Source organism: Strix uralensis, chromosome 16, assembly GCF_047716275.1.
Source record: "Strix uralensis isolate ZFMK-TIS-50842 chromosome 16, bStrUra1, whole genome shotgun sequence".
Lineage (NCBI taxonomy): Eukaryota > Metazoa > Chordata > Aves > Strigiformes > Strigidae > Strix > Strix uralensis.
Window position 1 is genome coordinate 13924026 of NC_133987.1, and position 459526 is coordinate 14383551.

Below are 459526 nucleotides of genomic sequence, written 5' to 3' on the forward strand. Positions count from 1 at the left end.
ATGACATGGAAAGTGAGGTCTAGGGGAGACATACTAGGGGAACTGGAGCCCTGGATGAGCCACAGAGATTGATGTCACCCTCACCATTTTATAAAGAAAAGTGCTCAGATTGGCAATAAGAAGATGACTAGCTCTTTGAACAGTTTTATGGCAGAACCTTCTCATAACAAGACTTGCTGTAATTACGTAGTAAATAGCCATAGATGGTAACAGAGGCTGAAAGGCCGAATCATTTCTCGATGTAATAAATGTTTATTAAACAGACATCACCAGGGACCTGTGGTAAATTACAGCTTTTTCCCTCTCATTCCCAGTAGCTACTTAGAAACCCAAAGGACTGGGCAAACTAGGCATGGTCTATATGCACTGTCATCAAGGAGCTAAAGGCAAATAGAGCTCAACAGTAGCCTACCTGATTTATGCACCTTCTCTTAGTTTATTTTGTTGTCTGTTATTTCCTATAGCAGAGGATCCAATCTGATAACTCTGAACTAAACTCTACTCTTGGGTATTTCGCATGTAAATACAAAATAACTCCATGGTGTTCAATGGTACCAACAGTGGTTTATTTCATTACCTGATGTGGCAGGAATGTAACCTGACTGCTACCACTCCAGATATACTTTGTTTCTAATCTGGAAGTAGGTAGCAGATAGAGGTATCTAGTTTAACACTAACTTGGGCAGCCCTGCAGCAATCACTTGCCCAAGGATGCTCCAACAGCAGTCACCTCTAGTGGGAGTCTTCCGTGTGAGGGCTAGAACAGGCCAGAGAGCTGACAAGCTGTGAGAGTTCAAGGAGGAGATCATTCAGGGAAATTCTATAGCTCATGTTATGACAAAGGTCAGACTAGGTTGATTGTCCAAGTCTGATGGCTATCCTCAGGCCAATACAATCAACTGTACCTTGGCATATTCTTTTTCCAAAAAAATGACATTCTTCTGTAAGCCTGTATGGAATAATCTTCCTTATAATTTATTCAGTCATGCTTTTATAAGTGATTCTGAATTATTAGCATTGCTTTCCACTTCATGCCTTTACTTCTTGCATCATGACCTGTGCCAACTTCACTGTCCAGGCCCCTACTAAGATTAAACTGTCTTTAAAGAAGCAAGTTCTCTACCACCCCACCCACCACCATGCTTTGGGAGGCTTTGGGCTGTCTGCTGCAAAATAGCATCTAACACTTAATTGTTTCCCTAGATAAAGCTTTGTGAAGAAACAAATACTTAATACCACTCTACGCACAAAAGCAAATGAAGAGTGCCGTGCTCAGGTCTAGCAGTCAGAGCCTAATCACAAGTATGCTCCTTCTCAGACAGTGGTTGTCAAGGGTGGAACTTGGGTGTTAGTTCACTTGAGAACTATTGCACAGTAAAGCTCATAATGGGCTTCAGCATCTCGCTGCAGCAGAGCCTTATTATTCTTATATGGCATCCCTTGCTTGGATTGGCATAACTAGGTTATGCCTTCCAATCAAACTATTGCACATCTTCATTGTTTCAAAATCATCTTGATCCACAGAGAGATTATTTCAACAATTCAGAACTGAATAAATAGAAAGAAGTGACAAGCCAGAAGTGTTCTCTAATGGCACCTCTTCAGTCACAATGGGGACACAACTGGTACCTTCAGCTATTAAACTATATCTAATTAAGAAAAATGCAAATAAAAAGTAGGAAACCAAATGAAGATTCATGTCGACTAAAAAAATGATAATGTCTATAAATTTTCTCAAAAAGGATAATTCTGCTACAAGGTACACAGGAATGGAAAATATTTCCCCAACTAACATGCTATTTTGTAGAACAGAGTACAGATACACATCTTTACATCACTGGGTTCATCCACTGACAGCCTACCAGGCTGGATATTGGGTATCTGCTTAGATTTAGCAGTTCAGTCCTTCCTAAACCCAGTGCCTATAACTGTAGAACAACTACACCTGAACACATGAGACAGTGCTTCTGATCTAGAAACAGCACCTTATAGACTCCAACCTGTGAAGTGGTGAGTGAACAGGCTAAGCACTAGCAACTTCATTTCCATGACTAGTTCCAAAGAAGGTCAGGTCTTCCTTTCAGCATAATCCCAAAACAAATATCAAACAGGCTACTTCATAAAGAAGAACAGTGAATGGAACTCCACAGAACTGATACTAATGTTGTAAGTTTAAAAAAAAAAAAAAAAAACAAAAACCCACAGTTGCTATTTGTTCCCTTTTCTAAACTTCCCTCAGAAAATAGGTCTTAGAGCTGTGCTTCATGTATTGAGCAATATGGTTGCTCAGCAATAGTTTAATGTGGAAACCTGTACAAACTTTTGAACTGTGATTATGATGATACATTAGCGTTTTCAATCGCTAGTTGAGTTTATGGTCCTTGCACATGTCACATAATATATGGCTTGTCTTACACATACAAAGAATACATTAAAACTGCAAACACTTGCCCATGGGACAGACTTCTTTATGGCTTAATATGCTTATGGTTGTAATAAAATTTATTTTAGGAGGAAGAGTCATAAAACAAAATTCAGAAAGTAGAATAATGGGATAATTATGCTCTAAAACCAAATGTGCTTTCTTTATGTCACCATTTCATAAAGTCAAAACAATTTATTATAGCAGTGCCTCAACAGCACCACTATAGTTAATGGTCAGTTGCTGCTTTCATTATAAACTCTGCTTTTCAAGACCTTCCTATAATTCAGCAATTCTAGCTTGTATTAAACTAGAACTTGGCATATCAACAAGTTATCAGCACAGATGCAGTTCTAAGCTGGCTAAAATGACTAAAATCCATTTTTAAGATCAGCACACATTCTTGGTGGGGGGGATAAAAGAAGGTTTACTTTCAGGAACACAAGTGAATAATGAGACAATATTGGCTACAGAAAAGTGTTTTTTTTTCACAGCCTTTTGCAAGCTTTTCTCAGTGTCTCAGGCATTGCAGGGATAAGGAACAGAACAGATCCTTAGGCTGGCTAAAGTAAAGCCCATGGGCCAGAATCCCTGTTATTTATGTCCTAGGAAAAATAAAGTACCATGTGTTTTACAGCTTACACAACAAAGTCATGCCCTGAATTTCTTGTACATCCAAAATTTTTATTCACAAGTTCAGGAGATGAGGGAAAGAGGATCAAGAGCAATTTTTTAAGTAAAAGAGGAAACACATGAAGGAGATTAAAAGCACCAATAGGATTTCAGCTCTACATCACTAACAGTATTCTGGGCAATTCTACGTCATATAAATTAAAAACAGTCGAGGTTTTCCAAGAGAAAATTAGAAGGGGCATTCTGTAACACACTGTTGGCATGCAAATGAGACAGCAGTAACACACGCATTCAGGCTGAACATTTGATAAATTCTAAGTTTGAGATGAGTTGAGAAACAGATACTGTCATTTCTCATTCCTCCAACTGTTCCTTGCTCCTCTGGGATGCCTCCCTCGGCACCCTCACTCTCCCTTCCCTCTTCTCTTGCTTGGGCAGAAGTAGCCCAGTCCTGGGCCAGCTGCAGCTGATCAACAATGGGATGGCAAAATCCGAGTTGCTTTACACTGCTTAAAAGCCCCATGCTGGCTCTGTTTGCTGCAAGGAAGATGCTGCTGGTAATTTCAGCAGTGCTGTGTTCTGACAGTCATCAAAGGCCAGTCACCAACTGAGCTGTGCATCTGAGAGGAAGAAGAGATCCTGCAGTCAGGGAGAGAACTGATTTCCCGGGATTCAGCAGCAAAGCAAAGCTTTGAGTCAAGAAGAAAGAGATTAAGATTCAGTTTTAGCAAAACAATTTGGAAGTCTATTCCATGCATTATCTATAATCTTGTGCACTCTCCTTTTGTGTCTGGCTATTAAAATTGAATTGGCATTCAGCATCTCCAGTATTAATCAGAAATCAGTAATACTAGCCAACTAGAGACATTCTACAGAGAAGAAAGGTCCAGGTCATCTGGAAAAATCAACACTTCCTTCCCCAGGCAGTGGCAAGACTGCAGGGAAGCCCACATGGTCTAAACTTCCATATTCATTCTGAAGCTTTCCAATTTACCACTTCCTCACATCAAATATAGATTAGTTTCTTTAATTGCCCTATATGAATTCATAGCTGAAATGTTTGACCTGCCCAGAACTAATTGTCTGTCAAGAAGATATTTTGCAGCCAAGAAGATAGCTTAATTGGATATTTAATTTAACTGCAGGCTTTGTTTCTTCATATTTCGAGTCTTATTCCTTAACGTCTGCTAAATTACGTTTTCTGAACACATCCTCAGATTTTCTGCATTTAAGTGAATGTTCTGTTGTTTTTTTGAAAATAAACATGTTTTATTATTAGCTTCTAGATTCCTGCCATGATTTTCCCATATTCAGAAAAAACCCACAAAACATGACAGGCAGGTCCCTTCAGGAAATAAAACACAGATTAACTCCGCTGTCTACAACTGGTTAGCATTATAATCTAGAAATATTCTCCTTTACAAATAAATGAAAATGCCCCTGGTACTGAAGCAAAGCACATCTCCTGGATCATAGCACAGATCTGCAGAGGTCTAGCAAGTGCAGCCTACCTTCAGCTGACAGAAGAGGATACTGCCAAAATAATTTGCTACTTATATGACACCAGACTTCCTCTGACAAGAAAGTACATTAATAGCCACAAACTTTTCTCTAGAGTTTAGTGGGTGCATCAGCTCTGCCACCTCCCCACCACAGCCACCTACAGAGCTAATGCTCTACAAGACCAGGACCAGTGTATACCTTCACACACAGGCAAGCCCTACAAGAAGTCAAGCCCAAGCAAAAACAGAGGAAGTTGGTATTTCATACTTTCTCTCTCCCTTCCCCCAGAGCTTCCACCAGGAAAAGAAAAAAAGGTAGTTTCAGATCCCAATCTCCTTTACCCTTTACTCCTATCAAGGTCAAACATTGCAGTTTACTGGCAGATTTTTAGCCCAGCAGAGTCCACACAACATACTACCATCGTAAATTGCCAAACTCAAGTTCAATGGCCCGTGTTATAATCAAAGGAGGAACCTCTCCGAAATGTCCTTGTTTTCACTGATCCTTGTTCTCACCAGAGCCTTAGCATTCTCCTGATGAAGTTTTTAGTATTTTTGTGTAATGATCGGCATATATGAGAAGAAAGAACATATACACAAAATTTATATCCCATAGCATATGGCAAATTGGATAAAGAGCATAGTAAACTGAATAAATTACATAGACAGGGATGGTTCTGATTTTATTATCAACCTTGTCTCTGGGCATCTGTTCTCTTTGAAGCTGCATGACTTTCGCTGATTATGGCCTCCCTCCTTCTGATTAGCACAGTGTATGTGATCTCCATTGTGTAACTGATTAGACATTTGCTAATAATTTTTCAACATCACTTACACAGACACTATTGATTTTCAAATGCATCTAATTACATGACACTCAGAACTTGTTTGTAAAAAGCTTTTTATTTGCATGAGACAAGATCAAAATACCGGTGTTCAAAGTCCAATGAGAAGCAGAAAATCCACTTCCATAGGTCTTACATGCACTTATAAGTACATAATGCTTCTAGTCTCCCAAGTAAAACCAATCAGCACACATAGATTCTCTGAATAACACCCTAGCATCAGATATTGGACCTAGGTTTATAGTCAAAGCAACACAGGTTCTGCCTAGAAAGATCTACCTGAAATCCATCTGGGATTTGAAAGTAGTTTGCTGCACTTTGTCTTTATTCCTTATTGTGACTAGTGACAGGATAACCTTCAGGACTATTTTATAATTTGCTTTTAAACAAGAACTAGTTCATATTTTCCTTTTACTTCATTTCATGACAGAACTTGGCCATGATGAACAAGTTCATTGCAATATAATTTCTAATCTCTTCATCAGGACTTGGAACATGGATTTCTGAGAACAGAAATCAGTGCAGAAACAAATCTGCTCTACAGAGCAGGATGCACAGGATGAACTGAATGTTCAGTTTAAGGATGAAGGCAACTTTAGTTTAGCAGTAAAGCTATGTTGTATGATGCTTCACCAAAAAGCATGCACTGCACATAATGCAGCACTCAAAATGCCCATGCGGTTGGAACAGGAGCAATAATGGTCCTATCAGTTCAAAAGAATCTGACTGAGGGAACCACAGTCTTTTGACTAAGTTATGATAAAAATGAGTAACAAGTACCTACTGAAATCAAGACAGAGAACACTATATAGAGTAGATGGTGAATGACACTATATATATATTTATTTATATATATATACATAAAAGGAGAGCTGAGATGTTGCCTTTCAAAATAGTTAATGAATAATTAATGGTGTCCTTGATGAAATGAATTTGCTTATTTTCATAATTTTCATACTGTCAAACCCTTTGCACCTACACCAAAAAAAGGGACAGGAGGAGAGAAAGAAAATGGCAGTTTGTTTGAAAGCCTGCTTCATTAATATTCAAGATCATCCATTTTAAAGCAGCCATTTGCAAATCAAACAGTGTGTGCCATTTTGCATATCAATGATATTTTAATATGAACGACATCAAATTTCAATTACAAGCACATGAAGCCAAAATCAGCTCTCAAACAGAAATAGGGATAGATGAACAAAAATGCTCTAAATTCTTAGTGTAGGACTTCATAGAACTTTAAATTATTCTCTTTGCTCAGAGTAAATTATTCCTTTGCCCCACAGGATAACATGAAGAATGTATTTTCCCTAGGTGGACCCGATTCTCTTCTACTTTACACTACTTTCATATCAAATGAAAGGAATCAAACCAATAGAAAATTAGCGCAGCAGCCTGTCAAATGTCCTCGCTCATGTTCCCCCACACACCCTTTGCAGCTTTTATCCTACATATTTTATCAGCAAGATGAGATCCCTTGAAAATATTTATAACACCTATTTTTGTAAAATTCTAACATTAAATATTGGATACAAATGCACAGATAATATCTCCTCATAGGTACACATGCAGGAATAAGTATCCCCAATTCTGATGGATATTAACTTTTGCCTTTCTTTTCATGTACAGACTTAAATATGCAGGTAGAATAAAAATATCATTTTCACTCTTGGGGGCTATTCATTATGCAGAAATATTGATGTTGATGTTCCTTATGACTTTAAATAAAAGCAGCTTTGTTTACATCCAGCTCTGCACAGAACCAAAGAACAGAGACTGTCTCCTCAGTAGCTCTTTACTTGTGCCTTCAGTGCAAGACAGTAGTAGTAGTAAAGGAAAACCCTCAGTGACAGCATCAATCCTTTCACCTCCACTGGGGAGCAAATTCCCCCCAGTAGCTATGATATGACTTGGTGGTCAGGTTGCTCTCTTCTCTGTCCTCTTCTGCTAATCTACACTTTTGTCCTAGATTGGCCCCTCTAAGGAAACACCTACACCAAAAGCCACTCCAAAGTAGACACCTCAGGTTCTCTGTAGGGCATATTAGGTTGATGTCATTGCAATAGTTATGATCTAGTTGCTTTCCCAAGCTCTAGAAAAGCTGATATCAGGCTGTTATTACATGATTTCAGCAGACAGGCTCCTGAGCATATACTGTCTCAACCTGGCCACAGAAATACCCATCACAAATACTGTTTTGCAGAAACATGGTCAATTAGGTAACAAAGAATCACCATAATAAGCATAAGTACAAACTTAATGGTAGCTATTCATTTATTTTAACATAGTTCCAGCATTCACAGTATTTGTTAGTGGACCAGTAAAGATAGAGAAGCATTCTTAGATATGGGAGTAAGACTACAGGTCTCCCTTTAAATTCAAGTAAGAAAAAAATCCCAATGTTTTGCATGTTGTAAACAGAAGTGCACTTTCCCTCCCAGCAAGGTTCTGCCAGAGTTTGGCAGGAGTTCCAAGTGCAGCTAAGTCAATTACTCTTCTCCCAAACCAGAAAAAATTTATTTAAAATAATTGCAAGCTATCAGAAAGTCATCTAGATTTCAACTACATAAAAAAATCTCTGGGGCTCAAGCATGTCCTCTGAAGACATTAAGCCAGAGCTGCTTAATTCACAGCTCCTGGATTCAGGCTGACTGCCAGTGTTGAAAGTGCTGCCAAGGCACCACAGACAGCAGCAAAAAAACCAAACCAAAACACTGCATTATAGTGAAAACAGGACAGGTTGCAATCTACCTGGTGAAATAAGGAACCTTCTTTCTATTGTAGGTTCTGTCCAAAATGTTGAACATGGCAGCAGCAGTATTAGAATTGCAAATAATTAATGTGTTGCAGTGACGGGTAAACCTGCTCATTATTAGTTGATTTTTCATCCAAACTATGCCATTACTGAAGTAAATTGAAATCAGAATGTGCAGAGGACCTTACCCATTCTAGTAGTAAACCAGAGTTGGGAAGAAGCTTGGTTTCCAGTTTCAGTCACTTTTTCCCTGGTCAGGACTGCCTTAATACATGCACAGAAGGAAGCTAGACAGAGCAATCCCTTACTCCAGTGCATTACACACCAGTTTATGAATGGAGGCTTCTGGAGACTGACTCAGTTTATGTACTTGGGGATCCACATAGCACATTCACAAACAGCACCAGGTAGGACAAGGCTGCAGTCAAATGAATCTGAAGAATCAGGAGTTCTGGATAAAGCACTCATTTTAGTGCCTAAAATGTTTACAAAGACAGTAGCCTAAAATATAAGCTGTGTTGATAAAGGGCAAAAGGAATCTCAGTGGTCTTTGTGGCACAAAGGTGAATCTGGGATGTGTGTGCATACGTGTACATACCAGCAGCTACTGAAAGGTTTGATGTGACCAAGAGGGGTTGTAATAGTAATCTAATGCACAAAAGGATTGACTCACACAGCATTTACAGACTGGAAGCAGCAGGCCAGAGAAATGCTAGGAGGTAGATCAAAGGGCTATCAGAAAGAAAGAAAATAAAAAAAGATGCATTATAAAAGACCTTCTAGCCCAAACTCTTCATTGCTGGTAGAAGAGAGAAGTATGTCTGGATGTCACAACAAAGGACTCTGCTGCAGACACTCAGTGAAGCCATCCACAGAGGCCAGTGAACTGGAGCAAATTGATGAGTTGGAGGAGCAAAAGGGCAAAACAGCAAAGATCTGAGCTACAGAGCCCAGGCACCCAGCAGGGAATGCTAAGGGATCAAAAATGCAATTAAATGTCTGCAGACAGGAATGGAAATATTGACCAGAAAAGTTACAGAGCTTCAAATGCAGAGACAGTTAACTCCACAGAGAGGGGGAGAAGCATTAAGGTCAACCTAGGCAGGATTTCAATCAAGAGGAGCAAGATAACACCTGGTTGGAGGCTAAGAGGGCATGAAAATTAATCTCTGAATGCTGCAGAGCTAGCCTACTGAAAGAGGAAAAGTCTCATTTAACTTGGACAAGTATAGCACAGCAAACTAGGAGGTACTGTAGACATACCATATCAGTAAAGTTGCCTAACCCTGGCTAAGAATTTTTATTAGATCAACAACTGATTGCTATTTACTACTTCAGATGAAGACAAAAATATTAAGAGAACAGTAAAGACAGGGGTTTTTTTTTTATTCACCCCAGCAAGCACTGTTGACCCTGGAGAGCACATGGCTATCACTTACATGTGTGAATCTGGTGTGGGTTAGCTCCCATTGCATCCAGAAAGGAACAGCCAACCCATTTCTGTTACTCTTAGCAGAACTTGTGTTTCATTGAAACATCTCTTCCAGAAAGGCTATTTAGTCCTGTTTCAGCAATACAAGTAACAAAATATATTAGTGCCCTAGGCTTTTTATTCTATGGTGCCTCATTCATTGATACAAATGTGTTTTCCTTTCTTCCTAATGTGAATTTGCATGACTCTGGTTTCAGCTCCCTTTCTATACTCAGTTACAAACACTTACTGTGTATCTCTGCATTGATTTCCAGCGCTCTTTAACATTCAGGATTTTATCCCCAGGAATGCCTTCTAATCAGCAACTTTTCAATCTTCTTTTTCATATACTAAGTGGATTGAATTTATACATTTTTCACTTGAAGGAACATTCTGAAACCTCCAAAGCATTTTTATAGAACTTTTCCATACCCTCTAATTTTGCAACCTCTATTTTAAAAGTCTCCAGGACTATCTGCAACAGAGAGATGTTTGCCTCTAGTTTCCTTAAAGCCCTGCTCATTACTGCCCAGGGTCCCATTTGTTCCTGTTGCTCTGGGGTACTACACTTCTCTTGATTGTCCAGTATATTCCCCTCCCAAGAGTCCCTACTGGATTTTTTTCCTCCAAGGTACACATTTCATTCAACATCTATCACAGCTCATGTACAAACTTAGACCACACTGGATGTGACCAAAATCCTGCTTTGCTTAGCACTCCCTTAACTCGCATGTCATATCCAAACAGTAGGAGGAAGCTTTTCTGTTACTTTGCAATCACTGAATAAAACAACAATCATCAGGTCTAAGAACATGCCCACAGAACTCTAGAACAAGCCTATTGGCATCTACCTTTGAGATTAGTCACTTTGTCTATTCCTAATTCATATGCTTAAGAATCAAAACACTGGACTTCTAAATCAAGTGTCTTTAAAGAGTTTAGGGCAGTTAAATTAATGCAATTATATCCAAACCTGTAATCTCAGGAGAAAGCTCCAGGTTTGCCTAGGGTTATTTTCTACAAAGCTGTGTAGATGGACTTTAATTAAATTCTTCTACTTATAGAACTGATATTTCCCAAGAGCTTCTAGCATTTATGCACCCATGTTAAAAGTTATGCAAATTCCAAAAATTCTGCTTACAACTGTTCTTTTCCTAGAAACATAAAACTCATTGCTTTTACCACCCACCACTCAAGGACTCTCCCCTTCTGCTCCTATTTTCCCTTTCATGTCTTCCCTTTCATAATTTTTAACAGTTTAACTTCTCATTTACATTTATTATCTTTTATTTCCTACTTCTTTCACCAGTCTGTTGATTTACAGTTGCTGGTTTCACTTCACCATTGAATGAGGAAGGTCTTCTGATTAATGCCATCATCCATCTTGACTAACAAATTACATTTTCATTGCACAATGAACTTCTCTTTGGGAAGTTCCAATTCTAAGTTTTTCTTAGCATTTCTAGAGTCTTAGAATTCAAAATATTCTTTAAAAATTTGCTCTTATTTTTCCCCTCAGTCTGTGGATGATTTGCACTTTTGAATCACTAGTCTTAGATCTTGAAGCAGAATGCAGTGTCAGACGTACTGTGCCCATCATAATTACAGTACATGTGGTGATATTTTTCACAAATGATCTTACGGGAACAAACTGTTATTTTTGTGTGCCTTTATGCCAAGTTCCCTTAGCTAGGAGTCTTACCAAATGAGACAGACTGCATAAGCAACTGATATCAGCCAGCTACCACTTCCTCCCCTTTGGCCCTTCAAGCACAGAATAGAACTCAAGGTGAGAAAGATGTGTGGGGATGGTGGGATGGCAAGACAACAGCAGTACTGCTGCCTCCAGCTTCTCCTTTGTGTAAAATACACCTTGTAATTTAGAAAGCATGACCTGCTCACATGCCACAGGTCCAACAAATGAAGGAAATCAGCTAGAGAAAACACTTGGGTCTTCAAATACAGCTGCATTTACTGAACTTTCACATCATACAAGTGGAGGTCAAAGGAGACTGTTCTGAATTACTAGGTGAAAGATTCTGAAATTACAATCGGCAAACAGCAGCATAAATGTAGTTAATACCTGAGTCATATAGAAATGAGCACCCCTTTACAGATATTAGTTTGAAATCTGGATAAAGTTTACATCAATGCTGCAAGGTGCATTTAAGTAAGTAGTAGTTCTTGTAGAACACACAGGTTTCCAATCCAGTCTTTTTCAGTGGTGCTGACTTTGCAGACCTGATTTACCCATCAGCCACGCTTTATTCTTATTGATTATTACTTTGTCATTTGGGCTAGTCATGTCTCAGTCACATCACTAATCAGTTTAACAGAGATGTGAAATAACTCATTATACTAAAGCCTCAGTATACAATTAGACTTCCTTGTGAAGACAACTAAGTGTCCCAAGAAGGGACTTCATGGACTCACAGTCTGGTAGGAGCTGCGGACATCAGAGCACTTGGACCTGGTGTGCGACCTTGGCCACATGCCCTACCATAGGGTATATGGGAAGAAGTGATTGAACCCTTCTTAATCATCACCCTGGAAAATCCTGCAACCATGCAACAGGCCTGAAGATGCTTAGTCTTCATGTACTTTCATAAAATAAGATGAATCAATACTAGATTAGACTGTTTACACAGGGCAGTCAAAAACATTTCAAGTCATATGGGAACGCTCAATAAAACTGCCTGTGACCCATATTACAAAGCTCCTAGTTATTGCACAAATTCATCTAAATCCCCACAAATGTGTTTATCTGCAGAGTCTTCACTAGTACCTTGTTTCAGTCTATGCAATTTTAATTTTGGATATGTGCATTTTCTAAGGTGTCTGTTAAGAAAAGTGTTCAGGACAGCAATTAGCTTTGAAAGCATGTTCAATTATACAGGGAAGGTGTCCTTGCTGTCTGTCCACCTTTGTAAAGAATTAAGTACCCAGTGGTAAAAGGACAGTTCTAATGCCATGAAGAGAAAAATACAATTTTTATATATGGGAGGGAATTAAGAAAATTCACTACTTTAGGTCACCAACTGTATTTCAGGGATAAGACCTAAAACTCTGTCTCCCTCTGCAATTTCAGTATTAATGCATCAAAACTGTCAATCAAATTGTCTTGATACTCTCTTTATATCTTAAGTGTACATCTATTTATAAATAAAATGAATTATAACACGCATAAAACTTAAGAGATGCAGGTCATTACATGGGAGTATAATTAAATCTGACTCCTACAAGCTTCATAGAAGCCATGATAAAAATCTTCTTGACTTGGATTAAAAATAAATTGCTGAGTAAATTAGATTTCCTGGTGTTTTATCTAATTAATCCACCTCAACTCAAATTGGTTGGCTTTTTAATTACCAGCTAATCTCATCCTATGATGAGGGTTTTTTCTGCTCATACCTTTTCTTCTAGGTATACTATGGTTTTGGTGCGGGCTGGGGGTGTGTGGTATTGTCAGTTTTGTTGGTTGGTTGGGGGTTTTGGGTTTTTTTGTTGTTTGTTTTTTTTTTTTTTAAAAAAAAGCAGTCTATCTTATTTACTTGCATGAGCATATTGCTGGAAACCAGAACTTGGGTGATGCAGATTAAGGCGAACCTAATTTGTGTTGCATTCTTCATCAACTTTTACATCACAGTTTTGCACAACCATACAAAAGGCAAACAAATGCCATTGCTCTGAGAAATATATTAAAACTCCCTAGGTTAAACTTTCACATTAGCATATCTCTCTATTTCCTCAAAACAGTGCTAGAGGATGATAGTCTAAAGGCAGCTCTTGAATCATTTTAAAAACCAGAAAGTGATCTGTTTCTCCTTCTCCTCCCTTGCCATGTTGAAAAAGCAGACTTGAAAGCAAGCTCAGTTTTCAGGATTTGACTAGTCCAAGAGGGAAAAATAAATTCAAGTGAGCAGAACATAAGTAAACATGAGTTCACTGGGGAATCTCAAAAACTCAGGTAGGTTTTACACTAATTTTAAGTTTGCTTGAAGCCTGTGGGAATTTCAGACAAATTCAGATAATACTGCCTGCAGCCTACAACACTGACTCTTCTCTTTACACTTTTTTCATTTTTACAGGACAATGTCAAACTCACAGAAAGTACTCTCCTGCACCACAGCTGTTTCATTTTTCTAAGTCTTTGTTTGTTCTAAAACCTGTTGATGTCTGCCTCCAGGAAGTAAAGGCTCCTACCTTTTCCATTTTGCATAGAAATACCTTGCATAATCCCAGAGGGAACTAAAGCCTCCAGGTAATCCCTTGAGTGACAGTTTTTATCTTGCTGCCCACTCACTCATCCAGCTTTAAAAACAAACAAACAAACCACAACAAAAATACCCAAAACAACCCCGAAACCAACAATCAAAGAACATCCAACCAAAAAACCAGAAACACATTTATTCTTTCACCCAGACACATAAAACTCAAGAAAATACACATAAATAAAAAAGACTGTACACTTATTTACTCATATTTGTACACTTTTACCTTGGGAGCTTTGGCAGTGTTATTGAATTAGGTATCTCTACCTGTGGGTTGAGTAGGCCAGTCTCCTTTCTCCTGGTCACTGCCAGTCAACACCCCTCCTCCTACCAACCAACAGCCAACCTCCAAAACACTGCAGAAAACCCCCTTGGCTCACCTTTGTCCTACTCAGGCAGGTGCTTTTATAAAACAGCTGTTTGTCATAGATTTTTCTCATAAAAACAGACCTGCCTGTGTAGTGGATGCTTAATTTGCCTGTTTCCTCAAAGACTTTCTATTTGTCCTTACAAGGCCTTCTACTCACGATTAATCTTCCCCTGCCTTTTAATCTGCTCAGAATTAGTTATAATTCAGATAAATCCTCCTTTTCCTTTCACCCCTTCCCAGCCAAACAATAGGTACTAAATCTGCTGCCACTGGACACTGCAAGAGTCAAAAAAGTATAAATGACTTCAAGAGATTAGATGAGTCCATAGGGCTCATCATGGATGATACGAATCACGACATTTGGTCTGCAGCTCCCAGCTAGGGAGTCACCAAACCATCAGCTCCTGCGAAAGGGACTGGGGAACAGACACTCTATACTTTCTTATATTTCCCCAACCTTAATATCTATCCACTGTTGAAGACACAATATCTGTCTAGAGGCACCTCTTATCTGATCATACAGATAAATTGAGGCATGTGTGTCCATCAATTCCTATTACTCCCTCTCTAGACAACAGATGTTTTAATCCTGCATTTGGTTTGATAAGGCAAAGAATATGCACCATGCCAGAGAAATGGTGATAGGGCCGAGCTTTGTTTCTCATGTTTTCAGAAGTTCAGAGGAAGCAGCTCACTTCACCTTTCATAGAATTGCAGAAGTCTGCATTGCTTAAAATTTGATTATTCTAGATTTATTAGACATACAGGCCTTGTAGGAAGTCAGCAGTGTGACACCGCCAAGGAGAAAATACATTTCTTAAAGAGACTGAACACATGATATCCCCAAAAGACAAACTTTGCAGTATATTAAGAGTTTATTCTGTCACACTGAAAGTGCACTTTCTTTAGTTCTGCAATGACTACTGGAACGCATTGCCCTCTTCCTTTAAACTCTGCCCTGAAGGTAACCGTATGAAATACCTCCCAGATTTTCTGATCTACAGTGCTAGCTAAACCCCTCCCTGCTTAAACTATTACTTTATAACAGTAGCTAGATCAGACTACATTTCTTATTCCTTATCCCTGGTATACAATAGCAGCACAGAAGTCTTCCAGGTTAGCTATTGACCAATTTTGTTACAATTTTTATTAAGAACCCTATGCATTTTATTAGGATAAATTTACAGAACATAACAGTTTGGTATTACACAAATAATTCTAAAGGCAAACCCAGCATTTTTCACTTACTTCTAAACATTTAAGCCAGAGATTTAAAAGAGTAAAGTGACCAAAATTTAATCTTAAAAAAAATATAAAGCCAGCTCTTTCAAAAAGCCAAAGTTTTTTGAATGTGATCTATACCATCTACCTCTAAACCCTCAAATACAGCTCAGATTCCAAAATTTCAGTCTGTTGTTTTGATGTCTTGCCAATAGAAGTCACAATACTTTTTTGGGTTATGTATGAACAAAGAGGGAGTGCTAAGCTAATACTGTTAGCAGCCTTCATTCATTTTTTAAGTGTCTCGCTCTCGCAAGGAAATTGTATTTTACCACCAGAAACATCATTCACAATGCTTTCCTCTAAATCAACTGCCACCTTGTTTGTTTTACAATGCTTCCACCAAAGGCCAAAACAAATATAACTTCAAAATTGAAATTTAAATAGTATAGAGCATTTTCTTGGTCATCCAAGAATGTTTCCCAAAACAAATTCCTCAGTATTTACACAGCCATGTTTCATGCAAATAGAGTTTATATGGCCCTTATAGTCTATAGCCATATGTGCCAAAGTCGGTCAAACACAGATTCATATTTCTTAAGTTTTGCTAACAACACAACCGTAAATCACAGTTTCTGCAAAGGAAATTTATTAAACAGTTTATGCTTCTCTCAAGGAGTTCTCTGTACAACCACCTCTGGCCTACTTGGCTGCAGATGGAGAAGCAGAGCATATTAACTGCTATTAGTAGAGCATATTTATTGGGTAACCCAAACATTACACACTAAGAACCCACACATACTTTTTCTTTTAAAAGAAAAAAAAAATTAATCTGGATTTACACAAAACAAAGGAATCCTAGGATCAATGGGAAAACAAGGCCATTGCTTGATGTATTTAAGCCTTATTGCATTACATCATTCGATAGTTGAACACCAGCACCTTACAAAGTGACACTACACAGAACAGCAGAGCTGTCTCCTGGCTACATTGCAGATCCTGCTCCTCTAAATCGGCTGCAAGGTACCACATAAACCCTGAGCATTTCACACATCTTGTTGACCGCCTGTCTCAATCCAGACTGCAGTCCGAGATGGGGATTTTCCACTCTTCACAGGGGCAACGGGGATATTAAGATTTGAAGTCCTCTAGTCTCCATCCAGGAGAGTCAGGAGGCAGCACAAGAGGGCTGAGCATTCTTTATACTAGAGATCTCACGGCAAGAGACAAACACACGGTTTTTGAAGTTTAGCAAAACAAGAAGACAACATGGTTTAAGACAACCTCAAGATTTCCAGTAGCAAGAAAAATTGAGAAGGAGGCATCATTTGTCACAGTCTGGAGGCTGGAAAACTTCACTGCAGGTACATTTATCTGGCAGTATCTCTGATATCTTACAAGTCACCTCTTGAAGGGCCTAGAGTTATTTTATATACATAAGCACTCATCAGTAAGATCTGACATTAAAATTAAAATGTTGTGTAAGTGTAAACAACATCTCATCAGAGGTTCAAAAACCAGATGGGGTAGCTGTTAGCTCAACTACTAGATAAAAAGGCAAGGGTAGCTTAAATAGGGAGAGACTGACACGGCAAAACCATGTTAACTACATTCCTACTTTAGGAGGCAGTTTGACAGGATTATGTAAAACAATCAAGTTTTCCTGAGTAACCTTCCCTGCAGGTTACAGCCATATGCTCCATCTAATCTCTCTATCTTTTCCAGGCATTAACATTTATATGTCAATCTTCACAGATCCATGAGGTGACAGCAAGACAGACACAGACATTTCATGTATTTTCATAAATTTGTTATAGGGAAAGATTAACCCAATGATCTACAGTCACCAAAGTCTAACAATGTACAGTCTGCATCAGTGGCTGTGATTTAGATGCATGGTATTCCTGTTTGAGTAAAACCTTTACAAAGCCTTAGGAATGATTTATTCTGCTCATCGGCCTATGCTCCACATTTGAGGTGTGCCAGAGCAGTTTAAAAGAGAACCGGAGGTTATGCTAGTAAATACTAATTTATAACGGCTAATTACATCCTGACCTATAATACTTTTATAACCACAGGTGAATATATACAGTGATAATAAACAGTGTTATAGCAGCATAGATGCACACCCTACCATGGCTGTTTGTGGTGGACTAATCCGTCACACTGCATGCTGGATAACCCCTGTTTTGCCCATCACTGGCTCCCAAGCTATCTAGTTACTTAACCAACCCTTCAGCTTGCTTGCTGAAGCCTTTGGAGCCCTCCTTCACTGCACTGCAGATCACTCCTCCATACTGCAGACTGAAGGATTGCACAGTGGGGTAAACACAACAACATCAGCACTCTGCTGCTTCTCCTAGTCCATCTTTCCAAACAACCACTAACTCCTTGAAGACATGGTGCCTGTGCCTCTACAATACCAAGATAACTGGGCTTTCTCCAGTTCAGCAGTAAAATGTTTTCAGCGTGTGTCTCATTTTATGGAATTACTTTAAAGAAAACATCCAAAAAGCTTTTTCTGTGGCCACTTGGAAATGAGTCAACATCCCCAAGCAGTGCCAGAGACAGACACCAGTGATGCTGGGCTGTACATGACAGAATCACACCTTATGCTGCTGGTAAGGCTTTAGGTAGAAAGCTGCATCCAAGCTGGGGGGCACTACACCTCAACATGCAGGTCTATTAGAGAGCCCAGAAAGTAAATAGCACCTAACTCAATAATTAAAATAATCACCAGTTTAGAAAGTTATCTACAAGGAAGACTGAATATACTGTCACTGTTTAACATAAGTGGGGGAGAACAGACAGAAGAAATAACCTCTTTCCCATCTCACCTTAAGTACTTCTCTGCTGAGACTCATGAGGTGTGTTTGTAAATGCAGCCAATTGTCATCACTGTTCCCTCAAAGAGCAAGCTCAATTACAACTTAAAAAAAAAAAAATCAAAATATTTGGTTTTATTTCATGCCCCTTGTAAAGCCTTTATCTTCAGCATGTTGTTCAAGACCAGACAATCTTCTGGTACAACTATATCTTCCCATGTGACAGCAAGTGTGGGAGAAATCTTAGGTTGGAAGACGAAGTCAAGTAATTCTTCCAGCCTCTCCCTTAAACAACTCATCACAACCACCCATCACAGCTAGAGTTGTACATTGAATGATTGATACTGTATGTATTAGTGTATATTGTAAAATGTTATACTTGATGAAGACAAATTTAAATAGTTTTCTTTCAAATCTAGCAGGCTAAGGTTCCCCTTTTTAGATATTGTGTACAGTGTGACAGCTCTTAAAAATCTATTTAGATGACCCTGATTTTTAAATAGCCACTGAGCTGAAATTCCAATAGTGCTAAACTCTGCATTTATGGTCCAATGACTTTTTAATGTTTCCAAGTCCCTCTTCCACATAGTTTATAGAGAAATGTTTGTAACCAAAATTTCACCTTTTTACAGCTGTACCTATTTTTTCCGGACTAGATCAAAACATTTTCTATTAACTGTTTGTGACTTACAAAAAAGTAAGATGAATGAATTCAAACAGTTCTCATATATATTGACAAAACATATCACAAGGTTTTTCATTTTCACTGGTTCAGCATTTGCTGGCAAAAAAGCCCCCTTTTTTGTCTGAAATTTTTAATACTGCTATGCTTAGTAGAGCCAGTGGAAAAAGAATCTAGGATGCATTAAAAAAAAAACTAAATCCTTTTCTCCAAACTCATCCTAAATTTTATCATTCTTGCATTCACCTGGGTGTCGTTAGCCACAAGTGACTCCTATCTGACAAGTCAATGGGTTCCTTAGCCCAGCAAATTCTAGATCTTGCTGTAGATTCACAAAATTGCTATAGCCCTCAGGACACTAGAATGACAGCCCACCACCTACAATTAGCCTGTCATTTGATATTCTCTGCTCAGGTGAATTCAGTTAAAGGTTGAATTAAAACTTCTTCAGATCAGGACTAAGAATTACCATCAGAGTTGCACAAAAAAAAATTCCTGTTCCCTATCTATACACAGCATGTCTTGCACTAGCCAAATTCAATGCTATGAATAACCTACTTTCATAAGCATTCATACAGCACTATAATAAAAGTAAACACTCTGAAAAATGTTGAGGTATATTTATTATTTTTCTAATCTTCAATGTAACCTGACTACTAGCAGGGTTACAACAGCACAACTTTGAAGCAAAAAAAAAAAAAACCAACAGTTATCAGTAGTTGTGTTAATCAGAAAAATACCTACTATTGTTTTGATCTCAGTGTGCAACTTCAGTGCAGTCCCAATGCAAATGAAAGCTACCAGTGCTTGCACTGGATTGACACAAAAGAAATTCTCATGTGTTTCATTCAAGCAAAGTGAACATATTACCTAATCACACCTCTCCATATGCACTCATAGTCTCATAAAACCTGCTGGGTTCATTCTGTCCTGCCAGCTGACTTGAATGTACACCGAAGTGCCACTGCCCTGAAAAAAAAGCATAGTAACTTTCACAGAAGGCCGACAGCTGCCTCAAGCAACACAGAAGACTATATTATTTGTTTTCTTTTAAGATAAATTGGCTCTTTATGTGTATTCCACCACCCAAGAGAGTGATTTTGTGGTTTTCAAGGGTAAAAAGTGTCTGCAGTGTTTGGTACTTAGTGAGTCTGCACTTTAAAACATCTCCTAAGCATTAAAGAGGCCACTTTGCGAAGATATTCAGAAACATATCACAGATTAAAAATATATATATATCCTTGACTTCCCTGTCTCAGTTTTCCTACCAGTAAACTAGAATTAACTTGCATTAGGAGATAGGAAATAATTAATATGAGAAGACTTTTCAAATCACTACTAAAGCCTCAGGAAAATATAAATCCCTAACTCATAATTCACACCTCCAGCACAAACAGACATTAATTCTTATTTTGCTGATGGAGAAAAATAAGTCAGGGAAGTTGGGAGAAACCTCTTCTGATTTACATACTAGAATATTAGGCACCTATATTTATATATAGATAACCACATGAGTCATCAGATATTCCGAAATTAACACCATGCCCAAAGTATTTGGTATTGACAACAAGGCAGGCTTTTCTGTTTACTTAGGCAATTCCATCTTCATTTCCTGAGTTCCACTTCTGTGTTACTATCACCATTTTGCAAACAGTAATCTAGAGATGTCAAATTTTTTTTACTCTGAGGCAAACCATTTCTGACTTTGTATAATTATTTATGCAGGACCCTGCTCTACCATCATTAAGAATGTTGAATAACCCTTTCAGACATGAATGGCCATAGCGAGTCTAAAGCAATTTAGGGTGTTTCCAGGCTGTGCCAGGGAATGCAACATGCTCTCTATGCATATTCCTTACTGTGTTTTCACAAGGTAGGAGTCAAACAGCCTGCCTAGGCTAACAAATATAGAGGTAGCTAGTTTCCCAGTTCACCCACTCTTAAATAGCAAAGAAAAAGTTCTAACCTTAAAAAAAAAAACCAAGAGAAGATAAGAAAGGGAGGTACAGAGGCATCATGTCTAGCCAGAAGCAAGAAAAAAAAGACAGCTTGGGAAATCAGAATAAATGTTTTCTAGGATTTAAATAAAAAGAAATTAGATCAAACCTTTGACAAAATTAAGTCTGTGAACCACTTCAAGATGAAAACTGGAATTTTGAAGGACAAACTGCAATAGATCAGGACTAAAGAGCTGTTTAAGTAAAAGGTCTGTTGTGCCCTGTTGGTAGCTCAGCCAGTACTGCCAGCCACAGGACAGGTTTGCTGAGTGCCAGTCAGTGAACCCTTGTGGTTTGCTGTGCGCCTTGGGAGGGCAGGGGCAGCAGGCTGAACCGCACACCTAACCCATCCCAAGACCCAGCTGAAACTAAGCATGGCAGATTTACAACTGCACAGACTGCTCCACTTATTACTCAAGGCTTGCCATAAATATTTGCATGACTTGACATCTGAGAGAAAGCATACAATAACCCTGTATAGCAATTATACCATGCTGAAATGTCAAACCAGGGCCTATTAATTTAATAATAACCTACTTTTTGCTCATAATTACCTCTTCCCTGTTCTCTTGCCTTATCCCCGACTTGGAGAAGCATAGGCTGCAAGCCATTAAAACTTTTCTTATGTCAACTGTAAGTAACAGCAATAAAGTGTGGTAGACTATGCAATTATTACAAAGCAGCTTCTGAAAAAATAAGACTGTATATAGTGAATAATCTTAATTGCTCCTTGAAGATAGAAAAGTTGAACGACAAGGTATGTGGAGTACACTTGAATATTCAGCAGACTGTCACTCTGTAACATACCCTTTTCAAAACTATCTCTTTCCAGTGTTCTGACAGCTGTTGAACTTCCAGTAGAGTTTTCTGGTGTGTGTCTTTTGATTTCTTTATAAACAGAACAGGAAGATGGCAAAAGTCTCCATTATTTAGAAAAGGGTCAAGAAACACCCCAGAAAACTAAAGAGCATGAAGTTTAACATCTGTTGCACAATAAATCTTGGAAACTGTCTTGAGATGTGCAGGAAGAACACCTGGGCATACACAGTTGATTAACAACAGGCTTGTTGGCATTTCTGGGAATAAACTACTGTTTTAATGCATTTCCCTGAAGTATTTAAACTTTCAGCAAGCAGCATACTGTTCTCAGAGATGCACTGGTTTTGTGTAGTGATAGAATCACAATAAAACTTTTAGTGTACAGGAAGAACATACAGGAAGAACAGAGGTTTGTCTTTTGTGTCTGATCATTTTGAGTGCTGCACCATGAAACATCTTTTCAGAAATTGGAGCCAAGTAGTTAGGTAACACCTGCCCTTCAAAAAGATAGACTCAGGCCACCAACAGCTCCTTCTTAGCAAGGAGATGGTTTCACAAAAATTACTGAGTTGGTGACTTAGCTCTGTCAGTATATACAGCAGTCCACACAGCATGCTTGGAAACTAGATGTAGAGGCTCAGACCAAAAGAAAGAGTCAAGAATTATATTTTGCTGGGCGTCAATGTGCCAAAGAAAGAACACTAGAATGCACAAAAGCCATGAAAAAACAGCAGTCTCTCCCCTGTTTTCACTGAGTAACCTAATTTTGTTCCAGGGCAGTAACTCTTAATCCACTAAGAACTCAAGTCAACTCAGACACACATAAGCAACCATCTCCAGAATTTCTCAAGCTCTTCCCATGACTTTACCTAGGTATGCAAACACTTGTTCCAGTGTTGTAAGCCCAGCAGTTTGTGGGGTATGAGATCCCAGCTTCACCAATTCCTGTGACAAAACTCCCAAACATCATCCATGGATACAAATGTTGCTGTCTGTATGCCTGTTGTGACACATGGTGAGATCAAACCTCACAGTCCTGCTTCTGAAATCTGAATTCTCAACTTATACACATGGGAAGCCTCTGCCAAAACATTTAACTACATGTTTCAATCCTATCCCTTAAACACATGTCTAGCAATAAAATTAGTATATGTTTCTGTATAACGCATTCCTATTTAAAAGGAAGGTTTCATTCACAGTTTTCAGTTATTGAAATTAAGACCAAGCTGTGACAAATCCCCCCAAAAAGCTCATATAATGTAGAGAAGGCAGGATAAGAGAACAACAGACATGGGTTACTTGTGTGTAGGAAGAATGTAGGTGTTCCCATGTCAGGAATCAAGAGAGAATTCAGGGTATAGAATAAAGGGCCTGAAGGCAGGATGTGCATTCACATGCAGCCAGTGTTCCTCCAGGCTCCTTGGTCACTATTCATGCGAAGGTTATTAGCGAGTCCTGGTCTCACACCTCAGGATACAGCAACCAGTCCAGGGAAAGATGTCTTTGACAGCACCTACAAATGCTTTCTTTTGCTCTAGAACTGCAGTACTTGATGGGTTTTGTCCACAGACCACCTTGCAACAGCAGAGCTGTGATTGTCACATACTGGACAACACATAAAAGGTCACACATGTATGCACATGTATAAACCCAAGCATATGTGTGTAGTTACACCTATTTAACTTTTAGTCAACCTCTCATCTATTACCGTATTAAAACCTAAAATACTGCAAGAACTAGCTATTTCTCATTTTCTCTGCTAGCTAAACTTTAAATCCTGTGCTTGTATCCAAGATTGATTACCAGAACTTTGTCTTGCAGCACTTCAGAAAAATAAAATACTCCAGATGAAGTCTTGAGGAAAATTCTGCTGCTGGGCTTCAAATTAAAAAGACAACAGTGATGTGTCCAAAGCCAAAGTATAACTCATCTTACAAGAACAAAAGGTCTTATGGAGAATATGCTATAGATTTCCATAGCCTTGGGAAGAGAAAAGAAAGTTGAAGGGAAATATTTGTAACAAAGAGTTTTAAAATTAAATACTTTGCTTACATATATATGACAGTATAGATGTGGTATAAGAACAAAGTGAAGACAAAAGTAGGTAAACAGAACACATTGGCCATGACAAGAAAAACAAATATAATGGCTTAGCAACATAACCAGTGAAGTGTCTCTTCTTGTCCTTCCAGTCCTTAAAATAATCAGAGAACGCATGAAAACTCCTTCCATGCTGCAGGAATAATGGGTTATGGGAATTGTAACACTTGGTCAGATTTGAAGGCCATGTCCCAGGAATACAAGAGGTTACAGTCGCTCACAGGATCCAATTCAAAACAAACCAGTGGCTCTGTAACCCTAAAATGGAAAGCAAGGCTGGATTCTCCGTGCAGAACCACCGGTCGTGGCTCCATTTGTCACATCCCTTTAGACCTGGCCAGCAGTCAGTTACAATATCCTGAAGGGAAGGATCTCCTTCCTACACTAACATCTTCCTTTTTGCAGTGAAAGAAAGCCTTGCCTTGGCCAGAGGCCCCAAGTCTGTCTCTTGTCTTTAACCAAGAGACCAAAAGAAGACACTCATATCCATACACAGCTTTTACACTTTTGCAAAGCTCCCTGAAGGTTTCACCTCCACTTTTGTGAAGTTTACCATCATTGTGATCCAACAAGCACAAATTTCACATGACAGTCCTGGAAGATAAAGAGGGTGCTAGAATAGTCACCATATATGTGCTATAGATAAAACCTCTGTGTTGTTGACCTAGAAAAGCTTGAGGTGGATAGAGGCTTCAGCTGCATGATTCGTAAGATTTAGTATTAAAAGTAAGGCTCAGATTTCATTACATGTGAAATTCTTCACTACCAGAAGTGGATAATCTGCTTTAATAGGCAGAGGAATTGCAGAACTAAGGTTTTTTTCGTTAGTTTTGTTTATTTGTTTAGCAGCTCAGATAACATATAGCTTCCGAAAAATGTTTCTTGGTTTGCACTGACCCATGGAAAAAAACATCCCATAAATGTGGGATTAAGGCATTTTAAAGTTAACACAGGCACCTTGACTCATTTTTAACATGAGGGTTCAAACTGTTTCTCCCAGAAAAATATCTGAAGCATCTAGTCCAATACTTCTTGCATCTGCTCAACTGAACATGCTGGCATATGCTTATATCTTGCAGATCCCAGTTGGTCCAGCAGTTTGCCCCTCCTATTACTACTGCATAAGCATAACCACTAAAACAAGATTAACACTTAAAGTCTGTAGCAAGTAAATCTTTCATTGTTTTTGGGGTTGGGTTTTTTGTGGCTGGTTTTTTTTTTGGGGGGGGGTGGGGGGGTGGGGTGTTTGTTTTTTGGTTTTTTTGTTGGTTTGTTTTTTTTTTTTTACAGATGGTTTAGATTTAGCAGGACTACTCCCATTTTTCATTGTGAGTTCAGCCCTGTCACACAACACATTGTATTTTATTGTTGATTTATGTTTTAAAAGAAAGTTTCTGGTCCTATCCAGAGAGGAGAAGAAAACAGCTCTAGAAAGTAGATATTACATTTTTAAAAGGCTGTAATAGAAGGAGTAAATGATCACAAAAGGGCTTGTTTGACAATCACTGTCTTCTCTTTTGCATCTCTCTCCCCTCTTAAACACCTTGTTCACCTGAGTTTAAAGAGATCACTGCTGCTGAGAGAACACCCATGAATTACTGCAGAGACACAACCTTTATACAGAACCGCATGAACTGAATTAAGCTTCCAAATGGGACTGTGCTGGGTGCAGTACTAACAACGCAGCAATCTCTGCTGGGGACAGAAAGCTCTCAGTCTTTGGCTGTATTGCATTCTAGGCCCAACTATTCAGTTCTGTCTTGCATATTCCCTCCCAATTTTCTTCCTCCCCATCAAACCTGAGGCAGGCACATCTGCTGTGTCTCTGGAGTCACTGCCAGACCCATACACTGCAGGGATGAAATGCAGATTAGAGAAGTTCAGTTTCTTTAAGGCGAGTGAGACCAGTCAGGTTCTGCTAGATCATGTTTGCCTGCAACAGTGACCTCAGTCTCAGCAAGGCTGTACACCTTCTACAGTGACAGCAATATATTCAGTCAGACCTAGCACCCTGAGGAACTGCACAGCAGAAAGGCATGGTGTGAGGAGGAGGGAGAAGAACAGGCCTCAGTGTATAGTACGTGTATAGTCAGTGTACATGCAGCTTTATGAATCCTAGAATCCCAGGTTGGAAGGGACCCCAAGGATCATCTGGTCCAACCTTTCTTGGCAAAAGCACAGTTTAGACAAGGTGGCCCAGCACCCTGTCCAGCCGAATCTTAACGGCCTCCAATGTTGGGGAATCCACAACTTCCTTGGGGAGATTATTCCAGTGGTTAATTGTGAAAAATTTTCCTCTTCTGTCCAATCGGAATCTCCTCAGGAATAACTTGTAGGGAGTCTCCATCTTCTTTGTAGTCACCCATTAAATACTGGAACATGGTGACAAGGTCTCCCCTAAACCTTCTCTTCTCAAGGCTGAACAGACCCAGTTCTCTCAGCCTTTCCTCACATGGCAGGCTTCCCAGTCCCTTGATCATCTTTGTGGCCCTCCTCTGGACCCTCTCCAGCCTGGCCACAGTTTTCTTGCATAGCGGCGACCAAAACTGAACACGATGTTCCAGGTGTGGCCTGACAAGTGCTGAGCAGAGTGGGATAATGACTTCTTTATCTCTGCTGGTGATGTCATTGTTGATCCAGCCCAGCATCCTGTTGGCTTTCTTTGCTGCTGCAGCACCCTGGTCACTCCTATCGAGCTCCTTGTCCACCAGGACCCCCGGTCCCTTTCCACAGATCCCAGCCTGTGCTGCACTCCCAGATGATGTTTTCCCAGGTGTAAGACCTTACACTTGTCCTTGTTGACCTTCATAAGGTTCTTGTTAGTCCCATCTTCCAGCCCAGCCAGGTCTTCCTGCAGGGTGGCTCTCCCTTCTGAAGTGTCCACTTCCCCACTCAGTTTGGTATCATCAGCAAACTTCATCAGGGTACACCTGATCCCATCACCCAGATCACTTATGAAGATACTAAACAGTGTTGAGCCCAATATTGAGTCCTGGGGGACTCCCCTTGTGGCAGGTTGCCAGTTTGAAAAGGAGATATTTCCCACCGCCCTCTGGGTGCAGCCTGTCAGCCAGTTCCCCAGCCACCACACAGACCACTTGTCTAGACCGTAACACAAAAATTAAATCCTATCCTCACTGATAAGGATACCTGGCAATGTTGTATCATTACAGGAGTACTTCATTATTAGTATGAAATTACACAGGGCAAAACTCTTAATCAGCATTAAGGACACAAATGCCACATAACTTATCTTTGAATTATGCACACCTAAAATCACTCAACATCAACTGTGCCTTCGTCATGAAAAGCGGCAAAGCAGAAGAATTATTCGGTGTGCATTCAGAATGAGCAACCTGAGCCCAGGTGAATCAAAGATCTTAATCCTGAAACTCTCCTGTCTGAGATTTACCATCAAGCCCCCCATGCTTAAATGGCTTGACCAGTCCCCTTGCAGTAGCTGTCCCACTAGTATTATACAGAATTTTTAACATCTCTGCAGAAGGGTAATAATGCATTTGTGTTCATACTCTGCGATATTTCATTTGTCATAAAAATCAATAGAAATTTTCAGAAAGGGCATTTTGTGCTCTGTATGTGCTAATGTGACATTCACTGGGCCAAATTCATGAAGCAACAACTGTCTTCCTGGAGTTCAGATTCAACAAGAGAGCCCAGGGTTTGGTTTTTTTTCCCCTTACCATCTGCAACAGGGGAAATTCCACCCTTGATGATATGCAGAAGACAACAAAAAAGTTATGACAGTTCCACTTTACACTTGCCATCTCTGTTTCAGTTTGCCATTCTCAACCTCTTCCTGAATAAGATAGACAAGTGTGTCTCCTGTGATTCACTCCCCATCACTCCCTCCTTGTAGACTAGCACTCCATCTCTTATTTCCTAGTGGGAGTTTCACACACACAGGCTGATCCACAAACATGTTGTCTACAACCCGTTCATTCAATTTGCATGTTGAAAACTATCCTGGCCAAAACCTCAGCCACCTACACTTCACAGCACATCGGGAGTTATCAGGGGTCCCATCCATTGATGGGCTCTAGGAACAGGACAAGCACCTTCAATTTGGTGGATATGAACAATTAAGAAAATAAGCTTATCACAAACCTGATTGCCCCAGATCCTCAGGAAAAACAAGCTGGCTTCCCACAGAGCTGATGGCTGTACTCTACCCTGCAGGCCAAAAACTCAGGTATATCAGCAGGACATATCTTCTGCTAAACCCCCAGGGTTAGCCTTGAACACCACTTCCTTCCACTGGGACTTAGAGATCAATTGGGTGAAGGTAGGTTAGAGCTCTGGCCTTCTGCCAGTGGGCTTTGGCAAGAGAAAAAGCTTAGCTACAGAAGACATGCAGGCTTCCAAGATGAACAGCAAGAACACTGTCAGAGATACGGAAACAAACAGCTTTCAAAAGGCTCAAGGATGTAGTTCAGTCACAAGCTAGTGATCACTAGCAGGGCTGTGCTAAGGATTGTTCAATACCAACACATGAAAAAAAAAAATCGCAGGCAATTCCTGAGCCAACACCTAAAAAAAGCCCTTTTTAACAGCTCCATTCCACACCATTCTGCCCCTTTTGTGGGGATCTGGCCTGTTCCCCTGCTGCTCAGCCTCACAGCCCCTCACTGAGGGCTGCCTACTCCCAGCTAGGTCTCTGGCTGGGCATCTAGTTGTGACCCAGACTCTCCGCCCTCCACCCAGGACCACTAGTAGTCCTCTGCCTGACCAGTATAGTTCAGGGTCCAAAAGCACGAAGAGGGTGGCCAGCTTTTCCACAGCCAGTCCTAGACAGCTCTGTCTACAGCCCCTGTTAGGTTCGGAAGCAGAAGCTGGCAATCACCCCAGGCAATCCCTTTCACTTCCACTGCCATCTAGTGCAGTTTAACAGAAAATAAAAATCCACAAGAGCAGCAAACACACTAACAGCAACGTGTTCTGCAAGTTATCCCAGCACTGCTTTCCATCTCCAAATGAACTTAGTCTTTTCCTAACACTCTCCTTCATACACCCTGGAATCCATGCACACTGTCTTAGAGGATAAGTTACTTAAAGTACAGATGGGCCTGAACTGAAACTAGGGTCAGAGAGCACCTGTCTGTCAAGGAACAATCCAAAAACCTAATCTAGGTCTCCATGGACCAGGGTTTTTGGTTTGCCATCAGGAACAGTCTCTTTCATACAGTCTCTCCTCCCACAGCCAGACCAGTGCTGAACCACCAATAATACCAGTTCCTCCACAGCCAAAGACAGGGCCAGGTCAAAGGAAGGCAAATGTAGCAAGTGTGGGAATACAACAGAAGATTGTCGAGGACGATTGTAAACATGCTCAAGGGACTTGCAGCTAGAGTGTTGAAAAACACATATATCATACTAATTGTTGTTTAGCTTTGTGTGCTTGACAGGTAGAACACCTCCGTTCAGATAACATAGGCCTGTGATAGACTCAGAGGCACCTGATTGAACATCCTTGAGATTCCTGCCCTGCTGTGAGAAACAAACAACAGTGGAAAACTACACCTGCAAAAATCCCTGATACATACAGGTGAAAGCAGGAGGATCAAGATCTTTTCTTTCTTCTCCTTCTGGCTAGCAACGACCAAGCTCCACAGTGCCTGCATCCCCGCTTGCACGCCTCTGCCTGGGTGCTGCTGTGGAGATCCCCCAGGTCGCAAGGTAACAAGAATGAATTTACTCTTTGCATTTCATCCGTGGTTTGTGGTTGTTCCTGCGTCCTGCCTGTGCCAGCTCACACAGCAAGGGAGAGGAAACACCCACTTAACTGTTGGCCATAGAAAGTCACTGCTGCAGATAGATGCAGTGAATGAGCCTTCTGTCAGTGTCAGGTATTGCTGATGTGTTGATGGATTTTTAATATCCCACAAGGAAAACACAAAACTAATATGACTCCAATCTAGAAACCATGGTTTAAGCAACAAGAACAGCTTGTTCCATTCTGCCAAAAGGCAGATGTGCTTGTGTAACACTAACTAGTGCCTCTGTGTACAAGGATTTGATCTCATACATTATTGTTAAAGAAGCATAAAGGGCTTTGGTTTACTGTTGAAAACCTTTTAGAGTCTGGATATATAATTCATCTAAACAGTATCTGCTCCATCAGACATGAATTCTGGACAGGTTAACGCCAGCCTGTCACACTTTTCAATGAGCAGCATTCTTATCTTGCCCATGTAACTCAAATAATGTACATAAAAAGCTAGGAGGAAAAACCCTGAGAGATGGAAGAATTTTAAAGTGAAATAGAATTAAAATGCATTTACACTCAGGAAAGCAAGTCAAAAAAAATATGTCACACTACTCCACAGCAAGGCTGTACAAGCAAATTGATTTTTTGGTTACTGGCAGAACAAAAATAAAAGTGTTTACTTACAGCAACATAGTGTTATTTTACCCTTATTTAAATAAAGGTAGAGCATTTTGAAATTAAGTCTTTGCAAGTGAAGAATCTAAATATTATACTTTTAACTTCCGTTTTTTCCTTCCTGACCCCAGCAAAAAGTTAAGCAGCTTCAGCTGACCAAAATTTTTTTTATCAATAATAGTGGCATGAATACCTTCCCTTCATTAAGCCTCAGCAGATCCAACCACTCTGCACATTCATAAGGGTCTGTTTATCTGTTACAATTTTTCCCCTCACCTGAGCATCTTAAAGTTAACACTGCCTGAAAGCTCCCCATTCATAAAGACTTGGCAATGTCTCCTGATACTGAAAGCTTGGGATCAATATTGGACAATCAGTGTTACAAGCCTACTGTGATACTGAAGAGTTAGGCAGTACTTATTTGCACATACATATGTGTAATGTTTAGGAAAGAAATGGGAAGATTGTGCCATTGTTCTTCCCCTACCTCCACAATAAAATAAAAAAAATGGCTTAGGAAAACAGGTGAAGGTTACATAGATTGCAAGAGAAGACTTACGAACAATTCACAGCTGCAGTAGTTCATGTATAAATGCAAGCATCTAGTATATTCATTTTACAGTGTCCATGTATGCATATTAAGAACAAAGTGCATCCATACTTTTCAGGACTCCAAAAGATAACTAAGGCTTAGAAATACATTTTTCTTAAATGTCTTGATTTGATGTAAAAAATTCTATTGCCAGCTGTAAAAAAGGAAATTTAATAATAAAGTTTAGATGTCAAAGCTAAGCTGTTAGTTTAAAACATGACATTTTTAAAATTACTAACATCAAGCAGACATTATTTAATTTTAACATCAATTTAGAGGTTTTTTCTTTCATGACTTCATAAGTGTACTGCAGAACAGCTATTTCACATAGAACCCACTCCGCATCCTTCCTAGGCTGCTATAAATAAAACATTCAAAAAAATCTCTACTCTAGTGATTCTCTCTTTTTGATCACAATTCACCTGCAGCGTTATTAAAAAAAAAAATCTATTACACATTGAAATGTAAGTTGAGCTCGTGTTCAATCAGCACTCCCACGTCACAGGAACAAATTCTATTTTCAATAACATTAATTACTTTTCTTAACAATCCTCCTCTTCTGCATTCACAGCTCCCATTTTAAGTCCCTGCATGAACTTCTGCTAGGGTAACCCTTAACTGTTTGAGGCCGATTAACACAATAAAACTATTTCAGATAGATTGGTTATTATTTACTGAGGGATCAGATCATTGCTGGCACTCAATAAATGCCTGCTGTTTAGGAAGCAGGCTAATTATTTGGTATGTTTTCAGTAAAACCTGTTAATAGAGCATGTCCATACAGTGGTTTGGGACTCTTATTCCTCAGTAAGATGCTCAGACCTGTTGGTGGGGGTGATGCTGCATTGCATCTGACATCATATCTAATACTGCAGTAACAAATTTCACATTGTAACTAATTACTGGCAGTGAGAAAACACCTAGCCCTACTTCAATGAATAAAAGCATTGCTACTAATTTCAGTGCAGTCTGGGTTTTATGTCTCCTCTAGTATTAAGATAACCTTTCATGTGAATTTCTAGAATTCAGGGCTTCAATAGGCAATCAGTAACTGAAGCAGTTGGTGCTAGGGCGCTTGCATTGACACTTTATAAAATACAAGGCTTTTTTAACTTTGTACTAGACTTAGTCTGGTCCCCTATGTTATATGTTTCTACCATGTGTGTTTTGAAGATGTCCTGCAGATATCTTCAAAGGCCACCTGCATCAGCAGTTGGAGTGCACCTACAGTGGAGCTTCTTGATTTATTCTGGAGATATCTGAACTATCACATGCACTAAAGTCATTCCCCCAAAACCAACATGTAGTAAACATGGATGACTGGAAGATTCAAGTCAGGGTAATAGCACAGTTTTGAAGTGAAATGCTAACAGAATCAGACATTCATTGTCTTTTATAGCTTTTCTTTAAATCTCCACCATTTCATTAGCACAGTGCCTGAAACTGTAAGAAAATTTACACAGGAATCAGATTTCTAGGCCAACTATTGCTTAAGTAAAAAGACAGCCCCAGGAATCTACAGAAGCCATCATCACCTTATACCAGTGCTCTCATTGTCAGGAAATAATGCCATGCTTGATTTCAGCAGCCAGGAGGTTTTTTCACCAATGGGTACCTGAAATCATGCCTGTCTTTCACCTGATAATCCCACCTGTTGGGACTGACACCATAATTATTACTTAATCAAGAAGATCTTATCACTCTCTGGCTTTACACACTGGATAGTTACTAAAGACTGTCCTGTAAGTCTCATAAAAGAGTTGAATGGGAATGGTAAATAGTTCATCTGTACTTTCTGAAGTCCCCCATAAAAATTAGGATGCAATGCCATAAGGACCATTTATATACTAAGAGAAGAGTTTGTCATCTAAATGCACTAAAGATGAGAAAAGAGGACATTAATGATTATTTTACAAATGTAGAATTGTTTTTCTAGCTTTTAGAATAAAGAAGACTCATAGATCTGAGGATTGAGCTAACCTAGGCTATTTATTTAATTGGAAGGACATCTTTTCCATATCGAACCTGTGCACAGAAACTACTTGGACATCACCACATACCAACATTTTTCAGGAAAATTAGCCTACCATCTACGGAAAACTACCTGTGTGAAACATGACTCCACCCCAACCCCCTACCCCCATGGCAAGCAACTAAAAAGATAACTAAGGAGAATTACAAGCCATCAGCACAGCTTTCTTTTCTCTTGACATAATCCCATGTCCAGAGACAATCGATACATTTTGCTTAGTTTCTTTTATACCATCCCATAGGCAGCAGGTCACCAACAGCCAGACCAAGGATTATGGTTGTACAGTGAGGAGGGGGTCTGTTGTACTCTATTATCCACATCTGCCATATTACTACTTTTGCTTTTATTATTGGCAAATTTAAGCAAGTGTCTTACTCCATTTTGTGGCCAATATAATTTCTAGCTGAAGATAGCAAAAGGCTGCAGTGTTTAATGAGAAAAAGTTGATATTAGGTATTGATGTACACTTCTGACTCTGTAATTCAGTAGACTTTGCAAATGTAGTATTCTCATTTCCATACCTATTCTTCATCATGTGTTCAAGTATGATTATACAGACTGCTTAATATTTCTGAATTAAGTAAAATGAGCCTCTTGTGGCTAGAGATGTTTATTATTCTAAGTATTTTAGGTTGTTAGGCTAATTTTATTTAAATTACTATCCACCACCTGACACCCTTAATATTTTTCATTGATATGCCTTCAGGGTTTTACTTTACCCTAAAGCCAACTTTGCTGAAGCAGTATATAAATTTCCTTTCAATTTACCTATAATTTTACCATTACTAATTCTTCACAGCTGTTCAGATATAGCACAGCTCTAATAATACTCAGTGATATGGAGACACTTTTCATTACCTATTCCATCTGAGTTAAAACCAAGTTGTCAGGAAGAGTACACAGCTCGCAGTTGCACACTCTGCTTCCCGTGGAGCTTGCTGCTCAACCACCCTCCACCAAGAGTGGTGCTGAGCACAGGCCAGACCTTGACACACGCACATTCAGCAGAGCCAGGCTGGCTGATACCAGAGGAGTGCACAGCCCTCCAGAGAGCAATGACTTCCTAATGTTCTAGAAACACTCATACTTTGGCTATTAAGTAAGTTTATTAGTGGTTTCTTTCCCAATCTTGTCATTCTTACACCTACCTAAGTAGTTGTAAAGTGGTTCATGCTGCCTCCTCAATCAGGCAATTGCATTCAGAAGAGACAAATCTTAACATTTGCAGCCTGAATTTTCCAGTAAGTTTTGTCATTTATAAGATAAAATACACTTTAAATCACAAGGCTTTATGTTTGCCATCAAGCTTGAAGTGTTCTCAAGCTCCCTGCAATACAGTTGACTCTTTTCTCCCTGAAAGCAATCAACTTATTTGTCAGGGACACCTCAGCGCCCAGTAGGTCTCATGTTGCAACCACGTCCAGAACATTTACTGCACTGCTCATTCCCACACATGACAGTTCAAGTGATACCCCGTGTGCTCCATCGAGACTTAGAGCCAGCTAACTACTTCAGGTAGCAGTGGGAGCTTAGACTGCATCACCCCAGGAAAGCTGCAGGGAGGTAGCATTCAACAGCAACCATACTACTGGAGAAGGGGACAGAGACAAGCCCAAGAGCCACACCACTGCGAGGAGACATGCAACACTTTGTTCCAGCCTTGCTACCATTAACACACAACTGGTATAACTAACTCCTCAGCACAATGCTTGGTTTTCACCACTGGCGATAACAAAGACCAACACTTTGTATATCAGCCAACTAGTCCATTCAATGCTTTGCTAGCACCCCCCTGCACAACAGAATTCAACTCCTTTAACTTCTCTGCCACACACTTTACAGTGTTTGTGGTAATAAACATTTGTCACTGAAGAGGTGACTGGGGAAATCACACAATATTAGCAAAGCAAGCTTTTTAGTGCAGAACAAGAAAAGCATCATGTCTAATTACAAGTTTTACAATAACTGTATGATACCGTAATTGGGAGGGATTTGAAGTGCCTTCAGCAAGCTCCATTTAAAGAAAAATAGAGATAGTGAAAAGTAATATTCATTATATTTAGCCATTAGTAAATATTCTCAGCTAATAGAGTAATGGGAAAAAAACAATTCCTAGAAGAAACATTTCTGGTTTTCCTATAATTACTGGAAATCAAAACTTATTTGGTAGGATGAAAATTAATTATTTGCCTGCACAGACAAACTTTACAGCTCTGCAGGTTTTTGGGTCTGGTGGTTTGTTTTTTATCTCCCCACCAATTAATCAAACATTGCTTCAAGAACTGAACTCATTTTTTCATTTCTTTCCTCCACTCCTATTCACTCCTCAGATTAACAAGACACTATTCCAGAATTAAAGTATTATTCTCCTGTTGCTGTGTAACTCTTAACATTTATTACAAGGACTACACATGAATTCGTAAAGCTGCACACTTTCAAAGGTATCATTTATTGCTTGTAACTGTTTGAAATTTGGAATAGAAGTATCTGACTGAGCCTCATAGTTTGCTTTTAGAGCACATCCAACCCAGCAGCACACTACCAAAGTCACTTAGAGAAGACCTGATGAATAAAATCTTATCCTGTCAAGGGTATTCAAAGCCACTACAAAAATCGATAGGAATATAAACTGATTTAACATGACACAAACCAATGTACATGCAAAGTTGTGAGCACGTGTAAGATGTTGGTGCTCCACCAGTTCCAGTTCATTGCTGAGATTCCAGCAAACCTGTACTTTATCCTCTGACCTAATGCTGGTTGTGCATCAACATCAAAAAAGTACAAAAAGCCAACAGACAGAAGGCACCAGTTGCCAACAGAGTGTGTGCACAACTCTGTTTTAGCCCTTACTGCTGTTTTCACTCAAAAGAAAAAAGCACATGGCAAAATTAATTCTCTCAAGCTCTTTTGATTTGGAGTTGTTTTTAAAACTGGCATGTCTAGTCTGTGTATTAGACTGCAAGATAAACTAGCTACAGGATCTTGTGATAACATCATGTACAACAAACACACTGTCATCATAAGCCTGAGGACTTCTTTATCTCTAATATGATTTGTATATTTTGTCCTTGTCCTTGCAAGTCAAATTACCTTCTTTGCAACTCTTATCACTGGAAGGTCATCACGTATTATCAGCCACCATTCAGAGAATGCCAGTAGGCCGATAAAGCGCTCAGTGAAGCCTTCCATCCATCCATGCATCTAAGGATTGGGGTGGGGGGCCTGTAAAAGGAATTATGCCATTTGAAAACATAATTTAATGTCAAACTGGCTCATATGCCACAGTATCTCAAACTTGTAGCTCAAATGTGTGCTGTACCATGACTACAGCCTTATATATAATCACGGTTTTCATCAGGTAGCCAAGAACACATTCATTCCATCATGCAAATTTTAATCAAGCATGTCACTGGAAAATCAAATCTGGCTAAAAACAATTTGAAGCAGATACCTCATGGGATTTTTCAAAGGCTCCAATGAGTCAGATGCACACCTTCAAACAGGATTCAGTTTAATTTGGGAAACACTAGCCTCCCTTCCTAGCTCCAAATGCATGCCTGCACTCAAGAGATCCCTGGTGACGGTCTCCGTGCTGCCATTCCTTTACAGCAGCTCCTTCTAAATGAAGTGCTTGGAGGCTTAGCCAGAGGTTGGAAAACTAGAGTTCAGGCTCCACTGTTTCCTTTACAGTAGAGATAAGCTAAACCCTAGGAATAAACTTGAAAGTGTTAAGTGTGCTAGGAAAACATGTACCCAAATAATTATAATATGTCAGTAATAAGGATTAAACATGTTAATAAAATTACTTGCAGAGGGTTCAGTCAATTGCTGGTATCTTTCATGTTAATTAATACTTGGCATTGTATAAATACTAAGACTGTATTTTACTCTATTATATTCATATAGGACAGCTTCCAGAGCATTTTTAGGTAGCTGCTAATGAGAAATAATGGTTGTCTGAGCAAAGCATTGGACTAAGTTGAACTACAAGGCTTGGTTCCAGGATTTAAAAGTTGCCCACAATTCCAAAGAGGATGACTTTCATTCCAACACTTTGATTCAGACCCACACCTAGTGCAGATAGGCAAGCTTCTCCAGATCTGGAGCTCTGCCATACACATCCATCTTTATCTATTTGCAGGACAATATCCTGTACTTGGGATTAGCCCCAGAAACTTATCAGTTCTGTGTGTATGCATATATAAATCTCCTCGGTGCACTTCCCCCACTCAGCAGAAAAAAAAAAAAAAAAACAGGCTCAATTCATTTTTCAAGATCTAAATACAAATTGGTGTCTTATCTGCAGACCAAATGCTGAAATGAGTTTGTCTGCCATCTTCATCTCTCAATGACCACCACAGTAGCCCTCCTTTTGGCACATGTTCTTTCCAGAAGGGACAACTGGGGCCTATTTAGCTTCAGTCTGGCTGCATGGAATAATTCATTTGGACAGTCAATAATGCTACTCTCCAAAATGCCAGCCAAACACTATCAGAGACAGGCTAAAAGGCCTTCAACCCAGACTAAAACACTGGCTTCTTCACAACTGTGAAGTTCAGATATTCATTTAAATAGCAATTAGGCACCCTGCAGTAGCGCTTATGGTGACTGCAGAATTATCTGACCTGTCAGATGGGAACAGTCGTCCCTGTTGACTCTGTATCTTCAGAGCTCTGTATCACTTGGGAAAATGGCCTGCTTCTGTACCTAGGAATCATCCAGTTCCCATTTAGGATTTCATCTGATCTTTTCCCAGTTACATTGCAGATCATCTACTCACTTTACCAAACTGAAACTAACTGCCAGCGCACTGCCAAACTCACACATTACAACAAAACTCCTTCCCCTTAGAGATAAGTATTTGCTGTAGCAATAGGATTTCTGAAAGAAACATGATGCTCGAGCCAATTATTTCTCTTTTTCCACTGAAAATGAAACTGTAACACTTAGGTCAGGTTGTCCTTAGCGGCCAGTCAAGGTGCTCTGGCTTTATTTCTGCAAACGCTAAAACAATCCTTCATGCTGCAAGAAAATAATCATTCCTTGGTAAAGGAGAAAAAACCCACAACTTTTCTATATCGTCCCTAGGTCATCAGGATTTTTTCTGGTCCTGCTGAGCTCAGAGGATGACAGTACTAGGCAGGTTATCATCACACTGTCAGAGATTCTTCAGGCTGCCAGCTGCTGCTACTTCAGCCTATTTTTCAATAACCACAGCTCACCCTGCTGCCTGCCAATGTCTTCCATTGCTGGAACACAGTCATTGCTGACTGGAAGGATTGCTTCAAGGAGGAGAAAGGCATTGCTAGATGTTTTCTTTTTCCTTCCCACTCCCTCAAAGAGGAAGTGCCATTTAGTGACAGGCCCCTGTCATCCAGGAATGACTGGCAGGTTGCTTGCATTCCTCTCAAGAACAAATTCTGTAAATATGTGCTTAAAACTTGTAAGAGCTCACAAGTCAAAAAAAGCTTAACAGTAGTTCTTCAAGTACAAGGACGACTTAAGGTTAACTGCTTCCTTAATGTGCAATAGTAAAATAGATTTACATAAATAAAGTACTTTGATTTTAAGTAGCACTCTTTCCCTAAAATAGTTCCACAGCAGAGGAGATGTGACCTTGTTCAAGCACCCTTTGAACTGAGAACATAGGAAATCTTTCAGATGCAAGTTTCCTAGATTCAGCTGACTAAAGGAACTTTCTCCCTACAGCAGGGAAGAAGATCAAACACACCTGTTACAGGGTTTTGCTCAATAATTAATAAGTTTGGTGAGCAAGCATGGAAAGCTTGGCTGGAACTAGATTGTGCTGTTACAGCCCACCCTGCAGAAGGGCCAGCATAAACCACAGCCAGGCTTTTATATCACAGAATCACACAGAATCATCTAGGTTGGAAAAGACCTTGAAAATCATCTAGTCCAACCGTTAACCTAGCACTGATAGTTCCCAACTACACCATATCCCTAAGCACTATGTCAACCCTACTCTTAAACCCCGCGAGGGATGGGGACTCCACCACCTCCCTGGGCAGCCCATTCCAACACCCAACAACCTGTTCTGTAAAGAAATGCTTCCTCATATCTAGTCTAAACCTTCCCTGGCACAACTTGAGGCCATTACCTCTTGTCCTATCACTTGTTACTTGGTTAAAGAGACTCATCTCCAGCTCTCTGCAACCTCCTTTCAGGTAGTTGTAGAGGGCGACGAGGTCTCCCCTCAGCCTCCTCTTCTCCAGACTAAACAACCCCAGTTCCCTCACCCGCTCCTCATACGACATGTGCTCCAGACCCTTCACCAGCTTCGTTGCCCTTCTCTGGACACGCTCGAGTCATTCAATGTCCTTTTTGTAGTGAGGGACCCAAAACTGAACACAGTCATTGAGGTTCAGCCTCACCAGTGCCAAGTACAGGGGTAAGATCCCTTCCCTGTCCCTGCTGGCCACGCTATTTCTGATGCAAGCCAGGATACCATTGGCCTTCTTGGCCACCTGGGCACACTGCTGGCTCATGTTCAGCTGGCTGTCAATCAACACCCCCAGGTCCCTCTCTGACTGGCAGCTCTCCAGCCACTCCTCCCCAAGCCTGTAGCACTGCTGGGGGTTGTTGTGGCCCAAGTGCAGCACCCGGCATTTGGCCTTATTGAAACTCCTACAGCTGGCCTCAGCCCATCGCTCCAGCCTGCCCAGGTCTCTCTGCAGAGCCTCCCTACCCTCGAGCACATCAACACTCCCACCCAACTTGGTGTCATCTGCAAACTTACTGAGGGTGCACTCGATCCCCTCGTCCAGATCATCAATGAAGATGTTAAACAGGAGTGGCCCCAAAACTGAGCCCTGGGGACACCACTCATGACCGGACACCAACTGGATTTAACTCCATTCACCACCACTCTTTGGGCCCAGCCATCCAGCCAGTTTTTTTACCCAGCAAAGCGTGTGCTCATCCAAGCCTCAAGCAGCCAGTTTCACCAGGAGAATGCTGGGGGAAACAGTGGACCTTGGTCTTCCTCCTTGTTTGTCTCATTCTCTTCCTCCTTCTCTTCTTCATTCAAAGGTTCCAGGGCCCCAAATCTATTGTGAAGGGACACCATGGAGGGTGAGGGAGGTCAGGAGAGGATTTTCCTGCCTCCCTGAGCAGGGACCTGCTTCCAGCCTCCCCCATCTCTTAGGTCCCCTCCTTCTGCCTGGTAGCAAGAGGATGAGGGATTACCTGCCTCGTTTGGAGCCTCCATTTGCTCCTGTTGCTTTAGGGGTGCCAGAGTGTCACTCCACCAATCAATTTCCCTTTCACACTCCCTAATACTTCTTAATCTCTCCACCTCTTGTTTGAGTTCCACCACCAGGCTGAGCAGGTCATCCAGCTGATCGCACACAGGCGTTATCACTGCTGCCCTCCGGCAGGACTGACAGGCTCAGGCACTCCCTGCAGCCCGGGACCTGGATGTTTGCGTGGCAGCTCCGTCTGGGTCACCACGTTCTTTCTGGTGGTGCTTTTGACGCGAGTGGAGACCATGGTTCAGTCTACGCGTGGAGGACGATAAAATGAAACTAGCTCAGATAAATTCTCGACCCCCAGAGAGGGACTGCGCCCTGCCCGCTGGCCCTGCCTGCGCGAACTGCCGCGCTTCACGCTCTGAGGCGCCACACCCTGTGTGCCCGCGCTCCCCGGGGGCTGCTCTTGTACGTGAGGGGCGTGGGGCGTCGTCACTCCAGTCTCCGCCCACTCTGACTCAGCGCCATCCTCGTTAGCAGCCCCTCACTCTTCCCGCTCAGGCGCCTTGAGGCTCTCCCTCTTCCCTGAGCTTCAGCCTGCACGTCTTGCGGTTTTACCGCGGGTTTTTGATGCTTTCAGGGGGGTCCCCTGCCGCTATCCTCCTCTTTGGAGCCCCTCTCCTCAGCAACTCAGTTTTATATATATACACCACACTCAGTTTTACACATACCAGGCTTTTAGAATATACTAGTCAGGCTTTTTCTCTTTGACGGCTTTCCTACTGCCTTCTCAGGCAACAAAGTGTCACAGCATGAAATGCCATCTTTTCCAACTCCTATCCTGCCTGATTATGTGTGAGTTCTCATTTGAGACTTTGCTTAGATTTCACTAGAAATCCAAAACAAAGGTACACAGAGCCCATTTTGTGTGGCACCCTGGCATAGCCATTGCAGGGACTCTGAGTACAGGTGTTTGCTCTCTGTCAACATTTTTAAAAGAAGGAAGGAAAAAACACCACAGACTTGCAGCAAGCAGGACAGCCCATCTTAGACAAAATCCGTAAGAGAAGACCCTGATCTAGAAAACTGCATCCTTGCAAGTGTTTCTTACTCCCCTAAATAGCCCCATTGAACTCAGTGAGAGCAAAGTGATATATCAGGTGTCTGCAGTCTGTCAGGATGCCACAGATTAGTTAGGGTACACAGGTATCCCCAAATAACTTGAATATTCCCAGCATTAAAAGCACAGTTTTAGGAGTGGGATAAGGAAAATATCACTCAGTGGGCCTATTTGGTCACCAAATGCTTTAACTGGTATGTACGCTGTACAAAGGGTTGGAAGCCACATCTTCACAAGGAGAGCAGCAGGCACCTCCTGGCCATCTTGTGGGGAGCAGCAGTCCCCACACTGTGGAGAGGACAGAAACCTGAGGAGAACGTGCTTTTCTGAAGCAAAAATATTCATATACCATAAAGCTTGGTGGTTCTTCCAACTGCACCTGATAGTATAGCAAGACATATTAAATCTCCCTACAAACCTTGATTTGCTATTATGGAGGTTGGACCTTAAGCAGAAAAAAAAATCAGGTTATTATTCTGATATTACAATCTTCCTCACACACATGCTCTCCTCTGCTCTCAGACAGAAGGCCCCCTTAGTACTGAGCCACCGGGATCACTAGTACCTCAGCCCAGCCATTTCGTCCCTCACGATCTGCCTGCTCCAGCCCCGAGGTGACACCAGCCGCCATCTTGTGTGCCCACAGCCACACCAAGGGATGAACATGGAACACCCATTCACAGGGGTGTTGGCTGTTGTTAGCAGCTCTGAGTGCCCTTATGAACCTGGGGAGGACCAACTGTACCCACACAGGGCCCTGGATCTCCAGAGCCCTGGAGACAGGCAGCCCAGCCACCCCAGGCATGGCACCCACTGGAGCCCCACCCCACTGGGTGCAGCTCCCCTCACCCAGCCCAGCCGCTGCCAGTTCACACATAAAACATGAAATCTTAAAGGTGTCTGGTTTGGAAGTGGTGGATAGTTTGCCTGTAGCACCATTTCAAATCATCTGGGGGAAAAAAAAAAAAAATCCCTAATTTGTACAGAAATGAACATAAGAGGATGTCTCTAGTCCTTCTGGACTTTTCCAGTGCCCTGCAATAGTCTGAGTTCTGGTTAACAGATCTGTGCCAGTACCTGGTATGACTAACACTGACTACTCCAAAGGACAGGATAAGAATAGAGAACACATACGTGAACCTTTAATAAAAGACAGGGGAAGAATTATATTCGAGAAGATTAATCCACAGACAAAAGTCTAGCAAGTAACTTTAAGCACTTAAATTCCTTTCTTGTTTCTTTGAGGATCACTCTCATCCAAAGCACACAAGCACAGGTGAAATTTAAGAGTGTGCTGAAGAACTTTTTAAAATTGGACCCTAAAGAACTTTACTGGAAACACCTGGCTGTGGGGAGCTGTCAGGTAAAAGTTTTCTCTGTGTTAGTGAGATTATGAAGTGGATGGCAGTCAATCCTATTTGGACCCCAGGAAAAGTACCCCTAGAAGTACCAAAGTTTGATGTCACTCATTACTATAAGCATACAAGTGCCCAACAGATGTGGGGCAGGAAAGCCGCAAGCAAAGCAGCTGCATGGGAAGCAGGCTTATGCAGAGACCCACAGCAGGCTTCCTCCAGGAGAGGAGCAGGACAGTCATATACTAGTATTACAGCCCTACAGAAACTTCATGGGTAGTTGAGTCTCACCAGCTCAGACCTTTCAACATTCTGAATAACAAAGTCTTGCCATCTCACTCCTGCAAAAGCTCTCCAGCAGGATTAGGGAGGGGAGAGTCAATGGCTTTCCATGCCTGTCAAGTCAATGCTCCTTCTTGAACTGATGCACACTGATGCTATACCCAAGAGAGATATACTACTCTTCAATAGGAAGCAAACTGCATTCTCCAGTAGGATAAATTTCCAGACTAAAGAATGTGTCTAATTTTAATTTGCTACACACATATAATTGACTTTATATTGAAATTGCTGTCATTTAATGTTTATCATACTCATATCTGACAAGCAACCCGAGGAGTAGAAATTAGTCTTCTCAGGTTGGATTTATTTATATCTTTTCTGCTTACTACAAACAAAAGAGAAAAATCTGTGGCCCCCTTCCCGGGATGCACATTGAGTCATCCTGTGATGACTGTTTCACGTGTGACATACCAGGAAATCACATGTTTGTACAACACACTTACTCAATGCTAGCTGCAGAGATTATATATTATTGCTGCAGCTGATACTTTAAAAAGGAATACCAAGATGCAGGTTTTTTTGTTTCACTTCCAAATTCTTCCATTCTTTGGCTCTTCACCACAGCTCACTACACTTACCTACCGCTCTTCAGCTTTCTGTTCTACACACATTAACACCTAGTCATCAAAAGTCTGTACAGCATCAATCTGTGCTCCGGCATGGTCACACTCAAATATTGTACAATTCTTCCTACTGCTTCAAGAAAGATCAGATGTGTTTTGATACTTCAGTTCTCCTTGTATCAGCAAGGCTTTACTCTCCTTTCTTGAAAGCACCCAACACTAAAGATACTGCTTGGCTCACAGCCACATCATCTCATATTGCAATCCTGAAAGGTAACATATGCACACTAAGGATTACAGAAAGCAACAACAGAGAGAACAGTTGCTCCAGATCACAAGTGACACACAGGAGATGATCTTTCTTTTAGATCACAGTGGGTCAAGATGAAACACTAACTTTCTTTCTCCCCTTTTAGAAGTTACATTTTAAGTCTTGTGTGCTGCCTGAGATTCATCCATAATTATATCCTACTAAAATTCCACTATACTATCAAGCAGCCCTACTTTTCTTTTCTGTTTTTGGGGTGTGTATTGTTGCTGTGCCTATTGAACAACTTTTCTGTTTTGAGACCAAAAGAACTGGCAGGAAGCAGAAGGCAGGACTTCTGAGAGGTGTTGCTATAAACCCTTGACTTACTGCATAGGAATTGTGAATATCAATTCTTTACAAAGGTCTAGGGAGTACCAGGTTATACATACTGCAGGAAACATATACAGTTTTGGGAATGGCAATATGGCTCAGCACAAATTGAGAGGCGCTTGGTAGTACTTCCTGCTGGAGGGCATATGTCATCACCACATGGCAACTCATGAAAGTGTGAAATAGGATCGTTATGATCTCCTGCCCCCCATTCTGAAATAATGATAATGAAAACAATCTATTCCTCACTCCTCTCAGGAACAGCAAGACTTGAAAAGAACAAGAATATTAAAACAAAAAATACTGGGGAAGAAAAGTGATTTTTCAAAGATAACACCAAAACAGTCTACAAGCTCAAGCGTTTAGCTTGCAAGTGCATCTTCATTTTAGTAATAATTAGATCCCCAGTCAAAAGAAGCAGTATTCAAGAGTAGCACTCATTTACAGCAGTTGCAGCACACTGAAAAATAGCACCTGAAGAGCTCAGGCTGACCAGTAAGTCAGAGCTGAGCAAAGGAAGCCTCTGAACACCATTTGCAACTAGCAAGCTTTCCGTTTTACAAAGCCCAGGAGTTTTGCTACAGTCTCTTCCTTGCTTTCCAACTCATCACCATACAGACACAGCAGACTCCTGCAACAGGTCAAATAAGAAATGCAAGACTGCTGTTCTGTTAAGCTTTTGCACAAAGTGCTAAGCCTCATTCTTTCAGGGGGAAAGCGATTCACTATCCATAAAAGAAAGCACCCAATACCAGTGAACTGTAGGAACAATGCTGTCCCCAAAAGTGACAAAGTACCTGATGGGAGAAGTTCCCTCATTGTGCTGGAGAAGGGCTTGTCTCCTCTGCAAACTCAGCTTGCATTGCAACCTTCCAGGGTAAAGCCGTTCTTCAGGAGACCCAGATGGAAAACCCCTCATCTCACAAGATTTAAATCTTTTGGCTGTAAGGTTTTGTTGGTTTACAGCTTTAGGTTTCAGAAGGGGAGTTAAGCATGGCCTTCTCCTATGACAGGGAAAAATTCTCAGCTCCTGTTTCTGCAGGGATATCGGTCATAGCCAGATCCCTCTGCTGCTACAGGCCCCAGCCATGCTTGTAGCTCCTGCATTGCATCAATCCATCCCCACCCAGGTTCCCCTCTCACAAGCCAACCCCAAACCCAGGCTTTATGTGTTTGTGGGCTGGGCCTTTTATACCAGCCCACCGACACAATTCAGCTCACTAATGAGCAGGGCTTTCCCCTCAAGCCCCTTGCTCTGGGCTCTACCCTGGCTGGGGAGCTGCTGAAACATGAACAGTCCAGTAAAGCTGCTGCTGCTAGAATACACCTAAGCAGTAAAGCTATGTACACCATGTTATTTAAAAAGTGGGGAAGAGGAGAGTACAGATGTTCATCAATAATCAGGGAAATATTTCTGAAGCAGGGAAGGTGTATTGTTTCTCTTTGCGTGTATGCTGCTGACCCACCCAGGAGGCATTTACTGGAGCATATGAATTTGGGCTCATTTTTATTCTGCAGAGGGGAAAGAGCACATCCTGTAAGGGATCTTTCTGCTTTCAGGGGTTTACAGGACCCTAGTGATGCTGCAAAAGAAATACTGCAGAGCAGGCAGAGGCCCTCTCCCCCTTTGCAAGACTGACACCGGCCGTTAGATAGACCTGACAACACCACGTGCACTGAACACATCATGTCAAGATTTCTCAGGAGGCTACTAGCACCCACACTGTAAGCAGTAGCCTGTCTGGTACTTTACACATTATGAGTTGCTATAAATCTATGTGGCTATTTATCTCTTGCCCTGGTTAAAATATCCTCATGGCTCCAACAGTTTGGACTGTTCAGACATCTGGCTTTGGCTAGTCCTACCCCCAACTCCCAAATACTGCACCGGATCATTGTTATCAGCAGTTGCAGAACATGTTATTGTCATCAGCTGAGGGGATGATCAGAGCCACCTGACTGCAGTGTATTGTAGAGACATCTGAGCTCCCTAAAATGAGTTCCCCTTAGTGCTAGTAGCTTTTTAAGCAGGGTGCTGTGAAGCTACCATCCCTCATTGATTTATTCAGGTTTTCCTGTGCTGAGTTCAACACTGCAGCAGCTAATTCACAGCACAGATCACTGTGTCTTCTAGCTTTATGTTTAAAACACCTTCTTGAGATGCTGAGATCCCCTCCACCCAGTCTAGCAGGGAGGAGTGACTAGAATGTGAATGATTTTCTACTCTCCAAATGAGTGCTTCAAGTGGCAAAGGTCAAACCTGGATGTGAAGGAGTGGAAAATATTTCAGGGAAAAAGTGAGAATGGCCTTATTTATGTCCTAGCCTGGAAAAGGAAGGAAGAAATTTCCAAGCTCCAAACCACTTTAGGGATCTGGAAAATTCCTTCCTGCTCAAACCTAATTTTCCTTACTAATAGATATCCCCTGAGGAGGGTGAAAGACGAGGCAGCAAATTTCTGCAGGGTGAGAAGCTTGTTTCTCTCAATGGCAAAGACATAGATGATGGACCCTGCCAGGAATGCCAGGGGTGTCACATATCCACCTGAATTTCTCAGATTAGACAGCTAGTCTGCATAAATGTGAGTTTTCAAGAAAAGGCTTGGCTCACTGCAGAACATTCTGGGTGCTCTGGCTGGAGCCATTTGAATATACAAGTCTCCTTTCCAGGAGAATCACCTGGCAATTTCAGATTTCTTTCTGTTACAACATGAAACAAAAAAACCATAAAAATCCAGTAAACTAAAATTTCCAGAAATTTTTTAGCCAAAAACAAGCCTGTTTTTATTAAATTAAAAATTCTTGTTCAGTTTTTTAGTTTTTATCATTATAGTATGAAATATACCATGTAAGATATAATGAAAAAATTATTTAAGAGCAAAAATTGACTCCATCAGTATGTTTCTTTATTTACAGTCTTTTAAAATGTCTTTTTATTGAAATCAACACTTCCTCATTAATTTAATCCATCACAATTTTTTTAAGATTCTCATTCCCCGTGTTAACCAGAGTATTTAGCTTCTGTAGAAAAAAATGTGATTACATGCCATAAAGTCACAGAGTATTTTCATCTGGAATATAAATGGACGTAACCTTTCCAAACAGAATATATTAACATATGGTGGAGAATCCATTGGTTATTCTGAGACCTCTTTCTTTCAGTCTTTAATCACTAGAGCTATCATTTTAGAATCGGTTTTACAAATGGCAAAAGGACCAATAGCTCTCTTGAGAATGTGGGGTTTTTTTTCTCAATCCAGGCAAGGTTTTGCAAATGTGCTATATTCTAGTAATGATTTTTTAAGCAGAAATGTTGTCCCATTCCCCCAAATGATAAACAAACCTGATTCTTCAGAATTCCATTAAGCTTCTTGCAAATGAAATAATCCTCATCTGAGAAGTACAAATATGCAGATGGATTCACCCTATTATATCTTATTCTTTCAAACAGAAGGAAATTAGAAGAAACCAGAAACTGGCAAATATCCCCAGGCAAGATTTGCAAGACCCTGAAGAAAATGGAGGAGCACATCTGTTGCTCTTCTCCTCTTGTAATATGGAGAACAAAACTGATACAACACACCTAAAAAGGGGTCATGTAAGGAGAAAGGAAAGGAAGCTGTCAAATGCTCAGGAGAGCTGTATCATGTTTTTTAAAAGACCAACTCTCTCTGCTCTATTTTAAATCAATGATTATATCTCCTGCTCAGCACTGAGGTTTCATCTTCCACATTACCGTCATTATTATGGGGAGATTGCACAACAATCTGAACAATAAGGTCATGACCAGTGAATGCAGATCATTGTCCAGCCTTATCTAATGCTGTATCTTGAGCATATGGAAAAGAACTCGGTTGTGTAAGAGTGCATCCATGTCTGTAGTCAGGACATACTGAATGTTCTGTTTTCAGAGTTGCAAATCACCCAATATGTAATCAATGCAACTTGTCTGCCCCAGTTTATCTTGCATAATATAATAAGCATTAACTACCATTGGTTATTTTTATGAACTTCCATTCTTTAACTTGATTTGACACTGTACTAGCTCTCTGTTTCCTTCCCAGGAACAGCACACGCCACGGAGGAAGTTTGATTTGGAACAGAAATCTATGTGTTTATATAGATCAAGGCAGAGGTATTATTTCCTATATAAAAATTAATGACTGCAATAATCACAGACAGCATTCACTACCAGAAAGAACATAGGCTCATTGACCTAGCAATAAGCTCAGGCAGAGCTTTATGGATGGAGTTTTTTGCTAATTAGTTTGATGGAGAAAAGAAATGTTTCACAGCACAATGAGGAATAAAAGCTAAATATATTTGTACCCTCATTTTTTATCTTCTCTGCCACTTCCTTTCTGTATCTATTCAGCTGATATTTAAGTGACTGAAGACTGTAAGAAAGAGGAAGCCTTCTAGTTGTGTAGACCATCTTTTCTTTATTGAAAAGCTAAGCTTTTTCAGTATTTTGCAGTTTTTGCTGTAGATCTGTCTACATAGCTAAAGTGCAACAGAAACATACCTGAAGACTGAAGCTATGTTTACACACAAGTCTACATCTGAGCCTGGACCTACACAACCAGCATTTTGCTGGGGCATAGCCTCAGTCGTCTGGAGAGATCATGCTTGCAGCCTGGTAATAGGTGTTTGGCTACCTGGTGCCCTTCTGGCAATGGGTGCAGGAAAAGCAACAGCTCATTTATGAAGTCAGTCATCTATTCTACGTATTCAAGACACAGCCGGGAGACCTGGTACCAGGTTTCAAGGACCAGAAGCAGAGATTTTCATTTTATAATTAGTATTATGTTCTTACTGTAACTCCTACTGCATGATTTTCAAAGCTTAGATTCCCCCCACTCCCGCTTTGAGAAGTGGCTCTGGCAGGATTAGGAGGCAGACAACCTGACTTGCCGTCAAAGTGTCTGTGAGTATTGCTGGAACATCCTACCTCAGCATCCCAATCCCTCAAAGGGCCTTTATGATGACTTCCACCTTGCTTTGTGAGCTGTCAGTCAGGAAAGTTGAAACAGCCAGCTCTCCTACTGTAACACATGGCAAAACTTCCCTGATGTGAGCAAACAGGACAAAGTATTGTAAGAAGTCAGCATAAAGAGCACTGTAAGACCACAGTTCTGGGCTCATAGGACCAAAGTGTCAAGAGTTTTATGTAGGTATCTGAAAATGCAAATAGGTGTTTATTAGATATTTTAAAGTACATAATTCTGTAATTTTTTCTAAAACCCTGTGAAATAATGGCCTTGCTTGCCTAAATCCTTTAAGAAATTCCATCTCTTAAACACTGAAATATCTCTAAACATTGGCCTTCAGTGCTCCAGGAAACTGAGTTACAGAGAAAGATAGCAGCCTGCTCATATTTTAAGGAAGATTAGGAAAATGTCAGTGTGGGACAGCAGAGCATCCAGCTAAAGTGATGATCACCACTGAACTAACCTAGAAGCCCATTACTTTCTTATAATGAGAAGAAAAGAAAAAGTGAGCAAATAAGGGTAAGCTAGGTGTCTAATTCAGCTACCAGTAAGGACAAATGCCTGCATTCAAGATTAAGTAATTAAATTTATTGAATATTCATGTTTAATAAAGTACAGGATAAATTTCTTGTGTTTTTATTTAGGATTTTGTGATGTACATGCAAATCAGATTCAGTACTGATGACATTAATCACCCCATCTTCCGCCAAGACCTATGGGTATCTGTTGTTGTTTCACATAGTTACTAGCAGGGGTATGTCTCTGTTTCTTGCTGTTTCTCCCTTCTGCAGTGCTGCAGTTCTGTGCAAAGGGAGATGAGAGATTTGTTTTGTCTTTTCCACAATACCCAAACGGGTCCATACACATGGGTCTCAGCCCAGGATCTGAATTTCCATGAACTGAAGTGCTGACTCGTAGAGCTGGAAGATACACACAGACAAATGAAAGTTAATTCCCAAAGCACCAATGTCTCTTTTTGGTCATCTTCTACCCTGGAGCTCATCGGAAATAAAAAGCATTGAAAGCAAAATTGTCACTTCACAAAGTCCATCAATACTATAAAACTTGAAATTCATGGTCTTATTTCCTGTCCTTCAGCCAGTGCTCACTGCTCAGAACTGCCACAGCATCATTTACTCCATTCTCACACCTGGGCCACAGAGAGGCAATAAAAAATTTACTGAGGAGAGAAGTAAAAATATGAAAACAATCACAGATAAGATTTGTACAACTATAAACATGAAAAGCAACATGTTAATACATTTTATAAAAACTTATTTGCTTTGTGAAGTTCTGACTTTATGGTATATAACCAATTCCACATCTGCTCACCGTGACTTGAGATATCACTGCTGGACTGAGCTTTGTACGAGCACACATAGCTGCATGAATCCCTATTAATACAAGCTTACAATCCTTACAGAGCTTGTTCCAGAGCTGACACTTACTAGTTAAAGTTGGTCTTTCCTTCCGTTACACCAGAAAGAATGACAAGAGTCCCTTGTACACGTACTCTGCAATCGCACCAAACCTCCCCAAGGATAATAGAACATACAGCTGGAGTGCAGAATAGAAGGGAAACACCATTTCTGATTTTAAATGCATAAGCACATTTGCATCCAATTTCCATGCTTATTAAAACAAAATAATTTTTCTCTCTGCACATAAAGGGCCTTGCTCCTCTAGTGACAGAGAGGGCTGTTTCAGATGGGTTGGGAATCACAGGTGCTGGTTAAACTGTGTCAGGCCTGTCTGCATAGCAGAAAACAAACAACCCAGTCCCCAAGCCTGCACCTGTGTACTGAATGAACTCTTGAGTTCATGTGCGAAGAGAAATCACCCATGTCTGTCACACATCACATGTATTGAGGAAAGGGGAGAGGAGAGCCTGGGCAGCATCCCATCCCCTCCTTCTGGAAGGAGCAAGCCCTGGTACAGAATGGAGCACATGAATGTGCTTCCTAATGACTGCTCTAGAAAACAATTTAATGCAGCAAGCACTAGAGACCATAGAAACAAAATAGTTCTTTTTCATGTGTTTTACTTAAGCCCCTATTAGTTTCCTCTGTGCCTGAGAGTAGGAAGGCTTGGACTGGGAATTTGTTGATGGCTTACCACAACCCTATGCTTTAAAAAAAAAAAAGCAGCTAGATTCAGTGTGATGAGACATGTGAAGAAACTAGAGTCTTTGTGATAGGGGTTTAATTATTCTAGTATTGACAAAAATGAGAATTAAAGGAGGAATCAACCTGCTGACTTCCACAGGCAGTAAAAAACGGGTTTATCTTTCACTGTTTGAGCTCTCAGATATGATAAATTCAATAATGGTCTGGTGGGTGTTTAGTGCTTTATGATAATATATCATTGGGCTTAAAGTAATCATGGTCTTAGGCTATGTAGTTAACAAGTAAGACTTCAGAGACCATCATGTTGCTAAGCTCAAATATTTCCAGAAAAATGGAGGGAGAGGAGGAGGGAGAACAAGGAAGAAGTTATATTTAGAGCAAACAGAGTAAATAATGCAATCATGTTGATCCCAGTAATAACAGTTAAAAGTGATAATGGAAGTTACTGGAGTAAAGCAACAACATATCAAATATAGACAGAAAGCAATTACAAAAGGTATAATAGAAAATTGAAAGGACAAGCTAGCTGATGTAAAAAGCTCACAAAAGCTCTGTAAAACATTCAAGGGGAAGAAGTTGCACTTGCTAATAATAATCCATGAAGACTCGGGGAATGCTAATTAGCATAGAGATGCTTTTCATTTGTACAAGGATGCATGGGCCTGTTCCAGGTTTAAATAAATGACTGAATGACAGAGACTAAACTCATCGGTGTTCTCTTAAAAGTAAAAAAAACCCCAACATTACAGAGCTCTGGCATCAGTCAATAATGCACCAGAAATAGATTTATTGGCTTTTCAGAGACTTTCAGAGATTTTCTAAAGCCACCAATCTATCTGCAAGAAAAACATGACTTACCATACATAACATGAACCCACCACTGGGTGTGATTTGAGCCAGAGCTCTTGTGCTCAGCTCAGGAAACTTGCTATCTTTCAGGCCTTTTCTACACCACTCATTTTATTGCATCTACCTTTGCAAGAAGCCCAATTTAAATTACCTTCAGTCTGGAAAACAGAAATACGGATACTGCATAAAGCAGGGAATACTGAATAGGAGTAAAATTAGACCCCAATCATGTCAGGGTTCAATTCTACATTCAGCCTCAGCTTTTCTGGACAAGTCAGTTACTTCAATGTCTAGTACAGTTTTTAAAGCCATCTTACCTTCAAAGGCCTCAGTGCTTAGTCCATGTTTCCTCAGCACAGGGCTGAGAAGGGTACTGCTAATTCTACAGTTGCGCTTTCAATATCTGAAGAACAAAATTCACACAAGGAAGAACAGCAGCAGGAGTCAAGTTGTGGTCTCAGATGGGTGATGCTGAAGGCCCACAGCGTTGCCTTCTTATTTGCACAGTACGGACATATTTGGTGACAGAAAGCGAAATATCTAATAACACCATAACATCGAACAGTCTACCAGAGGATGGCATGTTTGCTGTCGGCCTTGAATGAATTAGTTTTCTTTCTTTCTTTGGTGAGTTAGAGAAGTTAGCAAGGATCATAGCTATTCTGCTGTGTAACCTGGTAGGAGCTGGGGAGAGTCAGTGTATCAGCACATAAAGCAGTAGCATCCATTTCAGAGATTTCCTCCTGAAATTCTATCCTGCGTAGGAAGGGAAACAGTGAGCTGGCTGGCATGTTGGGCATTTCACCCCCTGTTCGGCCCCAAAGAGATCTACAGACCCAATCTCACACTACATTAGCATTTTTCCCCTACATGTTCTTAATTAAGAAAAACAAATGAATGCTTAGCCCCAAGAATCTGATTCATGCCACTGTGTATCTTACACTAAATAGTACAACTCAGCAAGTACTGAAATTTAGATTTTAAAAATAAACACAACAAAGACTATTAACTATGAAGAAACCTGTGCTTCTCCACCCCTGCTGAGAATGCTCATTTCTCTGTTTTAAGTATTTGTTTTCTTGCTTTTAAGCACATTTGTTTCTTAAGTTGCTGTATCTTTATTTAACATCATTGTTGCTTATGCATCGGAAACACTTGTCCTTGGATTCCGACAGCCATCCAATAAAGCTGATGCTTTAGAAACTAAGCTGAACCATCTATAAAGAAATTGTAAAATTGAGTATTAATGATCCATTCCATTCTTAAACAATAGAATTCTGTGCATCACTGATGAGCCAACCAAATATATGTAATATTCATTGTTGCTTTTGATAGAAAAATCCTGTAACATGCAATGCCATCTTTATCTGGAGGGCCTTCCTCTCATTTCCAACAGATTTTACCCATTTGCCCATATTTAGCTCACCAAGCAAATGAATTAATCATTCTTTCACTACTGTGCTTGCAAAAAAGAAGAGTAAACACTGAGCCTTGAAAGTTTTCTGGTAGGAGTCAACATCTAAATGTTAGTCCCATTCTGCATTTATTCTCTGTATTAACATAAATTAGTTAAAGATGCAACAAGCAGCTTTAACTGACATTTTCAATAGGAAATACTGAAAAGGCCAGTCCAACTGGTACTGAAGTCTTGGTTTTAAGAGCACAAAATCAATTGCGAGTCTTAGATATGCAGAACAAACAATACCTAAATATTCAGCTGGGAAGAGTACAAATGGAAATCCTAAACCAAATCCACCATTTCTGCACTGAAAAGCACTGCAAGGCAGTCATGCTGCACAAAGGAAATCCTCTGGAGCTACATGCTCTATCATCCCAAGTTGGAGCTGTCACCGCCCCAGGTCTGTGAAGACTTTGGGGCTACCAGGTACCTGAGCAACAGGAGGCAGGAGTTTGCCCATGCAGACCACCATGTTCCTACAAATATTCCCTCCCGCTGCCCTGGTCAGACTGATCATGGCTAGTGTGCACAGACCTCGGTCTGTCCTCGCTTGGTGCATTTGGCTCTGGGGATTTGCTGATTTTTCTGCTTGGGTTTGTTTATCTGATGATTGGTTTCTAAATATAATTGGAGATACTGATTTCTTGGCATTTAGTTCTGCTTTAGAAAATTATCTCATGCATTAGTTTTCCCCGTGTTGTCAAAGAGCACCATGACTTCTCTGCCAAGTGAGAACCTGCAAGCTATAGTTCTTGTTAGGAATAAACACTTCAAAAGCAGAATAAACCTCAAAACACGGGGCTGGAAGCAAGTAGGCCACCAGTGTGCTGCAGAAGGCAAAGAAAAGAAAATTTTGAGACATAGGGCAAATCCTAGTTTTAGAAGCAAGCATTAAATTAGCAAGCATTAACAGTTTTTTTTTTTCTTTTTATTAATGGCATTTCCAATGTTTAAGGTCAATCATCAGCAAGTCCCACAGTTCAGAGGTCAGAACATCTGGTACTCCCTCAAGGCACATGGACATGTGCATTTCTTCCTCATATATTCTCTCAGAGCAGCAATACCTTTCTTGACATTCACCAGTTTAAAATAAAGATGTATTGAAAATGTACAATTTATTATAAGTCTTACAACAGTGTTTTTACCCCATATATTTCATCACAGCAATATAAAATTCAAGGTCATTAAGTAGAGAGCATGATAGTTTATTAGAGCTTCATTTCAAACTCTATACATACATGCTTTTTCAACATTCTTCATTTTTCTTATGATCTTGATAAATTTCCCTCAGAGATTAGAATGATCACCAAATGAAATTTTAATTATTCAGGCCCAAACTAATGCAAAATACCAACAAAAATAGCATAAAACCTTTAGCCAGTTTCTAAGAATGGTAGGGTTTGTAAGCTTACGTATTTAAATGTAAAGGGACTTGTATTTCAAGTACTGTAAAAGAGAAACATTGCCACTTACTGGCAGTACCAATGTCTCTGCAATATTTGTAGGCATTTATGTGCATCTTTCTAAAGCTCTATTAACCTTTATGCTATTTGTCAATAAAAAGCCCCATTAACATTTAAACTGTGTATGTCCAACTGTCTACTTCAAACAAGAATCAAAAGATGGCCTGTAAGAAACAGTTATTTATTACAGACTACATTATTGGGACTGTACATGTTGGAGATTTCAAAAAGCTCACATTTCTTAAAGTAAAAAAAAAAGGTTAAAAAAAGTAAAAAAAAAATTCAATCATCAATTGGCAAAAAGGCTGCACATGGCCTGAGCAGGAGATGTGACAGCCACATGGGCGAACGGGTGTCACCAACAACACAGCGCAGCTCTAGAAAGAGTAGTACAACCAGCTGGAGCCACTTAAGGAATACTGGAGGACTAAAGAAATCACACTGTATATGAAACTGAAATTTAAACACTGCTTTTGTAGTGGGATCATCAGAACTTACCTGACTTTAACAACTAGCCTTACCTGACATTAACAATTTGTCTTCATCGGGCAAAAACTTGATTTTAATCAAAGATAACATAATCATTGGATGAGAACTGAAGTCACAGCTGTGCAGATGACTGACTATTCAATCAAGCTGTTGAACTGGAGTGCCAAAGACATAATTTACCAGTTCATATACGTTCCCCAAAACTTTGTTTCAAGGACCACTGATTTAGTAAAATCCCTATGTGCTGCTTTTGTAAAGTGGGTATTTCAAAAGGTAAGGAAAAATGATCCCAAAATCTAGAGACTGAAAGTGAAGTCAAGTAGTCAATTACCACTGCTTTTACAAATCATTAATGAAGACAGCATGACCTGTTCCACTGAAGAGAAAAAAAAAATAAAAATCATTAATTGTCTTCAAGTATGGGAGATGCACTCACAGTGACAAGAGGCATTCATTTCATCACTTTACAACAAGGAAATCTATAGACTCCATAGAAAATTTACAACCAAAATGGAGCTAGAGTGACAAACAGTGCTCATATAGCAACAACAAAAACATAAAGTCCGCAAATTCAACAAAAATATATTTTAGTGGCTTTGCTTCCTCAGGCTCCAGTTTGACAGAGCACCACTTCACGCAATCATCCTTCCATCTCACGTCCGTCTTGTCTTCTGTTTTTTTGTTTGTCTCTTTGCATCCTCTGAGCCACCTGTATCAGAACCTGTCTGTCCAAGACCACGTACTCCCTGCAGTCGAGTTGTCAGCTGCAGCAATAAGGGAATAAGCTGGGCAAAAATAAAGGGGAAGCAGCTTGTGGTTACAATGGTACGTAAGGTCTGAATGGTAACGTTCCTTAGACCCATGCATCCCCAAACAAACAGAATCTATTGTGTAAATGGCACATCTACAAAGATATCAGAAAATGGCAGGAAATCTTGGGAAGGAATCAAACCAAACTTCAAACTAAAATAACTGTCAGTAACTTTTTCTCCTGCAGTCATCTAGCCAAGAACAGCCGTTTGAGTCTTCAGTCTAGAGAATGACCACTATTTTGGAGGCACTCTCAGTGACGCTGTAGAATCCTGTGTTGTGTGCTGTCTTAACCATGTTTGAGAGGAAATTAAACTGCACAGACAAATTTCTTTTCTCTTACCAGCAAAACAGAAATCCAGTCATATCAGAGAAGACTAGAAGAGCATGGCTTGTTAATGGGGTTATATAGTCGGTAGTTATATTCCTCTTGAGAGCTTTTCACTAGGGAGGGTGTAAAGCTAAAGAGACCAGACTCAATGACTTGCAAGATTTTTTGCAGTCTGATTGTTCCTGAAGCCAATAAAACCATTATTTTCATTCCTATTGTCACTGAGTCTGGTTATCTGAATTTGAATGATGCTGTATTGGTTGTTTTCCCAGAGCCATCAAATGAGAAGACAAAATTCAGAAGCAGCACAGGAACTCACCTTCACAGTAAGTTTTTTTAAAGGAAGGTAATTGTCAAAAAACTTGGCTACGTTGTGGTTTTTCTTAAAATGTGTTACATAAGGTGACTGCTGACTGCATCTCTGTCTGGATAACCACCTCAACAAACCCTCACTTAATACAGTACAAAGTATTCATTGATAGGACAATAATATTTGGATAAGACAAAAAACCCCGTGACCCACCTTATCGTGGTTGTAACCAGCCAACAACAGAAGCAGCGTCAGTGGCAATGCGATGTAAGATCCTTGAGCAATATCTTGTTCAGGCAGCTTTCTCTGAAAACAGTGGGGACCATGGATTTATTTTTTTTTTCAACAGTCATTTTGACTAGGAAATCCCTCAGCTTTAAGCAATGTCAGCAATAGGATCAGGTGGCACATCTAGTCCTTCCCATCTCAATTCCTTCTAAGTGCTGCTCTAAGATTTACTTTATGTTCAACTTCAAAGCAGCCCCCTTGATCAGATTCATTAATCTGTTACCTTCTTCCAGGGGTTTGCTGGTTTTTAAATCTAATTCACTGATGGTCAGTCTCCACTTTACAGTAACCTGGTTCTTTGATTCACCTGTTACATGCTGTCCAAATCTCTATGAGCTCAATGATAATACTACAGCAACCATACTAGCACAAAATCTTTCAGGCACCTCTGCATCCTTCATTTATAACTGCCATTTCATCTTTCTCTCATGTTTCGCTGGCATCTGAACATGCAGTGATGCAGAAAAGAAACAGATCATTTAAGTATTACAGAACAAACACTTCACTAAATTGACTGCACTGTTCAGAAGTGCAAAAATACACTTCACTCTCTCAAGGCAGTTTTCCCCTGATGCTAGTTTGAAACCCCTCTGCTTTACCATCTTACCTCAGCTCCAATAACCGAAGCTCTCTTTTTGGCCTGGTGATACTTCCTTCATACACACAGAAGTTTTTAAAGGAATTCTGACAACAATCCTCTCTTTCTCCTTCAGACTCCAGTTACTGCAACCTTTCAGTTAGTGTCACGGCCCCAACCCCTTCCTGAACTCCTTATCTGCCTCCCATAACATACCAGGTCATTACATACCTGCCTGATGCCTTAAATGTGGCCAAATCCAAATTCACCATCACTTTAATGCCTCTCATAAAGCTCTATTTACATTAATAGAAAACTTGGCCAAGACCACAAAATACACACAGGCAATACTACCAGACATCACTCTCAAGGTGAACACTTGAGCATTTAAGTATTTTGTACTTACAGTGGGACTGAAGATCAGTGTAATGTGCTTATGATATCCAATAGCAGTGAACGAAACTTGAGGCAGGGTGTAGTCATACTGTGATTTAGACAACGTAGAATCCAGGAGCACCACATAATTCTGTGGGTGAAAAATACACTCAGTCTACAGCATCAGTAGCAGTCTGAGACAGAATCAGATTTAAAGGCAAAAGTCAGTTTAACAAGCTTCAAATCTGAGACACTGGTCACTCTAGCATGAATACAGTACTGCAGGCACACCAGAAATAACACTTCAGTGTCCTTAAGGAAAAAAAAAAAAAGTGATCTAAACTAATTATTCAGCAATATTCTTACCTCTCCATCTCGGAGCAGCGGTGGAAAATGGAAAAATAGGGATAGGCCTAAATTGACTGTATGAATTGGGTTGTCAAGATTTTCACTTTTATAGAGCTTCACCTGTGAGGGAAAGAAGAAAGCACAAACCAAGTATTTCTGAGCCTGCACCACAATAGGTAATTTCAGACATCCCGCATATTAAGGGATAAAAGCACTTCAAAATTCATCATGTGTTTTATAAACAGAAAGTTGTCAAGTAAGAACACCTGGAATTGTTCTAATCTGCAACGTGAAAAATCACAGAAACATTCTTTTTACAGAACTTGAAATTAGGAACAACTGATGTCTGACATTTTCACATATCTAGTGTATTAGAAGTAGTCTGTGCTGTGCATCAACCAGAACTGAGTAATTCTTTTAAATAATCCCAGCAGTTTCACAGTAATTTCCAGCTGAGGGTTATTTCTATTTCTCCGATAGGTTCATTTTGCTTGATTTCAATTCCTGTACACTTCCTTAACAAGCTAGACATCCTCAAGCTATGGAATAGGCCTGAAGTCCTCAGCAAATAGTTTGCTCAGAAACCAGCGTAACTAAAAGGGTTGTATCACAGTCAAATAAGGCCGGGAGGGGCAGCGGCACCTCCTTACACGAGGCTGCCTGTACACACGAATGTTTATCAGTCACTGCACCTCCTCCAGAGGACACAGTAAGCAGTGATGATTTTTGTGGACCACCCTGAAGCAGCCTTCTAGCATCTATACCATTGTTTGTAAACCTCTGGATCAGATATTTGTGAAGACTTGGCTCTCCTTGCAGACACGCCCCAACTAAATTCTCATTGATTCTGCCCAGTGCTACCATGGTTGCAGCTCAAATCACAGCTCATCAAGCATTTCTAGCTGTTTCATCAAGCCCCTGCAACCAGAAGGGACAAGACTGAGGTCACAAAGCTGCTTATTTGTGTCTGTATCAAATCTTAGCACATCTTTCAAAGACAAAAATTTCTGCCTTGGAAGCAAAGGTGATGATACGCACCCATCGACAGCTACGTGCATTACATGCAATGCAAGACCCAGCCTAATACGAAACAGGTACAGGCTTTGATAACTTCCATATAATCAAAATTTGACATCAGTTCCTATTTGTTTAGGCTGAACTGCAAGGATCTAAATTTCTCCAGAAAGATGGGAAGCTTGCTCAGGTGCTCTTCAGTAAGGTGATACATTTCCCCTTCACACCTGCTCTGAGCGTTGGAATCTTTGGATGTCTCCCAGAAAAACCAACAGCTTAGCAATGAGATCTCGGCAGGTGAGATGCATAACAGACTAGTCTGAAAGAAATCCAGGCACTGCATTTATATTTGTAGGTCACATTTCAAGAAGCTTTTAAAGCTGAGAAATGGTACTATAACTCCTACCACACTAACACCTCTTGCAGATACTTCCAGCATTTGCGTGCTAAGCCAAAAGGATCACGGGTGTTTAGCAAGTTCTCAGATCACAATGCAGTCTTTTGAATTTTGAAAATTTCAGCTTTACTATTCGTCTCATACTCTCTCTTCTAACTGTACTTTCAAATTCATGTGTCCTATGGTATCGTTGCATTCACATGGTATCTTCTTCCTAGCAGACATCCATGTCAAAAATTCCACGTATTTCAGGAATTAATGCAGTTCTCTGGTACAGAGGACTCATTTCACCTGTGGTGTCTTGTCCTCCCTACAGACAGGGCATCCCTTATCAGGGAAGCAGACCCAAAAACATAAAGGCCAACCAGAGAAAGTATTTTAAACATACTCCCATGAAAAATGAAAACATTAAAGCAAAGCAGTCAGGAACACTGGAATCTTAATTCCATCTGGAATTCAAATTCACCTTCACTAAAGTATTAGTCATAATTTGAATTAAATGCGTGCTCTGGCTATGGAACAATTTCCAGTGACCCTGCAAAAAAAGCACTGGGAAACCAATGGCAAATACACTTGACAAAGATGAAAGGCTTGAACTTACACATAATGTGGAGAGATATTCAGAAGATGTAATTACATTTCCACTTAAATCAAATTGATTAATTTGCCGGAACGCTATAATATTAATGTCATCAATGTCTCTGTTCCCAACCTGCAATGTAAGACACAGTCATGTTTTTACTAACAGAGGAACAGTTAACAGAGGACAGTTAGCACAACATGAATATTGCTCAAAATTTTAAACAAAACCTGAATTTTGTTCTATACTAACCACATGGAAGCTTGAAGGCTTTCCGATTGCAAGTACTCTTCCTCCAGAATGCACAGGTTGCAATTACAGACTTGTGCATTAACAGCATAAGGCTGATGGCATTAAGTTAAACTAAAAATGGAAGAAGTATCAAAAGCACGCATTATTTTGGAAGAGGCTGAGTTATACACAGGACTGCCTCATATCTGAACACTGGTCTCGGTATTTTGCATCTGTGCTGAAATACACATATTCCTATGCCAGCAGGTTTATACAGCTGATTAATGAGGAATGTGCTCATACCATAATATAACCTACTTCGAAAATACATAACTATATTCTTCAAAATTTTTAAAATAGAAAACATTTGTGTTTCTAAATCTGAACTCTGAAGAGAGTAAGGAAAGACATTTACTCAAACAATAACTACAGTAGCAGACAGGTTACAGTTAGGCCAGGTGCCATACCAACAGTCTGGTGCCACTGAGGCTGTACTTTTTTCCTGCAGGTGTCTTTCGAATGCTTCTCTCTCCTGGAGAAAATGGCAGGCTGGCCAGGATACTATTAGTAAAAGCTACTGCATACAGCTGTCATTTGCAGCATATAACCTTCATATGATTTTCTGAAATTTGGGTTGTCATCCTCTTCCCGTTCCCAACCAGCAAGCACTCTTAGCAAAACGATGCTAAGGACTTGAAAGATTTCTGCCCTTCTGTTTTGCTGCAAAGGAGAGCACCCTGGTCTGGCGGGTGTCTGAGCTCAAACAGTGACCATCTCCCACTGAAAGTTCTGGACAACTAACAAAGGCTAATTAACCTTTGCTGGATGTCAAGAGATAAATGTGAGGCAGCTAATCTGAATCTGTAAGGATGGAGGAATATTTAACAAGATTTCATCAGTTTTCAATTCAAGGTTATTATTACATTTTATAAAGATTTGCTAGTTTGAATGACAATGTCACCTACATCGAGACTGCAGGATTTGGACCAAATACAGCATAACAAAAATCTATCAGTCAACAACTAAATATAAAGATAGGATAATATGACAATCTATGACATCCTCAAGTCGCTACTGCTTTGTTCCACATCATAAAGAAATGCTGAAAGGTATTCTATACATTTATGCTCTCCTTTCTTGATGTATAGCTCTTGTGATTGTGAAAGAATCCTTTTCACTTGTTTACTGTTTGGGCTTTATCTTACTTCAATTTTAAGCTATGGTGCTGACACATAATATGGGGCCTGTATTTAGGGAGCTAACTTGCTGAAAGCCAGTTGTCTAACAGAATGTATTGAACTACATTGCTGCTGATAGAACAGACATAATGCCTAGACAGATGCATTTCATATTTAAGTGATACTACAAAAAAAAAAAAAAATTACCTCAATTGCCCGATGCTGTGGTAAAGCTCTTTCAATGTGATCATTGCCTTCAGCTTTGAGTTGGACATGATACACACAACCAGGCTAAAAGCAACATTCAGATGATAAATCCCACCACTGAATAATACATACTTTAATTTTAGAAAACAGTAAGAGAATTTTTTAACATTCCATTTAAGATACACCACCCAAATCAATCTAACTCTATTCAGTTAAAATTTTCCTTATCCCAAACAGAAAATTTAACTCAATAACACTATTAGGGCTGTCTACTGCCAGCAAATACAAAAGGGCTATCACAGAACTTTCACTAGTTTATTATAGTATTAAAAGAAATCATCTGCTGTGTTTTAGCTAGAAAGAAAATACATTAAACAGGATTAAAACCTGATCAAATAACTGCTTTCTACTTCAGCAAATTGCTTATCCCATACATAGTGGTCCCATATATTCAGCTCCCATGGTTCCTGCAGAACAGCTCACTTCACATACACGCTGTACAACCAACATCATACATGTACCCCATTTCCTGCTAAAAACAGGCTGTCACAGCATTTTCACAAGAGAAACTAAATGCTTCCCCAGATTCTTTTGCCTAAGAAAATTTCCTGTGTAACACCTGAACACTGCTCAACATCTGTTGGACACATTCAGTGCACTGACCAGGGGCTCGTGTCACGTCACGTGAACTGTTCCGTGTTTGTGGAAGCCCATCACAGCAGGCTGGCAGCAAGTTCCACAGACTTACGCTAAAAGTTTTTTCCCCCCTTTACTAGAATGAATGTTCACTACATGACAGTGTTTCCTAACACAGAGAGACTTAATGGAATCTGAACTAGAAATGTGATGGGAAAACAGAAACTGGTAGCTAATTAATAAAACACATTTTATTGCCCCATTCTCATGCTAACATAAACGACAGAGAGCATTCTAATTCTTACCAGAAGGCCACGTAACCTGAATTTGCCCTCTTCATCAGTTATCGTGTCTTCTCCATAGATGCTACAATCCTTCTGCCCCACAGCTTCTACGGAGACTCCTTGCTCAGGCTCTCCATTTAAAGAAGAAACTGTGCCGTAACAGCTAGAGGTATAAAGAGAAGCAATTGCTACAGATGTGCAGATACTCTTTCAATACATATATTAAAGACGTTTTATTGTTATAACTGATGGAAAAAGGACTTAATATATTTAGCATAACATGGAGAAGAAAAGGGGAATTTATAATATACTTGTAAAACTGTTCAAAGCATTAGAATTAGCTGCAGTTCAGAGCACAACTTCAGAAATTCAAGTTCCCTGACCTCCATGAACAGCAACACTTATCCCTGAGGGCAAGGAAAGAAAGCATCTTCAAGTCAGATACCTGAATTGGTCTATCATCCCCAGAATAGTCCTCTCCTCTCCCACTGGACACAGCACAAGCCAATTCCAGTACCACTGACACAATGCTTTCATAGCAGTGTTTCTCCTTACAGTCCTGCCATCTGGGCTTAGCTATATATCCACATGCATGAGAGAAGGCTAAAAACAGTACTTATACACAGCACAATAAAGTTAAACTGTGCCCTCAAAAGTACCCTCCAAACCTTCAGAACAGAGGGGTATCAGGAGAAAACACACATTTTGCTTAACGCATCCTGATACAGAGTATAGCATTTTGCATGGCATTTCAGCTCTACTGACCTGTAAGCTGTTCTATAACCAGTTATCCGAATTTTAAGATTTTGTCCTTCCTGCACTTCAATCATTTGTGAGGATGGTTCAAAGCGAAACTCTTTCATCATGGGTTTAAAATAATACTGCCCTGGGCTCTGCAAAGAGGCATAAAACAAGCTGTTTACTGATAGTGACACAAAAATTCACCAACTCCAAACAATTGTTTCTGCATGAGCTCCCTAAAGAGCTAAAGTTCTCTGTCCCAACTGTAGGTTAAACTGGTCAGAAAACATGAGCACTGAAAAACAGGGAGCACAGTGGACAATAAACCAAGGGAACTCCACCAGGTGATAAAGCCTGAAGAGGGAAAGGAAACTATAGCCCTATAACCTTACCACAAGACCTCAAGGACAGGAAAGTGACCCAGAGAGAAGGATGTCTGCAAGGAAACTATTCAGGCATGTCTACACACATGTACAGATCAATAATCTAATTAGATTTCTTCCCTCTACTCTCAAATAATCATCAACAAATTGGCTTGTTTCATGTTTACAGACTGCAAATTAGTAACTGAGATCAATCAACACAATCTACTACTACCTGTTGGGGAGAAGTCTCTTGCCAGGTTAGATTTAAAATCTTAGCAAGTGAAAGATGTGAAATGCTGTCCACTCTGAGTGACCTACCTCTCTCATTGTGGGTTACGATTTCAAAGAGACTATACATCCCCCTGCCACTGAAGAGAGCCAATAGCACCCCTATTTTGGAGGATAGAGTAACACAGCATCGCATGTCCAGCCACATTCAGAAGAATCAATTTCAACTTACCAGATTGGAAAAAGTCAGCATGCCATTTTCCTGTGTAAGGAGGTTGGACCGAAACACTCCTCCACTGAGAGACAAGAGAACTCCAGCAAGAGCCTGGTCATCCTCTGATTTGATCTATTTTTGAAAAAGCAATAGTTTTAAGTGTAAGCGAGGGTTGCTTTACAAAGAACAGTTCAATTCAGAAGCCCCTTGCATAGTGCACAGATGCACTGGCTCTGAGCACTTGGCTGTAAGCAGAAGAAAACTAGTCACATCCGCAGTGTATCCCCTCCTGCGAGACTGCAGGGCTACAGAGGTTTGTGCTCTCAACACCTGGGCAGTCACAGCCGCACACAGCGCATGCCACCTGAACAGGCATCCTCTATCACTTCACAGGACATGCTGGGGGCCAGAACAAAGCATCCCAAAGACAAGAACCAGGCACTAGTTGGACCAGACTGCATATGAAAAAAAATCACCTTGAGGGATAAAACTCATTAAGAGAAGGTGGTCCAAACTCTACAAAAGCAAATAAAGCCGGTCTTTTGGACTGCAGGCTCTAACTTTCACTCTATAAACCTTGCAAAGTATCTTCTGCATGGGAAGTCAAGATCTAGAACTAAGGTCATCCACTGAGATGTTTTCCTATGACAAAATTATCCCCAAATCTCACACCCATTTGTGTTTGGGTGGGAGATGTGGGTTAACTCTTCTGCCTGTCTAGCTCTAACTGCACACACTATTCATTCAGAACCCAAAGTGTTTATAACATTACCTCAAATGTCACTCCAGCAAGAGCAAAAGCTTTGAAGTCCCCAACTGTTCCTTCCACTGCAGTCAAAACAAACCCTTCTTTCTGAGCAGTAACGGTATATTCCAAGTCACTGTGGAGTGGCCCAACACTTCAACAGAAAAGGAAAGAACAACTCATTTTTTAAGAAGTATTTGGATATCACATACACGTTGTCAAGTCACCATTGCACTTCAACTAAAGAATTCAAAAGATCCAAAAAAAAATCTGCTCATTACCTGTAAGCACCTTTGTCATCAGTGAAAACTGTGATGAGTGGGGAAGTTGCTCCCTTTTCACCAATGACAATCTCAACACCTTCCAATTCAGGATGAATTCGTCCTTCCAGAAATAAGCCTGCTTTTCCATGAATCTCTATCAGCTTTCCAGGACAACTCTCTTGGTCATTGCAAAGGGGATTTAAGATAAAGAAGAAAGTCAAAAATACATTCATCATTCTGTCTTACAGCAAGAGTTTAACTACTTCCAAAAAGTGATCAGTTGATGTTCTTTTACCTTAGAATACGAGATCAACCCACACAATTGTACGGCCTCTCAACACATCTTAAAACATCTGAACATTCCCAAAATCAGTAACTAAGTTTGAAAGCTATAAGCACATCTGCAGAACAAACATCCTGGATTTGCTAAGTGCTTTGAGGATTCATCAAGTTACATATACTGCAGTCACATGGAGAAGATGCCAAGAATACTCCCTTCTAGCTGATATTATACTGAACTTTGACACAATTTTTTGATATCAAATTCAGGTCAGCATGTGTAATGTTTAATGACATAAGGAAAATTTTATTTTCACCCCCTCCAATGTATTTAGAATGTGCAAAGAGGCACATAAGAAGTGGTACCTAATATTTTATAGTTATTTCCAAAAAAGTACATTCACTTAGGAACCTGAGGGCAAGAGGGGCACTGACTTAACAAGTAACATCAACTGACTGATGATAACCCTGAAAATTCTGAAGTTTGTTTTTTGTGAATGTTTTTATTGCTGTAATTTACTACAAAAAAAACTTAATAAAACCCTGAATTTGGTAACAAATTCAATACACAAGCATTGCTTTTGCACAACTATTTTTCTAGACAAGAGTAATATGAGCAATTCTAAGAATCTGGTGTAATATCCAGAAATCTAGCCCTTCCTCTTGTGCTAGGTGGTCTTTCAGCACTTGGAAGCATATTCTTCTGATAAAAACTGTATTTGCACCCTCTACCAAACACCCATGCTTCCAAAATCTAGAGTGAAATTGGCCCAAAGAAATAGTTGCAACTGAAACTTTCCTAACATTACCTTTGAAGAGCTATTCGTACATTCATCTATAAGGATACATTTCTGCCTTAAAAATCTACTCCATTCAAACTAGATTTTATTTATATTTACCTCCACTAACAACTGTTTCCACATAAGGTGGGTAGAAAAGCAGCTCTTTTGATGACGGTGTCACAGTAATTTTCTCTCCAGACCTGTAAAACACAAATAAGACACAATTAGAAGGAAATAGAATTAGCAGCTCTCATATAGAACAGAGTACTGCATATTGACCCAGGAATCCATCTAAATACCCCAAGGAAAAAGTATTAATAACCTAGTTTCCATTTAGCTGACAGTCAACAAGAACAGCTCTTTCCTCTGTGGAATACATCACTATTCTGTTTGGTGGAAACACCAGACAACAGTACAAAGAATACACCTTGTCCGCTGGAACTTGGTATTACCTTGCCCAGTATGAAAATTCATATAAGAATGGTCCATGGAGTTCCTCCACCATTTCTTGCACTGGTGGCTTTGTTCCTTCCTCCTCTTGACCCTTCTTTTCTCTCTCCTGTCGGCGGGTCTCAATTTCTGCAAGCTGCTGCTCCCTACGTAGCTCCTGTACAGATTTCAGGGGCCCTAAAACTAAGGCAGGTTCACTGTCAATGGATGACCTGAAAGCATGGAGGAGAAAACAAAATCTTCATCTGGAGGGATAAGAGCTTGTTATAGCTGTTAATTATTGCCTTTATACCATACCATACAAGTCCCAGGGTATTTTTTTTAAATCCATTCCTTTTTAATTCTGCTATTTATTCCAAGCATAAGTAAAACTTTTAACCTCCGCATCAATCAGTTATTACTAGAAAGGCCCGTTCCTAGGGACTATGGGTAACCTACCTGGCCTAGCAGGAAAGGACCTACTTGCAATTCTTACAAATTCTGCTCCATCATGCTATAACCATTCAAGAAGTTACGGCCCTGTTGCCTCCTGCTCCCCTTTGCCGTGCCTCAACATCCCACTGCAGTGCCAGTGTCACATGCCTACATCTCAACAACTTTGCAGAGTCCAGCATCTTAGCTAGGTTTTGGTAAGTAGAGTCTTGATTTTGAATCAAGTACCAGACACCAACTCTGCTGCAGGGAAAATAACCTCCCACGGAAGCACTGACAAGCCAGCAGGAGTGGTAAATTCTTAAGTCAAAGGACCAGTTTGCAAGAGTACCTTTAACAAAGCCCTAAACTAAAAGAGAAAGCCTGGAATTCCAAACCTGAAAATAAGCTTAATACAGAAATGATGAGTTTTACAAAATAAACAAAAAGACAGGTAAGCTTACTTTTTTTTTCAGTACTAGGAACTTTCCCTCAGAACCTACCTCTCAGGAATAGAGTATACAAGGAGAAAATAACTCCTATCACAAATAAATACTTCCAATAGCTGACAATTCCCAGGAAAGGCTCCGAGTTCTAACCTCTCTGCCCTATACATTTGAACTATCCAGCTACCTTGTCACTGTCCACTGAACAGATTGCTAGAGAAGTTTAACCAAGTTCTTTAAATCTCCACAGAACAATGCATCTCGTTTCAATTTCCCTGATCTTACACCCTCACTTTCCTAGCAATGTCTTCTGGTCTCCAACCATCCTTTGTACCTTATCTTCTGTCTCTTCTACAATAGCCTGAGAATATTGCAAAATTCTGTGAGGAATGAACTGAAATCATCACGATTACTTTTCCTACAACCACTTTAGATTATAGTTTTGTCTCCTGCTTCAGTCTTCACCTATATTCTGTCTTTTTTAAGAGAAACAGATACTATTGCTCTATCACACTAAGTTTCATCAAGGTGTTAAATTCTTTCGCTTCAGTCCAGAGACAATGCAAAAATGTATCCAAAATTTTTTTTTTGTCTGAAACATATTAGAAATCTGTAGACACAGAGTCTCATGATATTCATAATAAATTACTACAGTCTCATTTTTCAAACATAACATGCCATCATCAAAAATTATTAAGAGTCAGCTTTATCTTTGGTTGGGGTTGTTTGGGGTTTTTTTGGTTAACTTTCAGTTAACAGGTCACTACCATGGATCTGGTACACAAACACAGACTTGTAGAAACAACTGACTTGCTTTTAAATTCAGAGCTGTTCCTTTTACGTTGATGGCATTTCACAAATTGGACTTTGGTTCAGAAGCTTCAGGCAGGCTTGAACAGAGATAGTCTATGGCAACTGAGCTGCCTTCAAAGCACTTGCCAATAGTCTCAAAAAACCCAACCAGCCTAGAAGGTCAGTATAATATTCACCTCCTCACTAAGTTGTTTTTAAAATCCTAATGGCTCTCTCCTGTCTCAATGTTTCTTTTCCAGCTGCTGTAGTTGGCCAGTAGTTGCAGTTACAGGTTCATTAAACTCAGAGAACTCGAGGCAATGCTCCGCAGGTAATTTGTTCTCTGAAAAGATGTTTTCTACACTCAAAAAAGTTTGAGAACCCATAGTCTAGAACAAGAAGACATCAGCAGAGCATTAATAAAGCACTCATCATTATCAGACACTTCCAGACAGATCTGGCACCTCATACAATTAAAGCTGTTCACAAATCAGTGCTCCCTAGCGAGCTGTCTGTTCAGCTAAACATAAATTGGCGCATTAGTGTGCAATCACTCTGCATGGTTTTCCTTTTATAACCCTCTTCACACCAGTAACAATGCTCTAAAGCAGCAGATTCTCATTCTGAGGAAACAAAAAACAAAGAAATAGATGCCAGTGCTAAAGAGCTCAGACCTAACCTAAAACAGTAGCCTCTGAATTCTGAAATTTCAGTTCATTAAAGTGTATAAAAACTCAGAAAATTATTCCTTTTTACCTTGACACGCAAGCAGAAAGGGGCTATATTGAAATGAAGTGCCAATGTTCAAAATGAGGGTTGCAAATTATTTATCTGTCTACAAAGAACTCAAAGCACATCTTAGCATAAAAACCTCTTGCAGTCTAGAGCTGGATGCCATCCCCTTATAAAGCAGCCACTGGAGTATTAAAACCAGAGTAAAACTTTATGAGAGAGATGTCTTTTTCTTCCGTTTTTTACAGCCCCAAGATCTCTTTGTTCTTACTTAATGGTAATAGTCACATCCATCAGTTTATCTGTTACAATTGTGCCAAGGACATGGTGTCGAACTGCAGTGAGCGTCAGTATACTAGGAGAGGACCTGTAAATCAAAGTAACAAAGAGATGAATTCAAGGTCCCCCTCCCGAAGAAAACAACCAAATCTTATTTAGCAGAGTTTGTGCTCCCATCCCTAAGTCTGATGTGCTTTTTAAAAAACAATACGCAAATTACACAGCAAAGCTGTAGTACTGAGATGACAGCATGTTGGAAAGAGAGCATTTTCCAGCTCTGAACCCTGAACCACTGCATGACACTGGCCAAATCAGTTCCTTCCTTTGTGCCTCCTGCTTTCTCTCAAGCTAAAGCTGATTTGATTGATTTCACACGTACAATCCCTTTACACACAGCAGGACGCTCAAAAGTTTGTCATATTAAATATAGTTCCCCAAGATGCCCCAAGTCTCATGGTGCTTTGCTGCCAAGAGTTTCTGCTTCATTCCATTCACTCACTTTGTGCTGGCTCTCATGTTTAGTGTATCTCTCTTTGAAGTACTCTTAATTCACTAACACAGCAGAAAAGAATCAGATTTAAATGCTGAATTTGTTTTCTGCCGTGATCATGAATTAGAAGTAGCCTGGGAGCAGAAATCCTCTTTGTAGATGGAAAGAGCCATGAAGCAGACTGCCAGACCATAACCTATAAATAACATGGCTGACTTAGGAAGATCAGCAGTGCTGACTTGTGATTAGGGTGAATATTTAGTCAGCTTGCAAAAACTGGGGTGAGCAGAATCTAATCACCACAGAGTCACAGCACTAGGGACGTACAACGGCGCTATACGCCTCTTAGTGAAATTACTGTCCTATCTTTTACATGTCACTGCTCACAAGTGATCAACAGTTTCCACTGAAATATCTCTGCTTTGTTACAAAGCAAAACGAGCATCGAACAGACAGAAGGCTGACAAAAATATCCATTTAAAGTAGCAAAAGCATCTTTAAAGCCTATCATTAGTTGACTGTTTTTTAAGACTAGAAAGGGCAAAAGAACACATCAGACACACTTTGCTAAAGCTTCCCTCTATTGGTTGGAGACAGTTACAGCAACACATCCTGAATTGCTGAAAGCAAGCAGCTGCAGCAGAAAGCAGCTTTATCAAAGCATACTGATAGGCATAAGATCACAGATTTTGCTCTTACGTGTCATAAGTGTAATACTCATGTTCAAACTGGTGGCAGGAACGTGGGGTCACTTCATATACACCTGTAAACATTAATTCAGAGAATGATTTGCTGATAAAATTTCAACCTTACTGAGTTGGCTGAAGTCAAGATCACATGAGACCTGAGGTACAAATTTGACTATATATCTACGGCCTTTCACATAGACACTTGTAAATTAATTCACCTCTCTTCAGTCATAGATCACTACTGGGAGCTGTGCAGAGTTTCTAATGCACACTGATACAAAACACAATTAGGCATCACTACAGATGTCTATATTTACATAATTACAAACACAGCAAACCAAACAAGCCCAGAAGTAACCTATTATGGCCCCATAGCTGATACCCTTTGACTGATTATAGGACCACTGTATTATTGTATTGTGAATGAGACCACTGGCTCCAAGGATGAAATGTGCAAAGCTGAAAACTGAACCAAAACCAAATACATGTGTTAACTGTTTTGCTAAGGGGCCATAACAGAGAAGTAGCTCTGAAAGCATTAAAAAGAGGAGAAAAAACAAAAATCTAATTTTAAAACATTCTTTTTTTTGTTATAGATAAGCCTGTGGTACTTTTAACAGTTATCCCTTAAGAATCTTGTACTGAAATGAACCTTCTATTTGTCAGTCACATTATAATCAAAGATCAAAGACCTTCACTGAGTCCAAAACAAAAAAAGATATTTTACTTCTGGAATCTGTATTTCAGTAAAGACTAAATAGTAGGAGAATTCTAAAAACTCAGAACAGAGCACTTATCTACAGATGTAAATAAAACAATGCCTCTCAGAAACCACAACAAATTTTTTTTTTTTTAAATTCCCAGCAGTATTAGTTGACCAGTTCTTATTCATTTTTTAAGCTAACATTTTAGAGCTGTTACCTGGCTTTGAAAGACAGAATCTGTTAACTCCTTTGGAGAGGTTATAAACACCAACATTCTCTGGTCCATTTCCATCCTGATAAAATTCCTGTAAAGCCGCAACACAATTCACTATTAGTAACTACCAAACAACAAAATAAAAACAGTATTTGCCTAAAGATACATTAATGCTTCTCTTTTATAGCAGCTAACACCACAAGACCATTTTACCAAATCTAAGAGACAAATCTCAAACATCAATGTTCCTGTACTGTATGACTCCCTAGAGACACAAGAAAGTTTTGATTCCAAGCACAATCCAACCTACCTACACAAGTTGATCAAAAAAATACAAGAACGTTTGTTACCTACGTACCAGTGTAATTGCATGAGAAAGAGAACACCTCAGCATATATCCAGTCTGCCTGAATTCTACTCCTGAAACATCTTCCTCCATGACTTCCAACTCCAAAGACTTATTCTTCCAGCACCAATCTTCATGTATAATGCTTACTAGAATACACACCACAGAAAGCATTTTACTAATGTAAAACTGTGTGAATAAGGGCAGGTTTTGTGGTACAAAAAGCTTGTATCACCCTAACTTCCCTGCACAATAATCTTCAAAGCTAGATATACAACAATGTCTGTAGTAACAGACCCGGCTCACAGCACTGCAGCATCACCAGGAATCCAGCCCATCTCGTAGCAGAAAGCTATTATAAAAAGGAATAATGAAGACTGATCACCCTGGAAAGTTCTGCAGTGTGCACTACCATTGTGATAGTCAAAGAAGCCTAGAGGATATCAGAACCTAACTCGAATTTCACCCAGCAGAAAGGTTCTGACTTGTGTATAAAAGAGCAATCTGTGTATACTCCTTCTACACCTTTCCCTGGAAAACAATGTATTTTCATAGTAGGGCAAGGCAGGCTGGCCAAAATGCGTATGGCTCTTAGGAGAGTTACTCTGGAAGCAGAACTAGGGTGTGCCCCTGTTCTTAGGCTTTGCACAAGTCAGTTGATGATAAAGTCCTCTGTCCTCACACCAGCCATGTAGACCCTAAAACTTAGGGGACCAGTAACCTGTTAAGCTGACGAAAAGGGTTAAATTTACAAGATTAAGAAAACTCAGTGCACTGTATATAGTATTTTCCGAGATTCTCACAAGTTGCAGAACTAGTTCCATGTTGGGCATACTGTAAACGGTATCCGTAATAACAGAAACATACAGATTCAGTCACAAATTTAGCTACTAAGGCAACACTTGAAGCAGTTCCCCACAATCCTACCTTTGTATTTGCCAGGTAGCACATTTTCAAATGTGAAGGCCACTGAGTCCATGCTTCCAGAGAGCTGCAGGTTGCGTTTTTCACCCTGGCGGCTCACAGACTGTAATGTCACCACCAGATCACCACAAGCATCTGTGCAGAAAAGACAGCAGAAAATGAGACTGCATTCTGGCTTGCCAGCTTTGCCTCCAAAACCCCCACTCCAACCAAGCTTCATGTGTACCAACATTAAAACAATTACTCTCTTCCAGTAGAGAACGTTTCTAATTAAAACTCTTTATTTCTTAAGTACAGGTTTACCAATGCTTTTATGCATTCTTCAGGAAGCTTGAGACTGTTAATTGTATTCTTTTATCTAATGGCAACCAAATCCCTGCATCGACCTCACTCTGCAGAGACTACAGGGCCCAGTAAACACCTGAGAGACAGAATACAAAGTGCAGAGAGGATCCAGAGAGGAAAAATGAAGGGGTAAAAATTACAAAAGTTAAGCTCCAATCATCATTTGCTGAAATCAATAGGTAAAAGAAAAATACCAGCAGAACCTTAAGACTAAAGAGAACAGAGATTGCAAGCTTCTGTCAACAGCTTGAGCCTCTATCCTACAGGTTTTTACAGGTTTTTTGTTTTTTTTTTTTTTAAAATGCCTTATTCACCTCCAGCACTTCCCTGATGGATATACAGTACCCCTAGTGTCAGCCAGGAGCATTTCCCTCTGGAACTTACCTACCTTCTGAGGAAGGCAAACAGGTCAGAATTCCTTCCTGAGGAAGGAATACTTGCTTATTCCTAGCAAGTATTAAAACCAGGTACATCACTTACTCCAGACTTTATTAAGGTACCTTATTAAGCTGTAAGGTCTCCCGAAAAAAAGAGCTGCTTTGTCTACGTGCTGAAGTTAAACTTACTTGTCTGCTGATGGGGCTAACCACAGCAAGCATCTTGATGTAAACAGTACTCATTCACACATGCAGTGCTGAAGTTCTCTGTTCCCATTTCCACCTCACTTTCAAAACTGGCTTACCTAAACAGGTGATCTTCCCCGAGACGGATGCCAAAAACTGAGAGAAGGTCACATCCATTACTGGTCTGTCTGTAACAGTAACAGGGAACATTTTGGGTTTCAAAGCCAACCCTGCTCTGGTCTCAGCCTCTGGAATAATTACCTGTAGAATATATGACATCAAGACATCACCAGCTTTTAGATACCAGTCCAAATACACCCAACTCTGCTGAGTTCAATCCACTTATCAGAAATTAGAAAGTGGAAATTTACTGTAAACCCCAGGCAAAGTAAAACCAGCCTCCCAAACATGCTTTTCAAAATTGTGTATTAAAAATCCTCCAAAGAACTGCAATAAAACTGAGCTAAAATACTCCAAACAGCTCAGTTTCAAAAATCTGAGTGAATTTCACTTCAGGATGTAGTGCTGCTTCTACATCAGGCTATTTAGTTATCTATGAGGACAGTTAGAGGCCTTATAACCATGCACTTCCTTATCTTCCAGCCTACACTATCTCCCACAATGCAGAAATCATGGTGGTTCTGCTACAGGTTCTGCTGTGACCCATAATCTCAGGAACCATTTAGGCACCAAGAAAGGTACGCATTACACGTCTTACTCACAGGATAATATATTATGGTAAGAAGTGACCTAAGGGACATCACAACTAAGAGGAGAGAGAAATAGGAACTTTCAACCCCAACAGCCTGATCTGCTTTTAACATCTTATTCAGGGGAAAAAAAAAAAAACAAACCAGAAATAACTGTAATTGTTTACATAGTGCAAACAGGAGAAAAGGACCAGGAAAATCTAAATTCAATTGCTCAAATTTTAGAAATTAAATGTTTAAAATCTTCTAAAACCTCATGACAGTCCTACAGTGGAAAATGGAAACTCATTCTTACCTGAACATTGTATGTACCCGGTTTTGCCTTAAAACAAAATGCTCCGTGAGAGTCAGTTTCTGTTGTAATCAGGGATGCTTTGTCCTTGTCTTGAGGCATCATGGTTACCTTGTATTTACTAATCTGTTTGACTGTGTCGGGGAAACGAGTTACTGAGATCCGTCCACACACACTGAATCTGTTAAATAAAAGCCAGTCATCACAATAAATATCTTGATTTGACAAAGCTCATTAAAAAATATTTGTGTTAAAACTTCCTTAGAAAGTAAACCTCACTATGTTGAGGTAATAACATGTGAATTGGAATGGATTTCTCCTGAAAGAGTGTTCATATCGAAGAGGTACTATAAGCACACACAGCGGAGCAAGTACAAACTCCTGTTCGATTAATGGGATCTTTTCTTTTACAATGAAATCACCATGATGTTATGTAATGTTTTTATTTGAAAGCAACTTGCTTCACTCTTCCCTGCCACCAACCCAATCACTTCAAGCTTTTTGCTTTTTTTATGGCTAGGCAAGCAATTGACTTTTAAATAGTTTCAAATGTTTTGTGTCAAAGACCTCAAGTATGGCAGGTAATTCACTGGAACACAACCCCAGTACACCCATGTTTGTGAAAACACAAGACAAGATGACAAATTACAAGCTGTTAAGTTTTACTTTTCATCTTCAACAGCACAACATATTTAGTGACTGAAAAAACTGTAACTGATCATTTAACAGCACACAGGGTTTTTTTCTAATGAGCTAGCTAAGCCTGTATGAGCTACTTGCCATGTGCTTCAGTAAATTCCTAGTTTTCACTTCTCTGGAAGGCTGCCACTATTTCCTCCTCAGGAGAAGCTCCTGGACACAGAACCATGTCCCTTTTGTCTTCCTCAGCTCACACAGTATCTCCCACCACTGCACAGCCTTACACTCCCAAAATCATCCTGCCATCACCATCATACAGGCTTATGCCCAACAGTCAAAGAATCACAAACAAGAAAAAGATAATTCATATAAGACAACTATGACCTTGAGAGTGAGCAATAAAATGTAGAGGTTTGGTACAACACTGCACCAGACAGCTACATAACTCCACTCCAGCACAGAAGGAGAGTATCTGAAGTGCAGCATCTGTGCAGAAAGGACCTCTGTTGCTTTCTTGGTTCACATATGTGGTAAAATTGCTCAATGTACCCATGTCTTAGCATCTTCATTTGCAAGGAAGAGGTCATTAAGAGAGTGCTCTAAACCTTAACTAGTATTGAGCAAAATACTGTGGACAAAACATTATCCTGCACTCATGCTGTCCTATTTACCTTGAATTTCTCTTAGCTTCTGACCACAGTACACCAGTCATGGGAAAGGACAACCTGTTTTCAAGACCCTGTCCACGTATCAAATTACATTTTCATCAGTGACACCAGTACCTACCCTGTTGCAATGATGTTTGCCAGCTGAGGTGTATTTGGAGCAATCTTCACAGTAATAGTATCAAAGAACAGATGCTCTTTCCTAGCATGAATTGTGTATGTACCTGTTGTTATGTTCTCAAGGCGGAAAGAGCCATCAGCTTTTGTTTTTACTGTAACAAATAATGAGAATTAAAAAACAGAGCATGTGTTGACTCTCTATCCTTTTGCGTCAAAAGAGCCAGAGGGTGTGCACTGCTTTAGGCTATTTTAAATTTACATTGCACAACAAAGAAACAGTATTATGCTTTCTTACTAGACCAACCTTCATTTCTGTATTTCAAAGCACAATTTGGCTTATGGTTGAAAGAAAATAAGAAAGTTTCAACAGCAAAACAAATGAACACCTAATACTCCCATCTAAGCCAGAAAATGAAAAATTAATCAACAGCTGAAAACCACTTTAATATTTCAAATTAATTGCAACAAAAGTAGCATATTATCCTGAAGGGTTAATTCCATTGCAGACACTAGTCCTGTACGTGAGCTTAATAAAGGCTTTCCTGTAGTAACAAAGACCAAGACCACTGCATACCTTTAATCTGATTGTTCAGAGTCACAGTGGCATCAGCAACACCTTCTCCTTCAGGACCGTTCAACACCCTGCCTGTGACAGAGAAACCCATCACATGGAAAACAGGCTGAAATGGGAAAAAAGTTAAAATTAATCTTTACTCAGTAAAAGCAAACACACAGCTATAGCAGTCAACACTGATTGTTTTACCCCTGCACGCATACAAACGAAATTTATTTCCAGCTTTAGGAAAAAAATGTACCAGGATAATCACAATGAAAGTACATATCAATCTCCAGGCATACTGCTCCCCTAAGTACAGGAACAGATTCTCAATTTATCTGCATGAGTACAGTTCAGAAGGCCCAAATCACAGATCATAATGCCATTACACAAGGCACTCTGTAAAATATACAAACCTACAGACCCTTCTCCAGAGATCTGACAATCTGAATGAGAAAATTTAAGCAACTTGAAAGATTATTGCCTGTTTGCAACATTCACATGAAAGTGAACATAGTAGACATCTCTCCCCCATTTTGTTTCCTCCTAGTAAAAGGAACTGAAGTGTAGAAATACAGCATGATGCTAGATACTGTCTTCTACCTGCTGTGCAAGAAGGTATGTGTAATAAATGACTTCAAACTTCTTACAAGGAAGTTCTTCCATAATACATCTGCTTTCTGCTAAAATCAGTTATACTTTCACAGGAATGAATGGCATAAAAAGACTATTTCCTCTGAATGCATTACCTCAATCTGTAAACTGTCATGCTCTACAAGGAAGTCCAATCTAGATGGTGCAACATCAAAGGTAATTCTCTCTCCCCTGTAGAATGGTATCTGAAAGAAGAAACATCGCTTTGACTCCTAAGAAGCTATGATGACAGAATTGTTTTCCTTTACCATTTCCCGTGTCCTTATCACCATCAGACACCCCTATGAATGGTCAAATGGGCTGCAAACTTCCTGGTAAAAGTAACTCAGAGGGATGGAGACAAGAATAAAGGCAGTATTTCAAGACTGATGAAAACCATATGAGATTATCTGAAGAGACAGAAAAGTAACCCTCTACTCAGAATATAGCAAATGGATATGCAAGAGCTTACAAATAGGAGACTATATGATTGCTAGAATGGTTAAAGGAATGAAAGAATTTGAATCCCACTTCTAGAGCGTGCAGCCTGAGAGTGCAGGACTATCACTCTATGTGGTGCACAGACAATCATGCTCCCACACTATCCAGACATAATAAAGAGAATGGGCAAAAAAGAAAGCAGAGGACTTAAAGAACAAGAGGTGGCTGTAGCCAACTGAAACTTTCAGTCTGCCAGCAGCCTCTAGGTGTTGCTCTGGCCAATGTATTCAGGTAATTCAGAGCCTGATTTGCAAGTCCTTCCTCAGAAACCACACCAGAGCCCACCACAGCAACTTACTTCACTGTCATATACTTTAGGTTGGAGGTTCCTATTCCAATTATTTCATCCAATTCAAAATATTTCAACTATTTCTGTTTTAACAGCTACAGGATAACAACCCAATGGATAGACAAGCAATGAACTTTCCAGCTACTTACCACAGTGTATGCCCCGCTTGGCAGAGAAAGAAAGCTGAAAGATCCATCTTCTTTTGATACAACATTGCACAAATAAGATAGAGACTCATCTCTTGACTGGAACCCATCCACAGGAGAAATATTGCAGCCCACAACATCCTGTGTCAGTAAATGCAATACAACTTTTTTCTTGTGGCAAAACAGAAAAAATAATTTCAGGGGGGATACAGAAAGGTTCAAAATACTATACTGTGAGCGAAGGATGGGAAATACAAAACCATTTGAGAGGCAAAGTCTGACAGCATGGCTTAAAACTCATGTACAGGTAGAAGAGATAAAAGCAGCCAATAATCAACTTTATGGCAACAAGGACAAAAAACTGGGAAATTCAACATTCCCCCCCGTACCCCAAACTGCACCACGTGCCCTAACATTAACTGACTTCAGTTCTGTGGACAAGGTTAACATTACAGAGCAGAGCTCTACTCAACAAATCACAGTACATGACAAAATGTTTCACGCTCATTTCATAACACACCGTAAAGGTGGCAACAGAAGCTGTTGAACTTTGTCTTCACATCAAGAGGACAAAGAGCAATTAAGACCTCATGCTGAAGACAAATTATAGCTACTGTACAGTGAATGTCAGGATTTGCCTGGCAACATATCGTGTCTTGTGCCAGAAGCTGGTCTTTCATTACGGAGAAGTGTCATCCTCCCGAGGGAACACATTTACTAACCAACATTTAACATGCAAAAAGGTGTAACTGGAAAAACATTGTCTTAAAACTGTAGTACTTAACCTTGCTGACCCACAGGGAATATACAGATCAATAACATGCTGTGAGCCTTATTGTATTTTGCATTTGTTGCCTGCTTCAGTTCAGGTCTTTGTTTTCTATGCCCCTGAACAGCCTGATTGTTGAGGAACCTGGCTGTTTGAAAACAATAATGAAGAGTTCAAAAGAGTTGAGATTCAAAGAATTTTCTAATTTGTGTCCAAAAAATATGTAGACCTTAAACCTCAATTTTGCCAACATTCAAACAGATGGCTACTGTGTTACATATCTGAGTTATTCCATGGAGGTCATGTGAAAACTCAGCATGTATGCAAATGTTGTATTACAAGGGCCTTGTTGAAAAAAAAAAAAAAAAAAAAACAAAAAAAGTACAGCTTGAGGAGTCATACAGTTTAAGGTTTCTTTAAGCCAAGCTCAATAAAGGACAGAGATGAGCATCAGGGCAGTATGAATCTAGAAGCTATTTAGCTGCTACTTATTTATGTCCATACTTGTATTGAAAAGGTACTGATATGCCATTACCTCTTTAGTGACTGAAGAAGAGAAAAGGAGAAACATGACCCCTTTCATTGGTTCTCCATCACTCCTTACTGACCCAGAAACATTGTAGCCTGCAACAATCAGAGGGCTAGCAGCATAAGCGTTAGAAGTTGTCACTCGTACCACTGTGTTTGACTGAAATACATAAACACATACATGTTCATCAAAAGTAGGTATTAGATCTCATTTACAGCACCTAAATAACAATCAGAAGCTCTATATTCAACAACAGAAGCAGAGGCCAGAGCAGCAGTACTCAAAGAGGGTCCACAGGCTATTCAAAACACAAAGACACTAAAGCAAAGATACTTTGCAAAACAGTATTTTCCTGTTTTACTGATTTAGGAATTGCTCAGAATCTCAGAGCTCCTCAGAAAGCAAGAAGTCTGAGAGGGAAGGACTAGAGCATCTGCTACAATACTCAAGCTTCTGCAAAATGTATAGGATTAGAAGACCAAAAGCAAGAGCTCATTTGCCAGTCCTTCCCTGGCTGGCTCCACTATCTTCATACTGGGCCTGTGCAAGGCAGTTTCTTCACTACCTAAATGAAATTTATGAAAACTCCATTAACCTTGTCCACTCATAAAAACCCTTCCTCACACTAGCTGATCAAGACAAGGTCTAGCAGATCCACCCTCACTAAACAGGTAAACCAGAACTTTTGTAGGCTCTAACCTCTTTTAACATCCAGGTAGGATGAGATGCAAAGATTTCGTATTCACCAGGAAGCACTTTAAAGAAAGCAAACCTGTAAGGCAAGAAAGGGGTTATGTCTCTTCAGAAATAGTCACAAACATTTGTTTACAGAAGAACAATTAAGACTATGCACATTAGAAAAAATATTTCAGAACTACTATAATCCCAGCTGATATGGCAGAATTGAAAGAATCTTGTGTAAATGAACAGAGGAATTAAGTATGCACCACCCATACTCACTTTCCTCCAGGTTGTGTAATAGTTGCTTGTATGTTTATGTCACTGCCAGCATTCCTCAGTACAACCTGGACTCCAGCAGGACCTAATGTCTGACCTTTGCTGAGAACCTGTCAAAATTAAAATAAACCAGAGTATAAATGGACAAAAATAACTTGCAGAGCTGATGTAGAATGTTTTTATGAAGGTAGAATTAGCATAAGATAGAATAAATAAAGGTAAAAGAGTCTAACCTTTCCATTCACAGAAAATCCTGTGAACACAAAGTTAATATCACCTCCCTTTGTGCAAATGTCATTAATGCCATCCACATGGATGTCTACACTGGTTGGTTCTGGAGGGGAAGAACAATAAAACAGCATAGTAGTTAGCAAGAGAGCAATCATGAAGCAGTTCTACTTTAGCTTTACAAAACTCTCATAGAAATGCATTAACTTAAACACACAAGTGTTGCTCTGGAAGTCTTGCCTCAGCAAAGTTAAAGCACCCACAAATCCTGATGCTGAAATCCTCTTTCCCCTTCCCATTGCAGCCATTTCTGTTAAAAACCCACATTCCTTCAAATCAGCTCATGGGTTACTTTGCCAGGGTCTACCTTACAGCTTTATTTTCCTCTGGTACAGTAAGTACATTTTAGTTATTAAACACATACAGTAGGGCTTATCTCTTTTGAAAAGCACTTGATTTTTCCTGCCAACTGCAAGTTAGAGATAGTTAAGTCCCACATTGCTGATACACTGCCCTATTGTAAGAAGACATATGAGCACTTACCAAAACTCCACCCTAGGGGAGGCTCAATTTTAAGAATGAAATCCCCCTAAAAATAAAAAAATAACTGTCTTCACTGATCTAAATTCAATTTAGCTAAAGGATGAAAAAAAGTCAGAACACAAGCATCATGCTGCAGAGTAACACAAGACTCAAGTGTCCCATTCTTTTTTCCCCTTACCTAAGATACTCTGGTTCAAAGAAGCAGCAATATCTACCCAGGCAGGCTGGGATGCTGGGCTCACATCCAGCCAGCTAAGAGCAAAAATTAAGTATCATCATGTTTACACCGCTTCCAAACCAAACCTGGCTCATGTTCAAGCAGCTCAGTGTTAGAAAGCATTCAAATCTATCTCTACCTGCCCCAACAGATGTGCTCTAAATCAGCCTTTAGTATTTCCCCTAGGAGGTCCTACTCAACCATTCTGCCCAAACACAGGATAACAAAATTTCGATCCTATTAAAAGATCTACACCGAAAGGGTATCAATCTACACAGAGATCAAATCAGTGGGCACCACATACATTTTGTCACATACGTTCCAAAGTTCATCCATGCAAAGGCTTAAAGACCTAAAAATGAAATCACTGAGATCAGAAAGCATCTTACATTCTTAGATTGGGAAGGGAAGGATTTATTTGGCGGCTGGGCTAAATGACCTTCAAAGGTTCCTTCCAACCCAAACCATTCTATGATTTTATTTCTGATCCCTAAGTTAACCAGCTCTTTAAAAGAGCAAAACTCTTAAGACCATCTGGGGCAGTTTGTATTTAATTTAAACATCTTCCCAGTCTAAACAGACATCAAACTTCCAACATGTTCTGAGCTTCCTGTATCATTATTTTTATAAGACATTTTTAATATCTGCAATTAATTATTCATTTTCAATTTAATCGTAACAAAACATATTATCATACAGATTTATTTTCATTTCTATAGGTAGACAACTGAAAGCTTTATCTCTACTCTGTTGGAGCCCGTACTTTCTGTGCAGTGTTTGTATAGCTGCTAGCACATGGTTGTTGGCAGTAACTTGGGCTCCCAATGCTGCAGTCATTCAGACAAATAGCACGAATGCAACACCACAGCTTAAGTTACTTTTCTCATCATCATACATAGCACTGAGAAATAAAATAGTTGCATTACAAAAACAGTTGAAAGCTTGGTCCAAAACAAACTAAATTATGTCCTAATTAAATGTTTCATGGGTGGGCGTTGTTCTGGCGTTTAATCTGCCGGCAGATCAGACCCAGTGTTTCAGTTCCTTACCTTATCATAGAGGGGAATCATGAAATACCCATTGTTTGGAGCACAATCTGTCTGGTATTTCAGAGTACCATGTTTTGTATATAACTTAATCTAAAAGAAACAAACACAAAATTACTTTAAAGCACGTGAGCAAAGCTGGAATAAGGCATTCTCTAACCAAGTGCTTTTACACAGCAGCACCCGCGTGTCCCCAGGGGGTAACAGGGAAAAGGTTTATTTCAAGAAGACGACAACCTGTCAGGCAAAGCCGGCAGAGTTCGGCCCTGCGCTCGGAAGAAAACGCTTAAAGAAGCGCCCCACGTCAACCGAACCCAGGCCGCAACCACAGTCAACTCAAACAGCGGCCCGGGCACAAGGGCCTAAGTCAGAGCCCGGGCCGAGCCTTAACCGCCGGGCAGAGAAGCGGGGGCCGCCGGGCGCCCTGCTGCAGCCCCGGCCGGCTGAGGAGAGGGGCGGCGGCGCCCACCTCGATCAGGGAGTAGTTGATCTCCACATCGGACTTGACGAAGCCGCCGCAGCCCACGACGATGTCCTCGGAGCCCCGCGCCAGGGCGCAGCAGAGCGCGCAGAGCAGCGCCGCGGCCCAGGCCCGCATCCCGCCGCCGCCTCCCTGACTCAGCGCCGCCCGCCGCGCCGCCGGAAGAGACGGGCCGGGCCGGGCCGGCGGGTGCTGCCCCCTGCCGGCCCGGCGGGCTGCGTGCCCGCTCCCCGCCGCAGGCTGTCCCGCCCCCTCCGCACCGCGGCCCGCCCGCTGCCTCCCCGGTCCCCCCGGGGGTTGCCCCAAGTGCCCTCGTGCCGCTCCCGGGTGACGCGCCGCCCCGCTGCCGCCCGCCGGGGCTGAGGCGAGGGGGCCCCTGGCCCCTGCCCCATCCCGCTGCCGGGGGGGCTCCGCCTCAGCGCGCGCCCGCTGCCGGGCTGCGCGAACCCAGACGTGTCCCCGAGTTGCTCCCGGCCGGACTTTGCCCGCCGCCCCCGGTCGGGACGGGACGGGGCGCTCCGGGGCTCCCGCCAGTCGTTACCCCCCACGCCCGGCCGGGACGGGGCTCTCGGCCGCAGCCCGGTGAGGAAGCGCCTGGCCCGCCGGCGCTGAGACGCGCCCCGGGGCAGCGAGCGGAGGGTCCGGGGCTGCAGGCGGCCGCCCCGGCGGCGCCCGAGCCGCGACGCCCCGCCCGCCACCTCCCGGGGCAGGTCGGCGGGCGCCATGGTGGCGGGCGGTGGGCTGTGCGGCTCCCGGGAGGGCTCCGCCGGGCTCTGGGTGAGTGAGCGAGCGAGCGCCGCGGCACCGACCCGCTGCCGGGCCGCCCCTTCGGAGGCCCGGTCAGAGCGGGGCCGGGAGCGAGCAGCCCGCGGGGGGAACGAGCTGTGGTGGCGCCCGGCCCCGCCGCGGGGTGCGCGGGCTCCTCCTGCGTGGGGCCGGGGGAGCCGCTCCGCGGGGCGACACCGACCCACGGACCCTCCTGCCGCCGAGCAGGTGCCGGCGCGGTGCTTGAGTCAGGCGGGTGACACGCTGTAAAGTGAAGTTGTTTCCAGGAGAGGTGCCTGCTGTGATGGACTTTGCCTCCCAGACACAAGTTTTCACCCAAATGGAGGACAGTCATGTCTTTATCCAGTTACAGTAAATTGGATGGGAGGGGCGTGGGGGGGTGCAGGCCGGCTGCACTGCTGGCAGGGCGCTGGAATTAGTCCCTTTAGCGTCTTGAGAAACTATCTGCTGGATGACCCGCTACGGAAATACCTTTAAAAGGGTTTTAATGAGTTGATCAGTCCAGCTCACAGGGCTTTCCATCTCCAAGGCTGATAAACTCCCATAATTGTGAGCAGTTATCTGCTTCCTCTTTTCATCAAGTGATTCCTTTCCCCTAGCCTTGCTTTGCATCGTATCTTCCACATAAAGGACTTGAACCACCTCCACAAGCTGCTGAAGAAAACATACCCTCGCCTGTTCATTTACAGTTTGCTACTATGTTAGCGGATGAGATCTAAGTGTTTGTTCAGTCAGAAAATTACAACCAGATTATAAATACAGCTGAGGAAATGCAGTCGTGATGTAGTTCATGCACTAGGATACTTCTTTCCTCCTAACCTCCATTTTACAGGTTATTCCCTACTGACTATTCTGATCGTTCCCAAATGCCAATAATCTTTTTTATTCCCAAATTACTTTTTCTCATTCCATATTCAATAACTTAATTTTCCTCTTTTATTTTTCTCTCTAGTTGTGATAGATGATGCCTTCCTTTGGCATCTTTTACTTTTCCAACCTTTTTTTCTCCTTCTCTACTTCCATTTCCTCCAAAATGCTACTGCTGAGTCCTCCCTCCCTCACCTGTGACACCTTACTATTCTTCAGCAGCCCCTCTGTTGCCAACTGTTTTTTACATTTGAAACCATAAATCAAATTCCTCTAACATTAGAGTAGATCTCACCTGTTGCATTAGCTGGTGAAATTCTGCATACATTAGCTTTACTGTTTCACTTCTGTGTTGATTCTGTGACAGGACTGGAACCAGACGTGGTATACAAACACCCCAAGATTTACCTGGTGCTTTGAGAGTACAGTTATTGCCTGGATACCTTGTGCCTATCTTTGGATCTGTTTTCCTTTCTACTACTTGTATCTTCGACACAAAAACAAAGGCTATATCAGGATGTCCCACGTCTTCAAAGCCAAAATGGTAAGAGTGGAGGATGGGGTTTGATCCTAACATCACAGAACTTAATTTTTCTAAATCATTAACTCTTTTCTGATGATCCATTTCTGTGTTTGCTTTGACGTTTACTGACTGAGGTAAAGTAGGTCAGTATAAATCAAGTAAAGTTTTAGGAAAAACTGTCATAAGATCTTCTCCCCTGTACTTCTGTTTGGTTCCCCACTACTTCCCGTAACACACTCTGTCCCAAATCTGTGCTTCCACCTCTCCAGTGTTGCCACCCAGGCTGCTTGGAGCATTCAGCTCGGTAGATTGTTCCATCATCATTTCAGTCCATTCCAACATGTGTTTGCTGTCTCTGCCCCAGGTCCTTGGATGCATCCTGGTAATGCTCTGTTTTTCTAATGTCTTCTTTGTACTGTGGGAGGTAAGCCAAGGAATCCCACGGGCTCTGGCATTCTTCATCGGCCCTGCTGTGGTGGGAATCACAATGGTAATTCTTCCTTTGTTTTGGCTGCATGTGGCTCAGCTTAGGCCTCCAGGGGCAGATCTTGTATTTCCCATGTTTCTCAGTATCTTTGAGCACAAAGAGAGCTGATGGGGAGTACAAGGCTGGAGACTCATTTTGTGAGTTTCTGCTGCGTGATGCAGGAGGGGCTTGGAGTTGGGGCAGACCACTGGGTCTACAGCTACCGTATAGAGCCCTGTGGGCAGAGTACAGCTCGCAAGAGCCGAGGTAGCAGTAGGTTAGAAAGAGGTCTCACAACAAGAAGACAAGACCTAGTTTTTCATAACCACAGTATGCAATTTACTATGGTTTAGAATGAAATGGGACTTCTGTTCAATCTAAATGCTTATCCTCCTCTTCTGTCATTGCATCTTCATAGCCTAGATCCTCCCAGCCTGATGGTCCACTTGTAGTTTCATTACTTGCCCTTTCTGGAGAGGCATTCTTGACTGCAAAATTGCATATAATGCTCTGCAGTTTTAGCCTTTTAGGAACAATACTGCAGCTCTGAACATCTTGAAATATTTGGTCAGGCAACTAACTGATTTTTCTCTATTGTATCCATTAATTTGATAATAATGTTTGGCATTCCATTACCAGCTATTTATTTGGACAAAAATTTATACTTCCTCACAGATCCTTGCCATGTTCCTTACCCAAGTGGAAAGAATGATGGGCATCCAGTCTTCAGGTGTCCTGTTGATTTACTGGCTGCTCTCATTCATGACTGCAGTTGTGATGTTTAGTTCCAAAGTCCAACATGCCCTGGAAAGAGTAAGTGAAATCACATATCTTTAATGTGCAGGGGATGAAGTCTCTAAACAACAGGGCTCTTTTTGCCTCATTGATTGGGAGGTGGAGAAGCAAATTCCTCTCTTAAGATATGTGCTGCGAAAAATGATTGATGACACTTTGTCATCTCCATCAATGTTATGCCTTTTAATGTAGACATAGTGTGGTTTTCTGAGAGCTCAGCAAACTTCATATATGAATAAAAGCAAAATGAACATAAACGCTGTCACTAAAAAATGGCCTTAGGCCAGAGTTTGTATCAGCATAAATATGTTGATAAACATTTTTATAATTTGAGTATTTGTGGTGAACGTTTATTTGTGGAGGAGTGCTGGCTGGGTTTACACATCTGAGACTTACTGTCAGTGGCCGTTTTCCCCAGGTGAACAGTTGTACCTTTCCATCACAACAAGGAATAAACAAAAGTTTGTGCTACCTGTGTGTTTAAGTAATAGGGGAATAATAAGCAGCCACTAAACAAAACAGTTGGGAACTTACCTGTTCCTGCTGTGTTGAATGATACTCAGGCACCAGACCTCTTGTAGAAATGACACTTTGCCACTTCTTGCTACCAAAATACGCTTCCAAAAATACTCAGACTTTTTCCTTGGTTTTTCTCATTCACAAAATTAATAAGAGCACCCCACATGGAGCCCCTTAGACACACCATTTATAATAAAAGCGGGCAGGTTTTTTATTATATCAACAACTTATCCCACTAGGTGAGCAAGGAACTTCTATCCCTCAGAGCACCCAAAGTTCCCTGAATAATGATGCAATGTGGACGTCTGACTTCATGAGACTGCTATGAAGCCTCATGATAAAACTGTCACTATAAATAATAAATGTGTCCATTACTTAGTATTTTCTGATATTCCATTTTGGGGACTTATCTATTTAAGTAGCTCTACATAACTACAGTTTAAATAAATGCACCTCATGTTTTGAACCAAAACTCAGAGCTTATGGCTGGTAGAACATGAGAAGCTATGTTTCTCCACCGATTTCATGTTAAGGTTCTTACCTCATTCTCAACAGTATTCTGTTTCTTAGGGCTTCCTGGAAGACCATTTCCACCACATTACAACTTATCTTTATGCTAGCCTGGTGCTAGGAGAACTTGTGTTATTTTGCTTGGTTGATCACCCTCCCTTCTTCTCTAAAGCTATCAACAATCCTGTAAGTATAACATAGATTTTCATAATGCATTGCTTCATTGCTCAAACAAGAATTTAAATTTATGGGTATACACAGGAATATGAGTATCTGGGAGATGTAAGATGCACCATTCTGTATAAAGGATGACAGTTTTAAAAGGTAATCAGCAGAATTTGGAATAAGAGTACTCTGTCACTTTATGTATGTTTTAAAAAACTAAAAAACTCTTCTATCCATACTCATGATTATTTTAATTGAAACCAGTAGATAGGGCTTATATTGCTTCCCCTGCTCTTCTGTGCAGCGGTACTCTGTTTGAGGTACGAGTATGGCAGAGCTTTGTGCTTCAGAAAATAATTGTCTTCGGGTATGAAGAATGATACTCTTTATTCCTCCATCTGAGACATTATTCAAAGTCTAAGTCTCCAAAGTCTCCCAATCCCATTGATCCTCCACAATATGGTTACACTGTTAGTGTCAATGGGTGTGCGTAACTTTTTGAGTTGTTTTCCTGGGGAAGCACAGAAGAGGATTATATTCATCTGACACATGCCCATTTCTATGTATAAATATCACCCATGTTTTTTCCTCCCATCAGAATGAGTGTCCAGAAGCCAGCAGCTCTTTTCTTTCCAAAATCACATACTGGTGGTTCTCTGGGTAAGAAAACACAGAAAAAACATGTTTTTGCTAGAATATCAGAAAAAAGCAACAGCATAAGAGAGGGTGTAGATGACAGCCAGTAGGAAATACTCAGCGCCCAAGTTAGCTTATATGGTGGGGATTTAAATTCTTTCTCTGGGGACTCGAAGTATTCTTACAAGATCAAATTATAAAAATTTAATTTACTTTGAGAAAAGTAGTTCAAAACACAAATTTGTGATTCTAGATTATTCTCTTCCCCCTTTCAAGTCCCTTCCAATTCCCTTCCAGTGCCCTCCCAATCTTGAAATAGACCTCGACAATCTCAAAAGGTCACCGTACACCAACCACAGCCCTGTCTGCCGGCCAGACCTTCCTGTGACAAATGCTGGGCAACGGGAAAATAGCGAATGAAGACATTGGCCCAGCCTGCTGCTTAGCATTCAGAAGAAAAATTGTTACATACCTCAGGCCTAATGTCCACTATGATAAAGCCTCATCTGTGTTTCACTGCCACAAAGTTAAACTGAACTTTGTCCCCCACTGCCCAAGACCCACCTCTCAGTATGGACTAGAAATTAGAGCTTACTTGAAAATCCTCATTATATTGACAGAAGATAGCATAGGGATTTGAAGCAAAACTGCTGTTCCTGAATATTCATATTCATTCTGGGAAAGGACAGTCCCGAGTAGTGTAAGTTCATTCCTGTGTGCTCACTGTGGTGCACTAACTTAAAGTCCATCTGTTTCAAATATGTTATGTGCACAACCAATCCTTCCATGCTTACCTTACAGCAGTTCGTGTGTTCTCCAGGCTCATCCGGAAAGGCTACCAGCAGTCCTTGGGGGTGGATGACTTGTGGCCAGTGAGGAAAGAGGACTCCTCTGAAGAAATTGTTGCCTGGGCTGAGAGAGAGTGGAAGAAGTGTCACAGCAGAACCCAGCAGTGAGTACTTGATCAAGAGAGCATGTTATGGGCTCAGCTGGGCAGTTTCTCCCTTGCCTCTAGATCATAGAAGCAAATACACTCACAGGTGCTGGTGTGCCATCTCAGAACAGGCTGTGATCCCCTGCATTCCCCACAGAGTGCTAGACATGCTTCAGCACATATTCAGGCTCTGAATGTAAGCTCTGCTAGGTGCATCCTACCTGGACAAGAGAATAGTTGGAAGATTCAATCCCACTGAATTATTTGTCCATTAGACAACAAGAAGAAAAGGATAGTGTGTATAAAATGGTCCAAGTAACACTCTGCTATGAAAACTTGAGGGTTTTTACTCTTCAGTGGGTGAGCACTGAGTGAGTGAGTTCCTTTGTGCAAAATCTGATTTTAAGTGTTGAAATCTGATGAACATCCTTCCATTCCTGGAAGCATGAAACTAAGTTTTTTGTGAGAGGGATCATTTTTTGATGAGCATTTATACTGGATATGGCATGAGACCCAGTGTGAGATACTTAATGATTTTCTGAAAGCACGAGATTCCCAAGCTTTCTCCAATCGTGGCTAGCTTTCTCATTGTTTCTTTCTTTAGAAAAAGGGAGTCTGCTATATTTAAAAAAGGTCAGAAGAGTGAAACTGGCATAGCAGAAGCTGAAGAGACAGAGGTTCTACTGCAATCAGAGCGCAGTCAGAGTGGGCCCTTACTGAGAGCATTCTGGAGTATGTTTGGAACCTATTTCCTTCTCAGCACCGTCTGCTTAGTTATCTGTGATGTCTTCTTGTTCTCCATCCCAAAGTTACTGAGGTATGTTCATTTTTATATCATATGTCTATCACACATGCAAGACTGTGTGCGTGAGCTCACACAGAGATGTGTATGCCAGCACCCACAGAGGTGGGCACGCAAAGGCTTATCTTTTGAAATCTCCTATTGCTGATGAAAAGAGATGGATTATTGTTTGTGCTAAGCCCACAGTCAACTCAGCGGGAAAAAAATCTAAACCCCTGTCTAGAGCTGGGCACACTTTCTCCACTGCTGTATTCCAACAACAGAAAGGACAGGCTGCACTAAGCCTTTGACAGCTTTATGAGGACAAGAGTGAGTTATTTGATGGTTCTACATATGCCATCTTTTGCACAGGCTGTCAGCCACTCGCTTAGTCTTAAGGCTCCTATTATTTATAAATTATATAAGTAATTATTTCTAAATTGTATAACTAATTATAAAGTGCACAGCTGTACATCCTACACATCTTAAATAGTTTCTTTAGTCAGCTGACATAATGCTTTATGGATTGTGTTGGTACAACACAAACCTGCATTACAGTGTATTTTCAAGGGCAAAAATCACTTCTTAGTCATTAAGAGAAGATCTGGAAATGTCAATTACTTCCTTAGATTATGGCTCCCAATTTGCATATTTCTGACAAATTCATGAAATTTTGGAGCCATCCTTAACACTGAAAGTGAGATCTCCCCTGAGAAAATGCTCAGATCAGAGATTGCTTCAAAACCAATTGTCAATGTCAAAAATCAGGATATTATAAGATATAGGATACTTAGCAGTTTTTCCAACTCTTCTACTATTTTACTGATAAATACCAGCCAGAGAGAATACAGGAAAATCCCTGGTGTCTCTGCATTTTTGTGGGTCTGCTATTTATCATAGAATGGTTTGGGTTGGAAGGGACCTTAAAGATCATCCAGTCCCAACCCCCCTGCCATGGGCAGGGACACCTTCCACTAGCCCAGGTTGCTCAAAGCCCCGTCCAACCTGGCCTTGAACACTGCCAGGGAGGGGGCAGCCACAGCTTCTCTCGGCAACCTGTGCCAGTGTCCCACCACCCTCACAGTAAAGAATTTCTTCCTTAGATCTAATCTAAATCTACCCTCTTTCAGTTTAAAACCGTTACCCCTCGTCCTATCCCTACACTCCCTGATCAAAAGTCCCTCCCCAGCTTTCCTGTAGCCCCCTTTAAGTACTGGGAGGCTGCTCTAAGGTCTCCCCAGAGCCTTCGCTTCTCCAGGCTGAACACCCCCAACTCTCTCAGCCTGTCCTCACAGGGGAGGTGCTCTAGGCCCCTGATCATCTTTGTGGCCTCCTCTGGACCCACTCGAGCAGGTCCATGTCCTTCTTATGTTGGGGGCCCCAGAGCTGGACACAGCACTGCAGGGGGGGTCTCACGAGACCAGAGCAGAGGGGGAGAATCCCCTCCCTCGCCCTGCTGGCCACACTTCTCTTGATGCAGCCCAGGACACAGTTGGCTTTCTGGGCTGTGAGCACACATTGCTGGCTCAGAGTCAGTTTTCCATCCACTAACACCCCCAAGTCCTCCTCCGCAGGGATGCTCTCAATCCACTCCTTGCCCAGCCTGTATTTGTGCATGAGTTCTACATGGAATCAATCAGTTCTACATGGATTCATCAACATACTGCTCCTGTCTTGCAGCCTTTTCCTGGAGTTCATTGAGGATCAAGAAGCACCTAGCTGGCATGGTTATTTCTATGCCTTCACTATGTTCCTTTTGGCTTGTCTCCAGACTCTGTTTGAACAACGATATATGTACATGTGTCTTGTTCTGGGGTTGAGACTGAAAACTGCAGTAACAGGGCTTGTGTACAGGAAGGTGAGTCTGTAGCTTCTTTTCCAGCTTCATTTTTTTCTAGCCCTACATTAGTAGCTATGACATTGTTGGTACAGTAATGGTACAATACATTCTTAATATCAGTGGGGCTGTTACTACAAACTACTTTTAGGATGTAATTTTGTGCAATATTAATCTCTGAACAGTACGTGGGAGGTATTTTACTATTTGTTTTTCAGATCTTACCTCTGAAGGAAAAGCCAAGAAAAGGAAAAAGCAACATAAACTTGTTTATGCTATACATTATGGTTAGGGAAAGGAGTACATTCTTCATCTTAAAGTGAAGTCACATATCCCAGGCAACAGCATCTTTTCAGTATCTAGGATTTGACATTTTTCTCCATCTCTTTTTCTTTCTTTCTTTATAAGGAGAAGAAATTTGTTTGATTTTTTGGACCAAAGCTGTTGTTTGACACCACCTTTGTTCTCTACCCTGTCTAGATCCTAGTTATGTCAAATGCATCAAGGAAAGCAGCAACAGTAGGTGAAATTGTTAATCTGATATCTGTTGATGTCCAAAAGCTAATGGATCTGATTATCTATTTTAATGGGACCTGGCTTGCTCCTATTCGGATTATCATCTGCTTTGTCTTCTTGTGGCAGGTAAAGTATGATGACAGTACTTACCAACCCCTTTCTATTCTACGTATCAAGGGAAAAGAAGTTTTCAAAATTCTGGTTAGAGCTTTGCTGGTTTGAATAACCTGAAATTGACATATATTTTTTAGTTCTGTAGCATGGTGGATTCAATTTTATTTTTAAAAGATATTTTTATTGGTATAGAATCCTTACCTGATCCTTCACTTCATCTTCTCACCTGTGTACTCAGCATCCAGCCTCTTTTAGGGAAAAGACTGTGAGTATGATTATTCTGAGCTGACTGATAAACTTCTGCCTCAGATTTTCCTCTGTCACCTCTCTTTTCAAGCAAAATGTGGTGGCCCAGTGCAGGCTGAGAGTCCAGTTCCAGCTCCTTAACATAATTACAGAACATAAAGGGAAAGGGTCTGAAATACTTGACATCATCCTGAAGCCTGATTGCCACAAGATCAGTGAAACAGTTTGAAGCAAAGTTATATGATATTGAAAAAGACTATTGGATACATTTAATTTCACAGGTATCAAGGATTTTATCAAGGAGAGAGAAAAACCTGAATTAGAAATAAAGGGTGATAATCTAAAAGATCCTTTTCCCCCCTTAATTCAGTGTATGGTATTTGTCGGTAGGATAAAGCCCTATTTCTTAGTCCCTGTTTTTGGCAGCACACCAAATGGAAGTATGAGCACTGTAAAGACAGTTGATTCTCAAGAGCTTTCCGGAGGCCTTTGAGACCTTCCTTTGCTTACCAGGATGGACTGTGGCTTTTGCCTGGCACACGGGATACTATGACCTTGGAAAATTGGTAGCTATGGTGTAGACCATGGATGATCATCATCCTTTTTTCTAGCGATGTTGACAAGCTGAATGTGGTTGCATAATTAACACTTTATTTGCTAGTGTTTATAGACCATTTGTGTAGAGAATACTTTTATCTGTCTGTGTATACCAGCACTCACCTCTCTAGCAAATGTAAGCCGTCTGTAGAGAGAAATAACTAAACCATGAGGAAAAAAGCTCTCTATTTTGAGATGCAAATCATTACGAGCCCTGGTATCCAAGAGCTGTCCCAAGAGTACGTGGCACAGTATAATGCTACCATTTCATCTCACTAGTTGACATAAATTCAGACAAGCTGGGTTATTTATGCTGCAAGAATAGTTTGTTGAGGGTTTGGGTTTGTTTTTTAAACAAAATCTGGTTTTGTTTTGGGTCACTTACTTATGCCAGCCACAAGATGTCCTCCTTAACCCATCCAAGGACAGCTGGGCAGAAACAGAAATGACTTGGAATTGCCAGCGTGCTTCTGGATCGCTTTCAGCACTAATCTAGTTCCTAAAAGGGAAGCAAATAAATTCAGCAGAGTGTGATGGCAGGAGTTACCCTGCCTGCAGAGTTAACAATCCACAGTACTTAAGGAGCACAATTACCAGTAAAGGCAAAGGCAAGATTAAAGCCGCTAGGGGTGTTAGGCCTAAGTTCAAGTAAGAGGGAAGGTGAGCGAAGAGGAATGGAAAACAGTCATTTCTAGTAATCACCAGAAGTTCTTCCTCTTTCCTTTTCACTCCTGGCAGCTTCTTGGGCCATCAGCCTTGACTTCGATTGCTGTATTCCTTTTTCTTTTGCCTCTGAATTTCATGATCACCAAGAAGCGGAGTCAGTTTCAGGTACATTTTGCTTCATAAAAATGAAGTGGTTTACTGAGTTGAATTATACTAGGATACTGCTTTTAAATCTAAGCTAAGGGCTGCCATGCTCTTCCAGGAAAGGATCACATGGAACCCAAGGCTACTGATTATTACAGTAGGCATGCATGCTAGGGGAAAAAAAAAAAAAAGTAGTAACTAACATTAGAAAAAGAAGAAAAAGAAGAAAAAAAAGAAAAACTAAGCAAAAAGTAACTAACATTAAACATTCAAGTGATGGCTTAACATTTATTATTCATGCTGACCATGACTGTCTGAAGTAACATAGAAGAATTGAAAGCCTGCAAAGTTTCTTGAAGTTTAGAGTAAGATCTTGCATGTCCCGTCTTTTACCTTGTTTGCCCACATCTTCTGTGGGGTTTATGTATTGCCAGCAAAATATTTCCCAGCCTAGAAGATTCATAAGCAAAACAGTATACACAACTCAACTGCAGGGAAATTTATTCAGGATTCATAGGCAAAGATAAGGTGTTTTTTCAGAATAATTGCACTGTTAAACATTCAACCTATTAAATGATAAAACTCAAACATTTATTACAGGAGACCCAGATGAAACATAAAGATGAGCGGGCCAAACTCACCAATGCCATTCTCAGTGACATTAAAGTAATCAAACTGTATGGCTGGGAGAAAACATTCATGGAGAAAGTGTTTGGTATCCGGAAGCAAGAACTTCAAGCCCTAAAAAGATCTCAGATTCTCTTTGCAGCATCTCTAGCTTCTTTCCATTCATCAACTTTCCTGGTGAGTGGTTCACCTTCCTACATAAAACATGTGCTATTACTTCCATTTCTCTTTGTACTCCTGTCTGGACAGATTTTTCCTGTGGGACAGCTATCTGCCTGGAGGAGATGGTGGTCTCACAGGAGTTGCTGAGCCCTGGTGGAATCAGCCACACAGACATTTACACTGTCCTAAGAGTTCAGTGGACAAGTCATCTGGTCTGGCAATGTGCTCCAGGCAGACAGCCTGCTTTGCAAGAACTACCTGGAGACCTCCAAGCTAGACAGAGTTCATGGCAGTCAGTATCTGCACAAGCCGCTTTTGCACTTGCTGTTGCAGCTCAGCCATGTGTGTTTTCAATGGGAAATGGCTGTGCTTTCACCTTGCTGTGGTTGTAGCACCAAGACTTCCTTAAAGCAGAACAAACGTCAAGTGATCAGACTTGGTTTTGTCACCAACATGCAAGACCTTTGCCTATGATATTTGCAGGATTTGTGTGGGTGATAGCCTGGACTTAACTAAGTGGGTTCCAGAGTCTTTAGGAAGGGGCCTGTCAATCCTTGAACCATTCTTTTCCCTGTCTGAAGCAAATGGTTTGCTTTTCTTTTGCTCCCTTTCAGATTGCCTTTGTCATGTTTGCTGTCTACACCCTGGTGGATAACACACATGTCCTGGATGCTCAGAAGGCCTTTGTATCTTTAACACTGATCAACATTCTCAACACTGCGCACTCCTTCCTGCCATTCTCCATAAATGCTGCTGTCCAGGTTAATTGCAGGCTACGTTCCTCTTTCTTTGGCCATAAGTGGTTTTTTATATATCACCATTAACAGGTAAAGGTAGGGATTTCTTAGGGCTTTGAATGTCAGGGCTAGCTATTCAATTGCTCTGTGAAACAGTGAAGTGCAAGGACTTGCAGCTGAAGGTACTTTGTAGCATTGTTTTTCAGAAAGGCTCCACATATTGACAAAATAGCCACCAAGTCTTTTGGCACCAATCACAAGCACCATTAGATTTCAGAGGTGCTTCCAGTTCTGTTTTTAATCACAGAAATCAGAACAGATGGAGCAAAATCTCCACGGGAGATCAGGGGAAACCCTGCTAGCCCAGGCCATAGAAAAAAGCAAGTCATTGTCCAGTAAGTAATTGGGAAATTCATTTCCCTCTTGCACCCCAAGTAAACTGCCACAGCTCTTCATGTACAGAAACAATCACTGGAAAGATTGCAGGATGAACTGGAGAAAAAAGCACCAATTTCACTGTGTAACAGAAAACAAAACACAGGGAAGAATATGGTTTTTTGCTAAGCCAAGTGGAAAGAAAGGTAATTAACATAAGAAAGAGCTGCATTTGTCCATCTAAGCCTACAGCATCTGCAACACAGCACCTAGTCAACATTTTAAGTGGGTCTTCTAGTTGAGTCTTCACTTTGAGTTTTACCACCCTTCTATTCTAAATCTTATGCTTTTGTGTGCTTCTTCATTTCAGGCCAAAGTTTCTTTAAACCGCTTAGCAGCTTTTCTGAATCTGGAAGAACTGAATCCTGAGAGCTCAAGCAGAAACACTTCTGACTGTGGTGAGCTTTTGTGTCAGCGTTGTTGTCTTATAAGAGGAATAGCTTCCATTGTTCAGCTTCCATTCTTAGGGTGCCTACCATAGTCGAGAGAAAAATGTTTGTCCCTTACTGTCACTTTATCTTTCATGCCTATTTATTTCTAACAATGAAATCTAATCTGGTAATTAACCCCTTTTCATACTTAAGGTTCATTTTATGTAACAAAAAAACCACACTGAAACATAAAGTCATATAAATAGGGATGTTTCTGTACCTACCTTTGAATTTACAAGTGTTCCATTTCTCCTCATATTTTAGTACAGGCAAGTATCACCATAAGAAATGGGACTTTTTGCTGGAGCAAAGAAACTTCTCCTTGTCTTAGAAGGTACAGACTTACCCTTAGTCATCTCAATTCTGTAGGTTGAGGGGATGCTGAATGAACTAATTCCTCAGGGCCTAAATGAAACCAGTGTGGAATATCTAGAGGCTTCTGATTTTGCTTCATAGTTAATGTTGAATTCTGAAAATAACAAAGTCAGACAAAATGTAATCTTGCTTTTATGCTTGGGAATACATAAATGGGGAAGGTGCCTATATCTGGATGTTGCCTTAATATATGGGGACTGCTTTCTTTACACAATTTTCTTGTTCAAATATGAAATTACAGTAATTTAAGTCAAAAAAGTAGAATTGGTGGTATACAGATATAATATATGACATCACTACATGCTTATTTCAAAAGGCATTGCAGTTTGAGAGAAGAAACAGTGTTGAAAAGTTCTGATGTTGGCAGGAATGTTTTATATGCAGTGCTTTGGACTAGCCTGTCTCCAGAGTGGGCATCTGGGTTTGAAACTCAGATCGGGATGTGGATGAAGACTTTCTGGTTGGAGGTGTCTTTGCAGGGACGGGTCCTGTTCTGCTGCAAAAAGTCAGTATGACGGGAAGGGTAACCCTGTGCAACTGAGGCTTCAGTATGAAATCAGTGGGTTCAGTTGGTACATTTTTATTGCTGCAAGACAACAGCAATAATTTTGGTCATTTTCTTTTCAGAAAAGTGTATCTAAAAGGTGATAAGAGACTAATCTTTTCTCTATAGCATAAATCTTATGGTGCCTCAAGGCTCCTTGCTTGCTGTAGTTGGCCAGGTGGGTGCTGGAAAGTCCTCCTTGCTGTCAGCATTACTTGGTGAGCTGGAGAAGACAGATGGCTGCGTGACCATGAAGGTAAATTTTCCCCTGAGCATTTGCTTCTAATTAGGCTGTCTTCAGGAACAGTAAGGTACTAACCAAGGCATCAGGTATTTGATGAAAACCCATTTACTGCTGAATTTTAACAAAAGCTGTATGTAGCAGCCCGCATTTAATTATCTGAAGGTGCTTAAGAGCTCTCAGATAAGCCTGGCCTTAGGAATGGGAACTGGAACAGGACTTCAAAGATCCAGTTCCATTTCCCACTCTGACAGTGAGCTGAAGTGGCATCCTGGTAAATTGCAATGTGTACTTGTACCTCTGTTTCCTCCTCTATAAGATAATGAGAGTGCAGACTCATATTTTGCAAAGTCCTCTGAGACCCATCAATGGTGATGATCATTCCAGATTTCTATAAATCTAATTGGGAGAGTTTTTTTTCAAAGACGGGTTCCCACAGTGTCAAGGTGAGCTTATGAAGAAGATTGTTAACATTCTTCCACTTCCATTTTCATAGGACACTGCAGCTTATGTCCCCCAGCAACCTTGGATACAAAATGCTTCAGTGGAAGATAATATTCTCTTTGGGAAAGAGATAGATGAAACATGGTTCAACAGAGTGATAGATGCTTGTGCACTGCAACCTGATTTGGAGAGCTTCCCTGCAGGGCAGAAGAGTGAAATAGGAGAGAAGGTACTGGCTTGGGTTCATATTTTGGCCAACTTTTCCATGAGTAGCTACAGCTTTGGGTGACCTGCTTAAAACACCTACAAAAGAACTAAACTTGCAGGAGGCAGGTGCTTAGTAATTTCTGAGAAGTCAGGACATGATTTAATGGGGTCTGAAGCCCACCTCTTGACCTAACCAGAGATATGAGAGATGCTTAAGACAAAAATCAACAAATCCAGGTCATTTTTATGTCCTCTTCTGCATGAGACTGGAGTTGCTCAAGAGAATCTGCCTCTGCATCTCAAGAGCCCTGTTTGGAGCGAGGGAGAGGTACTGATTTAAAAATAAGGAAGTCGTAAAACCTTAGTGTAAAATGGAGCCAACAGTTGGCAAATATACTGTAGCTTTGGAATAAACAGTGTCAATGCATTTTTACAGGGAATAAATATATCTGGAGGGCAGAAGCAAAGAGTGAACCTTGCTCGTGCCGTGTACCAAAATGCTTCAATTTACCTACTTGATGACCCCCTTTCAGCTGTTGATGCCCATGTTGGACAGCACATTTTTGAACATGTTCTTGGACCCAACGGCTTACTGAAGGACAAGGTGTGTTATAAATCCTGAACTGTAAAAGACTGCAAAATGTATCTAATTATCAGGGCCCCTGAAATGTTTCCATTAATGTGGGTTACTCACTTTATCAAAGGCTCCCAAATTACTTTTTGCTAGTCACAGCAGGTACTACTGTTAGCAACAGTGGAAGTGGAATGGGTAACCTCTGCAGTCCACACAGCAGATGGAAGTCCTGCAGTGAATCTCACCTAGGAGGAGGAAGACTGAAAAGTTAAGCTCTCCTGAAAGACTGTCTTTATCCTCATGCAAACCACATGCCTAGTTCCAGCCTTCTACAGCAAGTTTATAGTTCTTTGGTCTTCCATTGACATTATCCTTCTTCCTTTTTGAGATTTACTGTCTGATCTCTTCCAGCTCATTGTATCTTATCAAAATGTTTAATCCCATCACTTTTGAATAGTTCAGTGATGCCTTTACAGTTCTAATCACCCAGATGTTCATAATTTAAACTTCAGTCTTAAAATCCATCTTAAACACCTCTCTTCCATTCTTTTTTGCATTGGTTGTGTTTTGGTTTTCCTTGGTATTTCTCTGCTCTCAAGCAATCTGGATAATAAATGTGGTTACATGAGATGGGATGCTAGGACAGCCTCTGTTTCACGGTATAAACTACCTACAAATACTTGATTCAATTTCACATTGTAGAAAGAAAATAGGTAATTTTTTTCATTAGAAAGTCCAATTAAAACAGCCATGTCTGATTACAAATACCTTTCTCTTCATGTGGAGGTTGTAAGTATCAGAATGTAATTATTGTATTGAAACAGAAAGACTGGTGAAGAAAGAATGTATTGGACTTAAGCAGTACTCAGAGGGCTTGATTGTATATTAGAAATATAGAACATGCCAATATATTATCTAGGGAAAAACTACTTTTCTTATGTCCTTTCCTACATGTAATTATCCATGCAAATATGCTCAGAAATTGAAATGAAAAGGAGCTGCACTCTAACTCCACTCAGGTTGATGAAGTTTTCAGGCACAAATTTAATTCTGAAGTATTGATATCAGTGACAATAAATATGACATGCTCTCCAATTAACATCATTCTACTTAAGAGCTTCAGCTTGAGGGCAACCAACAACATGGAACTCAGTGAGCCAAGCAAAAGGTCCTCCTACATACAGGGTGCTAGCCTGGGACTTCAGGCTTCAGTTCCCATCCTCACTCTTTTATGGTGTGCGTGACACAAAGCAAGTTGATTCACCCCTCTGCTCTCGAGTTCTGCACTTTCAAAATGGGCACAAAGCTGTGCTGCAAAGATAAACTTCAGCAAAAAGACAGTCAGAAGTGATGGGAATAAATAACAAAAATATCTCCAAGTTAGTAATAATCATAGCTCACACTGAGTACATGTCTTTCTTCAGAAGACAGCTGACTGCAACTGCTCGAGTGAGCAGGGAAACACCAGAACAACTGTAACTATTCCCTCTTTATTCAACCAGACTCGTGTGCTGGTGACTCACACAATCAACATTTTGCCTCAAGTGGACAACATTGTCTTTCTGGTGGATGGAATGATCTCAGAAGTTGGTTCCTACCAAGAACTTCTACAGAGAAATGGGGCCTTTGCAGAATTTCTTCGTTCACACTTTACTCCAGAAGAGAAGGCAGGTGCTAGTTTTCCAGGTAACCCAAATGAGTTGGAATCATTCTTCCTAGGTCTATCAGTCAATTGTTTCCTTAATATTATACTTAACGTTGAAGAACTGGTAGGGGAAGGGGGTCTGCTGCTGTTCACAGTTGGGAAGAGGGAAAAGAGAATAAAACTGGAAAAGCCAGTCTTACATTTATTTTATTATGGACTTCTAAAGCTGACATCCAATCACAGTAAGCTGTCGCTTTGTATGGGGAAAAATTATGCTTGTCAAATTAGCTGACTCATCACCTCAAAATCAGTTCTTGAATAAACAGTTCCATCTTAGTAGACAACAATCAGGCAGTAAACAGAATTACCAACTATATGTGCTATTCTTCAAGCCTCACCTTGATATTTCTACCCTTAGAAACAACTCTTTGTAATTAATCTTTCCTCCTTATTATCAGTTTCTCAAAGGCTATACAGGACAAAATGGGATTCTAAAGCATTTAGGAAAAAAATGCATTTATTTGACAGCTATAGAAGACACCAAAGACACCATCACTTCTAGAAATGGTCCATCACAGGAGAAGCTCTTTAGGTAAGCTTAAAGTCTCAGACACTGAAGAACTTGCTCCAAAAACCCATATAAGCCTACATGAAGGTTCTTACTGAGTACAATACAGGTTTGGGATTGATCTGTAAATTAATAAGAGTAAACAAGCAAACCTTAAGAACAGGTAAGAAACTGCTCTTGAATATGGAGGTTGACTAACATTTTTCTCCTTATTTCACAAGGAGACAGAATTTGTTCCAGACCACATGTACAAGGCTTGCTGTTCTCTTCCCAGTGGGGCTGTAAGGTCTGACTCATTTCAATCCAGCCACAGCTAATGAATGCTGAAAGCTTCTGTTTGTTAATAGCCTGACAGAGCCCAGTCCCTGGGGTAAATATGGACAATGGTTGGGGTCACTCTGGAGGACCCTGAAAACTGCAGCCCTCAAAATAGGCATGAATATAGGGATGGATGGGTAAGGAGATCCAGCTTTAAAATACTCACTGCCTTGGCTAAAAATTGAAAATATTTTTGTTTTCTTTAAGAAGTGACAATTCAGTCAAATCATCTGCTAGGGGAAGGGAGACTATTCCTGTAAGTCAAGACTGTACCACTGCTGTAGCCACCGAAGGAAGATTTACCAAGGGAGAGAAAACTCAGCGTGGCAGGGTAAGCACAGCACCTTCTTCTAAAGGCAAAGACACATACCATGGGTTTATTACTGACCCACTCACGGCAGGCAGGTCAGCTCACTGCCGAAGTTCAACCAGGGCAGCTCCAGGGAAGTCAGCTGAGCAGTACAAGTTTGCCCTACAGATTGAGACAAAGTCATTTCAGCATTATTTTATGTAGCACCTTCTATGCAAACTGTATCTCCCTGGATCCCTGATCTAAGCACTGGTTCCAAAATAGGAATAATGCACGTACATTGCAGAGAGCACATTATGGAAATGAGAGGGGGAAAAAAAATTGTAACCACTTGAGGAGAGAGATCCCAGTTCAAGAGTTGACCTGAAGGTGGAGAGTGCAATGAGGCAATCAGGGTGAGGTAGTGGTAAGGGACAGAAGAGGATAGATTACAAGGAACTTGTAATCTTGAGTCTGTCCACAAACTCTTGAGGCTAGTGGGAAGGGGCAACAAGGCACATCACTGTTCTCATCTTGCCCAAGGGAAACACCTCAAAAGCCTGAGGCAAGGAGGGTACTGTGAAAGGAAAGAAGCAGGTGTGGGATTCCAGCTACGAGGAGTCAGGCACAGATGAGGTGTATATTCAGGGAACATGGTAGCAGCAATAAAACATGGGGAGGAAACGAACTGCTGAAGCTACACACTGGTAACTGAAGATGGGAGTAGGAAGTTGGACACCCCAAAGGAGGCAGCTGTTCCCCTAGAGAAGCACAGTATTAGCCAGACTGGGATCTCACCTCTGCTGATCAGCAGTTACTCACACGAGCAGTCAGTGGGATACATGATAGTTCTCAGTCACACCAAGAACAAATGAAAACCACTGCGTGGCATAAGCCTTACCTGTATTCCACCAGTAACACGAGCCTATTGCAGTAACATTCATCAGTTGATAATAATCACTCGTTAACACCATGGATTTATTTAAGCATGGCTTCATTATTCATCCCTGAGGAAAACAAAAAAAGAATTAACGTGGTTCCTATGGCCCATGATAGATAACCAAGTAGATACACTATAATAAATCATTCCTTGTTTCAGACCTGGTTTTCCTTGCTAACAAGCTTGATCCTCCCAACCTCTCCTATTTCTCCCCAACTGTTTTGCTCTAGGTTAATACTTCGATTTACGCAGCCTACCTGAAGGCGACAGGCTTACCACTGTGTGTGTACATCATCCTGTCGTTCACATGTCAGCAAGCTGTGTCATTTTCTCGTGGTTACTGGCTCAGCATATGGACAGATGACCCTGTCCACAACAGGACACAACAGCACACAGAGCTGAGAGTTGGAGTCTTTGGTGCACTAGGAGTTGTTCAAGGTTCATTTAACTTGCTCACCTAATTCTCTGTATTTCCATCTTCCTTTCCCATGTCCAGGATGTTTTCTCAGAATATAAACAAGTGCATACCCATGGGCTTTTAGCCTCCTGGGCTTTTGGCACCAGCCCTAAAGGTTTGGCATGGGATCTAAAACTACAGGCTCTGACGCACAGAGGATTTCTAAGGGATCTGAACAATATTTCCAGTGTTACTGCCTGAAATTCTACTTCATGGTATGCTAGAAGAGTTCTCCTGAGCCTTTCAGCAGACCATGATGAACAGCATCTTCCTCTATATTTCCTGCTGGAACTAAATAACCTGAGCCCTTAAACATTCAGCAATGGAAGAACTAGAACATCCTTATTTTTCTATCCTGCCCCCTTGTATCCAACATCATCTGCCTATTTTTCTTCCTCTTATCCCTTTCCATTCCTCCAATATAAATGAATTGTATCCAAGTGCAAGTGGTGGCTCTTCTCCATGCTGAATTAAATCTTGGTTGAGGTCTTTTGAGAGAAAAAAAGGAACTTATGGAATTCTACATTTCTTTAAATCTTACTCTTTTAAAATGGCCACAATTCTTTTGGTCACCCTTTAAAAAAATAAACCACTTGTTTTAGGACAGAAATCAAATCTGGAAAAATCTCAGCCCAAGTGACAAAAGATTGAGAAACACTGGAACAAGCTGAAAAGAGTGGGAAGGGTTGGGTACCCTTTTGTGCCGACAGTGAATCTGGAGGCAGGAAACCCAAGACTTTGAGTAATTCAAAGTCATTCCAGTCAAGCTCATTTTGTGAAGAATAAAGGATTTGTCCTGTGTGTTTAAGTTGCTGAATCTGTGGCCCCCGTCAAGCTTGCTTAGAAGGTCTTCCACCCCTCTGTAACTACCCTACAGAAAGGGTAGTTTACCCTGCAGCTCTGAGGTTTGGCTTAATTGCTACCGAAGAGAAAGTCAGCTCCTTTCAACTAGTATAGCAATCACAGTACTAAGTAAAAATCATAATCTTGCAAAGTAGAACTCCAAGATGAGTTTGTTCAGACCTAGTAAAAATTATTATTTTTTATATTACAGCCCTTGGCAGATTTGCCTCCACAGCAGCAGTCCTTCTTGGTGGTGTGTTAGCATCGCACAAGCTGTTTCTGCAGTTGCTGAGGAACGTTGCTAGATCCCCAATGGTCTTCTTCGAGCAAACACCCATTGGAAACTTACTGAACCGCTTCTCCAGAGAAATGGATGCTATTGATTCCGTCATCCCTGACAAGCTGAAGTCCTTGCTGGGGTTCTTGTTCAACTTGCTGGAGATTTACCTTGTGATTATAGTGGCTACACCAAGAGCAGCAATGGCCATAGTGCCCTTGACTGTTCTTTATGCTGCATTCCAGGTAGGAGCTCACAGAGATACACAGACAGGAGAGGCTGAAGCAGCATGGCCGTGTCCCTGCAGAAAGCCTCCTTCCATTTCTTAAGAACAGAGTCATGCAGAAACTAGTTTCATCACCTCGAATTGCATCTGAACAAGAGTAATGTCAGTGGCTCTTCCCACATCACCTCAGCCTTCCAAAGCATCCCAGAGACCTCACAGAGGCTTGTGCTTTTCTGATGTCCAGATCAAGTCCCACCTAGAGCTATATTCTTTCTCTCCATTACTTAAATGAAATATTAAGACCAAAGGCATTTTTTCTTTCCTCCAGAATTCCTTCACTGCTTTTTAATATATCCACATATGCCATGCAGCTCTCCCATTGGGGTCTGAGACCTCAAATACTTTGCCAGCTAAGACTGAACATGAGGGAAGGGCAAATAAGGGCGCAAGTGTGCCTCTGTTCTACGTCAAGCAAAGGGCTGGTCTACAGGAGAAAGTAAATGCAAGTTTAGAGGCTTTGTGAGTTCAGAGTACCCTGGCTTCTTTGCATTAACTAACCATGGGGTTATTCTTAATGAAGACAGGACATAACACAGGCAGAAATGCTACCTCACCTTTTAAGGACATCTCCTACCTGCACATGAGGTTTTCTAACACCAGGAGAGTACGTACTATTGCAGTTGTTGAGCCCTGCCCACATTTTCTGTGGGGCACCTCCATGGAAGCATAAACCACCAAATCACTTCCCCTTCCATTTCCCTTTGTACCAGCACTTCTACGTCATCACCTCCTGCCAGCTGAGACGCACAGAGGCTGCCAGCAGATCACCCATCTACTCCCACATTTCAGAAACCTTCCAAGGGAGCAGTGTGATCCGTGCTTACAAGGACCAGGAGAGGTTTATTTTGAAGAGCAATTTTTTAGTGGATGAGAATCAGCGAATATGCTTCCCTGGAGCAGTTGCTGACAGGTACAAATCTGCAGTGTAAAGAAAATGATCCTGTATTCCCGTGGCCTTGGTGAGTGAAGCTGTAAGCTCTTGGGGCTTGGGTGGAGGTACACAGAAGATGATACAGTAGCACACAGTGTTTTGGGGTGGGGTAGTCTCCTTCATTATCACTCCCACTGTGCCCCTCTCTGGCAATATGCCCCTCACACAACCCATATGCTCCCATGGCAGCACACACACACTGACACACTGCTAGAGGTATCAGTTGGTGCCCAAAACGCAGGAAGCTGCAGTACCTGCCTGGTGAGGCCCATCCTCACGGGACAGAGTGCATGAGGCCTGTGGTGTAGGCAGAACCCATCAGACAATAGAGCCATCAGCCACAAGTGAGGAAGACCAGGAGTATGTAACTCATCCAAGAAACTGCGTGTGGCTGCTCTCATCCAACAGCCCTTGGAGAAAATCCTAGCAGAGACCACAAGCCAACCAGCTTGGACAGACTGGCACCATTCATGAGCTCCAAGGTGGCTAGATAAGAGCAACCAGGGCACAAGAGCTTTGTTGAGCATCCTATACCCCAGCAGCTCCACAAGTGTTTTGCAAAAGCAATCACGGATTCTCTTGGGAGAAAGGAAGAGGGCACCTAGCAACAGCCCTGTCCTCTCCATCTCTTGCAGGTGGCTTGCTACAAACCTGGAGTTTCTAGGCAATGGCATCGTGCTGTTTGCAGCACTATTTGCAGCAATGGGCAGAACACATCTTAGTCCCGGAACTGCTGGCTTCTCCATTTCATGTGCTCTTCAGGTAACTCAGCACTGAAGTAATACCATGCTTGCCTTTCATCAAAAGCAACTTGCATTTTAATTTCTGCTACCATTTTAATTTCTAAGAAATCACAAACTATTTCTGTGGTTTCTAGATGCTTCCTCCTACCAAACCCTCCTGTCATTGCTGAAACCCAGAGCATCTGGAGCACACAGCCCCTTAGAGAATGAACCTCAAACACATGTACCAGCCATCATTTTCCTCCTGCATCTGAACTCATACTTAGGTCACAGCATGCTCTGAGCAACTGAAGCAAGGTCTTACCTGCTTGTAGACTAGTTACACAATAGCCTAAGAAAAGCTACACTATCTTTTAGCATGTAAGTCAGCAGCATTTCATTCTCTATAAACTTGCTGAGAAGAAGCTGGGGGGGGGGGGGGGGGGGCAGAGCTGGCTAGGCTCTTTAAACACAGCTTTATGAACCTTCACAAGGATCCATGGTTATTTTTTAGCCTTTTAAGGGATGATTTCTGAAGTAATTAGATGATGAGGAGGTCTTTATAAATAAACACTAAGACAAAGTACCAAGTACCTCACAAGCATAGGTCAAGACTTATTTTATCTGTCCTAATGCTCTGTTTCTTTCTGCTAGATAACTGGTGTTCTGAACTGGATGGTGCGCTCCTGGACGGAAATAGAGAACAATATTGTTTCTGTGGAGAGAGTGAGAGAATACTTGAGGACTCCTAAGGAGGTAGCTAACCAGCTATTGACCTTACTAGCAGAAGTGAACATCTCTGCGAACTAAATCAGTAACTTTTCTATTCCACCTGGACAAAACCCCTCGTTTTTCCCTTCTAAAACACCAGTTATGTTTCCTTTAAAAAAACTGCAGCATTTGTTTTTTTATCCAGCTGACTAGACTTGTTTTATAACCTCTGATCATCATTATTTTCTTAAGACAGTTAAGCATTAGATTGTCATTAAAATAGCTTCACTTGGTAACACTCATGGAATGAGCCGTATTTTCTGCCCATATTTGGAGTATGTATTTATTGCACGCATTCAGATGCAACTCTCTGATAACTGATGCCACTAGAAGTCAATCATTTTTGTTCTGTAATCATTAAAATTATTTCTCCATATACTGCCCAGAGATCCTACTAAAGGAGACTTTCAGTCCTGTTTACAGGGACATATAAATCTTTTTTTATTGAACCACTTATAATGTCAGAACTCTGACATGCAAACAAATGTTTATCCCCATTTTCAGTTAAGACGATTAGCATCTTTGCATAAAGTAAAAAGTAAGGATTTGCAATATGAATGTGAGAGGCCTTTTTATCTTTTGAAACAGTAAATAGATTGGGGGAATTTGGCACAGATGTCTTCATAAGCTTTCCCTTTCAGTATGGCCACTTGATTTGGTAGTTTAAATCAGCTTTATACATTGTTGTTTGTTTTCATCTATTCAGGCACCCTGGACTCTGAATGGCAAACTTCAAGGTCACGTTTGGCTCACTGACGGAAGAATTGAATTTAGAAACTATAGTTTGCGATACAGGCCAAATTTGGAGTTAGCACTGAAGCAGGTCAACCTAACCATCAATGGGCAAGAGAAGGTAAGCAGAGCCACTCGTTTCAGAAGAGCTGCAGAGTGTGAGCAGTGCTTTGCAGTGATCAGACCTGGGCAGATACAGTCCCTGCCCTACGCCAAGGTACAGCAACTTGTACACGTGAAAGGTGCAGTAAGGTATAAGCCCATCTATCACCCTGCACACCTATTCTAGTACAAAGCAGTGTTTCCAGGATTGCTGCATACACTAGACATTCTTCTGAATGACATTTCATTTCACAGAAGGTTAGCAGAGTTACAGCAAAAGAATTTCACTTTTTAAATCTAGTGCCACATCAAGGCCCTGTTCTAGCTGCCAAGTCTTTTAGTTATTCTTCCCATCAAAGACTTTCAAGATTCCTTTTCATATGAAACAACTACGAATTATAAATTATTTGCTTTAAGAATGTATTCCTAGACTATGCAAATCTTGAACAGCCCTGAAGATTTGATCCATGCAAAGCTGTCTCTCTTTAAAAGGCCAAGAGGAGCTACATGATAGGTCTTTCTGACTGTAGAAAACTGTCAACATCAAAACCAAAAGCTTTCCATTGCCCTTTACAGATCGGCATAACTGGAAGAACAGGAGCTGGGAAATCTACTCTTGCTGTGGGATTGCTGCGATTGGTGGAAGCTGCGGAAGGAGCAATCCTAATTGATGGACTAAATATTGCTCAGCTAGGTCTCCATGACCTTAGAACCAAGATAACTGTCATTCCCCAGGTATGAAATTAATTTCCAAAATGCTTTAGCAGTGTTGTAAGTCTTTACACCTAGGAAGAATTTATAGATTCTGTGAGAGGCAGGACATTCAGAAATTTCAAAGTTGGAAATAACCTCTACGCCATGCTAGTCTCCCTTCAATAGGACATTAGCCCAGCAGGGAAAAACCAGAGAGCTCGTTTTTATAATTAATTTCAGGAGTTGTTTGTACTGTCTCTGTGCTCAGGATCCAGTTTTGTTTTCTGGCTCTCTAAGAATGAATCTCGACCCATTAAACCAATACAGTGATGCAGACATCTGGACAGCTCTGGAACTGACTCAGCTCAAGAACTTTGTTGCAGATTTGCCAGATCAGCTGGAATATAAGTGCACTGACCAAGGGGAAAACTTAAGGTACCTCATCTGCCGAAACACAGTGGCAGGACAGTGCCAGCCTGTGGGCTAGGAGAACAGAGAGCTAGCGGGACAAGGAGTCTAATAAATTAAAAAAAAAAAAAAAATTAAAAAATGCAAATTGCTGCATTATTGTCCTGTTTAGCAGCATGAAATCAAATCATAAGACACCAAGTGGAAGACCTTTGAGACTTAATCATTGTGGTGGCTTGTGTTTGTGCAGCACTTAAAACACTGGAATCCTGTTCCAAATGCAGGTCTCCAGGGTGCTATAGTAATACAGTCCCTTCACTTCCTTAGGTTATTTCATGCTGTTAATTGGCAGTGCCAACAGCCTCGATCACCCTTTCAGGGAAAGGGAACAATCACCTTTTCATTGCTATTTTCTAATTAATCACGTATTCTGACCCCAGGAAAAAGTGACTGCTGCTCTGTTTACCATCCCTCTTTCTCACTTGCAGCACTGGTCAGAAACAGCTGGTTTGTCTGGCCAGAGCACTTCTCCAGAAAGCCAAAATCCTCATTCTAGATGAGGCCACAGCAGCAGTAGATTTTGAAACTGATCTTCAGATTCAATCCACCCTGAGGACCCACTTCAAAGGCAGCACAGTGTTAACAATAGCTCACCGGATAAACACCATCATGGACTGTGACAGGTAATCTCTTCAGCCACTTTCCTGAGGAGGAAGACAGACACAGGCAACCTGTGTGAACTAGATGAACCACACAGTGTCAGTGAACAGCAATTTCATTTCAGTCCTTTTCTTGTTTAACCCTCAAAGCTTTGCTATAGAGATCGTAACGAGCTATCTTAAACGAGCCAAGCACCAATAGGTTAATCAAAGATCATTTAGTCCCACATGATGCATTTCATGCTGTGTCATACCCCTTTTTCCCCCCACTGATAGCAAAACCATGGCTACAGCTCTTTGCATCATCTCAAAATCGTGAAGCTAAAATACAGGTTCACAAATCTTACTCCAATCTCAGTTGCCAAAAAATTCTCCTCCCACAAACTCAGTACTTGAATAGTCACTCAACAGAAACTTACTTCTATCCCACAGCTGTTTCCCAGCTGAAAAGCTGCTGGGAAGCTTGGTTGAATAACATGCACTAAAATTATTTCTAAAATAAGTAGAAATAACTAAGTTTATTACAGCTGCTGCTATATCCCCAAGCTTACATTTCTGTTTTAATGTTCACAGGATTTTAGTCTTGGAAAATGGTCAGATAGCTGAATTTGATACTGTGGAACACTTAATAGCTCAGAAGGGACTGTTCTACAGACTGATGGAAGAATCGGGCCTTGCGTGACTCATTCATGGAGTATACATACCATAACCCCACCACTATTGGGAATAATTGATCTCATAATGGAGTTATCTTTGTTTCACTCTAAAATGCCTGACACGCAACCAAATCTTGTTTGAGCTGTAACCGCAGTGAGCAGATGAAAAGGGATGACTTGGGATACATGTTTTTTCTGTAGGAAACTTCGCAATTCCATTTTCATTATGTTTCCAGATACCAAAATCTCACTTTTCCACTGAAAATGAGCCAGCCAGAACTTAAATGCCTTGTTGCTTTTATGGTATAAAAGCAAACAGGCCAAAAGAAAGAGACCACAACATTTCTGATTTATAATGGAGCCCAAATATACTGCCATACTTAAAGATTATACAGATCATTTTTAAAAGCCAGCAAGATTTTATGGGCAGCAAGCAAGAATTTAAGTGGTAGTAAGCAAACTTAACTATTTACAGCTTGTCTTAAGTTCCAGGCAGAAAAAATTTAGCATTTAGCCAATGCCTTAGGGACTGCTCACCTGCACGCTGTTCTGACACAGATGTGGACTCCAAGGCAGCAGATGGATCTAGTCACCCCAAGTGCCCAGACACTGGGGGAGCAGGGAAGAGGAGGTGGGATGCCACTAAGCCCAAGAGCATACAGCTGCCTGGGGGCTGCCTGTGGTCGCAGCCGGGGATCAGACCCACTCCATCTCTTTCCGTGTCAGCTTTGGAGGGCCCTGAGTGAACCACGCTGTGCAGAGCTGACAGGCTGCTCGGAGGAAGAGAGCGAGCCAGCTTAGGCACAGGCTTGCTGATGCAGGAGAGTCACTTGGCTGGGATTGGGCAGCAGAGCATCGTTCCTTCTGCTTGAAGGCTTGGAGCAGCCCGGCTGCCAAATGCCAGCTGGTCACAGCAGAGCGTGTCCAAACACCGATGCCAACATTTCCGAATTGAATTTGGCAACAAGGAGTTCGTGTGGTGGGAATTGTCCTCCTCTGATCCCTGCAGCGTGGTAGCCTGGAGATGGGGGAAGCAGCAAGGACTTACCTGTCGACCTGGTGGTTCATTTCTGGTTTTCTTCTTGAGTGCAAGTTTACCTCCTGCACGTGCCACCCCGGTGCCGCAGAGCCCCTGACGTGGTCATCTTTCAGGTGTTACTTTAACAAAGTAAAACAGCAGCTGAAAGCAAAGCCTTGCTGGGCTTCCTGCAGTGCCGCGGTCAGAGCGGTTCCCACGTCTCTCCTCAGGAATCACAAGACAACGTGACAAACAAATCACACAGTGAGATACTGCTGTTTACTGTGACTTTTATTAAAGCACTTCATTTTCTAGAAAGCTGAAATAAAAATAGAATCAAGTACTGAAATGGAGCTCTTGAGTAAGCTAAAGTAAATATAGTATAAAAAGGAATAATGGGGGAGGAGATGGGAGAGTTCAAACTGGTGAGAGTCAACCCAGACCAGCAAAACCCAGCAGTTTCTTCTCCAACAGCCTTTCCACCCATGTTAAGAGCAGTTAACAGCTTCTGCTGGACAAGTGCCTAAGATAGCGAAGTCCAATGTCTGCTGCCATACTGGTGCTTACCAGGAAAGAGGCAATTATTTCTTCTCTACTTTCTCCAAACCTTACTCAAGGGCAGAGACAAAAAAAAAAAAAATCAAACGACAGATACAAGTTATGAGCACTCTAAAGGTTTATCAGTGGATCTCAAAACCAGGAGCATTTAGAACTAATGAGATGTAAGTTAGGTATTTTTTCTTTTTAACTGAGGTCAAAGAAAAACAGAAGTGCCCATGTTGCTGGGTAATTCTGAAACATCTTTTAGCATACCATAATCTCTGCTATAAACATCTTTTAAATGCTCACTTTCCGTTCCTAACTTGGTAATGAAGAGAGAAGGCAACAGAAGGAGAAAATAATCAAAACATACTTTCACACTGGCAATCTTTGAAAGGGCACAGTTTTGCTGTCGGCTTGCACAAAGTAAGAGCAAGCAAAAATACCATCAGCTTTCACATGTCAAGCTGTGCTGAAAGGGCATAAGGGATTCCCAGAACTACATGTGACAAAACCCCTGTGTTTCAGATGAGCCAGAGTCCCCAGCTTCAGGTCCAAGTGGTACAGTAAGTGATAAATTGGGAGCTCAAGTCTCAAAAAAGGTAATAGTCATCCCTTAAGTAGCATCGCAGAAAGTTACCTGGAAGTTGGTCAAAGCAAAATACATAAAGGGGTTAATGCCTGGAGATACCGTCTTCTCTTGAGAATCTGGTTTAAGGAACAAAAAGCTGTGTATAAAATGACAGGCCTGCTGGGTCTTTGCAAAGGTACTTCTTCCTAGATTAAACTATTATGCAGTTAGCACAGGAGGTAACTACAGCAGGCTCATAAATTGCCCTGAAAACATTTTACATATTGAGAAATAAAAGTCTGTCCAACACCTCCAGTAATCTGAATGTCTAGAACTAATGGAGTGCCTGGATTTGCCCTGTCTATGCTCTTGCAGCATTAACTTTTAATAGCTATTGTGCAGCAGAAGTGCAGCATACACAGAGCAGCTGTGTTTGGCTCAGCAGCAGCTACCCACTCAAAGTCCAAATAAAATCCACTAATCTAAAGAGGGTTTATTGACATCCCAGTGGCTTTCCAACCCTGTTTTTTCTCTTTGGAGCAAAGCAAGTGTTTCACACTAGGTCCAGCAGGGAAACAAGTTTTTACCTAGACCACAGCAAGAACACGATGTCCCTGCGTTTCGTGGAGAGCTCGTATCTCCAACCCCCCTCTGGCCGGCCCGCAGAGCTGTGCTCCTGCCTGAGGGACTGTGGCTGGATGGCCAGGCCAGGCCACCGCATGGAGGCAGAACCCAGAGCAGGGGGTTGGGAGCCAACGAGCACGGCTGCCACAGCCCCGGGGAGACAGCCCAGCCCAGCCAGAGCACCTAGCCACCCTGTGCACCCATGGCAGCAGTTCACCCTCCCAAAGCCACCCGCTCCGCATGGAACACCTGCTCAAACAGTTGAGCCAGTATAGGGCTCCCATGCAATCGTGTGTAATGAGGTCAAGAGCTTAATTAGTACTTTCACTGTTCCAATTGACTGTTCAATCTGGACATCAAGAGTTAGAGCTTTCAATTCCAAGTTAATTTACTTCTTTCCTTTTCCCTCCTCATTTAAGGCTATCTCAACCAAAGTGAAAGCACAGCCTATGTAGGAGAGAAAAACTACCTAAAAAACCCAAAAGATTCTTTTCCCATGATTCCAAGTCTAAGGTAATACCAAAATTGCTAAAGCTAGAAAATAAGAATGAAGGTGGTGTGCATTGATTTACACCAAGTTCATCCCAAATACATTGTTTGTAAGTTGCACTCCTACTTCCCTGGATGGTTGCAAGATGCACAGGAATGCCAAAATGTTAAAGGCATCAGTGACCCAGAGCACGACCACTTCTGTGCTACACCGCAGCTGCACCACTAAAGGGTCTCTTCAGAGATGGCTCAAGACTGGGAACAGTTTTACGGAAGTAGCTGTATTCACACACATGAAGAGCTAGAGTGTTATTTGCAGGTCTCCTGAAAATCCTGAGCTGTTTTATCAGCAGAATCAGCTCTTCCAGATGCAAGGTATCTTCCATGTTGCAGCAAATAATGTCAGCCAGGATATACATGCACTGAAATCCAATACAGTAAATTCAACGGTTTTCTTTTACTCTTCTATAAATATCAACATGTTTATAATTTATAATAAATATGTTAATATTTATTATCATCAAGAACACCACCACTAACTTCACAGGGGCTGCAGTGGCACACATATTACCGCTGGAAGACGGAAGATACAGCACACCAGGATCAGAACTGGTTTCACAGATGCTTAATGTTTTAATGAACAGATTGGAACAAAATGGTTCTGAGAGAAAGAGAAGAGCTTTGCTTTGAAAGATAACGTTTTTTTTGAAGACTGGAAAAAAAGGTCCAAGAGCGCAGAAAGAACTGGAGAGAGGTACAAGCTTGCTTTAGATGACAGCAAGGATGCGAAGTCTGGCCACTTACTTTCGGCCTGACAGGTATTTGGCAAGTTTTTCACAAAATACACATAAATAGCCAGCAATGCAGCTAAACAAGGTTTCCATTTTTTCTACTGATCTAAGTGAAATTAATTGTGCCATCTTTATCAAAAAAAGAAGAAAAAAAAAGAGCAAAGCCATGGAGCTAGGCTTCCACATGCTCCGTAGGAGGCAAGAACCTACCCACCTACAGAAGCACCACACTACCAGCTGTGAAGGTCCTTGCTGGTGGGCAGACAGTTCTTTCTTCACCAGGAGGGGACCCAGAGGATGAGAACGGGATGAACTCAGGCCATGCCACTGCAGCACACCTCAAGGAAACCCTGCTCTGCAGCACCTGGATGAAGGTGCCTGAGGACTAAGCCGCTTGCAGCAGGCCACACTCCCAGTACAGTCCCCACCTTCTGTCCCACACGCTGTCTTTCAGAGCTGGCATTAGCGTTGCTGCATAAAGGAAAATACATGACATCAAGGCATTCAAAGAAAATACATCTGCTAGATGACTCTGAGCTCAGCTACCAGAGTTCAGTGCCACACCCCTGAATTTACTAGTGCTCCCCCCACCAGCTGCAGGGAGGCTCATCACCCCCAGCTGCACAACCACTGCTCCCTGCCAGATGGCACCAGACTCTGGAGCTCACCAGCCATCAGTCCAGATTTCACTTGCCCAGAAGTGCTGAAAGTGTCCCAAGTACTAAATAAGCATTAGGTCCAAACAAAACACACAGAAATGAAAACAGATTATCTGAAAACAGATCTGCTGGTTTTAATGCCAGATTCTAACACCTTACCTTGCAGCAAGTTGTATCATTTTCTGCAGCTGGTCCCAGTAACACCGCAGGCAGGGATCAGTAGAGAGCCCTCTTTCCTAGCTCCAACAGGACCTCACAGCTGTACTGCTCCTACCTCAGGGTACCTCAGAGTACCTATAGACACTGCTCTTACACATAGCTTCTGTGGGAAGACAGCTCTGTGTGTTCAGCTAGCTCCACGTGCAGCAAAGGTTAGTTCAGACTGATCCTCATCACACATAACACAATTTTGTTCAAATTACATCCAGACAAGATGTTCACCGTTTTCATGATGAGACATTTGGAGTCAGGATCATGAATCAATACAGCAACAGCATAAAGCACTGACAGGTATTTAGGGCAAACAGAGAAGCCTATATGCTCCAGAGCAGGGGCAGAAGGGTTTGTGCTAGCAAGTGTATAAATACATCAAACTGGGAGAACACAGTGATGCATATTAACAACCACATCACTGAAAAACAGCAAGACTGAAGGGCACACAAAGAGCAGCCTTCTGACCCCTTGCTGCACTATTTAGAAGGCTACCCTGAAAAATACAACATTTTGGACACACAGTTCCCCAAATGATCACAAACAGCCCATGAATAGGACAGAGAACATCCAGTGACACTTCCAGTGTACCCAGTTCGAGAATGCAAATGCAGTTTAAGTTGTTCCTACACAGCCAACTCCACTGCAAACATTTTACACAGCACAAGCATAATTCTGCAAGTTCTGTATTTCAAACAAACCCTGCTCTTAAGTGCTGTTCCATTGTTTTCAAAGGACTTATGAATATGTGAAGGCTTGTAAATCTGTTCATCAGTGTCCAACAGAAAGCATCATTTCCTCAAATCTGAAAGCAGTTTCCACCAAAGTAAGAACTCGAGCAATACAACTTCCTTTGAATTCAATCTCCAACCTGCAGAGTACTTGCAGAGTCTCCATCTCAGCAACAAGCTACACTAAACCCACAAGATTTTTCAAAGGTATTTGAAATCCTGTCTGAATTTGTTCACTGGATGTTCTCCGCAGCTCTGCCTGGAGGAAGGTGTTGGTGATAACCAGTTTGCACAGGCAAGGAGGGAGCACAGGGAGCTTTGCTGTCTGGTCGTCCAATGCCAGTGGCCCCTCTCCCCTTTCCTTCCCAAGGCTCTCCGAAGAGGGGGTGGAAGGGGAAGGATCATCAAGTGTTCCTGGAGGATGACTGTCCCCAGGCAGGACAGCTCTCACAGTGGTGTTCACAGCTCCTCCTCTGGGTCTCCTCTGCAGATAGATCCGTCTCCATTTTAATGCAGTTGAGTAAAATACCACCAGCCACGCACCTTACCTGACAAGCTCATTTCTCTGTTCCTTACTAACCATTTGCTCCAATCTTTCCACCTTCTGGCAACACAATGCTGCACAAGCATTAGGTGATTTGAAAAACCAAAACCCACTGCTCCTCCCCAAACTCCCAAAACAGCCCTTGCTCGTTCCACTTCCATGGAGGAAACTAACACCAAGCTGCCCAGGAAATGTGGCAGACATAGGCCACGGACACCACGGGTATGACAAAGGTCCACAGCACTGCTGAATCCTGCTCTGCTGATCCATTGTTATTACCTGGTCTGCTCAACAACTGCAGTCCTCAAGTTACAAGAGAGACCATGAGATGTGATCCAGCCCTACCACAGCACACCATTATTTGCACTCAAGGTAATTTCTATTTTCAAGGCAAAACCTGAACTGACAAAGCTGACCCTTTGTCAAATGCAAAGCAAGAAACGACATGTCATGTTATCTTTCAAACAATTTTTTTACTCGAAGTTCTTTGCAAATATTTGTATAGTCGTTACAAAAAATCCCAAAGAAAATTTCAGTCTATTCAATTTCAGAGAGTTGTAATTTACAAAAAAATAAATAGTTTTACTCTAAAGACCATTGTCTAGTATTAAGGTCAGCAATATCATTAACAGAAGTCCACGTTCTCAGAGTGCTGAGGATTTGGGTCTGTCTGACTTAGTTTGCCTTCTTCCAGCATTTTCCTTTAAAATAAGACTAATCAGAACATGAGAAAAGTAACTTCCTTCTTCCCACAGAAAACTGAACATTCAACATAGATCTCCATTGCTAATTGAATTGTTAGACCCCTCTGACACACAACTTTAAAAACAGTAAAACGTTTTTTTTTTTTTTTTTTAAACAACTGTAACAGAACAGTTTCCCACAAAATTTTTGAGTCAACAGCAGCAGCATGAAGGGCATGTTTCTTTGATATAAGGCGAATGGTCCTTGATGTGGCAGAGCTTCTATTAAAGCACAGAACTGCCAAAGCCAAGGGTATTACAGTCAACGTCACGCCGAGCCTGCAGCCTCCACTCAGGCAAATCCTCACTTCTCAGCCTGGTCCCCACAGGCATAAACCAGGATTCACCACCCAAGTCAGAATTCCTGAGTGAACTGGGTGTAAGACCAGGTACTGCGTACTGCAACACACCAGATGCTGCACGAATGTGGGTTTGGAGTGATTGTCATTCTAGACATGCTTAAATACTGCTTTGAAGTTGACTGTGCTCTTTCACATCAGCACTACTGACATATTATAGTGAACTTGCTGCTATACACTGTAAACACATGAAACCTTTAGGACAATGCATAAAAGCATTAATCATGTACAGTAAATGCCATAATGAGAAAGTCTGGCACACATGTTGTTTCACAAGAAGAAAAAAAAAGTCTTTGGACTATAGTACTATATGCCACAAAATGTTCCAAGTGCATCCCACAATAGATGGCTCATCAAATGAGAAATCAGCAAACAAGCAAATAACTAGCATTTGCAAAAATGTTTTAAACAAAAAAGGGGGACTTCAGAACATAAGAGCAGATGAAAAGAAAAAGCTTTTCTGAACTTCTCTGATGAATCAGTCTGCCTTATATTTGAGCATATAATGACAGATTTTAGTCAAAAATTAGAAGTCTCTGAAGTATTCTGCACAGTGTATGTGCTTCTCCTAAAGCTGGCTAAAATCAATACTAAGGAGAATAAAAAAAGAAAAAAATTGCATTTTTATGTTACTTCCATCGCCATACTCTGTCTGACTTCACTAGGTCTGAAGTGGAACTGTACGGTTCACACCAGCTCGGGGGAAGTTACAGTTCTCTGAATGTATCACCTCCCTCTTCCGCACAGGAACTACCCAAGTTCAAATGTTACACCAAGCCTGAATCTTTGGCCATGCTATAGAAAATGCCTTTTTCCTGAAGTAGATGGTCTGGGCTACCACACTCCACTACTTCTCCTCTGTCCAGGACTAAAACTCTGTAAAACAAGGGGAAAAAAAAAAAAAGCAGTCACAAGAAGATCCAGAAAGCCAATGAACACAGATGCACACATACAGTCAGAAAGTGACTGTAGCGTAGCCACTACATGCAAGCAAAGACAGCACAGGCCGTATGAATGGGCAGAGGTTCTCAACTCTGTCCTTCCTGACCCCATTGCAGATGGTGTGTCTGCTCTATTTTTATGCAGCATATGTTTACCCAGTCATTTGCAGGCAGCCATGAGACTTTTGACTGTGCTCTGAGCCAGCCAGAAACTAGATGGCAGCACTTCTTGTCAAGGTGAGTGAGGGCCCCGAAGACCTTGCAAGATCTGGGATAACCTTCCCATAACACTGCACCACATCAACTGCTGTTACACCGCTTCTGCTGACAAAATACAAATGCAGACATAGCGTATGCAAAACAAAACATGCAACTGGAATTAGAAAGTTCAGAAAGCGAGTTTCTACAGTCGGTAAAGTCAGCTCACATTTAAAACACTGCCTTCAGCTACCTCCACTAATTGGGCAAGCACTGCAGAGATGCTCACTAAGCCCTTAGCAGGTGCTACTGCACCATGTTACCCGCTGCCCTGATGGAACGGGATGTCCATCTGGTGCCAGTACTGCTGGTGCTGGGCCTGGCACAGGCAATGCTCCTGTCTCTTATCTTTCACTACTGGCAGCACAAAGAGAGGTCTATAAAAGTACACAAAAATCTTATCACTGGTCACTTTACTCTCTGCCATTCTGTGATAAAAAGGACAAGAGAGTTTAAAAGTGGAATTATGAAACCACAACTCTGCCCTCAACCGCGCCTTAGCAAGGCAGCTGAGAATGAGGGAGACTGTATGAACTATAACCAAAAGTGATGGAAAGAGATATGTCAAATAAACTTCAGAGAAGTGCAGGACCTGCCCCTTTGATTCCTTATGCTGTCCGTGCCTAGTTTAGGGTATGAGCTCCCTAAAGCTCTGATGCCTCCTCCAGCTGTGCCTAAATTAGGGCAAGACCCAGGAACAGACTCCTATCCTCACTTCCCTCCCCTTCCGAGTTTGCCTGGGCAGGAATGGCACAACAGCAGGGCAAGAGAGGGACCAGAGGAGCTTCCCAGGCCAAGCACAGCCACCACAAGCCGTAACACATGTACCCTCCACCCAGCAAAACAGGGATTCCAGCATGGAGAGGCGGCTAGAAATGCACAGGTAAACATTAGGCTCACATAAAGATGCTCACTGAAGTAGAGCACAATGCAGGTCACATGGACCATTCTTCAAAAGTGGTATTACTTTACCTTGTGTAGTCCATGATTGTGTTCAGACGATGTGCTATAGTTAATACAGTACACTCTTCAAATTGAGACTTTATTGTTGACTGTATAAGCTTATCTGTTTCAAGATCAACAGCAGCTGTGGCTTCATCTAGAACCAGGATTTTGGACTTCCTGAGCAGAGCTCGTGCCAGGCACACCAACTGGCGCTGTCCCACACTAGGCAGATGGGATGGGAGGGTGGGAAAACAAGTCAGAACAAGTTTGCAGTATTCATTTTTAAGCCTAGCAATTCCTTGGTCTAAAGTATAGTTGCCAAGAATCCACCAAAATAGATAAGGTCAGTCTTGCTACTTCACTGCAGAGTATTTAACAGCATCTGAAACTACATCCCCCTCACAATGAAGTCCTGGCAATGTAATAATAATAATACACTGCAAATGGTTTCAGCATAACTGCATCAGGCTGGTTCACTGAACCCACGCAGTGTTGAGGGCTGGACTTTAAATGATGCCTACAGCCTGAACATATATCCCTGTTACGGTGCAAAAAGTAAGTTAACAGCTTCCTTAGAAAAACTCCATCTGTTGGGCAAGAGCCATAGGAGGTTCAGAGCATCCACTACAAACAGCAGGCTGCTGCCACTAAAATCCTGTCCAGGACTGCCCAAGCTGTCAAACGTCACAGCATTCAGAGTATTTCTTAAATTAAGTTCCCAAACTGAAGAGTTTAAAACATGTTGAATAAAACCTAATTGGTTGATTGCCTGGTCATGGATGAAGAATTCCCCAACACCCTCTCCAAATTCTCATACATGGCCAGGGCGGGGGGAGCCCCACGCTGGACTGCTATTGCTAGGGTCTAGCTCCATACCGCCCCAGGTGAGCTGTAAGGCTGCAGATGGGAGGGCACACACACCTCCCTCTCACTTCTCATTTAGTTCTTAAGGCAATTTTCAAAAGCATGGTTCTTTGACCTACCTGAGGTTCTCTCCACCTTCAGCGCACTCATGATTAAGTTTATCAGGAAGGGACGATACAAAGTTTTTCAGGTGAGCCAGTTCCAAAGACCTCCAAATGTCTTCATCGGAGTGTTGGTCAAAAGGATCAAGATTCATACGCAGAGAGCCAGAAAACAATATTGGATCCTAGTCATAGAAAGAGGTGATTCACCATGTACACAGAACAAGGCAAGTGCTCCAAAAGTATTTCTTAGATAGTGAAAGAAAAACAACATGTCCAGGTGCAGCTGCAAGCAAGCTATACTGAATTTAGGACCAAGGCCTCACTTTTTCCAATAACAGCAAGTTATTCTCCCTCACTCTTATTCCTCTTGGGGGCCTGACCTCTGTCCTCTGCAGACTCTGGCACTCCAGACCTTTTCATGAGTCAGTAACTCATGACTCCAGAAGAGAAGGAAAAACATACAGACACAAAAAAACCCCCACAATACACCAACAGCCAACTTTCTCTTTACTGGGCTACTAAGCTAAAGAACAGGCACTCCCTGCCCAACGTTCTGTCAGCAGGGACTATTAGGTCAACTTTCCACTTCTTAGGGAATTACACCATCTGTAAATATTTCAAGCCTTCAGCTGCAGTATTAATGAAATGAATGCATTTTTTCCTGGGCATGGAGACACACTACTTTAGAAATATTTTTGACCTAGTCATGTCAGACTGATGCAAAGTGATCAAAAGGAGAAAGCAAACTTTCCAAAAGTTTCCAAATTTCCAAAAGAAGTGGTGCAGAAAACCTCTTACAGTGTGCTCACTTGGTTTTGCCAGCACGCTGCAACGGTGACTTCTATAAACACAATTTATGGTCTTACTTGGAATCAGAACAGACAGGCAATAAAGGCTACACAGAAAGCACAGTATGACTTGAGACTAAGTCCAGTGCTTGCAAAGCCATAGCTCCAAACATTTTGGATTATCAAACCCACAGTTGCTGGGCTAGGCTGGGATGGTTATGTACAGGTTTCTGTGAGTGAACAGTACTGCATACCTCGCTCACAAGATCCTGCCAAAGTACAAAGGCCCAAAGAGTGCATATCAAGTCTGAAATAACAACGCAAAATCCAGTCCCTCACAGCTGGACTATGCAGTAACTTCATTCCGTTTCTAAGAAGAATGAAACCAAAATCAAAGTGGAAACTGATCTCTAGAACAACTCCCATGAGGGCTTTCCACAAGTGGAAATACTCAAGACTTTATATCCCCTCTACTGGCCAAAAGAGGAGAACCTGATCAGGTGTTCAGCTGGGGTCAGACCCAGATCAGTGTGGGGTGCTGACAAACCCCATGAGTCCAAAGGCCAAGGCTTTGCTTCCACACCACAACTCAACCATAGCCAAGCTCCTACTTATTACCCAGCACAAGCAAATCAAAGTCAAGTCTAGGAAAAAAGCTTGGTTTCAAGTCCGTGAAAGAGCATGCTGAAGTGACTCAATTTCACAGCTACAGATCAGAAAAGGAATAAATATATTCTCCCCAGCACATTACAGAAACAGCACTGTTACAAGATGAGTTCTGGTAATGGCAGGATTTTGCACCTACCTGAGGGATGATGGTGATCTTGAACCGCAAGTCATGGAGCCCTATCTTTGCAATATTAATTCCATCAATAATAATTTCTCCTTCAGCTGCTTCATTAATCCGAAACAAACCTAAAGTAAGCGAGGATTTTCCAGCTCCTGTTCTTCCAACTATTCCAATCTGTTGGGAAGAAATACAGGAACAACTTACTCTGGGGAAGAGTTAAAGCACTTCCAAGCATCCACCTGAAATTGGCACATTTTCAGAAGGCTGTTGTATTTGCCGGGCTATCAACACCCCAAAACAGTATAACAAATTGAGGTTGATCAAAGGGGAAGAAACATCACTGGATATGAACAAAAACCAGTTGAAATTTGCAATCCAATCACAGAAGTTTTCAATTTTTCTAGAAAGGCAGATAGAATTGGGTAGAGCAGGCCAAAGTTTCCCTAATCCTTTGTTTGGTTCATGCTTCACAGTTATAATTGCTGACTTGATATTTATCTTGTTTCAATTTATAGCAAAAATATACCAAAAGCACTCACTTTTATACTGTAAGTTTTGCTTCCCAGTTAGACTGAATTTTTCACCAATTTCTTTCTTTTTTTAAAATAAATATAAAAGATTGCTACTTTGGTTGGTTGATATCTCTTCCCATCTGCCCTTTCTAACCACTCTTGAGGTAATATTCTGCCCATATTTGTAGGTCGAAAGCGTGCACTCGGGGAAAAAAGCAAATCCCTAGTTGGATACCACAAATAGGGAATAAGAATGGTTTGAGTTGGAAGGGACCTTAAAGATCATCCAGTCCCAACCCCCCCTGCCATGGGCAGGGACACCTTCCACTAGCCCAGGTTGCTCAAAGCCCCGTCCAACCTGGCCTTGAACACTGCCAGGGAGGGGGCAGCCACAGCTTCTCTCGGCAACCTGTGCCAGTGTCTCACCACCCTCACAGTAAAGAATTTCTTCCTTATATCTAACCTAAATCTACCCTCTTTCAGTTTAAAACCATTACCCCTTGTCCTACCCCTACACTCCCTGATCAAAAGTACCTCCCCAGCTTTTCTGTAGCCCCCTTTAAGTACTGGAAGGCTGCTCTAAGGTCTCCATGGAGCCTTCTCCAGGCTGAACACCCCCAACTCTCTCAGCCTGTCCTCATAAGGGAGGTGCTCCAGCCCCCTGATCATCTTTGTAGCTGGAAGTCAGATAGTAGATCTGTCTTGCAGCTACTTTTTATTGTGGCGTGCAAGATCACACTATTATCAGACATCAGAGAGTCCACACAGGACTGGGGCGGGATGTGTGTGAGCACATGTGCAACGAAGCAGTAGCAGACACACACGCACACATCACCATCAGTTTGGCCAGATCCAGACAATATACTCTGAAGTTCCATTTTTTCCTGCAGTCTCACCTTGTCACTAGATCACGGCTTCCCCTCTCTACTTAGTAGCTGATTTTCTTGAGACTATAATTACCTTAATCTCTCTGCAACCTGTACTGCTCTTTGCTTACAGCAAACAAATTAGCAGAATTTCCTGGGAAGGGGAAATAAGTCAGCACAAACTTCACTGTCTTATGAAACCAGACCAAAAGATACTTCACAAGCCCACACAACAGTGTACCTTTATCCCATGACACTGGACACACCTTTAAAAGGGTAAGAGCCCGCTACATCTGCCAGTTACAGTAAGACTGATTCTACAGAAGCTCTTCTAGTTCTTAAGGACCCAAGACACACTACAGAACAGGGTTAGACCTCTCTTTGGCTTATGCATTCAGACTCAAACAGTAACTTAACTTATACTCTATATAAAGTATAAACTTATACTCTACTATAAATTCAGATTCGTTACCTTCTCACCCCCATTTATAGTAACATTTATGTTTTTCAGAACCAAATCCAAATCTTCCCGGTAACGTAAACCATAGCCTCGAAACTCAACCTTCCCTTCTGTGGGCCAGGTACTCGCTGGGGCAGTTTGTTCAATACTCCATTCAGCCTGAAAGAACCACACAAACATATCTGTTCAGTTCCTCCTTCAACTGGACGTGGGCTCAGAGGACTTGAGGAAAGCAATTAAGAAAAATCCTTGTTAGTGTGTAATTTGCAAAAGGAACTGTGATGATGATGGGAAGAAAGGGAAAGAGCTGTCCCAAGGCAGACGAAATGGTATACATGGAGCCAAGGGCTTTTCTATCACAAGTCTCATTTGCTGGATAAACTCTCCTCTTACCAACAGCAGAATCACACAGGAGCACATATTCCAATAATCTGCTTGGACACCCCACCACAGTAAGGAAACCATCAGGGAAGCCAGACATGCAACTAGAAGCAGTTCAACTGAGTCATAAGCACTAAAAGATTAACAAGCTGGTAAACAGCTGCTGCCTCAGCCTCCCACAAAGATGGGAGAGAACACACCCTACTGCATTCACTGCCAGTGCCAAACAAAAAGGCTTTAAACTGTATAAACACTGGTCTGCTACCAGAACCTGAGAAAAAATTCTAGGAAGGGTCCTCATAAGGTCTGGCTGCAAAAGTAGTGATTCAAGTCAGGTTCAAGGGACAGACACAGCAAAGAGAAACCATGGGGAACTTTGTTCTGTAGCCAAGAGGGGCACAACTGCAGATGAAATGAGTTGTTAGGTGATCTGAACCAAAACAAAAAAAGTTTTACTCTTTACTCCCCACACTGAGAGCAAAATGAGAAACACAAACAAAAAAAATAGTGTTTAAGCACTTAAGAGAACTAAACACTTGTACAGCTCCACTGCTTAGCCCAGGGCAGAACAGCACATTTCTTAAATAACACTGTATAAATATCAGTGGATACACCTCAAAAGCACCCACAGGAACTACCTGCTAAGATATAGCCTGTCCCTAGAGGGAGGCCACTGACGGCACTAAGCTCTATCCCATCCCTGGGCTCAGAGGACATGCCCAGCTGCACGCTCCAACACATTCAGCCAGGCTGTGGGTGAGACCTCAGAACAGGGCACTGACTTCTACAGGTGTGGGGGACAACTCAAACGCACCTCCTTCTCCATTTCAGCATATTCTTTGACTCTTTCAACAGCAACAATGTTGGTTTCCAGCTCGGATGACATGCGAACTAGCCAGTTCAAGTATGCTGTAATCTGCAAGAAGAAAAGAAGTCTAGAAGCAGTTTACACTAAATATGTTACCTGCAATAAATAAAAAACATGAAACCACCAAAGCACTGCAAGTTCATGGAATGCATAAACACAGACAAGATCTTGGCTAACCAGCGCTGGACAAGAGAAAAGTCCAGATGCCTTTAATATGCAGGGGATGAGTTGTCTTAGCAACATGCCCTCACACAGGCAAGGCACAGGAGGAATTTCCCAGCAAATTTCCAGATGTTATTTTTATTTATTTTTCTCTTCCTATGTTCCTTAGTTTTCCCTCCAAAGCCATAGCAAGGTTCTGACTTTCTGATACAGTCTTACAATTCAGAGCTGTTGTTTTTAAAAAAAAAAAAAGGTAAAATTACCTGCAGCGAGTAGGACACTGAGAGGCCAACCAGTCCTGCGCTTAGTTTGTTGCGTGCAATCACTGCAAACAATGCTGCAAAAAGGACAATACAGTTCCCCACGTACTCCAGACGGACAGCCAGCCACCTGCAAGACAGAAAAACGTAATGCATCTTTCCGGCAATTCACCCACAGAGAGTTAGGAATGTGGCCAACCAATGCTCCATCACGCATCTTGTTTTCGAAAAGATTAGTAATCTGGCTTCTGTGTACTGCCAGCAACACAGGAACTGCAAGATATTTGAGGTTCTGCTCCAGCAGCATGCGAACCTAGAGGCATCCAAAATTAACAGACCTTTCAGGTGCATAAATTCCTTTCTTAGTTCAGAAAGCAGTTGTGGTTAACATTGGGATCAATGAATCAAAAAAGTTACCCAGAAGTAAAGCAGGAACTCTTAGAAAGAAAAGAAATTCAGAAGGCATCTTAATTCCATCACAGAAGTTTAAGCAAAACACCTGTGAAACAGATCTATTCACACAGGCTTCCCTCCCACGGACAAGTATGCCGAGAGCTGTGATTGATAAGGAGCACAGGCAGCAGAACCGTGTCCTCCCAATACAACTGCCTTTCAATATTTCAACCCCACTCTTACCTGTTTGCAACAATGCTTGGATAATAAGCTTTCTGATTTTCATCCACTTTCACATCGTTCTGCTTTATGAAACGTTTCTGCTCCTCAAAGGCTCGAATGACGCTGACTCCCAGGAGGGTCTCATTGAAGTGAGAATATACAGGAGAGCGACTGACAGACTCAAGACGTTTGAGCTGGCGAGAAGTGGCCACATAAAATCTCTGCAAATCAGAGTATGAGAATTATGGTAACATACAGACTGCTTCTGAAAAGACAAAGGGAATCACAAGAGAGCTCCCGACAATCTGGGCTGTTAGTTACAGAGATTCAACTTACACATGGGAATACATGCCTTCTCCAATACTTTTAGGCCTAAAAAGACCATCACATACACTCCGCTGTCTTTAAACAAGCACCAATCAAACCATCTCATGTGATAAGCCATTTTCTCCTCTTTCTCTTCTCTGCAAGCTTAGTTCAACCATATAAAACACACACATCACTGCCTTTAAGGTTTACTAATGGAGCCTGACAGGATTCACTAATTCAAGAGTCAAAGACAAAACCCAGCTTCTTCTCTCTGATCTGTACTGGCTCTACTAGATTTCTAAGAGTAAAGCAAGAGTGAAGCAAGCACACCCCACCTACACAAGACAGAGTGAAAGGCTGCCATCATTTCTCTTGCTCTGTAAACAATACTCTGACAAAACAAGCATATCAGCAATGCACACATACCCCTCTAAAGGCTACTCTACTGTTTGGAAGCAAGTTTTAGAAAAGTCCATACGTTTTCCATATGTGGTCTCTGAGCAACAAGCTATACAAAATGTGCCTCAATCTACTGGCATTTTTATAAAGTCTGCTTAGGTATAAAAGGATTACCTTCTGCACAGAGGCTATTCTACACTTGACAACAGAAGAAAATGCTCTGCTAACGTCAGCTAATCAATAAACCGTGCAAAGCACAGCCAGCCATGACTCAAGTCAAACACATTAAAATCTATCCCAGTGCAGAGTCAGAAAATAACTGTCTTAAGTTACAGAGGGTAAGTGACTGCTGGTCCCAGTGCCCCCCAGTAAAACCTCCTACCTGCACAAACAAGTAGACAAGTCCCAGAGGTGGAATAATGACAGCAGCTATAGGTGTGGCCAGCAGAATGATGATACAAGCCCCAATCACATTAAATGTTGAGCCCATGAACATCTTGATGATTGGTGGAATGGTGGAGTCAATGGTATCTATCTCCTTAGAGAAACGGTTCACCAAATTTCCACTGGGTGTACGTTCAAAGAAACTCATTGGAGACCTGAGGACGTTGTGCAGCAGGTTAAGGTGCAGGTGTCGTGAAGCAAATATTCCCCCTATTGACACAACCATCGAGTAGCCAAACACAGCAATACCTAGAAAAGAAGACTTGTTTTTAACTGTTTCCACCTCACACTCTAAACAGACTTCTTCATTTTGTCATCACTTAGCATTAGCACATCTCTAGTACAATAATCCTGAGACCTGGGGTTCACTACAGGCAGACTCAGCAAAGTAATTAAAAAAAAAAAAAAATCAGTGAAAACACCACACCTCTCTCATGGAACAAGTTGTTTCTCCATTACAAAGTTTTGTGTAATATTTGAGCATTTTCCCTGAGTAAAGACCACTGAATTTTAAGGTGGCATTTAGCTGTTATGGAAGGATTTTTATGGCAATTCTGAAGTGGGGTACTTGGGGTGTCAGGTTTCATGGGAAACAAACTCTGACCACAGAGGACACATAAAAAGGCGCTGAGCTGGCCTCCCTGTGGTGCCTTGGTTGGACCCTCAAACAGCCAGAGGAAACACCAGCCTACAGAGCTCAGCCAGGCTGTGGCTGCAAGGGAGGCAGCGTAGCCATGGCCTCCTGTGACAAACAGTCCCTGCAAACCAGGCTAGCACAGCTCGGTTCATTTACAGGCCAAGGAGCCATTTCCTGGGTCAGACATTTTGTCACCAACTGCTGGCTCACCAGCCCCCACAAACCACTTTCATTCTTGTTTTGTACAAACAAAAGAAAACCTTATTCACTAACTAAATAATTGTATAGGTTGGTTTGCTTGCCTTTTTTTTTAATTCACTCAAGTTTTTCATCTTTCTACAAAGGAAAAAAAAAGCCACCCCACACTCAAATCCTTAGGAAACTGCTGCTGCAGTTCTGGGGATACAAGGTCACCAAGAGCATTAGAAACATTCTGAAGCAGCTAATCTTAAAATAGGTAAGACCAAGCAAACCTTGAGAAATTCCCAGTGCTCCATATACTCCCAGTCTGACATTTGTGTACTGCTGTGTCCCATTGATAACAGGATCATCTGTCCATAAACTTAGCCAGTAGTTGGAAGACAGGGAGGCTATATGATTACACATAAAGAGGAAAATGCTCAAGAAAGAGATAAAGAGTCCAATTGCTTTCATGTACTCCCAGTACACTGTTGCCTTTACCTAAAGAGAGAAGAAGGGGGGGGGGGGGAAAAAAATATTCATTTTGCAGATAAAAGTTTCAAAACCAGCAATTCCCCCTTCTTCAACCCCTATTTAAAGTCAATATCCCTGCATCAGGCCATAAAAACACAACAGTTGCACTCTAGAGAGACACTGCTTGGGAACACAAGCTGCAAAGTGTTCTATGGAGATGTGCCAAACCAGATATCCCTCCAGGGCAGTCACACACCATCTTTCCCCTGTCTTCTATGGAAAGGGAAGGGTAGGGAGAGCACTGCCTGAAATAACACAGAGCATCAGTGGCTGAGCCAGAAACTTCACTGAGGAGTTCCAGCTTTTGACTCTTTTTACCACAAGATTATATAGCCTTTAATGAAATCCTTGCTCCACATAGCTTGTATCCTATGATCTATCTTTAACCAGAGGATTCAAGCAACACTGCTAGGAGGTGTAACTGCCATTTTCCCAGGAACCTCACCCTCTGGTTTCTCAGAAAGCCCTGGGTATCCTGGGATTAGATGCTTGTGTCTACAGTGGAAACTTGGCTTAAATTCATCTGAGTCAATTCCAGCTCCTTACGCTGAAGGGCAGATTTCATTAGGTCACCTAATTTGTCACAACCTCTCTCCAAGAAATAGCTGCAAGGTTTTCAAGTCTTCTTTTAAACTTTGATGTGGTCAGGCCCATCATCTTAAAAACAGAAGTTTAGGTGTCAGCACTCTTTCTGCATGCAAAACTGGGGCTCAGCTTTGGGAGCAGAGAGAACAGCAACACTTCCACGAAGTACTACACAACAATCAGCAAGTCCAAGAATCCACTCAGACCTCTCTCACCCCAGTTAGATGGCCTTTGGAAGGTATTTTCTTCTGAACCCTGTGGATTTTTCTGAAATTGAAAAAGAGTGCAGGAAGTGGGAACAGGAGACCTTACCCTCCCAGTCTTCGCTGTGTCAGCCTCCGTCAGCTTCCAGGAATTCTTTTCAGCAAGCGGCTTCTGCAGCTCTGCTGTGCTGCTCTGGTGCTGTGTCTTCCCAGTGTCTCTGCTGTATGTTGAAGAGTTACTGAGTTGCCTGTTTGAAGACATTTATTTTTCAGTCTTGATACAGGCCAGGTGTTTATTTCATAAATAGACTTCAACAGTCCACAGCTCCAAGTCAGTGGTTACATTACTCTGGTGATAATCAATCTCCTAACCAGTCAGGCCAGTGGTTACTACTGCTTCTCTCCTCCCCTTACAGTGCGCTTCTAATCCTCCCTGATGGCATCAGTTCTCAAGTATCCATCGTCAGATACAAGTAACAGGCTAGCCAGTCAAAGAAGTCTTAGTTGAGCAATCAAACTCCAGAAAGAAAAATGCTTGGTGATCATCAACATCAGCATTTACAAACCCTATCATACAGTGCAGCTGCCAGAGTGCAAAAGGGTACCCACACTGGCATCAAAATGGGCAACTGCACTCCCAGACACTGATTAGCTTCCAGAAATACAGTATCTCTAGAGCACAAGAATAAGGCACAGTGAGATTGATTTGGGGAAGGTGTAATTAGAGGGATTGCCTTTGGGCTCTCTCAAGCATAATAGCAGCTGTACTAGGTCAGACTAAAGGTCCACTTAGCACTTCACCCCACCTGAGAGCAGTCAAACAGAAGCCATGGGAAAGCATATGAAAGCTGGACTAGCCAATACATACTCACCCTTTCATGGGAGCCAAACACCAAATTACTGTTTGTCCACGACTGAGTAACAGGGCAGAAGGGGGAGGGGGGGCGGGGTAGGAGAAAAAACACACCTATGCATCAACTTTCCAGGGGCTTCATTCACAAGGGCTCCATTTTCTATTGGCTTTCCTTCCTTTCCAGATGGACTGTTTGTATCTGGGGATGGGTGTGAAAAAGTAAACATGAAAATGGTAAGCAAAAAGTTATCAAGGTTCCTTTTTAATCCTAAATGCCAGGAGCAGTCCTAATGTGCAAACAAAGCAGGGAACACAAGTAAGTGCATATACTGACAGATAACCAACAGGTGAACAACCAGTCTCACCCGCAACAGGACTAGCTGCCAAGACAGTAAACATTTATTTTTCTATTTTTCTACCAAATGTAGGTCAGTAATAATAATGTAATATAATTACAAGGACATATTTAATGTTAAAGCATGCAATACCAAGTGACACCATGACTCACTCTGTGGGGGAAAAAAAACCCTACAATCCAACCACTCCTTTTCAAACCACATCTTTTACACAGTTAGCTATAAATTATTTTCATTATATACTGTAATGAGAAGGCATTCTAGTAAATGATGGAGTGAAGCTGTAAGAAGAGAAAGCATGTGCTATTAACTTTGAGCCTTCCTGCAAAATTAAGCAGGAAGCAACATGCAAACGACTGGTGTTTTTAAGCAACCTCAGGAATCACTTTAATTTAAGCAAGAGATCTTTCTACTAATGTCACTCAAAAAAAAAAGTTTTGTTATCCCACTTGTAACAAGATTCAGCCAACACTAAAAAATTGTCTAAAATGCTTCACAAAACCTGTCAGCTTGAAATATTTCTTGGAGTAATTTAATTCAGTGTAATACAGTGCCATGAGTAAAACATCTAGGTTCAAGTTGTACCATCATTTTCCTAATACAAACCAGATGACTGACTCCTAAAAAACTGTCAATTAGATGGAACTCTATTCTCAAGTATGAAAGTTAATTCAGAATTAGTATCAAAAAATAATTTTGCATTTTAAAAGGTTTGTGCAAACAAAAAAGCCCACCTGCATCTATTCAAAAGATATGTGGGAAAATTTGGGTAGATCTAGAGTCTGAAGTTTTCATGTTTTTATACTAAAACAAGACATAGGCATAAAACAGTTCATCAGTACATCAAGCGTAGACTGCTTGAACATAAAGCTGTTCCCTCCTGTGTCTGCAAACTGAACATTGGTTCATTACTCCAAAAACCCAAAGCTAAACTCTTCAGTGTGGTCTAGAAACAGAAAAAAGCAGAAAATGTGGAAGAGTGAAGAGTTCAATGATTTAGTTCTTATATTTATACGAAAGAGAGCAAACCAATATGGGACTGCTGGTTATTTTAAGCACTTGACAGCATTTCTTTTGAAAGGCTCCCATACGAAAACCAGCAAGCATTCCAGCATCGTAGTGCTTTAGAGCATCACTGAAGTTCTAAACCCACACAAACAAAACTGCAAATAAACCATCCTGCCCTAACAGCTCTTAAAGTTGATTTTGTGTTGTAGGCTACAAAGATTTCCTTCTTATACCGCATCTACCTCCTGAGAAGGAAAAATGCTCAAGATCGCCATAGCAAATCTGGCATGTGCACATAGAGTATAAGCTCACTAATGAAGACTCTTGAAAAATGTGTCCAGAAATGATAGAAGGGAACAGCCGCAAGTGCTGAATACACATATGAGAGCAAAGAGGACCTTCAGGGCTGAATCCTGAACAATGCCTCTCTAGGTACACTCAGAACACTCCGAAGTCCAGCATGCATCTTTAAAGTTTATTTAAAACTTCCTCATGGAAGTGTTTCAGATTAAAAGTTGCTGCTGATGAGTTATTTACAAGCCGACACAGCAACTGTTGCAGTCACACAAACAAGGACCATGCAAACCAAGCAGACACCTTCTATTGGGCAGACAAAATTCTTCTAGTAATGACTCAGTCTCTTGTAAATGAACTGCAGCTACTCATATAACTCCAACACAAGCAGTAATATAAAGCCACATGGCAAAAAACCAATTACCTGTTTCCAGAGGTTGAATCACTCCTTCTAATGAAGTATCTGAGTCTAAAAGTATATATAATTAACTTTTTCCAGAACACACTCAACCATTTTCAATCTTTACAAACACATCCAAGTATCACAACCTAAACCACAAAAGCATAAATGCCCAAGACAGGATCAAATTCGCTGAAATGGACTTCTTTTTAATCCCAAGCCTCATACACAGTAAAAAAAGACAACCTTGAGGAAAAAGAAAAAAATCCAAGTCAGATGGCTACAAGTGAATGACCAAGAAACTTTGTTTCCTTCAAGATAGCACTAATGAAGACATAATAAAAAAATTTAAAGTGGCCTCCTATTGACAATGACAGAAGAACCTCCCTATGTACACAGAACTACCATACATATTTTCCCCAGGGTTGGGGAAGAGACTTCATTCAAGAATCTTAAGAGACTCCCAGACCTTAACATTAAAGATGCAAAGCATCGTGTTCTCAGAATGGCAACTTTCGTCCACATGGCTACGTCTCTGCTCCCCCAGCTCTGCTCTTCTGCCTTACTTTAGTCATGCAACTGCAGCGAGAGGAGATGACCTGTGGTAGCACTGTGTAGTCCACAGTCATCATCGTGCATAGACAGATTACTAAGAAATAGTGAGATACTTCACTCTTCCAAGCATCTTGATACTTTAACAGCACTCATCTTGAACCAATATTTGCTTCTGCCATTTGGGGCAGAGGCTGCAAGTAGCTTTTACTTCAGGAGAGAAAAAGGGAAGAGTTGAATTTTCCTAAAAGTAAAATTAATTTAAGAGAAAATCAGATTATTTCCTGACACGGACAGGTATTTGCTGAATTACCACTCAGTCCACTAGAACAACATTTGAAAAAGAGCCAACACATCTCAATATGAAACTTTTGCCTTCCAAGGAGTCAGAAAGGAAAGAAGCACCCAGCCTACAGGCATCATAGAAGCTATCTTAACCATCCAACGTTGCCAAGAAGCTTAACGCAGCCTCACGTTAGAAAGAAGCAGTCACCAAATACAGGTCTTCTGGGCTTTACGGGCAGACAGTGTTGATTGTGAAGGCACAGCATTTTACCCTGTAGATATGAAACCCCAGCCCATAACGCAGAATTAATTTTTATTATGAAATACACACTACTACCTAGTGTATAATACAGAGTTATTCAGCAAGGAAGCCATCTGCCTTTCAAATTCAGCACTTTAAAAATAAATCTAACTTTATTTTTTTGCTGCTGCAATTGGGAACCAATTTCTACAGAGGACAAGCAAGGCCCTGCAACTTACTCCTGTACCATATTGTAACAGGACAACAGCTGGAATTTGGGGAATTAAGTCCATAAAATTTAAGAAAAAACATTCAAATTGAATAGCTACAAGTGACAGATCAAGACACTTCCTTTCAAGATATGTAGATTGTTCAACTAAACCCTACAGTCCAGACCCTTACCAGCTCTCAGAGTATTTTTACTGCCCTTTCCCTCCAAACCAAAACTGAGTAAGTCTGTTGTGCTGACAATTCTCATAAAAATGAGCTGAGTAGCCACTGAAAGGTCTTTCAGCTTTTTATCTGACTGCAAAGTCACAGATCCAAATACTAGGGAAACAGCCATCTGAAGCACAGCCCACACAATGTAAAGCAGATTTAGAATTACTAATTGTGCTGTACATCTCTATCTTTCAGGCACTGCAGTCAAGGCCAAAGATGAACCAGACAGTTAAAAAAGCATTTCAACCTTACAGTGCAGTTGCACTTCTGTGGAGCCAATTTCACTCCCCACAAACACTAAAAATAGCTCCAGGATTTTCAAGGACAAACCAAAGTTTATGCTGAAGTCATCTGCAAAATACAGCAAAACCCCAACTTGTTACAACAAAAATTAACATCTGCTGCATTAGTTTATATGTGAAGGAAATATAAGGACGTAATCCTGAAGTAATTATTTGCTATCTCTACAGCAAAAGGTATTGTAGCAACAGCTACAAGTCCAGGCGGGGGGAGACACAGGACAACACCAAAAAAGAAATACGTTTACAGGAGTCAAGGGCAGATCTGTGACTCCAGAGCAATCTGTACAGGCAGGAGTAGTACTGGCACCAGCAAATCAGCCACACTACATGCCAGAGAATGGAAAGACTGCTAAAAGCAAGAGGGATTTGGATGCTTTTTATACAACCTGATAGGTTATTTTACATGTAGTTCCAGTTACTTTGGAGAAGATAATACACAGTAGACACAGTAAGGCATCCATTTCATGTACCCACAGCTGAAAGCAGCAGCACTGCACATTGTGCTCCCTGTGGCTAAGCAGCTTCTGCTGCCACCTTTGTTGCTGCCTTCTGCATCAAGTAGGATGCTGGAGAAGGGGGAGCTCACATCTCCCCTCTGAGCCATCCCGCAGACTCACATGGGGGTAGCTTTCTTGAGTGGGTAGTTTTCCCATACAGAGAACACCACGAAGCTGAGGATGGGAGAGGCAGCAGTACAGCACACAGACAGCAGGAATCCCAATGGGAGAGGACTGGGAAGCAATGAGGAGCAGACTCACAACCAAACCTCAGAGGCTGGGTAGGAGGAGAGGCTTTACTACCCTTGCAGAAGCAGGACGTATTGCAGCCAGAAAGCACCAATCCACAGTTTTCTGTTTTGCTCCAGATTAAGTGTTTTCAGGCTGCCAACATGTGGCTTCAGACATAAGGGAGCCTCCCTTTTAAAGTGGGCATGCACATCCTCTCCAGCTAGCTCAGGCTGACTCCCATCACAGATTACTCTGTGTTTATCCAAGAACCTGTGATTTTTAATAATATTTAGTGATCTTTTACACATCTGATAAATATTAATATTATCCCTGTGAATCAGACAAATAATGCCCCTATTTTTCACCTTTTACCATTGGCAGAAGATCACTCGACCAAAACAGAAATGTCTGCTGCAAATAGGCCAGCGCTATGATAGAACAATCTTCTCCAAATCACCAGGGTCATACTGAAGTTAAAAGTGCCTTTTATTAGACAACTGCAGAGAAGCACGGCAAAAGATAAAACACTGTCTCACTTTCCAAAAGAAGATTCAGTATTTAAACAGAAAAGTAAAGTAACTTAGTTTAAGGTAAAGGACTTCAAAACCTACCATGCACTTGGAAATGGGAAGAGACAAAGGCTAAAAGAATAAGTCTATTAAAGGAGGCAAATCTTTGTACAAGTCAACTTGTTAACTTCCTAGGGAAGCACAGAGAAAGTTAATTTGTCTCCGGAAGTCTTGCACACTGAAGAAGACTGCAACAAGTCTGACTGTGCCCAAAGTAGCTATAGAAGCACCTACAGAAAATACACAGAAGTTAGCCTGATTCTGCTTCCATAAAATCTCTTCCCACAGTGCTTTTCACAGTGGGAAACCCCACTCACAGAACACTCTACAGTGTCCACCCAAACCAGCATCCCAGTCTGTAGAATGACAACTGAGACATATCAAGAGACCCTTCCAAGAGAAGAGGCAGCCTACAGCAGGGCATCCTGACCTTGAGCCTCAGCTCGACACATCACCCCCCAGACCAACTCCCCATCAGGGATGGCTGGATGCATGAGAGGGAGCCAGGAGAAGATGCCACCTTGTACATCCAGGAAACAAACTCTGCTGTTCGCAGCCTCCAGGCTGGCAACACAGACTGTCCTTGAATAGTAGAGGGCAGCTTCAGAGAACAAGGCTCACAGTCCTCACACAAGGAACTTTTAGATGAATATGAGGAGCCTTGCCAAAGGCAACCATTCAACACCTCTTTAACACTTCACAGCTTCATCAGTACAGCTAAAGAAGGCAAAACAGAAATGGTACCACAGACAGGCATGTGAGTAGACTCAAAATGTCTTGTTTTCACTCTAGGGAATGGGTGGGAATCAAGGGTTTTCCAAAGGAAGATGAAGGGAAAAAAAGTGGGCTTAATCCCTTCCTTGTTCTGGAGAGCCTGCTCTGCAGCACTCACCAGCACCATTTGCTACCTAACAGGCCTCAAGCATGCACCAACAACTTAAACCCAGTAAGCACAGTGCAAGCACTCCTCATACTTTTTGGCATGACCATATGGAAGCGTGTCAGGAAACCACCACAGGCAAGCTGCTGAAGAAAACAGGCTGGAGACAAGAGGTTAAGTTCCCTTGTTAAAATTCAATAGTGCAACAGCCTGCAGGTAATAAAAAAAAAAATAAAAAAAATCTATAGTTCTCTATCAGTGCAGTTCTACAGCTGCTTTGTAAAGCAGAAGGAGGAGTCAGGGACATCACCTAGAAAAAGGAGCTGCTTCTTCCTCCTCCCCAACCCCAGAGGAATTCACAGCATAAAGATGATGCATCCTAATAAAGCACAGGAAGGGTGTATAAACCCCCGCTGGCCTTTACTTGATCTCACAACCATCTGAATTTTGCTCTAAGAGGAATTTTACCACAGATCTGCTCCACATTTTCCTAAATTTTAAGAAAGAAGGTGCATTTAATCTCACAACCTTCAATGCCCTCAAGAAATAAGCACCTCTACCTATAGGTATATCACAAGAACTAGTAATTTCTTTTAACTTTCCTTGCACTACTAACATTACTCCCTTAGCATGGCACACATAAGCTTATCTCAAGAGATTTTATTTGTAAGCTTACCACTGTTCTCCATGCTCTGTTCAGCATTAGCATATGTACGAAGAAATTCAGCAAAAGCCCCATCTTGCTTCAGCAGCTCTTGGTAGGAGCCCATCTCAGAAATTTCTCCGTCAGACATTACCAGAATTGTATCCATTTGAGGCAGATAGTTGATTGCATGGGTTACCAAAACCCGTGTCTAGATAACAAAAAAAAAAGTTTTTCCAACATCTCAAATTAGTACATACAATGGTTGAACTACTGCTCTTGTTGCTTGAATTCTGTGTATAATACAGTAATAACTGTGGACAGGCATGCAGGATTTTTAAGAAAAAATACTGTCCTTGTCTTGATTTTTTCATCAAAGAATTCTGATTTACAGAAACAAGAGCACATTTCAATACAGAAACTCAGTGTTTTACAGAAGTCCTCTAAAAATCTCAGAAGGATCCCTTCATTTTTTTAGATGTTTGAAACAAAAGTCTGAATATGCAACTTGACAAACTTGCAATCATTTGAACTCAGCAAAGAAAAACAAATCATTCTCTAGAGACAAGTATCTTATTATGACATACTTTATTTTTCAGGATTCCTTTTGGTCCAATAACTTTCTCAAAAATATGTTTCCCAACATGAGCATCAACAGCTGATAAAGGATCATCAAATAAATAGACATCTGCATTACAGTAAACCGCCCGAGCAAGACTGACTCGCTGTTTCTGTCCTCCAGACAAATTCACACCCTGGGGAAACAAGAAAATATGATCCTTTATTTACAGCTGAAAAGACATGTCTCGCTACAGTTTGTAGAAGACATGTCATACGTGGTTTATGCAAATTAAAGAAATTTAAGTATTGTATGAACAGATCTCCATGATGAGTAATTTCACTACCACAATAGCATAAGCAATCACAGTCAAAATCCTCTTGGAAGGAAGCACATCTATTAAGTTCTCAGTGAGGCACTACTCAAAAAAAAGCAATTGTAAAGCAATTAACCCAGACCGACCTACCTCACTCTGTACATTCAGAGGCTACTCTTCTTCTCGGTTGTATTTCTGCAGTGCTGCCTCTGATTTAATAAACTCTGTTCACACTCTAAAATTTGGTTGGCCTGCTGACCAGTAAGGAAGATAAAGCTGCACCCTTTACTGAATCTGGGGCTGTCAGTTGGCAGCTATACCCCACCTATAACTAGTCAGCAGGCAAAGCACATATCCCTACATATCCCTGTCTTCTGGAGAACATCAGCTTAGTAGAACACCAAGCTGGTTACATACCATACCCTGCCAGCCACGTGGTTAGGGGACACCCGGTGCTGCTCCCATAGCAGAGCACCACAACATCTACGCAAGTTTCTAAATCCCACACCACACATACTTTTGTAACCAAGGGCCAGTTTTGGGGTTTGGTTTTGGGGGCTTGGGGGAGGGGGTGTGTGGTTTGCTTGTTTTAAATAAAGCTGAAGTGTTCAGAAGATTCTTCTCTTGTTTCCATACATTTTTCTGCACTATGATCATGGCAACTTAGAGACAATTAAAAACTGTCATTGCAAGATGCTTTTGCATTTGTAATTGAGGACAGGTTTCCTCCCCTTTGAGGCTTAAAGACAAGGAAAACATGCTGTTCACATTTGCCTCTTATTCTAGAAGATTTCTACTCTGAATGTTTTGAATTCAATACAACTTTATCTTAAAGTAGAATAGAAGTCATACGGCCTTAACTACAATACTACTGTTACAGTAGAGTGGATATTTAAATACCTTTTCTCCTATTTCTGTTTTGTCTCCTGTAGGAAGAATCTCTATATCAGGCAGCAGCGCACAAGCCTCAATCACACGCTTATACCGGCTCTCATTCATCTCCCTTCCAAAGATAACATTATCTTCCAGAGTTGCATTTTGGACCCAGGCTTGCTGAGGAACGTAGGCTACTGAGCCCTGCAAGAAAAATAAAGTTCCTTATTCAGTACTTTAGACTAAAAGACTGCACACAAAGTCAAAGCACAGCAGGGCTTTGTGAGGCAGGCAGTGCTAATCACCTCACAAATTGCCTATGGTCATTTCAAAACTGCACAAAGTAATTCTTGGACTACCATCTCCTCCAAAATGTTATTTTTATAATCCTCTCTACAAGTGAATGTAACAAAGTGTGTTGGTGGAAAATTAAGGACTTCAAACAAAATATGATTGTCTAACGTAAACTTGGAGGGAACATTTGTTTAGAGAGTATGTTTGCACAATTACTGAATGTCAAAAGTCATTAGTTCTTTCATACAGTTATAAATTATGTTCTGCATCAAACAATTTAATCTGGAATGCAAGTGTTTAACAAATGCATCCCTGCCAAGAGATTTCTGCAGGAAGTAGGGGAAGCAGTTTTTATATAAAAGTCACTTCAAAGGAAGAGACTGAGCTACTGCAAAGTATTTTGCTTTGAAGATTAGTTCTGCCTTCTCTTTCTGCACAAATAATCAGTGATTCAGATATCATCTACTTTATTTTCCCAGAATTCTGGAGATGAACAAATGTGCATTCTTTTAAATGCAACATATTTGTTTTGCTCTTAAAATAATTCTCTTTCCATACATTATAGCAGCAGCAAAATCCAAAACAAGGAATTTTTACTTATTTACTTACTTACAAGTCATTTCTTCTCTGTGAGGTCTGTGCAATTCTGATGTCTAAGAAAGTACAAACTACAACAGCAGCTTTTCCCGTGTTTGTGTACCTAGGTGTACCTTTTCTCCTTGTAACCGTCTGATGTCTAAGAAGGTACGAACCAATACTGCTCTTCCTCAGGCTGAGTATGTATAATAGGGTCTCCCCATCTCATACCTGGCTGCCAACAAGACTCACCAGAATACTTCTCTTTGAGACCTCCATCATTGTGTCTATTCAGCTAAATCTGAAACCAACAAATTTAGGAGTTGTTGGGTGGAGGCTTAATTACAGAGCGAAGGCTAAGGCATATATATGGCTTGCCAGGAAATCAGGCTAAAAAACACATTAATTTGAAAGGCTGTCTCTTCCCCTCTTCACACCATTTGGAAATCCAGAATCCCTCTGGCAATATCCACAAATATCCGAACAATTCTTCAGACACATCACACCTTGACAACCACGTAGCCTTCCTTTTTGTCCATTTCCCCCAGTAATGCAGACAGCAGTGAAGACTTTCCACAGCCAACTTGACCAACAACAGCTACCAAGGAGCCTTCAGGAACAGTGAAATTAATGCTGAAATAAAGTGTACATAATTCAGCTTGCTTGCTGGCACATCCCAGTAGTTAAAACATTCTGCTGAACAGCCCATATAAAGCCAGATGCAATGTGAACACTCACAGCAAATGCTGACATAGCACTGAAACTTTAACTGTTTAAAAATGCAAACCTCTCATTCAGAAAGCACCCAGCTATACTTAGCACATAGCATCTTAATATCCAATTAGTCAAAAGGGGAAGAAAGAAAAAAAAAAAAGCACTGTGACACAACCTGTCCCAACATCTCTCTCAAATGTTCTGTGAACACATATAAATACCAATGGATACTTCCCAAACCACATCCTTGTCCCAAAGAATATCCAGTGTAAGGCCCAAGAAAGAGCAGCCAAGATTAAGGAAGGGGACAGGGCACAGGGAAGACAGCTTGTAGCTGCATCATCCCAGTTACTTTGTTAGTCATACCATATTCAAGGCTCTTCACGGGTTTTCTCCAGCATGGGAATCAAGGATGGCTACAGTTCAGTGAGAATGGTATTTTAAAAGGAAGACTCTGAGAACATAGCGCAAACATGAGGGACTAGGGATAACTACGAGGGGCTGATCTGGCTGCATCCTCTAGATGGAGCTCAGTCCATCTGCAGCGCAGAGCAAGAGCCTGAAGTTTCTGAGGCTTTCTCTCCTCCCATTATAACTCTTGTTACTCCCCTTTATGCATTCCATACATACAACGTACTTTGTAAATTCCTCTAGTTCATGAAACCACAGTTTAAAAAGAAGATACAGAACAGGATTTCATTTGTCCTCCTGTTCCTTTAAAGCAACAAACTCTTCTGCATATAGATTTTATAACTCAAATACAGATCATTTATCATGCAGCAAGATTATGGAACAGAACAAAGGCTACTAATTCTTACCTGTTCAGTGAAGGAGGATCATTTTTGGACCAGCTAAACGTTGCATTCTTTACAACAATGCATCCTTCAGCTGACAAATAGAAAATTCATATTTATAGAAGTGCCAATACAAGCAGCTAAATTGTATGCTCTGGATTATGCCACAGAAGTCAATCTAAGCACACACAGGAAGAGGTATAAAGCTACTTTTCCAGCAGAACAACCACCCAATGCTTACCAAAAGCTAGTGTTCTGTTTTTACTGAGTTTATCAAGACAGCAAAGGTTCTCAGGTTACACTTATTCAGTGGAGGTACATGAATGTCAACTATACAGAGATCCCGACTTACTCAGCTGCATCTTCCTTTATCCAGCAACTGCACTGCAGCACTGCAAAGTTAATTCAGGAAACTAGCAGCCTCAATCTGACTCGTGCTTCAGTGGAAGCATCAGCTAAACTGTCTCTTCTATGTGTGAAGCCAAGTTACTAGAAAAATGATAGGGCAAAATAAATCAAACTACCAAATAAAATAACTTTGACTAAAAATACAGTTCAGTGAAATGTCACATGGTACTGGCATCTGTAGATTTTTAGTGACAACTCAAAATATACCACTCCTAATTCAACTATGCAATAAATACTTTGCCTAGGTAAATATTTACATTAGTATGCAAGTACAACCCATTATGGACTCAAAAAAAACCCCAAAAAACCCCCCAAAAGTGCCACACAAAACCCTACACATGCATGGTTATCAGCTGAGAAAGGGGCAGAGATTCCCAAAATGAAGATAGAGAGAAAAAAAAAATACAGTAGATGACTGCTTATTGGAAAGTCAAGTGACTAAAATGATACAGAACTCAGCTAACCACCATGAGAGGGAGTGATGAGGATTTCACTATCTTTCTAAAAAGGAAGTAAGAAAAATCATTTAGACATGATTGATGGAGTTAAAGCCAAGGTTTTTTTTGCAAGAAAAAGGGCATTAGTTTTTCAGTAAATCTGTCTTCATGCTTCTGTATCTCCTACACAGCTCTATATAACCGGACCAGCAACACTAGATAGAGTGGGAGTGACGCTGGGAATAACACTCTTTGCACAGAACAGAAGGTAGAGGCATTTGCCAGAACTGAGATTTATCCTTTCTCCTTCAAGAGTGCTGAAGTGTTACATGATTGTTCTCCAAAATGTTGGGGTTTGGCACAGCATTGATTCTGTTAACTGCCCACAAATTTCAAATGGCTACACTTAATACATTCTAACAAGTAGTTTTTGAAGTGACCGTCTGTGTTTGGATGCAACCATTCTGTAGTTTGGACACAGGAGTTGGGTAGAGGATAGATTACCTGAGAAGGTGGTAGAAACTTTATATAATTTTCATTTTACAAACTTCCTTCTCTGCTTTCTAGCTAAAATTTATCAGTGAAATCCACCAAAATGCATCAAATTTGTTACAGAAAGCGAAAGAAACACTGTGAAGCCACCCAAAACTTGCACATGCTGATTTTCAACAGGAAAAGAAACTCACCCTCTGTGATGGGACCCCTGATTATGCTGTCTGGATCTAACTCTTCATGAGACAGGAACACCCTAAGGCGCTTCAAGGAGACACTGGCCTGCATGGGAAAGGATGCAAAACTATCTTATACTTTGCTCATTACATTTAAGAGCTTGTTGATTTGCACCACATATACACTACATTGTTATTATGCACTCCTAATCCCTCCTTAAATCCATTGCAGTTTCTTGGATAGTCATCAAACTCGCAATTCCTGAATCACAAGAAATATAATTGATTTCAGGAACACCCATCCACCATAAGTGGGATTGATAATTTTGCTTGCACAGCACTTAACACACAGGAAATGCATAACTCCCTTTTTGAGGTGACTGAATTTCACCAGTGAACATTCTCTAAATACAGGAATGTAATCTTTCAGCCCAGTGGTTACTTCTGCACAGAAACACCTGTTAATGACTGGAGTCTTACTTCTACTATGCTGCTGATAACCATAGGAAGCATGTTCAATGGAAACCTGAGGATGTTGAATAATGCTAGGGAAACAAATGCCTTCTGAGCATCCAATACATTCTTCTTGTCTATTGTGACGTACACAGCAAACGTGGACAAGGCAACCTGAAACAAAGTGTAATGGCTACAGTTAGGATGACTTTTTCTAAAGCCACTAACCTAGGAGTCACACAGTCTGACAACTGGAATCAAAGGTCTACAAATCAAAGAGACTAATGTTCTGGTAACTTCCTTGTTCATTGTAACACTTTTTGTAAAACAAACATTTGATTTAAATCAATTGTAAAAAGAAGTCAATGACTCCTCTTAGAGAGGTGTCAAGTGCTCACTTTCTTCACATGGCAAGGGTGAAACCACAAATGTCCCAGGCTATTTGTGGTCACACTGCAGAAGGGGAGCAACGACCAGTCTTTCTTGCTGCTCTCTCTCAGTTTTAGGGCACTCCCCGTGGTACCCTGGTACCAATAACATATATAGACAGAGAAGTCAGAAACACCCTAATGCTAACCCATTTTTTATTTTGTAGAGACTACCCCAACCCTAGATTGCCAAGTACAGCCTACTGTACAGATTTCCAAGTACAGCCCATGGGCAGATTGTTTTCCAAGAAACTTGAAATGCTACGGCATTACACAGATGAAGCCTTATAGTGCCTAAACAGTTCACAACAGTTCAGCTTAAGATCTATGCTGAACAAGAAAATGACATTGAACCATTTTTATCATCAATCATAAGGTATAAAAATATCTTTTAAAAAAATCCATATATCTCTTTACATTTTTTTAAAATGTGTTGATTAAATTATAGTAAAATTAAAATAAACTAAGTAAAACCAAATGTTCACTTTCAGATCTTCCCCTCACAGTGTTTTCTTCCGTGGTACCAACACTCATACCTCAGTATATCACAAGATCCAGCAACTCTTCCCCACAGATTGCCACTTAAAACAAGAAATCAAGGTAGGCTAACCTTTAGCATTCCCCCTCCCACAAAACTTGAAACAATTAGCCCAAATGCCTAAGGATCAGTCTCATCTAAGCACAGCATCGAACAAAGACATTAGTATTTCTGTTAAAAATCTGACTGCTGTGAAGACATGCATTGTTCTTCATACAGCGGCTGACTCAGCTGTGCCTGGTACAGTAGCTTGTTTGTACAATCCCTGGTCTGGACAACCATATCCCAGGGAGAAAGCCATCCCACAGAGATCAAAAACAAGACAGGGTCCAAAGAATAACCTCAAAGCAGCACGTCTGCACTCTTGTGTTACCAGCAATTAGTCTGAAATACAGCCTTATCAGCACACACAGCAGTAGGGGAGGTACTGCAAAATGAATAGTTTCCTGACACCATTATTAAACAATGTTTTAAAGAGCCCTGGCCATGGAAACAGGAGGAGTAGAGGAAATAAAGAGTTTTGCATGCCAGAAGTGCTTTCAAGTAGGCACTTACAATAATTCTTTAATCAGAAGAACGTATTTGAAAGAACAAAAATCTGAGAAGCAAGATGTTAAACTGCAGCCTTGCACTTCGAGCAGTACCGTCTCTGCCCCAGTGGCAAACCCCCTACGGGGTAGAACCACTGGCACACATTTACAGTGTGCACTGAAACAGAGCAACTCATCAGGCAAATTTGTCTTCTCAGACTGCACATAACAGCATTAAGAAGTCTACCTGCAGAGTTTTATTTAGAAACTTCATGTAATAATGTATTTATATTAAAACCATCTTAGACTTCTTTTAGAAAAGCATTCACTTAAGAATGCAGCTGATGTTTCCTACCCAGGGCACTGCTTCTTCTGCCTTTCATCATGCCCAAAACATAATGTAAACATTACAAATGTTTGTGGGGAAGGAATCTGAGACTGGAAAGTACACTTAAACACCTTCAACTGGAACAGCACATATTTTATCCTAATGTAGTCATGGCTTTTATTTGCTTCTGCAGACAAAAGCAATGGTCCCTTATTCTAATAGGGTCTGAAGCAATTTTTATGTGATCTCACCCTTCTCTCCCTTTTATTAGTTTAAATGTAAGCTAACCACAAACACAGTGAGGATGTTTCACATATCAAGAATATTTTTTTTTTTTTAAATAAGAACTTGAAGCAATCCCAGGGTACACAATGGCTTTACCTCTCCACACTGTTCTTAAACAGATGCTGGGAGAACACAGGCCAGCAGTACGCCTGGTGCACAGTGTCCCATTCAATCAAGTACTCTCATCTAAGGACTTGCTGCTCTCAAAGATGCTGAAATAAGGTAAGTTCTACTCTTGTCAGCCACAGCTATCACCTGGAGGGTACTATACACATTAGTAATATCTTCTAAATCTGACAGTACATTTAATCTTCGGTTCCTTAAGTACACCACCAAAAGTAGAGGGGGATGCAGAGGAGGTTTTTGTTTTTAAGTCCTTCAGCCATTAACTTCTAGAATATATCCAACTTGTATGTTACTAAGTTTCAAAGAAAAGAGTAGTGCCTTTTCATAGAGAAGTGGAGACATAAGTGTTCAATTTCCCACTGCTGTGGACAATTTCCCACCACTGTGGAGGGCATTCTGACTCTTCCATTCATTAAAAAAACAAAACAAGTTCTCAAGCATTGCCTTGGAAAGTGTGATCCCAAAAAGGAGAGCAAACTTCTAGATTTGTTTCACTTACCAAAAAAGGAGCACAAACCCAAGTGAAGGTTGCCATTGCAGCAAGATAAGCAGATTTTTTTAGGACTTTGAGTTCTTTCTGTCTGATGTCTAATACCTTCTCTCTGAAGGCTAATTCCCAAGCATAAAGTTTCAGAACTTTAATCCCATTGAGAATTTCATTCATCAGCTTAATTCTGTTGTCTTTGCTCTTCATTTGAGCCACCTAAAAACAACATTGCAAAAAGTAATTAGCAGAGCACAATACTTGGCAGAGCCACAAAGTTTTGAGCTTTGTATTTTGCAATGGCAAAATTTACCTCATTATCATCAAAAGCTTACTAGCTTCCCAAGCAGGAAATCTGAGATGCTATCTGAACAAACAAATATGCAGAACTAACAAGATGTTTTAAACCAATTGAAAGAATGCTTCATGCAACTAAAAATCCAAACCAAGATCAAAACAATTGTGTCACTGGTTTAAGTGGGATCAACTCCGCATCAGGGAGCCCTGGGACTCAGGTTCCTCCTAGGTACAATACACAGTTAAAAAATAAGCCATTATAACCAAGCTTCAGTGATGTGCAGTTTGCATCTAACCTTAAACCAAACTTGGTTTTACTTCATTTTCAGCGCTATCAATGGCTTTGTGATGGTGCACTAAGGCAAAAAGCTTTCATTCAGCCATGAGAAGAAAGTCCGTTCTTCAGAAGTATCCATCTTCATGAAGTATTTCAATGAGGGCAGTGCAAAGCTGAAAGATATTCTGACTCAGCAGTAGGCAGAGTCAGTAGACTGCAGCAGTACAGTTGCCACCAGTGGCAGTGTGGCTGTGACAGGCTAGATATCCCTACTTCTCCCATGTAGGAGCCAAATGCTGTGTTGTATTTTGATGACTACCTAGAGCTAAAAGGTTTCATTTAAATAAATCAATTTCCTCTGACATATGGTAAATTCAGTTAGCAGTGAAGTCTGTACCAGAAAGCACATGGTGGGACTGTTGGAAGTAGTTTCTGCAATAGAAAACATGACAGTTTAAGTCTACTTACGTGCAGTCTCTGTAACAAACTGATCCCCTCTAAAAATCAACTAGGCATCAAGAACAGTCAACAACTAAGACTTCTCCCACCTCATCCCTCCGGGGGGGGGGGGGGGGGGGGGGGGGGGAAGACACCAAAAAACACCAAACCAAGAACAAACCACACACACCTCCCCAACACTGCAGCCACCATCTGGGAAATGTATTTCACTCATTAAGGTTCATCAGGCAGACAGTAGTTTATGTTTGCACTTCAGTTCTTAGACATCAAGTTAAAAACTAAACTAATCCCAATCCAATCACTGGGTATTTCTAGAAGCTGGCTAACCTGTTACCTTGGTCCTAACTACTGCAAAATTTTTAGATCGTTATGTACAGATATGCTGTAAGGCTGAAAAATACATGAGTTTGCTTATTCTGCATATACAACATCTGTGACCTTTCTTTCCCTTTTCTTTAAGGGTTAAATAGAGGAAGGGAACAAAAATTTAAAAGGCCAAACCTCAGGAACAGGTCAAAGAACAAAACATGTTTCTTAAAAGCACTCTGTCACACATATAAAGGTTCTAACCTGGTAGGTTTTTGTCTTCATTGCCATCACAGCATTTATCGGAACCAGAAGGATCATGACAGCCACACCTGCCAGCACTGAAGGACCTAAATTCTGAAAAGAACTCAATTGTAAACATTCATTCAAACTAATTTTTTTAGATCTTGTGTCAAGCCACTGCATATGCTGCAGAAAAGCATTCCAAAATAGCTTTTCAACGTCATCTTCCATTTTCAAGAACAGCTTGGGGGAAGAAGAGGGGGATCAAATACGGGCTTGGGTTGATGTTTATGTGCTTTGATTTTTGAAACAAATATACATATATAGCCCCCATATAGAGAGGTATATATAGATAGAGTTCAGTATCTCTCTCTATACACATATACAGAGATATTCTAATGTTTTCCAGCTTTTGCTGGTTTGTCTGTTCTTCTGAAGTAGAGACCCATGCAGGGAGTGACTTCTTGGGGAATATTTCTGATTCTTGGGGAATTTTTCTGTCAAGCTTTCTCACTGACAGGGAGAATGGGGAAGAGTCAGCCTGGTGACTGTCTGGACTAGATCTCTCATGCAGTGACTCTCAGAGTGCAGAACCAAGACCGCTTTTCTTTAGATCAAGTGACAAGTGAGATACTATAGGTGCTGCAGTCCCCCAAAAGGTAGTAGCTCCCATCTGCATCCTCCCCCATGCACTCAGATGTGCAAATTAAGAACCTCCTGCCTTCCTTCTTGACAGCAGTGACAAAAGCAGCTCTGAACGGCTTCTAAACAAGCAGCATTTTCTCCCCACTGCTGTAAACCCTCCAGTGGTCTGAACAAAAGCCGTCTGTAGTCATGACCACAGGAATCAAAGTCAAAACAGGAAACAACACACAATACTCACCTGCCACAGTAAGTACAGTGCTAATATCACCTGGAGAGGTGCAGACCAAATCATGTTGATATAGGTAGCCAAGTCCATGAATCTCTGAGCATCCACAGACATTAGATTCACAATCTCACCCACAGTAGAAGTCTTTCTAGCAGAATTTGTGATAACAAGTGCCTAGATGCAGATTAAAAATAAAAAACAATTATGGCAACATGAAGGAAAACTTACTCATTTGCATTTTCTCCACAGAATTCAATTACTTTGCAGAGTTTAATCTTCAAAATTACAAGCAACCCTTTTCCTGCTTCATATTCTGTTTACCCTGCACAAAATGCAAGTTGTATAGTTTGAAGCAAGCAGCTGGGTTTAAACTAATAGAGAATTCAAGACAACAAGCAGTCTTTGGGGTTAGGGTTGGTTGGTTGGTGGTTTTATTGTTTGCAGGGAGATATTGTTTGATTGTTTTGTTTTTTAGTGTAAGAAGCAGAATCTTCACTTTCTGTCACACATTTTTCCAACACAGAGCAATCAGTCCATAGCTTTCTACAATCACAGAATCATTCAGGTTGGAAAAGACCCTTGGGATCATGGAGTCCAACCATCAGCCCTACTCTACAAAGTTCTCCCCTACACCATATCCACCAGCATCTCATCCAAACGACCCTTAAACACATCCAGGGATGGTGACTCCACCACCTCCCTGGGCAGCCATTTCCACTCTCTGACCACTCTTTCTGTGAAAAATTTTTTCCTAATGTCCAGTCTAAACCTCCCCTGTTGCAGTCTAAAGCCATTCCCTCTTGTTCTATCGCTAATTACCTGTGAGAAGAGACCAGCACCAACCTCTCTACAATGTCCTCTCAGGTAGTTGTAGAGAGTGATGAGGTCTCCCCTCAGCCTTCTCCTCCTCAAACTAAACAGTCCCAGCTCCTTCAATCGCTCCTCACAGGATTTATTCTCCAGGCCCTTCACCAGCTTCGTTGCCCTCCTCTGCACTGGCTCCAGCACCTCGATATCCCTCTCGTATTGAGGTGCCCAAAACTGGACACAATACTCAACGTGTGGCCTCACCAGTGCAGAGCACAGGGGGACTATCACCTCCCTACTTCTGCTGGTCACACTATTTCTAATACAAGCCAGGATGTCCTTGGCTTTCTTGGCCACCTGGGCACACTGCCAGCTCATGTTCAGCTGCTTGTGAATCAGAACCCCCAGATTCTTTTCTTCCAGACAGCTCCAGCCACACCTCCCCAAGCCTGTAGCCATGCAGGGGGTTGTTGTGGCCCAAGTGCAGGACCTGGCACTTGGCCTTGTTGAAACTCATCCCGTTAACATTGGCCACCGATCCAATCTATCCAAGTCTCTCTGCAGTGCCTCCCTATCTTCATGCAGATCGACATTCCTGCTCAACTTGGTGTCATCTGCAAATTTACTGATGATACACTCTATGTCCTTATCAAGATCATCAATAAGGATGTTAAACAGAAATGGTCCCAACACCGAGCCCTGAGGAACACCACTTGTGACCGGCCTCCAGCTGGATTTAACTCCATTGACCACCACTCTCTGGGACCATCCATCCATCCAGTGCTTGATCCAGCAGACCGTTCCCTCATCCAGGTCATGAGCAGCCAGATTTTCCATGAGAATTCTATGGGGAACTGTGTCGAATGCTTTTCAAAAATCCAGGTAGACAATATCCACAGCTTTTCCCTCGTCCAATAGTCGGGTCATCTTGTCATAGAAGGAGATCAGGTTTGTCAGGCAGGACCTGCCTTTCATAAATCCACGCTGACTAGGCCTGTTTCCCCGGTTGTCCATTATATGACTTTTAATGGCACTCAAGATGACCTGCTCCATGACCTTCCCTGGCACTGAGGTCAGACTGACAGGTCTATAGTTTCCTGGATTGTCCTTTCTGCCTTTCTTGTAGATGGGTGTCACATTTGCCACCCTCCAGTCCAATGGGACCTCCCCAGTTAGCCATGACTTCAGGTAAGTCATGGAAAGCAACTTGGTGAGCACATCTGCCAACTCTTTCAGCACCCTTGGGTGTAACCCATCTGGTCCCTCAGACTTGTGTGCATCTAAGTGGTGTAGCAGGTCTCTGACCACTTCCTCTTTAATTGTGCTGACCTCATTCTGCTCCCCCTCCCCATCTCCCAGCTCATGAGGCTGGGGAACAGGGAACAGCCGGTTCCACTGCTAAAGACTGAGGCAAAGTAGGCGTTGAGCACCTCAGCCTTTTCCTCATCCTTTGTTACCATGTTTCCCTCTGCATCCAATAAAGGAGGGAGATTTTCCCTAGTCCTCCTTCTGTTGTTAATGAATTCATAGAAACATCTTTTATTATCAATGTTTTACCTGATTCAAAGATGAGGTGGCACTGCTGCCAAGTCCCAAATGAAGCTGTAAATGTAAATGCATCTTAATTTCTGCATAAACTGAAGTAATTTCACACCCCTAGTCTAAATCAGACAAGGTTTCTGGTTTGGCAGTGGCACGAAGAAGGTGCCTGAACTTTAACTAGTAAATTAGAAAATTGCTCTACCTTAAAAGGCTTTTATTTCTAAATTAGATATTCTCTTATTTCTATTAAAAGTTAGAAATCAGCCTACCAGAGTCTCCTAACTATGTTAATTATTCAGACTTAAGCAATGCATTTGCACAGTCACTGAAAGGTATTGTCATATATTTAAAGAAACACCTACCTTTCGATAAATTACACCAACAATAGCTGTTTTGAGCCTCATTCCAGTTACAAAGCAAATATGAAAATACTGGTGAAGAATCAGCGTCTGAAGACAGGCACAAACAAACAGCAGTCCTGTATAAAAATAGCCTTGCCAGTTTGGGGCAGCTTTGTTATTTACAAAGTTGATTAGCAATCTGTGGAGAGAGGAATTAGTTCTCTTAATATATGCAAATCAAAATGTCAGGGTTACAACCTTAGGTTATTCCAAACATTATATGGGTCACGCAAGAACCCAAAGTACCAAACTTAGATAAAACACTTAAGCAAACTTCTTAGAAACTGGAGATCATTTTATACTAGCACAAGTCACTCCCTCCTCCTAACAAAGTACTACTACAATACATGTATCACACACCTTACATGTACAGCATTCTCTTGGAGCTACACTAAAGTGTCTCATATTCCTTCCAGCTAAAATACAACTGCTTACAGTTGCTTTACTTCTCACCTTAAAGCAATACAACTCTTCCTACCCCCTCAACTCTCTGTTGCTTCACATACTGTGACTTGTAGTCCCACAATCATTACAGTTTAGAATTAAATAAACTCTTCTGCTACTGTTGATTATGTTCCTGTCTGGCCTTCCTAGTGTTGGAAATGAATATAAAAAGTCAAACATTTAACCCATGATGTTATAATTTGAAAACCAATGGACCAAAATCATCTGTGTGCATGGTCTCTAACTTACATGACAACTCTTTCCCATTGAACCAGCCGAAGGCAAAGCAGCTTGGTGAGTGGAATACCAGTGTGTTTCAAATTCTGTTCGCATACTTTTAATAGAATAATAAAGTATATAGGTCTTACTTCAGAATTTCTGGGCCTGCAAACATCAAGAGATCATGTGCAGCTTTAAACAGGAAGCTCATGAGAAAATATGGTCCAAAGGTTTTGTATAACACCTTGAATAAAGATGCTTCAGAACTCTTCTGAGATGGTTTTATAATCAAAGCTTCAGCTTCTTCTGTCACATCACCACTTGAGCTGCTTGATTTTTGCTGCTTTTTGGGCGAGTATAACATGTTTAATGGTTGCCTGAAATAAGAATAGGTATAAAATGTAGCCTTTATTCAAGCATAAAGCCAACTAGAATAACTCACAATATACAAATGAGATGTTTATGAGCTGTTTATTGACCTTCTTAATAGTTTAAGTGGGTTTTCCTGTCAATCAAACACCTTTTTAATCATAAAACCATAGCCAAATGAACTGGCCATTCAGAAATGGCCTTCTCTGTAGGGATAGGTAACATCCCTGTTGAATCTTTCCTATAGGTGTGCCCTGGGGAATGAGGAACAGGGCCCTAACCTGGTTAAATTTAAAGAGCAAAGGACATCATTATTCTAGAACCCAGTAAGCTAAACTTTTGTCACAATCAAGGCCTCACTGTACCACCAGAGTTAAAAGACTGCAGTCAGATTTAAGCCAAGTCATCCCCAATGGACTGAACACGTTCATTTCATAATACATCTACCTTACGAGAAACTACATACTTTCAAACTTCTGAGGACAAGCTCTATGTAAAAATACACTGTGTAAGCAAGCAAGCAATTTTCCTTCAATGAAAAGGTACTTCTGTTTGCTGCAGTAAAGGATGATGAAAGTAGGATGGTAATTGTAGGCATGCAGTCAGTCTAATTTTAGTCATCTGGCTTAGATGTCTAGGCTTCCTATACAGTCAAAGGAAAGAAATAAGCTTCTCACTTTTACACCCTGAACTGCCCTCCTGAAGCTTCACTAACTATATAGGGAGCCCAAGCTCCTGAATTACGTGACTGAAGTTTGACTGTGTGAAAACATTCCCTCCCCAGGGAAAAACCACACATCAAAATTAACAATAATCAGCTCTGGATCATGAAAGACTAAGGGAAACTTGATGCAGCTCTTCAGAAAGAAGACACACAACACCCTACTTAGTTCCTGTTCTGTATGCTCTTAAGGACAAATACAGAGCTGCCACTTGGGCCTTACAAAAGCAGGCTTGATAACAGATGATAAATACCTCTAAGTAGAGGCTGAGTAACTTGAGCTTTTGTACTTCCACATCTTGGAAGAACTGCCAGCCAGGATAACTGAACTTACCTCTTGGTCTTTGCCCACTCTTTTGCCCAGTTTCTAGCCAAACCTGGCACTATCTCCTCCGATTTGTCTTCTTTATTTAATGACCACAAATCCTTGGCTTCCAAAGGTCTCCGATAACCCTGAACCATCAACCTGTATTAGAAAGAATCAGCACTATATATTTAAGAACACTAGAGATATGTATATGTGTGGATATATATATGCTCCATGAAACAGTGGTCCTTACATCCAGGCCCAAAACCGAGCCAGCTCTTCAAAAAAAAAAATGCATGCAAGAGGAGTACCTGTAGCAACACAGGTCCAGACGCTAAAACATACATCCTTCTGTCTCTACTGTGAGAATTAGACACCAAAACATCTAAGGATCCAGGATATGCCACTGAATTCAAATTTCAGGGAAAATAAAAGAAAGGATGAAGTGATCTCATCTGAAAGTCAGCCAGGCGATTAATATTCCCATGCCTACCCAGTTTCAAAATCTTTATTAGCCTTTAATTTTACAAAGGAGATTCCTTTCATCTAGCTTTCTGTTGGAACTCTGGCCAAGTACCAACCACAACTACACACCAATATTATTTTACATGTTTCTGTGTTTTAACTCACAAGAACATGTGTTGTGATCAAATCATACAGCATAATTAAACCAAAGTTAAAGAAAAAAAAAGAACCTGTTGGACAAAAAGAGCTGTTTTGAATACCTTAGTTTCTAAATACAGCAGATAACTTCTACCTTCTTATATTTCCCAGATAAATTTTTCTACTAAATTCTTTCAGCAAGCATATGAAATATATACTGGCAAAATTTCAAATTACAAACACCCTACAAAGGAAGTAAAAAAGATTAATCAAATTTGAAAAAAAAAAATTAATTTAGTCTATCTACAAAACAACCAACCAAAAGAACCAAAATTATTATTGCATAATTATTGTTAATTTAACTCTGAAAGCAGGATCCTAAAATGCCATCTAACTTTAACTGGTGCTTTATGCATCATCTTGATCTTACCCAGTGATCCACCAGAATGTGATTCTGGAGAGGAAAGATGCACTGAACTCTGGACACGGATTCTAAAGGACAGAAGAAGAAATCAATCCATACACGAAGTGACTGATACAGGGCCAAAAGAAACAAACCAAGCAGAAAAGATGCTTTAAAATTCCTTTATAGTATATTTTCCACATTACTAAACTTGTAATTTATGCTCTTGAGAGCTTGTTCAGAAAACACAAGCACAATTTCAGGGCTGTCAGCAGGCTAGATCACTGGGAAAAAGGAATAGTAGTGCTTGGTATCAACAACTCAACAAGTAGTTGAGGGAATTTTATAAGACAGTGCAGGACAGACAGTCTCTCAAGATGTTATGATCAGTGCCTACCTAGTATCAATGCAAGGTATGCTACCATATGAGAACATAAATATGTTAATTGGGCAGAGTTAGGTACAAATTTAGAATTCAGTTCTACTGTTCTAGCAGTTAAGTGACATGACTCCATCAAAACAGATGCACAAATGAAAAAAAAAAGATTATAAGCTCCATAAAAGCATCCCAAACCAGCCCCTAAAATCCCTGCATCTCATTCATCAATAAGCATGGGGCATGGGAAACTTAAGTATCCATAAAGAACGCAGCTAGCTCATGTTCTATCCAGTGCAATGGCTAGGCTCTTCAGGTCAACATCCTCTCCCAATCTGGTTGGATTAAAAACAGAAGAAAGGAAGTCTGGAAGAATTTCAAATGCACTAAAGGTGATTTACTTGCAGAATTCCAGTGCTAATTTCTCTCTTCCCTCTTTCATTGTTCTGAACAGCATCTGAAGAATGCTAAAACCAACCACTCCTTTGGCACACAAACCACTAGGTTTTTATCATTAACTGTAATTGGAGCCACTCAGGTATTTCCGTCTACAAAAGTCACCAAACATCATTAAAGTACTGCAATTAAAACAGCCAGAGACAAGTGTTTCCAAGATCTGCATTTTTCAGCTCATGTTTGTGTAACCTGGCTTCTCCACTAAACTATATTGAAGTGTGTTGTAATCAAGCTACATGAAACACTGCTGCATTTCCTCTTCTTCACAGTACAACTTTTTTTGCAACTTTGTAGGGAACAGTATGTATGAGACTGACTTTTTTTTGAAAGGGTTCCACATTTCCAAAGTATTTAAACACTTGCAACAAAATTATTGCAAGCAAAGCCAACACCATGGTATAATGAATACAAGTTCTTAAACTCAGAGAAGTTAAAAAAAAAGGGGGGGTGGTGGTAGTGGTACTTTCAGCCTTCAGCCATACCAGCATTCCTACTTCAGCAAATACAGAGAATACTTCCAGTTTCAACAAACTTACAAAATATTCTGAACTTTATATAAAATGCTTTATTACTATTTTCCTTAATACTTTTTTTAACCAGCTTGCAGGTAGGAAGTCTACATCTACATTCAAGAGCCCACTAGATTTTGTGCTTCCAAAAAGTGGACCTCATTTGCATAAAGGAAAAGTTTAAAACTTTAAAACATACTAGATTACTGTTAAAATAATAGTATTTTTGATAAAATTAATAGTTATCACACAAAGAACTATTAATCCTACTGACATTCATGCCAGGTAGAATGAAGACAAGTTGTAGCAAGTTTGGACTTATGCAATGTACACAAAGCAAAAACAAGAGACAAACCACATTGTTTCCCATCTGTATACATCAGTATCTACATCTTGGAAATTTACTGTAGTTTTTTGGCTTAAGTAAACGTATAGTAAGATTTTACTCAAGACTTACAAATATTTCTGGTTTGGAAATGCTTTGCAGAAAGGAAAGCAGAATTTAAGACTGACAAACATGACTTGCTTTGTTCTTTTCCCCATGATAACATCCAACAAAGACACCACTCATGAAAAAAGGTTACAATCTCAAGTCTGCCCTATTTCTTACAGACACCCCTAGAAATACTCAGAACACAAAAGCAAACCACTGTGATCTCAAAGCACCTTGTAATTATTGTAACCATGATCAAAGTAGAAAAGGTTTCCATAAATCCACAGTATCCTGTCAAGCACTTTTCATCCCTGAATGAGATGAAAAGAACCCAAAGATGAAGAGGATCCAAAGACTCAGCAGTATACTCGTCCCTTCAGGCATATACCCGCAGACTGTCTGCCAGTGGTAATGCCACTGGCACTCTGGATACCAACGGAGGAGGTAACTATAGAATTCAGTAAGTGCAACTAGTTATGGACCTTCACCACAATTATAAAGGCAACATATATTTCCCCCCTCACACACTTCATACTATCCTTCGTCAGTCAGTGCCACCTAACACCCATCAAACCAGAATTACACCTTTTCATAAAAAAATACAGAACAGAGGTTTCTAAACTTGGCACATTCAAACTCCAGACAGTGACAGGTGTCTCTCCACTGTGACTCAGAAGGTCTAGCCCACGGCTAAGCAAGCAGTATAATGATCCAGCATCTCTTGGGTCACTTCAGATCCATGCCATATAGCTAGCACATGTAATTAAGAACACATGCGAAAAAGATCATGTATAGATAAAATTAAATTTCTATATCCAGACCACCCTCTAACGTTAACTGCTCTTGCAATTGAGCTGGTTAAATTTTTGCTTGACACAAAAGGTAAATATGGAAATTAAATGCATCTATTCAAATTCACAAGTTTTCCAGGTGTAGATTCTTCCCCACCTTCAACAGCAAGGGAATACACATCCTTATGAGTTACCGTGTACTGAACGGTATCAGATGACTGGAAGGACAGTATTTCAAATCACTATTTCCCACTGATTGCCAGAAGCACTACTGAATACAAATACATATGACCTAACCTTCAGGAATGACTGAAACAGTGTTTTTGCTCTTTTCTTAACTACAGCCTGCCCTGTTTTGCATGTTATGGGCTTCATCTTCTGCATCATCAACTGAAGAGCAGAAAGAACACTCTATTGCAAACAAGTCAGCAAGATTTGAATCATTTGGCATCTGGGAAAGTATGGCCCTGTAACTCATTGTACAGAATATTGTACATACGATACCCAGCACTCAGGATAGACTGAACACTTACAGGATCATTTACTGTTTCGGAAAACAAAGGTGGTCGTTCTGGAAAACAGCACAGGATGAGCTGTACAAATAACAGGACGAAGTAGATGCAGAAGGTGGCATAACGAAATGCATCCACTTCAGCATCCTACAAAGGAAGGTAATATTCCAATTAGAAGGCTTAAGGAATTTCTTTAAAACAACACATTACTATTAAACATAAACCAACTCCTTACTGTAAATTCTGCAAACTACATAAATGTTACACTACCCACCTTCATGCAAATTAAAGTCAATGTCTATTTTGGTAAAGGGAAGGTAAAGAGTGGGGGGAGGAGAGGAAAGATACCATTTATTTTTAATCAATCACTGCCACAAACACACAAGCAAGAACTTCTTCTGTAGAGAAGCTCTCTTTAAGACACAGTTTGTACCAACACACCCCATTTGGAAGTCAAGGTATTCTTTACAGAGGCAAGGCATTTATGGACTGGGCAGCAAGGAGTTTTCAAAGCAAAGTTATTAATTAGTATGCACACAGAAAATAAGAATTAGAGGAGCAGAATTTAGATAAGTTTGTTGCATTGTGCTCAAATTCCAGAGGTTCTCCCATTTTTTAGACTGGGACTGATACATAATAAAGCATAATCCACAGAAATCAAAGCACAGGGATGGACAGACACACCCCACAAGTAAAATCCCACTCCCAACAGCTAAAGACAAAAGTTGACTGAAAGTTCTCAAAATTCACAACATGGCTTAAAGTTTTCAAGAAATAAAAAGTGATATGTCATTTTCAGGCAGCTCCACAATTAATCTGATATTTGTAGGTGGTTAGGGCTTGGCGGTCGGAAGATGTCGCGCTGTATGGAAATATAGGACCCCTCTCCAGATAGCCAATAGCGTTTAGCTTATGATGTAAGCAGACGGAAGAAACCCAAGCTATATAATGCTGTGCTACCCACCAATAAACGCCATTCGCCATCCACCACATTGGTGTCTGTGAGCTGATGGCCCGAGCGGCCTGGGGTTGGTCGCCATGCCGTTCCTGAACCAGGTCGCCACGCCTGCGAAGGCAACAGATATTTGTGGTGGCCTTACTGTAAAGCAAACTGACAAAAATATTTCACTTGTACACTTTCATTTTGCATCAGCAGATGAGACCACATTACCATCAAATCACGTGCTTCAGGAAATCCACTGTATAATCAACAGGAAGATGACGTATACTCCCAGAACAGTTTCATATCAAAGATTACACACTTTTATTGTACTCAAGCAGACACATCCCCTTTCTGGAACAGCTAGCAGAATTTTCTTGGCAACTGTTGCTAGTTAAGATCACTATGAATTTCACCAGCATTTCAAAACAAGAGCCATTAAGTCTTGCTTGTTTTGCTTTCATAACCCAAGGAATGAAGGTACACTGAATGGATCATTAACTGACTTGACTGGCATAATTAGCAAGCAACTACTCTATTACTGCAGCATTTGGGTTTATTTTCAACTGAATGAGGCTAGCAATCACTTACCGTATTTAAGGCATGTATTATTTTGGATCTAAAAACCACTATGGCGCATAACAATGAGATGAGCCAGAAAATCGTCATTACACCTGAAGACTGGACTCCTTTTATTCTTTCATATTGTATTAAAAATGTGGCAAGCAACTGTGGACAAATAAAATAAAAATATATTCACAAGCTTTAAGTTTTACAACATGTTATACACATATACAAGTGTGCTTACTTAACATTTCAAATCCAGTATCTCCCAGACATTCTAACACCCAGAGATTTTAAGTGTAATTCAAAAATATGTTTAAATAGGAAATTTTCTGGAGTGGTAAGATAAGTAGCAGACAAAAAAGAGAAAAGGAATACGTATTACACAGAAGTAAACAACCACATACACAAAAGCACTGTCAAAAGCTGCCAGTCTTTATTTCTTTACTTTTTTGGTTCTACGTCACAAATCAACACAGAATTATAGTGACACTATATCCTTTCCAAGTATTTCCTGACTAATTCTTTTTAAAATAAAAAGATTTCTTTCTATACAAGCCACAACACCAAACACCACTGACCAAATATTACTCTATTTCTGTATTTTGTGTGTTTTCAGAGTCCTTTAGGAAGCTGGCACAATTTAGTAATCTCCCTTGACTGCTGCAACATGGATTTTCAATCAGCCTGACAAAAGCTTGACAACTGCATTATTAAATGACCACAAACTATTTAACAGCTCTTGCATCTGTCAGTATGTTTTCAGGGCTGTTGAGTTATTTTGGTTTCGTTTTTTTGTTGTTGCTTCCTGTTCCCCCCTTGAATATCATGTTTAATGACTACCATTCCAAGTCTGTGATAAATGTGAGACAACTGACAATAAATGAATAGCAAGGCATTTTACTTGAAATGCAGACTGCAGAGATACTGGTGTGAGAGCAGACAATACTTGCACGCCTAGCTAGAAAGGGTTAGCTGGGGACACCTATGTGCCTCATGTGGCATTTAAGACTTTTCACCGTGCCATCAAATGTAACAAAGAAAACACATGCTAAAGAATGTTACATGCAAGAGAGTTTGTAGTAAGATACTTAATAATGCAATGCCTTTCACCGTCTTTTATCAAGTTCAGGTGATTTGTATTACCTAGGCTTAATCAGTTCTCTCAACTTGATTCCTTCACTCCATACCTGCCAAGCTATTAAATAAGTAGTAGCTCAAGCCTACCAAAATAAGGCAAGACAGCTAGCACTGACTTGTGTGCTTATATGCAATGCACTGAGCACAGCCTGGTTGGGGTTTTTTTCTGATTTTTTTATTAAAAGAAAGCAGACATTTCAGAGTCAATATTTCAGAGTTCAGCTGCAGATTAAGTCTGTAAGGATTGTAGCTTAAAGAATTACAACACTGTGAATAATACTAAGATGCATGTTATTGCTTAAGGCTTTGCATGAATGGAGGCCATAACAGAAGAACTTACCATTGTTATACCCAATACTGTAGGCCTAACAAGAAAAAATGGAGCTTGAAAAATATTTTGACTTCTTTCCCAGAAAGAGTAGAAAAGGTCTGCCCAGCAGACTATCCACAGTATTAAACCCAAAGCCTGCAATACAAAAGTTTATTTCATACATCAGTTCACACACATTAGGCAGCACAATATATACATGAACATCAGATGTTATGTATTAGTACAAGGAGTCGTCATAATCAGATCATCTCTTTTTGGGCAATTCTATAACACGCACAAAAGAAGAGTGATTTGACTTTACCTATTGGATCCCCACTAGAAGAAAAAAGTTTACTAGTTTTTAGTACCATATAATTCAGTGGATTATGAAGCAGAAAGCTGGTGAATCTCACTCCTGAATAACAGATGGCAGAGACAAAAACTCTCCAATACACCATGCTATTACAGACCTTCTTAAAACTTTTCACTTATTCTACAGGGAAAAAAAATAAAACAAACACATTAAGTAGCTATTTCACAACAGAAGTGGAATAGAACACCTGCAGCAGCTCTAGAAATCTATGCTGTGTAACTTAAGAAGCTGACAGGATAATAAATTATTTTTATTATTGAAATGAAGGCCTTGAGATTGAGTTGCCTTAAAATAGTCTTCTCCAACTGGTCTTACAAAGGATTTGCATGCTTTTTTGCTATGTCAGAGTAAATTTCAGAAAGTGTAATGGCAAAAGGGCAACAGAAACACATAAGGCTTGGGAATCAAACGCAAGCAGAACAATTAAGTTACAGCTGAAATGTGCACACAGGCCAAGATTGATGCTCAACAAAAACAGTGTGCTAAAACATAGCTGAAAATAGATTCAAACTTCCAGATAAGCTTAATAAATTCTCATTTTAAAAAGTCACATACCGTTTTGGCTTTGTTAAGGTTTGACATTTGTATGTATCCCCTGTCATGACAACGAAGGTATAGGAAGTACACTGGGAAGCAAACCCACAGGTAAATGCAAGGAATCCAGACCAGGACTGTGTTCTGAAAGCACTGGGTGAAGTCTGGATTTTCTGTGTGCCATGTCAGATTCCAATCCTGGGGAGAGAAAATAGATCGAGTTAAAAAAAAAACAAACACAGAACTTCAGTATTTAAAAAAGGAATAGCCACTATATATCTGCCTTATTCTGTATCTCTTCTTGTGTATTTATTTATACTTGTATTAAACTGGCTCCATTCTGTGATGTATCTAATTTTATTGCACTTTTTGTAGCTCAGAAGTTTTAAACCTTCACAAGGTGACATTAGTGTCACTTTTGTTAGTTATATACAGCTACCATAACACATAACTCAAATGCAATACCGGAATCTTTAACAGTACTTATCAGGATCTTTAAGAGTATTAATCAAGGATTTTCACATCATCATTGCAGAAAACGCTAGCTATCTCCCGTTATAACCACTGTGCGTGTATGTATAAATACTCAGATACACCACATTCCCAAATTTCAGTGTGGAAACATTATCTGGCACACAGTAAAAGTCAACAGCACAAGGTAACATCACAACTCTATTTGTAAAGTACTCTCATAGGTCCCAAGCTGTCTGCAGCCAACCCAGTTGAGACTTTCTGGTAATTCAAAACAACGGGGCATAGAACTAAGTAAAAGGCTCGCCCTTGCAGCTTGTTTCCTACTCCACAACAGGAAAACGTAAATCGATACAAGTCAATGTCTTCTACTTCTCTCAACACAATTCTTAAAAACAAGATAAACCACCATACAATCAAACCAAAACTGACACAGTAATAAAACTGTGATCACCATTTCCATTACTGGTACAAAGACTATTTAAAATGACAGGCTATTTAGTAAAATGAACTTTCATACCATATTTATGATTGGCTTGAGTTAGGGAAATCTCTTGCTGGAAATTTTACCTTAAAGTTACTGACTTTGCTGTAAAATTATCACAAGGGACACTTCCTCTCAAGTGCTGTAGATTTCTGACTCTTCAACAGAATGATGCAATACAGAGATATCGCTGCTGTAAAAGGACTGCATTATTCAACAGCAGAAGCATAGCTCACAGGCTTCTGTTTAAAAGCCATAGAACCAAGAGTAGCAGTCCCATGCCCAAAGGCTTAACTGCAGTGTCATTTTCAGTTGCAAAGCATTTTTTCAGACGGTTGCACAGCTTACAACTTCACAGAATACCAGTACCACTACTGCAACATAATGGCAGTCAGTAATCCTTCTCCTCTGTAAGTGCTATTATCCACATTTTATAGATGAGGAAACAGAACCAAAAGGAGCTGTAGTGCTTCCCCTCTATTCCAACATGAAAGCTGGAAACAGACCCCATCACTCAGAATCACCACACTTTGATCCTTATTTGTCCCCATCTTCCACTGATTAAACAGTTTCAAATACAATTACAAAGAGAGGAAAACAGATCTAAAGAGAAATGGAAGACACAACTTGCAAAAATTTCAAACTGAGAGTAACCAGACATGAGTTTATCATAGAGCAGGTTTCCCCTTAAATCTGACCATTCCGTATCAAGGTGTTTTGTTGTTTTTTTAAAAAAACAAACATTTTGACAATGTAGTAACAAAAATATTTTCCTTCCCCACTTCTCTCTCAGTTTCTGTCAGAATCCAGGACTTCTTTCTGGGTTAGATACAACAGACAGTATAGTATGCACAGGACACACAGCTGTTATTTTTCTCCTCTAATTCCACAGCATTCTAAAAATTCTTCTCGTTTCATATAACTTTTAATTTGTCATAAAAAAAAAAATCTCTGAACTTAATACAGCCAATTCAAGGAAATTAACTCTGGTAGAGAATCATAATGCCCAATTGTGTTTTAGTGTTTCTGCACAGGGGTCACGTAAGTTGTTCGTGACACAGCAGCGGCTGTGAGACACTGTGGGCAAACCACGTGCTTATTAAGTTCCCTGACTGCATAACATCATCAGAAATTTCAGCTGAGTCATCCTTACATTTAGCCACCACACAAACATTTTGGGCTTTCTAAGTCCCAGCTGCTCTGCTCCAGCACAACAGCCAAGGAAAAGTCTCATGACTCTGCAGAACAGTTTACAATTCACAAATTAAGGCAGTTAATATGATTATACAAGTAAACTGCCAGAATGTAATCAGCTTTACAACAAACAAACAAGAGCACTGACATCATTTTATTGAGTAATTTTTTGGTTATCTAGACACTGCTTAAGAAAGTCACTATCTCCTTTTCCAGTGTTTCTAAATGGTTGCTGTAAAATGAATCAGGCAGTTACCAGAAAGGTCAGAGCTGGTAATGCACGTCACTGCCACATGGCTAAATAAAAAAGTGCTGTATGCATGACTGCTATACATATTGGCTGGAGGATATTCTAAAAACTTGCGATCTTTCATTTGACTTCCATATTTGCAAGTTATCTGGAGGTGTTTCTGCATGAAAGGCAAGAGGGTACGATGCAATGGCACTTCATGGTTAAGAACAGTCAGGACAAATGGGCAGTTTGGGGTAAGATTACTGCTAGAATTGAACTGCTACAGCAACATCAGTGTATCTTCTTTCACAGTTTTCCAGGATTTGATCCACAAGATGTCAAATAGGAGTTTGCTTAGCTTAAATACACTATTCTTCTCTGTACAAGAGAAATGGCTACACACAGGTGAGGTGCAGAAGCCCCTTCCATTTTATACGCATTTCAGGTGACTAAAGGAAAGCATGCATGAAGAGGGAGACAGAATGATACTGTTCCCTGCTGATTCCCTAGGTGCAATTCTCTCAGGCTACATCTACACAAGGCAGTAGCGCAGACAGGAATAGAGCTGTAGACCCAATCCCTGCTGCTGAGCACTCAACGTCCTCTCATGACGCCTTTCACTCAGGTTCACACCAGACGAGCTGCAGGCTCCCTGCAGGCTGACCAGAATGTCCATCACCCACTGGAGCACGTTTCCCAGTTAACACCTGTCCAAAAGGCACTCGGGCCACTCTTGAGTGAACCAACAAGCAGGACAGGGGACTGTCAGGAGGGCACATCAGACGTGCACTCCCAGTCTGAACTGAGATGTTAATACCCTCAGTCGGCAAAGTCAAGAGGAACTCAATCCATGGCAAAAGAAAGGCATAAGCCAAAGTTCTGCATGGAGGATGCTGTAGCTTTATAAGGTTCAATTGTGGCTGGAAGACACGTTACTCATCATGAAACCAACATGTATTCATACTCAAATCACAGTGTTCAGTTACACAAATCTGGACTAGTTCTGCCAGTTTAAAGTACATGCTTCTCCTTCGCTTTATGTAAACCCAGTTTCAGAGTTTTATCTTTTTCCAGCACACACCAAAATTCTTTAGGAAACATTCACTGAAGCAGACCTTAGTATTTAACCGTCGTTAATTAGCAAATTAATGCCATTTTTTCTGACTGAAGTTTTAGAAACAATATTTTAGCAAGTTCTATTAAAGCACTAAGTTGTCCCATTTTCACATCTCAAAGATTAATAATAATTTTCACTCTGACTGATCAGCTAACCCTTCTACTTTGCAAGAGCACATCAAATGACAGAGATGCACATATCCATTGAAAGCCTACACAAACTAGCAGCCTCCTGCTGTGAAGGAGGAGGAAGAAATAAGGGGTTCGGTCTATAGCTAGTGGATTGTATAAACTACGACTGCAGGAACCCACAGAAGAGTCAGTGTGATGTTCCTTTCTTAGTAGATGTCGGGAGAAAAGAGATCTGCTGTTGGCTTAGTTTTAGTCTAGTCCAGAAGAACCACATCTCAGATGTTTAGCAGCTTCAAGTTGGGGTTTTTTTTCCTTTTAAAAGCCCTGGACTATTTTAAAGTTTCCCAGAATAGCAAATGGGTATTTTTAAATTGATCTGACCTACTTCTCAGTTTTCATTTCCATCACTAACACTGTGGCTGAAAAAAATCCCAGTCCACAGTTTTTGTGCCCAATAGCATGTTCTTCCTTATGTCACAAAAAGGCTTCCTATCACATTTGAAGTGAAACCCTGTATCTCCAAGAAGCACACAAAAAATGCTTGGCCTTCCCCAGAATCACGTGGATCTATTCACAGGTAAGCCACTTATTTAACAGTGCATAAAACCCTAGGAAAATGAACAACTATATTAATTCCTCTCCACAATTTCAGGAACAGGCAAGATAAAAACATTGGCAGTAGGACTGTAAGACAAAGTTGCAACACAAAAGATCAGTTATTTTGCCTCTGCTGAGGGAAGGAAGACTACAGGGAAGCTGTATGCCTCCAGTGTGCCTAATTTGAGGAATAACAGTGTTTGACATGGGACTGGACCTTGTGGCTGGCTGCCCCTCTCCTGGCAGCCAGGAAAGGCTGTTAAGTGAGCAGCCAGCGGCTGCCTGTTCTCACAACAATAATCCTACTTGACCCACAGCACATTTTAAAATTCTGACTGGCAGAAATGGAGAGACCAAAATTGCTCAGTTTCTTGCCTGCTGTGTGCAAGTGTGCTAGAGATGCAAGCTGCCAACCACACTGTTAAATCCACCTGCATGAACCAGCTGTGACTGAATAATTACTTAAACATTACACCACACACTTATGTAAAAAAATTAAATTACAAAACCACACTGGAATCTTAGTATCATGGTCGACACTTACTCCTTCAAATGGACTTTGACACTGACATCAGTGCATAGCCCCTATTTTGATATTACCCACAGAAGAACCACCTCCTTTGTAATACCAAGATACTGTTTCTCAATCCTATTTTCCTAACAATAAGAGACATTTTTTGTTTAACGCAATGCTTACATTTAGTAGAATGCAAGTAATCAGGCTCTCGCAGGCACTAACACCGTAACTGCAGCTGACAACTTTCATTATAAAAGTATCACCACTTTTTCACTGAAATAGAAGTCTCACAATCTGGCAGCTCTAGATATCATATTAAAAAATTCCCCAGTCTAGCACCTGTAAATTCGTGAGCTGCCTCAACCATTCTCCCTCAGACACCATGAGGCCATCAGTCTTTAGCCTACACTATCTAGGACAGCAAGTTTCCTGCCTGCCTCTCCCCAGATAGTAGATCTGGCTGAGCCTCGAGCCTCAGAAGAGCTACTAACATGAGTGGACAACGTGGGGTGGGGGGTGCAGAAAAGGACCTCTCCCTCTAAGGCTCCTTTAAAAGAACTCTTGACCTTGCTTTAAAAATCCCTGATACCACCATTCTCCATCAAAACCAATAATAAAACCAGTGACACAGCTGACCACACTGAGAATTAAGGAAAACAATGAACTACAAAGTGATCGAGATTTTGCAATAGGTTAGAAGGTCTGTTTTCAAGTGATGAACTTAAAGAGCTCTCTAAAGTTATTCAGCTTGCCAAGTAAGATTTATTCAACTTAGCTTTAGAAATTTTGAAGAAAGACTGAAATAATTTTCTCAAAACACTATAAATACAGTATCTTTAGTCTGTCATTCACATTTTGGAGTCAGATCATGAAACATGCTGAAGCTCACCATTTCTCTAAGAGAGTATTTAGAACAGAGCCTACAAGCACAATCATACACAATCTTCACCAGCCTAACATCTGCCCTGTTGTGCTTACTGTTCAGGCTAAATCACAAGAGGTGACAGGTTGATAAAACAAGCAACAGATATTCCTACAAGAAAAATACTCCTGAACTCCCACAAAAAGCAGCAGAAACACCCACACCTGCAGCTCTCCTGTCTGCTCAGCAATATATACAGAAACAAGCAGCAGACAGTAACAGCATCCCTAGCAGTGGCAGACAAGTCACTAAATGAGGTATATGACACTACAAGCAACCACCACAAACTTCCTATTTACATATTGATAAGTCCTTTAAAAATACTATGCATATTACATTGAAGTTATTTTAGAAAAAGTAGTACTTGCATTACAGGATCCAATGGCTCTGTAATCAGTTCCAGATGAAGTAGCAGAATATACAAGGACAAATGTACCTTTTCACCTGACATTTCCTCTAGCTTTTTTTCTTAATAAACAGGAAGTTACCCAAAATGCACAGATCTCTCCTGTGACGCAATGGAGTTGTCATTTTTGCAGTTGAAGTTCACACAGAATGTACAAGTAAAATCGTACCTTTGCTGTGATGTGCACAGTGAGCTGATGCTGCATTTAAATAAAGCTTTCAATACACTGCCAATTCCTTTGAAGACTTATACTAACTACATGAAATTAATGGTTTACTGGTTTATTGTGTTACCTAAGGGCATAGTCTGCAAATAGGAAGTAGAAAAAAAATTTAAATACTCGTACAGATTTTACAATAGTATCTTTCCAACAGCTACTTCCTATACTTAGCGGAAGACAGCCAGGAGTGATTTTTTATTTTTAGAACACCCAAAACCTGGATTCTACTAAAAAGTAAAAGCCACACAACCAAATAGTTGGGCTCATTCCCAGATCTTCACAGACTCTAAAAAGTACTTCTGCAAAGAGAAATGACAGAATTATACTCCTGCACAGAACTATACCACTTACCACAAGCAGTGGAACAAATGAACATAGACTATGCCAGACTGCTGATTTGGGAAGTGACTTCAGGACTTCCCTTCATGGTCACATCTGAGGATAGGTGCTCGTATCCCCACAAAGTTCTCAGACATTGTTTCAGGCCAACAGCCCAGTTAGATAAATAAGTTTCTGCCTTTTTATTCTTCTACTGCCACAAAGGTGAAATAAGAAATGTTAATGGTAATTACCACATTGGGATGTAAGAATTAGATTCAGATCTCAAACTCTCATGGAGATCACATTCACCCACAGAAAAAACATAGTTTGGGGTTTTTTGTTACTACAGGAGAACTAAACCTACCATGCAATTGAGGATCTTCTCCTCTTACTTGATACTTGAGTCTTGAGTGGGGGTGTTCACCAAACTGAGAACACAAAACATTTCTCCTCATAAAACCACAAACGGAACAAAACTACTGCTATTAAATCTGAAGTTCATTGGTTAAACGCTAGTAGTAGTAGTAGTCAGGGAAGCAAAGAATAATAGTTTAGCAAAAGTTTGAAAAAAAAAACAGGTCTCCAGTTAAGATTTCGACATATAAGTCATGTCTGAATAAAAAGCCTTACATCATTCACAAGCAAGTCCTCTAGCCCAGCCTCCCAAAACACCACACTCAGACAGAGACCTCAGATGGAGGGAGAAACCATGCCCCTTCTTCCTTTGTTTCAAAGTAATTCTGAAATCTAAGCTTTATTCTTATAGTCTCTTAACGTTCTCACAAGACAAGATTGTTAGAGCAGGAGGCAGAAACATTAAAAAAAAATAATCACATAATAAACGGGGGTTCTAAAATTTTTAAATCATTTATAGAATGATGATTTATGGGGAAAAGTATCAGTGTTTCTAGTCACAGGGAAATACCCTTAATTTTTCATAGTATTTCTATTAGAAACTGTTTAGCAAGACTAAACTCTCAACAGTAATTATTTACATAATGCAGATTTGATTTTTTAACACAGCCAAGAAAAAGCCTCTACCTTCCAATACCTGGTCCTGAACTTAAAATCAGGTGTCTGCACCTTCTTGTCCAAATCCCAAACCTGGGTATTTCCTAATGTTTACAAAGAGTTGAAATCCTCTGTCACAGACAGCACCGCATCAGCTGAAACTGTATAAAATGACAAGAAAAAAGCATGTTTTGCCTGTTTCACTTTAGCCTAAAATAAGAAGCTGGTGCTAACAAGTTGCCAGAGAAAGGAGTATCTGCAGCTGTGGAATTTACAAGGGCTGATCTTTGTAATCCAAGAAGCTAAAAGCCACTGAATTATGGCTTTTTTTTTGTGTGTCAGATTATATCAGCACTCACAAAATTAAAATGTTTAGTCCCTTTCTACAACGGCAGCATTTCCATACCCTGCCATGTCTGCAAGTACCATGAAACAACAGTTGGCCACGTGACAACAAAATATTTACCATTCAGTTTCAGAATCAAAAGGATGGTTTTTACCCTTCTGTAAAGTTTTTTTACCAAAAATCACTGTTACTTAAAAGGATACAGGAAAAAGATTCCTGCTCTCATTTCCTTTCTGCACCAAAACCAGGACTTTTGCTTAATAATGCAACAGCCTGTACATTGAGTTCAAATCACTGAGAAGTTTGAACACACCTGGGTAATAATCTTACAAAGGGACTAAGGTAACAGCTTAAGTTGGGATAAACTGTATCCGAAGCTACCACAGATGCAAACAGTAATGCGTGGAATTCTGACTCTATTAAAAGTAAGCAAAAGGTCAGTACTCGGCAGTAGGCTTTTTAGAGATGTGACCCAGAATGACTTCAGTGCAACCCGGGTTAACCTCCACTTAATCCCAGTATAGCACAGTGTTTCAATGTAAACTGCATTGTAATTGCCTAGAACAGCACCAGTTATTCAGGCATTTTGCTGGGTTTTTTTCCTCAATTTTTCTGAGCAACCTTGAACTGACAGCTATAGAATGACAGGTCATCTCTTAAGAAAATCCCCATCAACAACTGAATATCAGGCTTCATTTTCCTGTATTTCCCCTAAACTGATCTATTCTGAATCAAGACAGATAAGTTTAATTTCTAATATAAATTTAATTTCTATGCAAATATAGACCCTTGTTCGCGTAACCAATGAAAATGTTTTACAGGTTTAAACAAGAGAAAGCAGACAAATAAGCCTCTGACTTTCATCACTAAAAAGCCCAAGAAAAACCAAGCCAAGTCATGAGAATCATGCAATCAGCTGTTAATTATAATAAAGACACCGTCTTGTGTAAAGGTTTTTCTGTTTAACACTGCTGCTGCTGTTCCTCCTCTGTTCCAAATGCTCTCCATATATGACCTTCCCATGTCAAGCGAATGTAGCTTTCTGCTCTGTAGACTCTTTTAAACTCTGGTCACAAATGCATTCATAAACGTGATACCTGTACAACTGAAGGAAGAGTCTATAAACTCGTAACTTTTATCAAGCTCACTCAGCACCACTCTCACCTCAAACTCCCTCTCTAGCTCTGCCACAAACACACTGAAAAAGCACTAAAAACATACTTTACAGTGCAAAAAGCTGCAGGGTTCCAACATAAGTGCTAATTTACTGCTTATCTAATGCATGAAAGCATAAGCCACAGAACTTCAGAACATGAAATTACTCCTTACATAAAAAAATCTAGTTTTCTTTCAGAAGTTTATTTCAGGAAAACTACCTGTCCCCCAGTGTGCTCATACACAATATAAGCATTGCAGCTGTTTACATCACACAGTATCACTTCACAAATGTCAGCTAATCATTACAGTGAATTAAAGAATATTAATTTTTTTTTCTTAATAAAATCCTATCAAGCCACATTATAGTCATACAAGATCCTAACACATCTTCAACCAGCTGAAAGAGGCTGGTGGATCTCCCCTAGCTACAACATCAACCCACATAATGTCTTTGGACAAACACTCAAGAAAATACATTTATTAAGGCAGACAAAACATGCCTGAAAGCCTCAGAACTCTACACAAGAGCAAGGGAAGCAGGGCCCAATCCCACCAAGCTGGTCCCTGGATTTTGTGTGTAAGGCTCTGCCTCCCCTTTTCTCATCCATTCTGCTTACCTCCTGTAGTTTGGTTCTATATGAAGAAGTGCTAAACCTAGAACAGTGGATGCAATTTCTTTATTGACAGACAAGAGGCTCCACAGAAGCTTTCTGCACCAACAGGAAAGAAATAGGCCTGGGTTTACACAGGCAGACATAGCTTGAATCATTGCAGGACTCTAGCTTTCAAAACAAAACAGAGGAGATGAAAACTTGCTTTTCTCCTAGAAGTGAACACAGTTATTTGCATTCAATCCTTCCTCAACAACCAAAAGTCCAACCAGAAAAATGTGAAAAAAAATTTCCACTAAGTTTCCACTGAGATAAAGAAGAATTAGAATTAACTTCTATCTAAATTAATTTTTAAAAGCACAGTGTCTTTGACTGTGAAGGATATGATGGGAGCTTACATATAGAAGCCATTTCTTTCACATTCCCGTAAGCATAAGCAAGAACCTCAAAAGTTTCAGATTCTATTTGACTTACAAGCATCTTCTCATGAATGAATAACTCAGACTTCCTGTAAGACCTGGCAGAGCACTTGGGGAAGGACTGTAAAGAACTGCTTAGTGTGAACTCACTTTTTCTTTCGTATCTCCTTTTACATAGAAGCCCTATTGGGGGTTAGCCTTGAAAACTCAAAGTGTCACAAAACTGTTAACCTCCTCGTTTAACAATTTCCAATGTAAGACTTCTCTAAATATGATACTGCATAGTCTACAAGCTCTGAAAAACTTAAACTACCCCAAAATTTTATTGAAAAGAAAGTCAGCGGACTATTTCAAAATGTAACTGCATTGAGATCACCAATCTCATGCATATATCCAGACAGCTAGGTCTGCAGGCCAAAGTGTACGCTAAGTCCTTCAGCTGCCCAGACACTTCTCCTGCTTACCTAGAATGAGTTCTTCACCCCACCTTTTTTTTTTTTTTTTGGTGCTCTGGTATTGAAGCAATGTAGACTGCACTCATACACTAGTGATACTCTAGGAAAAGCTATCTCAGCATGTCAGGTCACAAAAGAGTTTTCCCATTTAAACAGGCCCTTAAAGTCACTGAACTGAAAGGCAAGTAGTGCAAAATGTCACACCTAGCCCACTTGGTTCTTTTAAAGCTTTTATTGTCATCAACAGCTATTCATAAATAGTAACTTTATCTTACACAGCTGTACCTTTCTTTATATTATGGATGGGATACTCATTCTGAGATACTCAGTAATGCTAGAGAAAACAAGGATGAAAAAAAGTACCCTTCCAAAAAGGGAGTTTGGTTCAAAGAAAGCAAGAAACAGTTAAGTTCTGTAACCAGATTTGATTGCAGTGAAGTTAATATGCTGAGTGGGGGCACAGAGGGAAGGGGAGCGGAAAAGGACTGATGAAGATGATAGCAAACTTGCTTGGGCTGATGACCTTTCAAAGTATTAAACAAAACCAATCTGTTTAATTCTCAGACAAGAACTTTCAACAATAACATTCCTTGGGTGTGCAAACAAGAAAAATCCTGGCAGCAAAGCTTAAGAAGATTAGCATACAGTCTTTAAGGGTCCATTAGGTCCTTTCAACCTGCAAAGTCTCCCCCACTATTTAAAACTGAGTTGCCCCAACTCAGCATCACCCTTGACAGAAAACCCATCTCTTCTCTGAAGCCGAGTTTGCCACTGCTAGGAAATCCCACTGCTCCACTAGCAAGGCTTCAGCACCAAACAAAACAGCTGGTGCAGCCACGTTGTTCACCACAAGAATGCAGTAACATGTGCCACCGGGTATCTAGCTATCACCCAGCCCTGGGAAGCGGAAGAGTGCAGTCCACAAGACAGGAAGGACAGTCTCACACACACAGGTGATACCCAGCAGCTCAGTGAAACACTGCATATACATAGGCATTTTCTGAAAATCCATTACAACTTCAGCTTCAAATAGTAGCAACAATGAAAATAGCAGAAAATAAAGCACCAGAGCCCACAAGCACCAGAACTAGCATTACTACCCTCTCCACTACTGGGAACAATGCAACAACAAAGCGGATACAGTGTTGTTCATGAGGACAAGTTTAGCAAGGAAGATTTTTCCAGACACATCTTACACCAACTGGAATGCACAATTATTCTTTTGCAGGATTAGAAGAATCCAGAAATCAAACAACCACACCCACAGGATCTTTAGCTGGAAGAAACGAAAGGCAAAGCCCAGTGATTTGGAGAAGGATGACAAAGCACAAAAACATCTATATTTTTGGGAACCAATGCAACTAGTGAAAAAATTGTATGGAGCAGTTATGACACACCACAAATATCAGAAATGGCTGTAGTATATACAAGAATTGTGTTTTCATAAAAGAATCTGCCATCGGAAGTCCTACATAAACTAGTTGTTTCCAGCACCCTAAGTGTAGTTCTTCCTCCTTCCTGATGTTTTGATTTCACAGTTCAAAGAACTGGTAGCTCCTTTTTGCAAAACTACTACTCTCTCAAGTCAGTTTTTCCATAAACTGAATTCTGAAACATGTACTCTCTAAAGCTCTTCAAATAAAATGTCTCAATCTAGGAGAGAGAAAAAATATGTTTGATGACAACTCATTATTTAGCCAGTTCTGAGAAACCTGAAAATTAGCTGAGAAGAGATACAAGCATAATCAATGTAAAAGCAGGCTAACAGAGTCACTTTTGATAGCTGGAAAAGCTAAATATCTTTAAGTCTTAATGATTTTAAAAATATCTACTGAGTAATAACGGTTCTTGAGGCAAATAGTACAACGGCATTTGTTGAGAGATCCGATTTTTAATTTTTTTTACTAGTAAGGCAGTTCATTAGCTCAATAGTATTTGGCAAATATCTGATGAATACATGAGAAGTTCTTTGAACCGTCTAAGAAAACGCACCTTTTCCTCTTACCCCTACAATGCATCCAGTAGCTCTCAGCCCACTTTTTAAGCTTCCAGCTCCCTCTCCTCTCCTCCCTTCCTCCACACAAGCTCCTTCTCCATCCAGCCTGTTTCCTCCTTAGGAGGATTTTCACTACGCTCCTGCCCTCCCAGGGGCCTCGCTGCTGCCAGCACCTGCGTGCCTCTGCAGAGGAACCCCGTGTCTCAGCTGAGCAAGACCCACACAGCAGCGTTTCCACATCACTCACCTTTGCATAGCTGGTTTTCAGTTCACCCACGGCGGGCTGCGCTTGCCGCTCTTCATTAGGGAAGAGCGAAAACATCGCTATGTAAACATGCGCTACAGCTGCTAGCCTGCAGAAAGTGTATCTCTGGCCTCCTTCACAGGAGAGCTCACCACTCTTCAGCACGACGGCAACAATCAATCACCGTTATTGTTATTAGCGCACAGCCCTGAGTAACGCAGACGAGCGGCCAAACGCGGCAGGCAGAGGCGGCTCCGCTCGCTCGGGAACCCGTTCCCGGTCTCCCCGGCGAGCACTCACCCACCGGGGCCGCCCTGCCCAGAGCCCCGCACAGGAGCCCCGCCAGCTCCCGCGCCCGGGGACGTCGCCCCCAGCCGAGCCCCCGGCCACGGCCCTGCCCCTCCGCCCAGCCCGCACGCCCGGCACCCGGCCAGCGCCGCCGTCCCCCGCGCTCTGCCCGCCGGCACGGCAGGCTCCCGCTCCCCCGCCGCCGGGCGCGGCCCCCCCCGGCCAACGACCATCCCCGCGTCCCAGCCGGCTCCCCGCCATCCCTCCGCGCCGCCGCCGAACCGGGGCCCTGCCGCTCACCCAGAAGGGCTCGGAGCCGTCCGCGCTGCAGAAGCTCTCGATCCCCATGGGGCGCGGCGAGGAGACCGCGGGCTCCCGCGGCAGCGCTGCGCTTCCCCCTCCGCACCTCTCCGTGCCCGGGCGGCGGCGGGCGGAGGCGGGCCGGCAGCGCCAGCACGGCGCCCCGATTGGCTCCGCGGTCACGGGGATGCCGAGCCCCGGCGGCACCGCCCCGCCTCGGCGGGGGGCGGGGGCAGGCGGCGCCGCGCACCCCAGACCGCCGCGGCGGCGGCGTCCCCCGGGACGCCCGGCGGCTCAGCACACGCGGGGAGGCCCGCGCCCCCGCCTGGGGCCCAGGAGGCTGCGAACTCGGCCAGAGCCTCGGTTCAGCCCAGAAATCCCCCGCGCCCCGTCATCGGAACCGGGGCGCCAGCACCGCGCCCCCCCCCGGCTCGCCTCCTGCCCGTGTGGGCCGCCCCCAGCTCCTGCCGGGTCCCGCACCGCCGGCCACGGAGCACAGCTGCCCGCCGGCGTGGCGCAGAGCATCCCGCTCCCCGTGACACTGCGCCGGCCCCGGGCGCGGGGACCCCGCGCAGCCCACGCGGAGAGGCACGGCAGCGCCCTGCCAGCACCTGGGCCCCGCGGGACAGAGCCACGGCCCCGTCCCCGGGGAAGGCCACGGCGAAAGCCTAGGCTCGCCTTCAAATCTTTCACTTTTCAACGTGAACCAGTTAAACTGGTTTCGAAGCCCTGAGCTAGTTCCAGGTGAGCGGCATGGACTGAACCAAAATAGCTTCATCCACCACCAAGTCTGCACCAAAATACGGGCTAGCTGAACTGACTGTGCAGCCCCTGTGGGTGCCTCTGGTTGTGTCTCACAGTGCACTCTTCACATCCGATTTAAAATGCATCTGGGAAACCCACAGACAGCATCAATGCTCAGCTGACTACCCAACCTACCAGAACAGACCAGCTGGAGAACGGATGGTGCATATGTAGGAATGGCAGCACACGCCCCAGGGAAGAGCAGGGTGGTTACATACAGTAACATCTGAAAGCTAGAAGCACACCAGTTACATAAAGAACCTCAATTTAAAATGTTCTTTCGCATCCAGAGCAATTATGGGAACAGACAAAGTTGTTAGAAGACAGACATGTCTCATTTGTCTGATGTATAACTAAAAAGCAAGCATCACACGTACCAAAAACGCATCATAGGTTGCTTCTTTGCTCACCTGCATGCCTTCGCTGCAGTTTCAGAGCTGTGCTGGTGGCCGGCCATGGCCAGACTGCCCATCCAACCGCCGCATTTCTGGTCTGTCCACTGGCTCTCACTCCCGGGGTGTCAGGTGGAGGAGCAGCAGCAGAGTTCAGCTCACGCCGAGGTCACGTATGCCTCGATGAACTGAGCAGAATCATCACAAAAAGATCAAACTAAACAAATCGGGTGTCGGAAGCCATACAAGTTTGTGTCAGATAACCCATAGCTTAGTTCATACCATGTTAAAATCTGTATAGTATTGCAAGAGAACAGCTAAATGTTGAAGTTTGATTCCCCTTATTTTTATTTAAGAACATTTCTGTCCTGTTTTGTGCACTCTCTACATTCATCTTAAAATCATATTAAATACCTTTGTGGGTTGTTTTTTGATGTCTCAATGCTCACTATGACTCCCGTTGAAAAAGCTACATCACAGTCTCCAACATCTGTTATCCTACTGCCCCTCAGCTCTAAGGAATACTTTTTTCCTCCTGGCTGCTCTGCAGCGCATATAAACAATAATAGCTCTGACAATTGATACAAGCTATCCTATAGTTAAGTTGGAAGATCTTTTCTTTTTTAGTAGCATTATTAATAAAATAGTAAACCAGGAAAAATGCTAAATAGATAATACAACCTCTAAGAGCTGTCACTTTTACACATATTCTGTGGGCAATAATAGAGTATAAACTTACAGTTGAAATGATACAGCAGACAGTTATTTCGAATATAGAGATCATATGCAGGGATTGTTCCAAACAAGAAGACAGTAAATAAGTCTGAAGTGAGGAGGGTCAAGAAAAATAAATTTTTACCCACACGTGTTTTTCTCCAGATACTATTGTATGCTAAAAGACTAACAAAACTTAAGTTACACTTTCAGGATTCAAACTTTCCAATTACTTCAATATAATGATTTTTCATACTGTCCCTATACCAACAGTCATGCATCAGATTAATGATGTTTCTCATTATAAATAGATCCAAATAAAGATACTTGGATCTGCACCTCAAATCAGTTCCCTTTCAGTTAATTGTGTCTCCTTCCCTTAGAAACTCTAAGCAACAGCAACAACAAAGATGTAAACGAAAAGTGCAGTCAAAATGCAGACTAAGTAATTACTGTGAGGGGAAGCAGAAGAGTTCAGAGGCAAAATGTAACAGACCCAAAATATTTGGAGGAGAAAAAACAGAACCGACACAAGCCCAACCCTACAGAGATACAGAACCAAGACCTCAGAGTATCAGAAAGTCACCGAACGTGGATTTCACAAACCATCGTCAGAACAGCATCTTTCAAAACAAAGATTAATACATAAAATAGAAAATGCAATCTTATTTTGTAAGGCATTTCCTTGCCATCAGGGGGGAAAAAAAACCTTCAAAATACACTGCACAAAATTCTGGTTTGATCTCCGAACTTTGCTCTGTAGGATACAAATTAAAGCTGGATAGAAAATAGAGGGTGGAAAACAGCAACAATTTATCAATGCGAAATTGGGTGTAATAGAACAGTGACGCACAACAGCATGAAGAAAATTGGAAGGATACAGAGAAAAAAATGTTTGGACTGCAAAAACGCCCTGTATGTTCAAGGTAAGAGGTTGCCCATCACCAGAGGTGCACCAGGGATCTGGGCAGCAGCCTGGGGATAGACAGAGGCACACGCTGCTGCTGACTCCCCAAAGGTTACTGCTACCTTACAGGAACAGATCAACTTCACCATTACTTCTAAAGCCTCCTTTTTTCCTGAATTTTATTTATTGCCCCCTGCCAGAGGTTCTTTGGAAGCTCATAATAAGAGTACTTGCTTTGAGAGGAAATGTAAAAAACCAAAAAAATCCCAACAAAAAAAACCCCACCCTACCCTTCAAGGCCGTAAGCGGTTTACTGCTTAAGACTCACATTTTCTTTCAAGCCCAAGCAGGCTGCTCCATCTAGACCATGACAAATCCAGTTTGTTCATCCACACCAGCTGAATTTCCTTTGGGAAATAACTTAATACATTCACAAAACAAACAGTGCCGACTCATCCCAGCAATGTGAAGCACACACACATGCCTCCCGACACACCAGGGATCCTCAGAGACTTGCAAAACACCCAGTATACGGTTACATTTTGGCAAGCCCTGTTAATTAACAGCTCATCTTTGGCGAGTCCTTTTAATTAAGCGTTCATCTTTCGGGGACTCAGTACAAAACTCCGCTGCACGTTTCCTTTTCTGATATTTTTTTTCCCTTCAAACAAAGTACATTGACAGCCTTACAGAGGGGAAACCGCCGTCCGTGCCCCCGCCCCAGCCGGCAGGACTGGCCGGCGGGCAGGCACCGGCAGGGTACCGGGCGGGAACTCCACACACAGCACGTAGGCGCCGCTAATGATTTGATCCCGGCTTGACCCCGCCAGCGGACACCCTGGCAGCACCGGGCTCAGCTCCCGCGCGGGGGGACCCCGCTCCCGCCCGGCCCCTCAGCCGCGGCGCGCGCGGCCCCCGGCAGCGCCCCCGCCCGGGCCGCTCGCCCCGCCCGCGCTGCCCGATTGGCAGGGCCCGCTCCCGCCTCCCAGCCCCGCGCCTGCGCAGTGGCCGCCTGCCGCCGCCGGGCCGCCCCATCCTGGGCCTTGGCGCGGCGCTGGGGCCATGGCGACGGTGGCGGAGCTGAAAGCAGGTGGTGGGGGTGGCGGGGGGCTCGGGGGGCGGCGGGGGCACCTCGGGCCGCCGAAACGGCGGGCACCGGGCTCTCCTCATACACCCGGGGGCCGGGCGGGTCTCGCATCGCCCCGGGCGGTCATGGGCCGCCGGCGCCTCACCCCGCCCGGGGGGGAGCTGCAGGAGAGGGTCGCTAAGCCTCCACACAAGCACTCTGCCCCTCTCACTGATCTCGGACTGGTTTTCACTCGTTAAAAACATCTTGGTCCAGTAACAGCCCACTTCTGAAATTGCTAGAACATATGTTTACCACTGAAAATAATGCGTGACTTCTTGGAAGGCTGAATTTTATCTGTAACGCTCCAGCTGTTGTTACCTACTGGCACATGCGCAGTGCGGGTATCTTATCTTTATTCACTGAGAATATGCCGAAATTATGTTTATTTTGTGGATGACAAATGCTGCTTGAATACGCTTGGCTGTATATTAACAGATTCTTTTATGGTAATAGTTTTAAAGGACACGCTGGAAAAAAGAGGTGCTCTTGGACAAATAAAAGCAAGGATCAGAGCTGAAGTGTTTAATGCACTGGATGACCAAAGTGAACCACGGCCACCACTGTCTCATGAAAATCTCTTAATCAACGAACTAATTCGTGAATACCTGGAATATAACAAATATAAATACGCAGCATCTGTTTTAACAGCAGGTATTGGGGCTGAATTTTTGTTGTTACTGGATTAACATTTACTGTTTGAGTAATTCCACTGCTACTATGAAATTAATAAGTAGGACTAAGCTGCACAATCCTATGTTCACTTGGAAAAAAAAGATGTGAACACTCTCTTCACAGGTTTACCTGCAGCATTAAGCCAAATCATACCATTAGTTTGCAAGAAAACTTACCCTTTGCTCCTTATCCTTAAGGTAAATGCTTTGACAAAGCAGTTGATGCAAGAGCAAGAAAACTTGCTAGCAGCCTGCAAAATCAAAATACCTTTCTTGAAATATCTGCTTTTGTTTTGGAAAATGGCTAACCATATTTTTAAAGCATTTATCACTTTTTTTTTTTTCTCACTGGCATTTGGATAAAATAAAATAATATAAATCCTACAAATGAAAAAAATTTCTTTGAGGAATAAATAATACATACATAAAGTAGTTGATAGTCTGAATTACAGCAATTCTGGCAATTCATGCCTATAGACTGTATCAGAAATGTGGTTAGATGTCCTCAGTTTAAATGAGAAGAATATGGAGAAGGTCCATATTTTTTTTAACAACTGCAGTTCAGTGTTACTGTTACTGGCTGTGCTAAAATACCAGTATTTCAGAGCTGTTTAGACTTCAACATTAAATAGCAGCCGTAATTTATATGGTACTGCACTTATTTTTGCAGCTATTGCTAACTTGTATTTGAAATTTGAAGCTCTGTAGGTGTGCTTAGATACAGTAATTACATTTGCTATTTATTAATTTGATATATTTCACTATTAAAATTACAGACGCAAAGATTCATCTGAAGAAGAGGGAATGGAGACAGTCTGTATAGTAGTTAATGTATGGAATCTGTTTGATAACAGTACTTCTTTAGAGAAAGAGTTGTTTGCCTGATTAATTTATCTTTCTATTGTAAGACTAGTATTTTTCTTAGATTCCTTTAGAGCGAAGATAAAAATTGTAATATGCTATTGTAAGTATGAAGTATTGATGTTTAAGTGAGTTCCCTGGAATTACAATATACTGGTAGGTATTAATAGTTTAAAAGGGAGGTGTGTGCTCTCATTTTCTTTCAAAGTCTTCTGAGCAGTCTTTAAAAGTTAATTGGTGATGTTTTCCTTAACAGTCTTAGAATTTTGGGGAAATCTCTTTTTCCAGAATCTGGCCAGCCTGAAGTGCCCTTGGATAGACAGTTTCTTGCCAAAGAGCTGAACATAGTCGAAGACGCAAATGGAAAGTCAGTGTAAGGAGTGATTTTGGAATGCACAGTATATTCTGTTCTGCATATATTTTTCTCTTTAATGTTATTATAAATCACATATAAATGTTCTCACCAATTGAAATGTGGCTGGATCACAGGGCTGCTCTGACATGCTGGATTCAAACTCACAGTGTCAAACATGGGGCCATTTTCAGACATACTCAAAACTAAAATTTAATTCTGTCAACTCTAGCATTCTCCACGTAGTGTATTTGCACACCAAAACACAAGTCTCTTTGGTAACTACAGTCTTCTCTACAGTCAGAAGCAGAAAACGGATATGCTCTTTGCATATCAGTGAGTTGCTTTGTAGAGCAATAAAAAGATTATTGTACTCTGAGATTAGATATAAATCCACAATGCTCCAATACAATTAATGAGCTAGGGTACTGAAGCAGGTTTAAACACGTTCAGTGTTCTCTGTAGCTTGTACTGTCAGAATCTGTCAGGTGCTTAAGAAGAATCAAGTTTAGGATTTGCAGCCCAGCGAAGTCTGATCCTTCGTCCTGCATGAGTAAGAATGTGGATCTGTGTTCCTGTGCTAAGTATGCTCTGGTTCCTCACCTCCAGGGGATCTGGAGCTTAGCTGAGAGTGTCTCATAGCGCAAGCTTTTGAGGAGAGTGTTGGTGTTCAGGGGGGGCTTAGGTCTGTGCTTATTTATATGATGACACTCGGCATAACATATTTTAAATAATTAAAGACATTTGTGCATATTCTAGAAGTAAACATTAACGTCTCAGAAGTTCTGAGGAAAGGGTGGTTTTTTAATGCTCAGTATTTCATAGACTGCTTTTCTCATTTCTCTCTTAAGCAGACCTCTCTTGTATGGAATTCTCTCTCATTTCTTACATGGTGGTAATGAAGAAAGTACCCAGAATATCCTTCCAAAAGTGTCTTTGCTGAATTATCCAAAGCAGAACCTTGGGAAACCACCTACTGAGAGAAATCAAAAAGGTGGGTGGGGGTATGGGGTCATTTTTGCAGAAGTTTTATTTGTGACTGGATTTTCCATATGATACATATGCTTATAACTTCATAAACATGCAGATGGACAGTGTACTTCCTTATCTGTGCAAGGAATACTTTGAGCTGACACACCTCTTTTGTAAGAAAAGTTCTTCAGCAGAACTGTGTTTATACCATTAGGCAATACCATTAAGCTGTGTGACCTGACCATACCTGTTGCTCATGTATTCATTTAAGAAAGATCCTACTATATCCAACTCAAGAAAGACCCACCCATGATTTCTAAAACAACCTGTATATATGCCTTTGTTTAAATAAGTGACCAACTTTTGGGCCTGCTTCTCTCTCCTGGTATGCTAATGGGACAGCATATATGGCATACAAATCTGATTGCCTTCCGAAGTGCTTGACTTCAGATGTGTCAGCAGTAGAACTTTCTCTCTTATATGGGAATGTATTTTATTTATAAAGCAGACATTTTTAAAAATTGCAGACAGCCAAAGTTAATTTCTTAACAGAGCAAGGTACTGTGAAGCTCCTGTTACCTTGTGGTAGCTGTAGCTGCTTGTTAGTTACTAGAGGGAAGGGGAAAATACCTAATTGTTTAGTTTTATTCTCTTGAGGCTCTTGGACTGGTAAAAACTGAAAAGTCATTTAAATTGGACAGCTGTACTACTTTAATTAGTTTTGCTCCTCTGCAGTTACTGGTAAAGACCAGAAAATACTAATATCCCAATTTTCAGTATCAGAAAGGTCATCTACCAAATTGCTTTGCCATTTTGCTAAAAGTTAAACCAGACAAATTGTACTCCCTTATACTATTACAAATCCGGAAAGGGTCACCTAGAGACAGTCTTATTACATTGGCAAATTAATACAAAAATTTAACCTAAATTCTCAGTAAACTATGTTAAATAGTGGGTGTATCTCTTTGTTTCTCAACGGTTCTAACTTACCTAATTTCTATAGAAAGTTCTTAACTCTTTAGCTGTCAGTTTTGTGTATGGGCATAAACCTTTTCTGAGGACATAACTCACATCCCAGTGACTGCAGAAGCTTAAGCTCTTGAGTTCATTGCTCTATAGTAGAACACTGCTAGATCTTATTTTCCCTTTCTGGTCTGCTTTTTGACTGGTTACAGTTCATGCTGCCAAAGCTACAGAATGAAGGGAATCATTGGTCCAGTTTTTTCCTTCAGAGAGTCTGCTTGGCATATTACTTGGCTTTCTACTGTGAGAATTTAGTACTATTGTGTTAGTACTATCAACTATTTATTTTGTATCCAAAAATTTGAAAAATACAAGGCCTGAGATATTATTGACATCTAAAAAGCATGAGAGAAGTACAAAACACCTTTTCTTAACAGTTAATTCATGAGACAATGTTATTTTCCTTCTGCCAGAAGAGGGGGCTGAAGAAATAACATTTCATTACCAAAACTGCTCTAAATGATCTCTTTGTTAGAAAATAATTATTCCTATCAGCAATGTCTCCATTTAAAAAAACAAATTCAGTGTATAGAAAAATTGTTTTTAAAGTATAACTTTGAACCTCAGTTCTGAAATTGATTCTGTGCAGGGTCACCTTGCCCTGTTGACTCCAGTATAATTTCACATGGGGATTTAATTGTTTCGAGTTAGTTACAAAACTCAGGATTAATCATAAGACATGACAGCACAGTGCTTTTTGAACTAAACAAAAATAGCACAGTTTTAAGGGTTTTAACCTTTAAGTAACTGTAGTCTGAAATTACTTTCTGCATGTGTTTGTTGAATATGTCAGTGGAGACCTAAAGGCAGTGGCTTTAAAATACTAATTATCTAGCTATTTTAATTAGGCTGCGTATTAAGGTAATCATGTCCATTCATAAACTTAACCCTCCCAAGTCTCATATTTTAACATCTAACTTGCATTTCATATTGGAAGTTATCTTGCTTATTTAGTTGAATGAATATTCCAATAAACTGATACACAGACTTGGAATCCTAATAAAACACGTGGAATCTGGTGTTTCCATTAGTTCATTCACCATAGCCAAGTTGAAGCTGTCTGAAATCATCTTTAGTAATGCAAAGCTCTTATACAGTTGCATGGAAAAATATATTTGTAAAATTGCCTGAGTTTCCTATAATGATACTCTGTATTAAAGTTGGTAATAGTAGAAAAATAACACTTATACCTTTGGATCTCCAGATGTGTGAGAATATTTATGTTTGTTTCATTTTCAGATAGAATTCCAGAACCAGGAAAGATGGCTGGCACGAGCATCGAAGAGCCCCTTGTTTTACAAAGGATAAACAGATGATACCTTTCATATGCTAATTTCTCATATAAAGTTCTGTATTAAGAAATTCTTCTTCGCATTAATTTCCCCGATATGTCCAGCAGGACCATTTCAGCTTGTTAGATCTACCCCTGAGACAGGATGGCAGGGTCATACTTACTGTCAAGGAAAAAAACGTTAGCAAAGGCTCTCTTCCTCCAGTGCTGATAGAAGGAAGACTGTATATGAAGTCAGATTAGTGAAGACTGTGTCTAGAATTGGGCCTAAAAATACTGTTTGTACTTTATAAAAATTTATCAGTTACCTTATCACTTCTGCATTTTCCATATATCTTTGTGTGTCTTTCCTGTGTTTCTGAATAAAATTTTTCAGTTTTATTCTGTGTGGTATTCTGAAAGTGTTCAAAGTAAGCATTTTAAGAATTCTTCTTTAAAAAGAAGAAGCTGCTACTTTCGGATAAGTATGGGAAAATAAATTTTAAGGTCCTTTAGAGGAATAGTTGGTTTTAGTTCTCCGGAAATGAGGACTATATATATCTTCATGCCAGCAAACAAATGAGCATAAGTCTTTTCCATCTGGAGTTGCTATAAATTGTACGGTGTAACACTAGTATATGGGAGGGGAGGAACTTGTGATTTTTTTTCCCCAAACTACATGAAACTCAAAGTCAGGCAAAGCTAAAAGTAAAGTTTATAGTAGATTACTAATTCCCAGACTTTTTTTTAGCTGAGGTATTTACATGTTTTGAAATGCTAATTTATTTTAAAAGCCAAACTTACAGGGGTACATCAAAAGTATCAGGTTAGCTATTTTTCTCTACTCATTTTAACAAAACAAATAGATGTTAATGTTTCCAGTGGTACTAAGACAAGTTTTCTGTAAATAAATTTCTAGGGTTGCATTCTTAAAAAATCTTGTTAGATAAATAGTACAGTGAGTGGGAAAAAAAGGAAGAGAACATGCAGTTTGTGACTTCAAGTAAAAGGACCCTGAGTTGTACAGACAGCAAAGTTTTACCTTTATCTTGATTTGACCCAGTTAGCATTACGGGTTGGGTTTTTTTTTTTTTTATTTTGATAAGCAGCCTGGCCTCTAACATGAAATTGCAGAGAACAGTTACAGGTTGAAAGGAGAAGTTGCATTTATCCATCTGAAGCCTCAGCAATGAGTTCATCCCCTTCGTGTGAGTGGCAATGCTGCCAGCTCCCCATTTGCTGATTTATAAGTATCTCCCAAGAGGGCAGGCCATATGTTTGCAAATATACCTCAGTCAAATCCATCTTTAAGTCGTTTGTAGCTTTGCATCACATATAATTGGCCATTGGGTCAAGCAAGCAAATTTATCTCCCTATGCCCCCACTGTCTGCCCGGTGCCAACACCACCGTCAGGGTCCCCTGCTTGGCTGAAGAGCCATCTGTGTCAAAACTACCACCACGGGATTCTGCCTCATTACTAGGGTCTTTCCTGCCACATTAATGCAAATATTCACAATCACTAACCTCTCTCAACTTCTCTGTCTAAAAATACTAGTAGAAAAAATGGTCTTCTAAGCTGTTATTTGCAAATTACCTTCATTTTGGAATGAGCTGAAAGTGCCTCTACGGAGAGTTGCAAAAAATGAACTTTTAAACAATGCAGATATGATTGCTCCAGCCACAGAAATCCCTGAATTTTTAACTTCAGTATTTCAGAGGTTAAACACTAGACCCCTGTTTCTCCATAAACCAGTGGGTCAAATTGTTATGTATATTTGGAATCTGAATTGTCTTTTCAAGGGCAAAGAAAAAGGTTCTGGGAAACACAGAATCTCTAACCTTCTATGCTATGCAAATCTTCCAGTGTGACCAAAGCCCCTGCATCTGCTTTTTGTCTTCTCACCATAGATCATACAGAAGCTGCCCAGGTGCCATGGAGCTCCCTGGGAAATGGACTTTTAATGGTAGAAATTAAATACAATTTTTGTTCCAGTTGAAGAAGGCAAAGGGGTGTTTGGTACTTGCCCTTTCCCAGGCACACAACTCAGCAGGCTCATGGTCTCTGCAGCCATGAAAGCAGAGGCAGTTACAAGGGTGTCCTTCCCTGAGCTTTGAGGTAAGGGTGTATATCTGAAATCAGAGAAGAAATCCATTTAAGACAGAGGAAATCTCAGGACTATTTTCTTTGAGGATTGCAGCTTCAGCCCTTTGTCAGGATCCTGCGCTGGGACAGCGGGTGGAAGCTGGCCCGTTTGTTCTTGGTGCAACATGCATTTCATCAAATTCTCTAATACCTTACAGTACAGATTCGGGGTTTGGGAACAATCCCATTGTACAAGCAAATTAAAATCTAATTAAAGTGTATTTCCAGTGATATTTATTTGTACAACGAAGCTTTGAAATATGTCTATGAAAATATACTGATCTAATCACATTATTAATGGTCTAGCATTTATCCTGACAGTACATGAAATATGAGAGCATCTTTCAAGATGCAGACATGTAGCGAGTCCTATGAATGTCAGGCTGCCTTACTTGTTAACAGATGAAGAGGAATTGCAAAGCCTGTACAATACTGCACTTCGCAAAAAATAATTCCTTAAAAGTTTAAGCTAAGTGAGGCCAGTATTTAGGTGAAAATAATTCACAATCCTGGAGTCACAGGTTCAGGTTTTAGACGAAATTGCCTCTTAGGTGAGCACGGACAAAATTTATTTTCTCAAATAATTTAAGAAGCCTTGTCTAGCTTAATTACAGACAGTGATGTCTTGCATTAACTGCCCTTATTCTTTCTACTGACACCAGAAAATGAAAAAGAAAAGATAAAAGCATGTAGAAGTTTGGGGATTTTAATGAGCAAAATGCATTTCTGAATTCTATTGGAGATAGAACACTGTAACTGAGACTGTTATGGAGGGAATTAAGTTAAAATAGGCTGTTCTTTGTCTAAGCATGATATCACAAGTGAAGGTGACAAGGAGCCAGTAAAGTTTGGTGTGGATATCAGATCTGGAAAGCCCTTTGGAAGAACTTAACCCGCAAGTTTAAAAAAAAAAAAATTCTTTAAAACCAAATTTTTGCTCTCCCCTAGAATCAGAGGAAACTATGTTTACAGACTCGACAGCATCAGTGCTCTTTCAGAGGTATTAGTTTCTGTCATGCACAGGGGAAATTTTTTTCTAAGCTTTATCAACACGCTCCAAGGAGTCGGTTACGCTTTCCTTCCTGAGTGCCCTTTGTATCAAGCTGAATCTCGGTGTCAGTTGATCAGTTTTCCGGAGAAGTTATTATCATTAGGTGATTATGTTTAGGAAAAGAAACCCCAAAATATTTGTTCACACTTGCAAAGACACCCTTTCAATAGCAGTTCGTGTTCAACTGATTCAGAATTGACCTGTGTGCTTCATACACTTCACTTGACCTGCAGCCAGCAATAAGCACAAAGCTCAGCATTAAGCAGCTGGTGACTATTTTCCCTCGTCAGACCACTCCCATGATTAATTGTTCTAGTTTGGATGCAGACTGCCCCTCCTGTTGCAAGAGCACAGCTCAACACAGGTGGTGACCCACCGGTACACTTGTCAGTTCCTATTACATGTCACCTTAGAGAAATGTGGTCAGTAAACATAGGTAAAAACATTTTTAAACAAAAAAAATTGCTTACCTGACACATATTATTTAACAAACTAACGCCACCATCCATGCTTTTCTTTTTTTCCTCCATTGTATTTAGGTTACACTGTGGTAAGGCAGCTGGAAGTTCATTTCTTTCCTTCTTGAGTCCTCTTTTTTTTTTCCCCCCAAGTACAATATTTACAGTGCAAATTCAGCAAGGACATATTTTAAGGACAGTCTGCTCAATACTTTGTTTTTTTCTAGAAAAGTAATTAAATAAACAAATCAGTAGGGGGGTTTAAATAAAGCTTGTTTGTTGTCACAAAGGCATAGTCCACTGGGAATCAACAGCTTTCATTCTGAGGCAACTTTGGTTTAAAAAAATACCACAACATATAGGAAAGTCCAACTAGGCTATTATATTAGTATATTCTTACATTAACTTTTAAGTGAAGGTAGGAAGCCATGCTTACACTTATCAGTTCCTGCCCCACATGGCTCCAGAGTGCAACTGTTTCAGTCCCAGCAGTAATACTTTTTAGACCTTCCAGCTCGCTTTAATGTCACGTCATATATCACCCTCCACCAGTGCCTCTGTTAAACACACGACTCAGGCAGCAAGCCTGCATGTGCACATGCAGTGGTTTGCAAACCAGCTGGAATAATTTCCACTCCTTTTTAAGCTACTATTAAAATGTGCCTATTTCTGTGAAACAACTGCATGGGTTTAAAAGGAACTTCTTAGGACAATTTTGATGCATGTTATAATGATCAGACTTTTCAGAGGATCCCCTTGCAGTTCATGATTTTATGTTAATTATATTCCTATTTAAAAGCTAAGTTTGCAACCAAGAAACTGCAAAAAAATAGGGTGAACTACCCTGCGAGGAACTTTCTGCTAACAAGGGCAAGTTTCTTGGATTTATGTCCTGGCGATCATTTCCCCTGGCTTTGCTCCAACACAGTCACACGTGCAAAGTCTGATATGACACTGCTGCCTTTCGGGTCCTGGGAGGGCTTTGCACGGTTGCACAGCAGCCCCACACCTCAGCAGACAGACCCTCCATCTGGAAGGACAGGCTGCAACCGCTGGGACCATGCGACTGTGTTGGCAAACCTGGTCTTCTCCAGCTAAGGCCTGAACATGAGTCCATACCTGATATTTCCGAAATGTTGCAGGACAGAAACCCCGATGCTCTTCCCCTCTCTCCTGTTTACCCAAATTTTTTCACTGCTAGCCAGAGCTAGAAGAAGGGTCTACAGGTCCGTCACAGCTGCAAGTGCTGGTACTTTGACCAAGTGACAGCAGAGGTTTTCAGCCCAGCCTCCCCTCAGGTATTTTTTTAGGATGCTGAGACCAGTATAAGCCTCATCCATCTTCCCCAGGAGCCTTTATTTTCCAGAGAAGACAGGGCTGTTGATGTCGAGAGATTATTTCACCCAGGACTGTGCTCTGATCCTTTGGGTATACACCATATTTAGTCTGTTGCTGAGAGGGGGTTGTTTCGGTATTTTGTATTTGGCATGTTGATGGGAATTCCTAGAGGATCCTAGCTTTCCCTTTTTGGGATGTCTCCATCCACAGGTCTTACTGCACAAGGCTGTTGGATATGAACAGGGGAAGGAGGGGGGACAGCTGAGGACTGAAGGTTTGAGGGGTGTGAGGAAGGTTTGACGAGGACCAGATGACTCCCTAACCCCTGCAGGCCTGGCTCCCAGTGCCCTGTCCTCCTCTCCCCCCCAGTACACAGTGCTTGCTGCCTGTTCTTTCCACTGCATCCCGGGGACTGTTCCCCCTCATCTATTTATCACTTATCTGCTTCCTTTTATGGACAGAGGGAGGTATTTCTTATATATGAAATAGTATTTACAGGCTTTCTCAGGAACTGAGCTGCACACCAGATTGCAAGAGAAACTTCGGCAAATGCATTGGGAAGGTGGGAAACAACCCTCTTGTTCCACAGGGGCAAAGGAGGCTTAAACCAGCCCCAGGCTCTGACTGTCACATAAACACACAGAGACCCAGAGCAACCTCCACCCACACATCCTGGCTGTGTTAGGAATAACCCTCCTCTCCCAAGCAAGCCCCGAACTCAGGGACTTGACTTAGCTCCAAGTAAATGCACTGATGGCGGGTGGGAAACCTCCTGTGCCATGCAGGACCGTGACCACCTGCCCTTTGTCCTTCTAGGCAGCGGGCCACCAGGGGCAAGGATGCTGCCAAGGCAGGAAGGAGTTAAAGGTCCATTTGCCCGGCCTAACAGTTTCACCCTAGGACAAAGCAAAACCTCCAAACTTGTGAGTTAGGGGCACCCCTTTCACACCTTTCCGAAAGCCAGAACCAGCCTGCCTCCCTAAAGAGGGGCTCGGGGCAGGGGCAGCAGCCCCGGGTTAGGCCCTGCTGGGAATGAGGTCCTTGGCTCAGGCTGTCTTTTTTAACCCAGGTACCGAGAGGATTTTCCAGCAGGACGTGGTTTCCAGGGCCCCTCCCCACTGACAAGATTCTCCTCCTCTATATAGGGAGGCTGCAAAGGCAGCGAGGACTCGGACTGTCCCAGCTGGTGGCTGTGCAGGTTCCCGACTCTCCAATTCACCCTCTGCTCCCCTAATCAGACGCCTGTAAGTACCGCGGGGGGCGGAGATCCCACTGGGGACAGGGCTGGGGGCTCACCACGCTTTGGGATGGAGCAATTTGGCAAGCTATTATGCTCCTTTGCAAACACATTCAGTGAATTAACCTGCTGATAGCATACGAGTTAGGAATGGGAACAGACCTATCAGACACGCTCAAATGGTTTATCGTGATTTGTGTATTACCGATTGGGTTCTGTTTAAAATGCATTAGAGACCATGCACGTTTGAAAGCATGCACAGATGTTCTAGCCTGTTCCTTAGTCACTTCTGACTGCTGTCACCAGGTGAAGCTGTAAAGGCGCTGGCTGCAGAGCATGAGTTGCTCTCCACGCCAGCGGCAACGCAGCCCGCAAGGTGCTGTGACTGCGGTGGTGGCAGGTACCCGCTGCAGGGAACCAGCACACGTGCATTCAGTAACGAAGGTAGCCTCAGCTGCTGATCTCCTTTAACTATTTCTACTTTTTCAGTCCTAGTAAAGAAACGTAGTGCACTTCCCATGCTGTTTAAAGAAACTATAACCAAATAAAATAAGTAGTTTGTCAGTTACTTGTTCTTTAAACAGGGAGAATGCTTAAAAATTAGAAGGAGAAATTGAAACATTTTTACAAAAATGCCTTAGCATTACATATGTATATTTTTAATATGCTGAGAACGTTTAATGTGATAATTCACTGAACGACACTAATGCGAGTAATTTCAAATGTGACATGCCTGTTTTTTAAACGGAAAATAAAGCAAACTTTTAACTTTGACAAAATACTATGCATAAATTAAGACGACAGTAGATGGCAGTATAGAAAGCAGCTTCACTGTCATCCCAAAAGTTCACTGGCTTCTTTCACACGCACACACACAGACGTATATGTATGCGTGCATGCACACCTATATAAATGTTTCTATGTATGAGAGGCGTATGTGTGTGCATATTCAAGAAGCAACATGAGATATTTTAAATATAAGGGAAATCAGAAGGTTTGTCGTTATTATCTAATACATATGTCTCAGTAAAACCTCTTCTAAAATACACTCGTTTAAAAACAAGCCCATTTCTCTTTCACTCAAAGCTTTGCCCTGACAGGCAGCTTGCAGCAAGACTCTCTGGACAGACTGACTTGCTGAACTTCCCAAGTTCACAGTTCCCTCAAGCCACTAACACAGGGGCTAAACCAATGAACCCCCAGAGAGCAAAGTGCTTAATTAAGTAGTCACTTTAGTTTAGTACATGATACTCCTCTGGCTGTATTCACTTAGATGTAAACAATGATTTTTATTATCTCATTTGCAATTGACACCCTAGTCCCTAAAAGGTATTTGTTTTGAATTTGTTATCATTACATTTTTGTGGAACAGCTAGTATTGAAAAGAACATCGCCATATATGGTAGCATGCATAGATGTATGCAGAGGATCCCGACTCTTTATAATTCACTGAGACTTATTAGTTGCAAATCTGCTAGCTTTTAAGTATGTTAATTTTAGAAGCCAAGAGCTAGAGATAGCTTTCCAACTTGTGCAAAGTCCAGTTAAAATATGGATTATTACTTCTAATGAATATGCAGAATCTGATTTACTTAATAGATGACATTTGGGGGTATATTTTCCACATAAAGGGAATCTATCCCCACATGATGCAATTCAAGTCTTTTTTCCTTTTTTTTCCAATTTTTACGGTTCATAACACAGGTAATAACCTGGGCTAATTTCTTTGAAGTGTTAAAAGAGCTATCAAGTGTTTAATCAGAGTTAAGTAGTAATTTGCATTAACAGAGGTGAGAAGACCTGATAGGAGACCAAGGCACTTACGGACAATTTGATTAAAGTACATGGAGAATGCATTATTAAAAAAAAACAAAACAAAACAACAACAACAACGAAAAATAAACAGTTCCATAAAATTACTGCAAATGTTTTCTTAAAATACAGACTTTCCTTCTACCATAAACTAGTAGTGATGATACCTCCATGTTCAGATGAAAATGTCCGTGATGAGAGTAAGCATTTGAGGGGTGGTCCCAGTAACCCGTGGGGAGAGGTGAAAGGCCAGGAGGAATTGGCAGCAGTGCTAATGACAAAGCTAATAGTGATGGGGAACCAGTTCTCAAATAAAGATCACAAGATTAGGATTCACCCCCAGATTTTCTTTTATTCAACCAATGCTCAGCTGGGTAATTCAGTTAAGTACTGGAAAAGTAAAAGATAAGTAACCTGGAAAGAACATAGCCAAGAAGTACTGTAGCCCAAAAAATGCAGTCTGAGTCAAGCAGCAGGTTACTGCTACACTCTTCCATCTCACTTACGAGATCAGGACTTGGTTTCTGAAAATAATTCACATACTTGGTTATATGTTCTTCTAATAATTATTCCCTGTACAGCTGTGATAAGCTTTTATACTGATATGCACATCCTGCAGAGGATGTCCTTTATCTTCTCATTAGGAAAAAAGCAGTCCCTCTAAGCTCTGACCCAGGAGGCAATTCTGCTTGGCCAATAACCTTTTAATTAAAGTACACTTCCTGGAGATATTTATACTTTGTCCTTGGAATAATATACTCAGGATAAACTGATTGTGAAGACAGCATTCAACTTCTGTCACTGATATAAGGGAAAAGACAGTGATGATCAGCTGGATATATCCGCAGTGAGACAGCAGGAGGAACAGAACGTAAACTGTGGGATTATGCACGCCCATGTGTACGTGCACACCTGAGGTTTAGACAAGTTTAACCGACGGATCCAGTTCAGTGTAATCTGGCACATTTACAAGGCAAGAAACTTCCTATCAGTAGTATTTTTGTGACTGCTTTGCCTCCCTTCCTCAGGATAGGTTACCTCTGAGTATAAAAGTATTTACTCTTGTATGGGATTTGGGCTTTCATATACCTAAAAGAATGGATGAGAACCTCTTCCCACCTTTTGCACAGCTAAGATATTGGTGTCCATTTGTCTCAGTCAGCCCTATAGATGGAACCCTGGAACTGGCTAAGGGGTAAATTTTGCCTTCTCAGGGAATGTTCTCAATAGCCAGTAATTAATCTTTCCCCCATTTTCCCAATATCAATCATATGCTGGACCAGTGCAGCTTAGTCTTGATCAGAGGTGGACCAGAAGGTTTACTGCCAATTATGAATCAGAAAGTTTCAACAGCTCATTAGTTCAGTGCACAGCACCTCACTAGGACAAATCTAGTTGAGTTTGTGGAGCTCATCTTCTACCACTTCCATTCAGAAACCTACCTTTATTATTAATATGCATTAATTAATATTCATTAATAGATCAAACTATTAATATTCATTAATCCACCCTTCATAACTACGTTTCCTTTTTTACTACAGTGGTACTCAGCTGCTACTCAAACTTTATCCTCAGATTCCAGAGGATCAGTCATGAAAAGTTCTTTTTACACAAATCCATGTTTTCTCCTCATTGTGTTTCTGAGGAGTTACAAGATCCATCTCAGACTGTCTATTCCCTATTTCTTGTAGGGGGTCTATTCTTACCATGTTTAAAACTAGTCAAACATAGTGCTTAGATGTAGGGGATAAAAAGCTGTATTTCCAAGCTCTGCAGTTCATGCCACCTCTTATACCTTTCAACCTCGTTTCACTTTCAAAAAGAGTGAATTTAACTAACAAGGTGTAGAAAGTTTTACATGCAGGAAGAAGTAGGAAAATAAAGTTGAGTACAGACAGACCAGCTCTCCGTTTCATGCTGTAATCTGTGGAAGATCTTTTTGACTCCACGTGTAATAAGGAAAGGAACTTTCCGTTAGTCCCTGGGCAACAAAACAGCGAAGAACTTTTGGGTCATCCCACTAGTGACATGCTTTGTAGCAGGCCACCAGTTTTATCTTCGGTTGGGTTTTTGAGGTGGATGATCAGGATGATTCGGCAGTTTGATTTCCATCATCATTGTTTGTGGGCAGCCTCAAAGTAGCAGGATTTGACTCTGTGAAACTCAGCTCTGCAGTTCAGTCTAGTTTTTGATGTTTCTACACAGTACCAAATTCCTATTGATTTGAACATGCTGGCACTTAGCTACAGGCAGCACCATCCATCCTTTCTGATGCTGCAGGACAACCATACAGCTCTCTCTTCTGGGCCTAGGATGGACTGAAATCCTCCCACTCCATTGCCGCAGCAGTTCCTCCGGTGCTGCTGGGGCAGTGGGGCAGAGAACATGCCTTGTCATTGCTACTGCAGCAGGAGGAGAGAGGCCATGGCAGGCTCCTGCTGCTCCCCAAGCCCTGTGCTCCGAGAGCCGCAGCCCCGGCGACAGGGCAGCACTCCCTCCGTTCCCCTCTCCAGCCGGCTTCACCCTGTGGCCGCCAGCTGGAAAGCTTAGCTGGAGAGAATACCATCTCCATTATTGGAACTGTGCGGCTCTACCAGCCCTCTTGGCAACAAGGGAACATTTTCTGCCTTAATCCACACATAGGTCAAATAGTTTCCTCTTGCAGCTCTCTTCCAAGAATCCCCTGGGAGCGAGCGAAGAGCCACATCCTACAGAGCTCCCTCGCAGAAACTCAATGGTGGGGAACACCGCGCAAGGGCTAGTGGCAATGCACAGATCCAAGCTGTTAGGGTCTCCCTCCCATCCACCACACCACCACGCCATTACATGTGCATGGATGACCTGGGTGAATTTTCCTTTTAGGGATTTCCAGGCAAGGCTGGTGGCTCTAGAATGAGAACATTTAGAGGAAAGCTGTTCTCTTATTCAGTGAGAGAATTGTTGAGGGAGTTTAAGGAACTGGGGCATCTAATTTCCACTGAATTTCAGTGGGATATCATCTAACCCTCTTAGGCGCCTCCAAAATCCTAGTTTTGTTTTTAAGCTTTATGTCACCTTCTGCATGATCCATGCTTCTTTCTCAGACCCCTCACATGGTCTGGCCTTGTAAAAAAACATTAATCTGTGGGAAGGCTTCAGGGACAAATATTTGGAAACCAATCTCTGATACTCCCAGAGCACAGGGTGTCCATTTGGCTACATACCACAGAGCTTGGTCTTTACAAATATCATTCTGCTTATGGGTTGATTGCTGACATCTTTAGCAGTCAGTTCTCCAGGCTCCCTCAAGATTCATGTTTGTTTGAATGCTGTAAATATTAAACTGATTCTCAATAAGGAAATGAAACAGCCTCTGTCTCCTAGAGATGTTTTTCTTGGGCGCACACTCTTCCCTGCTCCCCAGTGTTGCTCCTCCCCAGCTCCCCTCTCTGCTCCACTGCATGGCAGGTTTCCTGATTAGCACCACTTTTTTCCTGCCCTGTAGCAAACCACAAGAAGTCCTCTGTTTATTCCTTTCCTCATTTAGAGCTGTGTCTCCCGTAGGACAGAACACTTACAAAAGCTCCAGCATTACCAGTACAGCTACATCCTGCAGCTACATCCTAACTTCCAAAGGCCAGGGCCGGAAAGAAGCTGCCTCCTCCCTCCCAAACACGGTGCAAAGCAGCCAAAACCCTCCCATTGCTCTCACCTAGAGAGCAGACACATCCAGCTGCTTTATCCAAGTGCGACTGCACAATGCTGTTTTATCCATGTGCAACTGCATGACACAGATGTATCATCCTTCCAATTTGAGCATCGTGGTTCAGACTATCTAATAGCTGATGCAGTTTCCAGGCTTGTTCTATTCTCTCTCATGTGGTAGACGTTTACCCTGCATAAATGATCAGCTCCCACTGCTGAACCATGGGAAGGGGATAACTCTAAATTACTTCTCCTTCATCACCAGTACTGAAAACAATTTTTTTTCTGTTTTTCCTTTTGACCTTTTCTTAACCTTACTCTTCTCCAAATTAAATGGTATTAGAGTGATCGGAAATAGTCCTCTGCAAGAAAAGTTCATTTCTGCCCTTTCTAGAGCACAGCCTGGGAAGTGCTCTTCCACTAATTATTTCATTATTGCACTGGTATTTCAGTATGCACTCAACAGTATTTGGGTGATAAGAAATTCTATATGTATCCGAATTCAATTAACTTTGTGATGGGCAATAAATGAGGCTGCAGGAAGCTGTTCAGCTGGTAGTCTTGGTACAGTCCTGACAGTCGCATTGCACAGACATTAGTTACACCTTACTTTTCTCTCTGATCTTCAGTACAACATAAAGTAATAAGCCCAGGTGTCGTCATTTGTTTCAGTGCCATGAAGCTTTTGACTTAGGTGATTTCAGACACAATAACAAAGGAATGGGAATCCAAACACAGATACTCCAAGGTATCTAAGATGGTACCCAAAAGTATCTGCATGGAAATGCGAGATATGTGACAGGACCTATAGCACTTTGGATTTACCACATGGCAGATTTGACAAATGTGTTTTGCCTGAAACGTCTCCACATTTGCCTCCCTTTAAAGCAAAATATTTTGCTTGCTCAACAGGTGTCTACTGAATCAAAATGGCTCAAAAAGCTCTCAGTGATGATGAGAAATTCCTCTTTGTGGACAAAAACTTCATTAACAACCCACTTGCCCAGGCTGACTGGTCAGCAAAGAGACTGGTTTGGATTCCATCAGAGAAACATGGATTTGAAGCAGCAAGTATCAAGGAAGAGAAAGGGGATGAGGTGACAGTTGAACTGGCAGAAAATGGAAAGAAAGTGACACTGAGCAAGGATGACATCCAGAAGATGAACCCTCCAAAGTTCTCCAAAGTGGAGGACATGGCAGAGCTGACTTGCCTCAACGAAGCTTCAGTGCTGCACAATCTAAGGGAGAGATACTTCTCAGGTTTAATTTATGTAAGTAGAATCAAACATGCATATGGCATTTGCCATTGCATGCTACTATGTCCCGTCACAAACGAGTGGATTCCACCCACTGCCAAGGGGTGTAACACGTTACACATGCATGTAACACTGCCATGCAAGTACTAAACCCACAGTAATGTCATCCTAAACAAAAAATGTATTTAGTTCACTTTATTCCCCATGACTCTCCTGCTTCTTTAATAATTGCCTCTTTACTTAACTAAATTAAAACACATGAAGGTTTCTTCCCCAAAACTTGCTAATTCTGAAGGGATATCATTGGTTTGAAAAGTACTTTCTGATAGCTGAACACCACCTCAGTCCTGCTGTTAAAAAAAAAAAAAAAAGAAAAAAATCTATAGGGACTTTTGAATTAACTTCAATGTCAACCTGAACAAGTTTCTAGTAAACTGCAAAAAGAACATACGGAAAAGCCAAATCATGCAGTCTTTTCTCAGGCAAAACTCCCACTGAAAGGCAGCTGACAAGTTCTGGTTTGGTGGGTGCTTGAGTAAAACCTTATGTTTGAATAAATGAATAAACCCACTGGAATTCAAGTGAGAGTACTCATATGCACCACCGTGTTACTGAATCAAAGTCATGCACCCATCAAAACTTTTTTCCCCCCCTCTTGTTGGTCAATTTACAGTTCAGACAAGCCTGGATAAATTATAATCTTTTCTGTGTTCATGTGAATTAGGGCCAAGAGTATTCTGTTTTCCAGTCCACACAAGTATATTAACACAAGCATATTTTGACATTAATAACTCTGTAATCTATCTGCATCAACAGTTAGCAAACTGCACAGTAAGAAAGCACAGAAAGTTTTCATGGAACTTAGCTGTTATCTTTGATTTTACATGGAGGATCCCTACGCTGTGCTGCAGAAAAGTAATCTACAGTTTCAATCTGTGAAAATTTTACTTGCAGGACAGACCACTGATGAGGGAAAAGAAAGTACAGAGCTTGAGTAACAAGGTTTTAGAAGCAGGAGTAGACCTCTCATTATTAATATGATGAATTCTAAATTGGAAAGTAGGAAATTAAGCAGAAAATAAGATAGTTATATATAGGACCACAAAGGAACTATTTAATTGTTACGCATAACTTCAAAGAGCTAAACTGAAGATCTTTCCTTCAGGAATGTACTAAAATGCTCATCATGAAGCTTCCTGAAAGCAGCTAGACTTTTCATATTTTCAGTATTTGAGTTTACTGGATTTTAAGTTTGCAGGTGAACATATGGAATTATGTGCTATTATGTCAGAACACGCAGCATTAGTTACTAAAATAGACTTTTTCTGAAAGTGTTCTGCATTGTTGCAAGATCTAAAAAGAATTAGTAGAAGAATAGTGGGATAAAATGTGTGGGGTTTATTTCTTTGTTGTTGGTGTTCTCAGCAGCACTCTGGTGCTCTGTTCCAGGATTTCTACTATGTTTACTTTGTGGATTTTTTGTGGAAGTTCCACTTTCTACAGGAGGAGGAAATTAATTTCCAAAAGTGGATAATGCAATCAGAAATCAAAGAATTTTTAACGGAGACAAAAATGGCAGTGTATCTGAAATAAAGTTTTCTTTTTCAAGAGACTAGATTTTAAGATGGAGGTAAATTAGCAGTTATAAAGAAATTATTTGGACTTGTATTCCAACAAGTTATTAGTATTTTCAGTAACTAAAACTTGTTTAAAAGTCTCCAGCCTTACACGGTGCTGCCCTACTAGATACTGTCATACCTCTTAAAAAAAAATAAATAGGGGCCATCTAAACACAATGAGTCTCATCCACTTGCAAAACTAACTGTAAACAACCGTCTCCTGGTGGATCAAATCATCTGTCCCTTGCATTTATACTAAATATTATTAAATAAAAAGATTCAGTGCAGAAATTCACAAAGTGACCGTACACTGGCCTTTTCCTTCATCACAGATAATTAAGAAAGAAGGGCAAGAAGTGCGTTGCCACTAACTCATGTTTCACATTGCTCAGAGCAAACAGAATGTGCCTTGTCCACACACAAATTAGACCAAAAATGATTATATAAACATCAATAAAATAGCAATGCAACTTCAGTGGATTTGAGAGTGGAATCAAGTTTCTTGTGCCTGTATTCATAGGCGCCACTAATTCAGTCTTTGCCTAACAGTGCAAAATGCTTTCTTAAATACAGAAAACTATATATGCATACTGGAACCAGAGGTGGGATTCTTCTGCCCAGATCTAGGCATTTACACTGTAAATGTGTGTATTTGTGCTAGTCACTCTTAAATACCCATCAGCACTGGCTGTCAAAGAGATACACAAGCTCAGCACTCCTATGGACACTATCCTTGAGATACTTCAAATAATGTTCTGCCTCCAGACCCTCTAGGGAGAGACACAGCTGGGGGTCCCCCTCTCTGGATAGACTGTGCCTCAAGGAGAGTGATTTAAGGCACAGAAACTTCAACTTCCCCCCCCCTTTCAATCACATGCTTAGCCAACTGGCTCGCTTATCTTCAAAACATCACATATATCAATCTGGTTTCCCCAAATCCTTGCAAAGCAGATACCTAGAACTACAATTGGTGAAACCAAGAGGTCTTGGTTAACTTTCCCAAGGTGAGAGATGGTATCGGTCCCAGTCCAGTTAGAAATGGGGATTCCTGAACTTCATCAGCTCAGGCTTTTGCCCTGCCTTAATAACCTGCTTCCTGTGCCTCAAAGTTAGCTCTTCAAAGATATGTTACTGTCTGCTTGGGTGTGCAAACAGCTCTACATGTGGCAAGTCAAACAAATGCCTAGAAATCTCAGGGAAGGGGGCCTAAATTTTCTGAATTTGAAATTTACTCTCCTATTATTTTACTTGTTTGGGAGTGATTAGTTGAGTGCATACAGTAAATCTATTGCTACCGAAAAAAAGACCGTGTTATCCTTTCCTTAAGGGCCTTGGTGGTCATTCTAGGACAAAAAACTGTCATTTTTCAAGTGTATTGTCCCAGCAGCACTACAGTTAATTTTGACACGATTAGCACAGTTTCATTCTGAACTCCAGTGTCAATGAAAATCCATCACAGTAATTATCTACCTTCCACATCAAGAGTTTTAGCTTGGGGATATTGAGAGGTGGCGAAGATCTTGAGCTTGATTTTCTTGTTATCTGACTTGAGACTATGGTGACACAGTCACAACCTGAAACAGTAGGAGAGGTCTTCATCACCACCCAGAGCACCCCAAACCTTCTCCTGCTCAGCGTGGAGCACCCACCCTGCTCCTCGCTGCTGGAGGCTGACGGATGCTCTCGCCGTGTTTGCTGAATACCGTATAAAGAGCTCAGGCTGTACCGAGACTGTGTTGTGCCATTTCCTATTATGGTCAGGAAAGGGCAATCCCTGCGCCCAGAGCCAAGCCTCCCAGATGCCATTGTACAGTCCTGTGCTGCAGTGCTTCCTAGGGTGGAACCCAGGCAGCTTGACCCATCCTTGGGCACAGCCCTGAGAGTGAGGCACAGCAGCAACTGCCCGCCACAAAGCACTCGTTCACACAGCATGGCATTAAAAAAAAAAAAAATATCCAAAACCACTTATGCCTAAGTCAGAAAGAGTGTCATTTCATTATTTCAGGGTTTTTTTTAACTGACACAGTTTTAAAACTAACAGCCATAGCCATCTTAAATATAACAATACCCTTGGAATTATAATCTCATAACTTCGTAATTTTTTATTTTGAGGTGGGGCTTTTTTTTTTTTTAGTGAAAAACCCTTGCAAATTGCTTACTTTTAGTAACTGTTTGTGAAATATGGCTCACTATCTACTATCATATGCTATTATTTCTGCTCCAGTTCAATAGCTGGAGCATTCCGAAATGAAGGAAAATTAAAAACACAACTAAAAAAACCTGGATGAACAGCAATCTGGTAGCCAATGTTCTCGTTTGTTTATGTATATATTTTTATGTGAATACCTTCATTAAACTATAAACAAAAACCACATTTTTCTTTACATTTCCTACAGAAAGAGTCATGTAGTGAAGGCATGACTATTCTGTTAAGACATCTATTTGGAACTTGAGTAATTCTTTTCAAGGACTCTCATCAGTCATTATTGTTATGTGGTGTTCATATAATCTTTTTTAAAAAAAAACTTCTAGCATTAATCCAAGCTTCCTACCTAGGATTTCAGTTAACAAAATTTGACACCTACCTGAGCAGAGGACATACTCTGGAATGAAAATACACATAAAGAAATATTATGAATTATTACATTTGTTACATCACCACAGATAAGGGTGATTCACTATGTACTGAAAGTAAGTCAAGAAGCTCTAACATCAGATCATGGTGTTTCTACCGCTTGCTGCACTCACATACTTTCTAGCAGTCTGCTTATTGGAAACAATTATTTGTGCACTTGGAAACCACCCATACACGTACACTCAGAAATCACTGCTTCATTTGTTACACAGAATACAGAAGAATGTTATTTGCTAAAATCCTGTTAGTTTAATGCAGCTGATGCCTGTGTTTCCCAGACTAGACAGAGCACATTATATTAATTCCGTTTTTTATTCTAATTTCCTTGCAGACTTATTCAGGTCTCTTCTGCGTTGTGATAAATCCATACAAACAGTTGCCCATTTATTCCGAGAAGATTATCGACATGTACAAAGGAAAGAAGAGGCACGAGATGCCACCCCACATCTATGCTATCGCGGACACAGCCTACAGGAGCATGCTGCAAGGTAGGCAAGTTTAATGCTGCAGTTCTTAGAAACTGCTGCCCGCTAACGTGGGAGAAAACACCTTATAACTCCACATGCGTTCTTGCAAGGAGCTCAGCCAGAAAAGATCTGTTATGGAGGGTGACACAGGCGTTCTAGAAGTTTCAGAGAAATTCTTTGGCAGGAACGGCAGTCCACAAACACTGTGACTCAAAAAGGAAAAACAATCCTTTTACCCATCTGTGTTGAGGCATGTGGGAAGGTTTCAAAGTCAAGCAAATAGTTTTGGCAAATACGGGCATGGAAAATGCTCCCTCTCTACCAGCAGAGAGTATTCCAAAGTTAGCTGCTAGCACTGCTGGATCTGTCCGTGTTGCTCCTCTCTCTCTTTCTCCCCCCCTAGCAAAGCAAATTCAAAATATATTTTGGGGCTACTTTCATTACAGTCCAGTGCTTTGGAGCCCTGAGTTGAGATGTGCTCTGTTTTCTAACAAGAACTGCAAGGAGCAGCAATGGGAAAGCAGTCAGGCCCCAAACGGTAAAAACAAAACCTTTGAAATTCACAGTGCTCTCCTCCTTCTGCAGTCACTACTGACAGACTGAGGGGCTTTTGCTCTAAGGAAAAATCATAATTTAGGGATGAAAAAGCTATAGTGATGGAAGTATGAGGCTGCAACACTACAGACTACAGGGGTGTGACTGGCTGCCATCTCACAGACCTCAGGTGCTCCAGGAAACCAGGACTCTACAGAATGCTTTGAAATTTAAATGCGCTCATTAGGAGCCTGATCCTGCAGATATTCTGGCTAGTAACTTTGGCTCAGGAAGGTTCACAGGCTTGACCCTAAAGTTCAGGGCTCCCCAGTTTGGAGCTTAAAGACTGGTGAAAACAATAAACAGGATCTCAAAATTTCAGTTTAGCAGCTAGATTAGTACCCGGTATTGATTTGTAATATTTACATACATACACAGAACAGTGATTGTTTCAGAGAAACTAATCTATTCAAAACCACTATGCACTTTATCTGACTATGCAAATGAAATTGCACAGTATTTCTGCAGGTGTACAGCACTTCCTAATCACAGGGATTACGGTACTCCTGTGCTTGTCCTACTTGAAATACAAATCTGATTAATTTACTAGAAGTTACAAAGAGTCAGTTTGGCATATCATAGTCAGTTGCTATTTTCTAAACCAAGATTTAGACTAGACAAAGACCTTCCCCACAAAAGATCATCTTATGTGTGTGTGCCAGGCCATCGAACCCACAGAAGTGTAATTGCCTGGCCCCAGGCAGACTTCTACTGACTGAAAATATAATCAAAGTCCTGTCATTTTGGTGCAAGCAATATATATATGTATACACATAAACACACACCAATTGTGACTGATATCAAAGGCATCAAAACAGTTCTTCTGTTCCCTAAAAAAAGTCCTGAGTGCTCGTATGTACTAACTGTAACACCAACAAAACAATCCAGATAACGAAATTCTTAGAACTGCTGAAGATTAAACTCCTGAAGATTATCTACATAAATTGATTACCTAATTATATCTTGCGTTCTTAACTTTAGAATCCTACATTTTCAGATATAAGAGTTTGAAATATAGTTAATTCAACTCTAAACCCAAAGAACTAGGTACCTGCTTCACAATATCAACCTTTTTTATTCCTAGGGTTTATGTGACATTTCTTTTCTGGAGCTATTTCAGTTCCTTTATTTGAGGGCACCCCAGAAGGCAGAGCTACAGTGCGGCAGAGGAGGATCAGTAAAGCAACAATAAAAGAAAACAGACCTTCCTCCCTACTGTAATAGTAGAGTTATTCATGAACACAGGCATGTAAAATATGTTTAGGACTGAGAGGGCAGGTTCTTCTAAAATAACGTGATTCAGTAAATATAATTTTTTATGTAACCACAATTATAAGAAACTTACTTGGCATAAGCTCATCCCACTAAGCCACAGTGATGTATCTGTCTTCTAGATCATCTCCTGTGCTCTGCATCTAGCACTGTCCAGGGCTCAAAGCCAGCCCTGAAGTCAAAGCAATCTTCTTTCCTCAGATCCTTTATTTAAGCAGCAAGCCTTGCAGGGGACCTCTGCAAGAAGCTTCTGGCTCCTGCAGGTCATTAGCTGTGTTCTCATTCAGATGTGCAGAATACTGCTACTTGTCCCTAAAAATGGGGTGGGGCAAAACAACCAGAAAAGGGCTATAAGCTATCTGCAGGAAAGAGAGAAAAACAAAAAAACATAATACTACAAGCCTATGCTGAAACAGGAGAATTGTTCTGGCCTGACAGTACATGAGTTTTCTGCTGAACATGAAACTAGTATCAGCATAGATCAGCCTGATCCCAGCAGCATGAAGACCTCTTTCACTCTTCCTCTGATTCTCTCCTGCTCTTCACGGCATGCTCTCCCAAGCAGCAGTGAGGGCACTAGAGCTGGCTTGCCCTTCACTGTGGTTATTAACTGCACCTAGAACAGCCTGGGTTCAGCTGTGACTTTCAGGCTGGGTGCTGGGAGGAGGAGGCAGCAAGAGTGTATGCTTCTTTTATTCATTTTTTTGGTACTCATAATAATTTCCTGGCCCTACCAACTCTTGGGGAAGCTTTATGCCTTATTATTCATGTGCTCCCTTTGCAAGGAATTCTCCTTGACAGCAGAGACAAGGGGGAGAGCAAGCAGAAAGAAAAGAGAAGGGAAGAGATCATCAGTTGAATCTTTAAGAGAATGCTCTTCCAGCGCCTCCCATCCTAACCACGCACAGCTGGCACAGCAGCCAGGGAGCAGTCCCACAAGAGCCCGCATCACAAGCCCAGGACACCCACGCTTTACTTGCTTATTTACTTGCACATGCCATTTTGGAGTCTCTCCATCTCTGAAGAGGGCCCCAGCTGGTTTTAAAGCTGTGCTTTTGTTTGTAAAAATGTACTCATGTTTTGTTCCTAAAACTAAACCAAACCTCAAAATAACTCTAGTTATTTAGCCAAATTATATTCACATTGGAGTGGTAAAAGTGGGCGTCACCATGATTGTGTGTGTGTGCATGCAACACATATAAACATAAGAGTTTCATGGTTTTTTGTAAGCATATTTGCAAATGGAATAGAAACAAAAATCCTTACTCATAAACATGGATCAGGGCACTGAATGTTTTCCTTGTGAAATTTCAGTATTGCTTCTTATCTGGGAAACTTGCATAGTTTCTTCTTGCCAAAGTAAAATATATCTTAGATTCATGAGACTGAAGAATTACATTCTGGTACTTCATGACCAGGGTCTCTCAGCCAAGAGCAATCAGCTTGTTCAGATGTCTTGGGGAACCTTTATCTTTCAGTGAATCAAGCCTCAGTGTCTGCAGATCGCTGGTCCTATTGCAGGCTCATCATCGGGGAATCACAGCCATTCCCATTCTCACCCTCTCCTCTGTTGGCACAAACATCCAGCAAAAAACATGAGGTGTGCACACTGCACTCCTCCTCTGCTTTAGAGACTTACTTGGTTAATGTATTCATTAGGGATGATGTTTAAGTCACATCAAAGTTGTTCCGGTAATAACACTTAGCCACTGTTAACAGAAATCAGATATTTGGACTTTCTTCCAAATACGCAGAAAAGCTGACATCTCACAGGACATGGGAATTAACAGAGATGTTGGCTGGGCAGAGAAAAAATTTCCACTTGTTTCAAGTGGGTCTGAGCACCTTAAACCCCTTTACAAATCACAGTCGTGCTGTCTCATGCTCAAACTGGGGTGCTGGATGTCTTGTTGAATCTACGGGTTACCTAATGCAGTATGATTGTTGCCCAGGCACAGTCACTGATGCTCATTTCCAGCCAGAGCAAGAATAAACTTTGTCTACTTTAGTTTTCTTTAATCTATAAGACTAAGAGAATATAACAAATATAAGAATGTTCCATGAGAGCACTGTGTGTGTATATCTGTCCCCAGGAGCTACCACACTGAACTGGGCCCCACCGACTGTCTTTACAGACAAGCTAGTTGACTATGACTACACTTAGAGGTGTGATCATAAAAAATCACCCTGTGCTTCTGTACCCACCTCTTTCTCCTGTGTTTTGGATGAAGTAGCTCCCCAGTGGCACAGCTGCCATACGAAGGGCTTGACCCCCGTTCTGACTGTTGCACTGCCAGCACCAGTCTTCATGCAGTCATGACGCAAAACTGCTCCAGGTGAAAACCATCCTTTGCTTTTCACTGAATTAAAGTGGGTCACCCCCTCCTGGGGCACAGTGTGGCTGCATGAATGCTGGTCACAAAGCAAGGAGAGGGCAGTGCAGGCCAGGGAAGAGGAGCTGGAGGTGGGTGGATGAATTCTTCCTGCAGCACTGCCAGCTTCCAGTGTTGATGGAGCTGAGACACCAGTCCAGTAAGGATGAGTAATTCTGCTGCCATCTGCCCTGCATGCAGCAAATAAGTGATAAACAGTACAAATGTGAAAAGTCAGGTTATGTAGCAGTAGTAATAGATACAAAGCTTTCATGTGAATGGGTAGGCTTAGGTTCTCTGGCAATAAGTCATCATGGAGAAGATGTATTATGGCTTTCTGCAGATTCAGGAAGGTTATCTATTTTCTGCAAAGCCATTTTTATGCAAGCTTGAGTTAAAGATGGAAAAACAAACAACCTGGTAGTTACTGGGAGGTATGGGAGGGAAACATAGTTCCCAAGATCTTAGAAAATGAAGCTGCTGTGAAAAACCATATGTTTACTGTGTCCTTAGCAAGACTGTACAGAAATGTCCCCTTTAGGCAGTGTCGTTATTAGCAAATGTAAAGAAGCAGTAAGTGAGTTTCAGCCTGGTTTTCTCCTTTTATGGTAAAGCTGCCAACTTGCTGCTTCATTGTGATAAACCATCTGATTTTGTTTGTGATTAAGCAGAGCTAGCCGGTCTATCAAGAACAGAGGGGCATATGATTCTTATGAGCAATCTGGAGGTGTTTGGTGATAAAGCTAAGCAGATTCAGGAAAAAAAAAAAAGCCAACTGCATGTTTAGGAAAGCTGGTGGGGTTTAGAATGTAAATGTAGATGTCTATGCTATTAAAAACTGAGGAGAAAATTTTGAAATGTCCAAAACATCTAATATAGACATAGAGGGGGTGGATATGATAGTCTTCCAGGTAATGTCAATTTTTTTAAAAAGGCATTAACCAAAAAGACACTGGAATCTAGAAGACATATTTTGTTACTTTTTAAGCCCCAGGAATTATGTTTAAGGAGTTTTATTCGTGCAAGTCATTCTCTTCTGATAGATCTACCCACATAAAGTTGCAGACTCCCAAAATAGGGCACAGTCCTTCCTATATAAAATAAAACATTCCAGAACAGAAATAGGAGTAATCGAACAGGAGAGCCCTTGAAATAAATGAGACCAGTATTTGCAGCTAAAGTCATAACAGAATAGGATTAGATTTCCTGATACATTTCATTCTTACCTTTGCAATTTGTTAGAACTGCTGAAGGAAACAGAGTAACGTCTGGAATTCTCCCTCCATGAATGTAGACAGAACAGTTTGTCAGCATGAGGTTTTGCAGGACAGGCCACACAGTTCAGCAACGCAGGGCTGAGAACTTCGAGACTTCATATGGCTGCCAAACACAAGGACAGTTAGAAGGGGATAAATCCAGTGACCAAGAGAGAAGCTTGCAAGAATGCCATGGGGTTGTTCACCTACAGAGAACAGGCAAATCACATAGGTCCAATCCTGGAAGCCTTTCAGACTACAAGAGAAAGCTGAAAGCAAATAAATAATTTTGATTTTCCTTCCAAGAACCCCCACTAGTCCTGAAGCAAGTTGCTGTCACTCAGAGTCACAAAGTGCTGCTTCACCAGAAGGCATCCTTGGAGAGCCAGCAACCACCCAGCTGTCCCTGCTTTCAGCTTCAGTCCTTCCAGGGCCAAAGACCCACTGTTCCCTCCTTTCCCTCTTATTCCCATTTCAGTGGGATTTGTTCCCTGTAACTGCATGCAGGACTGGGCTGATCGAGTCTAAAGAAATACAGTAACTCAGGCTTGGCTTGCACAGCCTGTTCACTATCCCAAAGAGCACTTGGTGCAAATTCTGACCTTCCTAATCCTTCTTCTGGTCTTGCATTTCAGCAAAGCTGCCCATATGCATGCACTCATGCAAACCACTGTGGTAGGCCAGTTTATGAGATACCTTCAGGAGGGGCTTTTCACTTACTGCGGAGCAAAAGAAGGGCAGCAATGGACAGCAAAGACAAGTGAGAAAATACTTGGCTTGGAGGAGACCAACTTTTTCTAATGTTCCCTGAGCTCAGAAATTCCACTGGCAACTCTGTATCAAGGAGTCACTTTTATTTTCTTTATCGTATTTATGGATTTGTGATGCAATATCAATATATACCCATGGTTTCTATTTACACAACAGTGTATTTTTAGCAAAAATTCTGCCGTGTTCTCACTTTTTTAACTTAAAAGAAATCCTAGCTCGTATCCTGCAGTGAAAAATAAACATGGCTCACAGCACCTCTCTTCCCAAATGTTTATGTGGAAGAGTCCTGCTGTGCTGATTGCTGACAAGTATCTCCAATAGAAATGTAATGAGTCATTTTGCACCAATTTACCGAATAAAGCAGTTAAGTGGAACCGTTTGCTGTGTGAGTGATCAATAAAGCAGTTAATGTTATAGCTATTGAGGAACTGGGAGTAAAACGGTTGTTTAGTATCAATCCAAGCGATAGCAGAATCCTCTACTGCTTTTCCTAGACTGGCTGTGGTCCAGGCAGCAATTACAACTTGCAAGATTAATAGGTCAAATTTATCTCCGTTATCTTTACACAGTACAGAAAGCTTGTTTATCTCATGGTATTTATTACATACAGGGTCAGCAATTGGGGGTAAGCAATCAGATAGGTAGCCCTGCAAATGACCCCACACATTGAATTAAAGGAGGAGGAGTTCATGTCTTAACTGATGACCAGAGGCTCCACTGGGCTAATGGTAGCTCTGCATTTGATAAATAATGCCAAACCATACAGAAACACTTACCTTAACTATCTGCCTCAAGTCTCAGATTTGTAAACTATGCACACTTTTCAAAAATGTGTTTGACCTGGCTGGGGATTTATTTTCTAAGTCAGAATATTTTTCAACAGTCTTTGAAAGGCAGTCTGTGACAGCCTCACTTAAAGAAGGGCCAACTTCAATACCAGGGCAGGTTGCTCAGAGCCTTGTTCAAATCTACTTCCAAATAGCTCCAGGGTTGGAGATACCACACCTCTCTGAGCAACCTGTCCCAATGTTTGACCATCCCCACAGTGAAAAAAGTTGTTCTACTTCAGAACTGATCACAGCAACACGCTAGTCATGCATCTTTACATAGAGGGCAAATTGTAAAGCCTCCCATTACCACAGACTTTCCTGGAAGTCTCGCTTCAATGGAGCTTTACAAAATAGTTTAGCATTGTGGAGCACATTATGAAACCTCAGTGGGTGTTCATTGTCCTTCACAGCCTAGAGATGAGCCTTTTGGTAGAAAATTCTGTGTAAAAGTTCTGAAGGTAAAGAGAAACTCCAACTCCAAAAGTATAAGTAAGGAGGAACGCAACAAGAGCAGGTTATGGAGCTAGGATGTAATCCTAAACCTTCCTGCAGCATTACAGTGTACTGGACTCTGCTGCTCAGAAACCTCTGACATGCCTCACATAGCAGAAATGGAGATTTTGGCCCACCTTTTTATAAATCTTGATCCAAAATGTGTTTGATAGTCCTGTTCATAGTAAAAAACATGAAGAATACTTATGTACTTGTTGACATGCTTTTGTAAAATATATAAAGTATCTTGTTTTATCTTGTTCTTTGGAGGACATCTCAAAGAAGTTACTTGTCCTCTTGATAATAGTTGTCTCTGAAATGAAATAGAGAGTACATTATTCAGGTATCTGAACTTCTCTGTTTTCAAAATTCAAAGCTTTGCATGACCAGCTTAAAACATTCTAGTTTTTGATGCCTTATCTGTCCAGACTTTGTCTCAAGTGGGCTGCTAGCCATACTTCATAAGCGAAGTAAAAACTTGAGTTTCAGGTTTGAAATTTTCTGTTATAATCTTCTTATAGAGAGCCTGATCTTTTTGCTGTCCTCATTACAGCTCATCTCTAATGGAATTTACAAAAAATATTTTTGAACTCTTAACCTTTTGTTCATTTTTTGTACAAAATATTTCCATTAGAGATGGTTATTTAAATGCAAGGGCAAATTAAATAAGATATGAACCCAGTACTTTTGACTAATCATGGATTGACAGATTTTGGAAGGTCTAGGCTGTTCAGTGTAAAACCTTATAAATATAAGTGCTTCTGTCAGGACAGCCATTTTCCCTAATTAATGGATTTTTTTTCTTTATTCACAGATCGAGAAGACCAGTCTATCCTGTGCACGTAAGTAAACTAATCTATTTTTGTACATCTCAATATTACAATGTCTTTCTTTATTCAAAATTCATTCAAATTTTGATGGAATGGACATATTCTCCTCACCTTCTGTAAGACTGAACTCCAGTCCTAAATCTACTCCAGTAGATTTACCTGTTGATAAATAAAAAGCAGGTATCAGTGTCGTAGGAAGTCTTTAATGCACAAACTTATTTCTCTAAATTGACTTTCTGAATGTAGAGATTTAAGAGTTTACAATAAACAGTTGGGGAGTGTGGTTGTAAAATTGTGTGTGGAGAGGACAAGGGATTTTAAAAGGTTCCTAGAGGAAGCTGAGGAACAAAGTAAACTGAGGAACACAGAGCATCCCAGATATTTACTGAACTGCTTTTCATTTTCAGCTGTTGGTGGCTCACCACAGCTTCCTAATTCAGTGTGACCTTTCATGTTTATGCTGTTGATTTGTGCTGTTTGCATATCCTGTAGCTAGAAGGGGGCAGGTTTGGTACCTCTCCGCCTGCAGTGGGCACCCCAGGCGCTGGTGCACAAGGCAGGGCTGCGCGGGCTCAGAGGGCTCAGCAGCACCGTGCAGGTGGGACCCTTCTGCAATCCCTACATAATCGTTTTAGGCAATAGTGAAATACCAGCTAAGACAGCCCTGTTTTGAACTCTCTGGTTTTCCTGTGTCCCAGCTTGCTGAAGGCCTCCTCCCTGGGTTTTGCCCCACCAGTGCTCAGACAGCACCAGCGTGGGGGTTCAGCTGTATTGCAATAAGCTTTGCAGTGCATAACTTACTGCTCCACAAAATCCCATTAGTTTATCATTCCTACCAATTCTGCAAAACACTCAGACTGTTGAATTGGACAGGGATCTCCTATCTGACCTTCAGTTTTGACCATTTCTCCATTCCACTTGCTAGTTAGTTGGTTCTATTTACTTGAATGCCATCGAGGATGCTTTTGACATAATTTTGTGATTGTTGCATTAGGCATCTTCCAGTTCTCCCGATCAAATGTAGAATTTGATTCTGTATGAATACCAATTATTGTTTGGAGAAGGTGGCATGCATATTATTTATAGCAGGTTCATGCAATGATGCTGTAGTCTGTCAAGCATTCTAAATACACATAGTCCCAAACTGAACTGGTTTTAGCTATCTGTGAAAATGTGGCTACCGATTGACTGAATATATGTTTATAATACAGTTTTAAAAAGCACTGCTACTGATCACCAGCCATACATTTACTTGTGAGTGCCAATGCTGACTGGAAAAAATTTATCACCTAAGAAAAAGTAAAAATTATATACTGTATCTGGTACCGTAAGTGCTAGCATAGCTCTAACCTCTGTTGTAACGATTTCATATAAATCAAGAATCTGCCAAAAAATGCATTAATACCAAAAAGAAACCTAAAATTGCTGCAATGATGAAATAAAAATTGACCATCACATTCTTCCCAGGATGAAACATGTCATGGTAATGAAGACTAATTTACAATATGCATTTCCTCCTTCTATTCTTGTACTTTAGTTTATTTTTCCATTAGTAAATCTTCAGATCTTCTTCTAACTTTGGAGTACTAGGATTTTTAAGAAAGGGACTTTATTTTACAAATCTATGCCTTTTTGTTCATGAAAATTCATTAAAGGATCCAATTCTGACCGACACCATATATTCAAAATACCTTTTTTTTTTCACCTGGGCATCTAAGCTGGAAACATAAAGTGTTTCACACCAGTAATACATAAAATAGAGAGAATTAAATGCCTTTCCCATTTTGAAAACAGTCACAGTAAATGATTCAAAAAGATGTTTAGAATAACTGCTGTATGTTGGATGGGCATCATGAGCCATAACTTAAAACAGTCCTCACCATGTCTTTTAAATCAAAAAGATTAGTCAAGCTAAAACCAATGTACACAACTTTAACCACTACTGGTTTATTATCCTTGCTGGCCTTATTTGGCTGTACAGAAAGAAGAAAGTTCACTTGGCTTTCAGCTGGGCATCTGTCAAGCGGAAGCAATTTGCTTTATTTTATAGAATCGCTAAAAATTCTAAGAAATTATCTTTTTGCCTAAAATATGTAACAGTAACTGAAGACTTCATGGCACTGATCAGCTGGGATCTTTTCTTTAAATAGCTACGGGCTCAAACTTTCCAAGGCTTGGTACATAAATTGTAAAAAATGTATCTGTAAGGATTCGTATGCAAGTAGTTGTGGATGCTGCCAAAAACTCACTAATGTTCAGCGATGCTGCAGTGTAGACTCTTGCATTCTTCCACTTATTGCTACCCATCTCCCACAAATAACTTTTTGCTATTAACCTTATGGGAATTCAGCAGGATAGCCAAAATACTGGTGGCAAAATGAAAGCAGAGATGGTACACTTTATTTTTAAGTACCCTGTCCTGTGTGCTTTGTACTACTGCAAAGTTATTCCATTGTTAGTAGAGCTCACCTGGAAACCAAAGGTCTGGTGGGATGCTGAGTGCCTGGGACTTGCCTGAAATGCTGCTGGGGCTCAGGCAGGGGCACAGATCTGAGAGCTAGGCCTGATTTTGTGTTTCTGAGTATAACTATACCCATTCTCAGGTCTTCACCCTCAGCTCATTTAACCTACCCTCACGTGGTTAAATTGTTTGCATTCTTTTCAATCCCTACCCTTTAGTGTGATTAACTGTGGTATGTTTAAAATGCTCCATATGTCTTTAATGTTCATGGGTTCTAATACTTCCTCAGAATTCCCTGTCTTTCCTAGATTTCATTATTTCCTCTACATTTTATTAATAACTACACACATACTGCCTTTGATCTACTCTCCTCTGTGCACATATCCTTTCTGCTGTTAGGTCTTTCCCATGGGCAGCATCACTGAACATCCTCTCATGTTATTCTCTGCCAGTTCCTCTCTGCCACTTTACAGTCAGCCTTAAAACCTCACATCCTACCATGCACATATACAAGCTGCCTCTCTGGAACATAAGAAACTTTATACCATGGCTGTGGGATACATAACTTAACACAACATATATAATAAATATACAATATATAATACTGCACTAAGGGTATGAAATCTTATTGCTTTATGTGTCCAAAAATTAAGGCAGTTAAGACTTTTCCATCCCTGTGTTTTGGTCCCTGTACTGTTCTGGGCAGCCTTCACTGCTCTGCCTGGCTATTGGGATTCCCCAAAATTCCTGTCTGTGCTTAGGCCTCTGCCACTGCTGTCTCTTTTCTTTGACATCTGAGTTGGCCATGAAATATTCTGTGTCCACTCTTGCAAAGACCGTGCTGGTCTGTGTTGACCAGCACATGAGATGTTGCTGAAGGAAAAATCCCAGGAAAACTGTCCAGTTACTCAGAGACCTGAGCAACCTCAGTGCATCATAAACAATGGCCAGTGAACAGGCTTGTGACTTTTCAAGCTTCTTCCAATGTAAGTAGTGACACTAACCCTCAAAGAAGACTTCTGGCCTTGAAGTTGTTTGGTTTCTAAAGATACAAGTGGATTCTCCTGGAGTTTTCAAAAGGTTTTTTACTAAAAATTCCACAGGTGCTTATTTGCATAGCTGAGCACATGAGTGTTTTAAAGATCTCCCCTTAAACCTGTCTGATCTTGGGGTTATCATATTTTAGCCACTTCCTGAAGAGTGGGTAGAATATTTTCTAGAAAGCAGATGTGGCTAAAATGACTGTGCACAAGTTTCAGTTAAACAAAAAAATACCTTAAATGAATGAGAAAAAAAACTGATCAAAATTCTGAATGTTTGGAATAAGGTGAAGCCTGTGAAAACAAATGCTTGTTAAACACTTGGTTTGTACATATAATCAGATGCTTTTTCATTACGTTTTACTTTTTTTATACATGCATTTAGTTTGAATAGCTTCTATAAAAATACATGGTAGCAGGGTCCCATTTCCACTTGATACAGTAACAGACAAAATACTGGGTGAGACAGTGACCATCCTGCCCTTTTCCCCTTTCTCCCCTCTCTTTTGGGCAAACTCTCCAGAGCCTCACCCGGCCACGGGACTTCAGCCTGCTTTCTCCCCTGACACGTGTCAAGAAGCAGAGTCATCCAGAACACCCTCCAAACTGCAAAGCCCCATTAGTCAAAGACTCCTCCACAAGAGAGCTAAACTCTTTTCTTTCCAAGCTCACTCAATCTCAAAAGCTGGGGCTGGCAAGCATTGCTGCCTGGCCCTTCTCCCGTACAGATATCTTGTGTAGCTTTAGACCTGGGGTGGAGCTTGGTGCTGAACCAGCTTGGTCTCTTTTGGGAATTTTTTTATAAGTAAACTAGTAGGATCAGTGGGCTGGCTTCTGAGACGGATCTCTAGTGGGGTACAGCTGGTCTAGGACAAAGATTTTCATTATCGTTGCACATCTCATACTGCAGGATGAAGCCTGCCAAGCCCTAATGTGATTTAGAGCACCTCATTGACTGCTCTGTGCACAGAGGCTTCCCGCAGTGCCAGGATAGCCAGATTAGGAGATGTGTGAACGGGCAATTTTTGTGGTTCATTGCTTACTGAAACAAATGCTGAAAATACATTCTGCTGTTACTTTTTAGATGTTTCCAAAAGTGGAATTAAGCTAAGTCTTATCGTATTAATATAGAAAGCTTTCAAATTTTCAACAAAGCACTTTTTAACTGATTTTTCCATTATACCCAAATGTACAAGACTCCTAGCTACACCACAGGCTCACCCCACAACAATGGGGCCAACTTGCTAGTCTCACCTTGTCCTAATTTGGAAACCTATTCTAAGTGGGATACTTTTCATTTAAGGTGAAGGTAATGGAGTCATAGAGGGTTTGGTAGCTCATGTGATACAAAAACTATTATAACTGCATACTATCTATGTGAGCTTATGTACTTTAAATCCTGTACTGAGTTTCTAAAACAATGCCTGGCAAGAAATGAGGGAAGAATAAATTTAAACTATGCCACACAACGTGAGAGAGGTGTTTTTAACAGAGCAAGCCTGTAAGCCTAATAGACCCTTTTGCTCTGGGAAAGCCAAGGAGTTTCTTAGGAGGAAAACGTGTATGGGGAGTAGATAAAGTACTGCTGTTGGGCTGATCAGAACTGTGCAATGGGACCTGCTTTTGATCTGTTTTATTGTGTTGCCCCTCTGAGCTGGGTGCAAAGATCAGCACTGGCAGTAAATGTGCTGCCTCTGTGTATGGCAGGCAACCAGAATGTTTCTAGATGCTTCAGTTAAACAGTCTACTCTCAGAAGATCATGATTAGGACAGTGCTAACAGCATTTATATGGTGAACAACCGCTTTGGAACATAATTTAGGGGTAAAAACTGGGGAAAATGGGCATTCAGAAGAGAGGAGCAGATGCCTCCTGGTAGGAACCTGGTTGTTTATGGTCCATGCCGAAACCACTGAAAAATACTTGCAAGAAAAAGACCCATCTTTAAAAATTCAGCCACTGAACTCGGGAGAGCATGTAGATTTGAAACAGGTGGGATTCCTCATACCACCTCACAATGAAAGTTGTTTCTGTCACCCTGGAAATGATGGTACTTCAAGGCAGATGCAGAGAAAAAAAAACAGCATGATTAATTCTGTTGCAGCTCAGTAGTTCTAGGAAGAATTTCATCCACCTGTGAAGCAAACTAAGAGATTCACATGCTCTCCTCCTTCTGGGTCTTTTCCCTTGTAATCTTATTGATGTTAAGAGGCACTGAACCTGATCTAGACATTCCTCCTCATTAGATAGTTTTCAAACATGGTATTTTATCACTGGGATGAAATCTAAACATTGTCATACAGCTGTGATGCATCCTTCAGAGTATGAAGGCTACTATGTTGTTTAATGGGTGCTTGTTTATCAGACCTATTTTCATGGAAATTTAAAAATTATCTGAAATGCTGTAAAATTAGATGTATTCATCAGCTATGGACATTATTCTTCATTACTTACTGACCTTAGAGATTTTTTTTCTACTTGTAGCTTCTGAGATCCTGTCTGTTTTCCATTTCATGTTGAAGCATTTCCATTTTGTGTACTTTTTATTGTCCACTTCAAAAGGAAGTTAAAGCCTCAAAGTCTATCTGCAGAAAATAGGAAAACCCTCAGCATTTGCAGGAGCAAAGAGTTAAGGATGAAAGCACAGAACAAAATGTTAAGTAACTCAAGCATTACAGTATGGTAGGATAATTACAAGTAAAATGATGCCATATATGGTAATACTTACAGGGATTCAGGGGAAAGCCAAATGATGGGCAAGTGTTGCCCTGGGAGAAAGGAAATGCAATTCCTGTAGTGATGAACTACAAATAACCTTTAATAAAATGGAATAGTTCAAAGCCCAGGGTTTGTTTGAAGAAAGTTTTTTTTTATTTTTTTCCAAAGAAACAAAGTTGTAAGGTAGATTTATTTGAAAACTTTGTATGCATATGTCTTCAAATCGGTGTGCTTGGTTTGGAATTGTTCCCAGGACACTTAATTTTTATCAATAAAGCCTGGAAATGTTTTAGCACTGAAGCCCAGGCAGAGATGAATCCAACCTCTAAACTGTGCAAATTAACCCAGGTCTTGTGAAAAGGAACATATTCATCTCAATTATTTCTAGTTAAAACTCTAAAAGCCAGAAGAAACACTTCTCAACGTGTTGTATCTCCAGCAGGAATTGTTTCTGGTTTCCTAAGGTTTACATCATTGTCATTCCATCTTCAAAGTTCTGCCCAGCACTTATCCGTATTTTTTATGTCCATTTATCACTGGTCCCTTGGTAGGGAAAATTAACTCCTGTATTTCCTAATTAGGAAAAGACCCAGAACTGCAATGGGTCCAGCTAAATAGTTTCAGCTTCAAAAGAGTTGACAGGTATGCATGGGATTTTGAATGTACTGTTCTTTTTATTTTTAAATCCATTTTAGTTTAAATCTAAAGAGGTCCAACTTACATTTAGACTGTTGTCCTCCTCACAGCACTAGCTTGATACAGTTGAAAGAACTAGTTTATTACATCCACACCTACTTTAAGGCACTTTTGATTGCTGAGACAGGACAGTATAAAAACATTTTCGCCTATATAATCATCAGAGCCAAAGGTATCTAGAAGATGTGAGACAATGTAATGTGACACTTAGAGAGGGAAAAGTAGGCTGGAAATGTTCTTCTGAGAAAAGACTGTATAAATCTGGCCCTTGTACCTGTATTTTGAAAACCACTATTTTACTTTAAGAGAGGGTTTCAGAGTTGTAAATAAACTTAACCCTGGAAGTCCTCTGGGAGGTGAAAAGTTACCACTGCCTTCCTGCTTCCCAAGGGGCACTGCATGGAGCACAGCTGGGATGCAATTCTGCTGGTCAGACATGTCCCCACAAAAGATGTCCCTTACTACCCAGTTAGCAGGGACACCTCAGGCAGTCCCAGCTCTGGTCTCACCAAATTCAAGGAACATTTGATCATGGAGATCAGATGAGGCAGGATCATTCGCTTATTCTCCAGCACTGATACAAGCTGTTTAACGCCAGAGTTTCTGAAGAGAAAACTATTGTATTGCTGCTGATGTTTTTTTCTTACTACATCATAGTTAATGTTGTATTTTTTGGCCTTAAAATACAAGCAGACTCCCTGCCAGCTCCACATCTCGTAAATGTTCATATGCTGCCAAAGCGAGATGAACTGCCGTTCAAAAATGCATCATGTTTTAGAATTGCCTTAAATGGCCCAACGTCCAGTCAAAATACTATTGGGACAGAGATATAGCTCTGATAATGCGTTCTTTGCATGCTGAAGTTAGGTGGATTTGGAGAGATGGTGTTCTGGGGTAAATACTAACTGAGCCAGGTAGTTTCCAGTCCTGTTTTTCTACATTAAATACATCACATGGCAGAAGGAGTCCCCTAGTTACCTACCTTCTTTTGTGTTATTTTCTTTCCCCTCAGAGGTGAATCTGGTGCTGGCAAGACAGAAAATACCAAAAAGGTCATTCAATACCTGGCTGTTGTTGCTTCGTCACATAAGGGCAAAAAGGACATCAGCATCACTGTAAGTGAACTCTTCTGTATTCAACTCTTCTTCAAGCCTGTTAGGACTGTACTGAGCTGACTGTGCTAACAGCAAGTCAACGTCTGTGGCTTGCCAAACAGTCGACATATTAAGAGTACACAATTACGTCACAGTTCTATGTTTATGGAAAAAAACTTTTGTTTGACACCCCCTTAGGCATCAAATCAGAATGTACTTCGCTAGAAGGAAATATTCATAGCTCTTCATATGCATAGCACCTATTTATAACCTAGCATGAAGGCCTTGGAGTCTGCAAGGGCTTAGGTCCTTATTTTACCCTTGGCCCTTGGCAACTAAGAGGTTTGGGAAAGCCTTTAACTAACGCATTGTCCAACTGCATCACAAAAATGTATACGAGCGTTTAAACTTCCAGAGTTTTGATTGGATTTGTTAGCAAGTGAGTTTTCTTACTAACCAGCAAGGAGTCCCACTATAAAACTTGTCTTTTCTTTTTACTCTGTCAGAGAGAACAATTTTGAAAGGCACAATTTTTTAAAAGTCCTTTGTTCCTTCGAAATTTGTAATAGCCTTCCCTTAGTGACTAAAGTTCATTTTGCTTCTCTGAACCATAATACGAGCTTTTACCTGCCCAGTTCCTGGAGATCATTAGCGTGGCTGAAGCTCTACACTCTTTGCTGTTTTCAATGATACAACTCCAGGTCCCACATCATTTCCAGCCTTTTGAATGTTACTCAAATTTCTGGAAAAAAGAAGTAGCAATTCACTTTTATGACAAAGGGCTTAATTCAAGAAGACATTTCGGTGTGTCCCAAATACAAGACTGGGTCCAAAAGTAATTAGTAGGGTAGTGGGAAATGAAGTAAAAAATCTCATGACCACACCTGTGCTGGCACTTGCAGCTGCCCTTGCCTACCCTGGATGCCGGCAGGCAGAGGACTCCAGAGCACAGGGTGTGCAGACTGGCCTCTTCCACCATAAATAATTTTTGTTTATGTACAGCAGATTCTGCTTTGGGGTCGGGGAGGGAGTAGATGTCCCTTTGGGTAGTATTTTCTAGAAATCTGTGATTAAATTTAGTGCAAACAGTCTAAGACTAAAGGCATCATTTTCCTTTGTTGAATGTTTATGCAAAGAAGTTATTTCTTCCTACTGGGTCCCTGCTCAGTGGCTGGGGGAAATGAACTTGTGGTTTCAAGGCCATCCCTAACAGGCATGTAACTGCAGTTGCTGCTGACTCCTCTGGGGAATTACAAGAGTCTCAGGATCGAACTGGCCCTGAGACAGACCTGAAGGCAAATATCCACCAGATAGGAGCTGAGAAAAAGTCTAAGTTGTTCTATAACATGACGACAAATAGCAATTCAGGGACTGGGACTACTGACACTGCAATTTCAGTCATTAAAAAACAATGAATAGCAAAATGCCTCAGTTGCACCAGAGAAGAACTGGGGATTTACCATAAAAATATCTGTCCCTGTCTGGTCCTGGGAGACTAACCTGGAACTGGATCCAAATCCCATCCCTTTGCTTCAGGGTTGTTTTTTTTTTTCTTCAGTTAAAATGCTCTATATAGTAATGGTATTTGTACTCTTGGCATGTCTGCAATAAATTGTTTGTATTTGTATTCCTGGTTTATTTGCATGGAAACTGTGTATTGGTTATTTTAATACAGGAAAAACAATAAAAATGTCTGTGTAATGGAAATGATACTGACACTTGTTTTATACCACGTTATTCAATACAGCAAGGTCCATCTTTTTCTTACGTGAGTAACTTAGACTGTTTGATGTGTGTTTAAGGCACTGAGTGTAGATCTGCATGCTATTGTTGCACCTCGAAAATTTAAGAGAGATTTTGTTGAAATATGTTGTATGATATGATAAAAAGCAACAATAGCGCCAAATGCTCTCACAAATCAACCCTAACTGTGTCAGGCTCCATGGTAAAGAATGAGGTCTGACACAGGCAGGGTCATCTTTCAAATATCACTTTCTTCTCTATATCTGTGTTCAAATTGCCATAGTTTGAATGAAATTTCCCACGATCCTGAAAGAGCCACTCAGCCTGAAATTGAGCAATGTGATTTCTGAATGAAAATACCCAAATGCTTTCTGTGCTTCAGGTTGAACTTTTTAGGACTGTTGTGAAATAATTCCTAAACCTCACGGTGTTTGATTTTTTTGGCTGCATGCTTTCCATTTGATACTGCTTTTAATTTTACATTTTCATGTAACTGTTGAGAATTGTTCACATCCACAAAAGTTAGCATGTTCTTAGCTTGCTGCTATGATGTGTAACAGAGCAATTCCCACTGCAGCGTGTGTCTGCAGGTGTGTTACAGCAGTGTCTTACAGGCCCTCACGGGCTCTCCTGTACAGTGGTGTGCTGTACCAGCATACCAATACTTTGGGAATATAGGCAGGTTTGCTGGCATATTCCTTCTGTTTCTGTGCTAGGCAAATGGGATTTTTTTTTTTTTTTAATGGGGGTCTTTTTTTTTCCCCGTTCTGACTGCTGCCTCTCAGACTTTGACTATGACAAAGGGCAATGTATTGCCCCTTAGTTGAGTACTTCATTTGACAAGATCTCTGCAAAAAACCTAATTCATTGCTGGCATATGCAACTCAAGAGTTCAGTGGACTTACAGCTGCATACAAAATTTGGAGCCACAGTTTTTTACCAAGTTTATGGCACAGTTCAGTTCTCACTAGAAGCAGGTGGTATCTGTCTCAGTTTAGCAGACAAGGCTCTATTTTAGCTATCACCATGTGATTTCAGCAATATCCTATGCTTATAGTGGAGTTTTTAAGTCTACAGAGCATAACTGGAAAGAGTTGCTCAGTACAGAGAAACTTCAGGGACTTTTAGGAATTCATTACTTATTCATAGACTCCTGTTTTAGCTTGTTTTGGAGTTTTTATTTTTTTTTTTGAGGCAGCTCTCATCATTACCACACAAGTTACAAGACATTCAGGAAAGGCATTTAGAAAAAGGTTACCAGTTTTGCACAGTAATTGTGAAGCACTTTCATTTTCCAAATTATTTTCTCTAGATTCAACCTAAATATTGCCTTATTTTCTAATTAAAATTATTTAAATGATATCATATTATCTATCGAGGACTTTTTCCTTTTCAGGATGAGTTATTTGAAATAATGCATGTTACTGCAGAGTAGTACTCAAAGAATAGGATGACAAGAAGCAACTGTGAAAGTGAGCGACCTCATAAGACAGAGTTGAACAAAAAGTTCAGAAAAGCTGTGTTCATAGGCAAAGGATTTTTTCAATTTTATTGATTTGTCTAGAAATAGGAGTATTAAATGCATGCTTGTTTCATTGCATGATTTGTTTCATTAGTAATTACCAATCACAATTAACAATATAATACGAAGTTTGTGTTTTTGCATGAGAATTCATTATCCTAGTTTGAAATAAATCAATGCATTTCCATATTTAACCTAAATAGCCTTGCATGGATCACTATTAATAGACTTGATGAAATCTGCTTTGTAGCTTTGTGCTGCATTACATTAAAATGATTCTCGGCAAGTTATTCTAATTACATCGTCATTTGCTAGCAAAGGATCTCAATAAACTAACTTGGAAAAGACATGCTAGAGTTTTCTTTAAGAATATCCCTTCTAAACATTATATTAAACTGGAAAAAAATTTGACATTGAATGACCCTTTTTTTAAAGAAAGGCCAGTCGTGATGCTAAACAGATTAGTTGACTTTGATCTGTCAGAGGCAACAGGGCTGGAAAAGGGTCATTGTATACAGGACAGCAGTCAACTGCATAAATATATAAACACAAAGATTAACAGAGAAGGAAAACGAATCCACAAGAAGTGCAGTATTCAGAAAAAAATGTTAGAGGCTTAAATTATCTTTCATATTTTTCGCCAGTGCACGTGTTGGTTTTAATTAAGTAATTATGAAGTTTAGGGTTAACTGCTTTTGAATGAATTTTAGGGTGAGCTGGAAAAACAGCTTCTACAGGCAAACCCTATTCTTGAAGCTTTTGGAAATGCCAAAACTGTGAAGAATGACAACTCCTCCAGATTTGTAAGTAATAGAAATCCCATGGGGTCGATGTGGGGGGGAGGTATAGCATCTTTTAAAACACAATGTACAGACAGCGGCCCTCATCAGTGCTTCTTTCTAAACAGCATCTTAAAACTAATCCCTTAAAACCAGTTTAGAATTCCTCTCTGAAATAGGAATTTGGCCTTATAGAAGATTAAAAATCAAGCTCAAACTTGACAGTACCATTGTCCTCTCACAATTCAGCAGCCTATGTGTGGTTTTTCGAAGTCAATTCCAGAGCTGGGACATATTTACCTTCAAAATCTGGACTTTCTTTTTCTTTGCACCACTGTTGAGCATATATCTCATAAGGTGTGATTGTTACTTAGCAGGAGTGGTTAATATATTAAATTAAAAACTGCAGGAAAGAAAGAAAAAACAGTCATATAGATTCAAGTTAGAATTATGTGAGCTGAGGGCTGTCACTATTTGTTGACACTTATTTCTGGGAATGCTGGCAGATGCTTGTTTTCCCTGCAGACCCTCCTCTCCCACCTCTGCTCTCTCCCTGCAAATTTCAGGGATCCATGCAGATGAACCTTAGCAGAGGGAGTTACACAGATCCAAAGCTATTCCTTCATTGACCTTGTGGAAATCAAAGTAGAAAATAGATGTTGTCATATCCAGAGCTTCCAAAGCCTGGTCCAGTAGGGAGGATTCCTTTCCCTCTAAGTGCCTGAACAAAACGTGGGGACAAATCTCTGCAGAGGGAATATCAGAGAAGTCCGCTTCCTTTCAGGCTTTTCCACAGATTGTCCCAGCAGGAGGGAATCAAGCATGTTATTCTTAAGAGGACCATGTACATGTCTTATTAAACAGGCTAAATACTATATTGGAAAACCTGGCATAACCTGAAAGAACAGCCCAATCTTCTTTTCATTCACAGGGCAAATTCATCCGCATCAACTTTGATGTGACAGGCTACATTGTCGGAGCAAACATAGAGACTTGTATCCTTTTCAGTGAGCTGCACTGGAAGCTAACTAGGGTGAGCAGAAGGAAGTAAGATAAACAAGCTCCACTGCATGTCTAAGAAAGGCAAATATTGCTGAGGCTGGTGTAAACAAAGATGGAGGGAAGTGGCTCCATTTATGCTGATACCAGCTTCTCAGTTTGTCTTACTCTCATGTTTACATTTTCAGGTCTGTTTACTCAGCTATAGGAAAGCGTGCTATTCCCCATATACAGTTTCAGAAAATGGAAGCCCCAATACCTAAGGCAACAGCAGGGGACTTTAAGAGCAAAGTCCAAATAATACAATAATGGGAAAAGATTGTTTTGTGGTTAAGATTGCCTGTGATCTTGAGACCTACGCAGTCTTTTTTTTCGTATCAATGTGATCCTGCATGGGTCACTCTGGTTCCCTGTGGTTTACATTTCCAGCTGCATAAAAAGTTTTGAAACGTCACTGTTTCTTACTGATGCTGTGACAGACACTTTGAAAAAACACTGAATGCTTGGTATTATCACTGCAGTTCACCCTGGAACATGGAGAGTGCTTCCCAGTTTTCAAGTCCCAGTTTGGCACTTTGTCCCAATCCTGATGGCATGTTGGGAGGAAGTCCAGGTGCTCAGTACACTCTGGCCCTTGGCCCTGTGCACCCTGGCTTCTGCAAGGGAAGTGTCCTGAGCCTTGCAGACTGAATGATCAAGCCTGTGGCTGCATGTGCCCTGCTGTTTAGGTATAGCAAAGGTCATATATGTTGTACTGAGGTAGAGTCATATTCCAAGAAAAAGCACTGCAAATAACCTGTTAAGGGAGAAGTCTATATGATACCTAGTATGACAGCTTTCTAGTTCATGTCTGGAGGATTGAGGGTTCATTTAAATAAAAGTAATATACATTTGCCTTCCACCCTTCTAAAGACTTTATATTAATAAAGACAAAAGAGACAGGAAAAGAACATGGTGCAGTCAGAAGAGTTGTCTTAAGAGTCCTTACCATTTTGCTCCCCTTGTCAAACCATGGGACAATTTATCCTGAAATTGGCTTGATCTCTGCATATTTTGTTAAACTGCCATGGTCAGAAATTACATGTTCTGGAAACTCACTCAACTGAAGCAAAGCAAATATTTTGCCTGTGCTGATGCCCCAGATAGCACCAAGTGCTAGATATTTCCAGACAACTTGTCTGTTCTGGATGCTAAATACCACTCTGCTGTTTCAAATGACACACCCAGAGCAGTAAGCTATATATCAACAACCTTCATGTATTTTTTTCAGGGAGAAAGTACAGACATTTCAGAGAAATTCAGCTTAGCCTGATTTGGCAAGTACTGTTGCCTCTTCCCTTGGTTATGTTTATGAAATGGTGTGTTTTAATGAATAAATTAATATGAGAGATTAATAAATAGATTCCTCAGTGCTGCATTGCTCATCTTTGCATAGAGAAGGAGCTGCTTGCTCCAATAAATGAGAAAGAAAGATGCAGCTATAAAGAAGGACTTTATCTCTTGGGTGTAGCATTAAACAACAAACAGTTTATCTTTTTGCTCTTATTTTACAAGTGATCTTTAGAATAAATCAGGTTTTAATTTTTTTTGTCTTAACTGAAGTTTTATCTATAGCACTATAGCTTTTAAAGAGTGAAGCACTGACTGACGTTGAAATACTTACACTATTACCAACTTCTTTTTAGTACTTTATAGTTAGAAAAGTGGACCATAAATAAAGTTTGCTTTTATTGCTTTTATATCTACAATACTGGCCTTGAGCTTTTTTCCTAGCAGCCCCACCTTCTGTTGAAAGAATCATATTGATAATTTATTTTAAAAGTGGTGTGAATTATATCGTGAATACTATTTTCATATATCTGATTTTAGAAGTATTTCTGTCTATTGCGGTGCTTATTACCATGATTACCAGCATTTACCATACAATAAGAGGTAGGAAACTCATTGTGGTGAGAATTATACCAATACCAGAGCTCCTGCCACAGAATTAGATGCATGTTCATGTTCGACAAGCTTGTGGCAAATATTTCAACAATGCTATTGATGGTTCTGAGACTGATGACACAATTAAGGAAGGACTGAAATATGTTATTGATTTTTTTTTAACACACTTGACAAACAGATTTGCTTGAAAAATCCCGTGCTATTCGTCAGGCTAAAGATGAGCGAACATTTCATATCTTTTACTATTTGATTGCTGGAGCTTCTGAACAAATGAGAAGTAAGTTACTTGCTAATGATTCTTAGATCTTGTTGAACAGTCTGAGCAATGGCTTACTTAAGTAATTTATCTTAACTTCTTTAATTGTATGTGATTGAATCCTCTCTATAAATAAACAGCTCTTTAGCTATAGACAATAATTCTCTCAAGTGAGTTATAAGAAAACTTCAACTGATGTCCATCCCCCTGTTTGAGCCAGGTTGTTTGTAGCTTACAGGATGTTTCAGTTTACTGGAGATGTAAACCCATTCAGATCTCATACCAAGAAGATGAATAGGGAAGAGTTATTAATTATTTTTTACACAAAAAAAAATTGGGGTTCCCAATAAAAATATTGGCTTGTGATTTTAAAATAAATTAAGAGAATGTCTTTCCCACAGCACATTATTACACTGTGAAACCCATAGCTTCAGAATGTTGGGAAGGTAAAAAGTGTCAGTGGATTCAAAAGAAGGATTAGACATGTATTGGAACATTATGATTCAAATATGATATCTGTCCCTAAATCACTGCTTGCCAAATAATGTATAAAACAATGGATAACTCTGTATTTTCTGGTTTTTATGCTCCTTACCTATGAATCTATTGTTGGCCTCAGTATAGGGCTAAAGAGTCTTTTGGTCTGGCCCACTATGGTTGTCACCTGGTTCCATTCTTTTTATTACCTGATATGAATCCCCACAGGGAGAGGTATAATTCTGAGTAGGCTACACATGGCATTAAGTGAAAGACTTTTGGGAAGAATGGCTCAGATCTGAGTCTGTAGGGTGCAAAATTCCACTGAGGAGCAGAGACTCCAAACTCCTCATACAAGAAGAGTCTTCCTTTGGTGAAAACACTGGTTTTTGTCTTGTTGTTCATTGGTAGAACTCATGAACAAAGAGCATTGAGTTGATGCACTTAAGTAAAGCTTTTCTTCTTTGCTTTTTAGATGATCTGTTGCTGGAAGGATTCGGCAATTATACATTTCTATCTAATGGCCACGTGCCTATTCCTGCTCAACAAGATGATGAGATGTTCCAGGAGACCTTGGAAGCCATGACAATTATGGGCTTTACTGAAGAGGAACAGATAGGTGAGACTTGTTAGCAAGATTGTATTCAAGGTATACATCTGCAAGTGACACTACATAGAGATGCAAACGCACAGAGGTTAATTCTGCCCAGAACAACCAAATGCAAAATATGCATATGAAGTAAGATTCTACATTCATATAAGAAAATTATTTCAATTTTATGTCCGTGTTTCTCTGGAGAAGTGCATGAACCACCAACTGGAGAATTCTAGATGTACCCATGTTATTTAACCTCTTTGCCTCATATTTCCTCTGTGTAAAACTGTTACCAACCATTACCTAGCTACTGTTTCTAGGAAGTGCACTGTGAATTAGTGCCCATAGATTTCCCTCCTTCTCAGGAGGTATTAGATGAATTAAGACATAGATGTCTCATGGAAAGAGAATGAAGGTTCTCCATTAAGGCAAAACTTCTCAAGAACAGCTTTGTTTCTATCTCCCATTAAGAATAATATGGGAACTCAGTTCTGTGTGATCAGGAGAGACACAAGATCAAGGCACAATCTAAACACAGGATCAAGGTCATGTAACACAAGCAGCATGGTCAGAGCCAGTAACAACAAGCAACTGAACTGGTGGCAGTACAGTGCCTGAAGACAACATAAACCAGCAGCAGGAATCTGGGGGGAGGATAGCAGGGGCCAAGAATAGACTGGCAGTGAAGACACTGAAACTGCTGTCATAGATCCACGACACAGAACGCTACCAGCCTCCTTGGAATCATTGCCACGTTTGTATTAAACAGGGTGATGCTTCAGGAAGCCTTGTGAGTATTAGGGTGACTGTTCTTGCCTTGCAAGGAGATCTAGTTATGATCTACTGCTTTTAGGTTGTTAGAAAAGTTCTATTAAAAAAATTACTACAGTGGTTTACCTTTTCCCATTGCTGCAGTGGTACCAGGGGGAGCAGCTGAATCCAATAATGAAAACTTTGCAAACCACCTCCTTCAAAGGTTTAACTGGCAGCACTTGCTGGAAAAACAGTGAAAGAAATATTGAAGAATCACCACCTATATTGGAAAATAGACTATATATCATCAAAAAGAAATCATCTCTGTGGTGAACAGAACAACTGATGATGCACAGGGCACCTCTATGCAGTAATTTAAACATAGATCAAATAAAATAATTATCACAATATTTTGCTGTGCATCTGAATGAAGAATTGCAAGGCTTTTTCTTATAAGTCTAATAAATTCTGGAGACCTGCTTATAGGAGGAACATGATATGCACTCCTGACCCATTTGAATTCCACAACATTGGTGCAGTTCTCAGCATGCAAAAGTACTGTAACACATGATGTTTCGAAGGATAATTTGTGTTTATGAAAGGGAAGATTTCTCACTAGAAGAATTCCATACATACCCAAAACCGACTACTGAATTCAAGACAGCTCTAACAACAGTAATGACCATTTAAAGCCATTTTTTTCAGAACTTTCCAACAACCAGAATGAAAAAGTTGCAAAATATTCTGATTTAATTTTGAAAGAAATGGAACAGGCTCAAATAGCTCATATTTGTATTCACCGATTCAGAGAAAAGAGAAATAAAAACAAAGAGCATGAACCAACAACTAAACTATCTTGAAAATGTGGGCCTGCCAGAGTCATCTGTCTGCATAGCTTTTACCTCTCTCTGTTCCTGGGAGCATGCAGGACTTCAGCGGGTGCATGCCCGTGTGATCGCCCGTGGATGCAAATTGCCATGCCCCAAGTGACACCTGGTGGCAAAACCAGCGCCCCATCACTTGAGCCTTGGACCAGCTGTGGCAGCCAGCAGCAGAGCTCTGTCACATCCCACCCCTGCATCAGTGACTGAAGGGTGCTGAGAAAAAATGTCTTGCCTTACAGGACAGCAGTGCAAATCCCAGCCTTGGTAAATTCAGATGATATCACTGATGAAGACTGGTTCGTTCTCCTACCAGGGCATGTGTATTGGTGTTGACAGCAGTATTCTCCATTAGAACAATAGGAGTTATGTTACTGTCTGAACCCCTTTGATTACATGTTCAAAATATAAGCCCATTAGGACAGTATTCTTCTCCTGTGTAAGTTTGCCAAAGAAACAAATAGAATTCTAGGTTCATACAATCTCATCTGTAACATATCAGTAGATTTTACTACCTGAAGTTAGGTGACATCACATTTACATATATTTTAGTAATCAAACATTAATCAATTACTTTTCTGTACTTTGACACTATTCCTTCAAAGACTTGTATACATTTGATTTTAGCTGCCCAACTAAATATCCACATGTTCCTGCATAACTGGAGCTCCAGAAGTACCACACATTTTTGAAGCTACTGGTAATTCATATTTTAAAGACAGAGATACAGACTGCCAAGTGACTGAGCAGGGAAGATGCTACAAGCTACTGTGAGTGGGAGATGAATTCTTGAGTCCTGGGGGTCTGCCTGGGGAGCTGTCACAACTTAGCTTGGAGGTGCTGGTGTTCCCTGACTGGCCTGTTTACTCCACTGTACAGATTGTTGAGACGCTGCTCAATCAGCTCTCAAACTCCTGCAGTTAATGGCACAGTCTTTTATAGCAAACCTAGCTCTTTCCATAGAGGTACAGACTACATAGGCAATAGAATGAATCTTCATTATTGCAGAGAATGGAGCTTTCAAAATGTGTCCATTCTGTTCCTCATTTATATTATCTATTTCTCTTACAGCTATACTGAGGGTTGTTTCATCTGTCCTACAACTGGGTAATATTGTCTTCAAGAAGGAGAGAAACACTGATCAAGCTTCTATGCCAGACAATACTGGTATGATTTACCACTTAAAAAAATCTAATTAACATTAAAAAATTAATAAAATAGCAGCTGAGTAAGCACTCTTTATTAGTATTTTTTATTTAACTGTTATTACATATGTGATTCACAGACTTTAAAAGATATACCATGCTTAAAATCAGCTCAATTATAGTTGCCTTTCTAGTAATCTTGAATGCAGAAACTGATGAACAGTGAATTTGCTGCTTGGATCATGAATAATAATTTTATGGCAAGTGGCATCTCTTGTATGTACAATAGAGGAGCTTTTAAGTAAGATAAATAACTTCACATACTTGCTCAGCTGCTTGTATTCACACTTACTGACCCGCTAAGAGAAAATTCAATCTGAAAGAAAATCTCGCTCTTTTATTCTAGCTGCACAAAAAGTGTGTCACCTGATGGGGATTAATGTGACAGATTTCACAAGATCTATTCTAACCCCAAGGATCAAAGTAGGACGAGATGTTGTTCAGAAAGCTCAGACCAAAGAGCAGGTATCTACTCGCAGTCTCTTCAGCTCTCCTGAAACTATTCTCCTTTTTTACTTACATCTTGCCTAAAGGGAAATGTCAGGTTTTTGTCTCATCTCTACAGAAATAGGCAGCTAATTGGGTTGTTCTTTCACTTACAATTTTCTCTTCTTTCTTTCAGGCGGACTTTGCCATAGAGGCTTTGGCCAAAGCACAATTTGAACGTCTTTTCCGTTGGATTCTAGCTCGCGTAAACAAAGCTCTTGATAAAACAAAAAGACAAGGCGCTTCCTTCTTGGGGATCCTTGATATTGCTGGATTTGAGATTTTTGAGGTATGTACTGTGGGACACAAGCTGGCTAAACTCTTATTATCATGCAGTGGTTTGGATATAAGATGACAAAAATTTAAGTTCAGAGCCACAAAAACAATTTGGTTCTTTCAAGCTGGCTAGCAGCTTGTGGCCAGCAGAACCCACAGGCCTACTACACCTGGCTGCTTGCCTTTCCCTTGGGCAGGAAGGTCTGGGGCTGGCAGCATGCTCCTGCTGGGCTTTTGCAGGCTCAGTGTTTAGAACCAGGATCTGCTTTTTATGGTTTATTGAACAGGTCCCAGTACAAAAATTTACCACTTGAGAACTTACTGTAATTTTTCAAGACCTTATATTAGAAAACTATGGATCTTTGTATTTGTATTATTTTAATATGTAAAAAGAAATAGAAGATAGCAAATTTCATCTTGTCATTTAAGCTCCCTCTTGAAGGTCTCTTTCCAACATCCACTTCTTTCCTCTTCACAGATCAATTCCTTTGAGCAGCTGTGCATCAATTACACTAACGAGAAGCTTCAGCAGCTTTTCAACCACACAATGTTTATATTGGAGCAAGAGGAATACCAGCGAGAGGGCATTGAATGGAATTTCATTGACTTCGGCCTTGACCTGCAACCTTGCATTGAGCTGATTGAAAGACCAGTAAGATTATATCTCTATAGGTGGGATACTACATAGATTGCATCAGGGTCAGTTATGTATCAGTACAATAAGAGAACCATTTAAGGTATTTCAGATCCTCTGTTGCCTGGGAGGATTTGTAACATAAGGTGATGCTCTTTCTTTGTTTCAGCCTGTGATAATACTGATCTAATATTGCTTACATTGCAGACCAACCCTCCAGGTGTCCTGGCTCTGCTGGATGAAGAGTGCTGGTTCCCCAAAGCTACTGACACATCCTTTGTGGAGAAGCTATGTCAAGAACAAGGCAACCATCCCAAATTCCAGAAGCCCAAGCAACTCAAGGATAAAACTGAGTTCTGTATAATGCACTACGCAGGAAAGGTACTGGACAATTAAGCTATTTTGACTTAGAGAACTTTGATTCTTTGATGCTCAAATGGTAAAAAACCAAACAGTCCAGTACCCAGATTGATAAGGGATGGCTTTAATTATATAATGTATACATTAAGTGCTTTAATAAATTAAGATTTGCAAAACATTCATGGCCATGCTAAACTCACATGAAAACAAAAATAATCAGCACCGGGGTTATTGAAAATTCAAGTAATTCAGATTCCCTTCTAGCAAGCAGATTTTCTAAAGGCAAGGCAGGTGCCCTGCCATGGATATGTCTGCAAAAAGCTTTGCATGTGCTAGTACATGTAAGAATAAATACTCAACTCATCATTCAACCATAGAAAGCTTTTCACATTATTATTATTATTATTTATATAATTTTGTGTTAATACAGTGCCCTGTGTTCTTGGATGCTCCAGGTTTGTTTATCAAGAACAGATTTTTGACATAGCACTGTTTCCTACAGGTTACCTACAATGCAACTGCCTGGCTAACAAAGAACATGGATCCGCTAAATGACAATGTGACTTCTCTGCTGAACCAGTCTTCAGACAAATTTGTAGCAGATCTTTGGAAAGATGGTATGAATTGTGACTCTAAATCAGTAATGTGGTTTAGAGGGAGAAACTTCTACCAGAACTTTTTGTCAGTCATCCCTTGCTGGCAGGACAGAAGTGTGAAAGTGATAAGCATAGAAGAGACTAAACTAAGAAACAAGAATAATGTGTTATAAAGATGTATTTATGGGAAGTATCACTAGATAGCACTATCAAAAAATTTCCTTACTTAATATTATTCAGCAACAGAATAAAAATTATTCATTACACTGTTATAATGTTGCTGCATATGTGATAGTGTAGACCTCATTTAATACAGGTTATTGTTGGGTTTTATGAATGACTTACCTTACACACTCCTCTCCCAGAAGTCCTGCACAGTTCTCTTCAGTGCTGTATAATCTCAACCTCACTCAATCAGAATGTCTGTATGCATATAAACCACTTTGCTTTTAAAAAGTTTATATGGATCTGTAACACATATACCACAGTATAAATATTTAATACATGGACATAAATGTGCATGCAAACACTAGCAAGATAGCTCCGAATTATCAAATAACTGAGGGAGATTATTAACTCGAGAACCACTGGGTAACTGATGGTAGTCAAGAAATGTTATTCCTGGTTCTGACACCAACCTACCACTTGGATATTTTGCAGAAGGACTGTCCTCTTTAGAGCAAACACAAAATAAAATATATTCTGTGTTCAGTTGCCCTGTTCTGTCACTAGTTAACAAAAGATCCTCATTTTCTTGTTTGACAGAAGTAGACTATTTACCCAGAAGGCTCTTGTAGTACTTACATTAGTATACTTCTACTGCCTCAAAAATATATTGGTCCTCTTTGGGAAGTTGCAGTTTAACAATGCCAGCGGCAGGTGTAATGTTTATAAGCAGTTCCATTCACGCTTTCTTCTCTATTTCAGTGGATCGTATAGTTGGGCTGGACCAGATGGCCAAGATGACTGAAAGCTCACTCCCTAGTGCTTCAAAAACCAAGAAAGGCATGTTCCGTACTGTTGGACAACTCTATAAGGAGCAGCTGACCAAACTGATGACCACCTTAAGGAATACCAATCCCAACTTCGTCCGCTGTATCATTCCAAATCATGAAAAAAGGGTAAACTTCAAATTCTCAGTTTTCAGACTCCTGGCACATTATTCATGTTGAGCTGCTCACTGTACCAGCTCATCTCAGAGCTGAATGATGTCTTCAAACATAGATATGCAGCTGATAACATTTTGGTGAATTTCTACTGTGTTAAACATATTTTCTGTTCCCTTTTCAGGCTGGCAAACTTGATGCCCATTTAGTGCTGGAGCAGTTGCGCTGCAATGGTGTCTTGGAAGGTATTCGTATCTGCCGGCAGGGATTCCCCAACAGGATTGTCTTCCAGGAGTTCCGTCAGCGGTAGGAACCCCTCACTCAATCCTAACTCTGGGTTTAATAGCGGTGTAATACATGTTTGTCTGTACAAAATAATCTGATGTGTTTCAGCCTCCCTAACGTCAGTGTTTTTTGGCAGATATGAAATTCTTGCTGCAAATGCTATTCCTAAAGGATTCATGGATGGGAAGCAGGCTTGCATACTGATGGTGAGGAAAGCATTTCTGATTCTATTGATAATCAGGTCTATACTTCTTATGTAAAAGCTGTTGAGAGTGAACAGAAATGAGAGGTAATTTTTAATACCCTAAACCTCAGCACTGGAGTTAAATATCCCTGTTTTCCTCCAGATCAAAGCATTAGAACTTGATCCCAACTTGTACAGAATTGGACAGAGTAAAATCTTCTTCAGAACTGGTGTTCTGGCTCACCTAGAAGAAGAGAGAGACCTGAAGATCACAGATGTCATCATCACCTTCCAGGCTCAGTGCCGAGGCTACCTAGCAAGAAAGTAAGACTTAAGTACTAACAAAAACAATGTCTTCTCCAGCAGCATGTCTATGGTAGCCTTTAGTTCTCTGTACAACAAACTGAAGATATTAAGACTTTTTATTATTATTTATTATTTGTATTGCGTTAGAACTCAACTTGTGTCCAATGAAGGATTCACTTCCCCGCCCAGAAGAGGCTTATTAGTATAATTACAAGGAAGCAATTACATTGTGAGGCTACTTACACCCTCTGTACAGTAAGCTCTCTGAGGCAATGACCCACCATTTAAACATGTGTTTGAACAAGTAGGAGGAGCATTCTAGCCTACAACTGGAGTCTTATGCACTATTACAAGTAGCAGCACCACTGGCATTTATAAAACATAAATTAATTTCTTACACAGCTTGGGCATGAAGCACTGATCATCTAGCATGATCTCAGTTATGTGCATCACACAACTATTAATAATGCCCTTTTTTCACACACTACCAAGGCTTTCAAGTTGCTGAGCAAAGAAATTTAAATACAATAGGTTTCAAGAATGATGATCAATGCAAGTTCAGAGTGCCTGTGTACTCTGGGAAGATGTTCACATCCAGAATTAGATCTATACTTTGTTGTTCATGCCTACCTGTGGTTTGCGTAAACAGCCAAAAAACAGAGAACTAAATGAAATAAGAAAAAGCTAAACAGAGCTATTACCTTTCCTCAAGAAAGCACAGGCACTCTTTAAGTGATAATTTGTGCCAGACTTCTCAAACCATGTGGCTAACCAGCAGACTCTCATGCCAGTTTCTTTGCTTAATGTGCATATCTTGCAGACACCTTGTATTCTGAGACTGAACCAATTTGCTTTGTTTTTAATCACAGAGCCTTTGCCAAGAGACAGCAACAGCTGACTGCAATGAAGGTTATCCAAAGAAATTGTGCTGCTTACCTGAAGCTGAGGAACTGGCAATGGTGGCGACTGTTCACTAAAGTGCGTGACTGCTATCAGTGAATCTCTCCTCAGCTTTCCAAAAGAAATTAAATGCACAAGATAACTGAGGCAGACCATGTCAGGCATGCTTCTAGTTTCAAAGTCCATTGCAGCTGATGGCAAGGGCCTCGTAAGCATCACAAAATTTTCGGTTAGAGATACTTTGGATAGTTATATAATGCTATTAACATTAAAGTTAGTTCTAGCTTGAGAAGGGAACAAACTAGTTAAGCAGAGATTCCTAAAAGATTTTACATGTTTGGGGACTTTTTTTAATTGCCAAAACTAAAATAATTTCATAGGGGTGAATAATAAGACAGAGTAAAACTGAGTTTTGTATCTATGTGGGCCTGAGTAGCTCCCTAACTGGGACACTAAACATCTTCCGGCTAGGTACTTAAGCAAATTAAGTCTATTTTCCTATTGAAGAGGCCTGGTTTTTTTGGTTTGGATTTTTTTTGGTTTGAGTTTTTTTTTTTTAAGAATGGCTTTCAGTTTGGATTCAGAAAACTATTCCTACTTGCATTGATAGCAACCTTCTGTGCAACCATAGTCAGTAACACACACCTGCAAGTGCATATTGCCTTTCTATGCAGAAGATGTAGCTTTTGTACATTATCAGCAGATGAAAAGAGGCTTGCAGCCATTCAAAAAGTGACACTATTGGAGGTAGAGGTGCTTACAAGGCTCCAAGAATTAAACACAGAAATGGCAAAGAACAACACTGCTGAAGCTTGCTGATTTAAAGATGCTTACATCAAGCTTGGGTGGACAGTATTGGTCCACTACCTGAGCAACAACAGACAGTGCTACCATTAGTGCCAGTCAGCTGGGCACCTTTAAGTACCATGCTCAGTAACATAAACACTGACAGGAAACATTCTTTAAAAATCTTTTTATTTTCAGGTGAAACCACTGCTGCAAGTCACCCGCCAAGAGGAAGAAATGCAGGCCAAGGATGAAGAACTACAGAAAACTAAGGAAAGACAACAAAAAGCAGAGAGTGAATTGAAGGAGCTGGAACTGAAACACACACAGGTGATTTGCAGCTCTGAGCCTCTGGGAAACGCTAGCTATTCTTTCACCATTTCTAGAAGCTATTATAAAAAAGGCGTCTTTTTTCTTTGTAATCATGATCGTATTCACAACAATGGTCCGGAACAAAAGTTCAGTACAGACAAACTCCCAGTTACTTCAGTAGAGGCCCAATGCCCACACAAGAACCTGCGGTAGAGCTGCCTGACTGTACACTAGGACTATCTAATCAAAAGACACTGTAGGGCAATTTGCAATCCAAGTCTTCACTTCCTATCTGTTTTACTTGTGTAGCTTTGTGAAGAGAAGAACCTCCTTCAGGAACAGCTTCAGGCAGAAACTGAACTGTATGCTGAAGCTGAAGAGATGAGAGTCCGTTTAGCTGCTAAGAAACAAGAGCTGGAAGAGATTCTGCATGAGATGGAAGCCAGAATTGAGGAAGAGGAGGAGCGCAGCCAGCAGTTGCAAGCAGAAAAGAAAAAGATGCAACAACAAATGCTGGTAAGGAAATATAAGTGACAGATGGAGACAATAACTTGTATCTCACAGGACAAAAATAGAGACTGGCAAACCTCAAATCCTATGAAAGTGCTTGGCTGCTATGCAGCCCTCTGTAGAATGTGTCTGCGCCACTGAAGTAAGATCAATTAATGCTCTTTCCTCCAGATTCTCTTCTTCCCCCTCCCAATTTTAAATAATCTTTTCTCTAAAAAATTATTTTAACAAATCTTTCCTTCTAAATCACCAAGCATTACATATTATCTAATTCTTAATAAAAACAACAAAGTCTGCAATGTACCCCACATACAGTGACAAACATTAAGCATTCCTATAATCTAAGTGTTATTTTATTTCCAGAATTGATGTTTTGTGGGTTTCTTTTCCCCCCCTCAAAGGACCTTGAGGAACAGCTGGAAGAAGAAGAAGCTGCAAGGCAGAAACTGCAACTTGAAAAAGTAACAGCAGACGGAAAGATAAAGAAAATGGAAGACGATATTCTCATAATGGAAGATCAGAACAACAAGCTAACCAAGGTAAGCACTGTGGGTTCGTTTTCTTACCTTGTGAAGATAGTGCAAGGTGAGAGAAAACCTTCTCTTCCAGTAGAATAACAGGAATACTCTTGACTATATAGTCTCACGGGTGTACAGATCCACCAGACCATCTGTCCAGCCTCTATTGAACAAATTTCTGATAATTTTTCCATGTTCATTTAAACAATTCAAAATTGTGTAAAACTACTGGTTTTGAGGTCTGTTGTAGTAACAGTATCTTCAAGCAAAATACCCACAGCAGTCAAGCACAATCAGTGGAAGACATGTCTTCTTGGCCCCAAGCAGCATCAATAATTCTATTAGTTTTCAACTAATTTAAACCAGACTTCATGATTAAAACTGGAAGTAAGCATGTATTCCAGTACTTCTTGAAAGGGGATGCTCCTCTGAACTGGGCCCTCTACTTACCAGCCATTAGAGTGAGTACAAGATTCTAATAGCAGCAGATTAGAGAATATGGAATTCATAGACACCACTCCTCAGCTCCTCTGTAATTCACAAATTGAAATGTATCATTCCAAACTCAATAAATACAACATAAAAAGACAGTATCTTGGACATTTTTAGTTGGTAAAGAGTTGCTTCACTATCACCAATGACAGACACTTTTGTTAACAGAAGTATTTTATTTTTCTTAAGGAAAGAAAACTCCTTGAGGAAAGAATAAGTGATCTAACAACAAATCTTGCAGAAGAAGAAGAAAAAGCCAAAAATCTTACAAAGCTGAAAAACAAACATGAATCTATGATTTCAGAACTTGAAGGTAACATGAACAAAAGTGGTTTATATCCATTCTTCTGCCTTGGCCCACAACAAAAAAAAATATAAACAGAATCTGGAGAAAACTTCTAAAAAATTTGTGGGGCGTTTTCCAAATTTCTTATGTTGAAGCCATTTTCTGCATGAGAATCACTAAAACCCCAGGGTGCATAAACCACAGATACCTTTTTTTTTTTTTCTCCCACCATACAAAAGAGTAGAGGAGAGAAAACTGAGAAAATATTAATGCTTCTTCTGAAGAAAGATAAATTATTCTTTGGGGTGGCTAGAAATAAGTGATGACAGTAAGGTATTGCATGTTGCTTCAGAAATGCAGTAGTTACATGTATGGCCTCACTGGAGGACAGAATCTTTTTTTGCCTAAGTTCAAGATTGGATTAAGGATTCCTTACACTAACACACTCCCATGACCAAAATCCTTACTTTTTCAGTGCGACTGAAGAAAGAAGAGAAGAGCAGACAAGAGCTGGAGAAAATTAAGAGGAAGTTGGAAGGGGAGTCAGGTGATCTACATGAACAAATAGCAGAGCTCCAGGCACAAATTGCTGAACTGAAAGCACAACTAGCCAAGAAGGAGGAAGAGCTGCAGGCTGCTCTAGCCAGGTATTCACTCCTGAATCTGCATACAGGTTGAAAACCCAGGCTGGAACATATGTCTCTTCCCTTCCCAGACACTGGGATGCTGCAGCCATGAATCTCATCTGTCAGTTACATCCTTCCTGCATGCTTTCCCCATTTTCCAAATTTCCTTTAGCAAAAAATAGTTATACTATTGTTTGCGCATAGACACATAAGCTTACTTCCAGATATCAATGAAAACGCCTCTTCTCAGTGCCATCAACTAAAGAATGAGGTGTAACATCATACTTCATAGGCAAAAGGCAGAAATTACTTAAGATCCATTAAGATCCATTCCAGAGTCTCAGTGGATTTTCTGCATGAATTTAAAAGGGACAACACTGACCAAAACTTTTGCTGAACTGGCTGATGAGCATCTCCAGGCATTGTGTCCTGATAAAGTACAGCTGCCAAATCCTTTTCGCATCAATCCCCTCTCTTTCTTTGGTACTTTCTTGCACAGAACCTGTAAACCTTTATACCAATTTCAAAATGAAATTATTTTTGGTTTTTAATATACAAAATTAAATATTCTTTTTTCAGGCTTGAAGATGAAACTAGTCAGAAGAACAATGCCCTCAAGAAGATCCGTGAATTGGAATCTCACATCTCTGATCTCCAGGAAGACTTGGAGTCTGAGAGAGCTGCAAGAAACAAAGCAGAAAAACAGAAGAGAGACCTAGGTGAAGAGCTGGAAGCTCTTAAGACAGAACTTGAGGATACTTTGGATACCACAGCCACCCAGCAAGAGCTCAGGTATGGAGATGCAGCACATGGGCCAAAAATAAATGTCACCAAGCTCAGTACAATACTGTCTAGTAACTGTGCACTAGTGCTATTTTCCCAGTGACTGGAACACACTTTGCTGCTGCTCCACTTACGTGTGTTACCTTCCAGAGCAAAGCGTGAACAGGAGGTCACAGTGCTGAAGAGAGCTCTGGAGGAGGAGACTCGAACTCATGAAGCCCAGGTCCAGGAGATGAGACAAAAGCACACTCAAGCTGTGGAAGAGCTAACAGAGCAGTTGGAACAATTTAAACGGGTAAACAGAAATCCATCTTATTGAAAACTATCCACTAGATAACATGGCTTCCTTTTATAGATCATCTTTCTTCACCTCATGCTTGTAGGCAAAAGCAAACTTGGATAAGACCAAACAGACTCTGGAGAAAGACAACGCTGATCTGGCTAATGAAGTCAGAAGCCTGAATCAGGCTAAACAAGATGTGGAACACAAAAAGAAAAAGCTGGAAGTACAGCTGCAAGAGTTACAGTCCAAATACACTGATGGAGAACGTATTCGGACAGAACTCAATGAAAAAGTTCATAAGCTACAGGTAGGAAGGAGCTGACCTTCTGCTGTGACACCTTGGGCTTGAGAAGACCAGTTTATACTGTTCTGTGAGGGTATATCTGGAGGAATCCCAGCCCTGGCGACTTCAGCCAAAATGCTATTTTTTTTGTCATCTGTAGGGATCCTACCTTGAACTCCTACCTGAATTACCACACAATTAAACAATTACAACCACTGTGTCCCATGGAAGTGAGAGCTTTTAATCTCACCATCCCTCTGTACACACTGCAGTCTGTAATGCCACCACTGGTTCAGTGACTGTGCTGCATGTTTTACAGAGTTTTTCTGTTCATTCATTTTTGGGTGGTGGGGAACACTGATAGGGATGTGGCTTCTAGAAATGGATTAGACGTCTATTAAACACATAAGATGTGCTCAGAAAAAAATGACAATGAAAGAAGAATGCTCACTTATCTGTGATTTAGCATCTAATAAGAAATAACTAAAGATCATTTCAAATGATTCTTTGGTAGATGTTCAATGTCCAGCAATACCGATAAAGTTTATTGTTACAACTTTATTCATAGCAGCAGTAAGATTTTATTATTTTAAATTAGTGGATAAATAAGAAAATATCAAAATGCATCAACTTCTGTCAAACTTGGGAAGAGGAAGGAAAATCCACAAAAATCCCCATTCCCCTTTGCAATTCATTGAAAGAAACATACTACTATTGCCTTATGAATATGACTATTTTTTGATAGATAGTAATAAAATATGAAGGTAGATAGTAATAAAATACGAAGGTAAACTAAACAAAAATGGCGTTAGACCTTGAGGGTCTTAATACACAGGTCATAAAGATGACATGTGCAGACACTGCAGAATTTGTGTGTAGGATTTAGTTCCACATGGCTTAAATCTCACATACTGTCCAGAAAAGTTATGGCAAAATTGTGAATTCTAGTTACAATAGAAACACTGTTGGTACTTGAGGTGACCCAGAAACTTACAAACAGATTCAGATCCTGTTCAAAGTTAAGAGTTCAATCTAGAGCAAACTAAATTTTAGAGGAAGGTTTTGAAGTTGTGCAAAATAACTGAGTTTAATCACTGTGGTCTCTCACAGGTTGAGGTTGAAAACGTTACTGGTTTGCTTAATGAAGCAGAAAGCAAGACAATCAAATTGACCAAAGATGTTGCAACCTTAGGATCTCAGCTACAAGATACACAGGTAAACTTGCATCCAGTAACAGCTCACCTACAATATTTATTAAATGCACTCTAAAAAGACTAATGACTGTATTGCTGATTGATGTGGTGACTGTAGGAGCTACTTCAGGAAGAAACACGGCAGAAGCTAAATGTATCTACCAAGCTTCGTCAGCTGGAGGACGAGAAGAACAGCTTGCAAGAGCAGTTGGATGAAGAAATAGAAGCAAAACAAAATCTGGAGAGACATATTTCAACACTGACAATACAGGTATCAGTGCCATAGTTAAATCACTAGCTCCATCACTGAGAGTTTTGTCAATAATTGCAGAGGTTTCAGATCTGTAGAACTATCCTGGCACAGTACGTGGACCTTCAGGGAACTGGTGCTCTTAGCACAGATAGCATTAGTGAAGCTCTACAGTGGAGCCAGCACTTTCCCTGTTCTTTAAATCATGATTGGTAGGACAGGTACAAATGGAAGGTAGCTCACAAGATAGTCTTGCACTCTAGGCCTGTATGTGCATACTAGGGCTGCAGTGTGCCTCATTTTATGAAGGTGATGGGTAACTAGTCACTAGCTTCACATTATATAAGATTCCTGTGTCTTGGTTGTTTCATGGCTATCTTCTCTGCCAAGCTCTGTTGTCACTGCTGTAAAGATTTGTCCTCTGAATTCAAATTTCAGCTCTCTGACTCTAAGAAGAAGCTACAGGAATATTCCAGCACAATAGAAACCATGGAAGAAGGCAAAAAGAAACTTCAGAAGGAAATTGAAAGTCTCACACAACAGTTTGAGGAAAAGGCTGCTTCTTATGACAAACTGGAAAAAACCAAGAACAGACTCCAGCAGGAGCTGGATGACCTGGTGGTGGACTTAGACAACCAGCGTCAGCTGGTCTCCAACCTGGAGAAGAAACAGAAGAAGTTTGATCAGGTATGGATTTAAGATTCTCCCTTGCTGTGTTATCACTTAACTTCTCTGGAACTCAGAGACTCCACTGACTTAGTGAAAGATAAAGCAGGGACAAAAAAACCTAAAATTTAATTACACATACACTGGTTAATTTTGTATTCATATACCTTTATTAAAAAGCAGAGATTTTTCTCTGTCATTAACAACTGACAAAACCATTGCAATAGAAAACTCCTATTAATAATGACTTCCTGTATTAACACTACTTTTTTACAGATGCTAGCTGAAGAGAAAAACATCTCTTCAAAATACGCAGATGAAAGAGACAGGGCAGAAGCTGAAGCTAGAGAAAAAGAAACAAAGGCTCTGTCACTGGCCCGAGCACTTGAAGAGGCTTTGGAAGCCAAAGAAGAACTGGAGAGAACGAACAAAATGTTGAAAGCTGAAATGGAAGATCTTGTTAGCTCCAAAGATGATGTTGGCAAGAATGTAAGTTTTGGGCTTAGAACTATTTCCACAACAATAACTTAAAATAGCAGCTAACAAACAGATCATTGTTTTCAGTATGGGAAATTCTCTGTGCCACACAAATCCATTCAGCAAGATCAGATATTTCAGACAGAATTCAAAGGTTATTCTATCTGTGCCCAAACTTTCAAGTGACTTGGCAAAGAACTGTAAGCAATTTTTATTTTTAACATGACCTCAAACATGAAGATTCTTACTGATTTCTATGACTGAAAAAACATTAAAGAGATTCTAAACAATTTACTAGTTTAAGCAGCTTTCAAGTTGTAAACTCCACAAATCTGATTTTATTAGTTATATTTGACTTTGTCACCAGCCTAACATTTACATGGATGGCTGCAGCAAATTTCCACCAATGCATTGCCAATCACTTCTTTTATTACAGTGATATACTAGTATTACTTCTAATACTAAATTAATGCAATTATAATATTTGACTAGATTAAAAATGAAAGTTTGGGATAAAGAGAATCTCAGGTTATTTTAAGACAGATTTGCAAGTGTACAAAAAAATGCTAAAACACCATTTTCAGTGCAGATTAGTTCACTCGTTGTCCACAGCTGGTATTTTCAAGTGTGGCCTATATTGCAGGTAGACTGTGTTTAACTAGAATTATTTTTATTTCTTATAACAAGTTTATTAAATGCTTATTGCTTGAAAGGTCCATGAATTGGAGAAATCTAAACGGACCCTTGAACAGCAAGTAGAAGAGATGAAGACACAATTAGAAGAGCTAGAGGATGAACTACAGGCTGCTGAAGATGCCAAACTCAGGTTGGAGGTTAATATGCAGGCCCTGAAAGGCCAGTTTGAAAGAGATTTACAAGCCAGAGATGAACAGAATGAGGAGAAGAGAAGACAACTTCTTAAACAGGTACCATTTCCTATTATTGCCTTTGTAAATATCTAACCAAGTCAGTTCAAAGACCCCAGCCTCATGCCATTATTAAAAGCACCTTACTATAATGAGAAGAGAACATTATACTGCCTTGTGCTTGGCAAATACAAAAAAAAGGAGGTTATTGTACTGAAAAAGGCACAAAACTGCATAACAGTTTTTCCTGTTTCAGTAGCAGGTGCACAACTGCCAACAGATGTAGCAATTTAACACTACAACCAATATAGTATAAAACATATGAATTGTTACTTCTGACACAGTTGAAAGAACCTTCCCCATATTCTCAAAGCACGTGAAAAAGGACAGCTTCTAATATAGATGTCTTCCCAAGGTACACCAAATGGATACAAAATCACTAGAAATTAAAACAGACAAGACACAGCCTATTTGTATAGAAGTGTGGGGACAGCAAGGACAACTGCTGTAGTCATCATCTTGTAATATATATGTTATCTGTGAATACAGAAGACAAATTGCTGACTCCTTTCAAGAATCTTTAATTTTTGGACAAAATAGAAATCTATTTTAACTGTCAGGAAAATCACAATTAACAGAGATATATAGCGTATACAGTATATATCTGTATACATTAATCAGACATACACAAAGTGTTTGAGTGCTCAAGGACTTTCCTAAACTTAAGTTGTTTTCTTTTATAATCAGCTCCATGAATATGAAACAGAACTGGAAGATGAACGGAAGCAACGTGCCCTGGCAGCTGCAGCCAAAAAGAAGCTGGAGATTGATGTTAAAGATCTAGAAAGCCAAGCTGATTCTGCTAATAAAGCTCGGGAAGAAGCCATCAAACAACTTCGCAAGTTACAGGTATGTAATCCCACAAATATAGTTTTTCCCACTGCTGTCTTTTGTACAGCCACAATATGAAAGTTAGATGACATCTGTGAACTTGATGCCTGTTACAGATGACTGGTTAGAGGGGGAGTTTTAACTAGACTCCCAGATTCAAGTATCAGTACTGTAATGTTCAATTTGAGAGACAGTGGAAAACTTCACATGGCAAATGATGAAAATCTTAGATTTTATCATTGCAGAGAGCTTCTAAAATTCTCTGGCCTATTGACTTACCACATGAAGAAAAACAGATTCCCACATAGAGAAAGGGCTACATGATAAATTCTATTACAAGGCTTCAATCCTGGTTCTAACACTTGACTCAAAAGCATAAAAGACTGCTCAGGAATCATGTTGTCTCTGAATTAGCATTTTCCTGTTGGTACTGTAAGTCTCCATATCATCTGTTCTGTCATAAGCTGACAGCTAAACAAGAAGGAATGTATTGGAAAGATTAAGACTGCACATGTACTCAAATATTCAGAGGAAATACAGACAATAGGCATCACAAAAGTTGCAGCATGCAAGTGGAAGCATCACTCTTCTTGGAATAGTGTTTCAGACCTTTCCAACATGTGCTAGCTGATCTCTCCAGAAAATATAATTTAAGAGGCATTATGACTGTGTAAACATGTATGTGATCTGTTCAAATTTCTTTCTACTGAAATTGTAATAAAGCCACACAAAAATATATCTCTGTTATTCTTTTCAACAAGGCTCAGATGAAGGACTACCAACGAGAGCTGGATGATGCACGGGCTGCCAGAGAAGAAATATTTGCTACAGCCAGAGAAAATGAGAAGAAAGCAAAGGGCCTGGAAGCAGAACTCATCCAGCTTCAAGAGGTAAAGTAGGAAACTTAGAGCAGTATGAAGCAGACTACATATGACCCTCAGTAGAAAAACAGAACTGCAGTGAAATAATATAATAGCTATCGGGGATGGAAAGCTATAAGCAGCACTTGTAACAAGTTCCACGTGCTCCATGCACTCCACTAAAGCTGCTGGATCTACATCTGAGCATAGACAGATTAAGCTGAAAAAAACCACCTTGGAGGAAGGCACAGTTCACCAGTCTTAAAGGGAAATGAACTGTATGATCCAACACAAATTGTTTTCAATAGCTATAAATTCCTGAAGTTTTGATAGTGCTATTATTCCCATGTGTATTAAATGGCATTCCTGTGATTAAAACCAATAAAATAGAAACCAGCTGACAGGCTCAATAAAGTGTATTTCATTGTACTTCCTTAGGATTTATATGACATGACAAGAATTTATTCTGTTAACATGACAGCCCATCTTATACCCATTTTAGAAAGTTTACAGTCCTGTGTATCATGCTATAACTGTTTGTCTGAACATTTACTTGCTCATTTCTTTACTATGCTACCTTCTCTTTTCTCCTAGGATCTGGCTGCTGCAGAGAGAGCTCGCAAACAAGCGGATCTGGAGAAAGAAGAGATGGCAGAGGAACTTGCAAGTGCTACTTCTGGAAGGTAGGAATAGACTGGATTACTCACACGGCTGTAAACATGCTGTTGAATGTTGCATGGCTGCCAAGAGAAGTTATGTTCCTCTCCCAATAGCCGTCTGGTCTTGACAACACAACATGCATGCATACGGCTAGTTTCATATAGTTCACTAGTTCTCTTTATGAATTAGTGGCAGTTCATAATAGTTTCAGACACATTCAAGCAGTCAGAGCCACAACTAGGCACTTACTAAATTTAAACTTACAGGACAAGCCTTCAGGATGAGAAACGGCGCCTGGAAGCAAGAATTGCCCAACTGGAGGAAGAGCTAGAAGAGGAGCAAAGCAACATAGAGGCAATGGGTGATCGCATGAGGAAAGCGGTACAGCAGGTAGAGCTCACTTCAGCACATCACTTTCTGTTTGTAGTCCAGAAAAAGCTATTTGTGGTTCTGAATAAATACCTGGGGAATTGCCACTCTAAATTTCCACCTGTCGTTTCTCTGAAAGCATGCGACACTTTTGACAGCATCCATTCTCACCCTTGCAGGCCGAGCAGCTGAACAATGAGCTGGCAACAGAGCGCTCAACTGCACAGAAGAATGAAAATGCTCGGCAGCAACTGGAGAGGCAGAACAAAGAGCTGAAGAGTAAGCTGCAGGAGATGGAGGGAGCTGTGAAGTCCAAATTCAAAACTACAATTGCTGCTCTAGAGGCCAAAATTGCTTCTCTCGAAGAGCAATTGGAACAGGAAGCCAGGTACTGGTCTCCCAGAGGACATAACTATCCATTTATTGTTCCAGATAATGAGATAAAGTATACAAAGGTGTACAGGATTTGTGTCATCATCTGGCTCTCAGTGTCATTAAGGCTTGGTAAAGTTTCTCCCTCACTTAACATTTCTTAGACATACGGCCAGTAACCAGAGTTGTTACAGGTTCTAATTAAGAACCATTTTATGGCTGAAAAGTTCTACTGGTATCAAAGGCAAGGATTTGCTACCCTCCACTCCTACCTTTTACTGTAACTGCCCTATGACCCTGCCAGGTTAATTGCCATAAGACATTGTGCCATTTGTAGGATTATTGAGGAAATCACCTTGTGTTTTAGAACAGATCTCCTGGAGCACCTCTAGCATACAGCAAAGACACGTATTTGTTTTGATCAGAAGAACACGACCTTTAAGCTTTGCTTAGAATTCATCTGTTAAATTCAGTAAGGCCTTTCACATACGGGTCCTTGGTGCCAGTTTCACGAGCAACATGCCTGAGGCAGGTGAACACTACAGACCTTCCACATCACCAAATTTTGCACTGTCATTTGCAGAGAGAAGCAGGCTGCAGCCAAGACATTGCGCCAGAAGGACAAGAAGCTGAAGGACGCATTGCTGCAGGTGGAGGATGAGAGAAAGCAGGCGGAGCAGTACAAAGATCAGGTATCAGACTGTGTCATAAGGGTCTTAGTCTGGGGCATGGGGATTTTCAGGTTTTACCCTAAGAAAGGAAGAGTCCATGTTCTGCCTCAAAGAAATATCCCTCTAGAAAGCAGGCTGTCTGCTTGGATTCTATGCTGGGAGACCTATACAGCCCTTTGCTAAAAGACAGGACAAGATAATTCTTCTTCCATGCTGAGTCAAGTGCCAAAGCACTAGTCCTTGTCAATCAGCCAGCTGCAACAGTCTGACTGCACAGCAAAAGAAACAGCAAGGTAGTGTCCGAACATGGTATCTATCATCAAAATGAACTCCCACAAAGTTATTTTAATACTTTTTAGATTTTAAGCTTCTACCTTTGATTCAGGCCACGTTTCAGTAAAACTCTCAAGAGAATGAAATTAAAATGAGGAAAATAAAGCTATTGGATCTGTTCTGAAGCATTACTCTAAAATTTCCCTTTAGGCTGAGAAAGGCAACACACGACTCAAGCAACTGAAAAGGCAGCTGGAGGAGGCTGAGGAAGAGTCTCAGCGTATCAACGCAAGCCGCAGGAAGCTGCAGAGAGAGCTGGATGAAGCTACTGAGAGTAACGACGCCCTGGGCCGTGAGGTTGCAGCACTGAAAAGCAAGCTCAGGTAGAGTGCCCTTGCTTGGGACAGGCACTCCCACTCACTGACAGCTTGAAATTTAGAACTAAACTAGAGAAGTGGAAAAAAAAAAAAGTTTTTTTTTCAAGAACAGACACTGATAATGCTGCAAATTTACTTACTCCTTATATAGCTTGGCAAGTACAACAAAATGCCAAAGTCAGAAGGTGAAGTGCGTTTCATAGACTGCAGCGATCTCAGGATTTCAGCTGTGAGATGTACAACTGTAATAACATGGCACAGCCTTACTCCTTTTCTAATCAAAACTCCCATTGGCCTAAATAGGAACAGAATTAGGCTTAGTTGCTTTTGAAAACACCCCTTATATAACAGCTGTATCTATTTGTCCAGAAGCAGTCACAAATGGGCAGAAATGCTTGTGCTTTTCACACTTTCACACATGCACAACTCACACATGACTGTAAACAGTCTTAGACAACATCACAGGTAACAAAAGGCAAGGCACGTTATATGACTCTTCTGCAAAAGTCTTTTTGGACTTCAAAGGGATTCAGTATCATCAGACCAAGGAAGAGATAAAATGTCCTTTTGCATTTTCTTGTTAAAACTGACTAGGGAAAAAGAAAAACTGTGATCAGTCAGCCGATCCTGAGTTGTCCTGCACTCACTGGGTTTGAAAACACCAACTCACTGAAATAAAGAGGCTGACTTGAATTACAAGGAAATTGCTCTATCTGCATCATCACACCATAAAACTTTGCTTTCTACCTAAACCCAGCAGTATTTCAGATGAAAGTAGAGCACTTGCCTAGTTGAAGCAGTTTGCCAGTGTGTTTACCAGGAACATGCATCAACCTTCAGATGTGGGTTTACTTCAAAGTGAAGTGTAGGGATGCAGTAGCCTTTTTCATTAGCACCATCTTGGGTGGTGCGTGCTCCTGGCTACTTTACAAAGGAGTGGCTGTGTCCAGCCCTTTCTACATAGAATAGCATAAGGCTCATTTTTGTTTTATCTAAATGTAATGTAATTGGCTGTAATGTATTTTGTTTAATTATTTAAAAGTAATCTACCTACCTCTGATCATGACCATGTGCTTAGTATAACTGCCTGGGACTCTCTATCTCTGTTTCAGAGGGACACAGGAACCTTCGCATGACTAAGCAGGTACCATGCCTTCAACTTTGCAGCTAGCTTGTGTTGCACAAATTTCCATTTTCTTTGGCCCAAGTAAAAATCATGTGAGGTTTCTGCAAACTGTGAAGGCTTGGATATCTTGGCATTAATCTATTTTATCAAAAAGAGACAAATATTACAATAATCTAGCTACCATCAGCTGTTCATCAGTGATACATCTTTCTTACAAGTAGGTTATGTACTGACGTAGACTTACCAATGTTGCATTCTCACAAGCTCTACCAACAGAGTACCTAATAAAGTACTCTGACTTTTTCTGCACGAAAATTGTCTTTTTTGCACCTCATCTTTGTGCACAGCCACAAAGATTAAAATTTTTCAAATCAAATACACCATTAATTAGTAAAATTGATTAAAAGGACTAATGAATATGAAGTATCACAGCATGTCATTAGAATTTCACAGTATTTCTTATGCATATTGTAATTCTGACTCTAAGGTAAGATCTCATCTAACTCACCTGAGATTTGGGAAGATCTTACTTGCATGTGATTTATCACACTTACACCATACCATGACAGACAAAAGAGAAAGTCTTGCCTTTCATTACATAGCACTCTGTGCCTGTATTGCTTACAAATAGCTATTATGTTGGCTTTTAGAGCTATTTTGCAGACATCACGTTGTTTGTCTACTGTTATTAAAACATAAAGCACAGAAACAGAGATTAACATTCACCGTGTAACCTAGCACAGCATTGTATTATACTTTATCACATTCTCTGGAGATAGGAATAATACCTGCTGTTGCAAAAATTAAAGAGCTACTGCCTTGTAATATTTGTATATCTTCTATTTTACATATGCTGGATTTCACTGTGAATACACAAATATTTAAAGATGATGTCTTGTCCTTGCATGTGCCTTTTAGTCAGCCTAATATTTCCAGTCAGACTGTTATTCAAGCACTACTCCAGTAGCACTTGTTCAAACGTAGATTAAATACAGAGCTACAAAGCAATCACTAATGCTTAAGGCTTGTCTCAACTATACGCATTATTCTAAAGGTACTAATGCGAATGACCACATGAATATTATCAAACCCATAAACCTGTTTAAGAGGAATAAATGTAAGCAAAAAGTGTTTATCCACAGGGCCAATACCAGTTTAAAGTAGTATTAAGTTTATGCATACTGTAACAGTTTACGTTAATAAGTAGTTAGTGTGTGATCAGGAGTTCACTTTGTAGCCAAAACTGTACTGCTCAATTTGGTTAGACTCTTCCTGTTACTCCCCATCAGTCCCATGTTCTCTTATAACACCTCAGTGAATTACTGCAGCATAAAGAAAATTATCTTACAAATGACTTCTCAGTAATTGAGTTCAGATAGCAGGAGTCCAAGGGGATAAAGAGCTCTTCCTTTAGTGACAAGAATTAATGAATTTACTGACCTAACTAGTACTTTGTTGTTAAACAGTAATAACAAGTATCTATCATAAAAGAGTAGACACTGCTGTTAGACTGTCAAGCACATGCCAGGGTAGAAATGATACATCCTTCTGTTCAATACATGCCATCGGCACCAGAACAACTACGGTTAACTAACAGCAGATCTTAAATGAAGCTTTATTATCCAGCTAATTGCTTGCTGACACTGAAGTTTAAGGGCAGAAATGTGGAAAACAGACCACCTTGAAAACACAGATTGGTGCCTCTGAAATAAGTTAGTCCAGCCAATGTTCCTACCCACTTCCCTTCTATGGAAGATTGAACTCTGGACTTAAATAGCTGTTTCAAGAAGGAACACCACTGGCTTAGTCTTTTGCAAGGACAAGACAAGCCTTTAAATATTTATGCATGATTGCTGTACCCAGAAGTGCAGAGTCAGATGTACTTAACACCAAATTAAGTAATTTTGGCACAATATTCAGTGATCATGAATTTATTTTATTGTTTATGTCTGTGGTCTCAAGCCTTTACAAAGGTTTGCTTAATAAGGGGCAAGTGAGAAGCCATGTTACGAAACTTAAGTGTTTTGTAGCACAGTAGCAATGGAGGACAAGAAGAGACAAACCCATCTTCTGTCTCACTTGCTCACACCTACCCAAAAAATTAACCTTGAAGGACTAAAGTGTCTCTGCCTTGGGCTGTGGCTATAAAATATATGGCGATGGGAGGGACATGGGAGAGGAAAAGGGGGTAAGATGGGAAAAAGCATTTTCTGTAAGCTCTTTTGCAAGACACTTGGCGCTGTTAAGAGTCAGCACCTGAGTTCCAAAGCAGCAATGGTTTCCTCTCTCCGTTGGGAGAGATTTGAGACACTCACAACCTAAGATGTCATACGTGGTGCTCTGACCGATACAGCCTTTGCAGAGAGGGACTGTGGGCTGCAAAATGCCTGCTGACATCCGCAGCACCGCTCCAGTCCCAGGTCTCATGGGCCTTCAGTAACTGGTGGGCTAATTCAGACCGTGGGTCAGAATTTCAGAACAAGCTTGCTCTCTCCTTGCTCTTCTGAAGGGACAGGAAGGACACTCCCCTGCTGCTGCGGGTGCAAGCAGGGCCCTTTCCCTTTCCTCTCAAGCACAGCCAGCTGCAGTCCCCATAGGGGAAAACAGTGAAATGAAAAGTGGGGGAGGGGCTTGGGGCAGATGAGAACTTTAAGCAAAAGTACAGGAATCCCATCACTGTTTCAAGCAACTGGGAGTCTCAACCTGTGCACAAATTATACTTAGATGCTGCAGAACAGAAAGTTGTATTAGAGGCCCACAACTCTTGGCTGTTCTGCATTTAAAAACATCAGCCCCAAGGTCCTGTTCCAAAACTATACTTATTTGTGAGGACAGCAAATTACCTAATACCTGATTTTTTGGGTTTTTTTTCCTCTTACTGCAGGAGGGGAAATGAGCCAGCATCTTTTGCCCCACCCCGTAGATCTGGAGGCAGAAGAATAATTGAGAATGCAACAGAAGGAGGTGATGAAGAAATGGATGCAAGAGATGGAGATTTCAATGGAACAAAAGCCAGTGAATAAACACGCTTTAAAAAATTGCACTGCAGCAGGGGGAGGGAGGATGATATTTAGCACTGTATAAGTCTACTCTTAGTGTCAAGATCACATACACCCACTCCTCTGACAATGATAAAAGCACAACTGCCTTGTCTCCAATGTATAGACTGATGTTAAAAGCACTCCAAAACTTGTTTTACCATGAAGTGTATTTGAAAAGGTGGGGGTTTTTTAACACTCAAGAGTAATTCACTTTGAGAGTCTTCGAGAGAGTTCTAGTACCTCAGATGATTCCAATCCCAGTGAACTATAGTTTACACAGGATTTGTGAGACTGTTGCAAGGAAAAAAAAAAGGCATTGGTCAGTTAATCTTTTCTTAAACTTTCATTTTGTCTTGAGTATTTGATTAATATAGGGTTTTCTCCTGGTTACTACACCCCTGATGCACCATTCACAAGGTGGAAGTGCCTTTTTAATCACTTACTGAAAAATAAAATATCATTTGTTCAAATTAAGTCAACTGTTACAGTTTTATATGCACCATGGATGTGCTTACACACTAATAAAAGGCTATAAAAACTACTTCAGTATTCTTGTGTACGGATGTAACTTGGGTGCAATACAGCATGCTCGAATGGAACGGGAGATGCAGTATAGCTTCTTTACAACTCAAATATTTTTTGAAAGAGGTCATCTCTAACCATTAGGACAAAACCATGATTTTCTCCTAAACAATTGCTTTTCAAGGAATAAAAAAAAAAGTAGTACACTGAGGTGAATGTAAAATGACATGAAGTACTTGAGACAGGTTTGATTACCTCATGCACACACAGTGCTAACTGAGGTGCCCTAGGATGTACCCAAGGACTGAGAAATATGACACAGGAACTGCAGGAGACTTGCAGCATTCTGCTGCAGCAGCTGGAAGGCAGGCAGGGCCCTAAGTGTCTGTCTTTCAGCAACTGAACCCACCCCTGAAGTCTGTATGTGTAGGTATATTTCCAACTAAAGCTTCTCAATTGGAAACAGCAGCCTACACTGAATGCAGTGATGCAAGCCAAGCTATTCTGCATTAAAGGATCAGCACGCAGTTACTTTGTATTTTTGGGGCACTACAGGACCGCAGCCCACTCCTCAGAACTACCAAGACCTACCACAAATCCATGCAGCTCTAGGACTTTCAGAGAGCAGGTAGCTTTGTGGTCACACTGGGGCAGTAGAGAGCCATGCACAGCAAAGCCAGGTGCAGAATTAGTCTAAATCAAGTACGGAGTTTTTACTCTATGTCTTAGACTGTACAGCAAGTGAACCTTAAACTACGGGGAGAGCAAGTCATACAAAAACATCTACCTTGACAGCTATTGCAATCATCTCCTAAATCTAAGCATTGTTCCAGAAGGCACAGAGTTCATGAACTGGAGATTCAGACTAGGCACCATTTAGCCAGCAGAATCAGAACCCAAAGAATTCTCTCTGCTCATGAACGAGTAAAGGAAGAGTTTAAATAAGAATCCATTTAGAGTGATTGAGATGACAAGCTGCAGAGGAAGGGGTTACGACTACCAGATAAGACCTTTTCATTGATCAGCCATGCAGCCCAGCTTTATAAACACACTCAAGAGCTGGTTGTTAAACACACAGCTTGTTAGCCTGCATGTGTGGGAACAAGGAGACCAAGGAAGTCAGACTTCATACACAATGGTCTTAAGCACCAGTGCTTGAAGCAGAACCAGCAAACTGACCATGGAGACTTCTAATAGGAATTCACCTAGAAAATTCACATGCATAATGGTAGAGGTTTGGTCTCGTGGTTAGTGCACTGCCCTAAGGTTCCAGTCCCTGTTCTGCAAAGCTTGTGACAAAATAAGGAGTAAGAGTTTCTTTAGTAACACCACAGAATGCATCCTTCCGCAACAGTGGCTGAACTGAAGTTTCTCTCCGTACCATTACAGAGGTGACCAGTCTAGACTGAATTTTGTCAGCTCTCAATAACATATCCACCCCTAGCCTCTCTGATTACATCTGTAGTCACATTAATAGTATATCTGTAAAATATATAATACTAGCATGGCCATGATTTTCCAACTTTCTACCTTATCTTAAGGCTATGTCTCAATCTGACTGCAAGCCAACTTGCTCACCAAGCAGGCAAATTCTGGCAAGATAAGGAAAATGCAACTTGTCTTGACTGATTCCTCCAGGCTACAGAGTTCACTGAACCACAGTCCATGTGTCAGCACAACTAACAAAATAGCGCACACGCTTCTGCTCCTTATGGGTAAGAAAAGTGTCAACTCCCTGTGTGAAAGGACAAAAATCATGTTAACACAGCCAGAGTTTGGTATTTTAAGAGCCCCCAATGCCAATACTAACCACTGTAAATCCCAGAGGCATCTTTAGCTATGTCAGTATTTACATACCTTAGGGTAGGAAACCATGAGAAGAGGTGTAAGAAAATCTTTAAATATGATTCAGCAAAACAACGTCTCTTTTAGCCTCATTGATCAGAAACAGATGAGAAACTGGGAGCAAACATCTGTGCATAAACCACAGTGACAACTTGCAAAAAAACTCAAAATGAATCAACAACTAGCATTCAAAATAAGCTTTATTCTGTTCCCCAGTTAAGCCAACTTTGTAGATATGGGAATGATCTGTGGTTATTTCCCATTCCAGAGAAATGGATGCAACAGTGACTGTTTTCACAGTATTTTCTTAAAAAAAATTCCACAAAACCCAAACACCCAAACCCATTTATGCATTCTTTTGTCAAGTAAGCTCTCCCTACCCCACCCCTTGCAAAAACCATAAATTGTTTAGTCATGATCATTTTTGCAAGTACAGGCTTCCGTAAGGTACATTAATACTGTGAGTGAACCTACTCCATTTAAAAAAACCAAACTAAAATGCTGTAATATTCTATAGGGGAAAAAAGGGATTTAAAAATAATCCTCTAGTCATATACACTTGTCTAGCATAAAGGACTTTTTGGGTTAAAAAACATGTCTAAATGAGTAAGAGCTAAAAGCATATATTCTCATAAAAAAAACCCAAGAAAAAAATCACTAATACCCAAGGCACATTAATAAAGGGAGGTCTGGAAAGCAGTAAAACCCACCCATTAAGATGTTAGAACTAGGAACTTAATCAGGTCTCTTGCTTCCTACAACAGCCAGGCCTTATGAGCCACAATATGGCAAAAAGAGATGTCTTATATGCTAAGCCAGTCCAAAGTCTTCTATCTTGCTGTTAGCTCTGGGATCTCCCAAGTACTCTTAAGCATTAGGCATTCCTCACCTTTAACCATGACCTATTCTTAATGGCAAATCATAGCTTACAGAAGCATCTTACCACTATAGAGGCAGGTTTCTGCATAGCAAGATTCTGACCAGCAAACATCCCACAAGAGTTGGGCAGCTTCCCCACAGAAATACACCTTTCTCCACATAAAAACACTCCTCTAATTCAGGTGACTGCAGCACACAACACCAATGATAGAAGGCCAGCACAATCAGAATTTAAGCCAGAACACCATAGTGCTGTATTAACACCAAAAGCCAAAGCCTGAGGAGCTGCATAGGGAATACTGTCTGTTGTAGGTAGAGGGACAATGGATTTGACTGGCAGTGTCGAAAGAAACAACTTCCAAGGAGCTACGTACAGCAACTGATGTAGGAAGCAACTCTAAGCCCCGCACTGCTAGGCAGCATTGCTTTATCATACTACCCACAGAACTCCGCCAAGAGACCAGACTAAACAAGGCCACAGGAGGCCATTGCCAATTGCAGCTTCTTGCTCAGTTCTCACCTATCCCAAGACTGCTGCCTGTTCTCTTTAAAACTAAAGTTTAAATTTTTTTTTTTTTCCTATTCCAAAGCCAGCCAGGCTTTTCATAGCAGCATCTTGACAACACTTTGCGAGGGATGGCTCATTGGTCCTGGAATATTTGAAGGCCGTGTTCCAAACTCCAGGCGTTTCACTAACCTGCAAATACAAAATAGAAGTTAATGCATTTCTTGCTCAGTTACCACCTTCAGAGTAACTGGTCACTTCCAGAGTACACCACTCAGCTTGAGAAATCAACAGGTAAGAGAATATCACTCTGAGCACTAAGTGAGCCCACTGCTTAACCGGGCTGAGTTTCCACTGTAACACAGGGCTCTGTTTCCCTCTGAGTAACGAGAGGCTATCTTTTACAGGTGTTGGAATTTCAGCTCTAGTATTACAGCAGTAGATATATCATCAGCTGCGTGAATATGTAAACGTATGGCCCTTGAAGCTTTCTTGTAGGAGCTTTCATGAGGTTTCTCCTCAGGCTGGGATAACAAGCACAATGTGGAGCACTCTTTCCACACAACAACTCTGAACACTGAGCAACAGGCCAAACCAGTATCTTCAGTGCAAGGGTCTAGCTGAATAATTAAGTCTGGAACAAACTGTACCGTAGGCACTTAATTTACAGAGAATCTAAAGAATGTGCAGTACAGGATTGGCAGGGTTTAAACAGACACTGAACTGCAATTTGTGATAACCTTGCTGATTTTTTTGTTTTGTTTTTTTAAACAGTTCAAATGTTCAGACAAATTTATAAATTGAGTCAGGTAACTTCCTGTCAGCTGTTCTTGGAAACAGATCTTAGCAACAGTAAAGCATTCTGAGTGAACTCATTATTTGCTTTTTCACCAGTTCTCCTATAAATGAGAATCTTAACTGTGCTAAGGGAAGTCCCTACACACCATAATGTTCCTGAGACATCACTTGTACATAAACCAATAGCATAAACCAAATTGAGCCAGTAAGCAAGAGCTCCTCTATTGTACTTCATTCCATTTAAACAATGGGTTTATAATAAAATACATGTTACGTTTGCTTCGAATTTGTGGATTTTCAGAAGTTGATTCCAGCTAATCTTTGAATTTCAGCAACTAGTGATTCCAAATTTTAAACTAATCTGAAACATTAAAATCATAATCCTGAATAACTAATTCCCTATCTTTCAAAAACAAATCTGTCTCTACCAAAACAAAGATATACTTCTAAATAGAACAGTACCAGTCACTAAGTTCTAACACCAACAGTTCTCCCAAAGACACAACAGCAGAGAACAGCACTCACCCTGTATCACACAGAGGCTGATGAGGACTCAGGCGTGTTTCAAGGACATCTCTGTTCATGTACATGGACACTGTGGTTCTGTTTGGAGACTGGTCATACACAAAATTTCGGCAAGATGCAAGTTTGGACTCCAAAGCCTAATGTAAACACAGATGAGGCAAGTGTCAGATGATATCACTCTTCTCTTTCACAAGATGGCATTGTGGCACACCAAAACGGCATTAAGAGCGTTTGGGGGTTTTTTTTTGTTTGTTTGTTTTTTCAGAATGAGTTGTCTAGTAGAGGAACCTGCTAGGCCCCAGTGCAACACGAGTTCTGAATTTCTGAAGAGATGAAGCCAGTCATTCCTCTAAAGATGAATCGCTGTTTCTGTAGGGGAGGTTAAGGAGTTGATGCTATTCACCAGCAGGAACACAAAATCTTCAGCTTCCTCAGGGAGATTTTGACATCTTTCTTACAGGCATCACGTTTTAGATTACTAAATGTTCATTTGAGCTCTCTGCTTCCCTACACACATATTAGGTTGTATGTACTAGGTGGTATACCTGAGGGAACTGAGCCAATGGCACCCTATTCTCCACCACAGGCTCCCATCCTAGATCACCTCACCTTTGCTGCTGGATTACTCTTCAGCTGTATCAGCTCTGCAGCTCAGCCCAAAAAGTCATATAAATGCTGTATCAACACAGCACTGGGGTATAAGGGAGAAAACAGAAGGAAGTCATGGGATAACTTTTCCAGCAACAGCACTACCTTAAATGTCAAACTACAGCTTAATATGACATTAGGTCTTGCTCAAAAGACTACTGGATTCTTATGGTTCACCAGAAGCCCCCCGGAGAGCAGACATCAGCCTGCTTTCTTCTCTGCCTTTCATAGGAGCAGATTGCTCCTTAATTTACTCCTGCTGGTTTATTCTTTCTGCATATGCATTTTCAGAAATTTGTAGAGGAAGATCTTATTCCATGTGGATAACAACGTGGATAACAATTAGTTGGGGGTTGGTCAGAAACATACAAAGTCCAGATCACATTTCAAGGCCATGCTTAGCTAACCTGCAGGCAAGATACTCCTTCTGGTCTCCCCTGAGCAGCAGCATAAATAATACTGGCTGCAGTTTCAGACATCTCTACCTATCCAAGAGCACTGACTAGCAGGTAATCACTCACCCCCACTTTTCGCAGTAAGTCTCCCACGATGTTAAGTGCAGATATTCTTGCAGCAGGTGTGAGAGGAGTTGCACCATAACTGTCCTCAAGACCTGCAGGGCAAGTTAAAGAAGGATACATTACTCACTAAAAAAAAAAAATTTGACACTGGAAGTCAAAAGACAGCCCAACATGCAGAGCAGAGGAAACATCAGTATCTTCATCTTTTTGTATCTCATCTCCAGATCTTTCATATCCATTAGGAATATGAAGCACTGTCTCCCTGAGACAGCTCAAGTTACACTGTCCTAAGCTAAAGTCTCTAGATGTGCTGTGGCTTGGTTTCTACAGATTTGTTCTACCAGCCTACTTTGCATCTCTGTTGCTGCAGTGGGACCAGAGGGATGTGTCTTCAGAGAGCACCGTCATCTCTCATTTTACTGCAAATCACCAAATCCTCTCACTTTTACAGAAGCATTAACTCCTCCACACAAACCACATGATTTTAGGTTAAGCATACCAATGCCCACAATCAAACTTGGTTAGAGCTCAGAGCTGTAATATCAAATCATCAGAATATGATGGTATGAATCCCTCATTTACACATACACATGAACACAGTTACACGAATTTCTGGCTTTTTAAGTAAGAAGGAAGAGTTAGTGTTAAAGGTTTCAAATATTGAAATAATTGGTCCTCACAAAAAATAAATAGCTGATATTATTGACATGAAAGCAGAGATATAGTCATTTAGTACAAAAATCCAGGGTGACTTGTCAGTGTCCTGCTGTTCCAGAGTAAAAAGAAAGCTTCTCTCAAAGGGCACCTACTCTCACAGAGAAGCCAATTCAAGTAACAAGTGTGACATTAAAGATCATACTGAAGTTTTTAAAATCCTTCCCCTAAGTTAGCCCAACATCTCTTCAACAGTTGTGAACTAATAGTAAAGTCCCAACAGCTCATCTTATCCCTCACAATTATTATTGCTGGACAGTTTAAGTCAAATAGAAATGAAAAGTCTGTAAATAAACCCACAAAAGTCACAGTCTATGACTAGTGAGACCATGGTGACTGGATTTAGGTGTATTTAACCAAAACACTCAACTCTGCTCCCTTCTTTTATTTCCTCCCTTAGCCAGAAATTACAGTAAAAACAAGAGCTAATAGTATTTCTGTGCTGGTTCCCTGTCAGTCACCTCTCCTAAATGTCGCAGGGGTGGATATGTTCATGTTGGGTGCCCGGTGCACCAAGGGAGTCGAAGGCACAGATAAGGATGCTTGAACTGCAGTGTCTGTTCTTTCTGTTTCCAGGGTAGTTCGCATCGGTGTTTTGGGTTTCTCCTGTTTCTGCTGCACTGCAAGCTCTTGTCGTAGATCTATGAAGTAGGCAACACATATCAAGGCTTTGGAGTATGTATCCACCAAGATAAAAACAGGTGAGAATCTTTAGTTCAAAAGAGCTTTTTTCCCCCCTTGTGGAAGTGAAGTCAAGTCACTTATCCTTTTAAAGATTACTTCAGGCATATGTTCAGAATCTGGATTATCACTAAAGGCTTTTCTAGGATTGTGGCTCAAGATGTTTTTGTAGTATTAGTTCAATTGCTATTATCTGGCTTCAATTTTCATACCTTTTACAAGGTTCCCTTTGAGGCAGGGAATTAACTCCTTTCCAAATGTTACAGGCTGGTAAGCAGAGGCACACCAAGACTGAGGTTAGGCAGCTTGGCACACCTTGGCTACATTCCAGCTCCCTGATAGGTTGAGTTCCTACCTATTGCACCCTCTTCTCTTCTACCCTGGTTTCCACACGAAAGAAACCTGAGCTGAGGCCAGGTGGAAGCCACATCATTATCTAGCCAAGGGATAAAGCACTGCTGTCCCACAGCCTGGCTGTAGCTTATGGAAACCACTCAAGGGCACAGAACCTGAGCAGATCTGAAAATAAAAGGTGTTTTTCCAGCTCTTCTCACCCAGCCTTATTGACAGATATCAAGCAGCTAGTGCATGAGGCTATTCAAAGGTAACTAGAAGTCAGTCACAGCCCTCCTGTTTTACTGCCCCATTAGTGTTTTATTGACTCCACTTTTCACAGGCCAGGAAAGAATGAGGTTAATCGTTATTAAAGCTGACCTTCATGGGTTACAGGAAGCCAGACCAGCACATGCCCCAGCTGGACTGGCTCTTCTTAATCCCCACTAAAGCATTACCACAGATTAGGAGAAGGCTGGGACAGACTTTTGCTTCTATGAGCTGCTCTGGAACAAGGTCAGGAGTTCAAGGAGTGGGGGGAACAGTCTTGAAGCTTCCGCATTTCAGATAGTGGATTGAGAAGATGCAAACTTAAAAGCCAACCTCTAAGATATATGGAGATGACTGAACAGCTACAAGTCAGGAGGGGAGAAAGGGAGAGATACAAGTAATTTCTGTCTAACCTCTAGCTTCATCTTTCAGACGCTGCACGGACTCCAGAAGGTTTTCTTTCTCATCCAGCTCACTCTCCAGAAAAGCATTTCTTTCAATAGCCTGGTTTAAACGCTGTTCAAAATCCTCCAGAGACATTATAGTGGCTCTGAAAAAAAGAGTGCACAAGATGTCGCTATCAGATCCTTCAAGCTCATAGAGGAACACCCTCTCTCACAACAAAAGGGATAATGTTGCATTTTTGTTTGGTTTGCTTTGTTTTATTAATATTTTTTTTAGCTTGTAAGATATGAAAGAGTGCAGTGGAGGGAGTGGAAGAGAAAAAAATTTATCACATTTCCCATCTGCCGCAAACGTCTTCATCACAATCATCACTTAAGTGATTAGTTCAGAATGGCAGTGCCAAGCACAGCATCACAAATAGCTCAGTGACACCCCACTCACAGGACAGAACAGAGGTGGAAAAAGAAAACACAGAAGTTGGGTCACCTTTTTGCTCTTTCCAAGTCATCATTTGCTTGCTCGAGTTCTCGAATATATTTCTGAAGTTGATCTTTAATAGCTTTTGTCTGTGCCAAGTCATCTTCCAGCGCAGAGATTTGCCTGTATCCTTCCGAATGCTGCATTTCAATCTTTTCCTAATCAAAGGCAAATCAAGCAGGACATCAGGGAGTTAGCAATGCGTGTTCTCTTTCTGTGGCACTGTCTGAGCCCCTTTAAAGGCAGAGGCAGATGCTGTGAAGTTCTTCGAGAAACATTACCTTACATATGGTAAAATGCCAACAAAGCCAATTACTCATTACTCATATGCTTTTGGGCTGTCAGCAAACAAGAGCTCTTCCAGTCACTCCTTATCAAACAATGGTGCCAGGGAGCAGTTCCTGACCTCCACAGCACAGGGTCATTCCTTGCTCTCCCAGACAGCAAGACTCAGCATAATTTCTGAGCCCCAAGAGCTTTAGCAACACACAAAGCAGGATACAAGAGAAGTCACTTATTTTCAACTCTAATAAAAAGTCAAGCAGTACTTAGGAGCCTAAGTACAAGAAAAAAAGTATCCAAGTGTGACACTGTTACATACCGCTGTGAAACCAGCAGGATTCTCCACTGCCCCTCTGGTTTCATCAGCCCAAAGCAGGTTCAGAGTTCTAGATCACAAAACGTTTCAGGTGCAGTTATGCAACATGCTTTGGATATGAATCTAAAACTCTGTCTCCCTTTACAGCATGTACACAAGGGTACATTTGAGAGGCACAGGGAAGGAAAAAGGCTTAGCTTCTCCATCACTCTCTCCTGATATTGCAGCTATATATACGCGGAGTTAGCAGTGACAGGGAAAGCTTCACAGCACACCATCTACTGCAACGCTTTATACTCCACCACCTTGCTATCAGATCACTTCAACATGCCAGAGATTTTTTTGAAACTCCATGATTACTGTATAAGTAACATTCCTGAAGTGCTTTCTCCATCCAGAATTTAAGTACAACACTTGAAGTCACTGAAAACTAATCCATGCACTGGAATTTGAAAACCACGGCATGTAGTCTAGCACAACTGATAATTTGAAGATAGCTATTTTAGCACATGAAATGCATAGACAAGGAGGAGAGAAAGAGATACCCATTCTGAACTAAGAAATTCTTATTTGATTACAGTGCAGTGACACAGCTATAATTCTGGATCTCTGAAACATAGTTACATGCTGAATTTAAGAGCCCCCAAACCCTAAGAGGCAGATTACTTTCAACTAGCTTTTTGGCACTCTCTAAACAAACCCTCCAAATCATTATTCCCTTTTATTTTTAAGTAGTGTGAACTCTGGTTTCTGAGGGGGGAGCAAGCACACACACTTAGTCTGGTAAGCTCAAAGCCACAAGCTGTGTGGGCCTGGCAAAGTTCACTAGTGTTGACCTAGATGCAGACACCAACCCTTGATGGGCTCAGTTAACACTGCTGCTCAATAGCTTCACGAGTTTAATGCTTTGCTCTTGAATTGATTCAGATAAAAGACCAGAACTGCAAGGTTTGAGTCTTTGTTTTTAGCCAATTGTAATAAACTATCAGCTGATCTGGCCATCAATGGAGTCTCTGTTTCTTCGCTGCAGGCTGTTACTGCAGTTTTCAGGCTGCATGAATAGCCAATTGTTAAAAGGTTTGTTTCAAGCAGAATATGTTTTAATAAAGTTATCTACTGTGAAGAATAATTTAAGATTTTCTAAAATATGTTTACCCTCCACTTTTTGAAGTTCTATGTTGTTTCCTACTGTTTTTATTCTTAACTGCTTTGGCTGGTTCATTGTCCCCTCCTCTCATCCTAGCTCCTCTAAAAAAAAGAAAATAGTCCACACCCTCCTCAATTACATGAACTGCAGGTTTTATTTTTGTCAAACTTATGCCTTCTCCCCAGACCCATCAGCTTCCATGGGTTTATGTGGCTACATGGAACAGTAGACCAACACTCCATATGACGTGCAGAGCATTTAATACTGCTAAGGCACTAATACAAGAAGAACAAAGATCAGTGCAACATAACAAGTACAATGAAACAAGCCTTGGAGGTTTTACTATCCAGAAGCAGGGCAGGGATCACTAAATTGGTGCTAGAGGGACAGGGCATCTGCCTGGGACAGAAGAGTATTTCCTTAAGACAGTAATTTGGACAACAGTTTAGACAAAAGGGGTTGAAAATCTGAATAATCCTTATACAAATATCTTCACTCCTATTAGGTCATTACTGTATCCAGTTGAGTAGAAGAAGTGTAATTAAATTCATCTCTGCTTCCACAGATAATGACCTAGCCTACAAAATACAATGTAGTGTTTCTTGGGTGACTATACCTCACCTTTGAGTAAAAGGTCAACAAGATCAAACCTTTAAAAGGCACACCAATTTCAGTGACTTCTTTTTTTTCAAGTTTAAGAAAACTTACCAGCATTTCCTAAACCTGTCAACCAGCACAGGGGACTAGCAGCATCTTTAATGAGACTGAAATGAGTCAGACTCACTCTTCACACTCTATATAGCTTCATTATTTCTTAAGTCACTCTGGTAAGAAGTTCAATCTCAATAAGTTACAGAATCACAGAATCATATCCTTTACGTTTTATAATTATGGAAGTTAATGTTTTTCAGGTCATTCTTAATTTCACAGAAGCATAAGAGGATAAATTATTTTTCCCCAAGTACAGACAGATTCAGTAACAAAAGCAGGACAGAAACTGGTTTATGCCTCTTACTTCTGTATGTTACCCACTGGCTGCTGCTTCCCAGCTTATCTGAAATGCTACATAATAAACACATAGCTATGTAAAAACAAATGTTTAAAACTACTGAGCTTTATGTAATGCAAGAACACAGCTAGAATGTTTATATTTTGATTGTTCTGCAATATTATCTGTGTCTGCACAATGCAGACAGCAAGAAAGCTGTGAACAAAAGCACTAAGTAAATGGAAGAAGGAAAAAAACAGCAGTTCTGTTACATTCATGTTTACTCTCCACTCTACTGCAAATCTACCCTGACACATAGCCACAACCTGCAAGTAGAGGTTCAGGAGCATTTCCAAGGAGTCCAGCACCCTCAAAGCAGACAACAGATTAGTATTTCCTAATTTTTCAATACTTTTTTTGCAGTGTTCTGTTCAACTTCTTTGTAGTGCTGCAGGTCCCTGTCCACAAAGCAAGCTGAACCTGCACATGCCTGTCTCATTCACTTTTGCACTGAGGATGTACAGCTACTGTATGCATCATCCACTCTTACCTTAACTGACTCCAGTTCCATTCGCAGACGATTGTTTTCTGACAGAAGGTCTCTGTTTCTGGACTCTGTTTGCTGCAGCTGAGTCTCCAGTTCAGCTTCATACTCTCGACTTCCTTCTTGGAATTCACGCAATTCCTCCTGTGTATTCTCAGCACTAAAGAGCAATTCCAGCAACAGAACTCATCATAACGAACAAAGAAAAAAATCTCTCTTGTATACTCGAGGTATAAAAAATACTGCCCTTTAACACAGAAAGCTCTATGCCCTTCTCCAACATATGTATTCAACAGGAAGAGAGGACCATATGCAAATGTCTCCCTGTCAAGCACAGAAAGCTACCACATGGTAAGCTGGTAAACAAATAAAAGAAGCCCAAATAAATAGAAAAATCCCAAAGTCTGTTATCACACTATAGTTGTTGAGGACACATGGAGTCTCTTTAGCCTGTACATTGTCCACTGCCATCTGCATATTTAATCTGTTATTCAATTATTTATTTGGAAATATGAACAAAGCCATTTTCAATTAGTAAAGGTGAGAATAAGAGAAAAAGATGGAAGGAAAGATGTTCTTATATTCTTAAACAATTCTATTGAAATAATCCTACAGCAACCTAAACAAGCAGCACTGAAAGGCACAGAATCACAGAACTGTCTAGGTTGGAAAAGACCTTGAAGATCATCCAGTCCAACCATCAAGCCAACATTAACAGTTCCCAACTACACCATATCTCTCAGCGCTAAGTTGACCCTACTCTTAAACCCCTCCAGGGATGGGGACTCCACCACTTCCCTGGGCAGCCCATTCCAACGCCCAACAACCTGTCCTGGAAATAAATGCTTTCTAATATCCAGTCTAAACCTTCCCTGGCACAACTTGAGGCCATTACCTCTTGTCCTATCACTTGTTACTTGGTTAAAGAGACTCATCCCCAGCTCTCTGCAACCTCCTTTCAGGTAGGTGTAGAAGTCTGAACACCTAGTCTAAGAAAGGACCCACCAACACCAGCATTTAAAAAATCTGGATTTTTTTCACCCATTACAGCAACATACTGAGCTAAAGGGAAGAGCAGAGTACTTCCATTCCCAGTTGATCCTCCTCCACCTATGTGCTGTCAAATTATTCTTGATCCACACAGAGATACAAAGAGTGAACAGCAGCATCTCCTTCTGCAATGGCCTAGATCATCCACCCTCAACAAGGTTCTGCAGTGAGTTACATTTACCTGGGCTGCCCACAGACTGCAGTCAGAGGCACAATTTCAGCACACACAGTTCCTCAAACCAAAGCAAGGGCCAACACCAGCAGTGCCACAGCAGCACAGATTCACTGCTCAAATAAGCATCAAGGACTCTGGGCTGCTGTAGTTTGTGCAGGAGCATTGCTACTGCTACTGCTCAAGACAGCTGAACCACCTTGAATCTACTTCTGTGTGGTGCTGCCTATGTCTTTGCATGCAGCATTATGCACCCTATTGAACAGCTTAAGAGGAATGAAGCCACTGCCTTACCACTGCTTGTATTTCATAGCCAACTCTCTCCAGTATCTGGTTTCCTCTTCCACTGAGCTGAAGTGATGTCCTTCTGAGTCCTCCATGATGAGTCCTCAAAGTTTAGCACTCCTGTGTCATTTTCCCCCCCCTGGAAAATGAAAGGATCAAGGATAAGAACAAATGCAGTGAGCTATGTCAGTACTTTTCGCTGCAGAGCAGTGCCCCCCTCCTCCCAGGAAGTCACTGCACACCTGGAGACCAAACCACAGACCAGCCTTGACACAGCTCTGTCAGATATACCGTAAATGTGAAAGAAACACTAATGAAAGAATCAGGTCCCTTTCCCCAGTTCTCCCAAGTCTGCTGGATGCTTACACCACATCCCCAGCAGTAAGCACCTTCCCCACTCTCTGACTACGCAGCAGAGCGCCAAACCTCAAACTTCAGCTGCAGCTGTGCCAATGCACACAGAACACAAGTGAAAGAGAAGACATCTCAGGCGCAACTTCAGCTCCAAAGACAGTGCAATTAAGGTCGATTTCAACAACCCTGAAGACACTTACCATGAAATTAAAGAGAAACTTCAGAGACACAGATAAGGTACTCAAGATACTAATTTCCTGTGTTAACATTACCAGGAACACTTAAGCTTTTTATGGATATAACTGCTGGCACATGAAAAATTTCTCCCTAGGTCAACATAGTCAAAGCTACCCGACTTCAAACCTGAAATATAACAATCCATGTACAGCTGAGAGCCACAATATATCTGGATACCTCAGAGAGCCATGGGAGAAGGGAGCTCCAGAAATTCCCAGGGAAGTAAGGATAAAAGCTCCACAGAGGTTTTAGTGGGATACCACCTGGCTGGACTAGGTATGCAGATAGACTGTAGCAACCCAGTGAACAATCCAGACCATCCAGCTGTCCCTGTGCCAGCACAAATCCAGTCTAGAGACATAGTCCCAAATGGGAATGACACATGGAAGAGCCACAGGGGAATCAAGAACTTAAGTTCGCCACTCCCACTTGAAGACTTAAGTATCTAGACACCACAGTTAAATAAATGCCCTCTGATGTGCATGATGCACTCTAATAAACAGGTCACTAGTTAATATCATTTTATATGAATTAGCCGTGACAATGGAGAAACATCAAACCTAATGCTCTGGATAGTCTGTCCATGCCCAACCCTGGGTGAGGCAAGGATTCCACATAGACATTATCAACTTAATAGCCAAATAGATCAAGAACAGTAAATAAAAGTAAAGTTGAACAATTCACTACAATGGCAGTTGTCAGAACGCTGTATCACTGAAATGTAATGACTGAAGAAACACAGTTCTACCAAGTTTCAACTCCAGATCTACTGAGCAAAACATTTCCTAGAGGTAATCCTGATGGAATAAAGAGGAAAATAGGTGAAGCCTTCAAAGATCATTTAGATATCAGTCCTGCCATCTACTTTTCTTATTTGTGATACTCAGGAAATGCTGGAGTAGACCTTCTGAGCATGTCATAGCTAAAGAAAATGTGCATCCACTGCACATCTATTCAACTCAATGGAAAAATTATTCATAACCTGTGTTGAGACTTTCCTCTCCAGAAAGTCACCTGGTTTAAACAGGATTAACGGCCATCTATCTAGTAACTTTACTGAGACAAACACAAGTAGTTCTTACCTCTACTACACACAACAGTACCAAGTACTCAAAGTAGTCTGGCAATCTAAAGCCCAATTCTTACATACCCAAACAATGCTGCAAAGCATTAGTCCTTCTCACAGCCTAGGTGATTTTCAGGAGAATACTGAACAAAGAGTAAGCAGCTGTCACAGCTAACTGGGCTGTGCCCACACACCTCTGCTACACACTCACAGAAATTACACTACTATTTAGAAGGGGAGCTGGCAGGTGAGGGGAAAGTTACTAAGCTTTAGTTTTTGTAACTGTCTCAACACAAAATGTTAATTAGACAAAGCTACCTGTCTTCCTTCTAACAAATAAAGCCACTGTGTGATGTATTGACACACTTCTAGCAAGAAGTCTCAAGGCTGCTGCTCTTTGTATGTATTTACAGAAGTATGCACTGGGGAAAAAGAAGAGGAAAAGAAGTGTGAGTAAGGAGGAATGATTTTCCAAATAGTACCCCTGCCCATTAAAAAGAAAATCATGACCAAGCATAATTAGCATTCTTGACTTAGGATAGGTTACAACACATCTACTCTATTATTTTTAAGTGAACTGAAAGCGCCTTTGATGTCCTTATGCTCAAGGCACTGTGCAGACACACACCAATCCCTGCAGCACACTTGTGAAGAAAAAATTTTCTCTTCTACAGATGAGGGACAGGGAGGGAGAGTCAGACACAAAGTGATGCAGGTGCGCTGAGAAACCAAGAAACACCGGCATCCATTGCTGTGGTCAAACCACTCCAGAGAACAGCAAGCCAGAGTTTCCTTTAGATGGTGATTTCTCACCACTCAGACAACAGGAAGTTTCCTGATTTCTTCAAGAACAGAGATTCCACCCAGGGTATGCCTGGTTTTGTTACACAAATTAAAATATATTTCAGAAGTCTCCAAAGAGGAATTCTTCTGACACAAGCATTATAATAAATTCCATACTGGTGTTCAGACAGTCAACAAAAAGAAGTCAGACAAAATAAAGATGGAATGCAAGACATCTTGATCCCAAAAGTTTTCAAACAACCCTTTTGAACCAAAAGACACAGCTCCCATTGGCCTCAAAAGCTTGAATATGCTCATATCTGGCTCTCACTTGTGTTTTCACACTGCACTTTGGAAGGACTAAAAGAACGCACTGATTTGCATTTTTTAAGATTATATAGTCACATACAAAAGAACTCTCCCTATCTGAGCCATGAGATTTATAATATAAGAGTTCCACAGAACCTTGGTGAGTTCCACAGAACCTTGGTAACTTCCACAGAAGCATAAAGATGCTGCCCCTTTTGGTTTCTGTCTTTGTAAACATGAGATTGTGGACCCACTAAGGATGCTATCCATTAAGAGTACGCTTTGTTTCATGGTTACCATTACTAAACAGTACTTATAATTTAAAATTAATTGTTAAACTGCAAATACATGGAAGGACTGTGGACCTATACTTACTCCACAGAGATGACACAACATGGCAGAGATTGTTTCACTACTGTCCCATGCCACAGGCACATGTTTTTTGTCCACAACACATAAGGGAGACCTATTAAGTTCCCTGTACAGCTGCACTACATCTTAGCTCACATAAATTTTCAAACCAACCAAAGATGAAAGATACAAACTTAAACTGAAAAGCAAAACTCCAAGTTTCAGACAAAGTATTAAAGCTTCTTCTTATTTTCTGAAATTTGCGTTAAAAAACCCAAAACCCACTCACAAGTCTTTCTAAACTGCCTGCAGAAAAAGTAGAGCTTTGACTTTTTGTTTCTCCCCCTGCTGCCTTCTTCCTTTGATTTTTAACAGCTTGGAGACAGCATGCAAAATGCCTGTAAAGTAATTAATTAAACCAATTAAGAACTCATTGTCTAGGATCACTACAAAAGAGGGGAGGGCAAGAGGGGTAAATGAGGTTTTACCAATGTTTTGTTAAACATTGGCAAACATGGAAAAAACAAAGAGAGAAAGTCGTAGTCTGTAGCAGGCACACACTGGCTGCACTTTACTTGTTTTCGCACACATGAAGCCAGAAGAGACATCTGGCCAGACTTCCTGCGTGCAAGCAGCACAAGTGCTGGTCACAGATATTACAAAATCTCTACATCATACAGGAAGTGGAAATGTTCATGGGTGGGGAATGGACTTCTGCAAGGAGAAAAATACCTCAGCGTAAACGTTGCAGGAAACAATTTCATACAAGTGAGAGCAGAACTCCAAATTGTTAAGGAAAAAAAACAACATTAAGAAAAGCCACACACAAAATTACTGCAGACACTTCAATTTGGGAATCAGAGTCTGAGTTCACCAAATTCATGAAGACCTCAACTTCGATTCTGTTTCAGTCCTAATTTAAAGACCTCAAAACAACTCTACATACGGAATACTTTTTTTTTAAATAACATTTTAGCTTGGTGAACAATATTGGTCTATCTTTGCAGCAATGCCAGATCGTCTGAGTCAGAGAAGTTCATATTGTAATAAAAAAGTAAAAGAGTACCATAAACACTACTAAATTATCCACAGCAGAGATGATGAAGCTCCTATTAGACATTTTTTCCTAACTGTAAACCAAAACTCCTCTTTACCCCAGAAATGTAGCTTTCCCATCCTATGAAAATTACATTTTTCTTACAACAGTCCCCTTGCAAGGGTCCTCTTGTAACACAAAGGCCTATTTTCTTTTGTTTAAGCAATACAAAAGAAAATCACCACAAGGAGAAAGACAAGGAAGAGGTCATGGGAGTGCCAGGATTACTAAGGAATCCCACAGCCAACACTAAAAAGAGTTATCATCTTCTCACGGTCTTCTCTACGAAAAGGCTTAATTCAGCAAAGCCCTCATCTTTTCAGACACCAGTCCAGCTCCAATACTTCTGAGTTTCCAGCAATTCCTAAGGAAACCCCGCAAAGTTTCTTGTCCCGAAACGCCTGACCTTGATGCTTCCAGCTGCAAGCCGAGGCCAGCTAGACAGCGCTCTGGGGCTTCCCATTCCCAGTCGGAGCACGAAGCCGGGATGGAGCTCCGCCAGCGGGCACGGCTCCCACGCTCCCCTCCCCTCCGCACCAGCAACTGCAAAAGCAACTCCCGAAGCAGCAGGCGATGCAGGGTCGCAAGGAAGGACGCGGGAAGGGGCGGGGGGCCGCAGACAGGCTGGGTCCCGGCTCCGGCTCCTCTTGCCTCCCCGACCCTGCCCCAGTTACCGCCGCAGGACCGGGACACCAGGAGGGGCTGCGCCGCACCGAAACCGCCCTTCCCTCCTCTACCCGCAGCAAGGGCGTCCCGCCAGAAGGGGAAGCCCGGGAGCGCTGCCGGCCCTCCCGCCGGCCGGGGGGGCAGCCGCGGTCTCTCACCGTCGCCGCGGCCACAGAACCGCCGAGCTCGCGCCGCGCCGGCAGCCGCCGCTCTGCCCCGCCTGGCCCCGCCCCACACGGCCGCTCCATTGGCTGCGGGTCACGTGCCGCGGGGGGCTCCGCCAATCAGCGCCGCCAGGGCGCGCCTGCTGGCACGTTTGGAAACTTTCGTTACTTTCAAAAGGCGCTGGGGGCGGCGGCGGCGGCCGGGGCGGGCCCAGCCCGGCCCCCCCCCAGCGCGACCCCCCAGGCGGGGAGTGACGAGCTGTCCTCGGCTGCGTGCTCTGTGCATGCTCACGCTCTGCCCTGGCACGCGTCAGCCACTCTAAACCCTTTCCTCAGCACTGACGAGCCACGGTGTGCACAAGGGCCTGCATCTTCTAAGACGTTAAGGGTATAAATCAGCAGTTGCCACCATGCTATAATCTTAAATACATGTTTCCCCTTTAAATGTTCTAAACGAGAAATACTTAAATTTTTTTTATTTCAAAGTTCTCTTCTGAAAGACCAAGTGGTGAGACAGTAACCATAACTATTAAACGCCAGTGCAACATTTTTAGACTAAAGTCCCCATTTCACAACCAAGGAACAGGCTTCTGTGTCACCGAAGCTGTGTCGCAAGGACAAAGCAGTCTATGAAATATTAGACACTTGTACTCATCTACATCTCAGCATGATGTCATCATTCCAGAAAATGAGCCACAAGCATCCGCAGGGGGAAGGAGCTCCCCACCAACAATGGGACAGAGCTGCAGCTCAACGCAGCCAATAAATTACTTGCTGTGCCCTCACCACGCAGGATCAATGTGAAGGGAGCTGAGGTATGCAGAGGCTGTTTCAAGTGCCCTAGGTGTGTTCCTACCCAACAGTGTACACAAACACTTGGTCATTAGGCGTGTCTGGCATTTGTTTCCCAAGTCAAAACAAAAACACAAATTATCACATATGTGTAGATACACTCCAGCCCACATACATATGGCCATATGTCACCGAGTATCACTTCACACCCCTGCAGCACGTTTCACAAACTGCCGGATGATAGGCACCCACAGGCAGGGCCCCAATCCCAGTTTCATTTACTACTGTGAGGCAATACCAGCCCTGGAGCCGAGTCTGATCCTGAAAAGACGTAACTGTCTAAACTGGGAATGTGCCTCTGCCAAAGACTCTGTAGAACAAGGCTGGGACTGTAACAAAGAGGATGGACATTTTTGTATAAGAATATTCCACTGAAAAAAATCTATCCACATAACTAAGATAAATTTAACTGAGAAGGATGAGCAAAACAATTATACTTTGAGGTCAGGTGTTCAGCTAAATAATTATATTTTGAGGTCAGATGTTCAGCAGAAATCAGTGAAGACAAACTGTTAGACAACTATGAATAGAAAACTAAATTAGGTATTTAAAAATTGGGTTAATAGCAATTTGAAGTTCTGTCATTACTGAAGAATGTCTTTAATATCAGATAAGTTACAGAAAAGAAACCACATACTATCATAGTATGTCCCCCGTAATAAAAAATGTATACATTGTTCACAAGTTTGGGACATTTTACTTCAACTCTTCAAAGAATCCTTTGAGGATAGTGTGAGTACACAGATGATATCAAAGGTACACCTGAGTATTTTTAATAGTTCTCATCTTGAAATACTTGTAAAAGCAAAAATTCTCAGATTTCAGAGGAAGCTGTTTAGCCTCTCATCCAATTCCAAAACAGTGTAACAGCACCCTAACAAATGCCAGAGGCTCAGAGGCACTACTGTACACAAGCAATAAATACTAAGGAAAAGGTTACTATAATTACTGCCTTGTTTGCAAGAAGAACGAGAACATTTGTCTATTTTAAAATTAGCAGAGGAGAAGAAGAAATTATTTTATGCATTTATTTTTAGTTTGCTGATTAATAATTAAGAAATGGCAGATTTTTGTGGTGCTAGGGTTCATGTGGTGGTTATTTTAACGAGAATGACACACTGATTCTTCCATGAAAGCTAAGTGGGCAAAAATGGATACACTTTTAGTTCTGATCAGGTTGCAATACTTTATCTTTTGGCAATAAGCTTCTTAAGAGAAAAAAGACTCGCTTTGCTGCAAGAATTAACTCACCGCAGAACCACTCACTCTACGGATGGAACAGGAACAGCTGAGCTGATCAATTGTCATTACAAGCTACTGAACATTTTTTTTTAATGGATTACCAATACTTATAACAGGATGTGACAAACATGTGTTAGAATATCATATGGAAATATTGCTATCACTGAAGAGCAAGTATTTAACATCAATGAAACCTATTTCTGTCTCTTTAAAGATGTTACATAATTCTCTTCAGTCTGTATATGTAGAATTGGATTTGCGTAAGCTTAAGCAAGAAACAGATTCTCACTACTTTAAAACCCTTCTGATATCTTGAATTGACAAACTTTTGATGAAACTGTCAAACGCTCATTAATACTGCTGGCTTGGTAAGCAAAGCGAAACATGCCACCACGCAAGGCCTTGATACACAGCAGCATTATACCCTGAGTGAACCATGGTAGCAGGGGCAAGACTGGACATAGATATCAGCACTGTCACTAAGATGACTCTTAACCTTGCTGGTGGCTGCAACCCATTAGGCAAGGTGAAGGTAAAATGTCAACTTAGCCTAATACCATGATGTCACTTATGATCAAAAGGTACTGAGCCACCAAAAAGTGGACCCTTACCCCACTCTGTCATTAATCCCGCTCCTGGAGGTGCTCAGCTACCTGCATGGCAAGGAGCAAGCCCAGCCTCTATGATACGGATTTGCTTCACAACTTTGGCCCAGACTTCTGAGGGAACTGTTAAATTGTGAGACAGAGCTGTGTCTGTAGAAAGACAGGAAAAGTAAAATTACAAATAGAGGCAGGATTGTTGAGACAAGGACTATTAGTAGCACAAGCATTCAAGAGGAAAAAAATCAATGTGGAAAGTTACAAAATCCTAAAGTGAATAAAACCCAGTTATCTTCAATGGTTTGCCAGTGTTACCCACATCAGCAGATGATACAGAATGACATTAGGCTTTGGCCTGCGCAAGACTTTAGACCTTGTCATTACTGTTGCTATAAACTTGTCCATGACTGTGATTCTGGGCACAGGTCAAAGGTTACACAGAGCTGGGGAGCTAGCTTGGTGTTACTTGGTGTTACTACTGGACAGAAGAAACCACAGTCATACCACCCTCCTGTTATATCAAACCACAAGCTATACAACCCTCCTGTCATATCAAGATTATAACAGAGCTAAAGAGCTAGCTCAGCGTTACAAATGAGCCACAATTATCCATATATGGGCTGATCATGAACACAACTGTGTAGTTGTTAAAGACGCCTGTGAGACCAAAATATCCACAACTGTGTGAGTGTATGATGGTTATCAGACCTCCCCATACATGTGTACGATGATTATCAGATCTCTCCACACATGGGAGTGATGATTATCAGATTTCTCCTCAAAGGGTATAACAGGTACAAAGACCCCAGACTGTCAGATGCTTCGGGGATGCTTTCTGCACAGAATCTTCTACATTACCATTATCCCAGGGACTCCCCTCTTGCTTGCTGTAAGGATTTTAAGTATGGAACCTCGTATTCTTGCACTTCTGCAAACTGTTTTTACTATTTTACTGTTCTTTCTAATCTTTCATATATTCGCTCTTAATAAATGTTAGTGTTATACCTTAATTTCTGTCTATTCATGTATATGTATCTGTAACTGGGACTGGCACTGGCAAAAGTTTACTTAGTAGAGTTCACCACAGACTTCCACCGTCATCCATACCAGACATAGTTATGGTAACCCAGCTGTGCATTTCAGTGTATGATCAGCTGGCAAGCCAGGTGCTTTTAAGGCACTGTCCTACAGCAACAAACCAAGTGAATGACAAGTTATTAAAACTGAGATAGCAGCGGAGGCCGACCCTTTTCTTGATGCTTGTTTGGCCAGCAGACCAAGGCGTTTTATGAGGGGGTGGGGACCACACTAATGCCTAATCCAGTGGTTTTTAGAAGCTTGCTCTTTTTTGTTAGCCAGTAATCACTTTATATTTTTTAAGCTGTATATATTTTACTTAGGGAATTTCTTTATACACAGCTAATGATGTCCAAAGTGACCCAGAGGACAGTACAAAGAGGTCAAACACTTCTCTGTTAAAATAAGTGAACAGATTTCTGAACAGTACTGACATTTAACTGCTGTCCTCAGGCTTAGAACTATATAGTGCCTTCAACTGAACATGCTCTTAAAAAACGATTAAAACTGTCCATCCCTGGCAACCTACCAAGGCTTTTTTGTGTGTGTGCAAAAAAAAGTTCAAAGGGAAAGCTTAAATTCTGCACAAGGAATCAAAAGTTATTACCAGTAAGAGCCCAGTTCAACGCCGTGGCAACTTCATTGCCTGCCGCATGCCTGAGCGGCGAGCCCAGCAGCTCAGGTCCCTGCCGGGAGGCCAGGCCCCTCCACAGGTCTTCCCCAAGAGTCCTCGGGGGCCGACTCCCACCCCTCTGCCCGGCCCTGCAGGCCAGGGCTCAGGTGTGCCTGGACCGAGACCCCCTCTCGGTGTAAGGTGGGGGCTCGCAGTGTAAGCGGGAGCAGGTGTCCTTGAGCGGGGCCTCCCTTGTCCCCTCAGGGGTCCCCCTCGTCCCCTCAGGTGCCGCCCTCATCCCCTCCGGGCGGCCGCAGGCACACTCCACCTGGGCGCGGACACCCCCGCAGCCCCTCTAGTCCGGGTCGGGGGTGTCGCCGGGCCCCGCCCCGGCCCGCACGCCGGCGGCGGCCGCCGGGAGCCCCGGGCCCAGGGTAGGTTTAAAAGTCATCGCTCCCAGCCCAGTCCGGCCCGCTGCGCGCCCGGGAGGAAGAGGAGGAGGAGGAGGAGGAGGGAGGGGAGCATTGCGTTACATTACGACAGTCGTCTTTGCGGCAGCGAGCTGGTTTCCGGCGCTTGGCGTCGCTTGACGGCAGAAGGAGCAGAGCAGGAGGAGGGAGGACAACAAAGGGGTGTGGGGGGCTGCGGCAGCATGTGAGGGGCGGCGGCGCTGGGGGCGGCTCAGGTGAGGCGCGGCGGGCGGGGGCAGAGCAGCGCCAAGCCGGGCCCGCCGGCTCCCGCTAGCCCGGGGCTGCCTCCGCCGCCCTGCGGCAACGGGGAGGCCCCGGCGGAACGTCGCGGCCGGGCGGGGACGCGGCCCGCTCCCCTCGCGGGCAGCAGCCCGTCCCCCGGGCGGAGCTGCACAACGACCTCGGCCCGGCGCCGCCCCGCGGGCGGGAGCGGCCGTTCGCCCGGCAGCCCCTTGGGGCACGGTGGGGCTGTTTGTGTGGGCGGAGGGAGGGTCGGGCCTCGCCGCGGCCCCCCGGGTTGCAGACCGGGCCGAGCTGGAAGTACCCAGGGAGCTGCCAGCCACAGAGGGCAAAGCGCGGACAGATGTGGTTAACGTAACTCTTCATTTTTTTCAGTTACCGTTTTAGTTCCTAAACGAAGTGGTGCTACCAGACATTTTTTAAAAAAACATTCTCTAGAGTTGTAGAGTTCTTCAACTTAATATTTTATACAACGTAATTTTGGGGTACTTAGGGTTTGTATGAATAAACATTTCTGTTTTTAAAAAAAACTCCATATTTTGTTGTTAAAAATAACGCTGGGGCAAGTGTAATGCGATGAAATGCATTCCATGATTATTGCGTTTAACATTAAATACAAAAAAAGGGAAGGACTGTAGTCTAATGAATGTAGTACATGATTGGAGGGTAAGAAGACTTCGTCGCTAATCATAGTTTTTCCGGTACAGCGTGGCTGGGCCTTAAACGAGTTGCTTCGTGGTTCCCTAAAGCTAAATTGATGTTGTGTGCTCTGGGGCAGCTTGAGAATTAGAAGTATTTGTAAATAATTTTAATAATTTAAAGCTCTGTTTAAATACTAAATACTGTGTGTTTAGTACAGGTATATATAGTTTTTTTAGCCAATGGAAAAACAATGAATATGCAGTTTAGTTCTTTCAGCTGAGTTCAGCTGCACTTACTTTGTATTTACTGATGAGCTGTTCTCGGAAAACTTACCTCCTGGCTTCTCTTTCCAGGAGCATGCACTGAAAGTTTCAGGAAATTATTTTGTGTCAGCAGCAGTGCATTTCTGGGATTCTGTAGTTAAAGCCATGGACTTAAACAGTGTTTTTCTCAGACTACTTCACCTGTGCTGCAGATTATGAGGAACATTCCTGTACTAAACAGGAATAGTGAAGGCCATGTCCCATGTGCATAATTAAATTTACCATAAATAATGCAGGTTCAGTGATCTAACAGTAGTGGAATTCATAAGACCATCATGGTTTTTCTCTGTCTTACTTTAAAAGTTATTTAAAGCATACATTTTTTTTTCTCTTTAGCAGGTGGGAAGAATGAAAGGAAGGGGGGATGAAAGAATGTTGAACCTTTTTGTTTGGCTGTATGATGGAAGGAAACAGGACAGAGAACCTCTGCAATAGATCGTTCGGATGGCTTCAGCAACAAGAGAATGATGCTAAACCGTGGCTCTGGAAACTTTCTAATTGTTTTTCTGCTGCTGAAAAGTCTTTGCCTTGCAGTGCAAAAACGGTAATTCATTGCTTTACTGAAAGCATAGTTTATATCCTGGTACAGAGTGGTATAACTAACTGCAGTGTTATTGCTGACAAAAGGGGGCAAGTGGGGAGGGGAGGAAACGACAGTTACTGTCATAAGTACAAAATCTACCTGGGAATTTAAGGTCTTTAGTTGTGTTCACATCTCTTATCAGTGTTGGTGAAAGCAGGCAAGTTGCTTTGCTTGGCAGGCTATACTCTTTACTGTTTGACAACTGACTGCTTAAAAAGTGTATAAGGCAGCTTCTTGAAAGCTCTGTGAAGTTATTGCTGAAGAGTAGAGAAGGGAAGTAGTCTTCACGCTTCCAGTTTTTTATCAGTTTAGCTTGGAGCCAAATTTAGAATTTTCTGAGTTGTTATTATATAGTAGATACAGTAGTTGTGGATACTGTTCTTCATGAATGTCTATTTTTTCCTTGTTTCCATTTCTTTAAATGTTCCTGTTCTGTAACTGTATGATTCTATACAGTTAAGATGCAAAGTGCTAAGGAATAGAAGGAATAGTACAACACAATGACTTACTTGAGCAAGCAAGCTCCAGCTGTTAAGTAACACTCGTGTATGTTCAATCTGACTTTCCATAAAAGACATGGGGGAAACCGATAAACATGTATCCTGTTGTATTGCTATTCTCATGTGTCAGGAGTTAGAAAGGGAACTGCCATAAATTCTGGAATTTAATATATAAACTAGTTCCAAACAGATTTTTGGCAGAGTGCATCTTCAGTTCCTAAGATGTAGCATCAGGTACAGAGGAATGGTTTTGAATTTGGGTCATCAATTATTCATTACTGAGTAGTGGAAATGCATGAAATTCAGTTTGGAAAATAAAAGTTGTTCTTGTTGGCCTAAAGCTCTGGAGCAATGAGTTGTATGCTGGTTAGCTCTACTGACTTCGACTGTTGTGGTGCTTCTCATAACTGTGCTTAGTTTTCACCACTGCCATTTAAAAAAACCCCCTGTATTTCTGTCTGTGCCTTTATGTCTGTACATCTTGATATCTTAAATCAGAGTAGGCAAAAACCACTTACATAGTTGTGAAAATTTAGTCTTCTCTGTCCTCTGTTAGTTTACCTGCTTGATATAATTTCCAATTTTTTTAAAGTCTTTCAAGGCATTACTTCTAAAACTTTAATAAAATTTTAAAGTCTTTATTGAAAGTAAATGATTACTTACATACCTCGAAACTGTGGGGTTGTTTTACTTTACATCGCATCCACCTGTGTTTGCTCTTACAAGAAATAAATCTTTTTTGCTTTGCAATTGCAGAGTATCTCTCAGCCTTAGCCTAACAGTTTTCTGCTTTTCAAATTCTGTTTTACAGACCCGTTGCTCTTTGGTTTATAGCTTTTTGGTTTTGTTGCTTCCAAAATCCACTGATACCAAGACACTTCAGGCTGGCACACATAAGTGGCATGTTTCTTTTAATATTTTACATGTTCAGACAGTGAGGTAATAGTAATCATAAAGATAACACTTTTCAAAATCTATGTTATTGTTAGAATTGTAACAGTCTAAAAGTATGTTTGCTTATACTATAAAATTGTTGTTTTATTTATGTATCTGAAGGTAACCAAGCTTTAATTTTCCAGAAAGATTACATGGAGAACAAGAAGGTTGCTGCAGAGTTGAAGGATACTTCATCTCCTCATAATGCTGGCTCTAAACTGTTTCCAGCAGTACCGCTTCCTGATGTTCATCCTCTTCAGCAACAGCAAATACAGCTTTCACCTGGCCCGAAAGTAAGCTGCTGTCCTCATGGCTCTGACTCTTCTTGTACTCCACAAATGCATTGTGGTGGTGGTGGTGGTAACTTGATTCACCCTGGCACAATATTAGACTCAAAAAGCACTGGGACGATTACTTGTCAAGTAGGGTCAGGATTTGCTTATCAGTCTGCATCCTCACTGAAGAACCCTCCAGCTAGAAGCAATTTGGCAGGCATTGCCAGCGAGTTCCCTGGCATGTGCATAGAAAACAGTGTATCTTCCTGTCAACATCTGCCCTGTTGTGGAAAACTCCATTTCCAGTCCTGTCATGGTAACGTGCACAAACTGCATCAGTTTCCAGCCCTTCAGAGCTGCACATCTTCTGGCTATTTTCCTTGTTCTGAATTCACAAGTGGGGCTACAGGCCACTTGGATGAGCATATGGCACAGTCGGAGCTAACGTCACGTGTGTGCGCCAACCCTTTGCACCTAAACATGGCACCTTCAGTTTGTTTAAAGGGCTCTCACTACTGCAATGACTGCTTGAGCAAGGTTTGTACACATTGCATTTCTTGTTCGGTAAGCATGGAATATGATTAATGCTGAAATAATGGTACTTGAGCAAAACACCAGCTTCCATGGATTGCAGCTTGCATCTTCCTGGTTGGTGATGCACAGTCCAGATGTTCCAGATACTTTTTTTTTTTGAAGATGATCTCTTTTCTGAGGTGACGTTCAGTTCAGTAGGAAGGCAAAAGAGGCTATCACAATGTTTAGCTTACAGGGGTTCTGTGATGTACTCAGGCAGAATTTTGATTGGATTTGAAAGACAGTTATGTCTTCTTGACAGCTCCAGTTAGAATGTTCCATAGTAGTGACTGAGAAAAGACTAACAACAGTTAACATCTACCCTTGGGCACCTGGTCAGTAAAGATGAATTTGTAAGCCAGGTGAAATATCTGATACTATAAGGATATTTTAGCTCTGGTTTGGTTTGATAGGTCTTAGTTCAGTCTTCCCAAATCTGTAATTTATACTTCAGTACCGATTTGGTACACTTGAACTGATTAAAACTGTGTTTGAATTTTATTAGGAATTTCAAGTGAAATAATATACTCAACTTTTCAAGATGTGTTACTTAAACTTCCAAATTTGAATTTCCAATATAAAAGTGAAATGTCTTTGTTTCAAAAACTAAATGGTGAATTCACTATGTTTGGAATTAAGACCACTATTTTTGGGAGGAGGGAGGTGATTCAACCTTGTACTCGTGCTGAGTTCACATGCTAGGTTTTTGGTTTTGAATACGTATTAGTACTTCTTAAAGATGGCACATCCTGATGTGCAGAGTTTAATAGAATCTTTCCTTGTGCTTGGAAAATAGAGCTAAGTATGCTAGGAAAGACCCTGGGATAAAAGCTTCCTTCATGCAGTGATACTGTTGTTAATGAACTTTGTAGAGTACATCTGAACTTGCATTTGTTGCAGAAGGGAAATTGAGTGTTTCTAGCATGGATTAGTATGTGTTAATATTGTATACTAAATGAACATGCATTTTGAAAAATTGTCCCAACAGCCATCCAGAAACAGCCTAGTTGATGCTGCTAAAATCTGGCCAAATATTCCTCCTCCAAGTGCACATGCTGCACCTGTTCCTATCCCGATATGTAATGGCTGTGGAACCAAAGGAACGGGAAATGAGAAGAGTTTGTTACTGGCGAGCAGCCTTGGCAAATCACCGCAGAAATATGGTAAACCACATTTGTTTGAAACTTGCACTTAGTGGATGTCCTCCTTAAATACTGTTGCACATGAAGAGTTCTCTTAAATTGCACTGTTCTCTGGCAACTTCTATGAAGTCCTAGAAGGCTGAACAGTAAAAAAACCCCACCCTGTTTCTGTTTTGCAAAGTCATAACTTGGATTTATCCATTTTCATTACCTAGGTAACATTGCATTGTTTGCATTGAGTTTTGATTTTTTTACTGTTATATTCTTTACCATTTTAACACCTAGAGAAAAAGTCTAGAGGCTTGGAAGCTATTTCATTCTGGTGGTGTATAAAACAGTTATCTTCAGCCATGCTTTAAAAGGTATTTCCTTAGTCTGTAGTGTCGTCACTTCATATGCAGTAAAGGTGTGATGTTCATAATTACAATATAACTTTTTTCAGTGTTCTTGAGAGGGAAATATTGTGTGAAATAATTACATGATCTTTCTAGGGTGTTAGTACTGTTTCAATTGTAAAATCAGTTAGTATGAAAGTTACAAACTTAAAAAAAGAGTCATGGAAGAATAAAAAAATCGGTTACTATTATGTTAAAACTATGCCCCTTTTTAGGTTTATAAGGTGCAACACCCCAAATAAGTGTCCTTGCAAAATGCAATTCCAGTGAATCTTGTAGAAGAACATATACCCAAGCAAATATGATATTTGTCTGCTGTGCTCAATTTTATATTCTCAGCTAACTAATTCTTAGCTTCTTTTTGACCTGTCAGGATTCTGTGTCATTCCTTATGTTTCTTTTCTAGTTGTTTTGTGGGGATGGAATGGGTGTATAATCTTAATTCAAAATTAAATAGATATTTAGAGTGCTGAAACACCAGAAACTTTATTTGCGCTTTTTAGCCAGTAATAGGAAAAACTCTTAACCTCACTTCCCTGAACTGTAGGATACTTCTGTGTTTGTTCTGTATTGCCTTAATTTTCTATAATCACTGTCACTATACTGGTAATCTCATCCAGTTTTGTTTAGATTCTTTATCTAATTCACACTGTAAATTTGAACAGCTTTTGTGTTTCATTTCTCTTACTGTTATAAGACCTGCTGAGTTTAGTGTGACTCAACTTCAGACCATTTTCATGGCACGTGCCAGCTCAGCATTCGATAACATTGTTTTTAAAATACGTTACTTGGTGGTTTGAGAGTTTAAAAGTAAATCTGAAGCTTTTTTATCCTAATTTAACAGTGACTAAATTTCTGTTTAAGACTGATGTTTTTAGATTTCTTAAGAAAACTGAACTGGCATTCCTGGGCAAAGTTCATAGTATGTTAAGTTTAATGTTTTTGGTATTTGGAGATTAAAATGAGTTGTGTTGTTAAACCTGTCCAGGGTCTCCAGAAGTTGCAGTAACAGGCCAAGTTCTGGAAAACTTGCCCCCCATTGGAGTCTTCTGGGATATTGAGAACTGTTCAGTTCCCACTGGCCGTTCAGCTATAGCAGTTGTACAGAGGATTCGTGAAAAGTTTTTTAAAGGTCACAGAGAGGCAGAATTCATCTGTGTGTGTGACATCAGTAAAGAAAATAAAGAAGTTATTCAGGAGCTGAACAACTGCCAGGTATCAAAACAGCACCTACTTGGTGTTCTTGCTTGAGAATTTGTGTACTCTGAGTCTGCTAATACTGATTCCTGTTTGCTAAAGCTTTGTTAGCTTCTGTGGGTTTTAGTGCATGAGCTTGTAATGAGTTTATGGGTGGGATCTTGAACGCTGAACTTCCTTGGTGTAATACTTTTAAAAACTGAACTGCATTCCATTATGTGTAGATTACTGTTTTAGCTTTAGTTTTAGTGTTCCCAGAGGGTTTTGATTTCATCCAATAATAAGTGGTGGTGGCATTTCTAGTGTCATCCTTCAAATCTGTGACTGAATCGTTAACCTAGAAGAACTATGATTCTGTCAACTTTTTTTACTTTTGTTAGTGAATACTGTGCTGATTAGTGAGGACACATAAATTAGTGGTAATGATTTGGGCCCCTTTAACACTACATATCTTTTCATCAATACCTTTTGTTTCTTGGTATTTTTTTTCAACCTTTTGTGCAGGTTTCTATGTCAGATATTCCCTTCCCACCCCCTAAACTGCAGATATGATAACATGTTGACAGTTCATCTGCTTATGTGAGGTAAAATTAATTGATAGTGAGTACTTACTATGTTTGTCACCCCTCCATTTCAAAAGAGGGTTTATGGAATGTTTTTAAGGTATATAAATTATGTTCTTTAACACAGAACAGTAGAAGTCATCCCTAAGACATTGCTGAACAACTAGAGTTGAAGTTCATTGCTCTTTAGAACAGTTTGAAGTCCATACATGCTCTATTTCATGTGTGTGTTCATTAATTTACCTAAATAAAAGGTGCATGTGAAAGCTTGTAATTACATTATTTTTTTAAAAGCTAAATTTAAGCAAGCGTGGTTCACGTTCAAGTTTTTCTTTAGAGCATGTCTGTATTTCCACAGGTGACTGTTGCACACATCAATGCTACAGCAAAGAATGCCGCTGATGACAAACTCAGACAGAGTCTTAGGAGATTTGCTGATACACACACTGCACCTGCCACTGTGGTTCTTGTGTCAAGTAAGTGTGGTACTCGCCTGCAGTGCAGAGTTCAGTTCCTCTCTTCAATAGCACTTTTGCATATGACACTATTCTGCTTTCCAGAGGTTGTGTTTACAATCAGCTTTAACTGAATTGCTCAAGAATTATTAACACTGTCAGTGACAGTGTGGGAAAAGTAGAGACAATAAAATGAGAACTTGGCTGAGTTAAATTAGCACTGGAATCTTGTTGGGTGTCAGTAGGTATGTGTATAAATACTGTCTAAACTTAGACAGCCGCAGCAGGAAGCTAATGAAGTAAAACTCACTGAGTCTTCCTTATGGTAATCCTTCAAATACATTTTGCTCAAAGCATTCTGATTTGTTTTTTATACTCATAGCAGCATACTATAGAGTTAAATATGCAAGCCACTCAACTGTTTAATTGCTGTGTGTTGCCTTGGGTTTCTCCCTAAAGCTAAACAAATGTTTGTTATAGAAGTATACAGTACCAGTCAAATGCCTTGCTGATAAATTGCTAGAAGTTGCTGTTAAAAGGAAGCCCTTGTCTGAGACTGAATGCTAACTGCTGATTTAAATTATGTCTATTGAGAAGTCTTGGTAGCTGTTGGTGCTTTTTCACTGGAAATCTTCAGTGATAAATAGACCTTGTCAAGTGATATCTGGGGTTTTGTTTGTTTAATCTGATGGGTTTTTTAGCTTTTTCATGTGTTTCCTTGTTCATTCTGGTTTGTTTTGTGGTTTGTTTTTGTTTTTTTTTCCTCTCCAGCGGATGTAAACTTTGCTTTGGAACTCAGTGACCTGAGACATCGACATGGTTTTCGGATAATTTTGGTACATAAAAACCAAGCTTCAGAAGCACTCTTACATCATGCTCATGAGCTTATTTGTTTTGAAGAATTTATTTCAGACTTGCCACCAAGGTTACCATTGAAAATGCCGGTAAGCTTTTTAATTCTTAATGCAACAGACATTTCAGAGTGTCAACTTCTTTATTATTTTCTTTTCCTAATTTAGGGGGAGAGCTACCTGAAATTTTGTGTTTTTTATGGTAAGAAATGTCTGCTGCATATTTGACCATTGTCTGTTACTACTATGTGAATGTATGCTTTCTGCTTTAAGACTGAAAGAATGAAATAATAAAAAAAGTAGTTAAAGTAAAACAGCAAGGTCACATTCTTATCACTAAATATTTTATCAGATAATGTATCTTACATGCCTTTCACTAGCAGAAAGTTAGGGTAAGAACTTAGTTGTGTATTAAGGAAGCACCACAGAGCTGTCTTAGCAGTTTTGAGTGACTGTCTACTGTTTTCTTGGGGTTTTTCTGTCTTTCTGATGATCCCCTCTGAATTTGCTGTGTTGTCTTTGCACAGCACTCATGGCCTCTTCTTCCTCTGAAATAATTTCCTGAACTATGTGTTCACATGCATGTGTAGAATATATAGAATTCTTGGGTTGGAAACAGTGATGCTTTCTTACCTGGAGAAGTGGTCAGGTATTGATCCATTGATCAGGGACTCTGTAGTCTCTTCTAACTTTATATTGGAGATGGAACTTTGAGGATCTACCTTGGTATGTTTTCCAAAGAAATGGAATGCTGCAAAAAGAATGACTTGGGCAGGCAGGGAGAGAGCATGTGTCACCAGAATCAATGTAAAAATACTGGTTTTGAACAAGAGGGTATTCTGACATAAATTAAAATCTCATTCCCTTTAAACAGGCATGCCATACGCTATTATACGTTTATAATCTGCCAACAAACAGAGACAGCAAAAGTGTCAGTAACAGACTCAGGCGTTTGTCAGACAACTGTGGAGGGAAGGTGCTGAGCATTTCTGGAAGCAGTGCAATTCTCCGTTTTTTAAATCAAGAAAGTGCTGAACGGGCTCGGAAGCGCATGGAAAATGAAGATGTTTTTGGTAACAGGATTGTAGTGTCTTTTACTCCCAAAAACAAAGAACTTAATGAAACAAAAAGCTCCAGCTCTGTGGGAACTGAAAAGGTGAAGTCTCCTAAAAAAATGAACAAGAACACAAAGCTGTGCCTCCTCAGTAAAGACTCAAGTGATCACTCTTCTGGTACCAAAGGCTCTGCTGGGAAAGGATTCCAGATTCACGGATCTATTGTCAAACCCACAAATGTTAAAAGTTTACAGGTATTGTTCTACCTTGTTTAGTATTCTTGCTTTTCCTCATGTTCTGTAGATTGCTTCTGTTACAGCTTTAACTTGTCATTCCTATTTAATGAATAACTATAATGTATAGTAATATTCCCAAATGAGAGCTGTATTCATCTGCTTGGAAAGCAGGCAGTGAATTTGAGGATTGTTTTTCCCCCCTCCCTGCCACCTTTTTCTCAATTTGGAAGTACTGCTGGTACTTATTTAGTCTCAAATCTTAGGCCAGTTTTAACTTTTGTGTTGATGTTGAGTATATCACAGAGTGACCCATTCTGCTAGTTTTAAGGAAAAGTAGGGTAGATGTACAGTGTAGCAAAAATATTTCAACTAATTGACAGTTTACTGTCACAGAAAATCAAAGATTCCTGGTTATGAAGTGCCAATGAAAATGCTATTAAAGGAAAAAGTTGTCAGTTATCTAGGTTTCCATCACAAGGAGAGCCTCTGGCAAGGAATGTCTGGTGCTTTCATGCTGCCCTTTCATCTGTTTCATACAGGAGCTGTGCCGCCTTGAATCAAAGACCATCAGTAGAAATACTGAAAACCAGCAAGAACATTTAAGAGAACAAATTCCTTCTCCTCAGAGTAATTCTAATGCAGCAATTCCTGTGTCTCTGGCAACCAAAAAAATTGGAATGGGAGAATCATCCTGTAAAAGTAGTCAGAAGTATGTTTAAAAATAGACATCAGCGTTCAGTACATTTTTTTAAATGTGAATTCTGCAACATAATGTGTTTTTTCTTTTTCTTATATATATTTCTAAATAGAAAAGAGATCTCTGCTTCCAGGAGCATTACTAATTCCCCTGTAGATAAAAAAGATAAAGATGAAACTGTATTTCAGGTCAGCTATCCCTCTGCTTTCAGTAAGTTGACAGTCTCAAGACAACTCAGTCCTTTACTCATGTCTCAGAGCTGCTGGTCATCTCGGTAAGTGTCTGTGTCTTATTTGGGAGGTGAAGTGAGATTTCACCAATGTATACATAGATTATTGGCAGCTGCATATGGAGTTGTGTATGCTAAGCATATTACTTTAATACACTGATTTATGTGGAGGCAAAAGGAAACCATGATGGTGCTGCATAACAGCTAAAAGAGGGTGGATGTAAACATAAGATGGAGTAAGCTCTTTCTGAAACTTACTGTGTGGCATTTGTTTCCTGCAAACTTTGTCTTTAAAGCTTCTGAAAGATCTTCAGAGGTATTAGACTTCTTACTCCTCTTAATTTCAGTGCCTTTGACATTCCCAGTAGGAGCTTAGCCAGGCCCATTAAATTCTCATAGATGTAAATATCTGGCCTTTGCCAGTTATTAAAATCATGTGGATGAATTTGACTTTTCTAATGTGTTAGTAAGATAGTAGAAGACTTGGTGTCAAATGTATTATTAAATTGGGTGACTGAAACATAATTTCTTACAGAAATATTTGTCTTGTTACAATGTTTTGCTTGTGGTGAAATTTGTTTTGCCTGCACACACATATGTACTAGGAAAATACCTTCAAAGTCCTGCATTTGTGCACTTGACCTACATGTATTTTCTGATTAATTTTGAGGTGTATATATCAGAATTGTGCAATAGCTGCTTTAGCTCATAAATGTTTTTATTTTACCTAGGAGTATGTCTCCGAACCTCTCAAATAGATCATCTCCACTCACATTTAATGTAGTAAATCATACCAGTGGTACAGACTGCCCTGATCCTTTTGCAAATGGTGCAGACATTCAGATCAGCAATATAGATTACAGATTGTCCAGAAAAGAGTTGCAGCAAAATTTACAAGAAGTCTTCTCAAGACATGGCAAGGTAAAGCCTAAAATACTTCTATTAAAACTGTTCTAAATAATTCCTGTTTATGTATTTATGGACATGCTTGTGGTCTAGCTTTAAGTGAGTAGAAATGGAAAGCTGTCCAAACATGACTTCTAAACTTTGTTAAAAGGGGATACTGTGTTTTTCCTTTAAAAAGACCAAATCATCACTTGTACTAGGTTCTTAATTTGCCTATGGTCTTCATAGATATGGTATTCTGAACTTCTATATATAAAATTCTTGATAAGTGGCTCCTTAGTCATGCAGGGAAGAGACTTAGACTTTAACTGCATAACCTTTTTAAACTGTAAAGCTGAATTCTAATGTCAGCTTAAAAATCACAGTAAAAACTGAGTTTCTGTTTTGAATCAGAAGTGATCAAAAACAGACATGAAGAGTGTGAAAAAGCAGCTAGGCAAGGAGAGGTCATTTCTGCAGTGGTCCTATTTCTGTCTGATCTGTAGATGACATTCTTCTGGCATAATCCCCTACATGGGAAGGTGATGCTCGTGTTAAAAGAATATCATGGCCTTGCTTTGGCCAGGGCTCATAGCACTCTGTTTTTGTTTGCATTTTTCTGTTGGCCATGGTTCATGATACTCAGTTTCCTTTTGCACTGTATTTGGTTCAGGGCCAAAGCAAGACTGTGCTGCTCCTGTGTAGGCTTGCCTTGGGCTAATATTTTGTGGTAAATGTATAAGGTGTTTTCTTCCTTTCAGGTAAAAAGTGTAGAGCTTAGTCATCATACAGACTACCAGTTGAAGGCCACAGTTCAGATGGAAAATCTGCAAGAAGCGATCAGTGCTGTCAACATTCTTCACAGATACAAAATTGGCAGTAAAAGGATCCAAGTCTCATTAGCAACAGGAGCTGCTAGTAAATCACTCTCTCTACTTAGGTAATAAGCACTTTGGCATCTTCTTAATTGTTCTAGCAGGTAGTTATTTAGTAGCTGAGAGATGGTTTAAAATACTGAACAAATAAAAAAACTGTTACGACCTGATGAATGCATTAAATACAACTAGGCTCATTTTACAGTTCAGCATTTTTATACAACTTATGGTTTAAGTTGCATCTGAAGAGACCTGATCTCTGTTTAATAGTGTTTAGTTTCACCACTACCCTCTCATAATACTGATATACCTCAATAACTTAGTTTGTGCAGCTGAGTTAAGATTACACTTGGCATTTTTATTTCTTCTTTTCTCCAAGAAAGTGCATATGAATTTTCTCTTTGAGGATGGGATACACAGTTTAAATACTGTTGGTGTTTCTTTGATCTCTGTTTTCTATGTGGAAGATGATGGAACTAGAGTGTTGATGCTAGTGAGACTACAAGTATTTTCTGTTTTCATTTTTTCCTTACTGAAAGAAAGAATTAGGAAAAAAAGTTCCTGTCTTCATTTTTTCACAGAAAGCTCCAGTGAAAAGAGTGCTTGGAGTGTATTCTACAACTATGTGCTATTTGCCATTGTATAATTTATGACTTTATTTTATTCTTGTCTTTTAGTTTAAGCCTATTCAGAGTTATTAATGTAATGACGAGGCTGGTAACTTCTAATGCTGCAGCTTTTAGTGTTCCATTTTATGGATGCTCAGAATCTTACCACCACTTATGAAAGATGCAACTCCTTCAGAGACATGACCTAATGAGTTAGCAGAAATGTTACTACTTGCACTCCCCTGATCTGAAGTGTCAACTTTTGTAGTGCTGGGATGGCAGGGGAATGCAATTTGTCCTGTTACTTTTATAGTTCATAAATTGCATCTGTAAATATCTCACCAGTTTGGGCTGGATACTAATACTGACAGAATAATTTTGTGCTAATGTTACAAAACTTCTTTTACAGCTCAGAAACAATGTCCATCCTGCAGGATGCGCCTGCTTGTTGTCTGCCTGTGTTCAAGTTCACAGAAATCTATGAAAAAAAGTAAGTTCTTAGCTGTTGTTTTTTCTCTAGTATTTCTAAAAAGAATCTGATCTTGTGTGACTGTGTACAGTGAATTAGAGAATTATGGTGCTTTTGTTGTTAGATGTTGCAACATATTATCTATTCAGAGGCAATGACTGTAATACTGGCCTTTCTTACTTTCAGTATTCATTTTTCTGCATTGGGATGAATAGATGAGTTATCTTAACATTTTGCATAGAATAGTTTCCTGTTTCTTAAGCAACAAATGTAGATTACTGTGTTCTCTGACTGTGTTTATAATGTATTTTTTATTTTTTCTTTTAGATTTGGTCATAAGTTAATCGTATCAGACCTATATAAACTAACGGATACTGTGGCTATCCGTGACCAAGGAAGTGGGCGGCTGGTGTGCCTCTTACCCAGCAGCCAAGCCCGGCAGAGTCCATTGGGATCTTCACAGTCACATGATGGTTCATCAACAAACTGTAGTCCAATAATATTTGAAGAGCTGGAATATCACGAGCCTGTTTGTAAGCAGCATTGCCTGAATAAAGACTTTATGTAAGCTGTGTATAAAATACTAAAAAACATTACAAAATATTTGAATAGCATTTAACGCTTACAGGTATATTAGAGTTGAGGTATATATGTTCATATAGTGTGCTCCAGTCACTATTTATATGTTTACAAGAAAAAGTCAGGCAGAAAATAGTAAGATGGCACAATTAAGTTCCTAGGCAATTCTCATGGATCAGTCTGTTCAGGTAAGATTATTGTATACTAGCACAACTGCCAAGATTGAATACCTCCTAAGCAGAAGCTGAAAGGTGTACTACCTTCCTCTGTATATAAGAAGGTTATACATACTAGAGATTTCTATTAGCCAGAATTTTATTATGTGATTATAGCTGGAACTGATCATTCTTCTTTGTCCTCCAGCTACATTTAGTAAGTGATTCATACTGGGTTGAAGATTTCCTGAAGCCTTATATTAAGTTTTTTGTTTTACTTAACAGCAGCCAGGTTGTACTACTAGAGCAGTTATAGGTGTTTGCTTTTAACTACCTGGTATGTGCTGCTATGATTTAATTTGAAAATTTTAATGTAATGATAGAAATGTGGTCCTCTGAATGTTGCTTGCCTTCTGGAAGTTTGCTGTAGCTGTATTTAATTCTTGTGAAGAAGAAAAGATGGAAGTTGCTTGTGACTGTACGTAATGGTATTGTCAGATAGTAGCATTATATTGTATGCATATAGTATAATGTTTACTATGGGTGTGTATGTGAGCACAGTGATACTATGGTAAAGCTATGTGTAGAATGAGCATATAAACTTCAACCTCTTGTTTTTACAGTGAGCATGAATTTGATCCAGATTCTTACAGAATTCCTTTTGTGATTTTGTCTCTGAAGACGTTTGCTCCCCAAGTTCACAGTCTTCTACAAACACATGAGGGTACTGTGCCTTTACTGAGGTAAAGTATTTTAATTTAGGCTTTTAGTGTAAGAGCTGATAGGTTAAAAATTTAAAACTTTATTGATGGCTATTGTAATGCTTTGAAACTACCTGTTGTATAAAAACTCTGGTTCTTATGTAAGGTGATATCTTTTATAGCAAATAAAAGCCTTATGAAATGCCTTATGAAATTACTACTTCTTGAATTTTTGTTAAGCAAAAAGACACACTTGGCTAAAAAGTGCATTTTATGAAGGCTTCTGTAATGTATTGATAAGCTGTTGAAGCCTCTTGCTCAGGAAGTGTCTCAAAATAATTATATTTTTAGGGCAATTGTTACAGTGGTATTTTAGTGTATAATGGAAGCTTTTTTTTCTTCCAAAGTTTTCCTGATTGTTATATGTCAGAGTTCAGTGATCTTGAAGTGGTGCCAGAAGGCAAGGGTGGTGTTCCTTTAGAACATCTAATTACCTGTGTTCCTGGAGTTAACATTGCAACTGCCCAAAATGGCATTAAAGTTATTAAATGGATACATAACAAACCACCACCTCCTACAACAGGTAAATATTTCTATTTAAAATTCTTTCTGAACTAATCTTTCTGCTAAAAAAAGATGAAGAGTAGCATAAAGTAATCACCTTACATAGTTGTTAAACTTTTTTATAACGAGAAACTTTTACCTTGAATGTTCATTCTTCTTTTTTTCTCCTGTGCTCTAGCCTGTGTTATAAAGTGCAGTGTTTAGTGGAAGAATATTAATGAAAGTTTCAGTAATATGTTTTGGGGTTTTTTTTGCAGATCCTTGGCTTCTACGTTCTAAGAGCCCTGTAGGTAATCCACAACTTATTCAGTTCAGTAGAGAAGTGATAGATCTACTTAAAAGCCAACCGTCCTGCGTCATACCTGTCAGTAAATTCATCCCAACATACCATCATCACTTTGCAAAACAATGCCGTGTGTCTGACTACGGGTATTCTAAACTAATGGAGCTGCTGGAAGCAGTGCCTCATGTACTGCAAGTGAGTTACGTGGCACTGTTCCTTTTAACTTGGGGAATTGTATCTTCAACTATCTGAATTACTGGTTGGTATTGTGTAATAGATGCTGTACAATTACCTAGTCCACCTTGAAAGATATGGTTAACTGAACCTTGGAGTGTAATTGTCTTTTTTTTGAGATGCTGTTTCTGTTTTGTCGTCTCCACCCTTACAAAACACTTTCTGGGGAAATTATTTAATCTAAGCCTCTGGAATAAAGTTTGAAGCTGATTTTAGCCTGTGGGCAGTGCTTGGGTAAAAGGTTATAATTGAGCTGTTTATCACAAGAACACTGCGAATGCTGAGTGCTTGTAAGTTAGGCTGTGATGTGTATGTGACTTGAAGGATTTCTGTGTGAAATAAGTCATTTGACCTTATGTTACAAAAAAAAATACTATGGTCACACTAGCTTACTACTTTGAATACCAGTTGGCTGTGGACTTTTAAATTAACCAATACAAATGCACAACAGTTGTGACAGCACTCATGGAGGAAGCATTTCTTAATTTCTTGATGACATATGCCTCAGTACAGAAAGTGTATGGCTTCATGAGGCTGCCTTTCCAAACATTATCTCTGTTATATCCTTTATTTCTAGCCTACCTATAGTAGAACTGGCTTCTAAACACATTGTAGAAGAAACTACTAAGGATGCTAGATGTGAGTGATCAAATAACATTTTCTTTCAGATTCTTGGTATGGGTTCCAAACGCTTGTTAACGCTAACGCACAGAGCTCAAGTGAAGCGCTTTACTCAAGACTTATTGAAGCTTCTCAAATCCCAGGCTAGTAAGCAAGTTATTGTGAGGGAATTCTTGCAGGCTTATCACTGGTAAGTTATCTTTAACAAAATATGAACAACTGCACAGGGCATGTCTATCAAAAGTGATTTTAAAACCTAGTGCAAGAGAAGTCAGCACTTGAAATCTTAGTACAAACTATATTGCCTCTTCATTGTGATGTAGAAGTTCAAACTTCTAGTAAAAACAAAAGCTCTCTGGCAGACTTTACTGCTTCCTTTAGTACTGGGTTCATTTAAATTTATTGGAGTTTGAAATAGGTTATTGTATTTCATTAGTTCTCTTTGAAGCCATGACTGCAAGTAGGTTGTGGCACATTAATGTTCACATTAAAGGGAAATTTTAGCATTAGGCTTTCTTTAGAGGGACTGATTGTCAATAGATACTTCTTTAACTGGACCTAGCAGTGACACAACATCTTGCTATTGCCAGGAAGAACATTCTGTTCTAGCATGGTAAAAAGTAAGGGCTTAGGGTTTTTTGAAAAATTTTTTCCTTAATATGAAGATAAAAGTAGTACTTAATGTACTTTGAGGAAACCATAGCATCCCAGTGCTACATGTGGTCTGCCTTTGCATGTGTGCTATGGTGCTGCATGTGCCAACAGCTCCTTTTTGGGAATGCACTCTTCTACTTATGTTTCCACTATAGGCAAAAATACATTCTTAGTTGTTTCAAAATCTAGTAAATGTGCATCTCCATTGTAGTCAGCTCTGGCCACTTGTTCAGTAAGAATATATGTGAAGTGTTCATGCTTCTGAGGTGTTCCTGTTGGGGAGCCGGGGAGAGTAAAATATCTTTTAATATATTGCATAGTATTGCAAGCCTTAATATAGCGTTTTCTATGATAACGGTCTCTGCCTTCTCTTGAGAATGAATATTGTTTAAGAAGAGCATATGTCTGTGACTATTAAGCAAATACAGAGTGTTGAAAGTGTAGCCATATGGAGCCGTATAGCATAAGTGATTTAAGAAAATGTAACTATAACCTGAGCTTGAAAAATATTATTTTATATTGTCACCATAACTAGTTTGAGGCATCGGCTGGCTGATATATACAGCTCTTTCTTCCAGTGTCATGTGAACCATCAGTATATCTTATTTTTCTGACTAGAATGGATAGACCATTTGAATTAAGAAAACTTTGCCCTTTTTCACATGCTAGTATTACTGCCAGTATGAAAAATATGCTTATTTTTTTAGGATTTCAGGTTTATTCTCTCAACTTACACATTCTTTGCCTATGCAGCATGCATTAGTACTTGTATAACACTATTTTCTAAAACTTTCAGGTGCTTCTCTAAGGACTGGGATGTTACTGAGTACGGAGTGTGTGAACTGGCTGATATTATATCAGAAATTCCAGATACAACCATCTGTTTGTCACAGCAAGACAATGAAATGGTAATTTGTATTCCCAAAAGAGGTATGTCCCTGTATTTTTTTTTTTACTGTTGCCAAAGAAATTGTTCTTTGATTATCTCAAAACTGTACTAGACTTAGATTTTTTTTTTTATTGATAACTGTGTTTCTGCCTTCATAACTAAGTTGTGAACTTCTAGCAAATAAAGAATTTGTCATTCTAGGAACACTTATAATGGAACAGACAGGAAAGCAGGTGTCAAAAAACAAAATAATGTTACTACTTCTGCATATAGTTAAACTTTCTGTGGAATGATTAGAGTGGGTTGTTTCCACACAGTAAAAATACCAACATATTTGGCTAGCTAACATCTTCTGAAGTGCTGATCACCTGATTATTTTGGACTTTAAACATGTAAGTTTAGTAAGGGTCTTCAGTTGTAGAAGAAAATAGTGAATTGGTGTGATACATGATTTAGCTGAAAATCAATCACTGTATTTTTTTTATTGTATTCTGTTGCATTTTGTAAGTGTGTTGGTACATAGCTCTTGCTTTGATTTTTAATTTTAGAACGTACACAAGAAGAAATTGAAAGAACCAAACAATTTTCTAAAGAGGTAGTAGACTTACTGCGCCATCAACCCCATTTTCGAATGCCCTTCAATAAATTTATTCCTTCCTATCACCACCACTTTGGTCGTCAGTGCAAACTTGCTTACTATGGTTTTACAAAACTACTTGAACTCTTTGAAGCCATACCAGATGTCTTGCTTGTAAGTTCTAAAATCTTAAGCTGTACTAAAGCATTTTTCTGAGATCTGTACAACTGTTTCACCAGGGGTTGTATTCCTCATTAACTTCACCAGTGCACAGTTTATAACTCACACTAATGTTAGCTGTATTTAAGCAAGTCTTTCATGTAGCTGTTTTGGTAAAATGTCCAAGGTTTTTAGCACGTTCAGGCTAAGTTTGTTAACAAATTCAAGTTTTCTAAATTGGATTATATTTACAAAATTCAGTACATCAAAATTAGAGCTAAATTTCATTAAAGTTGTGTTTAAACTTGCTTTAAAAAAGGTTAATAACTATTTAATTGCCTATTTTGTTGTATTTCAGAAATTACATAGTGTTGCTTGCTATGTAGGTATCTTTTGAGGTAGCTGAGCCCTGCTACATATCAAATGATTGCCTGCAAGCACTGAATTTCAGTTGCAGATTACACTGTTTTTTTGATCCAGACTAGGTAAATCACTTGAATAAAGTGTAACTTCTGTTTTGTAGGTATTGGAATGTGGGGAGGAGAAAATTCTCACACTCACAGAGGTGGAACAAGTCAAAGCAGTTGCTGCCCAGTTTGTTAAACTGCTGCGGTCTCAGAAAGACAACTGCCTCATGATGAGTGATTTACTGACAGAGTACAGTAAAACATTTGGGTACACACTGCGGCTTCATGACTATGATGTTAGCTCAGTTTCAGCTTTAATGCAGAAACTTTGCCATGTTGTAAAGGTAATCTTTTATCTTTAATTTATCCCTCTAAAAGGTATGTAACGTTCTGTTAAGGAATTTCCTGTATCAAATTACAGGTCTCAGCGTGCTTAATACTGTACTCCAGAAACAATATTTCATTAAGTGTGTGTGTGTGGGGAATTACAAAGGGATTTTAAATATAGCTTCTATATTCCTATGATGTTCTCCTTGTTCTCGTGTAACCTTTTAACTTTTTCTGGGAAAACTTAGGCTTGTTTAGCAAATAGTAAGTAAAAGATTGCATTACGGTACTTAGTTTAACAATACAAATTGGTTTTTTCCCACCTAACTTCTAGCTGTGTAAAAGCAATGGTTTCTTGATAGCCATAGTAGTCACCAGTTTCCTGACGTTTTATATTCCGAACTGTTTTGATCTATGGTTTGAGGCTTTGACTCGGAATGCAGATACATAGATGGTGTTACATGTCAGTGGAAAAGAAAGGTTACATCTGTGTGGACATGGGCATACTGGTTTAGTTTCTCCAGTTCTGTTAATTTAGTGGCTGGTGTTCAGGCTGGAGCTCAGTCAGGTCCAGCTGGCTTAGAACAAAGAGTAAAATCATGTCTACGGTGTGGACAGAAACTGCTACACAGGTTTTTGTATATTTAAAGTAAATTTTGCTGTGTAATAAGCTGCTTTATCCTGTCTTCTGTCTATGGGAGTATGAGATGCTGGTAACGTAGTATCAGATACAGCTGTGCTCAAACAAACCCCAGCTACACAATTTATAAATTAATCTCTTCCCTGTCCCGAACTTCATTCCCAATTCATTTTTCTAGGTTGTTGACACGGACTCTGGCAAGCAAATTCAGCTGATAAATAGAAAATCTCTGCGGACTCTTACTGCCCAATTGCTAGTCTTGTTGATGTCCTGGGATGGAACATCCTTTCTCTCTGTTGAACAGCTTAAACAGCATTATGAAACAACCCATAGTACTTCGCTTAATCCATGTGAATATGGATTTATGACCTTAACTGAGCTCCTGAAGAGTCTGCCTTACTTGGTTGAGGTATATAAGCTCTTCTTCCTTTCTGGTGTTTCATACTTTGAAAAGTTATTGTGACTAGAGGATATGGAAGTATGCACTCTAATTCTTTCTCTTTTTCTAATAGATTTTTACCAATGGTGCAGCAGAAGAATATGTGAAGCTTACAAATCTGTATATGTTTGCAAAGAATGTAAGGTCCTTACTTCACACTTACCATTATCAACAGATTTTTCTTCATGAGTTCCCAGTAGCATATAGCAAATACACAGGAGAAGTGCTGCAACCTAAAGCATATGGATGCAACAATTTAGAAGAGCTCTTAGGAGCAATTCCACAGGTGTGAAGAATTCTGTTTTGCACAATTACATTGAGATTTCTGCATGGATTGAAAGTAGTTACACAGTTGTGGTTTCTGTTAATTGGTGTGAATTACTGGAATAGTAAGCTTCCAAGGAGGCTTATACCAGTTTTACTTTTAATAGCTTCTCAGAAATCTGGACTGTGTAATAAGAAAAAAATATATTTTTTTTACATTTTTTGGTCAGATTTTTCTTAAGAATTGTTCCAGGTGAGGCCACAGATATTCTTGGCATCTTTATCAAGTGAGATGATTGTTTTCTGACTTGAATGAATGACTGTACAATACTGAAGCTTTGTTTTGGTCAGGGTAGATTATTGGTTTTAGGAACGAATTGTTATGGGACATTGTCAGAAGTGCCACATAGTGGAATTTTGCTGTGGCATCTTCTTGTCATCCCCATGTACGAAGTGCTCTAGGGTAACTTTGTAACTCAGTTCATGGCTATAAGCTTTCCTTTAACTAAATCGTTCTTTCTGGAGAGTGACAGAGTGGAATTTTGCAACTCCATGTTTGAACATACAGTTCTGTTAATATAGTCAGTACACTTTCTAGCTCTATAGTTTGGCATCAGTTGTTTTGAGACAGAGCTTTTACTTGGGTAGTGTGGTACAAATTAGCAATATGATTTAGTTTACTCTTAGAAATAATGTCACTGCAAGGCTAGATGAAAGGCAAAAAATAAGCTGCCTTAGGCTCTGACCTTACTATGTGCTGATGTTTAATTCTGCTATTTTTTTTTTCTCCATAGGTAGTCTGGATTAAAGGACATGGCCATAAGAGAATTGTGGTACTAAAGAATGATATGAAAAGTAAGCCATTTCAATTTTGAGCAGTATCTTGGTTTCCTTTTTTCTTTTTTTACAAGGTGACTTGAGTAATCGAACCAAATGAACTTGCCTTTTTGTAGCTCGTTTTAGCTCACCTAGCTTTCCCCCTGCTGATCATGTGGATGATCATGGAAATCAACTTGCCGACAATAATGGACATATTATGGAGACCCCAGGATCTACTTCATCAATGGAACTAAGTCTAGGAACACCTAGCAATGGTAATGCAAAATTGATTTATATAAGAAATGTACTATCTTAGAGGAAATAAGCAGAGTAATGAAAGCAGCATGGGGAAAGCTGTGTGAGTTAGTCAATCTGAACTTCTGCAGAAATGTTTTATGGCTTGAACGCTGTTGAACTACTCACAAAGTATGTTGTTAGGCATGTGTCCTCTTGATAAGGGCATCTGTTTTCCTCAGGTGTCAGTGTATATGTAGCTGCTAGCATACTGTTTCCTATGGATTTTAGTGGAAATTCAGGTATATAAGCATGAAGCTAATAAGAGAAGATGGTCTGTAGCAGTTTCTGCTGGGAACGTCTCCTGTATTCTGATGAGAATATAGTGCTCTTTTGTGGTGTTTTTATGTTGATTTTGTGTTGTAACTTACTTGCAAATAATAATGGCAGTCTTGTTGGTATAAATCTGCGTCCAAATAAAAATAACTGGGAAATAGTGACTTCACGGTTCATACCTTGCTGTGGTCTCCAGTCTTTTACTACCTGCAGGTTAGAGAACTTGTGGAATGGTTCTTGAGTTGTTATTTCAGAAGTCTAGGCTTGTCCCTTTTAATAAGGGCAAATCACTTTATTTTGAAGCTTTCAGCTTAATTTTCACATGTAAACGTGTAGTACATAAACATTTGATAGGATATTGGTATGTCTGCAGGGGAGTTGTCTGGTAATGAGCCCTTCTCTGTTAAAGACTGTTCCTGTAGGACTTGTTTCCTCAGCTGCTGTTCTATTCAAGTTTGGCAAACACCACGTTTTACTATAGGAGTATATTTACTCAGGCAAGCAGTAGGTTTAACTGTTGCTTTGTCTGCTCTATTGTAATTAGTTAAATGCTCTTGAGCCAGCAAAGTAACTGTTAAATGAATCTGAGGTTATTCAGCATTAAATTAGTTTGATAGTATTCCAAATACAACATAGCTCTCAAATCCTCAGAATCGCATTTGAAGACTTTACATATACTAGCTCTGAAATAGTGACACTTGCAGCTTACACATACTTTGAAAGATGTTCCTTTATTTTTGTAGTTTCTAGTCAAACTGAGCAAGAACTTCTTTGCCTCGCAAATACATCTCCCGTTGACCTCTTGTGTGAGCCCGTTCCTTCCTGCCTACCATCCCCACAACTGAGACCTGATCCAGTGGTTCTTGAGTCTGCAGACCTCATTCAGTTTGAGGAACGCCCTGCACCTCTCTCTGGTAAGAGTTTGCTTGCTTATGTTGTATTACTTATGGATGATAACTCATAGAATTTGGGAAATAAAGCGTTAAACAAATGGTTGATTATAGAAAGTTCCACTTAAATCCATACACATATATATTGCACCATGGGATGTGTTGGAAATGCAAGTGTCTTCCATCAGAAATTTCAGTGCTGACTTGAGTACCCTGACTTTAAGTACTTGAGCACCCCACTGTGATTCTCTGGGGTGAATTTTATAGGGACCTTATCTACCACTAAAATGGCATCTTGCCAACCTGTAGCAGCCTTTCACCACAGTAATTTTATAGTGCTTTTTTGAGTACTGAGAGACTTAATGTGTGAGAGTTAAATTAAACCTTCTGAATAGCACATGATGCAGACAGAGTCAGAAACAAACATCAGGTGCAGAGGTGAACATGACATATCTCCTGGCTTCAAATCAGGCTGACAAATTATTTTTAAATATTTTGTTGCCTATTACCAGAGAAAATTCTTTATTTTTCAAGAACAGAACATCAATAAATTGAGTTCTCTTATTTATTTTAGAGATAATGATTTTAACAGAAGAAGAAAAACAAAGAATTGTTACCACAGCTCAAGAAAATCTAGCCTCTGGTTCTGTGGTATCTAACACCACAGAGAATGCTTCAGTGCCTCCCTGTCAGTCCTCTGATACCCAACTAAGCAAGGAAGCAATGGACAGCCCAGCCAAAAAGCAACACAAAAACAAGGTGAAATTGGCAGCAAACTTTTCACTTGCACCTGTAACCAAGCTTTAACTCTTTCTTTTTAGTGTGAAAGACAAATACTGATGGACACTGCACAAAGTAAAGCTATTTGCTAGCCCTTATGTATTTTAATGAAAGGCCTAGAAGAATTAATTTGTATTTAATGTATTCTGTGAAGATTTTGTTCCTTTTACACTGAACACAGCTGTTAGCAGAGCGGATTTTTTCTATTATTTTGAAAAAAAAATTCTGGCATTCGTTAAATTATTCTTAAATTTTACAGTTTTTCATAAATGTGTGTTCAGTAAAAGCAAAATATTAATTCAACTGAAATGGAACAGATTTTATTTTCTTTAAGCCTCATTGGTGGTGTTAATCATACATGTAGCATATTGTATTCTATAGGCTGTTGCTTACTGGTATTGTTTCAGACAGTATTAATAAAATGCATGATCTGTCTTTCAAAAGCCTGTTGAGAAACTTTAACTTGCTGACCTGAAATTACATGAGTGATGGAGTTGATTCTACTTCAGAGGAGAAACTTATTCTCTGACCTTTCAGATGACTTGTAACTGCATTGGAAATTCTTTTGTCTAAAGATGTCTGTAGAAGACTATGTGGATTTTTTGTGAAACTTGTTTTAAATGTTTTCTGTAGCTTTCAGTTCCATTTAGGAGCTTCCTAGGACACTGATGCTTTAAGCTTCTCTTTTATATTTAGTTCCAGTCTGGCATGGATTTGGTTAAGGAAAAGACTGTCTTGGTGTCATGAGTTTAAGATACAGACACACACATTTTATTGTGTCTAGAAAAGAAGTTAGGAAGATTCTGATATTTCTGAAATATGCATTTAATGCATAAATTACAGATAATGGAGCTGGTCTTATTAAAATGTTTTGTGATGGAAGGTATTGATGCTATTTCCACCTGTAAGGAAAGTTCTAACTACATGTGGAAATGCTAAGGTTGTTATGCCTAACCTTGTTTTCTGTTTTTAAGCATGTTGAGTAAATGGGAAGCTTATTCTTTGATGCGCTATCTTTTAGCTGTGTCTGGTTTTATTCTAAAACTTACTCCTAGTGTTGGAAGCTTTTTTCCACTTGTGGTATCTTGTTTTGGCTTTTGAAAGGGCCAGCTTTGAAAGAGGGGTAAAGTCAGTGGATGACCTTAACTCTAGTTAGCAGAAATGTCCAGTGTATGAGACTTTATACCCATTCTGGGTAACCATGGCATTTACAATGGGTTGTATTTGCCAGGCAGCAAATAAATTGCTTGTAGCATTGAAAGAACCTATACTAGAGGTTTTCCACTGGCCAACTGAGTATTTTTTTAGGTGGGTTCTATTGTAATATACAAGAGATGGAACACAGGCTCTAATTTCTCAGCCAGCAACAGGAAATACCACTGAATAATGGCTATAGACAGAATTTTACTAGTCAGATTTTGTTAGGAAATCTTTTAAATTTAGGCAAGTATTACCGGTAGTGAACTTATAGCCATTGTGAGTGCAGAGAAACACTTGGAAGTTTTTCTGAGCATTATGGTACAGTATTTTGAGTCCTTAGTAAACCTCTACAGACATACTGCTATAGAAAGAGAAGTTTAGAAGTAAGCTTTCTTGGAATGCTTTTAATGAGTTAAATGCAAGAACATCTGCTTTCACCTTAAGTTTGATAAGGTTAACACTGATCAGTCTAGATCTTTGTTTCAGAAAAGCATGCATTGGAGAAAAGACCAACCTGAAATTACATTCTCATGGGATGCAGCTACAAGTCATCTGGAGTACTAAAGAAAACCAGGTTTTTGCTTCAGAGGAAAATATGGTATTTGTCGAAGTGAGTGTGGTGGTTATACCATTTATGGAGGTCAGCATATCTTTTCTGGATTCATGTGTGATTCTGATGAAATCGCTGTTTGAAAGTAATAGAATAATACTTTTGAGAAGTTGTGTTCATAGTGTAACAAAATAGCTAATTGAATTGCAATATATTTTTTTATTCAAAGGGTTAAATGAATGATGTGACTTACAGATTTAAAAGCATTACAACCATGAAATTCTTTAATTTAACGATTAAATGTACTACTTCAGATTCATGTCACTGAAGCCCTCAGTTTATGCACTATCTTTTTCTTGGAATGGGAGGGAGAAAAAAATTTCTTTTCTTAGCTGTCTACTTTGTTTGGACACTTTCTTTTGTGGCTCAAGTGCTGTTTTGTGTGTTGGGACCAAACAGTTGTGTCAATAAAATTTTCAAGCAAGCATAACTCTTGTCCTTGTCTGAAGACTTGAAAAAAACTGTCCTAGAATCATTAACTTGCTGAAGTGTCACATTAAGTTCAATTTTCCAGACAGAGCAGAGAGCTAAAACTTGGGATTTAGTGAGACAAAAGAAACACCATAAATCCACAACCTGCTATTCTGGAGAATGAGTGTTTTCCCAATTTTTGCAATTCAGCTGTTAACAGATGTACTCCGTAGCTATTACTGCTCTTCATACAACATAATGTTTAGGATATATTTTAGAAGGAAACTGTACTATTTATCAGTCTGAAGAGAAAGATGGAGAAAGGAGTGTTCAATGCAAGTAGAAGTAAGGTGTTCCTCCTGAGTTTTAGTCCCACTTCAAAATGTTAAAATTGTTGTGAATAATGTCACGTGGAGTATTACTGTGCAATAAAGTGAACAAGTCACATTTGAGTTACAATAGCCTTGTTTTCCAGCTTGCTGAAGATAGTAATTATCCAGGAACTAGAAGTCTGTCAAGCCAGTTACTTTGCAGCTTCACTAGAGTGCTTTGAACTTTTACTTCAGAATCTAACAGAATAATTAAAAAAAAAAAATTGCAACTAAATTGGAGTGCTCTGTCATCTGACAGCTTTATGGACAAAAGAGCTGGTTGAGCTGCTCCTGACTTTCTCTTTATTTTGTTGTGGTTTTATTACATATTCTCACTTAATGGAACTGTTAAGTGGAACAGTCTGCTAGAGTAAATGTCCCGCCTGCCGCAGGTAAGTGTTCACTTGACCTTGCAGACTATGTGCTTGTTCAGTAAACAATTTTAAAGCAACTGCCTAAACTTATTTAGTTGGAAACTCTCTGTAAATAGTGTAATGAATATCACTCTAAAAGGAGGGGCAGGAAACTTATAAAAACTTTCTACAGCATCTGAAGCAACACCACAAACTGTATAATCACCACTCTAATTTCATTCTTTCAGTAGTTGTGAATGTTGTAAGTATGCATGAGTAAAATCCCTCATACCACCTGGTATGTGATTACCTTCAAAAGGTGAGTCTGATTTTAATTGTTCTTCTGTTGTCATGCTGCAAACATTCCCACTTCTTTCATTTTCATGTTAAGCCATCTGTTTAATAACAAGTTTTTAAAAGTCATGATGGAAATAACTTGATTTTTTTTTTTTTTCTAAAATTAATGTGGCTTCTTTTGTCTGCCATAATGTAACAGGACGGAGTGTAGTTGCATGGTGAACTATGGTTTAACTCCTATTAACTGTAATTTTTAAAAAAAAAAGCCCAACAAGGGGAGACTTGGGTGTAATGCCAGACAAGGGCATTAGGGAAGTGACTGACGTAACTGATGTTTCAGGTGTAATGTGGGATAATGCTGATAGGAAGCATGACTGTCTAAGAGAACAGAGAACATGAGGCTGTTCCTTAATCTTTGAAGTTTCTGAACAGAGAAGCTGACAAAAGGCTTTTCCTTTGGACCAAGTAAAGCTTTTGAGTGTGAAAGAGTAAGAAAGCAAGCAGTCTTTCTATAGAATAGGCTAAGGGCTTCTCTAGATCAGTTTTAAAGCCTTTTAGATGCTCCACTAGTCCTATCTAATCCTTAGCTGCCTTGTATCTAGACTACCTATCGAAGGAAGAGATTTTGTTCATTTTTTCCTCTTTTGGCTAACTGCTGCTGACAGAGTTGCATTTGTTTTCCTTAAGCTTTTAACAGTTTGACTGTTAAGTAGTGACAAGCTTGGCAGAAGCAGCCTGACCATGCTGGTTGCACTTAAAGGGAAAGTTTTTTGAAGTGCAGACTGGTGCATTTGAAGACATCTCAAATTTAAGCTCAAGCTATTAAGACATGATTCTTAAAAGGTGACTAAAGTTTGTTGCCAACAGACTTGGGATAAAGAGGATAGTATGGATATTATACTGTGAGGCCCAAGTACCACATCAGACTGCAGACAAGTAATTTAATTTTACCCGAAGAGTAGGATTTAGTATGTGATTGGAGTTCAGAGAAAAACAATTAAGTTGTGCGAAGGGAGAGAGAGTAATAGTTCACACGATAGTCCTGTAACTAGAGATTGCTTTCATATTTTCTGTTGTGTTTTTTAAATGTGTGGGAGGGAATGTGAGGGTGGAATATGACAAGTATGTGCAAACTTCAGGATGCTCTCAGAGGAGAGAAAGCCAGGATGAAATAATCGTAAATGGATTAGGGGAGGAATAGGAAAACTTCCTGAAAGTGGTATCTCAAAGCTTGTGGTCAGTATCTTGAAAGATCCTTATCCTGCAGGACTTTCCAGATATCCTGGACTTTGTCTGAAGCATAGGTAATGTCTGCAGGAAGAGTAACAGTGCAGTAGCAAGATGACAGATGCAGAAATTCCTTGCCCTCACTCAGTTTGTCACCTGAAAAGTTGCACCAAGATGATCTTCCTGCTTTTACAGATGGCCTGTGTAGGTACAGACAAGGCATAAAAGCATCTGGCTTATACTTTTGGTGCTTAGCTCTGTGTTTTGTGTTAAAAGGGACTGTTCTTAGTCCCAAGACAAATCATGGAGATTAGAGTGTTCTTACTGCTCATGAGGATACAGGTGACCCCTTTGGAAACTCTCTCTATATCTCTTGAATTTGACAGTCCTAAAGCAAAAGCCTTTAAAATATTTCCTTTAAAATGTATCTGTAACAAATAGTGGTTTGGAGTGATTATAATCCAGCCTTGTGTGCCTGTTGAAGGAGGTCATAGAGCAGCCTTTGCCAGCTCAAAAGCAAAGCAGTTTGTGAGCTGTGACACTGTGCCAGGGATAAGTTTGTAGTAATTCAGGAAGAAAGATGGTGAGAAACATCAGCTGTTGCAGACTTATGTTGAGTTGACATTTATTCATTTCACCTCGAGATTTGGAATGTGTATTACTGCCGGAAGCTATTCTACTTAGTATATGTCACAGACAGTAATGCTGAGCTGACTTGCCTGCAGCCTTATTCAGTGATGCTGGGGTACAGGGCATGATAAAGCCTCAGGCATTCCAGTGGGTCGGATGGTACATGGCTGTCAAAGCACTATTACATGTCACGCTGTGGGCACAAGTCTCAAATCAGCCTTTCAGTTACTGGATTCAAAAGTAATTTTCTGCCAGAAAACCTGTTTTGTGTGATGAAGTCTACTGGTAAGAAAAAAACAACATGCAACTCTGTCAGTGTAGATGAAATGAGGTAATTGGCTCCAAGAAACCTGGAGTTAGCTGCAATCATCTCTGCAGGTTCTGAGCTTTCTTAAACTACTCTGTGATTTATCTGAAGTAATTTTTGGTAGAAGTCCAAGCCATAAAATGGAATGCTCAACAGGCCAGCAAATATTTCATTAGCTCTGACATAGACCCTGCAGGTATATTTAGGTGCAGCTTTACCAAACCAGCTGGGAGCGGTGTGAGACAAGGCCTGGGCACTGAGGTGTTCCTAGCGGTGAAGCTCTGTGAGCTGGGATGACCACTGTGGGCTTGGTGGAGTTCTCACAGATGTTCCAGCTCTGAAATCCTGATGGCAACTGTTTTACCAGATTCCTGATGTCCTGGGCACAGTGCGTATTTTGATGGGTGGTGAAGGACACCAGGAATGCAGGGTGAGGTCCATTACTGTCTCTGTGTTAAGGCCAGTGATGCTGAGGGAGCTGCAGTGGTGTCTTGCTAGACTGCACTGTTGTCAAGAAACACCCACTCTCCATTTGACTCTGGTCTCTGCTGTTGCTTTCTAAGGACATGTATTTCTACTTAAGTTTCTTCAGATGTGTAAATGATCTCTTAAAGGTAAATCTCCTGATAAAACCTTTTCATACATTACACTTTTAACTTGAGTAGAATGCAGTTGAGTATGGTCTTGGTACAGAGGCTCTTAGAGCACAGTGAGCTGCTCATTAATGAGTCAGGGTGGCCTTACTCAAGATGCTACCTCAGATCTTAAAAGGAAAGGTGTTTGCAGGAAGGAATCAGTCATCTGTTTGCCTGCGGGGAAGATGTACTTGTGTGGGTTCTCATGGACGTGAGTCACTGTTTAAGAGTGTGAATTTGCCTGAGAAACAAGTGGATGACTATAACTTCAAAACTATAGTCATGACCCCCAGGAGCGAGTGAAATCTTCCATTCAGTTGATACGCTTAGTTTTAAAATAAGCAGTTGTAAATTGAGGTAAGATTACTCTGCTGCTTTCTTGTGGTTTGTCTCTGGTTTTGCTAATAAAGACACTGCTGTCTCATGCTTCAGGAGGAGTGTGTTCAACAGTGCCTGTGGTAGTTGCAGTTCACTGGATAATCTTGTCCTCCAGATATGTTTCCACAGACCTTCATTTGTTCAATATAAGTTGATTGAGGGCTGTAAGACTTTATCAGTTAGGTTTATTTTGTGCTAGTTACAGAAGATAAGATTACCATGAGTCTTCTGTGTTGTCAAGTAGCTAAGAAGCTTTTACATTATGGCATTTTATTAGAGCAGCTTTGACTGCCCAGTGAAATAAAGCTAGGTCATTGAGGGGTTTTCTGGCCTGAAGGTGCACAAGCAAATGGTAATGGGATATAGGTGTGTTTACAAAAGCTTCAATACTAGTACTGTCATAAAGGAAAACTTCTTTTCTGCATTGCAAATCCAGTCACATGTAGTTGACTTGAAAGGCCCATTTAGTGGAACTCTAGTATTTGTTTGTTAGGAAAACCAAGCACATATCTCTAGTCAATGGAATTTCTGATGGTTTTTAAGTGAAGACAGAAATAGTTAAATGCATTGTTGCTATCATTTGTAGCTCTGTGTGGCACACAAGCTCTCTATTCTTGTAACCTGAAAATCCTAAATTGGAAGTTCTTTGTTTAGCTGTATTACCTGCTGGAGTGAGTCTATCTAAAGCATGTCAAAGAGGTTTGAAAGTCTAATCCATTGTAACATCCGGCCTCCTATAATCTACTGATTTCTGTAGCTCATGAGGTTTACTTTTTAGGTGTCAGTCTCTTGATGTCTTATCACAATTTGTTCAACCTCACATGATGTATTAGTGCAGAAAACTGTCTCTAGTTAAGAAACTAATAATGCTGTAAAGGATACAAGCTTAAATGTAAGGGAAATGATACTGTTAAGATACTTCCTTATTCATTTCTGAATCTAAGCTGTTGCCTAGGCTGTCTGGATCCAGGTCTAGATATTGAGGTGTTCTCAAGATCCTATTTGAAGTGTTGTATCCACATGGAGGGAAGAGTAAGTTTTGGACCTTAAAGTAATGTTTTTATGATGTGATCCTGTTCCAAAGCAGCCTGCTTGGCTGGCTGTTTGCAGGACTGATGGGATTATGTGGTACAAGATGCACCTTGATAACAAAGGTAGCATTTATGCTGGGGCAGAGTAGGACTGTTCATTTAAGTAACGTGACTACTTTGGAAGAGTGGCTTGGACTTTGAGCTGTTTGGGGAGTATGTGCTAGGTCTGGAATAGGAAAGGGAGCTGCCTTTTCTTCAAGGTCACAACAGAAGAAAAAATGCTTTGCTTTTCTTCAGCCTGCTCCTGAAATATGAGAGCTTGGTGTGGTGACCTGCTGGCACTTGATTTTTTCAAGTGTTGACACCACTATATATGTTGGAGTGCCAAGAAATTTTCCATTGTTTTAAATAGGAGCAAACCACACAGAGGCAGCTTGGTTTATTTGTACATCTTGGAAGACTCTGTACTGCAGAGTACATATTCTCTGGGTTGTCTGTGTAACGAGTTTGTGGTTGTCTTTCTACTGTGAGAGATAGCATGTTTATTGAAAAAAAATCTGAACTCGATTCCTTCAAATACCTTTTTAGTAAGAAAAATATTTTTCTTGATGACCAGAAACATTTTCTGTGGTAATTGTTTACCAGTGAGTCTAACTTGCAGGTTGTCTATTTGTTCTTGGCTGGAATTTTAATTCAGTCTTAACTGTAAAAGAAGTCTGAGATCTTTTTGGTTTTGGAGCCAGTAGTTAAACTCTTACTTTCCAAGAGCTGACTCTGAAATGCCAGTACAGATTTTAACTGCTATAGAGGCAGGGACTATGGATAAAGATACGGGTAGAGTATGTGTATTCTACACATCTTGCGTAGAATAAACTCAAACTCACAATTTGAGGTAACTGATTTCAGTCTGCTGTAAATGTTTTAGTTCCAAGTGGCATGGTTTGAGATCAAGCTGAACAGAATATTGGGAAAACTGTTCTCCTTAACCATCTGCTTAGTTGCAAATGAAAACATGCTCTTGTGCCTGTGTAGGAAGACTAAGTGTGACAAAACCTGAATCACGCATGAACTTATGGTCACCAGCCACAAAGATGAAAGCATGCTCTAGTTACCTTTTGCAGCCCCACGTTTCAGCCTGCAGTCAAATGCAACTTAATATTGTTTTTTAAGTAAAGTACTAATCTTTCTGGAGGATGGAGTGGGTGCGTTTGTGAAAGTACTTGTTAACTCTTGTTAACTGTGTCTTGGTTAACAACTCATTTGTAACTTATCACTAGGGTACAACTAGGCAGAGAAAGTCTGGATGATGCAATCTGTCTCCTGTGTATTGCTGACTTCTGATTTGGGATTCCTCAGCTGGCTGCAGGTTACACTTTAAGCTTTCTGTTGAGCTGAATTATTTTATTCTGGGAGGTGGGGGAGGAGAGAAACTTGTTTTCCACACCTCTTGTTCAGATGATATACCATTGCTGTTGGATATTCCTTAGCTGACTCTCAACACTAAAACTTTGTTAATACAGATTTTGACTTCATTGTGTTTGCTTCCCACAGGAGGAAGGTTGGGGCAATGTGAGCAAAGCAGGAACATGACTCAAGTGCATCTAGGGGTGGACGTCTATCTCATTTGCTGTATCTGGTCATGTAGTCTCTGGTACCTGAGATCTCCAGAGCCCTACACTTCAGGTAGCATCTGTAAAACCACTCTGGTGAGCAGACCAGACAGTGCTTTTTTTTTTTTTTTTCTTTTTTTCTAACTGCTGTTAAGTCCTTCTGGATTGGCAATGATTTTGATACTCAACTATGTCGGGACCTTTATCTTCTCAATGTAGAGCTGGGAACTGTCTTCTAATCTGTTCAGTGCTCTGGGCTGTAGTGAGGTTTCAAGTCATCTAAAAGCATTATGAGATTGGCGGTTTTGGTGGGTTTTGTTTGGAGTGTCATGAGAAACTATGTTTTTTTTTCAGTGAGATAAAATCCTTTATTTTTATTTCAATAGCATCACTAACTTACCAAGTTATTCCTTTCTTGCAGAATAATAACTCTATTATTTTTGAAAAGTATAGCAGCACAGTAACTACATCCCACTCTACTACACAACCACTTCCTTCAGTAACAGGAAGAAACATATGCTTAGTATAACACAGCAGCTTAGTTTATTTGGAAATATGTTTAACTTTGCTGAAGAGATTCAGTAGGCCTAGGGGAAGGTACAAGAGAACCATTTGCTGGTAGAATTCGTGATTGTACAAATAGCACTTCAGCACTTTTTTGTTTTTCACAGTAGACCAAGATCCTTTCCTAAATATAGCCATGTTTACCAGTTCATAGAGGAAACAGTGTGTCAAATCCACCTTTAATTTTCTTCTTTTCTGATGCCTTGCCTTCCTTCTGAAGTGATAAATAGCTAGGATTTCCAGAAGAGATTTTGGGTGCTTCAGTCAACTGATGTCCCTCTTTGCAGATAGTAACAGATATTTGAAAATCCGCTCTGAAATGATGCCAGTTACTCGATGTAGTCACCTAAAGATATTCATCTGATTTTCTGCTGATTTTACATATGGGGATTGCATACTGAGCTATGTTCATAGGATAATGAAAGTTAAAGTCCCTCATTGTTCCTGAGAATACTCAGTGGTTTAGTCTGACTTTTAAAAACAAGGACCAGGAGTTTTACACACCTACGTTTAATTTGTTTAATTACAACCATTATGTTTGAAGTAAGCCATTAGGGCTCTGCTGTGTTCTAGATGGACAACTTTGAAAGCCAGTGTTGAACACAGTTAAGGATCTGACCTCACAGTCTAAAAAATCCAGGACTTTATTGCTAAGCAGCATCACTGACCCCTGTCTGAAGGAACCACTGATGCACTGCAGGAAAGCTGTTCAAACCCACCCAAATAAAAACAGAACTGAAGCATTTGCTAAATGAAAACAACAAACTTACAGAAAGAAAACTTTTCAGCTGAGCCAAGCTGGAACTTCTGAAAATGAAGTTCACTCTCACTAATACTGCTGTAGTTCAGGTCCCTTTGGGGCACTGGCTGCCAGTGCCTAACTGTATACGAATATTATGTATTCATACTTGCTGTGTTCTCTCTTCTTCAGTTTAATGGAAGGAGGGGGCTCTGTAGCCTAGTTGTGAGTGTTGCATCCCAGAAATGTCTAGCTCCATTTCCTGTTAATGACTTTTTTCCATACAAACCTATATTCTACCAATTTCACTTTTCTTCCCAAGGGACTGTAGATTCTGTGCAGCATGCAGGGATAGCCCCAATCATCAGCTCAGCCTGGTTTAAACACTAATGTGTGTAAGTCGCCTATTGCCTTACAAAAACTGTGTGTGAAGTCCTTCAGAATCCTTTAATTGCCAGCATTCACAATACTTGGTTGTAACAGTTGATTCTCTTAAGGCTTTGTTTGGTGCTCCACTACAGGTTTTTTCCTAACTTCCTTTTGCCTTTGTTAATGGCACTAACACCTGCCTCTTGTCTTAAGATACTGATAATTCCTGATGTCTTAATTGGATACCAGCAACTTCAAGAGGCTGTTGAATTTTACAGAAGCCAGTGAGTGTTTCTTCCCCTCCAGCATGTATTCTCCCTTAAAAGCAGTTTTCCCCATAACTCTGTTAATGTATGCAGGTGCTGTACAGAGTCCAACCCGTACCAGATACAGTAGATATTAACAGCTACGGAGCTTAATGTGATGTTGTTATGTATCAACAAGGATGCAATAACTATCTATGACTCTTCAGCCTTAGGATATGTTTTGTCCTCTTCCCTGTGTCTTTGGTCAAAATAAAGTGCTTCATGTCTTGGTGGAAGCTTTTTGTGGTTTTTTTTTTTCACCTTGATCTTTAAACCTTAAGGAACTTACTGACATAGGTTCTTTGTCTCAAGTGAGTCTGCAATATTGAAACAAATGATTCTGGAAATGCAGATGTTCTTCATCGAATCAGTCCGATGCTAGGGATTAGGTCTTATTTGTACAGGAGTAGTCTGACTTCAGACAGTGTCTATCTCTTCAAACCTTAATAAGAAACTTTCTCTCTCTAAAAAATATTACTGTTCATCCTTTTTGGGTAACTGCTGTTAATTTGTTTTTTCTTCCTTTACTGTAACTGTGGTTCCTTTGTATGTAAGTGCACACTTCACTTAGCTGGCTTTACAAAATGGAAGTTCCTCTTGAAAAAGTTTATTTTAGGAACTCTTTGCTATCTGTTTGTTATTTCTAAGCCTGAGATTTTTCACATTAGATCCATGTACATTTATTTTACTATTTACACCTATCACAGTACATTTATATGGAATACCATCACACAGACAAACCAGCTACTGACAGCTAATATAGATATTAAGATTCCACAAGGCTTAATCTGCATAGAGACCAGAAACACATTTAATGGTGAAACACAGATAAGTCTTTCTGTATTTCCCTTAATTTTAAACCCATTTGTGTAGAATGTGATCCTTCTACCACAAATACCTACTTCTGGATTTGTCCATTTGTCTTGTGGCCAATTTGTCTTGGGTGGCTAGTGTCTTCCTATGCTTGATAGTTTATATTTCTTATGGTCATGAAATATGCAATTAATAGTTGTTTTAAGCATTGTTTAAATATCAGTTAAATTTTGTTTGTCTTCCACTCTCCTCCCAGCAACCTACCAGTGATAAATAATCTCATACTGCATGTAATTTCTAATAGTGGACAAAACTCTCTGGGTGAATATTTCTCTGACTTCATGTGAGGTGGCAATCTAAAAGAGGAATGACACGGCTTTGGACTACATCCATCTATTGGCAGATTACTGTAACTGTGCTTGCTAAAGCTTTACCAGAGACTTATTTTCCCTGGTACAAGCAATATTAATTTGACTTGAGTAATTCAGAAATCATATGGGATATAAAAATCTATCTCTACTTGCAGCATCCTTGTCACTGATCCTCATTCTTTAGAAAGAATTGGAAGTGAAACTCCACAGCAAAGTAGTTGAACATCACACTAATTTGATAATATTTTTGTATGCAACATAAGTTATCCTAAAGTTGCTTCACTTGCCAGTTGCACTATATACAGCATTGCTCTTGTGGCTTTTGTTTTGAAAAGCAGCCAAAATGGGGTATTTCAGCAATTTTTTTGAGTGCTGTTTGTCAAGGGGGAAAAGTGTACAACAAATTCTTACAAAGTGATGGCCTATTAAAATTGCTGGTTTATGCCTTACTGGATGAAATGTATCCTCTTTTCACTTTTATCACTGGGGTGTTTTTGTTGACTACTACAGATCTTTTCTGGTCACCGGACAGCCACTATATAGATTTCTTTTGTTTTTAGGCATGCGTGTTGAGCGATCCATGCAACAGTGAAGAACCTGCCATTGTACATTCCATGTATTACTGTTGTACCAGTTGCTCTTGATTCCATTAGCAGGATGCTGTTAGTTCCCCTCACTCTACAGTTTCATTCAATGAAAACCTTTGAAAAGACAAACATAGTAGAGAGCCCAGAGCTACATGATGTTGCATTGTGTGGCCCCACAACAATCTTTAATAATAGCCAATCCTGCTTTGGCAATGGTGGGCTTGCTTGGAGGAGGTTCTGCCTTCTTTTCTGCTGGGCTGCCTGCAATGTTCAAAACAGGACACCATTAAAACCAAGAGCTGGTCAAACTTTCTATTTCTGGCTTAAAGAGTGCAAACCTTTCCTGTCCTCCCCTGCAACCCTGAATTTTTTAACCCTTGTTTGAACAATACATCTAACACTTTGGTAGTAACCAAGCTGGTATGTGGATTCAGCCTGCTCAGGAAGTCTTATCTCTTCAGGGAAGGGAGTTAAGAGGAAGTATTAAGAATCCAGACATCCCAACAGGAGGGTAAACTTCTTTCATCTTCTTCACTCCAGGTGTTCCTGTTCACAGCCACAGGGTCAGATAACAGGTCCTTCCACAGAAGGTCATCTTACTGTGTTTAAACCCAAACAACTAAGGAGTTGAAGAACAAAAATATTACTAGAGTTTATTCTCTCATCAACTTGGATGTCATACTGAGGAGAACAAGATAAAGATAGGTTTTAATTTTTCAGGGTGAAAAGAATCTTTAACATTGCATTTAAATGCAATGACATGAAGTAAACTAACAAGGGAGACAAGTCATGCTCCCTATGACTAAAAGGGCATAAATAATTAGTGATCCATCTTAAAATGTCTCTGTCAAGCTTGTACTTGAACTTCACAGTCATTTCACATCCTTCTGGAAACTCTTTAGCAAGATCGTGATCTGTGCAAAATGGCAGCGTGTGTGGATACCAACATCTTCCGCTGGTGGACCAAATGCACTTTCTAAGAAGGGCACCACTCTCACTTGACTATCTCCCTGTCCAAGAGCTCAGTTTGAGACAGGTCAAAATCAACCTGTTAACTTTTAGAGCTCATGCTCTGACTGTTTTGTTTGAAAGTTGCAGCTAAAAGCTTCCAGGGGATCATGTAATCTGCATAGTTTCTGAGAAACTCGTGTGATTGGAGTTCTGTCCATAAGTGATTGGGGTTGATGTGATCAAAAAGCCTATTTATGCTGGTAAGATGTAAGAAATTTGGGGCAGCTGTGGAATTTTGCAGTCTTTTCTCTAGTTTCCATTTTGCCTGCAGTAAAACAAGCAAACTTTGTTTCAGGTATCCTAGCATGTATCTTAAGAGATTTTTTTTCTCAGTTATTTTTGCAGAACCAGATGGGAAAACTATTGGCAAAAATAAATCTAGTTGCTTACTAAAGCAGGTTGTGGTAATGTGTATTCAAATATACTTTGCATATTGAAAACATACAAAGCAATTTTAAAGTGGCCATAGATGACTTGGATTTAGTTTTAAGGGGTAATTGGGCATCTGAATTCTAAGTGGCCAGCAATTGCTGACACACTGTCCTGTTTCAGGGTGATCTAGATAGATAAACCTAGCTTTTGGCAGAGGCTGGCCCAGCATGGCCTTTGAAAATTATCTTTTATACAGTTGTCCTTGGAGTTTTTCCTATTGTTCTTGTTTTTCTTAACGTTTAGGAACTCACTTGTAGGAGACTGTGTTGCTTTGTCTAAGGGTTTTAACTTGGTGCGAAGGAATTCAGCCATCTCTTTGTCTTCTTCTTTCTCTCTGGTGGGGGAAAAAAGGAAAATAAATCTGTTACAGAAATAACAATGTTTTCTCTGTAAATGGGACAGTAAAAGCTAGAGTAGCTAGGACCAAATCACTAGTAAACAATTCACTTCTTTATTCTTTTTAAAAACACTTAATTTTCCTGCTTATTAAAGAGCAAAATATTTGCTTAGATGAAAACAGTACCAAACTTCTTGTAGAACCAAGACACAATTTTCCCCAAGGTTCTTTACTTCTTTCTGACAGCGTTGGATTCCTTATATTCCCTAGTCAATGGATTTAAACCATAATGTATCACCTATTTCAAGTTGGCCTCACAAGTGCTTCACAATGTTTCCTCTACAAAGTAAAACAGAGGATACATATGGCTGTGATAGTACTGCTTATTTTTAAAGGCCGCCTTAGAAGACTGGATCTTGTGGTCTTCTCCTGTTTGTGTTTAGCAAAACCAAGTATATTTCTCTCTGCATGAAGATGACAGCATTAGGCCCAAAACAAAAAGACTATGTTGCAAACCTTGATTGTATCCATTAACCATATTTACATGTTAGTTTCTTTGCTATTTTGTTACTGAAACATTGAGTGCACTGAGTGAATATCTCCATTTAGAGAAAAAGCAGATTTTCTTATCAAGACTTTTAAAGAAAAGTCTTGGGTTTTACTGCAGATGTGAATTGACACTAATGTATTCACATTTGCATAGTGCATAGCAGTACATTTTCAGTAGTCTACAATTAAGCTTCTGTATTGTCTGGCTGCTGCTGCTGAGGTTTTTGCGATTTTCACATTGAACTAGCAGTTGAGAGCTCTGCATTACATTACTAGCCCAGGCTTCTTGTCAGCTGCTGACTTTGGCTAGCTCTCTTTGATCAGCTGCAGGACTCTGGCAAGCTTTCTTCTCTCCTGTCCTTTGCTTGCTTAGAATTTAAATGTGCTGGAAGAGATACTGTTATTTGGGATAAATGGATCGATGAGCCTTGCATCTTTACTGACAGGGGAAGTAATAGAAAAACTACTTGTAGAGTGTTGGGATCTCAGTGCAACAGCTGGAAATCAACTTTTGAGGAAGATCAAAGTTTTCTCAGCAACTTTCGGCTAAGATACCAAGATGAAACCATTCTGAACTCACTTATGCTTTAGGTTAGTTAGACCTGTGTTAGTGATTGCATTCTCATTTTATTTTTTTTTGCTGTGGCAGGGTGAGAATAGTAGTAATAAAGCCACATTAATAATTTGTTTGGGGGGAAGAAAAAAAAAAGGCAGATTTTAGATGTCTACAAATACGCCCCTTGTAGAATTCCATTTCATGTCTTCTCATGCCAAGGTGATCCTCTGGTAGCAGCAGAAATCCTCCTCTTTTTAATGGTAAATGCCCAGACACTTTCTGGTAGGAAAGTAAGAAACCAAACCCTGCTGTAATCATGAGATGACTAAATCACTAATCAGATAAAGAGTCACAGAAGTGCAGTAATCTACTTCTAATGTTTTTCCTATGGAACCAGGAGAAGACTTTTAACTTGGTAAGTTGTTTTAAAGGACCAATTCTCTCCCATTTATGTGAATGTAAATTCTGTCACTTGCTCCAGTGTAGTATTAGACTTGTGAAATCTCATGAATAAGTTCAGTTTCTTTTAGTTCTTACCGTAATCTCTCCACCTCTGCATCATCTACGAGAAAATCTCTTTTTTGTACCAGTCTATGGATCTTCTGAATCAGTTCATCCTCTCTCTGCTTCTCCATCTTTGTTTTTTCTTTTTCTGGTCAAAAACAGAGGAGATTATTACTTTGGATTCTGTGGGGTGGACATTGCAGATGTCTAGGAATGAACTGCTGATTCAAGTCAATGGTTCTTCAGCCCTGAGTCACCAAAACCCCAGCAAGTTCTGGTCACTGCCTCTTTTCTCTCTTCCACTTGCTGCTGTTGTGTCTGATCAGCTTAATGGTCTGGAGACTCTGGGGTGCTTGCCAAGCTTGCTTTTAATATTAAATTACTCTGCAAGACACTGCTTTGAATTTTTTAAAGAGGTTTGGTAAGAAAACAGTCCAGGATGCTTCATTAAAATCCATGGTACAAACTCCGTTTGACCACAGGAGCAATGAGACTACACCAAAAGGAACTATTTCTCTGTATTTCATTAACAGCTTTGGCTGTTGAACACTTCTTTTCTACTCTGGTAAGGCAGGTGAGCTGCAAATCCACACAAATAGCATAAATTGTAAAATGTGGAAAAATAAATGAAAGTGTTTATTTTCCCTGTGCTTCAAAAATCCGAGTAATTAATGTATGTCCTTGTTAAGTGGCCAGTCTGTAACGACTAGGCTGCTATAAACAACAATTTTTGTGACATGAAAGATGTGCCTGTCACAAGCTAAAACTCATGAATGTTAAGGATTACAGAGCTGTAGTTTAAGGTTATAAAGCAAATAGTGAAGACTGAAATCTTTAAAACTAGCAAGTAGAGCAGAGATGAGAAAGCCAGAGGCAAATCCCAGCCCACATTTCCTCAAGAAGCTGAAAATTTTGACTAGCTGAGAAGATACTTTGCATTAAATCAAGAATTTTGGTTTTGAGCAGTACAACTGTGCTTAGAGAACCATAAAATAAAAATACAATAAGAGTTGTGGGAAGAAGGGCAAGCTGCTTGCAGTCTGATGCATCTAAGCTATGTATGTCTGTTGATTGAACTTAAGATATTTTAAACAGCTAAATAAATCAGACATTTGAAAATATTTAATACAGCTTAATTTTGGATCATGGGCTTTGGGACGTGTACTGCTGGGAATTTCTGCAATAAATCCATTCTTTAGTAAGGCAAAAGCACCTTGAATATATTTTCAAGACAATGAAATTCTGTAAGTCTCAATCTCAAAGTCATACTCCTTGGAGAATTTTAAATTATGGTCTGACAGTAGCAGAGGAAATAATTTGTAACATAACATAAGGCTGCTTTGTCTAGGATGCATTTTCTGTGTTTTATCTTTTAGAAATGATAAAGGAAGGTGGTTATTGACTGCTATGAAGATTTCAAGACCTCTGCATTGTTACCTATAAAGAATTCCTGTGATTAATGCTGAATTTGCAGCAGAGAAAAAAGGAGAATGCTTAGAAATCACTGCTTTTTCTTGCTTTGCCTCTTACATCTGTGGAGCAAGGGATCTCCTCACTACTGAAGGTAGAAGCTACTTTCCACTTCCTTTCAATCTATCCTCTTCCCAGATTGAGGTGTGCTCTCCCATGATATCTTCCAGGAAACTGCCTGCCAAATACATGCATCCTCAATTGTAGCAAAGTACTGCATGCTCTGTGTACTAAACAGACTGATCCCATGTCTACTGAAACCAAAGACCAGGCCTCACTCTACAAGTCTCTATACTAACAGGAAAATTATGATAAAGACACTATGAATTAACTCATTTCTGGAAAATGTTTTTCTAGGTTAGGCACATGCTGTGTCAGCACTTAGTTCTGTGTGAATGCCAGCAGCTTCTTCGTCTTTAAGACAAAAGTATTCTTATGAGTCTGCCAAAAGGTGGTGCTGCTGGAACTGCACGTACTTAATTCTTAAGTTGGAGATTTGCTAAGTGCTAAGGAGAAACTTCTGTCTGTAGATCTCTGCTTAAGACTTTGTGACTGGAAAATTTTTTTTTTAAAAAAAAGCCCACCAAAAAAAAAGGAAACCAATCAACCCTTACCTGTAAATTAAAAGTATGGGTAGGAAAGCTGCAGACTAGATGAGGCAAGGCAACGGGAATAACTCAGATATTTTCTAGGATTCATAATCCTTTTCAATACTGTTTAAACCAGTAACGTACCAACAGTGTTATTAGAAATTAAGAATGTGACCTATAAGTAACTAAGCATAAAGAAAGAAAAAGTAAGAAAGATTATGAATCCACTTTTGTTGGGTGCAAAGAAAACTGGAAAAGTTCTTGTACAACTAAGAACATGTGGCCTCAGAGTAGACCCCTGTTTCATGAGTGACCTTCTCTCTCCTTTCTGGGCAGAAAGTTGTCCTTTAAAGTTGCACAATGAAATGTGTGTGGGGGGGAATGAGTATAACCAAAGGAAAGTAGGAAGGTAGCTCCAAATTATTTCTGAAGGGTGCCAGAGGCCGTGCAGTAATATCTAGCGTAAATGGCCCACTGCAGTTGCTAAGTGTTTTGTGGGATCTGCCTGTACGTTTTCTCTTGAACAGAGCAGGACTGTTGTGGATGATCTAAAACAGCAAAGCTGTAGTGAAGCAAAATCACCTATTGATTTCAGCTGGAGTTTGGAGTTAAGGACTGCAAAACTGCCCACATCTCTGTCCCTCCTTAGAGCAGTGAATTTGCAGAGAATTAAGGCAAAATATAAAGCAGATATTTGCCCCTTGCTTTTTGCAGAAACCCATTTTACTTTATTCTAGAAGGTCAATTTAACTACAGGTGTGACAATGAATTGGTGTACCAAGGAAAAAAAAATACCACATTCACAGTGATGGTTATAAAACCCCTCTCCTTTCTCCCTTTCATCTTGGGTATCTCAGCACTCTGTCTTTTCTACCTGACAATCTCTGTGCCACTTGGTTCCCTAGAGATTGCCAAGGGAGTACAAGAACTAAGAAATGTGCACCTTGTTTGAGTGATACTTGCAGGGTTGCTGCCAAGGGAGCAGTGAAATACAGCCTGAAAAGAAATTTAGAGACCAGGAGATTAAAGGTGGGAAGGAAAATGGGAAGAAAAAATAAGGACTAGAGGAAAGAGATATGAAACTCAACCTTGGGGGGATACTTCTGATTGTTAGGGACAGAGGTGTGTTCCCGACACCTCCCCCACCCATGCATCACCCAAGCATTATCCTTATATTGGGTTGGAGATAGCCATTACCTGGGACTGCTACCAAATTCTGCAGCTCTTTCTTAAGGTTCATAATGTCTTTGCACAGCTGGATGTCATCCATCCTGCAGAAACAGAAAAAGCATAGTCAGAGACATGCAAACTCCATCCTGTGTTGATGGGATTGGCCAGATCTCATCTGAATATATGATACTGTCCCTTGCCTAGGACCTGTGCATCAGCTTGAAATGCAGAGATTTAACCTTGGGATGCAGATACTGTTCATTCACCAGTTTTAACAGACAGCAAAAGGTATTTAATATTAAATGTCTGTTGAGCCCTTGATTACTTGTCTTACTGGGATCTAATTTGTCATACCTGTTACTGCATATTATTTCAGATGCCTTTTACTTTCTTGAACATCACCAAACATTCTGGAATGGGCATCTGTATATTTAATAGTCATGAAAAAGACAGGTGTGCCATATGGCACATACTGCAGCAACAGTTTTTCACTAGGGAAAAGAGCAAGGCTGAGAATAACAGGGAGCCTGGGAAGGGGCAGCAGAAGCCCACACATTATTTGGCACAGCCAAGACAAGGCTTATATTTCACTACCAACTTTTGTTGTGACCTTACTAATAACTTAGCCCTAATATCAAAGGTCTGGAAACTGTCATAATTCAGCATCTAACTGTTTTGAAGTTGTGCCTTGGGTGAATGTCTTCTGTGGTTGATGTGAGTGCTTCAAATCCTTGATGTGTGCAGAAAGTCCATTAATATTAAGTCACAGAAGACAGCTAAAAAAAAAAATCTGTAATGTTAGCAGAAACTGCATGTTCAGTTCTTACTGAAATTGATACCTATCCTGAGAGCTGCTATAATGAATTATTCCCCTAGAAGCTAGCTAGCTTCCTGACAAATGTTTTATTTTGGTGTCTCAGCCATATTGGCAGCCAAGGCTCAGGTGTTGGTTCTGAGGGCTGCATCATGGGCTTCTGTTTTGAAATCACACCCTGAAGAATACAAAAAAACCAGCCTTTGTGATTAATTGTACATTCTTCAACTTGGATGTCACCAACACTATCCTTGCCCACAGATCTCGGCGTCCTTGTTTTATAATCCTGTACCTGAAAGGTGGATTGCCTGTTGCCTAAGTACCTGAAAGTAGCTGAAGTGCTATCAGAACATGGGTAGTCACAGTGGTATTTCAAGAGAGGAAACCCAAGAGATTAAAGTGTGTGTACATGAGAGTGAGCACACAAAGGATAACGCAGTCAAATTATTGAATTAAGTGAGGAGTGAAGAAAGTAGGTGTTTCTGGCACAAAAAAGATTTTAATCACAACCGAAGAGCTGTTATTCTGCCTGCTGCCTCTGCATGGGATGCAGGTCTCCACAGGGAGCTGTCCTTCAGCTGCTTTGCTCACCTTATTAAAACATGTTGATCCTTTTATTATTTGCTGCTTTGGTTAACTCCCATCTTGCCTGTTCTGCTACTTTCATTGTGCATGGTAGGATTTGATAACCTTAATGGTCTTTTCCAACCTAAATGATTTTATGACAGCTATTCCTGCTGCCTTTTTACTTCTCTCTTCCCAAAATATGACAGTGAAATACCTCTGGTAATAATTTTTCTTGCTGACGTCTCTTCCTTGTTTAGGTGCCACTGTCACCTCTCTGGGGATCTGCTCTCCCACCATACATCTGTCTTGTAAGACTTATTTTTATTAGGAAGATTAGCATGCTAGCCTCAGGGCTAGTCTATGGTTCACTGCTGTATGTGTTTAGGACACTTGGAGGCAGAGACATTTCTACTGATGATTATTCTTGCTTGGGCTCCCCATATTATTCATGCTGATCACAAGCAAAACCTGTTATACTCTTGAGATCTATCATGCTAAATGCTACTGAAATTACTTCTATCAATTAACAATCTTAAACACTATCCCCTCAGGAGAATCAATATTCAAAATGGGCTGGGATACAAGCAAGGCTTATAGCTCCTTATCCATTCGATGTTCATGCAGTTTGGGTGTCATTAATATAATGAGTGTTAATATATTTGAGGAAAATGACCACGGTTAACAAAGATGACAGTTTATTGGCTAGAAATGTTCAGTATTGAACTGCTGTATTCAAATGATATCTAGGGGCCAGACCCTCAGCTAGTGAAAAGAACACTGAGTTTCTACAAGAGAGATCTCCATGACATACAGATAGAGGATATTCTTTTTTTCTGTATCGAGTAGATTGCACTTCATGCTGGGAAGATCTGAGAGATACTAATTAAAATACTTCACTTTATCAGTTTTGTTCCCTGCCCTCAAGGAACTTCTAAAAGCTAATGCCACTGCTCTTCTCTCAGGATTTTCAAGAATTTAAAATATTGGCAGTATGTTCCAAGTGAGTAAGATCACTGATGTTCAGTAGTCCCTACAGCCTCTATGCTCAATTTGTGGCAAAGGTGCTGGCCTCATTGCAACTGTAGTTGCAATTTCTCCCATTATTTTCACTCTTTTTTAATCTGACTGCAGAGCACATAGCTAGCACTCTCCCTATACATTCTTAGCATCTCTTTCTCCTGAGACCTAAACTTTGTCCCTGCCTTGTAACTCACAGGAGAGAAGTAAATAAGTGGCCAAGCACTTAAGGGCTGTAACAGCTCTGTGACAATCTGAATTCTGAAAGTCATAAGCCAGATAACATCCCTGGAGTCCCAGCTCTCTAGCGTAGTGCATTCTGATGATGGACAAAGACTAAAGCCAACATCAGTACCAATCCCCTTAAGCACATGGACCATCTTTCCTCCCATCTGTGTCAAACAGCCTTTGTGTTTCATCCACTCCATGGTGCTGATTAGGAAAAAAAATAAAAAATAAGATATGGTTAAATGACCAAAGGAGGGCTATGGGACATATTCATTAAAAACCATGTGAAGGCTTCATCCATCTGATTTAATTAAAGTAGGAGGTGTAGTTGCTTGTAACTATAAAGCACATCACACATCTGCTAGTAAACAATACTGAATGTAGGGCTATGATTGCTGTCCTGGGCAAGAGTCACCTTGTTGCCCTCAAAGAAAAGGGAAGAGGAGGAACTCCTGGGAAAGAAAGCTCTTGGAAAGCCATTCCATTTGTACTGGTACTATGCCCCTTGTCTCTTTTTCCCTTTATGCTATGGTTCTTGGATGTGAGCAGCTACAGGAGGCCCAGGAGAAGTTAATACTGCTTCTGAAAAAAAAATCAAATCCCAGTGGATTTCTCATCTGAAAGCTGGATAGTCAGCAGGGTTTGACTGAGAAAATATTTGTATTACTGTCAGACCTCTTTAGGAGGTAAAAAGAGCTTTTGGGAATCTTAAAGAAAGGAGGAATCTGCAGAGCAGAGAAAACAAAACTCCTTTGGGTCCCCTAACCCTCTACAGAGAAACTGGAGAAACACGCTCAGCCTAATTCTGCAGCACTTTTTCTCCTACAAGTCAGATTTTTCAGAGTGCAAGATGGGCAAGAGGACAAGTTACACAGACTATTGTCCAGCTTATTTAAGAGCACTGTTATGCTCCCTGTGCATCTGGTGCTTTTCTTGAAGGAGAGCAGCACAGTGTGGTTGGTCTGTGCAGAATGCAATGGCTTTTTCCCTATAGATACAGTATGGTATAGGGTACTGAAATGACACCCCCTAGGGCTCTTTGTTATCTGCAAAGCTGCTTGAGACATTTGCATAACATTTGCAGTACACAAACAACCTTCGCCCAACTCTCTGTTCTCTGCAATAGACAGTACATTCTTTCCAGTCCCTGTGAATTTGTTTTTGATGTTGCAGAAAAAAAACAGCAGTAAAGCAAACAGCAGTTACAATATGTCAGGTTTTCCCCCAGAGCTGAGCTTTAAATGTCTGCCCAGCAATCTTAAACATTTGAGTATGATAAAACATTTCTTAGTAAGAGCCCAAATCCATTTCTGGAGTAATTGCAGTAGTACTGAACTAGGGATGAATTCTCAGTGTGCTTTCATGTATTCCTGACATACTGTCTGCAATTCTGCTTTTCTGTTTCTTGATGGCTTATGGCAAGAAACCCTCTGTATGCTTGGAGATATCACATAAGCGTGTATTATTTTCTCTCTTGGTATTTCAAGCTATATCATCAAAACCTAAAAACAGACTCTGTTTGCCAAAAAAAAAAAGATAAAATAGCTCGTAATGAATACACAGCATGAGCAAAAGATTTTCTAAACATGTCACAAAATGACAGGAAAATAAGTGGGTCGGAAGAGTCTGCAGTAATCTGGCACAGTGACTCAGCCCCAATATGTGTTTCTGTGGTCCAGTTACCAGGAGAAGAATGCTCTGAGTGCTGTCATTCCCATAAGATTCACAAGTGAGGTGACAGCATGAGTCACCTCTGCTGTGCACCATCTGGACTGAGGGGGAGCAGGGCAAGGAAACAGAGGAGAGAGAGCTCCTATTCAGCTGTGCCCTGTCAGGTCTCAGAGGCTGTGGAAGATAATGGCAGACAGGACTTAAAAAAGAAACATTCTCTACTGGGCACAGAAATGTCTTGATTTGTTTCAACAGAAGTTATTCAGTAACAGTTAAATTTTTCTGTCTTCTTTTCAGCTGAGGAAGAAAACCAAATTCCCTAGTGTAAGACCTAGGTACCATCTAGAGCCATGAATAGAAAAAAGCAAAAATGATAGTAAAAGGCACCAGGAAAATCACTAAATGCTCACCTTAATGGTCAGCCAAAGAAAAAGAGATGGCCAACAAGTTTGTTGAATGCTTAAGATTTAAGAGTAAAACTATTAGTAACAGCTGCATAAGCATCAGATATCTTTTTTTCATTGATTTCAGGACAAGCAGAGCAGTTCAATGTGTCTAGAGAGCTGCTGCCTTTGCTGAATGACTTTCAAAGCTAGAAATAGATCTGTGCTCCCTCTAGCATGTCTATAAGAGGAGGTCTGAGATTATTTTCTGCTATTCCATTAAAGTGCTTGAAGTTAAAAAACGAATGTAGAGTGGTTTGGTTGGTTTCCTTCCCTCTCTTCCAAGAGGCTTTGCAGGCATCTAGGTGATTTTTAGTTCTGTCTTAATATATTCCCGTCCCAGAAGTAAAATGCTTGTAATTGCTAAGAGTTTCTGAAGAGTTTGATAGTGCCAGTCTAGGAGATGGCCTAAGAATCAGATGTCATGCTAAGTCACGAGCTGACATGATTATATGTATCTGGAAAAGGTCTCAGTATAGGGATAAGAAGATCATCTCCTTGGTGGTGTCACTAAAGAATATGCTGAACACCAGCCAAGAGCAGCCAGTAGTGATGGAGAAATTTGGGTGATTGAACTAAAGAGCTGTGTAAAAATAAAAGAGAATTGCTCAGAGAGAGACGGTAATGTGTTGTCAAGCTGCAGATTCATTAAAATAAGGGCTGAAATGGGGAGCAGGGTCATCAGTGGAGGCTGCCTTTGAGGACTGCAGGTGTTTAAGGCCTTGCCAAAGCTGCGGGGAATCTGGAATGGTGAGAGTATTCTGGGAACAGAAGAAAACAAGAAGTTTATGTATACCCCTCCTCTACATTTGACTTCATTTTTGTCCCTGTCAACTCATCTTAGTTTCTTAAAGCTTCTAATTATAAATCTGTGAAATCACAGGCAACATTTAATGAATATAGCACACATTATCTGAGTCATTATGGTACGTGTTTATCACCTTGTTATTTAGCTCAGCACCTGGTGCTGCTCAGGCTGGAGGACACAGAGCTGGCGATTAAGATAACAGGTTGCTGACCAGCATGCTTGGCAGGTCAGGTTACAAATTGAAAGTCCTGTGATTAACTTTAACTATTAAAATAAGTGTATTTATCTTCTCTTGTTAAAAGTGCTCTCCAATGGAGGAACAGTGGATAGAAGCACTGGACTGCAACTTGTGAAGTAATGTAATTCAGCTGTCGTTTCAGACAATTGAAGATGGCAGAACTTGACAATCTCAGTCCCTGGAGGTCATATTTAAGGCATATTTCACAAATTCAGAACAGTGTCTAAAGAAGCTGTCTGTATTTCATTCTCACTGACATTGTTAAATTCTCTTGAGCTTGGCCATCTCCTCTGCCAGTTATGAAGTTTTACTGTCAACTTCAATAGTAACAAGTGGAGCTTTCGTGGAAATGCCCCACTGTGGAGGAGAATATTTCTCTACGTGGCAAAAATTAGTCAGAACATTAATTTGTCTAAAAACATACAATAGAGAAGTTAAATTTAGAAATATCCAACCCTATTGCAGTAGCATACAGAGGACTGCATGTAAAAGCATTGGGCCAATTTATGTGCATGGTTCATTTAAACTGGTCTGGTAGGGGGGTTTTTTTGTTATTGGGCAGCAGAAGTGGGAAACTCTAGGTTTGGCTGTGTATTGTCTTCTAGCAAAATCAATGATAAAATTTCCTTCTTAATTTGCCTCCATATTTGACCTTTTCTTACTTTTAAAACCAGAAGAACAACTACTTGGTATCAAAGCTGAAAAGAATATAAAGGTATCTGGTATAAAATTAAACACTGAGAGTCCATTCAATTCACTGTTGAATCATCACTGATCTATACTCTCCTATTTACAGCAGAAGGCAAGTGAGAGAGACCACCACAGGTCAAGAGTTACACATTATTACGGAGCATCCTTGCCTATAGGAAGATCAGCTGTGCAGAAGGGTGGGCCACAGTAACTCTGAGTACTATATATGCATGATGTATTATGTTATCTTGGATACATGGTAGCATGGGAGACAATTCATTCTACAATCACTCATGCAAACCAGACCACAGGTAGCTAAGAACTGGGAAATCAAAACCAGTTTGGGATTAAAGGTTACATTTGGAAATACAGTGCTAAATTATTGACCTAAAAATGACTAAGTCAAAAGATTAAAGATACCCAAAGCTCTTCCCCTGTCTATTAACAGCAATTTGTGACAACCACAAGTATGCTATTTAAAGAAAATTTTCTATTAAATTATTTTCCTAGCTATCCAACAGAGATAATAATGCAAATTCCTCCTTTCACATTTTTTTAAGACACAAACATCTCGACTAACAAGCACTAAGTCTACAATTCATTAAATACTTTGCCAATATGTTTATCGTTATACACCACTAAAAAAAATGCTTTTCCTTTCTGAGCATTTTAAAGTAGCATTTTTACTGCTGCACAGTTGAAAGGGTAATGTCATATTTTCCTCTGGGGTTGATTGTTTGCTGTCAAACAGGGCAGAGGACATGGCTCTGCAGAGAGATCAAACTGAACAAAGGCATTTTTCTTTCCTCTTTGAGAGCTGACTTGTATTTATACTTTCAGCTTAAAATGCGCAGTCCAGAACTTTGCAATTCTGTCCTGAACTCATGTTCCTGATGCTTCCAGGCTCCCATGTGAAGAGTTGGGAGACCCTTGCCAGAGCTGGACCTTTCAGGAGTTCCCAGTTCTACAGTGGGTATACTGACATCCTTGAGGCTCCCAGATCCATGGCAGTTGCCTAGAAATGCTGTCCCTAATCTCAGAAGCCTCAAGCTTTGAGTATCTGACAACTTTTATTACAGAAACCAAGTTGTGCCATTTCCCAGTTTACAGTTTCCTGGCTATTTTCTTAAGGGCTCTGGGTATTTGCAGGTAAGACACCATTGCAGTGTGCTTGGGATGGGAAAGGTGAATGGTCACAGCCACAGATTCATCACATCTTGCAGAAGAGTGTGTGCCACACCAGGCTTATCAATGGGACATCCATGGTATCCCTCATAAAGATGCACTTGGTATTTTTATGTGCTCTGGACAGCTAATGAAGCTGTGGGACTGCTAGTATGAATTTATTACCAGGTCAAAGTCAAGTTGCAGCAAACTTATTTACATAAAAGGTAATTGTTCCTGGGATTACAAGTAAGCAAACATAACAGTGTAAAATGGTCTAAAAACCTGAACGGATCTATGGAGAATTTGGATGATGTAGATATTATGAGCACTCTGGAGAAGAGGGAGTCATCTAGTAGTGTGCAGTGAGAGCGTACAAAGACAATGACCAATTTTCATTCTGCTAAGTCAATGTGGAGGTGAATTTGGCTTTTTCACAGTATTAGTTTAGCAATGTAATAACCACACAGACATTAAACAAATACTGTGTTATATTTCTACAGATAAAACAAGTTTAATGATGTAAGTAAAACGGTTTTCAATAACTGCCTAAAGCAACCTAATAGGGCTTACTATTTAATACCTTATATTCCCCATACATCAAAAAATTGCCATTCGGTATCACCTACATGGCAGAAATAACCACTCCCAAGACAGCTATCACAGGTGGAAGCAAGTTCCACAGTTTTAGTTCAAGGTCATCCAATATAGCTGGCTTCAAGTTTTGCTTTCCATCTGGAAAGCCAGCAGTAACTGGCACTGGCAGATTTCCCAAGGAGCTTGCTTCATGATGACAGTGAATGCTATTTCTAAGAACTCCATGTCTTTTCTATTCACAGGCATAGGCAGTAACTGTGGGTGATAAGATCTCACCTATACTATTAATATTTACTCGGTCAGAATATGCTAATACATTTTAAAATGCATGAATTTTGCACTACAAAAGATTCTGAGGTTCAGTTTTGATCTGTTCCTATATCATGGGTCTGAGGTTTTGCTGTCTGTCTCCTCTGTCAGCTGAACTGAGCTAACACATGCATTATCCATTTTCACAATCGTGTCTTTCAGCACAGTACATTTCCATGCCCCCCAGTGATACAAATCAGTGAAGCCACACACAAGTATCCATAGCAGTAACACATTGAATGTGCAACAAAGAGGGATGCTGCCTGAGCAGCTCCCTCAGCTTTTGGGTCTGTTATCTCACCAGGAAAGAAAAAAAAGGAAGTGGGACAGGAGAATTAGAAAGGGAGAGTGTGCGTGTTCTGAAGTGGTATGTTTGCTGTGCTTAACAGCAAAGACAGATTGAAAATTTACAGTTTGACCCAAAAGTCTTTTTATAGAGAACATTTTAAGAAATGAGCTGAGAGAAGCCTGAGAAGCGAATGAGGGGGAATGCTGGCTAGCTATAAACTGCTGCTTTTCTGTACATATTGTCTCCTTCATATCAATACGGGCCGAGTCCTCAGCTTTTCTGAAAATAAACCCAGAAGAGCTGGAGATAGCGTATGATGGCTTTAAGCTATATTTTCATTTCCTGGGCTGGCTGGAGATGGTCACAACAGCTCCTGGCATAATTTTATGAAATTTCACAATATCAGTAGCATAGAAGGAGAGATGCTATAAAAAGACACAACTGCTACATAACCTTGACATATCCTGAAGAGGTCCATCCTGGGCACTAAGTGAGGCAGGGTCTTCAGACAAAAATAGGATTCAGTAATGTAATTACAGAGCAAATCACAGTGCACCTGCTCTGCTGTGACTATGGTTGCCTGAGCTAAAATGGGATTGCACAATGTAAATTGTGGCATTACCTAATTGAGGAAGGCTTGATTTTATAATCTGAAAATTGGTTCCATGTAAACTTCAGGTAATTCTTCATAGCAGACAGGTATTCAGCTGGAAATAGTACGGACTTCCTGGATATGAAGAGTACAACTGTCTTCAGCTGCACTCCTTTTCTTTTTAAAGGAGGAAATAACAGCATGGAGCAAAGCAAAGGACAGGCTTACAAAGGCTAATATCTGACTTGCAATTTGCACCCAGGTTAGGGAAACATCCTGACCTGTTAATCAATTGCTTCAGCTGATGTTGCTTTCTTTATTTTTTTGTATCAATTAAAAGAAAAACAAGAATTATCAGAAAGCTGGCCTCTTTTAAAGTATACACTGGAAGATGAACTATTTTATGTAATCTGTTAAAAAGATAAAAGAGTTCAGCTGCTTCCCTTACTTTTCAAATAAAAAAATTTCAGGGCACAGGCTAAGAACATGCTGTCACACTTCTAATTTTATTGAGCTTCACTCAGCAAAATTAAAAAGCTGTGTTTTGCAATAAAGAAGCCTCACAAATTTGAAAATCAGAGATGTCAATTAGAGGTTCCTCTACTGTATGTTTTTGCTTCACTTCAGAGTTCCACAAAGTTACACTGTTTAAATGTATCTTTGTCTTTAAGTATTTTAGTTTTTAATTACTGAAATAATGTCTCACATTATGTTTAGTACACCAGTAAAGAATTTCCACTTCTATCTGCAAGGCAGAGACAAAAGAGCATACAAAGGACTACAAAGCAGTACAAAAGAGAGAAAAATCACATGTTTTGAAACTGTATGGGTATTTGTGGTCTTTACTTAAAAATTTTTGGTGTTTCATTTTAAACAGGTTAAATCCTGTTTCCACTGTTCTCACTGAATGTTCACTTCTTATTTTTGGGAAGTTTTTCTTTAACACAGTATGAATAGGCAGGAACTAAAAACCAGTATGTATTGCTCTGTGAGGCTGTGGACAGTACATGATTTGTGGGCCTGGTATAGAGACGCAGACAAATGACATCACCTTCTTAAAGATGTCTTCTAAATTTTAAAATAATTTTGATGGATATTAGTACATGCTTGACTTGTCCACCAGTCAGGCGTGATGCAATTTCTGGAAGCTGTCGGTAGATGTCTGCCAGACAGTTTGATTTTCAGACTGTGCCTCATAAACTGCACTGAGTTCAGGTTTGGACTGGGGTATGTGGCCTTCTTGGGTGCTGTACTTGGGATGATCTGCGTGTTTTTGTTGAAGGACAGGTGGAGGACACATACATTTAACAGCCCTGCATCTAAATATCCCCCCAGTTTTCACAAAGGCCTCCTGGGATGGACTCACCAGTGCTTCATTGCCTCCCACTGGAGTCAGGGGCATTGGAGGTAGTTGCTAGAAGAACAGGTTTTTTGAGAGCCTTAGCTGGCAGTCAACAGCTCTCTATGCCACACAGCCCAGGAGACAATAAGGAGAGCACACAGAGTTTATGAGGAACGAAAAACTTCCTCAAAGCTGTTGAAAGAGAAAGGTGGGTGTCAGGGGAAGGGTCGCTGCAGTGGCTTCACATGCAGGGCAGCCATTTTGTATTGTGTGGTTGAGCTGCAACAGAAGGGCGGCCATTTTGTCTCATGCAGCTGCAGAGCTCATTCCACCTGTGAGGGCAAGCAGTTAGCACTGCCTTGCATGGCTCTGCAGTGCAAGGGCTCCTATGAAGGACTCCTAAACTTGAAAAATAAGGTGTGCCCCTTATTAAAGGAGCTTTTTCCTGCCCCTTCCCTTCTTTAACCAGAAGGCAGGTGAGGTCTTTTATCTGGTGACTGACTTCAGGATCATGTGAGTTACGGTTGCTGACTGGGTGTCCAAATCTCTTTCTAAAGGTTGAAAATTTCTTCCTGAGGAGATTAACCTTTCTGTCAATACCCCAGAGCGAAGATTGTGAGTAATTTTAATATCCAGTAAAGCACAAAGCAACTTGCTTATTCACAGTATGACTGTTGATAAGGGGGGGGGGGAATTCATAAACTAAAAAACCACAAGCTTTGATGTTTTAACTCAATACTTAATCACAGAAATGTATGTGAAAATTGTTCAAATATAATTGAAGTTTTCTTCACTTCAATGTTGAAAATTGAAAATCTGGGTCTGTTGAATATATGTTTGATAGACAAAGGCTAACAGATGAGACACAGAGCCTGTATGAATACGTATGAGAAAAAAAACACCTATAGTTTTGTATGGTTTTTGAACACTACTCTGTACCACTTCTTAAGTCTAATACTATTAAATCCTTTTATTTTTTAGTTTAATCCCACTGCCTGATTCTGAAATAGTTTAGGACTTGTTTTGAAATAATAATGATGATTAAGTATCTAGCTTTTATTTCTTCACCATCCCACTCTTTCTTTCACCTCTATAGGGTGACTCTTCTAAAGCTTTTAGTGATGATGAACTCTTCAGTAAAGATTTTATTTAGATACAGAAGTGTTACTTCTGAGTACTGTAATGTAACATTTGCATAGTGACGTTGGAGCAACATATTTCATTTCATCCCTTTTGTTGTCCTACTGACTTCATTAGTCAATGGCGTTACATTGTTCAGGGGGAGAGGGAATATGGACCTCATAGTATTACTATGGTAAAAATAAGGCCTTGATGCCTTAACTTTCAAAGAAAGGAAACCTGTCTGTATGTTTTGCTAAAGACTCCTCCTGTAGAGTTCATGGCATTTGAAGAGAGACACATACTGTATAGATCACAGGTGAGGAACTGCCTGAAATAATGTTATTGATGATCTCACATAGCAGCAGGAAAAGTTTTTACTGGTTCACGCACAGAAGCGTGAAAAATGCAAACCAACTCCAGGTCTGCTGAGCATCCAGACCTTGCTGGGTTTTTTTTCAGTTGGGTTTGTTTTTTGGGGGTTTTTTGTATTGGCTGATATGCTAACCTGGATCTTCTTTGGGTGTCTTCTTCAAGGAAAACAGTAATTTCAATTAGCAGTCTTAGAGCAAATTCCTTCCATGGATTAAACCTGCATCACTCTGACAGGCAAAGGGCTTGCTCTGATTTCCACCAGCAACAGGTCTAGCTTGTAGTGTTTTGTTTTCTTATTCTTGAGTGTGAATATTGTTAAAACACAATGTCTGTGCTGTGAAGAGTTGTGGTAGTTGCTGGTGTGTGTAAGTAAAGCTGACAGAGTGTATGACTCTAACACGAGGGAGCCATGGTCAGCATGGTGATACGCTCAGAGCACAAGTCCTCTAACTTGTGCTTTATTTTGCCCTTTATTTATTTATTTATTTATTTATTTTAAAGCACAGCTACAATGTACTTTGTCCTAGCTGTAGGATCTGGCTACATGTGAGTAAAAAAAAAAATCAGTCATACAGAGAGACAGGGAGAAGAATGAACCATCACTTTAAAAAATGTAGCTAGATCTGTAAATTGTGGCTGGATGTGTGATATGGATTTATTTCATCATGTTCATGCTTTTATAAGAACTAAAAGAAGCCCAATTTAACTCAAGATAATTTCTACTCTGTTGCTAACAGCGTGAGGGGAAAAAAAGAGAATACAAACATACCACACATTTTCTCCATTACTATATGTATGTTTTATCCTTTTGTTATAACTGAATGAAAAGCTAAAGCAGGTACAAGAAGTAAAGAGATCTGGTTCTCATTAAAGTTGGTCTTGGACTCAGTGGACTGAGCGTAGGTGTGTAGTACTGCTAGTTAGCAGCCACATGTTCAAAGTCGAGTCTGCCTTAAACCTGTCAGAGGTGGCTCAGTTTCATGCAGTTGGCTGTATAGGTCATTCACAGGGGAATCTAGTCCTGTCAGAAGAAAACAATTACTAAAATTGATGACCTACATACAGATTTCTAGTCTTGGGACACTGGCAATGCATTACTTCAGGAAACAAGTGAAAAAAATTAAATATGGCCACATATAAAGTCTTCCACAATACGTCTATGAATTAAGAGTTTATGTAATTTGCTTAAACAGATACAAAACTTGGACCACTGATGTAACTGTGAGTTGTGCTGTTGACCTCAGTAAGAGGGTATTAAAAGACATTTGTCATTGAAAACAAATGCAACCAAGCCACTCTGTCAGTGTAAACTATCCAGAATGAAAGACAGTAAAGAACAGGTGCTGCTATATTACTTGGGCGTCACTAGCAACATGCTTCTCACTTGTCAGGAAAGAAATGTAAAAACATTTTTAAAAATGAGATAAAGTCAAACAGACAATTTTTTTGACTCTTAAAAGCTATTAAGGGAAGCATGTTCTAATTCTGGAAGCCTGTTGCAAATGGGCTTAGAAAGATGGGAAGCCTACACAGGGCTTGAAAAATCATGATCAATGCAGTCTTGGTTTGCAAGTAGAATCCCAGTGCAGAGACAGATGCTATCTCACCATTTCATTTAGTGGTGTTAACAAACTGAATTTAACTGCCTCAAGCATTAATAAGCGGTGTCAGGATATCCTGCCACAGAGAAGGGAGCAGTTGGGCTAGAAAGCTCTGTGAATATCCCTGGAAAAGTGTTCATCTTGGCCTGCAGCTGCTGAAGGAATGAGAGGGTCTGTGGCAGTGGCACAGACCTCAGTCCCTCTTGCTGAAGACAGTGCAGCAGCAACAAGCTTGGCTTTCCATGTCTTAGAAAAGACAAAAAAGTGTGACCGTCTATGTCAGTTGCTGCGTCTGTCACCTGCCTGCTTTACTAATACCTAGGGCCAAACCCAGTGAATACTTTGATGCTCAGAAGAGCTTTCCTCACTCAGCCAGTGAACAGCTGGGGAGTACTCTTGGGTAGCTCTAGGCAGCGTGTTTAGATAATATCTACTGCAGGAAGAGTACTGTTGCACAGTATGAATGTCAGTTATATTCCCTTTTCAATAAGCAAGCTCCTCTGTGTTGAATTCCTTACTCAAACACCTGCTAGGCAATACAGAGTAAAGGGTGTGATGAGTGTGAGCATGGGGGAAATGAAAAGAACAGACTGGATACAAGAACAAATGGAACAAGTGAAGAACATGAGAAACGATGACAAGCAGATATCCACCATGGCTCTTATTCACTGGGACAGTTTATTTCAGTGCTTTGTTTGATATAGAAAATGTCAAGAGAAGTGCAGGGTTCAATGATAAGTCTTCTTCCAGATTAAATTTATGTACAAGCCAATAACCAAGTAGTTATTTGACTACCAGGAGCAGGTGTGACAAAACCTTTCCTGTTTATTTGTACCACTACAGCATTATTAAAAGTCAGTGTCAGTGTTACCAGTTCTTATTTCCAAAGGTGTCTAAGCAGTGATTCTGGGCTGAAGTCTTCTGGGATAATACTCAAAGACAGATGTGTGTGCTGTTTGAGGGTGAGGCTTTCACCTTCTGGCAGTGCAAGTCAGGGCACTGAAACCCCAGGTGTGAGGGTTAAAGTACCACTCCTATCTTTGTACTTTAAAGAGAGAAGAGAGCAAGTGAGTTTTTTCAGGCTACTGTAGCTTCGTTAATGCCAAGGGTCTGGGTTCAGCAGGTTTTAGATTTACTGAGGTTCTTGGCCTGTCAGCAAAGGCATTAGTTTCTGACCTCAGGTACTCACAGACAGATGGGACTTCAAAATAATATACTCTTTATTAATAAATCCTGGTCTTTTAGATTCAGTGATTTAGGAATATAAACCCTATGGACTTCATCATCAGAACTAGATTAATATTCATTAACCTTCAGTGAGGCTCCTATGCCTGACCCTTTTGGCAGTTTTGAAAATCTCTCTTGGAGTATTGCTGTTTAATTTGATACATCAAAATGTGTTCATAACTTAATGGCTTCCATTTAACAAATGTCAAATCTTGGTTGCTATTAGTCCAGAACACAGTGTGCTCTTCTGTGACATGAGCGGTCTGAGATCACTAATGAAGTGAGAAATAAAGCCTGAATTAGGTTAGGCCGTGGAAGCTCCAAATCCCCTACCTGTTATTTTCTTCAGACAAATATCCTTCCACAAAGGACTGAAGTTGGGTATAAAAACATGCTCTGTAGACATGTACTTTGCTAAAGTTTCCTTTTGTAAGTAATAGATCCCTTTTATGTCTTCTGCAAATCATGCTGAATAAAAAAGGTGCTAAACAAAAAAGGTAATTTCCTTTGCAACTACAAAAATCATTTCCCAATGGCATTTTGCAAGCATTCACCTAACTGGGATGCTCTTTATCTTTCTTCCTTTTAAAATGTCAAGCAGATAAAAGTCTTCTAAATAGCATTCTTTCCTATTTTGATTAATTTTGCATAGCGTTTTCCCAGTAGTACTGATACTTACATAAACCTGAGTTCCGATTCTCTTCTGACTAAGACTTCCCGAAGTCTCTGGATCTTTGCCATCTCAAGCTCAATTTCCTCAGGCATCATTGTTGTTTCAGCCATTGAAATGATGTCAAGTTGATCTGTGTGTGAAAGCAGAGAAAATGAATTAAGGTAGTCAAACTGTCTTAATGAGGTTTTTTAGGAATGTAAATTTAATCACAGAGCTATCTGACTATGGGGTAATTAATGCAAGTAGTAAAGAATATTCTAGCTGAATGATATGTTGACTGGTTTCTCTATTGTTTTGCTTATTACTTTCTTTCACTTCAAAATGGTTACATTGAATCCCTAAGCCAAAGTGACATCCATTTTGTTAGTCAGAATCCATCATAACTCTAAGGAATCCCAACCCAGTACATAACTATAACTACTGTTCCTTAACCGATATCACTACAAACTTTGAAAGAACAGCCACAGACCGCTACAAAACTCACTCAAAGCAATTATTGCAACTCTGAAGAGTCCTATCATGGCGCAAATGCAGGCAATGTAAACTCATGAAGGTTTCCCGTATTTAATTCTTGTAACTCTTCGTGCCATTCCACCATCTCAGGTTAACTAACAGCTAAAGCCCAGACGTACTAGAGAGGAGCCAAGGATGTGATTACAAATGACATAGGGTCTACTCTTTTGAGGGGCTGAGTGTCTCTTACTAGGACACTGAAATCAGTTGAGGAGACAAACAGCAATTTGTAGTAATTAATTGGCAACTGGTAAAGCCAGGGTCCTTCTATGATTTTTTTTCTCTATAACTGATGTATTACCTTATCTAAACCAGAGAGAAACAGGGCTATGAACTGTGTTCACTGAACGCTGAAGGAACCAATTTATAGAAGATGGATTTGGAAAGGAGCAACCTGGTCTCTGGAAAACCTTATTCCAAGGGTTCACCATAATTGGCCCGTATTTTGAACAAGAATTTAGAGACTAAAAAATAAGAGTGCCTGCATGTTTTGGTACCCAAATGGAGACATATTCCTGAAGGCAGGTCTGTTTCAGCTGTATTGGTTTAAAAAAGGAAAATGGAGAGGTCAAAATGTACTCAGCATGATTATGCAGAAAACAGGAGACAAAAAGCACGAAAAAAAAAGCTGTTCAATTAATTAAGAGGAGACGAATTCTCAAGTGTCTCCTGACAGACTAAGCACAAACAGCTGAGAAGAATTTCTGACAGAAACTTGGAGTAGAAATGAAACTACAAAATCTAACACAGTCCCTGTATGAGCTTAGCTCACAAAGACCTGTTCTCCCAAAATGGAAGCAAAGTAAGGAAATTCTATAGGATATAAAGAAAATATATTTTCTTTATATACAAAAATATATAAAAAATATATCTTTTTTAAAGTTATCCTGGTAGTATTGTCAGCAAGTTTTGGCTTCACTTCATAATGAAGAAAGTGTGCAAAGAAATATTAAAAATCGCTGTTTTTTTTCAAGATAACAGAATCTTGAGGAAAAAAGTGACAGATTTTGAAATATCTCTCATGAGAGAACAATCATTTCTCAGTAGTTATTTTTAAAACTCAAATTGCAAAACTGGTTGGTAAAGTAAGGCGCTCTCATGTGTCTGAACACACAACTGCTGCCTGTAGAAGATTGATTTTCCTATTAGAAGTCATTGTGATTGTTGGGGTATATTTAGTTGAGGTATAGCCTAGACGTCCTAAAAAGTGTTGTTCCAGCTCTGTCATCAATGGCTAGCTTCACAGTGTAAAGCACATGAGGCTTTCCAAGTCCCAGGCACTATCTTAAATGTTGAAATACAGCCTAAAAACCTTGGAAATTCTAGATCTGTTTGAGGAAGTTTGAACACCATTGAAAATGCCTTAGGGACTGTAGCCAGCCCCACCCTTTCCCTCCCCGCACACCCCTCTCTGGGTGTGTGGGAATGAGGAACCATAGCAAAGTCTTGAACTCAGTAGCAGAGTACCTAATATGCTGTGCTACCACTAACAGATGGGCAGAATTATAATTCAGTATTCACTAGATGTTTATCAGACGTCAGTCAAAAGAAACTAGAGCAAAGACTCTGTAAGTATAGTTTTGCCTCTTGCTCCCTTTCAGGGTTGTGGAGTTAAATTTAACTGCTTGCAGCAAAATTGGCTTTGGTGCAAATTTATTTTCCAAAAATATTAAGGAGGAGATAGGAAGTTATTCTGATGCTACCATGAATACTGGTAATTAGAAAGATAAACCACAAATATATTACACATATATACATATTTTAAAATTAGTTCTCAAGAGCTCAGAAAATGGGGGGGAAGTAACTATTTCCACTCTGCAACTCTAGCTAAATGTCCCAGTTTTACCCCTTGGATCAGATCAGATATTGTACCATGATTTCAATAATTCAGGAGGGGAATCATGAACAAGCCTTATGCCCTCAGTACGTGCTTAAAGCCAACACAAGAATTAGCGTGACAAGCAACAGTCTAGTCTGACCTCTTGCAGAACAGTCACAGATTCTCCTTCACATCCCACTCAACGTGTGCTTGAACCAGAGAAAATATTTTTGAAAGCTATCCATAATTATGCAATGTTTTCAAAAGAATCAAAAATGTAAGCGAGGCACCACAAGTTTGAAAGTGGAGGGAAATAAATATAGAAACTGTAAGATATTAGTTCACAACTCGTCTGCAAACTTAGAGATGTAGCTAGAATAATACAGAGATATAAGGAGTGGTTTAGTTTATCTTCATAGCAGTACATGTGCTGTGAACATAGTGTAAAGTGATTAATTCTCATGGAGATCTCAAACTGGAAGGAGGATTGGCAAGAGCTGGATTAAGGGAACTTTGAGAGGAAAAACCAGACTGGGCAGTTGAAATAGGAAGAAATTTTAAGGTGAGGATAGAGAAAACTGAATATGGAGACAGTGTGGTGCTGGAAGAGGTTAAGAGCCGATTCTAGAGGGTAGGCATGGTCTTCCAAGAAGAAGGAACTGAAGTCAATCCTACTTAGCATGTTTACTGTATAGGTGTCATAAACCCAACACAGCTGCAGTATATCACTCACTTTGGCCCACTCTGAAGAGTATACATTTTTAAGGCAGGCTTTGAGGGGAAAGGCACACTTAGAACACCGTATTTCACAGAAATCCTGAAATAGTAGAGCCCCGGTGTGAGGACACTCTGAAAATACAAGCCTCTGAAGAGGCCACAGGTCAGGATTCCCACCTCACACCTTCACCACTGTGCTCCTCACAAATCACCAACCTGTTTGTGTCGGAATTTCTTTTCTAATATTGTGGATAACTGTTTGGCCTACTTGGCAGCAGCTATGCTGAAGAATAATTAATTATTTTTCATAAAATGGTTTGAGCTCCTGGGATGTAAACCACTTGGGAAAGAATACATTAACATTATTAAGCCTTTGAGTAAAGCTCTAGCTCTGTCCCAGTGATGAATGACATCTTTAGTACTTTAAGACATGATTCTGAACAGCTGCACACAAAAGTCTCTTACCTTTTCATAAAAGAAAGAAAAATGTTTAATTTTATTTAAAGCAGGCATGCATTAGTCGACTATTTTTTAGCATATATTGTTATTGCACTCTGTTTCTGGTAATGAGCCAAAATTCATAAAGCAAAAGTGGAGACAACACTGAGATTAGTCACAGCGAGTGACAGGATGAAACTATTTTGTCTGCTCTGCAATCTCCAGGATAATTTTCGGTGACAAAGAAACAAGTAAAATATTATTACTGTATGCACAAAAAGATATTAGCATGAAAATAATTACTATATAGAAATGAAATTATCAAGCTATTATATATAATGAGAGGGACTGAAGAGGTAAACCTGAAGCTATTGATGCATATTTTTGCTTCAATTTAAATGCAGACTGGTATAGTTAAACTGGGTATTAACTTAATGATCACATTTCATCCTCAGTGTGACAAGCAGAAATGGAACATTAGCCACCTGTGATGGAAAGCAACAAAAAAATAAAATGCCTATTAAGTCAATAAGTGCAAAGAAAACTTTAAAAGAAGCCTGAAGTGAGAAATGGGAGAATGCATTACACCTGGTGTCAATAGTTTCAAACAAATTGGTAAGGAATGCTGTAAGAAAAAAGTAATCATCAGCAAAAATCCCGCTGCTGTCACTTGATGCGAGCATATTCACTGAGAAGCTCACTGTGCTCTACAACCATTAGCTGGTTTGATTCTAATTTGGGGGTTTTGTTATCATCATCTTTGTAAAAGACAGAGGCATGGAGAAGGTCAGGTGTATCAGTAACACAAAGGGTCTCAAACCTATGCTGTAGGAACCCAAAACTACGTCATCGTTATTCTGGTGGTATCCACATACAGAACAGCAATCAGACCTCTCTACTCCATGAACACCTAAAGCAGTATGCAGGTAATTTGCAGTCTAGAGGCAGTAAGAGCTGAGTGATGAGTTGCTTAACGCTACATAGCAAGTCCGTGGCAGAGCCAGTACAAGGTCTGCTGGATCATGGTGTCTCTTCAGGACATTGTTTATCCTTTTTCTTGCTTGTGAATATGCTGCTGTTGGAAACTCAGTCACTCAGCCTTGAAGAGTCATCTCAGTCATTTAGCAACAGAAGAGCTCCAGCACGGGTAAGGGTAGGTAATGGCCCAGGTACTCTGCCACTTCTTTTTCCATCTTTGACATGGATGAACCATCTTAAATGAGACCCCTGTGTTTGTTCAGTTCATGACTGCTGAGAGCTCTTTAAAGGATTGCAGTACAAATCAGCTGCATGGCTTCTCTAATGTGGACACCACTTAGCAACAAACCTGGCTGCTCAGCCCACTCAAAATTGAGACTTTCAAGACCACTATTAGTTGATGAATGAAAGCAGAAGTTAAGCAGGAGGCACAGGTTAGAGGTGGATGAAGAGAACCAGCTGGTGGAACTTAAAAACAGCACACTTGGTGGAAACTGAAATAGTTGCATAATGCAGAAAAATAAATTGTTATAGTACAAAATATTACTGATAAAAAAAATGTTTGTGTGAAAAGAATCAGATGATTCCTGTAGTTTGTCACTAGCTTGTCACCTGGAGGCACGAATGACTAGTCTTGTAGCCAGGACTTTTTCTATACCTTTTACCATTGCCTCACATGTATTCAGAGGCCCAGAGTTTGGTTTTTTTAATCTTTGATTTAACCCATCTGGAGCAGGATGCAGTGGTCAATAACTAACTTATACAAAAATACCCCTACATCTAATTGTATATCTCTAATCTAGCCTGCTGCAGCATTCTATTACCGTGAATCCTAACAATGATTAAATTTGGCATGTGTGTGAAATGGTATTTATTCAATGTTTTATGCTGGAATTACCGTATAAATATAGCTAATGGCTAAACACAATACAAACAGCTGCAATATATTTTGTTCCTGGCTTCCCTAACAGGCAGGCAACATTGTACAATTTAAAATGGGTAAACTGGGGGAATGAGGGAAGGTGGCATAGGATAGTACCAGTGTGGAAGTGACCTGACGGTCATGGTGCTGAGCACATCCCACCACTGCTGCTGGTTTGACTGCCTGGGCTCAGGGTTAGTTTGGACATGGTGCAGGTGTCTGGCTTTGAGAAGCCTCAGCAGGGGCTCCCCCTCCTTTCCCCCTCCTTTTGCTCAGAAGCACATTTCAAGTGGACACTGGCCCTTGCCCCTTGCTCCTCCCCTGGGGAACCTGGACTTGACTTCCCACTTGACCTTGGGCCTGCCTTGTACTAGGCATTTGCCTGGAGATCTGGACTGCGGCTGACGCTGTTTGTTGTCACCAGGCCTGCTCTGCTTTCCTTGCTCACGTACCACTGGGCCGTGCCCTGCCCCTGCCTCCCTTGTTATGCTGAGACAAAGGTCTTGCCTACCCTTTTGGAGCTGCCAGCCCTTCTTGTACCCAGCACTGATCCTCCACCTACAGTTATTAATAGAAATACTCGTCATGACTGAAGTGAACCTTGGACAAAGGCTCACCTCACCATGATTTCCCTTTCTTACTTTTGATGATTTCTGGAGAAATTCCAAAGGAATCTGCACATATAAATACAGACTGTGGGAACTGGTACCAGCTCACTGCACATCTGTTTCAAACAGCAGTGCATTACCTGCTTCTAAGTGCATTACATAAACTCAGTGCTTCCCATTCTCTCTTTCCATGAACAATATTATGAATATTTTTGTATTGCCTGTGAGTCCCAATGGCTCTGAGATAGAGGCTGCTCTACATGCATCTCAGGAATCGGACCTCATGCTGCTGCAGAGTACAGTCCACAGTCGATTTCAGTGGGTTATTTTAGAAAATGACATATCCTTCTCTTCTCCCTCAAGGCAATCTTTTCCATCCACTTGTCAGTTGGCCCTCCCGTTTCGTCTCTTGCACTGAAAACAGACTGGTGATGACAGCAAATTTAGTAAAAGTTGGAATCATAATGGTGGTTCTATCAGGCCTCAGTAACCAGCTAATAGGCTACACTGAGGCAACAGGAACGCACATATATGACGGGTTTTAACACTGGGGAAAAAGTAATCTCTAAAGACAATAGTGTGCAGAGGCTATTACTGGAGGAGCAAAAGACTAATGTTCTACTCCCCTTAGATGTGCTAAAGTTCTAAGAATCACTTTGCTTCTACTGCCATCAGTAGCACTGAACACTGGAGATGACACAGCTGAATTTTTCCTTTTAGCAAGAAGCTGAATTTTTTTTTTTCTCTTACTGTGCCCGTTACAGCTTTTGAATCTCTATTAATACTTCTCCATGGGTTGAGCAACACATTTATTTTGGAATCCCTGGCATGAAGTGCACTTTGAGCTGACACCAACTGAGCATCTTTCACAGGTGGCTAGATGTGCTTTGTCCCTGCAAGTAGTGGTGGCTAGAAACTTTCTGACAAAACTGACTCTGCTAGAACATGCCAGAAGTGGCATTCAGAGTATTTGTGGGGATAACATCTTGGATTCAATACCTTTACTATGAAATCAAAAGGAATGCCTCTGTGCAAAGAGCCTGGTTTCCTATCAGTGCATGAGGATCCAGTGCAGCCTTGCAGTTCTGGAGATGGTAAATTCTCCATAAAATCCTGGAAGCAGAAGTTTCAGCTGCAGTGCAGCTCCCAGGTGCACAGGAGGTATTCTTGGAGTCCTGAAATACTGACTTAAACTAGGCATCAAAGCTTCCAGTATTTTTGCCAGACAGCAGGACACCCAGAAATCCCAAAGCTGGTTTTTCACATGCTCCATGTCCCAGGGTAAAACCTCTGGGCTGGTTGAATTCCCTTACAGCTTGGCTTTGCTACAGGCAGCTGTGAAATCTGGCAGCTCTAGGGAACCCCTTTGGCAGGAAGGAACCAGGGATGCATACAGAAAGCTGATCAAATGCCAGGATCTCAGGGAATGTCACAGTCACCAAATAGCCCTGCTTCCAAACAGTCATTTGGGGAAGGAGAAAAAGATGGAGGATTTTTCTGATTCATGGGCAATTGTAGTGCATCTATGCTTCCAATAAACCTTAAATACAAAGTACTGGCCACCTCAGCTCTATACTGTGCTGTGTAAAAATCACTTATGCTCTGAGATAAGCTGCTAGACTAGAGCAGTCCCTTCACATTTGTGGTCCATTCAGCAGCTACTTAGTCAAGAGATCAGAATTTCATGTCTGTAAAGGGACACTCTGGTACAACCTGTAGAGAAGCATGACATCTCTCTGAGATGATCAAAATGAATTATCATGCATTTTAACTTGCCATTTGTGGGAGGAGAGGAAATCTTGCTTTCAATAGTAATGGTGAGAATCACTGGGAAAACCACTGTTGCAGCATCAGCTGCAGTGAAAATAATTTTATTTTGCAACTGGAGAGAATTAAAAATACTTTCTACCCTTAGGATGATAGCTGCTTTTGCACAGATTGCTTATGGAAAAAGATTAATTTTTTTTGTAATCATAGTGAAAATTTTCTGATTGTAGGACAGAATAACACCATTAGTAAAGACTAAGAAAGGCACTAACAACCTAAAAAGACATATTTATTATACGGCAAATACACCAATTTTCGAAGGTTTTGTTTCAAATTTTGCTTAATTAATTTGTCAAATTAACCTTTGGAAGAAGTCATATATGGATACTATGATTATTTATTTTATTCTATTAATTTGCCTCTTCTCATCCAGTATTTCACCACCTCTCAGTCTTGTTTAGTATTCAACACTGAATATCAAAGATAGTCTGTTTCTGTAATATACGAAATTACTCCTTGCTGTTTTCTAATAATAGGCTACCATGACTTATGGAGTATGTGCAGCTTTATGCATAGCTTGAAGCTGTTATAACATATATGTATTTTCTGCCATCTTTGAATAGTCTGATCAGCATTCAGTAAGCACGTGTAAAATAATTTCAAAATTATAGACAAAACTGGGAGTTTTCTTTTATGCAGAAATCTCAGCAGTAAGCCCTACACCACATAGACTCTGTAGAAGAAAAAGCAGCTGGGCTGAGGGGACAGGAAAGTGTGAATTTGTCTTGTGGAGATGATTAGCTCCGCAGGTCCCTTCTCCTAATCTAAGGCTCACTGAAGTTTACAGGAGTCTTTCACTACAACCTATTTTTTTTCTTTTTTTTTTGGCATGTGTCATATATAACTTGCCCTTCCAGGCATGCAGCTATTTTTGCCTTTGAAGAAGAAGAATAAGTTTGAAAAAGTCTTGGAAGTTGAAACTTGGCTTTTCAGAAATCTGTAGAAATCTTTTAGTATTCTCTAAAAGTTACTAACAACCTGATGAATTTTGTGGAGCTGGGCTGTGATATGCCAGCCTTTGGTCAATGTTGAGGGAAAAAAGAATACTAAAAAACCCCAAAATAGCAAGACAGAACTGACATTCATAATTTTGTTGAGTTCAACAGAATTTGAATGAGTCTTTGAACCACCACATGGTAACAAAAAACCCTATTGCTAAAAACCACCAGAGATCATTCTGTTTGCCATATAATTTCCTTCCAAGGTATATTAAATCATCTGATATGATTGGAGATGGCTCTGTTCAAACAGTCAGCTGTGGTCTGAGCGCAACAGCACAATTATAATATTAGGATTTATTTTGTCCAGGTCATGATTTTTTTTTTTTTTTTTAAATTATCACAGTTACATTTACAGTCTAGACATATTACAACCTGAGTTTCTACTTCAAAAGCGTCTCACTCGCACTCTACCATATGACCCCATTTTAAAATTAGGTAATATAGGAATATAAAAAGCACTGGGTGCAATTGCCCACTGCCCTTCCAGAATCACAGCCCTGTCTGTTCCATATCTAAGAGCCTCTTGTTATAAAAAGATTCTTTTAGTTGCTTATCCTGTACGTTCTTGTTCTTATCTTCAAGCTTTGACCTTTTACTTTTCATTATTTACCTTTGCAAAAAGCCTCTTGGCAGCAGTCTATTCTTTTCCATTTCAGTGAGATTTCTCTTGAAATATAAACACCAGATTCACAGTGCTGAATATTAACTCCTTCCTCTAACCCTCAAAAGTCCTTTTGGTTTCTATGGTATTATACTCAAAGTATTGCACACAATGACTCCTTTCACGTCTGATGTAAGAAAGTGCCTGTACCTGCCCAGCGCTAAAATGAGATTCTTAGTTGCTTTGCATCTTTTATGCTGCACTTCTGTAGATCAAGCAGTATTGCACTGAGGAAAGGCTGGTTTAAAAACTGAACCTGAAAGAGATCCTGCTTTGAGTTTTCTAACTCAACTATATATTTCCAAGCAGAAATAGACATTCAGGCAGTAAAAGTGGTTGCTAATTAAGGATGGTCTTCAATACTTTGCTAACTGGAAGTTATATGGTTATATGAAGGTTCTCACTTTTTAATTTAGGGACCATTTTCTGTCTTTGTTCCCTATTTAATGATATGTATCAGCACAAGTCCATAATGATAAGATCTATAAAGATCTTGCCTCTCAAAAAAAGCATGAATTACATTGTCTTGTTTGTTACCCTGAGAAATTTATAAGCAGTAATTATTCTTGGCTTTGTCTTTTGTCAATTTATGACAGTTACAATTTCCTAAGTGGGTAATTACGCAACCCTTTAATCTCACACTTCCCCCGAGGAAAAAGATCTCTCTAGTCTTAAGAAACTGCTCTCTGCATAGAAGACTTCATTTTGGTTGTAATGATATCCTGAAAAAAAATCAGCTCATCTCTCAATAGTTCATCCTTCTCTGACAATGAAGACCGTGTGAATCTGCACAAGTTTGGAGTTCTAGTAGAAATCTAATGTGATACATAGGACCTTAATGTGATATTCAGACTTAATGTATCTTAAAAGCTATACTTCAATCCTGTATTTGGATGATAAATTCCATTTGTTCTATCTTGCACTTAAGCTTTCAGATTTCCGCATTCTCCTGTCTTTTGATGCTGTCAAAATTGTGGTACTCATCTTGTGAAGATGGAGATTTTGGATAGCTAAGAGGAAAGGATCAAGGACAAAGGAAAGGATTGTTTATGTTAAATGATAATGGCTGGTATAAAATTAAGTAGAGGTAAAGAATAAGCTTAGACTGGCAACTAATAACTATCCAAAGCAATAACAATCTGAGCAGTCTTTCAGGTAAGATATTGGAGGAAAGGAAACAAAGCTGTTTTAAACTAAGATCAGAACACACGGATCTTTTAATGGTCTGGCCTCACTTCGTGGGGGAAAAAAAAACAGACAGGTCCTGTGAATAAGCTCAGGTATTGTATGATTTTCTGCATTTGCAGGAGGGTGGACTCAGAAAGCAGAAAAGACTAATTTGATCATTATCTGGGTCTTTACTCTTTAAGGTAGGATTTAGTTTTCTGAGGTCCAGTGTCCTCTGGAATCAGACATTGCCCACACAAAGATTCCAGACTCCTCCTCCTTGTATGAAGTCATAAGGATCCATCCAGTCAGATTAAACTATCACTTCAAGATAGTGACCCATCTCTGCTTTCATATTCTTCCATCTGGATCTAAGGGTGTTTGCTTATGCAAGGAACTGACTCAGTACAATAGGACAATTTGCTACCTAATTATCCGTAACTAGAATAATTTCTTTTCTAGCTGTAAATCTGTATATGATTTGGTGCTGTTTTATAGCACTATCATAATTTACATGTAGGGCTTTTTCTACTACTGAGAGTTCTACTAGCTTTCTCTATTTTTATATCATGTCTTCGACCTGTGACTCACAATACCCCGGATAGTCTCCTAAACAGTCAATTTTAGGGGGAAAGGGATGACTTTTCCTCAGTAGTACCCCCTCTGTCAGCAGTTTAAAAGCTAATACAAACCATATTTACAGGTCAGGAAACAGAATTTCAGCACTCACAGCAGTAAGTGCCTAAGGAGTCAGAACTTAACATTGAACAAAATGGTTTTTTGAAAATAGAAGATAAATATAACTTCCTATGAAAGTCTTCCTATAAACAATGAAATAAAAGCCCCAGGCCTGATTTGACTGTGCCATAATATAAAGTCAAAAATACAGATTTTTTTTAATGTGTTTGAAATTTGCAGAAAGTGCTTCTGACGTAAATAAATTCAGAGTACACAGAAGTATGTCCACTAACATAAATTACCCTAATGACACTCACAGATTGGGTCTTGAAAACCCTTAGAGGCTTTGACAGTCCAATTATAGGGCTCAACCTTGCTACTTTGAAGTTGATTCCAAGACTGTCTAGGCAATTTGCATGCCCCAGCCAATTTCCATTACAGTCAATGATAACAAGGTTGCACACATCTCTTCAGCCTGTTAGAGGGTAAATGCATAACAATGAGGAAAACAGAATCATGAAAACAGCAAAGGGAGTTTGGAATTAATGTCTTTTTATAAAATGCTTCTTAAACTCAATTCCCATTGAATTAAGAAACCCCAGAGACTTTATTCATGGATTCACACGTGATTCTCCACTCAGCTGAAATATAAATTGCATCTCTGAGTTGAGACAGTTTTCAAACATCCAGATTCTAAATTTGGCAGGTTTAACTTATTTTTTTCTTATGGTGGCTGTGATAAGGTCACTACAGCTCACGCCTTCAGATGCAAGCTGGTCTGCAAGTGACTGCTCAGTAGCCAGCTTAGTATCATCTCAGTACAGTTCCCATCACACATCAGATATAAAAATCTACCAATACAGAGTGTCTTTACTGGTGTCTCAGATATACTGATAGAGTGGAGAAAGGGCTTACATACAGAATTTTTTCAGAGCAATTACAGCATGCTGGAAGGGCATCATCATGATTGGCGTGACCATTTCAGACTTCAGTTTCCAGCATCGCCAGTGCCTGAACTGAGCCACTAACTCTCTTCAAGACTAGTACAGTCCATTTGCAAAATAGCCTGTGGTATCTCATCCAGCCATTTCTGTTGTGTATAAAGAAGTGATTAAATGGTTTTGAGTGGGATTTAAAGAAGAGCTGTCCATATAATTAGGTCTGCAGAGAATTATGACAGACTTAAAGTACTGTAATTGAATTGTGCAAGAACGTTTTCCAGACTTCCTACTGCTATTTCCAATTTTAAATAAACTCTAGTTTGGGTATCAGTACCACATTCCTTGTTGCCAGATGCTGTGACAACAGGATTTTTCACACATTTGTCTGGTGGCTTTAGGTGAGGTGTGAAAGCAATTTCCCCCAGACCACATTACATGTCAGTCTGAAACTAAGCAACCTAATTTGTCTTGCTGTAACTGAAATAATAAAGTGGCATTTTTCCACCTCTTTCTAGGGGATGTACCACCATGTATTTCATATCAGTGATTCTCCTATTGACCTAATGTGACAGAAGGGTGCCCTCAATATCCCAGTAGATCTAAAACCAGAAGCTTCTCCCAGTATTCTTTTCTTCTGGTTTCTCCCTCTTCTTTCTCCCCCTACACACAGACAAATAAATAAATCAATCAATCTCTGCAGATGAGACAAATGACCTGATCTTGCATGATATTGTTTCAGCACTCAAGTAAGCGCTGCTTGCAGAAAACCCAGCGATTTAGCTCACTTGTTTGTGACCAAGTAGTCATTACTGCTGTCCAGCTTGCCTCGGCCTGACCTGGATTTTGTGAGGAGTGGCCGGCAGCTTTGGTGCAGAGGTCTGTTTTCTCTGAGATTCAGAACAGGGGCATCAGCCAAGGGGCTCTGCATCCAGCTGTGCTCTGCTTCCTCCTGGCACAGGAGAAGGTGTGTAGTAAATTGCTGTACATCTTTCCATTTCAACTTGCACCTGCTAAATCTTACCAGCAGCCAAGAAGAACGACAGAGTAATGGCCATGCCAGTTCCTCACTCCTCCTGCCTGTTTTAGGGAAGATACAGGCCCCCAATTTGCTGTGCTTTATTCATAAGCAGCTTAGACCCAAGATTTGAGCAGCTTTGGGATGGAAAGGGAGCTACTTGCTTTCTTGAACAAACAGCTGCTTCTTGTCACAGCTATATCACATATCACAGCCTTATAGAAGATTTTCTTAATTATATACCCAGCCTGGGAAAGTGTCCCATTTAAAATGCTACCCAGAGAAATCCTCATTATCAAGGTAATATGTGACCTCATCCCCTCACACCAGGAAATGAAAGATAATTCTCCCTGTTTTGCAAAAATCAATGTGTGATACAAATACTTGGTGCAAAGTTGGGAGGTCTCTTATATGAGAGGCAAGCTTTCTTATGAGGGAGATCTTAGAAAAAATGATAGTTTTTTTCATCTGAGCCCAGAATCTGATCTCAGTAAATCTCCACATTACAAAGCTTGAGGTCTAGATCTTTGACATATGCTGAACATACACACCCCTGGGAATCAGCCACCACAAAACCAACAGACCAGACTCCTGAGTTTCTTAAGTGGGAATTCCCTACATGAACTAAACATGAGCTCAAAAAGAGCTAGAAACAGATTTGTCATTCAGTAAAATATTGGGATGCCACTAGCATGAAATCTGTTGTTTTTAAAAATGAATTAAGCTAAATGGCTTCCTTTTTTCTTCCTCTTCCCCCCTCAGGTAATCTTTCCTATTCAATTTTTTTGGCTTTACAATAAGATTTGAGTATTTCGTTAGGTGTTTATATCTCCCCTGTTGCTATATGAAAACTTCTTGCAACCAGCAAGAAAATAATACTGACTCTATTCAGGAAGTGTTATCAGATAGAATGAATAGACAAAACACTATAACCTGTCTCAGACCACTGTTCATATATGTTGCTATTACCAGACTAATAACAGATCTTACAGAAGCATGATTTAAGTAAATTCTACAGGATTAAGTAATCAATTTACCTTTTGTTTGCAATTTTAAGTTCTGTTAACAAAATCTCATTTTTAATGGGAATTTATTTGGAAAAAAAAAAAGTTCCTTTCAATTATTTCCTCAGAAGTCACTATGCAAAGTTAATCACATCCTGGATTAAGTAAGCCCTTGGTGATGAGTCTCATTTTTACCAGCCTTTCTTCTGAATTGATTATCTCTGGCCTAATTTTGTTGGTGCAGACTGGGGTATAAACTAATACTCAAGCATTGCTGTAAAAGGTTCATGCTATTTTATTTGCATGTCTGCGCAGTTTTCAGCTCATCTGCAATACTGATTCGTTTAGAAAGATACACATCTCAAAATGACCATCTACCATGCTGCCTGTTTCTTTATTTGACTCACCAGCAAACACCCATCTTGTCCTAGCCAACACCTGGTAATACCCTAGTTTTGCCCACAGAAAATGTCATTGCTATCCAGTCTTCTTGGATAGCATACAGAAAACTGTCCCTACTGTTTGTAGAAGAGCACTTTCCACAGTACCTGGAAACCAATGAGAATTCTGATCATCTGTGCTACTAGATATAAAATGGTTTCTAGCTGGGATATTTTGCCTTTCTACCACTCCAGAATAAGGAAGCCTGGGCAAATTATTAAATGGATATTCTATGGGAAGGGGTTGTTTCCTGCTCCCTGTACATTTTACTCCTGGGAAGGGCAGCGGATGACCTCCTTACAAACACGCAAATGATTTCACTTCTAAGAAATGCATTTTCTCCCTTGTGCAGAGTGAACAAAAACATGCCACAAGCACAATGTTTTCTGTGGTGTAAATACCTATATATGTGGAGGACTCACAGGAGGAGACAGTTTTTTTCTTGCTTGCAACACAGTGGTGTAACACCTTCCCAGCATGAAAATAGTTACATTAGATTTACTCTGTTGTGACTAGCCACCTAATTTTAAGAGAATTAAATTAAGTGCTATGATTTTCTTCACTAGAAGAAATTATTACCAAGGTATTTTATATCCAGACTATTCTACATAAAAGGTAAATACAATAAAATTTTTTAACAATTACTGAGGAAAAAACTCACATCAGCAATTATGACATCACTGCAACAAAATAAAACTAGGAAAATGCTTGAAAAATGCTTTGCCTGGCTAAGATTCCTGTTGGAAGAGCTCTCATACATGCTCTTTATTTTTGATAGGGAATTAGCCTGAAGTTTCAGCAACCTTGTGTTATACCTCTGAACAGACACAACTTGGACTACACAAGCTCAGAATGCTTTATATGCATTAAGTGTGGTCTGTCCAGTTCTCAAATCACTGCAGTTTTGCATATACAAACCCTAGAGTAGGAGTGCTGTGGTTTGAGTCATAGTTGTTTTTTTCTTTGAATGAACATACTTAGGAGATGAGGCAGAGAGAGCTGCAGTAAAGAGAGGAGAAATCAAGGAGAGTGGATGAATTAAGCTCAGTCATTCATTTTAGCACACCGTGTCTGTATGTCAAAGAGGAGAATTAAACGTGGTGGGAAATGTTGCTGGAGCCAGTACAAGAGCTCTGGCACCCATCTTGATCAGAACCCCATGGTAGTATATGGAAATAATCTCAGAAAATGTAGACAAGCCTTGAAATAGGCCTTAATATTCCACTCCTCCCCCAAGTATTGTTGCTAGTACCACTGTTACATCTCTATTGAACACTTTTTCACTTTATAAATACAAAAATAAAAAGGACCATGCTGGTCACTGACTGCCTCCAGGTACCTCAGTGCTTCTCACACCACAAGCACCAGTCCCTTTGTCCTCTCTCTAATGACCTCTGGTGCCTTGGAGACATATAAAAACCATCCAGAAATCAAACTGCATTAGTTACCTATTTCTAGGGGTCTGATTTGTGAGAACAGGGGCTATCTTTTCTAGTATCTTGATTAACTTAAAGCTCGTGCAAAAGACACAGGAGTTGCTAGTATCTGAAGTATCGAGCTCTCAGTATCTGTTCTTTAATGCCATCACACCAGGGGTGGGGGGGTGGTGTGTAGGACAGAGGGACAAGGGAATGGACTGACTGCTTAAAATAATATTTTATTTTTCAAAATAAATCTGTGTGAGATGAAAACTTGGTTACATTCAAAGAAATCATGACAGTGACAATGCAGTTACTGTTGTTTTTTTGCATATTCCTTTCACCTTTTCCCATCACGTTATGAACTGAAAATACAACCCTGTGCACCTTAAACAGCAGTTTGCCCTTCAGTGAATGGGGAGAATATGCAGCTATATGCAGCCTGGTGGGAAAGTCTGCACAGTGTATATGATCTGACAGCTGTTCCTAGGAGAAAATGGATCCAAAATGAGACAGAAAAAATGAGAGAAGATTGCCTTTGAAGGTCTGACCCAAAAGCCTTTATTGTCAGTTTTATTCAGTGGCACTAGGTTAGACGTTTATGTGCAAGAAGCTATTTCAGCCTGGCACAGGAAGACTGCCAGGAGTCAGGAAGACTCAGGAAAGGGTTTCCATGCCCAACCCTGCCACAACCCTGCATGAGATTCAGCGCTATCAGAAGGCTGTAAATAGAAACTGGTACAGTTAGTTACTGTGGTAGGTACCTTCCCCTGTGTGGTGCTCCCACGGAAATCAATCCCATCTGGATGGAGCAAGACTGGGTTTAAGCCACAGTCCAAGGAAAGCAATTCATGCTTCATCCATTCATCTTATATAATGGAGAATTAACAAGCAGTATTAAGAAACACACATTACTTGTTCATTTACTTCTGTCATTTTGGCTCAGTGGTCAATGGAAACAGCCTGTGGCTTTCCATTTTATTACTCACTAGAGCCATATTCTGATACTGTAATACTAACACAGAGCTTCAGCATTTAAGTTTCAAAAGCTGTAACAGTGCCAGCTACAGCTAATGTTCAGTTTTTTAAAGCTTATTTAGTTTGGTATTTTTAAAAGACTTTTTCTATCTTCATGAATTTTTTTGTTTCAGAAAAAAAGTCAACAAAATGTTCAGTCTCAAAAAGTCTTGCAAACCTCTTTAGGAATATATGAGTTTATGATTTCTCCTATGAACATCAACTGATAAAGACCAGCATATGTTGCGAGTGAAATAATAGTAAAATGGCCACTGATGTTTCCAAATTTCACATCTTTACAATATTCTCCTTTGAAATTATTCGATAGCATACCAGGAAGCCTGTTTCTCTCTCTCCCCTCCCCCCCATGACATGATTCTCTAATAAGAGTTTTCTAACAGTGCTCTAAACATCTTCCCAGCAGCTGGCAGATAATTTTAGGCAACCTTAAAACCATTGGATAAATATTATAGACAAATCCAGTAAAGGCCAAAGTGATATTGGTATGGAGAATTGCTTCAGACAGTAAAGAAATTGGTTCACATAACAGATTCCCACTCCAGCAGGTAATTAAATATTGAGAAGATGCTCCTCAGAAGCCAAGAAAAAAGGTGTTTCACATTTCATTGGAGAAAATACTAGTAATTTCCCAGGGGGATGAACGTTGCTATTCCTAAGGCCATGGGCATACAATATGTACAGTCTGACAGCAAAGAGGAAGGCCAGGCAGCAGAAAATCATACTGGGATCTTGTTCTCCAATGTATGAAGCACACAGCGCTTCCAGTGAGCCACAGGCAAAGCTATGCCCTTCCTTAAAGATGAAATTACCAGAGCCAGTAGAGCCAAACCCAGCTGGTTCTTTCTCCGTGTATGCTCAGGTGAAACTGCACAGGGCTCCATCTCTTCAACAAAATAATGACAGTTGGCAAACAAATCTATTCTGCACTTGCCTTTCATCTGTGGATGAGGAGTCATCCTCTAGCAAGAAATCCTATTTTCACCAAGTTAATCGCTTTTGCACACTTAATTTTGATTCAGTTTTCTTTAAATATGCTAGTACTTTCTTTCTCTCAGTTGGCATTGGGCTGATGTGGGGCTGAGCTGACTGCCTCCCTGAAGGTCTCAGGGGAGAGGAAATGAAGGCAGTTCGGCAGAGTCTTAATCTATATCACCAAGACAAACGGACAGCTGGCTGTCACCTTCTCTTTGTATGAGAGAAGGCAAGAAATTTTGCAATTGTGGGATGTTTCACACCTTACCAAGGCAGAGACAAATGGATCTTGGTTTTACTTGCTTTCCAAACTCCATGGCTGTGCCCTTCACTATCACATCCCACATACTCACTCTGTGCTACAGACAAGCATCAGCCTGAAGGAAAATGTCTCTGTCTTAGAGCCTGCCAAACTGCAGTAACTTTAGTCCCCTCTCAGGCACAGTGCCCAGAGGAAGTTATACGGGAATCCATGGTAGAAGATGAGAGAAACTACAGATTGGATAAGGAGAGCGGGGGCACAAATGCATAACTGAATTTCTGTGATTTCCTCTTCTCCTGTGAAATAGGATGGTTTGAGGAACAGCCACTCACCATAGGGGCTCCAATGTATTAGCTAATGATTCACTGCTCAGAGACAAGAAGAATGAAATGGCATTACCCCTGTCAATGTAAATGGTTCTCCAGGGAGCGAATGCTTGTTGCTGCTTGCCAAGGTTCTGCAGGACTGCAGGACATGCCCAGTGAGAAGTGAGGGCAGAGAGATCAAACCCATGGGGCAACCTGACACAGATCCCCAGGGGAATCTTCATGGAACTGACACAGCCCCCAGATTCCCTCACCAGAGCTTTCTGAAGAGAATTGAGGTGAACAGGGCTCCAAGAGAGAACGGCAGAGAGCCCAGTCCAGTTTTGCTTCTATTGAAATCAGTGAGGAAATTTCCACTGATGTCAATGAAGTCAGGACTGTGTTTTGTATTTGTAACTAAGAAAGTGTCAGTCAGGCTTCTCTGTCACTTCCCAGGGAGGTCACGTCCCTATCTTGCTCATGTAGTTTCAACACCATTATTCTAAAACTTACTTTGGTTGAAGGTACTGAAAGGGCATTTGTGGTAGAACTGACTGTTGATTTCTTTTCTGGTTTTGGAGTTGTTTTCTCCAAGAGATGAACAAAACCATTAAACCACTTTATAATGAGAATCTTTTGTTCCAATTTTATCAGTATTTAAAAAACCAAATGTGTCTGTACAAAACCTCTTAAATCCCTCATCAATAGAGGTTTGGGTGGGAGAAGGGCTCAGGGCAATAAAAAGATCCTTAAACACAGCTGATATTCTTACAATAACAAATTACCTCTTGCATTTTGGTAGTGTTTGCAATCATTAGGCTTTTGCAACAACCAGCTTGTCTCACTGAAAATCATCCATCCTCATTTAATGACAAATTCCCTTGAAATTATTTTCTCAAATATTTTGCCCTTTATGAACTGACAAAATGTTGATAATTCATGTTTCATTGCTGATCCTGAAGGACAACTAACATCATTATCCAAGGGTGCTCCTGCTGATTTCTCATAGTTTGCCCTCCAAGCATACATTTTTCTTCTTTGAGTTTTGAATGCATTTATATTATGCCTTTTATGTAGATAGACAGCAGAACATGTTTCATGGAAATAAATTAGCATTATTTATTGAGTCTCTGGGACTATTTTACTAAGTAAGACTTCGATGAAAATGGAACATATTCAGCTACAGCAGAAAAGCACTTTGAGATTCAGGATTACAGAGTGCTGAGTTCCAACCTTTCTTGTGCTCAGTAACTACAAGAAAACTCTATACACTTCATGCGTGATACACAGTACTTTGCAGCGCATGCCCAATCCTGAATGTAAATTTTTAATCCTGTTTTATAATGCACCCTTGAGACAGACACACACACATTCTTGCAAGTGGTTACTCTGATGAAAACATGCTAAGCAACTAAGGGATCAATTATCAAACATAGTCAAAGTAGTTACACAGACTGAGTCCATAATCCCACAGGGTACCAGCAGCAAGGATAATGTGTGTAGTTCAAAGTGTCCTACTTTCCAGGTCTAAGGCATTTTTTCTGTAAAACATCTTTAAAGAAAATAGGAAAATTCATGAGCAACAAACAGTCCCAAATATAACACTTCAGGCTCATCTATAACTTTTCCAACAATTGTTGGTTGGCACTGGTTTGAATATAAACACTGCATTACACATTAAGTGCTCATTTCCTGCCTGGTACACACAGTTGGGTGCAGAGATTTGGGAAGTCATTAACCCTCTGATTTATGAGTATCTCAGCCAAGACAAATGTTTTTGCTGACATACAATGAGTAAAAGTGCAGATCCTGATCCATAATAACCAACATGTTTTTTGCAAGGTAGCCCCTATCCAGAATTAGCCAGACTGCTACTACACTCAGCCCCTTTGGCTTTGATTAGATTAGGGTGGGTTTGGTTGTTGTTTTTCTCATTTGTCTGTGTTTTGTAGGACAGGTTGGACTTTGTAGGATACAAAGTATTGTCAAGAGACAATTGTGTTCAGAACCATAGGATAAGTTACAGAGTAAATTTGCTGCACTTTTTGTTGAGAAACCTTGGACACACAGAGCCCATAGCTAGATAGAAAAGTGAAGGAAGAGCAAAACTCATGAAATACGATAGGGAGACTATAGGGGCAAGGGTATCCTATTAACTGATTTTGTTTCTGTCACCAAATAGGAAAGTATATTTCTATAGGAATCTGTGATACAGAACTCTGTGGACTTGGGAGACCAACATGAAGTAGCACCTGCAAGAAGGTGCTCTAAGGGTCACAGCTCTTCCCATTGTTAACTAATATTTTAGCAGGAATGCACTCTGAAGCATTAAAATATTTCCAGTTCTCCCTTTTCCTTCTTCCTCTGTCCCAGCAGCTGCCTGGAGCGTCCAGCTGTGGGAGGAGGAATTAGAAAAATAAGACAATGTGTAGATAGCATAAACCAGATTAGTCTCACTCTGTAAATCTTTGTCCTGGCTCTTTATGAAGTAAAACAAAACCAAGACACTCCCTTCCTTTGAGTTCTAGGTGATGCAGGAACGACCTGGTGGAGATATTAAGTGGTAGGTTCTGTATTTAAGAAATATTTTGCAGAAGGAGAAGGATCAACACATAGTATGTGTAAAAGTGGATAAGCAATGAAAATGCAGAAAAATTGTATGTGCATACTGATAGCCAAATTCATCAGGGACTTGTAGAAACACCAAGCTGTGTAGGAGAATTTTAGAACCATCTGACTGCCATTGAAACAGGTAAGTTTTACAACTGTTTTGTAGAAAACAGCCTCAGTTCTCTCTAGAAATCCTTCCTGATTTTCAGTGTGGGAGTTCTGTCTTGGTTTCACAGATCAAACACAGGCTGCTTTTCCTCTTGAACTACAATAAAAATATGTTAACGTTAATAATTATGACCAAGAAAAAAATCTAGAACTGGCATCATCCTTTGAATCAGTTGTCTTTGTTGATTACAATATTTTGTCAAATATTTTCTAAAAAGGTGTGGGTATTTTCTAAAAAGTTATGGGTATTAGTGTTTTATTGTCACAGTTGAATTTCTTGGTCACTCTCTTTTCAAAATTTGCACACAGTTGTTTGGGATTTTTTTAAAATTAAGACATGGAAAGAATATTAATTACATTCCCTATTTGAAGCCTGTCTTCAGACCTTCATAAAGCTAGCAGACTTACTGTTTCTATAAAAAGAAACATAATTGTGTATATCCTTATTAGCTTCTTTCCCACCTATCTTAATAGATGGTCTGAATAAGCCTAATCTATTTGGTCTGGTTTATTACCTGTAATAGATACAATTAACAATTTAGGGGAATTTACAGAAACACAAGGGCATCACTGCAAAAGAACAGCAGTGGCAGTTGGACTATATAAATGCTGTGCCCTGTGAAACGTCTTTTTTTTTTTTCTTTCTTTTTTTAAATCAGAGTAGAGACGTGATGAGACTGGGGGACAGTATCACGAGAGCGGATAGGCAGGCTCATACTGCATTCCTGACTGACTGGAGAGGTATTACAGTAACAGAGAGTTTTTATGCAGAGCACTGAAGTGAGTTTGTGGATGTCTGTGCAATATGTGGGGTATTATGGAAGAAGGTGCAAAGGTGTGTGTTTGAATATTTAACCACCAGATGATAGAAACAGCTATGATTGATGCAGGTTTGGATTTAACTGTGGGTGGTGCAGAGTAAACTTCAGACCCTTGTCAGTGCCAACTCATGAGTCTTCCCTCATGCTAACTCCTGAATTCCCAGCATTGCTCTGTAGTTTCTGACTTGCCAGCCCTGAGCACCATTGCAACTTTCTAATCACATTTCCTTCCCCATCTTGTGAGACAACACAAGTCACTTTTCACTCTCATGAAGCAATACAGGAGGAAGAAGAATGAGGACATTCAGCTGTACCCCCTACCAAGTACTAGGGCTGTGTCTGCCTTTGCTAGAGTCTAAATAAGTTTGCTTTTCTACAGTCACTTGGGACTGTAGAAAAGCAAACTTACTTTATCAATACACGGGAGTGTATTGACGTCTCAAGCGAACCAACATACTATCCAGTCTGTCTGTCCCAGATATATAGGGAGCTATTAAATCTCCAAATTTTATACAGCTGACACAAAAATTCAAGAGCAAATTGGTATTTACCTACTTTTTGACTGATACCTAGAGGCATATGATTAATACAAAACCCATCCTAACTACTCACTGGTGACCAGAATGACAGATAGATGTCACAGGACACTAGCTGTGCAGCCTTTGCTGTGCAAGACAAATGTGTTTCTCTTTTGCTACTTGATTGATTCTTTAATATTGCAACAGAAATTTTGCAAATTATTATGTTATTAAGCAACATTAAAACATTATGAGCTAGATCCTGTTCTAAGATGCAGCCATTCTGTTCTGTTAATGAAATCAGGCCTTAAAGGTGACACAAGCAGTGCCCAGTAGATTAGATAAAGCAAATGCCCATAACAGGGGTATAAATGCATTTTCTTCATTCTTTGTTCACCAAAGAGAAAAGACGACCTGGCTATAGGGCCACTACCTATGATATTGCAATCTATGGTCATTTTCTTTTTAGCTTTTCAAGCTTCTGCAAGCTGAAAGACCATCTCTGTCCATAACAGCACTTCTAAAACAAGCTGGTCTTGAATCAAAAATGCTCCAGACATATAAGTTGTCCACTTTCCCATGCTGCCAAGAAATGCAAATGCAAAGTATTAAATAGTGCATATTTTCAGTGTTTGAATTGAGTCCTCAGCAGCTGAGCATATAAATACATACATGAGTCTCTTTCTGGCTAACAAGCTTAGTTTATCTTGAAAACCTTTCTAACTGAATATGGTGAAATAAGGTTTCACATGTGTCAGCCCAGGATCTCTATGAACCTGGGAACAGTACTATCTTTCTGCTGTTGGAACATATCAGAGCAATCTCAGAACTAGATAAAATCACCCCACTGGTGCTGTTCTGGAGTGCGTTTCAATCTCACTCTACCTCGCCTGGACATAATCTGTGATACAACAATCACAGCACGAAGGGAGAACAAGTAAAACTGGCTATGGAGGCTTCATGCTACTACTGAGTCTCTTGTGGGGAATCTCCAGCTTCCTCTTCAGTGCTGGCCTGTAATAGGGCCCCTTTCCCCCTAATCTCCACTTCATATTCAAAACCAGTTGAAAAGGTAGACCTCTGCAGTATAGGAGTGTGGCAGCTTACCTCCAATTCTGAGTTACTATTCAAATGAAAACAATAAGCAATTTTCATGGTGCACTAAATTGTATCAGAACAACCTTTGCAGTTTTCTGCTTCCTTATACTGACTAAAGCTGGGGCATTCACCATGAATTTTGCATATACTTCCAGACCTCACACAAACTGAAAGAGGAAGGACAAGATCAGCAGAAATGTATCTGAGAAGTGTAATGTTCAAAAGGATGGTGAAAAACTGCTTTGTTTCTTTGTGGCTATTTCCCTGTGTGCCTTGCAGTTATTTAAACTGGGCATTATGAGTCCCTGCCGACAGCAAGATAGATGGTTCTAAATGAAGCTGGGCACTTGGTAATGAGGACTGACCAAAATGCTTGAGTGCTCTGCTTCAGAGCAGACTCCCCAACACTATATTGTAAAGATCATTTATGGAGAAAGCTGTAACCACATTATTATTATACAAGCCTGACAATTTATAAGCCTGTGTTTTACATATATGCACTAGAAAATGTGTGAGTTGCTCTGTACGTGGTAAAGTGCCATTTTTAATGTTCTCTACTTCTTGGAAATTCCCTCCTGTATGTGAAGGGAAAGGCTTCAGTGTCCTGTTAAAGAGACACACCTTTAAACAATCCGCTTTGTATTTTGCATGCAAACCACTGGAGATCATTACACCCTCAGGCTGTAGGGCATCAGATCCTCAGCTCCTGTGAAGCAGCTTAACTCCATTGATAATCGGGTTGAAAGAGGCCATCGTAGAATAGAAATGTGCATAATGTTACATTTCATTGCTATGAAGTAACTGATCTTTGGTTATAACCAATAACCAGCAATGCCTTCTGTACCACAGATAGAGAAGTTAGCACAGAGCTCCCTTTCCATTTAACAGAGTAAATAGAAACTACCTAACTTCCATAACATTCTTTCTGTAATGGCTATAATCAGGATGTACATGCTCTTGTGATACAACTACACTCACATTAAAAGGCACTGACCAGGAAACGGCACTCTGTCATGCAGAGTGTTGTTCAGATACAAAAGGTCAGCCTCTAAAGAAATCCTGATTTAAGATACAATAAATCATCAGAGTAAAAAGGACAAATGCATATGCAGTAATAGGCTTCTGCTTTTGTTAATACTATTACTTAGGATTTCATATTTAAATCAATATGCAAATACAAAATGCTAATTGTTGACATTAGTAAAAAAGGGGGTGATGCTTTTCCAGCTTCTCAGACCTTCTGGAGACTACTGTCATCATGCCATGCAATTTAGGACCCATGCTGTAAGGGAACATTAAAGAGAATAGTAAGATCTACTTATTTTTAATCAATGAAAAAGTGTGACCAGAAGTCAGTGTTAGTGTTAAAATAGGGAACATATGCAGGGATCATCCAAAACAGCTACCATAAATAGCATTTTCCACAGTACTTTAAGAAAGTTGAAGCCTATGAGCAAACAAACAGATCAATTATTCAAATAGGAAAGTCATAATAATTTTCTACTTTTCAAAGAACAGATCATGGCCTCTAGATTACTTCCTATTCTATACCTAAATTGTTATATACAGAGAAATATTCTCATTAAACTGAATCTAGTGTGTAAAAGCGCAGCTCGGCAGCAGAGCCGGGGTGCAGACACCTGGATATTTGGCTCTAGTCCTGCCAACAGCCCATTCTGGTACCGGGTCAAACTGTGATTTGGATGGAAGCTTAATGCTGAGCACATATTTTTGAGCAGATTGGGTCTCCCACTCGGCCTCCACATTACCCTCTGCCAAACGGATGATCTTTGTCCAAAGCTTGGAAGGCATAACCCTTCTGTCACTTCAAGCTACCAGTTATTATTACAAGCGCTGCACTGCACTCAGCTCCTGAGCTCTGGAACAAAACCAGGCACATTTATGAGAACAAGAAAGCACACGTCTGTATCGTGCCAGAGAACCTGCAAAACTGTTGCATATGTCTGAGTCAACCAACTCAATCAACAGCAATTTCAGTCTTCAATTCCATTTTAGAAAGTGTGGAGTTACTCAGTCCTGAACCTATGCCAGGCACTGCAACAAAACCAACACTGCAACTGAAGCATCGGAGTGGGAGAGTTACACCCCTGTCATCAGCATATGGTAGACAATAACATATGCATGAAAAACTGAAGCCAGAGGTGAAGTATGATTCCAGAACACAGCAGTATCTGAGAAGTCTAAACATAGCAAAAGTGCTGGCTAAACTCTGCTACCGGGATGCTGCAAAGCCATGGGATGTTACATGGCATCCAGGTGAGACTTCACCGTGCACATCAAAAGATGGATGGTGAATCAAGAGTATCAGCAACCTCAGTATCAGCCAAAATGAAGGTGTCACAACAGATACACACAAAGCTTTTTTTCCCATGGCCTAATCATATACTTCATAAAACTTCAAAAATATTTTTCTCTGTACTAGTACAGAGCTTTTTGTGACAGTCTTTTCAAGATTTCTTGCCTCAGTGGTTACCTCGAAAATTAGGAGTTTACAGGCTTATTAGGTTGTACAGAAACTAGTTCTGCCAATGACAGAATAACAGGTATCTTAGAGAAGAAAAGGTCCCATAGATAACTTGAACTGGCAACTACGGATCTTTTTAACTACTCTTTCCATCTGCACTTCGGAAAGGTTATGTCAAGTGCTGCTTTCTGGAAAAATATGATTTCAAGAAAGCTCTTCCACCACAGAGCGTTTGTTGAGCTCATAAACACAGTGCAACCGCTGAAGAAGTGAACTCAGTGCTGTATTCCTGTACTCTCTGCCTGAGATAGCAAGAGGGAATAATCTGTGCCTTTCAAATGTGAAGCACATTAAAGACTACCAATCTTTATGAAACGCCATACGTTAAATCCCACCTAATAAACGAAAGCCAACATCCCAGCCATCCTTCCTCAGCCACCCTCTCGTCGCTTCACTTTGCGGAGCGAGCAGCCCATCCATCCGCAGGGCAGCCCTGCAGCGCCCGGAGCGGCACCGGCCCGGCTCCGGCCCTGGGCACAGAGAAGGGGCTGGCTCCGCCACGGCCCCCTGGGCCAGCGCCAGCCTCGCAGGGCGAAGTGCTCACACCAACCCTCCTCCCCGAGCAGCCCCCCAGGGTGGCTTCGCCCCGCTAACAGGAGCCGCCGGTGGCCGAACGCGGGGCCAGGAGGACCGCAGCGCACCGCGCCGCGCTACACCGCACAGCGCTACACCGCACCGCTCCGCGCCGCCGCAGCCGGCGCCCCCCGCCGCTGGAGGCTGCCTTGGCCGGCCAGACCCGCACCCGCGCCCCCCACTCACTTCTCCCCAGCGCCTCCGCCTTCCATTCCGTCTCCTCCACTGCCCCGTAGCGCCTCATGGGTCTGTCGGCCTCCGCGCTGGCCGAGATGGACCTCCTGAGCTCCATGGCCGGGCCGGGCGGCGCGGGGCTCCGCAGCTCACTCCATACCAGCGGGACTGCGGCCCGGCTGCCGCGGAGACAACACGGAGCTCACCGCTCCTCTGCGCGGAACGCGGACCCGCGGGCTGGCGGGCGGGGGGAGGGGGGGGGGGGGGAAAGGGGCGCTGCGCACATGCTCAGTGCGGGGCTAGGGCGGGGGGGAGGCAGGGAAACAATGCGGCCGTAACCCCCCGCGGGGGGCCGGTACCCGGCACATGCTGCACACACGCCCCGCCCGCCGGGCCCCCCCCGGGCGAGTCGGTTCTCTCCCTCCCTCCCGCTTGGATGGGCAGACTGACCTGCGCGAGGCTGCTGCCGTGCAGCCCAGAGCCCCGGGCTGGCTGGGCTTGTCTGCCCATCCCCGCACCTGTGGCGTGCGCTCCCGCTGCACAGCCGAAGCGACTCGGGGAAGCGGGAGTTAGTGACTACGCTCACTGCCAGGGCACGGCGAGAGTGTCCTTCTTGTGGCCAGTGCACCACTGAGCACATCTTCTGGCCTCAGCAGCTGGGGAATAATGGTAAAATCCACAGACACTCATGGTTTTTGCAGTCTAACGCATCTCAGATTGCTGTGTATGTAGCCTTTGGCTTTCTGGAAAGTCCTGCACTGAATGGAGTAACGCTCATGTCAGCATCATGTTGCCAAAAGCCAGGGGACAGCACCCAAACAAGGGACAGGATTTTGTATTTCTCATAACCATACATATTTTTCATAAGCACGCAGCTTTACTGCTTATGCAGCCTGCTGGGATTAGAAGAGAAGGAAATGACTATGCAGAAAGCACAAGTGTGATGATAATTACTGTTGTTATTAATTTTTTCTTTTACTGTAGAGGAGGTTATATGGATAAAATCCCTGAAGAGCATTTTACAGTTGGAGAATACCTTTTCTAGTGAAATCCCATTGCACTTCACTGTGTGTGGTATCATTTCTGACGTAAAGACAATGAAGCAGGAGTTAAGCAGGTTGTTCAGTGCCCCACAGCAAATCAGGGTTTTAGCACTCCTTGTCCAATTTATGAAGAGTCATGGGGTACTGGTAATGCTGAACACATAGTAGGTGCATGAAAGCTTGTTTGTTTGTCACCTACCTTTGCCTACAAACTTTGTCTTGCCCAGTCATCAACACTTCAAAAGTACTACTTCTGTAGTCAATGATGTACTTACTAACTGGACTGACGCACATTGCTGCGATACTCATGAACAATTCCGTTTGGGGGGTGCTTCACATGTCAGAGGAGAGAAAACCTCCACATCGGTTTTAAAATCCCTGTTATCATTTCTTTGCTCTTTCTGAGAATTGGAATTAGCTAACAAATTAAAACGAGTTGGACAATGTTTTAGAAGATCTTCAGGGCTCTCTGATTTTTCTCTATTAGCTGTGCTCCCCAGGGATATGCCATGATTTAAGCACCAGACATGCTGGAAGAGCTCTTGCTGACTGTGCAATGCTCCATCCTCGCTGGCTTTGGCCTTTAGAGATGGAGCCCAAACAGAGCTGTGAGTCAAGCAGAAAAGTTGGGGGCAGCACTCTGCACAGCTGATTTTGGGTGACAGTGCAGCTGCCTGCTGGGGTGGGCTGGACTGACTCACTTTTAGAAGTGAGGAACACAAGTGTGGGAGGAACATAAGAGCCCATCTGGGATCTGGATGAGAGTTGGACTAAGGGAAACAGGCTGATTAGGAAGAAGGGCCAATTTTTGGTGGATCTGAAGACTATTTAGCTTCAATCCATCCCTTCAAGTTTTTTTGATAATCATAATCCAAGTGGATTGTTTAGGAGAGGGAGGAATGATCCTAGAATTGGTTGAATATTTAAAGCTCTGCATTTGTTAGTATGGGAGAAAAACACCCACTAGCTCAAAACTTGGATGCACAGACTTTACTTACATAAAGCAAAGAATGTACAAGGTGATTTACTGTAACTAGGAAGTTTTCACCTGCCCATTTTGAAAAAGTCACAAAATTCAGTAAGGGCCTAGTCCTGCAGACTATTAAACATAAGAGCAGATATGTGAAAGCAGTCCCACTGAGTTCATTTGCACAGAAGTTTTTGCAAGACTGGAGCTTAAGTATGTACCAATTATTTTGCTAATGTTCTAAGATTAGCATTTTTGCTATTGTGACTTTGGAGCATTTTCACTGCTGCATTTGCAAGTGGAATTAAATTTCTCCCCTACTGATGATGCCTTTCAGTGCACCTCAGCAATACATATGCATTCCTTCACTCACAAACATTGGTTTCCTTCTGCTGAAAGCACTATTAAGGAAGAAAATATAAAAATTCAGGTCTCTTCTCAATGTTTATAAGATAGTTCCTGGTAGAAAAACAGAGATGCACTTTGTTCTTGCAGTCATTTCCCCTGACTGCTTTAGTTCCCATTTCTCAATTAAGTCCTGCCATCAGGAGCTATAGCTGGCCAGTGGCAGTTGGCAGATCCACTCTCTCGTTTATTGCTCTTTGGCCTCCATTAGACATCACTGATGTCCCATGGCAGACACGACACTATATATACCAACTGGCACACTTTACTCAGGCAAAAATCCCTAACGGCAGTATGACTTGTAAATCAGCTAGGGGAAAACAGTCTTTGCTTTCATGGAGCTTCTCAAGCATCAGATTTCTCAGCTTGAAGTTCTCAGAGCTCTCTTGCCTTTATGTGCACATCTAGTATATCAAAAGATTTTCTAAAGCTGCTTTGTGGGTCTGGGGTGGGCTGCAGGTAAAGAAGGTAAAAGTCAGAGTAGTTCTTTGTCAGACAGTACTGTCATTCTAACAAAAAAAACCCAGAAAGTGTTAAAATTTTGCCCAGGTTTTTAATTGATTTGTCGTTATAATAAAACCCTGCAACTTAGCTCATGAAACAAAATGAAAATTAAGTGGATTAGGCACAGTTATTCCATTTTGTGTGCAGAAATACCCAGATCCATATCTAGAAGGGACAGAAGGGTCACTGTGCTCATGTAAACTGACTGTTTGCGTAACACAGGTTGTGGGACTCCTACGAATCTGTCCTGTAATATTTTTTTAAACAGTAAGCCTCGTTTCAGAACATTTCTGTGTTGGAGGAGTTACCATAATTCCTTAATATTTGATGTAATGGTTAATTTTATTTCATGTGAAAATACCTCCTCTTGAATCTTCATCCCTCAACACTTAGGGTTCTCTGTAGTTCCAGCCCCTTAGAATTTCCCCAGTTAGTGCTGGTACCCTGTGCAAGCTCTGACCCTGCATCCCACAAGCTGTTTCAGCAATGTGTAAGGAGCCTGGGGGGGTGTCAGCCTCCACACATTCACACTACTGTGCTACAGCCTCTCTGCCACCTCCAGATCTCACATGCCAGGCGTATGCATGGCACAAAAATGTCCTGGCACAGGTGAAAGGCTGTGATAGAGCATTAAAGGAAAAGGCTCGTCTGTTGGCAAACCTGATAGTCAAACAGATTTTGGAAGGCACACACATAGCTCCATGATGCGTCCTCCCCTGCATGATCCTATGCAGCAGAGTTGCTGTGGGATGAAGACAGAGAGCCACAATTACGCTAAAGAACCTACACAAACCCCTTAACACAATAGGGCTGTTGTAGGGCACCATTCACATAAAATAATCCCTGCAATAATGGGTTTTATCTGTGCTTGAAATTCAGCCAACTCATGACTTTTTGAAGGACCCAGCTTTGTCCTATGGTGTGAGTAGAAATCAGTGTCATAACCTAGTACAGGGCTTGTCTGAGGCTGCTGCAGCCAGAATCCCCGCTACACACTGGTGTGCCACATGGCCAGGGTGAGCACTGGGGGCAAACAGACAAAGCTTTACTCAGCACAGTGCTTACCAATGAATGAGGATCTGTGCAGCTCTGTGGCTACAGCCACATTGTGTGGTATGGTGGCAGTGTGATGTCCTGGGAGCTGTAGTGGTAAATCTGTACCTTGTACTTCGCCTTTTCCCAAATTATTATGACCAGTCTATCTAGCTTTACATAGAGGGGGAAAATGGTTCTAATGTGTTAGGGTCCCTTGCCTGTTTCATGACACAGTATGAGCTTGTCTGAGTAAATGGGATCTTATTGTATCATGAATTCAAGTTATCACAGAAAATGAGGACTGTGTCATTCTATGTATATTTCTTACACATTGTATTATCGCTCTCCCTAAAAGACCTGTATTAGACCAGAGTAAAACTCACTTTTTGTTTAGCTAATGCCCTTTGTATACTTATTTACAGCCTTTCCATATATTAACCATTCCATATATTAACCATTCCTTTTAAAATATTTTTAGGCTAAATTAACTTCATAAATAATTCACAACAGTTGCAGTAAGTAACTAGGATGTTGGTCCTTTTCCACAGTTACCCTCAATCTTGGTCAGGATAGAAAAGTGCATCTACAGCTTAAAAGCAGTGTGTGTTGCAGGCAAGCAAGGTATTCTAATGAGCTTGTTAAAAGTCAAATGAGGTGTCTTGAAATTAATGTCATGAGTCTGAGGTATGACAGTGATCCAAATATTTGAGTGTTCATAAGTATTTCTACCTGAACACCTATTAAATGCCATCTTATTCCAATTTTTTTATTTTTTAATACTGCTTCCATGTGAAATACTGTATGAACATAGTGCTGGCTTCCATGTGTCATTAACTGTTTCATCAAACATGCACCCAGAAAAAAATTAACTATATATTCAACTTACTCCAAAGCTGAATTTCTAGTAGAGCTATGGAAGCAAGATTAGCATTTAATGGCAAATTTTACTGAACAGTGTGCCACTAATAATGTGTTAGGTATGACATGCTTCACAGTGTCTGGTTTGAACAATACTGAAGTACTTCATGTCCTAGAAACTGTTTTCCTAGGAAATTTTTCTGGTTTTTAAAATCTCTGCATATTGCTGCTTTTGATTTGACTTGAGTGCAATAAATGTTAACTGGCAGTACTGGAGCTACAGCATTTGCCTGCCTATCTCTTATCTAGATTTGGAGATCTAGCCAGTGAAGTTGGGTCTGATCTAGCAAATATTTAGATAACTCTAAGAAGGACGAGTACTTAATTGCCTTTCTGTCTCAAATCAAGACAGAGCCTTGCAGGACTGAGCTCCCAAAACACAGTCTAGGCTGAACATAGCTTCTTAAACATTTGGACGGTTTAACATACGATTCAGGTGAAACTGAACTGATAAATCAATGGCCTATGCTCAACTATGCTGAGTTTTTAAGTGTCTGTGTTTGACAATTGTGTCTGTACCTGTACTGAGCCTATTTGCAAATGTTCCTGGGAGGTGAGTAATAGAGACTACTAAAGCTGGCACAGTACTTTCCACTTATTTAGATTTATCTCAGCTATTTTCAGTATAGAAGGTCCAAAAACACAGCAAAAATTCAGGAGATGCAGTAGCAGAAGCGGCAGGGCATATATGTCTAGTAGAAAGAATGGAAAAAATCTGCACAGACCAATGGCTGTAGTTGTGACTAACACAGATATCAGAAACATACTTCTCTAAATTTTTTTCCTTCCCATTTTATTTTTGTCGTAGTAAAGTCTTTCTACATTCACTCTCCTTATAAGGTATGAATTTTACAGAAAAAGCTGTTATAGCATCTGCCAGATATGTTACTAATACCACGGTTAGTGAAGTTGTCCATGTAAGAGTCTTATTTTTGGCATTTGGAGTCAACTCCAGTGCTATGACTGGACTTACTGTTGTGTACGTGAGTCATTATTGTGCAGGTGGCTTTTGTATCAGTGACGGGTGTCCACAGAATCATAGAAAACCAGATGTTGAGTTCAGAAAATTTAAATGTTGAGATAAATTGGTCTGGGCCATTTTAGGAGACCTGCAAACACAGCCAAAAATAAGTAATATTCTGGTCTGTATGTGGGCATGTCCATTTTAAAGTAATATATGTGTAAATATACTGCATGTCCATTTTAAAGTAATGTACTGTGTAAAATTTGCAGGCACAGCAGCATGCATCCCCAAGAACAGCTCTCTTAGGGCCTGAGCCTTTCCTCATTTCACTTAGTGCAAAATGTAAAGGTGACTTTCTGTAAGCCTCCATTTTACCTACACAAGTTTGGATCTTACACAGAGAGCTCAAAACTGCTTACAAGCTGTGAGGCACACAAAGAAAGTGTGTCAGCATTGTGCTGATCCATGTTCCTGTGCAGTGTACGTGCTCCACTACCCTTGCATCCTAACGGGCCTGCCCATCACTTCCATGGAGTGTTTTGCTACCCATTTCACTGGAACTGGAAGCTATAAATGTCACAGCCCTGCATTCTGAAAAGGCTTTTTTATGACTTGAATTTCTCTCCAGATTTGGCCTTCAGTGATAGAGAACCTGTATTCCATTGTTTTTCAACTTCTGCCCCAAAACAGTAAGCAAAACACTGTATAGGTAATTGTGATATCGTATCAAGTGTAATTACTATGAACACATAATAATTTGTTACTGTATGATGACCGTTCTGTGCTAGAGGTTGAACTAATGCAAAATCCTTCAGTGTCACTGGCGTTATCACAGCAAATCAGCTGCAGCTAACAGTCCTGTTACATTTCGGATGGAAAAGTATGTGATGCGTGAAATGGAAGTAGCTGAATACCCTTAGTAGATAAGTAAAGGTGGTTTTTACTTCAGAGTGAGATAGAAGTAATGGTAAGATAAGAATACCACAGGGAGCCCAGGCTTTGAGAGGTAGATTTCTCCAGGCCAGCCTAGAACAAGAGAAAGACTAGAGGTGGAAAAATAAGCAAAAAGCTTGTATTTTCTTCTTTAAATATTTGTGGAATGAGAGTATGACTGCTTTCCTGACAAATCTAAGAAGTAATAGTGTGAAGGTTTATTCTTATGTACGCACACACTAAGTGCAGAGTGAAATATATACTTATATACTGATTCCAGGCAAGAATGTTGTAACTTAATTTACCCTGCGGCCAAATTATACCCTATAAAAGGACACACAATTCAGAAGGAAGCTGACACTTCCTCCACAGATGAAGGATCTCATGTGGTGTAGAACTCTGTGTGCATGGCTTGTGAGTCCATATGGGCCAGACGCTGTATTTATCACAGCCATCTGAGTACTTACGCGTTTTACTTCTGTTGTAACTGGATAAAGTACAGTAATGAACTGGGAACAGCATATTCCCACTCTCCCTATACCTCTGGTGACTGAACTACCTACTAGGCTATATATTCACGCTGCTTCTTGGTCTCTCTTCGATTTAATCAGTCTTGACAGTGTAAAATGGAGAAGAGAGACTGCATAAAGATCCCATATTTAAGGTCTTCTCCTGACAGATGGGAACATTTGCATAGACATCCCAAGTTACATCACTTACAAAAATCATCTATGTGCGCACAGACTCTGACCTTCTGTCCTTTTTCCCCTGTTGTTTTACTACCCCACTTCACAACTGGCTTTCCCTGAACATAGCAAACAAAAAGGCCCATTCTTCAGTTTCTGAAGTTCTCTCATGTACCCCCTGCTACAGCAGAGCTGTCCTTGACAATGTCTTTTCTGAACGTACTTCACACCTCATTAGTCTCTCCTGGTGCCAGACTTCTCTCAGCACAAATAACTGTAATTGTTACTAGTGTTGCATAGAGGGGAATGACACATTTTACTATACTCTTTTCAATTAAGTCTGTTTTTCTATCTGGATACACAGTACAAGGCTTTTGGCCACTGCCACATTAAATTAATAAACTGCAAAAAATGGGAAGGCAGTGTTTCTTACAGGGGATGATGTTGAAGAGTATATGCAACACTCACACACATTCTTGTTTTAACATGCATTACAGTAACTTTTATCATTGTGAACTGGCAATTGAATGTGAATTCTGCAACTTTGAAATTAAGGGAGCACATACAGTCTTTGGCTGCTTAAGCATAGGAATATTAAGCAGAAGTAGAAAAAAATATTATCTATGTGAGGCATATGTGAAATGGTCACTGGGATTAATCTTTACAGCGTTACCATCTACATTACAAATTAGAGGTTGCACAGCAAAAAAGGTTTCACAAAAAAGCTTGAAGAATGATTTAGCAAGGGGCTAACAGAGCTAAATCTATCATAGTTTATCCAAGGAAAAAACAAAAACTTTAACAGTTCGCTGCTACATGCATACAGAAAGCTTTGTCTGCTGTACCAACTCTTTAGATCTCATCAGAAAGGGAATAACAGTATCTTATTAGAATGTTAAGGCTAGATTGATTTAGATAGGTGATAAGATTTCATAACAATACACAAATAATCTCAGAGATGCAGAAGATTCTCCACTGTTTGACGTCTTTGGATACCTTTCTAGAAGATGGCACGAGACTCAACATCACTGGTTTGATTCAGGAAAAACTCTTTGCTTTGCATTATGCAGGGATTCAGACTGAATGATCTTTTTTGTCCCTGTTGGCCATGAAGTCTATGAAACAATTTTTTCAACTTGAAACCTTTCCATAAAGCTTCCTCCTCATTCTATATATACACGAGAAGTTACAGCGGGGAACGGAGGTGGTGTCTCTCTTCCAGTTGTGGAATACATTACTCCCTTCAGCCTCAAATCTTCTGAACAGTTTCTTTCCCAAGAGAATCCCACACAACCTACACTGAGTGTAGTCCTTCAATAAAGACCCCATTGCTAACCCCTGTTCTCTTGAAAAGCTGTTTATATCTTTTTTCCTACCTGAATTCCTCAGTTCCTTCTGCAGATGTGTTAATTATCTGAACAGATAATTACATCAAAGTTTTACCAATTTTTAATAAAAGATAAATTAAGTCCACTGGCTTCAGCATAAAGCTTTGAAGATGGGAGTTCTGTTCTGAATTTGTTGAGAAGTGGCAGATGACTTGATATATGTAACTAACCTTGAAAGGGAGTGAATAATCCCTGCTTATCACTTACTCTGCCGCTGTGTTAAGGCCTATAACATCAAATTGAGCTTTTTGCTGCATGTGGTCCATGAAGATCCCATAAGAACTTTGCAAAAGACCTGGCTTTGTTTATACACATACTAGTTAAAGACAGACAGAGCCAAAGAACAGCATTTAATGTTTATTAAGCCTTTGCAAAAACACAGACATTTTTCAGTCAACTTGAAATTCATTATTTTAGTCAAATTCAAGTATTTCTTGCACATCTCACTGGATTGGCACTAGCAGTAGAAGCAGCAGCATAAGCAGAAAGCATTGGCACTTAGAGCAGAAAATCAGAAGGCTGAAGCTGCATAGATTTCAAAGGTTGTGCTATACAGAGAACTTAACATATCAGATATGGTAACAAACTAAAGGCAGTTTCACCTTCACTGCAGTACGAAACTTTTTTTTTTTATGGTATGTTACTGGATGGTTGTTTCTGGTGTGAAAAAGACAGAGGCCTTCTGGTGAATTTTCCAAGCCTAGAAGGATGTATTTCGCATACCAGTAAGCACAGGATGTTCATTTGCATAAGAGATTTGCAGTAGAAAAATACATTTTGAAATTCTCATTTTATCAAATTCAGACTCTACATCTCCACAGCTATCCAGAATAACACAAAGCTGGAACTGCACCTGATATAAACGTCTTCTCATCCCATTTGCTCTTAGAGAGGACCCGTGACATGAAAATGTCATCTGAATGCATGCCTAGTAGCTATTGGCAGTGTGTTCCCTCCTTCATGAGCACCTACGTGATGTATAATTCTGTTCATCTTTCTGGTTATTGAAATCTGCATGTTCAGCTGGCAATAAGATCAGTGCAATTCCTTGAAATAGTCATAAAGCCCTTATGACTGTTTTTGAAAGGGTGGTGGAGACATTAAGACAAGTCCCACCCATCTTTTTTTTTTTTTTTTTTAAGAAATTACTGAATTACTAGAAGAAGCAAACAAATGTTTATCTGTGTGTCAAATAGGATTGGACTAGATGACCTGGGCTGGACATCCAGAGATCCTTTCAAACCTCAACCATTCTGTTATTCTATGCAATTAATCTTCCAAGCCAAAAAAATGTCAAGAAATAATAAAGTCTTTAACAGTGAAGGGGTTAGGTCCTCAGACTAAATTGACAGAGGCAGAAAATCTTTAGAAGGAGCATTAATTTATGCACACTGAGAATTTGTCCCAACATAGCTACGCTGTTTTGTACTATGTGGGTCTGAAATGTTCATAAGACCAATCAGTGCTGGTAATTAAAAAAACCCAACCATTTCTTTTTTAATGTGAAAAGGGACTTGGGTTACTTAACTGTCAAGTACCTTAACATGAGAAACAGAGGAAGTGAAAGGATTATGCAGAACCTAAAGTTTACTGAAACATAAGAGCTACAGGCTTCCGCTACATGAAAGAACAGTACTTAAAGTAATAGAAATATGGAGGGAAACCCTGAAGCCCACAGTCAGAGAAACTTGAAGACAAAGCAGGATTTAGCTCAAATTCCCAATCAAAAAGCTAGCAGCACAAAAGCATACAGCAATAAAGCACAGCTTGTATAAGCTTTTAAGCCGTTTAAAATAACAGATGGATCTTCCATTCATTAAATACTCCTGCTGAAGAAAAGCATCAGCATTATACAGATCATGAGAATAGTTTTACATTCTTGATACGCCTGGAGATTAAGTTTTACCAACTATACCCATGCAGAAATATTTTTTGCACTGAGTTGCAGCAGAACATTGCATACTGCTTACAGCAAACCATTTCACTATTTCACTCTCCCTGTAATGTCATTATTTTCCAGTTCCCATCTTCAAGTGAATTCTATTAATCATTAGACACTTAAGGCACAAGCAGACATAAAAATAAATAGCATCTGTAAAAAAAGTCAAATACTTAATTAGCACACCTTATCCGAAACTTTTAAGTCTCATTGAATAGAACAGACTTTAAAACACTATTCTGATTCTAAAAATACCAACAGAAAAAACACTACTGAAGTTGCTTCTTTATCCTGAGGACTTAGTATGCACAATAACAATTCAACACCTGTGGCTAACTGAAACATCTATTCACTCATCCATCATTTTTTAAAGAGATAAAATGCAGTTAGTTTTTCTGTGGATTTCTATTCCTACTGGGATGTCCAGCATCAGGACTGCCCAATTCATACTGTGGGATTCACACAGCAACATCCATGAAATTGCTCCCATAGAGACATGTAAGATAGACACCAAGCAGGGGAATTCAACTCGCCTAATCTACAATGAAGCTATCTACACAGCAACCCGTCACCTGAGACTCTCTGTTATTGGTGGAAAGAAATAGACACAGTGCACAATTCACCATACCCTAAAACAGATGTCTAAACCTGCCAATTTTTCCTCCACTGACTGTAAACAGAGCTTAAACTGATTAGTCAAGTTGCAGATGTCCATGCTACAAATGTCAAAAGTCAATTAAAATGAATTCCACCTTAAAAGCATAGGCAGGTGTCCTCTTCCAGGTCTGCCTGGGCAGCTGAAGATGGAATTGCAATGACTTGTCTATCCTGAGAGGGAAGCTACCTCCTCCACCTGTCTGTCAGCAAAACAAACTGTAGCAGCCCCCCGTCCCCGCCATCTACTCTCCTCCCATCTGCAGCAGTCCTGTAGTCAAAGCCATATGGGTACCTCGCATCACTCTTGACCACTGGGTTATGCTAAACACGTTGATTTTACCTGGAATAGATTGGGCAGTGCTTGCATGATCCCTTTCCCTGTCCAAACTAAGCACCATTGGGCTCCCAAAGTGACAAATAATGGTAAACCAATATGTTAAGTACTACAGCTGCTGGCCAAAGGAATGTAGGTTTATAGCCTAAGCAGGCTTTAGTTTACAATTTAGACAAGACTGAGGAATTCAGGCATTCCTCAAAGTGGTTATTATTGTAACAAAGACGGTTGAGTCTTGTCTTTACAATCATCATCAAGATGGGTTAAATTAGATATTGTTTCAAGCTTACAATTTAGTAACTTCGAGGCATAAAATCCCATTCTAATAAAGCAAGGGCTCCTTTTACTGATCTGACTTCAACTTACCGTAACCACAGAGATTTGCACAGTTCCTGTTCTGAGATACATATGCACATTAAAAAAATACCGATAAGCACATCTGCATCTAGACCTGATCCTCAGTTGACAAAGCAGAGCTGTAATTAAATCTTCACCTTTTCCTGGTCTCCTACATATAGTTACCCAGTGTCTTTTTTGAATAGGAATGTTTAAAAGCCATTTGAAGAAGAAATGGAAGTTCCTTATATATAGCAGGATTGTTTTGAGATTGATTCTGGCATTCACATTACCTTCCTTCCCACGCTCTTTTTCTTCAAAATCTTAATTATATCTTGAACATAATGAAACAGTAGAAAAGAGTCAAGGTGTCAAGACTCCCATGTACTCTTCTGTACTTTGGCCCTTGAGGGGCAAAGGAAGAAGTTGCTGACAGATACAACAAAAGCTCACTGCAGTGTTTAGTTAGGTTCCATCATGCAGGAACTGCTTATGACTTCCCCCAAGTGTCAATATGCAGCATCCACCCCAAAGAACTCTGACCAAAGTTACTTTATCTTTATACTCCCAATTAAGATAAAAGATGTACAAATATATTCCAGGTTTGTACAGTCTGTGAAATAATTAATTTGCATGCAGAACAAAGCAAGTTTGCCCCTATAAAAGAGTGGTCCCTACAAAACACAGCACTTTTGTCTGAAAAAAAACAGATTCAATGCCACTTTTTAGACAAGAAATCCATTAAATTTTGTTCTGCAAAAGCAATCTTGCACTGATAACAACTGTCAAGTCCAACAACTGGTGATTTAATGTTCTATTCCCCTTTTTCTAGCAATTACAAGTTGCTTGAAAATTAAATTACAGTTACTATTTCTCCCCAGTGAGGCAGTCTGACATGATGTGCAAATGCTTACATTGCCCTGTAAGTCAGTTGTTCCCAGAAGAGATGGGCTGGCAGCATGAAAATAATTAAATGCCAATATACAATTGGCCTCTTTTATGAAAAATAAACAGGCACAAAGACAAACTGTTCCACTGCTTATACTAACCAACAAATGCTGAGATGACTGTTTATTTTAAACACAGCAATGAAGCTGCAGTGCTGTTTACTGACTTTCATAAACTCAGTTTTAACAGTTTAGAATGTGTTCAGAAATAAAGTTCTTATTTCTCTGATGATTCTTCATCTGCATTGACCTTCTCTCTTTGGAGCCACATAAGCGCTGACTTTGCTGTGCCATCTCCACTCTGTTGGGAAAAGCAAATGAAGGTAGCCCAGACAAAGCCACAGAGCCCAGTGTAAGCTGTTCGCAGGTAAACAGGGACCAAAATGAAGTTTGACAGCTGCGTTGGAAGGAGAGAGAGTTCAGTTAGTGCTCCAGGCATTGTCAGGTCTTACACCTACACACCCAACAACTCCACTGACTTCTCGCTGTGTTAGATATACTATGAATGCATCAGATCAGGTTTTATGAGAAAGAAAGGCTCACTGAGTTACCCTAAAAACTCACCTGCACAAAAGGCCAGTACATCAGTCCTGTCTGAAATGAAAATGAACAATTCATTATTCTTACAGACTTCAACCACAAAGATTCATTTTTTCTTACCACACTTAGCAAAAACTGAAACATATTTGAGTAAAGTTAATAAAAGCTGTTCAATTGTAAATTAAGATGTTTAATTTAAGAGGTTGCAATATTAAGCTTCTAATCATCTTCATGAGGCTCTGTGCTAGGATTTTCTCAAACATATTATTCTAACTCATTTTAAATACAAAACTCGAAGCACAGTTAAGTCTTCATAGTCACCCGACACCAGATACATAAACACATTTACCAGATGGGCAAACAAATGTTTAAATATGTGAACATTTGTTTCAGCCATGAATGAAAAATACCACTGAACGCTATTTATTTCACACTTGCAATGCTCCTTCTAGTTACTCATACATGTAAGGCTTTTTTTTCAGAAATCAATGGATGATTTACTCATAGAACATAAGGTCAATAGAAACCTTATGATTCGATAGGATATAGTGGTCACCGTTTTTATAATCATCCTCCATAGGAATAGAAAAAAAATCCTTCGTTATCCTACCTATATAGCTTCACAGTGTGAAGAGAAATTCACATTGCATCACAGTTTCTCCTTCTATTATATTTTTTCTGCTAATCTATTTTTCTTCTTGCACCTGAGAAATCTTTAAAATTTTTAATTTGCTCAGCTCTGAGGTAGCATGGATAATTTTTTCCTGTGTATGCAGAAATGCAAACCAAAACCAGCTATTTATACCAAAGTCTTCCTAAAACAAGGGATTGTGTTTCTGAAAGTGAGAAGACTGTCACTGAAAAGTACAGGCTGAAAATGATTCCTAAAAAAGGTGTCTCTATAACCAATGATTTTGACAGGTGTTCATATAAGTGCTGTCAATGGCATTACTAACTAAACTCTGGTATGTGGGTACTTCTTAAGATAAAAGGTAGTAAAATCTTAATCAGTGTTGTATTGTAGGGCTCCCATTCAAAGAGAGCCGGGTGCAAGTGTTATGTATATAAACACTGTACATTTTTAAAATGGCATCATTTTACCCATCTGGCAGCAGTGCCTGCTCTAGACTACTCCAACTTCACATGACTGCTGGTACTTAGAGCTTCCTGCACATAATCAAATAATAGAATGAGAGAAAGGCTGTTGGAGGAAGGAATATTTCAAATATTTTATGCAATAATATTATCTTTTTGCTTAGCTGGGAGATAAGTGAATTGCTTGCCTCACCTTATATGTGTTCCAAAATTTCTTTTTACAGTCTGAGAAGATGTCCTCTTTCCTCTGAAGGATGCTCATACCTAGTGGCAAAATATTTACAACAATCAGAAAAAAAGCAAAAATTAAATGTGCACTTTTTTTCCAATTATATACCAAACTGTTCTCAAAATATATTACAATAGCTTTGAAAGAAAAGCTGGTATCATTACAAAGAAAAAAATACCATTCCAGCTACCTAACAGTGGTACATCATATCCCCTCATCTATTGACTTGGCTCTCAGCGTTGACACCATGGATCAACTGGAATATACTGTATAGGTGGTGTATCTGTTCCCCTGCCACATAACTCACCAGTGGTATGGCATTGGAACAGATATGATGAAAGTACCTGTGGCACCTGATGCACAGCCTCTCCATTGAAGTGGAAATGGAAAATCCTTTATTATTAAAATGGTGCATACTTATGCTCTCGCTATGATCTCGCTACCTTAGCTCTTATTTCCTAATAAGCAAATCAGCAGCTAGACAGTCATCAACACTCTTATCCCACAAACAGTTCCATCCACCTTAACACTGCCTTGCAGTCTCTTATCTCTCTTCCAAGGCCTGTTTCTCCTCAAAGCCTTGCTGCTTCTCCGGGTCTGCGCAGAGCAGAGCTGACGCTTCTCCAAGCCAGCCCAGGACCGAGCTCCTGCCTGGCTCGCCAAGCAGAGTTCTCTCAAGCAGAGCTCTCCACCTTCACCCAGCTCCCCAAACTGAGCTCTCTGGCTGAGCTGACCAGCTGATGTCCATTTGGCTCTTAAGTATTGAATCTCCCACAGCTGTGCAGGGCTGACAGGCCAATGCCAACCTGCCTCTTAATCATTGACCAGTAACACATGATTTGACTCTTAACATAATGAATCTCCCACAGCTGCGCAGAACTGACACTCCCACAGTACCTTTTACATGCATGAGAGAGAGAGAATAAGGCATTCTGCACATTGTCGAACTGCCAGAAGCGGCTCAGATCCTGAAGGCGTTTAGGTCCCTACAGACCACTGAAGTCAGTGGAAAAGGGCACCCAATTTTTTGTGGTGTTTTTTTTTTAAAATTTTGGCCATAATCAACATGACTTTTTTACCTTCACAAATACTACACAAATCCAAATTCTAGAATCGACAAGCAGAACAATTTCAAAACCTACTTGTTTAACCCTCCACATACGGCATTCCAAAATCTTAAATAAATTCTATTTGATCCAAATTCTTCTAGGAAAACACAACCTCACAACATGCTCCCATCATTACACCCAAGACCAAGAGAAAAGCGGTATGACTTGAAATTACATATTAGACACATGCAAACTTGAAATAACTGAATGAATTCCCATCACATGAAATATCGTTGTAAGGGTTCAAAATAATAAACGGTATTTCATATGATGAGAATCTTCAGGTGTCAAATTAAGACTACATCTTTCTAAGAGATGTAGCAGCTCTTCAAAGATCACCCACCTTAACTGGAAGATGGGACCTATATTAAGCAAAGATATTAGACAACATGATTTTAACAAATCAATCCAAAATCAAAAGCTATGCATTCATGCATAAGCAGAGGCCCAAAGTTGCTTAGTCTAGCTCAGGTATCTTTCTAGATATTTGCATGCCATGAGGTTATCAGTATCTCTGAACAGATACATTATTTTGCTATTACATCATACTGCTACCCAATTTAGGGATTTTTAGTAGTCCTTCAAATCCTACTGGTCCTTGGGCAATTCTCTGACACAGGCAGAGGATTCTGAGAGTAAGTATCTGGTGTTTGACCTCTTCATTTCTCTTCAATCACAAACGGAATGATTTCCCTGTCGGGGTCATAAGATGCAGATCTCCCGATACCAGGCAAAAAGAGTACTCGTCTTGCTCTTCTTTCACATGAAGTTTAAATTAAATGAAAATCTTGTTTTACACTAGTCTCACCTATTATTTTTCTTATTCCCTCATGTTTATTTTTGAAATAGATACTAGTCTTCTCTAATGTCTCTTCTTATTCATCAGCTTTTGAGTTTACACATTAGCAGTATGCTGTATTCTATACACTGACAGTAGAAGATGGTACCGTTTATTTGCTGCACTGTAGTATTTCCTGACATTTACAGTTAATCGTGGTTCGGAAATAAGACAGCTGGTGTTGAGAACTGACTGAGCAGAGCAATGCAAGCAGACACGGACGGTACAGTCCTTGCAAGATGCTCTGAATTCTTTGCAGCTAATTAAAAGCTCGGGGCCCAACAAGCCCCAGGCAGGACGCCGCTCTGGCAGGGCACCGCTCACCTGGAGCTCTCAAGTGCCCAGGCCGGCGGAGCGTTGCCAGCGGCCACGCTCGGCGAGAGCTACCGCCGCCTGCGGGTCCCCAACCACTTCCCCAGCTCCGAGCGCAGCTCCGCGGGCGGCTGCGGCGGTTTCCGAGGCCTTGTACCGGCAGCGCCTCGGCGGGGACCGGCAGCCCGCAGCGAGCCCGCTGCCTGAAGACCGCGCAGCCCCGCACCGGCGCTTCTGGGGCTGCGGGAGCCGGCCCGCAGCGATCGCCACCCCGCAGGCCGGGCGGGCAACGCAGGGTACCCAACCACCCCACCCTGTTTGGGGTGCAAAGTCCCCTTTCGGTGCTCCAAGTCCTGGCCCGGCGTGCGTGCACCGGCGTTCCCCGCCCGCCCGCCCGCCCGCCGCCCCGCGATGGCGGTATCCGGGCGGCGGCGGCACTCACCCGTGTAGAAGGCGACGACAGCGACGGGGGCGCCGAGGAGCTGGTCGCAGAGCACCTTGCCGAGGACGGCGGGTGGGCGGCGGCCGGGCAGCGCCCGCTCCAGCGCCCGCAGCCAGACGTAGCTGAAGTTGCCGTGGAAGGCGAGGGCCACCAGCGCTACGCGCCGCGTCTGCGCCCAGTCGGGCGGTTGCCCCCGCCGCCGCCGCCGCCACAGCTGCTGGGCCGCGTCGCCCGCCGCGAAGAGCCCACCGTAGAGAAGCACGTTGCAGAGCCAGGGAAAGCGCCGGACCCCGGCGCGCAGCAGCGGCCCGGCCATCGCCCGCTGCCTCTTCCGCCCGCCGCCGCCGCCGCCGCCTCCTCCTGGCGAGCCCGCCCGCCGCCGCCCCCGCCATCTCTGCGGTCCCCGCGCCCCCTCAGGGCTGCCCCGCCGGGGGTGCCCCCTCCGCCGGGCCTGCCCCTGCCAGGGAAGGCCGGCAGCACACGGTGCGCCCCATGCTCGGCCTCCCGCGGCCGCGCCGGTGTGCGGTGGGCCCGCAGGTGACCGCTGGGCACCCGGGCTTCGGCTCGTGGGCTTATTTTCCAAGGACTGCGCGGTCACTCAAAAGTAGGTCACTGCGCCTCCTGGGCTTTGGGCTGCGGCGCACCGGGGAGGCACTGTGCGGTATCGCTGCAAGTTAACAGACAAGTGAAAACTAGGCACTCTTTGCTTATTACTTTTTAAATTATCTCCTTCTTGCCTGCTTACATGAGTAGGTCACAGCTTTTTCTTTTCAATTTTACTGTTGCTTTGCAGTCTGGTTTCTGTTGCCTCACTGAGCAGGGCTGGTGCACACCTGCTGAGCAGCAACCGCCCGTGCTGTGCTGTTCATCCGCTTTGACCTCAGCTACTGGGACAATTTGAGAAGGCGGCCAGAAGTGATGTATGTTTATTTAAGAGTCTCGTGTACACAGCTTAGTACTCACACAACCCTTGCCACAAAGCGGATCTGAAGTCACGATGTGAGCCGGCAGCGAGCGAGGCTTGTGTCGGGCAAGGCAGGCTTTGGCTGCAGAATGAGCACATCCGGGAGCGCCGGGCATTTCCCCTCGGTCCTGGCAAAGGGCTCAGGCTTGGCTTAGGGAACCATCTCCAGGCCAGGAGGTGGTAGTTCACTGTGTCCTGACAGTGACAGGGATTAATGCATTTGAAATTTATCATGAAATGTTCCAGGAATGACTATGAATAGCCATGGATGGCTTGTAGATTGAAATACATTTTAACATTTTAATAACAAAGTAGGGCGAGCTGCCCAGTGCTTGGGAGACACCCTGTGTCGAGGCCCGTCAGCGTCCTTACCAGCTTGGCACCTGACACGGCCGCGCCAAAACCAGAACATCAACGCTATCCGCAAGTTGTTCTCTTAAGTAATATAAATGGCGCTAAAAGGAAGAGGAATATGTACCGAAAAATAACTCCAGGTTGAAAGAACAGAAATAAAGCTCTGGAAAACAGGGTTTGGCTCTCCGGGGACTGCTTGGCCGAGGGGAGCCCGCAGGCAGGGCCGCGCTGCACTCCCGCCACCTCGCCTCCCCCACGGCACGTCCCCGTACCCTCCGCCGCGGGAGGCCGCGCTCGGCCCGGCGGGGCCCGGCGGCCTATTGCCCGGGGCGGGTGTCGCTCGGGGGTCCCCTCGAGTCTGGGCGAAGCCCGTTCTTCGGGGCTGTGCAGCGTCCCCCTGCGGACCAGTACGCGGAGGAAGCGTTTTGGTGCCGCCGTTGACAAGGCCCTGCAGGCCGAGCTGCCGGCAGCGGGGTGACAGCCGGGAGGTTTGTGAAGGCTGGAGCCACGCAAAACCTTCCCGGGACACCGGGCTGCCACGGCCCGCCGCCGCGGGGAGCCGAACCCCCGGCAAGGCGGCGGCGCCTCCGCGCAGCGCCCGCCTCCCTGCTCCGCGCCGCGCTCACTGCGCATGCGTCAGTACCTGTCACCTCCCCGGTCGCTCTCCGGGACTGTTCCACCAGCCGGACCGGGGAGGGGGGCGGGACGCGGCGGCGGGCGGCGCGAAGGCCGCGGGCTGCGCTCTCCCCCGCCCGTGCTGTCACGGCGCGCGGCCCCGCCGCGCCTGGCGCAGAGTCGCTGCCCCGAGCCCTCCCCGCCCGCCTGCCGCGGTGGTCTCGGCCGCGCGCGGGCGGCCGGCTGCGGGCGCGGGGCGGGCCTGCCGCCGTTCCCTAGGTGAGCGCGTTCCCCGCCCCGCCCGCCGCGGCCTCGTCAGCGCTGCCAGCGTGGAGCCGGCCGGGGCTGAGGCGGAAGTGCCCGGCGGGCAGGCGGCGCGCATCGGACACCCCGCCGGCTATGGACGCCTCTCTGGAGAAGGTCTGCGGGGCGCGCCGGTGCCAGGCTGGCGGGGCGGGGGCGGCCCGGGCACCTGCGGGCGGAGGGGTGCTGGGGCGCGGCGGGCCCCGACGGGCGAGCGGGCCCTGCCGGTCGCGTCGCCGGCGGGGCGGTGGGGCCGCGCCCCGCGGCTGAGGCCGGGGCTCAGCGGGGAGCCGGGGCCTGGGCCCCGGTGAGGCGCTGCCCCAGCGCCTCGGCTGCGGCGGTGTCGCGGCTCCGCCGGGGCTCCTGGCCCGCCTCTGCCGAGGGGGGGCCTGTGCCACACGGGCCTGACTCAACTTTGTCTCACGAAGCCTTGAGTCACCAGTGGAGCCCACGGGCGTGCCCCCTCCCGCTCCCCAGCCACCGCGCTTGGCGTTCGTCGCCTGTGTGAACGGTGTCTGTTTCGGTGTCCCGGATCTATAAAAAGTCGAATAACTGTCAGGAAATGCTTTAGAAACGGGTTTTTTTGCTTGTTTTCTTGAAAAGAAGATGGAGCTTATTTCCTGGGAATGTTAGCCTTCAGCAGGACAGTAGAGGAGATATTATTTGACTTTTTTATTTTTCATTTTATACTGGAGATGTTTGCTCTCTTCTGCCTAATGTACTGCCTAATGTACAAAGCAGATACTGATTCTGCAATGCCCTAAGTGACTGACAAAACTTACTTTGCCTTTGTCACTGTGAGTCAGTCAGAATCTGGTAATCTGGGACCTGCCACACTTCTGGCTTTCGTGGCACCTGCTGTGCTTCAGAAGACCTGCCCTAGAAGTGAGGATGGCATGGCTGCTTGTACATAGATTATCACCATTGTATGTCTTTGGGGACAGTATACCTTTGAAATAACTTATACTTTATATGCTTAAGGCATGTTAATGCATCCTTCCCCTTCGCATCATTTACTATATGCAGCATGTTCAGTTTTACGTAATCTTTGGAATTGCCTAGAGAAATTTGAAGGGATGTGCTCTAGTAAGATGAATAGTAAGGAAATTCAGGAAGTGTCTTTCTGATGTGGTTAATGAGTTGGTAGCAGAATGGTTTGATATATTACGATCCACATGAAGGATACAATATTAAAGAGTATTTGGTAGCCTTTAAAAGCTTAAGTTCTTTACTAGTGCTGACAGAAGTTATAGTGACTGCTGTTTGTTCTGAAGAGTTCTAATTACTTAAGTAACACCTAATTGAACATACTGATTTGAAATATGGTCTTTATCAACCAGACTCAAGCAGAATAATGGTACAATATGCAGATATTTAAAGAGGGCACATTAGTACAGGGCAAGTGTTTGTCCTGTAGTACTGGCAAAATCCTTATGAACTTTTTTTGACTAGGTCATCATAAGAAGCAATAAAAACACTGTGTAAGAATTAAATACCTAAATTTCTTAACAGAAGAGAAGTTACTTGTGTTCTTGGTGTAAGGAATAGTCTATAATGATGAGGGCCCTGCAAAAGCTTTCCTGTCTGATTTTTTCAATATGTGCGAGTAGATGTGTATAAAGAGTTATCATTCGTTCTACTTCCTGTCTTGTTTATCATGGCTTTTTTCCCCATGTATGATAAAAGCTGTAGTCCTCTGTGTAATAGCATGCCACAATACAACTGTTGTCTTCTAGCCACTTAGCAGTTAGTGCCCCCCTGAAACAGTCCTTGGTTAATATTGTTGTAAATCTGTACAATCTGCACTTTATCTAGTCTTCAGCATGATATATAAGAAGTCTTCTCCCTAAATAAATTTGAAATTCATCCAAGTTGGGATATGTGCTTATTTAAGCATTATAGTAATATATCTGAGACTGTCTTTTATTTGAACCATGGATTCTCTCCTCCTTATGTATTTATACACGTGGCTTATTCAGATGTCAGTAATAAGTACTTTTAAACCTGTATTAAAATTTGTCAAAGTTCTGTATTTTTCTTAACGAAGAAGGCATTTTGGTACAATCACCTAGTTAGCTGTAATGCATGGTGACATCGAATGACTACAGTCATTAGGTTCTTGCAAAGGGAAAAAGATTTTTTTTATAGTAGATGAGAAACTTCTGAAGAATTGAAAACATTGCACCATAGGATTGCAAGGAAAACCCATTGTAGAATCTGACACACAGGTGTGCATGCCAATAATCTCATAGTTTGATTTGCAAATTATCTTTGTTTTATCAGACAACAGTTTTTTTTTTTATGTATTGATGTTGTGTGTCATAAGTGGTATAATTAGAATGAATTTTTTCTGAAATCCAGAAATCTTTTTTTGGGGTGATCTTCAGATTTAAGTTCTTCTGGAAGCCTGTGTTCAATTTCAGAAGTTTGGCTAACACATCTATGATTTTTATTTTTTTTCTGCCCCATTTATATTTTGATAGATGTGACCAATCTTCTGAAGGATTTTAACATTTTAAGTTTCAAGTTAGGTGACTTTATCAATGGTAAAATAGGACAAATTCTTTTCTTGTAACTTCTTGCTGTCTCTACAGCAATGTTTTCCCTAAACATGAAAAAACTATTTTGGTTTCTTGCTCAGCCTGTAATTTTTGTCTTTTGTTACTGTGTTAATTACCACAACAGCCTGGTAACTTTACTGGAAAACTCGTGACAGGAGACCTGCTTTCAAATCCTGCTGTGGGTCAGGGAAGTGATAAAATTAAAGATTAGATTAAAAGAGCAAATACCTATCAGCAGAAGCCTTGTGGTGATACAGTTCCAGTTTCATTCAAGCTGTCATGAAGTGGCTGCTTTTTTTATTTGTTATCTAAAACTTGTCTTATCCTGGAAAATAAACACAGTATTCTTTTGGCTGAAGAATACTGATATAGTTTGAGATTAATTTGCTGTTGAGAAGGTTTTGGGTTTTGATGGTAAAACTTTATTCGAGTTAAATGTAATAACGTAGTGGGAAAATGAGGCATACTTCTCATGAAATATGTAATGCTACACCTGTGAGTTTCTTTGCACACACAGTAGTTTATGTAGACTGCTTAAAATTAGTCCCTTTCTTACATTAGGAGTACAGCCTACAGAAATGCAAAATCAAGATTGTAAAACATTAGTATATGAAGCAATGCTATCCTTTTTGGATTTGTTGTTAACAGTCTTCTCCCAACTGGAGAATGGCCCCTTATCCTTCCCCAGTTTCCAAGTGGCCCCAAGGTGTGACATACTGCCTATAAAATCGGAAGCAGTTTACAGTTCAAAGTGCTTAAAAAAAATAGTAGCAGATTAGTTAAAAAAATAGGGAAGTAACCACAAATCAAACCTGTTGCAAGTTAACCTAGTGAATTGGATTAACACTTTTTGAATGCAATGATTGGTAAAAGTCAAAGTAGGGCAGTGAATGTCAGGGTCTCTGAAGGGCTTAAGGAAGCAGAAGGCATTGGGTTGCTGAATGGACACTTTGAAGGAAGAAGCTATGGCTGGTGCCTCCTTAGAGCTTGAAAGGACATTGCATGGCTTGTAACTCATCTGGTCAAAGGATCACCTAACTGTGATCAGAGTCCAATCCTGTGATACCAAACGGAGTGCAGAAACTAAGGCTAAGCTGGTATTCAATATAGCTAGTATTCAATAACCCCCTCAAAAAGTGTGTTGTCCTGTGGTTCAGGAGGTAATGTTCAGCAACTCATCCACCAGTCTTTTTAAAAACAGTTCAAGAACATGAAAAAAGTATTCTGTTTATTACTGATTGGATTTTATACACACTTGGTGTCATTTACAGACAAAACTAAAGCAAGGTACTACATTATGGTGTGTTAATGAAGTGTGTTCAGAAATGTTTAACTGAATGGTTTGTTGCTGCAATTTTGCCACACCTATTTTTCTTGCTGCTTAAAACAAGTAGATAGTCTTCTGCTTCCCACATCCATGCCCTTACTAACGTGAGCAGAGGAGGAAGCATACATAAAATTCAGTATGCAACAGTAAAAGGTAGCTGTAATTGAGAGGAGAAGGTAAGTTGCTGCATAACCACTTAGCAAATTGGAAAAAAAAACAGAAGAGATTTGTTTTTCGATTAAACCCACATCAGAATTCAAAGACTTTCTGGATTTCATAGCATTTTATGGAGCTTTGTGTAACTTCTTAGGACTTTTAAAACTGTATTTTATGTATTTATTCTGCCAGCTTATTGGCAGAAGGGTTTCATGCACGTGTAATTACTAGTAAGTGAGAAAGGATGAGTCACAGGGTAAGCATGTGAAGGTTTTAACATCTGATGCAATTCTAGCAGGTGAATTTTGTGTCAGTAACAAACAAAAGCAGCTCAGAGCCCTTTTTGTAATGACTCTACTACATCTTGTGTCCTCATCTACAACAGATCTGTTTGAATATTTGCCTGTGATGATGAGGAAGGTTCAGGCAAATAACTGCCTTCCAGCCATTGATCGTGTTTTATGGCAACCTGAATTACAGTATGTGAGATAGTCACAATCAGGCAATTATGTCTAGTCAATCGCTCCCTTAAAGGCTCCCAGGAGCAAAACTTTTTTTTTTTTTAAGTAAGATTTTTGTCAGAGTTTCTTTGATGTGATGCAACTCTGGAAACCACTGAAAATGTATGGAAATATTGGTAATGATCATATTTAGATTTTTCTTCTAGCTATATATGTTGTATTCTGAGTATCAAATGCTTGCAGTGTGTGTATTTTCTTAAATCTCTGTGATGAGGTCTTGAACTTTTTGTATTTGAACTGCTTTTTCACTCAGTGTTTAACTGAGTTGTGGCCCTCATAGCCAGTGAGTACTGTGGAAGCCAGAAGTGTAAAAAGTGTAAGAAGTGTATTGCTAAATGCTGGGAGTTCTTGTGGGAAAATATTACTGAGTACTTGAACTGTCCTTTTGTTCTTTCCCCAAAAATTTGTTACTGGACACTTCTAAAGCAACAGAATACAGAGAGCTATCAATCTTGGTTTGATCCAGTGTGACCGTGCCTGGCTACTGATTCTTTCAGCCACCTACCACTTGCTATAATACGAGTTAAATCTCTAAATATTTTGGTAAAAATAGTCTCTGAACATATGGTAACTCTCAACTTAATTTTTTTTCTTTTCTTCATCAGTCCTCTGGATGAAAATAGTGTAAAATCCTCATGTAAATTAATCCCACTACCTTCTGTGATTAGAATTGCTTTTGTGTCTGCATCTACATGAGCAAATGTATTTGCCACAGTGTTGCACATGTGCAACAGTTGCATGTGTTTCCATCAGCAGTGATGGAAAGCCTGTGCAGACCTTTAGGAATACTGTTTCTCAAATACTGTAGCAGACAAAACTATTATATCCCTTCAGTGTTGATAGTGTAAGTTGAAATACTAAACTTGTTTTGGATTTTTTTTTTTTAAACAACCACCACCTCTCCCCTTAGCAACCCCCCAACCTTAGCAGCAGTCTAAAGGGTTAACTGCTAGAGGCTTTGGTATGTGGGCTGGTCTTTTGAAAAAGGTTGATGTTGAATTTATGGAGGCTATGCTTACAGGAGATTTGGGAAACAGAGAAAGGGAGGAAAGACTCTGTAACAGGGTCATCTGAGTACCTTAGAGGTTTTTGCTGACTAATGTGATGGGTCTTATCAGTGGTGTTACCTTCTACATTCATATGGGGGTATATTTATTTTTCAAATACAGGTTAATATCGACCACTATAGGTAAATCAGACTCTGCCAGATGATACCTTTCACATTCTCTGGAAGCTTCTAGGTGGCATCTAATCCTTAAATGGATAAATATTCCTGTCCAGATCTCTTGTGTCAGTCTCACAAGCTTCTGCCAGGCTTCTTGGGTTAAAGTTCATAAAAGAGACTTCTTCAAAGCAAAAGCAGTTTTTTGGAAAATACTGCTTGTCTTTGAACTTGTCACTGGTTCAGGGGAAATAAGTTCAATGATTTTTAAAGCTCTTCCATCCTGACAGGCTCTTTAACAAGTATCTGTTGTTGCTGGGTTTCAGCAGTGAAACCAGGATTTTTGACCTGTTTTGTGTAGCTAGAGGGCTGCAACTGCTGGAAGATAAGCCTTTTCTGCATGTCAGTCTTCCTTAAGCTGCCTGCTGCAGGTCAGTTCTACTCTTTTGTCTAGTTAAAGGGCATCTCTCCAATAAGTTAAGATTAAAAATTGGTTTAAAGGTAGCAGAAATAGGAAAAAAACAGATTTACAAGAGTATTTGGATTAGATGTTTTCTCATCTGTTTTGAAAACTGCTGTTGTAAAAGTTTGACAGGGAAACCTGAATGGGGAAAAAGCAGGGAAGACTGCCATTTTATTTCTGTCTTTGTTAGAGCAGTCTTAAATGATTTCTTCTTGTCTTTTCTAGGTAAGAAGTGTTGGGGTTTTTAACCTCTTCTAGGAATTATTACTTGAACATGTTTGAATAACTTATAGTTGAACTGGTAACCTAAATGAAAAAGAGAATGATGCAAATTTCCCCCTGAATTTGCATCAAAATGCTCAATGACTAAAACCTGCCTTGATCAGATTTTTCAGTTGTTTAGCTTCCCAAACAACTTTTCTAGAAGGTAACTTTCTTGTAAGAATAGTGTTGTACGTATCCACTGATTGTGCTCTCGCTTGGTGGTGGGGTGGTTTGGGTTTTTTTCTCCGTTCCTATTATGGCAGAGGGGCTAGGTTTTTTTAATGAGAGTCTACATCATGAGAGCTGACTGTTGAGCCAACTCAGCTGAGGGATATGGTAATGGTTTTCTTCGGTGCAGAAACATGAGTTCTCAGGTGAAGTAAAAGGATAATTTCTAAATGAGATTTGCTACTGAAAGACTTGTGATTGTATTTGGGGTATCAATCTGTTTTCCATACTCGATAGAAAGATTAGGGTGTCGCTTAGCAGGTTTGGTTTGGTTTTTATTTTGGATAAGACTGCATGTGAATTTTACATTTAAGGGAATAGTTGAAGTTTTCTTGCTGGTGTAGAATGGTTATGATAAAGAATGATAAAGAAAATTCAGTTCAGTTGGACTACAGTGGAACATACTTAATTTTTTAGCTAAAGCATTATAATGAGCACTTACTTGAACACCTTGCACTTCTCAAATCCTTCTTGCCTTCTGATGTTCGTTCTTTCATTATTCATCAGAAAAAGTCCTGACTTTCCATGTGGAGAAAAAACTCGGATCTATCGATAATAAAATCCACATCACAACTGAGTTTTCTTTAGGATTATTTTAGGTTAATAGTTTGTTCTCATTTTATATATTTTGAGTTCAGGATATTCAACATACTTTTAAATGAGTACACACAGACTAATTAAAAGAATCTGGCTGATGCATGAATTTGTGTGAGGGTGTTGTGGGGATGGTAGTAAGACAAATATTTTTTGGTCTTTTCTTAAAAGTTGTTATCTTTTTCACTGAAAGATGGTTGACCCTACTCTAGCAGAAATGGGAAAGAATCTGAATGAAGCAATGAAGATGCTAGAAGACAGTCAAAGGTACGTGCAAAGGATGACAACTACAAAAACAATAACTGTTTGTACTAAGGGGAAGGTGATTAATGTCACTGTCATTAAGCAGGAAAGAACTAATTTTCCTAGTAGTTTAAGGTCATATTGTCATTCTGAAGCTTACACCTATACAAATCATCATTGTTTCTCAAATGATGGGATATTAATACTAAATGTACATATTTTTATGCATGTTCTGTAATAGAGCAAGTCCAGCAAGTTTGTTTTTTCAGAGATGTTAGATTTCTTATTACTGTGCGAGTAACTTTTAATTCCTATATATATGAGACTCTTCTGTAAGTTTGACATTTTCTGTTAAAGAACTAAAAAAAACCCCTCAGGAACTCTTTAATTCAGTCTGAGCTAAACTTTTGTGTTGGTCTCATCTGATTTATTTATGAAACTATTGTCAGTGAAATACATTGCAAACACGTCAGTATGTATTTCTGCAAGTCAAAGTGAACTGTATATTTGATGTTATAAAACACAAACTAAATACATAGTTTATTCTCGTGTCTTTTACTTAGAAAAGCGGAGGAGGAAAATGAAAAGAAGTATGCACGGAAGGATATTCCTGGACCACTCCAAGGCAGGTAGGCAACAGCAATTTTTAGATAATGTTCTTTACTTTTCAGAATCTGTAAAATGCCTGTGACGTGTTTGTTTTCCAAGCAACTTCTATATTAATGCAGTATGGTGGGTTTACCTTGGCTGGATGCCAGGTACCCACCAAATCTGCTCTATCACTCCCCTCCTCAGCTGGACAGGGGAGAGAGAATATAATGAAAGGTGTGTGGGTCAAGATAAGGGCAGGGAGATTGCTCACCAATTACTGTCACAGACAAAACAGACTCAGCTTGGGAAAAGTAACTTAATTTATTGCCAGTCAAATCGGGGTAGGGTAATGAGAAATAAAACAAATCTTAAAACACCATTCCCCCACCCCTCCCTTCTTCCCAGGCTCAACGTTACTCACAAATTCTCTACTTCCTCCCCTCCAACAGTGCAGGGGGACAGGAATGGGGGTTGTGGTCAGTTCATCACATGTTGTTTCTGCCGCTCCTTCCTCCTCAGGGGGAGGACTCCATACACTCTTCCCCTGCTTCAGTGTGGGGTCCCTCCCATGGGCTGCACTCTTCCACAAACTTCTCCAGCGTGAGTCCTTCCCATGGGCTGCAGCTCTTCCCAAACTGCTCCAGTGTGGGTCCCCCATGGGCTCACAAGTCCTGCCAGCAAACCTGCTCCAGCGTGGGCTCCTCTCTTCAGGGGGCCACAGGTCCTGCCAGAAGCCTGCTCCAGCGCAAGCTTCCCACGGGGTCACAGCCTCCTTCAGGCACCCACCTGCTCTGGCGTGGGTTCCCCCCCCTGGGCTGCAGGTGGAATCTGCCCCACCGTTCCCCTCCATGGGTGCAGGGGACACCCTGCTTCACCATGGGCTGCACCACGGGCTGCGGGGGAATCTCTGCTCCAGCGCCTGGAGCACCTCCTCCCCCTCCTTCCTCACTGACCTGGGTGTCTCCACTCCTCTTGGGCTGCAACTGCTCCCCCAAGGTTTTTTTTTTTTTTCTTCCTTTCTTAAATACGTTATCCCAGAGGTGCCATCACTGTTGCTGATGGGTTTGGCCTTGGCCAGTGGTGAGTCCATCTTGGAGCCGCTGGCATTGGCTCCATCGGACATGGGGGAAGCTTCTAGCAGCTTCTCACAGAAGCCACCCCTGTAGATCACCGCTACCAAAACCTTGTCCCACAAACCCAATACATGCAAACATGAACATTGGCCAGGGCCAGGCACTATATCAACTTTTTCCATACTCGTGTAGGGAAAAATTACCATCATAGCAACTATTTCCATACTCACATAGGAAAAAGAAAGAAGTTTACTTGTCCTTGGTGACTGAAATTTTTAATTGTTGGAATCTAATGAAGTATTGGTGCCTACGGCTGTGATTAAGAGTTAAAGTCAATATAGATAAAATTGTGCTACAGAATAAAGATTCATTAAAACACCCAGATAAAAAATAACTGAGAATGGTAAGGTAGAAAACATTGGAAAAAAGAAATCAAAACCACAAAACAAAAACAAAACAGAAAACCCCCACCTTTCCAGCACAGCTGTCTTAAAAAATTATACAGAGCTCTTGTGGCAAGTAAGATCATTGTACCTAAAAACTAAGATTTAAATTGGTTGTAGCCTTTTTGGAAGATGGTCCCACAGGAGCCCAAGCTAATACCTCAGAAAGGATTGCAAAATCTGTGTAAGTCTTTTAGGTACATAAACTAAACTTTATTTTGGGTGGAGACACTGAATTAAAATTTCTAAGAATAAAATCTCAACTGTCAAGAGTGTAAGTTCTTATACTACTGTGAATTTTAGTTGGAATTATACAAGTTGAAGTGTTGTGGGTCTTTTCCGGTTTTACCATGTCAGAGTGCATCATGTCAGAAGCTAATGTAGCTTTTGTTTGCCAGAAACTAATATTTGTATGTAATTGTTTGAGATGTGCTGAGTTTGGGAGCTGAAGCTGGATCATGTGAAGAGAAATTTGGATTCTTAGCTATTACCTTACTTTGCTGTGTAGCAATAAGCAATCAAATGTTGTCAAGTCAGACTTTTCAGTCCAAATTTTCAGATTTCAGTAGACATGTTTTTCTGTGAGTGAGTTCATACTATAATTAAGTAGGGTTTTGAATTAATTGATTCAGCAACCTTGTTGTCATGATCTGTTTTTTCTGAGAGCAAGGAACCGTTTTTGTTGCTATACTCAGCATTCTGTAAAAGTGCAGTGTTGTCTTCAGGTCTTACCATGCAGTGTCCCAGATGGCCTCTTTGTTAGATGCTGGTACTTACCTTTTTGTTTGTTTGTTTGTTTTTGTGGTTTTTGTTTTCCCCTCCCGGGTATACCAGTGGCCAGGATATGGTGAGCATACTTCAGTTAGTTCAGAACCTCATGCATGGAGAGGAGGAAGAGGAAGCTTCGCAGGCCTACCGGTAAAGCCAATATGAATTATTGTATGTGGAAGATACCTGATTTGGTTATATTCTGATTATTATAGAACTTACACATTTAAGTGTTTTAAAGTGTAACGATATTGTGCAACCATGTAACTTTTTAAGGGCAACTTATATTGTATAGTGAACCAGAATAATGCATTAGGCTTGGCTTTCTTAAAATGATAAAGCTTTCAATAATTACTGAATTGAATTATACAAGGGAGTTGTTTCTGATGTGACAGCTCATTTTGTGTTCTACTTTCTAAAAGTTGTTTTAAGTCTGGAAGTCTTACAAAATTTTGAATACCAATAATTTTTTTTACCATCTCTGTAGAATTTACAGGAAAAAGGAAATAAAATTTGTTTCCATTTTGCTGTAAAATGGAAATAATGCTAACTAATCTGCAGAAGATTATTGAAAACTAACATTTGAAAAACAGTTTGGAGAGAAAAAAACCAAAACCAAACAAAAAAGCCCCAACAAACCAAAAAAGCTCCAACAGACCAATGAAAGCTATGCCTCTAAAGAGAATAGTAAGTCTCCTGAGTTTTCTCTGCATGAGGAGAGAAAGGTTTGTGTTTAATGCACTTTAAAGTCCCGATGCAGATAAGGTGCTTAGTTCCAACTCGTGCTAGCTGATTGGCTAAGAAAGCTGAGGGGTTATCGTAAGCAGCCAGGCCAAGTGAAGTGGAAGTGCTTTTGTCTGCACTGACATTTTAGTATGTAATAACCAATGGCAGGAAGGTGACTGGGGTATATACTGTACTTCTCTCTGCTAAATATTTGAAATTGCATGTCAGCAAATCCTGCCACTCTACAGTAAAAACACACAAACCTAAAAATACTGTAATGTTCATGGCTTGTATTTAGTTGGCAGTTACTCTGTTCTGGCTTGCAGACTTCAAAATGTTGGTGAACAGGGTCACATGGCTCTACTGGGACATAGTCTGGCTGCTTATATATCGGTGCTGGACAGGGAAAGACTGAGAAAACTTACAACAAGGATCCTTTCTGATACTACTCTCTGGCTCTGCAGGCTTTTCAGGTGAGTCACTGTGAATAACTTATGTATGACTAGGTAGTGATAATTGTTTAAAAATATGTGTGACTGGACTGAGAACGTCAACAAAAGAAACCAATGTACCACAAAGTTACAAATATTCTTTGAAAGGTCTGAAACATTACATAATTCAAAAAAAAAAGACACTTGAATATCAGGAACATTGTTGCTGTAAAAATCCATTTGTAAGGACTGTATGGTAGAGCTGAGGGCCAAAGTACAGTTGCAGATATACAGTTGGACAAACATTTAACTAAATTCTTGTTTCTTGAGGTATATGCTATGTTGCTGAGGCTTGGGGTACTTAGTATTTTTAAAAGATGTTTTCAGTTAACTACTTCTTTGCTCTTCCTGGATCTGGTATGTTTTTCCAGGTATGGTAGTTGACACTACTGAAATCTGCAGTACAGCGAAATCTTTCATAAATGCCCGTTTCGTCGTGTAGCATAGATAACTTAAACTCTTCCGTGAGAGAAGAAGAATGGAAATCATCTGTGTGGGGGTGTTAGAGTGGGGGGGATTCACTGATTAGAAAGTCCTTTTTTTCTTCCTGGAAAAAAAAAAAAAAAACCAAACCACAAACACTTTCTCCCCCATGATACTGTATCTTTCAGAAAATCTTGCCAGTGCTACTAAGGAGATTTTTTTTTAAGATATTTTTTTTAGCACAGTGCAAAACAAAATGGAAAAAATATAACTGAGGTTAACCCAAATTTAGTTGTTAGAATTACAAAGGATTTTTCTTACATTGATGGGCTCACCTCTATCAGAATTATTTTATAAATTCAATGATTATCTGTCTTTGACTTAAAAATGTTGACACCTTGTGCAGTGATGAAATTTGAGAAGTTGCAGGTAATCCAGCTGTTTTGACAAATGTATGTGTATATAGGGAGTGTGTTAGTGCTGTTTCTGAATGGCATGGTGAACAAAAAGAAATATTTCTGTTTTCAATCAAATACTCAATAACAGTCTGATTTTGTGATTAACACTGGGTATCTATTGAACTGTGGTCCCCAAAGTTTTGTGACCCATAGGCAACAGCATTGAACAAATACCGTGTGGTGAACTGTTTCATACTTCTTGACATTTTTTTGTGGCTGTGAGCAACACTAGAGGATTTTCCCTTTGCCCATGTTAGAGCATAGAACTGTTGTGTAAAGGTGAAGTAAATGTTTGCATGTGGGTCATTCTAGAGTTTAACTCTGGAATACTCAGCAGTATTTGTGCATCAGATAGTCTGTGATAACCTAAGGTGTTCTAGGGCGTTTATGTAAATTTGTTGATAAATGCCACTCTTGAATTGTGCAAGACCACTGACTTACGTGTTACACAAAAATGCTAAAAGAAGAATCTAGCTTGCAAGCTGCTTAATAAATCGACATAGCTACTACTTTCACTGTTGTTTCCTTTTCTATATTTAAGACAGCTGAGGGATTGCACTCAATGTGGAACATTTGTACCTTATCTCTTCTTTGGTTACTTTGCTCCCATTTCTTGGCTATAAATGTTAATGTGCTGATCAGAGTTTGATTTCTGGAAGGGTTAAAAAAGGTGGGGAAGGAGCAGACACACACAGTCACACCCCCATGAGCCCCAAGGAAACATGCCTAATAAATCAGATTGAAGGCAAAATAGCTATAAAATCATTAAAATATTCCCGCAGAAAAAATATACTTCATTTATGTAACTCATGTATTTAAAACATCTGGAAAACTGTCTTGCAGTTTGCTGAATAGATTGTACTGAACTGTGGTCTTATTTTCAAACTCTCTAAAATACAAATGATGTCAGTAATTTTGGGTATTACAAAATACTTTGATTTGTGATTTCATAATAAAGTTTGCAAGTTTCTGCCCATTTACCTTACTTCATGTGTCTCTTTCCAATTTTACTAACTTAAAGAATGTCAGGTTGCATTCTCTTTAAAATTAACAGTCTGGAATTTACATATATATTAAAATCAAATTAAGCCTTTTGTGTGTTTCCTCCCCCACTCTGCTCTTAGTAAGCAAGGTTTTGAACTCTGTGAAGGCAATCCTTAGGAACCTAGGTGTTTTTTCTTTCTTATTTATCTCTGAGTCTAAATGAAAATATATACTAGGCTTCCCTCACTGTTAATCTCAGCCTGTCTCATCAAAGTTTCCTTCTATTCTACTTCATCCTGGGGAAAAAAAAAGGGGTTTTGTTTCTTCTTTGTCCTCTTGTGAGCTCCTTTGCTGGTCAGTGGTATTTTAGTCACTAAACTGGCTATTGGTTTTGTTGGTCATATTTACTTGACTTTTCTTGCAGATATGAAAATGGATCAGCATATTATCATGAGGATGATCGTGAAGGTCTCCTAAAAATCTGTCGACTTGTTATCCACACACGCTATGAAGATTATACTATAGAAGGATTTAACGTACTATATACAAAGCAGCCTGTCATATACATTAGTTCTGCAGCTAGAACAGGCTTGGGCCAAGCTCTCTGCAATCAGGTAAAGTGAATCAGTTGGGGTTTTAGCTGCAAGTAGAACCTACCTGGCTTCATATTGCCTACTTGAAACTTAGATTTTAAAAATAGATTCACACTTTTCCTGCAAGAGTCTGGTACATGCAGTACAGTCTGGTACGCTACGGGCAGCAGTCTTGTAAATTGGTTGGGACCAGTAAAAGGTTTCCTTTAGATCCATGTGTTTGCCTGGAACTTCCACTGTTAGAAGTGAAGCTCCTTTTGAGATTTTTCCCAATGCTACTATGTTGACTGAATACATGTATTCAGCAAGCTGGCAGGCTCTTTCTGCATCTCTCTTGTTCCTTCCACACACTCACTTAATCAGTGTTCCTCATGACCGGATTCCCTTCATCCTTGTCTCTTCTTTGCCTTCTGTGGACGTAGTAGTTTTTTATAGCTTATAAAATTATATACATTTCTAAGACTTGGGGTGATGTGTCTGCCTGTTGAAACGCAGTATGAAAAGAGGCATTTTGAAGAATGAGGACTGAGCTTTGGCCTCAAAAAAGTTGATTTTAGGAAAAGCATAACTTCAGTGATTTTGGAAACTCACTTATTTTTCCTCATGGTAGAAACAATAGCAATGTGACTAAGCAACACAGCAAGGGGTGGGAGGGGAAGGAAGTCCGAGGTGAAACCATACTTTGATGCCAGCCAAACATCTGCAAGCTAGTAATACAAAAATGTTATACAGTGTGTTGGTATTGCTTCATTAATTGTGATTTCCAACCTAATTATAAAACATAGACAAATGAAGCAAAGTCCATACTAGGGGTAACCTCAGTAGCTGTAGTGGACTGTATGTTTAAATTAAAAACATTTGTCTGGAAAAAATACTTTCAGGTTGCATTTACAGTCTGTGTTTTGCTGCAATGATACAGTGGGAGGAAGAGAAATTTTCTGAATATTTCCAGTGAAAGGATCCTACATGCTAACTTTTCTTTTTTTGTAAACAAGTGATTGTTTCTTGATTGCATTGCACTTTACATAAGCTGTTGGTCATGGTGAAAAAGACCCAAGCCCAAACATACTGGATTTCCAAACACTGAGCTATTGTAAAATTTGTACTGAATGATGCCCCTCTATTCTTATTTTCAATAACCATTATATTTTTTTTTTTTTAAGGAAAACAGTTGAGGGAGAAGTAGACTGTGCTGATCCCATTTCAGAAAGTCTTGTTTGGAATAGCAAGATTGCCCCCAGAACCCAACACTTTAAAGAAGCCCAGTTTTTCCTAATTATGTTTAAAACTTATTGGTTTTGCCAACTGTTTATTTGCATGAAAGTGTGTAGACTTAAATAAGCTAACTGAGGCTATATACAGACTCTTCTATTACATATCTAACATTCAGTGCACTAGTGATATTTTTCAAACTTAACATGCACTGAAATGAAGAGTCAAGTTCTTAGGGCCTTTGTTTTTCAAGTCTTTGGAGAAAGCAAGCAGAGGTACTACTAACAGGTTAAAAATGTAGATTGAAGAGAGATAAAAATGGTATTGTAGATGGAACTTGTCTCAGCCAAAATGACTTGGCAAGTAGGTGGTAAAAGTTCACTGGAATAAATTGGTGTCTTTGGTAAGCCAAGTGTTGCATGTAGTTATTGACTGAAACATCTTGATACAAGAAATACTGCTAAGAATCAGTATTTTGGGAGCCTTTTGCTTCTGAGTATAGAGTAAATCCTGCTAACAACAGTGGTGCTTTATCTTTTGTTTATAAGGTGATCACTGAATTTAAAAATAGTAGCATTTTATCTTAGATTTTGAGAAATAGTGTATATTGTAGAGCAGACAACTGGAACTGAGTAATCAGACATTAATTCAATTTCTGTTAAAGGATAAAAACAAACTAGTCTGTTACTGTATTTCTTTTAATTTGCTGAATCTTTGGTTCAGTGATGAGTACGATCAACTAGATTTCACTTGTCTAGTGATCTTCCAAGTTAAAGATCAAAATGTAGGAGTCCTTGATTCCCCAACTCCCCTCAGGTTAATGATACAAAAGTTATCTGGAAGTTGCCTCCATATCAAAGGAAGAACTTCAGATTTACCAGCATGAATAGTCAGCTGAGCTACAGGATCGAAGTAGGCAGATTGCTCTCTACTCAGTAGTAAAGTGACTGTGAACCTCCAGTGGAACATGGCCTGTGCACAAAGCACATGTTTGCTTATAGATATGTTAATTGCAGGGGGAGCCAAGAAAGAGGATTGAGTTTAGGCTGTTGTACAGGGCACAGGTATCTCATTAGAAAAACCGAATGCAGCTGACGTGCTAACTAAAGTTGACTGTTGCTTTTTTCCAATTTCTCCTGTGCTTTCTTTTCTCTGTTATTAATTTGATTATAAATTTTAGCAGGATACTTACTTTGCAGTGTAATATCCAGCTTTTTATTGTCGTGTTTACTATTTTTGTGTCACTCTGTCTATTTCTGTGAACACTTGAAATGACTATGTCTCGGTTGTTGAAATTCCATCATTTTTATTGCAGCTAGGGTTACCCCTTTCTTGCATGTGCCGTGTGCCTTGTAACACTATGTTTGGATCTCAACACCAAATGGTAAGTTTGTTTTCCTTAAGAGCTCTTTTGGTTTGGGTTTTTTTTTTTGGTTGGGTTTTTGGTGTGGTTTTTTTTTTTAAAGCCTCATTAAATTAATGTCAAGTAAGTTGTTAGGAAAAGCTTATTAATGTGCTTACTTTTTAAACCTCTAAGTCTTCTCTGTTATAGTTGTACAGATCATAGATGGAAATCTTCTAAAAAGCCAGCAGCTTGTATCTTGGTCTTGTCATTTGCAAGATATTTTTAATGGCATATAGTAAGGTGCTGTTTAGTCCAAGATTTCCAGAATATGTGTATTCTAGAAATACAATACAAATCTACATGATGTATTTGTATTGTATTTTTCACAAATGCTTTAACTGACATTCAGGTTATTTTACCTTTGAGAAGAAGAAACTGTAAGCCACAAAGATACTGTTTTCCAGAACTTCAGAATGCTGTCCATTTTTATTCTTAATGCATTTTTTCAGTTCAGAAACAATTCTGTATTGTTTGACAAACATGTTTATAAATACGTATCTTTTTCTTATTAATAACAGGATGTTGCTTTGTTGGACAGAGTGATCAAAGATGATGTTGAGTCTGGAAAACTGCCTTTGTTGCTTGTGGCCAATGCTGGTAAGTGCTATGGACAAACAATAATAAAAAAAGCACACTATTTCATGAATATATAAAATCCAAAATAAAAATACATTTTCTTAAACAGTTTAGTGGTTGCATGTCAAGAAATATCAGGAAATATCTTAACAACCACACAATAATTATCTGTCTAAAGGGATTTTTATTTAACTGATTTAAAGTTGGCTTGTACTGCTATGGTTCTGCTCATGTCAGTTGATGTATTAATATGACTAGAACTTATTTTAGTGAGTGTAAATCTCTTCTTGAAAATGAGTTTCACATTAACATGTCAGAATTTTTTGATGGATGTGCCGTCAACTTTAGCTTTAAAAATTATATTTTTCTTCTAGTTAATTAAACAGAACTGCTCATTGTTTGAAGAAAGAATGAAGGAGGTGACTGTGACTTGCTTTGGACTTGGAAAAATATCTGAGATGTTAATTTTGATTTTGTTTCCTTTAGTTGAGATCATACTTTGAACATAGTAAAAATGTCTGCATTTCTTATCTGAGGCTGCTGAGTCTTTTAGTGGCTAGGACATCTAATTTTCTAAGTATTTTTCACATATATTGACAAGCAAAACAAGTATTTTTACTTTTGTCTAGAATTCCTATTGTTCATGAGTCATGATGAACCAGATGCAAATATTGTGTAGTGGGCTCTCTTTAAACATCCTCTTTCCAGCTCTTGTGTGACTTTTGACAACAGTACAAGAGGTCCTTTTATGTAGAGTCCTAGTTTGCATGCTTATCCCTTGTCATTGCCTTTTTTTCCTTTTCTACAAAGGGACACCAGGTGCTGGGCACACAGATAAACTTGGCCGACTGAAGGAACTTTGTGAGCAGTATAATATGTGGCTCCATGTAGAAGGGTATGAAACCTGAAATTTATTTCTGTATAACTGTATTCATTAAAAAGTCTAACTAATGGACAGCACATGATTTTACAGCTGGTTAGCTGTTAGTAGATAGCCATAGGACCATCTTTATTTTTGTCTTACTAAGCATTTTGTATGGTCGTAATTTTGTTACTGTATGAGATAATTATTCCTGTATATATAAAACAATTGGCGTGGTTATTTCAGTGTAGGCTAGTGATTACTTTTACTCGGATGGTAATCTTATCTGCCCTTGCTTTAAAGAGCTTGGAATACAAATAAAAAGACCTTATAGGAGAAGTCAGGGGACACATACAGAGAATGAGAAAGGAGAATGAAATGAGTGTGGAAAAGATGACACTTTAATGAAGGTTGTTGAGAAGACTGCTGCAAGTACAGTGCAGCATAACTGGGAGGAGGATTAAACCAAGAGGAAAAGAAATTCCAAGAAGTTAGACAATGTTAATGAAGACTCCAGTGCTCTAAGATTTTATTTTTTTGAGCCTGGAGATGCTGCTTCTCCTGATATTTCATTGCTTGGTGTCACGTTTGCATGCTGTTTATTTCTGACACCAAACTGATGCTGAATGATGGGTAGGACTTCAGGGGATGATTTCCCCAAAGGCTGGACTGAAACATTTTTAGATTGAAATGGATTTTTACTTCTGGGTTTTCAGTCTTGGAATACCAAGTAGCAACATCTACTGCATTGTTAATGAAAAATATACGAACAAAAATTACCTCCTTTTACACATCAAGGTGAAATATTTAAACTGAAGATTAAAATGCTATCTCTTAATACGTATTTAATATGTGTTAAAACCACTTTCTTCTTCTAGTGTGAATTTGGCAACTTTGGCTTTGGGTTATGTCTCCTCTTCTGTACTGGTATGTTTTACTATATCTAGAAGGTTAATAATGTGCTCTAGATTGTAAGGTCATGATCTAATCAAAATATATATGGCTTATATTCTGCTTATTGTAATAAACTTCAGGCTGCTACAAAATGTGACAGCATGACTCTTACTCTGGGTTCCTGGCTGGGCCTCCCGGCTGTACCTGCAGTGACACTCTACAGACATGAGGATCCATCTTTGGTATGTTCAACCTCTCAGTCATTATTCTCAAGATCTTGAAACTTTCATTTTGATCATGGTGTAGTGTCTTGTTCTTCATAAGCATCTAAATTATAATTTGCAAAAGCTCCCCTGTTTGAGATGTGACATAGTCCCTAAGCTGGCAAAAACGGAGTAATTGAAGAGAGGTTAATACTGGTTTGTTTCTTGTTTATTTTCCTCTTTAGTCCTTAGCAGCTGGGCTGACATCAAGTCAGCCTGTAGAGAAGCTCCGTGCTCTGCCACTGTGGCTGTCCTTGCAGTACCTGGGCCACGATGGGATTGTGGAGAGGATAAAGCATGCCTCACAACTAGTAAGGAGCAGCTTGTTGGCGCATTGTTTATGGATACTTTGCTTCTTTGAGTATGGGTTAGAGGCTGTTCTTAAGAATCCTCACCAGCAGAAACAAAGTTCAGGTAGCAACAATAGTACAGGCAATATCCAGATGGCTATCACAGAACACCATTATACTTAGGAACATTTTTATAATAGCTGTTAATGCATCTTTTTGATTATTGTGATGCGTTGTAGAAGAATTAACTAAAAATACTCTAGCTGTTGACACTATAGCATATTGGTTCGTATTGTGTTACAAACAAATTACAAAAGCAGAGTAAAGTGTTTGGAGGAGGAGTGTGCTTTTACTATTAGATTGTATGTTTTATTAGGTTTTTTAATGAGAAATACTTAATCTTTATTCTTTCTAAACAGTAACATAATCACTTCCTTTTTTTGGTCACTTCTCTATTTTAACTATTTTGCTTGAAAGCTGTTCAGAGGAAGACTTATTTTCCTGCTCTACTTGGCATTGTATTGATTTAAGTAACAGTAAATTATAAATGCCTGACAAAAAGTACTTCAAAATATTTCTTCAGGTAGTGGCAAGTGTGCTATTTCTGAAGTTGAGTTCTTACCCTAGTAAAAATTAAGGTCCAATATAATGTGTTAGTTAAAAAATGCATTGTTTATATGCAAAACATTTTTCCTTAAAGGTACAGCACTTACAAAAAATTCAAGGAAGGGCAAAACGGAAATGGAAAGTTTCCATAATAGCGAAGAAGCTATTGGCACAAAAGATCTAAAAGAGTGACAAAGTATCATTTAGTCATTAAGATTTTGTGTCATCTAAGACTGATCTTAGCTTTTATGATAGCCTATTAATAGTCTAAAACCACAATGTAAGAATGTCTTTTCTAATGAATATAATTTAGAAAGCCATCATAACCAGTTGCTATGGTAGCTTTGAGAAGATGAACTGTTTTGCTACACACTGTGCTTTCATTAGTCAACGGAGTTGTAGTATCTCTGGAACTTTATCAGTAAATACACCAAGACTTTATTTTAATAAAAAATGCTTTGTAGTCAGTGTTTTACTGAAAACAGAAAATATTTTTCCGTTACATTCTAAACTTACAAATAAGAACTGGATGAATCTCTGATGTGTTGTAGGGTTTTATTCAGAAATGGTAGTGACTATTCAATGTTTTTCAGAATAATTGTCAACTTCTAAAACGGTGTGTTTGTGTCTTCCCTTTGTCTCCCTTCTGCTGTGGTCTTTTAGAGTCAAAGGTTGCTGGAAAACTTGAAAAACCTGGATTTCATTAAAACTTCGGTACAGTCTACATTTAATACTTTGGTGGTATAGCTTAGTCTTTGCTTGTTAAATGATAAGAATAACTTTGATTAAAAAATATTTTAAAATATTACTTAAATCATGGCCATTGTTTTGAAGATGCTTGGTATCTTTCTAATTAAGTTCTGGTCTTCAGTGAAATAGTATGGCTTCGTTGTGTGTCACCTCTAGATTGTATTTGTTCCATTGTTGCGTACTCATGCACTCAGTGGAGCTGACAGAACAGTATCCAGAAATTGTTTCCAGAGGTTGATTTAATTCCATTTAAAACATGGAGTTGTTCAGTAATACATTTATGAAACCAGTTTCCATAAGCCTCTCTAATACATTCTGTCTGCATCCTACCCTGCTGTTGAGATAATATTGTGAGCCCTGTGAAATTGTACACAAAAATTATCCCAGCTGAGGTTTTTACACCAGAAATAGTTTTAGAAATTACATCTAGTGTATTCATTCCAAATTCAGTTTCTGTGAGATGTCCTGTTCAACAGGGTTTGGTGGTTTTATTCTCCCTTCCTGGCCCCACCCCTATTTTAATTGATGATGTATAGAAAATATATTCAGCTTAGTTTTCTGGGGCAACAGATAATTCATGGATCATTCTGAGTGACAACCACCGTTTTTGGTAAAAATTGTTTTTCTGAGAGTATTAATGGCCTTGGGAGTTCAAGTTACTGCAGCACTTCCCCTTTCTACTTAACTAAATCTTGCATTTTTAGGATTGTGAAATACAGCCTCAGATTGCCTCCAGAAGTTGCCCAGTCCACTTCTCCTATCCCCAAAGCAGGATCAATTATCATCATCTTATTCCTGCTGGAACTTCCTTGATGTTCTCCGATGATTCTGGGGCGATTTCCAAGAGAATTTTTAAAATGTTAATATCTGAAAATACTTAAAGCTAAATAAACTATTTAATACAGTATATTTGCTAATGAACATGCTTAGGTTTCTTGCTTTATAGTGCCCAAATGTTAATTATGCATACCTTAAATTAATATAATTCTGCTTTAACTGAATAATGATTTACTTTCCTGTGTTTACAGATATATTTACTTACACTCCTAGAGTTAACTTCTAACACTGAGATAATGTGAACATTGTTACTGCTGTCAAAACAAAATGATCAGCTTTGCTCAGCAGTCTGAGGAATTATACACAGCGTTAAATCTTTAAAAAATTTGTGAAAATATATATATACTTTTTTTTTTTAAGGTTGAAGATGAACTGAGTTCACCAGTGGTGGTTTTCAAGTTCTTCTGGGAATATTCAAATAGGGGTATGTGATTTATTTAAAAACAAAACCCCACTCTTTATAGTTTTTTAAACTACTAATTTGTAAAATGAATTTGAGGTAAATGTTATGTAGTGCATTTCTCTTGTGTAACATGCTTTTAAAATGGTTGTGAATGCTGGTTGTAATCTAGAATCCATACCATGTGATAGCTTCTTTTTTTGGACAGACTGCAGTGTGTTAAATTTTCATAACAAGTAATTTTCTGCCTTCTTGAGTGAGGAGAGATTTGCATATGACTTTGATCTTGAGAGCAGATGATGGAAGTCACTCATAAGCTGCAAGCTATGTTTGCATGTACTGATGGGGGAAGATCTTGCTTGGTTTTGTTCAGGTTTTCTGTTCCTTTTAAACTCTTAGTGGCTAGTTGCAAGAACCATGTTTCTCTGTTTTATTGATTACACTTGCTGTTGCAATAATTTTAAAAACAGCAGAACACATTAGGAACAGCTCTGGAAATACTGTCATGGGTATACAGTAGCCGTGCCACATGTGGCCCTGAGCAGAACATCGTTACTTAGACATGCTCTCTAAGAAAGGATTTTTGTCCTCTCGGTTACAAGAGAGGATGTAGTTGTGATGTTTCTATGTGCACACTCTGAGGGTGGGGACACGTCCAGCTGGGATGAGGCAAAAGACTGCTAGAAAACTTGGTAGTTTTGTTATGAGCATTGATTTTAATCGTCTGTGGATTTTTTGTGTTGGGCATGGGGGAGGATTGTTTTTGGTTTTATCTAATTAGTGGTTGCTCTCACAAACGGGATGTATTCAGGTCCAGTGACTTGGTGAATTGCTTTGTACACTGATACATTTATTTGAAAAGCTTTACTAGGGAGCATTCACCCACCTCAGTTAGAAGGATGTGAGATGTTTGGCCATTTTTGCGTGTTTTATGTGTATAATAGACTCTTAAATCTTTAGTATTATTTTAATGTGTGCATAATAATTTTAGTATTTTTCTGAATGCCTCAAATTAAATATTGCAGCCTGCTGTAACAGGATTTTTCTTTGTGAAAACATTGTTTTTATTTCCATTGGGGCATTTGAACCTCAAACCTGAGAGACGTATTTTACTGGTTGTTTTTAAAACTGGTATATTCAACTCTGTTTTACTTCTAGTATTTGTCATGTTCAGCATACCTTTAAAAAAAAAGTCCTTGTTAGTCTGCTTGATGTCCAGCACATCGTGTGGATCTGTTACGTTACCTAGGAAATGTAATTGTCTTTTATCTAAATTTTAGGTTGCCTTTTGTTTAATTAAGTAAATAAAAATCCACTTCTGTGTTTCTTGTATCTTTGGATTCAGATCAAACCTCACATGCTGCACAGGCCTCAACTATTCAGCACCCCATAATAAGCCACGAAAGACACATTTATGATACTTTCAATCAGTGGGTAAGAATGGCTGCCTTTTCTCTTTACGAAAAAAGAAGTGACAGTGGAATGCTTCCAGGGGTTCATCAGTAATTATAAAACCTTTGGTAGACTAGTTTGATAGTTATTCTTGATCTGATATCCTTTTGCAAAATTAGTGGGCATTTTGGATTTAAAAGATGAAATTCCTCTGAAGCAAAGTTGCATTCACATTTCTGATTATTCTACATGTAATTACTACTGAAATTTTTCCTGCATCTTAAGCCATTGGTAGTGTTTTTTTTTTTCCTTGGTCTTGTGGGAATATGTGAAAACTTTAATCAGCCAGATGCTTCATTGACAATGTCTGTGTGTTCATGAATAGAGAGTCTGTCTTTTCTGGATCTTAAGAGAATTAATTCTAGAAGCCTGTGTTTTCAGAGAGCTGAGCACGTAACTATTTTGGATCAGTTGTGTAGTAATCATGGCATACTTAATGACAGTGACAATTTTGCAGAAAATTCTGACTTGTAACACTTGTAGCTTATCCTGAATTATCACAATTTTAAATATATGTCCAACTTTGTTGTATCACCAGCAAGCTAAATTATTTTGTTACAAGAAGCGATTTTGAGAAATACAGGAAACTGTGTTTAGCATTTTGTTCTCCTTAACTGTGGGAAGTCTAACCTGAGTCAGCAACTGCAGGAGGTCGTGCTCTGCATGTGTCCTAACTGTGCCGTATCCCTTCAGCTAGGAGAGCAGTTGGCACAGCTGGTTCCTGCCAGTGGAGTTGATGTGGTAGAACTGGAAGATGAAGGCACGTGTGTGCGTTTTAGCCCACTAATGACTTCTGCAGGTAACATTCACTTATTTCAGCCACTTGTGAAAACTGGGATTTGCTATAACAATCTCCTGGTGTAAAAGCAGATATACTCAAGAAACTCTTTAGTGTATTCTCCTATGGTGATGATTTTCATATAAACAAAAAAAAACCTATCTTGGCTTTGTCGTTCTGTTGTGCCTTGGCAATGGGTGCATTGGTGGTAGCTCAGCTGTTGTGGGTGACACTGCCTCGCTACCTCTGCAGAGAAAGACTTTTACTGATTATTTTTTAAATTCATTAGGAAAAGCAAGGAGAGAAGCTCTTTGTTTCTAACAGTTGCAAAAGAAATTTGAAGATAAATCATCCTTACCATTCTTCCTCTCAGCTGCTTAACACAAGATGCTTGACCTTTCTGCACAGGTGTTTCAACACTGACATGGTGCTTGTGTTCAAAATATAGCTACTTAAATAGAAAAATTACTAAACTTCTAGGGTTTTCTATAATTATTTGGGAGGGTGGGGAGAGGAATAAAAATCAGTGTTTTGGAAGGTGTCTTAAATTCCATGTTTAAGCCAGCACTGCGTATGTACTTTTAGACTTGGCAGATGCACAGAGCAATTTGCAGGGGCTCAGGGTGATGCATGGTATCTCCTTTTAGCTTGTGTGGGGTGAGTGGCTTAGGCTATCAAAACACCTGATGCTGACGTGGGAGGATCCTGGTGTACACAGAAAAGTAGATCTTAGAATAAAATTACTTGATGCTGTGATGTTTTGTTTTAAACCAGCATGGAAGCTAATTCATGATCTGGCTATGGGAGGGGAATTTTTCTGATGCTAGCTACTGATGTAATGAAAAAGGGTATTGTCCTTATTAGTTTGCAACATCAGAAAATCCTTTTTATTAGCTTACTTTTTATGAAATCCTTAGTGTTCTCCATTTTGATGTATCAGTGGATAGATAACTGCAGAAAAAAGTTAGATAGTTTTGAAATATCTTGACCTATGTAATTATATTTATGATTGACTTAGAGTGGCTTCTTTACAGATTACTTAATTCAGACATCTGTGTGATGTCTGTTCACTTTTATCACACACTAACACATCAGCTCTTTAGTTTTAGGAACTGAAATACAAGATGTTGATCAGTTAGTAGACTGCTTAAAAATGAAGATACCAGTATTGACAAGTACACTGCAACTGAGAGAGGAATTTGAGCAAGAAGTGAGAAGAACAGTAGGCCTGTTGTATATTGAAGATCTTAGCTGGCCAGGATTAGGTGTTGTAAGGTAAATTTTCCAATATGTTCTTTGTTACGTATTTGGATAGACTGTGCATTAACAGAAAGGAATATGTGGTCCCTTCAGTGGTGATTTGGATGTATTGTTTGCTGGTTATTATCTGGCTTTGCACCCAGTTGAAGCTTTTGAGTGCTTTTTAAAAAATTACCTTTTGAACATTGTTTACTTTTGTTATTTTTTTAAAGAAAAGCTCAAGAGCTGTTTCGGCAAAATTAGGGCAACAGTTCTAATATTGGAGGCAGAGTGTGGATCTGTTAGATGGAAATGTAATATGCAAGTGCATCCTTCTGTATTTAGCCAAGCGTAACTTACATTTTTATCTATAATAAGATTCACTTATGTACTGAATACCACTTCAAAAAACCCTTCAAGTGCCTGTTCCGATCCTCTGACGCAGTCTTCTGGGAAAGATTCTATATAGTCAAAACAGTTGAAGTACAATCAATATATTACCTAGACATCTGTTGTGTTCAGTTAAGTTTGCAGCAGCAAGCTCGTCCCACCCCAAAATCTCCGATTACAAATGCCAATAAACTTGCTGATCTAAGCTGTAATGTTCTGAGGTTTTCGGTTCATAAAATACGGAAGTTTGTAGAAACATGCTAAATGTGTATATATTTTTGTATGTACTGTAAAGTAAAATTACTATCTTCTGGCTTGGTTTGAAGATACAACTATCACAGTGATGGGAAGAATGATGGCAAACAAGAAAAAGAACTAGAAAAAATCAATATGGAACTTCTGAAAAAATTAAATGAACTGGAGTCGGATCTCACTTTTTCTTTGGGTAACTGCGCTATTTAAAGTTCTGTTCAAGCTAATAGTCATTTTACTGGCTGTGTTATAATGGTTCATTAGGTCCTTCGGACATAGGTCGTTATAATGCTAAATTACACCGCTGGGTGTATGGTTACTGTAGAAACAACATCTGTAACTTTGTTTCCTCCTCACCCCTGTTCCAGTTGGTAAATGTTCATCAGGGTGAGCAAGGTGCAATGTTCTCAGAAATATTTCTCAAAATGAGCAACTAGACCAAAAAGGATTTCCTTGTCAGAAAGAATAAAAGCTGGAGGGTTCTCTTTGTAAACTGAGCCTTCTCAGTTAGTGCTCTATCTACTGAAAAGCAGATCTGATTCAAAACTCACTGACCTGTTCACTGCTTTCTGTGGCTAGATTAAAAGCTTCAGATGACTTTCTTGATAATTAGCAGCATATTCACATTTACATAGTGCCACATTATAGCTGAAATAATATTAATTTGCTTACTCAGAACTCTGATCTTTTTCTAGTCAGCTTTCAAAAATTAGGTGACCTAGAATTGTGGAACCAAGTAATCTGTAAATGGCAGAAAGTAATGAGTTTGAAGCATATTCAACACTGATATTTATGATACGACTCCTTGGCTATATAAAATATCCACTGTTTTTCTTGTTTAGATGTTTTCTCTTTTTGAAAACCCACAGGGCTGACTTTCTAGTCTGCATAATTTACACCTGTGTATGCAGATACTGCCCTTTATTACTGATGCATGTGTGTGTGTATGTGTTAGCATTTCCAGATTCACAAACATGAGCGTTGCACCTATTGTGAGAATGCATTTTTGTACCTCATGAAGACTTGATTATCCCTGTGCTCACAGGTCCAGAATTTGGAGGGCAGAAGAACTGTGTTTATATTGGCATGGTAACTGAGGATCTGGATGTGTCGGAGTTAGTTGAAACTATTGCAGCAACAGGAAGAGAAATTGAAGAAAATTCAAGAGTATGTGTTAATAAATCACAAAGCATTTCAGCACCTTTTTTTTTCCCCTTCCATATTGGCTTTAGGACATGGTTGTGTTCTTTGTGAAAGTAAAAAAAATTGTACTTGCCTGCAACAAACTGTATTAATTACTGTGGAAGTAGTAATCTGTGTCTGTGTGAGGAGAACTTTTGTTACAGGATTACGATATTCTGAGGATGTCCTGATTTATGTTCATGGTCCTGTGTGCAGTAGTTCTAATGAAAAACTTTAGTAGTACTGAAATAGGCTCCTTTTGTCACTAAAATTTAAGCTGTTGGAAAAAAGCCCCAACCCACAACAAAAGGGAGGGTGGGGGCTGATTGTGAGCTGGTGTTTCTCATCACTGCTAGATGTAGTGGGATTGAGATTGCTTATATACCAGCTTTAAGATAAGACTATGCCCTAAAATGTGTGAAAAATTTTAAATTGGTGGCTTAAAAACAGAAATTACAAATTACCTATTGAAGTAATAAAGTTGATGATGCAATTTCTTTGTGTAAAGGCATTTACCTGATTAGAGGTCTCCAGATGTTCTCTAAAGTAGAATTCCTAAATGGCCTGCATCACAAAAGAGTGTCTGTCCTTTCATTCCTCTCGTGTTGGGCATTTAATTTCCTTACCTAAAAAATAAATAGAACTTCGGAAATCCTTTGCATGTTTCTGCCCATGGGAATATGTTGATTTTGGCAGTGAAATTTTGGTAGCAGTGCTTTCTGGAGACTTTCTGCCCACTCTTGACTCCCTGTGCTGCTTTGAGGGTGAGATGAAAGACGGTTTGCCTGTAGAGTACCTTCAGTTTTTTAACTTGCAGTTGAGAGATTGGGAACCAAGTGTTGGAATATGGGCTGCTCTGATCCTGAAGCTTCTAGGGAGGAACAAAGAGTAGTGGAGGACTCAGAAAGGTGCAGTTCTTGGAACCAGCCACAATAAATCTGTGGTACTGAAAGGATCTTGCACCATTTGATCCAAAACTGAGAAGCAGAACTGATCTGTGAGAATAACACTTGCGTCATTTAGATAAGCAATGGGGTTTTTTTGCGCAAGAGGGAAGCTTTTAGAAAAAACAACTACTCCAGTATCAGCAGACCCTTAGGACATATACATAAGTATGCTAAAAGGCAGAACCAAAATTTAAGACAAACATCTTGTCTGGACCAGAAAACACAGGGTTCTTCCTTGCACTCTGAATGCAATCCTGTCCCACTCCCTCCTGTAGTCGGGGCCTTGGGGTATTGCGCTTGCTGTGGTGGTCACTTCCTGGCTTGCCTCTCCCCCAGCGAAAAGGAGCAGCTTCCTCTTTTTCCTTTGTTTGTATTAACTGACAGTAACCCAAAGTTTGGGCATCATATTAAGTTATGGAAATTGACATTTTTCTTGCACAAGACAAAATTGTGACTTTGTTTTTTGATCTCTTGGGTTGGTTCATTTATTGCCCCTACAGCTCTCCCAGTAAGCTGCTTGTCCTTTGCAGTATAAAACATCACTGATGCTGGCACAGGATGCCACGGGGATCAGATTGGCAGTTGCATATTAAATTTGAAAAACAAAGTTGGACCTAGACTGACACATGCCTGGTTAGACTTACTGTGAGGCTGGCTTAAGTCCTGGGCACTTCTACAAACCCAAGTGTACTCTATGAACCTAAAAATTCCTCCCAGTCAGATACAGCATCCGATGAACACTTATGTGCTAAGCAGATCTTTGAAGAATTTGGGTCACAGGCTCATTTCAAAGTAAAAGAAACATATGTACCATCCCTGTTTAAAATTACTTTCTGTCCTCTGGGTGTATCTTCTAGAAAACCTGTGGTCAGCCTGTACGTTCTTTAATTTACAGTCATAATGAAATCACGATTGTCAAATACTGCCTTAAATGAGAAAAAAATCTGACTACTGTGTTTACATCCTCAAAACCTGAAGTAAAAAGAGAATTTCAAGTCCAAATAATATATAAAATGATGTAATTTCTGGTTTTTATTAGCTGTTGGAAAACATGACTGAAGTTGTTAGAAAAGGGATACAGGAAGCACAACTTCAGCTTCAGAAAGCAAATGAAGAACGACTTCTGGAAGAGGTAAGGCTATAAACATTAGTTATCTAGGTAACTTGAAATAATTTGTCACAACAGGTCACTTGCTCACCAGCCAGTGTTTGGTTGTGTACTTTGCAGGGACTGCTACGACAAATACCTGTAGTCGGCTCTGTGCTGAACTGGTTTTCTCCATTCCAAGCCTCACCAAAGGGAAGAACATTTAATTTAACAGCAGGTAGGACTCGGTGCATCTGCAGTCATGTTGTGCTGTTGTTAGAACTGTTTCCAATTTTATACTAAAATTGCAACACCCTTTCTTGTGCTGATTTGATTGTGAGTGACATAATCCACCCTCAGGATGTAAAAGAACATGCTCTTCACTATTTTTGTAACACTCAATCTTCTAACCTCACTTGTAGAGTTTACATTTTGTTCTTGCATGTTGAGTCACATTAAAAAAAGCTATGTTAAACACTGGTATTTATTAATAGAGGAATAATTTCTGTGACTTTTGGCTACATATGCTGCAAAGGTTTGGTGTTTATAAATCTGTAAGCTAGCAGGGTAGCTCAGGTCTTAGACGGTTGCTTCCCCACGTGTGTGCACACGTATCCTCTTGAGCGTGCCTGCAGGGTGGCGCTCGGCTGTTCTGCTGTGCTGCTGGAACCTGATGGCTCTGACTGAAATCCTGGTTTGAGAGATCCTCTGGCTATTGCCACATTGATCAAGTATGAGTTTGCGTGCTAAATAGTGCGGTGTCTGACAAGGACAGGCTAAAACCAGCTGAGGACTAGCGTGAACCTGGCTTTGTGGGAGACAGTAATGAATGGAATATTACAATGTAAAAGCCTACTATTTACTCATACATTTGTAATTCATGTCTGGTGATGTGAAAAGAACTGTCTATAGCTTTTACATAATTAAGACTGATGTACTAACATAATACTTTCTGAAATTACAAAGTTTCACTGCAAAAATTGTGGCATTCTTAAGAATATTCCTGAACTCAGCAAAGTGTCTTGTCAGACTTAGAACAGTAGCCCAGCTGTCTGTATGTCTCCATAAACGGTGAGGAGGACTTTCTGCTGTATTTGGGGTCATTCTTTCCAATTCTTGATGCACCAACTGGTAGGCTCTTATGGCAGAGAACAGTGAGGTTCCCCCGGGAACCCTTCCGTCCCCCATAGGCAGCCAGCCCTGCTGCTGGCACTGCTCAGGAGCTTGCAGCTGGGAGCATGTCAAATGCCCGGTGGAGGCGGGGAAGAGGACTGCAGGCTGGACTTCATTCATCTTTGTAAGTCTCAGCACTCCTGGCCCCAGGTACTCAGAAATGGATTACCATCAAGTGGCAGTTTCAACTCAACCTAGCACATGCAGGTTCAGAAATGTGCATTAAAAATAAGATTGTTACATACCTTATAAATGCAGATGAGCATAAAACTTGCCTAGTTTGTGTTACATTCAACTCATTTTTTCTTTTTTTTTTTTTTTTTTTTAAACCTGCAGGCTCTCTAGAATCCACAGAATCTACATATGTATCAAAAGCTCAAGGAACAGGCACCACTCCACCACCAACTCCTACTTCCAGCCTTGCAAAGCAAAGACTTCCTGGTAAGTTTCTACATCTTAGTTTTATTTCTAGAACTTGACATCCTGCCGTCTGAGTTGCAGGACACAAGAAGACCCACATGATTTTCTGTCTTTTATAGTATCTGGAACTAGAGCTTATCTTCTAGTGCTTTAAGTCTGCCTTAAAAACCTTAATTTAAACATGGCATAGAACACCACTCTAATCAGTTTTCTCCCCAAGAATTCTTCCTGGGACTACAGGAAGTTGTCATCCCATTAACTGACAACTGCCCATGAAGTCTGGAATCTTCCTCGGGGATATTACGAGGTTATTGAGTTTTAAAAATTGGCAGGTAAATAAGCCAAAGGTTTTGTTTGAAATAAGAGCATGAATAATGTGTAATCATGTATTTGAGCAACTGCATTTCTGTTGCTACCTAATATTCTGTGGACAAAATCATTCTAAGGTGAAGATCTAGTAAATGTATGATCCTTTTAGTGTAATTGTATTAATAATTAATGTTGATTTGACTGGCAGGAAAACCATAGTTTTAACTCATCTTTTGAGCTGGTCCAGCCTGTGATTTTTTTTCAGTGCAAGTTTTTACCCTAGAATGACTTCACTGGGCATGCTGGCAGCTTGCTTTCAGGTGAATTTTGACAGTCTCTGTGTACACAGGACGAAATAACAGGTGCTATTGCTTTGCATACGCATCTCTGTTTAGGGTACCAGTTAGCACCCAAATAAAATCTCTTTGCAGTTGTAAAATTCAGATACTTTTTGAAACTTAACTTGTGCATACCACATCTTGGTTTTGCTGCTGTCATTGGCACTGTATTCTTCAAACACTTTACAGGTCAGAAAATTTTTAAAAGGTCTCTAAGAAGTTCTGATGCGTTCAGTGAGACCAGTTCAGTCAGCCACTGTGATGACCTGGAGAAGATGGATCAGAGACCCCCGACTCTATCCCCTGGCCAAGAGCAAGGACCTCTGGAGACAGAAACACCAGAGGAGCAGAAGGAGGTGGCACAGGCAACAAAGACAGACACTGAGGACATTCAAAGTGACAAATCACCACGTGACTGCATGAAGGTAGAGGAACAAGAAAGTCAAAGATAAAATCCAGACTCTGGATTTCAGACTTTGCAGAGGAAGCTCATGCCCTGGGAGGCAGGGTAGTAATGATGCATTTGAAATGTGAACAGTGCCACACACTAGTACAGTAATAACTACTGTAACTTATTAACTGGGATTTTGCACAAATATAAATTCCCCCCCCATGGGACAGAGATTTGTCTTATCATACACTTGTTACAGTTGCTTTAATCCTCTACATGTCAGTGTCACCAAAGTACTAGTGAAATTTATTAAGTGCTCATAAACGTTTGTAAAAACAATTGGCAGTTACCCTTCCTGTAGGAGTCTAAGCATGCTAATAGTTGCTAACCAATCAGCCATACACAAGATTCAGAATACAGTTGCACCCAGTAATTGTAAAATGATCTTATTTTATGTTAATACACTTTAAAATCAACTGCCAATTGTTCACCTTTTTTATTTAAAATTCAGTTTAGCTTCTCCTGCAAAACATCTACTGAAGTCACACTAGCTCTGTTTTGCTTCTTTTTTTACCTTACAAAGAACATTGCCAAACAGCTGTGGTGCGGTGAGCAGGAGGGAGGGATGCCTGTGTATATAGGAGTCACTGGTAGTACTTTACCATCAACCATTTTTTTCCTGCTGTTGACTGACCTGACGTGTTCAGCTAAGGCCCTGGGTACGGTGGGGATGGAGCTGGGGAGGCCTGAGCCTTTTAGAAAGAAACAGTGCCTCTGCATGCCTGAACGGCTTCTTGCTTCTGCCACTGGAAGGAATCACCAAGGCACCGTTATTTTCCTTTGCACGCCATTTATAAACCAAATACTATTAAACACATTTATGTAGTGTAACTGGAGTTCTTTCTGTTGTGTATTTTTAAAGATAGTTGTAGTAAAGCTTGAAAAACCAATACATTTGTGATGGTTTCAACACTTATTTTTTGAATAACAGTAACTTACCTATGGTAGGAATTGTACAGACTCAAAGAAATTCTATAGGTTATTTACACTACAGCACAAGGTCATAGTGTCTAGGACTACTTAATGCACAAGCAAAGCTTTGGATAAACGAGAAGCTAAGGTGTAGAAGTCTTACACTCCCCCCCCCCAATTATCTTAAACCACTTTGCTGCAAGTTTTCAGAGCCTCTTGTGGAAAGGAGATCTTTAGGGAAAGCTTGCTTTCCCAAAGGTATCAGATTTTGAGGAAAACCATCCCATCCCTCTAGAACTGGATTTTGCTGTAAAACTGTAGTTTGCTTCATTTGTTGTTTGGGTTTTTCTCCTCCCCCCTAAAAGGTACACATTAACACCATAACGGCTGTAGTGGTAACTGACTGACTTCAATAATCTGCAAAATTTGGGGTTTTTGAATTGTACTGTCACCTGATTTGACTCTCAGCTTCTAGATCCTGAACAAGGTTAATTTTGCTGTTGGGGTAATTTATGTAAATCAGAGTGCAATTTTTCTAAAGTGCGAAAACAAGTAAGTTGACTAGTCTTCCTCATTGGTTTCTTTGGTGCAATGAAGTATGTTAATAAGAGTAATTTGTTGGGGATAAAGTTATCACCACAAGGATTAATTTTTAATGTTTTTATATTTGGAAGTGTAAACCAGTAGTTTTGTTGGAATGAGCTTCATTCTTTAGATACTATCTGAATGTTTCAATAAAGATTCTTCAAATTATTACTCTTGAATCAAGTTACTGTTGCGGGATATTTCCCTGTGTTTCAGTAAGTATGTGCAACTTTCTTTCACTTTGTGTGGAAAATCATTTTCTGAAGTACACACCAATGTACTGACTTACCTTCTTGGTCTCTCAGCACTGCTACCTCTCTTTACTGTGCCGATCAAGTTACTGCATTGGAGCACTAGAACATAAACAAAGCCAACTTCTGACTTCAAAGTAGCAGTGATTCCTACATAAAGAATGCAGAAAGAGCAAGTTACTTCTGTCAAAATATTTTATTTTGAAAAGCACAGGAACAATGGTATTTATTTGTGACCAGCAATATGCTTTTTGCAACAAATTGCTCTTCTTGTAAGACTATACTTCCCTAAAGCAGTTGTGCTGTTTGCTTCCAGGTTAGATCTTGTCAGAACAAACCTGTTCCCACAACCCTTCTTCATTTTTTTTGTAGATGCGAGGTTTCCTGTCAGGAAACAGGGAGCGAGATGGAAAGGGATGTTCTTTTAAAAATGCTAATGTAGATCTAATGTGGGAAACAAAGTGGGGTGGCTCAGCCAGGGGCGATGTGGAAAGATTCTGAAAAACAAGATGGGAGCAAGAGCTGCTTGACATTCAAAATACAAAGTTCTCAATTATTCTGCCTCTTTATAAGATTATTTCCCACCCTCCCCAGCAGTACACTGGCAAAAGTTTTGACAGACCGTGCCCAGACCAAAAAAAAAAATTGCAGGTACCTGTAAAATCTGTTCATCATCTTGTTCCAACCAGAAATCCACATGTGGAAAAGGCCTCCAAAAATAAGGGCCAATATGTAGCTGTTCCATCTTTGCATCGTAAATGTTAGTCAGCTGCAACAACACAGGGAGCCTCAAGAGTTAGACAGTGCTCACACCCACGGACCGGACAGCAAAGTCACTTCATCTGGGAGGCCTTAAGCTGCAGCTTCGCTCTCAGACCTGCTGCAGGCCAGCTCCGCCCCACTTCGCTCCCTGCGCACTAAGATTAACCAGTTTTTCTGACAAACAACAAACCCAGGACTGAAAGATCCTGCAGGGGCAATGCCCGTGACCTGCACCTCTTCACATAAGTCACCCTGCTGAAAGCTGCAGGGTAAGGGCAGGGGGAAGAGCTGCGCTGCCGAGACAAGGCTCACCCTTGCAGAAGCGGTTTGATCTCCACCCACTGTGTTATCCTTCACCTCTGCACCTTCCTCTTTCTCATGTATTTTGTTACTAACAGAACACTGCCAAAGTATTTTTTCCTCAAACTTTTGACAAGTCATGGCCCCTACCTGGTCTCCCCTTCTGGCAAAAATACCCTTTTTTCCCCTGTTTTTTTCACTCACTGTTGCTCCTGTTAAGACACGGGCTGAACGCAAATCCTCATCCGGCCCTTTTTCTGGGAAGGTTGCAGGGAAAATCTCTGCTGTTTTAACATTCACAGCTGGTAGGAAATAAGAGTTTAAATACAAAAACAATTAATTCTTACAAAACACTTGTTTAAAATGACCATGTCCCCAACCCAACTATGTTGCAGGAACGTTAGAACCCAAATACTACTCTACCACAGACCCCTTAGCCTGTGATAGCATATTTCTACTTATTTTGCTTTAGCAGCATTTCAGTATTCCCAAAGAACATTTTCAGAAATCAACTAATTAGAAAAAATACAGAATGAACAATAAAAGGAAGGTTGAATTCCAATCCCAAAAGTTAGTACAGTAGCTTGATACTGACAAAATCAGTACAGTTAAATGAAAAAAAATCTGCTTGCATTTGGACACAGCCACGTCCATGTGTGCATCTACCTAACTGGGGTACTGGAAGAGAACCCATTTCTACCTACGTCTCTGACAGCAGCACTTCACTTTTGGGACGGGCTTTACCTAATCATTAAAAGCAGCCCGTTTGCTGTTGGAATCTGAAAAGCAATCCAGTTACAAAAAAAAAAAAAAAAAAATTTAATTTAACTCACCTATTCCATAAATGATTGGAAAGTGAATATCCTTTTCTTCTCTGTCATTCAGTTCTGTAAGAAAAAAAAAAACTTGAAGGCCTTTGTATTTTTGTCTGAGCAGCATTCATTCACAGTTGTGTATTATCAGAGAAGAACGGATCTGATGCTGCATAAAGCAGAAAAAAACCAAGGAAGCCTAAAAGAAATATGGAAAGGAAGGTACCAGGTGAGTAACACCACGCTTGGGGCCTGGAGCAGAACTCTTATCTCCTAACAGCACGGCCAGCACCAGCCAACTGTCACTCCCCTTTCTGCAGGGGCAATTCACAGGAAAAAATCCACAATGCAAAACTGCCACGACACCAAGTTTCAAAGATGTAAATCACCAACAGAGTTGAAAAGCAATGATGATGGAAACATGACCTGAACATATACGAAGAAAAGGAAATGACTTATTCCTTTATGTGACATTACATGCTATGAACTAATGGACTGAGTTTATGAATACATTCGAAGCTGCAGGGAGGCAGGTCTGGCGACCCAGCAGCACACAGGTCTGTAAGTGCCTTTCTCCATTGCTTCTCGAGATACCCGTAGCCACCCAGCCTCTTTCCACAGGGCAAGGTGGTGAAACAACCCGGAAATGATCACAGGTGGTTCTACTCTCGGTTGCGTTTCAGCAGCACTTGGTAAGGAGAGAAGCCTTGCTGCATGGTCTGACATCACCACCCACACTACCAGCAACAAAACTAAAACTTACAAGTCGTTATGGAGGCCTCGTGCTGCAGATAAAAAAGCCATGTGGGAAAAGACCCCTGCACTTTGATTTCAGCAGCTAAAGATACTTCAAAAAACAAGGAAACATTTTCTTACCTGTTACGCAGAAAGTCACTAAGTGAACATCATCTGGCTGGAGATCGAAGGCTCCTACAGCAACAACGACAGCAGCAATGTATAAGACTGACTGGTGGCAAAGCAGGAGCTGTATCTAGACGAGGGGGCATTATCAGTGCTGCGCACTGCAGAATAGATGGGCACAGATACCTAACGCACTGTTCCTAGATAAGGCAACACAGCAAAGAGCGTTTTGCAGATTTGCTTCAAACTAACTTTTATAAAGCCACAGCTACTAAACATAACAGTAATCTACAGAGAGTAGCCATCTTTAGCCAAAAACATGCTAAAGAAGTGTCACTTACTCCTTTTACTGACACTGATCTAGCTCTGCCATCACATCAGCTCTGCTTTAGTTCACTACACATTTAACAGCTTATCTTTAAATATTCGTATATAGTGAGCAAACCCAGTCTTCCATTAACTGTAAATTAATTTTGCTTTTCACCATCCCACACACTAGGAAAAAAAAAAAAAATCTCTTTTTTCAAAGTTCTAATAGCAATACAGCATTATTGTTTCAAATTGTAACTTAATGAATGAAAGATGCATCAGAAGATTGAAAAAAGAAATTAACCAAAACACTTGATTCTGTACAGAACTCTCATATGACATATAACACAGGTAACAGGAATCACCAGGTGCGATGGCCACGTGGGTGCATCCCAGGACCTTTGCGGGTTCCGTTCTCCTTTTTGTTTATCCCCTTGGCCACCTCCCTCCAATCCTGACACCTGCCCCCGTCCCTGCCCTTCCCTGCTCCAGTGGGGCCAAGGCCTCTCCACACTCAGGAGCGCTCACGAGCCAGAGCACTTACAGGTAAGCAGGTCCTTTACACTTCCAATTTGTTTGTAAAGCACCACCACCACTTCTCTGGACTACAGATTTTATAAAGATACATAACATCTGTCATCAGACAATTCCAAACAATAATTAATTTTTACCTCTTCACATTAAGGTACAAAATGAATAGTGACTCATGAAGTCATCCACATGTGTAGATTTAGACAGTGACAACAGTCGACCAAGATCACGTGGCGTATCGGCAGCAGAGCCAGGAATCAAGCCCAGCTGAACTGCACTCAATTCTACACACTAGAATATAAGCCAGGACGAAATTACCAGTTTAGACCCTCCGTCCCACACACTGGCCATGCGTGGGCCTCACAAGTCCAACCCCTCTCCACACCAAGTTGTCAGGTAGAGAAAAAACCCTTCAAAATGAATCCAGATTTCCTTCCATTAAATGACAGGGGGCTCAGATAACAAACAAACTGTACCCAAATCCAGTCAGAACTATTTTTTCTTGGACATGAGAGTGGAAAAAATGTGAACTTACTAAGAAGCTGATTAGTAAGTTTTTGTGATAACTGCCTATCATCATTGAAACCTCCAACTAGGTGCACTTCCAGCCTAACAGAGATGGAATAACAGGAAACAGCAATTAAAAAAACAAAGTGAATAGCTGTACAAAATAATCCCCAGCCCAAACTGTAAAGCAATCATTAGAGAAGCCTCACGTTACAGTCACATGCACCAAGTTGGTTTGCATTACATAGCAAGTTATGGTAATTCCATTCCCAACGCTTCGGGGATCATCCAGGAAATAGCGCAAATTTAAAACTTTAAGAGGCATTACATGCATGCAAATCCGTCTAACCCAGTGGTACCTTGGGTGGTCAGCACCTCTGGTGTGGACTGAACTTAGTAACCACCTTTCAGTTCCCAAGAAAGGGTTAATTAAACATGAAGATTTTTGCTCCTGTGACCTCCTCGCAACTAGTTTCAACCATACAGCAGGGTTCTTCTCTGAGAAGTGTCTATGTAAAGACAAGTCCTGACAAATCATGAGTTTTTCGAGACCATATCGTCTAAGTTCACTGAGTTTTTGCTCTTACCACACTACAGGGGCAAAAACTTCCACATCCAGAAGGAACCTTGTTTGCTAAATTCCATTTCAAAGCTTTTTTCCCCTCACCGTCCTGTCCCGCCAGCCCCATTTTGTTTTTTTAAATGTGGGACTTAGAAAAATCGCAGATGGATCCTCAGATTTCAAAAGGATTTTACAAGACCAACAGTCTGGAAGGAAAAATTTAACATAAAACCAAAACCAGTTCTTTGGAAAATTTCACACATCTGAAACAAAAGTTAAGTGGGAAAGGAGTAAACACAAAACCTCCCAATGGCATTTTACAGAGACACTATTCAGAACAGAACCATGCTTTAAACCACTGCTAAAAATACCCTCAGAATCATCACCAAGGAAATCATTTTCACTTTACACGTGGTTCCTGATCAAGAGATATTCCCTTCACAACAACCTTGTCTGAACCCCTTATAATCATGTAAAAATTCCCCACCTTACAAACTGCAGTAACCTTTGTGAAAAACAGTACACAAGCAATAAGAGCAGAGCTGACCTTCCATATCCTGTGGTGTTAGAGAAAGATTTTACTGAACTCATGATGAGCGACACCTCAGCTTCTGTGTCGGATCCGTCGCAGTGTGTCAAGCAGGTCGCTCCGCTGCCTGAGGAAGGTGCGAGAAGAGAGTTTGTTAATGACATTGCTGGAGGCCCTTACGCTACTGCAACTGAAATCAATAACGGTTTATGCTGCCATAGTAGTGCAGGAGCTATACCCACCACCACCTCGCTTCCTCTCAGGACAGCAGCTTCCAGCAGAAGATATGGGCTGACTGAGCGAGGCAATAACCTCTTCGTGTGCCCCGTTATAAAGTCACCAGACTCATGTGACAGTTACAAGTGCCCTCCTAACCAGGACCAGGCAACGTCTCATCAGAAATCCAGGAGCGTAGCAAGGATCTTTCCACAAATTCTACCTTTGGTAATAACAATTACCAAACCCTGCAGGCCCGAACAGCTGAACACAGCCAAGGTCTGCAACTGCCACTACCCGCTGCCCGTGGGAGCAGATGAAGTTTAGGATCTGCTCACTGAGCAACCAGAACATGGAACTGCTGACATTAAACACACTAACTCTTTGAACAAGTCATTAGTTAATACATCATGTGACTTTTTGAGATTCAAGTTTATATAAATTGCAGTTATTTTATTAATGCAGCATAAACCAACACTAATTCATTACTTCAGGGGTCCAGGTTTTGTTCTGACCATCCTTTAAAGATACCTGTGTGTCGGAGCACAACTATGTGGCAGGTAGTTGCATCATCTGACCCAAGAATGGAAACAGAACCTATTTTAAAGGAGAGAAACACTGTAAGAACTCTGCTCTCACAATCACTGTTTCAGCAGAAGAAAAAATGTTTACGTTCTCACATACCATCTTTAGGGGTAGTCACTGCAAACTCTCTCTGCTGGACATATAGAAGACCCTTGGGTTCCACAATCTGAGCAGGCTGACTTCTCAGAAGTTTTGCCTTCTCCTAAAGATAAATGATAACAGAGACTACAGTGGCTGAATTCTCAGGTGTATTCATTACTTGATAGAAACATCACCTCTGAAAAGCAAAGGGATCCAGGTCAATGAGAAATGTACATACTTTGTATTATGGAGTATTGTGAAGTTTGAGAATTTTCCACTTCCCCGCCGGTGATCTAGTTAATTGTTAAATCCCATCATTCCATAGACACACAAAAGCCTATTCCCTGCTTTATAGATGATAAAATGGAGGTACAACAAAAAGCAATAGGACTTGGCACAGATTACATTAGAGCATACCAGAGCTGATCTTGGAAGTTTAATGAGGACAGGAGACAAAATGTAAAGGTTTCAGTCTTCTACTGCCACAATCTAAATATTTATTTAGTACATATGAAAAAAATCACTATTTATTAGCTTGCTTAGTACATAAAACCCCCTGATTCTCATCACAGACCCTCTGGGTAGGCAGTGAATTTCCATCCTGGGTCTCAAAACCCACTGTTTTTCTGCAAAAGCTCAGTTTCTATAAAGAAACATCTTCTGATGAGAAACACCTGCCCAACCAGCTCTGCTCAGCAGCTCCTGGCTGACAGTCCGCCGTTAGGATTACAGCCTTTATATACCGCGAGTGAGGTTAATACCCTCCTGAAAGTCACTAGTTTGACTTTTATCACCGGTTTTTGTTATTTCGCACAGAAAGGGGCGGCCCGGCCCGGCCCCGCCGCCGCAGCCCACACCGCGACCGGCCGCTCTCCGCCTCAGAGCGCCGACCGCGACCGCCCTCCGGGAACGCCGCTTTAACGGACGCCGATCGTCCTCTCGTCCAACCCGTGTCTACTCGTTGTCGCGGCGCGGGGAAGGCGGCACGGCCGGGCCACCCCAGGCCGGGCCGCCTCAGCCCGGGGCCGCGCCTCGGCGGGCGCCGCCTCAGCCCGGGGCCGCGCCGCTCCGCCACCCGTTCCTCCCGGCCGAGACGGCGGGTTTTCCCCCACACACCCCCGCCCCGCCGGCCCCTGCGCGCCGCCGCCTCACCTCGAGGTGCGGGTGGGCGCGGATCACGTCCCCCGTGGGCCGGGCCGGGTCGAGCCGCTCACCGTTAACCAGCAGCGGCATCTCGGGCAGCGCCCGGGCCCGGGGCAGGCGGCGGCTCCGCGCTTCCTCCCGAGGGCCGCGCCGGGCCGGGCCGGGCGTCGCCGCGCGGGGCGCTGGGAAAGCGGGGCCCGGGGAGCCGGGCGGGGCGGCGGCACCGCCCGCGGGGCTTCCGCAGCCGCGGCTCGGCCCGAGGGCCCGGCCGGGCGGGGGCGGGGCCCGGTCCGGCCCCTCAGCGGTCGCCGCCTGACGCGGGGTCAGAGGCGCCCGCAGGAACCAGTCCCGGCGGCACCGCCTGAGGATTTTAACGTTGCACAAAACCCCTCCTGCGACTGCGAGCTTATCCCAGAAACCGTTTCGGAAATACCCACCCTAGTCCCAAATTTACAAATAAACCCGCGCCGCTATCCTCCAGCCCCAGCAACCACAAAATGAAATTTTCAGACGCTCCCCAAGACGTCTGTTTTTCCTTACAGACCAGGGATTTTTCCTCCAGTTGTCCCTGCACGAACAGTAAGAACAGCAACCGTGGCAGCAGCAGAGTTAAATTCACTGCGCAGGGAGAGACGACAGCCAGGGCCCCACGCACTGCTCACAACCAACACACAGGAAAAACGCCAGGACCCTAGCTCTACCTTTCCAATCCCATTTTCACAAAATTAAACAGCTACAGCAGATATTTTCTTCAAAAAATACACTGTGCTTCTCAGGCAAGGCAAAATTTCCACTTCCGAAACAGCTTTCCTTGCAATACTGCTGGTAGTTATGGAACAAAATCTCTGTAGCAAAATGCCAGCACCTGCCAGCTCACCGGTCTGCAGTTACACTACGCAAACCAGATCCATCACAGAAGAGGTCACAGAAGCACTGTGGAGTTCCAACCTGGATCTTTAAGTCCCTTAAAGTATACAAATGTTAATTCTGCAACTTCAGTAGAGACAGTTCCATGTCAGCATATTTGTTTACGTTACACTTCACAGCACTTCCTTCTTTCACTCTCAGTAAGATGCAGAAGTTCCTGACTCACATACCTGGTGTTACACCTTGGGAAGTTTTACACAGCCTCATTTTGTAAGATGTGGCTGACTATGTTGCTTAAGATGTAACAGTAAAAGAACAGAAAGAGGCAGCTTTCAAATGATGTTTTGTTTGCTGTTGATGTGAGAAAGGTTCTTCCATGCTGGGAGAGAATGCAATTACTTCACACGGAAATCTATTTTTTATTACTCAGGACTGACAGTAAAGAGGACTAAAATTAAAAACAAAAACTGTCTCAACTTATCCAATGATGAACAGATCCACTGATGCATTTTGCAGTATCATCCCGAAAAGTCATTTTTGCAGACTGTCACAACAAACATCCTAACTTTGAGAAGCTAGACTACACAGTTACATACAGAGATGTGTTTTTTCAAAGGTTTAAGAATTACACTGTTTGCAACAATATTTATTGGCTCCGAATAGAAAGGTTGTCTTAAAAGCCTCCAAGTTAAGATTCTAAAGAGGGCAATTAAGAGTTTAGTCCCAAATGCGTAACATCACACAAATAACATTTTTTTTCCACTGTTTATATTCCTACTCTAAAAGCCAGCAATCATGAAATGACAGGAAACCTATGCAGAGAAACTACACTGACACAGACAGCACAAGGACACAGTGACACCATCACTTCCTTTCGACAAGGGAAACATTTTTTTGTATTTTCAACATTCACATATAAACTTCAAATCCTGAAAATAAATACCTGTCTCAGAGTGCTTCAAAAGCACACAAAAGAAAACTATCTACAAATCATACATTCAGCTACTCCATTTTCAACACTTCCAACAAGCATCACTTTTATAAGTCTGAACTTTCATAGCTGGAAAAGTTGTGTGTCAGCTACAGGTTTAAGGAGTCATTAACTCTTATCATCTGAATACACTTTCCACTATCAAGTGGCTTTACCAAATGCTGCTCTACAGATAGGAAAAGCTTAAGAGATGTGTGCAAAAGAATCACTGTCAGACTTGATTCATGGCTTCCCTATCGTGGGATCACACCATTGCATTGAAACCAGTCAGAGTACAGTTTGAATTCTGGTCCCCACACAAATCAGTAGGAAGAAAGACCAGAATTTCACCCCTGATATATAAAACCTTGTAGAGAAACATTAGTAAACAATTTTTTTAAGTCAGGAAAAACTATAGAAAATCCTTCTAAGTCATAAAAACCATTTCAATGTGAAATTTGTAAAATATCACCCTATTTATTCTCTAAGCTTTTCTAGCAACATACGACTTTATCATAACATATAGGTAGAAATCTGATGATTAAGAAACAATAATTTTTCTTAAATGTAGTTACTTAAATATTCGCCAGTTTGGAAAGTTGGGCTAAAGTCTCTTTACAGAGCAAAAAATTGCACACAATTTTCAACCTTTTCACTTCTGATGCTCCACGTCATTGAGGGTATGGCACAAAACACTCTGGAGGGGAGCCAATGCTGCTCACTGGGCTCCGGGTATTTGACTCATAAGAATTTGGAGCAATTCCAACCACACCATCATTCTGAGGGGTTTCTCCTTTCAAAAAGTCATCATCTTCATCTTCAGTAGTACCCTGCATAAATTTAAAAGGATCAGTGACAGCAGAGAGATACTCCAGGTCTCTATTAAGATTTGACAGAAGTAATGAATGCTGAGACCAAAAAGGGTATTTCTAAAATAAGTTCTGAAATGTTGCAATAATCAAATCTGCTAATCAAAATGCTACAGAAAAGTTTATAAAGTTACCAGTTAACAAAGCTACAACACCATAGTATTTTTACGAGTTATCACAGGAAGGAAAGAAAAACACATCGTTTGAAGGACTCAAAAATCTGACATAGGATAGACAATTCTGCAAGAAGGTAAACAGACTACGTAGGAGTTTTAGAAGGAGATAATTCAGGATTTGGGTTGTACTACAGTTGTCGTAACTAGTTAGAATGGTAAGAAAATTATATGTACTCTCATTATGAAATACAAAACTAATTCATATCTACAAAGTGGATTTCCCAGTGACATCAGCATGTCCATATTCTGAGAGTGCTCATAAGCGTTCACAGTGGTCCTGTGCTGCCAAACGAACTCCTCTGCAGAAGAGGGGAAAAGTGTTCTCAAAGCAAGGACAGATCAGTCCCTAAAGCTTCCTAATTTCAATCACGATTTCCCCTAAATGTTTAGTGTACTCATATCTACGAAAAAAAAATAATCCTGCAATAGAAGCAGCTGATAAGGGATTTGGCAAAAGCTGAACTGCATTTTGATCAGAAAAGATTACCTTTTTAATGGGCTTCTTTAGATTCTCAAGATCTTCAGCACTCAGCTCTTCCCAAAACTGATAAAAAGGATCAATGGTCTTCTTTGATCTGAAAGAGGAATTAAAACACAGTAAGAACTAATGTATTCAGTAAAAGTCATAGGTATTTCATTTTAATAATACAGTATTAAATGCTTGGCATTTTGATAGCCCTCTGTAGGATTTTACAAACTATTCCATTAATCCTTATATAATCCCCAATTAATCCCATGAAGAAACAACTCCATTTTGCTCATAGTATAAATTATAATTATTTGCTTGAGGAGTTCTGATACAGTCAGTCCTCCTAATTCCTCGCTGGATATTTTTAACAGCTACACTATGCTCGCAAGTAAGCGTAGTTTTCTTCCAAATTTTTGAAGATAGTATCAATAATATTATTATTATTAACATTATAGATGCACACATACAACAGATGTAATTTTATGTAATTTAATAGTATCCATTATTATTAATAATTTCTACTTCTAAGAAAGGTCTCCCTTCTGTGGAGACAGATTTTTTTTTTCAAGAGATAAAAAAAAGCCAGAATGGTGCCCTCTAATATTAAAAAGCAATTAAATCATCATAGTGCTAGACATTTTGAAAACCTGCAAATAATCCACTACTCATTAAAAAAGCAAGATATTTTAAATAAACTGGAGTCTCCAATCAAGAAGCAATACTCTCAAGGTGCAAAAAACCCAAACCAAACAAGACAACACACCGCCACAGCTCCAACAAAATACGTATTAGGCTAGCATTATGGTATTTTAGAGACTGCTTAAAACAAGGAAAACCAAAAGAAATGTCACCAAACATATTAACTAGACCATTCACAAAACTGGGTCCTGTTCCTTCCTCATCATTATATGCCACAGTGGGGATAAATTTCAATTCAAACCTTCGACAATCTCTAGTTAAAATATGCAACATGAAAGGTACTAAAGATCAGGTAAGAAAGTGAACTGTAGAAACACTGACAGTTTCTTACAGTTTTAGTTCATTATTTTCTACAAGGCAGAAATGAGTTATTTTTAAACTATACCTTTTGAGCATGTAGGGATCAAAGGGGAAGAAACTGTCAAGCGGGTTAGTGCATGTCTGCACAAGGTCACCCCCAGCACCACTCCGAACAACTGGTATAAACTGCCTATTGTTCCTCTCAATAATTGTGTAGCAGAACACCAACTGGTATTTCCTTTAAAAAGGTAATAAAGAAGATAAGCATTTCTAGCACATCAAAAGCAAGAATTTCAGATGGTATTAAAATACGACGTTATTTTTTTAACAAAGATCATTTCTATCTTCCATCTTCCCACTGATACTAGTTTTCAAGATAGTCACAAGCTAAGGAGTCTATTCTCTTCCTCTACACTCTTAGAAACTTCACTCCAAGTAGAATCACATTGGCTCCAACAAAAAGCAATCAGTTTCACAGCACCATAGGTTTTCATTGAAACTGAACTTATCCCACCTACAATATGGGCAGTGTCCTATGAGTTGTCTTAGATAATACTCAATATTGTGCCTAACGAAACCCACGTTCCAAGTACTGTGCTGTTTTTAGACATGCACACACAAATATCTGCATCAAGCTGAAACCGAAATAAATGAGTAGGTACCTGGTAATGGCAGCAAACAAGTTCACAATAGAGGGTATACAAATCTTCAGGGGGTTTAGCTGACACATGACAATGCGCTCAAAATTTAAACTCTGCAGATATGACAGACCTTGAAAATAAGGATAATTGACAAATACAGGTTATATATGATGTTAGCTGAACTTAATTTCTAAGAATTTCCAGTCTGACCTGCTTGCACTCTGCTCAACACCACAGAAGCACATCCTAGGGCATCTGCTTACAATAGAGATCTAGCCCACAGCTTGTTTAGCAGAAAAGCTACTCTAAATAACAGTAACCGGCCACAGCCGAGGGATCCCTCTAACAGACACTACACGTACACACTCATTACAGGGACTGACGGAGGCACAGAGTCATCAAGACAGATCATTAATTGAAGACCACACTAGTTTTATATAGCTGAAATTCAAACACATTCAGTAGGTGGGGCCAGACATCAATGTTGAGTTACCAGCATTGTTTTCAACAGTGGGGGAAAAAAAGATTATTTAGCTTGGTAGCTCAACAGGTGTACAAGCCATCTCATTTTATTTAGAGCACAACAACATAAACTTGCCATCAGATACTTGATAGAATTGACCATTACAAAACACATCAACAGTCAAACTTGCAAATGAATCCCAATACCCTTCAAACCTAATATACTCACCTTTCCTTAAGTTTCCATCTAGAAGTTGCTTATGACGGAAAATAAACGTATAGAACACCGTCTGACACGTAGAATAAAATGGCCCATGGAGAGCTACATCACAGTAAGCGTTAGCCCCTGTATCTTGATTATCAATGTATTTATGCATCCAGTTTACCAGAAGATCCAGGCATGCTTTTACTGTACTATAATGGAGGGAGGAAAAAAAGTGTAAAAATAGCATCTAAAATGGTATAGAAAAGATGTTAAACAAGTATTCAAGGATCCCAGTGGTTATAAAAACATCAGTAAGAAAACCTCATTATAAAAAAAGTAGAATCTGTTATGAACTTTCTCCTTTATCTCAGCATAAAATGACTCAATGTATCAGCACTGAAAACCCCAGTCAGTGAAAGCACAAGACGCCAGAAGAGATGAATCCATGAACGCATGTTACATGTGAAACACAGTAAACAATTACAATCCCGGGCTACAGGTAGTACAGAGAGAGAAATGCCTCCCATGTCCAACAAGTAATTCCAGTATCAAATTAAGTTCAGCATTAAAGTCACCACACCTGCCCAGAACACCATAAAAATATACAACATGTACATACAAAAGACAACATTTTCACCCATCTGCTAAGGTATTTTAATCCATCTGTATCAAAACACTAGAACACTTGGCTTCCCTGTCTCAGAGTCTACATAAAATGCCCAACATAGGGCATTAAAAACATCTAAGCATCAGATATACTGGGCATCCATGACTCTGCCTGAAGTCAACATAACCTACCTGTATTCAGCATTTCTTGGTAAGTGAAGCCTTAAACAGCAAGTCGTTAGTCTGCACTCTGTAAATGCAAAACTTTCCTGGAAACTTCAAGACAATACTGAAACAGTAGTGTAGAAAGGACAAACGAGACTATTGATTTAGGCTTACTAGCAAAGCTGTGGGAATAGAAGACTCTGTGTGCATTCTGTGAATTCTGTACTTAACCTTGGCAATCACCATAAATTGTTTGGTTCTGCTCATATATCAAAACAACTTACACAACAGGAATAAATTTAGCTCTTGCCAAGAAGCTGCCAATATAACTCCCAGCAGTCTGCCTGATCACTGAAGGATTGTTTGGATCACGAAGTTTTTTCCAAAGATGGTCTAAAAATGCCTCAGCCAACCCCTGGAAACAAGATACACAGAAATCATGAGTTGTTACGCTGATGATGCTGTTTAAGTAACAGATTCCTAATATGCAATTCGTGTAATTTCCATAACCAAACCATTTAAAAAAAAAATCTACCTATAACTGTAGTAAATAACTATTCCTACACATGATGGAAGAGCACTCTTTTCTGTGACTTTTTCTATGCTTACTATAAAAAGTAAATGGAATCTGAAGTCTAGCAAAAAGTCAGGAATGGATACACAAGAAGTGTTTAAAAACAAGAGCGGTAAGAAGGTAAACGTGAAGTGACTGTTCACTGTCTCTTGTAGCAGAAGAGGTCAGGGGCATCCAATGAAAATAGCAGGAAGATGAATTTAGAGAAACAAAAGTGATTCTTCACCTTTAATGGTTACATCATAGAACTTTTTGCCACAGAAGTTCATGATCCCAAAAATTCACATCAGTACAAGAAGTGCAGTATCATGAGGTATTTTCTCCTTAAATTTGTCCATCATGGGCTGTTACCATGAAAGAACATCGCTTTGGCTCAGGAAGTTACTGGACTGCTGCTAGAGGCTGAGAGGGTATTCTAGCAAAGCATCATAACATGCTCACCTCATTCTGATATTCTTTCCAACACGTCCATTATTCACCATTGCCAGAGACAGGGCATTAGCTTAACTGGATCTTTAGCTACTCTTATGCAAAAAGTACGTGTGTTCTTATACAGCAAGAGAAAGAACAGCAGTTTGTTGAGAGATGGGAAAATGAGGGAGGCAATGTACAGCAGACGTGATTTTCAAACTGAAGAGCTAACACAGACCGTATCTTTAAGATAGTTTTGGGATACTGAGAAGCTTGGTGGAGCACTGTGTCTCAGGTTCAAGAGTGCAACCGATTTTGGTAAAACAGGTCTGTTAACCAAGTTCCTTCACAATAGCTTAGATGCCATGTTTGCAGTTTATGAACAACATAGGAAGAGCAACCACATAAAGAAAAACTTGAAGAAAGGAATAACAGGGAAGGAAAAGAAAGCAAAGATACTAATGAATCAGACTAGAATTACCACAGAAAACAACTGTTCTGTAAAAAAAGCCAAAACGAGGATGCAGAAATGACAGAAGACATTGCATCTTAAAAACAGCTTCTACTCACCAATTTAAAGCTACAGATGTAAAACATGAAATACTGTACATGACATGAAGCATGGGTTGGTAAAATGAGTTTGTCAAAAACAGAAACCAGATCCCGATACAAATCCTTTGTGTTGTTGATATCAAGTTTGCCTATGCAACAAAAAAAGAAAACAAACAAAATGAGCTATTTCAGGTTTTTTTCCTGCCCTCATGCTGCAGAACTGGCATTTATATCTTTCTAAACCAGTAAGAAATATGTAAAGAAACACTGTCAAGATGACTTCTAGGCTTATCAGACATCTAAAAAATATTTATAGTAAGACCTTCTAGTACTTCAGCTCTACTGCTTTTTACGGTGGTATATATGAATAATATCTGTGTGTGCATGCACCACACACGTATAAAACTGGCAGACATGCAAACTTTTCAATAATGTGTTAATTCAGAAGAGCCAGAAGAAAACACTAAGAAATAAGTTACCTGACTTACATGAAGACGATAGCAAAATCGTTTCTAAATATTCTGTTTTAAATATATAAGAAATTCAAACCCTTAATAAATGCCAGTGTAAGACATTTCTTTCAGGTTTTTTCCTATAACACAAAGTCTTGCTGTAACAATTCCAACTGAGTGACATGGCTAGTTGTTTTAATCTACTTCAAGTCCTTGTGGTGTCAAAAGGATTCATAACTAATACTCAAAGCAATACAGTAGAGCAAATGATAAAACACTGTGGTTAATCAGAAAGTACCTCTAATCCCCTGAATTTTCTACCACAATGAAAAACAAAACTCTATTTACCCTTATAGGCTGTAATGCAACAGTTTGGATACAGTGTCATATTTATATAATCAGAATGTCTCCAACTGAAGAATAAACCTTTAAAGTCATAAATATACCTTTGCATCCTCTGCCAATAACACTGGGCAGAGGCAAGAATGCAGACTACAGCCTGCTGATGGCAGAATTCTGCCCCTAAAGGGTGAGGGCTCTATCTTGCAGCAGCAGAAAGCAAGAAATCCTCTTATGTTTTTCTTACTTGCTTGCAAAACAGCAAATTTGGTTATAGCTCAAGTGTTCTTACCATCCACGTGGCAAATATCTTTAATATAGGAAAACAGGATGGTCATCAAAATATCAAGGCGCTCTGCAAGTGGATGGGCCATTCTCTCACTGCTGGAAGAGACAACTTTGTTTCCTTTTCTTTCTTCATCTTCCTCCTGGTAGATAAAATGGCAGTCATGCAGCTTTTAACAACATCATAAAGACATCAATTACAGGGAAAGCAAAACAAAATTTCTCTTTCATTGATATGCTAAAGTTTTGTCTTATTTTAAAAAAAAGCAGTATTACACAGCTTAGTGTAAGCAAATTTTTGTAAACTAAGCCAACTATCATGAATTGTTTCATTAGTTCTATGTATAGCTGCTTGAGGTTTTTCACAGTGAAACTGATTCACTGCATGTACACTGGGTATTTACATGAATAAAGTCAACACCCAGAGAACACATTACTCATTTTTCAGCTGTTCAGGTTTCAAGAGCTGTGTGCAGTGCAGTAACAACAAAGCAATAACGTATTCCTACATTGTCTCAGTTTGCAGTGCAGTTAACGACAAAGCAATAATGTATTCCTACGCTGTCTCAGCTTACAGCCAACTCAAAACTGAAAATTTTACTAAAAATCTTTTAGTAGAACAAGATAGCCAACCATGTCAAAAAGTCCCTCCTCTGTAGATTTTTCCTCGCTATCAGAGTTATGAGCAGTTTCTTCAGCATCTTCAATATCTTGCTGTGGACTACTAACCTGCAGTTGCAAACAATAAATTAATTTTTATAAGACAATGACAATAATATGAAATTTTTTTTTTATTATTTATATAAGAAATGACACGTGAGTAACTTCTAGACTAGATTTTGTCCTTAACTAAATAAACATTTTAAAAGGGAATGATATGTAATACAAAAACACACACACCAAACTGCCTGAAACTTTACCTCCAGAATATAAGCTTTCCCCAGACTGTTATATGCTGAGGTTCTCCAAAATAAAAATCATTAATCATTTACAATGCTACCACTCCTGTCTTTTTTAAGACTGTAAATCCTTTTACTTCAAAGGGATGATAGAACAGATCAATCACATAAAGAGAAGCACATTCTCTGCACATTAGCACTGATCACCATGAAACAGTTATTTTGATTCTGGCATGGAGATTCCATGCAGGGTTGTTGTGGTTTAATCCCAGCCAGAAGCTAAGCACCATGCAGCTGCTTGCTCGCTCACTCCTCCCCACTCCCAGTGGGATGGGGAAGAGAACTGAAAAAAAATAAAACTCACAGGTTGAGATAAGCCCAGTTTAATAACAAAAATAAAACATAATAACAATGAAAATAAAATATAATAGCAATAATAATAGTAATGAAAAGGAAGATAAAAAGAGAGAAGGAAATAAAACCCTAGGAAAGACAAGTGATGCACGATGCAGTTGCTCACCACCCACTGACCGACGCCCCAGCAGCGATCCGCCCCCCAGCCAACTCCCCCATTTCTGTACTGAGCACGACGCCCTATGGTATGGAATAGCCCTTTGGCTAGTTCGGGTCAGCTCTCCTGGCCATGCTCCCTCCCAGCTTCTTGTGCCCCTGCCTGCTGGCAGAGCATGGGAACTGAAAAATCCTTAACTTAGGATAAGCACTACTTAGCAACAACTAAAACATCAGTGTGTTATCAACATTATTCTCACACTGAATTCAAAACACAGCACTGTACCAGCTACTAGGAAGGAAATTAACTCTATCCCAGCTGAAACCAGGACAAGGGTATAACAGTACACATCACACCGTCACCCTCAGGTGGGGGAACATTCTAGGACTAGGAATGGAGTGTAAATTTGGTTGGTTTTATACTCATGATCATGAGCACTACTGCAACATATTTTTGTCGAGCTTAACACTGAAGCATATTTAATTTTCTACTCTGTGTATTTTAACAACAAGCTTCCTTAAAAGATGATACAGAACGAACTTACATCCAACTTTAACAGCTTTTCAATAATAAGCTCCAGAATTTGAAGCCTCAGAGTTGGAAGGTACACCGTAACTCGTAGCAGGTTATGAACATAACATTCCTATAACACAAAATTAATTGATATCCATAATAATGTTAACAGAAGGTCTAATTTCTGTCAAAGATTTTTAGAAAACAAGTTTCTTGATTTGTTATCTAAAGAGCCAGAAATAGGTTTAAACAGACTGTATTCAATCTAGAATAAGTTAATGTATAAACCAAACATCAATTTTCAGTTGTTAAGGTGTGTTATCATTAACCTCTTAATCTACTATTTCCATGCAAATTTTTCCAACTATCTCTAGACAGAAAGAGTATAAATATTCTATAAGAAAAGTTATTCATTTCCATAGGAGTTTACATCTAAATTTTCTCTTGGAAAATTAAAAGAACCATACTCATCACTACATCTAGAACCAGCTTTAGTAGAACTGTTTAAAGTGAGACTGAGTACATCTTTATTTCATGTTATTATAATATACCAACAACAATTCTAAATTCCACAGGTTAGACTCCTCAGAGTCATTCTGATTAGAATTCAAGCAGGTTAACAGACAAGTTCTGTGAGCGTGCACGTGCCCATCCATGTATACACACCTACGTACAAAACACACTGCTGCAACTTTCATATAGCAAAATTGTCAAGTCAATACATAAAATCAGGTAAAGCACCACATTTAAGTACACCATAGTCTCTTTGTGAATATGCATTATAACACAACCTTTAATTACATGAGCACATATGATTTTTCCACAGGCCATGTGGCTCGCTCAGTCCATAAAATGGATAGAGCTAGTTTAACGAGAATGTCTAAATTGGGAATATTTAACAACAATGCATGGACCATATTTTTATTACACGTCATTCGAACCTTGCCCTGAAAACACAGTTAGGAACTTGTTCATGACTTGCTCCTCACTGAGCTGCTATATAAATAAATAAATAAAACTTCTCCTAATACCATGTAAGAGCTATTATCCCCCTCATTTTACAGATAGGGGACTGATGCCCAAAGTTATTTGGATTAAAAAAAAAAAATCAAAAAACTAGCAAGACATACAAAGAACTTCAGGGGTTTTTCAGCACTTGATGAGTTCAAAACACAGCTCCAACTGAACTTGGCTGGTGGAGCAGGGCTCTGCCAATATATCAAGTCGGAACAAGTAAATATAAAGATCACACAAGAGCCTGTCAAGTTTCCAGCTTGTTTTTCACCACACATGAGCACTATACCAAAGATGCAATAAAACAACTGAACGCCCTATGCTACTGGCAACTTGGATTTCACCTATAACATCCATTGCTTTCTGACTGCTTATCAAATCCCCTGCTCTTCCGATAAATACTTTCCAGTTTTGACAACAATTGAGACAGGTATCCTACCGTCTCCCTTCTATACAACCCTGAGATTCATCGTCAAAGAGGTCCATCTTGTGCATTGATTAAGAAAGCAATCCTGTGGAAAAGATATGCAGTTATGTCATTAAAGACTAGCATAATGCTTATGCACAAGGAACTTAAGTATGCTTGGAGAACCTTGTACTAAACAGGCACATCCATATATATATATATAAATATAAAAAAATAACAAGATTCTTAAACAATACACTCAAAAATCTGCATTGAATGTCACCAAATCAGTTGTCATACTACAGAGTATATTTATACATTAGAAAACAAATGAGCAAATAAACAAAAATATTCACAGCTCTTACCAGAGTTCTTTCTGATTTATTAATGAAAGGAAAGTTTTCCACAAGTATTGGCATAAGAAATTGTGGTGTCCTACAAAAAACAAACAAATCAACAAAAACAAACCCAAAAGTTATAGGTTATTACCAGGAGAGCAAATATTGAAGCTCCAGCACTCTAAAGACAGACTGGAATAAGCTTATTTCACAGTAACGTTATTTTAAAGGTAAGTAATAGTATAAAATCTGTTTTGCAAGGATCACCGAATAGATAATAGTGGCAAACTTTCACTGTGGACTTATTAGAAGCCACTTCAAATACATTGCTACAAACATGACTTTCCCTACTTCCTGTTTCCATTAACGGGATTTTCAGATGCTGATGTCTACAGAAATTTCATGATTGGACACAGCATTCCACCACTTAGTGAATATTAGGAAAAATCATGCAATGAAACTAAGTATTATATTTCAAATAAAAGGAAAAAAAGTAAATTCATTCACAAGTTTTAAATCTACAAGGAAAGGGCACACAAACCCATGGGATTATATACTTACGAAGGAACATATCTTGCAACAGTTTGCAATGCTCTATGGCATGTATTAAAGTTTTCAGGAAGGTCTAGAGAAAGAAAAATGTACTCTTATGCATTTGCTTACAGAAAACTAAATCAGAAACCAGCAAAAGTAGACCATAGCAACTGAACAGTTTAGAGATTCCCAAGGAAATTACATTTGCCAAAATTTTTTTTCTGGGTGAGTTTTTTGCTTTGTTTTTTTAAGTTGAACTGCCTTACTACCAAAATAAGTGTGAAAAGTAGTTTCAAATAAAATTACTGACACTGCAATCAGTAAACTCTGAATGTGCTGCCAGCCCCAATATTGTTGTTACACGCTCTCATACTGAATGCTAAACTTGGAAATTCAAAATTTAGCCCACAATACACAAATATTTAGAAGACATGTTAAATCCAACTCTGTAACTCTAGATTAAATCTATTGAAAGAGTATGCCTCATTTTCGTAAGAGTCAAACAGCTAATTAGGCTTCTATAGCAGGCTTTTTTATTCAGTGTCACAAGTGAACAGCAGAAGAGTAGTTGTGTCACATGAACTGAAATTCATTTCAGCATTCAAGATAAGAAAACATTAAATTCTTGAAAGACATTTAGCTATTTGTCTTATCAATAAACACACTAATTATGTGGCATTTTTAAGTATCAATTGTATTTGAGCTTACCACAGGCAGACAACGAAAAAAGACTCAAGAATCCCCCAAACTACTTAGTTTTCTTGAGGTAAATAAAATGGAAAACAAACAATTCCTAACTTTTCTTTGGCTTTGAAACAATCTAGAACTAGGAATGTTTTCCTATGCATTGTCTCATTCCCACAGATACTGCACCAACAGGAGTATTTTGAAAGTAACAAGGAGTGGGTCACCACACCACTGATTTGAGTCCAAGAAAGTCTTTGACTTGGGAATTTAAGGATGTACTCTTTCTTAATGTTAATTTTGTAAAAAAGGAGCAACATGCCCTGTATACTTCATTAGTAAAGGTATTACAGCAGCATATATAAGCCATGCTTCCTTTATACTCACTTTCATCATCATCATCAGAATCTGAAATATCCACATCACCTTCTCTGATGGTTATTCGAGCTAGCAAAAAATGAGATTATTATATCAAAGTTGTACAAATCTTACAGGTAACAGTTTCAGTGCCAAATCAAACACACTGGGCAACAGTTTTCATCAGGATTAAAGCATCAAAATTATCCACAAGACTTTCTAAAATAAGCAGAAGCTCATCAAAAAGACGATTTCATTCACAGAACCAGGAGGCTCTTGAAAACATCTGGCACAGTCCTCACTGCAGCTTTTGTTTTTTAGTAATAACAACATTGCACAGTTCATCCCTTTCCAAGACATCTTCGTAAATGGGGTCTGTATTAGCCACTAGAACATGTCTTCTAAAATCTAGGCACAGAAAACTATCTGTATCACAATTCAGCTATTCAAGTTAAGAAATAGACAACGGGGAAAAAAAACCCAACCCAATAATGAACTGTGTCATGCATTATACTTATGCAGAAGTTATCTAGAAAAGATATCTTGATAAGCAAAGGAGATGACAAGAAAAGTAACTTACGGGGGTGAAAATGTGATACAATCATCCGGAGGCATGGCCTAAGATGGACAGTTTGTGCTGACACTAGATTGCCAAGAAAACCCAGATATTCTTCCACCACCTCTCGGCTTCTTCTCAACCATGGCAGCTTCTGAACGTAAGCAAAGACCAAGATGTCAAAGAAAGATGTTTTGAGTACCAAACTCTTAATCTTCCCATGTAACAAACAGATATTTACCAGCAAAATGCTGACCAGTTGTTCACGCTCTTTGGTCAAATATGCCACAGAAACTCGAAATTCATGCAGCCAATTAATGATCTGGGCATCCTTAAAACAAGCAGAAAAAACAGGTAACTATTCCAATAAACAGTATTACCTATTACTAGAAAAATAACAAAATCCTTAGAAGCCAAAGATTAAGAGGATAAATAGAAATTGTTTTCACATTAACATGCAAGGAATTTCTTTAAGTTTCTGTCCTCACTAATAAAAGTTCTTGAATGCAAGAATAAATGCATACCAACTCCTAAACCAACAGCCTGCCTGGAAGGCTTAAGTTAGACTCAGCAAGGCATGCAATCTTCACTCACACAGAGCACGTTTAAAAGAAATTACATTCAATCATAATTTTATTTTGTTTTTGCTCTAGTTTAACCAGAAGGGACATTAAAGTCTTGAAATAAGACAGATACTGAAACAGTAGCAAATCCACACAGAAAATTCTACAGTGATTTTGCCTGTATGTCCAAAAGGCCTGCTAAAACCAAAGTATTTTACAAAATGTCCTTTTTAAAGAGAAAAGGAACTCCATATAGCATTATGCTTCCTGCAGCATTCTTCTCACAGCTCTGTAGTTTAATTAAAAGGAAAAAAAAAAAAAGAAAAAAAAGGACAGCAAATGTGGTGGATACTCACAGCTACACAGAACACCTATGAAACAATACTTCTGGATATAACTACTAAATGTGTATGTATTTTACTGCCTCATTAAACAAGTTTTTAGTGAGAACCGGAGAAGGTAAAAATTCATGCAACTTAAAGGCTGTGAAAGTCAGAAACCATGGTTTGATCTACAGAAGTATCTGTAAAAGAAGCATCAGTGACCTAGCAAGACGGTATCTGGAACAAAGACCCTGACACAAAGCAAAAAGTTTCTCACTCAAGAGCAAGGAGTCAGTCAGCATGAGACATCAAGATCCTGCATATAGATATATATGTGTATAAACAATTGCTTTTTTTTTTTCATTTAGAGTTTTAATTCTGGTAAGTTTCCACAAAGCAAAAGCTGTTAAATGCAGCTAAATGTTTAAAGCAAAGGATCTGGGTAAGCACCACAATGACTTGTCTGACGATTACACTGAGACAGCCAAACTTTAAATGGTCAGAGCCCTTACTACCAAAACTGTTACCTTTATGTCTGGATCTGACAGCTGATGCTTTAACAACTCAAAATCCGTGGTGTCACCCTAACAGGGGAAAGAAAAGTAAGTAAGTAACACTCATATTTCTTCCAGAAAAAAATACAAATGTCATCAACAGTAACATGAAGAATACAAGTAACAAGAAAGCTCAAGGAAGGCTGAAGCAGCAGTAACCGAGTGCCGTCCCTGACAGACAACTGAAGCCACTGGGTCATTTTTAGCTGCTCTCCCTGTAGACACAGTTGTGATCACTTTACAGCCCTTGGCGTAAGCCAGGCCTTACATCCATCCAGGACGTCACTCAGGTTGACTCACAGGGGAAATCTTTTCACTTGCACAGCAAAACCGGCTGGCACAAGCCTAGAGCGCTCGGGCCACCTTCAGGTTTTTTTGCTAAGCCTTCAGACTCGGTCTTGTGTAAGACGAAACGAGCTTTCCCACTGAATGACACCCCGGGAGCTTGTGCACCGGCACCGCGCGCGGCCTGGAAGAAGAGGAGCCCCCCGAGGAGGAGGGGCCGCAGTCACCTTTTCGTGCTTCAGCAAGATATCCGTCAGAGTGCCCCCGAACCGCACCGTCTTCTTCGGCGGGGAGCTGATGAACTCGTCCCCTCCCTGCATGGTCACGGCTCCGAGGGCTCCGCCACTCTGAGGGAAGGCCAAGTCGCGTGAGCACCCGTGGGCCTCACCCCGCCCGGCGCGCCCCTCATCCCCAGCAGACGGGCAGGAGTCGTCGTCGTCACCGCCGCCGCCCCCCAGCCCGCCCGCCCCCCGTCTCCGGGAGCGCGGCGCCCCGCCCGCCCCCCGCCGCCCGGCCTTGCCTTGCGCTGGCGGCAGACACGCGCCCCGCTAGCGGGGCAGAAGGCGGCGCGCGCCGCGCCCCTCGCGCGCTGCCGGCCCACGCCGCCACATGCCGCCCCGGGCGGAAAGGGCGGGCGCCCCACCGGAAGCGGGCAGCGCTCCTCCCCCGCACCATAGAGAGGCGCGGCTGGAAGGGCCGCGGCTGCTCTGGGGCCGCCGTCGGTGGTGCGGGCGGACCGAGGAGCCGGGCGGGGGCACGGCGCGGGCGGCTGCCACCCCGGTACGCAGCGGGGCTGAAGCCGGGCAGGAGCGGCGGACAGCTCCACCCGCGCCACCGTTTCGGTTTTAACGTTGGCGCTCGGCGGTAACGATAGCGCTTGTCCCGTACCGGCACAGGCGGTCGGGACCGAAGAGCAGCGTCGGTAAGCGCGTAAACCCGCGCCAGCGTTGGAGCGGGACACGTCCTAGGGAAGCGGAGTTTCAGATTTAACCACAACGTCAGGATGGAGCGAGCAGAATTTAAGTTCGTTTCCAAGCAAGCTCTCCCTGACCCGGGAGGCAGAGCCGGAGATGGCCCCGCCGGACAGCAAGGCCAGCGGCCAGGCAGTGAAGGCGCGTTTTTCAAACGGAAAAGGGCACTACTGCAATTTAGAGGAGAAAAACTAAATGATCCAAACAACGTAATCGAGATTAAAGAGGGCCGACTTTGACCTTGGGAAGCAATTGGGCATTTGCTAGACCAGAGGGACAGTTAGGGGGTTTAAGCACGATTGCTGGATGTTCTCATCCTCTCCATGTAGGCTAGGTCTACATCCAAGCACAACGCTGGTAGCTGTATCATTCCTTAAATACTCTAAATAAAACACGTTACAGACTCTTCTGTCTCTGAACTAGTAACCACTTTTCCTCTCAAAACATTGTGTGTACACACACAACTAATACTACTGTCGAGAAAAACCATTACCTGCATTTACTTCAAAGGTCATGGGGTTTTGGGGGGGTGGGGTGTGTGTTTTGTTGTTGTTTTGGTTTGTTTTTTTTTAAATACACACCAGCTGACTACATTAAAAGATATATCAACGTGGAGATCATATAATTCAAAAGTAATTAAACATAATATACCTAAAAACCTTCAATAACTTTTAAAGCAATGTGGATAATTATGAATGAAAACATGCATTTTCTGTGTAGTTCTTCTGTACTGTTCAATCTGCTCAAAGCACCTTATTTTTTTAAAATTCAAACACGTTATGTTTACTTCGCCAATTCACCTAAACTAGTTACAGTGACATATGACATTATTTGAGCTTAGCCCTCTTAACCAGCTGTACGTATTTGCTTATTCTCTACACAAGATGCTACTGCAATAATTATCTCCCTCCCAGCAACTCTCACTCCCAGAAGTCACATCAAACAGGTTTTGTAGAATTTACTAATAACTTCAATTTAATTTCTCCCTGGAGAAGATGTTCCCGTTTAAGGAAGCTAAAAAATATATTCCACATTAAAGCTTTCTTTAGATACAGTCTACATCTAAAGAAGAAACATTTCTAAACATACATCTAAACAACATTTCATCCTACATAATTACAAGTTAGGGTGTTGGCTTTTTTCCTTTGATGGAACATAGGATACTGTTCTGAGCTGGTTTTAAGGCTTAACCAGTTACAAAAAACTCCTGTATAATCTCACTCCTGTAACCAGAGTTTGGTTCTCCGCAGTTTTGGCTGTTTTTAAACAGAGTGCACAGGACTGTCCTTTAAAGGAATTCTAGCTTTAGACACAAAACTCCGTGTTCACACAACAGCAAGCAGCCCTAAACATGGACAAGCACTTCTTTCCAATCAACAATATAAAAGTTCTTTGAATGGACTTTGTGCTGCATTAAGCTACAACTGATAAGGATACCAGGAGACTAAAATAGTGTTAAATATTTGTTAATGTTTAACTGCTAATAAATCGGTTGCCAGTTTCTATTTAGTATTAGCCTTCCTTATTTAGAAGGCAAATAGACTGCGGGAAATGGTAACTGGTTTACATTTCAAAAAGAAAGGATCATAGCTTACAATAGTTATCGTTGCTCCATAGCAAGTACCTTTTATCTCATTTAGACACACCATACTAGTAACATTCTAGCACTTCTCTGATTAACATCCTCCTTTACTGATGTGTCAGCTCCTATATTTAATTTTTAAAACATACGTACTGTTCATGATTGTAAACGTTTGAATCCCATGCAATTTTTCAGTGAAGTTGCAACAGCCAACAACATTCTAGCTACCATTCTATGCAACAATCATTAAGTATCGATACTGGTTTTAAGATTAATTACACTGTCATCTAGTGAAGGCAAAGCCCTGCTCAATTCACCGGTAATTATGACTGCAACACTGGATCAGATTTTTTTTTTTTTTCCATCAGACTAAGTACCTGAATAGCTGCATACAAAGTTTTGGCTTAATTTATACCTGCTACTAATCATTCCACTTATTAAACATTACATCTCATAATTCAGCTTACAAATGAAACTATGGGGAATCAGAAAAAGCAGTATCTTTGTTCAGAACAATGAAATGAAAAAATTATTGCAAATGACACTGAAACAGTGTTCTATAGATTTTAAGGGAGGAGTTTGATGCTTTTTTTTTTTTTAATCAGACCATTGTCTGATGTGTCACAGTGGTGTCACGTTGCAGTTCCTCTAGAAGGAGGAAACAACTGTATACACATCTTAATCACTGCAGTTAGTAAAGAAGAAATCACGTTACAGACTTTCAAGTTTAGTGTTCATCTAACCTTGTCAAAAAACTGAGAGCATTTGGAAAACATTTAAAAATTAGAATATGGACAGAAATGTAAGAAATTACTCCAGTAATTTACAAGAGAACATTGGAAGACATTTCAAGAGTCCACAAGGAAGTACAGCCACATTATTCCAAGTGAACATTTTCCTTAAATTCACCTCTAGTATTCAATGAGGTGTGGCATAAAAACAATCATACATTAAAAGTTTAAGACCTACCCATATTTGCTAATGGTGGGCTCAAACTCTTAGTGTTGGTTCAAAACCAGAGGAACTCATGAGGAATTGCTCCACACAAGAATTTTAGGTATCATTAACTTTAATAGAAATCTTTTCCCAGGTGCTACTTCTCAATTACACCCAAATGTAAATTTGTTAATAAAGCATCAGAGTACTTATTAATCAACAGGGATTTTTTTTGGTGGTTCCCCTCCCCAAACGCTTCAGCATCAGGAAAATAATTCTCAACATCACTGTACTAAAAATGCGTTGTCTTATAATCATCATATTACATCCTTCGCAACTATGAAGAACGTACTGCTATGCCAACATCATTATTTTTACTTGTCTACTTATAAAATCTCAAATTCCAAGTTATTCCAAAATATCGATGAAACTTTACAAGAGTCACTGTAAATTGTGTATTTACACTATAAACAACTTCTACAATTGCAACTTTGTATCAATAGTTTAACATAGATATTTTAAAAGCACCCTTACAAACAAAAGTATTGCACTGGCATCATAAAAATTCACAGTGAGTCTAACTTCCAGACCTTGGTAAAACAGTGCAAGAGCTTTTCATTGTGCAAGAGCTTTTTATCCAAACATTCCCAGGTTATTAAAATTTAAAAAAAAAAAAAAAAGTATATTACATGCTGCAGTGATTTCTTCATGAATTGGGTTTGTTTCTTTTTTAGTTCTCACTTCTTCAGAGATGTAATTTATGTTTTGAAATGGTGAAAAATACCCACAAAAAACTATCCAGTCCAACACTGAAATAGGTGCATTTGGCAGAGATATGGCTCTATGTGTCCGTTTTATACAGAGTCCACAATGGTTGCAACAATTATTCCATAATGAGAAAATCCTATTGCATTGAGTAGGGAATTCTCTTTCCATAATTTGCAGCATTTCCCCCACTTTTAAAGGCAGTAACTTCAATAGTCGTGTCTTCAACAGATCCTGAAGATAACACATTAAGAAAAGGTTACTCCAAAATAGTCTTAGAACAAATATTCATATAAAACTCTAAACTGTTATTTGAAGTCAGTCTTAAAAGTATTTTTCTTCATGTTTAACAGTCAATTGGGAACCAAATAAAAGACAAATCAAGTCAACAGCCCATCTCCAATGTCTCAATAACAGCATAAGAATACAGCATGCAAGTAACATCTCCTCAGGATATTATCTCAACTGCCACTTACTGCCCCAGGTCTTACTACAGCCAAATACATTATCTTTGCATCTCTTCTGTTTCTTCCTCTGGCTTTCTGAATCAGTAAATTTTTATCTGTCACATTTCCCCATGCCAAATAATCCCACACTTCAGTTACATAGCATGTGACAAATCACTAGTTCCTGCTTTGTGGAGAAGCCTTCCCTATGTACCTTTTCCATACCACTTCTGACTCTGCATCTCTCTTCAGGCTCAAGGATCCTAATCTACTTGTTATTACTTTAATAGAATTAATTCCATATCTTGAAAATTCTCACCCTTCTCACTCACTTCTACTATATAATTTTTAAGATAAGAAATCGTAACAGTGTGCAGTATTCCATTAATAATTTCAGAAAGTTATTAATGGCAAGAACCAGAAAATTATCTAAGTGACAAAAATGCATAAATAGTTTCTGTAAAGAAACTTCCTTAATAAGGCAACAGTTTATTTTCCAAACGCTTGAATTTTTTTTTTTTTTAATATACTAGTTGAAATCTGAAGTTAATGGCTCACGAAGCTCTTGTTTCTTGTTGTTTTGTTGGGGGTTTTTTTGGTGTTTTGTTTTGCTTGTTCCACACACCCCCCCCCCCAGTGGCAGTTTGGGGTTTTTTTGTGGTGGTGGTGGTGTTTTTGCCCCTCCTCTCTCCTGACAATATCTGCCCAAACATGTTTAACCCGTTTGGTTACGTTCATAAGTATCTCCAGATGTGGAGAGGGCTTTGTCTATCAGTAAGGGATGATGTGATTCAGACAGTTGTTTATAAGAAGATACAAAAGAAGATACTTCAAAAGGGAACCCTGAATTATCTTTGGAGGTGCAACCATTTGCTATCCTTTCTTTTACCTTGAAAGTTAAAAAATGTAGAGTTCATGTTACAATGTGTATGTAACAACTCATACACTTCCTCTGTCTTGGTTCCTTCTGAATTATAATTAGTAATGCAATTGTACCAAAGTTTGTTTACTGTAGCATTAGAAGTTGCTGTTTACTTGGGAGAGCTTGTAATAAAGCACTCTACAGTTAATAATAAACCATAAATTATTTCTAATTTAAATCAGTAACATCAGTAAGATCAGAAATATTTAAAAAGAATGGATAACTTTCACTACTAGAAGTTTATTACAGCAAAATATACATCTATGTATGCATGTTAAAAGTAGGATCATCTACAGAGATGTTGTATACTGAACTCAATACCTATAACTGCCATAATCGTTAGATGAAAAAGGTTAGGCATAGTCATTTAACAAATGTCATTTCTTCCCTATGGATGTGGACCTCGGTCAGTTCTAAACCCATTTCAGAAAAAGAAGTCTAAAAAGAGAATGACTCATTTTCAATAGCCTGTTTTCCAATTGCAGATATAGTTAATTATAAACTAAACAGCAGTAACAAATATTTAAAAGTTGTATTGCTGCTGTTCTTATTCCACCTCCTACAAGTTTTCTATTATGCAATAATTATCTATATTGTATCTCCTTACTGTTAGAACTTCCTCTCAAGAAAATTCTGTGGCTTTCACGAAAGAATGTTATTTCCACACAAACTTCTCTGTAAACCAACAGTAGCTTCAAGACTTAGTTTCAAGAAGCAGCAGAAAAAGCAGACCTTGTACACAGGGAATCAGAACTGCAAGATGTTCAGAATCCTTGAATAGTTCAGACACAAAGCAAACTTGTTTTTACAGTTCCTTCAGAAAAGGATTTTACATTGCAAAGTGAAAGCCCAACTTTTTTTTTTTTTTTTCATTTTCAAGGCATCGAGCATGCTTTTCTTCCTAAATAAACATGCCATATTAATGAACACACTAGGGATACTTTGAAAGGCTTGATGATCTTCAGTGATGTTTCAAAGTTGGACCCAGAAACCTTCTTTGCACACTGGATAGTAGCACATCTTTTCCAGATGACGAGGTTCAAGACAAGTTATTTAACTATTGATTGCATTTATGAGTTTCAAACTATTAGCTACACCTCTGCCCCTAAGTTAAATACAAGTCAGCGTTTCACCTTTTTTGTTGTTCTCCAAGAAAGAAGCATTTCATGTTGCTAAAGAGGGAGCTTCCCCTCACAAGAGCTCCCGTGCATAGTGGTTAATGGCTCGTTCATTATTACCCCACACTTCTGGCGGCCTTTAGAGTTCCTGTGAGGGCCAGTTCAGAAGGGCAGGGCTCCTCGCTGCAATCGGACAGCCCTTGCAGCGAGCTCTCCGCGTGCCAACCCCATCGCGCTCACGCGAGCTTTACTCCGCTGCCCTTTCCCGTTCCTAGACGTCTGCAGGAAGTATCGTCCCTGCTAATCGAATGTGGGCCATCTCTCTCACTCGGTTTCCATTATCACCTGAGTTGAGAAAGATTCCCCACAATTTTTTTAAAACAAACCTGCCAGCTATGAGCAAGTTAAGACCATAGCAAGTTCCTAACTGAATCTCGGGTAAGAGAGTTTCCTCAAGTTCTAGGCAAACTTCAGGCTCCCCCTCCCCCCCCAAGCTTCCCTCCCACTGACCCCTGTCTCTGGAGGCCCGTCCCGGCACGCTGGCACGGCACGGGGACACGCCCCGGACCGGCCTCCCCGCGGCCCCGGGACCGGCCTCCCCGGCTCCCACCTGCTGGAGTCGGCGGGGCGGCCCCGCGGGCCCCCGGCGCGCTGCAGCTCCAGGTCGGCGGCGGCAGCGCGGGAGCGCGGCGCGGGAGCGAAGGCGGAGGAGAGGCGGAGGCTGAGGCCGTGCACCAGCCCCCGCAGCAGGCTGTCCCCGCGACCCTTGGGCGGCGCCAGCCCCACGTCGTCGCGCAGCTCCTCCGGCGGCACCTCCAGGTTGCCGGCGTACCAGAACACCCACCAGATGAGGCTGAGGAAGATGCCGATGCCGCCCGCATAGATGAGCAGGTCGGAGAAGAACACGTCGGCGAAGACGCCGGCCAGCAGCACGGCCAGGCCCAGCGCGTCGAAGGCCAGTGCCAGCCAGAAGGCGGCCACGCAGCGGCCCAGCCCACCGGGGGCCGCCATGGCGGGAGAGCGGCGGCAGCAGCGGCGCCACCGCCGCCTCGGGCCGCCCGCACCTGAGGGGAGGGCGGGGCCGCACCTGAGGGGAGGGCGGGGCCGCCAAGGCCACGCCCCCGCGCCTGCACCTGCGCGCGGGCCGCTGAGGTGGAAGGCGGGAGAGCCGCCGCCCTTGGGGGGCCCCGCTGCCACCGGGACGGCGCGGGCGCTTCCCCTTCTTGTCTTAAGCCGCCCGAGGGGTGCCCGGCGCCTCGTTCGCCGGGGCCGGTTCCTACCGCTGGCCTTTCCCCGCCAGCGGAGCTGGACGCCCCCTGACAGGCCCCTTTCTCCTGCCCCTGGCTCGTCGAGGGGCTGACTGACGCAGCTGGGTCTTCTTCCAGGCCTTGCTCCACTCGGTAAGAGAACAGCGGCAGCGGGTGCGGAAGATCGGTCTGTAGCGACTGTCGGCATTTTGGAGTGGAGTTATCCCTTGGAAGGGGTGGTCGCAGCCACTTCCTTGTGCAGGCCAGCATGAGACAGACATATCTGGACCCATTTAGCTGTTTCTAGTTGAGGTGGTGTCACCTGTGAAGGGGAAAAAGGGCTTTGCCTTAGTTTGCCAATGCTCAGACACCCTAGAAGGTAGGCACTTCAAAAAAGGTGGTCTTGAGATGAGTGTACATGTTGTAGACCTCCACACTTGCAAGAGGAGGCAGCTATTAGTAGGCAGCAGGGATCTGACAGACAAGTACGATGCACGTCTGCAAAGTCATGTAGACTACTTTAACTACTTGCTTGAGGTTTGCCTAAAAAGAGTAGTTAGAATACAGCTTCAGGTTAACAAGCAGAAAATTAGTTGTCAATGCAAGATGAAAAATCCAGCAGGTAAACCAGTTATATAAAGGGCAAAATACATATTTCAGTTCACTCTTGTACCCGTTAATGACATATCTTCTAACACTCCCAAGCCCTCAAGCACAAGAACTGCATTCGGCCGTAGACCCTCTTGCACATACTCTGACAAGGCCCTTATATCTAACAGTTTGTTTAATGATGGGTAAGTCACACTGTTCCAGTAACTAGAAATACCAAGCCAATGAAAAGTCTGACAGACGTAAGAGCATCTGCAGCTTCCACATGTTTGTGGAAGTACAGTGTGCTAAGAATGATGCCACTGAGGAAGACTATCCTCCAATGACAACAAGTGCTATTGGTCTACTGTAGTAAGACTACAGACTCAATTCCTGCCATAGCACTTGGTTCACTTATCATTGCTCCTGCTGAACGTTGAGAGTCAAGACTAGGTAAGGACACTTCTTCATTAGTGACATTATTCCATAAAATATATACTTAGGATATCACAAGCTGAAATCCTGTTAAAAAGCTAAAATCATTTTAAGTACTTCAACAGTAAAGTATATTTCACTTTAAGACCTAATACCACTTCTGTTGTGAGAAAAATGATGGTACCAAAAGGCCTATACAGCTATTCTTCCTCATTACTTTGAAGTATATTTTGGATTTTATAGTTTGAACCTAGCTTCAATAAAACACCTATGGTTCTACTTCTGCCTCACATTATGGTGTTAAGTAACCTAACTGTTGTCCCTCTCAAAAGCATAAGAGAAAGAAGAGAACATATCAGTTATCCAAGTCTGAGTGAGATTCCTATACCTGCTTAGTTTAGGGGGGTTTAATTCCATTAGAATCAGAATAGCTCTTAGGAAGTCAAGCTACTTTTAGGATACATATTTATCCTGACAGCAGTAGGAATTCTAATAATCATATACAACCCTAAAAGAAATAATGACCATTTTGCTTAACCTGAAGATTGAGAGAGTGAGAAGGCAGATCTAATTACAATATAGTAACAAATACTGAGGGAGTTTTAAACAGAAATCAGTATTGGTAATCTTAACTCAGATTCTTTTTAAAAAGAGGTATTTAAGTCATAGTTCTAGCCCTGTGGCACTCTTATTGTGTGTACCAAAACTACCTCCCACTAGGGCCCAAGATGTAATTAACTCCGACAAAATGACTTTCTGAACAAGTTTCTATGATCTTCTCTGCATCCCTCCTGTCAAGACTTTGGTTTGATAATATTCAGATATTTCATTTATTATTAGCTGTTACTCTTCCCAGTAATGCTGAACTTAAGGGCTAATCTGAAAGTTACATTATCACCCTTGTCCTACCAAACATGCATACAAATATAGTGATTTCTGTAAGCATGGCAGAAGGCTTACAGACCAGCTACAGGCAGAAACTAGTCTATGTTTTCTCTAGACAGATGGTATTTTTCTTCCGTATTTATCTGTCCAATGAAATTTATTTTTCAGTACAAGCTCAGTATTGTTCAAAACATGACACCGCTGAAGTTACTACACATTGAATATACCTCCATTTGATTCTTTGTTAAAAAAAGCACCCAGCCATATAAATCAGAGTAGAAGTTAATGTAGTTTTTAAGTTTTTCCTCTCTTGCAAAAGGAATAGTTCAGCAGACTTTTTTTGGGGGGAAAAGAAAGGCACTTTGGCTTCAGTAGAATAGTAAGTTGCAAGGTAGCTCCACTTTGTTTCACTGTAGTTTTAGTTTCTAATACTTAGTGCTGTCTTTTGAAAGACCTGCTTCCTGACTCCAGTTTATCTCTGTGAAGAATATGAGTTAGTTCCCACTTTAATATAAATATGGAGAACAAATGAGCAATATAGAATCAATTCTAGTCAAAACAACCACAATGTGTACTACTAGAGAAAATATTTTGGTAGTATCTTTATTAAACCTTTCAAATAAAATCAAAGAGTCCTTGCAGAAGCTTATCCTTAACCTAATTAAGAGTTTAGTTTTAATTCTTGCAGCAGATTTTAATAATGAAAGGGGGTTTTTTTAATGAGAATGTTGATACTTTGAAAGTTATTGACTTCCTCTTCCTTCCAGCCTCCATATGGCCACTCTGCTTTCAGTACTTCTAAAAAGGATGAGAACTCACTCGTATTAATGATACAGAAAAAAAATTTTGGCTTTTACCCAGGCTCCACAAAGCACTTAATGCAAGCATACATGAGCCATGTAAAGAAAGCACTGTCTGTATTTCTTCAAGTGCTTTAAGAGCTCAGATATGTCTTGACAATTCCATATTTTAAAAGTTATTCTACAATCTTAACAGAGAAAAAGTTAACAGACAGATTTTTCTATTAAGAAAATCCTAAAACCTTAGCTAAGGACAAATAGTACTATTGAAAATGTTGTGAAAGAATTTAACCAAAGTCCCCTTTTTAAATTCAGAATTATGAGGCTCCTGATACAATAAAATTGTATTACCACAAGTTCTAAGACTGGTAATTTTACTGTCCATACCATAATTGGCTTTTATAGTTCATTGCTCTGTTCTTTCCATCTTCAATTTTTAAATAAAATAAAGATTGTAATGTCAAAGATACAGTACCTTAAAATAGCTAAAACATACATTGTTTGGCTTGTTATCAGGCTGCTAACTTAAATATCTGGAACTGTTTATTACAGTTTTAAAAAAGGGCTGCTTTTGGTATGCATGCTTCTTGCTTTAGCCCTTGTGTTCCAGTACTAAGATATGCTTCAGGAAGATGTCACTTGCGTTTCTCAGCTTTTTGTCCTGGAATAGTCCCCTCCCTGCCCTTTGACACTTAAAGAATCTGAGTGATTTTAGTTTGGGCTAGGAAAAGATAAAAGGCAAGAAATAGAGCCAATTAAGATCATGAGTTTATTTGTTCCAGCTCTTCAATTAGAAGGAAACAGAAATGAATCATTACAGATCTCAGTGAAAAAAGCTGTTGGGATCAGATTTTCTTTAGAAGGTGTTTTACTTCATCAATATACTTTTTTACTAAAAAGACACCACTGAATGACTATATAAAATGTGTTACAACAGACAACATTCATGCTGACTGTAGCCTGCGCACTTTCTTGGGTGCTTGCTTTGGAGTTTTTGAAGACTTCTTTGTTGACTGTACTGATTTGACAGCTTTGGGTGTTGCAAAAGACTTTGCTTCAGGCTTTTTGGGAGTCTTTTTCATCTCTTTTTCCTTTATTGCTTCCTTTGGCATGCTGAGCTGCTTGGCTTTTGTCTGGTTTTGTGATGTCTGTGAGTCTGCACACTCTTCTGTAACTTTATGTTTTGTTTTCGGAGTCTCCAGAGCTAGAGGCTGTTTCTTTCTCTTACGGAGCGGTGTTTTAGTTTTCTCGCCCACGTTGTCACCTTTATCTGGACTTGGTTCCATTTTCTATATTTAACACACAAAAAAAATTACCTTTCTACCTAAGAAACATCTTTACTGTTTTTCAAGAAGAAGTATCAATGAAAACCATTATAGATGACAAACGTTTTCTATCAACTGAACTGTACCCTAGCCCAAATAATCTGTTCCTATTTCAGTCTAGAAGCAGAGGATAAAACACATAACTAAATCATGAAAAATAATGAAAAAATAAATCTATTTACTTTCTTAGTATTTTGTTAAGAGATGCAAGGATCCTCTTGGCCAGTCAAGTCACTGACCTCTGCTGGCAGAGCTTCAAACCACAGTCCTGTTCTGCCACTTTTCCAGACTTAATAGATTGAATAGAGATCAGTTCTCTTTGAAGTCCACCTGTACACACACAAACTGATTCCACTCTTATCTGAGCACTAGGCCTAGTATTCCCTAGAGTCCATCACATATTCCCAAATGTTACTGTTTTATTCATCCAAATGAGTCTGGTTGTTTTGCAGACATGTTAATGACATGATCCACATCATTTCCAATACTGGTGACAGTAAGTCCATAAAGTACTTCATGCAAGCTGCTAGCTCTCAATTTATATTCTGTGATTGTTAACACTGCATCTTACTATCCTAGAGAATGTTACTTGTTTTTCCTCAAGTTTTGCCCTGCAGGCAGAAGATGATATATTAAAGTACATTAAAGTTTAATTTTGCAAGAAATCTTGAATTAAAAATTTTACGATTTACTTGATTAAGTATAAGGCTGTTTCTCAATCATTTACCCCTTCTTCTGACTTCAGGCTTGTTATTCGACCTAGACAAAATTGCTGCTATTCAGAAAAATACATAAAAGGACAATAACCACTGTCTTCCTTTGTTTGTAAAAAGGGTTAACTAAAAAATAAAAAACCCCCAAAACTAACCACCTCCCCAAGGTACACCCCTCCCCATACACTCAGTCCTTGGTTTCATGATATATTCACAACAAAATCCAGTTCACTTTGTGTTAACACACACCGTTCCCTACAAACCAATGAACAATTTAAACAGTTCAAAATCTTTAGTTTTAACTGAAACGTGAGTTTCTCAATATTATTAAGCAATTACCGTCAGCTCAGCTAAGCTGGTTGTTTGCATAGGCACCAGTTGTGGAATTTCTTCATCATCATGATCATCTGGTTCTTGGACTACTACTTTTTCTTTTATCACAAGCTCCTGGGTGGTAGCAGCAGCATTAATTTCAGTTGTCAAAGTGACTTGACTGGAATTTTGTTTTTTAGCTGCCTTCTTTGGTTTCTTGTTCTTTCCCTTCTAGAATTAATTGGAAGTACATCTCAGACAAATCCCCATAACATTTCTAAATTTGTAATAATTATTTTAATATGCTTAAAAATATGACGGTCTAGCAACATTTATTTAAATACTCTTGTTCAATAGACCTGGACTGCTCAACCATATGTAAAATATGAAGAAATGCATTACTTTCAGAAGTTTGTAATAACTAGCTCATAAGTAAGCAATAATAATGTCAAGATTAGAGTCTTTATGTTGAATATATTTGCTCCAAATTTATTTTAGACAAAAGAACACAATGAGCAGGACTCAGTATGAAGGAATAGCTGATTATATTCTTCTTTTTGAAAAGCAGGCAAACCCCCTATCATATATACAAATATATGAGCTTGTGAATTATTCAGATGCCACTGATTAGCCAACAAATGGATAGTCTGAATCCATGTATATGTTAATGAGTGTATTTTCAGAAGGCAAATACAAATAAACAATGCAAGCAGAAGTTTTAAGAATGAATCTCAGCTCCCTCCAGTTTAGGACTAGAAACACCTTACTTATTTCCAGTTTGCCTTACAACCTATCAGGGATTTTCCATAATTTCATCAGTATTACTGAGTATTTGAAGTACTCAAGAGCCAGGAGCGCCTAGCCCATTTGTAGCCATACATGCCTGGGATCAACTACTAAAACATTTAAACCCAACAATCACACACTATAATGCACAGAAGGAAGTCAATTTGGTTTTATGGAAAGTTTGAATATTTTTTTTTTTGTTTACCTTTACTTCCTTTTTTTTGAGAGATGGCTGTCTGTCAAGCTCATCCAAGTTGGAAATATTTGCAGTAAAAATCGGAAGTGCAACTGATTTAATTGTTTTGAGGTGAAGAATTTTTACATTTTTCCAATTCTGGAACAACAAAACCAGTATATTATGTAAAAATAACAGGCTGAATTATGAAGCAACTTGGCTTTAATGCTATCAATCAGCAGTACCTTCGGTAACTTCTTAGCAATCACCTCAGCTGCTGCAATGGTATTATCTACTATCTCCTCAGCTTTCATTCCAGTGTGACCTATACGTGCTGTACTGAAAGAAGTGAAGAGTAATATTTACATGTGGGCAAATAAACATTCTTTAAGTTACTTGTTTTTAGGCATACCCAGAAATGAAAAAAGCCCACTTACCTGCAATTATCTTAACTTTCATAAAGGATGGCTGGCTATTGCAGAAGTCTTTTGTAATAACAGTTAGAATAGATTTACCTGTATTAACCTTTCTGTATTTGGATATGCAACTTCTGCCTTATATTACTAATCATATTACCAATTTAGATCCTTTTAGATGCACAATAAATTAAAAAAGTCTTACCAGAATAGAGTATTTTGGAAGTAATTTTTATCTAATTTAACAGTAGTATTTTTCTAAGATTGTACATGCTGTTTGACAGTGATGCCTAGAAATTTCTTAGGTATAAGGAAAAAGAGACTAAAGCTAAAATTTACATTAAAACTTCTTACTAAGTAGAACTACTGATTTCTTTATACAGATTAAGGTTCAAAATGGCCCACATCTGGAATGGTGACCATTAACCTCTTCACACATTAATGGAATAAAAATAACTCACTTAAAATTCCTACAGTTGAGGTACGACTGTCCTTCAAGTGAAGTATTAATCTACTCATACTTACTAACAGCACCCTTTGTTGGTAACTGGGAGCGTAGTCCCCTGGATATGTTTTTGTAGTTCCTTAGCAAGATTTCTGGCTTTCAGGTTTACAGATAAAGGTGCCCTAAAAAAGAAAAGGGGGGGAATTAAAAAAAAAAAATAAACCAACTAAAAAAGTCAAAACAAACAAAAAAAAACCAACCCCCACCCCCCAAGCCAACCAACACTTTACTAAGAATAATCTAATCTTAAAAAAGATAACGCAAAATGGATGCACAGAATTTCAAGACCTACTTTTTCCTTTCATAAAAGTGTTTTCCCAGATGTGAGGGCAAGAGCCTTCTAATTCGGTCATCAGACAGAAAGAGATCAAATCTGTTCAGGAGGCGACGCTTTGCTTCAAATAGTTTATACTCTTTTTTGAGAGTTTTATACGAGATGATCTGCAATGCAAGTAACAGTTTAGTCTCCACTGCTGAAAATGCAGCCTAGAGTATTTCTTAGAACTGCACAGAATTAACTCACGTAACTGATAGTCTATCATAGGGCATTATTTTAGAATGCTGAAGACAACCAGTAGAAAAAGGACACAGTATGTTTTGGTTTAAGAATCAAACAATATGGATCTCTTGCATATTTACTGCAAATCACCAAACAGAACTTGAGTACAAGGTAACATCTAAATCAAGGTTAAATACAACAATAAGATTATTTTCTAGTTTTATTGCTAATAGCATAAACAATCCAATCCAGCTGCAAAGAGCTCAAATATTTTACATTGTGAGTTTTCCCAGTTGCTTACTCAAACATAGTATTGAGCATTTATCTAGCAATTACATCTGATTGCTAAAGATCCTGTTTCAAATTAAAGAAATTACTCTGAGTAAATTTTGAAGTTTAGAAAAAACTAGTTTTAATAGAAAAATCTCACTAGAGATGATTAACTCAGAACCATTGAGATTAGAATATTAAACAGCAGAAGACAATAATTACTCTCTCTTTTCATTGGTACAAGAGGAAAGAAATAACTACTGTACTATAGCATCATATATCTCTTACCTGGCTAACACTTCTGATTCCATTCTGGATTAAAAGTTTCCTGTACAGATTTTCAGTCTGTTCTGCTGATAAATTTGGTTCATCCTTTGTGAAGAGGCAAACCTCAGTTGTTTCTGGTCGGATGCCATGGGGCAGTGGTCTACAAGAAGAATATGAGATGCATAGGGAATGTCTAAAAGGAGAGACATTTCTTCCTGAACAAGGTCCTTTAACAAGTACTACAGGGAAGCTATGTATCCAGACTCTGGTCTTTGTTAACTTCTGAACGTCTTCGGTGGAACCTATGCTTTTTAAAGCACACAGAACTATAAAAGTTAAACAATCATATATCATGTCTCCAGTCAGATACCCTGCTGAATCCATCTGTCCTGCCAGGAGCAGTGACCCCAGGTCCTGGGAGCAGGAGGCCCATCCATTCTCCCCTCTTTACACCATGGCTGCATCCAGTCAACAGACAAGTCTCTGTAGTATTGGGGCCCAGATAAATAGATGTAAGCTTTCTCAGTATAGCATAATTACAGTTTAAAAGAAAACTTGTAATTCATGTTCACTTTGGGGTACCACAAGAAGGAGGCAGGGGTCTTTCTAATTACTCGGTGGTGGGTTAAGACAAAGAAGAGATTGATTTCTTTTCTTCAACTTCAGGACTGAACGGCACATACCTTTAACTGGCAACCAACAAAATCCGTGCTCTCTGTGCGCATAAAGCTGGCACAGCCGAGCTGCCGGTTGCACCGAAGGTGGGGGTGAAACAGTGGCCTGACCCGACAGTTCTCGCTCTCGGCTCGGGAACTGCCACGACACGGTGGCGGCAGTCGGATCCCTTCAGCTCAGAATCACCTAAGTGCACTTTTCCAAGCCAAGGGACAGGAGCAACCCCTGTAACTACAGGGCCGAGGGTGAATTTCTTACATTTTGATGACTTGTGCCACCCGCGGCACCTTCCACACCGTCACCAGGAGGTGGACGTTCTCACTCTCGTTGAGGAGCTGCGCGTTTCTCTTGGCCTTGCTTCTGGCGAAAGCCAGGAGGGCCTCCACCGCCTTCTTCACCTGCAACAGCACGGCAGCAGCCGGAGTTAACGCCCGGCCCGGCCCGGCCCGGCCGCGCTCCCGTCCCGCCGCGCCGCCCCGCCGTACCTGGGCGCGCTCCAGATGGTCCGGGCCTCCCGCCATGGCTCCGCCGGCGCCACGTGCAGCCGCCGCGCCTGCGCACACGCCGCCTTCCGGGGCACGGCGGGGCACGTCCGGGGGCGGGCTCCCGGCCCTTCCGCCCCACCCCTGCGCTCCTCCCCGCGGGGCGGGCGCCGCGCGGGAGCGGGCGGGAGGCGCTGGCGGCCCGCGTGGCGCCTGGGGTCCGGCCGCGAGCGGCGTGGCGCGGCGGGCGTCGTTTCCTCGGGAGGCAGCTTTGGCCCAGAGGGTCGCGCAGCCCTCGGTACTCGGTCACAGTGTCACATGCGGTCACATGCGGAGTAGCCACGTAGGGCAGACTCATTAAAATCTTCTCCGCACTGGCAGAATTTAGGCATATGATACTAGCTTTGGTGTTTCATAATCTGATAATTGTATTAGCCTTGCTCCCATCCCTGCATAGGCTTTGCATATTTTAGAGCAGCTATGTTTTAATAAAACGTCAACATATTAGTGTGACATGTTAAACCAGAAAAAGTTGGATGGTTGGGACATCTCTGAAAATAAGCCAGGCTAGTCTTGCAAGATATCATTGAACAGTATGTTTGAGGCCTGACTGTACTGGATCAGCATAGCATTAATAGGATAAAACTAAAGGGATGACTATTAGTGACTCAAATTCAAATTTTTCACATATCAGTCTCATACAAGTTCATTTTTCTACAACATTTTAAGTCTGACATGACTAAATTTTACTAGATGTCATTTAACTAAACATGTTCGACATAGCTAATAGAGCTGTCTTGGAAAAATAAGTTAATCTCTGGATAAGAAATATTCCATCCTAATACAGCACGCAATGAATATAAACTACAAAGAATGTGCTTTTAACTTAGCAAGTTCACCAGTTAATAGTTACTCTTACAAGGGAAATTAGGTTTGTTATTTTCATCAATGTTACTGCTGTACACTAAACATATTCTGCTGTAGCCCCCAATTTAACTTTTCTGATTATAAAAGTATTTTTCCTTAAGCCACTTGTCACACTTATTTAAATGCTAAGATTTAAAATGACATCATTGCAAGCCATTCTACCTCATTACTTACTTAAGAGGATGTTTCTATATATCCCTAATTTTATACTTTCTCCTAGCAAAATGGATGTACAAGTAGCAATTATTTCTGCTGTAAACAGGTCTTTGAGGTTTAAGATTATTCCCTTAGCATGTATCCCAAAAGTTCCAGGATGAGGTTTCTGTTCCTCCAGATTATTTGAGGGCAGATGTCAAAATCTCAGGTGTCTATAACTGTACTTCTTGCAACAAAACTAGCACAAAGGATATGCAGAAATTAAACCAGGAGTAAGAAGGCCCTTAGAAGAGATCTCAGAACAAAAATCTCCTGGCTAGATCTGGAGTTCAAGCACTAGTTTTCTTTAGATTGTGTTCCTTTGCAATCCTAGTATAAGCCTCTAGCTATAATCTAATTAATTGTTAGATAGATGGATGCTTATGGTGTTATTCACTTATTCAAAGACTACTTTTTCAGAAGAACAGAGGCACTCATCTTTGTGACACAAGCTGCAAAGTTTTGTTACAATCCTTTGCCTATCAGCAGTTCTACAGGCTTAATAGATGACAGGAACACAGCCTCAAGTACCTTTCTTTTCAGCCAACAGTTAGTCTATCATATTTCTTATTACTCTTATTCAGAAGCATGTGGGTTTTTTAAGGTGTATGCAACTGAGGGGAGAGGTAGAAAAATCCAATTTACATTGGAAGTTCAGACTTTTTGGGAGTGAAAGCCAATGAAAGGATATGTATTATCAAAAGTTATATACACACAACAGATTTTGGGTTTGTTAGCATAAATTTCCATTTTATATTAAGACTAGAGTCCTGTCTAGCATTTCTTCAGAGGAAAATATTTTGTCAGGTTTATAGTGTGTTAAAATAAACACAAGGAAAGAAACAGGTTCACAATATAAAATCTTCAGTAGTAACTCCAGTTTTGTTGGTATATTTTTCTTTACCAAATCCTCTATAGGGTATACAAAAACAGCAGAATAAGTAAGAGCCTTTAAGTAGCAGTTCAGGAAGAAAACAGTCTTGTCTGGAGTACATTTCATCTGCTTTAACATCATCATTAAACAGTCTGCATTAAAAACCAAAAAGCCAGAGCAATACATACTTGGGACATTGAAACAATCTTTTTTTCTTAGGTAATATTCAGTAATAAACACTTATAAAAACACATTTCTCATAATTAACATAGTTTTTAATATATGGAACGGTGCCATAAGTAGTCTAAAACAGGTTCTTCATTGAGCAATTTTCGCTGGGCTTTTATGCCACTGAAAAAAATCTGTAGAGGGGCATAAATTCATGACCAGCAAATATCCCCATGGATAAACCTCCTTAAAGCAGCCATTTTTCTTACAACACTGTTACACCATCATCAATAGCTTGTTGTCCAAGAATACAATTTACTACCAGAAGAAGTGTCTCAGGAAACCATCATATTTGCGTATCAGTTCCCGATTGTCTGCAAAGACGACCAAAGTAGCTGGAATGGTTTGAAGTAGGTAGCTGCTGGCACTGTTAGTCAACTGATGGGTGTACCCATTCCTCCATTTAGTGTGCTTTACTTCTTCTAACTCGCAGAAACAAGTAATTATTTTCTTGTTGCAAAATAATTAGTACTGCTGCACATTCAGATATTTTTTTTTTCTTTACATTTAATTATTGTTACTTATACCAAGGGTTTCCGTTCAAGGACATACAAGGTCTTAATTTATAGAATTATAATTTATAAGTTACATCATGGCTATACACTTAAGCCATTTCTACACTACAAACTTTGGCCAACAATCAG

At 40.4% G+C, this 459526-nt stretch overlaps 14 protein-coding genes and 2 long non-coding RNA genes across 44 annotated transcripts; 5 read left to right on the forward strand and 11 right to left on the reverse strand.

Moving 5' to 3' along the window:
• Window positions 1-54780: 54780 nt before the first annotated feature.
• Window positions 54781-83593, reverse strand: LOC141951007 (BOS complex subunit NOMO1). Of its 4 annotated transcripts, XM_074886678.1 has the most exons (31): window positions 83421-83593; window positions 82955-83044; window positions 81689-81734; window positions 81151-81251; window positions 80921-81027; window positions 80660-80732; window positions 79967-80119; window positions 78666-78803; window positions 77843-77932; window positions 77112-77217; window positions 76539-76689; window positions 75117-75294; window positions 74231-74372; window positions 73207-73338; window positions 72292-72428; window positions 71937-72024; window positions 71026-71089; window positions 69829-69924; window positions 67179-67388; window positions 66844-66926; window positions 65684-65843; window positions 65430-65556; window positions 64676-64789; window positions 63875-64002; window positions 63131-63272; window positions 62190-62273; window positions 60595-60705; window positions 58601-58702; window positions 58266-58385; window positions 57208-57300; window positions 54781-56328 (listed from the first exon to the last, which is right to left on the reverse strand). In XM_074886678.1, exons 1-31 carry the CDS (start codon window positions 83547-83549, stop codon window positions 56197-56199), a joined length of 3627 nt encoding a protein of 1208 aa, XP_074742779.1. In that variant the 5' UTR covers window positions 83550-83593; the 3' UTR covers window positions 54781-56196. The 4 variants fall into 4 exon arrangements, 3 of the variants coding, with proteins under 3 accessions (XP_074742779.1, XP_074742781.1, XP_074742780.1); XM_074886680.1 differs by lacking the exon at window positions 81689-81734 and having other exon boundaries at window positions 83421-83436; XR_012631238.1 differs by lacking the exons at window positions 54781-56328; window positions 57208-57300 and adding an exon at window positions 61272-61353 and having other exon boundaries at window positions 58293-58385.
• Window positions 83594-84086: 493 nt separating this feature from the next.
• On the forward strand, window positions 84087-111975 carry ABCC6 (ATP binding cassette subfamily C member 6). Of its 3 annotated transcripts, XM_074885480.1 has the most exons (31): window positions 84087-84209; window positions 85453-85629; window positions 85973-86098; window positions 86750-86887; window positions 87959-88084; window positions 88662-88723; window positions 89520-89651; window positions 90238-90450; window positions 92095-92272; window positions 92732-92893; window positions 94463-94555; window positions 95135-95338; window positions 95938-96084; window positions 96806-96893; window positions 97191-97260; window positions 97975-98101; window positions 98583-98759; window positions 99174-99341; window positions 100814-100997; window positions 101485-101548; window positions 102050-102173; window positions 103302-103509; window positions 104583-104893; window positions 105645-105844; window positions 106501-106627; window positions 107242-107343; window positions 108065-108211; window positions 108769-108927; window positions 109154-109320; window positions 109782-109976; window positions 110526-111975. In XM_074885480.1, the coding sequence occupies exons 1-31, from the start codon at window positions 84156-84158 to the stop codon at window positions 110632-110634; spliced, it is 4539 nt and encodes a 1512-aa protein (XP_074741581.1). In that variant the 5' UTR covers window positions 84087-84155; the 3' UTR covers window positions 110635-111975. The 3 variants fall into 3 exon arrangements, with proteins under 3 accessions (XP_074741581.1, XP_074741583.1, XP_074741584.1); XM_074885482.1 differs by lacking the exons at window positions 101485-101548; window positions 102050-102173; window positions 103302-103509; XM_074885483.1 differs by lacking the exons at window positions 84087-84209; window positions 85453-85629; window positions 85973-86098; window positions 86750-86887 and having other exon boundaries at window positions 87548-88084; window positions 89501-89651.
• On the reverse strand, window positions 88643-90272 carry LOC141950533 (uncharacterized). The gene is made up of 3 exons (XR_012631073.1): window positions 89738-90272; window positions 89494-89611; window positions 88643-88719 (listed from the first exon to the last, which is right to left on the reverse strand). It is a non-coding gene; the product is annotated as an uncharacterized LOC141950533 (long non-coding RNA).
• Window positions 94590-99930, reverse strand: LOC141950534 (uncharacterized). The gene is made up of 3 exons (XR_012631074.1): window positions 99432-99930; window positions 97273-97395; window positions 94590-94704 (listed from the first exon to the last, which is right to left on the reverse strand). It is a non-coding gene; the product is annotated as an uncharacterized LOC141950534 (long non-coding RNA).
• A 5263-nt stretch (window positions 111976-117238) lies between the features above and the next one.
• Window positions 117239-176370, reverse strand: LOC141950530 (multidrug resistance-associated protein 1). Of its 11 annotated transcripts, none has more exons than XM_074885473.1 (33): window positions 176217-176370; window positions 161584-161760; window positions 160686-160811; window positions 159233-159370; window positions 158666-158767; window positions 157723-157848; window positions 154652-154713; window positions 153646-153777; window positions 152371-152598; window positions 151520-151697; window positions 148821-148982; window positions 147959-148051; window positions 146371-146574; window positions 143664-143810; window positions 143202-143289; window positions 141695-141764; window positions 140669-140795; window positions 139320-139496; window positions 138132-138299; window positions 137578-137755; window positions 132928-132972; window positions 130960-131044; window positions 130102-130240; window positions 128964-129171; window positions 127792-128102; window positions 126723-126922; window positions 126090-126216; window positions 125611-125712; window positions 124428-124574; window positions 122593-122751; window positions 121015-121181; window positions 120059-120253; window positions 117239-118763 (listed from the first exon to the last, which is right to left on the reverse strand). In XM_074885473.1, the coding sequence occupies exons 1-33, from the start codon at window positions 176220-176222 to the stop codon at window positions 118655-118657; spliced, it is 4683 nt and encodes a 1560-aa protein (XP_074741574.1). In that variant the 5' UTR covers window positions 176223-176370; the 3' UTR covers window positions 117239-118654. The 11 variants fall into 11 exon arrangements, with proteins under 11 accessions (XP_074741574.1, XP_074741572.1, XP_074741570.1 ...); XM_074885471.1 differs by lacking the exon at window positions 176217-176370 and adding an exon at window positions 175942-176023; XM_074885469.1 differs by lacking the exon at window positions 176217-176370 and adding an exon at window positions 175003-175154.
• Window positions 176371-178829: 2459 nt separating this feature from the next.
• On the forward strand, window positions 178830-184499 carry CEP20 (centrosomal protein 20). Of its 6 annotated transcripts, none has more exons than XM_074885484.1 (5): window positions 178830-178909; window positions 179402-179599; window positions 180769-180853; window positions 181684-181826; window positions 184067-184499. In XM_074885484.1, the coding sequence occupies exons 1-5, from the start codon at window positions 178882-178884 to the stop codon at window positions 184141-184143; spliced, it is 531 nt and encodes a 176-aa protein (XP_074741585.1). In that variant the 5' UTR covers window positions 178830-178881; the 3' UTR covers window positions 184144-184499. The 6 variants fall into 6 exon arrangements, with proteins under 6 accessions (XP_074741585.1, XP_074741586.1, XP_074741587.1 ...); XM_074885485.1 differs by having other exon boundaries at window positions 181687-181826; XM_074885486.1 differs by having other exon boundaries at window positions 180769-180847; window positions 181687-181826.
• A 4255-nt stretch (window positions 184500-188754) lies between these two features.
• MYH11 (myosin heavy chain 11) lies at window positions 188755-252022 on the forward strand. Of its 2 annotated transcripts, XM_074885797.1 has the most exons (43): window positions 188755-189048; window positions 190234-190332; window positions 196734-197092; window positions 201663-201819; window positions 210200-210227; window positions 218142-218244; window positions 219971-219991; window positions 222199-222291; window positions 223199-223262; window positions 225389-225487; window positions 226419-226562; window positions 229244-229339; window positions 229724-229842; window positions 230000-230152; window positions 230618-230791; window positions 230981-231154; window positions 231636-231750; window positions 232657-232850; window positions 233020-233141; window positions 233257-233326; window positions 233468-233628; window positions 234480-234588; window positions 235495-235626; window positions 235918-236124; window positions 236520-236657; window positions 237318-237441; window positions 237890-238061; window positions 238620-238832; window positions 238974-239118; window positions 239207-239413; window positions 240500-240604; window positions 240701-240853; window positions 241271-241519; window positions 241775-241987; window positions 242689-242901; window positions 243589-243750; window positions 244494-244622; window positions 245187-245275; window positions 245519-245642; window positions 245801-246009; window positions 246577-246685; window positions 247148-247320; window positions 251325-252022. In XM_074885797.1, the coding sequence occupies exons 3-43, from the start codon at window positions 196751-196753 to the stop codon at window positions 251461-251463; spliced, it is 5943 nt and encodes a 1980-aa protein (XP_074741898.1). In that variant the 5' UTR covers window positions 188755-189048; window positions 190234-190332; window positions 196734-196750; the 3' UTR covers window positions 251464-252022. The 2 variants fall into 2 exon arrangements, with proteins under 2 accessions (XP_074741898.1, XP_074741899.1); XM_074885798.1 differs by lacking the exon at window positions 219971-219991.
• A 2007-nt stretch (window positions 252023-254029) lies between these two features.
• On the reverse strand, window positions 254030-275448 carry NDE1 (nudE neurodevelopment protein 1). Of its 2 annotated transcripts, none has more exons than XM_074885805.1 (9): window positions 275334-275448; window positions 265398-265527; window positions 263888-264041; window positions 260614-260762; window positions 260136-260272; window positions 258900-259079; window positions 257725-257816; window positions 256556-256692; window positions 254030-255424 (listed from the first exon to the last, which is right to left on the reverse strand). In XM_074885805.1, exons 2-9 carry the CDS (start codon window positions 265481-265483, stop codon window positions 255331-255333), a joined length of 1029 nt encoding a protein of 342 aa, XP_074741906.1. In that variant the 5' UTR covers window positions 265484-265527; window positions 275334-275448; the 3' UTR covers window positions 254030-255330. The 2 variants fall into 2 exon arrangements, with proteins under 2 accessions (XP_074741906.1, XP_074741905.1); XM_074885804.1 differs by lacking the exon at window positions 275334-275448 and adding an exon at window positions 270409-270466.
• On the forward strand, window positions 275398-313052 carry MARF1 (meiosis regulator and mRNA stability factor 1). Of its 6 annotated transcripts, none has more exons than XR_012631110.1 (29): window positions 275398-275485; window positions 276812-277019; window positions 278638-279306; window positions 280331-280505; window positions 281868-282094; window positions 282998-283115; window positions 283866-284038; window positions 284820-285254; window positions 285776-285945; window positions 286046-286207; window positions 286894-287083; window positions 287809-287987; window positions 288940-289020; window positions 289327-289563; window positions 290357-290476; window positions 290842-291017; window positions 291256-291476; window positions 292184-292326; window positions 293587-293720; window positions 294228-294430; window positions 294939-295166; window positions 295968-296198; window positions 296302-296514; window positions 297287-297347; window positions 297446-297586; window positions 298625-298795; window positions 299346-299530; window positions 308553-308707; window positions 312900-313052. XR_012631110.1 is itself a non-coding variant. In XM_074885803.1 (28 exons), exons 2-28 carry the CDS (start codon window positions 276873-276875, stop codon window positions 308589-308591), a joined length of 5229 nt encoding a protein of 1742 aa, XP_074741904.1. In that variant the 5' UTR covers window positions 275398-275485; window positions 276812-276872; the 3' UTR covers window positions 308592-308988. The 6 variants fall into 6 exon arrangements, 4 of the variants coding, with proteins under 4 accessions (XP_074741904.1, XP_074741900.1, XP_074741902.1 ...); XR_012631111.1 differs by having other exon boundaries at window positions 308553-308684; XM_074885803.1 differs by lacking the exon at window positions 312900-313052 and having other exon boundaries at window positions 308553-308988.
• On the reverse strand, window positions 309132-362217 carry BMERB1 (bMERB domain containing 1). Its single transcript, XM_074885806.1, has 6 exons — window positions 361987-362217; window positions 334749-334872; window positions 319006-319079; window positions 315782-315896; window positions 314054-314136; window positions 309132-312620 (listed from the first exon to the last, which is right to left on the reverse strand). The coding sequence occupies exons 1-6, from the start codon at window positions 362090-362092 to the stop codon at window positions 312508-312510; spliced, it is 615 nt and encodes a 204-aa protein (XP_074741907.1). The 5' UTR covers window positions 362093-362217; the 3' UTR covers window positions 309132-312507.
• Window positions 362218-371161: 8944 nt separating this feature from the next.
• Window positions 371162-380133, reverse strand: MPV17L (MPV17 mitochondrial inner membrane protein like). The gene is made up of 4 exons (XM_074885807.1): window positions 379596-380133; window positions 376859-376929; window positions 375595-375624; window positions 371162-375427 (listed from the first exon to the last, which is right to left on the reverse strand). Exons 1-4 carry the CDS (start codon window positions 379909-379911, stop codon window positions 375248-375250), a joined length of 597 nt encoding a protein of 198 aa, XP_074741908.1. The 5' UTR covers window positions 379912-380133; the 3' UTR covers window positions 371162-375247.
• Window positions 380134-381735: 1602 nt separating this feature from the next.
• On the forward strand, window positions 381736-415681 carry PDXDC1 (pyridoxal dependent decarboxylase domain containing 1). Its single transcript, XM_074886561.1, has 23 exons — window positions 381736-381948; window positions 389301-389374; window positions 389914-389979; window positions 392292-392375; window positions 393278-393424; window positions 395732-395921; window positions 398428-398496; window positions 399036-399114; window positions 399904-399988; window positions 400834-400882; window positions 400990-401091; window positions 401298-401423; window positions 402672-402722; window positions 403956-404019; window positions 405341-405429; window positions 406141-406246; window positions 407329-407500; window positions 408181-408299; window positions 409152-409273; window positions 411275-411367; window positions 411464-411560; window positions 412832-412936; window positions 413752-415681. Exons 1-23 carry the CDS (start codon window positions 381928-381930, stop codon window positions 414012-414014), a joined length of 2373 nt encoding a protein of 790 aa, XP_074742662.1. The 5' UTR covers window positions 381736-381927; the 3' UTR covers window positions 414015-415681.
• A 257-nt stretch (window positions 415682-415938) lies between these two features.
• On the reverse strand, window positions 415939-423191 carry NTAN1 (N-terminal asparagine amidase). 2 transcript variants are annotated; one of them, XM_074886563.1, is made up of 10 exons: window positions 423031-423191; window positions 421835-421937; window positions 421682-421747; window positions 420953-421061; window positions 419872-419945; window positions 418512-418565; window positions 417657-417710; window positions 417028-417125; window positions 416417-416530; window positions 415939-416258 (listed from the first exon to the last, which is right to left on the reverse strand). In XM_074886563.1, exons 4-10 carry the CDS (start codon window positions 420994-420996, stop codon window positions 416079-416081), a joined length of 618 nt encoding a protein of 205 aa, XP_074742664.1. In that variant the 5' UTR covers window positions 420997-421061; window positions 421682-421747; window positions 421835-421937; window positions 423031-423191; the 3' UTR covers window positions 415939-416078. The 2 variants fall into 2 exon arrangements, with proteins under 2 accessions (XP_074742664.1, XP_074742663.1); XM_074886562.1 differs by having other exon boundaries at window positions 422969-423177.
• A 1034-nt stretch (window positions 423192-424225) lies between these two features.
• On the reverse strand, window positions 424226-440166 carry RRN3 (RRN3 homolog, RNA polymerase I transcription factor). The gene is made up of 18 exons (XM_074885896.1): window positions 440059-440166; window positions 439766-439885; window positions 439227-439283; window positions 438055-438144; window positions 437838-437967; window positions 437288-437347; window positions 436244-436307; window positions 435710-435779; window positions 433956-434054; window positions 432635-432730; window positions 432009-432144; window positions 430944-431074; window positions 429673-429803; window positions 428642-428826; window positions 427972-428080; window positions 427395-427547; window positions 426329-426416; window positions 424226-425626 (listed from the first exon to the last, which is right to left on the reverse strand). The coding sequence occupies exons 2-18, from the start codon at window positions 439856-439858 to the stop codon at window positions 425468-425470; spliced, it is 1851 nt and encodes a 616-aa protein (XP_074741997.1). The 5' UTR covers window positions 439859-439885; window positions 440059-440166; the 3' UTR covers window positions 424226-425467.
• A 2976-nt stretch (window positions 440167-443142) lies between these two features.
• Window positions 443143-447320, reverse strand: LOC141950911 (transmembrane protein 238-like). The gene is made up of 2 exons (XM_074886406.1): window positions 446889-447320; window positions 443143-444026 (listed from the first exon to the last, which is right to left on the reverse strand). Exons 1-2 carry the CDS (start codon window positions 447287-447289, stop codon window positions 444017-444019), a joined length of 411 nt encoding a protein of 136 aa, XP_074742507.1. The 5' UTR covers window positions 447290-447320; the 3' UTR covers window positions 443143-444016.
• Window positions 447321-450988: 3668 nt separating this feature from the next.
• Window positions 450989-456736, reverse strand: RSL1D1 (ribosomal L1 domain containing 1). The gene is made up of 9 exons (XM_074886165.1): window positions 456662-456736; window positions 456435-456574; window positions 455523-455661; window positions 454758-454906; window positions 454486-454587; window positions 453790-453883; window positions 453575-453703; window positions 452611-452814; window positions 450989-451522 (listed from the first exon to the last, which is right to left on the reverse strand). Exons 1-9 carry the CDS (start codon window positions 456695-456697, stop codon window positions 451178-451180), a joined length of 1338 nt encoding a protein of 445 aa, XP_074742266.1. The 5' UTR covers window positions 456698-456736; the 3' UTR covers window positions 450989-451177.
• Window positions 456737-459526: the final 2790 nt, after the last annotated feature.

What these genes read in the sequence shown, in the direction of transcription:
- RSL1D1 (XM_074886165.1), bottom strand. Translation starts at nt 456,697, where the DNA reads ATGGCGGGAGGCCCGGACCATCTGGAGCGCGCCCAG. An exon ending in ACCATCTGGAGCGCGCCCAG is followed by an intron (nt 456,575 to 456,661) that starts GTACGGCGGGGC and finishes GTGCTGTTGCAG; the next exon opens with GTGAAGAAGGCGGTGGAGGC. An exon ending in GAATCAGAAGTGTTAGCCAG is followed by an intron (nt 454,907 to 455,522) that starts GTAAGAGATATA and finishes CTTGCATTGCAG; the next exon opens with ATCATCTCGTATAAAACTCT.
- MPV17L (XM_074885807.1), bottom strand. Translation starts at nt 379,911, where the DNA reads ATGGCCGGGCCGCTGCTGCGCGCCGGGGTCCGGCGCTTTCCCTGGCTC. An exon ending in TGTCGTCGCCTTCTACACGG is followed by an intron (nt 376,930 to 379,595) that starts GTGAGTGCCGCC and finishes TTTTGCCACTAG; the next exon opens with GTATGAGCATCCTTCAGAGG. An exon ending in TGTACTGGCCTTTTGTGCAG is followed by an intron (nt 375,428 to 375,594) that starts GTGAGTTTTTAG and finishes CTTCCAACGCAG; the next exon opens with CTGTCAAACTTCATTTTGGT.
- MYH11 (XM_074885797.1), top strand. Translation starts at nt 196,751, where the DNA reads ATGGCTCAAAAAGCTCTCAGTGATGATGAGAAATTCCTCTTTGTGGAC. An exon ending in ATGACAACTCCTCCAGATTT is followed by an intron (nt 222,292 to 223,198) that starts GTAAGTAATAGA and finishes TTTCATTCACAG; the next exon opens with GGCAAATTCATCCGCATCAA. An exon ending in AACAGAAGAAGTTTGATCAG is followed by an intron (nt 241,520 to 241,774) that starts GTATGGATTTAA and finishes ACTTTTTTACAG; the next exon opens with ATGCTAGCTGAAGAGAAAAA.
- CEP20 (XM_074885484.1), top strand. Translation starts at nt 178,882, where the DNA reads ATGGCGACGGTGGCGGAGCTGAAAGCAG. An exon ending in GACGCAAATGGAAAGTCAGT is followed by an intron (nt 180,854 to 181,683) that starts GTAAGGAGTGAT and finishes TTCTCTCTTAAG; the next exon opens with CAGACCTCTCTTGTATGGAA. An exon ending in TACTGAGAGAAATCAAAAAG is followed by an intron (nt 181,827 to 184,066) that starts GTGGGTGGGGGT and finishes TTTCATTTTCAG; the next exon opens with ATAGAATTCCAGAACCAGGA.
- PDXDC1 (XM_074886561.1), top strand. Translation starts at nt 381,928, where the DNA reads ATGGACGCCTCTCTGGAGAAG. An exon ending in GCCAAGCTCTCTGCAATCAG is followed by an intron (nt 395,922 to 398,427) that starts GTAAAGTGAATC and finishes TTTTTATTGCAG; the next exon opens with CTAGGGTTACCCCTTTCTTG. An exon ending in TTGGATCTCAACACCAAATG is followed by an intron (nt 398,497 to 399,035) that starts GTAAGTTTGTTT and finishes TATTAATAACAG; the next exon opens with GATGTTGCTTTGTTGGACAG.
- LOC141950530 (XM_074885468.1), bottom strand. Translation starts at nt 174,492, where the DNA reads ATGTTTTCGCTCTTCCCTAATGAAGAGCGGCAAGCGCAGCCCGCCGTG. An exon ending in CAGTATTGGGTATAACAATG is followed by an intron (nt 159,371 to 160,685) that starts GTAAGTTCTTCT and finishes ATTTGTCCACAG; the next exon opens with TTGCTTGCCACATTTTTAAT. An exon ending in TTGTCTACTTGTTTGTGCAG is followed by an intron (nt 126,923 to 127,791) that starts GTAGGAGGTTTT and finishes TCTGATTTGCAG; the next exon opens with AGATTTTATGTGGCCACTTC.
- BMERB1 (XM_074885806.1), bottom strand. Translation starts at nt 362,092, where the DNA reads ATGGAGCTCAGGAGGTCCATCTCGGCCAGCGCGGAGGCCGACAGACCC. An exon ending in GGCGGAGGCGCTGGGGAGAA is followed by an intron (nt 334,873 to 361,986) that starts GTGAGTGGGGGG and finishes TTTCACACACAG; the next exon opens with ATCAACTTGACATCATTTCA. An exon ending in GCAGAGGTGGAGAGATTACG is followed by an intron (nt 314,137 to 315,781) that starts GTAAGAACTAAA and finishes TTCCCCCACCAG; the next exon opens with AGAGAAAGAAGAAGACAAAG.
- LOC141951007 (XM_074886678.1), bottom strand. Translation starts at nt 83,549, where the DNA reads ATGCGGGCCTGGGCCGCGGCGCTGCTCTGCGCGCTCTGCTGCGCCCTG. An exon ending in GGTTATAGAACAGCTTACAG is followed by an intron (nt 63,273 to 63,874) that starts GTCAGTAGAGCT and finishes TTATACCTCTAG; the next exon opens with CTGTTACGGCACAGTTTCTT. An exon ending in CGCTGCTCCGAGATGGAGAG is followed by an intron (nt 58,386 to 58,600) that starts GTAAGAATATTG and finishes TTTCACCCACAG; the next exon opens with AATTATGTGGTGCTCCTGGA.
- LOC141950911 (XM_074886406.1), bottom strand. Translation starts at nt 447,289, where the DNA reads ATGGCGGCCCCCGGTGGGCTGGGCCGCTGCGTGGCCGCCTTCTGGCTG.
- NDE1 (XM_074885805.1), bottom strand. Translation starts at nt 265,483, where the DNA reads ATGGAGGACTCAGAAGGACATCACTTCAGCTCAGTGGAAGAGGAAACC. An exon ending in GACTTGGAAAGAGCAAAAAG is followed by an intron (nt 260,273 to 260,613) that starts GTGACCCAACTT and finishes TCTTTTTTTCAG; the next exon opens with AGCCACTATAATGTCTCTGG. An exon ending in ACTTACTGCGAAAAGTGGGG is followed by an intron (nt 256,693 to 257,724) that starts GTGAGTGATTAC and finishes TGTTTACATTAG; the next exon opens with GCTTTGGAGTCCAAACTTGC.
- RRN3 (XM_074885896.1), bottom strand. Translation starts at nt 439,858, where the DNA reads ATGCAGGGAGGGGACGAGTTCATCAGCTCCCCGCCGAAGAAGACGGTG. An exon ending in GTTGCAAGATATGTTCCTTC is followed by an intron (nt 435,780 to 436,243) that starts GTAAGTATATAA and finishes TGTTTTTTGTAG; the next exon opens with GACACCACAATTTCTTATGC. An exon ending in AGGAGGGACTTTTTGACATG is followed by an intron (nt 432,145 to 432,634) that starts GTTGGCTATCTT and finishes TTTATCTACCAG; the next exon opens with GAGGAAGATGAAGAAAGAAA.
- NTAN1 (XM_074886562.1), bottom strand. Translation starts at nt 423,049, where the DNA reads ATGCCGCTGCTGGTTAACGGTGAGCGGCTCGACCCGGCCCGGCCCACG. An exon ending in GCGCCCACCCGCACCTCGAG is followed by an intron (nt 421,938 to 422,968) that starts GTGAGGCGGCGG and finishes ATTTATCTTTAG; the next exon opens with GAGAAGGCAAAACTTCTGAG. An exon ending in AGTTGTGCTCCGACACACAG is followed by an intron (nt 421,062 to 421,681) that starts GTATCTTTAAAG and finishes CACCTTCCTCAG; the next exon opens with GCAGCGGAGCGACCTGCTTG.
- MARF1 (XM_074885799.1), top strand. Translation starts at nt 276,873, where the DNA reads ATGATGGAAGGAAACAGGACAGAGAACCTCTGCAATAGATCGTTCGGA. An exon ending in GGTTACCATTGAAAATGCCG is followed by an intron (nt 284,039 to 284,819) that starts GTAAGCTTTTTA and finishes CCCTTTAAACAG; the next exon opens with GCATGCCATACGCTATTATA. An exon ending in ACAGAAATCTATGAAAAAAA is followed by an intron (nt 289,021 to 289,326) that starts GTAAGTTCTTAG and finishes TTTTTCTTTTAG; the next exon opens with ATTTGGTCATAAGTTAATCG.
- ABCC6 (XM_074885480.1), top strand. Translation starts at nt 84,156, where the DNA reads ATGGTGGCGGGCGGTGGGCTGTGCGGCTCCCGGGAGGGCTCCGCCGGG. An exon ending in CAGGGCTTGTGTACAGGAAG is followed by an intron (nt 92,273 to 92,731) that starts GTGAGTCTGTAG and finishes TACCCTGTCTAG; the next exon opens with ATCCTAGTTATGTCAAATGC. An exon ending in CCATCAATGGGCAAGAGAAG is followed by an intron (nt 108,212 to 108,768) that starts GTAAGCAGAGCC and finishes TGCCCTTTACAG; the next exon opens with ATCGGCATAACTGGAAGAAC.